Below are 576,716 nucleotides of genomic sequence, written 5' to 3' on the forward strand. Positions count from 1 at the left end.
CTGCCGTTCTTGTGTGCGGCGTACTTTTGCGCCAATGTCCAGGGAAACCATGCTAAGGCGAGTGCGAAGTCTTCAGCCCATTAGGAGTTCTGCGGGAGCTACCCCAGTCACCGCATTGGGGGTGGTCCTATACGAAAAGAAAAAATGAGCCAGTCTCGTGTCCATTGACCCGGAAGACTGCTTCTTTAGGCCTCGTTTGAATGTCTGCACTGCGCGCTCCGCCAACCCATTTGAAGCCGGGTGGTAAGGGACAGTGCGGATATGGCGTATGCCGTTCATCTTCATGAACCTCGCAAACTCCTCACTTGTGAATGGAGTGCCGTTATCCATGACCAGCACCTCGGGGAGGCCATGCGTACTAAAAGACAAACGCATCTTTTCAATTGTTGCGCAGGACGTTGTCCCCTGCATCTTATGCACCTCTAGCCATTTAGACTGGGCGTCGATTAATAGAAGGAACATGGATCCTTGAAAAGGGCCTGCAAAATCTGCATGCAAGCGCACCCAAGGCCGCCCTGGTCATTCCCAGTGATGTAGGGGCACGGCCGACGGAAGCTTCTGATGCTCCTGGCAAATGGAGCAGTTTTGGGCCACCTTCTCAATGTCGGTGTCGAGGCCTGGCCACCAGACATAACTGTTAGGAACTGTTCAGTTTTAAGTGGGTTTAATTTAATGTTTCTGTGCCTGTAAGTGTAAAACCTATAGTTAGATTCATGCTGGAGAAAGGTGTTTGTATGCGTGGGGATTGGTTAAATTCCAACTGTGCTTCTATTGTGCTTAGGAGAGCTATGGAGTGAAGAATAAATAAAAGGCATAGGCACATGGGGGTTTCTTAGAAACTAGAGCCTTGTAATATAGAGAATCTTTTAAGTTTTAATTTAGTTAATTTTATTGCACTGGGAGATATGTAGTGAGAGTGAAGGCAGATTTGACAGCTCTGCTTGAAGCAGTTGGTTTAGAAGGCTAGAGAGGGGGCATCTCTCTCAGCTTTGCTAAAAGCAAAGCCATATCATGGAGTAAAGGTTAAGAAAGAAAGTGCAGATCTGAAGTGCAGCTAGTTAAGGAAACTAGAGAAATGCAGAGAAGTGCCCAAGAAGTCTGGAGTTCAGTGAACCAAGTACTCAAAGTTAAAGAGACAATTGCAGTAACAAGATTTAAAGTGGGACAGCAGCCTTCAAAAGTAAAACAAATGTCTGATGCCATTTTAATGCAGTCCGGGAGTCGAGAGTTAAAGCAATTATGAGCAATTTGCACAGCAGTCAAGACAAGGAAACCCTATAGGTGTTGAATTTAAATCCTGACTGAATTCGCTGTTAAAAGTGGAACTTTTAAGCTTTGTTTAAGAGTGTCATTTGGAAAATCTGGCCTGGATTTCGGAATGCAAACAGCCAATGGAAAGTATCATAATTAGTTGAGAAGATTGGAAAGTGTGTTTTGGGGAGTAGAGTTGGGATACTCTCACGTGACAATCATCTGGGGGGGATTCGGAGGAGAAATCCGCCAACATACACTTGGGATTCAGAATGGGGAATGTATTTGCCCAAAGTCACCTTGTATTCTTAAAAGGGTCTTAGTGTTAATGAGACTTTGATAAATTAAGATGTACTTTGTAATCCGTGTTAATCCTTAAACCTTGTTAAGAGAAGGAGGGAGGGAGTAAAGGAGTATCGTATTATAATCCATTTTTTTCATGTTCAATAAATGTTATTTTCTTGTTAAAACAAATTAGCAGCCCCACGACTCTGTTTCCCCACTTTTGAACCAGGATCTCATTCTGGAATCTTTCCATCCGGTCACAACATCAACTGGGATTGTAACCCCATACAAGTCTCCAGACCTCCCCATGAAACACCAAACAACCTTTACAACACATTTATATAATTATAGTCTTATTGCTGTGTCTCCTCTTTCATAATACTTCCTACTTTATAAACTCGGATATTTTCTCTCTTACTACATGGTATTCAATTTAAAATGGTTTCCCCTTTTCTCTAGAAATGCAAAATCCTTCTTGGAATCCACAAGTGTTGCAATCTGACACCTTTTGTAAAATGGATATTACTGTGACAATCGCTTGGGGTGGTAACTTAGCTCTTTGCTGCTTTTTATGGAGCAGTCTGTGAGCAGCAGAGATCCTGTAAACATTGACAAAAATAACAAGTTGTTTCCAGGAAGAATTGTGCTCAATGACAATTTGTAAATGTGGACAGCAATATAACCACATCATAAAGCTTCCCTTTGTCTTCTTTACAATACTGACTGCAACATACTTACTATCTAAATACTAGAAGAAAATCCATTAATCGCATAACTGGAAGGAGGACCCTGGCAGCTGTCCATGTCCCCTCTGAAAAAGTAACATTCAGGAGTGGCAACTTTCAATAATCGTCAGTTTTGACAAAATGAATACAAATGTTATCATTCTGAAGAACAATTGTAGCTGGCTGCAGAATTGGTGCCAGGAATGTACAAACCGGCAGTAAATCAGAGAAGCCAAAAGGCATTCACTCTCCACCAATGGCTGGCTGTTAATGTGTGAGAATGAAAAGAGAAGAAATACAAAAGCAATCAGGTTACAATGTAAATCAGAGATAAGCAGTAGGCCACTCATTAAATTCCTTGGGGTTGGGGGAGGGATTGCCCGAAAACTGTCAAATATAGAACAGTTTAGGAAAATGTATATAATTGCCTGCTAAAATAAGAGATGGAATAATTGGTGCAAACACAAAATAACTTTTTATATCCTTTCATCAGAACTAACTGGCCCACAAATTTGGAGATGACGTGAGTGCATTCTATGGACATCAGGAAATGAGTGATTTCAGATTGCTCTTGGACCCTTCTAAGCAGCCAATTACAGTGTACCATTACAGAGGGCCCTAAAAGGGAGGGGAACTCTATTTCGAACAGGATGAAGGGGTGAGAATAATGACAACAATTGTATCACAAAATTGGCTATCTGCTTTTAAACTGCGCTATCATTGGATTGGAAAGAAGGGTCATAGAATGCGGACAATGCAGAGGCCCTTACGCCCATTGAGTCTGCACTGACCCTCTGAAAGAGCACCCTAACCTAGGCCAACTCCCCCGCCCTATCCATGTAACCCTACCTAACCTTTGGACACTAAGGGAAAATTTAGCATGGTCAATCCACCTAACCTGCACATCTTTGGACTGTGGAAGGAAACAGGAACACTCGGAGGAAACCCACGCAGTCACAGGGAGAGCCTACAAATTCCATACAGACAGTTACCCAAGGTCAGAATCGAATCTTGGTCCGTGACGCTGTAAGGCAGCAGTGCTAACCAGTGTGCCACGCTAATTGGGACAAAGTTCCATATGGAATATCATACAGGACTCAAAATGTTAACTTTTCTTTCTTCACAAAATGCTGCTAGACTGTTGAGTTTTCCAGCATTTTCGATTATTATGTTCTCAATGGTAAAGGCAATTTTTTGTGCACATCAATGAATCAATGACCAGTTGCACAAAACCATTTAAAAGCTTGCAGGCCTCACACATTGGCAAGCATATCAGGAATTTGCATTTCAGGAATCACAAGGCCCCTGTCAACAGAATGCATTCATAAGCTTGGCCTGTATTTGACATCTTAAATCATACGAAAAAAAATTATCCAACCTGTCTGATTCCCCACTGCAGTGCTGTCAGTATTCCTTAGTCCTTGTGGACTGCCTCACAGCAGCAGAAATCCCCGTTAATGCTTTGGGTGCCCATGATACACGCTAGCCAATCCCTGCCCCAAGGAAGTGGCTTGAGATTGGGCCAGTTTCAGAGAGGCAACAGTATTCCAACAACAAAGCAGAAATTCCCAGCATGTAGTCTAAAGCATATTTTTAAACAAAGGCAATTGACAATATCATATTCACAGGAGTCCCAAGAAGGCTATAATGCGCAGATTTATTCTGTCAAAGAAAAACAAGGTCACAATGTGGCACGCGGTACATCAGTCCCAGCCGGGACCACCCTAAATGCCGGTTCCAATCCTGGCCAGCTTTTAGCGGGGCCCAGTTCAACGAGCCCCAGCTGTTACGCCGCTGCCTAATGAAGCCCCATGGGGAGATCAATTGGACCATCCCCATGGGTCTCGTGAGGGTTATACGCCCCTCCCCCCTGAAGTCCAGATGTCCCTCTGACATGGAGGGTGGAGGAGGTCTCCTTTATCACCTCACCTGCGGCTGTGTTTCCAGCGGTTGTGTGGCCCGGTTTGGGGGGGGGGGGGGGGGGGGCGGGGGTGTAACACGTTGGGGAGCGTTGGTTCCACTCCGATCGACTCGGGGGGGCTGTGGGCGATCTCTCCCTGGTCAAACTGTCATCCGAGACTGTGGATGCTTCTGCCTCCAGGTCTGACCCAGAATCCTCCGTCACGCACATATCTGCATCGTGGCCTTGGGAGTTTTGCTCCCTGACCCCTGGATGATGGGCAGATGGGATGAAGATTTGACTCATCTGGCGGGACCGGTCCTGGTGGAGGTTCCCTATCGAATTTCCGCGCAGTAGGAGGCCGTTCAGCCCACCATGTCTGCACCAGCTCTTGGAAAGAGCACCCTCCCCAAGCGCATACCTCCACCCGATACTCACACCTCCACCTTATCCCCATAACCCAACCTAACCTTTTTTTAGACACTAAGGGCAATTTAGCATGGCCAATCCACCTAACCTGCACATCTTTGGACTGTGGGAGGAAACTGGAGCATCCGGAGGAAACCCACGGACACACGGGGAGAACGTGCAGAGTCCACACAGACAATGACGCAAGCCTGGAATCGAACCTGGGACGCTAGAGCTGTGAAGCAACTGTTCTAACCACTGTGCTACCCTTTAAGGTTGTCCATGTTTTTTTATACTGTCTGCTCCTTGATTTGTACTGTATACGAGACAAATCCATCTCCACTACAGTCCCGGGTACCCACCAGGCACTGTCTACCAAATTATGGACATACACCGTGTCCCCTGGCTTGAGCACTCTGTCCTGCTTCCGATGCCTATGATTCTTTTTCTGGAGACCGTGTTTTCTCTCCATCCTCCCACCAATATTAGGAAACGTCAGGCTAAGACGGGTCATTAGACTTCGGCCCACCAGCAATTCTGCCAGTGCTACCCAGGTCGTTATAATTGATCTGGTCCAATAGCTAAACAGGAACTAGACCAATTTTGACTCCATGGACTCCGTGGCTTGTTTCTTTATGACCCTCATAAAGGTCTATACCTCCCGCTCAGCCAGGCTGTTTGAAGATGGGTCGTATGATGCAGTCCGAATGTATTTTCCACCATACATCTGCATCAATTTTGAGAGTTCTTCACTGGTAAATGTCATGATATACAGATAAACATCATGGTGCAAACACACATACACACTGATGGACAGATCAACGGACCAATCAATAAACACGCAACATCACAGCCAATCACAAGCAAGAGCAGACACACTATAAAAGGGGGAACCGGTTCATTCCAGCAGGAGACAGCTCAGGGCACAGAGCTCACAGCAATCCACTCAGACATTCACCATGTGCTGAGTGCCTCTCCAAGATAGCGTTAGGGCTGGGTCCACAGGTTAGAGGGTAATGAACTGATGCGCTAAGCGTCAAGAACCACAAAGACATGTGAGACTTTAACTAAGGCTTTAATATACTACATGGGAGGCTTACCCGACACAGACGACCCCAGACAGAAAGGGGCCTGTCCCAGAAGAGGTTCTTATACTGACTCCCGGGGGAGTGGCTAAGGCGGAGCTCTCCGTGGCCAGGTCGGGTTACCTACCAGTGACCGAACCTCTGCAGAGTTACAGTACAATACACAGTATTACAGGGCCACGTTACGCACAACTATTATATACTATGTACAATGGTAGGGAGGTACAGTGGTGTATCACCACATGAACGAACCGCAGTAACCAGTTTACAAATGTTAATACTGTTAGTAATAAAACTGAGTTGTACCTTCCGCAACTGTGTTGGTTCATCCGTGTAGCAGAGCACCCAACACGACATAGTACCAGAGTGGAACCCAATACATGTGAGGCCTACCTATGCATCCTCAGGAATCCGCCATCCTGCGCCATGGACACCATCAGCCCGCCACAGCCGCTGCAAATCGCTGGAAACCTTGGCGTTAACTGGAAGTTGTTCAAACAGCGCTTCCAGTTCTTCCTAGAAGCCACAGAAAGCGAGAATGCTTCGGACACCAGGAAAATCGCCCTCCTCCTCTCCATGGCAAGGCAACACGCCATCCACATCTACAATTCCCTGGTGTTCGCGGAAGGTGTGGACAAGACAAAGTACAAGACGGTCCTTCTCAAACTCGAACAACACTTCAGCGTCGAGGTAAATGAGAGTTTCGAGAGGTACCTCTTCCAGCAGTGCCTGCAGGGTAAGGATGAGCCTTTTCAATCTTTCCTTACACTCCTCCGTATCCTTGCGCAGTCCTGCAGTTACGAGGCCACCTCCGATTCCATGATTCGGGACCAGATCGTTTTTGGGGTCACCTCGGGCACCCTACGCCAGCAGCTTCTCAAGATAAAAAGTCTCACCCTAGCCACCGCCATCGAAGTCTGCGTCCTCCATGAAAACGCGACCAGCCGCTACTTCCAATTCCAAGCGGCCGAATCGGCAGGGCAGAGGTCCTATGAGGCCGAGCGGGTCCAGTCCATCGAGTTCTTCCCGGCCCGCGGCCCGGACGGGGGCGGCCATTTTGCGCGCTTTACTCAGCCTCCCGCGCTTGTACGTGCCAAAAGAGACGTCGACGCAGAGGGACGTGATGTGCAGGCGCGCTCTACGCAGGACCGAACTGCGCATGCGCAATGGTGCAACGAACGCCATGATGTCACGACGTGCAGCAAATGTGGATCCGTACATTTAAAGCGGCAATGTCCAGCAAAGAACCGACAATGCCTCCGCTGTGGCAAGATGGGCCATTACGCTGCCTGCTGCCAAGCAGCGCAACCTGCCAACGCTCCACAATTCCGACAGTCTCGCAGGGACGTGCGGACCATTCAGCCGCCATACTCCGAATCATACCCGGACAATATACAGACCGGCGATACAGACGACCGGGAAGCCTTCCACGTTGTAGTCATTGACAGGAACCAGATGACTCCAAGCAGGACCCACCAGCCAATGCCAGTGAACAGTGTCAATCCGGGTGATGAATGGTGTGCCACCCTAACGGTCAACCCGAATTCGTCGCCCACCTACAAGGCTGGACTTATGAGCCTGTTTGAACATTGGACTCACGAAAAGTTTTATACCACTATGTTAATAAGTTTCTCTTTTGTCGTTACAGGAGTTCGTTTTGACGCTTGATGTTTACACTTGTTTTATTGATGGTACAACCTCGCTGCTATTTGCACCTGACACCTTCCTATGTATCTAGTTTAGCCTCATGTACATGTTGTAGATATTGCACACACACATTCAGCTGCACTGAGTACACATCTATATTTATTACCACATAGGCACATATTCTTGTAAAAAAGGGGGGAATGTCATGATATTCAGATAAACATCATGGTGCAAACACACATACACACTGATGGACAGATCAACGGACCAATCAATACACACGCAACATCACAGCCAATCACAAGCAAGCGCAGATACACCAGAAAAAGGGGGAACACGACACTTCCGATTCATTCCAGCAGGAGACAGCTCAGGGCACAGAGCTCACAGCAAGCCACTCAGACATTCACCATGTGCTGAGTGCCTCTCCAAGATAGTGTTAGGGCTGGGTCCACAGGTTAGAGGGTAATGAACAAACCGCAGTAACCACTTTACACATGTTAATACGGTTAGTAATAAAACTGAGTTGTACCTTCCGCAACCGTGTTGGTTCATCTGTGTGGCAGAGCACCCAACACGACAGTAAAGGGGGTGCCGTTATCAGTAACAATCATCTCCGGGATGCCATGGACACTAAACGATTGGTGTAGCTATTTAATGGTAGTCTCTGAAGTGGTGGATGGCAGCAGGTAAACATCCAACCATTTTCAGTGGGCATCAATGTGTCGCAGGAATATAAGAAAGGTCCAGCGAAGTCGGCATGTAACCGCACCCAGGGTGAAGAGGCACTGCTGGTGGGAGCTTTTGATGCTCCTGACATTGGATGCACTGCTGCACCAACCTCTCTTGCCATCAAGTCCCGGCCACCACACATAACGTCTGGTGAGCATCTTCATTTTGGACACACCCGGGTATCCATTGTGCAGGTCCTGCAATATGGCTTGGCTGCCTTGGCTCGGGATCAGAAGACGGGCTCCACACAGGAGGCTGTCGTCCTCCACGCTAAGCTCCTGTTGCTCAGTAGTGAAAACCATCAGCTCCTCAGTCAGTTTGCCCTATAGTCTCCTGTGCAGGATGATGTGGTGAACCTTCGGCACAGTCTGATCTTTTTGTGCCCACTCACGTATCTGCGAGGCTATGACCGGCAAAGTCTCCATAGAATTCAGCACCACCAACACAATTTTGTCTGCTACTGGCGGGGACTGAGACGGTGGATGGGGGGTGTCGGCAATGGGAATCGGCTTGGGCATCTGTGTGCACGATTTGCACATCTGGGTGATACTCAAAAACATCCTTATATGCCGCCAATAATATAGCCCATCGCTGTACACTGGTCGACGCTATCGGTGGGATTGCCTCGTCTTCCTTGAACAGGCCGAGCGATGGTTTATGGAATGTTATGGTTGCAAAATGCCACTCATAAACGTACTGGAGGAACTTTTTAACCACGAAGATTACTACCAGCCCTTCCTTCTTGATCTGAGCGTACCTACCCTCTGCATCAGCCAAAATCCTCGATGCATAGGCTATTGGCCTCTCTGTCCCGTCGTCCATCCGGTGGGACAATATCGTCTTGATGCCATATAGAGAGGCATCAAACGTGATCAGCAGTGGTCTGGAAGGGTCGTAATGCATTAGCAGCCTGGAGAACGACATCTGATGCTTTACCTTGGCAAAGTTCTCTTCCTACGCCAACCTCCATGTCCATTCCTGATGCTTTTTCAGGAGTACATGTAGCGATTCCAGTATGGATGTCAAATTCGGAATTAATTTACTGTAATAGTTTACAAGTCTGAGGAACGACCATATTTCAATTGTATTCTCAGGCATGGGGGCCTGCTTGATAGCTCGAACCTTCTCCTCCATTGGGTGCAAGCCTTGCTTGGCGACCCGGTTCCCCACGTATGCAAACCTCTTTCGCCTGGAATACACTCTTGCCCCTTTTTAGGTGGATACCTGCCTCAGAGAAACGGCAGAGTACTTCCTCTAAATTATCCAGGCGTTCCTTCTCGGTGGCTCCGGTAACAGGACATCTAAGCAAATTACCACCCTTGGGAGCCTTTGGAGGATGCTCTCCATACCCCGCTGGAAGATCGCACAGGTAGACAAAACTTCAAATGGAAACCTGATGTATTCATACAGATCCCTGTGGGTATTGATGGTCACATATTCCCTGAATGCCGCATCCAACTCCAACTGGAGATATGCATAACTTATGTTTAATTGAGAATGAGTGACCCCCCAGCCAACTTTACATAAAGGTCCTCCATGCGCGACATTAGGTACCCACCCAACCGAGAGGCCTTGTTCACCATCAATTTATAATCGCGACAGAGGCGAATAGTTTAAACTGGCTTCTGCACCGCCACTACAGGCACTGCCCACTCCGCAAACTGCACAGGACGTATAATCCCCAGAGTCTCCCGCCAGCTGAGCTCATCTTCCACTTTCGACAACAGGGCGGGCCCCGAAATACTTTGGTTGGGCTTCTGGGTCCATGTAGATTTTGGCCACAGCTCCCTTTATTTTCCCCAAGCCTTACTGGAAAACTTTGGGGTATTTCCCCATGAGCTTGTACAACCCAGCTGTGCCCATTTTGAAAGTCCAGGTGGAGCCTCTGCAGCTAGTCATGGCCCAACAGGCTGGGTCTGGGCCCTTTACCACTATCAGTGGCAAACAAATGGACTGCTGTCCTTGGGCAACCAGAGTCGTCGTCGTGCGAGCGATGGCCAGTAATTCTCTAGTATATGTTGCCAAACGTGTCTTGTTGTCCCTTAGGTCCAGACATTGGATCCCTGTATGGACTTATCGGTACTTTTGCTGTCCTATGACCAAGACAGCAGTCCCTGTGTCAATTTCCATCTCTAGCAGGTGGCCATTAACCCGGATGATGATTTTGATGGGAGTGCTTCTGGTGCGGAAATGCAGTTTAGCTGCATCCACTCATTCTCCTTGGGTTGTGCTAGGTGTAAAGCCCTGGCTCTGGGTGAGCGTGTCCTCCAACCAGGGCGACATGCTTGCTGGGGATTCTGACATTCCTGGTCCCCATGGTTCCTCCGACCACAGGTGCAGCGCTGCTGTGAATCATCCTCCTGGAGCTTGAGGGGGAGGTCTTGCTGGTCAGTAGAGGCCTATGACCATCGAGTCTGGCCCCGGCACTACTCAGATGGTGGCTGTGTCCCACAGGCTCTACTCTTAGGTTGTTCGCCGGAATGGGGGATGCTCACCACTATTCACCTCCATATCTAGTGAGCCCTGGAGTTCCTGGACTCCTTTCTCTTCATTTTCCCGTGGGTGGGATGTCCCTGTGGCCTTTTCAAGTCCAAAGTTGGTTGTTTATGCCACACACGAGGCAGTCCCTCAGCATCGCTGGAAGAGATGGCCCGGTCGCATGTGAAGCACGTCAAGAATTCTGTGACTGATTCCCCCGGAGTACGCCCGGCCCAGTTGAACCTGTACATCTGTACTATCACCGATATTTTGGGATCATAATGGTCCACCACAAGTGCTACCAGCTCGTCAAAGGTTTTTCAATCTGGGGCTGCAGGATAGGTAAGGCTTTTGGTAATGCTAAAATTGTGGTTCCACAGGCAATCAGAGGTATCACCTTTTGACGGTTGTGTTCTGTAATGGCATTTGCCTCAAAAAAGTAGCACGTCCATTCAATGTACTGGACCCAATCTTCTATGCTCGCGTTGAAAACTTCATACCTCCTTTAAAATGGCATTTTATAAACGGGTGCGGAGGTAGATGTTGTAGCCGTCACCTCATTGATCGCCCGAAGGCGGTTCCTGTTAGGGTGGAGATCAACCTCTCCACCCTGTGCCCTGACATGGCGGGGGGACCTGCTGGAATTCTTGACACTTGAAAAGGTCAAATTTGAACTGAGGGGTAGGATGGAGGGATTCTACAATTCATGGGCATTATTCAGTGTGCACTTTCGGGAATTGGATCACATCGAACATTAGGGGGGTGCGGTTGGGAGGGTTGGGGGGAGGGGGACTGTGTGTGTTAATGGTGACTATGGGCGATTCCTGATTCCTTTTTGTCATTTGTTTATGTTAACATGCGGGCTAATGTCTGGGGTTTGGTGGGAGGATGGGATCATTGTTATTGATATTGGGATTGACATTTCATTCGTTACTGATTATTGTTTATTGTTGGGTGTAAATTTGGGAGAAAATGTGAAAAAGGAGAATAAAAATATATTTTTTTAAATACGGCATTTTATAATTTCCTCTGACCTTGTCACTTGCAGCAAAATTCAACCATGGTCTGGGCATCCAGAATTGCAGCCTGTGGTTCTGTTTCTCCTTGTCCCAAGAAGACTTCAACAAGGAAAACAAGGCTGCAACGCCATGTGCAGTACATCAGTCCCATCCGGGACCATCCGAAGTGCCAGTTCCAATCCTGGCCGGCTTTTAACTGCCCAGTTAAACTGTTAAGCCTCTGCTCCTGAGCGAGGGACCTCAATTTCCACGAGACCCATGGGGAGATCAATTGGGTCATCCCTGTGGGTCTCGTGAGGGTTATTACAAAACACAAAGCAGCAAATGCAGATGGCAAAGGTTTTACTCCTTAGTGACAAAGCTCCACTTGGGATATCATTTACACAAGCTTCCAATTTACGCAGCACAGTTGCTTCACAGCTCCAGGGTCCCATATTCGATTCCTGGCTGGGTCACTGTCTGTGTGGAGTCTGCGTGGGTTTCCTCCGGGTGCTCCAGTTTCCTCCCACAGTCCAAAGATGTGCGGGTTAGGCGGATTGGCCATGATAAATTGTCCTTAGTGTCCAAAAAAGGTTACGTGGGGGTTACTGGGTTACGGGGATAGGGTAGATATGTGGACTTCAGTAGTATGCTCTTGCCAAGGGCCGGTGCAGACTCGATGGGCCGAATGGCCTCCTTCTGCACTGTAAATTCTATGAATTCTATGATATCACTCTGAAAATAACACAAACCAGCACAGTTTACACAATTACCCGCTTAGGGCAAAGTTTACAAATTTGCCTGTCCTGTTTCCAATGGAGGAAATGTGCTTGGAATGGGAAGAAAAACATTCAGTACCCCATTCATTTGGACAGTTTGGTGCAATTAAGTCGACTGCATTGTTTTCCATGTACTAATCATGCTTGTAGATCTGTTGCTTTTAAATCTAGATCAGAGCTGATGCGAAAGAAACACAGACCAGAATTTGCCAGCCGTTCTCGCTGACGGGATCTCCCTGTCCCGTTCATGACAAACCCCTGCTATGGTATTCCTGGCAGCAGGGGATGCAGTGAATGGGAAACCCCCTTGACAGCAGTGAGATCAGAAGACCCCGTGCTGGACAATGGCGGGCCGTTTCCGCCATCGCAAACATTATTCGTTGTGAAAACCAACAGTAGGAAAACCAGAATAAAGTTTTTTACGGATAATCATTTTGGGGGTCAGGGAAACCTTTATCAACAATTTGAAATTGTTATATTCCTTTGTTGCCACAAAAAGAAAACATATCGAGGTGCCCACACTCTGGATTATTGTAAAGCACAATGAGAGGTTTAGAAAGGATGTTGTTCATACAATCAAGATCAGGGCGGACCTACATTTTTGAGGCCCTGAAGCTTGAACTGTTATGGGGGCCCCTTCGTGACCAGAAACGAGGTCAGGGTAACCACTGTTATCTTCTTCAATGGGGTTGTCCCACGACAGATCACCACAAATTTTTTTAAAATGTAACCACTACATCTCAGATTTTGATCAAAATTGCTGTACTGGATTATCTCACATGTCAAAGTCACTGGCGTGAATAAAACTTTCCTATGCCTTATAGTTTTCAAGTTATGGGGGGATGCAAATTAGGGAAATGTTATATACATGCATGATGCATCATAGAATGATGAAATAAAACATAGAAAAGACCACAGTCAATATAATCTTTTATTTTAGACACCTATGAGAATACATACTACATGAAGCACATTTTACAAAATACTCTTTTTTCTGTTTTTTCTAGCAACATATTCACGTACAGTTTTGTCATATGAGAGCTTCCTTGCAATGTCATTTTCTAGAGATAATATGCATAAAGAATTTAAGTGCTCTTCAGTCATGGTAGACCGAAATTTGTTCCTTATAAAGGATAGCTTTGAAAAATTCCTTTCTGTTTCACAGTTCGTGATGGGCATTGTCAAGTACAGCTTAAACACAGTGGTAATATTGGGGAACACTTCAATTAGGTGTTGATCACAAATAAGCTGAAGAACTTCTGCGCATTGCATTTTAGATGGCGTGTTTTCTTGAGTACTGGGATTTCCTAAGGTGCAAATATTCTTTGAACTGAGAACACTCGTTTACTAATTTGTGGTCAATATCATCTTTGTAATATGATATTATAAATTTAATACCGTCCTCATCAATTTCAGAATTGTTCACCAATTCTGAGAGGAACTTGAACCTTTTCGCAATCTGCTCATATGGGTCAATCCTCTTGCGTAACTGGATTATCAAGCAGTCATAGAGTTGATATAGAACTTCTATCCTAAATTTGTCAGCTCCTTTCAAAGAAGCAATACCACTTGTTCCATCTGAAAATTTCCTTGTGACAATGCGTTTGGAAGCATCAGAATAACTTGAGGTGATATCTTCACACAAACCTTTTGCTTCTGATTCATAGTGTGCAATCCTATCGGCTGAATTTTCTCTGAGTTCTTTAACAAATGAAAGTGAAGATGATAGCAGAAGATAACCTTCAAATAAATCAAAACCAGGGGTTTGGAGTTTCTTACTTGTTTTGTTGAAACGCTCCAGCACTTCTTCCCAAACGATTGTTAGAATAGCATATTCCAGCTTTACCAACTTGTGGTATAAATTCTTTGCATCTCGTTTACATTCAGGCTTCTCTTCTGAGTCTTCAAAAATATGTTTGAGAGTTTGTAAAATACCCATACATCCATTTTTAATTGCCCAGACTGCTTCATAGTGTGCAGACCATCGAGTTACACTTAAGCTCTTTAGAGAAAAATGTAGATTTCCCTGTGTGTTTAAAATCCCCCATCTTCGTGGAGATCCAGAAAAGAAAACATACAGCTCCTACAAAATGCCAAAAGAGTCAATAACTTCAGGTACAGTAGACACTGCCTTTTCTCCAACAAGGTTAAGTGACTTGGCTGCACATGGTACATAGTCTGCGTACCTGTTAATGTTTTTAAAGAGTGCTTGAAGCCCTTTCTCCGAGCCCTTCATGTTAGATGCATTATCGTCGGACTGACCATGGATATTTTCAAGTGAAAGCTTATGTTCACCCAGGACTTGTTGTATTTTGTTGAACAAGGTCATGGATGAATGGTTTTCTATCGGTAAAAATGTTAAAAAATCTCTCACAGGGTTTTCCATTATAGCAGTATCGAACCACAATTACCAGCTGGTCAACATGTGTCAGGTCAGGAGTAGAGTCAACAATAATAGAGTAGTATTTGGTGTCTAGGTTGTTGATTTGATTCACAATTTCATCTTTTCACATGTTTTCCCATGATTTCTATCAATTCTTCATACACGGGTTTGGATAGCTAAGTAGCATTTACTTCTCCACTTTTACATTTCTCGAGATGTTCATGTAAAAATGGGTTGAACTCTGCAATATGTTCAATGGCCCCCATGAAGTTTCCATTATTTGGTGAGCCCCACTTCTCCTCATGACCTCTAAATGCCAAACCACTTTCACTCAAAAACGTTATAACAGCTACAACTATTTTCAGTACTTCAAAATAGTACTGTATGGTTTTTCTCATCTGTTCTTCAAGTTGCTGATCCACAGTATTTTTATTTGACTTTCTTGGTATCCAACACAACATCGCCCTCTTATGTTCCATGCTGTCTTCATGATTCTCCAGAGTTCTGAGTACATTCATTCAGTCAGAAAACCCACCTTTGTAAGTGATGTTTGGCATTTAGAAAAGAGTTTGCAAACAAAACAGTATATACAGCCTTTGCTCTTTGAGTAAACTAACCAGGATCTCATCACAGTCTGGCCATTTTTCAATCTTTTTTCAAAATATTTGTTTGAGAAACTTCAGTTTTGCTCCTTGTAAACCCTGCTTGATTCGGTATATACATCATCTGTTTTTTTATTTTGAAAAAAACCTATGTCTTGCATTAGACAATTCTGTTTGAAATCATTATCAATTGTTATGGGCCAGTTTTCGAGGTCACTGTATTCTTTGAAATCACTGAATTTGCTTCCTGTTTCATGTTTCTGCTCAGTCTCTGCTTGTTCCGCGGTACCTTCATGTTGACCACTGTGATCGTCACCTGTATCAGAAGCATCAACAGTGGGTTGAATATTGCTAAAAAGAGCTCCCACAGTTTGTGCACTATCACTGGCTTCAATGGTGTTTGCTTGGCTTATTTCAACTGTAGGTGTTGACAAACTTGACATTGCAAAATAGTTTGTTAGTTTTTGACATTTAGAAATTTCGCCAGATTGTTTTTCATTGAGTTTGCCTTTTTGGTATCCACTTTCGTGAACTCATTGTTATTCTTCTAGGGTCTTGACCTCTGTTAAAAAGGGGAAAAAATTACATTAGCTGCAGCAGAACAGCCAAATTACCACGACACACCACCTTTACAACATCTGTGCTACTGACTCTCAAACTTTGGGATTGGTGAAATATATACAACAAAAAATTAATCAATTTGAGTTGTACGACTATTGTCGCATGCTTTGAAAGGAAAAAAATTTAGGTCTACTTTCTGAGAAAGGTTTTTTTTAAAAACTCCTTCTCAGAAAGTAAAGCGCCATTTTTTAAGATTTATAATAAACAAGCTAAATAGGCTAAACTAGGCTATGTTCAAGCTAGCCTACGCTAGGCTAGACTAAGTTAGGCAAGACTAGGCCACCAAAACTCATAGGCTAAGGTAATGTAACACAATTTTACCATTATTTGAACACTTTTCATAATAAACACCTGTAATTTAACATAAATTCACCCTTTTATTACTTTTTCATAAATACTTGTAATATAGTATTAGCCTAGGCTATGCAGTCGCAGCCTACCTTCCGTTCACCTCTTCATAAAAACAATAGGCTTTGGCTAATCTAACACTATTTCACCTTTATTACTTACCTTACTTTTCTAAATATAACATTTATTTTTCAGTACGGGTAATTAAAATATTGTATCCTTATGAATACTTTATTGAAAAAAATTCTTATCTAGATCGCTATCACGAGTACTATCACGTTGAAAATTCACGTTAGCATTGTGATTGCCTTTTCAACGGCTCCCCTTTTTTGTTACGACACGTCATCTACTGTTTGTATTTCTGTCATAAATATTAATAGTGTTTTAAATTATTTATAATTATTTTATGTTAAATATATTTAGAATCAACATCCATATTTGAATGTTTTTTCATTTACGTCTAGCCTACATGATACTTTAATAACCGTTTCATTTTTATTTTAACTATTATTTTGTATTGAATTACACTATATTATTAATATTTTTTTTTTTTTTAAACCCCTTCTCATACAGTAGAACCAAAATTTTTAAGTAATGTGGACTAAAGTCGCTTCTGGGGCCCCTCTGGGATTAGGGGCCCTGAAATTTAAGCTTCATTAGTTTCATAGTAAATCCGCCCCTGATCAAGATGGTGATCTGCTCAAAGCGCACAAACAATCTGCTGATATCATGTGAATCAGAACCAGCAAGAATCTATTCCCAGCTACATAACATCCCTCCCTCTTTACTTCATTAGTGCAACAACTGCAATTAACATTTTACAACAGTCCACTTGACATTTTATTTCTATACATATATACAATTCAATAAGAAAGTCGCTGTGGTGGACGTCTATCCCTTTTTGGTGGAATTTGGCGTTCTTGAACTCAGCTACTTGCAACCTCGGAAGTGAAATTCTTTTCTGCAGATGGTACTTCTTGAGTAGTCATTTCTGTATCTGTCACTATAGGCATTGAAAAGTCCTCAGAAACAGAATCTGAATTTGTCACTGTCTCTGGTCTCTGTTCCAAAGTATAGCTCTCTCGATATTCTAAATGTAGAACCTCTAGAGAAGTTTTTGTGAACTCACTTTGTGTAGCAAATAACTGATCAACAGGACATCGCCAAACTCTTATATCATTCATCTGTACAGTGTATGATATTGGACCTGTCTTTGTTAGGATTATATAGCTGGCACATATTTCTCATTGGGGGTCTCATTCCTAGCTAGCACTCTTTCTCCCTGGTTGAATACTCGTCTTTTAGACATTTTCTCCTTCCTAGCAATTTGTGTTTGTTGCTGTCGTTTGACAATCTCTAACTGTCAGGTGGAGTTAGCAAATCAATCTGTGTTCATAGTTTCCTCTTAAACAACAACATTGCCGGTGAATTTTGCATGGTAGCATGTACAGTGTTCCGATAAGGTATTAGAAATTTGTTTACTCTTCTTGATAATGTCCACTGGTCCTTTGACTCTTTGATCAAATGCTTTAATGATTGCATAAAAAGTTCAGCCGATCCATTCATTGCTGGATGATCTGGAGCTGACTTGATATGGTGTATATTATTTTCCCTTCAATTAGTCCTCAAACCCTTTTGAAGTAAACTGCGCACCTTTATCGTTGGCAATCTGCTCCGGTGTTCCAAATCTTGTGAATATTTTGTCTAGTTTCTCAATGACTTGCTCAGTTGACATTGACTTCATTATTTCGAGTTCTGGCCATTTCAAGTGAGCTTCCACAATCTCTAAGAACATGTGTCCCTCCAGTGGACCAGCAGAATCGATGTGTATTTTCTGTCCTGGCCGTGTCGGCCATTCCCACGAATGTAATGGTTGTGATGGTGGAGTGTTCCTTAGTTTTGCACAAGATGGGCATTATCCAACTTTCTCTTCAATTTGAGCATCTAATCATGGCCACCAAAAGTAACTGTGTGCCAATTCCTTCATTCTCACCCCACCAGGATGTCCTTCATGCATTTCGTCAAGGACACTACTCTTTTCAAGCACAGAGGAATTATCACACAGATTCCCCGCAATAGAACTCAATTCTGTACTGTCAACCCGCGTCTTTGCGTGATGTGGGGGTGAGGTCTGGATATTTATTATGAATGTCTGACAGCGTTCCTTTTTGGACCACATTCATCACCCTCCCCTTCACTGGATTGGTTCTTGTATATATTTGAACTTGAGGTGAAGTCACAGGTACACTATCCATGAGCGAGAAATACAAAATATTGGCAAAATTTACTTCTGGGTCATGCTTGACTTGTAATAGCAATCGTGATAAAGCATCAGCATTTGTATGTTGCTCAGGTTTGCGACATTGGATATCATAAGTGTGTGCTTACAATATCAATGACCATCTTTGCAATCTACAAGCTACCAACGAAGGTAGGGTTGGTTTAGTTCAGTTGGCTGGACAGCTGGTTCGTGATGCAGTGCAAGCCAACAGCATGTGTTCAATTCCCATACCGCTGGGGTTATCATGAAGGCCCAACTTCTCAACCTTGCCCCTCACCTGAGGTGTAGCGATCCTCAGGTTAAACCACCACCAGTCAGTTCCCGCCCTCACAGGGGAAAGCAGTCTATGGTCAGCTGGGACTATGGTGACTTTACCATACATTTATATGGCCCAAAGATTGTGGTCAAGGGTTGATGATCCATCAAAAGAGTAAGATGACGTCCATAAAGGCCCTTCCTACACTGAAAATGATGCTCAAGGCTTCTTTTTCCGGCTGAGAGTAATTAATTGATGTACTAGTAAGAGATTGTGAAGCAAATGTTATCGGTCGTTCCTCTCCTGAAGGCATAACGTGCGAGACGGCTGCACCAAGCCCATAGAGTGAGGCATCGCCAGCTAATTGCAACTTCATTTTTGGATTATAATGAACCAACAGCTCTGCTTCAGTGAAGCTTCTTTCACTTTGCTGTATGTATTTTCACATTCTTCTGACCATGTGATGACTGTTTGGTACACAGCAAGGTATGTAAAGGCTTCAATTGTGTTGCTAAATTCAATCATAATAATTGATCAATTGATACTGTACTAAAAATGACATTAATTGTGTCACATTTTGAGGATGTGGCTCTTCTAAGATTGCTGACAATTTCTTTGGTCCTTTGTGTAAACCATCTATGTCGAAGTCCAAGGTAATTTATGGATGACTTGAAAAAGGTCACACTTTTCTTTTTTAACTCTCAGGTTGTGGCTTGATAATCGTTTCAGGGAAGTTCCAAATTCTCCAAGTGTTCCTGTTCAGGCGAACCGGTGATGACCATGCCATTTAACTAGCATCGCACTCCATTCAACCAACGTAGAATTTGATCCATGGGTCTTTGAAAAATAGCAGGCACAGATTTTCCAAAGGAAGTCTTCTGTAATGAAACAGACCTTTGTACATGACGGTGGTGAGTAGTGGCTGTGATTCAGCAGCCACACTCATCCACAGATATGCCTGTGAAAAATCAATTTTACTGAATTTCTGTCCTCCAGAAAGTCCAGCAAACAAGTGTTCAATCAATGGCAGTGGATAATGGTCTGTGTACAAAACTATGTTAATAATAGTTTTAAAATCTCCATCAATTCTGACTGAGCCATCTTGTTTTAATATAGAAACGATTGGTGTCACCCAATCACTTGTAGCAACAGGTTCAATGGCTCCTGGCCTTGTTAATCTTTCTAGATCTTCTTCAACTTTAGGCTTCATGATGTATGGTAAGGTTCTAGCTTTGAGACATTTGGCTGTGCTGTCTGGCTTGATTTTCTTCAGCTCAACCTCAGTCATAGAGCCTAGTGAATCTTTAAACACCTTCTCATACATCTTCAGAAGTTGTTGCACGTTGATCCTTGAATCCACTGATTGGTTGACTGTTTCCAGTTAAGTCTAATCTTAGCCAACCATGTTCTGCCACATAAAGCAGGAAAACATCCACGGACAATGTAAAGAGGCAACTTCGCTGTCTGCCCATTTGCTTCTACTTTCACCATAATACATCCTTTTATTGGTACAGCCTTTTCAGTGTACATCCTTAGGATCGCATTAATTGGTTTTAAAGGCAGATGCCTCAGCTTTTTATGATAAATTGTCTCAGGTTAGTTTTACTGCTGCGCCCGTATCCATCTCCATTTTAATTTCATGGCCTTAAAGTTTTGTATATGCCAAAAAACATTGCTGATCTCCTTGCATTGACAAAACACCTAGCTTAAGCTCTTGCAGTAGCTTGGTTTTGCAGTCTTTTGAGTGATCTTGAGACTCATTCACTAATTTGTATTCATAACCAGATTGTTTACTTGTGTTGTTCTTCTTGCACTTTCTTGGTGCAGAAAAAGATTTCTGAGCCCAACATGTAATGTGGCCCTTCTTGCCACAGTTCCTGCAAGTATTTGACTTACCCCAGAATTCCCCCGCTGAGTATCCAGCCTGTGTACAACCATTTGTTTCACCTTTACAGCCCTGTTCCTTGAGGTATCTATTTTGTGGATCTTTGCTCCAGCCCCTCTCTGATTCCCTTCTCTTGCTGCTCGCTCCATAAACGTGGCAACCTTCACAGTAGCTTTTAGGGTTAAACCACTTACAGTAAGCAGCTTCCTCTGAACAGCTTCACTGCGAGTCCACAAACCAGCCTATTTCAAAGAGTATCATCAAGTGTTGCACCAAATTTGCAATATATAGCTAACCTTCTTCAAGTTGCTACCTACTGTAAAATACTTTCACTTTCTTCCTGACTATGGTGGTGGAACAGAAATCTTTCTGAAATTAATAATGGTTTAGGAGAGAAATGTCCCTCTAAAATTTTCATTCATTCATTGAAGGATTTGTCTCATAGTTTTGTTGGGCGAACAAGATTCTGTTAGAGCATAAATGTTTTACAGCCAACTAATTTGAGGAATGTTGCAAACTTAAGGTCCTCCGGTGTCTGATTAGCTATTAAAAACTATTGGAATCTTTCTTCATATGAATTCCATGTTTCATAATCCTCATCAAATGGGTCCCTGGCACCCATTTGTCTCACAATTTCTGGACCCCGGCTCCTAGAGGCTAACCTTTCTGCCTTCTGATTGTGTTGGAAAGTATGGCACAAACAGGCAAATAGGAATTATCTCCTTTTTATGCCTGAGTATTGTGACCTTTGTTAGGATAGCGGACCAGACCCCAACAATTGTTAGGATACCAGACAAGAACCCCAAACAATTTTTTTAAATTGTAAAACTGTGAGGAAAGTATACTTCACCCCAGTAGTGATGACTTTACCAATGGGTATCTTTTTTGTTGAAACAAACTTTAATTTAAACACAGAATTAACCACATTAACATCAAATAAATAGCTTTACAATTATCAGGTAAACAGCTCTTAAACAAAAGGAAAAACTTAAACTTACCATCTATACTTGCTACTAACTCCAATTAAGCAACCCAATACTGTTCAAATACCACTTATAAATAAAGTCAATAAAACGGGTTACTTGCTTAGCTGTGTCAAAACCTTTGGAGAATCACAGAATCCCTACAGTGCAAAAGGAGCCAATTTGGCCAACCGGGTCTACACTGACCCTCTGAAAGAGCACCCTACCTGGACCCACTCCCCCACCCAATCCCCCTAACCCCACCAAACCTTTAGACAGTAAGGGGCAATTTTGCATGACCAAGCCTCCTAATCTGCACATCTTTGGACTGTGGGAGGAAACCAGAGCGCCTAGAGGAAACCCACTGGGAGAGTGTACAAACTCCACACAGTCACCCAAGGTTAGAATTGAACATGGGTCCATGGTACTGTGAGGCAGCAGTGCTAACTATTGTGCCACCATGCCACCCCTTTCAAGGTTTCCTTTCAAGAGCAGATCCAGTACATTTCTGTCTTGTCAGAATCAAATCCTATATCAAGCTGCTGTTCAACTTAAAATATTCTAGCAGACTGCAAAACTATAGACAGACTTGGCTCCTCCCATTAATTCCATAATCAGTATCCCAGTAAATTCCATGACCTGTTTAGCTAGGACTAAACACCTCTCCCTCATAAATTATCAACAATCCAGGGAATCACTAGCACTGAAAGTATTAGCCCCAGGCACTTCAATGCAAACAAGTCTTCCCCGATTGTCGGACTTCTTGCTCAACAATTGCTGTTGAAAGTTTTTGTTTATATAGTTTGGCAAGGATGTTAGTCCGGTTCTGGTTCAGACGTAGACTGCCCCGCTTGTACAGGTCCCACCTTCCCCAGAAACATCCAGGAATCTAAAACTCTCCCTCCTGTGCCAACTCTTAAGCCACAAGTCATCTGCGCTATTCTCCTATTTCTGTACTTGCTAGCAAGTGGCATTGGGAATAAACCAGAGCTTACAACCCGAGAGGTTCTGCTTTTTAGACTACTGCCTAGCTCCCTGAACTCTTGATGCAAGAGCTCATCCTATGTCAATAGTACCAACATGTACCATCACCCCTGCTTTGCCAACCTCCCCCTTCAGGATGCCCTGCAGCCGTTGAGTGACATCCCGGACTCTGGAATCAGGGAGGCAACACACCATCCTGGAGTCACGTTGACGGCCACTATAGCACCTATCTGTTCCCCTGACTATAGAATCCACCACTACTGTTGCTCTTCCTCTCTCCCACCGCCCCCCACCTCAAAAGGTCTGTACAGGCAGGCTGCTTGTGGGTCTAGAAGCTTGGCTCTGTCTGTACACCCTGGAGGAACCAGCACCCTCATCAGCTTCCAAAATGGAATACCGATTAGTGAGCAGGACCGTATGGGACTCCTGAATCCATACCTCTTGGACTGTTTGGTGGTCACCCATTCCCTTCATCCTCAAGTCCCTTCAGCTGTGGTGTGACCACCTCTCTAAATATGCTATCCACGATGCTCTCAGACTCGCGGATGCTCCACAGTGTCCCCAGCCGCCGTTCCAGCTCTGAAACACAAGCTTCCAGGATTGCAGCTGGACACACTTCCTGCATATATGCTGTCCGGGGACTGGAAATGTGCCTGACGACCCACATAGAGAAGGAGGAGCTGACCACGGCTTTGAGCTCTCCAGCCATGACTAAACCCCTTAAATTTAAAACTTTGGAAGACTTTTATATTTAAAAGAAGAAGAAATCAACTAAGTCCCAACCCTTGCTGAAACAGTGACGTACAATTTATCATTGTTTAAAAAATACCCACCAGGACTTACTCACCAATCAGTTGTGCCCGTTGGTCCCACGTCACTTTCGAACTGTGATGTCGCCTTTGAAAGCCGCTGTTGCTGGCTCCGATGGTCCCCGCTGCAAGGCCACTGCTCACCTTTGAGGACAGGTAGATAATGAAAGGAGCACCTCGCTCCCTCCTCAACGAACTCCCTCAGTCACAAAACTCCCACTTAAGCACTCTACCCAAACAAAGCCAGCACTGTAAGATGGCACTAAAAACGGTTTAAGCCAGTTATCTAATTAACTAGTTGCAGCTGCAAGCAGAGCCTATATGAACCCTGCTTTAAAGCTGGTCTAAAACTCACCTTCTTCCAACCCATAAAGCAACTTTTAGTTCATTACTAAATTAAAGGAAGACTAGACTTTAGATAGAAATTAAGCCTAATTAACCCTTAATTTCCGTCAGTCACAAAACCCCCACTTAAGCAAGCTACTGCAGCCCAAAGGAGCACTCCCTTTAAAAGGCCAAGCGATGGTTTGTGGTCAGTCACTATGTTGACCTGTTGACCATACATATACTGGTGGACTGTCTTCACATCAAATACAACCGCTAAACTCTCCTTCTCAACCTGGGCATTGTTTCATCTTCTTCAGAAAAGGCCAATGAGGCAAAGTCACTACAGCGTTCCGAACTATCTCCTATTTTGTGGGATAAAACTGTCCTCGTACCATAAGAGGACTCATTAGTTGTCAGCACGATTGGTTTCCCTGGGTTTGGGTTTTCTCCATTGCCACCGCAGATTTTTCCTAATAGCTGGTGTAATGGTGCCAATGTTATGGCTAAACTGAAATAAATCTTCCATAATAATTTACCATACCGAGGAAGGATGCAAGTTCGCTGACATTTTTGGGTACAGAGACACCTCGCGTGACCTTGATCTTTTCTTCCAAGGGGTGCAACCCTGTTGTAAGTATGTCACTTCTGCATCCTGAAAAGTACATTTTTTGAGTTTGAGGTGGACCCCTGCATCGCAGAACCTCTTTAATATTTCCTTTAGGCTAGCCAGGTGTTCTTCTGGTGTAGTGCCGGTCATCAAAGCAAACCATTATCTTGGGAATTGCCTGGAGGAGATTTTCCATTGTACACTATAAGATAGTGCAGGCTTAAGCAATGCCGAATGGCAGTCTGGTTACTGGAAGAGGCCTTTGTAGGTATTGATTGTAGCAAACCTCTAAGACTTCTCAGCCAACTCTAGTTTCAGATTTTGAATAGGTGAGGCCCCCACCATCTTAGTGTTTAGGTCTTTATTCAGGGAATTGGATACCGATCAACCTGGGTAGCATGATTTATGGTCAGATTATAGTTTGCACGAATCCTTATCGAGTATTGAGGTTTAAGGACAGGGACTATCGGCACGGCCCACTCTGAAAGCTGGACCAGCTTGATTATACCCAGCTCTTCCAATGTCTTGATTTCTGATGCTTGGTCTAGCTCTGACGGCTTGAGCGCAAATCCAGATTTACATATACCTTGGCTTTTGTGCTCTCGATCCGGCCGATTGCCTTGTGGAGGATGTCCTCATACCTATTTAAGACATCTTGGTTTAGATTTGATATTTTGAAGATTTCCAGCCAGTTGAGTCTAATCTTCTGTAACCAGTCTCTTCCCAACAGACAGGCAGCTGGATTCTCTGTTTCAGAGACTAAGTGCTGACACCAGGACTGAATCGTGGGTGTTCTATGGCCGCAATAGCGGGGCCGGTCCCAAAGCAATTCAGGACATGCGAATGGGCCAGCACCGGCGCAACGCAGAACTAGTGCAATTCTAACTCACGCAGTGGGCACCGTCGAGTTTTCCAGGTTGAAGGCATCCTGCATGCTGCCCAGGTAACGGGCTCAGACGTGCAGCCGATGGTCATACACCAACTACACGTTCAGTGAGTGGAACCCCTTTTGGTTTGTGAAGGTCATCCCCTCATGTGACAGTGCTCATAGGGGGACATGCATCAAACACCCCCTGGATCAGGGGCATCCCAACATTGGTGGCGAGTCCCGCTGCCTGGTGGGCTCAGTCCATATCCAGATGGATGCATTGTGCCAGCCGGGCATACAGGGCCTCCGTATGCGCCTGTAAATGGAGGTCTGGGAGATTCCAAACATGTCCCCACTCAGTGCCTCGATGGACCCCTTTGCAAAAAGGCTCTGGGTGACCATCACCTTCCCCATATTCCCGTGGCTCCAGATGCACCATGATCCGGCACACATGTGGTCTCCCTACTCAGCTGCAGTCGGCGGCGGCACGCTTGGTCATCGTATGACAGGCATTGTTGATAAACACGGGTCGTGATGCAGTACCATCACCTCATCTCCTCGGCCTGTTAGCAGCTGGCTTTCCATCATCACTGGCTGGCTCCTCCTCCTCTGGGGCAGGCTCCTTTTCTGCAGGGTCCTCCCCGAGAACATGCCGGTCATGCAGCCTCAGTACATGCACTTGGGCTGCGTTGGCCAGGAAGATGACAACCACTCCTGCTTCGACACCAAAATCCATTCTCTGCAGGGGATCAAGGTCTGACATATTAGCATGGTCAGTAATCCCATGTCCATCTAGGTCCAATGGGCTAAATGATGGGCCTGGCCTGCACTGCAGCCCTGCCCCCGCATGACCCCTTCCACACATCCCCCTTCCCCTCTTCTATTCCTATCCCCAACCCCCGGCCGTTCCCCTTGACATTTCGACCTCTGCACTGCACCCCTGGCCCTGTCATCGAGGGCCCCTAACCCAACCATACGTCCTTGCCAGCAGGGGTACCGGTGACTGGTGCTACTCATGCCAGCAGTACACTCTGCGGTTTCTGTCCTGCGCCCTCCTGTGGGGTCTACTGTGAGGGTCTTACTTAGGTGGGCCGTGTGATACACGGCCAGCAGGGTGGCGCCAAGTAGTGGGGCGGTGAGGAGGTTGTGTGGGCGCAGTTCACCACTGGCCGGCGCCATGCGTGGGGCTCAGCCAGGGGTCCTTTGTGCCTATTTGTCTTGGGGCAGGATGGAAAGGGGGGCGGAAGGGTGCCGGGGGCAGGCAGCGCTTGGTGACAGCCAGTAGTCATGCGGGGTGGGCTAGCTGAGGGTGTCACTGGTGGAACTTCTGCAATGCGAGGGCAGTGGGCCAGAATGGGTTCTAATGGCCACGGTACATCTCTGCCAGTTGGGTTCTGCAGCTCCCCTGCATCGGCGTGGGTGGACCAGGACAGATTTTTTTGGTGTTGCGCGTGAGGACTGCAGTTTTCCGCAGTTTTTCTCCATTTAAATAATATTCAGCTCCGTTATTCTTCCTATGAAATTCCATAACTTCACATTTTCCTACATTAGTTTCCATTTCCTAAGTTTTTACCCACTCACCTGACCTATCTATATTCCTATGTAGACTCTTTGTGTCATCCTCTATCATGCCCCCTTGAGCTAGTGCGCGGTCAATTCCAGCCCCACTTGACCCGGAGTAGCAACACAAGTGAAATTAGATGGTATTTTAAAATACCTGAGGACCTTGTCTGAGCCCAATAAATTTCAGTCACCAGGTTAGTAAAATGAATACACAAATAACCTTTTATTATTTAACAGTAATATAATTAAACTGACAAAAATATAACTGACTATCTAATACCCAAGGCCTCTCGGTCTTTTGTCCAGACACACACACATTAGGGTAAGGGTGGTGAAGAGGGAAGAAAAATGATGATAAATTTTAAAGGATCAATCATCTCCAACGCACTATGATGGTTTCCAGTTAAAGTTTTTCAGTAGTTCAAGTTTTCGCTTCGATGTTTTTTCCTTCTAAGCTTGAGAGGGTTTTCTCTGGTAAGGCAGACTACTTTCTTTGTAGATTCAAGATTGTTTCAACAATAAAATAAAGACGTGCCAGGCACTAACTGGTTTTAGTACAATAAAACAGTTGTTTACTTCAGCTGAGAGGGAAAGAGAGAGAGTTCCTTCTTCTTTCAAGTTCTAATTACCTCTGACCAGCTCTCTCAGAAACATCCCACAGGAACCAATCACTGACTATTGTCAGCCAGAACACTGTCCCTGGTTAACCCACAGGTTACCAGCCAGCCAATAAAACCAACTTTCTCCAAAGCTGGTTCTTAAAATTGCCTCGGCACCAAAGAGTCTGTATTTTTCTCTAAAAATCAAATCCTGGAAGACATTGAAGGCTGCCTCAGCTTATGTCCACTCCTCATTCCGATTATAGGTCCGCAGGCCAAATATAATAAAAAAGAAATTGGAACAAAAGGAAGGACTCACCTCAGCACTTGTCTTCCCACCAATTTTTGTGTCATCTTCAAACTTGGCAATAGTGCATTCACTTAATTTGTCCAAGTCATTAATATAGATTGTAAATAATGGTGGCCCCCACACAGAACACTATGGCAATCCATTAGTTACAGATTACCATAATGAAAATTCCCCTGCTATCCCTTTGTTTCTATCATTTAGCCAATCCTATATCCATGAACGGTAGCACAGTGGTTAGCACTGTCATGATATTCAAACACACACATCATGAAAGACACACCAACAGACAAATCAGAACACACAACACCACAACCAATCACAGAAAGATATAAAAGCACAAACACGACACCGTGTGGTCAGTATTGGCTGGAGACAAGGACAAGGACAGACCTGCTACATGACACACTCAGGGAGACAGCACGTGCAGAGTATCCAGAACGAACTGTATACAAGAGTTAAAATAAAATAGAGTTGTACCACATACACCTGTGTTGGCTCATCTGTGCACCAGAGCACCCAACACCACATGGTACAGGAGTGGATCGATACCTGCCGGCATACCTCAGTGTACACAGACAACCAGCAGTGCCCAGGCAAAATGATAGAGCTCCCGGTTCCGCAGCCGCTCCAGTGCCACGGCGATCTCCGCGAAAACTGGCGGCGATTCCGGCAAGTGTTCGAATTGTTCCTGGTGGCAGCTGAACTCCAAGACCTGGATGATAGCGAAAAAATTGAATTTCTCCTCACCATCGCCGGTGCAAGGGCAAGAGAAATATTCACAAGGTTCAGGTTCTTCAGGAGGCAGCAAAGGTACGATTACCAGGCAGTCCTGGACAAATTCTCCAAGTACTGTGAAGAAAACGCAATCCAATCGGCAAGAAAAGGTAAGAAAAGCGGCAGTACTCACCTCGTGGCCGGGATCCCGGAGCCCGAAATCCCGGGCCTGAGAGAGGGCTGGGTCGAGGTCGGCGGCCATCTTGCTAAAGGTATCACACTAGCACAGTTGCGCGAGCAGTGCGCAGAACCGGAAGTTTCGTTTGCGCATGCGCGAGATGCTGCGCATGCGCAGTCAAGAAAACGGCCATCGGTAAAGGAACAGCGATCTGCGCATGCGCAGTCGCTTCCTACGTGCTACATACCGAGCGTCAGGATGTCAGAGGCCCCAGACCGCACCAATTTAAAGGGGAAACGTCCCAAATCCAATTTAAAAGGGAAACGTCCCAAATCAAAAAAACAAAAATCTGTTAAAGCTGTAAAACAACCTTTCCTCAACTGGAATGACAGCAAATTGCCGCAAATTGACCCAGGAGATGAATTTGACCTCCGAAGAACCCTCCGACAAGCAGTTACCTACGCACAAGCCGATGATTCCGACCTCGAATACTTCGATGACGATCTTTACAGTGTTTCCGGACCTCGCGAGCCCAATGATAGCTCCGTGGTCCTATACGACTATGACTCGGACGAACCTTTCGTGTTGCACATTGGCGGCCCCCACATTGAATCCGACGCAGATGCGGATTCATTTTTCGGATTTGAAGATCTTCAACCCAGCAGATATGACGTCCCAACTTATCAGTACCGGATGATGCTGCAGCCTGACATTAACAGACAGGGAGCGGTGCAAGCCCACAGAGAGCGGCCTGCTGCCACACAGAGCATGGTCCACGTCCCGCTCAGCGTTCCCGACTCTATGAAAGAAGACATGCAAGACTCCAGAGCACAGTCCTCGCATGAACAAGAAGTGACTCCACAGTCACAAGCCTCCACAGCAAGCTCGTGGACAGAATCCACAATTGCAGAAATGCAAGACTCCAGCGCGCAGTCCTTGCATGAACAAGAAGTGACTCCACAGTCACAAGCCTCCACAGCAAGCTCGTGGACAGAATCCACAATTGCAGAAATGCAAGACTCCAGAGCGCAGTCCTTGCACAAACAAGAAGTGACTCCAGTGTCACAAGCCTCCACAGCAAGCTCGTGGACAGACTCCACAATTGCAGAAACGCAAGACTCCAGAGCGCAGTCCTTGCACGAACAAGAAGTGACTCCAGTGTCACAAGCCTCCACAGAGAGCTCGTGGACAGCCTCCACGATAGAAGAAACGCTTGACTCCGATGCGCAGTCCTTGCAGGAACAAGACCATGAGGGTCTAGCAATCTCTCCTGACCAACCAGCGGCAGATGATGCAAGTCTACCATGCTCCACTGCACAGCAGCATGACCATGACGGTCTCTCATGCTACAATGAAGGGCACAGCGCTGATGACTGTTCAAGCCCAACTGAAGACAAGCCAAAGGAATCTCCTCTTCCAAGCCCGAAGGAAAAAGGTTCATGCGCTGACCTTCAGAATCATTGTAGCCGAACAGAGATTAATAATGCTGCACGGTCACAGAAGGATACTGAGGATTTGCTAAAGAAATTACCTGTATGTTTAACCACACTAACCCCAGTGATTAAGCAGTTATGTATGGGGAGTATAATGTGGGCAATTGAGAACAGTAAAAGAGAGACTGTGAACATGCCAGTCCCAGCAAAATCAGACCCAGAGACCATGAAGGCATGTACATTAGAGAAAGATACATATGAGGTACCTGAGAAGAAAAGTGAAACGGAATGTTCTTTGGAAAATAGTACAATGTCGACAGAAACATTGGATCCTATATTCGAGACCATACATATGGGAGAATTTGGGGGTAATAAACAAGGTTCTGCAATGTCTGGGGGAAGATTTAAAAGCCCAAATGAAGGACAACGGCAAGACAATGACAGTCCACCGACATGGTGTACACCACTAGATGAAAACTCTGACAATTTACCCAACCCTAGTGAACAGCAAGCTGCTAATGAGGATCTATCCACGGGATGTGAGACGAGTGACGACAGCATCCCACTTCCCATGCGAAAGGTGCAAGGTGACAGACCTCACCTAGTGCGTACCGAGGCACTCGACGATCACGGTGGGACCACTGACGACTGCGGTGGCGGAGCACCGCTTCCACCCTCGATGGCTCGAGCCTCTCCACTGGTCGGTGCATTCCTGCATGTTCCGACTCCAGAAGTGCAGCTTCAGGGAATCTCGGCTGCCTCCAGTGAACCTGTTGGGACTCCGGACGGGGAGCATCGACGGAAGACAGACCAGACTCCAGATGGGGAGCAGCCAAGCGCCGACTCTGATTCGCGCACGCCAGACCTTGCTCCGGACGGGCAGTGTCGCGGCCTCGGTGATGGCACGCTCAGGGTGACGGCGGATGCCACGGCGACAGGGAATGGATCGCGTAGCAGTCCCACTGGGTCGGCAGTGGTGACCAGCACCGGCGGTCCGAGACGGACACACCAATTCGCGCCATCGCCAGACGTTGATGTGAGCAACAATTCTCTCTCCAAGGCGACATGCTACGACGTTTCTCTGCGGAGTCGCCCTTCCGGCACAGCAGGTGGCCGGAACCAGCGTGCACGGTCTCGGCCAACTTCCACATCTGGCACAGTCATCGCCTTGCATGATATTAGTGATGGTGCTTCTTCGACGGCAACGACCCATCGGCTACAAGATGCCGTCCACCACAAACATAAAAAGAAAAAAGACTCCACCTTGTTCCTGGCATGCAGGGCGGATGGATTGGGGCGTAGGCGCAATCAGCGAGTTTTGCGCCGCCTTCCACGCTCGCAACTGAACCGTACGCACACGCCGGATCCTCCACTGGTTCCCAAGGATGACTTCGTGGAGATGCCACGGATCATGCCCCTTCCATCGCCACCCGTGACTAGGCCACAGCAGCTAAAATCCTCCCCATGCAGAAGCTAAGGCTGTTTCTGGGACCTTGCCGCCTGTCAAATCCAGGGCAAACTTTATTGAAGCAGACAAGTATTTTCTCCCTTTTGAGTTGGCATGCCAGTCGAAATGTCCCCGCATAGTCAGCACATCATCTGACTGTTTACAGAAATTAATTGATAGAATTATAGAGACAATATGTGGTTGTTCTCAAGGACAACAAACCGACGAAGGTGTTCAGTTGCAGATAATTAAGGCCTTACTAACTACAGTAACATCTCAGCACATAGAAATACACGAAGGAACTGTGTTACAGGCTGTTAGAACACGCCACAATATACACCTGGCCAGCAAAAAAACTTAGTAAACCAAACCACAGCCAAGGCAACACTAACAAAGATGTTGAATGTTATATTTGCACGAATGAAAAACCAAGCACTGCACGAAGTACAACAAATGGAAAAGTAGAGACTTCGGCAACAGCATCACCTCCAACAGTCCAAGGTGAACCAGTGTGAACCCAGATCTCCACAGCTGAACCGGCTTGAGGACCAGCCTATTCTTGAGGCGGTCACCCATTAGACTGGACTTATAACGCTGTTCATACGTTCAAAAAGTCAAACACTTCTGTATTATAACCTGTTGTTGTTTATCGTTCCAGATATCGTCTGACCGGACCGCTGTTCAAGTTGTTTTTTTTTCCCTCGCATTCATGTTTTGTTATGGTACAACCTTGTTAGTGTGACGCACCCGACATCGCCCCATGTAAATAGTTACGTCATATACACACGCTGTACACAACACACACACACACTCTTAGATGCACTCACGACACGATCATATTTATAACCACGTAGGCACATATCTTTGTAAAAAGGGGGGATGTCATGATATTCAAACACACACATCATGATAGACACACCAACAGACAAATCAGAACACACAACACCACAACCAATCACAGAAAGATATAAAAGCACAAACACGACACCGTGTGGTCAGTATTGGCTGGAGACAAGGACAAGGACAGACCTGCTACACGACACACTCAGGGAGACAGCACGTGCAGAGTATCCAGAACGAACTGTATACAAGAGTTAAAATAAAATAGAGTTGTACCACACACAACTGTGTTGGCTCATCTGTGCACCAGAGCACCCAACACCACAAGCACTATAGCTTCACAGCGCCAGGGTCTCAGGTTTGATTCCCGGCTTGGGTCACTGTCTGTGCAGAACCTGCACCTTCTCCCTGTGTCGCCATGGGTTTCCTTCGGGTGCTCCAGTTTCCTCCCACAAGCCCCGAAGGACGTGCTGTTGGGTAATTTGGACATTCTGAATTCTCCCTCCATGTACCCGAACAGACGCCGGAATGTGACAACTAAGGGCTTTTCACAGTAACTTCATTGCAGTGTTAATGTAAGCCTCCTTTTGACAATACAGATTATTATATTAATATACTACCACCAACACCATAAGCTCTTATCTTTTCAGTAGCCTTTTGTGTGGTAGATAATGAAACGCTTTTTGGAAATCCAAGTATATTACACCTACTGGCTCCCCTTCATCTATCCTGCTTACTACTTCAAAGAATTCCAATACATTTGTCAAGCATGATTTCCCCTTCATGAAGCCATGCTGATTCTACTTAATTATATCATGCATTTCTAAATGTTCTCTATTACATCCTTTACAATGGACTCTAACATTTCCCCAATGACAGAAGTTAAGTTAATTGACCTATAGTTACTCACGTTTTGTACTTGGAAGATTACTATCAGTGCATCCACTATCTCTGTCTTACTTTCTTTAAATTCCTGGGATGCAATCCTTCAGGTCCAGTGGACATATTTGTCTTTAGCCGCATTAGTTTCCCTAATGATTGTTATCGAATTTATTTCATCCCCGTCCGCTCCTTCATTATTTAGTATTTTTGGAATATTATTTGCGTCTTTCACCATGAAGACTGCTGCAAAGTATTTGTTTCATTCCTTTGCCTTTTTCTGGTTCCCCATTATTATTTCCCCAGTCTCATTCTCTAAGGGGCCTATGTTCACTTTGGCCTCTCTCTTCCTTTTTATACATTTAAAGAAGCTCTTGCTGTCCAGTTTTATATTACTTGCTAGTTTACCCTCAGAGTATATCTTCTCCCTTTTTATTATTTTTTTAGTCATCTTTTGTTGGTTTTTAAAACTTTCCCAATCCTTTGGCTTACCACTAATCTTTGCCACATGATATGTTTTACCTTTCAGTGTAACACTATACTTCACTTCCTTGGTTAACCATGCTTGATTTATCCCCCTCCGAGAAGCGTTCTTCTTCACTGGGATATGTCTTTGTTGTGAGTCATGAACTATTTTCAGAAACATCTGTCAGTGAGGATCAACTATCTTTCCTGCTAAACTACTTTCCTTGTCCACTCCAGCCAACTCTGCCCTCATTCCTTTATAATTGTCCGTATTTAAGTGTACCACAGTTGCTTCTGACCCAGATTTCTCCCGCTCAAATTGAACACTAAATTCTACGATGTCCTGTGCTTCCTCAGGGATCTTTTACACTGAGATTGTTTATTAAACCTGCCTCATTACACATTACCAAATCCAAAATAGCCTGATTGGATCCACAACACATTGTTCCAGGAAATTGTCCCGATTACATGCTAGGAGTTCTTTTCCATGGCTACTTTTGCCAATTTGATTTCCCCAATCTACATGAAGACTAAGGACACCCATGATTAAAGTACTGCCTCTTTACATGCCTTTATCATCTCCTGATTTATTCTGCATCCTACACTATAGCTAGTTTGGTGGTCTATAGACTACTCCCACCAGTGTCTTCTTCCCATTGTTATTTACCCTTGAACCTCTCCCCATTACACCGTCCCCAAGTAACATTTCCCTGCACGTGCCATCTCTCGTACTTGTTCCTATACCTGTGACAATGCTCACTCTGACCCTCAACCCTCCCGTTAGCCGCCTCCACGCTTTTGTTCGCTCCCATGCCCCCGCCCCCAATGAAACCTTCCAATACCCGACCCTGATGCCGGGCTGGTTACTTGCCTCCATATTGAATAAAACTCCCGCCTTTGACTGTAACTGTTCCTTCCCCCACCCAACACCCTCAAATTGACCCTCAGGATCCGATCAGTACCAACCCTGCCCTTTCATTCATCTTTCAACCATTGACCCCCATACAGGACCATTATACCCAGGATGTTAGGCCCTTCCTCCCTGCACCCGAGCACCAAGCTTTCAATACCCACTGCCTAGTGTCACATGGAACCTGCATAGGTATGTCACAACTTCACAGAGCCAACTGCTGCAAGCCAAATTTAAATGACTGTGAACCCGGCATCATGAGATTCTCTACTTTATCACAAGGGTTGGACTGCATTGAAGATTGTTTCAGGTTAATAATTATTCATGACACAAAAATGTATTACAAGCACAAATCTATCACCAGCCCAACATAATTTTTGACACACCACAAACAAGCCACTTTCTGTATCTCAACCTGTCAGCAATTCAAAGTTTTGTTTCCTGCCTAATTAAGTCACCTTGCCCACCATTTTTCCAGCTCTTGTCTGATCCATAAAATGCCGGTCATGAACTTGCAGGGAATCAAGGGGAGTGGGATGTGGGCAGGAGAATGGAGCTGAGGTAGAAAATCAGGTACATTGAATGGCAATACTAGCTCAAGGGACCCATTGCCTACACCTGCTCCTGTTTCTCATGTTCTCTCAGTAATGCACTGGAGTGCCAGTCTTCATTTTTATACTTAAGCCCTGCAATGGAACTTCAAGCCATAACCTTCTGACTCCGAGGTGGGAGTGCTACCAATGGAGCCATGGCTGGCACACAAAACACATTACCTTAAGCAGGTCCTCAACAATGAATCACTGCATCATGCTCTGATTTCACACAGATCTGTATCTCTAATGGCATGTAACAGGGGCCTGGTAGGAATACATTCAGATGAGGGAATCATCCTGTTGCCTAACGAATGACTTCTCCAATGCCAGAAAGACAACACTGTTGCATTAAACATTAGGAGTTGCAAGCATTTTTTTTTTATGACCCAGAAAAAGAAGGCTGACATACTAGAATTGTTTCTGATGATAATTTGTTTCTCCAATAAAAAAGCACTTGTAAAATAACAGTAAATAAGGCATTAGAATACAGAACAGTCACAAAGGGGAAATATGGGGCCAAGGGTGGGGTGAATACATTAATTTGCAACATACCAAGCATTGCTAAGGCACTAAGTTATTTAAATTGCATTTTCCCTTTTTACAGACTGTTCATTTGTCTTGGGGTAGATTTTAGTCGTAGGAAATTAATGAATAGACAGACATGCTGGTTGAGGTTAACTGAATAATGGTGAGCATTAGGTTTGTTAGGTCAATTCATTGAAAACATGTATTCAGGAATGCTTCTGATGGGGAAACCTTGATTTTCTAGTTGAACCTGGCCGTTAAACATTACTGGCTTTGTCTTTATTGAAGTTGACAACTTGTTATCCTCAAACTTATTATCATTATCCCCTTGAAAGTCTGCCTCACCCTCTCTTTTCATTTCTGCATGGTCATTTTGTTTTTGGATAATTAATTGTGCAGCATACAGAACAGCATTATTCTGGATACCACAGTTTTATGATTTGTTCAATGGCTATTTATCCAAGAATGTCAGCCCACATCATTGTAGTAATGTGATCATATGGACTCTTTAGAGCAACGGTGCGGTTTTGAAGAATTGGATTATGGGTTGTATATGACGCTCAGTACTACTCTATTCATCTGGATGTCATATAGCCTCCCAACTGTGGTGACACATCTATCTGCTGGCAATCAATAATACTACCATTATTAATGAAAGATATGCACAGGAAAAATTTCAGAGGGATCAGGGATATCTTTTATGCTATGATTCATTGCACCAATCTGAAGTCCACGAAACATAAGTATTTCCACCTGGAGCCAAATAGAGAATAGCTTTAGCATGCTGAAGTGAAGAATCTGCTGTTTAAGACAGGTCTGTAACTGTACCAGTCAGACCACATTCTTGTGGAACTCCTCATCTTTATCTCCCTATTGGATTCCAATCAGAATGCCCATCCTATTTTGGTGCTGTATTGAGACTGAACCTAACTTCAATGATAAATATTGAAAAGGAGCAAGTGAAAAACAAAAACAAAATGCTAAGATTAAATGCAAAATTAAAAAGATATACCAAATTTACTGCAATTAAAGGCACCTCAAAATACTAAGGCGTTGGCGTACCCTCTCACAAAACAGCTAAATCAACCTGATAAAAATACTCAGAGGACAGACAGTAAGTTTGAAAATGCACCTATTTTATTACAATAATAAAATTATTTTTTATTATAGTTAAAATAATAACTAAATTAACTGTTATTAGTTAATATAACTAATAATTATTAATTATTATAATAATAACTATTTGTAATAGTTACACTCTCAGGATACAGGATAGACCATTTAGGATAGATGTGGAAATATTTCTTCACCAGTGAACCGGTCAACTTCTCTGCCACAGAAAGCTGTGGAGACTAAATCATTGAATGTATTCAAGAAAGAGCTTGATTTCTTTTAGATTTTAATGGCATCAAGGGATATGGGGAGAAAGTAGGAATATGGCATGGAGATAGATCAGATATGATCATATTGAATGACGGAATAGGATCGAAAGTTCGAATGGCCTTCTTCTATTTCTTGTTTCTATGTTTCTATTTGTGTGTATTCTTCTCCCAAGTTTCACATCCGGTCATCATGACTTCCAGCCATATTTTCATGTCAAACTTTTGATATAGAAAATCCTTTTGAATAAGTTATGATTTCAGTTCTCTATGCAAACAGGTCCCTGTGATACAGTGGTTGCAGGCTGTGTCTAGTAAGTGGCATTGTAGCACCATTATCATGCACAGCTGACTTACTGTAATACCACTGGGATTTACTAGTTTATGCTCAAAACACTAACTGTTGACAAGTAGAAATTAAATGAGGCAATAAACTATAGGACCAACAATAGAGGTACCATGATGCTACTAGGGAATGAGGTGGGTCAAGATGACCAAGGGCTTGAGTTTCAGACAGCCCAGGCAATTAGAGGCAGTTGCTTGTCCTCATGAAGAGAGTTTGTGCCAAAACCTGCCATTGCATCACAGGAACTTGAGAGGGCACAGAGAGCTAGAGATCTGGCAACCTTGAGGGAGAGAAGTACATTTCCTGGATGATGGCGGGAGGACGTCTTTTTGTTTAGCGTCATCTCCCTTTGCCTCAAATTCCTCTTCTACTTCTTGCTCTTCTCCAGCTGAGCTGTCCCTTTCCAGGGCTTCACCATCCTCAAGGTTCAAACTCCTCTGAAGGGCCATGGATATATCAGTAAATCACTATAATGCCCGAGATCCTTATACGGGTTGAGCTTCCCTTATCCGAAATTCTGAAAAATTCCAAAATCCGCACTTTTTGCGAGCTTGGCACACATGTGCAGTTCCCAGCGTTCTGGACATGCGCAGTTCCCAACGCGCACTGCATATGCGCAGTTCCCAATGCATGCCGCACTTGGGCAGTATATTCCGAAATCTGAAAAATTCTGAAATCCGATACACACTCGGCACCAAGCATTTCGGTTAAGGGATTTTCAACCTGTAGCATGGCCCCACCGTACAACTCCAGGAAGCGGTCCAAATGCTCTCTGAGCCGGTTATGCCCCATCAGTTGTAATTCTGATTTGTTGTCCAGCAATGGAAAATGCAGCATCTGCCACCTCTGCTGGGGCATCACACTTAAAATCTTTGAACTTCTTTTGAGGCTTCAGGGATCTTGAGATAAGAATCAGGCTACATCTCCATCTGGGAGGAAGCTAATCAATTACCCACCCCTAAGAGTGTACAGGCAAAGGAAATCCCAAAACAATGACAGAAGAAACATGTGGCAGGATACTGCACTTCATCAGTTGCTGCTTGTGATCTTTGAGCTTGTAAAGCTAACAATTGATATGCCTGAACCCTTTCTCCTTCTCATCTCACTCACTCCCTCTCTCCCCTTCCCCTCCCCTTTACAAATAGACCAAACAGTTGTATTTATGTGGAAAATTTATTTTATTGACCATTGTGTTTATGTGAGAAAATATATTTTAATACAAGAAATTTGTAAAAGTTACACAAAATGTCACTGTTCAGCTGATAAAGTTAAACATCAAGCTAAATGCCAGCTGGTTTCAAAATTATAAAATTTATTTTTGTTTATAAATGTTTTCCATTAAACTTTACAAGCTTCTACAAATATCTTACTGAAACATCAAAACAGAACATTTAATTACCAGATAATTATAAATAAATAAGATAATTGAAATAAATAAGGCAGAAACATAACACAGGTAACACAGTGGCATGCTATCTAGCACTGCTGCCTCATAACACCAGGGACTCGCGTTCAATTCGGACCTTGGGTGACTGTGCAGTGTTTGCACATTCTCCCGTGTCGGCGTAGGTTTCCTGGAACCACAGAATCAAACCATGGAACTCCGACAGTGCAGAAGCGCCATTCAGTCTATCGGGTCTGCACCAACCCTTTGAAAGAGTACCCTACCTCGGCCCACTTCCGCATCAATTCCCTAGAACCTAACTTGTACATCCCTGGACAATTGGGGGTAATTTAGCATGGCCAATCCCCCTAACCTGGACATCTTTGGACTGTGAGAGGAAACCAAGCACCTGGAGGAAACCCATGCACACACGGGGAGAACATACAAACTCCACACAGAGTCACCCAAGGCCGGAATTGAATCCAGGTCCCTGGCGCTGTGAGGCAGCCGTGCTAACCACTGTACCGGTGCCATTTCCTCCGGGTACTTCAGCTTCCTCTCACAGTCTAATGATGTGCAAGTTAGGTGGATTGACCTTGCTAAATTGCCCCCTAGTGTCCAAAGGTTAGGTGGGGTTATTGGGTGTGACTAGGGTGTGAGCCTGGGGAAGGTGCTCTTTCGGAGTGTCAGTGCACACGGTGGGCCGAATGGCTTTTTCCTGCACTGCAATGATTCCATGATTTTATAAACACAAATCAAAAAAAACCAGAAATTACAAGGATGGAGACAGTCAAAAGCCCTAGGGCGCTTTTAAAATCTTATGACCATAATCTAAATTAAAACATTCAACCACTTTTAAGCATGCCACCACATGTAACATTATATAATAACATAGTGCAGATTTAAATAGTTGCACAGATTTAAAACAAATAACCAAACCTATATTCACATACGAATAATCACCGTTAATCATTAAAAAAATTAAAAATTACTTTAAAAGAATTGATAATGGGGGCGACGTAGTGGCGCAGTGGTTAGCACTGGTGCATAATGGCGCCGAGGACCCGGGTTCAATCATGGTCCCGGGTCAGTGTGCGTGTGTGGAGTTTGCACATTCTTCCTGTGTCTGCGTGATTCTCACCCCCACAACCCAAAGATGTGCAGGGTACATAAGAACATCAGAACTAAGAGCAAGAGTAGATCAGCTGGCCCCTCGAGCCTGCTCCTATGTTCAATAAGATCCTGGCTAATCATTTTGTGGACTCAGCTCCATTTACCTGCCCACTCACCATAACCTTTTATTCCTTTACTGCTCAAAAATCTATCTACCTTTGCCTTAAAAACATTTGAGGTAGCTTCAACTGCTTCACTGGGCAAGGAATTCCACAGATTCACAATCCTTTGGGTGAAGAAGTACCTCGTCAGCTCAGTCCTAAATCTGCCCCTCCTTATTTTGAGACTATGCCCCCTAGTTCTAGTTTCACCCGATGGTGGTAACAACCTCCCAGCACCTATCTTATCTACTCCCTTCATAATTTTGTGTGTATTAATAAGATTTCCCCACATTATTCTACATTCCAATAAGTGTAGTCCCAGTCTACTGAGTCAGTCCTTATAAACCAATCTCAACCCTGGAATCAACGTAGTGAGTCTCCTCTACACCCCCTCCAGTGCCAGTACATCCTTTCTCAAGTAAAGAGACCAAAACTCTACACAGTACTATAGGTATGGCCTCACCAGCACCCTATACCTTGGGTGGCATGGTAGCACAGTGGTAGGCAACACGGTGGCGCAGTGGTTAGCATTGCTGCCTCAAGGCACTGAGGTCCCAGGTTCCATCCCGGCTCTGGGTCACTTTCCATGTAGAGTTTGCACATTCTCCCCGTGTTTGCGTGGGTTTCACCCCCACAACCCCAAAGATGTGCATGGTAGGTGGATTGGCCACGCTAAATTGCCCCTTAATTGGAAAAAATTAATTGGGTTTGAAATTTATTTTAAAAAAATTTTTTAAAACATTTAAATGGTAGCACAGTGGTTAGCATTGTTGCTTCACAGCTCCAGGGCCCAAGGTCCAACCCACGCAAACACGGCTTGGGTGACTGTCTGTGCGGAGTCTCCCCGTGTCTGGGTAGGTTTCCTCTGGGTGCTCCGGTTTCCTCCCACAGTCCAAGGATGTGCAGGCTATGTGAATTGGCCATGCTAAATTGCCCTCAGTATCCAAAATGGTTCGCTGGGGTTACTGGGTTGTGGGGATGGGGTGGAGGTGTGGGCTTCAGGGAGGTGCTCTTTCCAAGTACCAGTGCAGACTCGATGGGCCAAATGGTTTCCTTCTGCACAGTAAATTCTATGATTCTATGCAGCTGCAACAAACCCTCCCTGTTTTTAAACTCCATCCTTCTAGCAATGAAGGACAAAATTCCATTTGCCATCTTAATTACCTGCTGCACCCGCAAACAAACTTTTTGAGATTCATGCACAAGGACACCTAGGTCCCTCTGCGCAGCAGCACATTGCAATTTTTTACCATTTAAATAATAGTCCATTTTGTTGTTATTCCTACCCAAATAGATGACCTCACATTTATCAACATCGTACTCCATCTACCAGATCCTTGCCCACTAATATCCTCAAAGAATTCCAGTAAATTAGTTAAACATGACCTGTCTTTCATGAACCCATGCTTTGTCTGCTCAATGGAACAATTTCTATCCAGCTGAATCGCTATTTCTTCCTTGATGATTGATTCAAGCATTTTATCCACTAAGAGGTTGAGCTAACCGGACTATAGTTATCCGCCTTTTGTCTACCTCCTTTTTTAAACAGTGACGTCACATTTTCTCCCCAGAGTCCAGCGAATTTTGATAAATTACCACGAGTGCATTTGCTATTTCCCCTGCCATCTCTTTTATTCATTTCAAAAATGGTTTTTAAAGTACCTAATTCTTTTTTTCCCAATTAGGGGGCAATTTAGTGTGGCCAAACCACCTGGCCTGCACATCTTTCGGTTGTGGAGGGTGAGACCCACGCAGACACGGGGCGAATGTGCAAACTCCACAAAAACAGTGACCCAGGGCTGGGATCGAACCTGCACCCTCGGCGCTGTGGGGCAGCGGTATTAACCACTGCGTCACCTTGCTGCCCTCCCCGTCATCACTTTTCTATAATCTTTATTGTCACAAGTAGGCTTACATTAACACTGCAATGAAGTTACTGTGAAAAGTCCCTAGTCGACACATTCCGGCGTCTGTTCGGGTATACAGATGGAGAATTCAGAATGTCCAAATTATCCAACAGCACGTCTTTCGGTACTTGTGGGAGGAAACCGGAACACCCAGAGGACACCCACACAGACACGGGGAGAACATGCAGACTCCGCACAGACAGTGGCCCAAGCTGGGAATGGAACCTGGGATCCTCGTACTGTGAAGCAACAATGATAATCACAGTGTTACCTGTGGATACATTCCCATCAGGGTCTGGAGACTCGTCTACCTTTAGCCCCATTAGCTTGCCAACACTACACCCTGAGTGAATATGATAATTTCTAGGTTCTCACCTGCCATAGCCACCTTGCCAAGTTTTTGGCATGTTATTTCGTCTTGCACTGTGAAGACCGACACAAAATACCTGTTCAATGCCTCGGCCAAGTCCTCATTTCCCATTATTACATCCCCCTTCTCACCCTCTAAAGGACCAATGTTTACCTTAGCCACTCTTTTGCGTTTTATATATTTGTAGAAATTTTTGCTATCTGTTTTTATATTCTGAGCTAGTTTACTCTCACAATCTATCTTACATTTCTTTATAGCTTTTTTTGTGGCTTTCTGTTGACCTTTAAAGATTTCCCAATCCTCTAGTTTCCCACTAATCTGTGCCACTTTGTATGCATTTTCTTTCAATTTGATACCTCCCTTTATATCCTTAGATATCCATTGCTGATTATCCCTTTTCTTACAGTCCTTCCTTTTCACTGGTATATACTTTTTCTGAGTACTGTGAAAGGTCACTTTGAAAGTCCTCCACTGCTCCTCAATTGTCCCCCATAATCTTTCCTCTGTCTACATGAGCCAACTGCTCCCTCGTCCCACTGTAGTCTCCTTTGTTTAAGTACAAGACACTGGTATTGGATTTTACCTTCTCACACTCCATCTGTATTTTAAATTGAACCATACTGTGATCGATACTTCCGAGAGGATCCCTAACTATGAGATCATTAATTTTTCCTGTCTCATTATACAGCACCAGATCAAGCATAGCTAGCTTCCTCGTAAGTTCCATTATGTTCTTAAGTACTTGCTAAATGTGTTGTATGTTGTCAGCAATATACATCTGCAAGTTAAATGCCTGCCCTCAATGCGTGCTCCCAATGTGGCCTTGCCATAAGGGGACGCAGCTGCACTCCTCCTGCCTGTGCAGACCAGGGCACTGGAAGCCAGAGGCTGACTAGCGGAGAGGAAAGTTCGTTGTGATATCCGAGCGCAGGTAAGTTTGCACTTTTCCATTTCAGAATTGGCAGCCCGTGGTTTCCCAGCGTTAGCCGGAGGTTAAGGGCCATTATCTCAGTAAAACACCAAACAGGTACTGAAGCAAAAGAATGCTCTGTCCACTTTCTTGATGCTATTCTCTTTCTAAATTTCATACTCCTGCACTAGTTCAGTCCATACTTGTCTCAAAGTATTTGTCTTTAAATAGAAATACATGTTTCAAGAATGCAACATTATTAAAGAAAAATTGAAATCATTAGCAAAAATTACTGAACTACATAATGTCTCTATCAGGATTAAGAGGCATTTATGTTTTAGTGGTACCATTTTGATTGGAACAGTGCAGAAGGAGGCTATTCAGCCCATCATGCCTGTGGTAGGTCTTAGATGGAACATTCCAATTAATTACACTCTGCTGGGAATTCCCCATGGCCCTGCAATTTTCTTTTGTTTCAAGTATTTGGAGGTGGGTTTGTTTATTGCCATTATAATCCCATTCCCTTTTAAATGTTATTGAGTCTGTTCCACTACCCTCTATCACAACTCTCTATGTAAACACATTTCTTCTCGTTTCACCTTTGGTTATTTTACCAATTATCTTATATCACTGTCATCTGGTTACTGACCCTTCTTTCAGTAGAAGCAGTTTCTCCATTATTGCTCGATCAAAACCCTTTATGAATCAGAGTACCTCTATAAATCTCCCTTGAACATGCTCTACTCTAGCCCCAGGTTCTCTAGTTCCTGCACATAAATCCTACATCTCTGCTCTCATTTTGTTAAATGTCTTCTGCACCCTCTCTAAAGCCTTGACAATCTAACAGGTGATGTCTAGAATTGGACACAATGGCCAAAATCTTGCAGATCGTCAGAGATCCAACGTTCAACTGGGATGCACATTGGAACCCTGTGGAAGTCCTGATGTGCTGACCTGTGTGGGAATTTCCTGGGAAGTTTTCATTTCCAATGGACAATTTCCCTACTCCTGGGCCCTCCATGAATATCTCAGAGTTAGTGTCGGAGACTTTGGACAGTTCCGTGGTACTTATCCAGAATAGTTACCCAGGAAATATTAGACAGATTAAAACCCAATTTAACATTGAATTACCAAACCTAATTACAGAACTGACCTCCAATTATTCACACTGAACTCTGACTACTCTGCTAAGCTGACCCGACAGTCCGATTATAATGCCAATGAACAAACACACCACCAATCGGACCCAACACACCCTGACTCCCCCGACCAGACCTGACTAACATACCTGCCATCTGGCTAGCCTCTTAATACCTGACCCAACGTTACTACCTTACTGACCTTCAGACAACCCCAAACCCAGCAAACCAGCTCACCCCTCCTACCTGCTACTCACCCACCTGCCACCTCCCCAACCACTTACCCACATACTAGGCTCTCCATCTCAATTCCTACCCATCTGCCACTTTACTCACCTGCCACCTCACCCATCATCTCACACCCTACCCACTTACCCAGTTCACCCACTTACTCACCGCACCTACCGAACCCTCTCATCCCTCCTCTGCACCTCTACCCACTTGGCCAGCTCACCATTGGCCAGCTCACCATTTCATTCATCCTATCCACTTACCTCACTCACTTACCCATTCATTCATTCATCCAGTCACCCATTCACTACCATTTAAACTGGTCTTTTAAACTTACCATACAGCAACAAGTGCCGTAAAAAAGGGGGTGGGGGCACTGCCTTCCCCAAACTCTACTCTGCTGTGATAGAGTTCCCCGAGTGACACTGCACTCTGAGTTTCTGGAAAAGACATGCTCAAAAGTCCCAGAAGAAATGCAGAGCATTGTCAAATCTGGAGAATTTTGGAGCAGTGTGACAATCTGGCAATGATTGCCAGTCCTCAGACGGTCCTGGCTATTACTTCAGCTGCAGCGTGACCAGTGAACTGATCAAGTTTTAACAAAATATTCTTGCCTTTTTTACTCTATATCAATCTTTATAAAATGCAGGAATGCAGAAAAATGTTTTTTTTTTTTTAAAACAGCCCTCTCAGCTTGTGCAACAATCTTCAGAACTCCTGGATCTCTCGATCACGCATCATCCTTCTTTTACAGTTTAGTTTATATTGCCTCTCCTCTTTTTGTGTACAAAATTAATCACATCGCTCTCTCATATGCATGGTCGTCCTTGCTAGAATTCTGTGATCCGGGGGTGAAAGTTGATATGGCAGGCAAACTGGAATTATGGTTAAAAAAAAGTTGGGGCAGTAATTTTTTTCATTTCGTCATTATTCTTTCATCACAAGCAGCATTTTGAGAAGCAAATATTTCTGCAATCAAATTGAGCATTACTGCCCGCGTTTCCCACCCTCAGACCCTTCAATAAGTAATTCCAGCAGTGGGCTGTCAGTTTGTTTGATTGATAGCCAGAGGCAGAACACTCAGTACTCAGTGGAATTTTGATCAAAAAAATAAGCATGTGAGTTTGACTGGAAGCAGCTTGGTATGAGCAGGAAGCAGGAGTGGAGTGTATCTGCCACATGTGAAGCACAACTGGGACTGGCTTTTTCAGCTAACGGAAAACACATGAAGGACAATCCAAAGGTGTACAGGTTACGTGGATTAACCATGCTAAATTGCCCCTTAGTGTCCAAAAGGTTAGGTGGGGTTACTAGATTATGAGGATGCAGTGGAGGCATAGGCTTAAGTAGGGTGCTCTTTCCATGGGCCGGTGCAGACTCGATGGGTTGAATGGTCTCCTTCTGCAATGTAAATTCTATGATTCAATAAACTGAGAGCTGCATGTACTAACCTCATCGCTCATACATCTGGAGCGTTAAGACCCCAGACAACAACCCAAACAATATTTTTAATTTGTAAAACTGTGAGGATACTTCACCCCAGGAGTGATGACTCTGACCAATAGATATCTTTTATGTTAAAATAAACTTCAATTTAAACACAGAATTAACCACATTATCAAACAAAATAGCTTTACAATTATGAGTTAAACAGTTCCTAAACACAAGGAAAAACTTAAAATTACTATCTATACCTGCTACTAATGCGAATTAATCATCCAATACAGTTCAAATGCCACTTACAAATAACAAACAGATTACTTGCTTTGCTGTGTAGAGACATTCGGAGAGGGTTCCTTTCAGGAGCAGAACCTGTACACTTCTGATCAACCCAACAGCATTTGGCAAAACTGCTGTTCAACTTAAAATCCTTGTCTTGTCAGACTCAAATCCTATGGCAAACTGCAAAAACTACAGTCAGACCTGGCTCCTCCCATTAATTACATAATCTGTATCCCACTAATATGTCACATGACCTGTTTAGCTAGGACTAAATACAACCCCTCATAAATTATCTACTCTACAGGGAATCTCCAACAATCATAACATTGTCCCATTAGCCCTCTATATGTAAACTTGTATATGATTAGAATCAATCATGACCACAAGTTTTATGACTTCGTCATTACAGTTTTAGCAGACACGCAAATATATAGCTTAACAAAGGCTTTTAAAACCTTACTGCAACAAATATTGAATATAATATATATACCAATATCTTAAATTCTGGAGCCAGTCTTTTCCTTAACATAGATCTATTCACAAACCACAGGCAAGGACACCCCTCTTTCCTCCACCTACACCAGTGCAAACTAGTTCTTACATACTTAAGAACAATTCCCTAAACGTTCCCCAATTGGTAACAGCTGCAACATTAATAGTGTCCCTTCTTGCTTCAAGAAAGAAATTAAGAAGTGCATTTTTATTTTCATGCATAAAAGCTGATGAAAGAGAAATAAGTCACTAATTTCTGAGGCTCACATCATGAGTCATCCTTCTTGTATTCCCCCCAATGATTTCTCACCAGAAATGTTCCTTTTGATAAGACAACCTGATAACTGGTGGCTTGTATCTACCCATTTGACTTTTGGAGATTTCCTTTTGAGACTTGGGAGGGTGGAATTTTCCAATATTTTTTCTAGTGTTGGTTTCTGCGAGAAAATTGGAGAATTCAGCCAGGTTAAGTCTGCCTTCTCATGTGTTCACCCGCACCCCTTAACAGACCCATCACCCTCCCACAATGATCTCACTCTCAGCCTCCTCACAGGGCCCCATCATGTGTCCTGCTGCGCCCCCCCCCCCCCCCACCCTCCATCACACCCCAGTTGCTAGTCTCCTCCTCACATTTCTGCTCCCACTCGCCTACCATGCATTGAAAACATCATTACCATCTGACCTGGCATGAGTCCTGCTGTTTCATTACAGGACAAACTCAAGCACAAACACCATGAGAACAGGCAGCCAGGCAGTGCGATGAAGAACCTCACCCTGTTTGAGTAAAGAGCCCTAGAGCTGGCAAGGGATGAGCAGGACTGCACTTGCGCTGAGGGCAAGGTGGGGACAAGAGACAAAAGTGAGAATCCTCAATGCATCCGACCATGGTGCCACCCTCACGTCAGGTCTGTTTCTTCTACTCCTATGCTCCTGCCATATACTAATGTCACCTAACTTCCCTTGCAGGTCAATCAGTCACCCAGTCTGGACCATCCTCCCCCACCCCCCTCCGGAAACCACAGACCGAAGCAGCTCCATGGAAAACAGCTCAGAGACGAGCATAGAGGAGTCACAGCTGTCACCTGTACCATCCACCAGTGCAGATACTCACACCTCGGTGGGATTGAGTAGTAAGCAAGCTTCTGGGTCACTCACTGATGAGGAACTCACAACTGATGATCCACAGCAGGCGGAGGCAGGGACATCCCAGGTGTCCGACACTCGGAGGGATATTGGAGCCCAGAACTCTGTTGAGCCCTGGTCTGATCATGTGCCCCTGGGTTCAGCTGTCCCGCAGCTACTGAAACTACAAAGGCAGAGTTGTGAATATCAGGAAGAGATCATAGAACCATACAGTGCAGAAGGAGGCCATTTGGCCCATCGAGTCTGCACCGGCCCTTGACAAGAGCACCGTACCTAAGCCCATACCTCCACCCTATCCCCACACCTCCATTGTAGCCCTGTGACCCAGTAAACCCACCTAACCTTTTTTTTGGACACTAAGGGCAATTTAACATTCCCAATCCACCTAACTTGCACATCTTTGGACTGTGGGAGAAAACCGGAGCACCCGGAGGAAACCCACGCAGACACGGGGGGATAGTGACCCAAGGTGGGAATGGAACCTGGGACCCTGGAGCTGTGAAGCAGCTGTGCTAACTACTGTGTTACCATGCCCACTGCATCTCTCCTCGGACTACAAGGCCAACTAGAGAAGTCGCATCGTCTTCTGTCTGAGGAGATGGTTACGGCACTCCGTGGCAACCCGGTCAAAACTGCGAGGTGGTGTCCGCAGTGGAGACACCACTGGTGCAGGGCGTACACTTCATAGCGGGGAATGTCCGCTCCACGGTTCAAGTCATGCACTGCGTGGCTCAGAGCATGAGTTGAATGGTGCAGGGCATAAGCTGCATGGTGCAAGCACTTGTGGGCATCTATGAGTGCCAATACCAGAGATTAGCGGAGTTTCTGGATCTCGCCCCAGCTGTCTCTCCATCCCATGTTGGAGCTTAGGGGCCCCTGGTAACCCACAGGGCAGAGGATCATCTGGTGCACAGCCTGGGGCCTTCCACCCTGAAATGTGCAGCCCATCTCACTCCCTTCTTCCTTGTTAGAGGCACCACCAGCCCCTCATACTGAGGAGGATAGCACTCCAATACCCGTGCTGCCCAAAAGCAGGCCCGGACTTTCAAAGACCTGGTCCTCCAGAGGATGCCCGCCAAGGTCATCTCAGGAACAGGGTGTGGCCATTATCAGGCCGCTGTCATGTTCTGTAGACTGGCTGAAGTAATGATGAATGACAGAACATCTAGTTTAAATAATTTATTATGAAACAACTGAGTGAAAAAGATAACTAGGATTAAATAAAATAATAAACTACTAACACTAATTAACTATTGTAGAGCTACTACAAAATACGTCTATCCTCCAACATGACATACTCCCAACTCCCCAGTCATACGGTCACGTGGTGGGGTTACACTGCCACCTAGTGGTTGGAGGTCATGCATAACATTATGTACAGAATTGCTTTATGCATATCATCACAGCCTCAGCTACGGATCCTGGCGGTACACCTAGGTGTAGCAGGAGGGTGAGGAAGGTTAAGAGATTATAATCAAGAGTGGGCACAGGTCAGTTTAAGCAGGAGTAGAGATTAATCACTTATGTCAGCACCATTGAATGTATTAGAATTCACATTTTATACCCTAAAGGTGCCTCCTTTCATTGAAGCACGTACAGCCAACCCCAACGTTTAGGCTGAAAGCATAATCCCGGCACATCCTCTATCTCCTCTAAGAGGCTGGCAGCGCAATGTTTGTTTCCCCGCCCCTCCCACTGCTGATGTAATCCTCGCCATGGGCACCATTCTCTCCTTCTCTCTTCTGGTTTAGCACACTGGGCTAAATCGCTGGCTTTTAAAGCAGGCCAGCAGCACGGTTCAATTCCCGTACCAGCCTCCCCGAACAGGCGCCGGAATGTGGCGACTAGGGGCTTTTCACAGTAACTTCATTGAAGCCTACTTGTGACAATAAGCGATTTCTTCTTCTTCTTCCCACCACCCCAACCCCACCACACACAACCCAGCCAACGTACAGGCCTCAGCTGTGCAAGCTTTTTTTCAACATAAGGAAGCCATTGGCTGAAAGCTTTTGAAAGTCTACCCACCTGCACAAGAGATACAGACCCACACTGGCACCCTTAACCTCGGAGGAGGCAGTGTCAGTTGAGATGTATCATTAAGAGTCTAATTGTCCCCAGACCTCCCTGTTCTGTGGCAGGTTGCACTCAGGCTTCTATCCGCCAGAAGTCAGACATTCGCAGCAGATTTGAGAAGTATTGCTCTGTTCTCACTATAAGTCATCATCATTCTCCTGCACTGTCCAGTCATTGGGCTGCTGCGCCCTGTCCATGATAGGAGTGATCATCAAGAAGACATCCCGCTGGCATCTCACAAAGGAGGTCTCAGACCGCATGGGTGGGGGGGAGTATTTTTGTCTACTCTAGCCCTCCCCAAAGCGAGAGACAATCAGGGCATCATGAGGAGATGTGGCGGACCTCCACCTCATCCACTTCCTTTCCCTGTTTCAGTGCCAGATTATGCAGTGCACAGTACACCATGATGATGCACAAGATCCTCTGGGGGCTGTACTGGAGGGCTGCCCCTGACCAATCAAGGCAATGGAACCACATCCATAGCAGGCCTATTGCCTGCTCTATCAGCACGTATAGATGCATGAGCCTCATTGTAACGAGTTTCCACAGGTGTTTGTGACCTCTGCAGTGGTGACATCTGTGACCTCCGGAAGGGGTACTCGTTATCCCTGTGGAGCCATCCCTCCAGCCGCTGCTTATCCTCAAGGAAAGTCGGGATCTGAGAGCATCCAAGAATTTAGCTATCATGGATGCTCCCGAGGAAACAAGCACATACCTGCATAATGCATTTTCCATTGTCGCAGACGATCTGCATATTTAGAAGTAGAATCCCTGTGGTTCATGAACGGTGCCCCAAGCCGCCATGGGGAAACACAGAGACACGTGTGTGAAGTTAATGATATCCCGAACTTAGGCAGGCCAGCTATCCGGGTGAAGCCCATGGCCCTGGTATCGTGGCTAATCTGGTCCTGGTCAAAGTTGATGTGACTGTGAGCCTTCACGGATGGTTATCTATCATGTACACTTATGTACCACAGACTGGGAGATGCTGCCAAGGTCCCCCATGCAACCCTGAAATGAGCTTCTGGCATAAATATTCAATGAAGCTGTGGCCAGTGACCTCCCAGCCCATGTGGCAGCAACTCCTGCATAACCTGGCACAGGTGGTCCATCATTCCTTCGGACAGATGCAGTCGTCTGCCACAACATTTATCGTTTCAGAGCTGCCTACTGAGCTCTGCAACCTTTACCGGCCTCCCCGAACAGGCGCCGGAATGTGGCGACTAGGGGTTTTTTCACAGTAACTTCATTGAAGCCTACTTGTGACAATAAGCAATTATTATTATTATACTGGGAGCTAAACCTGTGTTATCATTCGCGAGGTGAGTGCAAACTATGGAGTTCAATGCTTGAGGGGCTCAGCTCCCAAAGGGTTAACTAATGGAAACCAATCAGGGGCACAATCATGCAGATGGGCATTATTGACTTATCAAGGAAGAGCCAGGAATATTATTAGGGAAGAGTATTTCACCTAATTCAAAGGGGCGGTACAGTAGCACAGTTGCTTTGCAGCTCCAGGGTCCCAGGTTCAATTCCCGGCATAGTCACTGTCTGTGTCTGTGTGAAGTCTGCACGTTCCCCCTGTGCCTGCTTGGGTTTTCTCCGGGCGCACCGGTTTCCTCCCACAAGTCCCGAAAGACGTGCTGTTCGGTAATTTGGACATTCTGAATCTCCCTCCGTGTACCTGAACAGGCGCCGGAATGTGGCGACTAGGGGCTTTTCACAGTAACTTCATTGCAGTGTTAATGTAAGCCTACTTGTGACAATAAAGATTATTATTATTAAAGAGGGTGTAAGTCCTGGCAGGACAGCTCGCAAATTGGATGCTAGTTTATTACAACGAGTTCCTGGCATTCCTGGGCAGGAACCTCATTACATCACGGTTGAGATACGTGGAAAATTGGGAAATCATAGAATTTACAGTGCAGAAGTAGGCCATTCGGCTCGATCAAATCTGCACCGGCCCTTGGAAAGATCATCCCACCTAAACCCATACCTCCACCCTATCTCCGTAACCCAGTAACCCCACCCAACCTTTTTTAGACACTAAGGGCAATTTAGAATCGCCACTCCACCTAACCTTCACATCTTTGGACTGTGGGAGGAAACCGGACCACCCGGAGGAAACCCACACAGACACGGGGAGAAATTGCAAACTCCACAGACAGTGACCCAGAGGGAATCGAATCTGGAACCCTGGAGCTGTGAAGCAACTGTGCTAACCACTGTGCTACTGTGCTTCCCTAAATGACATCACGCTGATGAAATCTTATTTCCTGACTCTCGCAAGACTTTAGGCCCGTGTCGTCATTTATGCTGATGGCTAATGCAGGCTCAAAATTCGACCCTTAATCTTTTCCATTTACACACTTTGAGGAGTGCACATCATCCCAAAGGGAACAGTTGTCCCTCTAACATTACATTGGTACATTTTTCCAGTATTTCCCTCATAGAATTTCCCCAAACTTCTTTGATTAAAAAATGCCACGTCAGCTGCCTCAACAAGTGCAAGACCCTCAGCAGCCATTTGAAACCCCATCACAAAGGTTTGCACATGAGTCATCACTAAAAACAAACAATCTTATAATCTTAGGGTCACCCAAAGATGTAAATTCCAGCACATATTGCACCATCTTTAATTTTTTTAACGTTTTGTTCGCACATACGATGTGCAGGTCCTTAGTTGTTTCATTATAATGCACAGTTCTAATGCATCAACACTTACATCCAGCCTTGTGTGTGTGCCCAGCCAGTTCAACTGTCCAGCTAGACTTTACAGTTGGTTTGTTTCATCTTTGAAAGGATCTACATATTTTTATGAGGAGCTAGCCCGATTGACTATGATCAGGTTAACCTTTTCTAAATAAGATTGTTGGTATCAAGTGACATCAGACCCACACTGTTTAATTTCTAACCCAATATATTTAAAGGCCCCTGAAACCCAATTCCCTACCTTGAATTCTGTTTCAACCTTGTCAGCAGTATAGTTTAAAACTCACTCAAACCACCCCATAGGACGTTGCCAACATGCATCTTAACGATGCCCGAGAATTTCCAACCATGGTACCAATAAACCATGGCAGAATCTTTCTTGAGTTGGAGAAAACCCAATTTTAACAACACTGATCTAACTGAAAATACCAACCGCTGGAAGCGTCGTTCAAACTGTGGACAAGTTATTTAACTTCTACATATAGCACCTCCATTGGAGGTTTGAGAAAAACTTATCTCTGGAGATGATTCTCCTGCAGAAATACAGCTTTTAAGTCCACTGACTTACACTCCCAAGAAAACATTATCAAAAGGGCCAAAACTATTTTCAACATATCTTTTCTGCTGCGAGTGAGTCCACTCTGACCTCTTGATCTGCTAAGTATTCTTCAGAACCCAAATCTAGCCTTGGATATAGCCACCAAGTCGGACATTTTGCGTGCAGATTCGTCTATGCAATAACGTTGGCTGATCCGTATCTGGGATTTCCAAATACATACCAAACTCTCTCCAATTGTCTAACTCTCTGTTCGGCCTCCCATACTGTTTATCACCTGATTTGTTGGCCATCACGAACACCTCTCAGTCTGGAGACTTCTGCTTCGATGATTTTGTTGTGATTGTGCTGCATTCTCAACTCTACTATTATGGATCAGGGTTTCGTGAACACCAAAGTATATCATCTGACCCACAACTTTGAATAGATTTTGGTTATGTGGAGCACAAGAGCCCACTTTACAGCTGTGATGCAACAGAGAACTAAAAGTACTTTTAAACAAAAACAATGTTTATTCTATGAATCCAGTTAACATTTTATAAACACACAGTAAACATCTTATCAACGACCAACACTGATACCCCTCCGCTGCAAAGATAGAGTACTCTATAGGTAACCCGTAACTTTCCTAACCTCCATAAGTCAAGAAACCCTTTTTAACAAAGATAGTAAGTAGGTTTGCATTCCTTACAGAAACAGGTATTACTTTGAAATCATCAAGTGATCTGGAACATTCTTTAGCATGAAGAGAGTGATCAATACACATCTGCTTGGTTTGTATGCAGCTCTCCAACTGAAAGCAAAACTAAAACACACAGCCAAAAATAACTTCCAGCTCAAAACGAAAGTAAAATCAGGATCACATTCTAGCTCCACCCACACAATGATATCACTGCAGCGAATTAATAAAACACACTTTTCTTAAAAGGACTCTCACAAGACACCTCCCCCCATGAAAAAAAAACCCATCAACTTCAAGATGGTTTCATTTTTCACCTTTTCACTTTCCTTTAAGAAATAGTGACAGTAAATATAATTTTTTTTCTCAAAACAAAACAGCAAACATTTATAATAACATAGTCCATTTTAGTTCTTCCTCCTCCAACTGGAATACCTCTTGATTGACAGTCTCTTTGGATAAGGTCTCTGCACGATCCATCAATTTCACCATGCCTCTGCATTTCTCTTTAAGGTCAGATACTTTAGTTTAATCCGATCACAGAGCCCCTTGTGTGTGGCTGGGCATTTTTCATGCCAAATGGCATAACTTTGAATTGGTATATACCATCTGGAGTCACAAAAGCTGAAATCTCCTTCACCCTTTTGACTAAAGGTACTTGCTAGTAATCTGTAAGTAAATCCAGTTTGGAAATAAAAGCTGATTGTCCCACCTTCTCAATGTAATCGTCCAAATGTGGGATAGGATAAGAGTCCATTCTTGTAACTGCATTAACCTTTCTATAGTCCACACACAACCATTGGGTACCATCCGGTTTCGGTACCATCACTATGGGTGAGCTCCATTGGCTGCAACCCACTTCAATTATGCCATTTCTAAGCATACTTTCAATTTCCTTGTTAACCTGTGCCAATTTTAAATTGTTAACTAAATATGGACTACGCACAGAAATACAATTGGATCAAGGATCAAATTTTACCTCAAAGTTATTCAAAGAAGTTATGGATAGCTTAGGAATAAAACAATTTAAATTGTTTTAATTGGAACAGCATTTCCCACATCTACATCATGTATAGCCATTTTAGTATTTCCCAACTTATCTCCACAAACTTGCCCATGTGATATTAACTCTTTCAGGTCAGTTGTTTTTCCTCTGAAAGGTAACTCAACAAGTTATCCCAATTGATAAGAACATCCTCGTTTACCAATTTAATTTGAGGGATGCCAAATTTAATGTCATCTGGATTTGGTTCTTCACTCGAGTTAGAATTATTAAAACCTCCTCCTTTTGCACTCCTTCCCTTTCAAAGTACCTTTTAAGCATATTCACATGACACACTAGGTGAGTTTTCCTTCTATCTGGCGTTCTTACCACATAATTCACCACACTTAATTTCCTTTCAATCTGATAAGGTCCACAAAACCTTGCTTTTAAAGGTTCACCTACCACTGGTAACAATACTAAAACTTTATCTCCACTGGCAAAATTACGAACTTTTGCTTTCTTGGCCGCTACCCGTTTCATCACATTTTGTGCAACTTTTAAATGTTGTCCAGCCAAATCACCTGCTCTATTTAATTGTTCCCTAAAATTTGACACGTAATCCAATAATGAAGTTCCAACTGCTCATTCACCAATTTTTCTTTAATCAATTTAAGTGGTCCTCTTACCTCATGACCAAAAATTTGTTCAAAAGGACTGAATTTGGTTGACTCATTAGGTGCATCCCTAATTGCAAACAGTATGAATGGAATTCCTTTATCCCAATCCTCTGGATAATCTTGACAATAAGCCCTCACATTGACCTTAATGTCTGATGCCACCTTTCTAACGCTCCCTGCGATTCTGGATGGTACACAGTTGATTTAAATTGTTTTATTCCTAAGCTATCCATAACTTCTTTCAATAACTTTGAGGTAAAATTTGATCCAATTGTATTTCTGTGGGTAGTCCATATCCAGTAAAGAATTTAAGTAACTCCTCCACAATCTTTCTAGCTATAATATTGCGTACTGGAATGGCCTCTGGAAACCTAGGAGACACATCCATTACAGTCAAAAGATATTGATTCTGACTTTTCGTTTTAGGAAGCAGTCCTACTCAATCAATTAAGACCCTCGGGAAAGGTTCCTCAAATGCTGGAATGGGTATTAAGGGCGCTGATTTAATCACTGTTTGAGGTTTCCCTATCACTTGACATGTGTGACATGATCAAGAAAATTTTACTACATCTTTATGTAGTCCAGGCCAATAAAAATGTTTCTGGATTTTAGCTCGAGTATTCCTTACTCCTAAATGACCTCCCACTGGTACCTCATGTGCTACTCGCAACACCTAATTTCTATACCCTACCGGCAATACCACTTGATGAACTTCTGCCCACTTTTCATCCGCCTGCACATGTAAAGGTCTCCATTACCTCATCAAGACATCACTTTTACGGTAATAACATTCCGGTATGCACTCAGATTCCTCCTCCATGTATGCTCTCTGATACATCCGTTTTATTTCTATATCTTTCTGTTGTAACTCCGTCAATTTTCCTGAGCTAAAAATATCTGCCTCATCCTCCACCTGTTCTTTTCCAACCATCTGATAAAAAATCGTTTCTGATAATTGCACTTCAATTTTATCTTCACTCTTTGATTTCTCCTCTTGTCTTAACCTGTGACTTTGCGACCTTGTTACTACACAATCTGGAAAAATCCCAGGAGATTCATCCGTTAACACTTCAGTTGTCTGATTTTCCACTGGCTTATCAACCAGATGGCACCACTCCCATCTGCGATCCAGCTATATCATTACCCAAGATAAACTGTATTCCTGAACAAGATAGTTTCTCTATTACTCCGACTACCATTTCACCACTCTTCACTGGACTTTCCAACCTTACCTTATATAATGGAACACTACACTTCTCACCCTGAATTCCACATAGTACCACCTTTTCTGGCAATATTCCTCCCAAGCTACATAACTCATCATCTCTTACCATCAAAGATTGACTAGCTCCCGTACCTCTTAAAATTGTGACTTCTTTACCTACTCCTTCTGGTACATATGAGTAAACTTCACCCACACAAGTAAATTTTTTAAAGAGATCTGGTACCTCTTGATCAGGTGGTACAATCTTTTTCACCTCCTTCACTTCACTTGGGCTTTCCTTTACCACTTTAACAAACCCCACTGACTTATCCTGTTTTATCACATCAGCCTTCCCTGTGCTTTTCTTCCACCACCAACACTGTGACTTTACATGGCCTAGTTTATTACAGTGAAAACATTTGAAACTTTTCATTTCTCTTCCACCCTGCTGGATTTCTTTTTTAATCTGAGGTACATTCTCCTTATTATCTCCCATCAGATCTCCTATAGCTCTACCACTTGAGTATTTCTCTTTTCCCCAGTTTCTATCCCTCACAGGCTGAAACTGATGTCGGAAACCAAGTTTTGATTTATGAACTAATTCATAATCATCTGCCATTTCTGCTGCTAACCTCACAGTTTTAACACTCTGCTCTTCCACATGAGTTCTCACTACATCAGAAATTGAATTTTTAAACTCCTCCAAAAGTATAATTTCTCTGAGAGCTTCATATGTTTGGTCTTTTTTCAAAGCCCTTATCCACCTATCAAAATTACTCTGTTTGATCCTTTCAAACTCCATGTATGTTTGACCAGGTTCTTCCCTTAAATTTCTAAACCTTTGTCTGTAGGCTTCAGGCACTAGTTCATATGCACCTAAGATGGATTTTTTTTTACCTCCTCATATGTCCCAGATATTTCCTCTGATAGTGATGCAAACACTTCACTAGCCCTACCTACCAGCTTTGTTTGAATCAGTAATATCCACATGTCCTGTGGCCATTTCATTTGTTTAGTCACCTGCTCAAATGAAATGAAAAAAGCTTCTACCTCCTTCTTATCAAATCTTGGCAATGCTTGGACATAATTAAATAGATCCCACCAAGCCTTCAACTATGACGCTCTTTCTCTTTATCCTCATCACTATCCTCAAACTGTACGTTTCCCTTTACATCCGCCAATTTTAACTGACTGTCATGTTTCATAGCCATTTTCTGAAGTTCTAACTCTCTCCCTTTTTCCCTTCCTCTCTCTTCTTCCCTTTCTTCTCTCTCTTTCTTTTTCCCTGATCTGTACCTCCCTTTCTCTTTCTTGTTATTCTGCTCGGGCTATACTTTCTTTTTCCCCCATTTCGTATTCAAGCTGCTTTAATTCTTTTTCATGTTCCAGTTGTTTAATCTGTAACTGAAGTTTTGCCATTTCTAATCAGTCAGACTGTATCTCAGGCAATTTTAAATGCTCAGCTACCGCCGTAAGGACCTCTTCTTTTTATCTGCTGTCAGGCAACGTTAACTGCAATGTTTTTGCCAAATCTAAAAGCCTATTTTTAGCCTCTGTTCGTAAGGTACTGCGTCTGACCATCAGCACCCCCAAAAACATCCAAGCCTCTGAAAGAGCCATTGTCCACAACACACTCTCTAAACTGGAATGCCACACCTGAAAAGCAAACACAAATATGCTCACCGCTCACTGTCTTTAAGTTCACTAAGCCAACCCAATCACGAAAGAGAGACTTTTACCCCACGAGCCCCCAATTTATTAAGGACCAGGGTTTAGGGAACACCAAAGTATATCATGGAGTTCACCTAACCCACAACTTTAAATAGATTTTGGTTATGGGGAGCACAACGGCCCACTTTACAGGTGTGATGCAACTAAAAGTAATTTTAAACAAAAACAATGTTTATTCTATGAATCCAGTTAACATATTATAAACACACAGTAAACATCTTATCAACTACCAACACTGATACCCTGCCCCCACAAAGATACAGTACTCCACAGGTAAGCCCCACAAAGATACAGTACTCGAAAGGTAACCCTTAGTAACTTTCCTAACAACATCCATAAGTCAAAAAAACCTTTTTAACAAAGACAGTAGGTTTGCATTCCTTACAGAAACAGGTATTACTTTGAAATCATCAAGTGATCTGGAAACATTCTTTAGCATGAAGAGAGAGATCAATACACATCTGCTTGGTTTGAATGCAGCACTCCAACTGAAAGCAAAACTAAAACACAGAGCCAAAAAGAGCTTCCAGCTCAAAACAAAAGTAAAAAGCAGAATCACATTCCAGCTCCACCCACACAATGGCATCACTGCAGCCATTTTATAAAATACACTTTTCTTAAAGGGACTCTCACATGACACATCTATTCAGAGCGCATCCTCCACTCATCTCTGGAAGTCTTTCCAGGTTAATACAATAGATCCTCTGTATATCCTATCTGAGGCCCATTCCAATGTACCTGAACACTTCCTCACCTGGGATTCATCACTGTAACTCGAGCTACGCTTCCTTATTTTCCAATCTCACACTCTTTTCACCCAGTCCATGATCTTTACTGCCTTCCCACATGCCTCGACGTTCAACCAATTCTTCATTTTCCAGTAGATTTCCTTGCCCTTCCAACTAGTGTTACATCCTTCCAGTTAATCAATCCTTATGGGTGATACAATACCCAGAACCCCCTTTGGGCAGCTGACCGTTGGAAAAAACAACCCTTTCCTGTTTATCACAATCCACTTTTCTACCAGTATCTAACTCCAGATCTATCATATCTTGTCTCTCCAGCTCTAACCCGTAAAATAGGTGTATGCAATGCACCTGGTGCCTCATCATCCCTTATCACATTATCGGTATCTGAAAATTCATAATTTATTCCAATGACCCGTGAGGAATGGAGTTTTTATTGTTTGATTCTCATGTTGAAATCCCAGATTTCCCCTCACATCCTCATGTCCTAATACTTTCTCTGGGACTTTCCATTCTCTTATGCTCCTCTCTCTTGTAATAAACCAGATCACTAGAAATATAGCCTACCTCAGATAGTTTATGAGATATCGCAACACTCTCAGGATTCTTAATGTAACTTCAGCCTTGTTAAAAGCTCTCCTGCCTGGATGTAAGCATTCAAGTGGGCAGAGAAAATAGACCTAATGGTCATTTGTTCTAGAGCAGGGAGAGCATCCAATAGCACCAAAGGCTTCTTCGGATTCTTTCCATATACTAGTTGTTATGGTCTATACTCGTCAACTATTTGCAAATAATTTTTAGCATGTACTGCCCATGACAGCGCTGTGTGCAACTTGCAAGTTGGTTTGTCACCCAATATCTTACGTCAGTTACTGCATGATCTCTCTCACATAAATCATTACTGAACGACTCTGAGCCACGGTACCCATGACTATAACATTGAAATTCTCACATGTGTCTGGAATTCATCATTTATGATTTCTCCTCCATAATCCATCAAACATTTTGTTGATGTTCCTAGTCCAATACTGACCCATTTTTCTAAAATGGCCTGTTTGTCCTTGCCATTTATCACCGGAGACAGGCTAAATCAAATTTCTATAGTTGCTCTATTCACAAAATGTGTCAAAATAAAACCTCAATCCTTGTCCTATACCTTTATGTCCATTGCCACTATGTCATTAAATTCTCTAGCTAGTGGAAGACGTACAACAGGGTGTGTTTTTATTCTCCAGTATTTGACTCAAATATCACATTGAGATGTAACTTGTTCAAAGAGTTTCATATTCCCTATCAAATATCCCAGCATCCTGCAGCAGAGCATTTAATTTCTGTGATGAAGGATGTGTGAATTGTCTATGCAATTTGAAAACAATTCTTCTCTTGTCAACCAAACTCTTATCGCTTAAGACATACTGACACACTTCTCCACCCAAAATATCTGGTTTCCTCAATAGCAGTAATGCCTTGATCGAGTGAAATGTAAATCCACGGCTCTCCCGAATACAAGTACTTTGGTCATTTCCATATCAAATTTTATTTGTGCTTTTTGGAGGACTTGCTCAACAATAAAGGTATCTCACTGGAGGCCACATCAGAACTAATGAAGAGACTTCTCCCAGCTATCCTGCATAGCATGGCCACTCTTTTCATACATTTTAGTGCATTTTCATCCCCAAATCAGGTAGTTTTTATATTCTTTAACATTATGCTGATCTTCCTTGTCAAGAGATTCCAAGTAGCAATTGAGCCAACCCATCCCACACACTAGAGGTGCAACTGCTATCCAACACTGCACAGTTCAATGAATCAGCGATCAAAATGCTCATTGCTAGACTCAAACTCCCATGAAGCAATATGACAATACAATTTCTTCAAGTCTGTCATCTTCGTCATTCTCATTGTCTGCATTGCCTGTTCCATGCTTTACCTTAAAGACTTTTGTTTCAGGTAATTCATTGTGTAATGATATTGAAATCAAAATGATAAGATCTGTTACTCATTTCCAGTGCATTTCTAGGGTTCAAGCACCTACGGTCACGATCCCAGACCCATGTTTCATCTTGATTCTCAAATTGGCTAAAGTGCAACAATTTCCAGACTGTCTATCAGCAACCTCATCTTTGTATTCAACCCTGCGTCTAATATTCAGGTGATCTCAAAATTCAGCATCCATGAATTTCTCCAATCTTTACATCCCTGAAGAGTTGCCCTTATTTGATTTAAAAGTAGCTGGAAAGGACTGCTTTCCCAAAATGTTTTTCAGGGCAGCAGTCATTTGGTCTAAGAGAGAGTCTTTTCCATGAAGTTGAACCCCCGTCAATACCAGAAATCTAGTAACTTGAATTCAAACACAGACTCTGGGCTCTCTAGCTCAAACTTTGTCAATGTCTTATACATCCTATCAATGTTCATAGTATACTCTTGCATGGACTGATTGCCTGTCTTTTCGATTTATCAAATATTGGCCATGCTTTATAGGCTACTAACAGATCATCTTTTTTGTAAAACCTATCTATAAATTGTAATAAAATAATTAATCCTCTTCGGTATCCAAGTCACTCATATCATCTAACTAATTAATTTTCAAAATAAATAAAAGAACCTCAGTGTTTGATATTCAGGCTTAACAACAATTAACTTTGTCTCAGATTATTGGCTCTAAACGTTTTCCCACACTGGTGATTGGCTTGAAGATTGGTTGTCGTTGAGCCTTTTTTGAAAAAGGTTGTAATACCAGCAATCCTCTGGTCGCCTGAACCCCTCCTATACTTAAAAAGATTGGGAGATCATAGAATTTACAGTGCAGAAGGAGGCCATTCAGCCCATCGAGTCTGCACCGGCTCTTGGAAAGAGCACCCTACCCAAGGTCAACACCTCCACCCTATCCCCATAACCCAGTAACCCCACCCAACACTAAGGGCAATTGTGGACACTAAGGGCAAATTTATCATGGTCATTCCGCCTAACCTGCACATCTTTGGACTGTGGGAGGAAACCGGAGCACCTGGAGGAAACCCACGCACACATGGGGAGGATGTGCAGACTCCGCACAGACAGTGACCCAAGCCGGAATCGAACCTGGGATCCTGGAGCTGTGAAGCAATTGTGCTATCCACAATGCTACTGTACTGCCCAGATGGTTGCTGGAGCCTCCACAATTTCCACTCTCACTTCTCTCACCAAAGTCCTTAAAATTGTCGCTCCTTTGTCCCTGTCCTATCCCCTTGCAATAAATGCCAACATGCAATTTGCCTTCCTAATTGCTTGCTTCCAACTTTCAGCGTTCTTTGGACGAGCAACACCAAATGTTTTGAACATCAATATTTACAAGTTTTACATCTTTTGAAAATCTTCTGCTTTTCTATTATTACGACCAAAGTGAATAACCTCACGTGTAATACTCCATTTGCCACCTTGTTACCCACTCACTTAACTTGCCTATATCTCTTTGCAGCCTCTGTGCCTTCCCCACAGCTTAGCTTTCCACCTAGCATTGTATCACCAGAAAAGGGAGATACATTACTCTGTCTCTTCATCCAAATAATGTAGATCGTAAATAGCTGAGACACCAGAATTGAACCTTGCAGTACTCCACTAAGTCCCAGCTTGCCAACTTAAAAATGACCTGTTTATGCCCATATTTTGAATATCAACCTTTAGTGTGGCACTTTATCGAATGGCTTTTGTAAATCCAGATATACTGTATCTACTGGCTTCTTTTCATCTACCCTACAAGTTAAATCCTCAAAAAACTCGAATAAATTAGGCAAGCAGGATTTGCCTTTTGTAAAACCATTTGACTTGTTCTAATTACACTAAGTTTTTGTAAGTCTGTTGTTAAGGCTTGCTTAATAATAGATTCCAGAATTTTTATAGCAATTGATATTTGCTTAATTGGCCTGCAGTTCTCTGTTTTCTTTCTCCCCTTTCTTGAAAAGCAGTGTTACATTTTCTAACTTCCGATCTCATAGGACGGTTCTCGATTAGAAGGCATTTTGGAAAAACAGAGCTAATGCATTCAATATCTCTGTAGCCACCTCTTTACGAACACTAGGCGTTGGCCATAAGGTCCAAGAATTCTTGGATTTCTGTCCTTTAAGCTTCTCCAACACTTTTCCTTTGCTAATATTAATTATCTTAACTTTTGGGTGGCATGGTGGCGCAGTGGTTTGCATTGCTGCCTCAAGGCGTCGAAGACCCGGGTTCAATTCCGGCCCCGAGTCACTGTCCGTGTGGAGTTTGCTCATTCTCCCCATGTCTACTTGAGTCTCACCCCCACAACCCAAATATGTGCAGGTGGATTGGCCATGCTAAATCGCCCCTTAATTGGAAAAAAAAAAATTGGGTACTCTAAATTTATATTTTTAAAAATTATCTTAATTTTCTCATTTGTTTGGGGCCCCTGCCATTTCCTCACTCCTTATTCCCCATGATAATTTCTCCTCTCTCTGCTTCTAAAGATTCAACGGGCACAATTTCTAAGTGTCATTAGTGGTGGGTTTTGCTGGGGGGTTCCTGCCGGCACTGCCGGCGAGCTCCCCACCGCTATCTAATGACACTCTTTTGGGCTCTTTGGATTTTCTCACCAGTTTAGCCCACACTCATCACTGGGGAGCTGATCTCCGAGATTGGGCTGCCATTTTGAAAGGGTCCCCAGATCTCTAAGCAAGCTTGTGGATCTCCCCCACCCGCCACCCAAGGGCAGCACGGTAGCATTGTGGATAGCACAATTGCTTCACAGCTCCAGGGTCCCAGGTTCGATTGCCTGCTGGGTCACTGTCTGTGCGGAGTCTGCACGTTCTCCCCGTGTGTGCGTGGGTTTCCTCCGGGTGCTCCGGTTTCCTCCCACAGTCCAAAGATGTGCAGGTTAGGTGGATTGGCCATGATAAATTGCCCTTAGTGCCCACAATTGCCCTTAGTGTTGGGTGGGGTTACTGGGTTGTGGGGATAGGGTGGAGGTGTTGACCTTGGGTAGGGTGCTCTTTCCAAGAGCCGGTGCAGACTCGATGGGCCAAATGGCCTCCTTATGCACTGTCAATTCTATGATAGTCTATGATGTCACTCCCCACACACATGGCATTAACCCACCCCTCTCCCCCACCCTCTCCCCCGCAGGTGAGGACACCTCGCTGTGAGGACACCCTGCTATGGGCTCCCTCCCTTCCAGGACCTACACCCGCCACCCCCCCAACGACCTGTTCTTACCTGCCCCATGCCCGCCGCCCCCTTCCTTCATGGGCATAGCCCTCCCAGGCTCTGACCCTTAGCAGTGATACTCTGGCACCCTTACACTGCCACCTTAGCAGTGACAGGGTGGCAGTGCCAAGGTACCAACCTGGTAGTGCCAAGGTGCCCTATCCCTGACCATCCAGGGGCCTCGGCCTGGGAGACCCCCCTCCGGGTGCTGTTCCGCCTGCTCCACGTTTGTGTGGGCCAGTACTGGACGGCACCCAGCTGGGACTCCCTGGAGAGACCGGTAGATCCAGGGAGGCAGATAGATACCAGGTAAGTAGGCCTTAAGTAGGTTTAAGTCCTACTTACCCGAGCGCGGCTTGCTCCAGCACATTATGGGCAGGTTCCTGATCCCGACGCCTCGTGGGACTTGGGTAGGTTCCATAAGGCATCGTGGCTGTCAGAAAAACCACAGGAGGCTTCACCCAGGGTCTACTGGCCACATCACGCTCTCATTGGCGCACGACGTAACCGGTAGATTACGCCCAACATTTCCCTCAACCACTCTCTTCTGTTTCGTATACCTGTGAAAAGCTCTTACTATTGATTTTAATAATCCTGCTGTTTATTCTCATGTTCCATTTGTTTCACTTTTTATCATCTTTTTGGTGGCTTTCTGCTGGTTTCTAAAACACTCTCAATTCCTCAGACTTGTTACTGTTCTTTGCAACATTATAAGCTTCTTTTAATCCAAAACTCTTCTTAATTTCCAGAATGAACCACAGGTGAATCTATAATGGAATGTATTTTTGTTGGAACATTTTGAACTATTTAAAAAAAATGTTTCCCACTGTTCATTTACTGCCACATCTATTAGTCTATTTATGCAATCAACCATGCTCATTTCTCCCATCATGTCTGTGTAATTATCTTTGTTTAAGGTTCAGAGTATTTATGTTTGGAGTATTACACCTTCAAACTGAACATGGAATTCAATGGTATTAAGAAAACTAAACACACAGTATCACCCTGTGCAGTCCTCAACAAAATGGATGATCCTTGTTGTTTGGTCATTTTACCTATCAGTCTCTGTCCATGAGCCTCCATTGTACAGGCCTACTTATACAGCCTAATTTACTCGGGACCAAAGCATTGTATCCTTATGCTCCACTGACGTTCAAGGTGCGCAAAACAGCCTCGACGTCCAGCGATCAGGTTGTTCATTCGGATCAATCTGCCTATCTCTCCCTCTTACAGCTTCGACCAGTAGATTCCTCTGCAGGGGAAAATCACATCAACACAGAGCATGGCAGTTGAGAGGAAGAGCTCCCCTGCCCCTTGCCAGCACTGGCAGCAGGTCATCTTACATCCTCCCTTTCCTTACTCCAGGCAACAAAAGCAAAGGGGTGGCAGTAAACAAACACACATCCTACAGGCTTTAAACATGAAACAGTCAAAGTAAATAATGTCACCAGAAATCTGCAAAAGCATTTCTTCAGCACCTTCATCAAGTTGCTCATTCGGATCAATCCGCCTCTCTCCCAGCAGTAGACTCCTCAGCAGGGGAAAGTCACACTGACGCAGAGCACAGCAGACGAGAGAAAGAGCTCCCCTTCCCCATCACTGGCAGTGAGTCATATTACATCCTCCTTTTCCTTACTCCAGGCCAAAAAACCAAAGGGACAGCAGTAAACAAACACACATCCTCCAGGCATTAAACAGTCAGCAGTACACATTCAAATCAATCTGCTGCTATCTCTACCTCCTGCAGGTCCCAGAAGCAGACTCCTCACACCAATGCAGTTCACACCAGAAGAGAGAAAGGGAGTCCCTGTTCACCATTTAGAATATCTTGACCCTTTTCTGGTATAGGGGGAATTCTAATAATAGTGGTGGTGATTTAACTTCATGGCACCCCAGATGGGACTAGAATACTAGAAATATGTAGTTAAGCAGAGTGGAGGTTAGAAGGGAAGCTTCTAACCGGCACAAAGGCTAAAATATTAGAGGTTTTTAGTCTATGTGTGGAACGAACATTACCTGCCAAGTTTAGTTCAGAAAGTCATGGGTGATTGACTTTGGGAAGGATATTCTGTGGACATAAAACTCAGTTGGGTGCGAGTGTTAGTAGATGGAAGATACTAACCCTGAGTAAAAGTCTGCAGGACATCTTAGAAATAAGTACTGAATGTCTTGCATTCATTACTGGTAGAAGTAGGCCAAAAAATAAATCATCCTTAGAGTCAGGCAGATTGTGAGGGGAAACCTAGAGAAATAGGGACGCCTAGAAACCTTTAGAGACCAATCAATCGACCCTTAACTAAAACAGGAAGATAGTGCCCTTGCGATAACTGCCCACGACGGGCACTTATTCCTTAATTTCAGATTGCAACTGAAAGGGACTGCCAGGAACAGAAAACTAAAATCCGAAAAATGGCAATTAGGAACACGGGCGAGAGAGATGAGCAATGGAACAGGAGTGGAAGAAATTAAAAGAGCAAAATCGTTCTTGGGGAAAAAGGGATTAATCAGGACGGAGACATATCATTCTTTGTTAGAGTACCTAAAGCCCTACAAAATAGAGATCCGATCGGGATTCTGAAGGAACTATGTAACTTTGCATTGGAGAAAAAAGCTGAATCACTAGTTTTGTTCGGACCCAGACAGAAGCATACGGCTTCTCCCCTAAAGCTGGCAATCCAAAACCAAACAACAGAAACTGAAAAAAGGGAATTAAAGGTAGAATATGGAGAAAGATTTATGGTGGACACAGGGGCTGAGGTGTCAATGATCAGGGAAGAAGCTGGAAATCCAACAGGGAAAGATTACATAATTGAGGGAGTCTTAGGAAATAGAAATATTAGACCAGAAGTTAGATTAGGCGAGTTGCTTGCAGTATCATGAAATGAGAATCTGATGGCAGTGAAAGATTTAATAAAAATAGATACTGAAAAAATTAGGATATTAAAACTGATTGATAATATGGAGGAAATCAGGAAACAGAAAGAAAAAAAAAAGAAAGAGATGGTGGCAAAGGAAATCCAGAAGTCCTGGAGAGGGCACTTCTGGAATATCTAAACAAGACTAGAAAACGCAAATTAAGAATTAGGGCCCTCTCCAACCTTGACCTGTTCGTTTGATTTTTCAGATGGAGAGAATGATACACACCCATTTGTTTGGAGGGGGAAAAAGGATTACCATCAAGAGGGAAATTAGGATCAGGGTTGAAGAAGGAATGGAAGTAATTAGGACAAAGAGTAAACTAGATTGGTTAAAATGGGGGGCAACAATTTTAATGGGGGTTACAGTAATTAGTTTGGGAGTATTAGTATGGTTAATTGCATTAGGGAAATCAGGTGAAGTGGGGTATGGAAAAATAGATACCAGGTTGAACCACATAGAACAGATTATAAAAATAAGAATAAACAAATGTTTACATATAACGGAAGAATTCATTAATTTTCAGGACATTCAGGAAATAGGACTTAACAACAGTATGTTAGAATCAAGAGAGAGAGCCAGTAACAACATGTTCCGTAAAATGTAGGGAGCGCTCACAAACAGCCTGGGATACATACTGAACCTATCAAACAGATTGAAGATTTTTAAACAGTATGTGGGGGAAACTAATGATACTCGATGAGACCCCGAGAAAGGGCAAGTTAAGATAGGAAATGCATTACAAAATAAAACCACTAGTAGGAAAATGATACAATTGGCTACATATTTGAGGAGAGTAAATGACAAAGCATGGAAGAAAACTTCTCGGTTTAGGAATAAACCCAAGTATCAAATTATTATTGAAGAGTGAAACCTCTGGTCATCCATCTCTGACTGGACATGTGTCCTGAACACCAGCTGATGGATGATTTGTGGTCTCCACGGGATGTGTACTACATGATGGATTTATTGAAGGATCTCGGCAGGCAGCAATCACTGACGAGGAACCCCCACAGCTAAAAAGACAATAGTATTGAAGAAATGTTTTTTGTTGTTGTTTAAGCTTAATGTTGCGGCGGGAAATTTACAACCAATGTATTAAACGAAGTTGCCTTGAGGCATTATGATAGTTATTAAGAAAATGTTGTGTATCTTATAAAGAATTGTTATGTATGTATGGAAAAGAAAGGAGGAAAAATTTCTTCAATACTATTGAATACTATTTATTATTTAAAAGAAAGAAATAGCAAGACCTGACATGGCTTGATATAAAAAATTATGAAATGCTGTAACACACAAACTGTTTGTGTGATTAGTTGCTAAACAAAGTGTTAAGATAAGGCTTACTTTTCATAACTTTGTATTTGACAATAGGGAGGATTCGATGTTTATCTGGAAGACGATAAAGTAATGGTTCGATGTGAAGACAGTGGGTTCGATTGGGTTGAGCCCCCATCTGCTGGATGTATTTAATGATTCAGGGCTAGCAATCGAAACGGGTTATCAACTACTCTTGGTTGACTATATGGGGACTGTTACCAGGGCAAATATACACTTCATGTTCTTCCAAACATGATAACGGAGGAAAGGGATCTTAAAGAGACATGACAGTCAGTTTCAATAACATGTAGATCGAATGGTTACTTGGTTCAGAAATATATTGCAAACCCATGTGAAATATCCGGGGCTAGAAGCGGGATCGAAGACACCTTTTAGGTTAATGAGGAACGGGTGTAAGTGGTTCATACATGACATAGTCATCTACGAGACCAATGAGGAACCTAACGCAATTTGGATGCAAAAGGAATGGGACTATAGCATGCCAGCAATAAGTAAGCGATCTTTTTGGTTACTGTTGGATTAAGTGGCTTACTGATCCTAAGGGACGCAAGGAGGCTTCTCCGATGCTGCTATCCTGAGGAGGTAATATGCCTTGGCGATAGTGGAACACACGGCAAATAGTTATTGTGTTACCTTTCTGGACAGTTGCCACTATAATTCAAGGTGATTGCAAATAAGGAATGACTGGTCTATCAACACCGGTATGAGCGATGGATGAATTTACACGATTTGAAAACACGAAAAATTGAATATTGACAAAATGGTTAGGGGCATAAGAATTAAAAAGAATATGTCATGTTTCAAATGTTAAGAGGGGATGTAATGAAAAGATGGGAAAATATGTCATTTGGACCATGAGAGTGAGCCTGGGAAAACCTGAGATTTTGGATGAGGGGAAGAGTCCCGCAGGGGGTTGACAGCAGCAGCTTGTTTGGGGTGCAGATGGCTTCACAGACGTTGGAGAAGGCAGCTGGGGACAGCTCATCCTGTCTTTCAGGTTGGGAGGTGCGCGCTGAACCTCGCGGTGGCCGTTACTCTTCAAAAAGAAATGGCGGTTTGGAGCGGGAGCGTGAGCGGGAGGTGCGCGCTGACCCTCGCGGCAGTCGTTACTCTCCAAAAAAGAAACGGCATTTGGCGGCATCAAGCTGCAACAGGTGAAGGAGAAAGAAGCATATTTTACAGCTCCACCCGGAGAGGTAAAGAAAGGAGTTTGAGGAAGGAAAGGAAGAAAAGGCTGTGAGGCTCGCTTTTGAAAACCAAGCAGCCCAGAGAATCCATCAGAAGACCCAAAGTTAAAGAATAATGATTGTCAAGGAAGACCTGAAGGGCTTACAACTGGCCCAGAGCATCCAAAGAAAAGATCTTTTATACCTTTCTTTAAAAGTAGTTTTAATCGTTTAACTTGAAAATAAAGTTAAGTTAAATTGATAACCTGAAAGAGTGGTTAATAGAAAGTTTACTTACTTTACTCAGAAAAGCCGGACCTGGAAGTAAAGCTATTGAGTGGTAAGTAAACAAAATCTTCTAGGAAGATATATGGGTTATGCCGGGGACTAACTCAAAACACTAGTTGGATCCGAATAGCACCCACCTAAGTCTGCCTAGGAGTCAGGGACTCAAGGGAGTCCCTGTTCACCATTTAGAATATCTTGACCCTTTTCTGGTATAGGGGGAATTCTAATAATAGTGATGGTTATTTAACTTCACCCCCACAAAAGCAAAGGGGCAGCAGTAAACAAACTGTCATGTGAGAGTATCTTTAAGAAATGAGTGTTTAAGAAATGTATCTTTAAGAAATGGGTGTTTATCAGCGATGTCAGAGTGCGGGTGGATCTGGGCTGTCTGCCAGCTTTTTACTTTCATTTTAGGATGTTTGCTGCAGGGCGTGTTTTAGTTTCACTTTCAGAGCTGAATAGCTGCAGTCACAGCCAGAAGGTGTATGAGTCTCTCTCTCTGTAATGTAAAGACTGTAATCGATCCTTTGGTGATTTAAAACTAATAACTGCTCTCAGTAGTGACTTTAACCTGATCTGCTTCTGTTTAAAGGTTTTTTTCAAGTCTTATGGATGTTAAAAGGACAGCTTAAGGATTATGTAGTGTTGTATTCTTTGGGGGTTATATTTGAATTGATGTTCACTGTATGTTTTAAAAAGGTTAACTTGAGTTCATAGAATAAACATTGTTTTGCTTTAAAAAATACTTTTCCATTTCAGCTGTACCACACCTGTAGAGTGGGCCATGTGCTCCCCATACCACAATCTATTAAAAGTTGTGGGTCAGGAGAACTCCATGATACACTTTGGGATTCTCTAAACCCTGGCCCATAACAAAACACACATCCTCCAGGCATCAACAAGACACATTCATATCAATCTGCCGCTCTCTCTCTCCTCCTGCAGTTCCATGCAGCAGACCTCTCAAGAGGGGGAAAATCACACTGAAGCAGAGCACAGAGAGAAAGAGCTCCCCTTCTCGAGCGCTGGGAGCAGTTCATCTTACATCTGCTCTTACCTTTTTAAAAAAAAAATCTTTTTATTGGCATTTTCCACATTTATATACTTTTTTTTGGTTTTTTATTCTTTTTTTTAAATAAACATTTTATTGTGGTATTTTCAGGATAGTAACAACAACAAAATAAACAATATACATGAAACCATAAACATAGTGCAAAAGCCATTTACCTCTCGTAGAGGTCCCACCCTTATTGACCCCCTACTCTAATCTAAACTACTCCCCTCTCCCCCCCCTTGTCTGCTGACGATTAATTTCCCGCAAAGAAGTCGACGAACGGTTGCCACCTCCGGGTGAACCCAACAGTGACCCTCTCAAGGCGAACTTGATTTTCTCCAAACAGAGAAAGCTAGCCATGTCCGATAGCCAGGTCTCCAATTTTGGGGGCTTTGAGTCCCTCCATGCTAATAGTATCCGTCTCCGGGTTACCAGGGAAGCAAAGGCCAGAACGTCTGCCTCATTCTCCTCCTGGATTCCCGATCTTCTGACGCCCCGAAAATTGCCACCTCTGGACATTACGTCCGCAAACCCCTGCCAAAATCCCCGAAGCTTTGGACATGTCCAAAACATGTGGACATGGTTCGCCGGTCCTCCCGCACATTTTGCGCACCTGTCCTCAACCCCAAAGAATCTGCTTATCCGGGCCACTGTCATGTGATCCCGGTGAATGACCTTAAATTGTATCAGGCTGAGCCTGGCACATGTTGCGGATGTATTGACTCTGCTCAACGCGTCTGCCCATAGACCATCCTCTATCTCACTTCCCAGCTCCACCTCCCACTTGCGCTTCAGCTCCTCTGTCTGCATCTCCTCCGACTCCAAAGCTCCTTATAAATGTCCGAGACGGTCCGTTCTCCTACCCACCCTCTGGAAACTACCCTGTCCTAAATCCCCCTTAGCGGTAGGAGCGGGAAGGTTGACACCTGTTTACGAAGGAAGTCCCGCAACTGCAGATACCTGAATTTGTTTCCCCTCGCCAACCCAAAATTTCCTCCAATGCCCTCATACTCGCCCTCTATGAACATATCCCCCCTCCTCTCAATCTCTGCTCTCCGCCATAACCGGAACCCCCCGTCCATGCTCTGCAGGGCAAACCGGTAATTATCACAGATTGGGGCCCAGACCGATGCTCCCACATGCCGCCTCCACTGGCCGCCACCACCACTGGACTGGTGGAGTACCGTGCCGGCGGGAACGACAGAGGCGCAGTTACCAATGCCCCCAAACTGGTGCCCTTACATAAAGCCGTCTCCATACGCACCCATGCCGACCCCCCCCCCCCAACCACTCACTTCCTGATCATGGCTATATTAGCCGCCCAGTAATAGTTGCTAAAACATGGCAGCGCCAGCCCGCCCTCTCCCCGACTGCGCTCAAGCATTACCTTCCTTACTCGCGGGGTCTTGCCGGCCCAGACGAAGCCCGGGATCACTCTGTTGACCCGCTTAAAAAAGGACCGCGGAATAAAAATGGGGAGACACTGAAATACAAATAGGAATCTCGGGAGGACTGTCATCTTCACCGTTTGCACCCTCCCAGCCAGAGACAACGGAAGCCCGTCCCATCTCCGAAAATCGTCCTTCATTTGGTCCACCAGCCGGGCCAGATTCAATTTATGCAGCCGGTCCCATTCCCGCGCCACTTGGATGCCTAGGTACCCAAAGCTTCCCTTTACTAACCTAAACGGCAGCTCTCCCAGTCGCCTCGCCTGTCCCCTCGTCTGGACCACAAACATCTCACTCTTTCCCATATTAAGCTTATACCCTGAAAACCGGCCAAATTCCCCTAGAGCCCTCATGATTTCTTCCATCCCCTCGATTGGGTCCGAAACGTACAGAAGTAGGTCATCCGCATAGAGCGAAACCCTGTGTAACCCCTCCCCGGACCAGTCCTCTCCAGCCCCTCGAGGCTCTCAGAGCAATTGCCAACGGCTCTATCGCCAGCGCAAACAACAGTGGGGAGAGGGGGCATCTCTGACTCTTCCCCCGGTGCAGTCTAAAATAGTCGGATGTTGTCCTATTCGTCCGTACACTTGCCACAGGAGCCTGATACAGTAACCTGACCCAGTCAATAAAGCCCCGCCCGAATTGGGTACCTAGGCATCCAAGTGGCGCGTTCCAATATCTCCCATAGAACCGATCAAAAACCTTTTCTGCATCCATTGCGATCACTACCTCCACCTCCCTAACATTTAACAGCCTTCTCACTTTGGCCACCAACTGCCTGCCCTTAACAAACCCCGTCTGGTCCTCCCCAATAACGTCTGGAACACAATCTTCAATCCTGGAGGACAAGATTTTGGCCAGCAACTTGGCATCCACGTTTAACAGGGAGATCGGCCTGTAGGACCCACACAGCTCCGGGTTCTTGCCCGCTTAAGAATCAGCGAAATCATTGCCTGTGACATCGTCGGGGGCAACACCCCTCCTTCCCTTGCCTCATTGAACATCCTCATCAACACCGGCCCCAATATCCCAGAGAACCTTTTATAGAACTTCACTGGGTACCCGTGCGGCCCCGGGGCCTTACCCGACTGCATGGCCTATCTCTTCCAACCCGATCGAGGCCCCCAGCCCTTCTACCAGCTCCCCGTCCACCTTTGGGAAGTTCAGCCCCTTGAAGAAGTGCCTCATCCCCTCCAGCTCCGTAGGGGGTTCCGACCTGTACAGCCTGCTGTAGAAATCCCTAAACGCCATATTCACCCTTACTGAATCACCAACCAGGTTCCCATCTCCGTCCTTTACTTTCCCTATCTCCCTAGCTGCTTCCCTCTTCCTCAGCTGCTGTGCAAGCATTCTGCTGGCCTTCTTGCCATGCTTATAGATCGCCCCCCTCGCCTTTCTCAGCTGCTCCACTGCCCTCCCTGTGGTCAGCAAGCTAAACTCCGCCTGTAACCTCCACCGTTTCTTAAAAGCCCTGCTTCTGGTGTCTCCACATACCTCCTATCGATCTGTAGTATCTCCTTTACCAGCAGGTCCGTCTCTGCCCTGTTCACCTTCTCCCTATGGGCCCGGATCGAGATCAGCTCCCCTCTGACCACCGCCTTCAGTGCTTCCCACATCACCGCTGCTGAAATTTCCCCTGTGTCACTGACCTGCAGGTAGCTCTGAATACATTTCCTCAGCCGCTTACACACCCCTTCATCCGCCAAAAGTTCCACATCCAACCTCCAGTGTGGGCGCAGGTTACTATCTTTACTAACCTGCAGGTCAACCCAGTGCAGAGCATGGTCTGAGATTGTAATTGCCGAGTACCCCGGGTCCACCACCCCAGCCAGCAAGGCCCTGCTCAAAATAAAGAAATCAATCCATGAGTACACTTTATGCACGTGAGAGTGGAAAGAGAACTCCATCACCCTCAGCTGTCCAAACCTCCATGGATCCCCCCCCCCCCCCATCAGCTCCATGAACCCTCTTAGTTCCTTTGCCATTGCTGGCACCCTGCCCATTTTTGAGCTTGACCGGTCGAAGCCAGGGTCCATAACTGTGTTGAAGTCCCCTCCCATGACCAACCTGTGTGAGTCCAGGTCCGGTATCTTCCCCAGCATCCTCTTTATAAACTCCACATCGTCCCAATTTGGCACATACACATTTACTGTTTGTGCCCCTCAGGTTCAGATGTAGACCATCCTGTCTGTAGAGGTCCCACCTTCCCCAGAAAGAGCCCCAGTTATCCAGAAATCTGAATCCCTCCCGCCTGCACCATCCCTGTAGCCACGTGTTTAAATGCTCTCTCTCCCTATTCCTCATCTATCACGTGGCACGGGCAACAACCCAGAGATAACAACTCTGTTTGTTCTAGTTCTGAGCTTCCATCCTAGCTCCCTGAAAGCCTGCCTGACATCCTTGTCCCCTTTCCTACCTATGTCGTTAGTGCCAATGTGGACCACGACTTGGGGCTGCTCCCCCTCCCCCCTAAGGACCCGGAAAACACGATCCGAGACATCACGTACCCTTGCACCTGGGAGACAACATACCAAACGTGAGTCTCTCACGCTCCCACAAAATCTCCTATCTGTGCCCCTGACTATCGAGTCCCCAATTACTAATGCTCTGCTCCTCTCCCCCCTTCCCTTCTGAGCAACAGGGACAGACTCCGTGCCAGAGGCCCGTACCCCATGGCTTACCCCTGGTAAGTCCCCCCCCCCACAAGTATCCAAAGCGGTATACTTGTTTCTCAGGGGAACGACCGCAGGGGATCCCTGCACTGACTGCTTTTTCCCAGTCCCTCTTACAGTTACCCACCTATCTCCAATCTTTGGTGTAACTAATTCCCTGAAGCTGCTATCTATGACCCCTTCTGCCTCCCGAATGATCCGAAGTTCTTCCAACTCCAGCTCCAGTTCCCTAACTCGGTCTTGGAGGAGCTGGGGATGGCAGCACTTCCTGCAGGTAAAATCAGCAGGGACACTAACTGCATCCCTCACCTCAAACATCCTGCAGGAGGAACATTGCACTCCCTTCCCTGCCATTCCTCTAACTTTCTACCAAGATCTGGATAACAACTAAATTAAATTTTTTATAAAAAATAATAATATAATAAAATATGGTACTTACCTCAGACCAATGGGTTTTATTATTAGGTTAGAGGAGGAGGGCGGGTGGGAGACACTACACGTGGTGATGGAGTTCTCTTTCCACTCTCACGTGCATAAAGTGTACTCATGGATTGATTTCTTTATTTTGAGCAGGGCCTCTCCACCAGAATTTATTGGTGAGGGTCTTCCCAGACGTCCGCGGGTCGACTTCCTGTTCCCGCCTAAAACACTAATTAAAAAAAAAAAATTCTCAGCTCCTGCTGAAATTGACTAACCAGCCAGCTCCACTCGCGCCGAAATCGACTGGCCTGCCCCTGCAAAGACAAGTGGACAGGACAAGGACAGACTTACCTCCCAGCAGCCACTTCCGCACTGCTCCCGCTGAAACTGACTCACCAGCTGTTCTCCGCCGAAATCGACTGGCCTGCCCCTGCAAAGACAAGTGCTTTTAAAGGACAGACTTACCTCCCAGCAGCCACTTCCGCACTGCTCCCGCTGAAACTGACTCACCAGCTGTTCTCCCGCCGAAATCGACTGGATCTTATCTTACTCCTCGTTGCTGGTCTCCAACAGATTTTGGAACAGATCGACAAACTGCCCCCAAGTATCCAGGAAGCCTTCCTCTGACCCTCAGATGGCGTACTTAATCTTCTCCAGGTGGAGAAATTCCGAGAGGTCAGTGAGCCGGTCTGCAGCTGTGGGTGGTGCTGCTGATCGGCAGCCGAGCAGGATTCTCCGGTGTGCGATTAGGGAAGTGAAAGCAAGGACGTTGGCCCCCTTCCCCATATGGAGTTTTGGCTGCTCCAATACCCTGAAGATTGCCACTATTGGGCATGGCTTCACCCTCACCCCCACACCTTGGACATTGCCTCGGAAAAGGCTGTACAGAACCCAGCAAGTTTGGGACAAGCCCAAAGCATGTGGGTGTGATTGGCCGGGCCCCTCTGGCACCGTTCACATTTATCCTCCACCTCCGGGAAGAACCTGCTCATTCGGGTTCTGGTCAGGTGCGCTCTGTGCACCACTTTGAGCTGCATTAGGCTGAGCCTTGCACAGGAGGAGGTAGAGTTAGCCCTGCTCAGTGCTTCGCTCCAGAGTCCTCCAGAGTCCTCACCCCCACCTCTGTCCCCAGCTGGTTCTCCCATTTTCGTCTGGTCTCGTCCAGTGGTGTCTGAGCTCTGTCCTGTAACTGCCCGTATATTTTCCCACATAGTTCCCCCACTCTTTACTGCTTGTGCCTATCAGGTCCTCTAAGTGTGGTTTCTGAGGCCCCGGGGTACCCTACTGTCTCCTTGCGTAGGAAGTGTTTTACTTGAAGGTGCCTCATTTCCTGTCCTTTTGGTAGTTTCCACTTCTTCATCAGTTCGTCCAGTGTCGCCAGTCTGTGCCCTATGTAAAACTCCCTGACCGTCAATGTGCCCCCCCGTCTCGGCTCCACCTTTTGAAGGTGGTGTCTGGCATGGCTGGGGTGAATCTGTGATTGCCGCAGATGGGGGCCATGGGGGAACACTTAGTTATCCCGAAGTGCTGTCTCAGTTGGGCCCACGTTCTCAGCATGGCCGCTACCACTGGGCTCGTTGTGTATCTTGTTGAGGAGGATGGGAGTGCTGCTGTAGCCAGCGCCCGGAGGGTCGTTCCTTTACAGGATGCCTCCTCCATCAGTATCGATTCTGAGTCGGGTTCATGTACCCATCCCCTCACTCTTTGTGCCATTGCTGCCCAGTGGTAGTATTGTAGGTTTGGTAATGCCAAGCCACCTTTGATTTTCCTTCTTTGCAGTGTCGGTTTGGGAATTCTCAGGTTCTTATCACCCACACAAATGCCATGATTAGACCGTCTACATTTTGGGTTCACTGGGGGAGGGCGGGGGGGGTCATTATTACATTCAGCAGCCGTCTGATGTTCGCAGTAAGTTGTCTACTCTTGACAAAGCCAGTTTGGTCCTCTGCGACCAGCTCCGGTACACAGCCCTCCAGGCTTTTGGCCAAGACTTTTGCGAATATTTTCACATCAACATCCATCAGCAAAATGGGTCTATATGATCCACATTCCGTCAGGACTTTATTCTTTTTGCGTATCAGTGAGATTGTGGCCTGCATTACCATGGGAAGCAAAGTGCCCCTTGCTAGCGAGTCCGCGAACATGTCCCTTAGGTGTGGGTCCAGGACTGGCGAAATTCTTTTTGGAAGTCCGCCGGGAACCCGTCGGGTCCCGGTGCCTTCGCCGCTGCATGGTGCTGATGCTCTCCATGATTTCTCCAAGATCTATTGGTGCTTCCAGTTCCCCCCATCGGTCTTCCCACACAACTGGTAGTTCCAGTCCGTCGAGGAACTGTTTCAACCCCGCGTCCCTGTCGGGTTGCTTGGAGGTGTACAGTCCTCGGTAGAAGGCTTCAAATGCCTGATTGACCTCTTTCGGTTCTGTTACCAGTCTGCCTCTGCTATTTTTTACCTGGGCTATTTCCCTCGTGGTTGCATGCATGCAGAGGCTGGTTTAGCACACTGGGCTAAATCGCTGGCTTTTAAAGCAGACCAAGCAGGCCAGCAGCACGGTTCAATTCACGTACCAGCCTCCCCGAACAGGCGCTGGAATGTGGCGACTAGGGGCTTTTCACAGTAACTTCATTTGCAGCCTACTTGTGACAATAAGCGATTTTCATTTCATTTCATTTCATGCTTTCTCAGCTGGTGCGCCAAAGGCGGCCAGCCTTGTCTCCATGTTCGTAGAAGGTCCACCGTGTCTGACGGAGTTGGTACACTGCTTTCCTAGTGTATAGCAGGTTAAAGTCCATTTGCAGCTTTTTCCTCTCCACCAGCAGCTCTACGGTCGGGGCCTTTGGAGTACTTTCTGTCGACTTCCAGAATCTAGCTGCTGCCTGGCAACCCTCGCTTCCCTGTCTCTGCTAGCCTGCTATTCCAACAGACCGCAATCTGTCAGGATAGGCAACAGCACCTCCTCCACAATAGTCATCAACACCGGGGCCACGCAAGGATGTGTACTCAGTCCTCTACTGTACTCCCTATACACCCATGACTGTGTGGCAACATTTAATTCCAACTCAAATCTATAAGTTTGCAGATGATACGACTGTGGTGGGCCGCATCTCAAACAACGACGAATCAGACTACAGGAGGGAGATAAATCACTCGGTTGCATGGTGTACCGAAAACAACTTCTCTCTAAATGTTGGAAAGACCAAGGAACTGATCATTGACTTCAGGAAGCGCAGCACGACACACACACCCGTCTGCATCAATGGCTCCGAAGTGGAGATGGTCGATAGCTTTAATTTCCTGGGGGTCACCGTTACCAACAGTCTGTCCTGGTCCACATTGATGCACAGTCAAGAAAGCCCAACAACGTCTCTACTTCCTGCGGAAGCTAAAGAAAGTCTGCATCGATTCTCACAAACTTCTACAGATGTGCGATAGAGAGCATCCTATCCGGCGGCATCACAGCTTGGTATGGCAACTGCTCAGTCCAAGATCGCAAGAAACTGCAGACTGTGGTGAACTCAGCCCAACGCATCACACAAACTTGCCACCCCCACATTGATTCTGTATACACCTCTCGCTGCCTCAGGAAGGCAGACAGCATTATCAGACGCCCCTCCGACCCAAGCATTGCCTTCTTCCAGACCCTTCATCAGGCAGAAGGTACAGAAGTGTGAAGACTCGCACATCCAGACATAAGAACAGCTTCTTCCCCACAGCTTCAAGACTCCTCAACGACGCCCCCTCGGACTGATTTGTTCCCTGTAAGAACACTATTCACGATGCCCTATGCTGCTCTTGCTCATGTATTTGCTTTGTTTGGCCCCTTGTTCCACACTGTAACCAATCACTGTTTTGTCGATGTACCATTTGTCAATGTTCCCTGTTGATTATTCTTATGTCTACGATGTATGTACTGCTTTTCACAGTAACTTCCTTGAAGCGTACTTGTGGCAATAAGCGATTATTATTATTACTGTGTACGTTCCTTGGCCGCAGAAAAATACTTTTAACTGTACTTCGGTACATGTGACAATAAATCAATAAATTTAGCGTGGCCAATCCACCTACCCTGCACATCTTTGGGTTGCGGGGCGCAACCGATGCAAACACGGGAAGAATGTGCAAACTCCACACGGAGAGTGACCCAGAGCCAGGATCGAATCTGGGACCTCGGCGCCGTGAGGCAGCAGTGCTAACCTCGTCCTCTTGTTAATCAGTATTGCTACCCCACTAGCACTCGTCCCGTAACATGAATGGAACGTCTATCCCACCAAGCCTGTCCTTACCAGCAGTCGGTCCTTCCCCGCTCCCCCCCCCCCCCCCCCCCCCGTGTTCTCTCCCCCCTTCTGCCCTGTCCACCCCCATTTTGGCCAGACGCTCCCTCTCACCTGAGAGGCGTGCAGTGGCACCCCTTGCTTTCTGCCCTCCCGTGTTAGCCCTCCTCGCTAATATGGTGGCTCCCCTCCCAGTCCTTGTCTAGCTTTGGCCCTGTTTAACCCACCCCCTTCCACCCCTTTGCCTGCTTTCCCTATCCTTGCTCCCCTTGCCCTACTCCCCCTTATCACCTTGTGGGAAGAGACAAGCCCAAATACGAGGCAGCACAGTGCCGCATAAAAAACATATGCACATAGTTTGTGATATCATTGTCTCTGTTTGCGGTCTGTCCTCCGCTCCTTTCTTTTTCTGCCCCTGCAGCTTTCATCACTGCCACGGTTGCTCTCCCTCCAAGTTGTTTGTTTTAACAAAGAACAAAGAACAAGAACAAAGAAATGTACAGCACAGGAACAGGCCCTTCGGCCCTCCAAGCCCGCGCCGACCATACTGCCCGACTAAACTACAATCTTCTACACTTCCTGGATCCGTATCCTTCTATTCCCATCCTATTCATATATTTGTCAAGATGCCCCTTAAATGTCCCTATCGTCCCTGCTTCCACTACCTCCTCCGGTAGCGAGTTCCAGGCACCCACTACCCTCTGCGTAAAAAACTTGCCTCGTACATCTACTCTAAACCTTGCCCCTCTCACCTTAAACCTATGCCCCCTAGTAATTGACCCCTCTACCCTGGGGAAAAGCCTCTGACTATCCACTCTGTCTATGCCCCTCATAATTTTGTATACCTCTATCAGGTCGCCCCTCAACCTCCTTCGTTCCAGAGAGAACAAACCGAGTTTATTCAATCGCTCCTCATAGCTTATGCCCTCCATACCAGGCAACATTCTGGTAAATCTCTTCTGCACCCTCTCTAAAGCCTCCACATCCTTCTGGTAGTGTGGCGACCAGAATTGAACACTATACTCCAAGTGTGGCCTAACTAAGGTTCTATACAGCTGCAACATGACTTGCCAATTCTTATACTCAATGCCCCGGCCAATGAAGGCAAGCATGCCGTATGCCTTCTTGACTACCTTCTCCACCTGTGTTGCCCCTTTCAATGACCTGTGGACCTGTACTCCTAGATCTCTTTGACTTTCAATACTCATCCGCCTGCACTGGGGTGTTGAAGTAAAGTTCTTTGCCCTTGTATGTCACCCAGAGTCTGGCCGGGAATAGCATTCCAAATCATACCCCACTTTTATAGAGTGGTGATTTCGCTCTATTAAACTCGGCCCTTATTTTTTTTTTTTACCAGGTCCACCCCAATGTCTTGGTACACCCTTATTCTAAGCCCTTGCCAATGCAGAGCACACAAGAGAGAAAGAGCTCTCTTTTCCTTTCCCCATTTCTGGCAGCAGGTCATCTTACCTCCCCCCTTTTGTTACTCCAGGCCACAGAAGCAAAGGGGGATAGTAAACAAACACGCATCCTCCAGACATTAAACAGTACAAAAATGGCACCAGCAAACTGCAAAAGCATTTCTTCAACACCTTCATCAAGTTACTCATTCGGAGCAGTCTGCCTCTCTCTCCATCCTGCAGCTCTCAGCAGTAGACTCCTGAGCAGGGAAAAGTCACGCCGATGCACAGCACACAAGAAGCGAGAAAGAGCTCATCTTCCCCTTCTCCATTACTGGCAGACAGTAATCTTACATCCTCCCTTTCCTTACTTCATGCCACAAAAGTAAAGGGGTGGCAGAAAACAAGCACACAGCCTCCAGGCAGCTGCATTTGATCAATCCGCTTCTCCCTCTCACGACTCCCAGCAGTAGTCTCCTCAACAAAGGAAAATCGCATCGATGCAGAGCACACCAGAAGAGAGAAAGAGCTCCGATTCCCCATCTCCAGCGCCAGGAGCAGATCATCATACATTCTCCCTTTCCTTACTCCACGCCACAAAAGTAAAGGTGCAACAGTGAACAACACTCATCCTCCAGGTATTAAACAGTAAACAGTACAAATTAATCTCAATCCACCACTCTATTTCCCTCCTGCAGTTCCCAGCAGCAGACTCAATAGAGAGACAATCACACCAATGCAGAGCACAGAAAGAGCTCCCCTTCCCCTTCTCCAGTGCTGGGAGCAGGTCATCTTACATCCTCCCTTTCCTGACTCCAGGCCACGAAAGCAAATGGATGGCAGAAAACAAGCACACAGCATCCAGGCAGCTGCATTTGATCAATCCGCCTCTCCGCTCACGGCGTCACGGCTCCCAGCAGTAGACTCCTGAACAGTGGAAAGTCGCACTGATGCAGAGTACACCAGAAGAGCTCCCCTTCCTCTTCACCCAGCCCGGCAGCAGGTCATCTTACATCGTCCCATTCCTTACTCCTGGCCACAGAAGCAAAACAGGCAGCAGCAAACAAATACGTATACGGCTGCGTTGCTCTCTCCCTTGGGCGCAGTGCAACCGGCAAATGCGGGGAGAGCCCTCTCGCGGGCTTCCTGACAGTCTTCGCACCTCGCGGGATTCATCCAAGTCCCGCAAGGCGTCGGAATCTGAAACACGGCCACAAGGGGCATGACCAAACGGCACGCGCCGAAGCCAGTTTTAAAACGGCTTAGGGCGAACTTACCCGGTATCCACCGGGAACGCAGAATTCACCGGCCTCCCCAGCATGGCTGCAGCCAGGCGACATTCAGTACTGGTCCATACAGACATGGACCAGGCGGAACGATACCCGTGTGGGGGGTCTCCCGGGCCATTGGAGACTCCTGGGTGGTCAGGTTAAGTGTAGGGTGGCTGCCTGACTCTTCCCCTGGAACACCGGCACCTTGGCATTGCCCAGCTGTCACCTTGGCGCTGCCACCCTGGCACTGCCAAGCTGGCAGTAGCACAGTCTGGGTGCCAGTGCAAGGGTGTGGCTGCTAGGGAGGCACTGCCAAGGGCCAGGGGACAAGGTGGGCCAGGCCATGAAAGGAGTAGTAGTGTGCAGGGCAGGTAAGTAGGGGCCTCTAGGATGTTGGAAGGGTGACGGATGAGGGTTCTGCAGTGGAGGGGATGCTATAAGGGGGCTTGGGGGGGGGGGGGGGTATGAGGTAGTGCACATATGTGTGTGGGGGGTGACATTGCCCTTGGGTGGGGGGTGTGGGGGTCCCACAAGCTCACTTAGAGATCAGGGCACCCTTTCAAAATGGTGGCCTGATCTCGGAGTTCAGCTCCCCAGTGCTAAACAAAATCCTAAGTGTGGGCTAAACCGGTGAGAAACTCCCCAGGGCCCAAAAAAGTGACTTAAGTATCGTTGAATAGCGGTGGGGAACGCGCCAGCAGAACTGGCGGGAAACTTCCTGAAAAACCCGCCACAAGTTAACTTTAATTTTTTGGTGACGAATCGCACCCACAACCTTCAGACATTTGGAGCTACCAGCAGCAATCAGCAAACACTACCACTTGAGAGTATTGTTCATTAAATGGCCAACAGTAACAAAGATTTGAAACTCATCTAAGTAATATTACACATATCATACTAACCATTAAACAGCAAGGAAACATCATCATTCCATATTGGTACCAATAAAGCTGTCTCAGCTCATTTTCACGATAAACCCCAAACATATGGTGGTATCATTCCTCGCAGGTACTTCAACAGAAACGGAGGCTAAGCATGAGAATGTGTTGTCATGTCCAGAACTTAGTCGTGAAAATGATCTGTCCAGCAATGCATTACTTGATCCACGCATCAGTGCCATCTAATAGCCACATCTGTGCAGGACCTCCCACACGGCCCAATCTCACCAAAACCAAATCCTGGAATCCACATATTCCACTGGCGCTCAAGGTGCAGTTGAACATCCTTGACTTCCAGCGTGTTTAACCCATGGTGATGTGCCAGTTACCTGCAGCACTCACCACATCAGCAACAAAAGCATCAGCAATCTGAAAGCATTTCTTCAACAGCATCATCTGGTGGTGCATTTGGATCAATGTCATACACCAGGTTCTAGAGTCTTCTTGCTTCAAACTGCCTTCTTCCTTCATACATCCCCCTGAGCCTGGTATTCCAGGACCCTGGTATCTTGGAAAAAATTGTCAGTCTTTCCAGCTACAGAAAAAGAAGGAAACAGAAACAGCAGCCTCCAGGCATCTGTAGCCACCAGCAGGAGCAGCAGCAAACACAGACGGCAGCTGTGAAGTGCTCTCACAACTAACAAGGCCGATTCTTTATTAGCAACAGCCTTTAGCTGTGAAGCTGGAAGTTGGTCATAGTAAAGAGGGTTACAATAACATTCAGCATATGACCAAGAGCAGAGCTCTGTCCTGGAAGTGTTTGGTTCGATAGACAGGCAGCAGCTGTGGTTGCCACTGCTATGGGTATCCACGATAGTTAGAGATGGCTTGAAAGCCTCAAGAACGGAAAGCCCTTCCCCCGCCAGCCCAGGGGCGACCCCCGACTTAGTACCCCCCGACCAGGCCCAACATCTCCCCCTGCGGGGTCCCCAATTGCCCCCGCCCCCGAGTACTGTGGCAGCAGCTCCAGTGCCCTTGAGCAAATAGAAATAGCTACTGAACCTCCCCTCAGCAGCCATTGTCCAGCTTCACGCTATTAAAATAGAGTACTAGGGGCTAGTTTAGCACAGAGGGCAAAGCAGAACAATGCCAGCAGCGCGGATTCAATTCCCGTACCGGCCTCCCCGAACAGGCACCGGAATGTGGCGACTAGGGGCTTTTCACAGAAACTTCATTGAAGCCTACTTGTGACAAACCTTGATTATTATTATTAATAAACGACGCCTGCGTGATTTCCCATTAGGAAGCCGGTTAATTCCCGGGAGACCTGTACATTCGATTTCAATCTCGTTAATGACATGGAAATTGGTGTTAATTAGGGTTATATTTGGGTGTGATCTGGAACCTGCCATCGCGAACAAGCTGGTTAGATAGTAAACTGATTTGTGCCTGGTGCAAATCTCGATTTTGCGCTATTTAACTGAAGTGCCAGGATTTGCACCAGGTGCAATGCGGTGGTTAAATTGCACCTATTGAGTAGCCTAGAATATTTATTTACCAAACTTGCAACCATGTCTTTGCAATGGTGATTTAATCTAAACCATTTACCTCTATTGGGGCCACAGAATAACTTACTCTTCCCCAAATACTGAAGCCAGCGACCCAGGAATTGAAACCCATTCTTCCCACACCACTCTTTGAGCCAAATGTTTAATTGTTAATCTACTTCATCTCATGCCAATTGACATGTGGCTCAAACCAGAGATGATTACCATTGATGTTCTGCATTTTAATTTTGACCCTAATGCCTCAAAGTCTCTTTCAAGTAAATCATTCTTGATTCTGCCTATGTTGTTAATTCTTACATGAACCATGGCAACTGGATCCTTCCCCTCGCACTTCCAAGTTCCTGTCCAATCGCAAGGAGGTGGCACTGGGTATCGCATCACAACCTTTGGAAGACCCAGTCATGGCCTCAGAGAACAGTATCTATCCGCCTGACTATTGTCTCCTATTATTACATTTGTTTTTGCTCCGCCCACTTCAATGGCCTCCTGTGCCATGATGCCATTGACAAACTTCTAATCCACCCTGCAGCACTTCTCCTCATCCATACAGGTAGCAATTACCTACCTTATATCTGTTGGACAGAGTCAGGGACTGAGGCTCCTGCTGTTCCACCTAGTTACCTGGAGTCACATTAACCAACTCTAAAGTTCTGCTTAATCCAAGGGGATGTGACTGCCTCCTGGAACAAAGTGTCCAGACAACTTTCCCTCTGCTCGATGCCCCCATAATATCTGCAACTCAGACTCCAGCTCCGAGGCCTGACCCGAAGTTAGAAAAGCTGCAGAGGTTCATTGGTTGGCTGGGATTGTAGTGCATTCCACAGAACCCCAAATGGTGCAGTCATGCATCATCCCAGGTGATGCACGATCAATTGGACAAAGATGAGAGTTGAATACAACTGAGGCTTCATTACTCTAAGATGTGTGGCCTCCCACAGCAGCTGGCGAAATGGCTGCTGTACGGAGGACACACATATTTATACTCCGCCTACTGGGTGGAGCCAGCAGGCAGGGACTACTGCTGTACCAGTAGTACAGGGTCTTACCGTACATCTCCTAATATATGTACAACAGTGGTTTACCACACCAGCCATGCCTGTTTAATTAATCAAATAGTTGTGAATAATTATTAATTTACACAGCAAAAGTAATAGCAAGTTAAAATCTCCTAGCTAGTCCACAAAGAAAGAATATTCACCAGCTACTGCAGAAAGGTAGTAGTGAAGAGAGGAGCATAGATCGGCCAAATTTCTATTCCAATACTGGTGACAAATGGGGCTCAATAGAAGAGGGGATCTCCCAACGACGCGCATTTTGTTTCTCTACATCACACGCTCTCTTTGACTTTATCCTTCCCGGAGCATCCTCTGGAGTTGACCAAGTTGCACAGGGGGTGTGTGTGTGAGCTCTAACGCGCGAGCTCCGGTTCTGACGGGACGGGAGCGCGCGCGCGGCCCGGCGGAGACCCCGCCCGCCCTTGGGGCGCGCGCGCGCGAGGAAGAGGAGGTGGGAGGGCGGCGATAACTGCGCCACGGCTGAGAGCGGCAGGAGCGAACTCGGGCACGGCGTCCTCTCCAAGCTAGGCGGCCATCCACCCTCCCTCCCGAGTGGCCTGGCGGCTGTCCACCGAACATGAGGATGTCGAGGAGAGGACACCGCTCAGCGAAAGGAAGCGGCGCTGCGGGTGATGAGGAGACGCGGGCTCGGCTGCCGCCGGTCAGGAATCCCTTTGTACATGACATCCGCTTCTCGGCGCTGCAGAAAGTCCAGGTGAGGGGGGCGGACATGGAGCCCAGCCGCCGGGCTCGGGCACCCACTCTTGCTGCACAGTCTGGCCTGCAGCTCTCATCTTCCTCTCCTTTAGGCCCTGACAGCCACATCGCCAGAACTGGTTAGATAGAGCCACAAGTGATGGGAAACAATTTCCTCCTCTTTATAACCGCCTCTATTCAACCTCGCAGTTGCTGCAAAGAGCAGCCGCTCAGTTGCAGACGTGGGGAGAGTTTGTATTTTTTAATTTATATGTTAGTTTTATTGTGATTTAGATCTCCGAAAGCGTGGGGCGAGATTTCTGGCATAGATTACAATTCGGGTTTGAGTCTGCCTAAAGCTATGGTAAGGGGAGTTATTATTACACAGTAAATAGCACGGACTTGTAGTCTTAGGAGAATGTAAAAGCAGCTGCAGCACATCCGTTATGTGTCTTGTACTACTTGAGGCTTACGGCTTGTTTCCTTAAGGAAGCTCCCAGCTGTGAATAGCGTCCCTCTGGGAAACCAATGCGCACAATGTTTAGCTTCCTGTTACTTATAGTACCAGATCATAGCGACGCCATTGGAAATGTACTCCACTAATTTTGAAGACATGGCATTCTTAATCGAGTATTTGCAATTTAAGGTATGTATGGAGGTCTTATAACTGGTACTGTTCCCCTGTATATGTTTACCTTTTGAGGTTCAGGCACTGGGAGAGGTTAGATTATAGCTGTAGTTTGTGATATTGTTGTGGTACTCGTCTGCGGAATGAAATCAGTGGTGTATCTGGATTAAATTTCGTAGCCCCATATGTTACCTTATGTTGTGGAAAGCTAAGCTGGTAATGCTCAGCATCGTTAATCAGCCTTTTCATGAGTGATCAGTTAAGAGTGTGACACAAGGTTTAGAAGTGTAATAGGAGAATCATTATTTAACACGTTATTTAACAATGGTAATATTCTCAAGGGATGTCATTTAGCTGCAAATATGTTCCTGCTGGTTCAACTGTGCGTGTGTGTGTTGGTTCCATAGACTCGGGGAGTTGAAGCTGGTGCTTCAGCACACTTGTAGATGCTGGTGACTCGCTGAAACGTGCACCATGCGTTGTAAAAATATGAATTGACAATTGTGTAAGTATAAAAAGTACTGCAGTTGTTGGAACTATGAAATAAAAACAAAATGCTGGAAATGCATAGTTTGGCAGCATCTGTGAGCAAGAAACCGTTAATTTCCAGGTCGAGTACCCTTTGTTAGAGTTTGTGTAAGTGTATGTCTGAAATATTTTACTCTGCTTTGTATAACAAGATGTGGTATAACAAGCACATTGTTTGCTGCCAGCTTTACAAACCAAATCGTTTACGGAACCTCTACAACATTTCTCTCAAACTCCCTTTTTTATGTGTGGTCTTTGGAGCATTGCCTTCAATAGCAGATTATTGAAAACTTGAATCCCATCTTTCACTTGCATTCATAACTTGAGCAATAAAGATAGGTAATTAAGCTAGTTGGTATCGAAGCATTGAATTCCTACAGTGCAGTGCACGGGGGCCATTCGGCCCATCGGGTCTGCATCGGCACTCTGAAAGAACACCCTACCTAGGCCCGCTCCTGGCCCTATCCCCATAACCCCACCTAACCTACCCATCTTTGATCTTTGGAAGGGGCAATTTTAGCATGGCCAATCCATCTCCCCTGCGCATCTTTTGTCTGTGGGAGGAAACCGGAGCACTTGGAGGAAACCTATGCAGACATGGGGAGAGTGTTAAAACTTCACACAGTCACCCAAGGCTGGAATTGAACCTGCTGTCAGACAGCAGTGTTAACCACTGTGCCACCATGTTGCCCCATATGTGACTCACTAGAATAGATAGTGTAATGCAGCAACTGAGCACCCTGTCAAGGACAGGAAAACAGATGCTGATACACTTTCTGCTTGCTGAAAAAGCCTTTCTCTCTCCAACGGATAGAAAATTGCATTGGCCTGTAAAAGTACAAATACTGTTTTGTGTACAGTTTATGCAGAAAAAGCACCAACCATCGGTATTAAACATAACACCTGGCTTTGTCAGGCTGCTGGCTTCTTCGTGTGAAAAGGTGCCATCAGTTGCACCAAACCTAACAATTCAGTCAACAGTGTAACCCTGTAATAAAAACAAAGAAAAAGGTTGCAAATACTCGGGCCTAGTAGCATCTGTGGAGAGAAAAAAATTTAGCGTTTCAGGCTAGTGACTCCTTCGTGGAACTATTAGTACTTGAATATGTTGCTATTTTTAAGTGATCATTTTAATCTTGTACATTTTACTCACTGACTACGTTATCACTTGGAACAGGATAAAATAGTGCTTGCCAAATTTAGTTTAAGGAAAAATGTGAGAAATTCCTGTATGACTCCCAAACTCCCCAAGTTCCAGAGATCCTTATTGCCCATAACTTGCCCTAGTCACAGCTAGCTAGAAATTTGACACCCAAAACTGGGAATGCCAGCTTCCCAAGAATTTAAACTCTTGGTCACAATCATGTCTTGATAGTTTGTGGAGGCTGGTGACTCTCAAGAAAACATTCTTACAGATTTTATGGCATGATTTCTATTCCTATGCATGCCCCTTTCAAATGCATTTCTAACAAGACTGCATCCATTTCCTCACTTAACCTCATTTATTTCTGCTGTAAGTCTATATCTCTCCAAAGTAAAACTCCCGATCTCTTGGTTGCCCTTATAATTGAGCTATAAGATTTTGTATCCTTCCGGTTGTCCTCCTTTCCCTTTTACTCCAGCAGTTTAATACTTGTGAGGTCATTATGCTTCAAAAGCTCGCTTACCAGAACAATATGTATTGGAACAGAAATAGGATATTCAACCCAGTGAGCCTGCTTCGCCATTCTATTAGATCATGAATGATTATCTCTATCAACACCATTCTCCCATGCTATTTCCATATCCCTTGATGTAATTAGCTCCTGAAATCTATTGATTTCTGTATTGAACAAGCTCAATGATTGAGCTACCAATGTCCTCTGGGTTAGAGAATTCCAAAGATTTACCAGCCTCTGAGGGACGAAATTACTCCTCATCTCGACTCAACAGCAGGGGAAGCCTCTTATCTACGCCCACCCTGTCACGTCCTGTAAGAATTATCTAAGTTTCAAAGAAATCACCCTTCATTCTTCAAAGCTCCAGGGACTACAGATGCAGCCTCCTCAATCCATCCTCCTAAGAAAATTCTGCCAACTCGGGGATGAATCTGATAATGCTGTGTTGCACTCCCTCCATGGTAATTATATCCCTCCTTAGATAAGGGGACCAAAACTGTGCAGAATACTCCAGGTGAGGTCTCAACACTGTTTTATACAACTGTACCAAGAAATCAGGCCAACATAACATCTGCTTTCCTACTTGCTGCACCTACATGCTAACTTCTAATGTGAGCGGCATGTTGGCACAGTGGTTAACACTGCTGTCTCACAGCTCCAAGGATCCAGGTTCAATTCCAGCCTCTGGTGACTGTGTGGAGTTTGCATTTTCTCCCCATGTCTGTGTGGGTTTCCTCCAGGTGCTCTGGTTTCGTCCATAGTCCAAAGATGTGCAGGTTAGATGGATTGGCCATGATAAATTGCCCTTAGTGAGGGTTAGGTGATTACTGGGTTACGGGGGTAGGGTGGAGGTGTGGGCTTATGCTCTTTCCAAGGGCCGGTGCAGACTCGACGGGCCGAATGGACTCTGCACTGTAAATTCTTTTTTTTTGTTGTTGATGCACTGTAAATCCTATGACTCATGAACAAGGAAACCCAGGTCACTTTGGACATCCGCACTTCCCAACCTGTCAGTATTTAAGAGATATTCTTGTGTTTTCTTTCGACCATAATTGGTGGCACAGTGGTTAGCACTGCTGCCTCAGAGCAAGGGACCCGGTTCAATTCTGGCCTTGGGTGACTGTCTGGGGTTTGCACTTTCTCCCTGTGTCTGCGAGGGTTTCTTCCTGGTGTTTCTTCCCACAGTCCAAAGATATGCAGGTTAGGTGGATTTGCAATGCTAAATTGCCCTTGGTGTCCAAGGGTATGCCAGTTAGTTGGGGTGGGTGAGTGGACCTAGGTAATGTGCTCTTTTAGAGGGTCACTGCAGACTCGATGAGCCGAATGGCCTCCTCCTGAACTAATTCTATACCTTCACACGTATTTACATATTCCATTTGCTATATTCAAGCCCATTCACATAGCCTGTCCAAGTTCTCTTGAAGCCTTCTTCATCCTCATGTACCCACCCAGTTTGGTGTCATCAGAATATTTGGAAATATTACATTGGTCCCCACATCCAAATCATTTATCAAGATTGGATAGCTGTGGGCCATCCTGAGAATAATCTGTTTATTCCTACTCTCTGCCTGTTAACCAATTTTCAATCCATAATATTACATTTTCCCCAATTTCATGCACTCTAATCCTATTTACTAATCTCCTGTGTGGGACTTTTATAACTGTCTTTGGAAAATACAAATACACCACATCCACTGGTTTTCCTTTCCTCAACGCTACAAGTAACAGCCTCAAAAAAAGGTTTGTCAGATATGCCTTTTGTAAATCTATGTTGACTCTCCAGTTTTACAATTTTTTCCTAAATGTCCAGTTATCACATCCTTTAGAATAGATTCTAACACTTTCCCTACTACTAACGTCAAACTAACAGGTATGTAGTTCTTCATTCTTCCTCTTCCTCTTTATATAGTGGGGTTACATTTGCTACTTGCCAGTCCACATGAAGAGAAAGAAATTGTAAGATAACCGCCAATATACCCACTACCCCTCTAGCTGTCTCCTTCAACACTCTGGGATGAAGCTCATCTGATCCAGGGGATTTATCAACTTCCAATCCAGTTAACTTTTAAGTGCTACCTCTTTCCTCGTACTAATTTATTTGGTCCTCAGTTTCACAAGTCATTTAGTTGCTGAGTATTTCTGGGAGATTTTCTTTATCTTCTTCCATGAAGACAAAAGCAAAGTAACTGTTAGTGTCTCTGCCATTTCCCTGTTCTCTACAATAAATTATTCTGTACCCATCTGTAATGGGCCTGCATTTGTCCTATATATTCTATTTTTCCTTTAATCAGTTTCTTAGTCCTCCTTTGCTGGGTTCCAAATTGTCCCCAATTCTCAGGCGTGCCACTTTTTTCTGGCACTTCCTTTGATCTAATGCGGCCTTTAACTTATTTTGTGAACCACAGTTACCTTTCCCTTTGTGCGTTTGTGCCTTAGATAAATGTATATCTATTGTAGACTGTGTAGTTTTTCTTTAAACATTAACTGTTGCCTGTTTACTGTCAAATCTTTCTCAATCCACCGTAGCCAAAATGCTACTCATACCGTCATAATTTCCTTTCTTCAGATTTGAGGTTCAGAATGAACTATATAACATTCAAATTTATCCTATTGTCACTATTTTCCAAAGGGTCCTTTCACAGCAATGTTATTAATTAGCCCTTTCTCATTACACACTAAATCCAAAATAGCCCAACCCCTAATTAGCTGCTCAACATAATATTCCAGAAATTCATCTATTACACATTCCAGGAATTACTCCTCCAGTGCATTGGTGCTGATTTGGTTAATCCAATCTACATGTAAAATGAAGTCACCCATTATTACTTTTTACACATGTTACATGCATCTGTAATTTCCTGATATATACTGTGCCCAGCATTACTGTTACTGTTTGGTCCATAAACAACTCCCACCATTGTTTGCTGCCCATTTAAAGCTGTTTCTTAGCTCCACCAAAACTAATCTTGATCCTTTTTTACTAATGTACTGATCTCATATCTTACTAAGAATGTTATATCAACCCCTTTTCCTATTTGCCCATCTCTCCTGCATGTCAAATATACTTGACTATCCAGTTCTTAATCTTGGTCACCCTGTAGCCTTTGGTGGCAATTAAATCATAGCCATTTACCTTAATTTGTGCATTCAAATCATTTTTTTATTCAGATACAGTGTCTTTAATTCTGCTTTTTTAACATTTTGTTCCTATTTGATGCATGCCTGTGCTTCATCTGACTTCTATTTTGCTTTCTACTATTATCTGTTTCGCTTCTCTAACCTGAGTTCCCTCTCAGGCCCAACCCTCTGTCAATCTAGTGTAAACCCTCCCAACAGCTTTGTCAAATCGCCCTGTGAGATGTTAGTTCCAATCTTGCTAACATGCGACATGTCCCACTGGCCCCAATGCCGTAGCAATCTGATGTCCTCCCTCCTACACCAGCCACCAGCTCTCCAACCAAGTGTTCAATCGCTCAGTTCTCCTATTTTTATGCTCACTAACACATGAGACTGAAAGTAACTTGAGGTAATTGCTTTACAGGTCCTGCTTTTCAACCTCCTTCCTAGCTTCCAGAAATCTGATTTCAGGACTGTTTCCCCTTTCCTAACCTAAGTTATTTGTACCAACATGAATCATGACCACTATCTTTTCACCCTCCCCCAGAAGTATGTCCTGCAGCTGCGTCATGACATCCTTGACCCTGGCATCAGGGAGGTACCTTACCATCCTGAAATTGCATGGCCACAGCAATGCCCATCTTAACCCTTGACAAACGGCTCACATATCGCCACTGCTCTTCTCGCCTTCTTTCTAACCTCCTGTACAGCTGAGCTGCTTGTCGTGCCATGAACCTGGCTCTGACGGCACTCCTTTTGAGGAACCAACACCCATTAGCAAATGGAAGATTCCTGCACTATCTGTTTGGTTCTCTTGGGCTGCCTGGTGGTCATCCATTCGCTTTCTGCCTCCTTGCTCCATTTCTCTGAATGTGCTATCCATGTAGCTCTCGGCTTTGCGGGTGTGCCACGGTGACTCCAGCTGCCTTTTGGGCTTGAAACCCAGAGCTCAGTTTCTGCAACTGGTTTGCGCCGAGTGCTGACTTTGGGCTGCATTTGAGTGCTAAACTGGGAGTTTGGTGACTTGAGGGACATTAAGGGTTCATTTCTATCTAGTGTCTAGTCCTTTATTTCGTAAATTAATTTAAGTTGCTGAAAGAAGGTGAGTTTTAAACCAGCAGTCACTCGGGCTCTGCTTGCAGCTGCAACTTGTTAATTAGATAACTGGATTAAGCCAGTTAAAACTGCCCACGCCTCCATCTTACAGTGCTGACTTTATTTGCACTGGAGTGCTAACTTTGGGCTGCATTAGGGTGCTAAAGTAGGAGTTTTGTAACTGAGGGAGTTCAGTGAGGAGGGGGCGAGTGCTCCTTTCATTGCCCACCTGTCCTCGGAGCGTGGGGGATTCATATATATAACAAATATAATAGTCTTCTAAAGTTTTAAATTTAAAGGGTTTAGTCATGACAGGAGAGCTTAAAACTGTGGTCTGCTCCTCTTGCACCATGTGGGAATCTGGGATCATTTCCAGTCCCCGGGCCCAGCATGAGTGCAGGAAGAGTGTCCAGATGCAGCTGCTGGGAGCTCGGGTTTCCGAGCTGGAATGGTGGCTGGAGCATCCGTGAGTCGGAGAGCATCGTGGAAGCTCTTTTAGAGAGGTGGTCACACCGTGGCTGAAGGGATTTAAAGAAGGGAATGGATTACACCAAGCAGTCCAAGAAAAACAGGCAGGTAGTTCAGGAGTCCCGGGGCCCTGCTCGCAAATCGGTATTCAATTTTGGAGACTGGTATGAGGCTGGTTCCTTTAGGGAGTGCGGTCAGTGTGAAGTTTCTGGAACCACGTGCAGTCTATCTGTACAGCGAGGATGAGCAAGAGTGAGAGGATTCTATCATCAGGGGAACAGATAGACGATACTGTGGCCGTCAACGTGACTCCAGGGTGATGTGTTCCAAGGTCCGGGATGTCACTGAACGGCTGCAGGGCATACTGAAGGGGGAGGATGAGAAGGCAGAGGTCATACATGTTGGTACCAATGCCATAGGTAGAAAGAGGTCTTGCATGAAGTATTTGGGGAGTTAGGCAGTAGACTAAAAAGCTGGATCTCTCTGGTTGTAATCTCTGCAATACTCCCAGTGCCACGTGCTAGCAAGTACAGAAATAGGAGACTAGTCCAGATGAATGCGTGGCTTTAAGAGTTGACGCAGGAGGGAGGGTTTTAGATTCTTGGACCACTGGGGACCGGTTCTGGGGAAGGTGGAACCTGTACAAGGGGGACGGTCTACATCTGAGCCAGAGCGGGACTAACATCCTTGCTGGTGGGTTTGCTAGTGCTGTTGGGAGTAGTTTAAACTAATTTGACGGGGGGAGGAGTGTTGAGCGAATACTTCACACCTGCCTTCACCCAAGAGAATGAGGAGGTAGTGATGCGCAATCAATTGCACAAAGACGCAGATTGGGTACAACTGTGGCTTTATTGCAGTCAGATGCATGGCCTCCTGCTGCAGCTGGTGAAATGGCAGGATAATGGAGGTCATGCATATTTATACAGTTCTTAGTGGGCAGAGCCAGCCAGCAGGGGCTACCGGCGAACCTGTAGTGCAGGTCCTACCTTACATCCCCTAATACAGTGGTTCACCATAGGTAGATATGGAACTCTGGGAGAGAGACTGAGGTTCTTGAGCAAATTGTCGTGACAAGGTGTTGGCAGACTTAAAAGTGGAGAAATCTCCGGATGAATTGTGTCCAGGATGCTGTGGGAGGTGAATGAGGAGATTGCAGGGACTCTGACCCGAATTTTTAATTCCTCTGTGGCCACGAGGTGCCAGGGGGCTGGAGACCGCTAATTATTTAAGAATGGTTGTAGCAATACACCAGGGAACTACAGACCAGTGAGTCTCTTCACATCATTGGTAGGAAAACTTTTGGAGAAAATTCTGAATGAGGGAATCTATCTCCACTTGGAGAAGCAATGTTTGATCAGGAACAGTCAGCATGGCTTTGTCAGAGGAAGCTCATGCCGACAAATGTGATTGAATTTTTTGCACGTGACCAGGTGTGTAGATGAGGATAGTGCAGTTTATGTAGTTTACATGGGTTTCAGCAAAGGTCAGGACAAGGCCCCAGATGGGAGACTTGCCCTAGAATGTAAGAATCCTCAGAGTGCAGAAGGAGGCCATTCATCCCATTGGTTTGTACCGACCATTCGAAAGACCACCCAATCACTGCCCTATCCCTGTAACTCCACCTGACCTTTGGATACTTGGAGGGGCAATTTACGATGGCCAATCCACCTAACCTGCAAATTTCTGGACTGTGGGAGGAAACTGGAGCAAACAACGCAGACTCGGAGAGAATGTGCAAACTCCACACAGACAGTCGCCCGTGGTTGGAATCGAACCCTGGCACGCAGATAATAGTGCTAACGACTGTACCACCGTGCTGCCCCAAAAGAAGGCAAATGTACATGGTATACAGCGTAACTTGATAAGTTGGATTCAAAATTGGCTTAGCTGTAGTAAACAGAGGGTGATGACACACAGCTGCTTTAGTGACTGGAAGCCAGTGGTGTACCACATGGATCTGTGCTAGGTCCCCTATTGTTGTCATTCATATAAACGACGTGGGAGGTAGGATCAGTAAGTTTGCGATTAACACAAAGATTGACCGGGTGGTTAACAGTGAGGTTGAGCTTGCAGGAAGATAGGATCTCTTATTTTCTAATAAGAGACGCGGTGTCTGTGTTAGTTTGCGATTTATTTGTCATACTTGGTTAGTACATTTTGAAATAGAAACAAAAGCCCAGCAGGGCCAAAAACAGAACAATGGAAAGAGAACAAAGAAGAGAGAGAGAGAGCATCAAGTGCAACAAGAACTTTTTACCTGCACTTTCTGGTACCCCCCCCCCCCCTCTCTGCCCCTAATTGGCTTACACATTTTGAATTGCGACTTCTGAATGGTGCTCCCTACAAGCACGCTCACTGGTATCTAACTCACTGGATGTGTACATTTGCAGCCTGGATCCTGAAAGGCTGGTGTAACATTTTACTTATCACTGTCAAACTGCAAATCTATAATCTGACCTTGACTCAGAACAATACAAGCTTTACCCACAGTTACAATATTTTCCCACAGACTGGATGGTCAAATGGACAGAAAAGTTGCAGATGGAATTTAACCCGGAAAAGGAAGTAGTAATGTGAATAGGAAGTATTCAATGAATGGCTTGACACCGGGAAGTTCCGAGGAACAAAGGGACCTCTGAGTGTTTGTCCATAGATCTCTGAAGGCAGAAGGGCAGGTTAATAGGGCGGTGAAAAAGGCGTATGGGACATTTGCCTTTATCAATCGAGGCATAGATTACAAAAGCAGGCAGGTCAAGTTGGGGTTTTATAAAACTTTGTTGAGGCCACAGCTGGAGCACTGTGTGCAATTCTGGTCGCCACATTATAGGAAGGATGTGATTGCACTGGAAGGGGCGCAGAGGCGATTTGCCAGGATGTTGCCTGGGATTTAAGTTAGTTTTGAAGAGAGGTTGGATAGGCTTGGGTTGTATTCGCTGGAGCAGAGAAAACTGAGGGGTGACCTGATCGAGGTGTACAAGATTATGAGGGGTATGGACTGGGTGGATCGGGAGCTGCTATTCACCTTAGTTGAAGGGTAGTTACGAGGGGACACAAGGTCAGGGGCAGGAGGCTTAAGGGGGATTTGAGGAAAAACATTTTTATCCAGAGGGTGGTGACAGTCTGGAATGCACTGCCTGGGAGGGAAGAAAAAACAAATTAAGACCGAAAACAAAATTGAGTTACCACTATTGTATATAGCTGAAAGTTAATCAAATAGGCTGATCAAAGAGAAGTCTTAGGAAAGTATCTTTGGGATTGTAAGACTGTTGACAAAACTGCAGTGTCCTGCTTAGTTTTGTAAAATGGTTGATATAGCCACCTAAAATAAGAGTGACGTACTGTTTGGAATGTTGTGCCATTGAGACTCTTGAAGGTTTATGATGTGATTTTTATTTCCTTGTGTTCATTTGCCAGCAGCCTTTTGTTGTTTCATTAGGTATCATCAACTTGGCAGGCCTGAAAAACATTTTCAAGACTTACAGAATCTTTTGACAAGTAAATTTTCTGGGGTATTTTGTACAATAAGAACATAAGAACTCTGAGCAGGAGTAGGCCACCTGGCCCCTCGTGCCTGCGCTGCTATTCATAAGATCATGGCTGATCTTTCCGTTGTATCAACATTGTATTCGCAGAACAACAATTTGCAGCAAGTAAATAGTGATGAAATTTAATGCAGGCAAGTACTGAATATAGGATAGAAAGGTGGCAGGCCAGGTGCTGAAACAACTGCAGGTAAACTTGAAAGATACTTGAGAGTCTCCGTAGATGACTATCCAATGCAGAATGGCGATTAATGAAATAATGAACTATATAGCCAAAACAATAAAATAAATTCAGATGAAGTTGTGATCAAACTGTGTAGTTCTGGTCAGATCACACCTAGAGTTATGGTTACCAAGGTACAAGGGGCATACTACAGAATCAAAAACTTGCAGAGAAAAGCCATGAGCTTAATGTCAATAGTTTGAATTACTGAAAAAGATTGGGGAAACTTGGGTTTTTCAATCTTGAAAGATGCTTGAGAGGTGATGTGTAACTTAATGGCATATGAAGGATATCTGTAGAAAATTATTTGAAATTCAATTGAGAATAGGAAAAGGAACAATAGGACTTGGAAGTTTTGGTATGGACATATTAATAAGCTGTTTGGCTTTCACCTGTAATACGTTTGTGATTTGTAACTATATGGTTTTGTATTGCAATCAATATTCTGGTGGCTCTATTTCAATTTTTACAACCGCCGCAGTTTTGTTTCATTTATGTAATGTTTGGACCATCAGCAACAGCAGAATTGTTAACCACGATCTGTAACCTTGTAGCCTGGCATATGTCTTCACTCTCCCATTATCAACCAGTCTGGGGATCAACCCTGGTTGAATGAAGAGTGCAGGAAGGCTGTCCTGGCACTGAGGCAGCAGTGCTGACCACTGTGCTACCGGGTCACCCAGATTGCGTTTAGAATCTCCAACATAGAGTAGGCTGCATTGGGAGCAGCAAATGCATTAGACCAGATTGAAAGAGGTGCATGTGAAGCGCTGCCTCACAACATGGAAATGAAAATGAAAATCGCTTATTGTCACAAGTAGGCTTCAATGAAGTTACTGTGAAAAGCCCCTAGTCGCCACATTCCAGCGCCTGTTCGGGGAGGCTGATACGGGAATCGAACCGTGCTGCTGGCCTGCCTTGGTCTGCTTTAAAAGCCAACGAGTTAGCCCAGTGTGCTAACCAGCCCCTGGTTGGAAAGGGTGTTTAGTCCCTTGGGCTGTGAGCAGGGAAGAGGTAAAGGGGCAGGTACTTAAAATACTGTGGCTGCAAGAGCAGATCAGAGGTGAGAAATTCTGTGGCAAGTAGCTCATCTGACTCCCCAAAACTTTCCACTTGCCTGGATGAGTGTAGCAACAACACAAGAAACTTAACACCATCTGGGACAAAGCAGCCTACTAGATTACCATCCCTTTCAGAAACATTCATCCCAACTACCGAACAGTGGCAGCATTGTGTACCATCTACAAGATGCACTGCAGGAACTCACCAAGGCTCCATAGGCAGCACCATCCAAATCCAGGACCACTACATCTAGAAGGACCAGAGAGGCAGAAATATTGGAATATCGCCCTGGAATGTCATCTGACTTGGAAATATATCAGTGTTCTTTCACTGTCGCTTGGTCAAAATCCTGGAACTCTGCCACCCCCAACCCCCGAAACTGAGTGTACTTGCACCACATGGACTGCAGCAGTTCAAGAAGGAAGCTCACCACCATCTTAAGTGCAATTAACGACGGATAATGAATGTTGGCCTAGCCAGGGAAGCCCACGTCCCGCAGTGAAAATGGACTGACAATATGTGGACATAATTTTGATCACATTTTACTATTTTATTGTGTCTCTGTTTCTCATCCAGTCTGATTAATAATGGTGATGTGGTGCAAAATCTAAGGATGGGTTTGTGTGAAGGGTTCATATCCACTTGAAGTAGCAAAAATGGGTTGTTTCAAATTGAATTGAGCACTTCTGGATTGGCTTATGTACTACTGTGAACTATAATTTCAGAGTTTTTAGATTGTATTCATTAACAGTTACTACTTTTGCAAGTAGCTTATGTGCTAACAATTGGCTTAAGTAATGAATCTCACATTTTACTATCTAATAAACAGTAAGGGACCTTATCTGGCAATCTGTTAATGCTGCTTCTATTGATACTGTTACCATATTGCCTCATTATGAATACTTGGCAGACTTTCAAGAATGATTAATGGACTCAGCCCAGTGGGCTGGGCATATTCAACTTTATGGGGACTAGTATCTTTGTTTGATTTACAGTTTTGTGTAATATCTTTTGTTTGAAGTGGTTTTCAGTGTCTGGACAAGATTAAGTGGTGTTATAGGGCTATAGGTTTCTTTAATGTAGATTCTTTACTCAGAGAGTAGTAAGGGCGTGGAATGCCCTGCCTGCAAGAGTAGTGGACTCGCCAACACTAAGGGCATTCAAATGGTCATTGGATAGACATATGGACGATAAGGGAATAGTGTAGATGGGCTTTAGAGTGGTTTCATAGGTCGGCGCAACATCGAGGGCCGAAGGTCCTGTATTGCGCTGTAAAGTTCTATGTTCACTGCCTGTGTTTGATTGACAGTTAAAAATGTGACAGTTTTATGAGAATGTAACTGTCAAGAGGTGTCATGTGTATGAAAGATTTTTTGGCTGACTTTAAGTTCATGACGTTTCAGACTTCACAGTGTTATTTGGCTCATTGGTTGTATATCTGGTACGTACTGAGTGAGGGGGCATTGGGGGTAAGAGGGGTGGGGTGAGCAACTGGGTTGCTGTCCCAATAAACTGCCTTGTAACCAGATAGTCTTGTCATCCCCTTGCCTCTGTTGTCTCTTTAGGTGATGATCCCTGCCTTCTTGGAATGAAAATACTGTGGGCGGGGAGGGGGGGGGGGGGGAAGAGAAGAAATGACCAGCATAGAGTGAAACCATAGTCATAGACTGTACATATTAGATAAATGCTCCTTTACTTTTAATCTGAAGTTACCTACTTAGAATTATCTGTAACTCATGTTTTTTGCTTCAAGTTCTGACTGTTCATATAGTTTCTTCAAATTGTTGTATAATTTGCATTTTTAAAAAGTACTTGAATTTATAATATAGTTTTTGTAAGAAGTGAAATTGAAGCAAAATCATTGTGTAAATGTAAATGTTTTTGTCACTGGTACATTTAATTGTGTTTTCTAACTCCACTATAAATATTTTTCAACAGTCTTGGTTCTTTGGAATCCGTAAAACTTTGAGTATGGCTGCAGTGATTTGAACATGTAGTGAATGAACTGCATGTTCTGAGCTAAGCACATAGTCATGTTAATTCCCAGGTTCAGCTTCTGGCAATAGAACTGTTAATCGACATTGGAAAAAGAGGCGTACCATGTTAATGAGCACCGACACCTGAAAATGCTAATCAAAATGCAGTGCGCACCTGCTCTGCTATACAAATACAGCAACATCTTATAAATCTTTTGTTCATCCTTTTCACCTGGAAGTGTTGGACTGTCTCCTTCATGGAAGTGTAGACTGGTGAAAAGGGAACATGTATGGCAGAAGTGTGAAGTGATACAATTTGGAAGGAAAAATGAGGGGCAAAAGTAATTGATGGGGTGCAGGGACCGAGATCTGGGAATTCACATATACAAATCTTTGGAAGATGGCAGGACTTGTTAATAACGGTGATAGGTTCCTAATGAAGCAAAGGAAGTTATTCTAATTTCTTTACAAATCACTAGTTAGGCCTAAGCTTGAACAAAATCTGGGTACCATTCTTTTGGAAGGATGCCAAAATCTTGGAGAGAGTGCAGAAGAGATTTGCTAGAATGATATCAGAGACCAATTTGGTGTAAACACTGGAGAAGCTGGATGTGTTCTCTTTTGAGCAGGTAAGCTATAAGGGAATATTGGTAATTTTATTCAAAATTATGAAAGGTCTCGATAAAATAGATTAAGAGACACCTGCTTTCACTAACAGGAGACTCAATCACCAGAGGAAACCTATTTTTGAAATAATTGGCAAAAGAAGAGAGGGAAGATTATTATTTTTTATGCAGGGAGTTGCGAGGTGAAATTTGCTGCCGAAAGGATGATGGAAGCGGATGCAAAAATAACTTTCTCTTGGAAATGAAATGTTTGCAAGGCTATTGGGAAAGAGTGCAGAAGAGCATGCCAGGAGCAACATCAAACATACTGAAAAATGAGGTGTCAACTTGGTTAAGGTGCAACACAGGACTACTTGTGTGCCAAACAGCATGAGCAGCAAGTAATAGACAGGGCTAAGCGAGTCCACAACAAACGCATTAGATCTAAACTCTGTAGTCCTGCCATATCCAGCCGTGAATGATGTTGGACAATAAAACAACTCGCTGGAGGAGGAGGTCCGACAAATATCCCCATCCTCCATGATGGAGGAGCCCAGCACATATGTGCAAAAGACAAGGCTGAGACATTCGCAACAATCTTCAGCCAGAAGTGCCGAGTAGATGATCCATCTCTGTCTCCTCTGGAGGTCCCCAGCATCACCGATGTCAGTCTTCAGCCAATACGATTTACTCTACGTGATATCAAGAAACTGCTGAAGGCACTGGATACTGCAAAGGCTATGGGCCCTAACAATATCGTGGTAATAGTACTGAAGTCATGTGCTCCTAAATTTGCCGCAGCCCTAGCCAAACTGTTCGAGTACAGCTACAACACTGGCATCTATCTGGCAATGTGGAAAGTTGCCCAGGTGTGTCCTGTACACAAGAAACAGGACAAATCCAACTCGGCCAATTGTCTACTCATCAGCAAAGCGATGGAAGGAGTCATTAATAGTGCTATCAAGCGGCACTTAATCAGCTCGCGGCTGTTCAGTTTCGGTTCTGCCAGAGTCATTCAGCTCCTGACCTCATTACAGTCTTGGTTCAAACATGGACAAAAGAGCTGAATGCCAAAGGTGAGGCGAGAGTGACTGCCCTTGACATCAAGGCAGCATTTGACCAAATATGGTTTCAAGGAGCCTTGGCAAAGCTGGAGTCAATGGACAGCACGGTAGCACAATAGCACTATTGCTTCACAGCTCCAGGGTCCCTGATTTGATTCCCGGTTTGGGTCACTGTCTGCGGAGTCTGCACGTTCTCCCTGTGTCTACCTGGGTTTCCTCGGGGTCTCTGATTTCCTCCCACAAGTCCCAAAAGGCATTCTGTTAGGTAATTTTGGACATTCTAAATTCTCCCTGCGTACCCGAACAGGCGCCGGAATGTGGCGACTAGGGGCTTTTCACAGTAACTTCATTGCAGTGTTAATGTACGCCTACTTGTGACAATAAATATATTACTGGGAGGAAAATTCTCTGCTGATTGGAGTCATGTCTGGCACAAAGGAAGATGGTTTTGGTGGTTTAAGGTCAATCATCTCTGCTTCAGGACATCACTGCAGGAGTTCCTCAGGGTAGTGTCCTAGGCCCAACCATCGTCCGCTGCTTCATCAATGACCACCCTTCCATCATAACGTCAGAAGTAGGCATGTTTGCGGATGACTGCACAATGTTCACCATTCGCAACTCTTCAGATAATGAAGCAGTCCATATCCAAATGCAGCAAGACCTGGACAATATCTAGGTTTGGGCTGACCAGTGGCAAGTTACATAGAACATAGAACATAGAACAATACAGCGCAGTACAGGCCCTTCGGCCCACGATGTTGCACCGAAACAAAAGCCATCTAACCTACACTATGCCATTATCATCCATATGTTTATCTAATAAACTTTTAAATGCCCTCAATGTTGGCGAGTTCACTACTGTAGCAGGTAGGGCATTCCACGGCCTCACTACTCTTTGCGTAAAGAACCTACCTCTGACCTCTGTCCTATATCTATTACCCCTCAGTTTAAAGCTATGTCCCCTCGTGCCAGTCATATCCATCCGCGGGAGAAGGCTCTCACTGTCCACCCTATCCAACCCCCTGATCATTTTGTATGCCTCTATTAAGTCTCCTCTTAACCTTCTTCTCTCCAACGAAAACAACCTCAAGTCCATCAGCCTTTCCTCATAAGATTTTCCCTCCATACCAGGCAACATCCTGGTAAATCTCCTCTGCACCCGCTCCAAAGCCTCCACGTCCTTCCTATAATGCGGTGACCAGAACTGTACGCAATACTCCAAATGCGGCCGTACCAGAGTTCTGTAGAGCTGCAACATGACCTCCCGACTCCGGAACTCAATCCCTCTACCAATAAAGGCCAACACTCCATAGGCCTTCTTCACAACCCTATCGACCTGGGTGGCAACTTTCAGGGATCTATGTACATGGACACCTAGATCCCTCTGCTCATCCACACTTTCAAGAACTTTACCATTAGCCAAATATTCCGCATTCCTGTTATTCCTTCCAAAGTGAATCACCTCACACTTCTCTACATTAAACTCCATTTGCCACCTCTCAGCCCAGCTCTGCAGCTTATCTATATCCCTCTGTAACCTGCTACATCCTTCCACACTATCGACAACACCACCGACTTTAGTATCGTCTGCAAATTTACTCACCCACCCTTCTGCGCCTTCCTCTAGGTCATTGATAAAAATGACAAACAGCAACGGCCCCAGAACAGATCCTTGTGGTACTCCACTTGTGACTGTACTCCATTCTGAACATTTCCCATCAACCACCACCCTCTGTCTTCTTTCAGCTAGCCAATTTCTGATCCACATCTCTAAATCACCCTCAATCCCCAGCCTCCGTATTTTGTGCAATAGCCTACCGTGGGGAACCTTATCAAATGCTTTGCTGAAATCCATATACACCACATCAACTGCTCTACCCTCGTCTACCTGTTCAGTCACCTTCTCAAAGAACTCAATAAGGTTTGTGAGGCATGACCTACCCTTCACAAAGCCATGCTGACTATCCCTGATCATATTATTCCTATCTAGATGATTATAAATCTTGTCTCTTATAATCCCCTCCAAGACTTTACCCACTACAGACGTGAGGCTCACCGGTCTATAGTTGCCGGGGTTGTCTCTGCTCCCCTTTTTGAACAAAGGGACCACATTTGCTGTCCTCCAGTCCTCTGGCACTATTCCTGTAGCCAATGATGACATAAAAATCAAAGCCAAAGGTCCAGCAATCTCTTCCCTGGCCTCCCAGAGAATCCTAGGATAATTCCCATCAGGTCCCGGGGACTTATCTATTTTCAGCCTGTCCAGAATTGCCAACACCTCTTCCCTACGTACCTCAATGCCATCTATTCTATTAGCCTGGGGCTCAGCATTCTCCTCCACAACATTATCTTTTTCCTGAGTGAATACTGACGAAAAATATTCATTTAGTATCTCGCCTATCTCTTCAGACTCCACACACAATTTCCCATCCCTGTCCTTGACTGGTCCTACTCTTTCCCTAGTCATTCGCTTATTCCTGACATACCTATAGAAAGCTTTTGGGTTTTCCTTGATCCTTCCTGCCAAATACTTCTCATGTCCCCTCCTTGCTCGTCTTAGCTCTCTCTTTAGATCCTTCCTCGCTACCTTGTAACTATCCATCGCCCCAACCGAAACTTCACACTTCATCTTCACATAGGCCTCCTTCTTCCTCTTAACAAGAGATTCCACTTCCTTGGTAAACCACGGTTCCCTAGCTCGACGCCTTCCTCCCTGTCTGACCGGTACATACTTATCAAGAACACGCAGTAGCTGATCCTTGAACAAGCCCCACTTATCCAGTGTGCCCAACACTTGCAGCCTACTTCTCCACCTTATCCCCCCCAAGTCACGTCTAATGGCATCATAATTGCCCTTCCCCCAGCTATAACTCTTGCCCTGCGGTGTATACTTATCCCTTTCCATCATTAACGTAAACGTCACCGAATTGTGGTCACTGTCCCCAAAGTGCTCTCCTACCTCCAAATCCAACACCTGGCCTGGTTCATTACCCAAAACCAAATCCAACGTGGCCTCGCCTCTTGTTGGCCTGTCAACATATTGTTTCAGGAAACCCTCCTGCACACACTGTACAAAAAACGACCCATCTATTGTACTCAAACTATATCTTTTCCAGTCAATATTTGGAAAGTTAAAGTCTCCCATAATAACTACCCTGTTACTTTCGCTCATATCCAGAATCATCTTCGCCATCCTTTCCTCTACATCCCTAGAACTATTAGGAGGCCTATAAAAAACTCCCAACTGGGTGACCTCTCCTTTCCTGTTTCTAACTTCAGCCCATACTACCTCGGAAGAAGAGTCCCCATCTAGCATCCTCTCCGCCACCGTAATACTGCTCTTGACTAGCAGCGCCACACCTCCCCCTCTTTTGCCTCCTTCTCTGAGCTTACTAAAACACCTAAACCCCGGAACCTGCAACATCCATTCCTGTCCCTGCTCTATCCATGTCTCCGAAATGGCCACAACATCGAAGTCCCAGGTAACAACCCATGCTGCCAGTTCCCCTACCTTGTTTCGTATACTCCTGGCATTGAAGTAGACACACTTCAAACCACCTACCTGAACACTGGCCCCCTCCTGCGACGTCAAATCTGTGCTCCTGACCTCTATACTCTCATTCTCACTTACCCTAAAACTACAATCCAGGTTCCCATGCCCCTGCTGCATTAGTTTAAACCCCCCCAAAGCGCACTAACAAATCTCCCCCCCAGGATATTTGTGCCCCTCAGGTTCAGATGTAGACCATCCCGTCTGTAGAGGTCCCACCTTCCCCAGAAAGAGCCCCAGTTATCCAGAAATCTGAATCCCTCCCGCCTGCACCATCCCTGTAGCCACGTGTTTAAATGCTCTCTCTCCCTATTCCTCATCTCACTATCACGTGGCACGGGCAACAACCCAGAGATAACAACTCTGTTTGTTCTAGTTCTGAGCTTCCATCCTAGCTCCCTGAAAGCCTGCCTGACATCCTTGTCCCCTTTCCTACCTATGTCGTTAGCGCCAATGTGGACCACGACTTGGGGCTGCTCCCCCTCCCCCCTAAGGACCCGGAAAACACATTTGCACCACACAAGTGCCAGGCAGTGACCAACTCCAACAAGAGAGAAACTAACCACCGTACGTGTCATTTAATTGCATTACCATCGCTCATCCCCACAATCAACATCCTGGGGATTGCCATTGATCAGAAACTGAACTGGACTAGCATATTGATACTGTGGCTACCAGGGCAGGTCAAAGGCTAGGAATCCTATGGCGATTAACCCCCCCTCCCCCAAAGCCATCTACACCATCTACAAGGCACAAGTCATGAGTGTAATGGAATACTCCACTTGCCTGGATGAGTGCAACTCCAACACTCAAGCTCGATACCATCCAAGACAAAGCAGTCCGTTTGATAGCTTCCCCTTCCACAAACATTCCAATCCTGCACCACTGAAGAACAATGGTAGCCACGTGTACCATCTACAACAAGATGCACTGCAGTAACTCACCAAGGCTCCTCCAACAACATCTTCCAAACGCACGACCACTACCATCTAGAAGGACAAGAGCAGCAGGTATCTGGGAACCCCATCACCTGGAGGTACCCCACAAGTCACTCACCATCCTGACTTGGAAATCTATTGCCTCTCCTTAACTGTCACTACTGCAACATTCTGGAACGCCCTCCCTAACAGCACATTAGATGTACCTACACCTCGAGGTCTGCAGCAGTTCAGGAATGCAACTCACCACCACCGCCACCACCTTGAGGGCAACTAGGAATTGGCAATAAATGCTGGCCTAACCAGCGACGGGCATATCCCGTAAATAGAGTTTTAAGAAAAAAGCAGGATGTGCGAAGAATCAACGTTCTTTCAAAGAATTAGTACAGGCTCTATGGCTGAATGGCCTCCTAAGCTGAATGATTCTAAGATGTGCTTTTTCAAAGAATGGTTGCTCACTGTCAACACAAGCAATATTTTTCACAAAGTTAGTGACAGACTGTAAAGGTTAATAGTACATTTACATTTTAGTGTTTTTAGACAACCTAGGTAAATGCATCAGGGAGAAAGTAGTAGAATACGTTGATGGGTTAGCTGAAGAAGGATGGGTAGAGGCTTGTGTGAAGTATAAACATCGGCATGGTACTATTGGACTACTTGCCCTGTTTCTACACAAATACTTGTATTAAACCAAAAGCCCATGTGCCCATTTTAATGATCATTCAAGGTCTTGTGGCACTACCAAAAGGAACTTTTCTGTCCTGAGCTGCACCTTTCCCTCACTGCCTAATCCGAAACCAATGAATTAATGATTTATCTTTTGCTTTGTGCAAAATAATTGCCATATTTACTTGCATAAGTGCCATTAGGGGCCATATCCAAGAGATACAAACATAGAAAATAGAGGCAGGAGGAGGCCATTCAGCCATTCGAGCCTGCTCTGGCATTCATTATGATCATGGCTGATCATCAAGTTCAATACCCGATTCCCCTCTGATAAGGATTGGATTTGTTTATTGTCATGTGTACCGAGGTACAGTGAAAAATGTTTTTCTGCGAGCAGCTCAAATAGATTATTTCGTACATGGAAAAAAAAATACATAATAGGGCAACACAAGGTACACACAAATGTAAATGCATAGACACCAGCATCAGGTGAAGCATACAGGAGTGTAGTATTAATCCGGGCAGTCCATAAGAGGGTCGTTTAGGAGTATGGTAACAGCAGGGAAGTAGCTGTTTTATAATCTGTGCTTGTTCTTGGACTTTTGTATCTCCTGCCTGATGGAAGAAGTTGGAAGAGTGAGTAAGCGGGTGGGAGGGGTCTTTGATTATGCTGCCCGCTTACCCCAGGCAGCAGGAGGTGTAGATAGAGTCAATGGATAGGAGGCAGGTTTGTGTGATGGACTGGGCTGTGTTCACGATTCCCTTGCGGTCTTGGGCCGAACACTTGCCATACCAGGCTGTGCTGGTTTAGCTCCGTGGGCTAGACAGCTGGTTTGTAATGCAGAACAAGGCCAGAAGCGTGGGTTCAATTCCCGTACCATCTTACCCGAACAGGTGCCGGAATGTGGCGACTAGGGGCTTTTCACAGTAACTTCATACTTGTGACAATAAAAGATGATTATTATTTATTATTATTACGATACTGATGATGCAGCCAGATAGGATGCTTTCTATGGTGCATCTGTAAAAATTGGTAAAAGCCTGTATGGACATGCCAAATTTCCTTAGTTTCCTGAGGAAACTAGGTGCTGTTGTGCTTTCTTGGTGGTAACATTGACTTGGGTGGACCATAACAGACTTTAGGTGATGTGCACCCCTAGAAATTTGAAGCTGTCAACCATCACCACCTCAGCCCCGTTGATGTAGACAGGGGTGTGCACAGTACTTTGCTTCCTGAAGTCAATGGCCAGCGCTTTAGTTTTGCTGGCATTGAGGGATAGATTGTAGTCGTATCTCCCTCCTTTATTCTGACTCGTCGTTGTTTGCGATCCGACCCACTTATATAGATAGATAGATAGATAGATAAAGTCAATGATGCAGACAATACTTTGAATGCGAGTCTTTGCAGGTAATGAAGTCCTTACATGTCCAGACGGAGCGACTGGAGAGAGGGATAATCATAGGTTAAAGAGGTGTGAATTGTCTGAAACCAAGACAGTTGATAGGATTTTGCAAGCCCAGACGGATTGTGGGGTTGAATGTAATGCAACATGAATCCAAGTTCCCGGTTGAGGCCGTACTTGTGTGCGGAATTTGGCTCTTAAGTTTCTGCTCAGCGATTCTGCATTGTCGCGCGTCCTGAAGGCCACCTTGGAGAACGTTTACCCGAAGATTGTCCCGAGGCGTGGTACATTGGTGAGACCATGCCGACGCTGTGACAATGGATGAACGGACATCGTGCGCAAAATTGCCAGGCAGGAATGTTCCCTTCCAGTCGGGGAACACTTCAGCAGTCAAGGGCATTCAGCCTCTAATCTGTAACCCACCTCCTCATTCATCTGAGGAAGTAGCTGCGCTCCGAAAGCTAGTGATTCGAAACAAACCTGTTGGACTTTAACCTGGTGTTGTAAGACTTCCTACTGTGCCCATCCCACTTCAACGCCGGCATCTCCACATATTGGGAGTATAGTAGGGGTCTAAGTATGCATCCTTGTGGGGTCCGGTATTGAGAACTATCATGGAGGAGGTGTTGTTGTTTATTCTTATTGATTGTGGTCTCTGGGTCAGAAAGTCGCGGATCCAGTTGCAGAGTGAGGAACCAAGTCCTAGGTTTTGGAGCTTTGATATGAGCTTGGCTGGGATTATGGTGTTGAAGGCGGAGCTGTAATCAATTAATAGGGGGACTCGACAGTGGATCGATGGTTTCCTGTTCGATCCGAGCATAGAATGCATTGAATTCATCGGGGAGGGGTGCACTGCTGCTGGAGATGCTGCTCGGCTTCGCTTTGTAGCCCGTTATGTTTTTTAGGCCTTGCCACAACCGCTGAGAGTCTTAACACTAGTCTGTGACGCTAGCTTGGTCTGATATCCTCTCTTGATGGCTTTGGGGAGGACACCTAAACTGCATACAATACTACAAGTGTGGCTGCACCAATGCCCTACACAATTGCAGTAAAGCATCTCTATTTCTGTACTCAAATCCTCTAGCTATGAAGGTCAACATACCATTTGCCTTCTTTCTTTCCTGCTGTACCTGCGCGCTTACTTTCAGCGACTGATGCACGAATATCCACTTCTCATTTACACCGATTCAAAAAAATGTGCGGCATCTGCCATGCATGTGCCCACTCAGCCTTTCCAAATCCTGCTGAAGCATCTCTGCATCCTCACAGTTCACCCTCCCATCCAAATTTGTATCATTTGAAAGTTTTGAGAAAATGCATTTAGTTCCCTCGTCCAAATCATTAATGTATAAGTGAACAGTTGGGGTCCTAGCACAGGTCCCTGCGGTACCCCACTTGTCATTGCCTGATGATCACAAGAAGATCCATTTATTCCAACTTTTTACTTCCTGTCTGCTAACCAGCTTTTTATCCATCTCAAGACACTACCTGTAATCCCATGCCCTTTAACTTTATATATTCATTTGCTTTGTGAGACCTTGTCGAAAGCACTTTGAGACATTTTGAGAGATGCAACAAGAATTATATAAATGTAATCTTGTTCTTGACCTTTCTTTATCAAAATATTAATTCTTTAATGATCCCAGGTGATCAGGGGCACTTGAGTGGTTGGGCCCTGGGGAGGCTGGTACCCGGGCAGTCCTGATGCCACCTGAGGCACCCTGGAACTGTCACTGTTCCCAGGTGGCACTGCCAGGCTAGCAGGGACACTGCCAAGGTGCCCAGGTGGTATCTTGCCTGAGCCAGGGGATGCACTGCCCTTGAGGTGGCAGAAATAGAACAAGAGAATTGATATTGGAAAAAAAATCTGATGCTTAATTGCATCTGTTTGCATTGCATCTATTTGTAAAGTACTTTTGGTCTTGTGGTTGACTGCTTATGTTGAGAATCTGATGTTCAGCTACAGTATTAAGAAAGACCAAAATAAACACTCAATGGGCCGAATGGCCTCCTTCCGCACTGTAAATTCTATGATTTCTATGGAATGTTGACATAACTGCTAGCCAATTTTGAAATAGATGGACATGATTTCTGTTTTTGTGTTTTGCTGGTGAGGAATTTCCATTATTTAGTAGAGTCCAACATGGCACTTCAGAAATCTGCCATTTTAAATATTTGTTCTGACCTTCATGGCTGGTATGGAGCGTAAATAAAATTTGCAGCTATCTGTCAGTGTGAGTGGGAACTGACAGCTCTGCTGTCAGTGCAGAGCTGTGATTGGCGGAGAAGCCAGCACATGAGCGATGGAACTACTCCTCCAATCACAGTTCTGTCTCTCCCATGCTGATTGCTCCATTTCTTCCAATTGCAGGTTCCCCCCACCCCCCTCCCCTCCAGGGTTCCTCCTCAGTCTGATGGATATCCGGGTCTTCAGGGCCTGCAGTGGCTCCCTGGACATGGGGTGTTACCTCCAGCCAGTGTTGACACTGCCGCCCTCTCCGGTGTACGGCTGACGGCTGCCTGGGCTGCTACCAGCACTGCAAGGGCATCCTCTGCGAGACTATCACACCACCACCATCCATTTTGGCCTCTAAGGAATTGGAGAAGGAGATATACCGATAATCAATTGGGGCTTTCCACCTTGGGACCTTCAAATTCCCCAAGCCTATCCCACCCTTGCATGTCCCGCCTTTTCGCTGTGCTATCCAACAAGCCAATGAGGAAAACCTCACTCTGCCCATTCACCCCGGCCACAGCAGGGGCCTCTAGATCCCAGATCCCTGCTGGTGTCACCTGACCCACAAGCTCAGCCTATGGTTGTGAGGCTTTCAACAGTGCTGAAGCCCAGCAATTTCATTGTTTTAAAAAAAAAACCAACATTTTATTGAGACATTTATAACAATAAACAATACGAATATAAATGTACACATAGTTCTGTGCGTAACACATCCCTCCATCTCCCAATGTTCCCGCCTACTCTAAACATAAAATAGCCTAACCCCCACTTATTAAATCTGCTGACAGTTTAGTGTTCTCCGAAGAAGTCGATAAATGGCTGACACCTCTGGATGAACCGTAACGTTGATCCTCTCAGGGCGAACTTAATTTTCTCAAGTCTCAGAAACCCAGCAATGTCACTAACCCAAACCCCTGATTTTGGGGGCTTCGAGTCCCTCTACGTTAATAAGATCCGTCTCCAGGCTACCAAGGCCAAAATGTCAGCCTCTTTAGTTTCCAAAACGTCACCTATGAGTTTCCTCCTATTCCATGAGTTCTTTATAGATATCCAAAACCTTCCCCTCCCCCACCCCCATTTTAGAAACTACCTTGTCCTGTATCCCCTGTGGTGGTAGAAGCGGAAAGGGCACAACCTCCCTTTGTACAAACTCCCTTATCTGCAGATATTGAAACCCATTCTCTCCTGGAAATTCAAACTCCTCCTCCAAATCATCAAAACATGGAAATCTCCCATCAATAAAGAGATCCCCCAACCTCTCAATCCCTGCTCTTTGCCACTTCCGAAACCCCAAATCTAGCCTCCCCGGGACAACCCGGTGATTGCCACAAATTGGTGCCCACACCAACGCTCTCTCCACTCCCATATGCATCCGCCACTGCCCCCCAGACTCTCAGGGTCGCAACTACCACCGGGCTTGTGGAGTACCGGGCCAGTGAGAACGGCAGAGGAGCCGTTACCAATGCCCCCAAACTTGTGCCCTTGCATGATGCCGCCTCTACTCGCTCCCACCTGACCCCCCCCCACTTCCTGATCATGGCTATATTTGCCACCCAGTAGTAATTACAAATGTTCGGCAGCGCCAACCCCCCCCCCTCCCGGCTTCGCTCCAGCAGCACTTTCTTTACTCGTGGAGTTTTACCCGCCAACACAGAACCAGAGATCACCCTATTCACCCGCTTAAAAAAAGCCTTTGGTATGAAAATCGGGAGGCACTGGAAGAACAAACAGAAACCTCGGGAGAACCGTCATTTTTACGGTTTGTACCATCCCCGCCAGTGACAGCAGGAGCATGTCCCACCTCTGAAAATCCTCCTTCATTTGTTCAACTAGCCGGGTCAAATTTAATTTATGTAACTGCTCCCATTCCCGTGCCACCTCAGTTCCCAAATAACGGAAACTCCCTCCCACCACCTTAAACGGCAGCTCCCACAGTCTCCTCTCCTGCCCCCCGTGCCCACAAAAACCTCACTTTTACCATATTCAATTTGTACCCCGAGAACCGGCCAAATTGCCCTATGATCCGCAAAATCTCCCCATTTCCCCCCCCCCCCCCCCTAACTGGTCAGAAATGTATAGGAGTAGGTCCTTTACATATAATGAGACCCTGTGTTCCATCCCTCCTGCCCCCGAACTAGCCCCTTACAGTCCTTTGAAGTTCTCGGCGCCATCGCCAATGCCTCTATGGCCAAGGCAAACATCAGTGGGGAGAGAGGGCATCCTTGCCTTGTCCCTCGGTGCAATTTAAAGTAGTTAGAATTCAGCCAATTTGTCTGCACACTTGCCACTGGTGCCTGGTATAGCAACCGAACCCAGTCAATAAAGCCTTGCCCAAACCCTCCCAGGACCTCCCACAGATAATTCCATTCCATCCGGCCGAAGGCCTTTTCTGCATCCATAGCGACCACTAACTCTTCCTCCCTCCCCTCGGAGGGCATCATAATCACATTTAGGAGCCTTCTAACATTGGCCGTTAGCTGCCTGCCTTTAACGAACCCCGCCTGGTCTTCCCCTATCACCTCTGGAACACAGTCCTCTATCCTTGAGGCCAAAATTTTGGCCAGCAATTTGGCATCAACATTCAGTAGGGAGATTGGTCTGTATGACCCACGTTGCTCTGGATCCTTCTCCCGCTTCAGGATCACTGATATTGAAGCCTGTGACATTGTTGGGGGAAGGACACCTCGCTCCCTTGCCTCATTAAATGCCGTCACCAGCAGCGGGCCCAGCATCCCAGAGAACTTCTTGTGGAATTTCACAGGATAGCCATACGGTTTCAGGGCCTTGCCCAACTGCATGGCCTATAATCCCTCTACTACTTCTACAATCCCGATCGGAGCTCCCATCCCCCCCTCTAACCCTTCCTCCACCTTCGGAAACTCCAACCAGTCCAAAAACTGCCTCGCCCCCTCTATCCCATCTGGGGATTCCGACTCGTGCAGCCGACTATAAAACTTCTTAAACACCCCAATCACTCCTGCTGGGTCCAAGACCATGTTCCCCCCTCTGTTCTTCACTCTTCCTATCTTCCTGATTGCCGCCATCTTCCTTAGCTGGTGTGCTAGCATCCTACTGAACTTCTCTCCATACTCATATTGCCCCCACCGCCTTTCCTGTGGCTAGTCGACCAAACTCCATCTGCAGCTTCTGCCGCTCCTTCAACAACACCGCCTCCGGGGCTCCTGAATACTTTTTATCCACCTGGAGTTTTTCCCTCACCGGCCTATCCATCTATACCCACTCCACCGTCTCCTTCGGAGCCCTTATCGAAATTAGCTCCCCACTAATCACTGCCTTCAGCACTAGTTCTTTGAGGAGGTGACCAAGCATGTGGATGAAGTTAAAGCAGTGGATGTAGTGTACATGGATTTTAGTAAGGCATTTGATAAGGTTCCCCATGGTAGACTTCTGCAGAAAGTAAGGAGGCATGGGATAGTGGGAAATTTGGCCAGTTGGATAACGAACTGGCTAACCGATAGAAGTCAGAGAGTGGTGGTAGATGGCGAATATTCAGCCTGGATCCCAGTTACCAGTGGCGTACCGCAGGGTCCTCTGCTGTTTGTGATTTTCATTAATGACTTGGATGAGGGAGTTGAAGGATGGGTCAGTAAATTTGCAGATGATACGAAGATTGGTGGAGTTGTGGATAGTGAGGAGGGCTGTTGCCGACTGCAAAGAGACATAGATAGGATGCAGAGCTGGGCTGGGAAGTGGCAGATGGAGTTTAACCCTGAAAAGTGTGAGGTTGTCCATTTTGGAAGGACCAATATGAATGCGGAATACCGGGTTAACGGTCAAGTTCTTGGCAATGTGGAGGAGCAGAGAGATCTTTGGGTCTATGTTCATACACCTTTGAAAGTGGCCACTCCAGTGGATAGAGCTGGAAAGAAGGCCGATGGTGTGCTAGCGTTCATTAACAGAGGGATTGAATTTAAGAGCCGAGAGGTGATGATGCAGCTGTACAAAACATTGGTAAGGCCACATTTGGAGTACTGTGTACAGTTCTGGTCGCCTCATTTTAGGAAGGATGTTGAAGCTTTGGAAAAGGTGGAAAGGAGATTTACCAGGATGTTGCCTGGAATGGAGAGTAGGTCTTACGAGGAAAGGTTGAGGGTGCTAGGCCTTTTCTCATTAGAACGGAGAAGGATGAGGGGCGACTTGATAGAGGTTTATAAGATGATCAGGGGAATAGATAGAGTAGACAGTCGGAGACTTTTTCCCCGGGTATAACAAACCATAACAAGGGGACATAAATTTAAGGTGAATGGTGGAAGATATAGGGGGGGATGTCAGAGGTAGGTTCTTTACCCAGAGAGTAGTGGGGGCATGGAATGCACTGCCTGTGGAAGTAGTTGAGTCGGAAACATTAGGGACCTTCAAGCAGCTATTGGATAGGTACATGGATTACGGTAAAATGATATAGTGTAGATTTATTTGTTCTTAAGGGCAGCACGGTAGCATTGTGGATAGCACAATTGCTTCACAGCTCCAGGATCCCAGGTTCGATTCCGGCTTGGGTCACTATCTGTGTGGAGTCTGCACATCCTCCCCGTGTCTGCGTGGGTTTCCTCCGGGTGCTCTGGTTTCCTCCCACAGTCCAAAGATGTGCAGGTTAGGTGGATTGGCCATGATAAATTGCCCTTGGTGTCCAAAATTGCCCTTCGTGTTGAGTGGAGGTGTTGACTATGGGTAGGGTGCTCTTTCCAAGAGCCGGTGCAGACTCAATGGGCCGAATGGCCTCCTTCTGCACTGTAAATTCAATGATAATCTATGATTAATCTAGGACAAAGGTTCGGCACAACATCGTGGGCCGAAGGGCCTGCTCTGTGCTGTATTTTTCTATGTTCTAGTTGCTGCCAAAACTTCCCCGTATCATTTATCTCCCAATAATTCTGGATGGTCTCCCTCACCCACCCGCACACCCCCCTCATCCGCTAGCAGTCCTACATCCAATCTCCATTGCTGACCCCCCTCCTTGCTCACCCCTCTCCTTGCTCACCTGTAGATCCACCCAGTGTGGGGCATGATCCGACACAATAATCGTCGAATACTCGGTATCCACCACCCCTGCCAGTAAAGCCCTGTTTAAAATGAAAAAAATCAATCCGGGAGTACACTTTGTGCACGTGGGGGGAGAAAAAAAAACTCCTTTGCTCTTGGCCGTCCGATCCTCCATTGGTCTATCCTCCCCATCTGTTCCATAAATCCCTTTAGCTCTTTCGCCGCGGCTGGCACCCTCCAAAGAACAAAGAAAAGTACAGCACAGGAACAGACCCTCCGGCCCTCCAAGCCTGCGCCGACCATGCTGCCCGTCTAAACTAAAATCTTCTACACTTCCGGGGTCCATATCCCTCTATTCCCATCCTATTCATGTATTTGTCAAGATGCCCCTTAAACTCCACTATGGTCCCTGCTTCCACCACCACCTCCGGCAGCAAGTTCCAGGCACCCACTACCCTGTCCTTGATTCGACTGATCCAACCTCTAATCAAGGACCGTATTGAAGTGCCCCCCCCCCACCCCCCATGATCAGCTTATGCGAGTCCAGGTCCGGAATCTTCCCCAACACCCGCCTCATAAACTCCACGTCGTCCCAATTTGGTGCGTAAATATTCCCTGATACCACTTGCACCCCCTCCAGCGTCCCGCTCACCATGATATACCTCTGCCCAGAGTCCGCCATTATATTCCCTACCTCTAATGAAATCCTTTTATTGATCAGGATCGCAACCCCCCCCTAGTTTTAGAGTCTAGCCCCGAGTAAAATACCTGCCCGACCCACCCCCCTTCCTCAATCTATTCTGATCCTCTACCCTCAGGTGTGTCTCTTGTAGCATTGCCACGACTGCCTTCAACCTCCTCAAATGCATGAACATGCGAGCCCTCTTGACTGGCCCATTCAGTCCTCTCGCGTTCCATGTGATCAGCCTGGTCTTCCCCCTCCATCCGCCGATCAACCATCACCCTTCTTAGGCCAGCCTCCAGCCCGCGCCCACCGTCCTTGACCTCCGATTTGTCTCCCAACGCCAGTCCCTTCCCTGTCAGCAGAACAATTCTCTCTCTCTCTCTCTCTCTCTCTCTCTCTCTCTCTCTCTCTCTCTCTCTCTCTCTCTCTCTCTCTCTCTCTCTCTCTCTCTCTCTCCCCCCCCCCCCCCAACTAACAAAACAACAATCCCAATCCCCCATATAGCAATTTGATTGTTGGCTGCTGCCTCTATGATGCTGTGCTTCTAAAGGTCAGGCAAACTGTTCAGGCTTCAAAGTTTGATTGCAATGCAATGATTGTCATCTGAGACATGCTTGTCTACCCACAAGAAGCCATATGTACAAAGAAACCAAATATACCATCACCCCTCGCAGGTCCTCAACAGAATGGTTGTATTATGTTTCAGTCTCTGTCCATGAGCCTCCATTGTACAGGTGTTCAAGGTGCAGTAAAACAACGTTGACATTCAGTATGTGTATAATTCCTGTCCACGTGCTAGGCAACATGCAACACTCACACACTTACGATAAAACCATCGGAGTTGCTCACTTGGAATCTCGTGCACCCCCTCCAGCAGCTTCCAGCAGTACACTCCCCAACAATGGAAACGCATGCTGACTCAAAACGTGGCAGGAGAGAGAAAGAGCTCCCTTTCCCCTTCTCCAGACCAGGCATCAGGTCATCTTCCCTTTCCTTACTCCAGGTCACAAAATCAGAGAGTTGTCAGCAAACAAACACAGCCTCCAGGCAGCTGCAGCAAACACCGCTCATTTGGATCGACCAGCCTCCTCCCCTTCTCGCAGCTCCCAGCAGTAGACATTTCAGCAGTGAAAATTTGCACCGACCCAGAGCACACCAGAAGTAAGAGAGCCTGGAAATGGCCACTCAACTCCATTCCCCTCAGCAGCTATTGCCCCAGCTTCATGTTTTTACAAAGGAGTACTAAACAACACCAGTGTGATTTGTCATTGGGGCGCAGGTCAGTCACCCTAATGAGATTGAAATGAATGCAAATTGGGGTTAATGCTCGCCATATTTGGGCGAGATCCATAACTCTCCTTGGGCGCAGGCTGGTTAGATGGCAAATTGAATCGTGGCTAGCACAGAACTTGATTTCGGCCCTTCACGCTATTTAACCGACGTGCCTAGATCCGTGCCGGGCACAAAGTGGTGGTTAAATTGTACCCCTTGTTTTGCACCCCTTGTTTTGAGAGGCTGGCTAACATGAGCACATAAATAAATAACAGCAAATTGCTCTCACTGAGAGCTGATCAACAATTTGCTTTGCCTGGATGAATCCTTAACTCATCTAGCAATAATGCACACTTAAATCAATAGTCTTGTAGACGCCCTGCTGTGAAATGCTTATTTAAAAAAAAATGTATCTTCCATGGGATTTTGGCATCATTGGCAAGACCAGCATTTGTTCCACATTCCTACTTGCCCCTTGAAGGTGAACCACCTTCACGTGTTGTTGGTGCTTCCACAGTGCTGCAGGTGATGGAGACAAATTTAGAAAGTGCTCTTAAAAGAGGTTTGGCTTTTGATGCTGTGCATCTTGTGTATGGTCTGCAATGCTGCCACTGAGGTGGTGGAGGAAAGAATGTTTAGGGTGATGGATGGGATGCCAATCAAGCAAGCCACTTTTGTCCTGAATGGTGCTGAGCTTCTGGAGTATTGTTGGAACTATACACATCCTTCTCCAAGTGGAGATGTATTCCATTTACAACTGACTTCAGCTTTGTAGATGGTGGGCAGGCTTTGTGGAGTCTGGTAGTTAGTTACATTATTATTATTACATGACGCAGAATTCTCAGTGTCTGCTCTTGTAACCATGGGCAAATTCTCCACTTCGCTACGCTGTAAATGCGAACTGCGATTGAGCATCTGGCCAATTCGGGCACCGTGCTCCAGACCCTCGCTGATGGCGATAACTAGGTTTGCACCCTGCTCCGGCAGTGGCATATATTTGCAGGCATTTAAATGTGATTAACGGGTAGGACTCTGTATGCCCCACACTTCTACGATGCTTCGCTCCTCTCACACGAGCGGGTGTGAATTACTACAAGTATTTATAAACATGGACTGGGTACCATGGCTGCGGAGGGGGAGCGAGAAGCTTAAAAAAAACCTGAAACTGTTAAACTCTCGGGTGGCTGCCCAGACTGGGGGCAGTAGCGGGTAGTGACTTGGTGCCAAGTTTGTGGACTTGGGGGTGTCCCCCTCCGGATCGGGGTGGCTTGGCTCAGACTGCCATTGCTGCAATCTATCTTTTAAATGCACCCCTTTGATGGTACTTGCAGGCTCCAGGCAGCTAAAACTGCTGAGTGCTGCCTGTGTCCTTTTAAATGCTCAGAAGGCCTCTGGTCACCTGGGTGCCCACCTAAATCATCAAGGTCCAGGCTCAATTAGGACCCCACCAGGAATTGGCAGTCCTTAGAAGCACTGCCCCATTGCAGAAGAAGGGATCAGCAGAGCTCACCCCAACCAGAGGACACCTGCACCGTGGAACCCTCCGTGGTTCTCTGCCCATCTCGGGGAAGAACACTCACCAGTGACCCCCATCCCTCTGGATCACCAGCTGTCTCCTCTTGATGAGACTGATGGTGCTGACTGCCCATGCCATACCTCCCAGGCAGTGTTCTGGATGGCAGGCACACGCTGGGGATGACTGGTCTCTCGACTCTTCACTGGCATGGAGCTGTGGGTCCACCTCGGTCTCCTGAGGGGACAGGTCTTCCCTGATCCATCTTGTAGCCTTAAAAATGGCTCCAGCAGCCAGGCTCTTTGGCACTAACTCCAGCCCCAATTGTTAGAATGCCTGCTAGGCCGGGAATTGTTTAGAATTTGTGCCAGCAGAGTGCTGGCCCATTAACATGACCTGAATTGCACCACAAATAGTGCCCCAATGGGAATGCGAACCGCACGCAATTCAGTCCCGGTGGTAAAGCAGTCTCCCAAATGGAGAATTTATGTGACTAGCCTAATTGTTTCTCTTCAATGCTAACCACCCTGGATATTGCTGGAAAATTCAGGGTGTTAAAACCATTGTAAATCATGGAGATGGTTAGATTCATTCCTGTTGGAAAAGACGGGACTTGCCACTGGAGTGGTGTGAATGTTCCTTGCCACTTTTCAGTCCAAGTATGAATGTTGTCCAGATCTTGCTGCATTTGGGCGTGGACTGTTTTAGTCCCTTAAAAGTAATAAATAGGACTGAACACTGCAATCAACAAGCATCCCCGCTTGTGACCTTTATGATAGAGGGAAAGTCACTGAAGGGACAGCTGAAGATAATTGGACCTCGGCTGCTAACCTGAGGACCGCCTGTAGCGATATCGTGGGACCAAGATGATTAACCCCCCACCAACCACAACCATCTTCCTTTGTGCTAGGTATAACTCCAACCAGTGGGGAAAACCCTTCCCTGATTTCCATTTATTTAAATTTTGCTAGGGCTCCTAGATGCCTCACTCAGTCGAACAATGCCTTGATACCAAGAGCTGTCCTCACTTGTTCAGCTCTTTTTGTCCAGGTTTGGACCAAGGTCAAGTCCAGAGTGGCAATTCAGAAAATGTAAGTGACATAGTTGTAGAATTATTAGATGAATCATGGACTTTGTAATAATGACCACACCACACATTCCTGCAGCTCATGCAGAGGTTGATTTAAATCATCATTTCAGGCAGACATCCAAAGTAAATAAATTAATTGAGCAGCATTTGTACACATCTAGTATTAAATGCCCTACAGCTCAGTCCACTGCCCATTTCTCACTTCATTAACTTCCAATGTCATGATTTTGATCACTCCTTGTGGTACACTGACATATGATGTCTAAAATTGTGTTAATTGGAATGTGTTGATTCTCTATTTTCTTTTGCCATCAGAGTTTGTCTCCTAGCAACCTTTTAATATAAACATCACTTTTTTGCAGCTCGTTGTAGAAAACAGTTTTTAATGAAGTTAAGATTTTTTGATTTTAATACTGCAAGTGGTATGTAAAATGTATTCCTTTTTTTAAAAATACAAAACTCGTGGCAAATTAACTTTATGAAATCTGTTAGTTGAAAGCTGTGTCCCACTGGATTTTGTTGGGAGCTTTTCTCCCATCCATGTCCTGTTCACCTGTTTCCCCTGTCCTTGCTAATTTCTTTTGACTTGCAATTCCCTTGTGTCTCCTGTTTAATATTATAATGTTTAATATAATCATCCTCACATTTAAATCCCTTCAGGCTTCCCCTTAATGCTGTAATTTTCACAAACTCTTTCTCCTGCCTCCTCTGCTCACAGAAGAATTCTCCCTGATTGTTACCTTTGTCCTAGCATTCACAGTCATACCGTCAGCATAGGCCCAATAGCCTGGTATTTCCTCCCTAAATATTTTCACCTCTCCTATTCCTCCACACTTCAGTCATTCGCAAAGGCCCTCTTTTTTGACCAAGTTTCTGGTTATCCCTCCAAATACCTTGTTTGACTCTTGATCCACTTTTGTCCCAGTATGCTTTCACAGATCAGTTTTGGAAGTTTTAAGTCCTTGCACGCAAGTGCTCTATAAATGCTGTTTGGTGTTTGATCTTTTCACTAAATTAGAGTAAAAGTTCTAGTCCCCACTTTAATTTTTATTGAAAATGCTTAAAATTTGATGGGAAGTTCTGTGTGTTGCTGTATTGAAATCCACCTGCTCTGGTTAAAGCTGTGTCAATACAAAGAACTTTTATGGAAGCGTTTCTCATTTGACTTCATTAACCTGTGCATAAAAATCTCTTCTCCCCACTTTGTAGGTATATTTTCTTACTCGTCCCTGTAAAATTCCAGCAAAGTTTTCAAACCTTTTCTCACCTGTTTTATTATTCTATAAATTCACAGTGTGTGCGATCACAATTTAGGGATAACGGCACAGCTAGTTAATTTAAATGTCTAGATTGCTCGTTAGTGGGAATGACCAGAAAAATTTAAAATTCTGCTTCAGTGAGTTGCAATTCAGAGGTTTTCTGCAAATTAATTTCATTCTCGCAAGGATTTTGTGTTGGTGGGTGTTCAGGCTATATTTTGCAAAGGAATGACCATGTAAGAAAACTTTTTCAAGTATGCTATATGTGGGCAATCGTGTATACTCAATCTGTCCACGAGCAGTGCACTTTCAATAAGGGATGAATTTTTGCTGCCAAGGAGCACTGCTTTGGGTTGCAATGGTGCTGCTTAAGTTCGAGATCGGTGACTGAGGGAATTTAAGGGTTAATATCTAGCTAAAGTCTAGCTTTTCTTTAATTTAGTAATTAACAAAGAGTTGTTGGTTGGGTTGGAAGAAGGTGAGTTTTAGGCCAGCTTTAAAACTGGGTTCATACAGGCTCTGCTTGCAGCTACAACTAGTTAATTAGATAACTTGCTTAAACAGGTTTTCAGAGGCTAGAAAGATTTGGAGAGTATGAAAGCAGGCCATCTTAACAGTGCTGACTTTGTTTGCACTGGAGTGCTGTTTTGGGCTGCAATAGTGTGCTGAGGTAGTTCGGTGGGGAAGGAGCGAGGTGCTCCTTTTCCTTTTGTGCTCTTCTTCAGAAAGTTGTAAGTAAGACCTGGAAGCTGTGGAGGGTGCGATCGATCGGCATTAACCTTACGGGAGCAGAGGCGGCAGGACCTGCCAGGGACTCCTTGTACTGCGGTAGCAGGCTGAGTTTGGAAAAGAAATCCAGGAATGATACCATTATTCCCACGGAACTCATCTCCAAACTCCGTGGCCTAGGCCTCGGCTCCTCCCTCTGTGACTGGATCCACAGCACAATCGGTAAGGATAGGCAACAACACCTCCTCCACGATCATCCTCAACACTGGTGCCCCACAAGGCTGTGTCCTCCGCCCCCCCCTACTATACTCCTCATACACCTGTGACTGTGTGGCTAAACTCCCCTCCAACTCTATTTGCTGATGACACCACCGTAGTGGGTCAGATTTCAAACAATGACTAGACAGAGTACAGGAATGAGATAGAGAATTTGGTGAAGTGGTGCGACGGCGTTAGAGAGCAGAGCTGGCTGGATAAAGGAGTGCAAGAAAGAGTGAGACTGAGTGTGGAATCAGAGTTTGAATCTCCTGAGGTGACGTCAGGATTCAAAAGTGATGGGGGGCAAGTGGAAGCAGCTGATTGGGTGAGTATAGTCGAGTAAGTATTTGCTACTTTTAATGCCAATAGTTTGTCAGGTCTTATTTTGTGGTTCATAATTTGAAAGGGCTGTAATCTGTAAAAATGAGGAGCAGGAAAGAAGGACCCTCGAATAATTGATATTATTTGATAAGTATCTTCCAAAAGGTTAGAAGCCGAGAACATTTACATTGCCCGGAGCCAGCATGTGTGTAGGAAGTGTCTCCAGCTGAGGAGAGGCTAAACTAAAATAGGGAATGGGAACCTATGCAAGGAGTTAGGGGGAATCGAAGACTAGAACAAAAGACAGAAAGGGAAATAAGAAAAGCGATGGCAGAGAAATCAAGGGCCAGAATCGGTGGAAAATAGTGGGATTGGGACAAGTAAAAGCCTTAAGGCTTTGAACCTTAACACATGGGACTCGAGCAATGAAGTGGATGACTTAATCATTCAAATAGATGTAAACAGGTATATAATCGGGATTACGGACACATGGCTGCAGGGTGACTAGGGATGGGAACTGAACATCCAGGGACATTCCGTGTTTAGGGAGGGCAGGCCTGAAGGAAAAGTTGCATTGTTGGTTAAAAAGGCAATTTATAGTGAGGAAATCTTTTTATTAACTGCGATGTGGAATCTGTATGGATAAAGCGGAGAAACAGCAAAAGGCTAAAAATGTTAGTGAGGGGTGTATATAGACCCCAAAACTGTAATGGTGATGTTGGGAATGGCATTAAACAGGAAATTAGAGATGCATGCAATAAAGAAATGTCTGTAATTATGGATGATTTTAATCTGCACATAGATCGGGCAAATAAAATTAGTAACTATAACGTAGAAGGAGTCCTGGAATATATACGGATGGTTTTCTGGACCAATACTTTGATGAGCCAACTAGAGAACAGACCATCCTGGACTGGAGATTGTGTAATGAGAAATAAATAATTGGAAATCTAGTTGTGTGAGGTCCCTTGGGGATGAGCAACTATAATATGATAGAATTCTACATCCAGATGGAGAGTGACATAGTTGATTTTGGGACTCAGGTCCTGAATCTAAAGGGAACAATAATCGTCTAAGGCGAGTGTTGGCATGTGATGGACTGAGGAATGTTGCTTAAAGGTAAGATGTTGGATGGGCAATGGCAAACATTTAAAGAGCGCATGGGTGAACAGCATCAATTGTTTATTCCTGTCCAGTGCAAAAGTAAACTGGCAAGGTGGCCAAACCATGGCTTACAAGGGAAATTAAAGATAGCATTGGATCCAAGGAAAAGGCATAAGGTCAGAACAATAGACCTGGGGTTTGGGAGCAGTTTAGAATTCAGCAAAGGAGGACAAAGGGATTGATTAAGACCTGGAAAATAGAGTAGAGGGTAAGCTTGTGGGGGAATAAAAGCTGAGTGTAAAAGTTTCTAGAGATGTATAAAGAGAAAAAGATTGGTGAAGACAAATGTCTTGCAGTCACAAATGTGGAAATTTGTAACAGGGAACAAAAATAGCTGACCAACTAAACACATACTTGATTCTGTCTTCACAAAGGAGAACACAAATAACATACCAGAAACGGGAAACATGGGGTTCAGAGAGGGGGACAAACTGAAAGAAATCAGTAATACTAAGGAAATTGATGGGATTGAAGACTAAAATCCCCAGTGCCTGATAATCTACATTCCAGAGTACTTAAGGAAGTGGCCCTAGAAATAGTGGATGCACTGGTGGTCATCTTCCATGATTCTATAGACTTTGGAACTGTTCCTACAGATTGGAGAGTAGTTAATGTAATCCCATTATTTAAAAAGGGAGGGAGAGAGCAAAGGGAATTATAGACCAGTGAGCCTACCTGACGTCAGAAGTAGGGAACATTCTTGAGTACATTATAAAAGATTTAATAGCAGAGCACTTGGAAAACAGTGGCCGAATCAGACAGATTCCACATGGATTAACGAAAGATAAACCTGCCTAATAAATCTTTGAAGATTTAACTAGTAGAGAGTCCAAAGATGTGCAGGTTAGGTGGATTGGCCATGCTATATTGCCCTGGGTGTCCAAAAAGGTTACGTGAGGTTACTGGGTTACGGGATAGGGTGGAGGTGTGTGCTTAAGTAGGGTGCTCTTTCACAGGGTCGGTGCAGACTCAATGGGCCAAATGGCCTTCTGCACTGTAAATTCTATGATGGGGGGAGTGGATGTGGTTTATTTAGCCTTTCGGAAGGCTTTCGACAAAGCCCCACATCCGAGATTAGTGTGTAAATTTAAACTGCATGGGATTGGGGGTAGTGTATTGAGATGGACAGAAAACTGGTTGGCAGACAGGAAACAGTAGGAATAAATAAGTACTTTTCTGAATGACATGCAGTGACTAGTGGGGTACCGCAGGGATTGGTGCTGGGACCTGAACTGTTCACCATGTATGTTATTTAAATGAGGGAACTAAATGTAACCTCTCCAGATTTGCATATGACACAAAGCTGGGTAGGAGGGTGAGCTGTGAGGAAGATGCTGAGATCCTTCGTCGAATTTATAGTGCAGAAGGAGGCCATTCAGCCCTTTGAGGCTGCACTGGCCCCTGGAAAGAGCACCCCATCCTATCCCCATAGCCCTACCTAACCTTTTTTGGACACGAGGGCAATTTATCATGGCCAATCCACCGGACCTGCACAACTGTGGACTGTGGGAGGAAACCGGAGCACCAGGAGGGAACCCACACACACTGGGAGAACGTGCAGACTTCGCACAGACAGTAGTCCAAGCTGGGAATCAAACCTGGGACCCTAACCACTGTGCTACCGTGCTTCCATGTGATTTGGGCAAGCTGAGTGAGTGGCAGATGCAGTATAATGCTGATAAGTGTGAGGTTATCCACTTTTTTGTCGCAAAAACATGAGGGCATATTATTATGTGAACGGTTATCAATTGAGAGAGGAGAATGGAACTTGGGTGTCCTCGTAAGCCAGTTGCTGAAAGTAAGCATGCAGCTGGGGAGCCGCCGCGGGCGGTGATCGTGAGACTCCATAAATTTGTGGAGAAAGAGAAAATTCTAAAGTTGGGCCAGGGAGAAGCGTAGCTGCGACTGGGAGAGAAATAACGTCTGGATTTATCAGGACATTGGAGCCGAGTTGGCAAAACTGTGCGCAGGTTTCAATAAGGCTAAGGCGGTGCTGTACCGGCGGCAGATCAGGTCTGGGGTACTCTACCCGGCGAAATTATGGGTGACGTTCGAAGGCCGGGAGTATTATTTTGAGACCCCAGAAGCGGCCGAAAACTTCATTAAGGAGCATAAACTGGGGGAGAACTGAGTGGACAATGCTTGGGAACCGGGGTGCTGGCACTATGTAATGGTCGGGAGCATGTTTGAAGTGGGTGTAGGGATTGGGGGATTTTCGCCTTTTTTTGTGGGGGGGGGGGATTGTAAGGAGTTGAGGTGTGAAAAGTTTGTGGGGATGGATGTTCCCATCCCCCTCCTGTTTGTGTTTAACATCTGTTTGTTTGCTTTAGGAGAAGGCTACCTGGAGTTCAGGAGAAGTCCTTGTTTGGGTGGGGGAGGGTAAGGCTAGCAGGAGGCCACCTTCTTTGAGCTGAGGAGTGGGAGGGGAGTGGTCATTAGGATGTGCCTTTGGGCAGGGGCAGCCGCGCGAACAGCTTATGCTGGTGAGCGGAAGTGAGGTGGTGGGGGAGAAGGCCAAGAGGGGTAGCGGGGGGAGGGGGGAAAGGGGAGGTGGGGGGAGGGGGAAAAAGGGGAAAAGCCGGGGGGGGGGGGTTTCTGTGATGCGGCAGGGGGTGAGAGCTGACATGGTCAAGGATGAAGAAAGGGGCCATCTGGGATGGGCAAGGTACAGAGTGGAATTAAAGGGGCAGGAGTTAAGCGGGGAAGATGACGGACGGTAGAGGGGATTGGAGGCACAAGCCTCTAGTAAGGTTGGTAACATGGAACGTCCGGGGACTGAATGAGCCGGTTAAAAGGTCGTGGGTGTTCGTGATCCTCAGGAGCTTGAAAGCGGGGGTTGTCTTTTTGCAGGAGACACACCTCCGTGTGAAGGACCAGGTTAGGTTAAGGAAGGGGTGGACATGGCAAGTTTTTCACTCGAGGTTTGATTTGAAATCGAGGTGTGTGGCGATTTTAATAAGCTAAAAAATGGGATTTGTGAGTGCGAAGGAGGTGAGGGATCCAGGTGGGAGATATGAGATTGTGAGTGGGGTATTGGAAGGGGCACCGGTAGTGTTGGTAAATGTGTATGCCCCAAATTGATGATGTGGGTTTTATGAGGGGGTTGCTGGCAGCAATCCCGGATTTGGCCACGTACCAGTTGATCATGGGAGGAGATTTTAACTGTGACCTGGAGCCGAGGGTGGATAGATTGAGCCCCCAGGTCGATGGGCAGGGTACGAATGGCAAGGGAGCTGGTTGGGTTTATGGAGAGGATGGGTATGGTGGATCCATGGCACTTTCGGAACCCAGGGGGAAGGGAGTATTCCTTCTTTTCACACGTTTATAAGGTGTATTCGAGGATTGATTACTTTGTAGTGAGTCAGGAGATTTTGGTTGGGGTGGAGGGGCAGAGTATGCGGGGATAGTTATCTCAGACCAAGCACCCCACTGGCTGGATATTCTGTTCAGTACGGGATGAGAGCAGAGGCTGGGGTGGAGGTTTGACTCGGGGTTGTTGGCAGATGGAGGTTTTTGTGATAAGGTGCGGTTGGCGATTAGGGATTATGTGGAGTTCAATCAAAATGGGGAGGTGTCGGCGGGCATTCTTTGGGAAGCACTGACGGCAGTGGGCCGGGAGAAATTATCTCATTTACGGTTCGTGCGAATAAGGAAAAGAGGGCGGAACATGACCATCTAGTGAGCGAGATAGTGGAGGTGGACAGGAAATATTCGAGGGTGCCCACCGTGGAGGGATTGGCGAGGAGGAAAAAGTTGCAGGGGCAATTTGTTAGGCTGACTACGGGGAGGGTGGGAAGGCAACTGCGTAGGGCAAGAGGGGTGCAATACGAGTATGGGGAGAAGGCGAGCCACATGCTGGCACACCAGCTGCGGAGGCAGGCTGCGTCCAGGGAAATACTGAAGATCTGGGCTGGGGATGTGGTGTCAGAGCCAGGGAAGATAAATGAGGCATTTAGAGAGTATTACCAGGTACTTTATGAGGCAGACCCAGGAGGAGAGGAGGGGGACATGGGGTGGTTTCTGGACGAGCTGGAATTTCCCCAGATGGAGGAAGCAAAGAGGCAGGCGTTGGAGGAGACCCTGGGGCTGAGGGAGGTGCTGCATAGTATCAGTGGTATGAAGTCAGGGAAGGCCTCTGGGCCGGATGGGTACCCGGACAAATTTTATAAGGAATTTGCGGCGGACCTGGTACCACATCTGTTGGGGGCGTTTAATGAAGCACTGGAGAAGGGGGAGTTGACGGAGACGATGCAGCAGGCAGTAATCGCACTAATCCCAAAAAAAGGGAAGGATCCGGTGGAATGTGGGTCGTATAGACCCATATCACTATTGAACACGGATGTGAAAGTATTGGCTAAGTTGTTGGTGGGGAGGATGGAGGATTGTGTCCCGGGGGTGGTTGCAGAAGATCAAACAGGCTTCATGAAGGGCAGGCAGCTCGCGAGTAATATAAGATGGCTGTTTAATGTGGTGATGAATCCGTTGAGAGCTCTGGTACTGGAGGTGGTGGTGTCCATGGACGCGGAGAAAGCATTTGATCGGGTGGAGTGGCGGTACTTGTTCGAAGGTTTGGGTTTGGGCCGAGATTTGTGGCATGGGTGCGGTTGCTGTATGTGGCGCCAAGAGCGAGGGTGAGGCCGAATGATATGAGCTCACGAAGCTTTGACTTACACAGGGGTATGAGGCAGGGGTGCCCGCTGTCGCTGCTGCTGTTTGCGCTGGCCGTAGAGCCATTGGCGATGGCTCTCAGGTGGTCGGCAGAGTGGCAGGGGATAATGAGGGGACAGAAGGAGCATCGGGTGTCGCTCTATGCCGATGACCTCTTGCTGTATGTTTCGGACCCATTGGAGAGTATGGGAAGGATTATGGGCCAGTTGGGGAGGTTTGGAAGGTTCCCGGGATACAAGCTGAATATAGGGAAAAGCTAGGTATTTCCGGTGAATGAGCTGGCACAGTGGGCTAATTTAGGGGGGATGCTTTTTATGGTAGGGAGGGATAGGTCAGGTACTTGGAGATTCAGGTAGCGAGGGAACAGACGGGGCACCATAAGTGGAACTTAACGGAGCTGGTGGAGGAGGCCAGTGAGGATCTTAAGAGGTGGGATACACTGCACTTAACGTTGGCGGGGAGGGTCCAAGTGGTGAAAATGAATATTCTGCCGAGGTTCTTGTTTATCTTTCAGGCTCTCCCGATCTTTATACCAAAGGCCTTTTTTCTGAAAGTGGACACAATCATCTCTGACTTGTATGGGTGGGGAGGATCATGCTACAGAGGCAGCAGGGGGGTTGGCGTTGCCAAACTTGCTTCATTATTATTGGGCTGAGAGTGTGGACACGGTGCGGCGGTGGTGGGAAGGAGGTGGGGTAGAGTGGGTTAGGATGGAGGAGGAATCATGTAAGGGGTCTAGTTTGAGGGCAATGGTGATGGCAGCATTGCCAATGGCTCCGAGTAGGTATTCAGGGAGCCCGGTGGTGGTAGTCCACGGTGAAGATATGGAATCAGCTGAGGAGGCATTTTAGGGTGGAAGGGATATCGGTGCTAACGCCGCTGTGCGAGAATCGTGGGTGGGGATGGATAGTGTATACAGGAGTTGGAGGGAAGTGGGGCTGGTCAAGGTGAGGGATTTGTATTTGGAGAAGGGTTCGCCAGCCTGCAGGAGCTAAGGGAGAGGGTAGAGCTGCCGAGGGGTAGTGAGTTCAGGTATCTACAGGTTAGGGACTTTGCACGAAAGATCTGGAAGGGGTTCCCTAGATTGCCAGGATACACCCTGCTGGAGGGACTGCTGCTTCGGATGTGGAAGGGGAGTGAAGAATTGGGGATATATAGAAGTGGCTGGGGGAGCAGGGAGGCGAGCGGGTGATGAAGATCAAGGAGAAATGGGAAGCGGAGTTGAGAATTGAGATCAATTGGGGAGTATGGAGTGAGGCACTGCGAAGGGTAAACGGGACCTCCTCTTGTGCAAGGATGAGCCTGATGCAGTTTAAGGTGGTGCACAGGGTGCATATGACTCGGGCGAGAATGAGTGGGTTCTTTCAGGGGGTAGCAGATGAGTGTGAGAGGTGTGGGCGGGGGCCTGCGAATCATGTGCACATGTTTGGGGTTGTGAAAAATTAGGAAGATTCTGCGCGGGAGTGTTAGCAGTCTAAGCCAGGATAGTGGAGGAGGGAGTGGACCCAGACCCTCTGGTGGCGATATTTGGGGTTTCAGAGAAGCCAGAGCTCATGGAGAGGAGGAAGGTCGATGTCTTGGCCTTCGCCTCTCTGATTGCAAGGCGACAAATTTTGCTGGAGTGGCGGTCGGCATCGCCACCGGGGGTAGCAGCATGGCTGGGTGACCTGTTTGATTTCCTGCGGTTGGAGAAGATAAAGTATGAGTTAAGGGGCTCAGCAGGGAAGTTTGAGAAAAGGTGGAGGATGTTTGTGACCGTGTTTGAGGAGCTGTTCATTGCAGGGGGTTGAGTGATGGGGAGGGGGGGGATGAAAAAGGAGAATAATCTGTACAAACTGTATAGTTGATTGTTGGGAAGAATGTTTCCCAGGGTGTTTATTTGCTGTAACCTACTTTGATACAAATTTGAGTAAAATGCATTATAAAAAAAAAAAGAAAGTAAGCATGCAGGTGTAGCAGGTAGTAAAGAAGGTAAATGGAATGTTAGCCTTCGTAGCAGGAGGATTCGAGAACAGCGAGTCATGATGTTTGCTGCAGTTATAGAGGTGAGGCCATGCCTGGGATATTGTGTGCCGTTTTGATCTACTTCTCTGAGAAAAGATGTTCTTGCTGTAGAGGGAGTCTCGTGAAGGTTTACTAGACTGATTCCAGAGATGGCGGGACTGGCAATCGAAGAGTGATTGAGTCAGTTTAGATTATATCCGTTGGAGTTTAGGAGAACCTGATGGGAGATTCTCATAGAAACCTGTAAAGTTGTAACAGGACTGGGTAAGGTTGGTGCAGGAAGGATGTTCCTGATGGTGGGGGAAATCCAGAACCAGGGGTCACAGTCAGGATACGGGATAAACCATTTAGGACTAAGATTAGGAGAAATTTCTTCATCCAGGGAGACATGAGCCTGTGGAATTTACTAGCACTTAAGTAGTTGAGGCAAGAACATTGTATGTTCCAGGGAGGAGTAAAATATAGCTCTTGGGGTGAAAGGCATCAATGGGTAAGGAGGGAACTGGTTATTGAGTTTGATGATCAGCCATGATGAATGGTGGAGCAGCCTCAAAGGGCTGAATGGCCCATATTTCCTATTTTCTATCTTTCTAAGGTGGAAGTACAGATCGGGATATTTCCTGACATTCCTTGAAAGAGGCCCCTGACTGCCATAGTTTCACTTTGTGGTTGCGTGGATGGGATGTGGCCATGCAAGCAGGTGAGTGCCAAGGCAGGCTGGTAAAAAAAATCTGCCTCCACTCTCGGAGACTTCCGTGGGCCCAGTTGTATAAAATGCTGTTAGGCCTGCACACAACAGCATCCCTCCCCCCCCCCAGTCATGTCATTTCTATTGTAAGCAAACCCCAGGAGGCATGTGGAGATGAACATCTAACTGTTATGATAGGGAGATGTTGGGAAATTTGGTCCAGAAATGGGATCGAAGATGGAGCAGGCAATTTAGGGATTGAACAGACTGAAGGAAAAACTGCTACGTGGAGTCAGAGATCCACCCATATCTACATTTCTCATTCCAACTTTAACTCATTAGTGTGAATACATAGGATGCCCTTGTTCCTAAACAGAGAATCAATTTTTGAGCAGAACTCCAGAAGACCTCTGTATTACCTGCTTAGTTCGCTTGGACTTTCCGGGGTTACTCATTCCCTCTCTGCCTCTAAACCCTTAAGCTGCGGTGTGACCACCTCTCTGAATGTGTTATCCAAAAATGCCGTAACTCTTTGGTGTGGTATTCCAATTTACCTGTAGCAGTGAGCCAGCATAGACATGATGGACCAAATGGCCTCCTCTTTGCTGAGGCAGAGAAATGGCTAACGTCGTGCCGTGAGGCATGATGGTAAAAGAGGCCAATGGAGTTGTGTGAGAAAAGCTGGAGCTCAGCAAAATTAGTAGGTGGAGAAGGAAGGAACAACAACTTGTACACCTGGGCTCTGCTGGAACAGAGGAAGCAAGACTCAGGGCAACTGATGCCTGCATGTTAAAGGAGTGTTTACAAGAAAGAACTAAAACCTTATAAAAAGAAGCTTCTGAGATTTCAACAGTGATAACCCTGGGGAGTAAATTGGTGGAATTCCCAAGAAAAATAATGAACCCTCCAGAGCGGGCCTGGCCAGTACCCTGTCAGATAGTATTTTGAATTCAAGTAGTGAGTCTTGAAACTTATGTAACTGTTCAAATAAGCGCATAAATAAAGTCTTTGAGTTAAATCAAGTTTGTATTGCGTATAACCTAAACTACGACTGATTTGTCTGTTTTGTCATTTGAAGTCAGTAGAGACGATAAAATGTTCTATAACCATTCTGATTCCTGATTTTCTCTCTCAGCTGTGTGTACATGGTAAGAAGTCTTACAACACCAGGTTAAAGTCCAACAGGTTTGTTTCAAACACTAGCTTTCGGAGCATTGCTCCTTCCTCCGAAACCTAGTGTTTGAAACAAACCTGTTGGACTTTAACCTGGTGTTGTAAGACTTCTTACTGTGCTCACCCCAGTCCAACACCGGCATCTCCACATCATGTGTGTACATGGTCATTGGAACTTAACACTCTGATTTGCTTTTCATACAGCTACTTTTTATTAAGCTAGATATTGTAGTATTTTTGTCTAGTTTGTCATTCTAAACTTCTCTGGTCTAGGAACAGTTTACAAAATAACTGAATGTTCAATACTTATTGACCACCTTATTGTTCCTGCACACAATTACCAGTGATTATTCATGCTACAAAATGCCTGGTGTGTTTTTTCCCCCTTGGTGACTGATGTTTACCATGCTATTGCACTGCAGGCTGTTTTTCTTTCGATATTTCTGTCTGGCTGGGCAGGACATGCTTACATAATGTCTAGGAAATCCCTAAGCGTCTGTTTCAATTACTGATATAATGCAATGATGATTCTTATGTTTATGAATGTTTTTTTTACAGGAAAAGATTTATTGATAACTTTAGGGTTGAAGGTTACATTCAATTACTATTTTCCAATGAACGAAAGTATCTTCTTTATCCTTGATCTCTGCTATTTTTGTGAATTTAGGAGCACGTATGTTTATACATCCATTGCTGGGAATATTTTGTAATAAAAGCCCAGTTTCATATTGCTGTCCTTAAAAATGTATTTGGCTGAAAGTAATGGACTAAATGGTGCTGTCAAAATAACAGGCTAATGGCTCTGTGTGTATGAGAAAATTGTATAGCAACTCCAGAAAAAGAGCAGTTATGTGGTTAACCAAAATACCCAAAACATTTCTACCCCAGTTGTGCTACACGGGTGTTAGCTTTCTAAGAATGGCATCTCACTATCTTTACCACCATGAAATGCATTACCTGGTGTGAGGTTTGTCTATTTATATGGTAGATGTGAACTAAACTTGCTGCAGAAAGTTAGATTTCGTTTTTTCACTATCTTATGGTTACCCATTACCATTTCTGAGTGATGTAGCCATCTGGCATGGCCACGTCCCGATTACAAAATGGACACTTGCAAAGAATGCAGGGAAAATTGGACAATACTGAAAAACATGCAGGTGCAAGGTCTGTCTGTTGATTAGAGCCTTGGCTCTCAGACAGGACAGAAACTGCTAAGCCATCTACATACTAATGAGCCATCTCCGGGGACAAAAGGGAAACATTTAGATAAACATTTTGTTAAGGCAGACACCCCGGCAACCAAGGAGACTCAAACAGCAAACCAACGGCCACCTAGGACACGCCCAGCAACCAGGGAACCCACCACTCTATTGGAGGAAGATCGATAAGAATGATTGGGAAAGGCCCAATTAATTGAGGCCAAGTTCAAGGCCCGCCCAAAAGCACGCGAAGCCCTTTCGGGTATAAAAAGTATTCCCCAAGAGAGAATCTTTCTTCTTTGGCTTTGGCTCTCAGCGAAGAGAGACCAGCCTAGCAGCTACGCCAGACCAAGTAAGCTTCAAGTCAATGCACGCTACGAGATAGACACTCCTAGTTGCTATCCTGTAAACAGCTCAACCCAGCAGCCTCCGAACCGTACAACGGCCATTGTTCCTCTGACTGAGTGGGCACCCGAAACTAAGTATAGGCTTTAGTAATAGTGATAGTTTAGGTTGTAGAGTTTTATGCATGAGTAGATTTGACTGTGTAAATAAATGAGCATTGCTTTTGAACTTACTACCTGGTGTATCGAGTCTGTGATCAGTATTCGGTTCTGAACCTTGTGGCGGTGTCGAAAGATACCTGGCGACTCTTGAGCAAACATAATTAAACAGAACCAAATTAAGAGATAACACCAAAGAGAGCAACAGTGAGTATAACTTGTGAAACACTGGCCCTGAAATTAACCATTGAGAGTGTGCAGCATTATTCCTTCAGGTATTAATTGCAGGAGATTTAAAATTTTAAATGTAAACTTTTTCTTTCCTTTTTCTCTTTTTCATCTGCACTCACTTGCTTGAATCCCCATTCCTTTAGTCCTTGGGCTGATTATTTCACAACTTCAATCTGTTTGGTTAAGGAGTTACATAGTTGTTGTCCTGTTCAATTACTGACTTTGCTGCTCTGTGTCATAGTCATAGAGGTTTACAGCATGGAAACAGGCATATCCCTCTATACCCAGCTTTCCCATGTAATTGTCTAAATGCTTTTTAAAATAGAAAATTGTACCCACCTCTACTACTGCCTCTGACAGCTCGTTCCAAATACTCACCACCCTCTGTGTGGAAAAAATTGCCCCTCTGGCCCTTTTGTATCTCTCCCCTCTCACCGTAAACCTATGCCCTCTAGTTTTAGACTCCCCTACCTTTGGAAAATCTACCTATCAATGCCCCTCGTTATTTTATAGACCTCAATAAGATCACCCGTAAGCCCAGGCCAGGGTCAGTAGTCCCAGTCTATCCAGCCTCTCCTTATAACTCAAACCATCAAGTCCTGGTAGCATCCTAGTAATTTTTTTCTGTACTCTTTTTCTCGTTTAATAATATACTTTCTGTGCTAGGGTGACCAGAACTGTACACAGTATTCCAAATGTGGCCTTACTAATGTCTTGTACAACTTCGACAAAACGTCCCAACTCCTGTATTCAATATTCTGACCAATGAAACCAAGCATGCCGAATGCCTTCTTCACCACCCTGTCCACCTGCGACTCCACCTTCAAGGAGCTATGAACCTATACTCCTTGATTTTTGTTCCATAACTCTCCCCAACACCGTACCATTAACTGAGTTAGATCCTGCCCCGATTCGACCTACCAAAATGCATCACCTCCCATTTATCTAAATTAAACTCCATCTGCCATGCATCGGCCCACTGGCCCAATTGATCATGATCCCATTGCAATCCTTGATAACCTTCTTCACTGTCCACTATGCCACCAATCTTGGTATCATCTGCAAACTTACTAACCATGCCTCCAAAATTCTCATCTAAATCATTAATATAAATAACTGTTATGGGCCAGGGTTTAGAGAACCCCAAAGTGTATCATGGAGTTCACCTGACCCACAACTGTTAATAGATTGTGGTATGGGGAGCACACGGCCCACTCTACAGGTGTGGTACAGAGAAATGGAAAAGTATTTTTTAAAGCAAAACAATATTTATTCTATGAACTCAAGTTAACCTTTTTAAAACAAACAGTGAACATCTTAGCAACCATCAATTCAAATACACCCCCCCCCCCAAAGAATACAACGCTAAGTAATGCTTATGCTGTCCTTTTAACATCCAGAAGACTTACAAAAAACATAACCTTTAACAGAAGCACATCAGGTTAAAGTCACTACTGAAAACATTTAGAATTCTGAATTCCCCAAATGATCACAGGATAGTCTTATCATGGCCGAGAGAACAGCAGTACAGCTGCTTTGTCTGACTTCAGCTCCTACACTGAAAACAAAACTAAAACACACCCTGCAGCAAACAGCCTAAAACAAAAGTAAAAAGCTGACAGACAGCCCAGCTCTGCCCACACTCTGACATCACTGATAAACACCCATTTCTTAAAGGTACATTTCTTAAACACCCATTTCTTAAAGGTACTCTCACATGACATAACAAATAACAGTGGACCCAGTACTGATCCCTGAGGCACACTGCTGGTCACAGGCCTCCAGTTTGGAAACCAACCCTCTGCAACCACCAAGCCAATTTCCCAGCTTGTATGTTCGACACCTTGAAACATTTTGAAATCTAACAGGGTAAGTCAAAATAATGACTGACACAATTAGATGCCCCGCTAGAGCAAAATCTGAGCTTGGAAGGAATTTTGTTACCTCATTGTCTGTCTGAGACTTGTCTTTCCCGTTGATTTGTTCAAAATATGAATCAAGGACTACACTTTGTGAAGTATGTTACTTAGCTAGTGAAGCCAGTACGAAATTGAAATGCAAGTATTTCTGATGAATTTTCTGCTTGGGTGAGTAGTCACTCACATAGTTGAGAGAGACTCTGGAATAATCTCCTTGTCATGTCCATGTTGTGCCCGCAAATGAATGAAAAATGGACACTTTTAAAAAGGAGAATGGAAAAACGCCAATTCACCTTGAAACAAGATGGAGATGACTGATCGTACCTGCAAGTACAGATGAAGCTATGCAAGGCTGGAAGTAGCCCAACTTGTCTGGCTAAGGCATTAAAATGTAAATGGTCTTTTGGAACACATTCCTGAGAAGACATTAAAATGCAAAAGGTGTCTCTGTGGGGTCAACAGCCACTATTGTTTAAATATTTGCGGAAACTGATGTACGGTGGCAACCCAGACTTAATGGCTGCAGATTGAACGTAAAAGCCCAGGAAGCAAACCGCAAGATGCAAATGGCGAAGATTCAAACTGAGTTATGTGTCGATGCTAACATGATCAGGGACCATCCCTGTGGACATTGGTCATGTGACCATGTGGTCACTTGACAGATATGAGCTTGGGAGAAGAAACACTTTATTAAAACTCAACTTGAGAGCAACCGAAGGTCAAGTCAGTAGGGAGACAAAAACAGCAGAGAGGGAGCAAAGGTCAAGTCAGGGAGACAAAGACACCAGAGAGGGAGGAGAGGACCTTATCTAATAGGCAGAGAAGTGGGGCTATGCTTTTATGTGCAGACTACTTTACATTGAATAACTACTTTCTAATTTATTATTCAACACTTGGGCTTTCAGTAGATGGCCAGCCCACCCACCCCACCACAAACACATGAGGGACTAAGATCTCGCCCTGTATATTTTTAAATAAAATATAGAGATGTGCTTATTGCCCAGGGAAACCTGAAGAATGGATGATCTTTTGATATTTTGGTAGAGACAGAAGGTCTACACTATCAACAATTTAAATTATTCATACAAGTCCCAGAAGAAAAGCTGGGAGCAATTTGTGAACTAGAGGTTCCTTAATATGTCAGAAAAGAGGGCAAGCTTATTCATTATATATAAATTATTCATATGGGTTACAGAATCAGTTGTGTTGAAGGTAAAAAAGGTAATCTGTTTACATTTCCTTTTGGAGCATCCCAGGTATGCCATATTGTTATAGCGATGTGCTATGGGGGTTAGAACTGTTATTTATCTGGGTATTTCTCACAAAAGGCAATTGTATATTTGGATTTGTGATATTTGCTTACTTTGAATTCATGAGGGGAAAGACTAGAAGATTTTCCTAACTCGGAGTTGGAGGATTAAATCCACATTTATCCTCATAGTAAAAACAAACGATGCTATCCAACGACCATGCTGTGCCGGCGTAGCGTGACCTATGAAAACCGGGAGACCCCGCACCCAGGATCTACCCAGCCTCGCAATGCCTCGCGAGATCCAATGCAACCTTTTTGGCAAATCTGCATTTTAGAGTGAGACAGCTAGTCTGACTCCAAATGTGCAGATTCCTGAGGCTTTGGGATTCATCCACTCGAGACCTCGGGCGAGTGCCGTTCAGAACTGGTTCCCACAAACTGGGACCAGACGGAACAGCATTCGGGGTCTCCCAGAGGATCGGAGGCTCCCAGCTACATGCCCTTCGGTGAGGGTGGTGCCCTGGTATTGTGGCACCCTAGCAGTGCCAGCCTGCACTCTAGTAGTGCCACCTGGGTGACAACCTGGCACTACAAGGTGGCATTTTTGCGCACGTGTGATCGGTCCGGGGGTGCCCTGCTGTGTGTTTGGCGGGGGGAGGGGGGTTTGTGGGGACCTGCATACTGCGTTTGGTCTGGCGGGGGGGGGGGGGGGGGGGGGGTGGTCAGGATCACTTTGTGGGCCTCTGAGATTGGGATGCCATTTAAAAATGGCATTCCGATCTTGCTACACTGGGGTGTTCTGGTGAGCGGAGCTCCCCACTGTACAAGACTGGTTTTGCAGCCTTGGCCGCATGTTCCCCATTCAGGCCCCTTATACAACCCGAGTTGCGTCGAATAAAGTGTGTTTCTCGGCACGGTGAGCACATTTTAAGGTTGTGCTGAGAAGTCTACAGTTGTGCTTTTTTTAATGAATTGGAGGATTGCTTAGCCCAAATTAATGGGAAGGTCGCCATGAAATTTCATACCTCGTGCACATCTCGGCTTGGCCAATTTATATCTTCACAAAACTAAACAAAGGCTTCAGAATGACTGAAGTCATGGCTCAAACAAAAGGAACTCACTGGCATTCAGAAGAGCTGCCTTCTCACTATCTCCAAATAAGTGTTAATGACCCTGACTGCAGAGGCCAAATCCAAAGGAATTGCACAAAGGAAATTCATATTTCTAGGATCAGGCCCGGCCAATGAAGACGACTAATCTAGGAGGAGAAAGGACTCCTGAAATCTTTTTGAAATTATTAATGGTTGCGACTCTCAAAATCCAGACGAAGGAATATACATTCCCGTGCAAGCTGGTGGGAGTGACTGTTTTTTCCCCACCACCACTGACCCCCAAAGCTGCTGGAACCTGTAATATAGTGGAGCTCTAGGGGGCGTCGGTGTGGTCACCGATATGTGGCAATCACCGGTTCGCTCCGGGGTGGCTGGATGGGGGCTTCCCGAGCTCGGAGGAGCTAGAGGGGGAGTTTGAGTTGCCAGTTCCGGTACCTGCAGGTATGGGATTTTGTTTGGAGGCAGGTCCCAAGCTTCCCTCGCCTCCCACTAAGGGAACTACAGGGTAAGGTGATGTCAAAAACAGGGGTTGGGGAGGGGAGGGTCTCAGCAATATATAAGAAACTGATGGAGTCTGAAGGGATTCCAATTGGGGAGATGAAGAGGAAATGGGAGGGGAGTTGCAAGTCTGGTTGTGGGAGAAGGCCCTGAGGAAGTCAATGCATCTTCGTCGTGTGCCAGGCTTACAATGATCCAGTTCAAGGTGGTCCACAGGGCTCATATGACTGTGACCCGGATGAGTAGGTTTTTTGAGGAGGTGGAGGACAGGTGTGAGCGCTGTGGGGGAGGTCCTGCGAATCATGTGCATATGTTTTGGTGTGTCCGAGGCTGAGGCGATTATGGCAGGGATTATCAGATGTCATGTCCGAGGTCCTGGAAGGGAGGGTGACTCCAAGTCCAGAGGTGGAAATATTTGGAGTGTCGGAAGCTCCGGGAGCCCAGGGGGAGGGGTGGGGGAGGGGGAGGCGGAGGGGTGGGGGGCGAAGAGAGGCTGACGTTTTGCCCTTTGCCTCCCTGGTGGCCCGGAGATGGATTTTGCTGGGATTGAGCCTCCAAAGTTGGAGGTTTGGGTCAGTGACATGGCACGGTTTCTTAGGCTGGAAAAAATTACGTTCGCCTTAAGGGGTTCGTTACAAGGGTTCGCTCAGAGGTGGCAGCCGTTCATCGACTTCTTCAAGGAGAATTGATCGTCAGCAGGAAGGTGGGTGTGGAGGCATGGAAGTGAAGAATAAGGGCAGGGAATCTAATGTATGGGTAGTTAGGGATTAGGGCTGGGTGTGTTATTGTGGGGTTTTTGCGTGTGTTGGATCTCCCTTGTTTAAAATGTTAAAATTACAAATACCTCAATAAAATATTTTCTTAAAAAAAAAATAGTGGAGCTGCACAACTCCGACTGCTGTCTTCCATCAACCTACCAGTAGCTCAGAACAAGGGCTTGGTCCAGGTGAATGCCTGGCCCCAATCTACAATTTTTCTACTGGAGCTTCTGTACCAGCGCCTATCATTGCATGTCTAGCCCATCGTGGAAGTCATCTCTGGGGGAGGTTGTGGCATTGTCTTAGACTAGTAATCCAGAGACCGAGGGTGATGCTCTGGAGTCCTGAGTTCAAATCCCACCATAGCAGATCATGAAATTTGAATTCAATAAAAATCTGGAATTCAAAGTCTAATGATGACCATGAAACCATTGCTGATTTTCATAGAAATCTATCTGATTCGCTAATGTCCTTTAGGGAAGGGAATCTGCCATCTTTACCTGGTCTGGCCTACATGTGACTCCAGACCCAAACAGCAATGCGGTTGACTCTTAACTGCCCCTCACAAGCCACTCAGTTCAAGGGCAATTAGGGATGGGCAACAAATATTGACCCAACCAGTGACGCCCACATCCCAAGAACAAATAAAGAATCTACTGGAACAATCTTTAGCCTGCTGACTTGTGTGGAAGATTACACAATTGGACTGTGATTCTGGACTCAGCTCATGTGAAACCATTATTTATTCTTGAGTCTTTCTTTCTCTATCCCTCTTTTTTTACTTGTACGAATGTACCAGGGGCTACTTAGTGACAAACACACGCACCCCTCCCCCACATCCGTATGTACCAATAAATTGATTTTGCCATATCAAGTTTTCTGTGTGGTTTTTAAATCAAAATTGGATCACAGCAAAACTGAAGGGTTGGAAAAAAAAGTATTGCCACTTCTAAAAGTGAAATCAAAACCAAAACATCTTGTTTATGGATGGGTGGTGAGTGGAAAACCCAGGGCTGTTTGAAGTTAAACCCTCCTCCTGCCCATAATATAACTTTGGTTTGTTCCCAGGAAAAGTAAATGAGCTTTAGAGATTTTGTACGGTAGAGTTTGGGAGGCGAGGGGTGTCGAAATAGATCTGAGTTTACAGCAAAGGTCTTTAAGTATTTGCTTATTTTTGTATATGCAAAATACGATAAATCTTGTGGCATATGTTCTGTTAGTTATACTGGTTGTTTGGATTTCTCTAAACATAAATGTCCCAAACAGAATCATAACAAATTGTCTTTGTGCTTCGCACTTCAATTTCTCAGCTGGAAAATAAAGCTTGTTGCAAGAATCTGTAGTTGTCCTTTAAATGCTTAGCAATTGCTGACAACTTTTTCATGGCTTTGTGGTTATCAATCAAAATAATCCTTCTGCTTTTAGCAGTTGCTAATGCATAACCAACTGTTACATCTCAATAGTTGTTAACATCTGCTGATATCTTGTTTTGTCTTTCTCAGTTGGGAAAGAGCCCTAGTCATTCAGATAAGTACTCCCTATACCGAATTGTCCTGACTGACGTTTCTTCATCATGTATTTGTTTATCATGTAAATTCCCAGGAAGTAGGGGTCTGCCTCTTTGGTTGTTATTTCCCTATTCAGAACTTTGTCCATCAATCAAATTGTTAATTTCTTTCCCAAGAGTGCATTCAGAACCATACAATCTCTGCAATACAGAAGGAGGCCATTTAGCCCATCAAGTCTGCACCTCCAAAAGGGCGCTTTACCTCGGCCCAGTCTCCTGCCCCATCCTCGTAACCCCACCTATCCTGCACAGCTTTGGACTGGGAGGAAACCCACGTCGACACTGTGAATGTGCAAATTCCCCTCAGACAGTCACTCCAGGCCAGAATTGAATCTGAGTCCCAAGTGCTGTGAAGCAGCACTGCTAACCTCTTGCCACCATGCTGCCAGTCTCCCTCCAAAATGGCATCATCGCTGAGTATGCCGCACGCCGTTGGGACGGCCTCAGAACGTAGCCTGAAGGCGCTTCCCCGATGCTCCGCTCCCGAGGGGTTGACTTCCCGATGGCGTGGATCACGTATGCGCTCAGTTTTCGGGGACCTCGCGAGGTTGCTGCGCCACCATAGACGGGGGTGGGGGTGGGGGGAGGGAGCCGTTCCACTGGCCAGGGGACTTCGGCAGGGGCTGGTGGGGGGTGGTCTGGGAGTGGCGAGGGGGGCACTATCTGGCAGGCCAGGTCCATGCACAGCCGCCGCCATGTTGTATGGCGCGGCCATGTGCAGGCGCGACCACTGACCTGGCAATTCTCCGTCCGTATCTGCAGGTAAAGCCGGGGGCTTTACGTGACGCGGCTGCTAGCCCTCCACCGGGTGGAGCATCGGTGCCGGGGTGGTGCCGACTTTCTGGTCATAAGACTAGACCCATGCTGCGGACACAGCCTCAAAATCGGAGAATCCAGCCCTAAGTTTCTGAGACGGAGAAACCTGCACAAGCTTTTTAGTGCCGCCTTGGAAACTGAGTGCACACCTGAGAGATGAGTGAGAGAGTTCGGTGAAGGGTGGGGGAGAAGGAGCTGTTTCTTTCCTATTTTTGTGCCAATTTGTAACTCTACCTCAGAAGCAGTGGAAGCGGATTCACTGAATATTTTAAGGCAGAAGTTGATAGGTTCTTGTCCGGCACGGGAATCAAAAATTATTGAGGTAGATGAGAATGTAGAACTCAAAACAAACCAAATTCTCATGATTGCATTGAATGGCGGAGCAGGCACAAGTGGGCAGAAGACCGACCATCTGCTCTCCTGTAAAGGAGCTACAAATAGTCACGGTTATCTGCTTTCCTGCAAAAGTTGGCATTTTGAATATTAGTGCACAGAAAAAAATTACAGCTGCACTTTTCTTATCCTCTTGTTTAGATTATACTTGCTGGAACAGTACATATAACCTGTCGTACCTTTCACTCTCTACAAGTGTGTGTGAAAAGGAAATTGAAGTTCAACTAAAGGGCAGCACACGGTAGCTAGCACAGTTGCTTCACAGCTCCAGGGTCCCAGGTTTGATTCCTGGCTTGGGTCATTGTCTGTGCGGAGTTTGCGTTCTCCCCGTGTCTGCGTGGATTTCCTCCGGGTGTTCCGGTTTCCTCCCACAATCCAAAGATGTGCAGGTTAGGTGGATTGGCCATGCTAAATTGCCCTTGTTGTCCAAAATTGCCCTTGGAGTTGGTTGAATGGGTTTATTGGATTATGGGGATAGGGTGGTGTTGGCTTGGGTAGGGTGCTCTTTCCAAGAGCCAGTGCAGACTCGATGGGCCGAATGGCCTCCTTCTGCACTGTAAATTCTATTTTAAAAAATGTCATCAGCTGTACTTTTGTGCAGTAGCCGTCCCTGTTCAAGTTTTGATGAGGGAGCTCAAATGTCATCAGAATTTTAGAATAAAACTCTGTGTTAGAGTTACTGGGATCTTCCCATTTAGCTGTAGACAAGCCTGCAAGCCAGTCTACTGATAGGTTGGATATGCAGCAGAAAGTTTAGTTGGCCACACTGTTGTGCAATATTTTAGCGTATAGTAATTCCTCAAAGCAAGGAGGATGTTTGCTGGAGTTCTGTGGCTTGTCTGTGGAGGCTGTTGCATTGCAGACCCCACACAATTCTGGCTGACCAGGCAGCACACCCATGGCAGGTGGTAAAAGCAGGAGAATTGGAAGGATCTGTTTTGGGGCCACTGCTGTTTGTCATTTTTATAATTGACCTGGAGGAGGGCGTAGAAAGAAGGATGGGTGAGTAAATTTGCAGATGATACTAAAGTCGGTGGAGTTGCGGACAGTGCGGAAGGATGTTACAAGTTACAGAGGGACATAGATAAGCTGCAGCGCTGGGCTAAGAGGTGGCAAATGGAGTTTAATGCAGAAAAGTGTGAGGTGATTCATTTTGGAAGGAATAACAGGAAGACAGAGTACTGGGCAAATGGTAAGATTCTTGGTAGTGTGGATGAACAGAGAGATCTCGGTGTCCATGTACATAGATCCCTGAAAGTTACCACCCAGGTTGATAGGGTTGTTAAGAAGGCGTACGGTGTGTTAGCTTTTATTGGTAGAGGGATTGAGCTTCGGAGCCGTGAGGTCATGTTGCAGCTGTACAAAACTCTGGTGCGGCCGCACTTGGAGTATTGCGTGCAATTCTGGTCGCCGCATTACAGGAAGGATGTGGAAGCATTGGAAAGGGGGCAGAGGAGATTTACCAGAATGTTGCCTGGTATGGGGGGGGAAGATCTTATGAGGAAAGGCTGAGGGACTTGAGGCGGTTTTCGTTAGAGAGAAGAAGGCTAAGAGGTGACTTAATTGAGGCATACAAGATTATCAGAGGATTGGATAGGGTGGACAGTGAGAGCCTTTTTCCTCAGATGTTGATGTCTAGCACGAGGGGACATAGCTTTAAATTGAGGGGAGATAGATTTAGGACAGATGTCAGAGGTAGGTTCTTTACTCAGAGTAGTAAGGGCGTGGAATGCCCTGCCTGCAACAGTAGTGGACTCGCCAACACTAAGGGCATTTAAATGGTCATTGGATAGACATATGGACGATAAGGGAATAGTGTAGATGGGCTTTAGAGTGGTTTCACAGGTCGGCGCAGCATCGAGGGCCGAAGGGCCTGTACTGCGCTGTAATGTTCTATTTACAGGTTAATAATCAACCTGTTTGGCCACGTTATGAATGTACTTTCCTGGGCCATTAGGTCCTGGCATGGGACATGAACCCAGATGCTACCCAATCTGCCACAAGACCACCTCTTTTCTAGACCAAGAAATTCCTGAGCCATGGAATCATTGGCTTGGATTGGATTTATTGTCACTTATTGCTCTACAGATCGTCCCATACATGAAAAAATATGACATACATAAATACATAATATAAATGCACAGGCATCGGGTAAAGCTATTTAGTAGAACTATTCAGTAGAGAAGATGTGTGGAGAGATCAGTTTAGTCCATAAGAGGGTCATTCAGGAGTCTGGTAACAGCGGGGAAGAAGCTGTTTTTGAACCTATTAGTGTGTGTTCTCAGACTTTTGTATCTCCTGCCTGATGGAAGAAGTTGGAAGAGTGAATAACCCAGTGGGAGGGATCTTAAGGCAACAGGAGGTGTAGACAGAGTCAATGGATAGGAGGTGGGTTCACGTGATAGACTGGGCTGTGTTCACGGCTCTCTGTAGTTTCTTACGGTCTTGGACCGAGCTGTTGCCATACCAGGCTGTGATGCAGATAGGATGCTTTCTCTGGTACATCTGTAAAAATTGGTAAAAGTCAATGTGGACATGCCGAATTTCCTTAGTTTTCTGAGGAAGTATAGGCGCTGTTGTGCTTTCTTAGTTGTAGCGTCGACGTAAGTGGACCAGGAAGATTGTTGGTGATGTGCACACCTAGGAATTTGAAGCTGTCAACCATTTCCATCTCGGTACCATTGACACAGACAAGGGTGTGCACAATACTTTGCTTCCTGAAGTTAATGACCAACTCCTTAGTTTTGCTGAAGTTGAGGGAGAGATTGTTGTCATTATACCACGCCACTGGGTTCTCTCTCTCTCCCTTTAGCCCTGTGACTCATCGTCATTTGATATCCAACCCACTCCAGTCATCTCAACAACAAACTTGTAGATGGGTTTGGAGCCAAATTTTGCCCCACAGTCGTTTGTATGTCGGGTTTATAGTAGGGTGGTAAGTACGCAGCCTTGCAGGGCCCCGGTATTGAGGACTGTGGTGGAGGAGGTGTTTTTGTTTCTCCTTACTGATTGTGGTCTATGGGTCAGGAAGTAGAGGATCCAGTTTCAGAGGAAGGAGCCAAGAGCTAGGTTTTGGAGTTTGGATATGAGCTTGGCTGGGATTATGGTGTTGAAGGTGGAGCTGTAGTCAATGAATAGGAGTCTAATGTAGGAGTCCTTGTTGTCGAGATGCTCCTGGAATGAGTGCAGGGCCAAGGAGATGGCGTCTACTGTGGACCGGTTGTGGAAGTATGCAAATTGCAGTGGATCTAGGCGTTCTGGGAGTATGGAGTTGATGTACCTCATGACCAAACTCTTGAAGCACTTCATAATGATAGATGGTAGTCGTTGAGGCACTTTGTCTGGTTCTTCTTTGGCACCGGCATGATGGAGGTCTTCTTGAAGCAGGTGTGAACCTCGGAACGGAGTAAGGAGAGGTTGCATATATCCGCGAACACAGATGCCAGTTGGTCCACGCAGGATCTGAGTGCACGACCAGGGACTCCGCCAGGACCTGTTACTTTCTCGAGGGTTCTATTTCAAGAAGGCCAACATTACTTCGGAAGCTGTGACGGCGGGTATGGGTGTGCCCGAGGCTGCTGGGGCAATTGACAACGGTTTGATGGTTTCCTGGTCAAACCGAACACATCAGGGAGGGATGCACTGCTGCCGGATGTTGACCCGACTTTGCTTTGTAGCCCTTTATGTTGTTTAAGCCTTGCCACAACCGACTAGAGTCCGTGTCGTTATTCTGTCACTAGCTTAATCTGGTATTGTCTTGGCATCCCTGATGGCTTTATGGAGGTCGTACCTGAATTTCTTGTATAGGTCGGGGTTGCATGGAACGCCTCAGATCTGGTCTTCAGGATTGGATTGGATTAGTTTGTTATGTGGTGTGCCGAGGTACAGTGAAAAGTATTGTTCTGCGTAAAATATCGACAGATCATTTCATGTATGAAAAAAAACATAGGGCATACATAGGCATCGGGTGAAGCATACAGGAGTGCAGTACTAAGTACAGAAGATGTGTGAAGAGATCACATCTGTCCATAAGAGGGCCCAGAGTCGGGAGAGAATCTCCTAATTTAAACCATGGTTTCCGGTTGGGGAATGTATTACTACCTTTGCCACACAATCTGCTACACACTTACTGATGATGTCTATGACGGTGGTGGCATACCTTTTTAGGTTCCTGAATATGGACTCCAAACAGTCGTGTAGGAGCTCTTCTGTTACCTCGGCCAAGCATTGCACGACCCATCTCCCCTTGAACTGGATATTTTATGGACTGTCATCTGCCAACACATGATGACCATTCTCCATCCCAGCAGTCCATGCTGGGGTGCATACAGATGCTTCCTGCAAGTAACCCACCTTGAGGGATCTAGTGAAAGTCAGCAATAAGAGATGGAACCTCCTTACCTGGAAAATAGCCATATCTTTGACAGCATATGCTATTTTCTGACCTCTCTGCCTCTTCACCAAATACAATCTCTCACATTGTCACATGCAAACTGCAAAGGGAGAAGTGTATGGAGTACACACCTTGGCACTGAATAATGTCATTGACATGCTTTCAGCATTGTATCCAGGTTCTTTGGGTCAACCCCCACGGTTGCTGACACCCTATGCGATCTCCGTCCAGTCTTGCTCCTATCTCTGGTGGACAGGATCTCACCTGCAGCACCAAGGGAGGCACCATTGAATTTTGGGGCCACCAGGATCTGTCTTCTGCCAATGCAACTGCAGGTTTTATTTAAATTTTTAGAGGCAGATGGGGAGTAGATATCTATCCTAACATAATGGTTTGATTCATGGGCATGGTGTCTTGAAATTGCATTCCGATCTTGGCAAATTTAAGCTTGTATCAACTGGAGTTTAGAAGAGTAAAGAGTTACTTGATTGAAAATGATAAGATCCTGCTGGCCTTGACAGAATGGATGTGGAGAGGATATTTCTTGTGGGGGAATTTAGAATTGGTGGGGGGGGGGGGGGGTCACTATTTAAAAATAAGGGGTCGCCCAAGGTAGAGATGAGAAATTATTTATGAGGACCAAGTCTTTCGAACTCTCTCTTCCTCAAAAGGCGGAGGAAGCAGAGTCATTGACTATCTTGAAGACCGCAGTAAATAGATTAGTAACCAAGAGGGTGAACCTTTATCGGGGTAGGCGGAAATGTGAAGTTGTGGTTACAGTCCGAGCAGGCTCGAGGGGCCAAGTGGCTTACTCCTAATTCTTATGTTCATAAATATATTAATAATAATCTTTATTCGTATCACAAGTAGTCTTACATTAACACTGCAATGAAGTTACTGTGAAAATCCCCTAGTTGCCACATTCCAGCGCCTGTTCGGCTACACGGGGAGAATTCAGTATGTCCAATTCACCTAACAAGCACGTCTTTCACATCTTGTGGGAGGAAACCGGAGCACCCAGAAGAAACCCACGCAGACACTGGGAGAACGTGCGGACAGTGACCCAAGCCAGGAATCTAACCCGGTTCCCTGGTGCTGTGAACACCGTGCTAGTGTTTAGTCGAGAGTCAGCTAAGCAGACGTTTTATGTTGAAGTTAATGGAATATTGAGTTTTCTTAAACCAGCCAGAAATACGCACTTTATTTTTGCCATGATAGTTTTGTCAAAGGCCAAAAACATCAACATTTCAAAATTACTGAAATGGATTTGAAATTTTTGGTGTATTAACGGGGAAGCTGACAGGAGAACTATACTGGGTAGAGCTTGGTGTCTCCTTCAGGAAGCAAATTAGCTGAACAGCTGCGAAATGGCAGTTTAAAAAATAAAACTGAACAAGTTGTCATTACCAAATGTGGTACTGAGAAAGTTCTTTCCCATTGGTATTGTGCATTCTTATTTACCATCTGGCAAGGTACAGTAATATAGTGGCTATAGGTCTTAGTTATGTTGCAACATCTGCACTAGTAATTTAGAGGCCTGTGCAGATCCTACCAATATAGTTTGAGAATATAAGTTCAGTTTTTTTTTTTGAAAGAAAATTTGAAATCAAAAGAGCTGATTTTGAAAGGTAACTGACCTATTGTCCACCTGGTTCACTAATGCAACACTTGCAAGACTGAAGCTATCTGTTTGGTTCTATCTGCACACTTTAAACTTGATTCCACCGATCTAGCTGCTCAGGATACTTTATCATCCTCAACTCTAGCTACCCCTCCACCATCCCTCGGGAGCCACCCTGCCCATGCATCCTCGGCTGCAGCAGGGGGTCTGGGCACCAACCCCACACACCCATTGGCAACGTTTCCTGGACCGGGTTCTGGTTCCATCACCAGTGCATACACCCACCCTCTGGTCGCGGGAATGTCCCCAGTGCTGAGGCTTTGTTTTTAAAAAGGTGTACTAATTGGCACCCGTGTGGCCGCTTTCTGGGGCGGCAGTTGGATCCCGGGATATGGGGTCGTTCCCGTTAATGGAATGGAGATTGGCTTTAATTAGTGTTTTTTTGCCACACCGTGTCGGGATTTGGTTCTCGCCAATGGGGACAGGCAAGTTGGATCGCAAACCGATCGCCGCCCTGTGCAGTTCCCCGATTTTGGCCCACCCATGATCTAACATTGCATCGTGCTCTCGCTCAAGTGCGTTGCAATGCTACATTCTGGAGGATTTCCGCACAATGGCGACAAGAGTTTCATGAGGAGTATGCAGTGGTTACTGTTCTCCAGTGAGACCAGTTTTGTAACAAGTTGAGAAATATGAGGGCACACAAGGTATCCATGAGGGACTAACCTCTCACTAATATAGGCAAAGTCTAGTAGCCCCTGTCTTCAAGGGCTTTGCCAAATCTCTAATTACCGATCCACCATTAAAAGGAGTCTTCCACTTGAAGTGATTTCATGCTACCGTTGGAGCTTCCCCCAATTGATCATGAGGGAGTAGGTTATTTTGTTAGTTATAGGGTTGTAGGTGGTGATCAGCAGGATGTTTCTAAGACTGTTTAATTTGAAGCTGTGAAACTTCATGGGATCTGTATTCACTTATGACTCGTCCAGCCACTCTTATTTCCACCTCACTTTTAAAAATAAATTCAGAGTACCCAATTATTTTTTTCCAATTAAGGGTCAATTTAGCATGGCCAATCCAACTACCCTGGGTTGTGGGGCGAAACCCACGCAAACGCAGGGAGAATGTGCAAACTCCGCACTGACATTGACCCAGAGCCGGGATTGAACCCGGGACCTCAGTGCCTTGAGGCAGCAGTGCTAACCACTGCGCCACCTTGCTGCCCGCTCCACCTCACTCTTGACTAGACACTATTGCAAATCCACTAGCCAGTAGGATAGGACATGCACAGAAAGAAAACGCTTTTTAATTTATGCTACACCTTTCATGACTTCAGAATGATCCAGAGAGCCTAAGTGTCATTCATCACTGTTGTAACCCACGAAATATCGAAACCAATTTACACCAGGCAATATCACAGAATCAGCAATGAGATGAGCAGATGATCTGTTTTGTAATGATGTTTGTTCCAAGGGTAAATGTTAGCCAGAACACTGAGCTGTCTTGCTCCTCTTCCAAATAATGGGATTTTTTTACACCCACCTGAGCAGCCAAATAAGGCCTCAGTTTAACATCTCACCCAAAAAGACAGCTGGCTGGATTCTCCACCCCGCCGACGGGATGCTCCGTTGTGCCGCCCTTCGATGGGGTTTCCCATTGTGGGGTAGTCCCACGCTGTCGGGAAACCCCCGGGCTGCCGGCGGAAAATCCAGCCCAGCACCTTTGGTACATTGCTCTCTTTGCAGAGTGTCAGTTTTACGTACTCAGTCTTTGGGTTGGGTATTGAATCCACAACATTTCTGACACTGATGAGAGTGCTACTATATTAGAACAGTGGCTACATTTCAAAAAGTACTTCTCTAGCAAAACTCACTGAAGAGGATTAAGCAGATTTGACTGGACTGAGAATGCCTTAGCCACAGCCTAATATGATGTCTGGATATGGCTCTATCTGATTTTTCAAAATGACTTTTTCCTTTACATTTTTCACTTACTCTGTTTGAAATATTGGTCCCAAAATATTGGTTCTCAAAAGCACCTTTTGATCTTTTGCAATATAAACAAAGAAGTGGTTTCAAGAGCTGGTCACACTCACTTAACTGGTGTCACACATTCCTACTGTGAGCCAGTAGCTATGGATCAGTGATTTAACACATTTTTTTCTAGATCTGGTGTCTGTGTCCCAATTTATCTCTTGTCTCCATCTGTGTCTAGGGTTTCTGCCCTGGCTTCTGTCCTCCTTTGTCTCACCTCGCGTTCTCTAGCTGGGTGGGCCTCCCCACCTGCTCACCACGAGAACACTTATTCTACAAAGCCCGTGGGGAGATCAATCAGTGATTTCCTCGGTTGTCCGCATGAGGGTTATCACAAGTTTTCAAAGTATTGTAGTGTCACAACTGTTTTAAAATATTTTAAAATCATGAAAGCACTGGCCTGCAGTTGAGCTGATGAGTGACTTCAAGGGGCATGACTTCAGCTTGTAATTTTGCTAGAAGTGTGGCTTCACCAGCAATGTGCTGCTCCAGAAAACTGCAGCAAGAAGAGGAAGTTGTTGCTGCAGCCAACAATCCAAGTCTGTACAGATACTATGTGCAGCCAGCAGCACTGCTGACCACAAATGTTGTACTGTATGCACAATACTAGTATTTTAGAAAGTTTGTTCTGTACATTTTAAAGTAATTGTTATTGTGGTTAAAGAAAATTCCTAAAGGCTTCAGTGCTGATCTGGGAGCTAGTTGCTTGTCAGCAGCATCTGTATTCTGTTTGTGCTGTTAGTTTTCCTGTTTGTACATAATAACAAGCTATCTGTTTTCATGCATTGATTCATTTCTAATTTGAGCAGTTAGGAGATCTCCTGTGTATTACATTTTACAGCTGTGCAAGTAAACGGTTATGGGGCTTTACTGGAATTCTTGGGCTGTTTTTAAAGCTTAATTTGTTCCAAAATGGTTATTACAGTACACCATTTTAGTGAAAAATAGCAGCACTCAAAAGTGAATACTGTATAATAAATGAGGTACGATTTATATTGATCAGCTGCTGTCACTTGTTTTGTAATATTGACTAAAGTCCTTGGGATTATACCAAATATTGTAACAAACTACAGGAAATCCTTACTATAAGTTGGCCCACTTTTATTTCACTATTACATTGTTTGCTCTTCAGTACCTTTTTTCCGGATTTGCATAGCCATTTTTATTTTACAATGTCTGCACTCTGGGCAAACCACTGCCATGCACTGATGCCGGAGCCTCCGTCACAATCGTCAGAGGCCCAGACTATGGGGAGGCTGAGGTCCGGGATTCCAGGAGCGCAGGGACAGGAAGTTGCCGGTCGCCAGACTGAGCGTAATCAAAGTCAGGGGAGGAAGTGGCCACCCTCAGCTCCTTGGAGGGCAACAAGCCTGGTGCCCACAACTCACCGGCTCTTTCCATGCTTTCAGCACGTTTTGCTATCTTACCTTTATGCCACTATCAGCACCGTTACTCTTTAACACTATCATTAACACTAGCTTTGTTTGTTGTCCATGACTCCTTTGTCAAATCTCTCCTGAGCTCCCACCTATCCCTGACCTATTCTGCTTCACCCCTTTTTAAACAATACATCATATTTCTCCCGCTCTTCAGTCCTGAAGAGGTCACACTGACTCGAAACGTTTTTCTCTCCACAGGTGCTGCCAGATCTGCTTTTTGCCAGTATTTTCCTTTTTTTCCCCAGATTTCCAGCATCTGCAGTATTTTCCTTTTATTTTGTTATAAGCCAACTGACCCCAACAGCTACTTATCTCCCTCTGAGCCTATGCCCTGTAAGTTTTCCATTCCATTCTTAGTTCCTTTATCTCTGTTGTATCTGTTCTGATGATCAAACGTTCCACAACAGCACTCTTGAGATACTGTCTTTTTCCCCTCAGCTGAGGATTCCTTCCCTACTTTGCTTGACGGGGACTTTGACTGTCTACCACATTTCCAACAATTCTCTCACACCTTTCCCTCCTGGAACCACAATAGAGGTTCCTTTGCCCTCGCCTTCCACCTCACCTGCCTCTGTATTCAATGGGTCATTTTCAACCTCCTTGAGCGTGATTCCACTATCAAAAAACGTGTTCCTTTCCCCTCCCGGCGTTCCGAAGGCTTTGCTTCCCCTGTAATACCCTGAACCACTCAGTTACCCTGACAGCCCTTCCCCTTCCAAAGTACCTTTCCATGGAAACAAAATGTAGCACTTGCCCTATTACTTCCTCTCTCCTCACCATCCATGGCCCAAACTCCTTCCACGTAAGCAGCGATTTACGTGTCCTTCTATCAATTTAGTAATCTTCATTAACTGCTTCTAATGTGATTGTCTCTCTTATTTGGAGAACAAACACAAAGTGACTGCTTTGAGTAACACCTCCATTCCGTTTCTAAGTATGACCCTGAACTTCTAGTGGTCTGTCATTTTAATTCTCCACCTTGTTTTCAGCTTGCATCTCTCTCCTCAGCTTACTGCATTGTTCTAGTGAGGTTCGATATAAGCTTAAGGAACTACACCTCATCTTTTAATTAGGCACAGGCTTCTGTCAACCCCACCCCATGAATCCCCTTCTGCCATGACTTATCTCTACCCTGAATCGTTCCTCAGTCCTGGATCTTGTTTTGTTCTGGCAGCAGTTACCAACTCCCTGGTGATACTGATGAGCAAAAGAACTGCCGGCCTTGTTTGGGTTGGTGGATGGGATTTCCACTCCTAGGGCTATCTCGTCAATGGCCACTTGAGTCTGAAAGGCACTTAATACCAGTGGACCATCCCGGAGGAGGCAAGGCTCCCCAGATGGCAGGCAAGGCCACCGGCTTCTCCATAAAATCCTCCCCTTGCACTAAGCCCTAAAACACTGGAGAAAATTTTGAAATAAAGCATCAAGTTTACATAAACTACTACAAGTATTGGAGGAAAGAAAGCACCTCCTTTCCATCCATATCACATTCCCCATTCCCAACATTTGCACTCTGCTTACAATGCACTCTGTGCTGACCTCTTTCCAGCTGCAAAGCCCATGACAGACCTCATAGTATTTATCCAAAATTAACTGCTCCTAGTGTGATTGTCTCTATTATTTGGAGAACAAACAAAGAGTTACCGCTCTGCTTAGCAAAGCTAACTGTGATTCTTGATGTAAAAGCAAACTCAAAAACAGATTTCACTCCGCTCTATAATCCTTTGGCAACTCTGCTGATGGAGTCTCTGGAGGCAAGTGTTAGCATTAACGTGTAGCTTGAGGTGCGTTCTTGACATCGGAAGGATTTGTTTCGTTAGCTATTTTGGCTCCCTTTGCTGAAAACATGAGCGGGTTATGTGCTAAGTGTTTAAGCTTACTTATCGGCTGTTCCAACACTAGGTTATGTTCCTGGAAGGAGGTGAGTACTGCTGCAGAAGACTAACAAGCATTCAAAATTCAGAAATGTTCAGGAATGTAATTTAGAGACTGTTTGATTATACTTGGGGCAGGGAGTGGGTGAGAAGTGGTGTTATTTGGACTTGGATGCATTGATATTCTTTTTGGACCTGGTATCAGCCGTACCTTAATGCTTCTGTTTTCTGCTTCCCTAATCTGAATCTTGTTTAGCGTCTTTCCCTCTGCATTATTGTTTGTGTGAATGGAGGCATGACAACTATATTTTTTTCTGGCAGTATTGAAATTCATCAAAACAAGGTCTTCCAAGAGCTCATTTTTTTTGTAGGATGCAATCAACATTTTGCCTCTACTTGTCTGATGAACAATAATTTGATGTTTTGATGGTTGAGCTCAGAAACCACTTAAGCCCCTTTTCTGCTTGTAATGTTCATTCATGTGCAAAGAGTAAAGGAAGATACAATTGAGACTCAGAATTTCAGTTAACTGGAAGTTTGTGTGTTATTGGGACTGACCCTCGGTACCACCAAACTCCGCCTATATAATATATATCTTATTGTCATGGCCAACGTTCCTCCCTCAACCGATGCCACCAGATGTCAGAAAATGCTGATTTGGCAGCTCAGTCAGCATTTACATAGAACGATACAGAGCAGTACAGGCCCTTCGGCCCACGATGTTGCACCGACATGGGAAGTCAAAAAACAAAAGCCTTCTAACCTACACTATGCCATTATCATCCATATGCTTATCCAATAAACTTTTAAATGCCCTCAATGTTGGCGAGTTCACTACTGTTGCAGGTAGGGCATTCCACGGCCTCACCACTCTTTACGTAAAGAACCTACCTCTGACCTCTGTCCTATATCTATTACCCCTCAGTTTAAGGCTATGTCCCCTCGTGCTAGCCATTTCCATCCGCGGGAGAAGGCTCTCACTGTCCACCCTATCTAACCCCCTGATCATTTTGTATGCCTCTATTAAGTCTCCTCTTAACCTTCTTCTCTCCAACGAAAACAACCTCAAATCCATCAGCCTTTCCTCATAAGATTTTCCCTCCATACCAGGCAACATCCTGGTAAATCTCCTCTGCACCCGCTCCAAAGCCTCCACGTCCTTCCTATAATGCGGTGACCAGAACTGTACGCAATACTCCAAATGCGGCCGTACCAGAGTTCTGTACAGCTGCAACTTGACCTCATGACTCCGGAACTCAATCCCTCTACCAATAAAGGCCAACACGCCATAGGCCTTCTTCACAACCCTATCAACCTGGGTGGCAACTTTCAGGGATCTATGTACATGGACACCTAGATCCCTCTGCTCATCCACACTTCCAAGAACTTTACCATTAGCCAAATATTCCGCATTCCTGTTATTCCTTCCAAAGTGAATCACCTCACACTTCTCTACATTAAACTCCATTTGCCACCTCTCAGCCCAGCTCTGCAGCTTATCTATGTCCCTCTGTAACCTGCTACATCCTTCCGCACTGTCGACAACACCACCGACTTTAGTGTCGTCTGCAAATTTACTCACCCACCCTTCTGCGCCCTCCTCTAGGTCATTGATAAAAATGACAAACAGCAACGGCCCCAGAATAGATCCTTGTGGTACGCCACTTGTAACTGAACTCCATTCTGAACATTTCCCATCAACCACCACCCTCTGTCTTCTTTCAGCTAGCCAATTTCTGATCCACATCTCTAAATCATGCCCAATCCCCAGCCTCCGTATTTTCTGCAATAGCCTACCGTGGGGAACCTTATCAAATGCTTTACTGAAATCCATATACACCACATCAACTGCTCTACCCTCGTCTACCTGTTCAGTCACCTTCTCAAAGAACTCGATAAGGTTTGTGAGGCATGACCTATCCTTCACAAAGCCATGCTGACTATCCCTAATCATATTATTCCTATCTAGATGATTATAAATCTTGTCTCTTATAATCCTCTCCAACACTTTACCCACAACAGACGTGAGGCTCACCGGTCTATAGTTGCCGGGGTTGTCTCTACTCCCCTTCTTGAACAAAGGGACCACATTTGCAATCCTCCAGTCCTCTGGCACTATTCCTGTAGCCAATGATGACATAAAAATCAAAGCCAAAGGCCCAGCAATCTCTTCCCTGGCTTCCCAGAGAATCCTAGGATAAATCCCATCAGGCCCCGGGGACTTATCTATTTTCAGCCTGTCCAGAATTGCCAACACCTCTTCCCTACGTACCTCAATGCCATCTATTCTAATAGCCTGGGTCTCAGCATTCTCCTCCACAACATTATCTTTTTCCTGAGTGAATACTGACGAAAAATATTCATTTAGTATCTCGCCTATCTCTTCAGACTCCACACACAACTTCCCATCCCTGTCCTTGACTGGCCCTACTCTTACCCTAGTCATTCTTTTATTCCTGACATACCTATAGAAAGCTTTTGGGTTTTCCTTGATCCTACCTGCCAAATATTTCTCATGTCCCCTCCTTGCTCGTCTTAGCTCTCTCTTTAGATCCTTCCTCGCTACCTTGTAATTATCAAGTGCCCCAACTGAAACTTCACTCCTCATCTTCACACAGGCCTCCTTCTTCCTCTTAACAAGAGATTCCACTTCTTTGGTAAACCACAGTTCCCTCACTCGACGCCTTCCTCCCTGCCTGACCGGTACGTACTTATCAAGAACACGCAGTAGCTGCTCCTTAAACAAGCTCCACATATCCAGTGTGCCCAAAACTTGCAGCCTACTTCTCCAACCTATCCCCCCCCAAGTCATGTCTAATGGCATCATAATTGCCCTTCCCCCAGCTATAACTCTTGCCCTGCGGGGTATACTTATCCCTTTCCATCACTAACGTAAACATCACCGAATTGTGGTCACTGTCCCCAAAGTGCTCACCTACCTCCAAATCTAACACCTGGCCTGGTTCATTACCCAAAACCAAATCCAATGTGGCCTCTCCTCTTGTTGGCCTGTCAACATATTGTGTCAGGAAACCCTCCTGCACACATTGTACAAAAAACGACCCATCTAATGTACTCGAACTATATCTTTTCCAGTCAATATTTGGAAAGTTAAAGTCTCCCATAATAACTACCCTGTTACTTTCGCTCTTATCCAGGATCATCCTCGCCATCCTTTCCTCTACATCCCTAGAACTATTTGGAGGCCTATAGAAAACTCCCAACAGGGTGACCTCTCCTTTCCTGTTTCTAACCTCAGCCCATACTACCTCGGAAGAAGAGTCCCCATCTAGCATCCTCTCCGCCACCGTAATTTGTTGAGAGATCAACATTTCTGGTGTAAACTTTCAAACATCTGGAAAAATAGACCATTTAGAAACACGAGGGCAAGTAGAATGTCTTGTAAAATACTGAAAGCAAAGGCTATATTTTAAGCGGCACATAATCTTTAAAAGTTGAGGTCTGAAATGGGATCAAGAAAAGCTGGCAAATATAGTAAAATTAGGATCCTATGAAGAACAAAGTAGTCTGACAATGCAGACTGTGCCCTGCCAGCATTGTTCTAATCCCAAGCATCTGAAAGGTTGTACCTGCAGCACTACCTTGTCTGTTCTCCCCACAGAAGATAACTGACCTGCTGAGTACTTCCCGTGATTATTATTTATTTGATTCCCAACTCTTTGCAGTTGGAATCATAGAACGTTTACTGCATAGAAAGAGGCCACTTGGCTCATTATGTCTGCAGTGGCCGAAGAACCACCCAGCCCAATGCTGCTTCCAGAATCTCTAGCCATGCAAATTACTTGAGGTACATATCTATATGCCCCTTAAATAAGTAGAGGGTTTCTGCCTCTCCTACCCCTTCAAGGTACTGGAGAAATGCAAACTTGGTACCATTTTATAAAAAGGGATTGCAAGAAATGCCAAATAATTATAGGCCAGTTAGTCTCACGTCAGCGGTGAGCAAATTAGTCGAACCAATCCTGAAAGATAGGATTAATTGTCACCTAGAAAGGCATGGATAGTCTGCTTGGATTTGTTAATGGAAAGTCTTGCCTCGCAAATTTGATCAAATTCTTTGAGCAAATTACAAGAAGGGTTGATGGAAGGTAGTGCAGTGGATGTGGTGTACATGGATTCTAGCAAAGCATTTGACAAAGTCCCACATGGCAGATTGGTCAAGAAAGTGAAAGCCCATGGCATACAGGGCTAGGAAAGTGTGGCTATGAGGAGAGATTGCATAGGTTGGGAATATTTTCCTTGGAACAAAAAAGACTGAGGAATGACTTAATTGAGGTCTACAAAATTATGAGGTGGAGATGCCGGCGTTGGACTGGGGTGGGCACAGTAAGAAGTCTTACAACACCAGGTTGAAGTTCAACAGTTTTTTTTTTTTGAATCACTAGCTTTCAGAGCGTAGCTCCTTCATCAGGGAGTTATGAGGGAAAGAGATGGGGTGGACAGGATAAAATTCCTCCCTTGGTGGCGAATTCTAGAACCAGGGACATAGATTCAAGATAAATGGCAGAAGGTGTAAAACGTAATACGAGAGTAAACTTGCAGAAAGCATAAAAACTGACTGCACAAGCTTCTATAGATTTGCTTGACAAATCTTCTGGAATTTTTGAGGATATAACCAGTAGCGTGGACAAGAGATGTTGTGTATCTGCACTTTCAAAAGGCTTTTGACAAGGTCGCACACATGCAATTAATGAGCAAAATTAAAGCTCATGGTATTGGGGTAATGAATTGTTGTGGATAGAGAACTAGTTGGCAGACAGGAAACAGAGTGGGAATAAATGCGTCCTTAGTGACAGACAGTGACTAGTGGGGTACCGCTGGGACCCCTGCTGTTCACAATATACATTAATGATTTGAATGAAGGAATTGCATGCAGTAGGTAATGCATTTTGGAAGGTCTAATGCAGGTAGGGAATATACAGTGAACGATAGAACCCTCAAGAGTATTGAAAGTCAAAGAGATCTAGGAGTACAGGTCCACAGGTCATTGAAAGGGGCAACACAGGTGGAGAAGGTAGTCAAGAAGGCATACGGCATGCTTGCCTTCATTGGCCGGGGCATTGAGTATAAGAATTGGCAAGTCATGTTGCAGGTGTATAGAACCTTAGTTAGGCCACACTTGGAGTATAGTGTTCAATTCTGGTCGCCACACTACCAGAAGGATGTGGAGGCTTTAGAGAGGGTGCAGAAGAGATTTACCAGAATGTTGCCTGGTATGGAGGGCATTAGCTATGAGGAGCGATTGAATAAACTCTGTTTGTTCTCACTGGAACGAAGGAGGTTGAGGGGAGACCTGATAGAGGTATACAAAATTATGAGGGTCATAGACAGAGTGGATAGTCAGAGGCTTTTCCCCAGGGTAGAGGGGTCAATTACTAGGGGGCATAGGTTTAAGGTGAGAGGGGCAAGGTTTAGAGTAGATGTACGAGGCAAGTTTTTTACGCAGAGGGTAGTGGGTGCCTGGAACTCGCTACCGGAGGAGGTAGTGGAAGCAGGGACGATAGGGACATTTAAGGGGCATCTTGACAAATATATGAATAGGATGGGAGTAGAAGGATACGGACCCAGGAAGTGTAGAAGATTGTAGTTTAGTCGGGCAGCATGGTCGGCACGGGCTTGGAGGGCCGAAGGGCCTGTTCCTGTGCTGTACATTTCTTTGTTCTTTGTTCAGTATCTCCACATTTGCAGACGACACGAAGCTGGGTGGCAGTGTGCTGTGAGGAGGATGCAAAGAGGCTGCAGACCGGCTGAGTGGGCAAATACTTGGTAAATGCAATATAATGGGGGTAAATATGAGGTTAACCACTTTGGTGGCTAAAACAGGAAGGCAGATTATTATCATCATGGTGGCAGTTTAGGAAAAGGGGAAGTGCAATGAGGCCTGGGTGTCATGATGGAACAGTCGCTGAAGGTTGGCATGCAAGTACAGCAGGCGGTGAGGAAAGCTCATGGTATGTTGGCCTTCACAGTGAGAGGGTTTGAGTATAGGCGTAGGAATGTCTTGCTGCAGTTATTCAGGGCCTTGGTGAGGCCACACTTTGAGTGTTGTGTGCAGTTTTGGTCTCCTAGTTTGAGGAAGGACATTCTTGCTATTGAGGGTGTCCAGCGAAGGTTCACCAGACTATGATGTATGAAGAAAGAATGGATCGACTGGGCTTGCACTCACTGGAATTTAGAAAAATGAGAGAGGATCTCATAGAAACATATAAAATCCTGATGGGACTGGACAGGCTAGATGCAGAAAGAAGGTTCCTGATGTTGGGGCCATCCAGAGCTAGGGTTTACAGTCTAAGAAGACTAAGCCATTCAGGACTAAGATGAGGAAGAATGTCTTCTCTCAGAGTTCTGAACTTGTGGAATTCTCTGCCACAGAAAGCTGTTGGGGCCAGTTTGTTGGATATATTCAAGAGGGAGATGGACTTGGCCTTTGCGGCTAAAGGGATCGAGGGGCATGGAGAGAAAGCGGGAGTGGGATACTGAATTTACATGAGCAGCCATGACCATATTGAATGGTGGTGCAGGTTCGAAGGGCAGAATGGTCTACTCCTGCACCTATTTTCTATGTTTCTATGAGGGTAGTGGGAGTCTGAAATTTGCTGCCCGAGTTGGTGATGGAAGCAGAAACCGTAAAATCTTTTAAAAGGTACCTGGATCTGCACCTTAAGTGCTCCAAGCTACAGGGCTATAGATTGGGTGCAGGAAGGTGGGATTGAATGGGCACCTGGGTGTCCTCGGGCTGGCATGGACAAGATGGGCTGAATGGCCTCCTGTGCTGTAACTTTTCTATGATCTGTGATAAGCAGAGAGTTCCAGACCCTCGTGATCATCTGGGTGAAAGCATTTTACTGAACTTCCCTCTAATCTTTTCACCAATCACTTTAAATCTATGTCCGCTAGTCACTGATGTTTCTGCTGAAGTAAATAGGCCCTTTCCACCCACTCTATCCAGGCCCCTCACAATCTTCTTTGCTTTTATCACCCGAAACTAGATAAATGGCATTTGCTGTAAACAAAATAATAGTGATTGAATATCAGCACACTTTAAAGCCATTTATTTAATGTGAAGAATTTTGGACTATTTGGAACATGTCAGTCTATGCATTATTGGAATAAAAACACTTTTTTGTTGAACTGTTGTGAATAACCCAGTGCCAACACTTTCAAGTATTTATACTCCCTTGCAAGTTAGTGATGTTTGCTCACATTACAGTGCTGATTTTTCCTCTCTGCTTTGGGTGTTCTATTGCAAATAAATTGACCCTCCATTGTATTGGGCTTGTATGTAATAATACTACAATTGCATATTCTACTTGATTATCTTTCTCAATGCAGATGCCCTGCTAGTGTAAAAGTTGGTGCTTTTTGCATAATGGTCAGTTTGGAAAAAATTCTCTTCCTTCCATAGTAGTTCATGAAGCTGCTGGTGTATGGTCACTTGAGCGCACACATTGCTGTCATTCAATCTATGAGTGGTTCAAGCTCCAGCAGCTAAAATTGTGTGCTTTTCAGCTTATCTCTAATTTATTGTTAAAAAACTTGTTTGAACTTTTAAACATCTAATTATTACGTTGAATTAAAATATTAGTGGAAAGTACTCATGGACCAGAAAATTACTGTCTTGTATTCCGACAGTGTGTATTTTAAATTTTGCAGATAGCGATCATGACTGTGACTCTGTTCCCGATTCGTCTCCTGCTAGCTGCTTTCATGATGTTGCTGGCTTGGCCATTTGCATTCCTTGCTGCGTGGGGCCGGATTGAAGAAGAACCTGAAAAACCAATGAATTTGTGGAAAAAGTAAGTCATATTCCTATTATACAACTAGTTGATGAGACCTTGTTGATCAGTACTGTGTGTACACACAAGTTAATTGTGCAGACCACAATATTCAAAATAGGGAATTAGACAAAATCATAAAGTCAGTAATGTTGTGTTGGGTGCTCTGGATCCGTGGAACACATACAGGTCACCAACACTTGAAATAGTGCAACACTATTTTATTGAATCATTAAGAACAAAACAACAAAGAACAAAGTAAAGTACAGCACAGGAACAGGCCCTTCGGCCCTCCCAGCCCGTGCCGACCATGCTGCCCGACTAAACTACAATCTTCTACACTTCCTTGGTCCTTATCCCTCTATTCCCATCCTATTCATGTATTTGTCAAGGTGCCCCTGAAATGTCACTATCGTCCCTGCTTCCACCACCACCTCCAGTAGCGAGTTCCAGGCACCCACTACCCTTTGTGTAAAAAAAACTTGCCTCGTACATTTACTCTAAACTTTGCCCCTCGCACCGTAAACCTATGCCCCCTAGTAATTGACCCCTCTACCTTGGGGAAAAGCCTCTGACTATCCACTCTGTCTATGCCCCTCATAATTTTGTAGACCTCCATCAGGTCGCCCCTCAACCTCCTTCGTTCCAGTGAGAACAAACCGAGTTTATTCAACCGCTCCTCATAGCTAATGCCCTCCATACCAGGCAACATTCTGGTAAATCTCTTCTGCACCCTCTCTAAAACCTCCACATCCTTCTGGTAGTGTGGCGACCAGAATTGAACACTATATTCCAAGTGTGGCCTAACTAAAGTTCTATACAGTTGCAACATGCTAATTCTTATACTCAATGCCCTGGCCAATGAAGGCAAGCATGCCGTATGCCTTCTTGACTACCTTCTCCACCTGTGTTGCCCCTTTCAGTGACCTGTGGACCTGTACACCTAGATCTCTCTGATTTTCAATACTCTTGAGGGTTCTACCATTCACTGCATATTCCCTACCTGCATTAGACCTTCCAAAATGCATTACCTCACATTTGTCCGGATTAAATTCCATCTGCCATCTCTCCGCCCAAGTCTCCAAACAATCTAAATCCTGTGTATCCTCTGACGGTCCTCATCGCTATCCACAATTCCACCAACCTTTGTGTCGTCTGCAAACTTACTAATCAGACCAGTTACATTTTCTTCCAAATCATTTATATATACTACAAACAGCAATGGTCCCCACACTGATCCCTGCGGAACACCACTAGTCACAGCCCTCCAATTAGAAAAGCAACCTTCCATTGCCTCTCTCTGCCTTCTATGACCTAGCCAGTTCTGTATCCACCTTGCCAGCTCACCCCTGATCCCATGTGACTTCACCTTTTGTACTAGTCTACCATGAGGGACCTTGTCAAAGGCCTTACTGAATTCCATATAGGCAACATCCACTGCCCTGCCTGCATCAATCATCTTTGTGACCTCTTCGAAAAACTCTATCAAGTTAGTGAGACACAACCTCCCCTTCACAAAACCATGCTGCCTCTCACTAATACGTCCATTTGCTTCCAAATGGGAGTAGATCCTGTCTCGAAGAATTCTCTCCAGTAATTTCCCTACCACTGACGTAAGGCTCACTGGCCTGTAGTTCCCTGGATTATCCTTGCTACCCTTCTTAAACAGAGGAACAACATTGGCTATTCTCCAGTCCTCTGGGACATCACCTGAAGACAGTGAGGATCCAAAGATTTCTGTCAAGGCCTCAGCAATTTCCTCTCTAGCCTCCTTCAGTATTCTGGGGTAGATCCCATCAGGCCCTGGGGACTTATCTGCCTTAATATTTTTCAAGACGCCCAACACCTCTTTTTGGATCTCAATGTGACCCAGGCTATCAACACACCCTTCTCCAGACTCAACATCCACCAATTCCTTCTCTTTGGTGAATACTGATGCAAAGTATTCATTTAGTACCTCGCCCATTTCCTCTGGCTCCACACATCGATTCCCTTGCCTATCCTTCAGTGGGCCAACCCTTTCCCTGGCTACCCTCTTGCTTTTTATGTACGTGTAAAAAGCCTTGGGATATTCCTTAATCCTATTTGCCAATGACTTTTCGTGACCCCTTCTAGCCCTCCTGACTCCTTGCTTAAGTTCCTTCCTACTTTCCTTATATTCCACACAGGCTTCGTCTGTTCCCAGCCTTTTAAACCTGACAAATGCCTCCTTTTTCTTTTTGACGAGGCCTTCAATATCTCTAGTTATCCAAGGTTCCCGAAAATTGCCGTATTTATCCTTCTTCCTCACAGGAACATGCCTGTCCTGAATTCCTTTCAACTGACACTTGAAAGGCTCCCACATGTCAGATGTTGATTTACCCTCAAACATCCGCCCCCAATCTAGGTTCTTCAGTTCCTGCCAAATTTTGTTATAATTGGCCTTCCCCCAATTTAGCACATTTACCCGAGGACCACTCTTATCCTTGTCCACCAGCATTTTAAAACTTACTGAATTGTGGTCACTGTTCCCGAAATGCTCCCCTACTGAAACTTCTACCACCTGGCCGGGCTCATTCCCCAATACCAGGTCCAGTACAGCCCCTTCCCTAGTTGGACTGTCTACATATTGTTTTAAGAAGCCCTCCTTACAAACTCTGCCCCTGGCTTAGTGAGTCCCAGTCAATTTTGGGGAAGTTGAAGTCTCCCATCACAACAACCTTGTTGTCTTTACTCTTTTCCAAAATCTGTCTACCTTTTTGCTCTATCTCCCGCTGGCTGTTGGGAGGCCTGTAGTAAACCCCCAACATTGTGACTGTACCCTTCTTATTCCTGATCTCGACCAATATAGCCTCACTGCCCTCTGAGGTGTCCTCCCGTAGTGCAGCTGTGATATTCTCCCTAACCAGTAGCGCAACTCCGCCACCCCTTTTACATCCCCCTCTATCCCGCCTGAAACATCTAAATCCTGGAACGTTTAGCTGCCAATCCTGCCCTTCCCTCAACCAGGTCTCTGTAATGGCAACAACATCATAGTTCCAAGTACTAATCCAAGCTCTAGGTTCATCTGCCTTACCCGTAATACTTCTTGCATTAAAACATATGCACTTCAGGCCACCAGACCCGCTGTTCAGCAACTTCTCCCTGTCTGCTCCGCCTCAGAGCCATTATTCCCTAGTTCTCCCTCAATGTTCTCACCTTCTGACCTATTGCTCCCGTGCCCACCCCCTGCCATACTAGTTTTAACCCTCCCGTGTGACACTAGCCAACCTCGCGGCCAGGATATTTATGCCTCTCCAGTTTAGATGCAACCCGTCCTTATCTAGGTCACACCTGCCCCGGAAGAGCTCCCAGTGGTCCAGATAAGGGAAACCCTCCCTCCTACACCAGCTTTTTAGCCACGTGTTTAGCTGCTCTATCTTCCTATTTCTAGCCTCACTGGCACGTGGCACAGGTAGTAATCCCGAGATTACAACCCTAGAGGTCCTGTCTTGTAACTTTCTGCCTAGCTCCCTGAACTCCTGCTGCAGGACCTCATGCCCCTTCCTGCCTATGTCATTAGTACCAATATGTACAACGACCTCTGCCTGTTTGCCCTCCCCCTTCAGGATGCCCTCTACCCGTTCGGAGACATCCTGGACCCTGGCAGCAGGGAGGCAACATACCATCCTGGAGTCTCTTTTACGTCCACAGAAGCACCTATCTGTGCTCCTGACTATAGAGTCCTCTGTGACTATTGCTCTTCTGCGCTTTGATCCTCCCTTCTGAACATCAGAGCCAGCCGTGGTGCCACTACTCTGGCTGCTGCTGTTTTCCCCTGATAGGCTATCCCCACCCGACAGTATCCAAAGGGGTATACCTGTTCGAGAGGGGGACAACCACAGGGGATTCCTGCACTGACTGCCTGCCCTTTCTGGTGGCCACCCATTTCTCTGCCTGCACCTTGGGTGTGACCACATTTATATAACTGCTATCTATGACTCTTTCCGCCACCTGCATGCTCCTAAGTGCATCCAAGTGCCGCTCCAACCGAACCATGCAGTCTGTGAGGAGCTCCAGTTGGGTGCACTTTCTGCAGATGAAGCCACCTGGGACGCTGGAAGCCTCCCGGACCTGCCACATCTCACAGTCCGAGCACTGCACCCCTCTAATTGACATTGCGTCAATTAATTAGTAAATTAAATTTAAAAGTTTTTAAAAAGTTACTGTTAACTATCTGTTTCCTAGCACTAGATTTCTACTATAAATGTGAAAGCTAAATACAGTACTCTCCGATCTCTGGCTTAGATACCCCTCTAAATTATAATTAAGTAATTATGTTTAATCAGTTTACCAATGCTTAATTTTTTTAATTTAGTGTCGATTCCCAACCAGCCAATCAGGTCACAGCTTTTCTGTGATGTCACTTCATTTCCCCCCCCCCCCCCCCCCCCCCCCCCCCCCACACACACACACACAATTTGAAAAGGTAATAAAAGTAAAAATGAGTAAAAATCACTTACTTACCTTCTGAGGGTCTCAGATCCTCTCTGGTTCTCTCCCTTTCCTGATTACTTCACTTCACCAAATTACCAAGTTCCAAATTCCCACTCTAGATGTGTCTCACTCAGGCTGTGTCTCTTTGACCTGCGCAACGCTCTAACTGTTGTAACATACTCTGACTGTGGGTGAACACGATACTAGCTTTAACTGAAGACCTTTGCCTTGTCCTAACCAGTCGATCCACTCAGCACATGGTGAATATCTGTGCTGCAGACCGTGAGCTCTGTCCTCCTAGCTAGCTGCAGCTCGAATGAGCGGGAACTCTGATGCCCCCTGTCTTTATAGTGTGTTTGCTCTAACTGGTGATTGGCTGTGCTGTGTGTGTGTGTTGATTGGTCCCACTGTGTGTCCATCAGTGTGTGTCTGCACCATGATATACTGGTGTATATTATGACATCCCCCCTTTTATAAAAGAATGTACCTGTGTGGTAATAAATAGTGTATGGTGAGAATGTCCCTGACTAAGTGTGTGTGAAATATTTACAGGACTATGTACATGAGAACTAAGCTATTTACATGGGGAGGCGCCTGGTACAGAAAAACAGTATGTCACAAGAACAACGAGATAAACACTATATACAAACCATGTGAACGATCAAACGGAAGAACAGAACAAATCAGAAAGTCCATAAGTCCACAAAGTTCACAAATTAAGTCTCTGAGGTTGGCGACGAATTCTGGTTGACTGCCTCAAGGGTGGGTCGGGAGCCGCCGGCTGAGGAGCGGGCTGGACTGCATCAGAGTGAGGAGGATGCAGAGTGACCGGGATCTCTGCATAGTCCATGGCAGGGTCAGCAGGAGGGCGAGGCGACAGTGGAGGATCACGTAGCGAGCGCGGAACGAGACGAAGGGCGCGTCGATTGCGCCGTAGAATGGAGCCATCCGGTAGACGAACCAGGAACGAGTGGGGGGGCCACCTGCTGAAGGACCACAGCGGTTGCAGACCAGCCACCATCCGGAAGATGGATGCGGACGTTGTCATCTGGAGCCAGCGCAGGGAGATCAGCTGCACCGGAGTCATGAGCTGCCTTGTGCTGTGTCGAGACAGCTGCATCCGTCGAAGGACTGGAACGTGGTCGAGGTCTGGGACATGAATGGATAGCACCATCGTCCTCCGGGTGCGACCCGTGAGCAACTGGGCTGGCGACAGGCCAGTGGACAGTGGGGCGGAGCGATAGGCCAGCAAGGCGAGGTAGAAATCGGACCCAGCATCGGCAGCCTTGCAGAGGAGCAGTTTGACTATGTGGACGCCCTTCTCCACTTTGCCGTTGGATTGGGGGTACAGGGGACTGGATGTCACATGTGCAAAATTGTACTGCCTGGCAAAGTTGGACCATTCCTGGCTTGCGAAGCAGGGGCCATTGTCCGACATCACAGCGAGTGGGATGCCATGTCGAGCAAAGGTGTCCTTACAGGCACGGATGACTGCAGACGATGTGATGTCGTGCAACCGTACCACCTCCGGGTAATTTGAAAAGTAGTCCACAATCAGGACATAGTCTCTACCCAGCGCGTGGAACAGGTCGATGCTCACCTTGGTCCAAGGTGACATGACCAACTCATGGGGCTGCAGGGTCTCATGTGGTTGGGCCGGCTGGAAGCGCTGACAAGTGGGGCAGTTGAGCACTGTGTTGGCTATGTCGCCATTAATGCCGGGCCAGTACACTGCCTCTCGGGCCCGTCGGCGGCACTTTTCCACGCCAAGATGACCCTCATGTAGCTGTTCCAGGATGAGCTGGCGCATGCTATGTAGGATGACAATGCGGTCCAGTTTCAGAAGAACCCCGTCTACTACCGCCAGATCATCTCTGACGTTATAGATCTGGAGCATTGGCCCTTAAACCACTCGTCTGTTAGGTGGCGCATGACCCGCAAAGGATCAGCCGCTGTCTCGCGGCAAATTTGGACGAGGCGTTCATCCGTGGCAGGTAGATTGGAGGCCACATGGGCGTCAACCTGGCAGACTAATCCCGCTGGGTCACACGGAGTGTTGACTGCCTTGGAGAGAGCGTCGGCAATGATGAGCTCTTTGCCTGGGGTGTATACCAGCTGGAAGTTGTATCGCCGGAGCTTGAGAAGAATACGCTGGAGGCGCAGCATCATGTCGTTCAAGTCTTTCTGTATTATATTGACCAGTGGGCGATGGTTGGTCTCGACGGTGAATTGAGGAAGTCCATACACACAAGTGCGAAACTTAACCACACCGGTCAGAAGGCACAGGCACTCCTTTTTTATCTGCGCGTAGCGCTGTTCTGTGGGGGTCATGGCGTGTGACGCATATGCAACAGGGGCCCATGATGAGGCCTCATCGCGTTGCAGGAGCATTGCCCCAATGCCGGATTTGCTGGCATCGGTCGAAATTCTGGTCTCTTTTGCTGGATCAAAGAAAGCGAAGACCGGGGCCGTGGTGAGTTTGGTTTTGAGTTCTCCATTCGTGCTCGTGGGCAGGGAGCCATTGGAAGTCTGTCGTCTTCCTGACCAGGTTCCTGAGAGCTGTGGTACGAGAGGCGAGGTTAGGGATGAACTTCCCTAAAAGGTTGACCATGCCCAGAAATCGGAGGACCGCCTTCTTGTCCTCTGGCGTTTTTGTGGCTGTGATAGCAGCCACCTTGTCCGCATCCGGCCACACACCCAACTGGGAGATGTGGCCCCCGAGGAACTTGAGTTCCGTCTGACCAAAAGAGCATTTGGCTCTGTTGAGGCGTAGGCCCCGCTCACGTATGCGTTTGAACACGCGCTGGAGGCGACTGACATGCTCCTGCGGGGTGGTGGACCAAATGATTATGTCGTCAACATAGATGCGAACACCTTCAATGCCTTCCATCATTTCCATGATCCTATGGAACACTTCTGAAGCAGATATGATCCGAAACGGCATCCTGTTGTAACAATATCTGCCAAAAGGGTATTGAATGTACACAGTTTCCTGCTGGATTTGTCAAGCCGGATTTGCCAGAATCCTTTTGAGGCGTCGAGTTTGGTGAAGAGCTTGGCGCGAGCCATCTCGCATGTGATCTCTTCGCGCTTGGGAATTGGATAACGCTCCCTCATGATATTGCGATTTAGATCCTTGGGATCAATGCAAATTCTCAATTCGCCGGCAGGCTTTTTCACACATACCATGGAACTGACCCAGTCGGTTGGTTCTGTGACTCTGGCGATCACTCCTTGGTCCTGGAGGTCCTGCAGCTGTTGCTTGAGGCGGTCCTTAAGGGGTGCTGGGACCCTGCGAGGTGCGTGCACCACAGGCGTGGCATTCTGTTTTAATAAGATCTTGTAGGTCTCTGGGAGCGTGCCCATGCCTTCGAAGGCGTTGTGGTGCTGGTCGATGATGGCGTCGCGTTGCGCCCTGAAGTCAGTGTCTTGAAAGGCAGACGTGTCATCAGGAGAGAGCGGGTGAACTCTCTGAACTAGGTTCAACAGCTTGCATGCCTGCGCGCCAAGCAGGGAGGCTTTCGAGGAGCCCACGATTTCAAAGAAAGGATGTCTTTGCGTGACCTGTGCGTCACTTCAAGTTGGCACGAGCTGCTAGCAGCAATGACATTGCCATTATAATCCAATAGCTGGCAGGCTGATGGAAGGATGGCTGGTTTGACACACAGGCTTTGGAAGTCAGACCGCGCAATGAGATTGGCGGAGGCACCAGTGTCCAGGCGGAATCGTATTTGGGACCGGTTGACCGTCAGGGTGGCACACCACTCATCGTCAGGATCGATGCTGTATACCGACAGCGGCTGGTATCTTTGCTTTGGGGATAGAAAGCTATCCTCTCTGCCAATTGGATGTCTGCACTAAAATCAGTGTCCACGTGGTTTTCCTTTGGGAAACACCAGGTATGCTAAAGAGGGGTGAACCAGCCCAGATCGGACATGGAGCGGGTCAAAGCCCCCATGCTGTAGGCCGGCTTGTTGTGCAGATACCGTGCCTGGCTCCAGATTAGAAGATTATGTTCAAAGCACGTCAGGCAATTTTTCTGCAGTTCTGGTTCTGGATTTTATATCTGGATAAAGTTCATTGTGTGGGGTTGTTCCCAAGATGATGAATATCAAAAATGTAAACAAGAAATAATAAGTTTTTGCCATTCCATGTAACTGTTTAAACCCCCCCCCCCCCTACCAACACACCTTTTGCCCAAAACATTAATCTGTGTCCCCTCGCCCTTGCGTCACCAGCTAATGGGAACAGAACAGTGCAATATTGTACAATTTGAGGATTTAACTTGTGAAATAGTCTAATTTTTGAGAGACAGAGGTGGTGAAATACATAAAGTTAGATTGAATCTTTGTCTGGGGTTGGGACCCCTATGTCAGGTGTGTTTCCAGGTCGCCAACACTGTGTTTCATCAGGTGCTGGTTTGAGTATTTTGGCAGACCGAGTAATTAGTTGGAATACAATAGCACAACCATGCAGATGCTGAAAATCTGACATTAGAAAAGAAAATGCTGGAAATACTTAGCAGGTCAGACAGCATCTGTGGAGGGAGAAACAGAATTAACATGATGGAAGGGTTCAACATTAATCCAATTAGTTGTCAAGGTGCAGGCTTGCTGTCCGAAGAACAGTCAACAGCTTCCCAAGGCTGGAGGGCCAATGGGAGGCGACAGGACTGACAAGAAAGTAGCCCTACATCAGATATAATCAGTTATTAATGTAGGTAAGTGAAAGAGACGGACATCTCAAAATAGAGGTGCCCTCTGCAGAATTTTAAAAACAAAGAGGCCATAATTACCAGGCCGTCGCCTTGGAGGGCAAACACCTTCATAAGGAGCCTCTGGTGCAGTTGTGATCTCTTAATCATGGTGGAGTTGTGGAGAGTTTGGGTAGCCTCGCTATCTCCCTCACTCGACCCCGCTCCCTCCCTCGACCCCGCTCCCTCCCTCGACCCCGCTCCCTCCCTCGACCCCGCTCCCTCCCTCGACCCCGCTCCCTCCCTCGACCCCGCTCCCTCCCTCGACCCCGCTCCCTCCCTCGACCCCGCTCCCTCCCTCGACCCCGCTCCCTCCCTCGACCCCGCTCCCTCCCTCGACCCCGCTCCCTCCCTCGACCCCGCTCCCTCCCTCGACCCCGCTCCCTCCCTCGACCCCGCTCCCTCCCTCGACCCCGCTCCCTCCCTCGACCCCGCTCCCTCCCTCGACCCCGCTCCCTCCCTCGACCCCGCTCCCTCCCTCGACCCCGCTCCCTCCCTCGACCCCGCTCCCTCCCTCGACCCCGCTCCCTCCCTCGACCCCGCTCCCTCCCTCGACCCCGCTCCCTCCCTCGACCCCGCTCCCTCCCTCGACCCCGCTCCCTCCCTCGACCCCGCTCCCTCCCTCGACCCCGCTCCCTCCCTCGACCCCGCTCCCTCCCTCGACCCCGCTCCCTCCCTCGACCCCGCTCCCTCCCTCGACCCCGCTCCCTCCCTCGACCCCGCTCCCTCCCTCGACCCCGCTCCCTCCCTCGACCCCGCTCCCTCCCTCGACCCCGCTCCCTCCCTCGACCCCGCTCCCTCCCTCGACCCCGCTCCCTCCCTCGACCCCGCTCCCTCCCTCGACCCCGCTCCCTCCCTCGACCCCGCTCCCTCCCTCGACCCCGCTCCCTCCCTCGACCCCGCTCCCTCCCTCGACCCCGCTCCCTCCCTCGACCCCGCTCCCTCCCTCGACCCCGCTCCCTCCCTCGACCCCGCTCCCTCCCTCGACCCCGCTCCCTCCCTCGACCCCGCTCCCTCCCTCGACCCCGCTCCCTCCCTCGACCCCGCTCCCTCCCTCGACCCCGCTCCCTCCCTCGACCCCGCTCCCTCCCTCGACCCCGCTCCCTCCCTCGACCCCGCTCCCTCCCTCGACCCCGCTCCCTCCCTCGACCCCGCTCCCTCCCTCGACCCCGCTCCCTCCCTCGACCCCGCTCCCTCCCTCGACCCCGCTCCCTCCCTCGACCCCGCTCCCTCCCTCGACCCCGCTCCCTCCCTCGACCCCGCTCCCTCCCTCGACCCCGCTCCCTCCCTCGACCCCGCTCCCTCCCTCGACCCCGCTCCCTCCCTCGACCCCGCTCCCTCCCTCGACCCCGCTCCCTCCCTCGACCCCGCTCCCTCCCTCGACCCCGCTCCCTCCCTCGACCCCGCTCCCTCCCTCGACCCCGCTCCCTCCCTCGACCCCGCTCCCTCCCTCGACCCCGCTCCCTCCCTCGACCCCGCTCCCTCCCTCGACCCCGCTCCCTCCCTCGACCCCGCTCCCTCCCTCGACCCCGCTCCCTCCCTCGACCCCGCTCCCTCCCTCGACCCCGCTCCCTCCCTCGACCCCGCTCCCTCCCTCGACCCCGCTCCCTCCCTCGACCCCGCTCCCTCCCTCGACCCCGCTCCCTCCCCTTCCCTCTCTTCCCCCCCCCGCTCCTTCCCTCTCTTTCCCCGCTCCCACCCCTTCCCTCTCTTTCCCCTCCCCGCTCCTTCCCTCTCTTTCCCCTCCCCGCTCCTTCCCTCTCTTTCCCCTCCCCGCTCCTTCCCTCTCTTTCCCCTCCCCGCTCCTTCCCTCTCTTTCCCCTCCCCGCTCCTTCCCTCTCTTTCCCCTCCCCGCTCCTTCCCTCTCTTTCCCCCCCCCGCTCCTTCCCTCTCTCCTCCCCCCCCCCGCTCCTTCCCTCTCTCCTCCCCCCCCCCGCTCCTTCCCTCTCTCCTCCCCCCCCCCCGCTCCTTCCCTCTCTTTCTCCCCCCCCCCCCCGCTCCTTCCCTCTCTTTCTCCCCCCCCGCTCCTTCCCTCTCTTTCCCCCCCCCCCCCCCTGCATCGCCCCTCCCTCTCCTCCGTCACCTCTTCTCCCCCCCCCCCCCCCCCCCCCCCCGTCGCCCCCATCCCTCTCTACCTCTCCCCCGGCTTTTTTCTAAGTTTGTGACTCAGTTACTGAAGCAGTTTTGTCCAAAGGCAGCATGACGTGGACAACATTCGGGCTCGGGCTGATAAGTGCCAATTAACTTGTGTGCTGCACCAAGTTCCAGGCAATAACCAGTTCCAATAAAAGAGAATGTGACCATCTCCACTTGAGATTTAATTTCATTGGTATTGCTGAAGCCCCATCATCGACATCCTCAGAGCCAACATTAAGGAGAACTTAACTAACTGAACCAGCCATAAAAATACTGTGGCTACAAGAGCAGATCAAAGACTGGAACTTGCCTGGATGAGTGCAGCTCCAACAAAACTTGAGGCGCTCAACATCATCCAGAACAAAGCAGCCTATTTGATTGGCATCCCATCCACCATCTTAAACATTCACTTTCTTCACCACCAGCACACATTGCAGCAGTGGGTACCATATCAACAACTCGCTAAGCTTCCTTGGATAGCACTTTGCAAAAAGTGCAAGGGCAGAAAAGCACATGGGAACGCCACCACTTGCAAGTTCTCCTCCAAGCCACTCACCATCCTGACTTGGAACTATATTGCCGTTCCTTCACTGTCACTTTGTCAAAATCCTGGAACTGATGTGCAGGTTAGGTGGATTTGCCATGATAAATTGCCCTTGGTGTCCAAAATTGCTCTTAATGTTGGGTGGGGTTACTGGGTTATGGGGATCGAGTGGAGGTGTGGACCATGGGTAGGGTGCTCTTTCCAAGAGCAGGTGCAGACTCGATGGGCCGAATGGCCTCCTTCTGCACTGTAAATTCTATGAAATTCCTTTCAGCACTGTGGTCCAGATGGACTGTGCGGTTCAAGAATGCAAATCACCACCACCTTGAGGGCAATTGGAGATGGGCACTGAATGTTGGCACTACCAGTAATGCACACGCCCCATGAAAGAAAGATATGGACTCTGGGGGGGAATGCAGTGTAAATTTATCAGATTTATGCCTGGACTTCAGGGTTAAATTACAAAGTAAGTTTGTACAAATGTTGGTTGCATTGCCTGGAATTTGAATCCCTCGGTGTCTCGATCCTTAACCAAGAATTACTTCAGCTGATCTTTGCACCTTTTCAGTTGATGTCGCTGAGAACCATTAACTGAATACAGTGCAACGTGAAATCTGGGGCCTTCCTGGTCTGTATGACATTGTTCTATGATAGAGAAAAGTGACCAGGTCTGTAGGATGTTGCTGTCACAAAAGAGCCAGTACAACATTTCTTCTATTCTACAAATTTCTAATTTTCATTGCATATTTAGAGTTTGTTGCTGAATTGCGTGAAGCTCCTGATAAAATGTAAAAGATATATATTGGTGTATTATTAGATACAGCAGTCTTGATGGAGCCATATCAAATATGAGACAAATGTTACTTATTATGTTGCGCTGCTCTACATTATTAGCTACAGGAAATGTTACAATGTAGAATTATTTGAGCTTTCTTTTGTTGGACTTCCTAATGTGTAGTGTTGGAAAAGCAAATTGAATATCGCATAAGCACTAGCTGTTCAAAACTTTTAGTTAACTCTTTGTTCTGCAAATTTTATATTGGAAAGGAATAAAATCAAATGAGTCCTCACTCTGATTCACTACAATAAGTAAGGCATTATAATAACTTTAAAGAATAGTCTTTCAGCACCAAAAACTGAAAATTCTGGAAAATCTCCGCAGGTCTAACAGCATCTGTGGAGAGAACAGGGCTAGCCTTTAGATTCTGGATGATTCTTCGTCAGAGCTGCTGAGATTTTCCAGCCTTTTTTGTTTTGGATCAGATTCCAGAATATGCAGTAATTTGCTTTTATCCTGATCTTTTGACAAAACAGGTTCATATATGCAAAATAGTTTCTGCGCAAATCCTTGTTTAACGATGCAATTTCTTGTTTTGCTTTACTATGCTACAGCAACCACTCGTTGGGTTTAGGAAGATCTTTCTTCCCTACAGAAACTAATTAGTGTAAACATTTGAAGTGCTTAATCAAAATTGCAGTCTGCATCAATGAAAGGGTTTCAGATAATGACTTATGATACATGTTTAGGGAGAAGGGAAGATGCAGGAGGATTGAGTATTGACTCGGTTTGATTGTGGAGCTATAAAACCACTGTTGAGAGTCAATATGTAATCTGTCAATTAGAACTTTTTAAAATGATGGTTCTATATGCTTAAAAAGCATCAGTAAGTTGAGTGAATTTTGGCATATTATGGAACCAATGTATAATTTCTTCTACGGACCTGGGTAAGCTGGGGAACAAAACGTTTAGTAAAGTCGATGAACGTGTACAAGATTATGAATCTTTCTCCTCCAGCCCCATTTCTATTTCTTATGCTGCTATCGGAGTTTAGCTGTTTTAATTTGATGAAATTGTGGTTTACCAATACCTTTATTTGTGCCACTCTCTAGGGCGGCTTGCGGCGCAGTGGATAGCACTGGGACTGCGGCGCTCGGGACCCGGGTTCGAATCCCGGCCCTTGGTCACTGTCCGTGTGGAGTTTGCATATTCTCCCCATGTCTGCGTGGGTTTCACCCCCGCAACCCAAAGATGTGTAGGTTAGGGTGGATTTGCCACGCTAAATTGCCCCGTAATTGGGGGAAAAAAATAGTTGGGTACTCTAAATTTATATTTAAAAAAAAAAAATTGTGCCACTCTGACGGATTTAACATTAATCCACTGGCAGTTGTTTCCAAAGCCAGTTGTGGATGCTTAAAACAAGAAAACCCAGATCAATTCATCAGTTAAATCTGAAATGTAACATCAGTAATACTACTTCAAGAGGATCCCATGAGCTGTGAGAGAAACTGAAGGTAACCATCTAGATTGGAGGAAGAACACTGCTAGTCCCTCTTATGGGAGGAGACAGCTTTGAATTAAAAACATTGACTGAAATTGCAAAGCAGTAATATGGCAATATATTAAGAATTATTTTGGTTTATGGAAGATTAGATTTAATGATAAACTAGTGTTTCAAACAGTTTGGAAAGCAATACGGCAACCTAACCTCTTTGGATTATACCCAAAATATCTCTTGATTACGTATTTACTTCAAAGTGCATATTTTATTTGTTATATTTAATATATCAAAATAACATTTGGTGCTTTTAGTCTTCATTGCATACATATGAAGGTAGTTTCCTGGCCCTAGCTGTCCCCTTTTTTTTTTTACCACTGACGTCCCTATCTTCACATTGTCCATCTCTCACTTGTCCCGTTGTTGGTGTTTCTCTCTTCCCGGGGAGTAGGTTATTGACCAGACTTCCTATAACCCCACTGACTCCCAAGCCCTGGTGGCACTACTTCACACACCACTTGTAAGGACTCCATTCCAGTCTCCCAGTTTTCCTGTCTTTGTCACATTTGTTCTGATAATGACATCATCCATGCCCGTACTCCCAATACGTCTTTTTCCTCAACTGAGATTTTCTCACCATTATAGTTGACCGATCCTCAACCCTGCCTGTTCTATGGCCTCTTCACTTTAGCTCTCACTCCTTCCATTGGGTGCAATCTGCACCCACCAGCTTTCATGCTCAGCAAATTGTCCTCTGGCTTTTCCAACATTTCCAGCATAATGAGATGAAATTAAATGAAAATTGCGTATTGTCACTAGTAGGCTTCAAATGAAGTTACTGTGAAAAGCCCCTAGTTGCCATATTCCGGCACCTGTTCGGGGAGGCTGGTATGGGAATTGAACCCGCGCTGTTCCCACCACCAAGGATATCTTCTTCCCTTTCAGCCTTTTAAAGAATCTATTTCCTCAGTGACACTCTCTGGTCCCCTCAGTGATCATTCATAACATCCCCTCTTTTCCTGTGCCAGTGTGAAAAAGCCCTATTAACTCCATGAAAATTGCAGAGGAGTAGGACATTCCTATCTCCGCAGTGGAGGCAACCGGGTTATGAGTATTAGATGCGGGCTTTTGACAGGAACCAGATACATCATTTAAAGGCATCCCAGAAATCAAACATCCCGGCAATGGGGTGAGGAATCTCGGAATCGGGACCAGTTTACCATTTTTAAAGAATTACTGAGTTATTCCAACTCCTTGAAATTTCACTTGGAAATTTATTCAATTTATTTCTTTTACCCTGTTGATTTTGTATAAAGAATGTTTGTTTGGACAATACATGCTAACTTGTCCTTCTGCTTTAATGTTTTCCTGAGGACTGAGAGTAGAGTGTGTGGGATTGCGAGACAAGAGGAGCAGTGAGAGGAAAGGGAATGTGATGGAGAGAGAAAATGGGAGGGAATGTGAGGAGAGATGGGGAGTGTTATGACACCCTGGGCAAGTGCACAGTCAATTCCAGCCTCACTCATCCCAGAGTCACAGCACCAGTGAATTAATCAATAATTCTTACAAAACTATTCAAATTTTTTGGCCCTCAGCTGTCTAATAATCACAGTCACCAGGTTTGTAAGTTTAAACACAATTACTGTTTATTTATACCAAGGGAATATGCAGTAAATACAACTGGATAACAACCAGCTAATACCTACTATTCACTTTAACTGTCTCACCCTCTACCCACACACACAAGTCGGACAAACACGGTGGGGGGGGGAAGGGATGGAAAATAATGAGGATGAAAGTCAAAAGATAAAAGAGTCTTTGCTTCGGATGGCAGTTCTTTCGCTCACTTTCTTCATAGCACACTTGTTAGTTAAAGTGTTAGTTTTGCTGCCGGTAATGGTCGTCCTTGTGGAGTCATTCATTCATTCCCTGTGGTTAGAAAAAATGCAGTACACTCAGGCAGCAGGCTTCTGCAGAGACACTTTATTTCCCATCAAACTGGGCCTTCAGCTCGACATTCCCATTCAGGCCTCTATATTTATGGCGAGTCACCTCATTTCACATCAAACCTTGCTTTTAGCTCATGGTTTGACTTCAACCCTCTGTAGTTTCAGGAGTCCAAGATCCACAAGTTTATTGGCGGATAGCTGGATTTCTTTGAGAAGGTTTAATTGTGTCTCTTCGGTTGTATCAAAACGAAATGCCCCTTGGGCCTCGGAACTATTTCAGTGGGATACGATTCAATCACCACCCATTACCAGGCAGACCACATCCTTCTGGACCAATTCATTGGCCAACAACCAAATCAATCAAACCGAGTCCCACTGATACTGGCCAGTCTGCAATCACCAGTTTAAATCAGCACAGCCTTCTGGATTCTTCTGTTTAAACTAAAGATACAGGCCACTCACAGGTCCATTTATCATCAATGGATCAAAAATGTAACCGCAAAAATAAAAGAAAGGGGAAATGAGGGAATAAACAGAAAGGACCTTCACTTGAGAGAGGAAGAGGGAGGAATGAGAGGCTGGGGAGTCTCAATCATTGATTGTATTCAAGGTAGAAACTGATAGATTTTGGGTACCAAGGGATAGTGTGGGAAGGTGAAATTGATATGGAAGATGAGCCATGGTCATGTTGAAGGTTGGTGCAGACTTGACAGGCTGCACGGGCTACTCCTAATATTCTTGTACCTCCTTTCTTGCCATTATCCGGCTGCAAACACTTGTTCATAGATCATAGAATTTACAGTGCAGAAGGAGGCCATTCGGCCCATCGAGTCTGCACCGGCTCTTGGAAAGAGCACCCTACCCAAGGTCTGGCTGAAATAATTATTTTGCTTGCGCTTTCAATTTTTGAATCATGGAAGTTTATGGCGAAGAAGAAGGCCATTCAGACAATCTTGTTTTATGTCATCTTAATCTCATTTTCTAGCTCTTTGACCCATGCATTTGTAGATTACTGCACACTCAGTGCAAGATAAAGTACTTGAGTGCGATGGGGATTTCTGCTCTACTACCCTTACAAATTGAGTTCCAGACATTAATTCTCTGGATGAAAAAATTCTCTTCAGCTCCCTTCTAATAATTTATAATTTATTCTCCAGGTTGTTGGTCACTCTGCTATAAAGGTAGGTCCTCCCTATATCCAGTAAGCCCCTCATAATCTTGTATGCATCAAATAGGCTGTAATCCAGTGTATGTGACGGTGGAGGCTTCAAAAGGAATCTGAGATGGATCACAGACTCTTGTCTGAAGATAAATGTTGTCAGATTGCTTGTTCAACATAAGGTCGAAGGAGAATTATAGTGTCTTATGTTCTTAAACATTGGGAAGGCAAAACGTGTTGCCTTTGCTCCTTTGGCAACTGTTCTAACACCTTCCCCAGTTGGCGTCTCAGGTTGAATGGACCAGATGGCAACCTTAGCATTTCATTTCAGCTCTGATTAACTTCGAATTCCACATCCTCTCTTCTATTATTGCCTGCTCCAGCCCATCTGCTGCTGAAAGTCTCATGCGTTCCTTTACCACCCACATGTTTAGTTATTTCAGTGCCCTCCCTCTTGTCCAGCTTCCTAACCTCAATATTCTGTAGACCACCGTTCATCCAAAACTCACCCTACTGCCCTTTGCAATCTACATTAGATCCCAGTATCTCCAATTTAAAACACTCATCTTTTTGCATAAATCTCCATGACCTATACCTTCCCAGGCTTTGTAGTCTCCGCCACCCCAGAACTGTCCATCCTCTGACAGAATCGCCAAGAACCTCAACCACCTCACATTGACAGCCATCTAGCCCAATCTATAATTCTTTCCCTAAAAATTTCCACACTTCCACCTCCCTCTCTTACATTAAATATGCTTGAAAAGTATCGCTTTGATTTTTCAGCGAGTAACTAGCATAATCAAGAGGACATCATGGCAGACAGGGGACCTCAGGTGATATGCTCCTCCTGCACCATGTGGGGAATGAGGGACGCCTCCAGCATCCCTGGTAACCATGTGTGCAGAAGCTATGTCCAAATGCAGCTTCTAGCTAACCAGATTTCTGAGTTGGAGCTGCTGGTGGACTCACTGGAACATCCGCAACGCTGATGAAGTCATAGATAGCACGATTAGCGAGGTAGTCACACTGCAAGTGAGGAATGCACAGGCTGAAAAGGGAATGGGTGATCATCAGGAATAGTAAAAGATTCCGGAAGGTAGTGCAGTAATCCCCTGTGGTCAACCCCCTCTCAAACGGATATACCGCTTTGGGTACTGTTGGGGGGGGTGTCCTCTCCGGGGGGGGGGGGGGGGGGGGGGGGGGGGGAGGGGGAGGAGAGAGAGAGAGGAACAGCAGCCATGTTCACAGTACTGTAGGTGACTGCTGCTCAGGAGGCTGGGTTAAAAATGAGCGGCAGGACTATAGCGATATGAGAATTCAATAGTTAGGGGCACAGAAAGACGCTTCTCTGGCCGCTAAGATGAATTAAGGATGGTACGTTGTCTCCCTGGGGAGGGAAGATGAACAGCCAGTGGTCGTGGTACACATTGGTACCAACGACATAGCTAAACTAAGGGATGAGGACCTGCAATCCGACAACAGGAAGTTAAGAGATCAACTAAAATGCAGGGCCTGAAATGTAGTAATTTCAGGATTTCTCACAGTTCCACACGCTAGAGAGAGCAGGAATAGGAATAGGAGGATAGATCAGATGAATGCGTAGCTGGAGAAATAGTGTAGCCGGGAAGGATCTAGATTCTTGAGGCCCTGGGTCCAGTTTTGGGGCAGGTGGGACCTGTACAAGCCGGATGGGTTGCACCCAGGTAGACCTGGGACCATTTTCCTTGCTGGGGCTTTCGTTAGTTCTGTTAGGGAGTATTTAAACTAGTGTGGCAGTAGGGTGGAGATTCCAGGAGTAGGATCCGATAGGTCAAATTCAGATCAAGAAAATGGAGGTAGAACAATAGCTAGTGATGAAGACGATGTAGTGATAGACTTGGAATTACAGGAGAAGCAAAGTTTAACAAGTATCCAGCAAGAGAAAAGGGTGGCGTTAAACTGTTTATCCTTCAATGCAAGGAATGTTACAAATAAGGTAGACTAGATAAGAGTACAGGTCGACACATGGCAGCAGGATGTCATTGCTGTAAGGGAAACCTGGCTAAAGGAGGGGCAAAACTGGCAGCTCAATATCCCTGGAGAGAGTTTTCAGGCAGGACAGAGTGGGAGATTTAAAAAAAAGGCGGGATGGGGGAGTAGCACTAATGGTTAAATAATCAATTCTAGTTGTGAGAAGGGACAATATAATGAATGGGTCAACAAACAAGGCTTTATGGATTGAACTTGGAAATAAAGGGTGGCATGGTTGCACAGTCCCAGGTTCGATTCCCCGCTGGGTCACTGTCTGTGCGGAGTTTGCACATCCTCCCAGTGTGTGCGTGGGTTTCCTCCGGGTGCTCCGGTTTCATCCCACAGCCCAAAGATGTGCAGGTTAGGTGAATTGGCCATGATAAATTGCCCTTAGTGTCCAAAATTGCCCTTAGTGTTGGATGGGGTTACTGGGTTATGGGAATAGGGTGGAGGTGTGGATCTTGGGTAGGGTGCTCTTTCCAAGAGCCGGTGCAGACTCGATGGGCCGAATGGCCTCCTGCACTGTAAATTCTATGAATCTATGAAGGAGCAGCGCTCAGAAAGCTAGTGATTTGAAACAAACCTGTTGGACTTTAACCTGGTGTTGTAAGACTTACTGTGCCCACTTTATACAGGGGAGGTACCGGAGGACTGGAGAAATGCAAACATGGTTCTATTGTTTAAAAACGGATTGAACAAATGCTGAAGAATTATAGGCCAGTTATTCTTGCTTCAGTGGTAGGCAAATTAGTAGAATCAATCCTGAGAGATAGATTAACTGTCACACAGAAAGGCATGGGGCTAGTCAGTGATAGTCAGCATGCATTTATTAAAAGGTATCGCCTCACAAATTTGATAGAATTATTTGAGGAAGTGACGAGAGGAGTTGATGAAGATAGTGCAGGGGATGTGGTGTACATGGATTCTTTTTAGCAAGACATTTGCCAAAGCCCCATAGTCAAGGACACAGGGCAATGTGGTAAACTGAATAAAAAGTTGGCCAAGTTACTGGAAACCAAGGGTAATGGACGATGGCTGCGCTTGCAATTAGAAAGTTGTTTCAAGTGGTGTTCCACAGGGCCTGGTGGGACCCTTATATTTGTGTTATATATTAATGAGTTAGACATGAAAACGTGGGGAGTACGATTGAGGAATTGAGAGACGACACAAAGATTGGCCAAGAGGACAGCGTAGAGGATAGCTATAATCTCTGAAATAATATTGATGGATTGGTGGAGTGGGCAATAAAGTGGCAGATAGAATTTAACACAGTGTGAGATCATGCATTTAGGGAGGTCAAACAGTTATGGGAAGTACACAATAAATGGGGATATACTAAGAGGGGTAGATGAAGTGAGAGATCTTGGTGTACAAGTACGCAGGTGCCTAAGGGCAGCAGTTCAAGTAGACAAGGTTGTTAAGAAAACATGGAATGCTCTCCTTCATTGGCAGAGGTATAGAATATATAAGTAAGGATACAGTGTTGGAATTGTATAAAACACTGGTGAGGCCACAACTGGAGTATTGTGTGCAGTTCTGGTCACCAATTTACAGGAAGGACATTATTGCTCTGGAGAGAGTGCAGAGGAGGTTTACAAGAATGTTGCCAGGGTGAGAAAAGTATATCTACGAGGAGAGATTGAAAAGGTTGGGAGTATTTTCCATGGAACGAAGGAAGGCTGAGGAGTGACATAATAGAGGTGTACAAAATTATGAGAGGAAGAGATAAATTGGACAGGACAAAATTGTTTTCCTTGGTGGAGACCAGGAGACATAGATTAAAGATCAGTGGCAGAAGGTGCAGAGTGGACATGAGGAAGAACGCTTTTACGCATCGGGTAGTGGGAGTCTGGAATTCACTGCCCGAGTTGGTGGTGGAGGCAGAGACCCTAAACTCTTTTTTAAAAGTACCTGGATCTGCACATTAAGTACTCCAAGCTGCAGGGCTATGATTTTATAATTCAGCATTTTTAAAAGAAACATTTTGAAATGAAATGAAAATCACTTATTGTCACAAGTAGGCTTCAAATGAAGTTACTGTGAAAAGCCCCTCGTCGCCACATTCCGGCGCCTGTTCGGGGAGGCTGGTACGGGAATTGAACCATGTGTTGTCCTGCCTTGGTCTGCTTTCAAAGCAAGCGATTTAGCCCTGTGCTAAACTAGCCCCTTTAATAAGGCATTTATGATTTTATAACTATAAACAATACAAATGTGCACATAGTTCAGTGCATAACACATCGTTCCATCTCCCATTGGTCCCGTCTACTCTAAACACAAAATAGCCTAACTCTTTCCCCCCACTTATTGAATCTGCTGATAGTTTAGTTTTCTCCGAAGAAGTCGATAAACGGCTGCCACCTCCGGATGAACCCTAACGTTAATCCTCTCGGGGCGAATTTAGTTTTCTCAAGTCTGAGAAACTCAGCAATGTCACTAACCCAAACCCCTGATTTTGGGGGCTTCGAGTCGCTCCACACTAATAAGATCCGTCTCCGGGCTCCCAAGGAAGCAAAGGCCAAAACGTCAACCTCTCTCGCCCCCTGCTCTCACGGATCTTCCGACAAACTGAAAATCGCCACCTCTGGACTCGGCGCACCCTTGTTTTTAGTACTGTGGACATTGCATCCCTGCCAGTATCCCCTAAGCTTCGGGAATGCCCAAAACATATGGACATGGTTTGCTGGCCCTCCCGCGCACCTCACACCCAAAAAACTTCTATCCTCTATCCCCAAAAACTTGCTCATTTGGGCCACCGTCATGTGTGCCCAGTGAACCACCTTGAATTGTATCAGGCTGAGCCTGTCACATGATGAGTACGTGTTGATTCTGCTCAGCATCCTCCCACAGACCCGCCTCTACCTCCCTCCCAGCTCATCTTCCCATTTACGCTTTAGCTCACCTATCTGAGTTTCCTCCCACTCCATGAGTTCTTTATAGATATCCAAAACCTTCCCCTCCCCCACCCCGTTTTAGAAACTACCTTGTCCTGTATCCCTTGTGGAGGTAGAAGCGGAAAGGTCGCAACCTGCCTTCGCACAAAAACCCATTCCCTCCCGGCAATTCAAACTCCTCCAAGTTCTCTAAAAATGGAAAACTCCCATCAATAAATAGATCTGCCAGCCTCTCAATACCTGCTCTCTGCCACCTCTGAAACCCCCCATCCAGCCTCCCTGGGGCAAACCGGTGATTACCACAAATTGAAGCCCACACAACGCTCCCTCCATTCCCATATGCTTTTGCCACTGCCCCCAGAGTCTAGGGGCCGGGTTTGTGGAGTACCGGGCCGGCGAGAACGGCAGAGGAGCCGTTACAAATGCCCCCAACTTGTGCCCTTGCATAATGCCGCCTCTACTCGCTCCCACACCGACCCCCCCCCCCCCCACTACCCACTTCCTGATCATGGCTATATTTGCCACTCAGTAGTAATTACAAAAGTTCGGCAGTGCCAACCCCCCCCCAAATTCCCAAATAACGGAAACTCCCTCCCTCCAACGGCAGCTCCCCCTGTCTCCTCTCCTGTCCCCTCACCTGGATCACAAAAACCTCACTTTTACCCATATTCACTTTGTACCCCGGCCAAATTCCCCTTAGATCCGCATAATCTCCCACATTCCCCCTAATGGGTCAGAAATGTATAGGAGCAGGCCGTCTGCATATAATGAGACCCTGTGTTCCATCCCCCCCCCCTCTCCCCCCTAGCCCCTTACAGTCCTTTGATGCTCTCAGCGCCATCGCCAATGGCTCTATGGCAAGGCAAATATCAGTGGGGAGAGGGGACATCCTTGCCTTGTCCCTCGGTGCAATTTAAAGTAGTCCGAACTCAGCCGATTCATCCGCACATTCACCACTGGTGCCTGGTATAGCAACCGAACCCAGTCAAGCCCTGCCCAAACCCAAACCGTCCCAGGACCACCCACTGATAATTCCATTCCACCCGGTCGAAGGCCTTTTCCACGTCCATAGCGACCACTACCTCCTCGTCCCTCCCCTCAGAGGGCATTATGATATTATGATCACATTTAGGACCCTTCTAACGTTGACGTTAGCTGCCTGCCTTTAACAAACCCCATCTGGTCTTCGCCTATCACCTATCACCTCTGGAACACAGTCCTCTATCCTTGAGGCCAATATTTTGGCCAGCAATTTGGCATCGACATTCAGTAGGGAGATTGGACTGTATGACCCACATTGCCCTGGGTTCTTCTCCACATTGCTTCAGGATCAATGATATCGAAGCCTACCACATTGTTGGGGGAAGGACACCTTGCTCCCTAACCTCATTAAATGCCATCACCAGCAGCGGGCTCAGTATCCCAGAGAACTTCTTGTAGAATTCCATAGGGTAGCCATCCGGTCCCGGGGCTTTGCCCGACTGCATGGCTGCCAATCCCTTTTCTACTTCTACAATCCCGATTGGGGCTCCCATCCCCTCCACTAACCCTTCCTCCATCTTCGGAAACTCCAACCATTCCAAAAACTGCCTTGTCCACTCCACCCCAGCTGGGGGTTCCGACTCATACAGCCGACTGTAAAACTCCTTAAACACCCCATTCAACCCTGCTGGGTCCAAGACCGTGTTCCCCACTCTGTCCTTCACTCTTCCTATCTCCCTGGCCGAATCCCTCTTCCTTAGCTGGTGTGCTAGCATCATACTGGCCCTCTCACCATACTTGTATATCGCCTTCCTCAACTGCCGCCTTTCCTGTGGATTATAATTCCGCATTTGGTGAAGTCTCTTATCTCCATTGTAGGCTCGGCACTTGCTTATGAAGTTCATCAGAACTGGGCAAAGTTAGATATACATTTTGAGCAAGTGTAAGGTGTGAAGAAGAACAAAAAGGAAGCTCTATAATAGGTTGGGGGTCAGGGGAGATTAAATAACAATGGGTTTTATTGTTCAAAAGGAGTGATAATGGGTAAATTAAAGAAATAAAAGATGCGTCTAGGGGAGAAAGGTGAATTACTGCGGGTACTGGAATCTGAAATAAAAACAGAAAATATTGGACAATCTCAGCAGGTCTGACAGCATCTGTGGAGAGAGATGCGTCTAGGGGAGGAGTGAATGACAGGATAGCTGAAAAGGTAAAGTAATAAAGAAGTAAGAAAAAAAGCGGCAAATAAACATGAAACAAAATGAGGGCAGAGGTTATGATCTAAAATCGAGAACTGAAATGTTGAGTACAAAAAACTCTAAAATGTCCAGTGGGGTGCTCTTCCTCGAGCTTGCACTGAGCTTTATTGAAACAATATAGCAGATCAAGGATTGGAAAGGTCAGTGGGAACAAAGTGAAGAATTGGCAATTGTCTTTTTCAAACACCTTTCTAATGCATGCCCTTGATTTCTATAATTGTTAACTGTGTAACATGTCCCCGTCATTTTTGTTCATAACTCTCATGTTTGAATCACTCCAATCATGTTTCCGCCTATGTTATAGTGTTGGCGCAACCTTTATCCTCCATTACCTCTCTCTTGTTCACGTGGGTCGGGCTACCTCCATGTAGTTCTATTCTTATCTATCTAATCATAACCAGAAAGTCATCAATAATAGCTCCTCTTCCCCATCCTGCACTGTTAACCCTGGAGTTGCCCAAAGATCCTTGGTCTCCTTTCTCAACTCCATGTTGTCCCTCAGCAACATCATCCAGAAACACATTATGCTCCAGCTGTATGCTGACAACACTTGAGTGCTACCTCACCACCGCCTCACATTCTATTTGTCCAACATCCAATGCTGCAGCAATTTTCCCCAGTTGGGAAAATTGAAACCATCAGACTCAGTCCCTGTCACCAATTCCATTTCTCAATGTGACCAGTGTCTGAGGCTGAACCAGCCTGCTAGTTGTTGCATTTGAGATGAGCTCATGACCACATCCACTCCCATCACCAAGACCATCACGCTACTTCTACCTCCATACTGTTGCTCAAACCAGCCTCTACCTCAATTCAATTGCTGCTGAAGGTCTCATTCGTGCCTTTATTACCTCTCATATTGACAATTCCAATGCTTACCACCTTCCACCCATCCTCCACCCTATATAAATTTCAGCTCATCCAAAACTCTGCTGCCCATATCCAAATGTGCATTGAATCCCACTCGCCTATCATCTGCCTGCGAACTGACATCGATTGGCACCTGATCCATCAGTGCCTTAATTTTAAACTTCTCATATTTATTTTCAAAGCCCATAGTGACCTCCCCTTTCCCCATCAAAATCTTTGTGCTGCTCCAATTCCAACCACGTGCACATTCCCAATTTTAATCACTCAATCATTGGCCTTCAGCTGCCTAGGTCTCCGTAAACGGTTCCACATCTTTTCCTCCCTTACCTCCTTTAACATTCTCTTTAAAACCTACCCTTTTGACTGTAGGGGAAACAACGGCAGAGCGATATTGTCACTCAGCTAGTAATTCAGAGACCAGGGTAATCCTCCGGGAACCCAGGTTCTAATCCTATCGTGGCAAATAAAAATCTGGAATCAAAAGTCTAACGATAAACATGAAACCATTGTTTGGTGGCACAGTGGTTAGCGCTGCTGCCTCACAGTGCCAGAGACCCAAGTTCAATTCTGGCCTTGGATGACTGTGTGGAGTTTGCACTTTCTCCCCGTGTCTACGTGGGTTTCCACCGGGTGCTCCAATTTCCTCCCCCTGTCCAAAGATGTGCAGATTAGGTGGGATTACAGAGATAAGACGTGGAGTGGGCCTGGGCAGGGTGCTTTTTCAGAGGGCCTCCCTCTACACTGTAGGGGTTCTATGATTGGCGTAAAAACCCACTTAACCTTTCTGGCAGGGTCAATGATCAAGAATGTTGATCTCCAAGCTGAGGCTATCCCATTGCACTCCTGTGGTGCCCCTAAATATGGCTTGGGCGACTGTAAAATTTGTGTTAGTGGGACTCTGTGTTTGTACTTTCCCTGAAAGAAAGTGCCCTTTCCGGAAGGAAATCTGCCATCCTTACCTGGTCCGTGACTCCAGTGTGTGACCCGTGGTTGACTCATATGCCCTCTGAAATGATCTAACAAGCCTCTTAGTTCAAGGGCAATTATGGATGGACAACAAATGCTGGCGTTGCCTACATCCCATGAACAAAAGCTTTTGGCCACCTGTCTAAACATGAACTCACACACTCTTGTGGGATACCTTGGTGCTTTTCACGTTTGTTCTGGTTTTCACACTTCAGACATTGAACGGTTTTTGAAATGAGTTCATGGGATGTAGGTGTTGCTAGCTAGACTAGCATTCATTGCCCATCCCTAATTGCCATTGAGAAGGTGGTGATGAGCTGCACGCCATGAGCTGCTGCAGTCCATGTCTCGTAGTCCCTATGGTGCTGTTAAGAAGGAAGTTCCAGGAGTTTGACCCAGTGACGGTGAAGGAATGGCAATATAGTTCCCTGTCAGAATTTTGCGTGACTTGGAGGGTAACTTCCTGGTGGTAGTATTCCCATGCATCTGCTGTGCCCATGTCCTTCACATGGTAGAGGTCACTGGTTTGGAAGATGCAGTTGAAGGAGCTTTAGAACATAGGAATTAGGAGCAAAAGTAGGCAATTCAGCATTTCGAGACTGCTCTGCGATTCAATTAGATCATGTCTGATCTCTTCCTGGTCTCAAAGCCACCTCCCTACCCGTTCCCCATATCCCTTCAACCCATTTTTAAAAATCAGAAATCTCTCTCTCTCTCTCTCTCTCTTGGAACCATTTAATGGTTTGGACACCACCGTGCTATGGGACAGCAAATTCCACGAATTCACCACCCTCTGAGAAGTAGTGCCTCCTCATCTCAGATTTAAATCTACCGCCTGCCACCCTATACCTGTGACCTCTTCTAGATTACCCCACAAGGCGGAACATTTGGTCTACATTTATGTTATCAATCCCTTTTAGTATTTTATATACCTCAATCAGATCCCCTCTAATCCTTCTAAACTCCAGCGAGTATAATCCCAAACTGCTTAATCTTTCCTTGTACGTCAACCCCTTCACCCTGGAATCAATCTGGTGAACCTCCTCTGAACTGCCTCCAATGCCTCCACACCCTTCCTCAAATAAGGAGACCAAAACTGGGCACAATACGCCAGATGTGGTCTCACCAACGCCCTATACAATTGCAACAATACTTCTCTCTTATGCTCCAGTCTTTTTTTGCCACAAACACTACCATTCCATTTGCCTTTCTTATTATATTTTGTACCTGCATATAGACTTTCTGCGATTCGTGAACAAAGACACCCAGATCCCTCTGCCCAGAAACATTTTGAATCTGCTTTCCATTTAGATAATTTGCCTGCGTATTTTTTCGGCCAAAATGGATAACCTCATGCTTATCCACATTAAACTCCATCTGCCAAATTTTGGCCCAATCCCAGAGTTTATCTATATCTGTCTGTAAAATCTGTATATCTTCACTGCCTGCTTTCCCACCTATTTTAGTATCATCCGCAAATGTTGCTATGTTACTCTGTCCCTGCTTGCAGATCATTTATATAGATTGTAAACAGTTGAGGTCCGAGGACTGAACCCTGCGGCACCCCACTGGTTACAGTTCGCCAGCCAGAGAAGGACCCATTTAACCATATGTGTTGGGCATTTTGAAAAACTTGAGGATAGACAAGTCCCCCGGGCCTGACAGAATATATCCAAGGATTCTATGGGAAGCAAATGATGAAATTGCAGAGCCGTTGGCAATGATCTTTTCGTCCTCACTGTCAACAGGGGTGGTACCCAGGGGATTGGAGAGTGACGAATGTCGTGCCCCTGTTCAAAAAAGAGAATAGGGATAACCCTGGGAATTATAGGCCAAAGGGTACTGAGGGATAGGACTTCTGAGCATCTGGAAAGACACTGCTTGATTAGGGATAGTCGGCACGGATTTGTGAGGGGTGAGTCTTGCCTCTAGTCTTATTGAATTCTTTGAGGAGGTGACCAAGCACGTGGATGAAGGTAAAGCAGTGGATGTAGTGTACATGGATTTTAGTAAGGCATTTGATAAGGTTCCCCATGATAGGCTTATGCAGAAAGTAAGGAGGCATGGGATAGTGGGAAATTTGGCCAGTTGGATAACGAACTGGCTAACCCATAGAGGTCAGAGAGTGGTGGTGGATGGCAAATATTCAGCCTGGAGCCCAGTTACCAGTGGCATACCGCAGGGATCAGTTATGGATCCTCTGCTGTTTGTGATTTTCATTAATGACTTGGATGAGGGAGTTGAAGGGTGGGTCAGTAAATTTGCAAATGACACGAAGATTGGTGGAGTTGTGGATAGTGAGGAGGGCTGTTGCCGACTGCAAAGAGACAGAGGATGCAGAGCTGGGCTGAGAAGTGGCAGATGGAGTTTAACCCTGAAAAGTGTGAGGTTGTCCATTTTGGAAGGACAAATATGAATGCGGAATGCAGGGTTAACGGTAGGGTTCTTGGCAATGTGGAGGAGCAGAGAGATCTTGGGGTCTATGTTCATAGATCTTTGAAAGTTGCCACTCAAGTGGATAGAGCTGTGAAGAAGGCCTATGGTGTGCTAGCGTTCATTAGCAGAGGGATTGAATTTAAGAGCCGTGAGGTGATGATGCAGATGTACAAAACCTTGGTAAGGCCACATTTGGAGTACTGTGTGCAGTTCTGGTCGCCTCATTCAAGGAAAGATGTGGAAGCTTTGGAAAAGGTGCAAAAGGGACCAGGATGTTGCCTGGAATGGAGAGTAGGTCTTACGAGGAAAGGTTGAGGGTGCTAGGCCTTTTCTCATTAGTACGGAGAAGGATGAGGGGAGACTTGATAGAGGTTTATAAGATGATCAGGGGAATAGATAGAGTAGACAGTCGGAGACTTTTTCCCCGGGTATAACAAACCATAACAAGGGGACATAAATTTAAGGTGAATGGTGGAAGATATAGGGGGGATGTCAGAGGTAGGTTCTTTACCCAGAGAGTAGTGGGGGCACGGAATGCACTGCCTGTGGAAGTAGTTGAGTCGGAAACATTAGGGACCTTCAAGCAGCTATTGGATAGGTACATGGATTACGGTAGAATGATGGGGTGTAGATTAATTTGTTCTTAATCTCGGACAAAGGTTCGGCACAACATCGTGGGCCGAAGGGCCTGTTCTGTGCTGTATTTTCTATGTTCTATAACATAATTGCTCTAAGAAACAATCCCTCATGCCCTCTTATGAAATCTCCCTCGAGGCTACCTTTGCCAATTTAATTAATCCAGTCAATATGCATGTTAAAATCACCAATGATTACCATTGTGCCCTTCTCACAAGCCCTCATTATTTATTGGCTTATACTATGCCCCACTTTGGAAGTATTGCTCGGGGGCCTGTAAATTATTCCTACCAAGGAGATTTTCCCCTTGTTTTTTATTTCCACCCATGTCGATTCTGCATTTTGGCCCTTGGTGACAATATAATTTCTTAATACAGTCTTGATGTAATCTGTAACCAATAAAGCAACTCCAAGCCTTGGTGTGTCCCTGTAGTGCATTTGTAGATGGTACACACTGCTGCCCCTGTGCTTTGGTGGTGCAGGGAGTGAATGTTGAAGGTGGTGGGTGGGGTGCCAGTCAGGTGGGCTGCATGGTGTTGAGCTTCTTGAATGTTGGAACTGCACTCATCCAGGCAAGTGGAGAGTATTCCATCACATTCCTGTCTTGTATCTTATAGATGCTGGACAGGGTTTGGGGAATCATGAGGTGAGTTGCACACTGCAGAGTTCCTAGTCTCTGACCTGCTCTTATAACCACAGTATTTATATGGCTGGTCCAACCTCTGGTCAGTGGTATCCCAAGGATGTTAGTGGGGGATTCAGTGATGGCAATGCCATCATTGAGACATGATTAGTTTCTCTCTTATTGGAGATGGTTAATGTCTGACACTTGTGTGACGCGGGTATTACTTCTCATGAACTGCTACAGTATCTGAGTAGTCTGGAATGGTGCTGAACATATTGTAATTGACCTCAAAAATGGCACTTGCAACCTTTAGATTGGAGAAAAGTCATTGATGAAGCATTCGAAGATGGTTAGGCTTAGGACAGGATCCTGAGAAAATCCTGTAGCGGTGACCCCTTGTTTTTTTTTAAAAAAGTCATCAGCTTCCTTTACATTAGGTATGACTCCAAGCAGTCGAATGTTTTCCCCTGATTCTCATTGACTTAAATTTTTCTAGGGGCTAATTGCCTTGCATAGTTCCCGGAACTGCCTTTGTCTACCCTATAAGGCATTACTTTGGATGCGATCGAATGGCTACGCTGCACCCAAAAATCAGCTCACCGTGGTGCAGCGTGGCCAATAGAAACTGGGAGAACCCCTCCCGGGATCTACCCAGCTTGCAACGCCTCATGGGATTTAACGCGATCTCGCGAGATGTTGCGATGTAAATACTGTCCATTTGTGAATGGGATCACTTTTAGCCAAATATGCATATTAAGGCGAGACCGCTAGTCTCACTTTAATGCGCAGATTCCTGAGGTACTCGAGGCGTTGGGATCAATCCCCTTCACCTCAGAAACCTCGGGTGAGCACTGTTCAGTAGTGGTCTCCAGAAATGGGGGGAGAGGGGATGGAAATTGTACTCGTGGAGATCTCCCAGAGGATCGGAGGACGCCAGGTGCAGGCCCTCTGAGCAGGGTGGTACCCTGGCACTGCTGGTGCCACCTGGGTCCCAGCCTGGCACTGCCAATGTGCCCAGGGGGCACTGCCAGTGTGCCAGGTTGGCACTGCCAAGGAGCCAAGCTGGCATTTTCTGTGTGCTGGCGATCGGGCTGGGTGCCCTGGGTGGGTGTTTGGGGAGGGAGGTAGACCCCTCCCCATAGTTTGTTGGAGTTTAGGGGGGCCGGGGGTCATGTGGGTCCTCCGGAATCGAGACATCTCTCTCGCTATATTGAGTTTTTCAGTGTAGAAAACACGGGGCTATGTGCAGCCTCGGCTGTGCATTCCCCCGCTGAGACCCCTTATTTAATGTGAGTGGCGTTTATAACCATGTGTTTCACGGTGCTGCGAATGCCAGGAAACACGCGGCTAAATGCACTCGTGTGGGACCTTGTTCTCATTTGGGTAAATTGCACCCTTTGTTTCTTGGGGGTAGTAGAAATATGTAATCACCTATTGAAAGTCTCCTGCTGTTTTGACAAATTAAGTTGCATCAATTTCAGATGAAACCATTTTATTCCGCATTGTCCCGGAATCTGGTCCCAAAGCTCAACTTTTATTTAATTTTATAATCCAATTTTCCAACATAGAGTTTCCACTTTGAGCCAGTCAGAGTAAGAAAGAAGAGGAATAGAGCTTAACATTCTTCTGGTCAGTTTATTTCCAATAAGATAGATTGTGTAGGAATAACCTTTTTTAAAAAGCAAGCCCGGGAGAACAAAGGGTGCACTTTAGGGCAACTGAATTGATGAGTTTGTATACAAATAAACTTTTGCATATGCTTTTTGTTTATTAAGGATGAATATTACGATAATAAAAGTATTTGTGACATTTGAATAGCATTGACAATAATTGTTTGTTTCATCTATTCTTAAAAGTTATAATGTTTATGATTGTAAATCACTGTCATTCTCACTTGTTGACCCAGTGGCATGTATGTAAATTCAGTTATGAACTGTGGAATTAGTTAATTTTTTTCTTCCTCCTTTTGACAGTAGCTTTTATTTGAAACAACTATTTGGTATGTTTTTGCATTTTCTGCATTTAATGTTAGCATCTTCTGTTCCCTTGGAGGCTCTCACTCTGAATAATTTCACAAAGTTTTATATTTTGCTTTTCAAAGTCATAAGTGCCATTCTTTTTGTCTAGTAATGGATCTAAAATTCCCATTGTGGGCAGATGATTGGGCAATGTATATGGTACTAGCGCAGCAAGTATTGAGTTGAAATTCCACCATGCCTAAATTTTGAATCTGAGTTCAATAAGTCTGGTAGTTTGTAAAATTGTTTTATGAGATGTGTGCATTTATGCTCCATCTCTAATTGTCCTTGGAAAAGGTGGTGGTAAGCCATCTGAACTGCTGCAGTCCTTGTATAGCTGCACCCACGGTGCTGTTGGGAAACAAATTCCAGAATTTTGACTGTGGCAATGAAGGACCAATGATATATTTCCAACTCAGGATAGTGAGAGACTTGTGAGGAGCATGGTGTTCCATCCATCTGCTGCCCATGTTCTTTTAGGAGGTCAAAGGCCAATTTTTAGGTATGTTTGAGAAAAAATATCATTTTGCTATATTGTCATAAAATTCATTGATTCACTCATGTTCTCCTGGCCTAAATGCTCTTGATGACTCTGAAGTGACATGGAAAGCCACAACAAAGTAGAACACTAAGAATTCCCTACCCTCTATTGTGGGGTGACTGAGGCAGCTCAAGGAGAAAGCCCAGTATTAACTTCTTTGATTCTAGCAAATTGAAGAATTAGTTAAACAACTCCCACCTTTTAATCGATATGTTAAGTGAATCTAGGAGTAACTGTTAACTTGTTCCTTTAGCAGGGAAAGTAAACAGCTTTGACTCAAGTTGGGAGGAGGGGGGAACTGACTATGGAAAATTGTACAAGTTCCATTATTTCTCAGCTGTGAGATTCTAAGTGCATCATTCACTTGGAAACTGTAGTCTTTGACATATTTATATTTTGTTTTGTAGGACACTGGATTTTTTGCTGAAAGTGATAATGAGAGCTATGTGGTTTGCCGGTGGCTTTCATTGGATGAGTGTAAAGGGGCGGCGTGCTTTACCCACAGAAGCACCTATAATGACATTAGCACCACATTCTTCATACTTTGATGCAATTCCAGTTACCATGACCATGGCTTCCATTGTAATGAAGGCAGAAAGCAAAGACATTCCTATATGGGGAAGTAAGTAATTATTTACTGAACATGATTTAGTAGATGAAAAATCTAGGAATTGGCCCATGTGCCTTTTAGCACAAGACTGAAACTGCTGTATTTGATCTGTACTTATCATTTATTATTATGACATGTTGCAATCTGTTTCATATTCATTGATTGCAGATATTGAAATATGATAGAATTGGAAAACCAGAGATTATTTCTGAAGTGCTGCTGCAAATTTTATGAAACTATTGCCCTGTAGTTGTTTCCAAAAAAAGTCACTTGGTTAAGATTTTCTACCCAGCACTTTTTAGCAATAATTTAACATTTTTGCACTATTCTATTATGTGATTTTGGGATAAGCAAATCCAGTCTCCTCAGTATTGACAAATTTAGCAAACTTGTGGATTGCGTATTGATTTTTTTTTTAATGAACTCTTCTAATACAGCTATTTTGTCATAATTCTTCAGTTCATAGTTATTTCAACCAGTGCTATTTATGAAACTATTCCTATGACTGCTTTAACATTGGTGTTTTTACAGTCAGGCATGTACATGTACTATGTTTTGCTTTAGTAAATATATTCTGAAATTAAAATGCCTGAAGACAACTGAAATCTAATAAATATTAGTGTTGCTAATGTTGTTTGTGTTGCTGACTAAATTTTATACTGTTTCTATCAATTTTCTTTTCTGCACGGGTATGTCATCATAATGCTGCTTTATTATTCAGCTATTGGGAATTGAAAGCAATTTAAATCTACTTCCTAGAATGCTTAAAATCAGTACGCTCATCCTGAGGTTCAAATAGTGATGTAAACGGGGTTAAGTGTTATAGTCGTGTCTTATGATGCTTCTAAGCTGCTTTATAAGATTACAATTTGAGTTGTTCAGACATCAACTCTGACGTTTATTAGTCAGCTTCCTAATTTGCATAATATGAAGACTGTAACTTCTCTATCCTGTTCTACTCCGTTTTAAGACTAACCATTCTCCAAGCATGTAGTTTATTTGTAAAACAGGAAATGAGTCACAGAATTGCAGGGAGCATGTTTTGTGCCTGTTGATAGTTGGTGAAGTGAGCAAATAGGTGGCAGATGAAGTTCAATGTGGAAGAGTGCGACGCCATGCATTTTGGTAGGAAGAACACGGAGGGCAGCACGGTAGCATTGTGGATAGCACAATTGCTTCACAGCTCCAGGGTCCCAGGTTCGATTCCGGCTTGGGTCACTGTCTGTGCGGAGTCTGCACATCCTCCTCGTGTGTGCGTGGGTTTCCTCCGGGTGCTCCGGTTTCCTCCGGGTGCTCCGGTTTCCTCCCACAGTCCAAAGATGTGCAGGTTAGGTGGATTGACCATAATAAATTGCCCTTAGTGTCCCAAATTGCCCTTCGTGTTGGGTGGGGTTACTGGGTTATAGGGATAGGGTGGAGGTGTTGACCTTGGGTAGGGTGCTCTTTCGAAGAACCGGTACAGATTCGATGGGCCGAATGGCCTCCTTCTGCACTGTAAATTCTATAACACAGTGAGACAATATTTAAAAAGAAAAAGGTAAAATTCAGACATGCAGGAGCAGAGGGACCTGGGTTTATATGTACATAGGGAACTATGGAAGGGAACTATCCAACTAGGGAAGGGGCGGTACTGGACCTGGTATTGGGGAATGAGCCCGGCCAGGTGGTAGATGTTTCAGTAGGGGAGCATTTCAGTAACAGTGACCACAATTCAGTAAGTTTTAAACTACTGGTGGACAAGGATAAGAGTGGTCCGAGGATGAATGTGCTAAATTGGGGGAAGGCTAATTATAACAATATTAGGCGGGAACTGAAGAACATAGATTGGGGGCGGATGTTTGAGGGCAAATCAACATCTGACATGTGGGAGGCTTTCAAGTGGCAGTTGAAAGGAATACAGGACCGGCATGTTCCTGTGAGGAAGAAAGATAAATACGGCAATTTTCGGGAACCTTGGATGACGAGTGATATTGTAGGCCTCGTCAAAAAGAAAAAGGAGGCATTTGTCAGGGCTAAAAGGCTGGGAACAGACGAAGCCTGCGTGGAATATAAGGAAAGTAGGAAGGAACTTAAGCAAGGAGTCAGGAGGGCTAGAAGGGGTCACGAAAAGTCATTGGCAAATAGGGTTAAGGAAAATCCCAAGGCTTTTTACACGTACATAAAAAGCAAGAGGGTAGCCAGGGAAGAGTTGGCCCACTGAAGGATAGGCAAGGGGATCTATGTGTGGAGCCAGAGGAAATGGGCGAGGTACTAAATGAATACTTTGCATCAGTATTCACCAAAGAGAAGGAATTGGTAGATGTTGAGTCTGGAGAAGGGGGTGTAGATAGCCTGGGTCACATTGTGATCCAAAAAGACGAGGTGTTGGGTGTCTTAAAAAATATTAAGGTAGATAAGTCCCCAGGGCCTGATGGGATCTACCCCAGAATACTGAAGGAGGCTGGAGAGGAAATTGCTGAGGCCTTGACAGAAATCTTTGGATCCTCACTGTCTTCAGGGGATGTCCCGGAGGACTGGAGAATAGCCAATGTTGTTCCTCTGTTTAAGAAGGGTAGCAAGGATAATCCCGGGAACTACAGGCTGGTGAGCCTTACTTCAGTGGTAGGGAAATTACTGGAGAGAATTCTTCGAGACAGGATCTACTCCCATTTGGAAGCAAATGGACTTATTAGTGAGAGGCAGCACGGTTTTGTGAAGGGGAGGTCGTGTCTCACTAACTTGATAGAGTTTTTCGAGGAGGTCACTAAGATGATTGATGCAGGTAGGGCAGTAGATGTTGTCTATATGGACTTCAGTAAGGCCTTTGACAAGGTCCCTCATGGTAGACTAGTACAAAAGGTGAAGTCACACGGGATCAGGGGTGAGCTGGCAAGGTGGATACAGAACTGGCTAGGCCATAGAAGGCAGAGAGTAGCAATGGAGGGATGCTTTTCTAATTGGAGGGCTGTGACCAGTGGTGTTCCACAGGGATCAGTGCTGGGACCTTTGCTCTTTGTAGTATATATAAATGATTTGGAGGAAAATGTAACTGGTCTGATTAGTAAGTTTGCAGACGACACAAAGGTTGGTGGAATTGCGGATAGTGATGAGGACTGTCGGAGGATACAGCAGGATTTAGATTGTCTGGAGACTTGGGCGGAGAGATGGCAGATGGAGTTTAATCCGGACAAATGTGAGGTAATGCATTTTGGAAGGTCTAATGCAGGTAGGGAATATACAGTGAACGATAGAACCCTCAAGAGTATTGAAAGTCAAAGAGATCTAGGAGTACAGGTCCACAGGTCATTGAAAGGGGCAACACAGGTGGAGAAGGTAGTCAAGAAGGCATACGGCATGCTTGCCTTCATTGGCCGGGGCATTGAGTATAAGAATTGGCAAGTCATGTTGCAGCTGTATAGAACCTTAGTAGGGCCACACTTGGAGTATAGTGTTCAATTCTGGTCGCCACACTACCAGAAGGATGTGGAGGCTTTAGAGAGGGTGCAGAAGAGAATTACCAGAATGTTGCCTGGTATGGAGGGCATTAGCTATGAGGAGCGATTGAATAAACTCGGTTTGTTCTCACTGGAACGAAGGAGGTTGAGGGGAGACCTGATAGAGGTATACAAAATTATGAGGGTCATAGACAGAGTGGATAGTCAGGCTTTTCCCCAGGGTAGAGGGGTCAATTACTAGGGGGCATAGGTTTAAGGTGAGAGGGGCAAGGTTTAGAGTAGATGTACGAGGCAAGTTTTTTACGCAGAGGGTAGTGGGTGCCTGGAACTCGCTACCGGAGGAGGTAGTGGAAGCAGGGACGATAGGGACATTTAAGGGGCATCTTGACAAATATATGAATAGGATGGGAATAGAAGGATACGGACCCAGGAAGTGTAGAAGATTGTAGTTTAGTCGGGCAGCATGGTCGGCACGGGCTTGGAGGGCCGAAGGGCCTGTTCCTGTGCTGTACATTTCTTTGTTCTTTGTTGATAGATCATTGACGTTGGCAGGGCAAGTGGAGAGAGCAGTGAATCAAACATATAGTAGCTTTTGACTACATTGATAGGGGCATAGAGTACCAAAGAGGTTTTGCTGAAATTGTGCAACACACTAGTAAGACCTCAGCTAGACTATTGTGTACAGTCCTGGGTGCCACACCAGAGGAAAGTTCTGAATGCATTGGAGGGAGTGCAGAAGACGTTTACAAGAATGGTTCCAGAGATGAGAAACTTCACATATGAGGACAGATTGGAGGGCTTGCGACTGTTCTCCTTGGAGAGAATACTAATCGGAGATTTGATAGAAACGTTCAAAATCTTGAGGGGACTGGACTGAATAGATGGGGAGAAACAGTTCCCATTCGTAAAAGGATCAAGAATGAAAGAGCACAAGGTTAAAGTGATTTGCAAAAGAAGCAAATGTGATGTGAGAAAAACCTCTTCCACATAACGAGTGGCTCGAATCTGGAATGCACTGCTTGGGAATGGGGTAGAGGCAGGTTCAGTTGAGGCAATCAAGTGGACCATGCAGATGAACGGCATTAAACCATAATGTTTGTTTGGAAATTCGGTGCAGACACAATGGGCCAACTGGCCACCTCTTGTTCTGTAACATACTCCAGTGGCTTCCATAATCTGACCACTCAGTGCCTAAATGTAAATGAGTCTAGCAGCTCCCGAAGACTGAGTGGAGTGAGTATTCTTGGATGATTAACTGTTAATTCAATTACTTCTTTTTAAAACAGCTATAGATGTCTCTCTTTCTCCTGATTTTCTTCCAACATTTCTAAACTTTCAGTCCTTCATGCTGACCAAGACACACATCTTGCTGCTTGTAACATAATGAGAAATAGGACTATAGTCCTATAAATAGTAGGCTATAATAATCTTTATTAGTCTCACAAGTAGGCTTACATTAACATTGCAATGAAGTTACATGAGAAATTCAATCTGTTGAACCTGCTCCGCTAATCATAAGACCATAAGACACAGGAGCAGAATTAGGCCACTCGGCCCATCAAGTCTGCTCCACCATTCAATCATGGCTGATATTTTTCTAATCCCCATTCTCCTGCCTTTTCCCCATAACCCCATATCCCCTTATTAATCAGGAACCTATCTATCTCTGTCTTATAGACACTCAGCGATTTGGCCTCCACAGCATTCTGCGGCAGAGTTCCACAGCATTCTGCGGCAGAGTTCCACAGATTCACCACCCTCTGGCTGAAGAAATTCCTCCTCGTCTCTGTTTTAAAGGATCGTCGTTTTAGTCTGAGATTGTGTCCTCTGCTTCTAGTTTTTCCCCACAAGTGGAAACATCCACTCCACGTCCACTCTATTCAGGCCTCGCAGTATCCTGTAAGTTTCAAGAAGATCCCCTCCTCATCCTTCTAAACTCCAACGAGCACAGACCCAGAGTCCTCAACCATTCCTCATATGACAAACTCTTCATTCTACGGATCATTCTTGTGAACCTCCTCTGGACCCTTTCCAAGGCCAGCACATCCTTCCTTGGATATGGGGCCCAAAACTTCCTAACTGCGACTCAACCTGCACATTAACCTTGAGAATCGTGAACAAGGACTTCCAAGTCCCTTTGTGCTTCTGATTTCCTAAGCATCTTCCCATTTAGAAAATAGTCTACGCCTCCGTTCCTCCTTCCAAAGTGCATAACCTCACACTTTTCCACATTGTATTCCATCTGCCACTCTTTGCCCACTCTCTTAGCCTGTCCAAGTCCTTCTGCAGCCCACCTGCTTCCTCAATACTACCTGTCCCTCTACAGATCTTTGTATCATCTGCAAACTTAGCAACAGTGCCTTCAGTTCCTTCTTCCAGATCATTAATGTATATTGTAAAAAGTTGTGGTCCCAGCACTGACCCCTGAGGCACACCACAAGTCACTGGCTACCATCCTGAAAAAGACCCCTTTATCCCCACTATCTGCCTTCTGCCAGTCAGCCAATCCTCTATCCATGCCAGGATCGTACCCTTAACACCATGGGCTCTTAACTTATTTAACAGTCTCCTATGCGGCACCTTGTCAAAGGCCTTCTGAAAATCTAAATAAATCACGTCCACTGGTTCTCCTTTGTCTAACTTCCTTATTACTTCCTCAAAGAACTTTAACAGATTTGTCAGATATGACCTCCCCTTGACGAAGCCGTGCTGACTCAGTCCTATCTTATCATGCACTTCCAAGTACTCCGCGATCTCATCTTTAATAATGGACTTTAAAATCTTACCAATGATCGAAGTCAGGCTAACCGGCCTATAATTTCTCCTCTTCTGCTTCCCTTGCTTCTTAAACAGGAGTGCTACATTAGCCACTTCCCAGTCCTCTAGGACCCTTCCTGCCTCCAATGATTCCTGAAAGATCACCACCAATGTCTCCACAATCTCTTTGGCTATCTCTTTTAGATTTATCCACCTTCAGACCTTTCAGTTTCCCCAGAACCTTCTCCTTAATGATGGTTGCTGCACTCACCTCTGCCCCCTCATTCTTCTGGAGCACTGGCATCCCACTGGTGTCTTCCATCAGTGAAGACTTATGTAAAGTAACTATTCAGTTCCTCTGCCATTTCTTTGTTTCCTATTATTACTTCAGCCACATTTTCCAGTGGTCCAATGTCTATTTTGCCCCTCTTTTCTTTTATATAGTGAATCCTATCTTCCTTTATATTACCAGCTAGCTTGCACTCATATTTCATCTCCCCCTTATTGCTTTTTTAGTTGTCCTCTGCTCACTTTCAAAATCTTCCCAATACTCTGCCTTCCCACTGATCCTCGCCACTTTGGATGCTTTTTCTTTTGCTTTTATGCCGTCCTTGACTTTCCTCGTCAGCCATGGATGCCTTGTTCTCCCCTTAGCTTGTTTCCTCCTCCTTGGGATGAATTTCTGTTGTGCCTCCCGAATAACCTCCAAAAACTCCTGCCACTGCTGTTCCACTGTCTTCCCTGCTCGGCTCATTTTCCAATCGACTCTGGCCAGCTCCTCCCTCATGTCTTTGCAGTTACATCTGATTCCAGCTTCTCCCCCTCAAATGCAGGGTAAATTCTATCATATTGTGGTCACTGCTCCCTAAGGGTTCCTTCACCTTAAGTTCCCTAATCAAGTCTGCCTCATTACACATCACCAAATCCAGAATTGCTTGTTCCCTAGTAGGCTCTGTCACAAGCTGCTCCAAAAAAACCATAAAATTCCTTTTCTTGGGATCCACTACCAAACTGATTTTCGCAGTCCACCTGTATATTGAAGTCCCCAATGATTATTATAATATTACCTTATAACATGCCTTTCTGCCCCACATCCTGACTACTACTCGGCGTCTTTTTACCTTTGCGATCCCTCAACTCTACCCACAGAGACTCTGTCTACTGATCCTATATCGCTCCTTGCTATCGATTTAACTTCATTCCTTACTAACAATGCAACTCCGTCCCCTTTGCCCAGCTGCCTGTCCTTTCAATAGGACACATATCCATGGATATTTAGATCCCAGCCCTGATCCCCATGCAGCCACGTCTCTGTGATGCCCACAACATCGTACTGGCCAATTTCAATGTGCATAACAAGCTCATTTACCTTGTCATAGATGATCTGATTGTGGCCTTTTCTGCTCCCCTTAACCCTTGATTCCCTTGCCAACCAAAATGTTGTCTATCTCCACATTAAATGTATTCAATCACTTGGCCTCCACTGCTCTCTTTGAAGAGGATTTCAACGATAATTACTCTCTGAGGAGAAATTCTTCCTTGTTTCTTGTCTTAAATGGGAGATGTCTTATTTTGAAACCATGCCCCCAGTTCTAGATTTCCCCATTAAAGTAAACATCCTCTCAACACCTATCCTGTGAAATCTGCTCAAAATCCTTAATGTTTCAATGTGACAACCTCTCATTCTTCTAAACTCCAATGAGTATAGGCCTAACCTGCTCAATCTTTCCTTCAACCCCTTCATCTCAAGAAAAAATCTGGGGAACCTTTTGAACTGCTTCCATTGCAAGTAGAGCCTTCTTAGATAAGGAGACTGAAGTTTTCCACAGTACTCCAGGTAACCAATGCCCTGTACAGATGTAGCAAGACTTCCCTACTTTTTTCATACTCAATCCTGCTTGCATTAAAGGCCAACATTCAATTTACCTTTCTATTTACTTGCTGTACCTTCATATAACAGCAGTGAACTGTTATTTGGCATCTTGTCAAATATCTTTTGGAAATTCAAATACACTATATCTATTGGTTCCTTTTATTTTCCGTGCTTGTTTTCTAAATGTCATGCTATTATCTCCTTAACAGATGTTAGCATTTTCCTAATGACAGATGTTATTCTAACTGGCCTATAGTTTCCTGCTTTCTGTCTCCCTTCGTGAATAGTGAGGTTACATTTGTGGTTTTCCAATCCACTGGGACCTTTCGAGAATCTTGGAGATTTTGGAAGATTACAATTAATGCATCCAGTTCTTTACAGCAGCTACTTCTAAGACCCTAGGTCCAAGGAAATTGTCAGCCTTTAGTCCTATTTGGGGCGGGTTTAGCACAGTGGGCTAAACAGCTGGTTTGTAATGCAGAACAAGGCAGCAGCGCGGGTTCAATTCCCGTACCGGCCTCCTCGAACAGGCGCCGGAATGTGGCGACTCGGGGCTTTTCACAGTAAAGCCTACTTGTGACAAGCGATTATTGTTGTTGTTATTATTATGTTTCAGTATTTTTTCTCTAGTAATTGTGATGGTTTTAACTTCCTCCCCTCGGGGATGCTTTTTGTGTCTTCTATTTTGAAGAAAGATACAAAATATTTGTTCAAAGTCTCTGGCATTTCATTGTTTACCATTATTAATTCTCCATCCTCACTTTGTATGGGGCCATGCTCACTTTAATATAGCTCTGCTTTTTAATATAAGATCTTGCTGTCAATTGTTCTGTGAGGAGACTAAGATCTCACACCATATATATTTTACAAAAATATATTCTCCTAGCTATTCCTAAAACCTCAAATGTTGGAGAAGGTCTTTTAAAATGGCTGAATCATCTATGTCTGTCGCCCTCGAACAAAAGGAAATATCTGGCAGTATGAATGAAACTTGCACCTCGTTGTCCCCGAAGAGAGCTATACAAAGGCTGTCTGCATTTCATAACAAAGGTTGGCCAACCAGAGCCTACTTGTCTTAGTAGAATCCCTACAGTGCGGAAGGAGGCCATTTGGTCCGTAGAGTCTGCACCAACCCTCAGAGTATTCCCCCGCCTATCCCAATAACCCCTTAAACTAACCTACACATCTCTTTTGAACACCAAGGGGCAATTTAGCATCCCCAATCCACCTACCCTGCACATCTTTGGACTGTTCAGACAAAGTGTTCCGTATCCTTACGTTCAATTCTTAATGGTTGAGACATTTAACCATCTTGGAGACCTAGAGAAAGGTTACACAAGCCTTGTCAAAGATGATGTGGAGAGGTTGGAGTCATATGGCATGGACCTATAGTTGGCGGAACCAGTTATATTGCCTACAAATATCAGTATAAAGTCAGTCTGTTGTTTGTCATCCTACAAACAACCTCACGGAAAAGGGGCTCTGTCCACGTTGAAGTCCTGGTCTCATCTACACAGCTTCGGCTGGAACTTCTGTACCCTTGCCTATAAGACTGATTCACCTCTTGTGTGCCTACCTCATTGTGCGAAACCAACCAGAACCACCAGAAAAGTGAACTGTACTGCCATCGGTTTTCAGCCCGTCTACCTTCATGGAGGAATATCTCATTCGACTTGATTCTCGATGCTGGACCCACATGAAACAATATTTATGTTTCTGTGGTCTCTGCACCATTCAACTCTTTCTCTATCCCACATTTACTGTATGAATGCAAAGGAGGCAACGTTCTCACCCTCCAGTGCAATCAAATAAAAAAACCTTCAATCTCAAGTTTGCTGTGGGGTTACTAATAGAAAATTGAATCATGCCAAACTGAGGGGTCGGGAAATACAACAAGGGACGCTAATTAAAAACACCTTTCAGTTTGCGGACGGGTAGCGAGAGGAGTAATCAGTGCGTTTAAATTACTCCCCATTTGTCCATAACATTTTGTTTCTTGCTAGGTTTCTCTCATACCATCAATTTCTACCTTTTAGTTTTTTTGTTATCCATTCCAAAATTTTCCCAATTTTCTGGACTACCACTAATCTTTGTAGCATTGTACACCTTTTCTTTGAATTTGATACCATCCTTAATTTCCTTAGCTACGGATAGACCATCCTTTCTTTTTTTCCCCCCTCAATGGAATATATTTTAATTGAGAGTTCTGAAATACCTTCTTAAATGTCTGCCATTGTTTTTCAACCATCTTCCATTCCATTTTGGTCAACTCTGCCTTCATACCTGTGTAATTGATCAGACCAAAGTTTCTCACCTTCAAACTGAATGTGTAATTCAATTGTATTATGGTTATTCTTTCCGAGAGGATCCTTTTCTATGAGGTCATTCTTTAATCCTGTCTCATTACCAGGTCTAAAATACCTGGTTTCTGGTCAGTGATAACTTGTAGGATATTAAATATTATGTGGAGGTGATTAATTTTGTTCCCACCATTTATGATGGTCACTGCCTGGTACGTGGCATGAATGCTGCTTTGTACGTAATAACCCAATTCGGGATGTTATCCAGACAGTTCATAAACTTCATTATTATCTGAGGATTCAAAACTTGTTCTGGACGTTAAATCATCAGCTAGCAGCCCAACCACTAACCTTACAATGAAGAGACGATGATTTATGATTCAACAGAACCCTGAGGGTCCCTGAATTAATGTTCTGGAGCTAAAATAATTAACCACCAACAATCATGATGACTAGTCAGTGAAGAGTTCCCTAAACCCAATTGACTTCAGTTTTACTTTGGTTGCTGGCTTCAGATTTGGTTGAATGATGCCTTTTATGTAAAAGGGAGTCACTCATAGCTCACCTCATCTTATCCAACTCCTACAGCTATTGCTTTATTACTCTATTCCTAGACATCAACAAAGCGATGTCAACAGTGTTATGAAATGACAATTGACAACCTGTCCATCAATGCTAAGTTTGGGTTTCACCAGGACCTTTAGATCTCCATCTTAGCCAAAACTGGGACACAAAACATGAATTCCAGAGATGGAGATACTCAGAGGGTCTGGCAGCATCTGCGGTGAGAAAAACAGGCCTGGCAGCATCTATGGTGAGAGTAACAGTTAACGTTTCAGAAGTGGGAAAAGATAGAGATGTTTTTATACATTTTAAGCAAGTGAAAAGGAGAGAATGGGCAAAGGACAAAAGGGAAGGCCTGTGATAGGGTAGACGGCAGAGAAATCTTACATAACAAAAGGTTGATTGTGCAAGGTCAAAGGGAGTGGTAATGATACCCCATGAATGATAACCGAACTGAGATTATACCCATCAGGACAGTTTGTTCGCCTCTAAGAGAAAACCTGAGCGGTGACAGCAAAAAGGACTTTCAGTTTTTGAAATAGGGTAGATGTGGAGAACATGTGCCCGCTTCCAGGTGAGACCAGAACCAGAGGCAATAAATATAAGATTCTTCTAATAAGTATCGTGTAGCATGAACACTGGCATGGACCTATTGGGCTAAATGGTTTGTTTCTGTGCTATGAATGCTTTGTAATGTTATAGTGACTGACTGGCTGGTGGATTAAAGCCTCATTTTGAATGTAGCACATTTCTGCTTGCATGTTTGATTTAATCATTCAGAACTAATTTTACACAAGAATACTGACTGTCCAGAAACAAAACAAATGCTGAAGTGCCGTTTTTTATCTTTTATGTATTCGCTGGAACAACAGAACTGATTTGAACTAGAGTTGGTTCAATGCGACAGCAGATTGCTGCGAAATATGCTGTATGCCAATTAATGAGGATGATTATTCAACCCAGTTCAGATCAATTGAAATAGAAATGAATAGATGGAAACAGACTTGAACTAATAAATATCTGAGCGAGAAACCGATTAAGGTAGCATAGTGGCTAGCATTGTTGCTTCACAGCTTCAGGATCCCAGGTTCGCTTCCTGGCTTGGGTCACTGTCTGTGCGGTGCGAAGCCTACACTTTCTTACTGTGTCTGAGTGGGTTTCCTCCGGGTGCTCCGGTTTCCTCCCTCAAGTCCCAAAAGATGTGCTGTTAGGTAATTTGGCCATTCTGAATTCTCCCTCTGCGTACCCGAATAGGCGCCAGAATGTGGTGACTAGCGGCTTTTCACAGTAACTTAATTGCAGTGTTAATGTAAGCCTACTTCTGACAAAGATTGTTATTATTATTATTATTATTAACAATTGAAGTCTGATCCCTTTGTTATTTTCTGTTTCTTTTAAATTTGGCTTTGCAGATCTGTGGTCACTTTTCAGGGCAGCATAGTGGTTAGCACAGTGGCATCACAGCACCAGTGTCCCATGTTCAATTCCTTGCTGGGTCACTGTCTGTGCGGAGTCTGCACGTTCTCCCCGTGTGTGCGTGGGTTTCCCCCGGGTGCTCCGGTTTCCTCCCACAGTCCAAAGACGTGCAAGTTAGGTGGATTGGCCATGCTAAATTGCCCTTCGTATCCAAAAAAAGATTAGGAGGGGTTATTGGGTTACGGGGATAGGGTGGAAGTGAGGGCTTAAGTAGGTTGGTGCAGATTCGATGGGCTGAATGGCCTCCTTCTGCACTGTATGTTCTATGATTAATACAATGCTTTAAAGTCATTTTTCTAAAATTTTTTGGTTCTGTTCATACAATAGTATGGCAGCACGGTAGCATTGTGGATAGCACAATTGCTTCACAGCTCCAGGGTCCCAGGTTCGATTCCGGCTTGGGTCACTGTGCGGAGTCTGCACATCCTCCCCGTGTGTGCGTGGGTTTCCTCCGGGTGCTCCGGTTTCCTCCCACAGTCCAAAGATGTGCAGGTTAGGTGGATTGGCCATGGTAAATTGCCCTTAGTGTCCAAAATTGCCCTTAGTGTTGGGTGGGGTTACTGGGTTATGGGTGGAGGTGTGGACCTTGGGTAGGGTGCTCGTTCCAAGAGCCGGTGCAGACTCGATGGGCCGAATGGCCTCCTTCTGAACTGTAAATTCTATATAGTTATGAACATGGAAAGCAGTTGCTACATTAAAGTATATAATGTAAACTATGGGTTTCTTGAGCTATCCAATATTCATTCAAAACTATCAGTCTACAAACAACTTGCATTGCATTCAACTTTCAACATGGCAAAATATCATAAGGCAGTTTTTTTTTAAAAAAAACAATTTTTTTTCTCAGAATACTACTGTCCATTGAGATTCAGGTGCATCACAGAATTTGCAACAGATTAGCATCCTGTAAATAAAATGAAGTCAAAAGCTCACAGCAGAATTCAGGGAAATGTAGAGTGGGAACCCAAAACACAGGAAACTAGAAAGATATGAGAGGCAAGTTGACTGTGGTAGAATGGAAGACTTTATAAAAAGGTATCATGGTAGGCAGGCAATGGCTAGCATTCAAAGAAATATACATTCCTTTGAGACACGAGCCCAACAGGAAAAGCGATCCAACGTGGCTAACAGGAGAAGTTAAAGAATGTATTAGATCAAAGGAAGTGGCTTATAAATTTGCCAAAGAAGTAAGTCAACATATAAACGGACTGTAAAAGCTTCTATAGGAAAGTAAAAAGGAAAAGATTAGCAAAGAGATAACTAGGCACTTCACAGAGACAGGCGAATTTATCATGGGAATAAGGAAATGGCAGAGAAACTCAATGAATACTTTGTGTCTTGTCTTCACAGAGGAAGTTATGAGAAACCTCCCAGAAATAAGAAAAAAAACAAGGGGCTAGCGAGAATGAGGCATTGAATTGAATTAATGTTAGTAAAATGTCTTACTGGAAAACATAATCGGGCTGAAAGTTGTTAAATCCCTGGACCTTGTGAGCTTCATCCCAGAGTGATGAAAGAGGTGGCTGTGGTGGTCATCTTGCAAAGTTCTATAGATTTTGCAATGGTTCCTGGAGATTGGAAGGTAGCAAATGTAACCCCACTATTTAAGGAAGGAGGGACATATTAAAAATATCACGGGCTATGGGGATAGTGTGGGTAAAATGCCACTGAGATAGATCTGCAATAATCTAGCTGAATGATGAAGGAAGCTCGAAGAGTTGAATCTCCTCCTACTTCATATGTTCCTAAGATGTGGAGATGCCGTCTTTGGACTGGGGTGAGCACAGTAAGAAGTCTTACAACACCAGGTTAAAGTCCAACAGGATTGTTTCGGATCACTAGCTTTCGGAGCACAGCTCCTTCCTCAGATGCATGAAGAGGTGGGTTCCAGAAACAAAGTCAGTGATGCAAGACGACACTTTGAATGCGGGTCTTTGCAGGTAATTAAGTCTTTACAGGTCCAGACGGACCAACTGGAGAGAGGGATAATCACAGGTTAAAGAGGTGTGAATTGTCTCAAGCCGGGGCAGTTGGTAGGATTTCGCAAGCCCAGGCCAGATGGTAGGGGGTGAATGTAATGCGGCATGAATCCAACGTCCGGTTGAGGCCGTACTCGTGTGCGGAACATGGCTATAAGTTTCTGTTCAGCGATTCTGCGTTTTCGCGAGTCCTGAAGGCCGCCTTGGAGAATGATTACCCGAAGATCAGCGGCTGAATGCCCTTGACTGCTGAAGTGTTCCCCGACTGGAAGGGAACATTCCTGCCTGGCGACTGTCGCGCAATGCCTGTTCATCCATTGTCGCAGCGTCTGCATGGTCTCGCCAATGTACCACGCTTCGGGACATACTTTCCTGCAGCGTATGAAGTAGACAACATTGGCCGAGTTGCACAAGTGTGTACCACATACCTGGGTGGTGTTCTTATGTGTAATGGTGATGATCTGGCACGTCTTGCAGAGATTGCCATGGCAGGGTTGTGTGGTGTCGTGGTCGCTGTTCTGAAGGCTGGGTAGTTTGCTGCAAACAAAGATCTAATTGAGGTTGCGCGATTGAAGACAAGTAGTGGGGATGACCTTGGCAAGATCTTCGTCTTCATTGATGATGTGTTGAAGGCTGTGAAGAAGATGTCGTCATTTCTCCACTCCGGGGAAGTACTGGATGACAAAGGGTGTCCAGTGATTCTTCACCTTTGGGCCAAAGGAAAACAATGTCATTGATGTATCTGGTGTATAATGTTGGTTGAAGGTCCTGTGCGATGAGGAGGTCTTGTTCAAACTTTTGCATGAAGATGTTGGCATATTGAGGTGTGAATTTGGTCGCCATGGCAGTTCCGTGTGTCTGGATGAAGAACTTGTTGACGAAGGTGAAGACGTTGTGATCCAGAATGAAGTGGATAAGTTGCAGAATTGTGTCTGGAGATTGGCAGTTGTCGGTGTTGAGTACTGAGGCTGTTGCAGCAATGCCGTTATCATGGGGGATGCTGGTGTAGAGCGCCAAGACGTCCATTGTGACAAGGAATGTTCCTGGTTTCACTGGTCCATGCGTGCTGTGTTTCAGTAAGAATTCAGTCGTATCTCGACAGAAGCTAGGCGTTCCTTGTACGATGGGTTTCAAGATGCCCTCGTTCAGTCTCACACAGGGCCCCATTGTCTGATACGATAGGACGGCCTGATGTATTGGCCTTGTGTATTTTTGGGAGGCAGTAGAGATCTCCAACGCGGGGAGTACGTGGAATGAGAGCACGTAGGTGCTCTGAAGGTCTGGATCTTCATTCACCTGAGGAAGGAGCAGCGCTCCGAAAGCTAGTGACATCGAAACAAACCTGTTGGACTTTAACCTGGTGTTGTAAAACTTCTTACTGTCTGGATCCAAGGTCTTGATCAGTCTGTTGAGTTGACGAGTGTGTTCTTTGGTCGGATCTGCGGGTAACTGTAGTGTTACTGGTTGTTGAGTTGTCGGTACACTTCTTGCAGTAGTCCATTCTGTTTAGTATGACTGTGGCCCCTCCTTTGTCTACTGGTTCGATGACGATGTTGCCGTTGGCCTTGAGAGCGCGGATGGCGTTGCGTTGTGCTTGGGGTGACGTTCGGGGCTGTCTTGTGAATGCGACTGATGAATCTGGCATTGACGCGACTCCTAACGGCTTGAGCCATGTCACGTCCAGGGCCAAGTTGAGGGGAGTGTGCCTTCCGGATGGGTCCAATTCGACTCTTTCCTCTTCGGTTGCTGAACCGCAGATCCCTCGGTCTGCTGTTCCGGCTCATTGGTTGTCTCATTGGGTTCTCTGTCGGCCTCTTGGGGTCTGTGGAAGAACTCCCGGAGCCTCATTCGCCTGATGAATTCCTCCGTGTCTGTCACGAGACTGATGGGGTTATGTTCCTAAGCACAGTTGAACAACTTTGCATTTCCCATGTTACGTTAAACTTCCAAAAAAAGGCTAACGTGTTTGAATTTTCAATCACTATCCTATGAGATCTCTTAACACCCAAGATTTTGATGAAGGTTTACTAGGCATGTTGGGGGGTGGTGGTGGTGCTGGGGGGGGGGGGGGGAAAGAATGTTTGCCTACATTAATAAGGGGTGGGATTCTGCGACCCCCGCCCCCCCCCGTTCAGAGAATCGCCGGGGGCCGGCGTGAATCCCGTCCCCGCCGTCCTCCGAATTCTCCGACCCCCCAAAATTTGGCCCGGCGTAAATCGCGCCACCCGCCTCGGAGAATGGCGGGGACCGGCACAACGCTATGGGCCCCGGGGCTACCCGAATTCTGCCAGCTGGATGGGCCGAAGTCCCGCCGACGAGACCACGGGTCACTACGGTGTAAACTAAAACACCTATATAACGGCGTCAACCAGTGCTGATAGTTGACGCCGGACAGCGCAGAGGTAGGTCACGGCGTGGGGTGGCCGCAGGAGAAGTGACTGCGCCACCGCAGTCGGTGTGCAGCGGGGTGGGGGTGTGTGTGTGTGGAGGGGTGTGTGTGTGTGGAGGGGTGTGTGTGTGTGGAGGGGTGTGTGTGTGTGTGGAGGGGTGTGTGTGTGTGTGGAGGGGTGTGTGTGTGTGTGGAGGGGTGTGTGTGTGTGTGGAGGGGTGTGTGTGTGTGTGTGGAGGGGTGTGTGTGTGTGTGGAGGGGTGTGTGTGTGTGTGGAGGGGGGTGTGTGTGTGGAGGGGGGGGTGTGTGTGGAGGGGGGGTGTGTGTGTGTGGAGGGGGGGTGTGTGTGTGTGGAGGGGGGGGTGTGTGTGTGGAGGGGGGTGTGTGTGTGTGGAGGGGGGGGTGTGTGTGTGGAGGGGTGTGTGTGTGGAGGGGGGGGTGTGTGTGTGGAGGGGGGTGTGTGTGTGTGGAGGGGGGGGTGTGTGTGTGGAGGGGTGTGTGTGTGGAGGGGGGGGTGTGTGTGTGGAGGGGGGTGTGTGTGTGTGGAGGGGGGTGTGTGTGCGTGGAGGGGTGTGTGTGCGTGGAGGGGTGTGTGTGCGTGGAGGGGTGTGTGTGCGTGGAGGGGTGTGTGTGCGTGGAGGGGTGTGTGTGCGTGGAGGGGTGTGTGTGCGTGGAGGGGTGTGTGTGCGTGGAGGGGTGTGTGTGTGCGGAGGGGTGTGTGTGTGCGGAGGGGTGTGTGTGTGCGGAGGGGTGTGTGTGTGCGGAGGGGTGTGTGTGTGGAGGGGTGTGTGTGTGTGGAGGGGTGTGTGTGTGTGGAGGGGTGTGTGTGTGTGGAGGGGTGTGTGTGTGTGGAGGGGTGTGTGTGTGTGGAGGGGTGTGTGTGTGTGGAGGGGTGTGTGTGTGTGTGGAGGGGTGTGTGTGTGTGTGTGGAGGGGTGTGTGTGTGTGGAGGGGTGTGTGTGTGTGTGTGTGGAGGGGTGTGTGTGTGTGTGTGTGGAGGTGTGGGTGTGTGTGTGTGTGTGGAGGGGTGTGTGTGTGGAGGGGTGTGGAGGGGTGTGTGTGTGGAGGGGTGTGTGTGTGGAGGGGTGTGTGTGTGGAGGGGTGTGTGTGTGGAGGGGTGTGTGTGTGGAGGGGTGTGTGTGTGGAGGGGTGTGTGTGTGGAGGGGTGTGTGTGTGGAGGGGTGTGTGTGGGGAGGGGTGTGTGTGGGGAGGGGTGTGTGTGGGGAGGGGTGTGTGTGGGGAGGGGTGTGTGTGGGGAGGGGTGTGTGTGGGGAGGGGTGTGTGTGGGGAGGGGTGTGTGTGGGGAGGGGTGTGTGTGTGGAGGGGTGTGTGTGTGGAGGGGTGTGTGGGTGGAGGGGTGTGTGGGTGGGTGGAGGGGTGTGTGTGTGTGGGTGGAGGGGTGTGTGTGTGGGTGGAGTGTGTGTGTGTGGGTGGAGTGTGTGTGTGTGGGTGGAGGGGTGTGTGTGTGTGTGGAGGGGTGTGTGTGTGTGTGGAGGTGTGTGTGTGTGTGTGTGGAGGGGTGTGTGTGTGTGGAGGGGTGTGTGTGTGTGGAGGGGTGTGTGTGTGTGTGTGTGGAGGGGTGTGTGTGTGTGTGTGGAGGGGTGTGTGTGTGTGTGTGGAGGGGGTGTGTGTGTGTGTGGAGGGGTGTGTGTGTGGAGGGGTGTGTGTGTGGAGGGGTGTGTGTGTGGAGGGGTGTGTGTGTGGAGGGGTGTGTGTGTGGAGGGTGTGTGTGTGGAGGGGTGTGTGTGGAGGGGTGTGTGTGTGTGGAGGGGTGTGTGTGTGTGGAGGGGTGTGTGTGTGTGGAGGGGTGTGTGTGTGGAGGGGTGTGTGTGTGGAGGGGTGTGTGTGTGGAGGGGTGTGTGTGTGGAGGGGTGTGTGTGGGGAGGGGTGTGTGTGGGGAGGGGTGTGTGTGGGGAGGGGTGTGTGTGGGGAGGGGTGTGTGTGTGGAGGGGTGTGTGTGTGGAGGGGTGTGTGTGTGGAGGGGTGTGTGTGTGGGTGGAGGGGTGTGTGTGTGTGTGTGTGGAGGGGTGTGTGTGTGTGTGGAGGGGTGTGTGTGTGTGTGGAGGGGTGTGTGTGTGTGTGTGGAGGGGTGTGTGTGTGTGTGTGGAGGGGTGTGTGTGTGTGTGTGGAGGGGTGTGTGTGTGTGTGGAGGGGTGTGTGTGTGTGGAGGTGTGTGTGTGTGTGTGGAGGGGTGTGTGTGTGTGTGTGGAGGGGTGTGTGTGTGTGTGTGGAGGGGTGTGTGTGTGTGTGTGGAGGGGTGTGTGTGTGGAGGGGTGTGTGTGTGGAGGGGTGTGTGTGTGGAGGGGTGTGTGTGTGTGTGGAGGGGTGTGTGTGTGTGTGTGGAGGGGTGTGTGTGTGTGTGTGTGGAGGGGTGTGTGTGTGGCGGGTGTGTGTGGAGGGGCGGGGTTGGTGTGTGTGGCGGGGCGGGGTTTTGTGTGGAGGGGGGGTTTTGTGTGGTGGGGGTGGGGTGGGTGTGGAGGGTGGGTGGGGTGTGGAGGGTGGGGTTGGTGGGAGGGGTGGGGTTGGTGTGTGGAGGGGGGGTTGGTGTGTGGAAGGGGGGTTTGTGTGTGGAGGAGGGGGCTGTGTGTGTGTGGAGGAGGGGGCTGTGTGTGTGTGTGGAGGAGGGGGCTGTGTGTGTGTGTGGAGGAGGGGGCTGTGTGTGTGTGTGGAGGAGGGGGCTGTGTGTGTGTGTGGAGGAGGGGGCTGTGTGTGTGTGTGGGGAGGGGGCTGGGTGTGTGTGGGGAGGGGGCTGGGTGTGTGTGGGGAGGGGGGCTGTGCGTTGTAGCCACTTAAAATGGCTGATTCCCGATTAGAATGGTCAAACCCCCGATTTAAAATGGCGAACGGAAGACGCTGATGGGAAAATCAGCCAACAGGACTCAAACAGACAGCTGCAGGTAAAACAGTGTATTTGCCTCTGGGGAAGTCAGTCCAGACCGATACCTGCAGCCATCAACATCACAACAACCCAGCCATCTGCATTTTAATCAGCCATCCCCGGGAACAATTGCTACAAATTCGCAACATAAAGCCGACCCAGACCTTTCGGCACCAGCAGGGGCTGACACAAAGAAAGTTAAACGACCAACCCCCCCCGATCAAGGAATCGCTCCAGTATTGGAGCATATTGAACCAAGTGATTGGCACCAAGTCCAATCACTTGGAACCAGGTACAAGGTCAGCCCCGAGAGGCGGGAATCCCCTATGGACTATAAGAATAGGGGCCAAGTTCAACTCAACCCTTCTCTTCCCGCTCGCAACCTTCGAGACCCTTCTACAAGAAACTGTAAGTCTTAATCCAGCGATCGCTACCAGATAGGCGCTCCTGACTATCGACTTGTACCAGCTTTTGAATCCCGCAGGCTCAGAACCAATTCGAAAGACCATTTGTTTCCCTGACCTGGTGGGCCATTTCCAAAGTTAAGTATTGACCTGGTAGTGGTAGGTAGTACTCTAGAAGTAGGATTATTGTATCAGTATTTATTGCTGTATATAATAAATGAGCATTGATTTAACTCTTACGAAGCGGTGTGTTGCATTATTAATCATTACTTGGACTTGAACCACGTGGCGGTATCAGAAAGATACCTGGCGCCTCATGAGCAAAGGTGACAGAATTACAGCAAATAAACTAAGGCTAAAACGAGCAACAGTGTGGAGGGGGGTGTGTGTGTGGAGGGGGGTGTGTGTGTGGAGGGGGGTGTGTGTGTGGAGGGGGGGGTGTGTGTGGAGGGGGGGGTGTGTGTGGAGGGGGGTGTGTGTGTGGAGGGGGGTGTGTGTGTGGAGGGGGGTGTGTGTGGGGAGGGTGTGTGTGTGGGGAGGGGGTGTGTGTGTGTGGGGAGGGTGTGTGTGTGTGTGGGGAGGGGGTGTGTGTGTGTGGGGAGGGTGTGTGTGTGTGGGGAGGGTGTGTGTGTGGGGAGGGGGTGTGTGTGTGGGGAGGGGGTGTGTGTGTGGGGAGGGTGTGTGTGTGGGGAGGGTGTGTGTGTGTGGGGAGGGTGTGTGTGTGGGGAGGGTGTGTGTGTGGGGAGGGTGTGTGTGTGTGGGGAGGGTGTGTGTGTGTGGGGAGGGTGTGTGTGTGTGGGGAGGGTGTGTGTGTGTGGGGAGGGTGTGTGTGTGTGGGGAGGGGGTGTGTGTGTGGGGAGGGGGTGTGTGTGGGGAGGGAGGGTGTGTGTGGGGAGGGTGTGTGTGTGGGGAGGGAGGGTGTGTGTGTGGGGAGGGTGTGTGTGTGTGGGGAGGGTGTGTGTGTGTGGGGAGGGTGTGTGTGTGTGGGGAGGGTGTGTGTGTGTGGGGAGGGTGTGTGTGTGTGGGGAGGGGGGGTGTGTGTGTGGGGAGGGGGGGTGTGTGTGTGGGGAGGGGGGTGTGTGTGGGGGGAGGGGGGTGTGTGTGGGGAGAGGGGGGGTGTGTGGAGGGGGGGGTGGTGTGTGTGGAGGGGGGGGTGGTGTGTGTGGAGGGGGGGGTGTGTGTGTGTGGAGGGGGGGGGTGGTGTGTGTGGAGGGGGGGGTGGTGTGTGTGGAGCGGGGGGGGTGGTGTGTGTGGAGCGGGGGGTGGTGTGTGTGGAGCGGGGGGTGGTGTGTGTGGAGCGGGGGGTGGTGTGTGTGGAGCGGGGGGTGGTGTGTGTGGAGGGGGGGGTGGTGTGTGTGGAGGGGGGGGGGTGGTGTGTGTGGAGGGGGGTGGTGTGTGTGGAGAGGGGGGGTGGTGGGGGTGTGTGGAGGGGGGGGTGGTGGGGGTGTGTGGAGGGGGGGGTTGTGGGGAGGGGAGGGTGTGGGGAGGGGAGGGTGTGGTGTGGGGAGGGGAGGGTGTGGTGTGGGGAGGGGTGTGTGTGTGTGGGGAGGGGAGGGTGTGGTGTGTGGAGGGGTGTGTGTGTGGGGAGGGGAGGGTGTGGTGTGTGGAGGGGTGTGTGTGTGTGGGGAGGGGTGTGTGTGTGTGGGGAGGGGAGGGTGTGGAGGGGTGTGTGTGTGTGTGGAGGGGGGGTGTGTGTGTGGAGGGGGGGAGGGTGTGCGGAGGGATGGGGAGGGGGTGGAGCGTAGCGTGGGCGGTGGAGGGGGGGGAAGAGGGCGAGCGCCGGGGAGGGGGGGGAAGAGGGCGAGCGCCGGGGAGGGGGGGGGGGGAAGAGGGCGAGCGCCGGGGAGGGGGTGTTGGGGAGGTCGTCCGCCTGGCCAGGTGCCTGCTTCCAACAGACGCGACCCGGCAGCCCATGGCTCCTGGCTGCGAGGGGGGGGTGGGGGGGTGCAGGGGTACAGTCAATGCTGACATGACGTCGTGTTCTCTTCCCCCCCCCCCCCCACCCCCCTCCCTTGCAGCCGTTATGTTTGGTGATCACCCAGCGATGTTGGCCGCGCCGTAGCGGGAGCCGCACTTCTACATGTTGCCCCGGGGCAGTAGGAGGAGGAGCGTGCCAGAGAGACGGCGGAGGCTGCCTGAAAAGGAGCGTGCTGCAGAGGGGCATGTGGCAGCTGCCCAGCTGGAGGGCCGCCTGCCCAACAGAACGAGGAGGAGGAGGGTGGGGTGGGGTGGTGGAGGTCTTGGCACCACGGCGAGGGAGATGAATGAGGAGGCCCTGTCTGTACCGGCCCCACTCGTCGTACCAGGACCTCACGGACCAGGCATGCAGGAGGAGACTCCGGATGAGCCGGGAAACCGTGGCACACCTGGCACCGCGTGAGGACACCCTCTCCCCGTGTCCGACAAGGTTACGGTGGCCCTGAACATTTTTGCCACGGTGTCATTCCAGGCGCCGAGTGTGGACCTGGAAGGCATCTCGCAGACATCGGTGCACCGATGCATCCGGGCAGTGACAGACGCCCCATATGCCATTGCAGACCGCTACATCAAGTTCCCTGTGCCCGGGCAGCGGGCTTCGCTGCCGTGGCCGTGTTTGCCATGGTCCAGGGCGCGATCGAGCTCTGCCTAATGGCAGATGGCCACAGGTGATTTTTAATTTTGTTATGATGCTACCGCAACGGCTAACGCCGTCGCGAATGGTGTCACGACGCTACTAGCCCATTCCGGACCTGAGACTTTGCGCCGTTTGGGGGGCCCGACGCCGGAGTTATCCGCGCCGTTTTTGGCACCGGGTTCCGGCGATCGCACCAATGGTGCCATTTGTGAAATAGAGAATACCTTGCACGTCAATCATTTGTCCAGATACTGAAATATTCATAGCTGTCTGAGATGGTGATGGTTTACTATTTCCAAAGAAGGTGAAGCATAGATTATTAACAAACAAATAACTTTTTGAAAGAAAACTCAGCTTAACTCATTTGAGGCCGTTGCTATTTGCTAAGAAGTTCCAGGTCTTAAAAAAATGGTCAAAAATTACAGGTTTTCAAGGAACAGTGAAACCCTATGGAATCATTCTTAAGAAATTGGAGAGATTTTCTGCAAGTTTTGCCAAATATTCACTACTTCCTTTTTCCTCGCCAGTAAATGGGAAGATATAAACTGTAGCCTAATGGTTACCTGAATAGCTCAACAAAATATGAGAAAGCAAATATGAGTGTTGCCTTTGGTATCTGAGACCATTTCATTCACTAATGACAAGACATTAGATTATGAAATGGGGATCGAGTAGCAATTCTGCTATTTCATTACCTCCACAGGTAATGTTTTTGCTTCTGTTTGTCTAAACAATGCATCTCAAAAGCTAATAGTTGCATTTCAATGAAAGTTAGTACATCGGATATAGCCGAAGGAAGAATGGATTTGTTTTTTTCAAAATGCAGGTCCAGATCCTGTAATTTCTTTTAAAGGCTCTTTTAATATTGGGAAATGAATTTTTTTTAGAATAATGTGGGTTGTCTTATCTAGAATGTTGTTGATTGTTTTAGAAGGCTCTGATGCTGTGGTGGAATTTATCACAGCTGTCAAAATGTAAGCTGAGTTTTCAGAGCAGGTTGTTTCATGTGGATTGACCTAAAGCCATCTCAGAGTGATGGAAGCTTTTAATGAGCAGGACTTATTTTACATCACATCAACTACGCAAAAAAGAGCTGCTGCTATGTAATTGTAATAGTGTTGAGTTAATACAGTGTGGCAGTGATGTGTGCTCTACTGAGAGTCCTAGTCACTTGTTCTCAGCTATGACTGCAGGAATTTAATCTAAATAAAACAGATTTGAGTTGATCTTTTGTAAAGCGAATGGTGGTTTGTAGTATTTACTATCATAGTGATACATTTGCCACGCACTATCTAATTCTATTTTGCTTTGCTGTAAACGTCTTATGATTTTGTGGGTCTGGGGATCTAACTGCCTTATCTCAGAACAATGTCTGGCGCAAGGAAAAAACTTCAGTAACTTCCAATGGTTTTACTTTGGTAACAATATATTTGTGATTGCGTGATAAATGGTTATTGTAATAAGGAGTAATATCCTTGTTAAGTGTGACATTGCGATATCCTTGATTGTAATTTGCTTAAGAATATGCAATTAAAATCTCACTATTAAATTACATGCCCATTTTTAATTATTCCATGGTGGGTAACACTGTGACATACAAGATTCTCATGCTTTTGTTTAATTAGGTTTTGTGACATTTTTTCCACCAGCCTTAATCAAGTACATTCAGCCAGTCTTAGTGTCTCGCTCAGATCAGTATTCTCGCCGGAAAACAGTTGAAGAAATAAAGCAAAGAGCTCTGTCTAATGGCAGATGGCCACAGGTGATTTTTAATTTTGTTTATGTATATACCTGCTCTTTGTTCATAACCAAATTGTTTTTTGTGTGTTTATGTGATGTGAACAAATATATAAAATAAACTGGAAATACACAACTGGTTGGGCAATGTCCGGAAAGGAAAACTAGGTAAATGAAGTACCAAATGTTTCTTTTTAATATTATGTATTAGGAGCTTGATATTTCTCCCATTGTCTTCTTGAAGCATATTGTAAGGAACTAGGCTCTTCAAGGGCGTAGGATGCATTTACTGCAACTGAATTGATCTATCAAACCACTCAGTTCAAGGATAATTTGGGATGAGCAATAAGTGCCCATATCCCATGAAAGAATTTTTAAAAAAAAAACAAAAAACTTTCAGTTGCTAGAAAATAGTTTCATTGAAATTTAAGTTGCAATATAAATCCAGAGTTGGGAATTAAACAAACCTCCTTTAAAGACCAGTTGTCTTATACTGCTTTGGTTCAATGCCACGTGAAATACACTTCCAGTGCAGTGTCAAAAATGTTCTTAGAAATTTTTGTTAATTATCTAGAGTGGGTTTTAATCTACTTTTTACATTTAAACGTTGATTGCCATTGTGATAGTAGAATTACATGATTGCACTTCTGATCAAAGATACATGTCCATAACCTCACAAATATTACCTGGCTTGCTGTGTATTTCCATTATTTGCTGTTTATATTGTAGACTTTGATCAGGATTTACCGAGCAACCCGCCGCGTGTTTTCTGGTGGCAGATCCAGTCCGCCAGCAGGATTTGCTGGTCCCGCCGTTGTCAACGGAATTTCCCATTGACTGCACCCCTCATCACTGCGAAATGCATGTGCTGTCGGTGGGACCGGAATAGCCCGCTAACGTAAATTCCACCCTTTCTCTGTAAACGAGGTACTTTCTGCCTGAAAATTATTCAGCAACTGTCGGTCTCAAGTGCTGCATTAAATACATCCCTCAAGCACAATATTGAGTTCCTGAAACATGTGACTTTCAGATTTCAAGCAGTCTATAGTTTGTTTTAATCATTTGGACACCCAAGGTTATTCAGAGTTTTTTGGATTTCACTATTTCAAACCACTAATATCTTGGATCGCAGAATATATTGACCGTATGATGCTGCAAGGGAAGTATTGCTATTTAGTTACCTTGGAATATAAAAAATGCTAATCATAGTTACTACGCTGAGCTATAGTGTAAATTGGTCTGGACTAAGGCCCCTGAATAATGATCTTTAAACTGAGGTTAAGTTGCTGAATATCTATAGTGTCATTTGGGCTATCTATCTCTCTGGCTATGAACAGATTACTCAATTGAAGTATAGGCTGGAATTTTCCAACCCTTCACACCCGCGGAATCTTCTGGTCCCACTGACAAAGATTTCAGTGGCTCACCAGCCAGGCCACGGGAAAAATCAGGTCATAGGTTAAGAAGTTATATTTTCTTTTTTTTTAAAAAAGGAACTAAAGAAATTTAAATGTCTAAAACTCTAAACACAAATAAAACTTGCTAGGTGCTTGTATTTGGATTGAGTGCAGGTTTGCTTCCTCCACTTAAGGTCCGGCCAGAGCACCTTTTCAATTCATTTTATGCAATATCGGCTTCACTGCTTAACTGGCTAGGCCAGCATTTGTTGCCCATCCCTAATTGCTCTTGAGAATGTGATGGTGAGCTGCCGCCTTGAACTGCTGCAGTCCATGTTACAACACCTGGACAAGTGCACAGTCAATTCCAGCTCCACTCATCCCCAGAGTCCCAACACATGGATTAACCAATAATTCTTATAAAAATACTCGGCGTCTTCAGCCCTTGTCTGCCCAATAACTACAGTCACCAGGTTTGTAAGTTGAAACACAATTACTGTTTGTTGATAACAAGAATAATGATTAAATATGCAGTAAATACAGCTGGATTAAAAAAAAAATCTAATCTACTACCCCCTTTAACTTCCCACCCTCTACCCACTGTTATGGGCCAGGGTTTAGAAAACTCCAAAGTACATCATGGAGTTCACCTGACCTACAACTGTTTGATTTTGGTTACGATGAGCACAAGAGCCTGCCTTTCAGGTGTTATCCAGAGGTCTTCGGCACTTTTGATTTAAAAAAAACTTTATTCTACGAATTTAGTTAACATTTTTATAAACACACACGGTAAGCATTTTTAACAACTACAAACATAAAGACCCCACCCAGCTACAGTACTCTATGTATAACCCTTAATAAATTCACCCTTTTACAGTTCCAATTCAATAACAAGATCCCATAAACCAAAAACCCGTGACCCAGCACACAACATTCTTACTGTCTTTAAAACTTGGTATTGATACTCTGTTTTTCTTTTCAAACAGCAAGTTTGAATTCCTTCCGGAAAGCAGTTATCTCTTTTAAGTTATCAAGTAGTTTGGAAACACACTTCTTTCCAACCTGTGCAGTACAAACCAGTTCAAACTCAAAGCGAAAGTAAAACTAACTCCCAGCGCCACAGCCCAGCTCGACCTACACAATGACATCACTGAACCCATGTGATAAGACAAAAACATTTCTAAAAGGGACGCTCACATGGCACTACACACAAGACAGACAAATACGGAGTGGGGCAAGGGGTGATAAGGATAAGAGTCTGCTTCCAATGGCGGTTCTTTAGCACGCTTTCCTTGTAGCACGCTCACTGCTTAAAGTCTCTGGTTTACAGCTAGTAATAGTCTTCCTTGCAGAGTCATTCATTCAGTACACACAAGCAGCAGGCTTTCTCGAGTTACACTTCAGTTATCAAACTGAGCCTTCAGCTCGAGATTCACATCTATGCCAATCTCTTTCTGCATAGACATGTTATTTCACATTAAATCTTGCTTTCAGCTCATGGTTTGACTTTAGGCCTCAGCAGTCTCAAGAGAATGATACCCAATCTTGCTGGAAAGAGAGTCAGCCTTCACAGTGGCCTTCTCGAAAGCATTAATTAGATTTTTTTGGGAGAGAGTTCTTCCATTCAGGCTGCAGACACCAAACTGGAACCTTGTGACTCTAAAAACATTCCAGTAGGATTAAATCCATTCGCCAACTATTACCGGGCAGAGCACAGCCGTTTGGACCAATTCATTGGCCATCAGCCAAATCAATCAAACCGAGTCATCAAAAGCACTGGATAAAAGCTTTGGCAAAGGATCATCTGGACTGGAAACATCAGCTCTTTTCTCTACCTGCAGATGCTGCCAGACCTGCTGGGATTTTCCAGCATTTTCTCTTTTGGTAGCTTTCTGTGTCCTGCTTGAATTACAGGCACAGGCTGCCTTAAAGACACGTATCCATAAATCATCCATGGATCAAAAATGTAACTGCAAAAATAAAAGGGGAAATAAAGGAATAAACAGGAAGGACCCTTGCAATGTGATGTAGGTACACCTACTGTGCTGTTCAGGATGGAGGGAGTTCCAGGATTTTGACCCAGAGACTGTGAAGGAATGGTGGTATATTTCCAATGGATGGTGAGTGACTAGGCGGGGATCCTCTCGGTGGTGATGCCCCCATGTATCTGCTGCCCTTGTCTTTTAGATGGTAGTGGTCGTGTGTTTAGAAGGTGCTACTTAAGGAACCGTGATGAGTTCCTGCAGTGCATCTTGTGAATGGTACACGCTGTTGCTACTGTGCGTCAGTGGTGGAGGGAGTGAATGTTTGTGGAGCGGGTGCCAATCAAGTGGGTTTCTTTGTCCTGGATAGTATCAAGCTTCTTTAGCGTTGTTGGAGCAGCACCCATCCAGGCAAGTGGGGAGTATTTCATCACACCCCTGACTTGTGCCTTATAGGTGTGGACAGGCTTTGGGGAGTCAGGAAGTGAGTTACTTGCCGCAGGATTCCTAACCTCTGACCTGCTCTTGTAGCTACAATATTTATATGTGTAGTCTAGTTCAGTTTGTGATCAGTGGAAACTTGCAGGATGTTTATACTGGGAGATTCAGTGATTGTAATGCCTTTCAATGTCAAGGGGTGATGGTTTGATTCTCTCTTTTGGAGATAGTCATTGCCTGGCACTTCTCTGGCCATCTATATTCTGGATTTATTGTATTAAAGCAAGCTGTACCCTTTTTGATGAATCTCTCTTTTGAAATCTCACATATGCTAAGATAAAGAACAATGATCAAAGTAAAATGTTTCATTTTTGTCACACTGGGGTCCGTGTTTAAGATGTTTAAGTGTATAACTTGGTTAAAATGTCTTTAGTAATTATGAGTAACACTGAAATGCCCTTTTTTTTGTGCTCTTTTAGTGCTAAGAAATTGGTCATTCTCCCACATTGGGCATCTGCTGTAAGTGTCGAGGAGCCCTAGGTTTGGCATAAGACCAAAGGATATAGGAGCATAATTAGGCCATTCAGCCCATAGAGTCTGCTTTGCCAATCAATTATGGCTTAAGTGTTTCTCATCCCCATTCTCCTTCCGTCTCGTTGTAACCCCTGATCCCCTTATTAATCAAGAGCCTATCTACCTCTGTCTTAAAGATACTCTGACTTGGCCTCCGCAGCCATTTGTAAAAGTGAGTTCCAGAGATTCACCACCTTCTGAAGAAATTCCTCCTCACCTGAAGTTTTAAAGGATCATCCTTTCACTCTGAGGCTGTGCCCTCGGGTTCTCATTTTGCCTACTAGTGCAAACATCTTCTCTACATCCATTCAATCTAGGCCTCTCAGTATTCTAAGTTTCAATAAGATCCCCGCCTCATCCTTCTAAACTCCATCAAGTACAGACTCAAGTCCTTAACCGCTCCTCATATAACCGGCTCTTCATTCCAGGGGATCATTCTTATGAACCTCCTCTGTATGGACCCCCTCCAAGGCCAGCGCATCCTTCCTTCGATATAGCGTCCTAAACAGCTCCCAATATTCCAAATGGGGTCTGTCCAGAGCCTTATGCAGCCTCTGCAGTACATCCCTGCTCTTGTATTCTAGCTCTCTCGAAAGAAAGCTAGCATTGCATGTCTTCTTAACTGCCAGCTGAACCTGCATGTTAAACTTAAGAGAGTCCTGAACTCTGATCCTTTGTGCTTCAGATTTCCAAAGCCTTTCCCCATTTAGAAAATAGTCTGTGCCTCTATTCTTCCTACCCAAGTGCATAACCTCACACTTTTTCACATTGTATTCCATCTGACACTACTTTGCCCACCCTCCTAGCCTGTCCAAGTCCTTCGGAAGCCTCCGCACTTCCTCAACGCTATTTGTCTCTCTACATATCTTTGTGCGCAGTTCAATGACAAAGCTTCTAAATGTGGCAGCAAGCAGGAACTACCGTGAGCTTCCCAGTACTCGGCCCGGGCCGACGAGGCTGGCACCACAATCCAACACCAATTGGTCCACTTAGGAGGCCCCATGGGCTTCACGCTGCAAATCGTGGCTCGCCAGCCGATTCACTGGGATGGTGCTCACCAGTCTCCCGCTAACAAGATAGAGCAGCGCAGCCAACCCCATTCAGCTCGCAGCCATGGCACCGAGACGACCAGCCCCATGATTCGGGGATGCAGACTTGGAGAGGCTCCTAGAGGCGGTCAAGACCAGAAGAGATGGCCTGTTCCCCCGAGGGTCCTGTAGGGTCAGTCACTGAGCAGCCAGTGTCGCCTGGGAGGAAATAGCAGCGGCTGTCAGCTTGGGTAGCGTGACCAGGAAGTGCCGCAAGAACGTCAATGACCTACACAAGGCAGCATGGGTGAGTTGGCACTGAATCTCCCTCCATGGGAATGCGCCTGGCACCGTTCAGTGCCGTGCCCTGGCCCGCACCCCCACGCGGTGAATCAGGTGTGTGGCTAACTGTGTCATGGGTCGCCGAGGACCGATCGGTCAGCAACGTGGAGGGTGGCACATGGCGCAGAGGTGAGGATCCACCAGGCCCCACCCAGATGGACTGTCAAACGTGAGTTTTTAATGCCATACAGAATGAACCATTCCCCCACTGACAATGCAGGACCTCCAGCCGACATCGCCGGCCCATCCGGGGTGGTCCCCTACCCTGACTCCCATGAGAATCCCTTGGGAGGAGAGCTCCGAAGATGCCACCATAGATGAAAAATGAAATGAAATGAAAATCGCTTATTGTCACCAGTAGGCTTCAATAAAGTTACTGTGAAAAGCCCCTAGTCGCCACATTCCGGCGCCTGTTCGGGGATGCATCATTGCTGTCATCCCCACCCCTCCACCTCCGCAGAAACATGTACCTCAGTGGACAATGGTCATGGTCAGGCTTCTGGAGCACATTCTGGTGAGCACCAGACAGTTGCAGATGCACATCAGGTGGAGGCAGGAACATCCATGTGAGACAGCAGTCAAGAGGTCTGCTGGCTCCCAGGACCCAGCTGGATCAAGTCAGATGCTGAGTCTCTGGAACAGGTTTACTCGGAGCTGATGCAGTTGATAGGGTGTGGCCGTGATATTCAGATACGATGTAGGTATTCACTCCAGCAGGTCCATAGCCGTTTGGAGGAGTCCCAGATGTACTGGCCCAGGAGATTGCGCCGGCAATGTGCGGCACCGAGGCCAACACTGCTGGATCGCGACCGCAGTGGAGAGCCTGGTGCATGACGTCAGCAGCATGAGTGGAGGTGTCCAAGGCGTGGCTCAGTTGTTGACGGGCCTCAGGCCTTGGGACACTGTCGACTCCTTGGGGGATGTGGCAGACCTTGATGAGTCACTGCAGAGCATGTCCCAATCACTGAGGAGCATGGCCAAGGGCGTCGAAACCATGGTGCCGACATTGGGGAGCTGGCAGGGCCAGATGTCGCATGGGCAGCCAGAGCTCAATCCAGTTGCCCCTTTGTCCCAAGGTGAACCCCAGGGCCTAATGGGCACCAACCGAGAGGAGGGGGTACTGGTTGCCAACCCGGACCCATCGTATGGAGTGGCGACGGTGAACACCAGCTCCCCACAGTTCCATTCCTCTAACGACTCAGCTTCTGCAGTCAGCACCAGTACAGTGCGGCATGGCTGTGCATGTGCGGCCGACAAGTGCGCTGGGGCTCTCCGCCCCCGGAGACCCCAGAGGACGCACACCAAGGGATCCAGGCCATGGGACATGCAAGTAGCTGGCTGCCTCCACCTCTGCTGTGCATCCTGGGGAAACACCTAGACGCAGCGGTAGAGCACGGAAGACTAAGCACGTTGAGGATCACTGAGAAGGCAGTGGGGGTGGGGGAGGGAGGGTGGAGGGACGCGGAGTAAGGGGGGGGGTGGAGGGGTACGGAGTAAAGGGGTGGGGTTGGTGCGCAATGTGGGCTGACCCACCTAACATGGAGGTCCTGGACCCCTCGCCCCCCACCCCGCGTGGCTTGCAGGTGATTGGTATGAGCGAGCACTCAGCAGGGGTCAGACTATGGCATAGATTGAGGAGGTCTTGCGCTCAGCTCTCTGTGGGTTAGGATCACCCCCTGCCCTCGACAGTGACCCGCTGACAGTGCCAACACTGTCTCATCACCCTGGATTTATATAACACCGATACTTAGAGAGTGGGAAAAGGGAGGGGGAAGAGGAAGGGAGGATGTTAATGGTGGGAGGGGAAGGGGTGGAGGGGTTGCGATGACAGACTAGGCCATGCCCTATGTGAAGTCTACCTGGCCCTCCAGCTTTGCCAGATCTTCGCGACTGCCGCCTGTCCTCCACTCTCCGGTTGGTCCTCCGGTTCCTCTATCCATGCAAGTACCTTGCACCTAACACCATGAGCTCTTGTCTTATTTAGCAGCCTCCTGTACGGCATCTTGTTAAAGGTGTTCTGGAAATCCTAATAGATCATGTCCACTAAAGTAAAAGTAAAGTCTCCATAGTCTCCAATGACCATAGGCTGCTTTCCCATTTTGAGGGGGAGAGTTGACTGGTGATGATTTAACCTGAGGATCACCACACCTCGGGTGAGAGGCAAGGTTGAGAAGGCGAGCCTTAATGAATAACCTCAGCCAGTATGGGAATTGAACCCACGGTGTTGACCTCGCTCTGCATCACAAACCAGCTGTCAAGCCAATCTTCTTTTATATTACTAGCTAGCTTACACTCTTATTTCATCTTCTCTCTCTTCCCCCCCCATTGCTCTTTTTAGCCTTCGTTTATTAGCTCTGATTACGTCACCTTTGCTCGCGAGTCGCCAGGTATCTTTCTGATACCGCCACGTGGTTCAAGTTATGATTAATAAGTCAGCACACCGCTTAGTAAGATTGAAATCAACGGTCATTTATTATATACAATAAGTAATGTTTACACAATAATCCTACTATCTATATAATAAACCTATCACTACTGGCTAATACTTAACTTTAGGAAGAGCCCACCAGGTCAGGGAAACGAATGGCTTATCCAATCGGATCTGGCCCGCGGGATTCAAAAGGCTGCTACAGGTCGATGGCTAGGAGTCTTTATCGGATAGCGATCGCTGGATTCAAACTTACGGTTGCCGGTTGCTGTTCTTGCGGAGGTCTCGAGCAGGCGAAGAAGGGAGAGAGAGAGAGATCTGAACTTGGCCCCTCACTTTATAGGGCCCAGGGGCTTCCCGCCTCCCGGGGCGGCCCTTGACCCTGAGTCCCAAGTGATTGGACTTGTTCCCAATCACTGGGTTCGATACGTCCAATTGCGAGGCGATTCCCCGATCGGGGGGTGGTCGTTCACCTGCCTTAGTTTCGGCCACTGCAGCCGCCGACAGGTCTGGCCCGGTATTCAATTGCTAATATGTTGCAATTGTTCCCGGGGATAGCCGATTAAACTGCAGATGTCTGGGTGGATGGGCTGTTAATAGCCCTGAGTATCGATCTGGGCCAACTTCCCCAGAGCCGAATATGCTATTCTGTCTGCAGCTGTCCGTTTGTGTCTTGTTACCTGCTTTTCCCAGCAGCCTTTCCCGTTAGCCATTTTAAATCGGGTTTTGGCCAAATTAATCGGGAAGCAGCCATTTTACGTGGTCCCCCCCCCCCCCCCCCCCCCGCCACATTGTTTTTTTGTTGTCCTCTGCTTGCTTTTAAAGGCTTCCCAATTCTCTCACTTCCCATTAATCCTTACCACATTGTATACTTTTTCTTTCATTTTTAGCCTGTTCCTTACTTCCCTTGACGACCATGGTTGCCTCGTCCTCCCCTTAGCATGTTTCCTCTTCCTTGGGATGAATTTCTGTAGTGCCTCTCGAATAACCCCCAAAAACTCTTGCCATTGCTGCTCCACCATCTTCTCTGCTAGGCTCCCCTTCCAATCAACTCTGGCCAGCTCCTCCCTCATGCCTTTGCAGTTAGCTTTACTCAATTATAAAACCGTTACATCTGATTCCAGCTTCTCCCTCTTGGGTCACTGTTCCTTCACCTTAAGTTCCCTAATCAAATCTGCCCCATTACACATCACCAAATCCAGAAATGTCTGTTCCCTAGTGGGCTCTAGCATACGCTGCTCCCCCAAAAAAATCTCCTTTCCTTGGGATCTGCTACCAACCTGATTTTCCTAGTTCACCTGCATATTGAAGTTCCCTATGATTATTGTAATATTGCCATTCTTGTATACCATTTCTATCTCCTGATTTATTTTCTGCCCCACATCCTGACTGCTGCTAGGGGGCCTGTACATAACTCCCATCAGGGCCTTCTTTATTTGCAATTCCTCAACTCTATCCACACAAATTCTACGCTTTCCGACCCTATATCGCTTCTTGCAACTGATTTAATCACAAGGCAACCCCACCCCCACTACCCATCTGCCTGTCCTTTAGATAGGACACATCCTTGGATATTTAGATCCCAGCCCTGATCCCCTTGCAGCCTCATCTCTGTGATGTCCACAACATTGTACCCGCCAATCTCAATGTGTGCTACAAGCTCATTTACCTTGTTTCGTATACTGTGCACATTCAGGTACAACACCCTCCGTCTTGCGTTGACTGCCCCCCTTTTCATAGTCGTCCCTTTATTTGCTGTGCCTCAAGTTAGGTTCCTGCCACTTTCCGTACTCTCTCTTTTATTACTTCTTCTGGAAACTTAACTAACCTCTCCTGAGTCCTCTCTCTCTCTCTCTCTCTCTCTCTCTCTCTCTCTCTCTCTCTCTCTCTCTCTCTCTCTCTCTTTCCCTCCCCTCCCATCCCCCTTAACTAGTTGAAGTCCTCATCATTAACCTACACTCCTACCTTCTCCTTCAACTTTGATTTTCTACTTTTCCAATCAACTGAAGCCACCCTCCACCACACGTTTTAGTTTAAAACCCTATCTACAGCGCTAGTTATGCGATTCACCAGGCTCTGATCCCAGCATGGTTCAGGTGAAGACCATCCCATTGCAACAGCTCCCTCCTTCCCCACTACTGGTGCCAATGTCCCGTGAATTCGAACTCATTTCTCTCCACCAACCTTTGAGCAAGTCATTTACCTCTTTAATCTTATTGACCCTGTGTCAATTAGCTTGTGGCTCAGGTAGTAATCCGGAGATTATTACCTTTTTGATTCTGCTTTTTAATTTAGTCCCTAGCTGCTTATATTCCTTCAGCAGAACCTCCATTCTTATTTTCCCTATGTCGTTGGTACGTGGACCACAGCAACTAGATCTTTACCCTCCCACTCCAAGTTCCTCTGCACCTCCTCCCTGACGTGTCGCAGCGTCTGAAGTTCAAGAGTCCAGCTCATCAACTGAGCCGAAATTCCTCAAGCAACCAACACCGGCTGCAACCAATACCTGCTACAGATATGTTCATTAGGAAGCCCAATGGGGTTCACTAGCATCCACATCATTCAGGTACAATACATCCCCTGGCCCTGCATCTCTATTTTAGTTCATTATTTTTTTTTTTTAATTGCCAACTGGTTTTTAGTCTTTCTCATCTGTAAAATATTTCTCTCTTTATCTTTAATCTGAAAGCAATTTAAAAAGGTAATTCAAATTAGCAGTTACTTACCAGCCAACGTTCTTGCCATTTTCCTATGACGTCCCTCCTGGACTGTTTTTCAAACTCCGTCCGCTGCCCAGAGAAGTCCCTGACAGCTCCCGCTCTTTTTAAATCTCCGCTCTGACTCAGCTCCCGCTCTTTTTAAATCTCCGCTCTGACTCAGCTCCCGCTCTTTATAAACCTTCGCTCTGACTCTGCTCCCGTTCATTTTAAATCTCCGCTCTGACTCCGCTCCCGCTCTTTTTAAATCTCCGCTCTGACTCTCGGCTCCCGCTCTTTTTAAATCTTCGCTCTGACTCTCAGCTCCCTGTGAAAGTCAATATTTTCGCTTCTGTGAGAGAAAAATTCAACACACTCGTTAAGACAGAATAACAAGCTTTATTTTCAAAAACAACTGCTTGCAGTAATGGCTGGAACTTGAAGTCAGAGAGCGTCAACAAAACTGCTCAGTCTGTCACAAGTTCCACGCTTTGCGGAGAATTAAGTTAATATTTATACATTAACTTTATCAAGATTATGTGATAACAGTATGGTCAGGAGTTTAATCGGAAATACAAACGGAAGTTTTTGCCTAAATTTAAATCCACTCCCTAGAGGCCAGGATGTTAAATTACTGGTTCACCTTTTCCTAAACTCTATTTTTGCTGAAGTATGCTTCAGCTTTATTGTGAATTATCCTGCGAAGTTTTTTTGATCTGTATATTTTGAAAATGTTTTCAACTTACCACATAACTTATTTGTAAATAGTGAATGCACTTAGAAACATAAATAATTTTGGTACTTCCATTTTTGAAAAAGTGGTTGTTAAATAATGTACATATTGTGTTGAATGGTTCATGATCTTAATTCTAGGTAATGATATTCCCAGAGGGCACGTGTACGAATAGATCCTGCCTGATCACCTTCAAACCTGGTAAGGCTGTGCATTTAATTTTCATCAGTAGTATTTTAATAAAAACATAATAGATTTAAAATCTGTGAATCACTCAGCAGTATAATTTTTGGGTAGTACTGGAGAGAATATTTCAATTTGTTTAACACTAAATTGAAATATGTCCGATTACAATTCTATCACTATTGGTCGGAAAAATTGAGACGAAGAATTAAGAGTACCATGTTGACATAAATTATTACATAGTATCTTATTTTTTTTTAGGTACAGTATTTGGCATATTTGCGTAATACTCAATTCAAATCTTCTGATTTAGGATTTATAAGTTTATAAAGTCCACAGTTTATCTATATTTGGTGATGCTCTTAAATTAAAGCAGTTTTGTAAATACAATAGTTTACATTATTGTGAATATTTTAAACTAGTGTTTCCTGGCTGTTATTTTATGGGGCAACGTTTAAGATGTAGTGGCGTCCTAGAAACTCCAAAGCTGTGAAAATCCCACTATTTCTATTTCACAGCAGCTAAACAGCAACTGGAACAAAGTACTCTGCACAAATTCAGACATCTCTAACTCAATATAGAATTCCCCTTTCTGTCCCCCTATCTTACCCGCTGAAATATAGGAACAGGCCATTCAGCACCTTGTATCTATTCCACCATTCAGTTAGATCATGACGGTCCTGGAACTTAACTCCATCTAGCCACCTTGGTTCCATATTCCTTAATACCCATACCAAACAGAAATCCATTAATCTCCATTTGAAATTATCAATTAACCTAGCCTCAATGACTTTCCAGATAAAATGTTTCCTGATATCACTACTGAATGGTCTAGCTCTAACATTGATGCCCCTTTGTTCTGCCTACCCTTGATCATCTTAAACACCCCGGTTTGATCACCTCTTAATTTTCAAAACTCGAGGGGCTACAAATCTCGTCTTACTCTAGATAACCAGAACTTTATACACAGTAGGAGCCAACCTAATCTCGCGAGATGTTGCAATGTAAATATGGGCGGGATCACTTTTTAGCTTATCTGCATATTAGAGGGAGACTGGTGGTCTCGCTTTAATATGCAGATTCCTGAATTACCCGAGGCGTGGGATCAATCTTCCTCACCTCGGTCGAGTGTCGTTCAGTACTGGTCTCCAGAAATGGAGACCAGACCGCACAGCACTAGTGGGGGTCTCCCAGGGGATTGGAGGCCCCTAGGTGCATGCTCTTTGGGCAGGGTGGTACCCTGGAAGTGCCACTTGGGTTCCAGCCTGGCACTGCCATGGTGCCCAGGTGGCAATGCCAGCTGGCAGGAGCTATTCTGGCCAAAGTTCTGTTTTATTTAGAAATTTTCTCCATTGCTGTGGAATGGTGGAGTTTGTTAGAGGTATTCTTGAGCAGGAACATGAACTTGTGGCAATTTTATCTATGATATTTACCAAGTGATAACCTGTACATAGATAAGGGCTCAATTGTTGACTCGTTATTAAGGCTGCACAGGAAGCTGCACTCAAGTAGCTACTCGTGGCCTATTGACTTAATTATTTGATTCAATACTGATTACGAATATGTGGATTTTCTTTATCAATTGAGCGTAATGATGCTACTGTGTATTTGTATATTGGTATTTCACAATGTTATCAGTAAGTCACAGTTAATATAGTAACGAGGCTGTCAAAAATGTCCAAATAAACTGTAAAAAATGTAATTCTTGATTTGCATATTCAGTTGACCAATACAAGGCTACCCACTAATTTCATTAAGTGAGATTAAACTTTGGTCAATTTTGGTATAAATGCAAATCTTTGGGAATCAAGTGCCTTTAAATCTTAATATTACCTGTATTTGTTGTATTTGCTACAGCTATTTTCTATGTTTCTATCCTGATTCTCAAAGAGCAGTCAGTTTTAACAATCTTATTCATACTGAGTTTAAACTTTTTATCTCTTTATGTAACGCTTGAAACCCAAGAAACCTAAGATATCCTGATTTGAAAGCTTCCATATATGGCTAGCTGAACCTATCACATGCCATTTAATAACGTAGTCAATAAAAATGAAATGAAAATTGCTTATTGTCACAAGTAGGCCTCAAATGAAGTTACTGTGAAAAGCCCCTAGTCGCCACATTCCGGCGCCTGTTCGGGAAGGCTGGTACGGGGACTGAACCGTGCTGCTGGCCTGCCTTGGTCTGCTTTAAAAGCCAGCTCTTTAGCCCTGTGCGAAACAAATTAGGTAGTCGGTCCATCTGTTCAACTTGACTGAGAAACCCGGCAATCACAGGTCAGTTGGCCTGGTGGGGGTGCTTTGAGAAAGTAATCTGGGACAAAATCAATTGCCACTTGGAAAAATATAATTTACTAAATGGAGCTCGTGTAGATTACCGTATTATACATGTTTAGTTTTGAGTTAAAAAGTAGACTGCGACTTCCGGGTGCGGCGATGACCAGCTGAGTCGCACGTTTCGGCAGCTCCCTGTGAAACGGACTTTTGGGCTCTTGATAGGCGCCCCAACGGCAATTTTGACGGCCAAAAACACTGTGCGGTAAACCAGAAGGGAATCCCCCCTGGATACGGATGGAAAAAGGAGGAGAGAGTGGCCAGATTGCAGTGGATCCTTTAGAACAGCGGCAAGGAAGGCAAGCAAAAACCAAGATGGCGTCGGAAGGTGGCAGTTTAACATGGGGCCCTGAACAACAAGAGTTCTTGAAATGCTGTGTGGAAGAGATAAAAAAGGAAATGAAGAAAGAGCTGTTGGCCCCGATACTACAGGCGATCGAAGGGCTAAAGGAGGAACAAAAGACCCAGGAGCGGGAGCTTCGGGTCGTGAAGGCAAAGGCAGCCGAGAATGAGGACAATATACAGGGCCTGGTGGTGAAGACGGAGACGCAGGAGGCACATCAGAAACGATGTGTGGAAAGGTTGGAGGCACTGGAAAACAACGCAAGGAGGAACAACCTGAGGATTCTTGGTCTTCCTGAAGGTGTGGAGGGAGCGGACGTCGGGGCATATGTGAGCACGATGCTGCACTCGTTAATGGGAGCGGAGGCCCCGGCGGGTCCGTTGGAGGTGGAGGGAGCATACCGAGTGATGGCGCGAGGACCGAGAGCAGGAGAAATTCCCAGAGCCATAGTGGTGAGATTCCTCCGTTTTAAGGATAGAGAAATGGTCCTTAGCTGGGCGAAGAAAACTCGGAGCAGTAAATGGGAGAACGCGGTGATCCGCGTTTATCAAGACTGGAGTGCGGAGGTGGCGAGAAGGAGGGCGAGCTTTAATCGGGCCAAGGCGGTGCTTCATAAAAAGAAGATAAAATTTGGAATGCTGCAACCGGCAAGACTGTGGGTCACATATCGAGGGAGGCACCACTACTTTGAGACGGCGGATGAAGCGTGGACTTTTATTGTGGAAGAAAAACTGGAATGAGCGGGTTATTAAAAAGAACGTTCGAACAAAGTGGTGGGGCGAATGTGGGGGGCAAAGAGGGGTTTTATGTACTAATCCTGCGATGTGGTAACTTTTCTCTCTCCCACAGGTGGTGATGGGGGGAGGAGGGGAGGTGGAGGAGGTGGGGCGTTGGCCATTGGGGGTGGGGCCAAGGGAGAAGCGCGGGCTTGGTTCCCGCGCTATGATAATCATGGCGGGAATAGAGAAGCAGGAAGGAGGGGGCGTCGCACGGTGCGAGCCGAGGTCACGGGGGGAAGCCGAGGTCAGCCAGAGTTTGCTGACTTCTGGGAGCAACATGGGGGGAGTAATTACGCTAGCGGGGGATTTAGCGGGGGGGGGTGGGAGGGGGGAATTACTGGGTTGCTGCTGCTGGGGAGAGGGGGGAGCTGGTATGGGAGAGGATGGGCGGGGGGGGCACCGCCTGGGGGAGATACAGCTGCGTGGGAACCGGGTGAGGAGCTGGAAAAAGGTGATGGCTAATCGACAAGGGGGGGGGGGGGGGTAGGAAGCCCCCCAACTCGGCTGATCACGTGGAACGTGAGAGGGCTGAACGGGCCGATAAAGAGGGCACGGGTACTCGCACACCTTAAGAAACTTAAGGCAGATGTGGTTATGTTACAGGAAACGCACCTGAAACTGATAGACCAGGTTAGGCTACGCAAAGGATGGGTGGGGCAGGTGTTCCATTCGGGGCTAGATGCGAAAAACAGGGGGGTGGCTATATTAGTGGGGAAGCGGGTAATGTTCGAGGCAAAGACTATAGTGGCGGATAACGGGGGCAGATACGTGATGGTGAGTGGCAAACTACAGGGGGAGATGGTGGTTTTGGTAAACGTATATGCCCCGAACTGGGATGATGCCAATTTTATGAGGCGGATGCTAGGACGCATTCCGGACCTAGAGATGGGAAAGCTGATAATGGGGGGAGATTTTAATACGGTGTTGGAACCAGGGCTGGATAGGTCGAAGTCCAGGACTGGAAGGAGGCCGGCAGCAGCCAAGGTACTTAAAGATTTTATGGAGCAGATGGGAGGTGTAGACCCGTGGAGATTTAGCAGACCTAGGAGTAAGGAGTTCTCGTTTTTCTCCTATGTCCATAAAGCCCTTTGGATTTCGGCGGCAGCGGTGCGCAGGGGCCTTCTTGGAGGTGAGTAGTGAATTTAAAAGCACTTACCTTTGCAGGAGCAGCCCTTTGGATTTCGGCGGCAGCGGTGCGCAGGGGCCTTCTGGGAGGTGAGTAGTTAGTTTAAAAGCACTTACCTTTACAGGAGCAGCCCTTTGGATTTCGGCGGCAGCGGTGCGCAGGGGCCTTCTTGGAGGTGAGTAGTGAATTTAAAAGCACTTACCTTTGCAGGAGCAGCCCTTTGGATTTCGGCGGCAGCGGTGCGCAGGGGCCTTCTGGGAGGTGAGTAGTTAGTTTAAAAGCACTTACCTTTACAGGAGCAGCCCTTTGGATTTCGGCGGGAACCGGAAGTTCGACCTCTGGCAAGTGCCCCCCCCCCATAAATTCTGGTGGAGAGGAAACCCGAGACACTACACGTGTAGTGTCTCCCACCCGCCCTCCTCCTCTAACCTAATAATAAGACCCATTGGTGTAAGGTAAGTGCCATATTATATTATTATATTATTAGCATTGTGCAGGTCAAGGATTGGAGGTGGAGGAGCAGTCTCTGTCAGCGAGGGAACCTGAGAACATCTCAGAAGGTAAGCAAGTGATTTTTACTTTTATACCTGTTTTTCAAATTGTGTGTGTCGGGGGGAAACTGAAGTGACATCACAGAAAAGCTGTGACCTGAGTGGCTGGTTGGGATTCTAACCTAAATTTTTTTGAGTATTTGGGATCTAATTAAACATAATAACTTAATTATAATTTAGAGGATATCTAAGCCAGAGATCGGAGAATATTATAGTTAGCTATCGCATTTCTATTAGAAATCTAGTGCTAGGAAACAGATAGTTGACAGTAACTTTGAAATTTAAAAAAAGTATTAAAAAAAAAAAAGACAAATTTTAATTTTAATTAATTGACGCAATGTCAGTTAGAGGGGTGCTGTGCTCTGACTGTGAGATGTGGCAGGTCCGGGAGGCTTCCAGTGTCCCGGATGGCTTCATCTGCAGAAAGTGCACCCAACTGCAGCTCCTCACAGACCGCATGGTTCGGTTGGAGCAGCAATTGGATGCACTTAGGAGCATGCAGGTGGCGGAAAGCGTCATAGATCGCAGTTATGTAAGTGTGGTCACACCCAAGGTGCAGGCAGAGAAATGGGTGACCACCAGAAAGGGCAGGCAGTCAGTGCAGGAATCCCCTGTGGTTGTCCCCCTCTCGAACAGATATACCCCTTAGGCTATCCCCCCCGACAGTATCCAATCAGGGGAAAACAGCAGCAGCCAGAGCAGTGGCACCACGGCTGGCTCTGATGTTCAGAAGGGAGGGTCAAAGCGCAGAAGAGTAATAGTTATAGGGGACTCTATAGTCAGGGGCACAGATAGGCGCTTCTGTGGACGTGAAAGAGACTCCAGGATGGTATGTTGCCTCCCTGGTGCCAGGGTCCAGGATGTCTCCGAACGGGTAGAGGGAATCCTGAAGGGGGAGGGCAAACAGGCAGAGGTCGTTGTACATATTGGTACTAACGACATAGGCAGGAAGGGGCATGAGGTCCTGCAGCAGGAGTTCAGGGAGCTAGGCAGAAAGTTAAAAGACAGGACCTCGAGGGTTGTAATCTCGGGATTACTCCCTGTGCCACGTGCCAGTGAGGCTAGAAATAGGAAGATAGAGCAGACAAACACGTGGCTAAACAGCTGGTGTAGGAGGGAGGGTTTCTGTTATCTGGACCACTGGGAGCTCTTCCGGGGCAGGTGTGACCTGTATAAGATGGACGGGTTGCATCTAAACCGGAGAGGCATAAATATCCTGGCCGCGAGGTTTGCTAGTGTCACACGGGAGGGTTTAAACTAGTATGGCAGGGGGGTGGGCACGGGAGCAATAGGTCAGAAGGTGAGAGCATTGAGGGAGAACTAGGGAATAGGGACAGTGTGGCTCTGAGGCAGCGCAGACGGGGAGAAGTTGCTGAACACAGCGGGTCTGGTGGCCTGAAGTGCATATGTTTTAATGCAAGGAGCATTACGGGTAAGGCAGATGAACTTAGAGCTTGGATTACTACTTGGAACTATGATGTTGTTGCCATTACAGAGACCTGGTTGAGGGAAGGGCAGGATTGGCAGCTAAACGTTCCAGGATTTAGATGTTTCAGGCGGGATAGAGGGGGATGTAAAAGGGGAGGCGGAGTTGCGCTACTTGTTCAGGAGAGTATCACAGCTATACAGCGAGAGGACACCTCAGAGGGCAGTGAGGCTATATGGGTAGAGATCAGGAATAAGAAGGGTGCAGTCACAATGTTGGGGGTATACTACAGGCCTCCCAACAGCCAGCGGGAGATAGAGGAGCAGATAGGTAGACAGATTTTGGAAAAGAGTAAAAACAACAGGGTTGTGGTGATGGGAGACTTCAACTTCCCCAATATTGACTGGGACTCACTTAGTGCCAGGGGCTTAGACGGGGCAGAGTTTGTAAGGAGCATCCAGGAGGGCTTCTTAAAACAATATGTAAACAGTCCAACTAGGGAAGGGGCGGTACTGGACCTGGTATTGGGGAATGAGCCCGGCCAGGTGGTAGATGTTTCAGTAGGGGAGCATTTCGGTAACAGTGACCACAATTCAGTAAGTTTTAAAGTACTGGTGGACAAGGATAAGAGTGGTCCGAGGATGAATGTGCTAAATTGGGGGAAGGCTAATTATAACAATATTAGGCGGGAACTGAAGAACATAGATTGGGGGCGGATGTTTGAGGGCAAATCAACATCTGACATGTGGGAGGCTTTCAAGTGTCAGTTGAAAGGAATACAGGACAGGCATGTTCCTGTGAGGAAGAAAGATAAATACGGCAATTTTCGGGAACCTTGGATGACGAGTGATATTGTAGGCCTCGTCAAAAAGAAAAAGGAGGCATTTGTCAGGGCTAAAAGGCTGGGAACAGACGAAGCCTGTGTGGCATATAAGGAAAGTAGGAAGGAACTTAAGCAAGGAGTCAGGAGGGCTAGAAGGGGTCATGAAAAGGCATTGGCAAATAGGGTTAAGGAAAATCCCAAGGCTTTTTACACTTACATAAAAAGTAAGAGGGTAGCCAGGGAAAGGGTTGGCCCACTGAAGGATAGGCAAGGGAATCTATGTGTGGAGCCAGAGGAAATGGGCGAGGTACTAAATGAATACTTTGCATCAGTATTCACCAAAGAGAAGGAATTGGTAGATGTTGAGTCTGGAGAAGGGGGTGTAGATAGCCTGGGTCACATTGTGATCCAAAAAGACGAGGTGTTGGGTGTCTTAAAAAATATTAAGGTAGATAAGTCCCCAGGGCCGGATGGGATCTACCCCAGAATACTGAAGAAGGCTGGAGAGGAAATTGCTGAGGCCTTGACAGAAATCTTTGGATCCTCGCTGTCTTCAGGGGATGTCCCGGAGGACTGGAGAATAGCCAATGTTGTTCCTCTGTTTAAGAAGGGTGGCAGGGATAATCCCGGGAACTACAGGCCGGTGAGCCTTACTTCAGTGGTAGGGAAATTACTGGAGAGAATTCTTCGAGACAGGATCTACTCCCATTTGGAAGCAAATGGACGTATTAGTGAGAGGCAGCACGGTTTTGTGAAGGGAAGGTCGTGTCTCACTAACTTGATAGAGTTTTTCGAGGAGGTCACTAAGATGATTGATGCAGGTAGGGCAGTAGATGTTGTCTATATGGACTTCAGTAAGGCCTTTGACAAGGTCCCTCATGGTAGACTAGTACAAAAGGTGAAGTCACACGGGATCAGGGGTGAACTGGCAAGGTGGATACAGAACTGGCTAGGCCATAGAAGGCAGAGGGTAGCAATGGAGGGATGCTTTTCTAATTGGAGGGCTGTGACCAGTGGTGTTCCACAGGGATCAGTGCTGGGACCTTTGCTCTTTGTAGTATATATAAATGATTTGGAGGAAAATGTAACTGGTCTGATTAGTAAGTTTGCAGACGACACAAAGGTTGGTGGAATTGCGGATAGCGATGAGGACTGTCTGAGGATACAGCAGGATTTAGATTGTCTGGAGACTTGGGCGGAGAGATGGCAGATGGAGTTTAACTTGGACAAATGTGAGGTAATGCATTTTGGAAGGGCTAATGCAGGTAGGGAATATACAGTGAATGGTAGAACCCTCAAGAGTATTGAAAGTCAAAGAGATCTAGGAGTACAGGTCCACAGATCACTGAAAGGGGCTACACAGGTGGAGAAGGTAGTCAAGAAGGCATACGGCATGCTTGCCTTCATTGGCCGGGGCATTGAGTATAAGAATTGGCAAGTCATGTTGCAGCTGTATAGAACCTTAGTTAGGCCACACTTGGAGTATAGTGTTCAATTCTGGTCGCCACACTACCAGAAGGATGTGGAGGCTTTAGAGAGGGTGCAGAAGAGATTTACCAGAATGTTGCCTGGTATGGAGGGCATAAGCTATGAGGAGCGATTGAATAAACTCGGTTTGTTCTCACTGGAACGAAGGAGGTTGAGGGGCGACCTGATAGAGGTATACAAAATTATGAGGGGCATAGACAGAGTGGATAGTCAGAGGCTTTTCCCCAGGGTAGAGGGGTCAATTACTAGGGGGCATAGGTTTAAGGTGAGAGGGGCAAAGTTTAGAGTAGATGTACGAGGCAAGTTTTTTACGCAGAGGGTAGTGGGTGCCTGGAACTCACTACCGGAGGAGGTAGTGGAGGCAGGGACGATAGGGACATTTAAGGGGCATCTTGACAAATATATGAATAGGATGGGAATAGAAGGATACGGACCCAGGAAGTGTAGAAGATTGTAGTTTAGTCGGGCAGTATGGTCGGCACGGGCTTGGAGGGCCGAAGGGCCTGTTCCTGTGCTGTACATTTCTTTGTTCTTTGTTGTTGTTCTACTCGCGAATAGACTTTTTTGTGCTGGGTAGGGCATTGATCCCGAAGGTGAGGGGAACGGAGTATACGGCTATAGCCATTTCGGATCACGCTCCACACTGGGTGGACTTGGAGATAGGGGAGGAAACAGGAGGGCGCCCACCCTGGAGAATGGACATGGGACTAATGGCAGATGAGGGGGTGTGTCTAAGGGTGAGGGGGTGCATTGAAAAGTACTTGGAACTCAATGATAATGGGGAGGTCCAGGTGGGAGTGGTCTGGGAGGCGTTGAAGGCGGTGGTTAGAGGGAGCTGATATCAATAAGGGCACATAAAGGGAAGCAGGAGATTAAGGAACGGGAGCGGTTGCTGCAAGAACTTTTGAGGGTGGACAGACAATATGCGGAAGCACCGGAGGAGGGACTGTACAGGGAAAGGCAAAGGCTACATGTAGAATTTGACTTGCTGACTACAGGCACTGCAGAGGCACAATGGAGGAAGGCACAGGGTGTACAGTACGAATATGGGGAGAAGGCGAGCAGGTTGCTGGCACACCAATTGAGGAAAAGGGGAGCAGCGAGGGAAATAGGGGGAGTGAGGGATGAGGAAGGAGAGATGGAGCGGGGAGCGGAGAGAGTGAATGGAGTGTTCAAGACATTTTATAAAAAATTATATGAAGCTCAACCCCCGGATGGGAGGGAGAGAATGATGGGCTTCTTGGATCGGCTGGAATTTCCCAAGGTGGAAGAGCAGGAAAGGGTGGGACTGGGAGCACAGATCGAGGTAGAAGAAGTGGTGAAAGGAATTAGGAGCATGCAGGCGGGAAAGGCCCCGGGACCGGATGGATTCCCAGTCGAATTCTATAGAAAATATGTGGACTTGCTCGCCCCGGTACTGACGAGGACCTTTAATGAGGCAAAGGAAAGGGGACAACTGCCCCCGACTATGTCTGAAGCAACGATATCGCTTCTCTTAAAGAAGGAAAAGGACCCGCTACAATGCGGGTCCTATAGACCTATTTCCCTCCTAAATGTAGATGCCAAGGCCCTGGCCAAGGTAATGGCAATGAGAATAGAGGAATGTGTCCCGGGGGTGGTCCACGAGGACCAAACTGGGTTTGTGAAGGGGAGACAGCTGAACACGAATATACGGAGGTTGTTAGGGGTAATGATGATGGCCCCACCAGAGGGAGAAACGGAGATAGTAGTGGCGATGGATGCCGAGAAAGCATTTGATAGAGTGGAGTGGGATTATTTGTGGGAGGTGTTGAGGAGATTTGGTTTTGCAGAGGGGTATGTTAGATGGGTGCAGCTGTTGTATAGGGCCCCAGTGGCGAGCGTGGTCACGAATGGACGGGGATCTGCATATTTTCGGCTCCATAGAGGGACAAGGCAGGGATGCCCTCTGTCCCCATTATTGTTTGCACTGGCGATTGAGCCCCTGGCGATAGCGTTGAGGGGTTCCAAGAAGTGGAGGGGAGTACTTAGGGGAGGAGAAGAGCACCGGGTATCTTTGTATGCGGACGATTTGCTACTATACGTGGCGGACCCGGCGGAGGGGATGCCAGAAATAATGCGGATACTTGGGGAGTTTGGGGATTTTTCAGGGTATAAATTGAACGTGGGGAAAAGTGAGTTGTTTGTGGTGCATCCAGGGGAGCAGAGTAGAGAAATAGAGGACCTACCGTTGAGGAAGGTAACAAGGGACTTTCGTTACCTGGGGATCCAGATAGCTAAGAATTGGGGTACATTGCATAGGTTAAATTTAACGCGGTTGGTGGAACAGATGGAGGAGGATTTCAAGAGATGGGATATGGTATCCCTGTCAATGGCAGGGAGGGTGCAGGCGGTTAAGATGGTGGTCCTCCCGAGATTCCTCTTTGTGTTTCAGTGCCTCCCGGTGGTGATCACGAAGGCTTTTTTAAAAAGGATTGAAAAGAGCATCATGGGTTTTGTGTGGGCCGGGAAGACCCCGAGAGTGAGGAAGGGATTCTTACAGCGTAGCAGGGATAGGGGGGGGCTGGCACTACCGAGCCTAAGTGAGTATTATTGGGCCGCTAATATTTCAATGGTGTGTAAGTGGATGGGAGAGGAGGAGGGAGCGGCGTGGAAGAGATTAGAGAGGGCGTCCTGTAGGGGGACTAGCCTACAGGCTATGGTGACAGCCCCATTGCCGTTCTCACCGAGGAACTACACCACAAGCCCGGTGGTGGTGGCTACACTGAAGATTTGGGGACAGTGGAGACGGCATAGGGGAAAGACTGGAGCCTTGGGGGGGGTCCCCGATAAGAAACAACCATAGGTTTGCCCCGGGGGGAATGGATGGGGGATATGGAATGTGGCAAAGAGCAGGAATAACGCAACTGAAAGATCTGTTTGTGGATGGGAAGTTCGCGAGTCTGGGAGCGCTGACCGAGAAATATGGGTTGCCCCAAGGGAATGCATTCAGGTATATGCAACTGAGGGCTTTTGCGAGGCAACAGGTGAGGGAATTCCCGCAGCTCCCGACACAAGAGGTGCAGGACAGAGTGATCTCAAAGACATGGGTGGGGGATGGTAAGGTGTCAGATATATATCGGGAAATGAGGGACGAAGGGGAGACTATGGTAGATGGACTAAAAGGGAAATGGGAAGAAGAGCTGGGGGAGGAGATTGAGGAGGGGCTGTGGGCAGATGCCCTAAGCAGGGTAAACTCGTCGTCCTCGTGTGCCAGGCTAAGCCTGATTCAGTTTAAGGTATTACACAGGGCACATATGACTGGAGCACGGCTCAGTAAATTTTTTGGGGTGGAGGATAGGTGTGCGAGGTGCTCGAGAAGCCCAGCGAATCATACCCATATGTTTTGGTCATGCCCGGCACTACAGGGGTTTTGGATGGGGGTGACAAAGGTGCTTTCAAAAGTAGTAGGAGTCCGGGTCGAACCAAGCTGGGGGTTGGCTATATTTGGGGTTGCACAAGAGCCGGGAGTGCAGGAGGCGAGAGAGGCCGATGTTTTGGCCTTTGCGTCCCTAGTAGCCCGGCGCAGGATATTGCTAATGTGGAAAGAAGCCAAGCCCCCGGGGGTGGAGACCTGGATAAATGACATGGCGGGGTTTATAAAGCTAGAGCGGATTAAGTTCGTCCTAAGGGGGTCGGCTCAAGGGTTCACCAGGCGGTGGCAACCGTTCGTCGAATACCTCGCAGAAAGATAGACGGAATGGGAAAAAGAAGGCAGCAGCAGCAGCCCAGGATCGGCGGGGGGGGGGGGGGAGGAGGAACCAGAAGGACTCTCAGGGTTGTTAATATATACTGTATAGTATGTATAGGTCGTTGCTACAGATAATTATATATTGGACTGTTAAATTATATTTTTGGAGTGTTACTTGTGACAAGGCAGTTGCCAATTAGGGCTAGTTTTCATTTTTGTTATTTATTATTTATTCATTCTTTGTTTATAAAATAGGTCATTGTTATTTGTGTTGTTATAATATTGTGTAAAGGATGCACAATGTACTGTGTTGGTTGACCAAAAATTTTCAATAAAATATTTAATTTAAAAAAAAGTAGACTGCCTGACTCCAGCTGTGGTGTCAATCCCAAGTCAAAAAGTCCATTCAATATCTAGGCTCATACTTGAATAAGGGTCTGTTGAATGAGTTATGAGAAGGCAGTTCTACCTTTGATAATTTCCCAGTAAAGAGTAAATGAATTCAGGAAAAGCGGGAAAAAAATAAATTGACAGATCAGAGAGGAAAAAAAGATGGCATAATTATTGTTTCTTTCTCTTCAGGTGCATTCATTCCTGGAGTGCCTGTGCAACCTGTAGTCTTGCGTTATCCCAATAAAATGGTTAGTGTTTTTTAAAACTTGTGAAAACCTGAATTTTTAATTCACATTACATTTGTCATTATTGCATTTTTATTAGCGTTTCTAGTTTAGTGACCACAGACGAGTCCAAGGTTAGTGGATACAGCAAAACTAGTTTTATTGCAAAGTAATAATATGCACAATACTCTTCAGATCCCAGCCGGGACTGAGGTCTCGTCTGGCCAACCCTTCATATCAAAGTCTATTCCGATCCATGTAACATCCAGTTAAATTGTTTTTATCAAATCATTGTACGATTGTATTTGTTTTAAGTAATGTTTTACTGACTGACATCTGTTTCGTCTTGATATTTTTCTGAACCCAGAAAATATCCTCCTTGATTCTAAGGCTAGTATTGCCTAGTTCATACTGAGAAACCATTGTGTGCAGCCACATTTAAAAAAACATTGCAAAATAGATATGTCAAACATCATGTCCTAATCCTATATCCTACCTAGAATGCCACAGGAACTACACTGTTTTATTATGGTTACCCCCAACTATGGTTCTTTGCTAATTGTATTGGTCCTCTAATTCTCAAAATTTTAAGACTAATTCTTTCTAAAGAGGTCGGTGAATAGATGAAACATTAATTCAGTATGTTTAGGTTTTGTTTCCTTTTTCATGTTGCTCAGGAACCCAAGATTCCAACAATAGCCACAAAACCTCCACAAAATATACTACATATTTATTTTCAAAGGAAACATACAAAAGAAATAAAAGTTAGGTCCCATGGTAGCCCCAACAGCCAATCGTCATCTACAAGAGGAAAAGCTAAATTGGAATTTTGCCTTGGCTTGGTCATGCTGTACATCCTTTACCAAAATACCTTCATAAATGAGTAAGCAGCATCTGCCAAGATTTTTAATATCTGGTTCACGAGTCACAACTGTAAAAACCTTTGTTCCTTACAATATTCAGAAAAAAAATCAATAAACCTAATCATTCCAGCCAAGTCCTCTCTTGCTGAGATTGTCAGCCAAAGTAAACTTACTCCAGGGAAATAGAGTTTAAACACAATCAAAAAGGAAGACGTTTATTTGGTAGATTATTGCTGAAAAAAGATATTATGCCGAAGCTGTTTATCTTGCACTCATCAGGGCACTCTTAAGAAAGCCAATGTTGGCGGAGATGACAACTTTATGCTGTATGAGAAGAGTGGTTTACAAGTGGACACTGCATTGCTATGGAGAATGCACCAGCTAATGGTGACTGTTCGTTAACTGCCAAGTTGTTTGGCAATTTTAAACCAAGCAGCTTGCCTCTAGTCCAGTGTTCTTCAAACTTTTTTTCCGGGACCCATTTTTACCAACTGGCTGCCCTTTCCAGAGCCACGCCGGCCGACCTGCGCGACCCACCGTTTTCTCTTACCTTGTTTGCTGCTGACAAAAATGGAGGAAATGGTTTTGGGTCCCTTTGGCCCTCTTACACGCTCCTCCAATGGATCCTGTTGGATGAAGATGAAGCCTTCTGGTGTCGGAAAGTATGGAGTCTCCATCTGTCCAAAGTTCTGAATTTTCTTCCTGTAAAATTTTAACAAATAAGCCCCCCCCCCCCCCCCCCCCGCCCCGAACTTGTAAAAAAAATAAAATAGGTAAAATAAATGAAACAAATGAATAAAACCCCCCGAATTTGTAAAAAATAAAATAAATGAAAAAAAACCACTGCAGAACTTGTAAAACAGAAAGCTGCAACCATTTTTTAAAAATAGTGGCCGCACTGCACATGCATGTCCGATCATCGTGCGTGCATGCGCAATGTGGGCAAATTTTTTTTTAAAACATCTTCGCGGCCGCTTGCAGCCAGCGTTATGAAAAGCCGGCTGCTGCGTGGGGATTTGCGCAATCGAGAGCGCCGCGGACAACGGCTCCGGGACCCTCCCGACACCCGCCCGCGACCCACCCGCGGGTCGCACACCTGACTTTGAAGAACACTGCTCTAGTCAAGACCTATCCCTAAGGAATGAACCAGATCACTTGCCAACCAATCAGCACTTAGAACAAAGAAATGTACAGCAGAGGAACAGGCCCTTCGGCCCTCCAAGCCCGTGCCGACCATGCTGCCTGACTAAACTACAATCTTCTACACTTCCTGGGTCCGTATCCTTCTATTCCCATCCTATTCATATATTTGTCAAGATGCCCCTTAAATGTCCCTATCGTCCCTGCTTCCACTACCTCCTCCGGTAGTGAGTTCCAGGCACCCACTACCCTCTGCGTAAAAACCTTGCCTCGTACATCTACTCTAAACCTTGCCCCTCTCACCTTAAACCTATGCCCCCTAGTAATTGCCCCCTCTACCCTGGGGAAAAGCCTCTGACTATCCACTCTGTCTATGCCCCTCATAATTTTGTAGACCTCTATCAGGTCGCCCCTCAACCTCCGTCGTTCCAGTAAGAACAAACCGAGTTTATTCAACCGCTCCTCATAGCTAATGCCCTCCATACCAGGCAACATTCTGGTAAATCTCTTCTGCACCCTCTCTAAAGCCTCCACATCCTTCTGGTAGTGTGGCGACCAGAATTGAACACTATACTCCAAGTGTGGCCTAACTAAGGTTCTATACAGCTGCAACATGACTTGCCAATTCTTATACTCATGCCCCGGCCAATGAAGGCAAGCATGCCGTATGCCTTCTTGACTCGCTTCTCCACCTGTGTTGCCCCTTTCAGTGACCTGTGGACCTGTACACCTAGATCTCTCTGACTTTCAGTACTCTTGAGGGTTCTACCATTCACTGTATATTCCCTACCTGCATTAGACCTTCCAAAATGCATTACCTCACATTTGTCCGGATTAAACTCCATCTGCCATCTCTCCGCCCAAGTCTCCAAACAATCTAAATCCTGTGTATCCTCTGACAGTCCTCATCGCTATCCGCAATTCCACTAACCTTTGTGTCGTCTGCATACTTAATAATCAGACCAGTTACATTTTCCTCCAAATCATTTATTTATATATATATATATATATATATATATTATATATATATATATGTATACTACAAACAGCAAAGGTCCCAGCACTGATCCCTACGGAACACCACTGGTCACAGCCCTCCAATTAGAAAAGCATCCTTCCATTGCTACTCTCTGCCTTCCATGACCTAGCCAGTTGTGTATCCACCTTGCCAGCTCACCCCTGATCCCGTGTGACTTCACCTTTTGTACTAGTCTACCATGAGGGACCTTGTCAAAGGCCTTACTGAAGTCCATATAGACAACATCCACTGCCCTACCTGCATCAATCATCTTTATGACCTCCTCGAAAAACTCGATCAAGTTAGTGAGACACGACCTCCCCTTCACAAAATCATGCTGCCTCTCACTAATACGTCCATTTGCTTCCAAATGGGAGTAGATCCTGTCTCGAAGAATTCTCTCCAGTAATTTCCCTACCACTGAAGTAAGGCTCACCGGCCTGTAGTTCCCTGGATTATCCTTGCTACCCTTCTTAAACAGAGGAACAACATTGGCTATTCTCCAGTCCTCCGGGACATCACCAGAAGACAGTGAGGATCCAAAGATTTCTGTCAAGGCCTCAGCAATTTCCTCTCCAGCCTCCTTCAGTATTCTGGGGTAGATCCCATCAGGCCCTGGGGACTTATACCTCGGTGTCTTTTTGGATCTCAATGTGACCCAGGCTATCTACACCCCCTTCTCCAGACTTAACATCTACCAATTCCTTCTCTTTGGTGAATACTGATGCAAAGTATTCATCGCCCATTTCCTCTGGCTCCACACATAGATTCCCTTGCCTATCCTTCAGTGGGCCAACCTTTTCCCTGGCTACCCTCTTGCTTTTTATGTACGTGTAAAAAGCCTTGGGATTTTCCTTAACCCTATTTGCCAATGACCACTTCGTGACCACTTCTAGCCCTCCTGACTCCTTGCTTAAGTTCCTTCCTACTTTCCTTGTGTTCCACGCAGGCTTTGTCTGTTCCCAGCCTTTTAGCCCTGACAAATGCCTCCTTTTTCTTTTTGATGAGGCCTACAATATCTCGTTATCCAAGGTTCCCGGAAATTGCCGTCTTTATCCTTCTTCCTCACAGGAACACGCCGGTCCTGAATTCCTTTCAACTGACACTTGAAAGCCTCCCACATGTCAGATGTTGATTTGCCCTCAAACATCCGCCCCCAATCTAGGTTCTTCAGTTCCCGCCTAATATTGTTATAATTAGCCTTCCCCCAATTTAGCACATTCACCCTAGGACCAGTCTTATCCTTGTCCACCAGCACTTTAAAACTTACTGAATTGTGGTCACTGTTCCCGAAATGCTCCCCTACTGAAACTTCTACCACCTGGCCGGGCTCATTCCCTAATACCAGGTCCAGTACCGTCCCTTCCCTAGTTGGACTGTCTACATATTGTTTTAAGAAGCCCTCCTGGATGCTCCTTACAAACTCTGCCCCGTCTAAGCCCCTGGCACTAAGTGAGTCCCAATCAATATTGGGGAAGTTGAAGTCTCCCATCACAACAACCCTGTTGTTTTTACTCTTTTCCAAAATCTGTCTACCTATCTGCTCCTCTATCTCCCGCTGGCTGTTGGGAGGCCTGTAGTAAACCCCCAACATTGTGACTGCACCCTTCTTATTCCTAATCTCTACCCATATAGCCTCACTGCCCTCTGAGGTGTCCTCCCGTAGTACAACTGCGATATCCTCCAGTAGCGCAACTCCGCCTCCCCTTTTACATCCCCCTCTATCCCGCCTGAAACATCTAAATCCTGGAACGTTTAGCTGCCAATCCTGCCCTTCCCTCAACCAGGTCTCTGTAATGGCAACAACATCATAATTCCAAGTACTAATCCAAGCTCTAGGTTCATCTGCCTTACCCGTAATACTTCTTGCATTAAAACATATGCACTTCAGGCCACCAGACCCGCTGTTCAGCAACTTCTCCCTGTCTGCTCCGCCTCAGAGCCATTATTCCCTAGTTCTCCCTCAATGTTCTCACCTTCTGACCTATTGCTCCCGTGCCCACCCCCTGCCATACTAGTTTTAACCCTCCCGTGTGACACTAGCCAACCTCGCGGCCAGGATATTTATGCCTCTCCAGTTTAGATGCAACCCGTCCTTATCTAGGTCACACCTGCCCCGGAAGTGCTCCCAGTGGTCCAGATAACGGAAACCCTCCCTCCTACACCAGCTTTTTAGCCACGTGTTTAGCTGCTCTATCTTCCTATTTCTAGCCTCACTGGCATGTGGCACAGGGAGTAATCCCGAGATTACAACCCTAGAGATCCTGTCTTGTAACTTTCTGCCTAGCTCCCTGAACTCCTGTGCAGGACGTCATGCCCCTTCCAGCCTATGTCATTAGTACCAATATGTACAACAACCTCTGCCTGTTTGCCCTCCCCCTTCAGGATGCCCTCTACCCGTTCGGAGACATCCTGGACCCTGGCACCAGGGAGGCAACATACCATCCTGGAGTCTCTTTCACGCCCACAGAAGCGCCTATCTGTGCCCCTGACTATAGAGTTCCCTATTACTATTGCTCTTCTGCGCTTTGACCCTCCCTTCTGAACATCAGAGCCAGCCATGGTGCCACTGCTCTTGCTGCTGCTGTTTTCCCCTGATAGGCCATCCCCCCGACAGTATCCAAAGGGGTATACCTGTTCGAGAGGGGGACAACCATAGGGGATTCCTGCACTGACTGCCTGCCCTTTCTGGTGGTCACCCATTTCTCTGCCTGCACCTTGGGTGTGACCACATTTATATAACTGCTATCTATGACGCTTTCCGCCACCTTCATGCTCCTAAGTGCATCCAATTGCTGCTCCAACCGAACCATGCGGTCTGTGAGGAGCTCTAGTTGGGTGCACTTTCGGCAGATGAAGCCATCCGGGACGCTGGAAGCCTCCCGGACCTGCCACATCTCACAGTCCGAGCACTGCACCCCTCTAACTGACATTGCGTCAATTAATTAGTAAATTAAAGTTAAAAGTTGTTTTTTTTAAATTTTAAGTTACTGTTAACTATCTGCTTCCTAGCACTAGATTTCTACTATAAATGTGAAAGCTAAATATAGTACTCTCCGATCTCTGGCTTAGATACCCCTCTAAATTATAATTAAGTAATTAAGGTTAATTAGTTACCAATGCTTAATTTTTTAAATTTAGTGTAGATTCCCAACCAGCCACTCGGGTCACACCTTTTCTGTGATGTCACTTCAGTTTCCCCCCCCCCCCCCCCCCCCCCCCCCCCCCCACACACACACACACACACACAATTTGAAAAAGTAATAAAAGTAAAAAATGAGTAAAAATCACTTACTTACCTTCTGAGGGTCTCAGATGTTCTCAGGTTCTCTCCCTGCTGATTAAAAGTTACAGGCCAGAAGAAAGAGAGAGAACAAAACAGTCGGGACAAAGCACCTTCTCCCACTCTTCACCGAATTACCTCACTGCACCAAACTGCCAATTTTCAAATTCTCATTCTGTCTGTGTCTCACTCACTCAGGCTGTGTTTCTTTGACCAGCGCAACGCTTACTTGCGCCTCATTCGGTACAAAGTTATTGTTTCTGCTGAAATTGGTATTTTTGTGATTGTCCTGATGAATGCAAGATGAAAAACTTTCTTTTCAGTGATGCTAAAAAAGACATTTCTACGTTACTTACTTGGTTCTTCATAACCAGCCAGAGGGATTCTGATTGGTTTACTTGCCTTAAAACAGGAGCTCATGACCTACCAAGGCTCTCGCAGCAGCACTGAACTGACTGTCCAATAACAATCCTGAAACTGTCTCCCTAAAAGCCTTGTACCTACAATATTACCACAGAACACCCTGCAGTGTGCCAGACTAATAAGTTGCTTATTGCCATGTTGCCACACAAGAATTCCATTGGAGGTCCCTTGATTTTTGTTTCAAAGACAAAGCTATTCAAGCAAATGATTCCCCTATGGCTTTTCTTCAGTGCTTAAGGTTTTTAACTGTGCATTTGAATAGTGACAATAGGCAAGATGCTGTGACTCTTATTTGTATATGAAGGGCTATTATTTTCAACTTGGTTCTTCACAACCAGTCAGAGGGATTCTGATTGGTTTACTGCCTTAAAACAGGAGCTCATGACCTACCAAGGCTCTCGCAGCAGCACTGAACTGACTGTCCAAAAACAATCCTGAAACTGTCCACATCATATTATTTTCAAGTTCTAAGTTTGATATTGTACATACCGATCTTAGGGGCTGAGAATCTGGATTATATTCCTTTTCTAAAATCATATTTTGTGGCATAGTAAACCATTCAACCAGCCACTCAGTCCTGTTCACCTTCCCTATTATCTATTTTTTTTAAAAATTATTTTTTTTCCCATTAAAAAGCTGTATTGGATTTTGCTGTTTACTGTTTCTTGTAAAACATTTGTTATGGGCCAGGGTTTAGAAAACTCCAAAGTATGTCATTGAATTCACCTGACCTACAGCTGTTTATTTATTTTGGTTACGGTGAGCCTGCCTTTCAGGTATTATTCAACAGAGCTCTTAGGCGCTTTTAATCAAAAAACAAGCTTTATTCTACAAAATTAGTTAACATTTTTATAAACAAACACAGTAGGCATTTTTATCAACTACAAACATATGTACTCCACACAGCTACAGTAATTATGTGTAACCATTAATGAACTCCCCCCTTTACTGTTCCAATTTAATAACAAGATCCCATAAACCAGAAACCCCTTTTCAAAGGTGCAGCCCACTCTTCGTGTCTTTAAGACTGGGTATGGATACTCTTGTTTCATTTCCAAAACAGCAGGTTTGAATTCATTCCAGAAAACAGTTATCTCTTTTAAATTATCAAGTAATCTGGAAACGGCTTTTAAAATGAAGATAGAGAGACAGGATACTTCTCTGTCTGAGTACAGCAGCCAAATGTGAAAACGAAAGCAAAAACTCAGAGCCACAAACCAGCCCCAAACCAAAGCGAAAGTAAAATTCAGAGTCACCACCAGCTCCCAACTCTCAAACTAAAGTAAAAACTCAGAGCCACACCCCAGCTACACCCACACAATGACATCACTGAAGCCATGTGATAAGGCAAAAACATTTCTTAAAGGGACACTCACATGACACCTTCCATATCCCAACAATCTCTTCCACACGTGTAAAAAAAAATCTCTATTTGTCCCCCTTTGTTGCTTTAATCATTATAAATATGAACCCCCTTGTTGATAACTCACTGACCAATGGCAATTGTTTTTTACTATTTATAATTACTCCTTATAATTATCAATGCATCAGATATCTTCTTAACCTTGCATTCCAATGGAGAAAAAAGCTCCAGCTCTAATCTGTTTGGAGTTCTCATTCTTCCCAAAGCTGGTTTGCGGCTCTGAGTTTTTGCTTTCGTTTCCACATTTGGCTGCTGTACTAGACACCAATCTAATTTTAACCATACCTTTTTATTTCTATATGTTTAGCATAGCCTCAACCTTTAATTGTTAATTCATTACGTTTGATTTGGGAGCCTGCTAGGATGTCCCACAGAATTTTTCAAGTGTTATTTACTAAAGGTTGCTCCTTTGATTGATTTGGACCAATAAATTGGCTCTCCATTGAGTCAGAGTTATAATCTTGGTTGTATATAGATATTTGAAGAGTTCTTGTATTTATCTGGGGAGGTCAGTTAAAGCAGTCCCTTGATTTAAATTCAGTGTCATAACTAGCTAGTTGGCATTGTAGAGTTCTCCTAACTGTGTTCTAGTTTAGTACTTTCCCAAGATGTAGGGAAAAAATTTGGGCACTACTTGCCTTGTAAGATTTTCTTCTGCTAATTGATTACACCCTAAGACCATCTATGTAATTTTGCAAGAGTTTAGTTGGGGAGTGAAATAAGTGGTTATTTTTTAACTTGCTTCAAATCAAAGCAGACCACTTAAATCCTGCTGTTTCACGGGGGGCCACATGAATGGCACTGTTGACATAAATACTTATCGCACAATACTTATAGCTGTGCTTATTCCGCATGTGGTTTCCATTAAACAAGTTAGATGATCCTTCTGCTATGAGGGATCTTTAAGAAAAATCTTTAGTTTATCTAAATCTGCTTTCCAGTTCAAGGATGGTTACCATCAAATAAATAGAATACTCAAGTCAAAAAACATTTTAACGGAAATAAGATGAAAGATAAATAATGTGAGGAACTAAGTCATGAAAAATTATTGCAACCTTCTTCCTGCATAGTTGTTTGCTATTTCACCTCTATTTAACTATTCAAAATGGTACTAATTTGACATGTTACATTCTAGCATTGCACTCAATATTTTGCCATTACATCCTGATTTCTTAGTGAAGTTGAAACTAAATAATATTTATTTCATGGCCCCCTGCTTTGCTGGCTTTTTATGATTAGGTATGTTATTATTAAAATAAATGTAACCAGAGGTAAGGAAAGACCTAGGGTTATCTGACTACTTCAAATTATTAATTCAAGCTAGCATTAAGCCCTTTTTAAAGAGTAGACCTTACTTTTAATTTGCTTTTACCTTGAGGACCATTTTTACTATCACATCTATTATTATTCTATAGTTTATATTTTTGTGTGTTGTGAATGACATTGAGTTTGCTGACCAGAATAAACCGTTCTTTTGCTGATCAGATTAATGACGGTATAAAATGTTCCTAAATTTGCGTTTCCTTACTGAGGGCACTGACCTTGCGCCTTAGTTCAGTAATGTCCTTTAGAGAAAGTCAACTGTTGACCTTTTGTGGTCTGACCTACATGTGACTCCATACCCACAGTAATATGGTTGACTCTTAAATGCCCTCTGAAATGACCTAGCAAGCCACTCAGCTGTGTCAAACCATTAAAGGTCTCCAAAAAGGAACAAAACCGGACTGGCACTCGTCATCTCTGCCGCCTAGGTCGATGTGAAGGTGCAGAGGAGGTTCACCAGGATGATGCCTGGTATGGAGGGTGCTAGCTATGAAGAGAGGTTGAGTCGATTAGGATTATTTTCATTAGAAAGACTTGAGGTTGAGGGGGGACCTCATTGAGGTCTACAAAATCATGAGGTATAGACTGGGTGGATAGCAAGAAGCTTTTCCCCAGAGTGGGGGACTCAATTACTAGGGGTCAAAAGTTCAAGGTGAGAGGGGAAAAGTTTAAGGAAGATATGCGTGGAAAGTTCTTTACGCAGAGGGTGGTGGGGTGCCTGGAACGCATTGCCGGCCGAGGTGGTAGAGGTGGGCACGATAGCATCATTTAAGATGTATCTAGACAAACACATGAATGGGCAGGGGGCAGAGGGATACAGATCCTTAGAAAATAGGCGACAGTTTTAGATAGAGGATCTGGATCGGTGCAGCCTTGGAGGGCCGAAGGGCCTGTTCCTGTGCTGTAATTTTTCTTTGCTCTTTGTTCTTTGACACGCCTAGCTCTGTCCACCCTGCAAAGTCATCCTTACTAACATCTGGGGCTTGTGCCAAAATTGGGAGTGCTCCCACAGACCCGTGAAGCAACAGCCTGTCACAGTTGTACTCTCAGAATAATATCTTGCACACAATTTTTCAGACATGACCATACCTGGGTATATCCTGTCATACCGACAGGACAAACCCACCAAGAGGTGACATAGTGGTATACAGCTGAGAGTTTCCCTGGGAGATCTCAACATCAACTCTGGACCCCAAGGTGGCACAGTGGTTAGCACAGCTGTCTCTCAGCACCAGGGACCTGGGTTTGATTCTGACTTCTGGTGACTGTGGAGTTTACACGTTTTCCCCGTGTCTGCGTAGGTTTCCTCCGGATGCTCCGGTTTCCTCACACAGTCCTAAGGTGTGCAAGGTAGGTGGATTGGCAACGCTAAATTGCCCTTAGTTGGGGGATAGGGTAGCGGATTGGGCCTAGGGTGGGGTGCTCTTTCGGAGGGTCGGTGCAGACTTGATGGGCCGAATGGCTTCCTTTTACACTGTAGGGATTCTATGAAATCTCATGGCATCAGGTCAGATACGGGCAAGGAAACTACTACTGATTATCACTACTGTCCTTCCTCAGCTGATGAATGAGTACGTCTCCACATTGAACACCATTTAGAGGATGCACTGGGGGTGGTAATGGCACAGAATGTACCCTGTGTGGGGATTTCAATGTCCATCAACAAGAGTGGCTTGCTAGCAGCACTACTGACTGAGCTGGCCAAGTCCTAAAGAACTGTTAGACTTCGGTAGTTGGTGAGGGAACCAACAAGAAGGAAAAACATGCTTGACTCACCAATGTATCTGCCACGCATGCATCTGCCCAAGGCAGTATTGGTAGGAGTGACCACCCCATAGCCCTTGTGTAGTCAAAGTCTCATCTTCACATTGAGGACATGTTCCATCGTGTTGTGTGGCACTGACACCATGCTAATTGGAAGTAGTGCATGCAATTCTGGTTGCCACATTATAGGAAGGATGTAACTGCACTGAAGGGGCTGCAGAGAAGATTCACCAGAATGTTGCCAGGGATGGAACATTTAAGTTGGAGAAAGAGAGGTTGGGTAGACTTGAGTTGTAAGTTCGAAAGAGAGTTTGGATAGGCTTGAGTTGTTTTCTCTAGAGCAGAGAAGACTGAAGGGTGGCCTGATCGAGGTGTACAAGATTATGAGGGGTATGGACAGGGTGGATAGGGAGAAGCTGTTCCCCTTAGTTGAAGGGTCAGTTACAAGGGGACACTAGTTCAAAGTGAGGGGTGGGAGGTTCAAAGGATATTTGAGGAAAACCTTTTTGTACCCAAAGAGTGGTGACGGTCTGGAATGCACTGCCTGGGAGTCGGGATGCCTCACATCCTTCAAAACATACCTTGATGAGTACTTGGCACCTGCAAGTTCCCCTCCAAGCCACAGATCATCCTGATTTGGATCTATATCCCTGTTCCTTAGGTCAAAATCCTGCAACTCCCTAAAAGACCTGGGTATTCCTATAGACATGGACTGCAGCAGTTCAAGAAGGCAGCAAAGTACTATCACCTTAAGGGTAATTAGGGCAATAAATGCTGACCTAGCCAGCGACGATTGGAAATTCTATTTAATCAAGTGAAGGGACGGTTTATGAAACAATTCAAAGTTAAATCATTTTGCAGGAACACAGACACAAATCCTTTTCTAAACCAAGAAAATATTCAGCAGAGTTGTTCAATATGTTACATACCCATAAAAATAATCTCTAGTCCATCATGTAAATGGCTTGTGCTGGTGAATTTACTTTTTGAAACCATGTTACAATGTGCACCGCACCAGCTGGATTTTAATATCTGGCAGTATCATTGATCAAGAATTGTTTTAAGCTGATGAATAATGGCATACATTAAACCAAGGCAGCTAAGCGGATTGAAATTTCTTTGACTTTTGCTGTTGAATCTACTAAAATTACTCCTGCTGAAATCAAGTCTGTGGGATGTAGATATCAACTAGCCTTTGTAATACTTTGCAGAGTAAATGACAGCAAAAATTATGTATCGTTTTCTTAAAGCTAGAGGTAATTCTGATAATTAAGTGAATTTCTACAGTAACATTTACTAACACAAATAATTGCTGCTTTGGTCTGAAAATTAAATAGTTTAGTTGCCTTTACTGCTCAGACCTTTTCTCAACCCCCCACCCCCCCCCCCCCCCACCCCCACCCATTTAATCAATGATCTCTCCCCTTCTCTTTATGGTTTTTCTCCTCTTGTTCTCTTGAGTGCACTGAACTTGTTTTGTCCGTGACCTGCCTCCCATTCCTGAACATGCCTAACTTACTTTTCTGGGCCCATGTTAGTTTCCATAGTAACTGGTTATCTCTCCATGGGCACTGGTACCTTCATTTTCAAGGCCGCCCTTATTGTCCCACTGCTCAAAATATCCCTCTATCTCACTATCATCCCAATTCCCCCTCCCAAGCGTCTCTAATGGCCATGAACGTCTCACTGCATCCTAGATCAATTTCCATAACTCTCACAGCTTCCATTTGAATCCATCCAACTGGATCTTACTCCCCACACTCCATTGGGCGGCACGGTAGCATAGTGGTTAGCACTGTTGCTTCACATCTCCAGGGTCCCAGGTTCGATTCCCGGCTTGGCAGACTGTCTGTGTGGAGTCTTCATGTCCTCCCTGTGCCTACGTGGGTTTCCTCTGGATGCTCCGGTTTCCTCCCACAATGCCCGAAAGACGTGCTTGTTAGGTGAATTGGACATTCTGAATTTTTCCTCCGTGTACCCGAACAGGCGCCGGAGTGTGGTGACTAGGGGATTTTCACAGTAACATCATTGCAGTGTTAATGTAAACCTACATTGTGACAATAATAGAGATTATTATTATTATTGAAGTTGGCCCAAACAAGGTAACTGATAGGGTGCACTCAAAAACCTGTTCATCATTTGTACCTTTCAGGAAGAAGCCCCTCACTTGGCTCCACCCTTTAAAAGCTAGAGTTTACATTTGCAGCAGTGGAAATTGTAGAGGACTAGCAATCATTTTTCAGTCTTTCTTAGACTCGGGTGGTGCCCAAGGACTGGCGAATTGCAAATGTTAAATTGCATAAAATTATATTAAAAAATCATGGGGGCGATTCTCCGATCGCTGGACTAAGTCGTGTTTCACGACGGCACGGCGCCCAATTCAGGGGCAGAAAAGGGGCCAGCAGCGGCGGCGTGAGAAACGCGGTGGGCGTGGCGCCAGAGCAGCGGCGTCATCGCGCGACGCCAGGATGACACCGATACGTGTCATAGGAAGTACGCGATCGGCGCACAGGCACCGAAGTCGGAGATGGCTGAGCCCCGCCGTGCCGCTCCCCGCTTCCAGGACAGCGACCTCGAGGCACTGCTAGACGCAGTGGAGGAGGGCAGGGCCATTCTTTTCCCCAGACGTGGCCACCGGCAGCCGTGCAGCACCGTGAGGTGGGGATGGCGAGAGGTTGGCATGGTGGTCAGCGCTGTGGGGCACATCCCCCGCTCGGGACACCAGTGCAGGAAAAAACTGCACGACCTCACGAGGGCAGCGAGGGTAAGTACCCCGAGACTCCCCCGGGCAACGCTCCACCAGCTTCTCCCCCCACCCACGTGTGGAACCCCCCTCCAATCCCGTGGGGAGGTGCCATGGCATGGGTCAGAGTGTCCCCACCTAGTGATAATGGTGGTAACATGTGTGCGTCCTGCTGATGACCGCCTAACCCCGAGTCGTCTGCCCCCCCCCCCTTGCTGGGTGGTGCCTTTGTGTTCGATCGATGGTGCAAGTGCCCTGCACAACGATGCCCTCCCCCTAGTGTGCGAAACGTGTGGCGATCAACGCCTCGCGTGCTTGCTGTCCCAGCTGGTGGCGTCGTGCGGCCTCCCGGCCATATCCCGCACCCTGGTGGTGTCTATGCTCTGCTGCCCTCCCATCCCCTCTCTCTCTCTCTCTCTCTCTCTCTCTCTCTCTCTCTCTCTCTCTCTCTCTCTCTCTCTCTACCCCCCCTCCCCCCCACCTCCTCATCCTCGTGTTCAGAGTCGCCCTCATCGGGCTCACCTGGTGCATCATCCTCCATAACATCGCCCCTCTGTTGGGCAGTGTTGTGCAAAATGCAGCAGGCCACAAAGATTCTTCCGACCCTGTCAGGGTGTTTCTGCAGAGCGGTCCAGGCACTGGAATCTCATTTTGAGGAGGTCGAAGCACCTCTCCACGACACCCCTGGTTGCAGCATGGGCCTCATTATAGCGGGCCTCCCCATTGGTCTGTGGCCTCCATATAGGCGTCATCAGCTACGGCCGCAATGGATAACCCCTGTCGCCCAGCAACCAGCCCCTTATCTGGGGGGGGGGGGGGGTGGGGGGAGGGAGGGGACCCTCTAAAATAGCGGGTATGAGGGACTGCGCCAGTATGAAGGTGTCATGCACGCTGCCCGGGTATTGGGCGCACAAGTGCATTATTCTCATTCGATGGTCGCAAACCACCTGGACGTTCATAGAGTAGTTCTCCTTCCTGTTCAGGAAAACACCCCTGTTCTCCGACGGTGCACGCAGGTTGACGTACACCCCATCAATGACGCCTTGGACCATCGGGATCCCGGCCATGAGGCGAATTCCGCTGCCCTGGCAGCCTGGTGTGCGTGGTCCTCCAGAAAATCTATGTATCTTCCCGCGACGGCATATAGGCCGTCGGTAACGGCCCGGATGCACCGGTGCACCGATGTCTGAGAGATTCCACATAGGTCCCCGCTTGGCACCTGGAAGGACCCCGCGCAAAAAAATTGAAGGCAGCCATGGCCTTCACTCTCACTGGTATGGCATGTCCTCCCACCGTTCCACGTGGTGCCAGGTGTGCCATTGGTGGCAAATATGTGCGTCTCACAGCTCAATCTGAGTCTCCTCCTGCATGCCCTGTCCGTAAGGTTCTGGAATGAAATGCGGTCCCGGTACACACTATGCTGCATGGGACGCACTCTGCCTCCTCTTAGACCTGTCGGGCGTGAGGGCTTACAGCAGGAGCGCCTGGCACGGGGCGCTCTGCAGCCAGTTCCTCTGCTGCATCCACCTCTGCAGCAGCTTCACTGAGCCGCCTGGGCCGGCCGCGCCGAATGGCAATCTGCAGGGCAGACGCACGGCGGCAAACATTTATGGCTGTTGTGCAAACATCACAAACTAGAAGGGGTGGGGGGGTTTGGGAGGGAGAGGCAACGACATTTGTAAAGAGGGCTCTTTGGCACGTAGGTAGCCAGGGCCCTTTCAATGAATGGGTGCCCCGGCTGCCTGGTCACGGTTCATTCACGCAAGCACCGTTACACCTGCCCACAGTATCCGTCTCCCGCCCAGTTCACCCCATCCCTCCTCATTGCAGCGTCAGCGGCTACAGCCCATCACCATGGCCTCGAATTGGAAGGGTGTCTTCGCCACCTTCCTGCCATGGCACTCCAGCTGGGGTGTCGGTCCCGCGGGTACCCGTGGAGCCCCCCCCCCCCCTCTGCCCCGACAGGATGGTGGCATCATTTGCCCCACACCCTATGGTGGCATAATTTGCCCCACCCCCTCCTCCTTCCCCCACCCCCTCCTCCTTCCCCCACCCCCTCCTCCTTCCCCCACCCCCTTCTCCTTCCCCCACCCCTTCTCCTTCCCCCACCCCTCCTCCTTCCCCCTTCTCCTTCCCCCACCCCTCCTCCTTCCCCCTTCTCCTTCCCCCACCCCTTCCCCCTCCTCATTCCCCCACCCCCTCCTCCTTCCCCCTTCTCATTCCCCCACCCCCTTCCCTCTACTCCTTCCCCCAACTCCGCCTCTTCCCTCTGCTCCTTCCCCCAACTCCGCCTCTTCCTTCTACTCCTTCCCCCATCTCCTCCCCTTCCCCCTTCTCATTCCCCCACCCCCTCCTCCTTCCCTCTACTCATTCCCCCACCCCCTCCCCTTCCCTCGACTCCTTCCCCCTCCCCCTTCCCTCGGCTCCTTCCCCCACCCCTTCCCCCTTCTCATTTCCCCCACCCCTCTTCCTTCCCTCTACTCATTCCCCCACCCCCTCCCCTTCCCTCTACTCCTTCCCCCATCTCCTCCCCCTTCACCCTTCTCATTCCCCCACCCCCTCCCCCTTCCCTCGACTCCTTCCCCCACCCCTTCCCCCTTCTCATTCCCCCACCCCCTCTCCCTTCCCTCCTCCTTCCCACACCCCATCCTCCTTAGCCCTGTCCTCACCCCACCCCCATGGGGGATCGCGGCATACGCATCAGCAAGCCCTCCCTCCCCACCCGCCATCACCGGCTGTTGACGCAGCTTCCTGGGATGGGCCCACCCACTCACCTCCCTCATCCACATCGTCAGCCAGCACGACTGGCTGACAAATTTATTTAGCAGGGGTGAACCGCAACGGTGTGACCTCGGGTCATGCCGTCGGGACTTCGGCCCATCTGGGCCGCAGAATAGCAGGGGGCAGGGAGAATCGCCTCTATTGCTTGCTCGGCCGATTCTCCGGCATGCACGGCGCCCACCTCGATGACGTCGTTCTTGCCGGTTGGGGGAATGGCGGAACGGCGTCGGACTGGCATCGCTAGAAAAAATGGCGTGCACAGCGATTCTCCCAGACGGCGCGGTATGGGAGAATCGCCCCCCCCCCATGGGTCTGGACAGAGTAGATAACGGAAACTATTCCCACCTGTGAAAGGATCAAGAACCTTGCTTTCACTGATTTACATTGATACCCAGTCGAGAAGCACTTTGATTTTTAAATCCTTATCCTGGTTTTCAAATTTCTTTGTGGTCCTGTGCTTCTGTTATTGCCTTAGTGTCACAGCCCCCATCGAGTCTGCGCTTATCTCATTCTGACCTCTTGTGTTTCCCTGGTTTTAATTAGTCCAACATTGGTGGCCATAGGCTACCTAGGCCCAAAGCTCTAAAATGCCCTTCCCAAATTGCTCCAATTGTCTACCCCTCTTTCGTTAAGATGGTCCTTAAAATCTACTCCTTTGACCAAGCTTTTGGCGATCTGTCCTAATATTTCCTTGTGTGGCTCAATATCTAATTTTACTTTACTTTATAATGTGAAGAACCTTGGATACTTCTTACAGGCACTGTATAAATGTACGTTGTTGACTGTGTTCTTTTGTATGGAAATTCCAGGATTCCATCGGAACGGTTTATTCAGGCAATGCACTATCTGTACTTACCCCAAGAAAACTCAAACCAGTTTGCATATCTGTCTGTTCACAGTAAATAAACATTTTGAACCAGATTTTCATTATTTTTAATTCTAGGATACAATTACTTGGACGTGGCAAGGACCTGGAGCGTAAGTTGTCTTAATTTTTGTTCTTTCTCCTTGTCAGATTGATGTTTATTTAGCACATAGTCCCTGTCATCTAGTGATTCTAAATGAAAAATAATAGAAATTAATCAGATTAAAGTTGACTGAATGAAAAAAAGTTCATTGAATACCTTGGTTTTTGTTATATTACAGTTTTCATTATATGATTCTTGTAGGTAAATACTAGTGAAGATTTCAGTTGGCATGACATGATTGGGTTGGAGTCAATGGGTCAGGAACTCGCTGACTGAAGGCAGGGGCAAGGGACAATGTGCAGTTTCGTGATATGGCTAGTGAGGAATCTCCAACTTGAAATGATACTTTCAGAGTACCTTTGACTGAAAAGATGTTTTATGGTGTTTGCAAAATTCTATGTATAGCCCATTTATCATTTTTTGAGGTGGTAGATATCCAGTGTCTGCTCTAGCTCTAACTTGCCTTTAGCAGCTTGGTGAGTTGTGCACATCTTCGCACCACGAATACTAGAAATGGGCAATCACAGAACAAATAACAAGAACTTGCCTTGCAATAAATCTGAGGATAAAAGAATAATAATGATTTGGATTGAATTTTGCTTTACAGCAATTGTTTAGTTTAAAGTCATGTTACAATATGGTTTTTTTCATAAATCTGCTTTCAAAGTATGAAATATAATTGCATAATACCTTTCCAGTAAGATGTGCTCTCTGCAAAGTAATTAAAATAAATAATTCATTCTTTCAAATGTAGTTGACTCATTGAACCACTGCATCATTCAAAACACTTGTGTTATACTGAAAAGAGTATCATGCTTGCTTTATTGAATGTCAGAAGGTGAAAAAAAAATTGACAGCTAGGAGAGATGTATGAGAGATCAGGTATTAGAAAGTGACCTGAGCAACTCCATCTGTGATGGAGGTCTCCATGATCGGAAGGCCATGAAGATGCACGAGTTTGGTTACTGTGATTGAGAAAATCAAGGAAGGCAATCAAGTTGATGAAGTTGGGCTTGCGAGGCTAAAATAGGGATTGAAACTACTTGGGTTTATCAGAAACCGGGTGGATAGGGAGGAAAATGTTTTAGCACACTTGGAGTTTTAAGAATCTCATTTAAGAAATGGGCAAGGTAGTTAAAAAGAGTGAAGTGACTTTGTCCGGAGGCAGGTTCCAAGCTTCCCTCGCCTCCCTCTAAGGGGACTGCAGGATAAGCTGATGTCAAAAACAGGGGTTGGGGAGGGGAGGGTCTTAGAACTATATGAGGAATTGATGGAATGGGAAGGGGTCCCAATCGGGGAGGTGAAGAGGAAGTGGGAGGAAGAGTTGGGAAGGGATTTGGAAGTCGGACTATGGGAAAAGGCCTTGAGGAGAGTTAGTTCATCCTCGTCGTGTGCCAGGTTTAGTCTGATCCAGTTCAAGGTGGTCCATTGGGCTCATATGACTGTGGCCCGGATCAGTAGATTTTCTGAGGAGGTGGAGGACAGATGTGGGAGGTGCGGGGGAAGTCCGGCGAATCACGTACACATGTTTTGGGCATTTCCAAAGCTGCGGGGCTTCTGGCCGGGATTTGCAGACGTTGTGTCAGAGGTCCTGGGAGGGAGAGTTACTCAGAGTCCAGAGATGGCAATATTTGGGGTGGCAGAAGATTCGGGGCCCCAGGAGGGGAGAGAGGCCGACGTTTTGGCCTTTGCCTCCCTGGTGGCCCGGAGACGGATTTTGTTGGGATGGAGCCTCCTAAGTCAGGGGTGTGGTTTCTCAGGCTGGAGAAGATTAATTTCACCTTAACAGGATCAGTTCAGGGGTTCCCTCGGAGGTGGCAACCGTTCATTGACTTCTTTAAGGACAACTGACCATCAGCAGAAGGGGAGGGGGAAAAGGGAGGCATGGCATTGTAGAATAAGGATAGGGAATCCAATATTCGGGCAGTCAGGAGGTAGGGCGGGGGGGGGGGGGGAGTTGGGTATGTTATTGTGATGTTGTTGCGTGTGTCGAACCGCTCTGTTTAGAATGTTTAAATGTTAAAATTATAAATGCTTCAATAAAATGTTTTCTAAAAAGGGTGAAGTGCTTAAAAGCTGAGGAAGAACTGTGGAAATAGGATAGGCCAAAGTAGCTTTGGCATTTAGGAAGGGTGCCATGATGGGGTTGAGCCTCCGCGTAGAACTGATATTGGTAACTTGTAGGAGGGCAGCTCATTCTTCTGAAAATAGGTACTTTCCACTGTTGGTTCAGAAGGGGTGATGAACCTTACAGAAGCTGTTCAGTGGAATTGGGGAATGTGTACTGGATGATGCATGCATTCAATCAGGAAAAAAGCTTTTGGTACATCAAAGAGACACAGGAGCCTGAGTGAAAAAGCATCCATGGAGGAAAAGGAATTGGCGAGAAAAAAACAACAGGAAAGGGAGAGCTGGAAAAGTTCATTCAAGTAAGAAAACTCTTACAAACTACTAAAACCAACCTCAAGCTTAAGCATCCAATTCCAGGAGCTAGCTACTATATTACATTAAATTCATAAGTGCAAGCCATTGTGGTTTATTTGGTCAATTATTGCTTTTTCACCAGATTTACGTCTGCACTAAAATGGAGACCTTCTGCTTAAAATTAGTTAGGAATGGTGGTGCTTGCAGATTTTTGTCTGAGTTAAAGATCAGAAAATCTAAAGTGTATTTCATATGTCCGTAAGACGATTCTAATGTGCTGAAGCTTTCGTGAAAGTGTTATTTGTCGAATCAATATTTTGACAGATTTACAAATCATCTTCCAGTTAGCAATTATGTGCGCGCATTGGTCTTCTCTCGTTCAAAGGTTCACATCTGCTTTTGCTGGCCTCCACTTCAGAGATTCATGTCCCAAGCGCATGCCCGCTTTCTAAAAAAAGTAATCAATTATACAGTTTATAACTGCCAGAGATTCAACTTTGTCTCTTTAATTGCTCTTAATTCTGCTCTTTCCAATTTTGGATTTTAATTTAGTCCAGGCATATGCCTGGCTGGAACATTTCTGTGACCTGCTTCCAATTCACTGGTATAAATTTGCCGAAGTGCAGCGCACACCCCATTTAGATGTTCAAAAGGGATTTTCATTCATGCTTTATGAAGTAGCACCAGTGAAAAGTGAGCAGATCCAGTAAATTAATGCTTTGTTTACATGGTGTAAACAACTTCACAGGAAAACTGTGGACCTCTTAATATAATCCCAGACCAGACCTCAACAGAGGATAGGTTACTGGACCGAAATCCCAATATTTTAGTTTAATTTGAGACTGTGTGGAAAGAATGATTTGCTCCAGGAGAGCTTGCATGAAAAAATAGAGCTTTGATATTTCTAAAACCAAACTTTATTATAAATACAATATTAAACTTCATGACACAGCTGTGCAATTTCCCATTAAACAACAAGACAAGAAACGTACTGCTCTTAATCCAGTTTAAAATGAGCAGGGCCAAGAGTAAAACTTGATTTATAAAACAGATTTGGCTCCTGTTGGAACCCCTTCAGACTCTGGCTGAAGATCTTCAAATAGTTGTTGCAGCTAGGTTGTTTCAGCCTCTTCCTTGTCTTCAGACAAGACCACTCTAAATATTATTACTCTTTTTTTTAAAAATTATCCTACTTGGAAAGAATTGTAGACTGAGTCAGGCAGATTCACTCTCACTCATTGACGCACTCATTCACTCACTCATTCAATGACGCACGCACTCGTGTGCACTCACTCACTCACACTCACTAACACACACGCGCACTCACGCACTCATTCATTCACTCATGCACGCACGCACTCATTTACTCGCTCACTTGCGCACTCACTCATGTACTCACTCGCACTCATGCACGCTCACGCTTTGACACCTGTTGGGACTCATGCGCGCGCACACACTCATGCACGCACTCACTCACTCAATCTCCCCAAGCTGGAACACACCTTGGGCGGATTCTCCTTTTCAGAGACTAAGTGACCCTGGGACTGATTCGCTGGAGTGACAGCGAGGTTCGCCAATGCAGTGTTGGACACTGCTGGATGAAGGTGGCAGAGGCAGTGAGTGCCATGGGTCCCACTGCCAGGACCGAGCAGTGGTGCAGGAAGAAGCTGCACAACCGCCTCATAGCGACCAGGGTGAGTAACCGCCACCACGATGCCCCTGGCACCAACCCCAGCCCCACCCATCCCAGTATCAACCGGAGTCTTCGGTGACGTGCTCCGTCCAGCAGGTCCTTGAATGACTGCCACTGCCGGTATACACGAGGCCTGATACATTGCCTCCTTCCCACCTGCCCCTCAGCCTGTTGGGTGACCAACTCTCCAGCCTCACTAGCTAGCTCCTGCTCCTCTGGGGCAGGCCCCCGTTCTGCAGGGCCCTCCCTGAGCAGCTCCTGTACGTGCAGCCTCATTGTGACCGCTAGGGCTGCGGCACCAGAAGCCAACCACTCCTGCTCCTATACCGAAATCCATTGTCTGCAGAGGTAAAGGGCAAACACGTTAGCATGGTGAGCAATCCCTTGCCCACCCAGATCCAGTGGGCTGCATGGTGGCCCCGGACTGTACTGCAGCACCTGCCCTTGCATGTGTCGTTCCCCCCCCCCCCCCCCCCCCCCCCCCCCCCCCCACTCCTTCCACCACCACCTCCGGCTGTTCCACCTGACACTTTGTCCTCGCATTGCACCCCTGGCCCCATCGGTGCCTCGCACCGAGGCGTATCGGGGTGGCATGGTAGCACAGTGGTTATCACTGTTGATTCACCACTCCAGGGTCCCAGGTTCGATTCCGGCGTGCGTCACTGGCTGTGCAGAGTCTGCACGTTCTCCCCGTGTCTGCGTTGGTTTCCTCCGGGTGCTCCGGTTTCCTCCCGCAAGTCCCGAAAGACATGCTGTTCGGTAATTTGGACATTCTGAATTCTCCCTCTGTGTACCCGAACAGGCACCAGGATGTGGCAACTAGGGGCTTTTCACAGTAACTTCATTGCCTTGTTAATGTAAGCCTACTTGTGATAATAAAGATTATTTAAAGAAAATCTAACCCTGCCACCCGTCCGTCCTGGCAGGAGTACTTGTGGCTGGCACTATCCATGCTAGCGGCATGCTCTGCAGTCCCTGTCCTGCACACTACTGTGGTGGTCCTTGGGTGGGCCATATGATACCTCACCAACAGTGTGGGGCCAGTGCCATTCTTGGGGGCACGGCCCACAGGTGGGGCTCAGCCAAGGGAATCGACACCTGTTGGGACCATAGCCGCAGTGTGCTGTGGGTCATTTGTGTGGCGCACCCGTTGTGTCTACTTATCTGGGAGCAGGATGGATGGGGTCAGGGGCACAGTGGGCAGGCAAGGCTTGGTGACAGCTGGTGGTCCTGCAGGCTGGGATAGCTGATGGTGTCACTGGCAGGACGTCTGTCCTGCAAGAGACAGTGTGCCAAGGAGGGAGCCGACGGCCATGATGCATGCATCCGCCGATCAAGGCGCACTCAGTGGTCCGCCTGCTGCCCCTGCAGTGGGGCAGCGCCTCAGATGGGTGCATTGGGATGTGCCAACACCTGGTGGGCCATGGGCTGTGCTGGACCACGCCCATCCCGTTGATTGGTCAGCAGGGATCTGTGGACTCATAGGGGTGTGGCCTGGGGGGCACTCATATGGCCTGTGATGCTCTGCGCATATATGGGACACGGTGGGCAGTCAGTGGGGTGCGCAGTTAGACGGCTGCCTTGCAGGCCGTGGCAGTGGCGATCCGTTACCGGCCACCCTGCTCCCGGGGGGGATGCCCAGACCGCAAGGTAGGCCGCCTAGTCGTCTTCTGCAGCTCTTTCTCCCCCCCCCCCCCCGCACCCCCTCACTCACTCACTCACACACACACACACAGAGCCAGTGGCACAACTGGCAGCCCATGGTTGCATCTTTGGAAACATGTCTTACCTCATCTTTCACCCTCATCAGCCACGGCGCATGTTTCCCAATTTTAAATAACAAAAGTGAACTGCACCGTACTCACCTCCTCCTGGCGGGAGCAGCACAGGAGGCCGGAGACTATTGGGTTGGGCCCATTAATGATCTGATAACAGCCATTACTGTACAATTTGCCTGCCCATGCCGTCGCATGGCATGGAATACATTCACACTGCTATCAAGGCACCAGATCAAGGCGGTCCATTGGGCGCCTGGCGCTGGCCTCTATTTTCGGCTGACGCATGATTCTGTGCTGGATCGTGATTCACAATTCCGGCATTGTTGGACGGAGAATCCCACCCATTATCTCTGCAGGCTGCACTCCCCAGGCACCTCCCCAGGCAAACCATTCTGCATTAGACTAGCCTGAAAAGCACATCCCTTGTCAATTTCACCTATTTACTAGAAGCAAAACACCATCCCTTTTAAACACACTGTACCTCCCAGGCCTTTAACTTAACTACCACCAAAGAGAAAATGCTGGAAAATCTCAGCAGGTCTGGCAGCATCTGTAGGGAGAGACGAGCTAACGTTTCGAGTCCAGATGAACCTTTGTCAAAGCTGACTTTAGGACAGCACGGTAGCATGGTGGTTAGCACAATTGCTTCACAGCTCCAGGGTCCCAGGTTCGATTCCCGGCTTGGGTCACTGTCTGTGTGGAGTCTGCACGTTCTCCCCGTGTGTGCGTGGGTTTCCTCCGGGTGCTCCGGTTTCCTCCCACAGTCCAAAGATGTGCAGGTTAGGTGGATTGGCCATGCTAAATTGCCCTTAGTGTCCAAAATTGCCCTTAGTGTTGGGTGAGGTTACTGGGTTATGGGGATAGGGTGGAGGTGTGGACTTAGGTAGGGTGCTCTTTCAAAGAGCCGGTGCAGACTCGATGGGCCGAATGGCCTCCTTCTGCACTGTAAATTCTATGATAATCTATGATAATCCCAATATTTAGAAGCCAATATTCCTAAAATCCTCCAATCGCTACACACCTCTCCAAATTGACAATGAGTAGCATGCAGGATGAATAATCCCCTTCAGGCAGAACTAAAATAGGCCAATGGTTGGAGTTGAACAAGTTGTAATGATTCATTGGGTTGATTTGGAGGAGGCAAAATACAAATTAAGGACCAATGAGTTGGCATTCAATTATTAATTTGCTTCTCTATTTAGCGTGAGGTCAAGCATTATCATATAATTTACAGTGCAGAAGGAGGCCATTCAGCCCATCGAGCCTGCACCGGCGCTTGGAAAGAGCACCCTACCCAAGGTCAACACCTACACCCTATCCCCATAACCCAGTAACCCCACCCAACACTAAGGGCAATTTTGGACACTAAGGGCAATTTAGCATGGCCAATCCACCTAACCTGCACATCTTTGGACTGTGCGAGGAAACCGGAGCACCCGGAGGAAACCCACGCGCACACGGGGAGGATGTGCAGACTCCGCACAGACAGTGACCCAAGCCGGAATCAAACCTGGGACCCTGGAGCTGTGAAGCAATTGTGCTATCCACAATGCTACCGTGCAGGCAACATAAATTCTAAGCAGGTTAAAAAGAACTTTCCAGAAACGTGCAGAGCACGTGAAAATAGCATTTTTGAAGGTTTTAAAAATATATATTTTTAGTCTCCTTTTTCATATTTTCTCCCAAATTTACACCCACCAACAAAACAATAAGCAGTAACGAATACACTGTCAATCGGCATATCAACAACAACCCCATTCTCCTAGCAAACCCCCAAACAGCAGCCCGCATGTTAACATAAACAAATAACAAAAAGGAATCAGGAATCACCCATAGTCACCATTAACACACACACACCCCTCTCCCCAATCCTCTCGGCCCCACCCTATGTATTTTGTAATCCAATTCTCGAAAGTGCATAATGAATGATGCCCATGAATTGTAGAACCCCTCCATCCTTCCCCTCAGTTCAAACTTAACCATCTCAAGAGTTAAGAATTCCAACAGGTCCCCCCGCCACGCCAGGGCACAGGGTGGAGAGGTTGCTCTCCATCCCAACAGGATCCACCTTCGGGGCAATCAACGAGGCAAAGGCTACAACATCTGCCTCCGCACCCGTTTCCAACCCCGACTGGTCCGACACCCCGAATATGGCCACCCGGGGCTTCACGTGCACCACTTTAGAGATTACCCTAAAAACCTCCTTCCAGTAATCCTCCAGCTTTGGACAGGACCAAAACATATGAACGTGATTAGTGCCCCTCCCCCCCCCCCCCCCCGGCAACGTTCACACACATCTTCTACCCCCTCAAAGAGCCGGCTCATCCTCGACCTTCTGAGGTGTGCTCTATATACCACCTTCAGCTGTATCAGCTCCAACCTCGCGCACGAGGTAGAGGTGTTCACTCTCCGGAGCACCTCACACCAGAACCCCTCCTCCATATCCTCTCCCAACTCTTCCTCCCACTTTGCTTTGATCCCTTCCAGTGATGCCTTCCCCTTTCCCAAAATAGCCCTGTAAACCGCCGACACTACCCCTTTCTCCAGTCTCCCTGTCGTCAGCACCACCTCCAGCAATGTGGAGGCCGACTCCACCGGGGAGTTCTGTATCTCCTTACTGGCAAAATCGCGAATCTGCATGTATCTAAACATTTCCCCCTGCTCCAGCCCATACTTCGCTTCCAGCTCCTTCAATCCTGCAATCCGACTCCCAAGAAACAAATCTTTTAGTGTCTTTAATACCCTTCTCCTCCAATCTCCGAAAATTCCCGTCCCACTTCCTTGGCTAAAATCTGTAGTTCCCCCTGAATCGGCATTTCCCTTGACCCTGCCCCCAACACGAACTGTTGGTGAAACTGCCTCCAAAATCTCAGTGAAGCTATTATTACCGGACTCCTGGATTATTTCCCCGGGGCCATCGGGAGCAGTGCTGTTGCTAGCGCCTTCAATGGCATTTTTGACGGTTGAGACAAGTTTTTAAAGGAAGGTTATTTATTAATTTACTCCCTCTAAACCTCTCTAAACCAGGGGCTGGTTTAGCACACTGGGCTAAATCGCTGGCTTTTAAAGCAGGCCAGCAGCACGGTTCAATTCCCGTACCAGCCTCCCCGAACAGGTGCCGGAATGTGGCGACTAGGGGCTTTTCACAGTAACTTCATTGAAGCCTACTTGTGACACTAAGCGATTTTCATTTCATTTGGGGCAGCACGGTAGCCTAGTGGATAGCACAATTGCTTCACAGCTCCAGGGTCCCAGGTTCGATTCTGGCTTGGGTCACTGTCTGTGCGGAGTCTGCACATCCTCCCCGTGTGTGCGTGGGTTTCCTCCGGGTGCTCCGGTTTCCTCCCACAGTCCAAAGATGTGCGGGTTAGGTGGATTGGCCATGATAAATTGCCCTTAGTGTCCAAAATTGCCCTTAGTGTTGGGTGGGGTTACTGGGTTATGGGGATAGGGTGGCGGTGTTGATCTTGGGTAGGGTGCTCTTTCCAAGAGCCGGTGCAGACTCGATGGGCTGAATGGCCTCCTTCTGCTCTGTAAATTCTATGATAAACAGAAATGCAATAGTTTGAAGATGTCAAAGGAAAATAAAGATGCTCTTTTAAAATTTTTTTTTATTTTTTAATATAAATTTGGAGTACCCAATTCATGTTTTCCAAGTAAGGGGCAATTTACCGTGGCCAATCCACCTAGCATGCACATCTTTGGGGTGTGGGGGCGAAACCCACGCAAACACGGGGAGAATGTGGACACTCCACACGGACAGTGACCCAGAGCCGGGATCGAACCTGGGACCTCGGCGCCATGAGGCAGCAGTGCTATCCACTGTGCCACCGTGCTGCCCAAGATGCTCTTTTTAATGGATTTTTAAAGCAGTGTCATCTTTGGCTTGCTATTTATTTGTTCATCAATGACAGCACATACCCTAGGTCTCATGAACACTTAACAGAAATGTGTATTAGGTGCAGCAGGTGGCAACTAACTTTTTTACCGAACACATTTAAACTGAGGAGTATTCCCAACATCTGTAAGCTCAAAGTTTTTGATGGGGTGGCCTGCTTTCAGCAGGAACATAATCATGAATCAGTACTCAATGATGTGGAGATGCTGGCGTTGGACTGGGGTGGGCACAGTAAGAGGTCTTACGACACCAGGTTAAAGTCCAACAGGTTTATTTGGAATCATTAGCGTTCAGAGCGTAGATCATCACTCACCTGATGAAGGAGCTGCGCTCCGAAAGCTAGGATTCCAAATAAACCTGTTGAACTTTAACCTGGTCTTATAAGACTGCTTACAATGAATCAGTATAACAGTTGAAGGGAGTGTTACTGCATCACTAATGGAGGCAGTATGTGCTACCTGTTAACAAGTCCAAATATCATCCATTTCATGTTTTCCGATATCCACAAGTACCTCCCAAGAAAAGACACTTGGGGAATCTCTGTTCTCGTTTTTAGAAGTTCACCAAAGTAATAATAGTGTAGAAGAGAATCACACAGCACTTTGTTAAATTGTAAACTTAACATTTAACAATGTGGGTGTATATTATGTGGCATGCCATGGTACGTCTTGCACCCTGTAAATTTGTTGATAGAAATTTCATGGTTTAATATATTTTGGCAACATTATTAGCTGACATTATAATGTTAGTTTCATTTCCCACAGTGTATGTAATTTTATTTTGCAGGTTAAAAATCCTTTGGCTCACATTGTGCCAGCTACACAATAATGTGGAAATGGAGGTTAGTTTTTGTTCTGTTTTCTTGAGGAATGGAGCTTTTATTGTCATTTTCTTATATGGATTAAATTTTTAAAATACCATGCTAGAAAAGATTAATCCGTCAAGTCTGTGTAATATCTTTTAGCACAGGTTGCGGTTTAATGATTGTGTTTGTTTGTATAGCCTCCTTTAGGAAATAGATCTCTCAACTATGATGGAAAATCGCTGAAATAGGTCTGAAGGGGACATAATCAGATTTCATGAGACGCGTGACTCTCTGATCCCATGCTGCATTTAAAAACTCTACCCACAGACCAATTCCTAGTTTTTGTTTCTGTTCCTTTCCAGATAAAAGGAACAATACGTTTTGAGAGAAAAAAATACCAAAATAATGACCCGGTTTAGCTTTGGTGTCCTTGGCTTGATTCAGCTAAATTTTCAGACACGTACATCCCCATCAATCAAGGACCAATTACATTTAATTGAGAAGTGCTTTCTACTTGGTAAACTAAAATTTTGTACACTTCATCAAGACCATTTGTCAAGCAGCTGAAACGGCTATTGTGATTTCCCAGTTGTGCCAACTGGAAAATCCATTTTGTTAAATTTTAACCTTTGAAATGTAAGATGTTTCATACAACAGTTGGAAATCCTGGTACGTATTTTTATAAAATTGAATGAAAGCTGTTTTGAATATAACTTTTTCCTTCATTAAAATGTAAGAGAATATTGGATGAATGGAGCATCTGTTCTAAATAGCTGTTAATGGCACATGCCACACACAGTCAAACTGAAATTTACATTATTAAAACTGTTTTGCACTACAAATGGTTCAGAATGACTGTGAATATGGTTACTTTTTTTAAAGAACAGATCTAATTTCTTTAAAAAAAATGTTTTTTTAAATATTTTATTGGTGGTATTTTCAAATATATACAGAATAGAAACTGGCAACAGCAAGTTAACCATGTACAATTGCCACAATTCCCATGTCCCCCCCCCCGCCCACACCACCAATACGTGCCCAAAACATGGACATGGCTTGCCGGACTCCCTGCATACCACCCACCCCTATCCTCCACCCCTGAAAGAAATGACTCATATGAGCCCTATGCCCCACCTTAAACTGTATGAGACTCAGTCTTGCACACAACAAAAACAAGATTATCCTCCCACCGCCTCGCTCCACACCCCGGCTTGCATCACTCCTCCCAACTCCTCTTCGCACTTGCTCTGGACCTCCTCCACCGGGACACCCTCCCTCCCCATATATATCTGATACCTTGCCCTCGCCTATCTCATCCTCGGGCAGAAACTTGTCCTAGAATCATAGAAATTATGGTGCAGAAGGAGGACATTCGGCCCATCGAGTCTGCAGCGGCCCTTGGAAAGAGCACCCATTTAAGCCCCACTGTAGAGCTGGGGGCAGCAGCCATGGGAAAGTACCCAACTCCTTCCTCAACAAGTCCCTCACCGGCAGGTAACTGAACCCTTTTCCCCTTCAATCGCAAATACACCTCCTCAAGCTCCTCCAATTCCAGAAACGTGTACCCCCCCCCCCCCTCCCCAAAAACAGGTCCTGAAAATATTCAATCCCCAACCGTCCCCACCCCCAAACCTCTCATCCAGCACTGCTGGAACAAACCTGTGATTGCCACAAACTGGCACCCACAGGGACATGGCTTCCATCCTACAGTGTTGCTGACATTGATTCCACACCCGCAACGACTGGGCTCGTGGAGTACCTAGCTGGCAAGAATGGGAGAGGTGCTAACAATAGTGTCCTCAGACTGGTTACATGAAGCCCCCTCTATCCATTCCCACACCGACCTATCCTCCACTGCCGACTTCCATACCATAGCTGTGTTTGCTGCCCAATAATAATTGTGCAGATTTGGCAGTGCCAGCCACCCCCCCCCCACCCCCCCTCCGGCCGCCTATCCCTTTCCAGAAACACCCGGGGAACCTTGCCCACCCACACAAACCCCAGTATCATCGTATTCACCCTACTAAAAAAAGACTTGGGCACGGAAATCGGGAGATTCAGAAACACGAACAGAAACTTCGGGAGCACTGTCATCTTTGCCATCTGGATCCTTCCAGCCACGACAATAGCAACACATCCCACCTCCTAAAGTCCTCTTTCATTCCTTCCACCAGTTTTGCCAGATTCAACTTGTGCAGCTGGGCCCAGCCCAACACCGCATGTATCCCAAGATACCGAAAGCCCGCCCCTACCAGCCAAAACAGCAACCTCCTTAAACTCCCCCGCCATTGGCCATTTATCGGGAACACCTCACTTTTCCCCATATTGCGTTTATACCTCGAAAAAATACTGAACTCCATTAAGATCCCCATAATCCTGTCAAAACTTTCAACCAGGTTCGCAACATATAACACAAGGTCATCAGTGTACAAAGAGACTCTGTGCTCCACAAACCCACCCTTCAAAGCCCTAAATGCCATTGCAAGCGGTTCAATCGCTAAGGCAAATGGGAGAGCACATGCCTCGTCTTCCCCAATGCAACTCAAAATACTCCAAATTGGTCCGCACACTCACCTTAACAGCCCTATACAACAATCTCACCCAGTCGACAAACCCCTGCTCAAACCCAAAACGTCTCAGCACCTCAAATAAGTGCGGCCAGTCCACACAGTCGAACGCCTTCTCCGTGTCCGTAAACTGAAACACCTGTTCTTCCGGCCCGTCTAAGGCATCATTTTCTCATTCAATAACCTCCGAACATTGGCCGATAGCTGCTGCCCCTTCGCAACCATTCTCCTATCTGCACCCCCAGCACCTTCACCAATAGTTTTGCACGACATTTAACAACAATATCGGGCAGTACAACCCACATTGCTCCGGGTCTTTATCTTTCTTTAAAATGAACTAGATAGGTGCCTGCCACAGTGTAGGCAAAGCTCATCCCTCCCCACCGATTCATTGTACATCTCCACTATCGGGGCCCCAGCTCCAACACAAACCTCTTGTACAACTCGGCAGAGAAGCCGCCCGGGGCCTTCCCCAACTGCATCACCCCCACACACTCCCATCACCTGCCCCAGACCAATCGGAGCCCCCAGTCCCTGTACCTTTGCCTCATCCACACTTGGGAACTCCAGCCCATCCAAAAACCACCTTGTGCCCTCATTCAATGCTGGGGGCTCCGAACTGTTCAACTTCCGATAAAATGCCTCAAACACTCCAGTGGCCGCCTCCGGCTCAGCTACCAGCTTGCCCCCCCTCATCCACCCCTCAACTCGATCACCGAATACTCGGTCCCAACCATCCCTGCCAGCAGTGCATCGTCCCTCCCATGATCAGCCGGTCCGTGTCGAGGCCTGAGATCTTTGTCAGGACTCACCTCATAAAAGCGTCCCAATTTGGGGCATCAATGTTCATCAGCACCACAGCCGTCCCCTCCAACCTCCCACTCCCCATCACAAATCTACACCCCCCAGATCCGCCACTATGCTCCCCACCTTAAACGATACCCTCACCAACACTGTCACCCCCTTGTCTTCATATTCAGTCCTGAATGAAACACCTGCCCCACCCATCCCTTCCTCAGCCTAGTCTGATCCACCATCTTCAAATGAGCCTGTTGAACAACTCCTCAAATGCACGAACACGTGCAGCCTCACCGGCCCATTTAATTCCCGAACATTCCATGAAATCAGACGGGTCCCGGCCCCCCCTTCTGTTCGGTCAGCCACATATCTTCACTGTAACCAGCTTCCTTAGGGCCTTCCCAAGATGTCCAACACCATCGTCCCCAAAGCAATTGCCTCCATTTGAGCAACGCCCCCCCATCCCCAACAAAGAACAAGAAAAAGAAAACTAAAACCACCGCCCCCCCACCGCAACAGATCTATCCCCACTTCACTCCTATTAACTAGCCTATCCGCTAGCATGGTGGCCCTCACTCGAGGCAACTGCCAACTGCCTTCCCCCAATTCCTCGCACCCAATAACTCTCACATCCAGTCCTGAATGAAACACCTGCCCCACCCATCTCTTCCTCGGGGAGGGAGAACGCACACCATCCTCCATCAGTTTCCCAAGCATTTTCACTACATATTTTGTGTACCCTCAATCTTTGGGCAATTCCACTATCCGGAGATTCTGCCTCCTTGACTGATTCTCCAAATCGTCCACTTTCTCCCCCAGGTTCCTTTGGCCCTCCACCACCAGTGTAATCTCTGCCTCCAACGAGGCCAACCGGTCCTCATGGTCCGCCACAGACTCGTATACCTTTTGGAGCAACGCACTATGTGCCTCCAACCTCTGCTCCACTCTCAATGGCTGCCCGAATCGGGTCGCCACCTTAGCCAGGTTTTCTGAGGCCTCCTGCCTTTGCTGCCGGAACTTGACCGTCAAAACCTTCACCAACTGTTCCGCAGACCACTGAATGCGCAACGACACCACAGGGCTCTCCGCCATCTTTCCTTCTACTGCACTCCTCAAAAGCTGACTGTTGCCCCTTTACAGTTGCACTCCTTGTTTGATAGGGCTGAGACATACCATCCTGAAGGAGAATCCTTAGCTCTAACTGTTCTTGTACTTTGTACCAGCAAACACCCCTGGATAACAAGGGCCAAACAATTCTGCCTTGAGCAGGAGCCACCAAATGTGTGACCACTCACTCCATGGCTGCCACCGGAAGTCGCAGATCTAATTTCTTATTAATTTATCACACAATGTAGTGGGATTTTTTTAATGTCCATTTTACTGGTCCAATTTGTGGAAATCCTTCATTTATTTTGTATGAATGGGTGGTTTCATTACAATTCACAGTGTCTAATATAGCTTTGGAGATCAAATAAATATATTTGGCGACTGACCTGATTATTTGTCCTAAAATGGTTGAGAATGTAGAATTTTAAAATGAGTATTTGAATTAAAAGATTCAATAAACTCTGAGTAAAAGAGGATCTTGTTTTATGAAAGATAATCCCACAATTCTGTATATAGTTTGAATGTTATTTGGTTGTCAATTAAAAATAATTTTGACACTTCAGAGATATTGATTTTGTTTTCAGTTTCTGCCAATTTATACACCTTCCGAGGAGGAAAGGAAAAACCCTATTTTGTATGCAAACAATGTCAGAAAGGTAATGGCAAAGTAAGTATGATAATACTTATTAAATATAAAATGAACACATCTTTAATTCTTTATCTTTGATATTGGGGAGTGTTTTGGAGCATTGGAAGCATTGCTTTGTTTCCCCCCTTAGTATCTAACTCCTTATAACCTCTGAATGATGATGGTATCTTTGTGGTGAATTTGGATCCAGGCCCCGAGCGACTGGATAAAGCCTCCCTTCACAGAGTGCAGAAGGAGGCCATTCGGCCCATCGAGTCTGCACTGACTCTCCAAAAGAGCACGCTACACAGGCCCACGCTCCTTCCCTGTTCCCATCTAACTCTTTGGACAATAATAAGGGGGAGATTTAGTGTCCACATTTTTGGTTATGTAAAGAAAAAGTATTTCACACTCAATCTGGGCTGAAATTGAGGCAGGGACGAAGCACCAATCTAGCCATTTCGTTAACAGACTTACGATCCTGATTTAAAAGAAGTAAAATCAAAATAATTTCAATATTTTTATATAATAATAATCTCTATTAGTGTCACAAGTAGGCTTACATTAACACTGCAATGAAGTTACTGTGAAAATTCCCTAGTCGCCACACTTGCCTGTTGACGTACACTGAGGGAGAATTCCGAATGTCCAATCCACCTAATCACCACGTCTTTCGAGACTTGTGGGAGGAAACCCACGCAGACACTGGGAGAAAGTGCAAGCTCCACACAGTCACCCAAGGCCGGAATTGAACCCGGGTCCCTGGAGCTGTGAGGCAGTCGTGCTAACCACTGTGCTGCCCACAGGACGTCATACACTTATGAATAATTACAATCTTAAAATGCCTAAGGAAGATAGTTGCACTCTTGAAAAATAATATGCTTTATTAATGGTATAAAACACCTGAAAAACGATGCATTATCTGACCTGAAATCCACTAAAACGAAATCTAGAACACTAGTTCCGATATGGTTTGGCATATGTATGAATGATGAATAAAAACATATTTAATCATTTGTATGCAGTTCCACTCAAGTTTTATAATGGTCTAGTTGAAACTAGTGGCAGTAGCATTAATTCATGATCTTAGTCAATACCTCCTTTGTTGTGCTATGTTGTCATCAATGCAAACGTTTTTCTAATGGTCTCCTTTGTATCAGAGTAGCTGGACCCCCTCCCCCTCTCTGTGGGAGTGTTCAATCTCCACTAAACATCGCACAATCAAATACGGCACCATGAATCTGCTTTCTTCGTGTTTTGTATAGATGTCTAATGTAGTGATCCACCTGCGACTTATTGTTCAGTGTATATTTTTAATATAATTTTTGAGATTGTTTATGCTGCTGCTATTCTTAATGGAAGGGAGTGAGTAGCAATTATCAACTGTGTGTATTATTCTTTGATGAATGTGATTCAATGTAGTTCATTGTTTTGTATGCAAACAAAAAGTTTGGAGTATTCAAAATATTTTAATCAAACTCACTGTGCATGGTAGAGCTCTCGGTGTTCCTGTGACCGACTACACATTTGAAGATTGTCAGCTTGTAATGTCTGACAGCCAGCTGAAGCTTCCTGTAGATACCTGTCTACTAGAATTTGCAAAGCTTGTCAGAAAACTCAGGTGGGTTCCGTTTTACTTTTCTTTATAATGGTAGCTACTCTAAAATAAGGAAAACAAACTTTTGCTTGTTAATTTCAACCTCATTACCCACTTTGAATTAATTTTGTGATGGTCTATCTCTTGGTTGTTCAACTCTTGAGGATTTTTTATTTATTAACAAATGTTCAACTAATATTTTGGGCAACTTGGAAAACTCTTTTTCAAAATGTTTTTGGTGAAATTGTGTCCAGGTTTCTCTGTAAACTCGTTAATATCTGCTTAAATGCAAAATTTCTCATCAGCGGGATTATGGGAAATTATGAGCGACTTTTTAAAATAAATTGCAGCAGCCTTAGGTCAGTCCAGTGGCTTCAGTTGACTAATTTACTTTTCTAGCAACAGATCTCTGCCTTCAAGTGACTACTGGTCAGGAGATTTATAATGTTAGATTCCTGTAACCATGTGTGCCTCTCTGCCTGTGAATCTGGGTTGCATTGTAGCGAAGCACACCAAACAAGTACATAATAAATAGAAGCAATTTACTGCGGATGCTGGAATCTGGAACAAAAGAGAAAATGCTGGAACATCTCAGCAGGTCTGGCAGCATCTGTAACGAGAGAAAAGCGATAACGTTTCGAGTCCAGATGACCCTTTGTCAAAGCTAGAAGTGGGAGATATTTATACTGTAGGGTGAGGGGATGAAAGATGAGTCATTGCCACAGAAACCAAGGGAAAAGAGTGCTATTGGCAGTCCCCAGAGAGAATAAAAGGTGTGAAACGCCAAACAGCAGAGAAACTAAAATCAGTGTGTAAGCTGTGACAAATGTAGATGTGGGGGGAGGGGACACATGGGTGGGAGAGAGGTAAAATGAGAGGAAGGGGGAAGCGAAGGGGTGAAAAGGTAAGGAAAGGTGCCATGGGTGATGGGCGAGGTGTTGGGTATGGTGGAGGAGTGGACTTGATTATCCCAGAGGGAATGGTCTCTGCAGAATGCTGACAGTGAAGGGAAGCTGTGTTGGTGGTGGCATCACGCTGGAGTTGGCAAAAATGGTACAATTACAAATGGTACCAGTACAATTGGCTGAAAGTCACTATTCTGGCCTACATAGATGGTCAGTTTTGTGGGTAATGACTGACATGAGTGAAGACCATGTTGAATGGACTGAAAAGCTGGCAGAGACTTGGGTGAAATGTTGATATGAGTACACTGACTTGTGCTTAAATTTCAGTAGCTTTTTTGTGTTTTTTGATTTGATTCCATCCTAGTTGTGCTTTTATCTGGGCAGAAATCATGTGAGAACTTGGAGCCTCAATATTTTGGAATTGTCTCAACTGTAAACTAGTTACTTTGTGAAAGATTCACTGTTTTAAAAATTCCATTTTGAAGAGAACCTTTCAGAATTTTGCAAAATTCAGTAAAGCAACTAAGGATTTTAGTGGTCCTTTCAATTTCAACAGTGAATGGGTTAATCCCTAAAGCATCTAGAAACCATTGCTTGAATATCAAGGTGATGGAGTCAAGGCAAATTACATATATTTATGAGAAAGTGTGTCTTGTGCTAAACTTGAGCGCAATATTGATCTCGACCAGGGTTTTTCAAAGTGCGGGTTGCGACCTGTGGGTGAGTCATGGGCGGGTGTCGAGAGGGTTGCTGTGGTCCTGATGGCAGGAGAAGCCTAACAGCCGCTCCCGGCTTTTACATTTTAAAAACAAATTTCAATTAAGGGGAAATCTAGCGAGGCCAATCCACTTACCCTGCACATCTTTTTGGATTGTGGGGGGAGACTCACGAAAACACGGAGAGAAAGTAAAAACTCCACACGGACAGTGACCCAGGGCTGGGATCGAACCCGGGTCCTCAGCACCGTGAGGCAGCAGTGCTAACCACTGCGCCACCATGGCGCCCTGCTACCGCTTTTACATCAAGAATGGCGGCCGCTGCCACCTTTTTAAATGGAAATAAATGAGGCTGTGTGTAGTCTTCCAGCCAGAAGCAGCAGCAGAATGCAGGTCACGCATTGATGTCAAGCGCCCTCCAGGTACGTGTTTTTGGCGCCATATCACGGAGCAGTGTTGCTTCCATTTTCTAGCTGCTGGCAAGCAAGACAAGTGAACTGTGAAGTGAACAGAATCTCGCAACAGAATCTGCTGGAAAGAGTTGCTCAGGAGAGTCCAGAGTAAGACAGAGCAGTGTTAGTGTTAGCTCTGTACAGAGCTCCAGGGCCAACTGGTTAACAACCTACATAGAAGAAACTTAACTCGGGAACAAAGCTGTTTCTTGAGGTATGGTTTTGTGAATTGTGCCACTGCAAATAAACATGCAAAGCCCATGTGTGTTATATGCAGGGAAGTACTGGCAAATAAGAGACGTTTCGGATTTTGGAAGAGAAGTGGTGGGTGAAAAACTTGTTTCGAGATTGAGTCCCCAGAGTCAGTTATTAATTTAGAGCTGACTCCAAATTAAATGACTTCGCTTATGTAGCTGACTTGTAATATCACATTAAAAGCATGGCAAAGGCCCATGATGCTGTCAGCATTCTGGTGTACCATTTCCCAGGAGTATCGAGTGCTGAATAAAATTAGCATTTTGTTACTATTGCACTTCATGACGTATCTACATGTGCGAGGTTGGATTTCCCATTTTCATAAAGATGAAGATGGCACAAAGGAACTGTCTGAAGTCTGCACCTGATATGTGCACGGCCCTCTCCTCCGGTGAGCCTGATTCAAGTGAGATTATGAGGACCAAGCAGACTTACTTTTCGCATTAAAGACAAGCGAACGTGGCATGTGTCGCGAAGGTGTGCCAGTTAGGCAAAGGTGGGCCCCGGGGAGAGAAAAGTGTTGAAAAACACAGATCTAGACATTGCAGTAACACTAAACAGTCTGCTTTCCTAGAGTGAAGTTAATTCAGGAGTTTGAATGTTTAGTAGAATTGGTTTTGACTGAAAACATCCATTTCCAACTAGTTAGCTTTAAATTTGTGGTGTGCAATGATACTTTCTCTGGATGAAATGGATAAAAGCAATGAGTTAATTAAGCTATGCGAGTACAATAAATTACAGTTTGAAGCAAGGCAAGAAAACTAAGTTAAGTCTCTAATTTGTACAATGAATGCTGCTTATTAGCTTTCCATACAAAATTATTCTTCATTATTGTGAAAGGTGCCATTTATTACTTTTTAAAATAACTACTGTTGGGGGTTTCCAGTTGAATCCGGTCGGAGTGAGGACAGAGTGACTGCTGGGTAAGTAGTAAAGATTTAAATTGTTTGCGCGGGCCCATAACAGCTGATTGCTTTTATAGTGCGGGGCGCAGTGGTTGCTGGTTAAGTGTTTTATTTTTACCTTTATTTAAGTTGGGCGGTTTCTAAACCCGAGACACTACACTTGTAGTGTCCCTCACCCTTCCACCTCCTCTAACCTAAGGGGTTGAGTGAATATCAGGTAAGCTCTTTCTTTCTTTCTTTTTCTTGTTTTATCTGCAAGCTATCTAGAGGGGATGGCAGGGACGGCAGTGTAATGTTGCTCCTGCAGAATGTTTGAGGTGAGGGACGCCGTCAGTGTCCCTGCTGATTTCACCTGTGGGAAGTGCACCCATCTCCAGCTCCTCCGAAACCGCGTTCGGGAACTGGAGCTGGAGTTGGATGAACTTCGGATCATTCGGGAGGCAGAGGTGGTCATAGATAGTAGCTTCAGGGATGTAAGTTACTCCGAAGAATCAAGATAGATGGGTGACGGTGAGAGGGGCTGGGAGGAAGCAGTCAGTGCAGAGATCCTCTGTGGTCGTTCCCCTCAGTAACAAGTATACCGCTTTGGATACTGTTGAGAGGGACGACCTACCAAGGGTAAGCCACTGTGTACGGATCTCCAGCACTGAGTCCGACCCTGTGGACCAGAAGGGAAGGAGGGAGAGCAATAGTTATTGGGGACTCGATAATTAGAGGGACAGATAGACGGCTCTGTGGCAATGAAAGAGACTCATGGATGGTATGTTGCCTCCCGGGTGCCAGGGTCCGTGACGTCTCGGACCGTGTTTTCAGAATCCTTAAGGGGGAGTGGGAAGAGTCGCAAGTCGTGGTACACATCGGTACCAACGACATAGGTAAGAGAAGACCGGGATTTAAAACAGGAATTTAAGGAGCTAGGGTGGAAGCTGAGAACCAGGACAAACCATGTTGTCATCTCTGGTTTGTTGCCGGCGCCACGTGCTAGCGAGTTAAGGAACAGGGAGAGAGTGAAGATAAACACATGGCTGCAGGGATGGTGTAGGAGGGAGGGTTTCAGCTACGTGGGTAATTGGAGCACATTCTGGGGAAGGTGGGACCTGTACAGACAGGACAGTTTGCACCTGAACGAGATGGGCACCAATATCCTGGGAGGGAAATTTGCTACTGCTCTTCGGGGGGGGGGGGGGGGTTAAAACTAATTTGTTAGGGGGATGGGTAAACGAGCTGTAGTCCAGAAGCCAGTGTTGAGAGTAGTGAGGTACTGAGGAGTGTATCAAGGTCGCAGGAGTGTACTGGCAGACAGGAAAGAGGTTGAAGAGCTACTTCAATGCAAGGATCATCTGGAATAAGGTAGGTGAACTTGGGAGCGTGGATTGGTACTTGGGACTACGATGTGAGCATTACGGAGACGTGTTTAGGACAGGAATGGGTGTTGGAAGTTCCGGGGTATAGATGTTTCGGTAAGAGTAGGGAAGGTGGTAAAAGAGGTGGAGGAGTGGCATTGTTAATCAAGGCTCGTTTAACGGCTGCAGAAAGACAGTTAGAGGGGGATCTGCCTATTGAGGTAATATGGGCTGAAGTTAGAAATAGGAAGGGAGCGGTCACGTTGTTAGGAGTTTTCTATAGGCCCCAAATAGTAAGAGATGTGGAGGAAGAAATTGCAAAACAGATTATGGATAGGTATGGAGGTCTCAGGGTAGTTGTCATGGGTGACTTTAACTTTCCAAATATTGATTGGAACCTCTATAGGTCGAACAGTTCGGATGGGGCAGTTTTTGTAGTGTGTGCAGTAGGGTATCCTGACACAATATGAGGATAGGCCAACAAGAGGTGGGGCCACATTGGATTTGGTACTGGGTAATGAACCGGGCCAAGTGTTAGATTTGTTTGTGGGAGAGTACTTTGGAGATAGTGACCACAATTTGGTGTCTTTCACTATTGCAATGGAGAAGGATAGGGCCATACGGCAGGGCAAGGTTTATATTTGGGGGAAGGGTAATTATGATGCGATTAGGCAAGAATTAGGGAGCATAAGATGGGAACAGAAACTGTCAGGAAAAGGCACAAATGAAAAGTGGAGCTTGTTCAAGGAACAAATACTGTGTGTCCTTGATAGTTATGTCCCTGTCAAGCAGGGAGGAAATTGCCGTGTCAGGGAACCATGGTTCACAAAAGAGGTTGAATGTCTTGTCAAGAGGAAAAAGGAAACGTATGTAAGGATGAGAAAACCAGGTTCAGTTGGGTCGCTTGAGGGTTACAAGGTAGCAAGGAATGAGCTGAAAAAAAGGGCTTAGGAGAGCTAGGAGGGGGCATGAGAAATCCTTGGCGGGTCAGATCAAGGAAAACCCCAAGGCTTTTTACTCTTATGTGAGAAATAAAAGAATGACCAGGGTGAGGTTAGGGCCGGTCAAGGACAGTAGTGGGAACTTGTGCATGGAGTCAGAAGAGATAGGCGAGGCGTTGAATTAATACTTTTCTTCAGTGTTCACCAAGGAGAGGAGCCATGTTTTTGAAGATGAGAGAGTGAAACAGGCGGATAGGCTGGAGGATGTAGATGTTCTGAGGAAGAATGTATTAGCAATTTTTAAAAAACCTTAGGGTCGACAAGTCCCCTGGGTCAGATGAGATATATCCTAGGATTCTTTGGGAGGCAAGGGATGAGATTGCAGAGCCTTTGGCTTTGATCTTTGGGTCCTCACTGGCCACGGGGATAGTGCCAGAGGACTGGAGAGTGACGAATATTGTTCCTCTGTTCAAGAAAGGTAATAGGAATGACCCTGGTAATTATAGACTGGTTAGTCTTACTTCGGTGGTCGGTAAGTTAATGGAAAAGGTCCTGAAGGATAGGATTTATGACCATTTGGAAAGATTCAGCTTAATCCGGGATAGTCAACACGGATTCGTGAAGGGTAAGTCTTGCCTCACAAATTTGATTGCATTCAATGAGGAGGTAACTAAGTATGTAGATGAAGGTAGAGCAGTTGATGTCGTATACATGGATTTCAGTAAGGCATTTGATAAGGTTCCCCATGGTCGGCTCATGAAGAAAGTAAGGAGGTGTGGGATAGAGGGAAATTTGGCCAATTGAATAAGTAACTGGCTATCACATAGAAGACAGAGAGAGGTCGTGGATGGAAAATTTTCAGACCAGTTACCAGTGGAGTACCACAGGGATCAGTGCTGAGTCCTCTGCTATTTGTGATTTTTATCAATGACTTGGAGGAGGGGGCTGAAGGGTGGGTCAGTAAATTTGCTGATGACACCAAGGTTGGTGGAGTCGTGGATGAGGTGGAGGGCTGTTGTAGGCTGCAAAGAGACATTGATAGGATGCAGAGCTGGGCCGAAAAATGGCAGATGGAGTTTAACCCTGGTAAGTGCGAGGTGATTCATTTTGGTAGGAAAGATTTGAATGCAGATTACAGGGTCAATGGCAGGGTTCTGAGGAATGTGGAGGAACAGAGAGATCTTGGGGTTCATGGCCACAGTTTTCTGAAGTTTCCCACTCAAGTGGATAGAGCCGTGAAGAAGGCCTATAGTGTGTTAGTGTTTATTAACAGGGGGCTTGAGTTTAAGAGCCGTGGGGTTATGCTGCAACTGTAAATGACCCTGGTGAGACCACATTTGGAGTATTGTGTGCAGTTCTGGTAACCTCACTATAGGAAGCATGTGGAAGCATTGGAAAGGGTGCAAAGGAGATTTACCAGGATGCTGCCTGATTTGGAGGATAGGTCTTATGAGGAAAGGTTGAGGGAGCTAGGGCTTTTCTCTTTAGAGCGGAGGAGGATGAGAGGCGACTTAATAGATGTTTATAAGATGATGAGGGGGATAGATAGAGTGGACGTTCAGAGACTTTTTCCTCGGGTGGATGTAGCTGTTACAAGGGGGCATAACTATAAGGTTCAGGGTGGGAGATATAGGAGGGGTGTCTGAGGTAGATTCTTTACTCAGAGAGTGGTTAGGATGTGGAATGGACCGCCTGCTGTGGTAGTGGAGTCGGACACTTTCGTAACTTTCAAGCGGTTATTGGATAGGCACATGGAGCACACCAGAATGACAGGGAGTGGGATAGCTTGATCTTGGTTTCGGACAAGGCTCGGCACAACATCGAGGGCCGAAGGGCCTTTTCTGTGCTGTACTGTTCTATGTTAAGTAATTTCCATGTGGCATTTATCAAGCTTGTGTCATTGTTTTTCACATAATGAAGAACTGCACTAAACCTCCTGTGCTGTTTGAAAAGGTAACTTGCATCTTGGAGCAAGAAGTTGGAAAAAAATTAATTCATTTCTAGAGGTATCTTCATGCTTTTATTTTTCATTAATTTGGTATTTGAAGAGACTGAACATCCAGACATGGTTTTACAACTCATCCTCCATGCACAATACAAATGCAGTTTTTGTATACCTGGGGATGACCTTTGTTTCACAGAAAATGACCAGGTCTGCTGTGGCAGTGATCACTGGATCATAGAATTTACAGTGCAGAAGGAGGCCATTCGGCCCATCGAGTCTGCACCGGCTCTTGGAAAGAGCACCCTACCCAAGGTCAACACCTCCACCCTATCCCCACAATCCAGCAACCCCACCCAACACTAAGGGCAATTTTGGACACTAAGGGCAATTTATCACAGCCAATCCACCTAACCTGCACATCTTTGGACTGTGGGAGGAAACCGGAGCACCCGGAGGAAACCCACGCACACACTGGGAGGATGTGCAGACTCCGCACAGACAGTGACTCAAGCCGGAATCGAACCTGGACCCTGGAGCTGTGAAGCAATTGTGCTATCCACAATGCTACCGTGCTGCCCTTGCATTGGAACAGGATAAAAGACAATGGGCTGAATTCTCCATTTGGAAGACTGCTCACCCGCTGGAATGAATCGCCTCTGATTTGCGCTTGCACTGGGAGCGGGAATCCAGAGAAGATTCAGTAACCCTTGCCATGCAAATTTATTGCAAGCGATTCCCTCGCAAATCCTGCTTTCGGAATGGCTCGAGTACAAGATTCGCCGCGCCCCCCCCCCCCAACCCCCGCCCGCAAAAAGGGGTACTTCTGGGTCCCCTTCCTATTTGCATCCTCCTGCTGGCAAGGCACGAACCTCTGCCGCCGCCAGTGGAGGACTGGAGCATTGGAACAGGATTGGCCCCATGACGCTGGATTCTCTGTTGCATTGAGAACTCCGTTACCAGCGGTGGAGAATGCAGCCCAAAGCCATTCAACACATTTTAGTTAATCCATCAAGAAAGGCCCTCTTCTTAAAAAATCTTCATTCTCAACTGTTTCCCCATCTCCCCAAACCAGTCCACTCCGAAGTATGCCCCATTTCCACTCAGAACCTCTCTGCACCTCATCTTGCACCCCATCTTTCCACCCCACCCCTTCGATTTTGTGGTTAAAATAGCTTTATTAGATAACTTTTGAGAATTTTTCATTAAAACACTTCACTCACTTGTGGTATTTGGCTCACCATCATCACAGTGAGTTTCCCTGAGCAAATTATACTCCACAAAAAAAAACAGTTAGAACATAGAACATAGAACAATACAGCGCAGTACAGGCCCTTCGGCCCACGATGTTGCACCGAAACAAAAGCCATCTAACCTACACTATGCCATTATCATCCATATGTTTATCCAATAAACTTTTAAATGCCCTCAATGTCGGCGAGTTCACTACTGTAGCAGGTAGGGCATTAGGTTGCGGATTTTTAAAAATCTGATTTAATTCAAAATTTGGAGACCTCAAAATAGCATATGCATTCAGTAGTGACCTCACCATATTCCAGTATTTACGAATATAATTTACTGTTGATAAGCTGAAAATGTTAGGTGATTGTCATAAATAGAAAATACATCGTCACTGTCCGTCACATAAATAGAAAATACATCGTTAACTTTGAAATTAGCACTTGAGTGGTGATAATGATTTTATTTACAATTTCAGTTTAAAGCCTGATAGAGTTGAAAAAGAATTGGATAAACTTGCAGAAAGTGCCAAAAAAGTGAAAGGAGAACGGATGACTCTGGAGACGTTTGCTGATTATTTGAAGTTGCCAATTTGTGATGCATTAACAGATATGTTTGTACTTTTTGATGAGGTAAGTTATATTGGCAATAAATGTGAATCTGTATTAATACTGGATGAGGTTCAATGGGCATATAATTATATAAATAATGCCTCTGATATACTGTACCAGCATATTACCAGTTAATGAATGTATTGTGCTTTTATAAATGAACACATTTATCTTTCCTTATATTTAAATGTTGTCACCCCCTCCACTAACCCAGACATGGCTTTGTACATAGAAAGTAGAAACAGGGGGAGGCCATTCGGCCCTTCGAGCCTGCTCCACCATTCACTTTGATCATAGCTGATCATCAAGTTCAGTATCCTGATCCTGTCATTCTCACCACCCCCCTCCCCCCCATATCCCTTGATCCTTTAGCCCCTAGAGCTATATCTAATTGAAATTACACAATGTTTTCGACTCAACCACTTTCTGTCATAGCGAATTCCACCGATTCACGACTCCAGGTGAATAAATTTCTCCTCACTTCAGTCCTAAAAGGTTTACCCATTAGCCTCAATCTATGACCCCTAGTTTTGGATTCTTTCTGAATTATAGAATCCCTACAGTACAGAAGGAGGCCATTCGGCCCATCAAGTCTGCACTGACCCTGTGAAAGACCACCCTATCTAGGCCCAATCCCCCACCTTTTCCTGAAAGCCCACTCTAAGGGGCAATTTAGCAAGGCCAATCCACCTAACCTGCACCTCTTTGGACTGTGGGAAGAAACCAGAGCACCCGGAGGAAACCTACGCAGACACTGGGAGAATGTGCAAATTCCACAGTCACCTGAGGTCAGAATCGAACCTGGGTCCCTGGCGCTGTGAGACAGCAGTGCCATCCACTGCCACCTTGCTGAGATCGACCCTGTCTAATCCAGTTAGAATTTTATAAGTTGCTATGAGATTCCCCCCTCACTCTTCTAAACTTCAATGGCTATAATACTAATCGATTTTGTCTCTCTTCATATGACAGTCCCGCCATCCCAGGAATCAGCCTGGTAAACCTTTGCTGCACTCCCTCCATAGCAAGAACACCCTTCCTCAGATAAGGACACCAAAACTGCACACACTGCTCCAGGTGTGGCCTCACCCATGCCCTATACAATTGCAGTAAAACATCTCTATTCCTGTACTCAAATCTTGTTGCCAACATACCATTAGCCTTCTTTACTGCCTGATCTGCCTGTGCGCTTACTTTCAGCAACTGATGCACAAGGACACCAAGGTCTCGCTGAGTATCCACCTCTCTAAATTTACACCCATTCAAATAATAATCTGCCTTCCTATTTTTGCCACCAAAGTGGATAACCCCTCATTTATCCACATTATACTGCATCTGCCATGCATGTGTCCATTCTCCAAATCCGACTGAAGCATCTCTGCATCCTCCTCACAGCTCACCCTCCCACCCAACTTTGTATCATCTGCAAATTTGGAGATGATACACTTAGTTCCCTCGTTAAAATCATTAATGTGAACAGATGAGGTCCTAGCACAGTTCCCTGCGGTACCTCACTAGTCACTGCCTGCCAATCATAAAAAGATCCATTTATTCCAATGTTTGCTTCCGTCTGCCAACCAGCTTTCTATCCATCTCAAGACACTACCTGCAATCGCATGCGCTTTAACTTTACATAGTAATCTGCTATGTGAGACCTTGTCCAAAGCCTTCTGAAAGTCTAAATAAACCCCATCCACCGGTTCTCCCTGGTCAACTCTACTAGTTACATCTTCAAAGAATTCGAAGTAGATTTGTCAAGCATGATTTCCCTTTCATAAATCCATGCTGGCTTTGACTGATTATACCACTGTTTTCCAAATGCTGTGCTATGAAATCCTTGATAATGGACTCTAGTAACTTCCCTACCACTGATGTTAGGCTCACTGATCTATAGTGCCCTGTTGTGTCTCTATCTCCCTTTTTGAATAATGAAGTTATATTGGCTACCCCTCCAATCTGTAGGAACCATTCCAGAGCCCAAAGAATTTTGAAAAAATGACCGCAAATGGAGCGACTATTTCTAGGGCTACTTCCTTAAGTACTCTGGGATGAAGATTACCAGGCTCTGGAAATCTACCCGCCTTCAATCCCCTACCCCTCTGGTATATTATTCATGTCTTCCTTTGTGAAGCTAGAAGCAAAGTACAAATTTAGTTCCTCAGCCATTTCTTTCTTCCCCCATTATGAATTCCCCCGTTTCTGACTGTAAGGGGCCTACATTTGTTTTTATGACCTCAAATAGAGGGTAAGTTGGCATCCTTGAATGATGTTGGTCCCAACTACTCAATTGGAAATATATGCCCCTAGGAAACATTGGAGGCAAGCTGGTGAAAATGGCCGATTGTTGCTGTCAGTGGCTGTGTCTAGCTTCAGTTATGTATTAAATATGATTGTCCTGACACTCTATTTATCCAACTGCTCACCTGGACACTGTAAACCATCCTCTGCCATGCAAGTGTAATAATGTCTGCAGATGTGATTGCTGATATCTAAAGACTGTTAAACTTACTGTTATGCTCATGCATAATATGACTGGCCACATTTACTGTGCAAGACATTCTGAAGAATGTACTTTTAAGGAATCATCCACCATTACAGTTAAACAGGCTTTTGTACACCATATTTATGCCATTGAGATTAATGTAACAATCTACCTTGAAAATTTTGGGCTTCTACAAATTAAATTACATGCACTTCCTCTGAAATGTAGCTCTGAGGGTAAAGGTGTCTGAACACAGCTGGTGCATTTTGATCTACTTGCTGTCCTTCCACTGGTCTTCTGTTTTTGACTTGAAAATGCTTCCCATTCATGCATTCCAGTTGGAGAAATCATTAGTCACACTAAAGGAGCTGTAACAGGAAAGATAGCAACAAAATTACAGCAAGGTTTTGTGAACACCAAAGTGGAAGCATCGAACCCGGGTCCCTGGCGCTATGAGGCAGCAGTGCTAACCACTGTGCCGCCGCTACATAGAAGTTTAATAGTTCATCTATGATTGCTCAGTTCGAACTAAAATAGACTGCCTTTCACCTCTCAACCCCATTAGCTCTCTCCAGTGCTGACTTAGTTTCTTTGATCAATATTGCTACTTCATTTTTTCTGAATACTTTCAGCCAACATATGGCTCTCTTAAAATTATATAACTATATTACAAATGAAATTGATGTTAATGTATGTCATCTATTACATGCTCAATTCTCTTATCTACAGGTGGGGTCTCTTATGGGGGGGGCATTTGTGGAACAATGATTATGATATCATCAGACTTGGAATAGTTAGGGACAAGGACATGATACAGTCATCCGTAAAAATACTTAACTGTAGAAAGGCTGACTTCCGTGATCTCCAAATATTCATAGGTAATGCAGTAATAGGAGCAACAGTCGGCCATTCAGTCTCTTGAGCCTGCTCTGCCATTCAATGAGATCATGACTGATCTGTGTCCTAACTCCATATAACCTGCCTTTCGCCTATATCCCTTAACACCTAATGCAACAATGGGCGTGATTTCTTGCAAACCGCGAAACTAGGGAAGTACAGAGGGCTTTACACTAAATATTGTGGTGGGGGTGATGGTTCTGGAAAGGAGGTGCGTAGTCTTACAAGGCAAAAGGATATGGCAGCATTGCAATGATTAGGTAATGGTATCTGAGTATGACAGGAAGGCACAGAGTGTACAAACATAACGCATCAAATAAGGTCAAAGGGGGAAAGAATGGTAAAAGCTAAATTAATGGCTCTTTATTTATCAGCACGTAATATTCGGCACAAAATAAATGAATTAACGACACAAATTGAGGTTAATGGCTATGATCTTCTAGCCATTACAAAGACATGGTTACAAGGAGATCAAAGCTGAGAACTAAATATGATGTGGAGATGCCGGCGTTGGACTGGGGTGAGCACAGTAAGAAGTTTTACAACACCAGGTTACACCAGGTTAAAGTCCAACAGGTTTGCTTCGAATCACTAGCTTTCGGAGCACTGCTCCTTCCTCAGGTGAATACTGAGGGTGATGATTCACCTGAGGAACGAGCAGTGCTCCGAAAGCTAGTGATTCAAAACAAACCTGTTGGACTTTAACCTGGTGTTGTAAGACTTCTTACTGAGAACTAAATATTCAGGGGTATGTGACTTTTCATAAGGACAGGCAGGAAGGAAAGGGTGGTGGGGTAGCTTTGTTAATATGAGATAAAATAAAAATGATAGCAAGACATTATCTTAATCGGAAGATGTAGAATCCAAATGGTGGAGGTGAGAAATAATGAGGGGAAGAAGAAGTAGTCCCCTAACAGTACGGATACTGTAAGACAGAGTAAATCAGGAGATCATGAGGGCATGTAAAAAAGGCAGTACATTAATCATGGGTGACTTTAACCGTCATGTGGACTGGAAAAATCAAATTGGCAGTGGTAGATGTGGAAGAATTCATAAAGTGTATTTGGGGCAGTTACGTAAAACAATATGTTGAGCATCCAACCTGGAATCAGGCTATTTTGGATCTGGTACTGTTTAATGAAGGAGGTGTAATAAACATCAAGGAAACAATGATCACAACATGATTGAATTTAGCTTTCAGTTTGAGAGTGAGAATCATGGACCAGAAACCACTGTGCTAAACTTAAGTAAGGATAATTATGAAGGAATGAGGGTGGGGTTGGCTGGAGTGGACTGGGAAAGGATTTAGCAGAAAAGATGGTTGATCAACAATGGCAGACATTTATGAAAATAATTCATGACTTGAAAAAAATATGTATCCCATTGGGGATTCTAGGAACTTAAGGATAATATTCAACAAAGAATAAACAGATGATTGGTAAATATTAGTGGTAGCCAGAGGATTGGGAGTTTCAAAAACCAACAAAAGATTACCAAAATAAGAGGGAGGGTAAATTAGCAAGTAATATAAAAACAGATAGTAGGAACTTTTTTAAATATATGAAAAGGAAGAGAGAGGCCAATGTGATCATATGCCCCTTAGAGAATGAGCCTGGGGAACCAGGAAAATAATAATGGCGAACCAGGAAATGGCAGAGGAGTTAAATAAATAGTCTTCATGGACGAAGATATTCATAGTAAGAAGTCTTACAACACCAGGTTAAAGTCCAACAGGTTTGTTTCGATGTCACTAGCTTTCGGAGCGCTGCTCCTTCCTCAGGTGAATGGCATCTCGTCTGGCATCTTTATATATATATATATATATATATATATATATATATAGTTTCTGGAACATACCTCTTCATTCACCTGAGGAAGGAGCAGCGCTCCGAAAGCTAGTGACATCGAAACAAACCTGTTGGACTTTAACCTCGTGTTGTAAGACTTCTTACTGTGCTCACCCCAGTCCAACGCCGGCATCTCCACATAGAAGATATTCATGGCATTCCAAACATACTGAGTAATCAAGGGGAAAAATTGAGCGGGGGGAGAAAATAAATACAATAACTATCACTAGGGAAGTTAATTGGACTAAAGGTCAGTAAGTACCCTGGGCCTGATAGATTGTATCCCAGGGTATTAAAGGATGCACTGTTCAGAATCTTCTAAGAACGTCCCAGATGACTGGAAAATTGCCAATGTAACACCCTTATTCAAAAAAGGAGGGGAAAAGCAAGAAACTATAGGCCAGTTAGCTTAGCTTCTGTCATTGGGAAAATATTAAGATTCCATTTTAAAGGATGGAATAGCAAAGCATTTAGAAATGCATACTATAATCAGGCAGAGTCCTACCTGATAAATGTATTAGAATTATTTGGTGGTAAACAGCAGGATAGATCAAGGGGAGCCAGTAGATGTAGGGCTGGATTCTCCAGCCCCCAGCCACGTGTTTCTCGGCAGTGTACTTTTTGCTGGCGGTAGGATTCTCTACTCCCGCTGCTTACAAATAGGATTTCCCATTGAAGTCACCTCATATTGCCAGGTTACCCGCAGGGGTGCGCTGCCAGCGGGAACAGTACATCCTGACTGTAATATACTTGGATTTCCAAAAAGCAATTGATCAGGTACCGCACAAAAGATAAGAATCCATGGTGTTGGGGTAGGATATCAGCATGGGTAGAGGATTGGCTAACTAACAGAAGACGGAGTTGGGATAAGTGCGGAATTTTCTTGATGGTAACCTGTGACTAGTGAAGTGCCACAAGGATCCGTGCTAGGGACACAGTTGTTTGCAATATATATATTAAATTCTTGGATGAGGGAAGTAAATGTACTATTGCCAAGTTTATGGATGACAAAATTAGGTGGGGAGGCAAGTGGTAAGGATGACAGTTTCTACTGAGGGATATAGACAGGTTGTGAGTGGACAAAAAACTTGGCAGATGGAATATCATAGAATTTACAATGCAGAAGGAGGCCATTTGGCCCATCGAGTCCGCACCGGCCCTTGGAAAAAGCACCCCACTTAAGGCCACACCTTCACCCTATCCCCATAACCGAGTAACCCCACCTAACCTTTTTGGACACTAAGGGCAATTTAGCATAGCCAATCCACCTAACCTGCACATCTTTGGACTGTGGGAGGAAACCCACGCAGACACTGGGAGAACATGCTGGCTCCGCACAGACAGTGACCCAAGCCGGGGGTCAAACCTGGGACCCTGACGCTGTGAAGCAACAGTGCTAACCACTGTGCTACCGTGCCACCCTATATAATGTAGGAAAATGTGAAGTTTATACATTTTGGTAGGAAGAATAAAGGAGCTGAATATTATTTGGGGGTCGTTGTGCATAAATCTCAAAAAGCTAGTATACAAGTTCAACAGGCAATAGGGAAGGCAAATGGAACATTCGCCTTTTATTTAAAAGTGGATGGAGTATAAAAATAGGAATGTCTTACTAAAGCTATAAGCTTCTAACTAGTTAGACCACACCTGGAATACTATGAACAGTTTTGGTTATTTTATCTCAGGAATGATATACTGGCATTGAAGGCAGTCCAGAGAAGGTTCACTAGGTTAATCCTAGGCATTGAGGAATTTTCTTATGAGGAGAGTTGAATAGTTTAGACTTGTATTCCGAAGAATTCCGTATTAGAATTCCGAAGAATGAGAGGAGGTGACCTTATTGAGACATACGTGATTTTCGGGGGGGCTTGGCAGTATAGAGGCAGAGAGGTTGTTTCCCCTTGTGGGAGAGTCTAGGACCAAAGGGCATATTCTCAGAATAAGGGGTTACCCATTTAAGACGAAGATGAGGAATTTCTTCTGAGCGTAGTGAATCTGGATTGGATTAGATTGGATTTGTTTATTGTCACGCATACTGAGGTTACAGTGTAACGTATTTTTTTGCGTGCTGCTCAAGCCAATCATTTGTACATGAAAAGAAAATACGTAATAGGGTAACACAAGGTCCACAATGTAAATTCATAGACACTGGCATTCGGTGAAGCATACAGGAGTGTAGTATTAATCAGATCCATCCATAAGAGGGTCGTGTAATAGTCTGCAGCGGGGACGAAGTTGTTTTTGAATCTGATCGTGCGTGATCTCAGACTTTTGTATCTTCTGCCCGTTGGAAGAGTGAGTAAGCTGGGTGGGAGGGGTCTTTGATTATGCTGCCTGCTTTCCCCAGGCTGCGGGAGGTGTAGATGGAGTCAATGGATGGGAGGCGGGTTCGTGTGATGGACTGGGCGGTGTTCACGACTCTGAAGTTTCTTGGGGTCTTGGGCCGAGCAGTTGCAATACCAGGCTGTGATGCAACCAGATAAGATGCCTTCTATGGTGCACCTGTAAAAGTTGGTAAGAGACAATGTGATTTGCCGAATTTACTTACTTTCCTGAGGAAGCATAGGCTCTGTTGTGCTTTCTTGGTAGTAGCGTCAATGTGGGTGGACCAGGTCAGATTTTTAGTCATGTGCACACCTAGGAATTTGAAGCTGTCGACCATCTCCACCTTGGCCCCGTTAATGCAGGCTGGGCTGTTGTACAGTACTTTGCTTTCTGAAGTCAATGACCAGCTCCTTAGTTTTGCTGGCATTGAGGGATAGATTGTTGTCGCTGCAGCACTCTACTAGGTTCTCAATCTCCCTCTTGTATTCTGACTCATCGTTGTTCGAGATTCAACCCACTGTGGTAGTGTCGTCAGCAAACTTGTAAATGGGGTTGGAGCCAGATTTTGCCACGCAGTCGTGAGTGTATAGGGAGTATAATAGGGGGCTAAGTATGCAGCTTTGCGGGACCCCGGTATTAAGGACTATCGTGGAGGAGGTGTTGTTTATTCTTACTGATTGTGGTCTATGGATCAGAAAGTCGACGATCCAGTTGCAGAGTGAGGAGCCAAGTCCTAGGTTCTGGAGCTTTGATATGAGCTTGGCTGGGATAATGATGTTGAAGGCGGAGTTATAGTCAGTAAATAGGAGTCTGATGTAGGAGCCCTTGTTGTCGAGATGCTACAGGGATGAGTGTAGGGCCAGGGAGATGGCGTCTTCAGTGGACCGGTTGCGGCGGTATGTGAATTGCAGTGGATCTAAGCATTCTGAGAGTGTGGAGTTGATGTGCCTCATGACCAATCTCTCGAAGCACTTCATTACAATTGATGTCAGGGCCACCAGATAGTAGTCATTGAGGCATGTTGCCTGGTTCTTCTTTGGCACTAGTATGATGGTGGTCTTTTTGAAGCAGGTGGAGACCTCTGAACGGAGTAGGGAGAGGTTGAGGATGTCCGCGAACACACTGCCAGCTGGTCCGCGAACACACTGCCAGCTGGTCCGCGCAGGATCTGAGTGCACATCCAGGGGCCCAGTCCGATCGGTCTCCTTCTGAGGATTCACTTTCAGAAGTCCGATCTGACTTCGGAAGTTGTGACGGTGGGTGTGTCTTGGGCTGCTGAGGCAATCAACAGCAGTTTAATGGCTTCCTGCTCAAATCGAGCATAGAATGCATTGAGTTCATCAGGGAAGGGTTCGCTGCTGCCGGAGATACTGTTCGGCTTCGCTTTATGTTGCTTAGGCCTTGCCACAACCGACGAGAGTCTGTAACGCTAGCCTGTGACTCTAGCTTGGTCTGATATTGTCTCTTGGCATCCTGGATGTCTTTGCGGAGGTCGTACCTGGATTTCCTGTACAGGTCAGGATCGCCTGACTTGGAACGCCTCAGACCTGGTCTTCAGTAGGGAGTCAATCTCCCAATTAAGCCATGGTTTGCGTTTGGGGAATGTACCTACTACTTTCTTTGGCACGCAGTTGTCTTCACATTTGCTGATGAAGTCTGTGACGGTGGTGGCATACTCGTTTAGGTTGGTTGCTGAGTTCTTAAATATGGACCAGTCTGACACTGACTGTCATGTAGGGGCTCTTCTGTTTCCTCGGACCAACACTGCACAAACTTCTTAACCGGATTCACCCGCTTAAGGTCCTGTTTATATGACGAGAGAAGGAGCACCATCTTATGGTCTGATTTTGCAAAGTGTGGTCGGGAAATCTGTGGAATTCTTTACTGCAGAATGCTGTGGAGGCCGGATCGTTACGCATGGTCAAGGCTGAGACTGACCGATTTTTAATCAGTAAAGAAATCAAGGGTCCTGGGCTTAAGGTGGTAAAATGGAGTTGAGGATTATCATTTCAGATCAGTCATGATCTCATTGAATGGCGTGGCAGACTCAATGGGCCAAATGGCCTACTTCTTCTTATGGGCAGCCTTCAAAGAGGATCTCGTTCAGACATGAAGCAAGCGCATCCTGATGGGGGGAAAGGAATATCATCAAAAACTTAGCACTCTGGCTGAATTAAAACGAGACCGAAAAAGACACCCGACAGTTTTAAAGCTAATAATACAGTAGATAATCATGTTGAATATAGAAACTCTCGAGGAGGTTTATAAAGAAAAGGAAATAAGAGTGGCACAGAGTATGAGATTGGATTAACACAACATAAAAGGTTAAGCTGAAAGTCATTTGTAAACATATAAACAGTAAAAAAAAAAAAAAATAGTCAAATGAAGAGTGGGGCAATTAATGACCAAAATGGAGATCATCTTGAAGAGGGCAGTGACCAGGAGCAAACCAATTTTGCATCTGTCTTTACGAGAGAAGAGGATGCGGGTGCGGATAAGAATACGTAAAGAGCTGTACTTAAAGATTGGCAATTCCGAAAGAAGAAATGTCAGTCACCCAGGTCAGATGGGATTCATCCTGGACTACTGAGGAAAGTAAGGGTGGAAATTGTGGAGGCTCTCGCAATAATCTTTCAGACATCCTTGAATTGTTTTCACGGTATGCAAGCTGCGCTGGCCACGCCCGCATTGATTTCCATTGAAATGTGGTGTAGATACACCCAGCGTGCAGTTGAGTGAGCTCCAGGATTTTGATCCAACGACAATGAACAAAGAGTTATGTTTCCAAGTCAGGATGTTGAGTGTCTTGGATAAATTGCCCTGAGTGTCCAAAATTGCCCTTCGTGTTGGATGGAGTTACTGGGTTATGGGGCTAGGGTGGAGGTGTGGACTTGGGTAGGGTGCTCTTTCCAAGAGCCGGTGCAGACTTGATGAGCTGAATGGCCTCCTTCTGCACTGTAAATTCTATGATTCTATGTAAGGTGGTTGGGTCCAGGACACAATTATGAGGATCTCCTGCAGTGATGTCCTGGGACTGAGATGATTGACCTCCAACATGCACAATCATCTTCCTTTGTGCCAGGTTTGAATCCAATCAGCAAAGAGTTTCCCTTGACCCCCATCCCATCCCAGATTCTCATTGACTCCAGTTTCGCGAAAGCTCCTTGATGTTAAACTTGGACAAAGCTGCCTTAATATCAAGGGCAGTCACTTTCACCTCATTGAGCTCTTTTATCCATGTTTGAACTAAGGCTGTATGTGTTGAGTTTGTTAGCTGAGTGACCCTGGTGGAGCCCAAATGGAGCATTAGTGAGCTAGTTATTGCTGAGTGGCTCTGGTGGAACCCAAATGGAGCATCAGTGAGCTAGTTATTGCCTTCTATCACTTTACTGATGTTCAAGAGTAGACTAATGGTGCTGTAATGGCAGTGTTAGATTTGTCTGCTTTTTGTGTACAGGACCTACCTGGGCAATCTTCCACATTGTCAGGTAGTTGTAGCTGTACTAGAACAGCATGGCTAGGGACATGGCAAGTTCTGGAGCACGTCTTCAATACTATTGCTGAGATATTGTCAGGCCCTCTGCGGTATCCTGTGTCTTCAACCGTTTTGTGATATCACACGGAGTGAATCGAATTGGCCAAAGATTGGCTTCTGTGATGCTGAGGTCGAGGTGGATCATGCATTTGACACTTCTGCCCAAAGATTGTTGCGATTGCATATAAAAACATAAGAACTAGAAGCAGGAGTAGGCCACCTGGCCCCTCGAGCATGCTCCACCATTCAATGAGATCATGGCTGATCTTTTGTGGACTCAGCTCCACTTTCCGGCCTGAACACCATAACTCTTAATCCCTTTATTCTTCAAAAAACTATCTATCTTTATCTTAAAAACATTTAATGAAGGAGCCTCTACTGCTTCACTGGGCAAGGAATTCCATAGATTCAGAACCCTTTGGGTGAAGAAGTTCCTCCTAAACTCAGTCCTAAATCTACTTCCCCTATGGGTGGTGTCAGATGACCAGCGGATTGCAAATTTACACCCAAAATTTGCAGCCTTTTTTTAAAAAACGTAGAGGAGAGATAAACCTGGCAACAACAGTTCAGTCAGTCTCCGGTCAATGGTGGGGAAACTTTTGAGACAACAATTCGGCACAAAATTAGTAGGCACCTGGGACAGTATGGGCTCATAAATGAAAGGCAGCACGGAATCATTAGAGGCAATTATTAGAGGCAAAATCTGTTTGATTAACTTGACCAAGTTTGTTGAAGTAATGGAAAGAGTGGTTGATGGTAGTGCAATTGATGATGTGCACATGGACTTTCAAAAGCCATTTGACAACTCGTGAACTACTGTGTTATAGCCCAGTTTGGAAAAATAAAGCCAATGGATAAAAGAGAGTGACAACATGGATTTGAAAAGAAAACTCAAGAGGTATGGCTATATGGATTGAAACAGTTCACTCCTGGCATCATGATTTGTTATGTTGTAGGTGTAACATAAGCGGCTTCCTTGTGGTGCACTTGACAAAGGAAGGTTCAGACGTGGAGATAACTTCAACACGTTTATGAAACTATTTACACTTCTATTACTCGGGTTCGACACTACTGCTAATCCTACTATCGCTACCCAGACTGACTAACCAGTTGCTGCAATCCACGTGGTGGGTGTAATATTGAATCAACCCTGTGTCTGTACTCACTGACTGTTTCCACTGGAAAGAGGCAGATCATGTGTGTGGTGTCCTTTATATATGGGTTGGTGTAATGCCCACCTGTGATCGTGTCACCTCCTTGTGTATCGTGAATGTCTATTGGTCGTGTCCTATCTACTTGATCTATTGGTTGAGTGTGTGTGTGATGTCTCTTGTGCTCCCTCTAGTGTCTAGCTAGCCTACATGTATTTACATTGATGCACATCACCACACAGTGGTGAATAGTTGGTTTACAGATTGGAGGAAAGTATGTTGTGTTCCCTGTGAATCAGCATTGGGACCACTGCTCTTTTTGATATATCAAGAAGATCTGATCTTTTGCAGTGACGTGTAAAGTGGTGCATTTTTTGTAGGAAGACTGAGAAGATGCAATAGGAACTATATAGCACAATTTTAAACCTGTTGCTTGAGGAATAATCTGCATAAATATTAGAAGGTGACAGGACTAGTTGAGACGGTTGTTAAAAGATGCATAAAACAATGGCTGGGTCTCAGCTGCACCACTGTTAAATTTTGGTCAGCATGCTTTAAAGAAGGATGCCAATACCTTGGATAGGGTGCAGAAGAAAATTACTAGAACCTTGCCGGTGATGAGGAACTTTGTCTATGTGGCGAGACTGGAGAAGCTGAGCTTATTCTCCTTGCAGCAGAAACGACTAGAAGGAGATTATGTTCAAAATCATAAATTACTTGACGAATGAGAGGAAACTGTTTTTGTTGGCAGAAGGACTAGTAACCCAAGAACACCAATTGAATGTAATTGGCAAAAGCAGGTGACATGAGAAAATTATTTTTATACTATAATTAGCAAACTGAAAGGCGCTGATTCAAAAGAATGGTGGAAGCAGGGTCTGTAACTTTCTGAAGGGAATTGAATAAATACTTACGGGAAACATTTACATGGCTATGAGAAAAGAGAAAGAGAGCGAGGCATTAGTTATGGATTGCTCTACCAAAGAGCCAGCATAAGCATGATGGACTGAATAGCCTCCTGTGCTGTATAATTCTTTTTTTTCCTAGTTTTTCTTTAAGTTTAGAGTACTCAATAATTATTTTCCAATTAATGGGCAATTTAGCGTGGCCAATCCAATTAACCTGTACAGCTTTGAGTTGTGGGAGTGAAACCCACGCAGACACGGAGAATGTGCAAATTTCACACGAACAGTGACCTGGGGCCGGGATCGCACCTGGGTCCTCAGAGCCATAGGTAGCAATGCACCTGTGCTGTATAATTCTGATTCTACCTTGCATTTACCTTCTATGTTTTACCATCTGTCTTATAATTTCCTGTTAATTAATCAAGAACAGTTTGGTGCCAAATTGCTGCATCTATTTTGTCATTCATAGAATTGTCATTTGATTTCAGTGGATTTTTGCTACAGTACCCAAGGTATACAACCAATATTACTCCACACTTCAAGCCAGGCAGATTCCCATGAAGGGAAAGGACTGTAGTTGAATCACTCTGGATTTCTCTTGTACATCTTTTAGAAGCTAGTTGCAAATTACCACATTGAAAAATATTGCCTGACTGCATCGCAATAGAATTGTGTGTAGGAAGATGGAATTTTTTTTTTTAATCACTTGCCGTCCCAAGTAAGTTTTAATTACCTTTCATCTCCCTGGGTAATTAGTTGCCCGTGAAAATTCTGCCACTGTTAAGTGATCGAAAAATACATGCAGGATTAGAATCAAATTCCTCTAATTTGGGGCAGCATGGTAGCACAAGTGGATAGCACTGTGGCTTCACAGCACCAGAGTCCCAGGTTCGATTCCCTGCTGGGTCACTGTCTGTGCGGAGTCTGCACGTTCTCCACGTGTCTGCGTGGGTTTCCTCCGGATGCTCCGGTTTCCTCCCACAGTCAGGTTAGGTGGATTGGCATTGATAAATTGCCCTTAGTGACCAAAAAAGCTTAGGAGGGGTTATTGGGTTACGGGGATAGGGTGGAAGTGAGGGCTTAAGTGGGTCGGTGCAGACTCGATGGGCCTGAATGGCCTCCTTCTGCACTGTATGTTCTATGTTCTCTTTCCCCTTGCAAAAGCAAACATAGACTTAATCAAATCCATATATTTATGCCCATTAACTGACAGAATTTATTTTTAAGGATGTAGTCAACAATCTGGAGTTTGCGAGGACTTCCAGTTGCGGCATTGCGGAGCTAAGTCGTACGATCGGCAGCTCCTGTCAGAAACTGACTTTTGGGCTCTTTTGAGGGGCCCCAACGGCATTTGTTTGACAGTTTCCAGTGGATGAAGGTGACAGTACGGTTCCCCAGAACTGTGTGGATTGGACCAGGAGTGGAGCGGTCAAAAAAGTGATTTTGGTGCAGCGAAAAGTGCGAGGGAGGAGAAGCAAGATGGCGGCGGGTGGAGGCCAAGCAGCATGGGCGCTATGCTCGCAGGAGCAGCAGGAGTTCCTCAAGCGCTGCTTTGCGGACCTGAAGGCAGAGCTGCTGGAGCCGATGAAGGCATCGATTGACAAGCTGGTCGAGACCCAGAAGGCCCAAGGGGCGGCGATCCGGGAGGTGCAGCAAAAGGCCTCGGAGAACGAGGATGAGATCTTGGGCCTGGCGGTGAAGGTGGAGGCGCACAAGGCGCTGCACAAGAAGTGGCAGGAAATGTTTGAGGACATGGAGAATCGGTCAAGGAGGAAGAATCTTCGGATTCTGGGTCTCCCGGAGGGAGTGGAGAGGTCGGATGCCGGGGCATACGTGGTCACGAGGCTTAACAATCTGGGATTTACATACAGAATACAAGTTGTGATTCATTGACTTAAAATAAAGTAGTTAACTTATGATCAGCATATTTGATGGCTTAATTTTGTGGCATCTGACTTTTTGTGAGAAATCCTTTAAATTTAGGCATAATTTTAATTTATTCTGTGGCAATTTGTCATAGTTTCCCCTGTGTGTACCAGAGTTATTGTACTATTCCGTTAATGAGTGAGGGTGGAGATAAACAGGCTGAAGTACAAATTTCCTACAACAATAGTTTTTTTTAATCGGAACTGTAATCGGGGAATAGTTGGTGTGGAAATTAATTGTAATAGTTTAAAAAGCCTTGGTCATGGAGTGCCGAGTCATATGTCACAAATCCAAATGGTTTAAGCAAATCTAGGGTAATTACAGAATTTGTTGTGAATAAACCATAGATTATTAAGTGATGTAAAGCCTTCAAATGAATCTTGGGATAAGTATTGTTTCTGGTTATTGCAGAGATGTCTGAGAGTGATTCTTCGCAATATATCAGTATGATTGAGTAGCATATAGCACCCTCTGCTGTCTTCAATTTAGAACCCAATTGCAGTTCATGTTAATGGCTACGTTTCACATAATGATAAAATTAGTTAAGTGTTTAATCCTCCTCATCAGGTTTTGTAGACTTGTGTCCCAGTTTATTAAACTTAATTATTTCTGTTTTCAGAATGAAAATGGAACAATTGATATCAGGGAGTACGTGATTGCTTTATCTGTAGTGTCAAGACCATCTAAAACACATGAAACTATTAAGTTGGCATTTAGGGTGAGTATCATTGCACAGTGAATACTTGTCAATTTTAATGGACTTGCAATCAAAAGTAATTGTCCATAGCATAATTTTATGAAGCTGATTGAAATGATCAGTTTTTGGCTCCTGTATCAATGTACCTTCTGATATGATTGGAGCAAAACATGTTCAATCCAAAATTAATCAGTCTCTTGAAATTTTGCAAAACTTTTCCATTTAGCCTTGAAAAAAGGAACATTTATGCTGCAACAATTAATATATTCTACGGTAGTTTCATCTTATGAATAATTTGAGTTTAATATTTATGCTTATGTTATGATGTGCAAAGAGTAATATAACAGAGCACCAGACAAGATAATTTGACCAGTCAAGCCCAAGCTTCCACAGATCTTAGACAATGAACTCTGTCAAAGCGCTACCCAGCTACGTTTTTTCCTATGAAGGAAATCTCTGGGAGGGAAATATTCCTGCTTCTAAAGGTAATTGCCCAAACTTCCAGGATATTTAACCTTGCAAACTCCATTTTTAACCCTGGTTGGTTTGCCTTGCAAAGTTGACAATCCATGACTGGAGAACCACTAGAATCATGTGCCATGGAGCATTTGATTACCTATACTTATCATAGCCTGCAGTCCTATTCAGAATCCAATAATTTCCCAAACCTTTTTTAAAAAGTTAATTTATTTTAATTAACTGCTTGTGCTGATGTTTGTTCCATGTTAAAATAAAAATTGCTTTCTTGGGGACAATTGTTCTAACCTTAATCTTGCCAGCTTTTCTGCTTGTAGCTGTAATCGTGCTCCATCAGTGCATGCCATACAGGCTGGCAACCTACATCTAAGTTGCCTGTGCAACTATGCATTTTAAAGCCTTGGAATATATCCCTTTATCTGTTTAAAGGTAGCGGAGGGTTCATGTGAGGGAAGATTTAGAAATTTAAAGGGAAATTACAAGTCAATAATACACGGTAGGTATATTGGTAATGATGACCTTAATGTTACGGAAAGAGACGGTATACAAACCGACAAGTGCACCAACAAATATTATAATCTTTATTGTCACAAGTAGGCTTACATTACATCACTGCAATGAAGTTACTGTGAAATGCCCCTAGTCACCACATTCTGGCACCTGTTGGGGTACACAGAGGGAGAATTCAAAATGTCCAAATGACCTATCAGCACATCTTTTGGGACTTGTGGGAGGAAACCGGAGCACCCGAAGGAAGCCCACAAAGACTGGGAAATGTGCAGACTCCGCACAGACAGTGACCCAAGCGGGAATCAAACCTGGGACCCTGGAGCTGTGATGCAACAGTGCTACCCACTGTGCTATCATGCTGCCCTTATAAAATAGAGTCAAAGTAAGAAAAAATGGTAACCAAAATAGAATTCACGGCTCTTTATCTGAATACGTTGAGCATTCGTAACAAGGTAAATGAAGTTGCTGAAGATATAGTAGATGTATTGGTAAGAACCTTTCAAACTCCTTAGATTCTGGAAAGGCACTAGCTGATTGGAAAACTGCAAATGAACCTCCATTCAAGAAAGGAGGGGGACCAAAAGCAGGAAACTATAGGCCAGTTAGCCTAGTGTCAGTCATTGTGAAAAATGCTGGGATCCATAATTAAGGATATAATCGCAGGACATTTAGAAAATCATAATCCAGTCGAGCCAGCATGGCTTTGTAGTTTTTGACAAATGTATTGGAGTTCTTGAGGATATAATGAGCAAGGTGCATAAAGGTGAACTATATAGGCAGTGTGGATTTGGATTTCCAAAAGGCATTCAATAAAACGTTCGTACATAAGATAAGAGCTCATGATGTTGCGGGTGTAATATATTAGCACGATTAGAGGACCGGCTAGCTAACAGGAAACAGTTGTGCCGAACAGATCATTTTCAAGTTGGTAAACTGTAACTAATTGAGTTCCAACTGGATCAGTGCTGGGTCCTCAACTGTTTAAATCAAAATTCATGACTTGGATGAAGGGACTGTATGTATTGTAATCAAATTTGCTGTCATTACAAATATAGTTAGGAAAGCAAGTTGTAAGGTGGACACTAAAGAGTCTGCAAAGGGATATAGATAGATTAAGTCGGCAAAAATTTGGAAAATGGAGTATAATGTGAAAAGTATAATGTGGTTGTCCACTTGGCTGGAAGAATAGAAAAGCAGAATATTTGGTGAAGGGAGACTGCACAATGCTGTGTCACAGAGGGATCTGGATGCCCTCGTATAAAATCGTTAGCATGCAATTACAGCAGGAAATTAGGAAGTCAAATTTCAGGTTTGCCTTTATTGCAAAGGTCATGGAGTAGAAAGTAGGAAAGGCATGTTTCAGCTGTGAAGAACACTGGTGTGTTCTCACCTCAAATACTGGACTCCTTACTTAGGAAGGATATACATGCATTGGAGGCAGGTCATAGATGGTCTACTAGATTGAATCTTGGAATAAAAGGGTTGTCTTGTGAGAAATTGTTGAGCAGGTTTGGCCCACATTCATTGGAGTTGGGGCAATGAGCCTAATCTTATTGAAACAAAGATTCTGAAGGAACTTGAGATTGTAGATGCTGAGGATGTTTCCCCTCGTGACGGAATTTTGAAGCAGGGGCCTGAGTTTAAAACAAGTGTCTCCCATTTAAGACCGAAATGAGGAGGAATTTCTTCTCTGAGGGTGATTAAACTTAAGAAGTCACTACCCCAGAGAACAGTAGAGGCTGTATCATTGATTCCCTTATAGTTTAGAATCTGTATAACTCCACCTCTAATTTATTCAAAGGTTATCGAGGGTGGACAGAAAAGTGGAGTTATGGTCGCAATCAGCTATTGACTAGGGGAGCAGGCCTGAGAGGCCAAATGGCTGCTTCCTGCTTCTAATTCTTATGTTCTTATTGCCTTACACTTTCATGTGCACGAAAATCCAATTGTCATTCTCTAGCTCATCAGCTTACTGGTCCATGTGTACTTGAATGTGACGAGTGTCCTTTTATAGCAGTGAAGATCAGGAGATACAAAACAGATCTTGCAGAACTTCATCAACTACTTCCCCAATGGTGCTGATTCCACCCCCACCCCCCTAATTAGTATCTGCTGCTGTCTTTTCAAAAGGCAATTTTCAATCGGACTTGCTTGTTTCTCAACAATTACTTTAGCTCCTCATGAAACTAATCTAATCTCTTCTGAAAATCACAATTATGTTTACTAATAGCACTCATCATGTAATTTTGTTTCTTCTTTAAAGAATTCCACTTCATTCGCAGGCATGACCCATGACTTAAATCTAAATTGTCTACAACTTTGTTTCTGCACACTTTAGAAGAGCACTAAAGATGATGTTGTAAAATACTTTTGTCCATTTTCTTCTCTGACATTGTTAAGCTTGTCTGAATTCTTTTCGAATAGAAGCCGTGTTGTTCCTTCTCAAATTGAGCTATTTAAAATGCTTACTCTAAACTCCTTTCTTTCTATAACTCCTTCACAGGAGACTTGCTAAAACAAAGACAAGCCTGCATGCAAGTGGGGGACATGTTTAAATAATTTCAGTGGGGGAATCTGTTTCTCTCTGCAATTGATATGCACAGTTTCAACCAATCATACTCCTAGTCTATAGAGAGTAAACACACTTTAATTAAGGACTAGCCATTAGCCTTTTTTATTGTGTCCTGGAGTTTTGTACTTTAAACCAGTTTCTATCCTGTTTTGATTTAATTTCCTTGTCCTGTTGAATTTGGTTATAGAAGCACTTTATCTTTAAGAAAATAGAGATCCTCACTTAAAGCCACACTTCAACAATTTATGAAACAATGTTTGGGTCAGTATAAGACCTTTTATTGCTGCTTTCTAAGTTCTTGAATAGCCCCTTTAACGTTCTGCCAATTTGCCTCAATAAATCCAGTTCTGTTTTTCACTTGATGCATGTGTTGCTCACTAATACAGCTAAATTCATTCCACAGAGATTGAATCTTCCCTAACAATCACATCTCTTGTCAATTTATTTCCTCCCATCAAGTCCTGCAGCATCTTAACCGAGCATCATTGCAATATTTACAATTTATCAACTAAAGAGTTGATCATATATTTCGGTAAGCTGTTGTTTAGCTCCATTTGTCCTCTAAATTCTGCAACCCCAAATGTTTCAATGTTGACTTTAACAGCAATACAATTGCGCTATTCGGTTCCATCAAAATTGAGGCAATAAATGTACGGACATCCATATTGAACGTGATGCACAGACAGAAATTCATTCCATAATTGTGACATTTGAACAACTATTCACAAAGTCACAGATAAGAAAGGCTATTCATTTACCCTGAAAGACCTTCAGAGTTACCCACCTTAAATGGTCCCAGTATAATCATCCCAACTGGAAGTCTGTTTCAATTAATAATTTTTGTGAAGAAATTAGTGACATGGGTCCTAAATTACAATTTTTCTAATTTGAACCTGCAATGCTTTGTCCTACTTGTTATAGTTAGTGTTGCAGGGTTAGCATTTTCTGTACTGTTTATTAATTTGCATTGCTTTATAAAATCCCATCTTAATTGAGTCCTTTCGAGGCTGAGAGCAACAACTTACATTCTATAACACCTTTAACATCATAAAATGGCCCAAGCTGGTTCTCATCTCCTAACCTATCAAAAGCTGACAACAAGCCAAAGCAGGAGATAATAGTAAGTAAAGTTTAAAGAGGAGAGTGAGATTTGGGAGGGAATGTCATAGCACAGAGCCTAGATAAGCAGACACCATTACTAATGGTGGGGTGAAGTAAGTTGAGGATGATTGTTTAAGAAATGTAGGGTGGGGTAGGAACAAAAGAGGAGACGGCAAGACAGAAATAGGGTGGGGGGTGGTCAAGGCCATGAAGGGCTGTACTGGTATCAGAAGTTTAAAATTGAGACATTCAGACTCAAAGCTAATGTGTGACGATGAGCACAGGGTTATAGGTGAATCAGCTTTGGTGTTAGTTAGGGTACGGCCAGCAGAATATTGGGTAAGCTTAAGCTAAGGAAAAGTGACAGATGGGTGGCTTAATTTTCTCCAGTTTTCATCAGAACTCAATGCACTGATGTTAGGAATCAGTGTTGTGACATTTATTGGAGCTGTCACCAGGGTTTAAATGCCTATTATCAGAAATGAAGACAGTGCTCAAGTTGAGGAATAGCAAGAGAACTGTGATTTGAATAGAACTTCTGCTATCTTGTATTCTATCATTTTGTCCAGGTGACAGCTCAGCACAATGTCAGCACTCTATCTCTGAAAGTTAGCCCAAATCCAGGATTGCGCAGCCACCTCAGTGCAATATCAGAGTTATGATTGACTGTTAAATTGATACCATGTCTACCAGATGCGCAAGTGGATGAAAAAAATCCTATAACATTGCTTGAAGAACAGAAAGTTCCTTTTCTACCCTGACAAACATGCCTTCTTCCACCAATATCACCAAAATGGTACTTCATCGTGCTTACTGTTTAAGGAATTTTGTGTACAAATTGGGTGCCCAGTCTGCCTACTTAACAATAATGACTGCACTTCAAAAGTAGTTCATTACTGTTGGGCATAGATTTGGTACAGTATGAAGAACTTTGGAATGTCCTGGGGATGCAACAGGGCACTTACTATATTATTCCTTCTCTTTCACTGATTACTGTGATAATTGAATATGTTGAGGATCAAGTCTGTTAAAATCCATTGTGTAGCACTTCCATCATCATTCATGGATACTTGTTACCATTTTGTTGCATTCAACACTTGTCCATATTAAATTTCAATTACTATTACTCTTCACATGAAGATATTTTGCCTGACTCATCTTATTTTCTGGAAATGCCTTTTCAGATTTAACAGTCAATTTGATCCTTTTAAATCTTCTAGATCCATAGCATTAATGCGAATTAAAAACAGTCAGGATACCATACCAATCCTTGACACCTGATTTAGCAGCCTCTTAAGATCCACCTGATACAATTCTTCTAACGTACCTATTGTTTAGGGAAAAGTCTTATTTGTGTTCCTCAAACTACACCATAAAGGGTAACTGTGCAAGTTCAAAGCACCAGCAATCTTAATGTATTTATCAGAACACATCTAATGACATTCATTTAGCAATATTGCTCGGACTTCAAGATTACCAAAAGGTAATTATAGGACAGCGGTTCAGCAAAGTATAAATTAGCTGAACTTTGTGTATAAAATAATTTAAGAGACCTTGAAAGAGCCGAGAATCCTTCCATTACAATGCAATTTCCTATTTCTTAGAAATTTTGGCTGGAAATCTCCCAAGTTTTATTAGAATATTGTTCAGCGAGTTCAATGGCGGGCCTGGGGGAGAATGTTGCAGGAGACCCAGAAATTGGTTTTACGCTGGTGTGAATTTCCACCGGGTTCTTCCATTCTTCCACTGGTACCCACCATGGCGAGTTGGAAATCCTGTCAGAGGCCAGATTGAACTTCCTTTGCAACCCGTAAATGGGGTGCGGATGAAGATCCAACTCCTCACGACAGATTCTCCACGATGCCAGCAGGAAAACATGCCACGTGAAATACTTTGGAACAATGTGGTGTGCAGATGTCAGGACTCATCTGAACAATGTCTGGGGCTGCCTCGAGTTGAGGGTGGAGACAGTCCGCAACCCTGGAGCACCACAGAAGTGGGACAGGGGATGTGTCTGCAAATGGACCTTCCAAATTCTGTGTCTCAAGGACGACCTTTTTCCCAGCCTCAATATTCCTGGAGATCCATCTTCGGTCCCAGGACTCTAGTCTCAGATCTCAATCCCAGAGACCTTGCTTTGTTTTCAGGGGGTCCACCTTTCTTCAATAGTGGGTTAATGATGTTGGGACGCCTTTTCAAAATGGCACCCAGACACACAGTCAGACTACCTGCCATCCAGGTGTGCCCAGCCACTGAATGCAGTGTAAAACACTGGATGCATAATTAATGAGGTCTGGGCCAGACGATTTGGCGTGTTTCCCTACCAGGCGCCACAGCAGCAAATACTCCCAAGTTCCCACCCCCACCACAGGACTTCGTCTCAAAATGGGAGAATTCGGCCACTCATTTCTTTCTAAGTTAGAAGAGTATTAGTTCTTTCAAATTTTTGATTAATTTTACCCTTTTTTAAAAGTAGTTTTTACTATTATCTGCTTTTGGCTGCCTACCTTTCGGTTTGAAGTTTGTTTTGCTCCAGCATCCACTTTTATTTACTCTGTAATGAATTGCCATAACTGAAGTGTCACAGTAAAGCTCTTGCATTTTCCAGTTTCCCATTTTTGCAAGTCATTAGTGCGTGTGTGCGTGCGTGTGTGTGTGCGTGTGTGTGTGTGTGCGCGTGTGTGTGTGTGCGTGCGTGTGTGTGTGTAATAGTTTGTCTTGGCCATATATTACCTAAAGCAGTGACAACAACATATCGTAAAATGCCTCTATATCATTGTTTAATTGTATATATTTGTTGCACATTGCTATTTTGTTTTCATGTGTTATGTATTATTTCAGACCTCTAATATGGGAACATTTTACATTTCCTTTATAGATGTATGAGTCTGTTGAACAAACTATAACAGAAGATGACTTGGCCTGCATTCTGAGGACGGCTTTGGGAGTAAATAAGCTTGATGTATCAAACTTATTTGAAGTTACTGATGCTACTCAGAAGAAGAAGATCAGTTATAGTAAGTGATTGATTAAGTCACCTGATTGAATCTAATAAAATATATAAGCAGTTAAATCTCTACTTATTTAGTCCTAATATAACTAGACTTCTGTCAAATGTCCCAATGTGAAATTGCTTCCTGCAGATTTAGAATCATACAATTTACAGTACAGAAGGAGGTCATTCAGCCCAACAAGTCTACACCTGCCCTTTGAAAGAGCATTCTAATTAAGCCCACACCTCCACCCTATTCCCATAACCCAGCAACCCCACCTAACCTTTTGGTCACTAAGGGGCAATTTAGCATGGTCTTTGGACTGTGGGAGGAAACCGGAGCACCTGGATGAAACCCACACAGACACGGGGAGTCTAGGGTTAGGTGGGGTTACGGGGATAGAGTGGAGGGTGTGGACTTGGGTGGGGTGCTCTTTCCAAGATCCGGTGCAGACTCGATGGACCGAATGGCTTCCTTCTGCACTGTAAATTCTACAATCAACCGAGGCCCTGGGATCAAACCCCTTCGCCTTGGAGACCTTAGACGAGTGTCGTTCAGTACTACTCCCCACAAATGGGGACCAGACGGAATGGCACTTGGAGGGTCTCCCAGGGGTTTGGAGGCCCCAAAGTGGTTGCCCTCTGGGCAGTGTAGCACCTTATCACTGCTGTGCTACCTGGACACACTGGCACTATCACCCTGGCAGTGCCACCTGGGTGGCAGCCTGGCACTGCCAAAGTGCCCAGGTGGCACTGCCAGGTTGGCCGTGCCAAGGTGTCAGGCTGCCATTTTTTCCGTGCTAGGGATTGACCCCCGGGGTGCCCTACCCACGTAGGGTGGGAGGGCGGGGAGGAAAAGTGAAAAATACCAACACTAAAGGTGGTACAAGAACAGAGAAACTTGGGGATTTAAGTCGGTCAATCATTGAAACTGGCAGAACAGCTTGAGAATGTGGTTAAAAAGGCTTATAGAATACTAAGATATATTTGCAGGGCCTTGGGAAAAGCAAGGAATATTCATAAACCTTACAAAATATTGGTTTAGTATCAGTTTGAGGCATTATGTCCCATTCTGGGCACTGTAAAAATATGGAGGCTTCAGAGAGGGCGCAGAAAAGATTTAATAGAATTACGATAGGGATGAAGGACTTAATACATGGATAGTTTGACGATACTGGGGATTTTCTCCTTAAAGATCGTGAAGGGTCTAGACAAAATGGACGGGGAGAAACCGTTCCCATTGGCCGAAGGATGAAATACTACAGGATACTGCTTCAAAGGGATTGGCAAAAGAGCAAAAGCTGGCATGAGAGGAATCTCTTTTTACACAGTGCATGCTTTAATCTGAAATGCATACATGCGTGGTGGAGGCAAATTCAAATATGGCTTTTAATAAGGAATCGGATGAGCACCTGCAGAGATAAAATTTGTAAAACCAGGCAAGGGTGGGCGAGTGGGCATAATTGAGTTCTTACTGAGAGCCAGCATGGACACATTTGACGGATGGCCTCCTTATCTGCTGTAACCACCCAATGTTTCTGTGAGGGGTACTACATTATGGTCAAAGAATATGTAATTTGTGTTATGAGCCAGTGTTTAGAGAACCCCAATGTGTATCATGGAGTTCACCTGACCCACAACTTTTAATAGATTGTGGTATGGGGAGCACCCGGCCCACTCTACAGGTGTGGTACAGCAGAAATGGAGAAGCATTTTTTAAAGATAAACAATGTTTATTCTGTGAACTCAAGTTAACATTTTTAAAACATGCAGTGAACATCTTAGCAACCATTAATTCAAATACAACCCCCAAAGAATACAACACTAAGTAATCCTTAATAACTTCCCAAACAACATCCAGAAGACAAAAGAAAACACCTTTTAACAGAAGCACATTAGGTTTACATTCACTACTGAACATTTATAATTCTGAATTCACCAAATGATCAAGCCATAGTCTTTTGATGGCAGAGAGAACAGCAGTACACCTGCTTTGTCTGCCTTCAGCTCCAACACTGAAAACGGAACTAAAACACACCAACAAAGAAAAGTACAGCACAGGAACAGGCCCTTCGGCCCTCCAAGCCTGTGCCGACCATGCTGCCCGTCTAAACTAAAATCTTCTACACTTCCTTGGTCCGTATCCCTCTCTTCACATCGTTGTCATGAATTTGTTAAGATGCCCCTTAAATGTCACTATCGTCCCTGCTTCCACCACCTCCTCCGGCAGCGAGTTCCAGGCACCCACTACCCTCTGTGTAAAAAATCTTGCCTCGTACATCTCCTCTACACCTTGCCCCTCGCATCTTAAACCTATGCTCCCTAGTAATTGATCCCTCTACCCTGGGAAAAAGCCTCTGACTATCCACTCTGTCTATGTCCCTCATAATTTTGTAGACCTCTATCAGGTCGCCCCACAACCTCCGTCGTTCCAGTGAGAGCAAACAGAGTTTATTCAACTGCTCCTCATAGCTAATGCCCTCCATACCAGGCAACATTCTGGTAAATCTCTTCTGCACCCTCTCTAAAGCCTCCACATCCTTCTGGTATTGTGGCGACCAGAATTGACCACTATACTTCAAGTGTGGCCTAACTAAGGTTCTATACAGCTGCAACATGACTTGCCAATTCTTATACTCAATGCCCCGGCCAATGAAGGCAAGCATGCCGTATGCCTTCTTGACTACCTTCTCCACATGTGTTGCCACTTTCAGTGACCTGTGGACCTGTACACCTAGATCTCTTTGACTTTCAATACTCTTGAGGGTTCTACCATTCACTGTATATTCCCTACCTGCATTAGACCTTCTAAAATGCATTACTTCGCATTTGTCTGGATTAAACTCCATCTGCCATCTCTCTGCCCAAGTCTCCAAATATTCTAAATCCTGCTGTATCCTCTGACAGTCCTCATCGCTATCCACAATTCCACCAACCTTTCTGTCGTCTGCAAACTTACGAATCAGATCAGTTACATTTTCCTCCAAATCATTTATATATAATACGAACAGCAAAGGTCCCAGCACTGATCCCTGCGGAACACCACTAGTCACAGCCCTCCAATTAGAAAAGCACCCTTCCATTGCGACTCTCTGCCTTCTATGACCTAGCCAGTTCTGTATCTATCTTGCCAGCTCACCCCTGATCTCGTGTGACTTCACCTTTTGTACCAGTCTACCATGTGGGACCTTGTCAAAGGCCTTACTGAAGTCCATGTAGACAACATCCACTGCCCTACCTGCATCAATCATCTTTGTGACCTCTTCGAAAAACTCTTATGAAGTTAGTGAGACACGGACTTCCGGGTGCAGTGATGACCAGCTGAGTCGCACGTTTCGGCAGCTCCCGGTGGAACGGACTTTTGGGCTCTTAATAAGAGCCCCAACGGCAATTTTAATGGCTAAAAGTACTGTGCGGTGAACCAGAAGGGAATCCCCCCTGGATACGGATGAAAAAAGGAGAGGAAGGTGGCCGGATTGCGGTGGATCCTTTAGAGCAGCGGCAAGGAAGGCAAGCAAAAACCAAGATGGCGTCGGAAGGTGGCAGTTTAATATGGGGCCCTGAACAACACGAGTTTTTGAAACGCTGCGTGGAAGAACTCAAAAAGGAAATGAAGAAGGAGCTGTTGGCCCCGATATTACAGGCGATCGAAGGGCTAAAGGAGGAGCAAAAGACCCAGGAGCGGGAGCTTCGGGTCGTGAAGGCAAAGGCTGCCGAGAATGAGGACGACATACAGGGCCTGGTGGTGAAGACGGAGATGCACGAGGCACACCATAAACGATGTGTGGAAAGGTTGGAGGCGCTGGAGAACAAGGCGAGGAGGAACAACCTAAGGATTCTTGGTCTTCCTGAAGGTGCGGAGGGAGCGGACGTCGGGGCATATGTGAGCACGATGCTGCACTCGTTAATGGGAGCGGAGGCCCCGGCGGGTCCGCTGGAGGTGGAGGGAGCATACCGAGTGATGGCGCGAGGACCGAGAGCAGGAGAAATTCCTAGAGCCATAGTGGTGAGATTCCTCCGTTTTAAGGATAGAGAGATGGTCCTTAGATGGGCAAAGAAAACCCGGTGCAGTAAGTGGGAGAACGCGGTGATCTGCGTATACCAAGACTGGAGTGCGGAGGTGGCGAGAAGGAGGGCGAGCTTTAATCAGGCCAAGGCGGTGCTTCACAAAAAGAAGATAAAATTCGGAATGCTGCAACCGGCAAGACTGTGGGTCACATATCAAGGGATGCATCACTACTTTGAGACGGCGGATGAGGCGTGGACTTTTATCGTGGAAGAAAAATTGGAATAAGCGGGTTATTAAAAAAAGAATGTTTGAAACAAGGTGGTGGGGCGAGTATGGGGGGGCGAAGAGGGGGGTAAAAAGGGGGGAAAGAGGAGTTTTATGTTATTAATCCTGCGATGTGGTAACTTTTCTTTCTTCCACAGGAGGTGGTGGGGGGAGGAAAGGAGGTGGAGGAGATGGGGCGTTGGCCATTGGGGGCGGGGCCAAGGGGGAAGCGCGGGCTCGGTTCCCGCGCTATGATAATCATGGCGGGAATAGAGAAGCAGGAAGGAGGGGGCGTCGCACGGTGCGAGCCGAGGTCACGGGGGGAAGCCGAGGTCAGCCAGAGTTTGCTGACTTCTGGGAGCAACATGGGGGGTGTAACTACGCTAGTGGGGGATCTAGCGGGGGGGGGTGGGAGGGGGGAATTATTGGGCTGCTGCTGCTGGGGAGAGGGGAGAGGGGGGAGCTGGCATGGGGTGGGATGGGCGGGGGGGCACCGCCTGGGGGGGACACAGCTGCGTGGGAACCGGGTGAGGAGCTGGAAAAAGGGGATGGCTAATCGACAAGGGGGGGCGGTAGGAAGCCCCCCAACCCGGCTGATCACGTGGAACGTGAGCGGGCTGAACGGGCCGATAAAGAGGGCACGGGTACTCGCACACCTTAAGAAACTTAAGGCAGACGTGGTTATGTTACAGGAAACGCACTTGAAACTGATAGACCAGGTGAGACGACGCAAAGGTTGGGTGGGGCAGGTGTTCCATTCGGGGCTAGATGCGAAAAACAGGGGGGTGGCTATATTGGTGGGGAAGCAGGTATTGTTTGAGGCAAAGACTATAGTGGCGGATAGCGGGGGCAGATACGTGATGGTGAGTGGCAAACTACGGGGGGAGATGGTGGTTTTGGTAAACGTATATGCCCCGAACTGGGATGATGCCAATTTTATGAGGCGTATGCTAGGACGCATCCCGGACCTAGAGGTGGGAAAGTTGGTAATGGGGTGAGATTTCAATACGGTGTTGGAACCAGGGCTGGACAGGTCGAGGTCCAGGACTGGAAGGAGGCCGGCAGCAGCCAAGGTGCTTAAAGATTTTATGGAGCAGATGGGAGGAGTAGACCCGTAGAGATTTAGCAGACCTAGGAGTAAGGAGTTTTCGTTTTTCTCCTATGTCCACAAAATCTATTCGCGAATAGACTTTTTTGTTTTAGGAAGGGCGTTGATCCCGAAGGTGAGGGGAACGGAGTATACGGCTATAGCCATTTCGGATCACGCTCCACATTGGGTGGACTTGGAGATAGGGGAGGAAACAGAAGGGCGCCCACCCTGGAGAATGGACATGGGGCTAATGGCAGATGAGGGGATGTGTCTAAGGGTGAGGGGGTGCATTGAAAAGTACTTGGAACTCAATGATAATGGGGAGGTCCAGGTGGGAGTGGTCTGGGAGGCGCTGAAGGCAGTGGTTAGAGGGGAGCTGATATCAATAAGGGCACATAAAGGAAAGCAGGAGAGTAGGGAACGGGAGCGGTTGCTGCAAGAACTTCTGAGGGTGGACAGGCAATGTGCGGAGGCACCGGAGGAGGGACTGTACAGGGAAAGGCAAAGGCTACACGTAGAATTTGACTTGCTGACAACGGGTACTGCAGAGGCACAGTGGAAGAAGGCACAGGGTGTACAGTACGAATATGGGGAGAAGGCGAGCAGGTTGCTGGCCCACCAATTGAGGAAAAGGGGAGCAGCGAGGGAAATAGGGGGAGTGAGGGATGAGGAAGGAGAGATGGAGCGGGGAGCGGAGAGAGTGAATGGAGTGTTCAAGGCATTTTATAAAAAATTATACGAAGCTCAACCCCCGGATGGGAGGGAGAGAATGATGGGCTTTCTGGACCGGCTGGAATTTCCCAAGGTGGAGGAGCAGGAAAGGGTGGGACTGGGAGCACAGATTGAAATAGAGGAAGTAGTGAAAGGAATTAGGAGCATGCAGGCGGGGAAGGCTCCGGGACCGGATGGATTCCCAGTTGAATTTTACAGGAAATATGTGGACTTGCTCGCCCTGCTATTGATGAGGACCTTTAATGAGGCAGAGGAAAGGGGACAGCTGCCCCCGACTATGTCAGAGGCAACGATATCGCTTCTCCTAAAGAAGGAAAAGGACCCGCTGCAATGCGGGTCCTATAGACCTATTTCCCTCCTAAATGTAGACGCTAAGATTCTGGCCAAGGTAATGGCAATGAGGATAGAGGATTGTGTCCCGAGGGTGGTCCACGAGGACCAAACTGGGTTTGTGAAGGGGAGACAGCTGAATACGAATATACGGAGGCTGCTAGGGGTAATGATGATGCCCCCACCAGAGGGGGAAGCGGAGATAGTGGTGGCGATGGATGCCGAGAAAGCATTTGATAGAGTGGAGTGGGATTATCTGTGGGAGGTGCTGAGGAGATTTGGTTTTGGAGATGAGTATGTTGGATGGGTGCAGCTGTTGTATAGGGCCCCAGTGGCGAGTGTGGTCACGAATGGACGGGGATCGGCATACTTTCGGCTCCATAGAGGGACAAGGCAGGGATGCCCTCTGTCCCCATTATTGTTTGCACTGGCGATTGAGCCCCTGGCAATCGCATTGAGGGGTTCCAAGAAGTGGAGGGAAGTACTTAGAGGAGGAGAAGAACACCGGGTATCTCTATATGCGGATGATTTGTTATATGTAGCGGACCCGGCGGAGGGGATGCCAGAGATAATGCGGACACTTCGGGAGTTTGGAGAATTCTCAGGATATAAACTGAACATGGGGAAAAGTGAGTTGTTTGTGGTGCATCCAGGGGACCAGAGCAGAGAAATAGAGGACTTTCCGCTGAGGAAGGTAACAAGGGACTTTCGTTACTTGGGGATCCAGATAGCCAAGAATTGGGGTACATTGCATAGGTTAAATTTAACGCGATTGGTGGGACAAATGGAGGAGGACTTCAAGAGATGGGACATGGTAACCCTGTCACTGGCCGGGAGGGTGCAGGCGGTTAAAATGGTAGTCCTCCCGAGATTCCTCTTTGTGTTTCAGTGCCTCCCGGTGGTGATCACGAAGGCTTTCTTCAAAAGGATCGAAAAGAGTATCATGAGTTTTGTGTGGGCCGGGAAGACCCCGAGAGTGAGGAAGGGATTCTTACAGCGTAGTAGGGATAGGGGGGGGCTGGCATTACCGAGCCTAAGTGAGTACTACTGGGCCGCCAATATCTCAATGTTGAGTAAGTGGATGGGAGAAGAGGAGCGAGCGGCGTGGAAGAGATTGGAGAGGGCGTCCTGTAGGGGGACTAGCCTACAAGCTATGGTGACGGCCCCATTGCCGTTCTCACAGAAGAAATACACCACAAGTGGTGGCGACTTTGAAAATTTGAGGACAGTGGAGACGGCATAGGGGAAAGACGGGAGCCTTGGTGGGGTCCCCGATAAGAAATAACCATGGGTTTGCCCCAGGGAGAATAGATGGGGGATTTGGAATATGGCAAAGAGCAGGAGTAACGCAACTGAAAGATCTTTTTGTGGATGGGAAGTTCGCAAGTCTGGGAGCGCTGACCGAGAAATATGGGTTGTCCCAAGGGAATGCATTCCGGTATATGCAACTGAGGGCTTTTGCGAGGCAACAGGTGAGGGAATTCCCGCAGCTCCCGACGCATGAGGTGCAGGACAGAGTGATCTCAAAGACATGGGTGGGTTACGGTAAGGTGTCAGATATATATAGGGAAATGAGGGACGAGGGTGAGATTATGGTATATGAGCTGAAAGGGAAATGGGAAGAAGAGCTGGGGGAGGAGATTGAGGAGGGGCTGTGGGCGGATGCCCTAAGTAGGGTAAACTCATCGTCCTCGTGTGCCAGGCTAAGCCTGATTCAATTTAAGGTGTTACACAGGGCGCATATGACTGGAGCACGGCTCAGTAAATTTTTGGGGGTAGAGGATAGGTGTGCGAGATGCTCGAGAAGCCCAGCGAATCACACCCACATGTTCTGGTCATGTCCGGCACTACAGGGGTTCTGGATGGGGGTGACAAAGGTGCTTTCGAAAGTAGTGGGGGTCCAGGTCGAACCAAGCTGGGGGTTGGCTATATTTGGGGTTGCACAAGAGCCGGGAGTACAGGAGGCGAGAGAGACCGATGTTTTGGCCTTTGCGTCCCTAGTAGCCCGGCGCAGGATACTGTTGATGTGGAAGGAAGCCAAGCCCCCGGGGGTGGAGACCTGGATAAATGACATGGCAGGGTTTATAAAGCTGGAACGGATTAAGTTCGTCCTAAGGGGATCGGCTCAAGGGTTCACCAGGCGGTGGCAACCGTTCGTCGAATACCTTACAGAAAGATAGAGGGAATGGAAAAGAAGAAGGTAGCAGCAGCAGCCCCGGGGGGGTGGGGGGGGGAGGAACCAGAAGGACTCTCAAGGTTGTTAATATATATGTATAATATGTATAGGTCGTTGCTATAAATAATTGTATATTGGACTGTTAAATCATATTTTTGGAGAGTGTTTATCTGAGACAAGGCAGTTGCCTTTTAGTTTTAGTTTTTGTTAAATATTATTTATTCTTTGTTTATAAAACAGGTCATTGTTATTTATACTGTTATATTATTGTGTAAAGGATACACAATGTACTGTGATGGTTGACCAAAAATTTTCAATAAAATATTTTTTTTTTTTTAAAGTTAGTGAGACACGACCTCCCCTTCACAAAACCATGCTCCCTCTCGTTAATATGTCCATTTGCTTCCAAATGGGAGTAGACCCTGTCTCGAAGAATTCTCTCCAGTAATTTCCCTACCACTGACGTAAGGCTCACCGGCCTGTAGTTCCCTGTATTATCCTTGCTAACCTTCTTAAACAAAAGAACAACATTGGCTATTCTCCAGTCCTCCGGGACATCACCTGAAGACAGTGAGGATCCAAAGATTTCCATCAAGGCCTCAGCAATTTCCTCTCTGGCCTCCTTCAATATTCTGGGGTAGATCCCATCAGGTCCTGGGGACTTATTTAACTTAATATTTTTCAAGACGCCCAACACCTCATCTTTTTGGATCTCAATGTGACCCAGGCTATCTACACACCCTTCTCCAGACTCAACATCCACCAATTTGCCAATGACTTTTCGTGTCCCCTTCTAGCCCTCCTGACCCCTTGCTTAAGTTCCTTCCTACGTTCCTTATATTCCACACAGGCGTCGTCCGTTCCCAGCCTTCTAGCCCTGCCAAATGCCTCCTTTTTCTTTTTGACGAGGCCAACAATATCTCTCGTTATCCAAGTTTCCCAAAATTTTACGTATTTACCCTTCTTCCGCACAGGAACATGCTGGTCCTGAATTCCTTTCAACTGACGTTTGAAAGCCTCCCACATGTCAGATGTTGATTAACCCTCAAACATCCACCCCAATCTAGGTTCTTCAGTCGCCGCTTTGTTATAATTAGCCTTCCCCCAATTTAGCACATTCACCCTAGGACCACTCTTATCCTTGTCCACCAGCACTTAAAAACTTACTGAATTGTGGTCACTGTTCCTGAAATGCTCCCCTACTGAAACTTCTACCACCTGGCCGGGCTCATTCCCCAATACCAGGTCCAGTACAGCCCCTTCCCTAGTTGGACTATCTACATATTGTTTTAAGAAGCCCTCCTGGATGCTCCTTACAAACTCTGCCCCGTCTAAGCCCCTAGCACAAAGTGCGTCCCAGTCAATATTGGGGAAGTTGAAGTCTCCCATCACAACAACCCTGTTGTTTTTACTTGTTTCCAAAATCTGTCTACCTATCTGCTCCTCTATCTCCCGCTGGCTGTTGGGAGGCCTCTAGTAAACCCCCAACATTGTGACTGCACCCTTCGTATTCCTGATCTCTACCCATATAGCCTCGCTGCCCTCTGAGGTGTCCTCCCGCCGTATAGCTGTGATATTCTCCCTAACCTGTAGCGCAACTCCACCACCCCTTTTACAAGCCCCTCTGTCCTGCTTGAAACATCTAAATCCTGGAACATTTAGCTGCCAATCCTGTTCTTCCCTCAACCAGGTCTCTGTAATGGCAACAACATCATAGTTCCAAGTACTAATCCAAGCTCTAAGTTCATCTTCCTTGCCCGTAATATTGCTTGCATTAAAACATATGCACTTCAGGCCACTAGACCCGCTGTTTTCAGCAACACCCCCCTGTCTGCTCTTCCTCAGAGCCATAGTGGCCCTATTCCCTCAATGCTTTCACCTTCTGACCTATTGCTCCGGTACCCACCCCCCTGCCATACTAATTTAAACCCTCCCGTGTGACACTAGCAAACCTCGCGGCCAGGATATATATGCCTCTCCAGTTTAGATGCAACGCGTCCTTCTTATACAGGTCACACCTGCCCCGGAAGAGCTCCAGTGGTCCAGATAACGGAAACCCTCCCTCCTATACCAGCTGTTTAGCCACGTGCTTAGCTGCTCTATCTTCCTATTTCTAGCCTCACTGGCACGTGGCACAGGGAGTAATCCCGAGATTACAACCCGAGAGGTCCTGTCTTTTAACTTTCTGCCTAGCTCCCTGAACTCCTGTTGCAGGACCTCATGCCCCTTCCTGCCTATGTCATTAGTACCAATATGTACAACGACCTCTGCCTGTTTGCCCTCCCCCTTCAGGATGCCCGCTACCCGTTCGGAGACATCCTGGACCCTGGCACCAGGGAGGCAACATACCATCCTGGAGTCTCTTTCACGTCCACAGAAGCACCTATCTGTGCCCCTGACTATAGAGTCCTCTATGACTGTTTCTATTCTGCGCTTTGACCCTCCCTGCTGAACATCAGAGCCAGCTGTGGTGCCACTGCTCTGGCTGCTGCTGTTTTCCCCTGATAGGCTATCCCCCCCGACAGTATCCAAAGGGGTATACCTGTTCGAGAGGGGGACAACCACAGGGGATTCCTGCACTGACTGCCTGCCCCTTCTGGTGGTCACCCATTTTTCTGCCTGCACCTTGGGTGTGACCACATTTATATAACTGCTATCTATGACGCTTTCCGCCACCTGCATGCTCCTAAGTGCATCCAACTACTGCTCCAACTGAACCATGCGGTCTGTGAGGAGCTCCAGTTGGGTGCACTTTCTGCAGATGAAGCCTTCCGGGATGCTGGAAGCCTCCCGGACCTGCCATATCTCACAGTCAGGGCACTGCACCCCTCTAATTGACATTGCGTCAATTAATTAATAAATTAAACTTAAAACTTTTTTTTTTTCAGTTACTCTTAACTATATGTTTCCTAGCACTAGATTTCTACTATAAATACGAAAGCTAAATACAGTACTCTCCGATCTCTGGCTTAGGTACCCTTCTAAATTATAATTAAGTAATAAATAATTATGTTTAATTAGTTTAACAATGCTTAATTTTTAAATTTAGTGTAGATTCCCAACCAGCCAATCAGGTCACAGTTTTACTGTGATGTCACTTCAGTCCCGCCCCCCGCCCCCCCCACACACAATTTGAAACGGTAATAAAAATCACTTACCTTCCCACGTTCTCAGATGCTCTCTGGTTCTCTCCCTGCAGATTAAAAGTTACAGGCCAGAAGAAAGAGAACAAAACGGTAGGGAAAAATCACCTTCTCCCACTCTGCACCGAATTATCTCACTGCACAAAATTCCCAAGTTCCAATTCCCACTCTGGATGTGTCTCACTCCAGGCTGTGTCTCCTTGACCTGCGCAAAGCTTACTGAGTGCGTTTTCTGTCTGTCTTTTATACAGACCTCAGCTAACTAGGGTGACTCACACTACCTAAGCTTCAAAGAGAAGAATACAATGTACACCTTTGTGCCACTAAACAGGCCTCAGATGACTGACAGATAACTGCCTCTCAGCAATTATGGTGGGGGAGCTTCAGCCAATCAGACACTAAGCTACACACTGCACTTTTAACTGAAAAACAGCAGAATTAGACTTCCCCTGCAGCAAACAGCCTAAAATGAAAGTAAAAAGCTGACAGACAGCTCAGCTCCTCCCACACTCTGACATCACTGATAACGATCCATTTCTTAAAGGTACTCTCACATCACATTTGTGACTTTGCTTCGGGCTGTTTTGTTACAGTAGGAAAGTTGGAAACTAGCTTGGAGAGATTTAGCTATTGAGTCATAGAGCTTTCCAGCACAGAATTTGCCCCTTCGGCCCATAGTGTCTGTGCCAGCCATCAAGCACTTCTAATCCCATTCTCCAATACCTGGTCCTTATGGCGTTTTCAAGTGCTCATCTAAATGCTTCTAAATCAGGCAGTGATATCCTGATTCCCACCACCAAAGAAAGGTACAGCATAGGAACAGGCCCTTCACCCCTCCAAGACTGTGCTAACCATGCTGCCTGTCTTAACCTAAAACCTTCTACACTTCTAGGTCCGTATCCCTCTATTCCCATCTTATTCATGTATTTATCAAGACGCTCCTTAATCGTGACTATGGCACCTGCTTCCACCACCACCTCCGGCAGCAAATTCCAGCCACCAACTACTCTCTGTGTTTAAAAAAAAAAGATTTCCCTCGCACATCTCCTCTAAACTTTGCGCCTCGCACCTTAAACCTATGTTCCCCCAGTAATTGACTCTTCCACCCTGGGAAAATGCTTCTGACTATCCACTTTGTCCATGCCCCATTGAGATTTCCTTAAATCTCCTGCTCCTGACCTCAATTGGTTTCTCTCTCAGTCTTCTCTGATCTAAGGAAAGCAATCCTAGCCTAATCAACCTTAGCCTAACCAACCTTTTTACATAGCTGAAATTCTCCAGTCCAGGCAACTTCCTCTGCATTCTTTCTCGTGCAGTCACATTCTTCCTATAGTTTGGTTACCAGAACTGCACACACTACTCCAGCTGTGGCCAGCGAGTGTTTATCCAGCTCCATCACGGCCTCCCTGCTCTTATATTCAATGCCTTGGCTAATAAAGGCAAATATCCCGTATGCCTTCTTAACCACCTTATCTACCTTTCCTCTGTCTTCAGGGATCCTTGGGCATGCATCCCAATGTCCCTTTGGTCCTCTGTACTTCCTAGCATCCTGCCATTCATTGTGTATTTCCTTGCCTTGTTAGTCCTCCCAAAATGCATCACCTCACAATTTTCAGAGTTAAATTCCAATTGCCATTGTTCTGCCTATCTGACCAGCCCGTGAATATCACCCTGTAATTTAAGGCTTTCCTCCTCGCTATTTATAACAGTTTTTGTGTCATCTGTGAGCTTACTGAACATACCCCACATTCACATCTAGATTATGAATGTATAATGCAAACAACAAGGGACTAGCGCCAGTCCCTGGTACGCCACTGGATAAAGGCTTCCAGTCACAAAAACAACCTTGGACCATCATCCTTTGCCTCCTACCACTAAACCAATTTCTGATCCAATTTGCCAAATTGTCCTAGATCCCATGGGCTCTTACCTTGATCAGTCTCACATTCGGGACCTTGCCAAAAACCTTACTGAAGTCCATATAGACTACTTCAACTGCACTACCCTCATCTACACACCTAGTCACCTCCTCAAACAATTCAAATTTGTTAGACATGATCTCCCCTAACAAAGCCATGCTGACTATCCTTGATTACTTCTTGCCTTTCCAAGTGGAGATTAATTCTGTCCCTCAAAATTTTTTCCAATAATTTCCCTACCACTTCGACTCACTAGTTTGTAATATTTTTTCCCCTACTTCTTGAATAATGATACCACATTAGGATTTGAAAATTAGCGTCAAGAGGCCCTGCAGTCTTCTCGCTTGCCTCCCACAGCAACATGGGATACATCTAATCTGGGCCTGGGGATTTATTCACTTTTAATCCCATTAAAATCAATAACACCTCCTCCCTCTCCGTGCTAATATGTTCAATTATATCACAGTCCCCTGAGTTGCAACAAAGATGGGCCTGGATGTGGAAGGCAAGGATGCATTCAATGATTTGGGGAGGAAAGGGCAATTGAACGGGGCAATAGTTTGCAGCCACAGTGGGGGTGATGGATAGATTTTTTTGCAGGGAACAGTGTTGATTGTGGTTTAGGGGTCAAGCATGATGGCACCTGAGGCATCGGAACTACTTGTTATTTTAGCTGATGTGTAGGTCAGGAGCAAAGTTGTGAAGTCAGCAATTAATGTGAGTAGGATCAAGGGTGTAGTAGGAGGGTCTCATGGGAAATATAAGCTCAAAGATCGCATTGGGAGTGACGAGAGAGAATGAAAACGTTTCAGAGCTCAGGCCAGGGTGGGTGGTTCTTTGGAGGTTTGACTTGACAGAGAAAAGGAAGGAAGGGTTGTGGTAGAGAAGGCTAGTGACATAAGTTCCTCACACTTGGAGGTGAGGCTAAAAGGAACAGGGGCTTAAAAAGATTATTGGTAATGGGAGAAATTAACTTGGGATTATCTGTGTTTTCCAGGACACTCCTGAGGTGGTGAGCAAACTTGATAGTGGCAAAACTCAACAGTTCATGATGTGATGAATCAGATCTGGGATTGATGGTTTAACCAGTTGTACACTAGGTATAATCAAGTCTATAACCCTCGGACTTTAGGAGGGTATACTGTTAGTGTTGGGGAGAGCACCCAGGGCTTAAAGGTGATGAGCTTGGAGAAGACTAAGTAGTTGAGCAAATTGGCAGCTGCAGTATTATGTTGTGATCCTAAGGCTCTGTACTTGTTGGTGTAGTTGTAATTGACATGTGTGGGGTTGAAAAGGGGTTTGGGATTTTTTTATTCCTTTCTAAGATGTGGACATCACTGGCTAGGCTACTATTTATTGTTGATCCCTGATTGCTCTCAAGAAGGTAGTGGTGAGCTGCTTTCTTGAACTGCTGTAATCCATGTGGTGTAGGTACACCCATAGTGCTGCTATCGAGGCAGTTTGAGGATGTTGATCCAACGATAGTGAAGGAAGAGCAATATATTTCCAAGTCAGGATGGTGAGTAGCTTGGAGGGAAACTTCCAAGTGATGCTGTTGTGTGTGATGCACGAGATGGCCTAGCGTTTTCATAGAATTTACAGTGCAGAAGGAGGCCATTCGGCCCATCGAGTCTGCACCGGCTCTTGGAAAGAGCACCCTGCCCAAGGTCCACACCTCCACCCTATCCCCATAACCCAGTAACCCCACCCAACACTAAGGGCAATTTTGGACCCTATGGGCAATTTAGCATGGCCAATCCACCTAACCCGCACATCTTTGGACTGTGGGAGGAAACCCGAGCACCCGGAGGAAACCCACGCACACACGGGGAGGATGTGCAGACTCCGCACAGACAGTGACCCAAGCCGGAATCGAACCTGGGACCCTGGAGCTGTGAAGCATTTGTGCTATCCACAATGCTACCGTGCTGCCCTACCGCTACCATCACTGAATCCCTGCTATCAACATCCTGACCAGAAACTGAACTGGATCAGCCATATCAATTCAGTGGCTGCAAGAGCAGTTAAGAGGCTGGAAATTGAGACTTCCGGGTGCGGCGATGACCAGCTGAGTCGCACGTTTCGGCAGCTCCCGGTGAAACGGACTTTTGGGCTCTTGATAGGAGCCCCAATGGCAATTTTGACGGCTAAAAACACTGTGCGGTAAACCAGAAGGGAATCCCCCCTGGACACGGATGAAAAAAGGAGGAGAAAGTGGCCGGATTGCAGTGGATCCTTTAGAACAGCGGCAAGGAAGGCAAGCAAAAACCAAGATGGCGTCGGAAGGTGGCAGTTTAACATGGGGCCCTGAACAACAAGAGTTCTTGAAATGCTGTGTGGAAGAGCTCAAAAAGGAAATGAAGAAAGAGCTGTTGGCCCCGATATTACAGGCGATTGAAGGGCTAAAGGAGGAACAAAAAACCCAGGAGCGGGAGCTTCGGGTCGTGAAGGCAAAGGCAGCCGAGAATGAGGACGACATACAGGGCCTGGTGGTGAAGACGGAGACGCATGAGGCACATCAGAAACGATGTGTGGAAAGGTTGGAGGCACTGGAGAACAACGCAAGGAGGAACAACCTGAGGATTCTTGGTCTTCCTGAAGGTGTGGAGGGAGCGGACGTCGGGGCATATGTGAGCATGATGCTGCACTCGTTAATGGGAGCGGAGGCCCCGGCGGGTCCGTTGGAGGTGGAGGGAGCATACCGAGTGATGGCGCGAGGGCCGAGAGGAGGAGAAATTCCCAGAGCCATAGTGGTGAGATTCCTCCGTTTTAAGGATAGAGAAATGGTCCTTAGATGGGCAAAGAAAACTCGGAGCAGTAAATGGGAGAACGCGGTGATCCGCGTTTATCAAGACTGGAGTGCGGAGGTGGCGAGAAGGAGGGCGAGCTTTAATCGGGCCAAGGCGGTGCTTCATAAAAAGAAGATAAAATTTGGAATGCTGCAACCGGCAAGACTGTGGGTCACATATCGAGGGAGGCACCACTACTTTGAGACGGCGGATGAAGCGTGGACTTTTATTGTGGAAGAAAAACTGGAATGAGCGGGTTATTAAAAAGAACGTTTGAACAAAGTGGTGGGGCAAATGTGGGGGGCAAAAGAGGGGGGTTAAAAAGGGGGGAAAGAGGAGTTTTATGTACTAATCCTGCGATGTGGTAACTTTTCTCTCTCCCACAGGTGGTGATGGGGGGAGGAGGGGAGGTGGAGGAGATGGGGCGTTGACCATTGGGGGCGGGCCAAGGGAGAAGCGCGGGCTTGGTTCCCGCGCTATGATAATCATGGCGGGAATAGAGAAGCAGGAAGGAGGGGGCGTCGCACGGTGCGAGCCGAGGTCACGGGGGGGAAGCCGAGGTCGGCCAGAGTTTGCTGACTTCTGGGAGCAACATGGGGGGAGTAATTACGCTAGCGGGGGATCTAGCGGGGGGGGGGGGGGGTAGGAGGGGGGAATTACTGGGTTGCTGCTGCTGGGGAGAGGGGGGAGCTGATATGGGAGGGGATGGGCCGGGGGGGCACCGCCTGGGGGAGATACAGCTGCGTGGGAACCGGGTGAGGAGCTGGAAAAAGGTGATGGCTAATCGACAAGGGGGGGGGGGGTAGGAAGCCCCCCAACCCGGCTGATCACGTGGAACGTGAGAGGGCTGAACGGGTCGATAAAGAGGGCACGGGTACTCGCACACCTTAAGAAACTTAAGGCAGATGTGGTTATGTTACAGGAAACGCACCTGAAACTGATAGACCAGGTTAGGCTACGCAAAGGATGGGTGGGGCAGGTGTTCCATTCGGGGCTAGATGCGAAAAACAGGGGGGTGGCTATATTAGTGGGGAAGCGGGTAATGTTCGAGGCAAAGACTATAGTGGCGGATAATGGGGGCAGATACGTGATGGTGAGTGGCAAACTACAGGGGGAGACGGTGGTTTTGGTAAACGTATATGCCCTGAACTGGGATGATGCCAATTTTATGAGGCGGATGCTAGGACGCATTCCGGACCTAGAGATGGGAAAGCTGATAATGGGGGGAGATTTTAATACGGTGTTGGAACCAGGGCTGGATAGGTCGAAGTCCAGGACTGGAAGGAGGCCGGCAGCAGCCAAGGTACTTAAAGATTTTATGGAGCAGATGGGAGGTGTAGACCCGTGGAGATTTAGCAGACCTAGGAGTAAGGAGTTCTCGTTTTTCTCCGATGTCCATAAAGTCTACTCGCAAATAGACTTTTTTGTGCTGGGAAGGGCGTTGATCCCGAAGGTGAGGGGAACGGAGTATACGGCTATAGCCATTTCGGATCACGCTCCACACTGGGTAGACTTGGAGATAGGGGAGGAAACAGGAGGGCGCCCACCCTGGAGAATGGACATGGGACTAATGGCAGCTGAGGGGGTGTGTCTAAGGATGAGGGGGTGCATTGAAAAGTACTTGGAACTCAATGATAATGGGGAGGTCCAGGTGGGAGTGGTCTGGGAGGCATTGAAGGCGGTGGTTAGAGGGGAGCTGATATCAATAAGGGCACATAAAGGGAAGCAGGAGAGTAAGGAACGGGAGCGGTTGCTGCAAGAACTTTTGAGGGTGGACAGACAATATGCGGAAGTACCGGAGGAGGGACTGTACAGGGAAAGGCAAAGGCTACATGTAGAATTTGACTTGCTGACCTACGGGCACTGCAGAGGCACAATGGAGGAAGGCACAGGGTGTACAGTACGAATATGGGGAGAAGGCGAGCAGGTTGCTGGCACACCAATTGAGGAAAAGGGGAGCAGCGAGGGAAATAGGGGGAGTGAGGGATGAGGAAGGAGAGATGGAGCGGGGAGCGGAGAGAGTGAATGGAGTGTTCAAGACATTTTATAAAAAATTATATGAAGCTCAACCCCCGGAGGGGAGGGAGAGAATGATGGGCTTCTTGGATCGGCTGGAATTTCCCAAGGTGGAAGAGCAGGAAAGGGTGGGACAGGGAGCACAGATCGAGATAGAAGAAGTGGTGAAAGGAATTAGGAGCATGCAGGCGGGAAAGGCCCCGGGACCGGATGGATTCCCAGTCGAATTCTATAGAAAATATGTGGACTTGGTCGCCCCGGTATTGACAAGGACCTTTAATGAGGCAAAGGAAAGGGGACAACTGCCCCCGACTATGTCTGAAGCAACGATATCGCTTCTCTTAAAGAAGGAAAAGGACCCGCTACAATGCGGGTCCTATAGACCTATTTCCCTCCTAAATGTCGATGCCAAGATCCTGGCCAAGGTAATGGCAATGAGAATAGAGGAATGTGTCCCGGGGGTGGTCCACGAGGACCAAACTGGGTTTGTGAAGGGGAGACAGCTGAACACGAATATACGGAGGCTGTTAGGGGTAATGATGATGGCCCCACCAGAGGGGGAAACGGAGATAGTAGTGGCAATGGATGCCGAGAAAGCATTTGATAGAGTGGAGTGGGATTATTTGTGGGAGGTGTTGAGGAGATTTGGTTTTGGAGAGGTGTATGTTAGATGGGTGCAGCTGTTGTATAGGGCCCCAATGGCGAGCGTGGTCACGAATGGACGGGGATCTGCATATTTTCGGCTCCATAGAGGGACAAGGCAGGGATGCCCTCTGTCCCCATTATTGTTGGCACTGGCGATTGAGCCCCTGGCGATAGCGTTGAGGGGTTCCAAGAAGTGGAGGGGAGTATTTAGAGGAGGAGAAGAACACCGGGTATCTTTGTATGCGGACGATTTGCTACTATACGTGGCAGACCCGGCGGAGGGGATGCCAGAAATAATGCGGATACTTGGGGAGTTTGGGGATTTTTCAGGGTGTAAATTGAACATGGGGAAAAGTGAGTTGTTTGTGGTGCATCCAGGGGAGCAGAGTCGAGAAATAGAGGACCTACCGTTGAGGAAGGTAACAAGGGACTTTCGTTACCTGGGGATCCAGATAGCCAAGAATTAGGGCACATTGCATAGGTTAAATTTAACGCGGTTGGTGGAACAAATGGAGGAGGATTTCAAGAGATGGGATATGGTAACCCTGTCACTGGCAGGGAGGGTGCAGGCGGTTAAGATGGTGGTCCTCCCGAGATTCCTCTTTGTGTTTCAGTGCCTCCCGGTGGTGATCACGAAGGCTTTTTTTTAAAAGGATTGAAAAGAGCATCATGGGTTTTGTGTGGGCCGGGAAGACCCCGAGAGTGAGGAAGGGATTCTTACAGCGTAGCAGGGATGGGGGGGGGCTGGCACTACCGAGCCTAAGTGAGTATTATTGGGCCGCTAATATTTCAATGGTGAGTAAGTGGATGGGAGAGGAGGAGGGAGCGGCGTGGAAGAGATTAGAGAGGGCGTCCTGTAGGGGGACTAGCCTACAGGCTATGGTGACAGCCCCATTGCCGTTCTCACCGAGGAACTACACCACAAGCCCGGTGGTGGTGGCTACACTGAAGATTTGGGGACAGTGGAGACGGCATAGGGGAAAGACTGGAGCCTTGGGGGGGTCCCCGATAAGAAACAACCATAGGTTTGCCCCGGGGGGAATGGATGGGGGATATGGAATGTGGCAAAGAGCAGGAATAACGCAACTGAAAGATCTGTTTGTGGATGGGAAGTTCGCGAGTCTGGGAGCGGTGACCGCGAAATATGGGTTGCCCCAAGGGAATGCATTCAGGTATATGCAACTGAGGGCTTTTGCGAGGCAACAGGTGAGGGAATTCCCGCAGCTCCCGACACAAGAGGTGCAGGACAGAGTGATCTCAAAGACATGGGTGGGGGATGGTAAGGTGTCAGATATATATAGGGAAATGAGGGACGAAGGGGAGACTATGGTAGATGAACTAAAAGGGAAATGGGAAGAAGAGCTGGGGGAGGAGATCGAGGAGGGGCTGTGGGCAGATGCCCTAAGCAGGGTAAACTCGTCGTCCTCGTGTGCCAGGCTAAGCCTGATTCAGTTTAAGGTATTACACAGGGCGCATATGACTGGAGCACGGCTCAGTAAATTTTTTGGGGTGGAGGATAGGTGTGCGAGGTGCTCGAGAAGCCCAGCGAATTATACCCATATGTTTTGGTCATGCCCGGCACTACAGGGGTTTTGGATGGGGGTGACAAAGGTGCTTTCAAAAGTAGCGGGGGTCCGGGTCGAACCAAGCTGGGGGTTGGCTATATTTGGGGTTGCACAAGAGCCGTGAGTGCAGGAGGCGAGAGAGGCCGATGTCTTGGCCTTTGCGTCCCTAGTAGCCCGGCGCAGGATATTGCTAATGTGGAAAGAAGCCAAGCCCCCGGGGGTGGAGACCTGGATAAATGACATGGCGGGGTTTATAAAGCTAGAGCGGATTAAGTTCGTCCTAAGGGGGTCGGCTCAAGGGTTCACCAGGCGGTGGCAACCGTTCGTCGAATACCTCGCAGAAAGATAGATGGAATGGAAAAAAGAAGGCAGCAGCAGCAGCCCAGGATCTGGGGGGGGGGGGGGGGGGGGGGGGAGGGGGAGGGGAGGAGGAACCAGAAGGACTCTCAGGGTTGTTAATATATACTGTATAATATGTATAGGTCGTTGCTACAGATAATTATATATTGGACTGTTAAATTATATTTTTGGAGAGTGTTACTTGTGATAAGGCAGTTGCCAATTAGGGTTTGTTTTCATTTGTTATTTATTATTTATTCATTTTTTGTTTATAAAATAGGTCATTGCTATTTGTGTTGTTATAATATTGTGTAAAGGATGCACAATGTACTGTGTTGGTTGACCAAAAATTTTCAATAAAGTATTTATTAAAAAAAAAAGAGGCTGGAAATTCAGAGGCAAGTACCTGACTCACTAAAGCCATCTACACGTAAATTCAGGATGTGATAGAATGGTGTCCACTTATCTAGGTGAGTGCAGTTCCAGCAACATTCGAAGCTCCTGGACAAAGCAGCCTGCTTTGACGCCCCATTCACTCCCTCCACTAATGACACACAGTAGCAGCAGTATGTACCATATATATGTTGAACCGCCGCAACTCACCAAAGCTCCTTTAACAGCATATTCCCAACCAACAACTCTTGTCACCTTGACAGACAAGAACAGCAGATGCATGGGGTCCCCATCACCTGCAAAATCCCCTCATCATCCTGACTTGGAACTATACCACTGTTGCAGGATCAAAATCCTGGAATTCTTTTCCCAGTATCGTGGGTGTATCTTCACCAAATAGACTGCAAAGGATCACCACCATCTTCTCAAGGGCACTTAGGAATGAGGAACAGATACTGGCCCACGCCCTGTGAAAGAATAAAAGCAAAAGGAAGTTGGTGAGATTGGGCTCCAGCAGGCATATTGATCAGGAACGTCAGTGAAAAAGGAGAATGAGCATTATGAGGCTGTTGCTTGTGCGAAGGTAGTGATGGAGAGCTTGACGGACACTTGGGTGAATGTCATGAGAACTGAAAATGATAGTTTATGGTCTTGCACAAAGGGAATTTAATCCCGAGATGGAAGTAGAAAGATGGTGGTGAATTAGAATACAGATTTTCATAACGAGGGCAAAGAACCCAAGTGGGAGGATTGAAAAGTAGCATGGATGGGTGATAAGCAAAAGAAAATGGAGATGAAAATGAAGGACACTGATCCAGAGATGCAACCAAAATTGACAGAAGTAGATGCTGAGGGAACTTTGGTTAAATATGTATAATAAAGTTTAAAGTAAACACATCTCTTGAATATAAACAGAGGACTGGAAGAGTCGAACTTAAAATGTTAAAGTCTTGATGCAATTTTACAGGGCCTTGGTGAGGCTACATCTGGAATATTGCGTGCAGTTTTGGTCTCCATATCGGAGGAAAGATGTTCTTGCTGTAGAGGGAGTGCAGCGAAGGCTTACCAGACTTATACCTAGGAACTGACATATGAGGAGAGATTGAATCATTTAGGATTGTATTCCATAAGACATAGGAGTGGAAGTAAGGCCATTCGGCCCATCGAGTCCACTCCACATTCAATCATGGCTGATTTCAACTCCATTTACCTGCTCTCCATAGCCCTTAATTCCTTGAGAAATCAAGAATTTATCAACTTATGTCTTAAAGACACTCAACGTCCTGGCCTCCACCGCCCTCTGTGGCAATGAATTCCACAGACCCACCACTCTCTGGCTGAAGAAATTTCTCCTCATCTCTGTTCTAAAGTGACTCCCTTTTATTCTAAGGCTGTGCCCCCAGGTCCTAGTCTCCCCTGCTAATGGAAACAACTTCCCTACGTCCACCCTATCTAAGCCATTCATTATCTTGTAAGTTTCTATTAGATCTCCCCTCAACCTCCTAAACTCCAATGAATATAATCCCAGGATCCTCAGACGTTCATCGTATGTTAGGCCTACCATTCCTGGGATCATCCGTGTGAATCTCCGCTGGACCCGCTCCAGTGCCAGTATGTCCTTCCTGAGGTGTGGGGCCCAAAATTGCTCACAGTATTCTAAATGGGGCCTAACTAATGCTTTATAAAGCTTCAGAAGTACATCCCTGCTTTTATATTCCAAGCCTCTTGAGATAAATGACAACATTGCATTTGCTTTCTTAATTATGGACTCAACCTGCAAGTTTACCTTTAGAGAATCCTGGACTAGGACTCCCAAGTCCCTTTGCACTTCAGCATTATGAATTTTGTCACCGTTTAGAAAATCGTCCATGCCTCTATTCTTTTTTCCAAAGTGCAAGACCTCGCACTTGCCCACGTTAAATTTCATCAGCCATTTCTTGGACCACTCTCCTAAACTGTCTAAATCTTCCCCACCTCCTCCATACTACCTGCCCCTCCACCTATCTTTGTATCATCGGCAAACTTAGCCAGAATGTCCCCAGTCCCGTCATCTAGATCGTTAATATATAAAGAGAACAGTTGTGGCCCCAACACTGAACCCTGCGGGACACCACTCGTCACCGGTTGCCATTCCGAAAAAGAACCTTTTATCCCAACTCTCTGCCTGACAGCCATCGTCAATCCATGTTAGTACCTTGCCTCGAATACCATGGGCCCTTATTTTACTCAGCAGTCTCCCGTGAGGCACCTTATCAAAGGCCTTTTGGAAGTCAAGATATATAACATCCATTGGCTCTCCTTGGTCTAACCTATTTGTTATCTCTTCAAAGAACTCTAACAGGTTTGTCAGGCACGACCTCCCCTTACTAAATCCATGCTGACTTGTCCTAATCCGACTCTGCGCTTCCAAGAATTTAGAAATCTCATCCTTAACAATGGATTCTAGAATCTTGCCAACAACCGAGGTTAGGCTAATTGGCCTATAATTTTCCATCTTTTTCCTTGTCCCCTTCTTGAACAGGGGGGTTACAACAGCGATTTTCCAATCCTCTGGGACTTTCCCTGACTCCAGTGACTTTTGAAAGATCATAACTAACGCCTCCACTATTTCTTCAGCTATCTCCTTTAGAACTCTAGGATGTAGCCCATCTGGGCCCGGAGATTTATCAATTTTTAGATCTCTTAGTTTCTCTAGCACTTTCTCCTTTGTGATGGCTACCATATTCAACTCTGCCCCCTGACTCTCCTGAATTGTTGGGATATTACTCATGTCTTCTACTGTGAAGACTGACGCAAAGTACTTATTCAGTTCCTCAGCTATTTCCTCGTCTCCCATTACAAAATTACCAGCGTCATTTTGGAGCGGCCCAATGTCAACTTTTGCCTCCCGTTTGTTTTTAATGTATTTAAAGAAACTTTTACTATCATTCCTAATGTTACTGGCTAGCCTACCTTCAAATTTGATCCTCTCTTTCCTTATTTCTCTCTTTGTTATCCTCTGTTTGTTTTTGTAGTCTTCCCAATCTTCTGACTTCCCACTACTCTTTGCCACATTATAGGCTTTCTCTTTTGCTTTGATGCATTCCCTGGAGTATTCGCTGGAGTTCAGAAGAATGAGGGGGGAGGGATCTCCTAGAAACCTATAAAATTCTAACAGGACTATAGAGGGTAGTTGTAGTAATAATGTTCCCGATGGTGGGTGTGTCTAGAACCAGGGGTCACAGTCTGCGGATACGTGGGTAGACTGTTTAGGACAGAGATTAGGAGAAATTTCTTCACCTAGAGAGAAGTGAGTCTGTGGAATTTGTTAGCACAGGAAGTAGTTGAGGCCAAAACAATCCATGTTTTCAAGAAGCAGTTAGATGTAGCACTTAAGGCGAAGGGGATCATAGAATATGGGGGTTAAGCAGGATTGAATTGGATGATCAGCCTTGACCAAAAAAGTGCAGGTTAGGTGAATTGGCCATGCTAAATTGCCCCCGAGTGTCCAAAAGGTTAGGTGGGGTTGCTGGGTTATGAGGATAGGGTGGAGGCATTAGCTTAAGTAGAGTGCTCTTTCCAAGGGCTGGCGCAGACCCGATGGGCCGAATGGTCTCCCTCTGCACTGTTGGGATTCTATGGTCATACTGAATGGCGGAGCAGGCTCGAAGGGCAGAATGGCCTTCTCCTTTTCTATGTTTCTATGTTTAGGTTGACTTGTAGACGCGATGGTGTGGGCTTTGACTATTAAAGGATCAATGTCCCAGATTAGGGCTCTTTATGGAGGAGTGAATTCAGGAACTATTTGAGGATCAGTGGATTCGCTGCCATAGTTATCATTTGGTAAATCGAGAGATGAGGTGGCATGGATAATCAGACATGAGCCAGCAGAGTTTGATCTAGGCGACCACTGGAGGTGAGCAATGGTGTTGACAGCAAACACCCACAGATCCAGCAGAGGAGTAAGGGCCAAGTGAGTGAAACCCAAGAAACAATAGCGTCAAAATCCTAGTGTCCTGCCCAACCTTTACCTCCTAACCAACATCAGTAAAATGGATGACCTTGTCATTTATCTCATTAATGTTTATTGGATCTTGCTGTGTGCAAATTGGCTTCAACATTCCTGACCTTGCATCAATGACAATACCTCAAATGCCAGAGTCCCAGGTTCAGTTCCCGGCTTGGGTCACTGTCTGTGTGGAGTCTGCACGTTCTCCCTGTGTCTGCGTGGGTTTCCTCCGGGTACTCCGGTTTCCTTCCACAAGTCCCAAAAGATGTGCCGTTAGGTGAATTCGACATTCTGAATTATCCCTCTGTGTACCCGAACAGGCGCCTAGGAATGTGGCGACTAAGGACTTTTCACAGTAACTTCATTGCAGTGTAACTTCATTGCAGTGTTAATATAAGTCTACTTGTGGCAATAAAGATTATTAAGTATTTCATGGGTTGTGAAGTGCTCTGTGATCTGGTGAAGCCATGAAAGGTATATCAGGACTTTAGTTTCAAATGGTAATTTATTTATATTAATATTTATTTTAAACCAAACAAAAATAAACTTCAAACATGCAAAATAAGTTTAACACATTCTGAAAGTTTTGAAGAAAAAGACAGGATGGAACACAGCTGACCAAATGTGCTAAACAGTGCCACCTGATGCCTGCATTGTATAATTGCAGTGTGGCAAGTTTACGTATGGATATTCTTAAATATGCTAGGATTTTTTTTCCGAAAAGAGATCAATATGATTAGATTTCTTTGGTCATGTAAGATGTTTAAAAGGAACTATAATATATACAAGATTACTTTTTTCTGAGAACTGGGTTTCATTCTTGTGCAGCACGGTAACAGTGGTTAGCACAATTGCTTCACAGCTCCAGGGTCCCAGGTTCGATTCCTGGCTTGGGTCACTATCTGTGCGGAGTCCGCACGTTCTCCCCGTGTCTGCGTGAGTTTCCTCTGGGTGCTCCAGTTTCCTCCCACAGTCTGAAGATGTGCAGGTTAGGTGGATTGGCCTTAGTGTATAAAAAGGTTAGGTGGGGATAGGGTGGAGGTGTGGGCTTTGGTAGGTGCTCTTGCCAAGGACCGGTGCAGACTCGATGGGCCGAATGACCTCCTTCTGCACTGTAAATTCCATGATTCTAACTGGGAAAGCTGTGATTTACATAGAGTCCAGAATACAGAGTACAAGGGCAGCATGATAGCACAGTGGTTAGCACCGTGGCTTCACCGCACCAGGGTCCCAGGTTCGATTCCTGCTGGGTCACTGTCTGTGCGGAGTCTGCTCGTTCTCCCCGTGTCTGCATGGGCTTCCTCCGGGTGCTCCGGTTTCCTCCCACATGTCCCGAAAGACGTGCTTGTTAGGTAATTTGGACATTCTGAATTCTCCTTCCGTGTACCTGAACAGGTGCCGGAATGTGGCGAAGAGGGAATTTTCACAGTAACCTCATTGCCGTGTTAATGTAAGCCTACTTGTGACAAAGATTTTTTTTTTTTTATTTTAAAATTGAATTTGAATTCTAGTCCCTGTGGTGTATCTGCAACATTCAATGACTAGAAGGCTGGATTGTTTGAACTATAAATATCATTAAGGTACAGTTGGAGTAATAGTTCAGAGATTGCCTCAGAATGTGCCTCAAATCCAATGTAACTGAAGCTTTATGCATCATCTGAGGCATGCTATACTTGGCCTGGGTTTAAGAGCTGACATCGGATGCAATAAATACTTCAAAAGGTATGTTGCATAAAAAAGTAGATATGTCAATATCAAAAGTGACTAATGCATTTTTAAGAGCTTATTTTGACAAAAAACTATTCCATTTTTAGAAAATATATGTAGTCATAAGCCTGTCAGGCTTATTTATCGAGGTGTTTTTGATTATTAGATGCACAAATATAATGTGGATATTACAATGTGCAACACCTACTATAAACTAACAACAAATGTTCCTAAGGCCTCACTGGCCTCTGCAATGAATACCCATTCCAAATCCCAGGAGATACAACAAGAACAAAGACAAAGAACAGTACAGCACAGGAACAGGCCCTTTGGCCCTCCAAGCCTGCGCCGATCATATGTCCTATCTAGACCAACTGCCTGTATCCTTCTATACCCTGTCTGTTCATGTGTCTATCTAGATAAGTCTTAAAGGTCGCTAACGTACCTGCCTCAACCATCTCACTTGACAGTGTATTCCAGGCCACCACCACCCTCTGTATAAAAAAAAAGCTTCCCCCCGCACATCTCCACTGAACCTTTCCCCCCTCACCTTGAACTTGTGCCCCTTTGTCATTTCTGCCCTGGGAAAAAGCCTCCAACTGTTCACCCTATCTATACACCTCATAATTTTATAAACTTCTATCAAGTCACCCCTCAGCCTCCGTCTTTCTAGGGAGAACAATCCCAGTTTATTCAATCTCTCCTCAAAGCTAATACCCTCCATACCAGGCAACATTCTGGTAAACCTTTTCAGTACTCTCAAAGGCTCCATGTCCTTCTGGTAGTGCGGTGACCAGAATTGGACACAATATTCCAAATGTGGCCTATCCAGGTTTCAGATGACTGTGACGTGGTTTGCGAATTATTATACTCAATGCCCCGTCCGATGAAGGCAAGCATGCCATATGCTTTCTTTACCTCCTTTTCCACCTGTGCTGCCACTTTTAAGGATTTGTGGACTTGCATGTCCAGATCTCTCTGTCTCTATGCTCCTGATGGTTCTGCCATTTATTTTATAGCTCCCACCTGAATTGGATCTACCAAAATGCATCACCTGTCATTTGTCTGGGTTAAATTCCATCTGGTATTTCTCTGCCCAATTTTGCAGCCTATCTATATCCTGCTGTATTCTCTGACAATCTTCATCACGATCCACAACTCCAACAATCTTGGTATCAACCGCAAACTTGCTAATCAGACCTGCTACGATTTATCCCAAGTCATTTATATATATATCACAAAAGATCAGAGGTTGCAGTACTGATCCCTGCAGAACACCACTAGTTACAGACCTCTATTCGGAAAAACACCCTTCCACTGCTACTCTGTCTTCCAAGCCAGTTCTGAATCCATCTAGCTAGTTCACCCCTGGCCCCGTGTGATTTAATCTTTTACACCAGCCTGCCATGAGGGGCCTTGTTAAATGCTTTACGAAAGTCCATGTAGACAACATCCACAGACGTTCCCTCGTCAATCATTTTTGTCACCTCTCAACAAACTCAATTAGAAAACCCAATGTGAATATTTTCATAGTGTGGGGGTGGCAACAGCCCAGATTGAGTTGGTTGGAATAGGAGCTTCGAAGCAGAGCGTGGCAACAGCAGGAAGTTCCAGTTGAAGATGGTCAAAGAGGCACAAATAAATTGCATTCTGCATTCCAATTTTCAGTTGGAAAACTGACATTTTTAACAATGCATGAATTCCATTTCAAATCTGGCACTTTATATAGGCAAGCTTTCAACTGGGGCAGTCAAGATAGAAATGGTAGGTTTTTTTCTTCTCATTCCTGAGAAGTGGGCATCACTGGCAGGATTGGCACTTATTGCTCATCTTCACTGACAAGGTGCTGCTGGGCTACTGCCTTGATAAGAGTAACTTGCTGAGCCACTTAATTTGGTGGGGCTGGAGTCGTATACCAGGGAAGGGCAGAAGGTTCCCTAGAACATAGTCATTGGACTTCAATGGCAATCCAACAACTTGATGATTTCTAATTCTAAAACTGAAATTTGAGTTTGCACTCACTGGATTCTTAATCCAGACCTAGCAAACACAGTGGGTATATCGACTGGTATACCTGGACTGCAGCAATTCCGGAACATGACTCACCACCACCTTCCTCAAGGGATGGGCAATAAATGCTGGCCTTTCCAGTGAGTCACGTTCCACGAATGAAAAAAAACAAAAGTAGCATCACCACACAACCATAATCTTGTGTCAATGTAATTCTTTTCTTTCTGGTAACATCCACATGGAAGGGGTGGTGGATACAAGAAATTCCTGCCCCAATTTATGGTAGAATTTGCCAATGTCCACAATGATGGGGCCCATATCCATGCAAAATGTGCTACTTTTTCTTCCCTCCACTTCCAGCCCAGAATTTTGAGATCTGGATATGTAAACAACCTGAGGATGTAATGCTTCCTGCCACTGTTTGCACTGGTAGTTAGGATAAACAGTACACAAATAAAGAATACATAATAACATGTTTATTCTTCTAACTTCAGTGGATTTCTGCACATTTTCATGTATGAATCCTGATTATGCTGAGGAGTATCTTTACCTGGACCAGATGATGGGTTTCACAGGCTACATGGAAAGCCAGCTTGTTCCTACTGCTAATGGATTTTGCACAGACTTCTCACCTGATGACCAAGAGGAGGAGAAAGATGATAGTACCTTGGATAAAAAGCTTAACTAACTGCTTGGGTATGATCCTTCTCCTGGTGAGAGGGGTGGACCAATTTTGGGCACACGCATTACTTCTGTTGACCTGACTAAATATTCTTCCTTGTATGAACTTACTGCCATTTTTCTCTATTTATCATCTCTCCGGTATAATATCTGAGTTGAGCTTGGTTTTTAAACAAAAATGTAAATGTCATTGGAAGCCAAGATTGTGAAAATGCTTATTATTTGTACCTGTACTTGAAGGGAACCAAGCACCTATTTGTTCCATTTTCATATTTATGGTATATGTGTTATGGTGACTATGCATGTTTAAAACTTGTAGCTGCGATTGTGCTAGCACATTTTGTATTTTTATCATTTCTAGTCCATTTCTCATATTTGCTTAATTTGGCCATTTCAAAGCAGCTTTTGAAATAATGTTTGCAGAAGATGAGTAATCATATTTTCCTACCAGTGTTACAGTGTAACAAACCTTTTTTGGCGTGGTGCGTTCTGTTCTCTAATGATGTGTTAACTAGGATACTGTTGCTTACTTAATATTTTAAGCATTGTCACTCTGCCTCCTTGTTCTTGCTGTAATAAGTGGAGAGACGAAAATGGTTCTAATGTGAATGAAGTATAAAGAGGAACATGACCGTATGCATTGGTGTTCAGATTAACATTTGATTTTCTGTATGTAACTTCACAGTAACCCCAGTTTTTTTCCATTATAGTTACATCGGAATTATTTTAGAGTCTCATGTTGCTATTTTTAATGTAACAATGTGATGGAAAATACTTGAGGGTAATTATCCCATATAAATCAATGGGTTAACTTTTAGTAGTGAATCAAATGGCTTTACTTGATTTGGTAACAGAGCACATTGTGCCCAAATACCATAAAGCAAATTAACTTGGAAGGAACAAGAAAATAAGTATTATAACGGACCGATAAGCAGATGACATATGAAGCAGACCAGTTGTCAAGTTTTTGAATGAAATCATGCATGCCAAAGGCATAACGGTTTGTGCAGTATATGAAAATAGCCACCCTGTCTGCAATTTGGGACGGCAAAGATATTTCTCTGATTCTAAAATAGGATGGAGTTTTCGATCATTTATGTGAATCATTAATGTATCTGCGAATCAGGAACATTGCATAGTGCATTCACATACTGGCTCATTTGTATGAATGCTTGTCTAATTATAGTGTAGAGTTACCTATGTTGATTTTTATTTGAATACATTTAAAGCTATAATAGAGAAACAACAAGAAATAAGGTATGTCTGTGTCTGCTAACTTAAAAAGAAAAGGACAATACAGTTAATATTTCCATGGTACAGGTTATAAAATAGAGGTGGAAATCTAGGAAATGCCTCTTTTTTTTGGTAAAAGATTCAATAGAAATTCTGTAAAATAGATTGCCAGGCCACAGAAAATCAAACTTAAGATCTGGCTGGTGCTTCGTGTCCTGTCATATAGCTGATTCTGCTGAAAGTCACTGCACACGTTATGACTATAAGCCTAATTGTTCCCTTGGTAATGTCTAGTATGACTTAATATTGCAATTCCAAGAACCCTGTTCTTGGGTGGCTATATGTTTGGCCTATGGCTAATAGTCACAAAGAACAATAGGTAAGGATGTTGGGCTTTTCAAAAAAAAAAGTTTTAATCACAAGATTTCATCTCACACATTGTTAGATTATCTCAGTGAGGGATTGGACTGGTCTTAATTCTTGCTGCTTCAATTTGGGAAGCAGATAGAACATATGATCTGCATCAAAAGATCATCCTCAGGTTGGCAAATTACTGTTATCTGGATACATTGAATCAGTGTTGAATTGATGCACATTATTGACAGGCTTAGTCCCTCCCTTTGACCTCTAGTAGCACCTTATCATGAGTTCAGGGTTGGGCAATGATCCGCAAGCTTGAGTATTGCAGATTGAACACTACTGGAGAAAATCGGGTAAGTTCTGGGGATGCTGATGTTTCTGCTTTCCACTAGCAAGAAAATGAATCAAGTGGATTGAAAATGAATAGTTTATATGTTTTTCTTGTTCCTTTGAATGAAGTGAGGGAGGAGGAAGAGTGATTAGAATACCAGTTATAAAATGGAGAACAAGGGGACCGAAATTGAACATTTTCCCCTTTAAAGCTGTTCAGTATTTTCTTATCTGTGATTTTTGATTTGTCAAGTTTGTTTGCCTTGTAGCATGTAAAATTAAACCGTTGGAAGCAAAGTGAACATGTTGATGTTTGTAAGGAAAATTATAATTCATTTATGTCTGATTTCTGTTAAAATGGTGAAAGCACAGGAGTACAGGAAACCTGCATTTTGCCCATACAGATCGATTTTACACATCCACTCCCATTATTGTGCAAAATAAATGTCCTAGGTAAACTCTGCCACTTTACGTTAGTTAGCTTTTTATTTTTTTATCACCCATGGTGCAATTTTATTCAATGGACCTATATGTAAACAGTGTTTGAAAAAATATTACTACACTGCTTTAGGAGTGGTGACATGGCATTGTGCTGACTTTAAAGCTATTGTCTGCTTTTTCTGTAAAAGCAGTTGTTGATTCTACCCTTTTGGCTGAATGATGGTGTATAATAATAGATACCCGGAAGCCAATGAATGGGACATCTACAGCTCAATTTGCTTAGTCTATCAGTCTAAAGTCCTAGAAATCAATATGGAACTAGAGTAAGTTGATGCTGAGTTAGGGCAGTTAACTGAGAATTATGCTGAAGCTCATTATTTAAAGCAGTGTGCATTTTGAATTTTGGATAATGTCACAGAGGAGCAAACGTTAGTTGACAGAATATTGTTTTGATGTACTATATAACGCACCTTTTTGTTGAACCCATGTTGGATGGTATGAAGCATTTATTGATGAACATCCAACAGTGTTAACATGACCAGTGACATAATCAGGAACATTTTCAAACTGAAGTTAGAAAGAACAGAATTGTGGATACTGTGATAATACATTAGCATAATCCTGCTGAATAATACACATTGGCACTGCCAGTTGTATAATCAAATTATCTTCAAAATTAATTGCAACTGTTGCATAATTGTGATTAATATTTTTAGAGTTAATATATGCATGTAAATCCTTCCATGTGAATAATGGTGAATCGGAACAAAAGTTAATAAATTTTGGTACTGTACACATGTTCAGTGTTGAAGATGTTGAACTTGAGATTCATTTTGCAATCAGCTTCATGGCTTATAGAAAAAATACACTCCAGCACAATATGTAATGAGCCTCAATGAGGATTACAGTGTAATGGGAAGTGTTTGGACTTGTCCAAATTTTGTGGATAATTCCAGATAAATCATTAATTGTTTTTGCGATATTCTTTGGGAAGCATTGTACCCTTTGAGGACTTTTTGATTTTATTTTGTATGGATATCTTAATGAACAGCTATTTCCAATTTCCTTTTATATGTTTCAACAAAAGAACAAAAGGTGACTGGGTCACGGGATTTTGAAACCTGGGATCAGTATAATTTCACTATAGTGAGAATGAATGTTTTCAATCATGATCTAGAAAATTGCATAACGTAAAGAAATTTTGTGTAGGTTGGGCATGGCTTATTATGAAAACTGGTCACCGTATCAACACAACTCAAGATTTACATTCCACAAACGGCGTGATTGGGATTGTTGGGATTATAGCTGAAAGGAGATCATTCACTTGTTTTTGAATTACCTTTAAGTGACTGCATAAATGCAAGTCATGTAAACATTTACTGTCTAGTTACTGTCTTAACTGCATAATGTGTAAATTATGCATTAATAACATTTACAGCAACAGTATGTAACTCCACTATCAGACATAGGTCACATTGGATTTTGTAAGCTTTTTAATGTGTATTCTTCTATCAAACAATACCTCAGTAGGCAAGCTATCCTTGGTTGACTTTGAAAGGATTCTTGAAATGTGCAGAAGGCTGCTTTTTTACTACCTGATTACTGCTGTATTTTACATTTACCTTGAACAAAATTGGACATTTTACTTTGAGTTAAAGTTTCATGATGGATTATGAATGGAAATTTGTTGCAATAACTGATCATATTTTTTCAAGTTTTATTTGTACATAAAGGGATTACTGCTCAAACTTACATTGGACTTTGTTTCACAGTGAAATTATTTGAGTTGTCTGTATCAATAAACATCAATAAGAAAGCTGTGTCTTTTTGCTAATGGGTTATTGAGCACAGAACAAAATAATTACATAAATTATATTTTAAAAACCAGAAATCTGTGTACCTAGCTCATACCCAGTTATGCCACTGCACAGCACACACCAAAATGTGCAGAACAAATGGAATAGTCTCAAGGATTTTGCCATGAGGTCTTATCTTTACCTTGCTAGTAAGGAATTGTTGAGGCTGACAAGTTTTGCCTTCCTTTTGTTGACTCAGATTAAACATCTAAATCATGGGGAGGCAGTGGCGCAGCGATATTGTCACTGGTCTAGTAAACCAGAGTAATGCTCGGCGGTCTAGGTTCAAAGCCCGCCACTACAAATGGTGAAATTTGAATTCAATAAATATCTGGAATTACTCGTCTAATGATGACCACGAAACCATTGTCGTAAAAAATCATTTGGTTCACTAATGCCCTTTAGGGAAGGGAATCTGCCACCTTTACTTGGTCTGGCCTACATGTGACTCCGGACCCACAGCAATGTGGTTGACTCTTATTAGGGACGGGTAATAAACGCTGGCGCAGCCTGCGACGCCCATGTCCCATTGAACGAATAAAAGAAAAATTCCCTTAAACCCCTATATATTGACCCAGCCCAAGTCTATGCAAATTCTGCTGATGAGCAAAGCATTTGAATGAGCACCAGAATCCTGACGTAAAAGTACAAAAACCTTTCATAATGGCATGGTGGCGCAGTGGTTGGCCGCCAGCGACCCGGGTTCGATTCTCACCTTGGGTGACAGTGGATTTTCTTCCCACAGTCCAAAGCTGTGCCGGTTAGATGGAATAGATATGCCAAATTGCCCCTTAGGGTGAGGTTACAGGGCAGGGGCTAGGGCAGTCTTTCAGAGGGTCAGTGCAGACTCGATGGGCCAAATGGCCTCTTTCTGTACTGTCGGGATTTTTTGATTCTTAGGAAAAGAAGGAAAGCAGAAATTAGTGAGTGAATGTTAAAAGCAGAGGGGAAAAAGGCTAGAAAACAGACAACAAAAAAGTTTGCTCGTGCTCAATCGTATATTAAATGGCGGAGTTGAGTGCACCAAGCAGATGAGCTGGGGCATAGTGTCATGTCGCTATTACTGAAATATGGTTTAAAGATGGGTGGCAATGGCAGCTCAAATGTTCCTGGTTTTACAGGGTCTTCAGATGAGATGGAGGATTAAAATGGGGAGAGGTTCACAATAGTGGATTAAAGAAGCAGCACAGCTGTGAGGATGGATGATATGTTGGAAGGATCGTCAAATATGAGGCAATGAGCGTTGAACTGAGGAACAAAAAAAGGGCCAATCACTGTTGGGAATGTTTTTTAAATTATTTTTCTACCGATTTTTATCAAAACATAATTTTTGCATAACCATTAACAACATTTAACACAAGATAAAGGTTAACATTATATTCAGAAAAAAGAACAAGAATATGTAACATTCCCACCCCCAAAGTTGCTGCTGACATTTAGTGCTGTCCTAGAAAGTCGAGGAACGGCTGCCACCTCCGAGAGAACCCCGTCATGGACCCTCTCAAGGCAAACTTTATTTTCTCGAGACTGGGAAACCCAGCCATGTCACCAATCCAGGTCTTCACGCTCGGGGGCTTCAAGTCCCTCCACATTAAAAGGATCCGTCTCCGGGCTACCAGGGAGGCAAAGGCCAATCGTCGGCCTCTTTCGCTTCCTGAACTCCCGGATCGTCTGCCACACCAAGGATTGCTATCTCTGGACTCGGCACCACCTGCGTGTCTAAGCTCTTGGACATTCCCTGCCAGAATCCCTTAAGAGCCGGGCATGCCCAGAACATATGGACATGGTCTGCTGGGCTTCCCGCACACCTCTCACATCTATCCTCAACCCCAAAGAACTTGCTCATTCTGGTTGCCGTCATGTGTGCCTGGTGGACCACTTTAACTGGATTAAGCTAAGCCTGGCACATGATGAGGAATTAACCCTGTTTAGGGCATCCGCCCACAGGCCCGCATCCAGCTCCCCGCCTAGCTCCTCCCCCCACTTGCCCTTAAGTTCCCCCACTGGGGCTTCCTCCGCCTCCTGTAGTTCCTGGTAGATGTCCAACACCTTCCCCTCCCCTACCCAAGTGCTGGAGACCACCCTATCTTGTATCCTGCGTGGAGTAGCAACAGAAATGTCACCACCTTTTTCTTAAGAAAGGCACATATCTGAAGGCATTTCCAGGGGGCAAATTGAATTTATCCTCCAGCGCTTTCAAGCTGGGAAAAGTCCCGTCTATGAACAGGTCCCCCATCCTTTTAATACCTGCCCTATGCCAGCTTTGAAACCCTCCGTCTATCTTACCCGGGACAAATCTGTGATTGTTGTGTATCGGGGTCCAAACTAAGGCGCTCTCCACCCCCCCCCCCCCCCCCCGTGTCTTCTCCACTGACCCCAGATGCTTAATGCCGCAGCCACCACCGGACTTGAGGAGTAGCGCGCCGGCGAGAACGGCAGAGGTGCCGTTACAAGTGCCCCTAAGCTGGTGCCTTTGCATGAGGACGTGTCTAGCCACTCCCACGTCGACCCCTTCCCCCAATACCTATTTCCTAATCATAGCTATATTAGCCGCCCAATAGTAGCTGCAAAAATTCAGCAGTGCTAGCCCCCTCTCCAGCCCCCCCCCCCCCCCCCTGCGCTCTCGATACAGTCTCTTTACTCGCGGGGTCTTATTTGCCCATACAAATCCCGAGATGATCTTGTTCACCCGCTTAAAGAAGGACTTCGGGATGAAGATGGGAAGGCACTGGAAGACAAACAGAAATCTGGGAGGACCGTCATCTTAACGGTCTGCACCCACCCCGCTAGAGAGAAAACGGGAGCATGTCCCACCTTTTAAAGTCCCCCTCCATCTGCTCTACCAGCCGGGATAAACTAAGCTTGTGGAGGGCATCCTCCCAGTCTCTTCTCCTGCCCTTTAGCTTGGATCACGAACATCTCACTTTTCTTCTCGTTGAATTTGTACTCCGAAAAATTGCCGAAGTCCCTCAAAATCTGCATGACCTCCCCCATCCCCTCCAGTGGGTCCAAAATATCCAGGAGCAGATCATCCGCTTAGAACGAGACCGAAGATCCAACTCCCCCCCCCCCCCCCCCCCCCCCCACCGAACCAACCTCTGCCAGTTCTTTGAAGCCTGCAGCGATATGGCCAACGGCTCTATTGCAAGGGCGAATAATAACGGTGAGGGGGCACCCCTGCCTCGTCCCTCGATGGAGCCAAAGGTATTCCGACTCATCCTGTTCGTGCATACACTTGCTATGGGGGCCTGATAAAGTAGCTGGACCCACTCTATGAATCCCTCACCGTATCCAAACCTTAGCGTTTCCCACAGGTACTCCCATTCCACCCAGGCAAAGGCTTTCTCTGCATCCATTGCAGCCACTACTTCTGCCTCCCCTCCCTCTGAGGTCATCATCATAATGTTTAGGAGCCTCTATACGTTGGAGTTAAATTGCCTGCCCTTAACGAAGCCTGTCTGATCCTCCCCTATCACCCCTGGGACACAGTCCTCAATTCTAGCGGCCAAAATCTTGGCCAGCAATTTGGCGTCCACGTTCAAGAGCGATATCGGTCTATAGGATCCACATTGTAGCGGATCTATCTCTCGTTTGAGGATGAGTGAAATCGAAGCCTATGACATTGTTGAGGGGAGGGTCCCTCTTTCTTTAGCCTCATTGAAGGTCCTTAGCAGGAGTGGATTGAACAGTTCTGAAAATTTCTTGTAGAATTCTACAGGATAGCTGTCCGGCCCCGGGGCCTTGCCTGACTGCATGCTCCCTAGAGCTGCTGGGAATGTTTTTATAGATCCAAACCATCCTCGAGAAATAGAAGACCAAATAGGAGGCAAATCTCTGAAGTGATAAACCACATGGAAAAAACATAAACTTTAACTTCCCTCATATTAATTGGATAGAATATATAGATAGTATATTAATCATTGCATAAGATATTGAGCTCACAGAATTTCTAAAATACACTCAGGAGAACCTTTTTGGCCAGTATCGTAAGCCCAACAGGAGAAGGGGAAGGTATTAGTCACTGTTACACTTAGTTTGGGGGAATGTAGGTGGGTGGGAGTGATATTAGCGTGAGAGCATGTTGGTAGTAGTGCTTTTAATTCAATTAGATTCAGAATAGATACAGAAAGAGACAATAATACACCAGGAATAAAACTTTTCAATTGGGGAAAGACCAATTTTACAAAGCTGAGATGCGAGTTAGCACAAGTGGATTTCGAACAGCTACTTGAGAGTGTCAGAGCAGTGGGAGACGAGGGGGGCGATTCTCCGAGCCCCGCACCGGGCCTCTTCCCCCAACACCGGGCCTACTTTGTTGTGCGGCCGGCCCCTAAACCCCTATGCTATGTTGCTTGGGGGCCGGAACGCTGAAGAGGTCCCCTGTGCATGCGCAGGTTTGCGCGGCCCAACTGTGCATGCGAGGGTTGGCGTGGTGCCCATTTGGCGCCGGGAAGGGAGGCTGGAGTGGCGTGAGCCGCTCCAGCGCCTGCTGGCCCCCTGTGGGGGACAGAATCGGTCGACCCCGTGCCCGTTTCGTGCCGTCGTGAAATGTGACGGCGTTCACAACGGCGCGAACACTTAGTCTCCATTTTGGAGAATCGTCCCCATTAAAGGAAGAGTTAACATAGATTCAGAACAAATACTTTGACACAAAAATGGTGGGATTTCTAAATTTTGAACCCACTGGGTGTTGAGAACGTGAGGAATGTTGAGGCATAAAGGGCAAGTTACATCAGGTAGTGAAAGGTCAGTATTGAAGAAAGCAGAGAACTGCAAGTATATGCATGGAACTAAAAAGGAAATGAAAGCAAAGAGCATAACAATATTTGCAAGGAAAACCCAACAATCAAGGGACAAAATTAAAGTAATTGAGAGGAAGAGAGAGATTTTGAGAAATCCTTCACTTAGGAAAGGGTAGTGGGGATGTGGAACTCACTGACTGAAAGGGTGGTAGAGACTGAGACCCTACTTGAATTAACAAGTACTTGAAATGCCGTAATCTACAAAGCTATGGGCCAAGAACTGAAAGTTGGGATTTTCCTGGCTGACACAGACATGATTGGCCAAATAACTTCTTCCAGTACTAAGAATTCTGTGAAACATTTCAAATCATCTGTTTATACAATGTGCCTGAACAATGTGCCTTAACATTTTTAAAGCTAAAGAAAAATACAAAAGTTGGGTGTCAATAAAACATAAGGACATTTTTGAAATTTATTCCACAGGCTGTGGGCATTGCTAGAAAGGCAGCATATCTTGCTCATCCCTAATTTCTTGAGAAGGTGGTGAGCCACTATCTTGAACCATGGCCGTTTATGTGGTATAGTTGCAGGATCTTGACCCAGCGACTGAAGGAACAGTGATATAAGTTCCAAGTCAGGATGGTGTGCGACTTGGAGGGAATTTTGCAGGTGGTGGTATTCCCACACAAGTGCTGCCCTTGTCCTTTGAGGTGGTAGAAACTGTGGGTTTGAAAGGCGCTGTTGAAGAAGCCATGTTGAGATGCTGCAGTGCATCATGTAGATAGTACATTCTGCAGTTACTTTATCAGTGGTGGAGGGAGTGAATGTTTAAGGTGGTAGATTGGGTGCCAGTCGTGCATAATGTTTCACCCTGAATGTTTTTTGAGCTGCCTGTAGGAGCTGCACTCATCCAGGCAAGTGAAGAGTTTTCCATCACACTCCTGAGCCTGATAATTGGTGGGCAGGGTTTGGGGAGTCAAAGTGATTTTCTTACCACAGATTACCTAGCCTCTGGCCTGCTCTTGTAGCCACAGTATTTATGTCTTGTCCAGTTCAGTTTCTGATCAATGGCAACCCCCCCCAGATGTTGTTAGTGGGGAATTCAGTGATGGCAATGTCATTGACTGACTGTCATTGGGAGATGGCCATTGCCTAGCAATAAGGTGACAAGTAACATTTGTGCCACTTATCAGCCCAAAACTGAATGTTGCCCAAGTCATGCTGCATATGGGATACACACTGCTTTAGTATTTGTGGAATTACGAGTTGTGCTGAACATTGTGCGATTTTTCATGAACATTCACATTTTTGGCCTTGTGTTGAAGGGAAGGTCATTGATAAAGCAGTTAAGGAGAATTGGGCGAGGACCGTACCCTGAGGAACACCTGCAATGATGTCCTGGGAGTGACACAATTGACCTCCAATAACAACAACCATTTCCTTTGTGCTTGGTATGACTCCGATGCAGAGATATCTTTGATTCCCATTGATTCCAGTTTTGCTAGGGCTCCTCGATGGCATACTCAGTCATATGCTGCATTGATGTCATCATTCATACCTACCTCAAGTTCTTTTGTCCATGTTTTGAGCAAGACTGCAATGAGGTTCGGAGCTAAGTAGCCCTGGTAGAATGCAATGAGTGTCAGTGTTCATGTTATTGCTGAGTGAGTGTTGCCTAATGGCACACACATTGGGCTGGATTCTCCAATTTGAAGACTAAGTGCTGACGCCGGCATGGGAACTGGTGTTTATACCCAGAAAAACAGCTCAAAAGCTGCACCAATCCTTCGTCTGGTGGGGGGCTAGCAGGCACACAGCCTATAGTCCCTGGCTTTACCTCCGGATATGACCGGAGAATTGCCTGGTCCTAGGCCATGCATGCGCACGGCAGTGGGCGCGCCGTGCAACATGGTGTCAGCCGCGTGCAGACCCGGCCTTCCAAAAACTCCTGTCACTTTTTCGAGGGGCGGAGCATTGCAAAAGCGGCGCCGCCCCCGTATTCGGCGCAAACGGGGATTCTCCAGCCAATTGGCGTACGCAATTTCGGCATCGGCGAACAGAGAATGCCGTCCGTTAGTTTGCTATTGATTTGAGTGTATCTGATGGGGTGATAATTGGTTGGGTTGGATTTGTCCTGCATTCTGGTTAGGACTTTCCACATTGCTGCATAGATGCCAGTTTTGCAGATGTGTTGGAACTGCTTGGCCTGGGGTACAGCTAGTCTGGAGCACAGGTTTTCAGTACTATTGTCATGTGAGAGTACCTTTAAGAAATGGGTGTTTAAGAAATGTACCTTTAAGAAATGGGGGTTTATCAGTGATGTCAGAATGTGGGTGGAGCTGGGCTGTCTGTCAGCTTTTTACTTTTGTTTTAGGCTGCTTGCTGCAGGGTATGTTTTAGTTTTGTTTTCAGTGTTTGAACTGAAGCCAGACCAAGCAGGTGTACTGCTGTTCTCTCTGCCATCAAAAGACTACGGCTTGATCATTTGGTGAATTCAGAATTATAAATGTTTTCAGTAGTGAATGTAAACCTGATGTGCTTCTGTTAAAAGGTGTTTCTTCTGTCTTCTGGGTGTTGTTTGGGAAGTTATTAAGGATTACTTAGTGTTGTATTCTTTGGGGGTTGTATTTGAATTGATGGTTGGTAAGATGTTCACTATGTTTCAAAAAGGTTAACTTGAGTTCATAGAATAAACATTGTTTTGCCTTAAAAATTACTTTTCCATTTCTGTTGCATCACACCTGTACAGAGGGCCGTGTGCTCCCCATACCACAATCTATTCAAAGTTGTGGGTCAGGTGAACTCCATGATACACTTTAGGGTTCTCTAAACCCTGGCCCATAACAAATTGAGGGCTCGAGGGGGATAAAAGTCTGTCTATTGGATTGGCTTAGTGAACTTAAAGACAGTGAGGGGTGAGCATATTGTGGTTGCTTTTCAGGTGTGGTATTTTAGTTTAAGTAGGGAGTGTGTTGTGGACAATGGCTCTATTAGAGGCTGTGAAGTTTTTGGGGGTGGAGACGGTCACACGCAGTACCTTACGGACAGAGATTAAAAGCAGACTGTTAGATTTGGCAAACATATTTTAGTTAACATTACCTGACAAAATGCGAAAAGGTGAGGTAATTATGGCGGTGGCTAAGCATTTAAAGTTGTCTGAGATACAGTTTGACTCATTGGAAATGGCAAAAAATCAGTTACAACTTAGACAAATGGAACATGAGAAAAAATCAAAGCAGCTTGAATATGAAAGAGAGAGAGGAAAAAGAAAAGGAGCGAGAAGAAAGGAGAGAAGAAAGAATAGCCCTAGCAGAACAAAAAGAAAGAGAAAGGAAGATACAGATCAGGGAAAAAGAGAAAGAGAGAGTGTTTGAACTTAAGAAAATGGCCATGAAACATGACAGTCAGTTAAAATTGGCAGATGTAAAGGGAAACATACAGTTGGATGATGGTAATGGGGATAGTGAGAAAGAGTGTCATAGTCGAAGGCTTGGTGGGGATCTATTTAAATATGTCCAAGCATTGCCAAGGTTTGACGAGAAGGAGGTAGAAGCCTTTTTCATTTCATTTGAGAAGGTCGCTGAACAAATGAAATGGCCACAGGACATGTGGGTATTACTGATTCAAACAAAGCTGATAGGTAGCGCTAGTGAAGTGTTTGCATCACTACCGGAGGTATCTGGGACATATGAGGAGGTGAAAAAAATCCATCTCTGCTGCATCTGAACTAGTGCCTGAAGCCAACAGACAAAGGTTTAGAAATTTATGGAAAGGATTTGGTCAAACACACATGGAGTTTGAAAGGCTCAAACAGAGTAATTTTGATAGGTGGATAAGGGCTTTGAAAATAGACCAAATGTATGAAACTCTCAGAGAAATTATACTTTTGGAGGAGTTTAAAAATTAAATTCCTGATGTAGTGAGAATTCATGTGGAAGAACAGAGGGTTAAAACTGCAAGATTAGCAGCAGTGAATTAATTCACAAATAAAAGCTTGGTTTCTGACATCAGTTTCAGCCTGTGAGGGATAGAAACTGGGGACATGAGAAATACTCAAGTGGTAAAGGTAAAGGTGATCTGATGGGAGGTAATAAGGAGAGTGTACCTCAGCCTAAAAAGGAAATCCAGGAGGGTGGAAAAGAAATGAAAAGTTTCAACTGTTTTCACTGTAATAAACTAGGCTATGTAAAGTCAGTGTTGGTGGTTGAAGAAAAGCACTGGGAAGGCTGATGTGGTAAAACAGGATAAGACAGTGGGGTTTGTTCAAGTGGTGAAGGAAAGCCCAAGTGAAGCGAAGGAGGTGCAAAAGATTGTACAGCCTGATCAAGAGGTGATTGATAAGAAGGTGCCAGATCTCTTTAAAGAATTTACTTGTGTGGGTAAAGTTTACTCATGTGTATCAGGAGGAGCAATTATAGAATTGAATCTAGGTGGGAATTGATATGAAGAGTCTAAAGTTCTGTTCCTTTTTCACAAACACACATTTATTTCCTTCCAACAGCCTTTGCACAAATCTCTTACTATACATCACCTGACAGAGGCCACCTGGAGCCCCTTTACATATCAGTGTCAATTAATGGATACTTAACATAAATGAGACAACTAATTGCAATGTCTCTTAACCCATTACTTAACATTGAGGGCCGAAGGGCCTGTACTGCGCTGTTATGTTCTATGCATCTGGATGGAAGTTGTCCCATTGGGCAGACGCAGCATGGGTTCATAAAGGGCAGGTCGTGCTTAACTAATTTAGTGGAATTTTTTGAGGACATTACCAGTGCGGTAGATAATGGGGAGCCAATGGATGTGGTATATCTGAATTTCCAGAAAGCCTTTGACAAGGTGCCACACAAAAGGTTGCTGCATAAGACAAAGATGCATGGCATTAAGGGGAAAGTAGTAGCATGGATAGAAGATTGGTTAATTAATAGAAAGCAAAGAGTGGGGATTAATGGGTGTTTCTCGGGTTGGCAATCAGTAGCTAGTGGTTTCCCTCAGGGATCAGTGTTGGGCCCACAATTATTCACAATTTACATAGATGATTTGGAGTTGGGGACCAAGGGCAATGTGTCCCAAGTTTGCAGACGACACTAAGATGAGTGGTAAAGTAAAAAGTGCAGAGGATACTGGAAGTCTGCAGAGGGATTTGGATAGGCTAAGTGAATGGGCTAGGGTCTGGCAGATGGAATACAATGTTGACAAATGTGAGATTATCCATTTTGGTAGGAATAACCTCAAAAGGGATTATTATTTAAATGATCAAATATTAAACATGCTGCTGTGCAGAGAGACCTGGGTGTGCATGAGTTGCAAAAAGTTGGTTAACAGGTGATTAGGAAGGCGAATGGAATTTTGTCCTTCATTGCTAGAGGAATGGAGTTTAAGACTAGGGAGGTTATGCTGCAATTGTATAAGGTGTTAGTGAGGCCACACCTGGAGTATTGTGTTCAGTTTTGGTCTCCTTACTTGCGAAAGGACGTACTGGCACTGGAGGGTGTGCAGAGGAGATACACTAGGTTAATCCCAGAGCTGAAGGGGTTGGATTACGAGGAGAGGTTGAGTAGACTGGGACTGTACTCGTTGGAATTTAGAAGGATGAGGGGAGATCTTATAGAAACATATAAAATTATGAAGGGAATAGATAGGATAGATGCAGGCAGGTTGTTTCCACTGACGGGTGAAAGCAGAACTAGGGGGCATAACCTCAAAATAAGGGGAAGTAGATTTAGGACTGAGTTTAGGAGGAACTTCTTCACCCAAAAGGTTGTGAATCTATGGAATTCCTTGCCCAGTGAAGCAGTAGAGGCTCCTTCATTAAATGTTTTTAAGATAAAGATAGATAGTTTTTTGAAGAATAACGGGATTAAGGGTTATGGTGTTTGGGCCGGAAGGTGGAGCTGAGTCCACAAAAGATCAGCCATGATCTCATTGAATGGCGGAGCAGGCCCAAGGGGCCAGATGGCCTCCTCCTGCTCCTAGTTCTTATGTTCTAAGTCACAATTTTAAGAGATGAGGAGTTATGTAGTTTGGGAAGAACATTGCCAGAAAAGGTGGTAATATGTGGAATTCAGGGTGAGAGGAGTAGTGTTCTATTATATAAGGTCAGGTTGGAAAGTCCAGTGAAGAGTGGTGAAGTGGTAGTATGAGTAATAGAGAAACTATCTTGTCCAGGAGTACAGTTTATCTTGGGTCATGATATAGCTGGATCGCAGGTGGGAGTGATGCCTACTGTGCTTGATAAGCCAGTGGAAAATCAGACAACTGAAGTGTTGAAGGGCGAAAATCCTGGGATTTTTCCAGATTGTGTAGTAACAAGGTCGCAAAGTCACAGGTTAAGACAAGAGGAGAAATCAAATTGTGAAGGTGACATTGAAGTGTAATTATCAGAAACAATTTTTGTTCAAATGGTTGAAAAAGAATAAGAACAGGTGGAGGATGAGGCAGATATTTTTAGTTCAGGGAAATTGGCGGAGTTACAGCAGAAAGATATAGAAATAAAACGGATGTATCCAAAAGCATATACGGAAGAGGAATCCAAGTGTATACCAGAGTGTTATTACCGTAAAAGTAATGTCTTGATGAGAAAATGGAGACCTTTACATATGCAGGCGGATGAAAAGTGGGCAGAAGTTCATCAAGTAGTATTGCCGGTAGGATATAGAAAGGAGGTGTTGCGAGTTGCACATGAGGTATCAGTGGGAGGTCATTTGGGAATAAGGAAATCTCAAGCTAAAACCCAGAAACATTTTTATTGGCCTGGACTACATAAAGATGTAATTAGATTTTGTAAACCATGTCACACATGTCAAGTGATAGGGTAACCTCGAGCCACTGCTTTAAAGAGATAAAACAAGTGCCCTTAGTACACATTCTAGCATTTGAGGAACCTTTTACACGGGTCCTAATTGATTGCGTAGGTCCGCTTCCTAAAACGAAATGTGGGAATCAATATCTTTTGACTATAATGGATGTGTCTACTAGGTTTCCAGAGGCCATTCCAGTACGTAATATTACAGCTAAAAGGATTGTGGAGGAGTTACTTAAATTCTTTACCAGATATGGACTACCGACAGAAATACAATCGGATCAAGGATCATATTTTACCTCAAGATTATTAAAAGAAGTTATGGATAGCTGAGGAATAAAACAATTAAAATCAACTGCGTACCATCCAGAATCACAGGGAGCATTAGAAAGGTGGCATCAGACATTAAAGACAATGTTGAGGGCTTATTGTCATGATTATCCAGAGGATTGTGATAAAGGAATTCCATTTGTACTGTTTGCAATTAGGGATGCACCTAATGAGTCAACCAAATGTAATCCTTTTGAATTAATCTTTGGTCATGAGGTAAGAGGACCACTTAAATTGATGAAGGAAAAATTGGTGAGTGAGAAATCAGAACTTACGTTATTGGATTACGTGTCAAATTTTAGGAAACTATTAAATAGAGCAGGTGAATTGGCTAGACAACATTTAAATGTTGCACAACATGTGATGAAACGGGTAGCGGGCAAGAAACCCAAAGTTCGTAGTTTTGCCAGTGGAGATAAAGTTTTAGTCTTGTTACCAGTGGTAGGTGAGCCTTTAAAAGCTAGGTTGTGTGGACCTTATCAGATTGAAAGGAAATTAAGTGAAGTGAATTATGTGGTAAAAACACCAGATAGAAGGAAGACTCACCGAGTGTATCATGTGAATATGCTGTGTCATGATGAATAAATTGGAAAACGAGGATGTTCGTAAAAATTGGGATAAATTATTGAGTTACCTTCCAGAGGAAAAACAAACTGACCTGAAAGAGTTATTGATATCACGTGGGCAAGTTTGTAGAGATAAATTGGGAAGTACTAAAATGGCTATACATGATGTAGATGTGGGAAATGCTGTTCCAATCAAATAACATCCATACAGGCTTAACCCTAGCAGTGTGGTCGCTCCACTGACCGAGTTGCTCTCGAAGCGTAACGAATTCCAGTGGACAGCGGAGTGTCAACAGGCATTTGAAACTAAAAGTATATTTACTGTGTGCATTTCTTAAAGGATAGTGAAAAGGTGAAAAATGAAACCATCTTGAAGTTGATGGGGTTTTTTTCTTGGGGGGAGGTGCTTGGCCTGGGGTACAGCTAGTCTGGAGCACAGGTTTTCAGTACTATTGTCATGTGAGAGTACCTTTAAGAAATGGGTGTTTAAGAAATGTACCTTTAAGAAATGGGTGTTATCCGTGATGTCAGAGCGTGGGTGGATCTGGGCTGTCTGTCAGCTTTTTACTTTTGTTTTAGGCTGCTTGCTGCAGGGTATGTTTTAGTTTTGTTTTCAGTGTTTGAGCTGAAGGCAGACAGAGCAGGTGTACTGCTGTTCTCTCTGCCATCAGAAGACTATGGCTTGATCATTTGGTGAATTCAGAATTATAAATGTTTTCAGTAATGAATGTAAACCTGATGTGCTTCTGTTAAAAGGTGTTTCTTCTGTCTTCTGGATGTTTGGGAAGTTATTAAGGATTACTTAGGGTTGTATTTGAATTGATGGTTGGTAAGATGTTCACTATGTTTCAAAAAGGTTAACTTGAGTTCATAGAATAAACATTGTTTTGCTTTAAAAATTACTTTTCCATTTCTGCTGTACCAAACCTGTAGAGTGGGCAGTGTGCTCCCCATACCACAATCTATTAAAAGTTGTTGGTCAGGTGAACTCCATGATACACTTTGGGGTTCTCCAAACCCTGGCCCATAACACTATTTAGGATTGTTAACTGTGATTAAATGTATTGTTGAAGGTTTCATCACGTGACCTTTTTCCCCACATTCTTGCCATTAGTTGACTTATTGCCTTCCTATGCTATCTGGAAAGCAAAAAGTCTCATCACCCAAATGATTGCGGTGTGACCTTCGACCAGCCTCCCCCCCCATCACCCCCCCCCCCCCTCCCCTCCTTTAGCAGACATATTTTTATTTCTGCTAAAGAGAGAAAATGACAAAAAAACTTTTTTAATGCCCCTATGATTTTTCTCCAAGTTTCCACAGCAGGGACCTGGAGATTGTTCTTCAATTCCTGGAGAATAAAAGCCAATCTAAAGGGTTGGCAGCCCTAGAACTATTGTCAGGATGTTGTCAGGGTGCCTAGCCTTTGCAATACCCAGTGCCTTCACCCATTCCTTGATATCCATGGAATCCCTACAGTGCAGAAGGAGACCATTTGACTCATCAAGCCTGCATTGACCCCCTGAAAGAGCACCATACCTACGCCCACTCCCCCACCGTATCTATAAACCCCACCTAATCTGCACATTATTGGACATGAAGGGGCTATTTTAGCCTGGCCAATCCATCTCACCTGCACATCTTTGGATTGTAGAAAGAAATTAGAGCACCTGGAGGAAACCCACACAGACACGGGAAGAATCATAGAATTTACAGTGCAGAAGGAGGCCATTGGACCCACCGGGTCTGCATCGGCCCTTGGAAAAGAGCACCCTACCTAAGCCCAGTAACCCTACCTAACCTTTTGGACACTAAGGACAATTTAGCATGGCCAATCCACCTAACTTACACATCTTTGGACTGTGGGAGGAAACCTGAGCACCCGGAGGAAACCCACACAGACACGGGGAGAATGTGCAGACTCCGCACAGACAGTGACCCAAGCTGGGAATCGAACCTGGGACCCTGGAAGTGCGAAGCAACTGCTAACCACTGTGCTACCATGCCCCCCAAGAACCTGCAAACTCCACACAGACATTGGAGAGAATAGAATTGGCTGAAAACGGGCATCTGTGATGTTGGGGACCTCGGGAAGGCAAAGATAGATCAAGCACTTGTTACTTCTGTTGCAAATGCTTCAGCCTTGTCTTCTGCACTGGTGTACTGGGCTCTGCACTGGTGTACTGGGCTCTGCACTGGTGTACTGGGCTCTGCACTGGTGTACTGGGCTCTGCACTGGTGTACTGGGCTCTGCACTGGTGTACTGGGCTCTGCACCGGTGTACTGGGCTCTGCACCGGTGTACTGGGCTCTGCACCGGTGTACTGGGCTCTGCACCGGTGTACTGGGCTCTGCACCGGTGTACTGGGCTCTGCACCGGTGTACTGGGCTCTGCACCGGTGTACTGGGCTCTGCACCGGTGTACTGGGCTCTGCACTGGTGTACTGGGCTCTCCCATCATTGATGGTGGGGACATTTGTACAGCCTGCTCTTCTGCAATTATGAATGGTGGTGGATATGGCAGAAATGCATGCTTAGATGTTATTAGTTGGTTGTAGGATCATGTAGCTCTGTCTATTGCATGCTGCTGCCATTGTTTGGCTGCAATTATATATTTTAGCTTTGGGTTGAAAAATCATTTTTACATATTCCTGCTGACATGCCCCCCTGCACGCCCAGCTTGACGGTAATGGTAGAGTGGGGGATATGCCCGGTCCTGATTGTGGCTGTATACAATTCTGCTGCTGATGAACATCAGTGCCTCATGGGTGCCCAGTTTTGAGTTGCTAGATCTGGTTGAAATCCATCCCTTTTAGCACAGTGGTAGTGAGAATTTGTTTCCCTTCAGTCCGGATGAAATGATCAATCGAACACTAAGTCACTTTAACATATGTTTATTCACGGCTGGAGCTGAACCACTGTATCTCGGGGAGTACAGCAGCAAGCCAAAGTTAATACATACGACAGTAGCTTATATACAATATCTGACACTGTTTCTTTTCTGAGGACAGCCCCCTTAGAGGAGGCCCAAATTACAGCATTCTGTAAATTACAGCATTCTGTTGCTTTCAGCTTAGTTATAGTTATCTTTAAAATTAGGAACCATTCCCAAGGCCGTTACTGCAATTTGTCTGGTGCAAAAGCAGAAGCGATTACCAAGCCCTGACATTCCAGTTTACACAAAGCTCTATTCTATCTTGAGCCAAACTCTCATTAAAACTCTCATTCCCCCGTTATCATTTCATGATAACTTCTAATCCATAGCCACTTGTCTCAGTCTCTCCCATTCCATCTGCACTTCTATCATTTTCTTATGTTCCTCAGCACCTTCTTTCACACCCATTAACTCTTCAAGGCTCACTTCATGTTGCTGTAAATACTGTTGGGAAATTACTGCTGCACCGACACTTTTACACAAGCATTTCATTAGGAAGCTAATCATGATTATTACAAGTATTACAACTACCAGGATTATTAATCCATGCACTAGGTAAGACCCCCATGATCCGGCAAACAACCAATCTAACCACCCATCTCTTGATGTTTCATACAGTTTCTTAACCTCTTTTCGGATATGATCCACGAGGTGGGTGACGTTCTCCGAACTTTCGGGGATGTAGGTGCAACATTCCGAACCGAGCACGGCACAAGTCCCACCTTTGTTTGCAAGGAGGTAATCGAGGGCCATTCGATTTTGTAGGGCTACGGTTCTTATTGCCACCATTTCATTATTTATCTCAGTCAATGCTTCAGTGGTGTCGTTTGCTACCTCTTCCAGGATTTTTGCTACCTTCCTTATTTCCTTTATTGCAAGAGCTACCCCGTTAGGGAAGCAGGATCCCAAAGTATCGCTGTGTTTCGGTTATTGCTCTCTTTTGTCACTTCATCATTTGGTAATGGTCGCCTAATTTGGCGAGGTGGTGTATTAAGGGGACTACATACCCCAGAAAACAGGATCCCGTCCAATTCTCTGGCAGCCAGGGATATGCCTTGTGGCCACAAATAAAGTACGTCCCATTGTATGAAGTGGGTTTGTCCACATCAAACCCTTCAGCCATCAGGGAGTACTTGAAGGTACCTGTCCCGTTAGCATATGGGACAGCCAGTGTACACCCATAAAACTGAGGAGACGTATATACGGGATAGACCTTGGATATATTGGCCACTACAAATTTGTGCTTGCATCGACTAGCACCAACGAATATCCCTTTAACCACATTCCTTACTAAACATATTATTCCCAGTGGTCTTCCCATGTTGGTGGTATTAGTGAGGGTATGAAACGGAGGCTGGTGGGATCTGTTATAACTTGGTTGGTACCACATCTCAAAGGTGTTCATTGGATAGCTCCCCTCTTTCCAAGGTCTTGGGGATATGGGGAGAAACGATAAACTGGAAGCTGCCCCGCCGTCTGGGTGTCTTACCATAGATGCAATTCTTATAGTCCTGGGGGACTGACGAGTACCATTCTGGTAAATATACCATTCTACTGTTTCTGACAGGTTAAGCGGAACAGGCCTGAGGGGGTTCCCTCCCTTAGCATGGGTCAGGATATGTGTGCATACCCAGCAACCAGAAACATTCATATCCTTTGTGTACACATATGACACATACAGATACGTGTTTACATGTAATTCCCTTTCTTTCCGCAGCCTTACTCTCCCTTGGTCAACGCATCCCAAGGGTAAAGTCATATTTTTGTTTCTGCAGCTATAGTCCCATTTACAGTTGACCCGATGACAGGGTGGGTTGCCCTTAGTCACTCCACTGGTGAGTATGGTCTGATTACATCGTTGTACGTAGGCCGAACATCCGTCCGCAGGGGTCGCGTTCCAAGGTCCTTCTCCTGAGCCTTGACTGGTGCATTGTAAGGTGTCTCCTCGACAGAGGTGATGAGTCCGCCTTCCCTTGGGGCCACAGCTTCTTCACTTGGCCTCGCCTCCCGTTTCCAAAAGTCCCAGCAGGGTTACGATAATAAGGCTGTCCTTCATCCTTTAAGTGATGCCGGAGTTATTACCGAGGGCACGAAACAGAGGGTTATTCTCTATTGCATTTTCACAACCTTACAATGGTGGATGTGGATCCAGGCATTTCTGCCTTTCACTTTTACAGCAGTGGGAGTAGTGAGTAGGACCTGGTGTGGTCCTTCCCATCGGGGTTCTAATCCTTTCCGAACCCAATTAAGAATCAGAACATACTCCCCCGGATCAATAGTGACAGAACTGGACAAGGGAGGTATCTCCTCATAAACAGCTCGTACCCGTGAATGGAGGCCTTTTAGTACTTTAGTCAAGGCTATCACATAGTTGGCCATTTCAGTGGTCATATGGTGAAACTTTACTTCCTTATGTTTCCCTTGATTCCAAGGAGTGCGCAAGGGTCTTCCGTATAAAATTTCGGCGGGACTCAGTCATGTCTTTCCAGCTGGGGTTGCACGTATTTGGAAAAGGGCAATAGGCAATAATTTGAGCCAAGTAGCTCCAGTCTCTGCCTGTAGTTTTGCCAGTTTTGTTTTTAATGTCTGATTAGCCCTTTCTACCATTCCCGCTGCCTGGGGTCGGTATGCGCAATGTAATTGTTGTTTTATTCCCAGCTGAGTACAAAATTCCTCATTGATCTGTCCCACAAAATGAGGTCCATTATCAGAGCTTAATCGATATGGAATCCCAAATCTAGGAACAATTTCTCGCCTCAAAACTTTTACTACCGTGGAAGCTTTGTTACTTACAGTGGGGTAAGCTTCTATCCATTTACTAAATACATCAACAATAACTAATACACGTTTATAACATTGACATCTTTCCAGCTCAATGTAGTCCATTTGGAGGATTTAAAAGGACCCTCCGGTAGCGCGATTTTACCCATTTCACAGGGTTTTGCTTTTCCAGGATTATACTGCCGACATACTAGGCAACGACTGCTAATGTTTTGCGCTATGTCCTGCAGTCTTGGATGCCACCAAGTCTTGAGCAATACATCACCCGTAGCTCGCGCACCACAATGAGTTGCAAAGTGAACACGTTGGGTGACCCAGGCTGCTAATGCATCGGGCATAAAACTTTGCCCTGCCGGGGTGACTCACAATTTGTTTAGAGGATCATAACAACATCCCAATCCTTCCCATAGTCTTTTTACACAGGCAGGAGCGTCCTCCTGTAACTGAATGACGTCAGTGATGGTCGGCATTGGCTTTTCAGAGGGAGACTGACCCTTAGAGCTTTTAGTCTGGCTCATCATTTTTGGTACCACCATGTCTTTTAAGCGAAAAGCCTTTTTGGCTTGGTGATCCGCCTGCCGATTACCCGCGTCCACCAGTGTTTTGCCTGTCGTATGGGCAGCGCACTTTATTACAGCTATTTGTTTAGGGAGCATTAAAGCCTGTAGTAATTGTGTAACTAACTGTTTATGGGATATCTGAGTGCCTGCAGATGTAAGGAATCCCCTGTTCTTCCATAATTGACAAGTCGTGTGTGACTCCAAATGCGTATCTGGAGTCTGTGTAAATGTTTATTTTCTTATTCTCTCCTAACACGCACGCTCGGATAAGTGCAAATAGCTCGGCTTGTTGGGCGGAAAACGGCGTTTCAAATGCTGCTGCTGCTTCCAGGGTTTCGCCCTGCTGATTAACTATAGCGTACCCTGATAATCTATCCCCCCTTTCGCCGACGGAAGCACTGCCATCGGTGAAAACAGTTGAGTCTACATCGGGCAGGGGAGTATCAGTGAGATCATCGTGCACGGAGGCTTCCTCTCTGAGGAGCGTCAGGCAATCGTGGCCTGGCTGTGAGCATTCCGAGGGTGGTTCGTAGAGAAAACTTGCTGGATTGATAGTGGTGCAGTGGCGAAATTGGACTTGGGATTATTCAGGAGATAAATCTCGTATTTGTTCTGCCGAGCCATGGTTAAATGTTGGGTTTGAAGCTGTCCGAGCAGTGCCGTGACAGAGTGGGAACTGTAAACCACAATGTCCTGCTGGAGGGTAAGGTTAGCCGCCGACTGGAGGCTGCTGTAAATAGAAGCAAGGATCTGAGTGCAGGCGGGATTGTCAGGAACTGTCAACTTAAGAAAACTGTCATTATTCTGAATATTGCTTCATTAATTTTAAGAAATTAACATATCTTGTTAGTAGTGCTTTCTTTAATAGAATCGAGGAATTCCTCTACAGAAGACCAAAAGACAGCACGAGATTGGTTCAGTTATATGTTTAATAAGTTATTGTGTTTGATATTTTAAAATAAATGTTTAGAATTAGCCTGGAAATTAAAACTTCAAACAATGTGGAAGCTGGTTTTTTAAAAAAAAACAACTCTGATTAAAAGCAAATCTATATTCCAAAAGAACAGATCGTTCAAAGACATTTGATAACGGGAATTTGGCAGCAATCCAACTTTTACTTCCAGTCCATTTGAGTGACAAATATTTTTTTAAAAGTTTGGAGATGTGAATGGCATCATTCCAAGCTATACGCCTTTTTTTGTCTCTGCAAGAAAATGAACCCTTTCAACAAGCTTTTGTGTATAATCCAGAAGATGTCAAAGACTTGACAAAATCGAATGGCACTGGTGCAGAATGTTGCACCCTCATTCCCAACAACTCTAAAGAAGTTAAAGATTTGGCATTACATATCCAAAAAGAAATCAAAAAAACTTGATCCACCCCAATTTATCTCTCTCTGGGATAAAATTTGTGGGTGGCTTGGACACACTGGAATGTCCACAATAAGAATAATCCCATTCTCCTCTGTAGCTGTGTTCATCATTTACATAACATACCAATGTGCTAAGTACATTAAAAAACTATTCGCTAAACGTAGAGGACCAATTATTAGAATGATTCAAACTAACCCAACTGTACTCCCAATCGATGAATTTGAGCTGAAATACTATTATTGAAATGTTACTGATCAACTGTTTGACTGTATTATTAACATATTGTATAATTTATTAATACTGAATCAGTAGTATCAAATTTGATTAATTTATTAATTATAATAATTATTTTGAAATGCCTGGTTCTTGGGCCCCGGGGGTTGGCAGGGTTGTATGCTATATTGGGAACTTGCCGAACGGGGAACTGACACTGCGGTTGATAATCGTCTGGGTAATCAGGGAAATCCACCTCTGCTGCCCCCTCTTTTCCCCGGACTAACTCATGATTCATCTGTGGGAATTGATTAGCATGGGTTTTAGAACGAGTGCGAGTCGCCGGACCTCCTTGCGACGGCGGAGGTGGTGGTAGTGGCGGTGGGAGCGGTGGATAAAGGGCTTGAATGTAAGGTGGAGGCGATGGTAGTGGCGGGGGAACAGTCGGTCGTCCCCTATATTGCCAATTTTCAGGGTCATCCTCTCCGTCTCCCTCGGTCAAGGCAAGGCCGGCCATTTGACCGTACTTTCCTGATTTAGAAATGGGGGTGTTTACAGACTTGGGCCTTTTTTTATGGTGGGCACATTCCTTTCTCAAAACCTCCGCAGTCTTAACAATTCCCCCTTTTGTTAATTCAATACCCAACTTTAAAGCGTTAGCCTGCCAACTAGCCAATAAAGATGTATCTTTAAATTTTTGGCAATACTCCCGCCATAACTGGATTAATGTCTTAGCCGTGGAGCTACGGTTATGTCGCCAAATAATCTGCTGTGCCTCCATAACCGTAGGCAAATCTTTTGATCCTCCCCGGGGCCATTTTCCCTTTCCCAAATTCTTATGAGATTCCCCCGACAACTGCCGCAGCTGCTTAGAATGTTCAGGATACTGTTCGCAAAGTGTCTGAAGCGCGCTTCCACTGTCAGAGATGCTATCCAGAGTATTACCCATTGTCTCCTATCCTCAGATGATCCTTGTGGTTACCTACTTAATTTTGATGGCGATCTTAAATCGCTTATTCAATCAAGAATTTATCCTGTCCCGTTACCCAATCTGGAGGCTTAGGCAATTGTTTGAGTGTTCCGACAGGGTATGCGACGGTGCAACCCTGTTTATTGTGGAGTTTAAGGCGTCATCCGCACCTGATGGGAAGTACTGTATTTTGGACGGAGTTATCCGTTCTCCGCTGTAGCCAATAGTCAACCCGGAGTGTCGAACAAGTCAAAACACTGGTTGAGACAATCACTTGTTTTAAGGGCAATCTTTTATCACGAAGGTATCAAGCAACCAGAAGGATCATCATCAGCTAAGCACCTTTCTTCAGCCGAGGGCCTCTAACCCTCATTCGAAGAGGACTCTAACCTCTTACGGGCCTCTAACCCTGTCTTGGGCCTCTAACCCTGACTCCAACGGGTTCGCCGGACTGACCTGGATCTCGTCTTCAGAAACAGACGATAGGACTAGGTCGGGCTCGGTACAGCGGAGGGGGAAACCAAAGTGGTAACAAGGGTACTCACATTTGGGGGCCCGATCCCTCCTTTGCCTCCGGCCACGATCAGTCAGTTACACCGACTGCTCCTGGCGAGGCTCCTTGAGATCCCACCGCTGCCACCAAATGAGAATTTGTTTCCCTTCAGTCCAGATTAAATGATCAATCGAACACTAAGTCATTTTAACATATGTTTATTCACGGCCGGGGCTGCACCACTGTGCTTCGGGGGAGTACAGCAGCAAGCCAAAATTAATACATACGACAGTAGCTTATATACAATATATGACACTGTTTCTTTTCTGAGGACAGCCCCCTTAGAGGAGGCCCAAATTACAGCATTCTGTAAATTACAGCATTCTGTTGCTTTCAGCTTAGTTATAGTTATCTTTAAAATTAGGAACCATTCCCAAGGCCGTTACTGCAATTTGTCTGGTGCAAAAGCCTTGACATTCCAGTTTACACACCGCTCTATTCTATCTTGAGCCAAACTCTCATTAAAACTCTCAGTAGTACCACATAATGTGATGGAAGGAAGGTATCATCAATGCAAGGAGGATATTTCATCTCTACAAGGACTATGGAGGTTACTCCTACCTATACAGTCATGTTTTATGACACAAAAACAAAATACTGCAGATGCTAGAAATCAGAAATAAAAGCAGAAAATGCTGGAAATTTCTCAGCAGGTCTGGCTGCGTTTGTTGAAAGAAAGATTCCTATCACGAGACATGAACCCAGACCAGACCCCATCAGTGGCTCAGATACTGGACAGAAAACCCAATATTTTATTTTAATTTTGTAAGACTATGAGGAAAGGAGTGATTCCACAAAGAAATAGGGATATGGTTAATTAAAACAAACTATTACTAACACCATATTAAAATATCTGTAACATCACACCAGAAAATAACTTGCGATTATTCCTTAAGCAATGCTACTCAATACAGTGAATACAGTACCCTTAACTGCTACTTTTATTTCCACTTACACAATAATCCACTTAAATACCATTAGCACATAGGAATATCTGATGCTCTTTGATAAAGTGAGATCTTGTGCTTTAAAGAAAAGCTCTGACTCCTGTCAGAACCATGCAGAAACTCTGGCTGTATTACATCCAAACCTGGTTTGTTCACCTTTCCAACCATGCTGCTCTTCTGTCTGCAGACATATCTTTTAACTGAACTGACTTCTGTTCACAGCTTCATCTAGCTTGCAACTGACCTACTTTCCCTGCAAAATGTCTGATACCTTGGCTCCACTCAGTAATGACAGCATCTTACTAAGTTGAAATCTAATTAATTCTACAGGGAATTCCACTTTATCCAAGAAAAACTGCATCAGCCCATGCTTTTACGATGGCCGCCTGGCTCCCAAAACCGTTGTTGTCTTTTAAACTAGGATTATTTTAAAATATGACTGCAGCAGTCATACACACACTAACCCAGGCTTTTAATCCTTACTGCACCAAATACCGATAATACATCTGAAATTCTTACATTCATTACACCAGACCTGCTGTGTATTTCCATAGCTAACACATTTCTTGCAGCCCCAAGCAAGGTTCTACCATTAGTATGAGACTCAGCAGTGGCTTGAACCCCAACAGTCCTCCAATTAAGGAGGCAGTCATCACATCACACCCTCCCTGGGCCATGGGACATGTCTGTGGTGTGCACAACAGATTGTGCTCCAGAATCTATACATGACTCCTTTGCGGACTGTAATTCTGCTGTTGGAGGTTGATGTTGAGGCAGATGATTATGCATCCTCTGGGCGGCTGGTTGCTTCATCCCCAGAGGTGGACTTTTCTTACTCCTGGCTGTGGCATGGTCCTTGGATAGTGGTGACCTGTAGTGGAGAACAAAACAAATCGCATTAAGAATCATTGCAGTTTGAGAGCTTCACATTTCATCTCCCATACACCCCAAGTTTGGTTGTCTCATTCTCCTTATTCTTGGCCAGTACAGACTGTCTGCCACGAATCTCGATCTCTTCTCATCAGTGATCTCCATCATTGCCTCCTCAGTGGCTGTGAGGAACCTCATCTGAAACTCCTCCTCCTGTGCTTTTCTCAAGGGCATTGTGACTGCTTGTCCTGCATGGCAAAGTGCAGAGGTACTGATGTCAAGTGTTGGGGTATTGTTGTAAAATCTTTTGTCTGCCCTGTGTTCCCTTTTTTAATCCCCATCCTACTGCCTGTTTTCCAGTTAGCTGCTATAACATTACTGCGCCATTTGGGATTTCTGTTGAACTACAGATTTTAGGCCGAGCTAGAACTTCCCTGACCAGTTGGGTCAGCCAAAACATCCCCTTTAGGTTCCGTGGCAGAACCTGTAATGTCGATTTGATTGACTGGGCAAGCAGCCAATCGGTGGATATGGAATTTTCAGCCTTCTATTGTTCCCTGTGATTACAACACCAGGTTAAAGTCCAACAGGTTTGTTTCGATGTCACTAGCTTTCGGAGCGCTGCTCCTTCCTCAGGTGAATGAAGAGGTCTGTTCCAGAAACACATATATAGACAAATTCAAAGATGCCAGACAATGCTAGGAATGCGAGCATTAGCAGGTGATTAAATCTTTACAGATCCAGAGATGGGGTAACCCCAGGTTAAAGGGGTGTGAATTGTACCAAGCCAGGACAGTTGGTAGGATTTCGCAGGCCAGATGGTGGGGGATGAATGTAATGCGACATGAATCCCAGGTCCCGGTTGAGGCCGTACTCATGTGTGCGGAACTTGGCTATAAGTTTCTGCTCGGCGATTCTGCGTTGTCGCGGGTCCTGAAGGCCGCCTTGGAGCACGCTTACCCGGAGATCAGAGGCTGAATGCCCTTGACTGCTGAAGTGTTCCCCGACTGGAAGGGAACATTCCTGCCTGGTGATTGTTGCGCGATGTCCGTTCATTCGTTGTCGCAGCGTCTGCATGGTCTCGCCAATGTACCACGCTTCGGGACATCCTTTCCTGCAGCGTATGAGGTAGACAACGTTGGCCGAGTCGCACGAGTATGTACCGCGTACCTGGTGGGTGGTGTTCTCACGTGTAATACTGGTATCCATGTCGATGATCTGGCACGTCTTGCAGAGATTGCCATGACAGGGTTGTGTGGTGTCATGGTCACTGTTCTGAAGACTGGGTAGTTTGCTGCAAACAATGGTTCGTTTGAGGTTGCGCGGTTGTTTGAAGGCAAGTAGTGGGGGTGTGGGGATGACCTTGGCAAGATGTTCATCATCATCAATGACGTGTTGAAGGCTGTGAAGAAGATGACGTAGTTTCTCTGCTCCGGGGAAGTACTGGACGACGAAGGGTATTCTGTCGGTTGTGTCCCATGTTTGTCTTCTGAGGAGGTCGGTCCGGTTTTTCGCTGTGGAGCGTTGGAACTGTCGATCGATGAGTCGAGTGCCATATCCCGTTCGTACGAGGGCATCTTTCAACGTCTGTAGATGTCTGTTACGCTCCTCCTCGTCTGAGCAGATCCTGTGTATACGGAGCGCTTGTCCATAGGGGATGGCTTCTTTAATGTGTTTAGGGTGGAAGCTGGAGAAGTGGAGCATCATGAGGTTATCCGTGGGTTTGCGGTAAAGCGAAGTGCTGAGGTGGCCGTCCTTGATGGAGACGAGTGTGTCCAAGAATGCAACTGATTTTGGAGAGTAGTCCATGGTGAGTCTGATGGTTGGATGGAACTTATTAATGTCATCGTGTAGTTGTTTCAGTGATTCTTCGCCGTGGGTCCAAAGGAAAAAAATGTCATCGATGTATCTGGTGTATAACGTCGGTTGAAGGTCCTGTGCGGTGAGTAGGTCCTGTTCAAACTTGTGCATGAAGATGTTGGCGTATTGGGGTGCGGATTTGGTCCCCATGGCTGTTCCGTGTGTTTGGGTGAAGAACTTGTTGTCGAAGGTGAAGACGTTGTGATCCAGAATGAAGCGGATGAGTTGCAGAATTGTGTCTGGAGATTGGCAGTTGTCAGTGTTGAGTACTGAGGCTGTTGCAGCAATGCCGTCGTCATGGGGGATGCTGGTGTAGAGTGCCGAGACGTCCATTGTGACGAGGAATGTTCCTGGTTCAACTGGTCCATGGGTGCTGAGTTTCTGTAGGAAGTCCGTCGTGTCGCGACAGAAGCTGGGTGTACCTTGTACGATGGGTTTCAAGATGCCCTCGATGTAGCCAGAGAGGTTCTCACACAGGGTCCCATTGCCTGAAACGATAGGGCGGCCTGGTGTGTTGGCCTTATGTATTTTCGGGAGGCAGTAGAGATCTCCAATGCGGGGAGTACGTGGGATGAGAGCACGTAGGGTGCTCTGAAGATCTGGATCCAAGGTCTTGATCAGTCTGTTAAGACCCGCGACAACGCAGAATCGCCGAGCAGAAACTTATAGCCAAGTTCCGCACACATGAGTGCGGCCTCAACCGGGACCTGGGATTCATGTCGCATTACATTCATCCCCCACCATCTGGCCTGCGAAATCCTACCAACTGTCCTGGCTTGGTACAATTCACACCCCTTTAACCTGGGGTTACCCCATCTCTGGATCTGTAAAGATTTAATCACCTGCTAATGCTCGCATTCCTAGCATTGTTTGGCATCTTTGAATTTGTCTCTATATGTGTTTCTGGAACAGACCTCTTCATTCACCTGAGGAAGGAGCAGCGCTCCGAAAGCTAGTGACATCGAAACAAACCTGTTGGACTTTAACCTGGTGTTGTAAGACTTCGTACTGTGCTCACCCCAGTCCAACGCCGGCATCTCCACATCCCTGTGATTGGTGAGCCTAGTCAGAAACTTTCAGGAAAGAGGCGGGTCTTCTGGAGAGTTCCATCATTTGTTCAGCTCTGTGAAGCAAGCCAGCTGGTAAGGACCCTGAAGGCTCTCTCCTTTTCTCTCTGCCAGACGATTTTAGGAGGCATTTCAGCCAAATCTGTGGAAACGTTCTTATTTGAAGGGGCACAGACAGTCATCAGAACTGGGAAAGAGATCTTGAATGTGAAAGTACAAGCCATTTTCCCAAAGGTCAGTAACCTTCGAACTGTGTGTGTCAGGGGCTGGGAAGAGCTCAAAATTGAAGCTTAAACTGAGAATAATCCTTAAAGAATGGTCAGAGTTCTGGTGTAGAGTTCAGACAAAGGAAGTAAAACCTGAGTTTAATCAGGCAGACTGAAATGATCTCACCAGGATGCAAAAGCTCCATCTGGTGGTAGACAGGCAGAAGCGCACCGAAATGAGCATCCTGTGTACAGCACCAACTGATGATGAGAACTGCATGGATCTGAACACCATGGATCTAGTTCCATAGGTAGCCGAAGAGCAGAATCGCACCAACCTGGAATTCTTAGGTGAAACCCCATCTGGTGGTCGAAGGATGGAATTGTGCCAACCTGAACCTCTTAAAATCTATTTCCCAGAAGCTGAAACCACAGCAGTGAAGATTCATCTTAAACCTACCCTTAATCCCTGTATTGTTATTCCTTACCAACCCTTACCTTGTGTCTGTCTTGTGTGTGTCTGGATGGAGGGTTGGATAGGCTTATCGGAGTAGGTAGTCTGGCAGACCATTCTCCTGTTATTTCCTCATGTTTATCTTTTCTTCTGTTTATTAATAAACAGTTTGTTAATGTTTCACTTCTAAATCTGGTGTCTGTAACTCATTGGAGCAGTCAAGGGTTAAAGATCTTTGGAAAACACAAATTATTGGTTAATTCACATATGTTGGATCCCAAGATCTGTGGGTCTGGAATTGACCATGTACTCACCCAGGGTGTTGTAACACAAGCAGCACCTAGCCCCTTATTTGCATGCATCCTCAGAACACATTTACTCCGTCATTCACATGTTACATCCAAGAACAGTAAAGGAAAATGTCCAGCAGCTTTTGGCTCAATTGCCATGTGGCACAAAAGCAGATTGCGCATTCAGTCTTTCAGCATAGCTGCCCACTCGCGCATATGCAAGACTCCTGGTGAAAATGCGATTCTGACACTTTGCTTGGTGGAATGAAGCAGAATTTTGGCCCATTACCTGCACTGGACTTTGCATCAGTAGATGGCCCATGGTTGATCACCATCTCTGCAACCTCCGTCTATTCCACCTTCGTCTGGCGGGAGGGTCTTCATCTGCTATCTTCAGGAAAGAGCATCTCCGACTTCCGGGTGCGGCTATGCAGAGCTAGGTCGCGTATTCGGCAGCTCCCGCTTGGAACGGACTTTTGGGCTCTTTTACAGGGCCCCCACGGCATTTGTTTGACATTTCCCGGTGTGGGAAGAAGACTGCAGCATTCCCCTGACAGTGTCCCCCAGGAATGTTGTGTCTTTTGGATACCAGACCCGGCAGAAACAGTAAAAGATTTGGCTTTAACTGCAGGATAAACAGAGCCTCTTCCAGCATGCAGGCGGGGGAAGGGCAAGCTTAAAGCTGCAATCTGGCTTGACTCTATCAAAGGTGAATTCTAGCAGCAGAGGGAACAACTGTGAAAAGATCTACCAAGGCCATTGAAGAAGCAGGGACGAGGCTTCTGGTGGCGGCCATGGAGGAGTAGGTCGCGCATTCGGCAGCTCCCGTCTGGAACTGACTCTCAGACCTTTTTCAGGAGTTTCCATAGACTTTTGGGGGCAGACTGGTGAAGCAAACACTGCCAACTTCTATGAAATGGACCAGAAGTGTAACGGCCAAAGGAGCGGCACTGGAGCAATGGGAGAAGCGAGGGAAAGAAAACAAAATGGCGGCAGCCAGGGACAATGGGGAGCTGCAGGAGTTCATCAAGCGCTGCTTCGAGGAGCAGCGCGAGGAGATGCGCAAAGAGATGTTGGCGCCTATGCTTTCGGCAATTGAAGGACTCGGGATCACCCAGAAGGCCCAAGAAGTTAAGATCCAGGAGGCACAGAAAAGAGTCAGTCAGAACGAGGACGAGCTCGTGGGGCTGGCGGTGAGAGTGGAGCAGAACGAGGCGCGACACAAGAGGTGGGCGGGAAGACTCGAAGACCTGGAGAACAGGTCGAGGAGAAAGAATCTGCGAATCCTGGGTCTCCCTGAGGGAGTGGAGGGGGCTGATGCCGGGGCATACGCGAGCACAATGCTCGAGGCGATGATGGGCACGAAGGCCCCTTCGAGGCCGCTGGAGTTGGATGGGGCACATTGGGTGCTGGCGAAGAAGCCCCAGGCAAATGAGCCGCCAAGGGCGATGGTGGTGAGGTTCCACCGGTTCACGGACAGAGAGTGGGTCCTGAGATGGGCCAAGAAGGAGCGGAGCAGTAAGTGGGACAATGCAGAGATCCGAATATACCCGGACTGGAGCACGGAGGTTGCAAAGCGGAGAGCGGGTTTCAACCGGGCCAAAGCGGCATTGTACCGGAAAGAAGTGAAATTCGGAATGCTGCAGCCAGCGCAACTGTGGGTCACATACAAGGGCCAACACTATTACTTTGAAACGCCTGAAGAGGAGTGGACCTTTGTACAAGCCGAAAAGTTGGACTCTAACTGAGGGTTTGTGAGGGTGGGGGGGATGTTTTGGTGTTTGATGTGTGATGGTTGTTGTATATAGGGGGTCAATCACACGCAGGAAATGTTACATGGGCTGGGGGAGAGAGACAAGGCCGCGACAGGAGCTGCGCCAGAGGGGGCGGAGCGGGCTTTGCAAAGCGCGGGGTTTTTTCCCCGCACGCGGGAAGAAAGGCGGGAAGGGGAACGAAGGAATGCATATGGATTGGGAGACTCCCACGTGGAGAGGTCAATGGGGCGACGGGGAAGCCGGGGTCAGCAGGCGTCAGCTGACTTACGGGAGTGACATGGGGGGAGCAAAAAAGCTAGACGGGGGTCTAGCGGAGGAGAGGGGGACTGGACGGTGAGGGAGGCGTGGACACTGGACTGGCCCAGAAAAGGAGATGGCTAGTCGGCGGGGCGTGGGGGAAGGTGAGAGCCCCTCCAATCCGGCTGATAACGTGGAATGTGAGGGGCCTGAATGGACCGGTGAAGAGGGCTCGAGTGTTCGCGCATTTAAAGGGACTGAAGGCGGACGTGGCCATGCTCCAAGAGACACATCTGAAGGTGGCGGACCAGGTCAGGTTAAGAAAGGGATGGGTAGGACAGGTATTCCACTCGGGACTGGACGCGAAGAATAGAGGGGTGGCAATATTGGTGGGAAAGCGGGTGTCATTTGAGGCCAAGACTATTGTAGCGGACAATGGAGGGCGATATGTAATGGTGAGCGGTAGGCTGCAAGGGACGTGGGTGGTGTTGGTAAACGTATACGCCCCGAACTGGGATGATGCAGGATTCATGAAGCGCATGTTGGGGCGCATTCCGGACCTGGAGATAGGAGGCCTGATAATGGGAGGGGACTTCAATACAGTGTTGGATCCAGCACTGGACCGCTCCAAATCAAGGACTGGGATGAGGCCTGCGGCGGCCAAGGTACTTAGTGGGTTTATGGATCAGATGGGGGGAGTGGATCCATGGCGGTTTGCAAGGCCGCAGTACAGGGAATTTTCTTTCTTCTCCCATGTACACAACGCCTACTCCCGGATAGATTTCTTTGTTCTGGGTAGGGTGCTCATCCCGAGGGTGGAGGGGATAGAGTATTCGGCCATAGCCGTTTCAGACCATGCCCCGCACTGGGTGGAACTGGAGCTGGGAGAGGAGAGGGACCAACGCCCGTTGTGGCGGCTGGATGTGGGACTGCTGGCGGACGAGGCGGTGTGTGGGATAGTGAGGGGGTGTATCGAAAGGTACTTGGAGGCCAACGACAATGGGGAGGTGCAGGTGGGGGTGGTATGGGAGGCGTTGAAGGCAGTGATCAGGGGGGAGCTAATTTCCATTCGGGCTCATAGGGAGAAGACAGAGGGTATGGAAAGGGAGAGGTTAGTGGTGGAGATTTTGAGAGTGGACAGGAGATACGCAGAGGCCCCGGAGGAAAGATTACTTGGGGAAAGACAACGGCTCCAGACGGAGTTTGACCTGTTGACCACAGGGAAGGCGGAGGTACAGTGGAGGAAAGCGCAGGGGGCGACCTACGAGTATGGGGAAAAGGCTAGTCGGATGCTGGCACACCAGCTCCGTAAGAGGATGGCAGCGAGGGAAATAGGGGGAGTCAAAGATGGAAGGGGAGCCACGGTTCAGAGTGCGACGAAAATAAACGAGGTATTCAAGGCCTTTTATGAAGAGCTGTACAGATCCCAGCCCCCAGCGGGGGAAGAGGGGATGAGACGATTCCTAGATCAGCTGAGATTCCCGAGGGTGGAGGAGCAAGAGGTGGCTGGTTTGGGGGCACCAATTGGGTTGGAGGAGCTGAGCAAGGGTTTGGGGAGCATGCAGGCGGGGAAGGCCCCGGGACCGGACGGATTCCCGGTGGAGTTCTACAGGAAGTACGCAGACCTGTTGGCCCCGCTACTGGTGAGGACCTTTAATGAGGCAAGAGAGGAGGGGACCTTGCCCCCGACAATGTCTTTGATCCTAAAGCGGGACGAGGACCCACTGCAATGTGGATCGTACAGGCTGATCTCGCTCCTCAATGTGGATGCAAAGTTGCTGGCAAAAGTGCTCACCACGAGGATCGAGGACTGTGTCCCGGGGGTAATCCACGATGAGCAGACGGGATTTGTAAAGGGCAGGCAACTAAACACCAATGTGCGGCGGCTCTTAAACGTGATAATGATGCCATCGGAGGAGGGAGAGGCGGAGATAGTGGCAGCTATGGACGCGGAGAAGGCCTTTGACCGAGTAGAGTGGGAGTACCTCTGGGAGGTGCTGCGAAGGTTTGGGTTCGGGGTAGGGTTTATCAATTGGGTTAAGCTCCTTTACAGAGCCCCGATGGCGAGTGTAGTGACGAACCGGCGGAGGTCGGAGTACTTTCAACTGTACCGAGGGACGAGGCAGGGGTGCCCCCTGTCCCCCCTGTTGTTCGCATTGGCGATCAAACCATTGGCCATGTCATTGAGGGAGTCTAACAAATGGAAGAGTGAGCTCTTTGTATTACAGGCGGGGGACCAAGAAAGAGAGATAGGGGACCTACCGCTGAGGAGGGCGGAGGGGAGCTTTCGGTATCTGGGGATCCAGATAGCCAGGAGTTGGGGGACCCGACATAAACTGAATCTGACGAGGTTGGTGGAGCAAATGGAGGAGGATTTCAAAAGATGGGACATGTTACCGCTCTCGCTGACAGGTAGAGTGCAGTCGGTCAAAATGGTGATCCTTCCGAGGTTTCTGTTTGTGTTTCAGTGCCTTCCCAGCGTGATCACTAAGGCCTTTTTTAAGAGAGTAGGCAAGAGTATTATGAGGTTTGTGTGGGCGAATAAGACCCCGAGAGTAAGGAGAGTGTTCCTGGAACGCAGTAGGGACCGAGGAGGGTTGGCGCTGCCAAACCTGGGGAGCTACTACTGGGCAGCAAATGTGGCGATGACCTGCAAGTGGGTTATGGAAGGAGAGGGGGCGGCATGGAAGAGGATGAAGATGGCGTCCTGTAAAGGAACGAGCCTGGGGGCGTTGGTGACGGCACCGCTGCCGCTCTCGCCGACAAAGTATACCACGAGCCCGGTGGTGGCTAAGGATCTGGGGCCAGTGGAAACGGCACCGGGGTGCAATGGGAGCATCGGTGTGGTCCCCGATCAGGGGTAACCACCGGTTTGTCCCGGGGAAGATGGACGGGGGGTTCCAGAGCTGGCATCGGGCGGGGATTGGAAGAATGGGGGACCTGTTCATCGACGGGACGTTTGCGAGCCTAGGGGCACTGGAGGAGAAGTTCGAGTTACCCCCGGGAAATGCCTTTAGATATATGCAGGTGAGGGCTTTTGTGAGGCGACAGGTGAAGGAATTCCCGTTGCTCCCGGCACAAGAATTTCAAGATAGGGTGATCTCGGGTGTATGGGTCGGGGAGGGCAAGGTGTCGGAAATACACCAGGAGTTGAAAGAAGAGGGGGAAGCGCTGGTAGAAGAGTTGAAGGGTAAACGGGAGGAGGAGCTGGGGGAGGAGATCGAGGAAGGTCTGTGGGCTGATGCCCTAGGTAGGGTTAATTCCTCCGCCTCGTGTGCCAGGCTCAGCCTGATACAATTTAAGGTGGTCCACAGAGCGCACTTGACGGGGGTGAGGTTGAGTAGGTTCTTTGGGGTAGAGGACAGATGTGGAAGGTGCTCAGGGAGCCCGGCGAACCATGTCCATATGTTTTGGTCATGCCCGGCACTGGCGGGGTTCTGGAGAGGAGTGGCGGGAGCAATATCTCAGGTGGTGAAAGTCCGGGTCAAGCCAAGCTGGGGGCTAGCAATATTTGGAGTCGTGGATGAACCGGGAATGCAGGAGGCGAAAGAGGCCGGCATTCCGGCCTTTGCGCCCTAGTAGCCCGGCGAAGGATCTTGCTAATGTGGAAGGAGGCGAAGCCCCCCAGCCTGGAGGCCTGGATAAATGATATGGCTGGGTTCATAAAGTTGGAGAGGATTAAGTTCGCATTGAGAGGGTCTGCGCAGGGGTTCTACAGGCGGTGGCAACCGTTCCTAGACTATCTCGCGGAGCGTTAGAGGAAGCTCGGTCAGCAGCAGCAGCAACATTGGGTGGGGGGTGGGGGGGACGTCCTGGGAGGGGGTGGGGGGGGAAAGGGGGGACTGCCTGGGAGGGTGGATGAGCAAGAGATAACATGAAGGGTTGGGGAAACTGGCACGTACGGGTGAGGGCCAGTGTACAAAGCTGTGTAAATATATCATTTTGCCATGTATATATCTTGCTCTGCGCGATTTCTTTTTTTTTTAACAAGGGGTTATTGTTTGTAAGGGAGAAAAATTGTGTTAAAAAACTTTAATAAATTTTTTTTTTTAAAAAGGAAAGAGCATCTCCTATCTTTCCCTGATTGCTTGGAGGAGAATGTGCAGGGTGAAGTGAAGTGAGGCATGAGTGAAATGTGGGGCTGGTCTCTCCAAGAAATATAACACTTTTGAGCAATAGATCATCCTGGCAATCATACACACCCTCCCTGGAGGCTCTGTAATAGGCCGTTCTTAGATACAGCATTGTCAGCTGTCAGCAGGTTTCACCAATGAAAAGATTTCTCCCCGATGCACAAACAAAAGCAGAAAATTCTGGACAATCTCGGCAGGTCTGACAGCATCTGTGGCGAGAGAACGGAGCTAACATTTTGAGTTTGGATGACTTTGTCAAAGCTAGCTAGATTGCATGTGTCTGCATTCATGCAGAGGCAAAAAGAGAGAAAGTAAAAGTGGCACTCCATTCTGGTTATGAAGTCAGGAGTAACAACGTTTTGACAAAATCCCAGCTCCTGTGTCTGGGAGATTAAGTGGGCAAACTCAAGTTACTTTGAACCATCTGCTTCTGCTGGGAGGCACATTTTCCCAAACATCATCTTGTACTATAGCTGATGAATTGCATAGCAGAACAATTAACTTTGGTACAGTACAACATATGAAATCTGTGGCAAACACCAAACTATTGCTTCAACATTCTGCCACACCTCTTAAATGTAGCTATGATGTGGCCGTGTTTAAGGGTATATCAATGGGCTTTATTGCCACTGGGTAAGAAGTGAAAAATCAGCGAGACCCCCCCCCCCTTTCCTGACTCTGTCCAGTGGTGCTACCTGAAATATTGTTTACATGGACATTGTATGAAAATTGAATTCTGTTGGGCTATATTACTTCTCACAGTTTAAGAATCTGCTGAGACCACAGTCTAAGCTCACATATGAATAACAGACAAAACAGCAAAATACTGGAAATCTGAAATAAAAACAAAGAGCTGGGAAAATTCAGTAGTATGGCAGCATCTGTGGAGAGAGAAACAGTTGGCATTTTTAGTCCAATAGAAATAGAAGATCTGGGCGGCTTAGATGCTATGGAAGTCAAGAGATTTGATGAGGAAGTGCACGGTAATCAAAGCTGTAGACAATAGCAAGAACTCCTGTGTTGACTGTAAGTAGATTAATAGTTTCCAAGTCTCTCAGAGAGGCGATGGGTATAAACAGTTATATACTATAGCGCAGAAGAAGGCCATTTAGCCCATTGTCTCTGCACCAGGTCTCTGGATGAGCATCTTACCCGGTGCCATTCTCCTGCCCACTCCCTGCACATAGTTTATTTGAAAATAATCTAATTTCCTCCTGAATGCCTTGATTGAACCTGCCTCCGCCACATACTCAGGCAGTGCATTCCATATCTTAACCACTTACTGTGTGAAAATATGTTTTCTTATATTGCCTTTGCCAATTACTTTAAATCTGTGCCCTCTGGTTCTGGATCCTTCCACCGATGGGAACAGTTTCTCCCTTGTCCAGACCCTTCATGATTTTGAATTCCTCTATCAAATCTCCTCCCAGCCTTCTTTCCTCAGGGAAAAGAGTTCCAATTTCTCTAATCTATCTTCAGAACTGAAGCTTCTCATCTTTGGAATCATTATCGTAAACCTCTTCTCCACTCTCTCCAATTACTTCACATCCTTCCTAAAATGTGGTGTCCAGAACTGTATCAGTACTCCAGCTGAGGTCTAACCAGTGTCATAAACAAGCTTAACATAACTTTCTTGTGATTGTACTGTCTGCTCCTATTACTAACCTAGGCTACTGTATGCTTTAACAACTTGTTTTGTCACCTTTTAATGACTCAAGATATTCACACCCAGGTTCATAGATACATAGAAAATACAGCACAGAACAGGCCCTTCGGCCCACTATATTGTGCCGAACCTTTAACCTAGATTAATCATAGATTATCATTGAATTTACAGTGCAGAAGGAGGCCATTCGGCCCCCCTGAGTCTGCACCGGCTCTTGGAAAGAGCACCCTACCCAAACTCAACACCTCCACCCAACACCAAGGGCAATTTTGGACACTAAGGGCAATTTATCATGGCCAATCCACCTACCCTGCACATCTTTGGACTGTGGGAGGAAACCGGAGCACCCGGAGGGAACCCACGCAGACACGGGGAGGATGTGCAGACTCCGCACAGACAGTGACCCAAGCCAGAATCGAACCTGGGACCCTGGAGCTGTAAAGCAATTGTGCTATCCACAATGCTACCGTGCTGCCCTTAAGAACAAATAAATCTACACTATATCATTTTGCCGTAATCCATGTACCTATCCAATAGCTGCCTGAAGGTCCCTAATGTTTTCGACTCAACTACCTCCACAGGCAGTGCATTCCATGCCCCCACTACTCTCTGGGTAAAGAACCTACCTCTGATATCCCTCCTATATCTTCCACCTTTCACCTTAAATTTATGTCCCCTTGTAATGGTTTGTTCCACCCGGGGAAAAAAGTCTCTGATTGTCTATCTATTCCCCATATCATCTTATAAACCTCTATCAAGTCGCCCCTCATCCTTCTCCGTTCTAATGAGAAAAGGCCGAGCACCCTCAACCTTTCCTCGTAAGACCTACTCTCCATTCCAGGCAACATCCTGGTAAATCTTCTTTGCACCTTTTCCAAAGCTTCCACATCCTTCCTAGAATGAGGTGACCAGAACTGTACACAGTACTCCAAATGTGGCCTTACCAAAGTTTTGTACAGCTTCATCATCACCTCACGGCTCTTAAATTCAATCCCTCTGTTAATGAACGCGAGCACACCATAGGCCTTCTTCACAGCTCTATCCACTTGAGTGGCAACTTTCAAAGATGTATGAACATAGACCCCAAGATCTCTCTGCTCCTCCACATTGCCAAGAACTCTACCGTTAACCCTGTATTCCGCATTCATATTTGTCCTTCCAAAATGGACAACCTCACACTTTTCAGGGTTAAACTCCATCTGCCACTTCTCAGCCCAGCTCTGCATCCTATCTATGTCTCTTTGCAGTCGGCAACAGCCCTCCTCACTATCCACAACTCCACCAATCTTCGTATCGTCTGCAAATTTACTGACCCACCCTTCAACTCCCTCATCCAAGTCATTAATGAAAATCACAAACAGCAGAGGACCCAGAACTGATCCCTGCGGTACGCACTGGTAACTGGGATCCAGGCTGAATATTTGCCATCCACCACCACTCTCTGACTTCTATCGGTTAGCCAGTTCGTTATCCAACTGGCCACATTTCCCACTATCCCATGCCTCCTTACTTTCTGCAGAAGCCTACCATGGGGAACCTTATCAAATGCCTTACTAAAATCCATGTACACTACATCCACTGCTTTACCTTCATCCACATGCTTGGTCACCGCCTCAAAGAATTCAATGAGATTTGTAAGGCAAGACCTACCCCTCACAAATCCGTGCTGACTATCCCTAATCAAGCAGTGTCTTTCCAGATGCTCAGAAATCCTATCCTTCAGTACCCTTTCCATTACTTTGCCTACCACCGAAGTAAGACTAACTGGCCTGTAATTCCCAGGGTTATCCCTAGTCCCATTTTTGAACAGGGGCACGACATTCGCCACTCTCCAATCCCCTGGTACCACCCCTGTTGACAGTGAGGACGAAAAGATCATTGCCAACGGCTCTGCAATTTCATCTCTTGCTTCCCATATAATCCTTGGATATATCCCGTCAGGCCCGGGGGACTTGTCTATCCTCAAGTTTTTCAAAATGCCCAACACATCTTTAGTCCTAACAGGTATTTCCTCGAACTTATGCACTTCAATTCTTGTCTGACAACATCGTATTTACCCTTCCCCCAATTGTAAACCTTGCGCTGTTGCACGCTCCTATCCCTCTCCATTACTAAAGTGAAAGTCACAGAATTGTGGTCACTATCTTCAAAATGCTCCCCCACTAACAAATCTATCACTTGCCCTGGTTCATTACCAAGTACTAAATCCAATATTGCCCCTCCTCTGGTCGGACAATCTACATACTGTGTTAGAAAAGCTTCCTGGACACACTGCACAAACACCACCCCATCCAAACTATTTGATCTAAAGAGTTTCCACTCAATATTTGGGAAGTTGAAGTCACCCATGACTACTACCCTGTGACTTCTGCACCTTTCCAAAATCTGTTTCCCAATCTGTTCCTCCACATCTCTGCTACTATTGGGGGGCCTATAGAAAACTCCTAACAAGGTGACTGCTCCTTTCCTATTTCTGACTTCAACCCATACTACCTCATTAGGGTGATACTCCTCGAACTGCCTTTCTGCAGCTGTTATACTATCTCTAATGAACAATGCCACCCTCCCCCCCCCCACCCCCCCACCTCTTTTACCACCCTCCCTAATCTTATTGAAACATCTATAACCAGGGACCTCCAACAACCATTTCTGCCCCTCTTCTATCCAAGTTTCCGTGATGGCCACTACATCGTAGTCCCAAGTACCGATCCATGCCTTAAGTTCACCCACCTTATTCCTGATGCTTCTTGCGTTGAAGTATACACACTTCAGCCCATCTCCGTGCCTGTAAGTACTCTCCTTTGTCAGTGTTCCCTTCCCCACTGCCTCATTACACGCTTTGGCGTCCTGAATATTGGCTACCTTGGTTGCTGGACTACAAATCTGGTTCCCATTCCCCTGCCAAATTAGTTTAAACCCTCCCGAAGAGTACTAGAAAACCTCCCTCCCAGGATATTGGTGCCCCTCTGGTTCAGATGCAACCCGTCCTGCTTGTACAGGTCCCACCTTCCCCAGAATGCGCTCCAATTATCCAAATACCTGAAGCCCTCCCTCCTACACCATTTCTGCAGCCACGTGTTCAGCTGCACTCTCTCCCTATTCCTAGCCTCGCTATCACGTGGCACCGGCAACAAACCAGAGATGACGACTCTGTCTGTCCTGGCTTTCAACTTCCAGCCTAACTCCCTAAACTTGTTTATTACCTCCACACCCCTTTTCCTACCTATGTCGTTGGTACCAATGTGCACCACGACTTCTGGCTGCTCCCCCTTAAGGATCCTGAAGACACGATCCGAGACATCCCTGGCCCTGGCACCCGGGAGGCAACATACCTTCCGGGAGTCTCGCTCGCGACCACAGAATCTCCTATCTATTCCCCTAACGATTGAATCTCCTACAACTATTGCTTTTCTATTCTCCCCCCTTCCCTTCTGAGCCCCAGAGCCAGACTCAGTGCCAGAGACCTGGCCGCTAGGGCCTTCCCCCGGTAGGTCATCCCCCCCCCCCCACCCTACAGCATCCAAAACGGTATACTTGTTTTGAAGGGGAACGGCCACGAGGGATCCCTGCACTGTCTGCCTGTTTGTTTTTTTCCCCCTGACTGTAACCCAGCTATTCTTGTCCTGTACCTTGGGTGTGGTTATCTCCCTGTAACTCTTCTCAATCACCCCCTCTGCCTCCCGGATGATCCGAAGTTCATCCATCTTCAGCTCCAGTTCCCTAACACGGTCTTTGAGGAGCTGAAGTTGGGTGCACTTCCCGCAGGTATAGTCAGCGGGGACACCGGTGGTATCCCTCACCACCCACATCCTACAGGAGGAGCATGCAACTGGCCTAGCCTCCATCCCCTCTTACCTGACATAATATAGCTGCCCTGTGGACTAACTAGATCTCCGCTCTCCGACTCTGCTCCCAGTCAGCTACACTTTCTGTAAACTCCTGGCTCTCTTCTCCCTCTTTGCGGAAATGTCGGAAACAAAATGAAAGGAGCACCTTACTCCCTCCTCACCTAACTCCCTTGGTCACCAAACTCTTACTATAGCACTCAAAATGCACCAAATTCAGCACTCCCTCGGTCACCAAACTCTTACTATAGCACTCAAATGCACCAAATTCAGCACTCAGTTTCATCTGCTCCTGCATCTCTTTAGAGTTTTACCCTTTACTTTATACACCCTCTGCATGTTCACATGAAAGAAAGAGGAAGCAGGGACCAGACTCCGCTTTTCTTCGGTCTCTGGCAATCATCCCACTCGGGTAGGACCCAATCATCACCTGTTTTGGGGCAGAGTACAATCTTTTGGCCAATTCATTGGCCACCAGCCAACTAATCGAACTGAGTCCCAGCCCATCTCTTGGGTGGCTCAAAGTCTGAGTTTTGCTTACCTAAGCTGGGATAGTGTTCTCTTTAGTAACTTTTGAATTCCTCATTTCCCCTGCTCGACTTAAAGATATATGTACATTTAAATATCCATGGATCAAAATCATAACAACAAAAAATAAAGAAAGGTTAAATGGGAATCAACAGGAAAGACCCGTACAACATTAAGGCAGCAGAGCTCACACATGTGAAGGGAACTGTCTATTTCTGATAGGTAAAAGGGTCATTGATTTAGCCATTTTAATGTAAAACTAAAGCCCAGTTTAAAATCCATTTTAAACTGGATTTCATCATTTCACTTCAAGCATAACTTAGATTACAAATACACACAGCTTGCAGAATCTGCAGTGGCAAAGCACAGAATTTGAAACATCTAAAAAAGCTAGCTAAAGCTTATGCAACATTATACTGAAGGTCAAATTGACATTATAGAACATCGAACAATACAGCGCAGTACAGGCCCTTCGGCCCACGATGTTGCACCGAAACAAAAGCCATCTAACCTACACTATACCATTATCATCCATATGTTTATCCAATAAACTTTTAAATGCCCTCAATGTTGGCGAGTTCACTACTGTAGCAGGTAGGGCATTCCACGGCCTCACTACTCTTTGCGTAAAGAACCTACCCCTGACCTCTGTCCTATATCTATTACCCCTCAGTTTAAGGCTATGTCCCCTCGTGCTAGCCATTTCCATCCGCGGGAGAAGGCTCTCACTGTCCACCCTATCTAACCCTCTGATCATTTTGTATGCCTCTATTAAATCTCCTCTTAACCTTCTTCTCTCCAACGAAAACAACCTCAAGTCCATCAGCCTTTCCTCATAAGATTTTTCCTCCATACCAGGCAACATCCTGGTAAATCTCCTCTGCACCCGTTCCAAAGCCTCCACGTCCTTCCTATAATGCGGTGACCAGAACTGTACGCAATACTCCAAATGCGGCCGTACCAGAGTTCTGTACAGCTGCAACATGACCTCCCGACTCCGGAACTCAATCCCTCTACCAATAAAGGCCAACACTCCATAGGCCTTCTTCACCACCCTATCAACCTGGGTGGCAACTTTCAGGGATCTATGTACATGGACACCTAGATCCCTCTGCTCATCCACACTTTCAAGAACTTTTCCATTAGCCAAATATTCCACATTCCTGTTTTTCCTTCCAAAGTGAATCACCTCACACTTCTCTACATTAAACTCCATTTGCCACACCTCAGCCCAGCACTGCAGCTTATCTATATCCCTCTGCAACCTGCTACTTCCTTCCACACTATCGACAACACCACCGACTTTAGTATCGTCTACAAATTTACTCACCCACCCTTCTGCGCCTTCCTCTAGGTCATTGATAAAAATGACAAACAGCAACGGCCCCAGAACAGATCCTTGTGGTACTCCACTTGTGACAGAACTCCATTCTGAACATTTCCCATCAACCACCACCCTCTGTCTTCTTTCAGCTAGCCAATTTCTGATCCACATCTCTAAATCACCCTCAATCCCCAGCCTCCGTATTTTCTGCAATAGCCTACCGTGGGGAACCTTATCAAACGCTTTGCTGAAATCCATATACACCACATCAACTGCTCTACCCTCGTCTACCTGTTCAGTCACCTTCTCAAAGAACTCGATAAGGTTTGTGAGGCATGACCTACCCTTCACAAAGCCATGCTGACTATCCCTGATCATATTATTCCTATCTAGATGATTATAAATCTTGTCTCTTATAATCCCCTCCAAGACTTTACCCACTACAGACGTGAGGCTCACCGGTCTATAGTTGCCGGGGTTGTCTCTGCTCCCCTTTTTGAACAAAGGGACCACATTTGCTATCCTCCAGTCCTCTGGCACTATTCCTGTATCCAATGATGACATAAAAATCAAAGCCAATGGTCCAGCAATCTCTTCCCTGGCCTCCCAGAGAATCCTAGGATAAATCCCACCAGGTCCCGGGGACTTATCTATTTTCAGCCTGTCCAGAATTGCCAACACCTCTTCCCTACATACCTCAATGCCATCTAATCTATTTACCTGGAGCTCAGCATTCTCCTCCACAACATTATCTTTTTCCTGAGTGAATACTGACGAAAAATATTCACTTAGTATCTCACCTATCTCTTCAGACTCTACACACAACTTCCCATCCCTGTCCTTGACTGGTCCTACTCTGTCCCTAGTCATTCGCTTATTCCTGACATATCTATAGAAAGCTTTTGGGTTTTCCTTGATCCTTCCTGCCAAATACTTCTCATGTCCCCTCCTTGCTCGTCTTAGCTCTCTCTTTAGATCCTTCCTCGCTACCTTGTAACTATCCATCGCCCCAACTGAAACTTCACACCTCATCTTCACATAGGCCTCCTTCTTCCTCTTAACAAGAGATTCCACTTCTTTGGTAAACCACGGTTCCCTCGCTCGGCACCTTCCTCCCTGCCTGACCGGTACATACTTATCAAGAACACGCAGTAGCTGATCCTTGAACAAGCTCCACTTATCCAGTGTGTCCAACACTTGCAGCCTACTTCTCCACCTTATCCCCCCCAAGTCACGTCTAATGGCATCATAATTTCCCTTCCCCCAGCTATAACTCTTGCCCTGCGGTGTATACTTATCCCTTTCCATCCTTAACGTAAACGTCACCGAATTGTGGTCACTGTCCCCAAAGTGCTCACCTACCTCCAAATCCAACACCTGGCCTGGTTCATTACCCAAAACCAAATCCAATGTGGCCTCGCCTCTTGTTGGCCTGTCAACAAACTGTGTCAGGAAACCCTCCTGCACACACTGTACAAAAAACGACCCATCTAATGTACTCGAACTATATCTTTTCCAGTCAATATTTGGAAAGTTAAAGTCTCCCATAATAACTACCCTATTACTTTCGCTCTTATCCAGGATCATCCTCGCCATCCTTTCCTCTACATCCCTAGAACTATTTGGAGGCCTATAGAAAACTCCCAACAGGGTGACCTCTCCTTTCCTGTTTCTAACCTCAGCCCATACTACCTCGGAAGATGAGTCCCCATCTAGCATCCTCTCCGCCACCGTAATACTGCTCTTGACTAGCAGCGCCACACCTCCCCCTCTTTTGCCTCCTTCTCTGAGCTTACTAAAACACCTAAACCCCGGAACCTGCAACATCCATTCCTGTCCCTGCTCTATCCATGTCTCCGAAATGGCCACAACATCGAAGTCCCAGGTACCAACCCATGCTGCCAGTTCCCCTACCTTATTTCGTATACTCCTGGCATTGAAGTAGACACACTTCAAACCACCTACCTGAACACTGGCCCCCTCCTGCGACGTCAAATCTGAGCTCCTGACCTCTATACTCTCATTTTCCCTTACCCTAAAACTACAATCCAGGTTCCCATGCCCCTGCTGCATTAGTTTAAACCCCCCCAAAGAGCACTAAAAAATCTCCCCCCCAGGATATTTGTGCCCCGCAGGTTCAAATGTAGACCATCCTGTCTGTAGAGGTCCCACCTTCCCCAGAAAGAGCCCCAGTTATCCAGAAATCTGAATCCCTCCCGCCTGCACCATCCCTGTAGCCACGTGTTTAATTGCTCTCTCTCCCTATTCCTCATCTCACTATCACGTGGCACGGGCAACAACCCAGAGATAACAACTCTGTTTGTTCTAGTTCTGAGCTTCCATCCTAGCTCCCTGAAAGCCTGCCTGACATCCTTATCCCCTTTCCTACCTATGTCGTTAGTGCCAATGTGGACCACGACTTGGGGCTGCTCCCCCTCCCCCTTAAGGACCCGGAAAACACGATCCGAGACATCACGTACCCTTGCACCTGGGAGGCAACATACCAAACGTGAGTCTCTCACGCTCCCACAAAATCTCCTATCTGTGCCCCTGACTATAGAGTTCCCAATTACTAATGCTCTGCTCCTCTCCCCCCTTCCCTTCTGAGTAACAGGGACAGACTCTGTGCCAGAGGCCCGTACTCCATGGCTTACCCCTGGTAAGTCGTTCACCCCACAAGTATCCAAAGCGGTATACTTGTTTCTCAGGGGAACGACCGCAGGGGATCCCTGCACTGACTGTTTTTTCCCCGTCCCTCTTACAGTTACCCATCTATCTCCAATCTTTGGTGTAACTAATTCCCTGAAGCTGCTATCTATGACCCCCTCTGCCTCCCTAATGATCCGAAGTTCTTCCAACTCCAGCTCCAGTTCCCTAACTCTGTCTTGGAGGAGCTGGGGATGGCAGCACTTCCTGCAGGTAAAATCAGCAGGGACACTAACGGCATCCCTCACCTCAAACATCCTGCAGGAGGAACATTGCACTCCCTTCCCTGCCATTCCTCTAACTTTCTACCAAGATCTGGCTAACACTAAATTAATTTTTTTTTATATATAAAAAAAATTATTAATAACAATAATAAAATATGGTACTTACCTCACACCAAAGGGTTTTATTATTAGGTTAGAGGAGGAGGGCGGGTGGGAGACACTACACGTGTAGTGTCTCGGGTTTCCTCTCCACCAGAATTTATTGGTGAGGGTCTTCCCAGACGTCCGCGGGTCGACTTCCTGTTCCCACCTTAAACACTAGAATTTTTAAAAAAAATTTAAAGGAGAAACTTACCTCCCAGAAATCACTTCCGCACTGCCCCCGCTGAAATGGACTAGCCTGCTCCGCTCCTGCTGAAATCGACTTGGCCTGCAAGGTAAGTAAATTGTTAATCTGTACTCACCTCACCACAGACAGCGATCTTTTAAATGGTCCCCTCTGCCTTGCAGCCCCCACGCTTTTTCAAAATTCCCGCGCTGATTCTAAGGTCCCAGCTGTCACTCCCGAACTCAACAGCTGACCTGCAAGGTAAGCAAGTTAATCTGTTAATCTGACATTATAGTTCATATGAGCTCTGCCATTGTTCAAATGAACAGAATCGCAGAGTTCAGCACACACCAAATTAATAAGAGCAGAGTTTAAGAATTCCACATGCAACATTTATATTAATTTTAAAAGTTCAACAAGATAATGTTGCACATTGATGATTGACAACTAACCATCCAACCAAATGCATTTGAGACCCACCCAAGCCAATCAGCACATTACAGGGGTAGGGACAGATGGAGTCAGACTGATAACATTCTCTTTAAACATAGAGTTCCGGGCAGACATTTTTCTATCCAGGATCACTCTATACTTTTCATCTAACTACTCGCTATCCTTATTTCATATTTTCATATTTCCACTCTAACTCTTGAAGTTCGCGCAAGCTGTTTTGCCTGCATCAATACCTCCTACAACACGTTGAAAGTCCGTTCACCATTCAAATGTGGGATGGAGCGTTTGAATGGTCTCGCCATGCTTAATAGCAGTGCTGGTTTAGCTCAGTGGGCTAGACAGCTGGTTTGTAATGCCGAACAAGGCCAGCAGCGCCAGTTCAATTCCCTTTTCAGCTGAGAATTCTGAATTCCCCCTCTGTGCACCCGAACAGGTGCCCGAATGGTGCGATTGGGGGATTTTCACAGTAACTTCATTGCAGTGTTAATGTTATCCTTATTGTGACAATAATAAAGATTATTATTATTAACTGTGACATTGTACAAAAGTTAGATTTTTCCACAATAAATAGCCTTTTTCTGTGCAAATGCATTAATAAAGTATTTGTTTAAAAAAAAATCAAATTTCATCTCACTTATTTTGGTGCCCTATTTTGTTTTCATGTATTTTCATTTTTTTATTGAGGCTGGAGGCCTCAAAAATTGGAAGTGGCCCGGGACTCCCTGGACATCCGAGGGGGTCTGGATGGTGGTGAGCTGTGACTGCAACATATGGGTATCTATGGCATTCACTTCAAAACCATATCTGCAGTGAATGTCTGTGACCTGAGGAACTTCAGCTCAGAGGTGCAGACATTGCAGGGAATCAGGGAGGGAGGGAGTTACTTAGGCACTTTGTTTCAGGGGCAATTGCAACCTCAGGTTAGGTGAAACTTTAGAATTGACCAATGTTCAAGAATAGGAAGGTAAGGCTCAGTGAGGCAGGAATGTGGAACCAGCCTGTAGTGATGGAGAAACCACAACCCCTGACTGACCTATGGGAATGATGTGCTTTCTACTTATGTGGGTGAGGTGTAGGACTGCAGAGTTGATATGAACACTGACCATGACACTAATGGTTGCCACCGCCTGAGGAACCCTTGCTCAGATCCTCGCAAGGCAAACTTTATCCTCTCCAGCTTGATGAACCCTGCCATGTCATTGATCCAAGCTTCCACACTAGGGGGCTTCGCATCTTTCCATAATAGCAAAATCATCCGCCGTCCTACCAGGGACGCAAAGGCCAGAATACCGGCCTCTTTCGCCTCCTGCACTCCCGACTCATCCGTTACGCCAAATAGTGCCAACCCCCAGCTCGGCTTGACCTGGGCTTTCACCACCTTGGACATAATCCTCGCAAAACCCCTCCAAAACCCATCCAGTGCCGGGCACGACCAGAATATTTGGACGTGATTTGCCGGGCTTCCCGAGCACCTCCCACATCTGTCCTCCACCCCAAAGAACCTGTCATATGCGCTCTGTGAGTAACTTTGAACTGTATTAGGCTGAGCCTGGCGCAAGAGGAGGAAGAATTAACCCTACTCAGGGCATTTGCCCACAGACCCTCATCTATCTCCTCCCCCAGCTCCTCCTCCCACTTGCCCTCTAACTCCTCCACCGAGGCCTCCTCCTCTTCCTTCAGCTCCTGGTAAATCGCCGAAACTTTGCCTTCTCCAACCCATACACCCGAAATCACCCTGTCCTGAATCCCCTGTGCCGGGAGCAGCGGAAATTCCCTCACCTGCCGCCTCACAAACGCCCACACTTGCATGTACCTGAAAGCGTTTCCCGGGGGTAACCCAAACTTCTCCTCCAGTGCCCCAAGGCTCGCAAACGTCCCATCGATGAACAGGTCCCCCATTCTTCTAATCCCTGCCCGATGCCAGCTCCGAAACCCCCCCATCCATCCTTCCCGGGAAAAACCGATGGTTCTCCCGAATCGGGGACCAAACCGAGGCTCCCACCTCGCCCCTGTGTCGCCTCCACTGCCCCCAGATCTTCAACGTCGCCGCCACCACCGAACTCGTGGTGTACCTTGTCGGCGAGAGCGGCAGTGGTGCCGTCATCAGCGCCCTCAGGCTCGTGCCCACACAGGACGCCATCTCTAACCTCTTCCACGCCGCCCCCTCTTCCTCCATTACCCATTTACGGATCATCGCCACGTTGGCTGCCCAATAATAGCCGCACAAATTCGGCAGCGCCAGCCCTCCCTGTCCCTGCTACGCTCCAGAAACACCCTCTTTACCCTCGGGGTCTTATTCGCCCACACACAACCCATGATGCTCCTACTTACCTTTGAAAAAGGCCTTGGGGATCATAATGGGAAGGCACTGGAACACAAAGAGAGACCTCGGGAGGACCGTCATTTTGACCGACTGCACCCTACCCGCTAGTGAGAGTGGCAGCATGTCCCATCTTTTAAAATCCTCCTCCATCTGCTCCACCAACCGCGTCAAATTGAGCTTGTGCAGGGCCCCCCAACTCCTAGCCACTTCGATCCCTAGGTACCGAAAGCTCCTTTCCGCTCTCTTCAGCGGCAGCTCGTCTATCCCCCTTCCCTGGTCCCCTGAATGCACCACAAAGAGCTCACTCTTCCCTACATTGAGTTTATACCCTGAAAAGTCCCCAAACGCCCTTAAGATCTGCATGACCTCCGCTATCCCCTCCACTGGATCTGCCACATACAACAACAGGTCGTCAGCATACAACGACACCCGGTGTTCCTCTTTCCCCCCCCCCCCCCGGACCAGTCCCCTCCATTTCCTGGTCTCCCTTAGTGCCATGGCCAGAGGCTCGATTGCCAGTGCAAACAACAAGGGGGACAGGGGGCACCCCTGCCTTGTCCCCAGGTACAGCCGAAAGTACTCCGACCTCCGCCGATTCGTAGCTACACTCGTCCCCGGGGCTCTATATAGCAGCCTGACCCAGCTGATGAACCCCTCCCCGAACCCAAACCTCCGCAACACTTCCCAAAGATACTTCCACTCCACCCGGTCAAAGGCCTTCTCCGCGTCCATAGCTGCCACTACCTCCGCTTCCCCTTCCACCGGGGGCATCATAATCATGTTGAGCAGCCTCCGCACATTTGTATTTAATTGCCTACCCTTCACAAATCCCGTCTGGTCCTCATGAATCACCCCCGGGACACAGTCCTCAATTTTCGTAGCCAGCACCTTTGCCAGCAACATAGCATCATCATTGAGGAGCGAGATTGGTCTATACGACCCACATTGCAGTGGATCCTTGTCCCGCTTCAGGATCAAAGAAATCAGCACCCTAGACATTGTCGGGGGCAAGGTCTCCCCCTCCCTCGCTTTATTGAAAGTCCTCACTAGCAACGGGCCCAGCAGGTCCACATATTTCCTGTAGAATTCAACCGGGAACCCATCCGGTCCCGGGCCTTCCCCGCCTGCATGCGCCCCAATTCTTTAACCAGCTCCTCCAGCCCAATCGGTGCCCCCAAACCAGCCACCTCCTCCTCCTCCACCCTCGGGAACCTCAGCTGATCCTGGAATCGTCGCATCCCCTCCTCCCCCGTTGGGGGCTCAGACCTGTACAGATCCCCATAGAAGTCCCTAAATACCTTGTTTATTCTCACCGCACTCTGCACCGTATTCCCCCCCTACCCTTAACTCCACCAATCTCCCTCGCTGCCTCCCTCTTACGAAGCTGGTGTGCCAGCATCGGACTTGCCTTCTCCCCATACTCATACGTCGCCCCCTGCGCTTTCCTCCACTGTGCCTCTGCTTTCCCCGCGGTCAACAGGTCGAACTCTGTCTGGAGGTTCCGTCGCTCCCTGAGTAGCCCTTCCTCGGGGACCTCTGCATACCTCCTGTCCACCCTTAAAATCTCCCCCACCAACCACTCCCTCTCCCTCCCCTCTCTCTTCTCCCTGTGGGACCTAATGGAGATTAGCTCTCCCCTGACCACCGCCTTCAGCGCCTCCCAGACTAACCCCACCTGCACCTCCCCATTGTCGTTGGCCTCCAAATATCTTTCAATGCACCCCCGCACCTGCCCGCACACCCCCTCATCCGCCAATAGTCCCACATCAAGGCGCCACAGCAGGCGCTGGTCCCTCTCCTCCCCCAACTCCAGCTCCACCCAATGCGGGGCGTGGTCCGAGATGGCTATGGCCGAATATTCCGTTCCCTCCACTTTCGGGATTAGCGCCCTACTCAAAATGAAAAAATCTATCCGGGAGTAGGTTCTATGGACGTGGGAAAAGAAAGAAAATTCCCTGGCCAGCGGCCTGACAAACCTCCATGGATCCACTCCCCCCATCTGGTCCATAAATCCCCTGAGCACCTTGGCCGCAGCCGGCCTCTTACCCATCCTGGACCTAGACCGGTCCAGTGCTGGGTCCAGCACCGTGTTGAAGTCGTGGTTCCTTCCCCCCCCCCCCCCCCCCCCCCCCCCCATTATCAAACTTCCTTTCTCCAGATCCAGAATGCGACCCAGCATGCATTTCATAAATCCCGATTCATCCCAATTCGGGGCATATACGTTCCACCCGCACCCCCTGCAACCTACCGCTCACCATCACGTATCGACCTCCATTATCCACTACAATATTCATTGCCTCAAACGACACCCGCTTCCCCACCAGTATTGCAACCACTCTGTTCTTCGCATCCAGCCCTGCCCTACCCATCCCTTTCTCAGCCTAACCTGATCTGCCACCTTCAGATGTGTCTCCTGGAGCATAAAGGGACTGAAGGCAGACATGGTTAAGTGCGCGAACACCCGGGCCCTCTTGACCTGCCCGTTCATGCCCTTCACATTCCAAGTTATCAGCCGGATTGGGGGGCTACTTGCCCCCCCCCCCCACTTGCCGACTAGCCATCTCCTTTTTTAGGCCAGCCACGTGCCCACGCCTCCTGCACCCTCCAGTCCCCCAGGCGGCGGACCCCCGCCCCGACTACCTCTCCTACTTCCAGCTCCCTTTTGGCCAATGCAGCAGCAACCCTGTTTCCCCCCCCCTCCCCCCGCTAGATCCACATCTAGCCATTTTGCTCCCCCCATGACACTCCCGGAAGTCAGCTGACTCCTGTTGACCCCGGCCTCTCCCACCATTCCATCGACCCCCCAGTGTGAGAATCCCCCCATCTCTTGGCAGTCAGTGTGCGCTCCTCTCCAGCACCGTCTCTTCCCCCCCCCCCCGGCCCCACCCCCATCCTTCCCTACCGGAGGAAAAAGCCCGTGCTTTCCTGGCCCGTCCCGCCCCCTCTGGCGCAGCTCCTTTTTGCGGCCTTACCCCAACTCCCCATCCCCACGCCTCCACTCCCCCTCTTCCTCCGTGGGGCCCTGCCCCTCTAACACCGACGCCCACACTCTCCCACAGCCCCCACATCAAATCCATTCACCCATCTCCACCCAGCACTCAAACCCAGAGAACATTCCCCAAATGCAATAAACACAGTAAACATCCCCCCACGACCAACCCTCAATTTGAGTCCAACTTTTCAGTTTGTATAAAGTTCCATGCCTCATCGGGCGTTTCAAAATAGTGGTGCTGAGCTTGGAACGTGACCCACAATCGCGCTGGCTGCAGCATCCCGAATTTCACCCCCTTCCGATGAAGCACCGCCTTAGCCCAGTTAAAACTAGCCCTCTACTTAGCCACCTCCGCACTCCAGTCCTGGTAAATTCGGATCTCCGTGTTCTCCCACCTGCTGCTCCGCTCTTTTTTGGCCCATCTCAGGACGCACTCTCTGTCCATAAAGCGGTGGAACCTCACCACTACAGCCCTTGGCGGCTCGTTGGCTGTGGATCTCCTTGCCAGGACCCGATGAGCCCCATCTAGCTCCAGGGGCCTCGGGAAAGCTCCCGTGCCCATCAGTGAATTGAGCATCATGCTCATATATGCCCCGGCATCGGGCCGCTCCACTCCTTCAGGGAGACCCAGAATCCGAAGATTCTTCCTCCTTGACCTATTCTCCAGGTCCTCAAATTTTTCCGCCCACCTCTTGTGCAGTGCCTCGTGCGCCTCCACCTTCACCGCCAGGCCCAAGATCTCATCCTCGTTCTCCGAGGCTTTTTGCCGCACCTCCCGGATCGCCGCCCCTTCGGCCTTCTGGGTCTCCACAAGCTTCTCAATCGCCGCCTTCATTGGCGCCAGCATTTTTGTCTTCAGCTCCTCAAAGCAGTGTTTAAGAAACTCCTGCTGCTGCTGCGACCACTGCGCCCACGCTGCCTGGTCTCCACCCACCGCCATCTTGTTTTTCCTCCCTCGCACTTTTTGCTGCCCTAAGATCACTTTTTTAACCGCTCCACTCCTGGTCCAATCCATATAATGTCGGGGGACTTTGCTGTCACCTTCCCACACTGGAAGCCGTCGAACAATTGCCGTTGGGGCCCCTCTGGAGAGCCCAAAAGTCCGTTCCCGGCGGGAGCTGCCGAACGTGCGACCTACCTAGGCATAGCCGCAACCGGAAGAGGAGGAGGCTATTCCTGATTGTAAAGGGTATCATAAGGAAATTAGTGAGAAAGGAACTGGGCTCAGAAGATCATGAAATAGAATCATGACGGATGGAGATTAAGAAATGCAAAAATCAGAAAACACTATTGGGAGTTGTGTATAGCCCTTCCAACAATGTTATATCATTTGCATTAACAAATTATTGAAACAAACTGTAACAAAGGAAACAAAAATTATGGAGTCTTTAATCTTCATATAGACTGGACAATCAAATTGGCAAGAGGATCTAGAGAATGAGTTTACAGGATGTCTTCATGGCAGTTTCGAGCAATATATTGTGGAACTGACCAGGAAAAATATATTTTAGATCTACTTTTGTGTAATGGCCAGGGTTAATTAGTAATGTCACCGTAAAAGATGCCCTGGTAAATAGTAATCATAATACGATGAATTCCATTTCAGTTTGAAAATTAAATTCTCCAAACAAGAATCTTAAACGTAAAAAAAATCAAATGAAAGGAAAGCTGGGAAAGGTAAGGTCAAGTTGCCATGGTCCCTGATGACCATAGGCTGCTATCCCTTTTGAGGGGCAGCATGGTAGAACAGAAGTTAGCACTGTGGTTTCACAGCACAAGGGTCCCAAATTTGATTCCTGGCTGGATCACTATCTGTGCGGAATCTGCACGTTCTCCGCATGTCTGCGTGGGTTTCCTCCAGATGCCCGGTTTCCTCACACTGGTCGCAAAAGACTTGCTTATTAGGTAATTTGGACATTCTGAATTTTCCCTCTGTGTACCCGACCAGGCACCGGAATGTGGCGACAAGGGGCTTTTCATAGTAACTTCATAGTAACATCTACTTGTGACAATAAAGATTATTCTGATTATTATGACTGGTGGTGATTTAACCTCAAATCACCACACCTCAGGCGAGGGGCCTTCATGAATAACCTCAGCCAGTACGGGAATTGGACCCGTGGACGAAAACTGTTCATGTGACACCAATTTACTCACACCAATGGTTGAAAAGAATGATAAAATTAAGGTAATTAAATATCAGCTGTGAAAAACTATTAGAGAAATAATTAAAATCCGACAAATGGACATGATGGCCTACACCCTAAGGTTTAAAAGAGATAGCTGCAGAGAAAGTGGACATGCTGGCTACGATTTACCAAAACACCTTAGATTCAGAAATGTTTCCATTAGATTGGAAGTTGGCAAAAAAGCACTGATTTTCAAGAAAGGAGGGAGGGAGAAAACAGGGATCAACAGGCCTGTTGGCCTGACAGTAGTTGTTGGGAAAATGCAAAATTCATTATTAAGGAAGTCTTCACAGTGCATTTAGAAAATTATAGTACGATGAGAACCAGTGAGCATGGTCTTAGAAAAACAACTCCTGTTTGACAAATTTATTAGAGTTTTTTAAGGATGTAACTAGTAGCATTGTTTCAACACCCTGGGCTAGTGTGTGGTCAATTCACGACCCACTCGTCCCAGTGTTGCAATGCAGTTGCAACTCATTTTTAATTTTAAAAAACTGAAGTCTTTGGCTGCCCAATAACTACAGTCACCAGGTTTGTAAATATAAACACCTAAAACTTTTAATAAACTTTTCTTATCATCAATGACTATAATTAAATAAGTAATAAATACAGCTGGTTAACTATGATCTAATTTCTAACATCTCCTCCCCCTTAAGTTGCCACAACCCTCTATACACAATTATGATAGACAAATTAATTAGATGAAGAAATGGAAGGTTTACTGATGATACAAATTAGATGGAAATGTAAGCTGTAAGGAGGACACAAGTGAAGCTGCAAAGAGATATAGACAGTTTAGTGTGTGAACATCAAAAAGACAGATGGTGTATAATGTGGCGAAGTGTGATTTTATTCACTTCAACCATAGACAAAGAAAAGCAGAATATTTTTTTAAAGATGTGAAACTTGTAAATGTTGATGTTCAAAGAGACTTGGGGATTGCTTGTATACGAATAGCAAAAGTTAGCATGCAAGATCATTTTCGTATTCATTTGAATATTGATTAGCATAAATCCACATCTACCCAGTTCTAGTTGAACAATGTAGCAACAACTTTTAGGAGGTAGCCAGGTAAGGAAACTGGGTGGAAGCAGAAACAATTCGAGATTTCGTAAGGAAATTGGATGAGTAGAATCATAGAATTTACAGTACTGAAGGGGGCCATTCGGTCCATCGAATCTGCACCATCTCTTGGAAAGAGCACCCTACCTCCACCCCATCCCCATAATCCAGTAACCTCACCTAACCATTTTGGACACTAAGGGCAATTTAGCATTGCCAATCCACCTAACTTGCACATCTTTGGACTGTGGGAGGAAACCAGCACCCGGAGGAAACTCATGCAGACATGGGGAGAACGTGCAGACTCCACACAGACAGTGACTCAAGCTGGGAATCGAACCCGGGACCCTAAAGCTGTGAAGCAACTGTGGTAACCACTATGCTACCATGCCGCCCATACTCAAAGCAAATGAATTTGCAAGGCATTGGGGATTCAGCAGGATAGTGGCACTCACTGGGTCATTTTGCATGGAACCGGCATGACTCTAACAATGTCTTAACACTGTCAATTAATCGTTCCACACAACCCCCAGCAGAGAGAAATGGTTATATAGTTTTTGAAACGTAGGCAGGCTTTCATAATGGCCCCCAGCTATCAAAACAAACCATTAAAATGCAAACAATGGTGCCGCAAGAACCTGCAAAAACAGATGGTTAGTTTTTTTCTAATCTGCATAAGGTAGCCTGTCAATTTATGCAGTCCAGGAGCAGGTGTCTGCTATTTTCTCTCAAATGAAAGCTACAGAACAATTATGTTTTCAAATTTAAGGGGTTGTGGACCTTTAAATTACCTTAAATTATGACAGTACAGTTCCCAAGCAGTCTTCCCTTTACTTTTGGATGCATGATAGCACTTTACCAATGGAAAAAGTACTCTAATGCATCTCAACACATATACAATACTGATAATGTAATAGTCAACTTGCTTTTGCAGGAGAGACCCCTATCAACAATTACTGCAGTAAAAACACAGCTAACCATTGAAACTAAAAGAACATTTTTTGGTATATAAAAGATTGTATATGACAGAGGTCCAGGAACAGGTGGCCTTTTGTTGTTCCCAAATTGTGACTTCTGCTCCCTCAGTTCTTTTCTAAGCAGCCATGAACCAGATATACTTATGACTCCACAAAAATAGTGGCAATTGGAGTTGAACTGCCCAGCTCCCCAATGGAGCTGGAAAAGGCAGGGTGCTGCATGTGGGTGAGTGGGCTTCCCACACCTTTATCCCACACCCGCAGAAATGACCAGAAACGGGAATGAAGGGAGGAATCTTGGAATCGCATCCCATCTGCCATTTTAAAGTGCTTCCAAGTCTACCTGATGCAGTGAGATTCATGGCTCTTATCACCAGAAGATTTACCCAGACCCTGGATTACTAGTGCAATTAGACTTGAGGTTACTAGTCAAATTTTATAATCATTCTGCTGCAGCATCCAAAATTCAGAGATTAGAGAAACATGTAGAAAGAGCAAATTTTCTTTAATTTTCCTGCAGATTGGAAAAAGCAGAGTAGTTCAAGTCAAAGAAGTAATACATTTCTTGAATTCATGTAATTTCTGGAGTAATATAGTCAAGAACCATCAATAGGGCCAGTTAAGATAGATTTAGTAGTAGGTAAGCAACCACACCTAGTTAATAATCTAATATAATATGATCACATTAGATTTAAAGGAGACATGGAACAGTTACCTAAGGTTCTAGATTTTGATAGGATTAATTTTAATGGGATGAGGCAGAGTATGAACAGCAAATTGATCAAAAATGTACTTCAGTAAAACTACAGATGGACAGTGAACCGTATTTGAAAAAGATTTTAATTTGATATAGGATGAGTTTATATTGCTTACAGTATAAGCTGTACGTAGCAAAGAAAACTACATGGTCAATAAAATAACTGAGAGATGGCATGAAGCTAAAGAGAAAAGTACAATGTGCAAAAAGTCATGTAAATCTCGGGGACTGGGTGAGGGGTGAAGAAAAGCAAGACAAGGAAGCTAGTAAAAGCTGGAAAAAGGTACATGCAAAGAAACTTTGAAGGATATCAAGGTTAATGCAAAACGTTTTTGCAATTATATTAGAAAATAAAGGGTAGTCAAGGGTAATATTTAAAACAAATGTGTGTAACATTGCAATTAAAGATGACAAAATCGCAGACTCATTAAAGAATGACTGTGCCAGCTGTCACTGTACAGGTAAAGGATAATATCCCCAACACCCTAAGGAAACAGATAATGAATCAAGGGCTGGAACACACAAGTGTGTATAAGCAAAATAACCGTATTAGAAAAAGGAATGGTACTACAGACTGGCAAATCCTGAGGACCTGAGGGTTTCAAAGGAAGTAAGTGAGGATATTAGAGATGCTTTAACCATAATCCTTTCAAAGTATGTTGATTCACGAATTGCCCCTTTAGATTGAAAAATTGCAGATACAACTCCATTAATCAAGAAAGGCAAGGGAGGTAAACCAAGAATTTATAGTCCTCTTAGTCTAACGTTTGTCGTTGGGAAGTTACTTAAATTTACGAACAGACTGACTTTGCACGTAGGAAAACCTGAGCCGATTCTAGAAATCCGAAATAGATATATAATGGTTACAGAAAGAGAAAATGCTGGAAAACCTCAGCGGATCTGACAGCATCTATGGGGAGAGATCAGAGCTAACGTTTGAGTCCATACGACTCTCCGTCAGGTAGGTCATACCTAATGAACAAATTGAACTTTTTGAAGAACTAACTGAAGCGCTAAACAACAGATTGTCTCTGGACATAGTTTATATGGACTTCCAAAAGCCATTCAATGGGGTTCCATGTGAGAGAATGTTAGCTATAATGGAATGGAAATTAAGGCAACTTATTGATTGGTTGGACTGTCAAAGGAAGGCACTACTTGAATTAGAAGTACGTGGCCAGTAATTTCCTACAAGAATCTTCACTGGAGCATCAACTATTTATTATGTTTATTCGTGACTCGGTTCATATAGTAAAGAGAGCAATATATTCAAGTATGCCAATGACACATAGATTGGTGCTATGGTAAAAACAGTAGGACAGAGATCAGCAATAATCTCCCTGAATGAGGATCTGAATGTTCCATGGAAATAGGTCTTGTAAGTTTGATTCTGTAAGATAGGTATATTTTTGCACATGTAGTCATGATATTCAAAACCTTGCAGTAAACAGTCATTTTAATTCACTGTTAATCAGAATTAATGTATAAATAGTAAACAGATGTTACATTATGTTAGTCATGTTTTCTGAAACAAATATGCATAAACATCAAAGGTTCATCCATAACAGTTTTTCTATTCATGTGTTGAATCAATTCTGAATTAAGTAGTGGATGTATTATGACGATAAAGCAATACTCGATGGCATCCTTGATATTATTTAGAACCGTTCAGTGGTTCAGAGGATTTTTCCTTACAAAATAAAACCATTTATTTACAATCAAACCTTGCTTATGGCGTTTAGTGGGGGAAACGTATCTATTTAAATAATTACTGTTATCTTCATGGCTAATGACTGCAATTTAAGTAAACAAATAGGATCAGAAGACAGATGTTTAATTTGGTGAGAATGGTAAATTTAAAACTGATATCAAGAAGGGTAAAGTGGTTTCCATCATAAGTGCTTCCAAAGCAGAGCTTGGCAAAACATAAAGGATGTCAGGAATTCAGGCACATACAATTTTCCATTCCCAAAAACTGAACAATGCTTGAAATAGTCTGCCAAGATAGGTGTAATAGCAACAAAAAAAAAATTAGTGCTAAAAAATAAACAGTTGCAGTCCTGGAGAGATGAGCTTCAGTAACTGAAAAATCCTTTTACTCTCCTTGATATTTTTAGAATCTTAACAAAAGATAGGCTTGCCGAGCACTTTTCATTAACATATGAGGCCCCATAGTGATTGACCTCAACTTAAATCCCTTCTTAATAATAATAATCTTTATTAATGTTACAAGTAGGCTTACAGGAAGTGTAGACCCAGGAAGTGTAGACGATTGTAGTTTAGTCAGGCAGCATGGTCAGCACGGGCTTGGAGGGTCGAAGGGCCTGTTCCTGTGCTGTACATTTCTTTGTTCCTTGTTCTTTGTACATGAAGTTACTGTGAAAAGCCCCTATTCGCCACACTCTGGCGCCTGTTCGGGTACACTGAGGGAGAATTCAGAATGTCCATTTCACCTAACAAGCACTTCTTTCGGGATTTGTGGGAGGAAACTGGAGCACCCAGAGGAAACCTTCCGGGGAGAACGTGTAGATTCTTTACACACAGTGACCGAAGCTGGGAATTGAACCCCGGTCCCTGGTGCTGTGAAGCAACAGCGCTAACACTGTGCTACCCTGGCGCCCAACCTCCTCTGGTCCAGTGGAAATGATAGTGATTTCCTTCTCTCCTCATAACTATATTTCCCCATTTCTAGCATCTTCCTGATGGATCTGTGCATACCTTTCTTTAAGCATTTTATAATCTTAAATTGAGACCACTACCAGATCACCTATAATCTTATTGAATGGCAGAGCAGGCTTGAAGGGCTGAGTGGACTACTGCTCCTAAATTCCATGGTCCTATGTATAACCACTGAAATCCTACACAAGTGTAGTCCCTACATTGGTGGCTGAGAATTTGACACCGCAAAGTCCCACAAACAGCAACATTAATAATAATAATCTTTTATTGTCACAAGTATGAAGTTACTGTGAAAAACCCCTAGTAGCCAAGTTCCGGTGCCTGTTCGGGTAAGCTGGTACAGGAATTGAACCCGCGCTGCTGGCCTTGTTCTGGATTGCAAACTAGTTGTCTAGCCCACTGAGCTAAACCGGCCCATTATGGCCAAATACTCCATTTTAATAATGTTGATGAGGGATAAGTATTGATTGGGATGCCAGAGAAACCCATCCTGCTCTCCTTCATAATGTGCAACCCTTTCTCTTAACTGCCATGCGATCCTCATACTGAAGGTTACATCATCGATTGTACAGCACTCCCTCAGTATTGCACTGAATTGGTAACCTGGATTATGTGCCCAAGCTTCAGGAATGGCAATGAGACATCATCTGACCTAAAGGTGAGAGCACTTGATGTTCTTACTCATGGCAAAATTAGTCCGTTTTTATGATTCAGAACTCTTGTCCTATTTTGAACCAATTATTGTACTAATGGCTGAAACATCATTATATAATCATAGCCAATCTTTATATTTCCAGATATTATCTGGAAACAGATTTCTAATGTGTGCAAGCACATCAGGATAGTTCCTCTTGATGTCCTGGCCACCATTCATCGCTCAATCAGTGCTATTAATTCTGACCACTTCACCCAGGAGGAATCTTAAGTAATTTATATTAAGATGTTGCTATTAAATTAAATCTGTCCTCCGAATACACATTCTACAAATGCAAATTAGAATCTGTTAGGTCACTTAACTTGGGTGGTGCTTCTCCCACACGACCGTTGGAGACAAATAGGTTTGATAACGAAATTTGGAGAGGAAACTGGGCATAATCTGTTGGAATAACCTCATTCAGCTGGTTGTGTCAGGAATCCAGGTGCCTACAGCGCTGAGGATCCGGGTTTGATCCTGGCCCTGGGTCACTGTCTGTGTGAAGTTTGCACATTCTCCCCATGTCTGTGTGGGTCTCACCCCCACAACCCAAAAAGATGTGCAGGGTCGGTGAACTGGCACGCTAATTTGCCCCTTAATTGAAAAAAACTAATTGGGTACTCTAAATTTTTTTTTTTTAAAGGAATCCTGGAGCCGTGGAGAATCCATGGAGGTGTGATCCAGGTCATTATGCTGGGATTTCATTCACTGTGGAACTCTGCTACTCTGGGCCGCTCAACGGCTTGAGAGTCAGTGGGGTGGGACCTGCAGGATGGACTAGCAACATTGTGCGGTCACATCTGCAGCACGCTCTATCATCCTTACCCACCCTGCCACTCCCCCACAATGTCCTTCGAAATATCAAGCTGGGCAGTGGCTAATTTTCACCCCATGCTTCCGCCAGACTAACCTTGAGTGCTATGGCCTTGCACACCCATCACAATATATTTTGAGCACATCATCTTTAAATGATGAAATCTGGACTCAATTGGAAGTGGATAGATATGAGCCATGACACTGGATTTCCGGTTTTCAATCCTTTGGCTGGCAAATACAACTTTACCAGGTCTGAAATTCCTCATGTTAACCAAGGCCGAGCCAAAATTTGGGTACTTGTCCCATATTCCCACTATTGTGAAAGGGATTAAAGTTCACTATCAATAGTATTCTATTTATTCATTTATTTGCGGATGACACAAAGGTTGGTGGAATTGCGGATAGCGATGAGGACTGTCAGAAGGTACAGCAGGATTTAGATCATTTGGAGACTTGGGCAGCGAGATGGCAGATGGAGTTTAATCCGGACAACTATGAGGTAATGCATTTTGGAAGGTCTAACACAGGTAGGGAATATACAGTGAATGGTAGAACCCTCAAGAGTATTGACAGTCCGAGAGATCTTGGTGTACAGGTCCACAAGTCACTGAAAGGAGCAACACAGTTGGAGAAGGTAGTCAAGAAGGCATGCAGCATGCTTGCCTTCATTGGCCGGGGCATTGAGTATAAACATTGGCAAGTCATGTTGCAGCTGTATAGAACCTTTGTTAGGCCACACTTGGAGTATAGTGTTCAATTCTGGTTGCCACACTACCAGAAGGATGTGGAGGCTTCAGAGAGGGTGCAGAAGAGATTTACCATTGTGTTGCCTGGTATGGAGGGCATTAGCTGTGAGGAGAGATTGAAGAAACTTGGTTTGATCTCACTGGAACAAAGGAGGTTGAGGGGCAACCTGATAGAGGTCTACAAAATTATGAGGGGCATAGACAGAGTGGATAGTCAGAGACATTGTCCCAGAGTAGAGGGGTTAATTACTAGGGTGTATAGGTTTAAGGTGCGAGCGGCAAGGTTTAGAGGAGATGTTCAAGGCAGGTTTTTTACACAGAGGGTAGTGGGTGCCTGGAACTCGCTGCCAGAGGAGGTGGTGGAAGCAGGGACGATAGCGACATTTAAGAGGCATCTTGACAAACACATGAATAGGATGGGAATAGAGGGATATGGACCCCGGAAGTGTAGAAGATTTTAATTTAGACAGGCAACATGGTTGGTGCAGGGTTGGAGGGCCGAAGGGCCTGTTCCTGTGCTGTACTTTTCTTTGTTCTTTGAAATGTAAAATAAATAAAATGAAAGATTGTTTCTTCCATCAACAGGGATGACATAAACAATGTGTCCTACATAAGCACAATGAATTACTTTGATATAAATAAGATGGAAGTCTGAAGCAGACTAAAAAGGTGTAAAACAAATTAACAGCAAGAGTAGATGGTATTTACTTCAGAGTACTAAGAGGTTAGGGAAAAAGTATCAAGACCCACTCTTGGAGAATTATTCAGGATAAATTCAGGACTCATTCTCTGTATGGGGCAATATCGTGTAGGCGGCAGTCAATGTTCAGGTCAATGTTGTTTGTACTATTCAGAAAATGTATTTTAATAATAATAATAATGGCTTATTGTTACAAGTGGGCTTCAATGAAGTTACTGTGAAAAGCCCCAGTCGCCACATTCCGGCGCCTGTTCAGGGAGGCTGGTACGGGAAATGAACCTGCGCTGCTGACATTGTTCTGCATTACAAGCCAGCTGTTTAGCCCACTATGCTAAACCAGCCCCAATGTATAACGATGACCAGGTTTGCAGCCAATATTCATCTATTTGGGCCTCAGGTGAATGTGAGATAAACCACAAGACAAATACAGACAAGAGCTGAACGGCCCAACTGTGCAGCCCAGGTATTGCAGCACCAAGAATCACACCAGCGAGTGTTTCTTCCTTTCCAATGACCTACGAGTTCTATTTCATGAAATACTTTTCAATTCCTTTGAAGTTGCAAGATAACTAAGTATATATACGATTTGTGACTACTGATTGTTCCCAAGTATGTTGCATAGCTCTCTTATTGTATTGTGGCGTACGTGAAATAAAGTACTGTTCATATTTAAAACTAAAGTGTTGGCCAGTCAATGTGTTTTTTCAAGTAAACTCCGCTTGTTTTCTACAGAGCCAAGCCTTGACTTAAGGCATCAGAGGGGCTATTTTGGCAATATTTTGCTTCTTTTCCGTTTTGGGATTGTTACAGCCTCTCCTGACTATCCCATGTCTCAATTCATACTTCTGTCAATAACTATTGCACAACCAGCCACAGTCTAACTCCTGTAATATCAATTATGATTTCAGTCTAATGGTCGCAAAATATGATAACGAAATTGTCGACTCTCAACTGGGTTCATACCCTGTCGGTTATCGAGAGCATTTTGTGCCAAATAAATGTGATTGTCAGGAGCATTGGTACAAATGTGACAGCAAATAGGATTCTGGGGCAGTAATGGGCTTAAAATAAATTCTAAAATAATTAATAAATTAGAATTGTAAAATATCCTTGCTGCTATCTGTAATTTAAAATGGAAAATGACTATAAATCTGTATTGGCCGTTTACTGTGAACTAGCTGGACTCTGTGGTCGTTTTCCTGTCCTCAACAATTTCAAGGTTTTATAACTCCTTTCGGTCTTGGAGTTAACATCCGTTTAATAGAGGGCAGGGCTGCACTTGGGCAATTTAAGAAGTATTTCGATGAGCACTTGAAGCGCCAAAGTAAACAAGGCTATGTACCAAGTGCTGGAAAATGGGGTTAGGATAGATAGGTGTCAGGAGCGGACAGGATGGGCCGAAGGCTCTCCTTCTGTGCTGTAAAATTCTGACTTTAAAATGCACATACTCATTAATGTGAACGAATATTAACTACACGATCATTTACCCCCGGGGGATATTTGAAATATGTTTCCTCTCTCCTCGTTCGTGTTTACTGAGCTGTCAAATACAACAAGGAATTCCGCTTGCAAAATGAGCTCGTGGAGGTTTGAAATAATAAAGCTGATCATTTATTGATAGATAACTCTCCGTTTGCGTTTACTGTCCGGTGTATTTAAGGACATGCAAACGTGAAAGGTGAGGAGGCTCCGTGCTCCAGTTGATTTATCCATGGTATAATCTTCCTGAAACTTGGTCCAAATTAGATTATAAGCATGTTGTTAAATAGAGATATGAGATTAATAAAATTGAAGTTACACGTAACGTTTGCATTCAGTCTGAAGTACAACTCATTTCATTATCTTCAGGCATATTTATATTTATTTATATATATATTTATACGAGGCAAAATGTGGTGAGATTGAATTGTTCTGAGATTTTTTTCTTGACAGATGCTGTCTGACTTAAGACGTGTTTCCAGCATTATTGTCTTTGTTTCAGACTGCCGCTGTCTGCAATTATTTTAATCCTGAGGTGCAAAGAACCGTACAACAATAAACAGAGTCACGCTAATTATTACCTCAGGTATCATATTCCACCTAGCAATCAATATAGGAAAACAAAAAGATGGGAAAAGACAGAGCCTTGATTTGATTCCCATGTGACAGTCCTGACAAATGATCATGAAGGCTCTATATTCCCATGAAAGGCGGGAGTTCAGCTGTGTTCAACGCTGCCCTGACAGGAAGAATGAGCGGCGCTAGATGTCTTGCCATTTGTTCCGTGTCTCCGTCCCTTCCCGGTATGATCAGCAAACCATCGAGATCGAGCTCTCATTCTCCCACCGAGTAACCTGCCTCTCCCCAAGTCCATGTTAAAGAGGAGGATTTGGAAGCTGATCACCCTCCAGTGAGGCGCTCGCTGCTATCTCCTGCCCCCGAATCTAACTGGCAACCCACCTCCCAGATTTCGTTTCCACCTCCCTCTGCTAACGGGTTCGCTTGTCGACCTACTGAGACCCGAGTCAAAGCTGATATTGCTCTCACTACGATCAGTTCCGGATGATTAAACAGGTAAAGCGGGTGGTCGTGAGGGGTTTGTATTTTTTTTTAGTTATTCTATTTTTTTCTTTTATTTTGGTTGATTTTGAAAATGAATATGGGATGGGTGGGCTAACAAAAATGTGTTGTATCAGAGAGGGGCAAACCATTCTGTTTTGATCGTGCAAAAAAAAAGGCAGGCTATATAAACTGGAATTAAGATAATGTGGACATGATCATTGTACTTCCTCATAAAATGTCTTTTTGGAAACGTTTATTTCGTGTGACAAGAAATATTTTGTTCTGGGATTAAATGGTGAGCTTGTTCTATTTCAGCAGCTAGACAATACTGGATCCCCGGGGAAGTGTCAAAAACACAACGAAGCCCGCGCTTGCTGGGAAGAACTTTTTAGGTATAATTGTTACAATATTAATGCTACAATCTTGCTCCAAAACCGGGTGGAAGCTACAATTTATATCGGATAAAACCGCGACTTTATGCATGTGCTGCATATTTTCAAACATGGTTAGCGTATATTTTCAAAATATTGCCAATATTTAACGTTGTTATAGTTCAACAAAGGCAATCATTGGGTTAACTTGAAAAATAAAAATGCAGTCTGATCGAAATCATTCGAATGGAGAATGGACCGCGGGTGCTACTTTCCTAAGTATATAACTGGGGAAATATCTCACATGTATCCAATTGCTATCGAATGTCTCATGAGAACCTGATCAATAAAATTAACGGTCATCATTTCAAGTGTTCACCCTTTTCGTTGTTTGTGGGTGTGTTGGGTATTTCTGGAATGGGTAAAGTGAATGTATGAATAGGTTCCGTTCTTCTCCGGATCTTTAGCTCGGATCGTTCACTGACATTTTCTGCTGTCACTGAAACCAATTGAGGACTCGAGCCTTGAGGCGGCAAAAAGGCACAAGCGCGCAGAGCTCCCACATGATCAAAGCCAAACGCCCCAGCCTGATGTCTTCAGTCGTGGCTCCAGTCCACGAGCTTAACAGGATGGAGACCAAGAAGGTGGAGCTGATCCTGGTCAAGGAGCAGAATGGAGTCCAGTTCACCAATACGACTCTGATCAGCTCCCCGCAGCCTGCTGGGGAAGGAGAGGGGGAGACGGTGGACAGGGAGATCTGGGCCAAGAAGATCGATTTCCTTCTCTCGGTGATTGGTTTTGCCGTGGACTTGGCCAATGTCTGGAGATTCCCTTACCTTTGTTATCGCAACGGCGGAGGTAGGAAATCTGCAACTCTGCTTTCCCCATCTCTCTCAAACGTTTCTTGCTTCTTATTCTCTCCTGATCCTCCCACACTAACCTGTGTTAACAACATATCGTCTCTGTGTGTTTTGACTGCACGCCGTGTGGATTACAATGATAATGATAATGGTTAAGGTTTTTTTTAATTCCAGAGGTTAAATCAAAACTAAAGAGTGTAATCTAACAGTCTCCCCTCCTTCCCGATCATATTCCGCCTGCCCCGTGCCTGAGTTCAGTTCGAGTGTGCATTCATTTAATTTATTGAATTAGTCATTGCACATGTTGCTAAATGTTTCATTGAGATATCAACAAATGGTAAAGTCTTTGTAACATAGATTGGTGAAATGAGAAAGTGAAAATGTGCTATTATTCTGCTTGCAGTCCCTTTATCACTTGGCACAGAACTCCTGTCTCTCCATGTACCTTACTGGTGATTACTGTTTGCAATGCACTTATTGCTCTGTGACTGGGGACAGTTGTACATCCTCGCTGAGGACGCGCAACAGTAAGCTTGCTAAAAGGTTCTGTGTTTTCCTGCAGGGGCATTTCTCGTTCCTTATCTGTTCTTCATGTTCATTGCTGGAATGCCACTGTTTTATATGGAATTGGCACTGGGACAATTCAACAGGGAGGGGGCTGCAGGAGTTTGGAAGATCTGCCCCATATTTAAAGGTAATCAGCGTGTTTTGCATTCACCAATTGGACCTCTTAAAGACGAGGCAAATATCAGCTCGGATTTACACTCTCAATCACGTTTTATTGATCTGAACGACAAAGAGTGCATGTGCGAATGTCCAGTAAGGTCGCATGAGGCGTGTTTTTAATAGCTTCGAGGACAAGCCTGTCCACGTTTAAAGAATGGGCCAAGTTTCTGGAGTACTGAAATGAGAGTTTAGCATGAATCTGTACATTCAGAAGAGGAGCGGAAAAATGAGAACAATTAAAATTGTCACGTTCCATTTTTGCTCGAGCGGGAGCTGACCCAAACCGTGGAAGAAGGTGTTTACAGTATTACCATTACCAATGCATTCAGGCTATTGTATCTTTTGAAAACTCCTGGTCTGCACGGTTAACTCTATGTTAATGCCAATACCAGCAGTTCATAATCGCACGATTTTCAATGTTGGTTAATCTCTACGTCTTAATAAATGTTCCGGTTTGAACTGTTACACGGTCCCTCACAACGTTTTAACCTCAATGTTTCTCGGTGATTATAGCTCCCAAGTGGTAGTGTTTCAGAACAGTTTAATCCTGTGTACTGGTTTTGGCGGGGGGGGGGGGGGGGGGGGGAGTTAGACAGTGGAGAGGCAAACGTTCACTGAAGGAACTAGGCTTCAGAGCACATCCCATATGTTTTTCTCAGGACTTAGTTAACACCCAGTGCCAACCTTCCCCGTGTTTCAGCTAAGACGGTCAATATATCAATCGTTTCATGGTGTAGGTGTGTCCACGCTTCAATCCAGGAAGGCCTGCAACGGGAATCTCTTAAAAACATCCAGATATATCACTTGGGGGATATGTGAGGAAGGTGGGAATATGAACATAATGAATGGGGAGCAGTCTCGAAGGGCCAAATGGCCTGCTCCTGTCTTCTATGTTGCTCTGTTTCCAATAATGTTGCTGCACAAAATTTTCCTTAAAATATTAGCCGAGAAAAGGTTCATTTAATAGTTATCATTATCTCTCTTTGCTCAATAGATTGGCTCTCTAAAAACACTTACAAAGCTTTTGGTTCAAGATTTTTGTATGGATCTGTTGTGATAAATACCAGGTACAAATATCTGACCATTACATTTATTAGAGAGCATTGAAAGCAAAGCCAAAATAGCTCCTTGTAGTTCTGGTTCTGATCCAATGAGCTCTAATTTTATTTAAATCAGTTATTTTGGAGACTATTACATTTGTAAATATTTTTTCTTCATATGTCTATAGCATCATGGATTTCGACTGAAGGATCAACATTCCTTGTAGGAATCCCATACATTGTGTCTTTAGATTTAAATGCTATATTGAAGGATTATTGGATCATCATAATTTAACATTATTTAATAAAACAAATGCTTTACCACAGCCAACATTCAAACTTCCTTCTCCAGCTATTGACTTGGTAAATAAAATAAACAGAAAAACAAGATGATAAATTTAAAAAATAATAAAAATAACTCCAGTATAGACCTGAGGCAAAAGGAAAGGTTTTTTGAGGCATTGTGGAGTTTGAGTCTTATTTTTGTGTTGATAGAGATGATACACGGAATGTACTATATAAAACCCGCAACACAAGTCAATTTACACATGCATGCTCCATCAGAACATCTCTGAAGCAACATCAACTTAAGCAAGACAAGTTTATTGATATGTGATAGCACAAAAAACAGTGGCTAATGATATTCCTGGCAATCAATAATTAATAATGTTGCATTTGTTAATTCTCTGGTATGTGTCATCATTCATAGAGGATCAGCGATGATCATGTTGAATGGCGGGGTAGGATTGATGGCCCGAATGGTCTACTCTTGCTCTTATTTTCTATGCTTCTATGAAGTGGTGCTAGCAACCATTACCTACACTCATTGGTTGCTGCTGGCATTGTACAGGCCTCAAACATCACCTTAAAATTAACAGGATAGGTATAACACATCACCTGTCTGCAGCATGTAGGAGATGTGGACCCCATTGTGGTCCATAGAGACCACATATATAGCAAGTATTGGTTGCTCAAGGAACTTTGGCTCAGAGTTAATAAGCTGGAATCCGAGCTTCAGACATTGCGACACATCAGGGAGGGGGAGAGTCACCTGGATGCTGTGTTTCAGGAGGCAGTCATGCCACTTATAATAATAATAACAATAATATTATTATAAGGGGCGTGACTGCCTTATATTAACTACCTTGAATTTGGTCCGTTGACAGGGACAGGAGGGTATGACTACAAGTGAGGCAGATAGAGGGATCCAGTAGGTAGCAGCCTCAGTCCCTATCATAGATCATAGAATTTACAGTGCAGAAGGAGGCCATTCAGCCCATCAAGTCTGCACCGGCCCTTACAAAGAGCACTCCACTCAAGCCCACGTATCTACCCTATCCCCGTAACCCCCACTTAACCTTTTGGATACTTAAGGGTAATTTAGCATGGCCAATCCACCTAACCCGCACATCTTTGGACTATGGGAGGAAAATGGAGCACCCGGAGGAAACCCACGCAGACTCGGGGAGAAGGTGCACACTCCGCCGAGATCCAAACCGGGAATTGAACCTGGGACCCTGGAGCTGTGAAGCAACTGTGCTAACCACTATGCTCCCTTGCTGTCCTTGTCCAACAGTTTCGAGATTCTTGCTCTTTGTGTGGATGAGAGTGGGGACTGTAGGAAGGATGAGCAAACTGACCGTAGCACCGGTATGGGGAGCATTCAAGTTGGGGGACTGGGGACGGGAAATGTAATTGTAGCCGGGAATAGTATGGTTAGGACACTAGACACTGTGTTCTCTGTCGACAGGATTAAAGGTCCCAAAGGCACTCTTGCCTGCCCAATGCCAGGGTTTGGAATATCTACTCCAGGCTGGAGAGGAACTTGCAGTGGGAGGGAGATGATCCCGTTGTCGTGGTCCGTGTCAGTACCAACAATATAGGTAGTATGAGGAAACAGATTCTGCATAAAGAGTTTCAGGAGCTAGGCACTAAATTAAACAACAGGGCCGGGATTCTCCATCAGCCTACGCCGGATTCGCGAAACGCCATTGGGCGGAGAATCGGTTTTGATGCCAAAATCATGGCCGGTGCTGTGTTCACGGCAAAATCGTAATCCTCCGGTGCGTCAATGTGTTCCATTCCGCATGTACGACAAACGCTCTTGGCATAATGTTAGCGGGCCTGACCCTGTATTCTCCAGGGCCTCCACATTTCTCCGCCTCCACTCATACGAATTCCCAAAGGCGAGGTTCACTTGTACTTTCAAAAATCGTGGCTGATGAGGGGAAGAGAGGGGGTGTGGAAAGTGTCCAACATCGCCATAATGTGCTGACACAGTTGTGCCTCTGGCCAGGGGGCTTCTGCAAGGGTCGGGGGAATAGTTGGAGGTTGCCAGGAGATGGGCCATGGGGTTGGGGTGGACGGGTATGGAACATCTTTGCCGCAGCCTGCCAGGCAACCACATGGCTGCGCCTGCTGCTGACTGCCCACTGTGAACGTAATGCCACGGGTCATATGGTGCCCCTCCTAGGTACCCTCTGGACCCAGCCGATCCAACAATGGGATGGGCATGCTCCAGCGCAACCAGTGCCATCTTGTTGGCTGGGATGAGTGGGTGCGGGGAGTGGAGTGCTAATATGCAGCTGCAGTTTCTCAGCCTCTTGAGTGTCAATCCCGACGCCAGCGAATCCAACACCGTTTTCCATTGGAATCGATTGTGTTCCACGTGGCGCCAGTTCTAGCTCCTCAACGGTCATTGAATCCAGCGCCAGTTTTGCTGTCGTAGAACTTCATGAATCCTGCCCTGGCATCAACACTTAGGGCTGGATTCTCTGATCGGTACCGCCGAAATTGCATTCGGCAATCGGTCGCAGAATGCGTTTTGACGCTGGAATCAGGGGCAGCACTGTTTTTCCGATGCTACGCCCTCTCAAAAACGGCATACTCGAGGAGTACGCCACACGCTGTCGGCCCGGCCTCAGATCATCACCCGAGGCCCTCCCCCAATGCTCCTCCCCCGATGGGCCGAGTCCCCGAAGGTGTGGGGCGTGTGTCCTCACACGTTTCGGGGACCTCACACGGCGGCTGCGGACTGTGTACAGCGGCACCACAATCGGGATGGGGGGGAGCCGTTCCGCTGGCAGAGGGGCTTCAGCAGGGGCTGTGGGGGATGGCGAGGGGAGTTACAGGGGGAAGTATTTGGCAGGCTGGGTCCGTGCGTGGCCAGCTCCATGTTGTATGCCGCGGCTGCTGTGCGCATGCGCGACCATGGACCTGGCCATTCTGTGCCATATCCACAGTTAAAGCCAGGGGCTTTATGTGGCACGGCTACGAGCCCCCAACGGGTGGAGGATCTGTGCTGGAGTGGGGCCAACCTTTTGGTCGTAAGACCAGATATAGCCGCAGAATCTGAGAATCCAGCCTTTAGTCTCAGGAACAGGTATGATGTGGTAGGCATCACAGAGACGTGGTTGCAGGGGGTTCAGGACTGGCATTTAAACATCCAGGGATTCACAACCTATCGAAAAGACAGGGAGGTGGGCAGAGGGGGCGGGGTTGCCTTGTTAATTAGGAATGAAATTAAATCAATAGCACTAAATGACATAGGGTCAGATGATGTGGAGTCTGTGTGGGTAGAGTTGAGGAACCACAAAGGCAAAAAAACCATAATGGGAGTTATGTACAGGCCTCCTAACAGTGGTCAGGACCAGGGGCACAAAATGCACCACAAAATAGAAAGTGCATGTCAGAAAGGCAAGGTCACAGTGATCATGGGGGACTTCAATATGCAGGTGGACTGGGTAAATAATGCTGCCAGTGGACCCAAGGACAGGGAATTCATTGAATGTTTACAGGAGGGCTTTTTGGAACAGCTTGTGATGGAGCCCACGAGGGAACAGGCCATTCTGGACTTAGTGTTATGTAATGAGCCAGACTTGATTAAAGATTTTAAAGTAAGGGAGCATTTAGGAGGCAGTGATAATAATATGGTAGAATTCAATCTGCAATTTGAAAGAAAGAAGGTAGGATCAGATGTAAAGGTGTTACAGTTAAATAAAGGTAACTACAGGGGCATGAGGGAGGAACTGACAAAAATCGACTGGGAGCAGAGCCTAGTGGGAAAGACAGTAGAACAGCAATGGCAGGAGTTTCTGGGAGTAATTGAGGACACAGTACAGAGGTTCATCCCAAAGAAAAGAAAGGTTATCAGAGGGGGGATTAGGCAGCCATGGCTGACAAAGGAAGTTAGGGAATGCATCAAAGCAAAAGAGAAAGCCTATAATGTGGCAAAGAGTAGTGGGAAGTCAGAAGATTGGGAAGGCTACAAAAACAAACAGAGGATAACAAAGAGAGAAATAAGGAAAGAGAGGATCAAATATGAAGGTAGGCTAGCCAGTAACATTAGGAATGATAGTAAAAGTTTCTTTAACTACATTAAAAACAAACAGGAGGCAAAAGTAGACATTGGGCCGCTCCAAAATGACGCTGGTAATCTAGTGATGGGAGACAAGGAAATAGCTGAGGAACTAAATAAGTACTTTGCGTCAGTCTTCACAGTAGAAGACATGAGTAATATCCCAACAATTCAGGAGAGTCAGGGGGCAGAGTTGAATATGGTAGCCATCACAAAGGAGAAAGTGCTAGAGAAACTAAGAGATCTAAAAATTGATAAATCTCCGAGCCCAGATGGGCTACATCCTAGAGTTCTAAAGGAGATAGCTGAAGAAATAGTGGAAGTGTTAGTTATGATCTTTCAAAAGTCACTGGAGTCAGGGAAAGTCCCAGAGGATTGGAAAATCGCTGTTGTAACCCCCCTGTTCAAGAAGGGAACAAGGAAAAAGATGGAAAATTATAGGCCAATTAGCCTAACCTCGGTTGTTGGCAAGATTTTAGAATCCATTGTTAAGGATGAGATTTCTAAATTCTTGGAAGTGCAGGGTCGGATTAGGACAAGTCAGCATGGATTTAGTAAGGGGAGGTCGTGCCTGACAAACCTGTTAGAGTTCTTTGAAGAGATAACAAATAGGTTAGACCACAGAGAGCCAATGGATGTTATCTATCTTGACTTCCAAAAGGCTTTTGATAACGTGCATCACGGGAGACTGCTGAGTAAAATAAGGGCCCATGGTATTCGAGGCAAGGTACTAACATGGATTGACGATTGGCTGTCAGGCAGAAGGCAGAGAGTTGGGATAAAAGGTTCTTTTTCGGAATGGCAACCGGTGGCGAGTGGTGTCCCGCAGGGTTCAGTGTTGGAGCCACAGCTGTTCTCTTTATATATTAACGATCTAGATGACGGGACTGGGGGCATTCTGGCTAAGTGTGCCAATGATACAAAGATAGGTGGAGGGGCAGGTAGTATGGAGGAGGTGGGGAGGCTGCAGAAAGATTTAGACAGTTTAGGAGAGTGGTCCAAGAAATGGCTGATGAAATTCAACGTGGGCAAGTGCGAGGTCTTGCACTTTGGAAAAAAGAATAGAGGCATGGACTATTTTCTAAACGGTGACAAAATTCATAATGCTGAAGTGCAAAGGGACTTGGGAGTCCTAGTCCAGGATTCTCTAAAGGTAAACTTGCAGGTTGAGTCCGTAATTAAGAAAGCAAATGCAATGTTGTCATTCATCTCAAGAGGCTTGGAATATAAAAGCAGGGATGTACTTCTGAAGCTTTATAAAGCATTAGTTAGGCCCCATTTAGAATACTGTGAGCAATTTTGGGCCCCACACCTCAGGAAGGACATACTGGCACTGGAGCGGGTCCAGCGGAGATTCACACGGATGATCCCAGGAATGGTAGGCCTAACATACGATGAACGTCTGAGGATCCTGGGATTATATTCATTGGAGTTTAGGAGGTTGAGGGGAGATCTAATAGAAACTTACAAGATAATGAATGGCTTAGATAGGGTGGACGTAGGGAAGTTGTTTCCATTAGCAGGGGAGACTAGGACCTGGGGGCACAGCCTTAGAATAAAAGGGAGTCACTTTAGAACAGAGATGAGGAGAAATTTCTTCAGCCAGAGAGTGGTGGGTCTGTGGAATTCATTGCCACAGAGGACGGTGGAGGCCGGGATGTTGAATGTCTTTAAGACAGAAGTTGATAAATTCTTGATTTTTCGAGGAATTAAGGGCTATGGAGAGAGAATGGGTAAATGGAGTTGAAATCAGCCATGATTGAATGGTGGAGTGGACTCGATGGGCTGAATGGCCTTACTTCCGCTCCTATGTCTTATGGTCTTATGGATTAGAGAATTCTGCTGCAGATCCCTGGATTATCACTTGAGCCATGTACAAATTGGCATAGGGTACAGAAAATTAGAGAAATTAATACGTGGCTTAAAGACTGGTGAGGGAGAAGTGGGTTTCAGTTTGTGGGGCACTGGCATCAGCACTGGGGAAAGTGGGGGCTGTACCATTGGGATGGTTGACATATGAACTGTGCTGGGACTAGTGCTCTTGCAGGGAAGTAGAGGGGGCTTTAACTAAATAGAGGGAGGGCCAGTTCTACAGAGGGGATATGCAGGCTTCCAAAATAAAGTGATGCGACAGCATTACAAGGCAGCTATTCAGGTAATGATACCCAGAGTGTGACCGGAAGGGACAGAGTGTACATTAAAAAAACAGCAAACAGGGTTAAAAAGGGAAAAAACGGTAACAAAAGAAAAAAATAATGACACTATACTTACTTGCACGTAGCATTAGGCACAAAATAAATGAATTAATGGTACAAATAAATGGATATGATCTTATAATCATTACACAGATGTGGTTACAGGAGATTGAAAACTGGGAACTAAATATTCAGGACAATGTGACTTTTCGTAAGGGCCGGCAGGGAGGAAAGGGTGGTGGGTAACAGTAACTAGATGTTAAATGGAGAATAAATCAGGAGATAATAACGGCATGGGAACAAGGCAGTACTTTAATCATGGGTGACTTTATCTTCATGTAGATTGGGAAAATCAAATTGGCAAAGGTAGCCATGAGAAAGAATTTATAGAGTGTATTTGGGATAGTGCTGCATTTGAATAATGGTGATTATAAAGGAATGAGGGCAGAGTTGACTGGAGTGAGCTGGGGCAGGAGTTTAACAAGAAGACAGATGATCAGCAATGACAAACATTTCTGAAAATAATTCATGGTTCACAATAAAGATATACCCCAATAAGGAAGAAGGATTCTAGGAAGAGGATAAATCAACCATGGTTAACTAAGGAAGTAAAGGATAGGATTGAACTGAAAGAAAAAATATATGATGTGGCAAAGATTAGTGGTAAGGCAGAGGATTGGGAAAGTTTTAAAACCAACAAAAGATGACAAAAATGTAATAAAGAGTGAAAAGATAAACTATGAGAGTAAACTAGCAAGTAATATAAAAAGGGACAGTTAAAGCTTCTAAATATATAAAAAGGAAGAGAGGCCAAACTGAACATAGGCACATTAGAGAATGAGATTGGGGAAATAATAATGGGGAACTAGGAAATGACAGATGATTTAAACCAATGCTTTGTGTCAGTCTTCATGGTGAAATACATTACTGAAACTCCAAAAATACAATGACAATCACTGGGGAAAAAGTACTAGGGAACCTAATAGGACTAAAGGCTGATAAGTCTCCTGGACCTGATGGTTTGCATCCCAGGATATTAAAGGAAGTAGCTACAGAGATAGTGGATGCGCTGGTGGTAATCTTCCGGGAATCCTTAAATTTTGGAAATGTCCCAGTGGATTCAAAAACTGACAATGTAACATCTTTATTCAAAATGGAGGGAGACAATAAACAAGCAACTATAGGCCAGTTAGCTTAACTTCTGGCATTGGGAAAATGATCAAGTCCATTATAAAGGATGTAATCGCAGGGCATTTAGAGTCAGCATGGCTTCACGAAAGGGAAATCATGCCTGACAAATCTATTAGAATACTTTGAGGTAGTAATAAACAGGATAGATAAAGGCGAACCAGTAGATATAATATACTTGGATTTCCAAAAATGTTTGAAAAGGTACCACACAAAAGGCATCTTAATAAGATAAGAGCCCATGGTATTACTTTTGAAATCCCCGGTTAGATTGCACACTTATCACTACCTACTATTCTCATGTTATCAATGTTTGGAGTAATTTTTTACAATGAATGGTATTGTCATGATTTTATTTTTATCAGAAATATTCTTGATTCTACTTTTAAAATGACAATGAAGAGCTACACCAGACATTAATTCTCTGATTTCTTCATAATTGTTTTAGGTGTTGGCTTCACAGTTATCCTGATTGCACTCTATGTTGGTTTCTACTACAATGTAATCATCGCCTGGGCTCTCTATTATCTGTTCTCATCCTTTACCATGGAGCTACCCTGGATCCACTGCAACAACAGTTGGAACAGCCCCAATTGCTCTGACTTCACAAGTTTTACCCAGCAAAACATCTCCACAAAATATTATGAGTACAAAAACAATCCCGCAGCTGAATACTATGAGTAAGTAGGAGTGTTTTCTTACAGCTACTCCTGGTGTTAGATGCTGTCTTTCATAGTATAATCCTTATCTAAAGGCATTTTATCCTTTGATCTTGTAACACTGGTTGTGATTTGTTAATTCTTCTGGTATGTGTCATTATTCATGCAGTGTGCCAGCAGTCACCTTCTACACTCATTGGTTGCCACTTTGGAATTTCATTTCATGGGCGTCATTCTCCGACCCCCCGCCGGGTTGGAGAATCGCCGGGGGCTGCCGTGAATCCCGCCCCCGCCAGTTGCCGAAGTCTCTGGTACCGGGCTCCGGGGTCCTGGGGGGGCGCGGGGTGATCTGGTCCCGGGGGGTGCCCCCACGGTGGCCTGGCCCGCGATCGGGGCCCACCAATCCGCGGGTGGGCCTGTGCCGTGGGGGCACTCTTTCCCTTCCGCCTTCGCCACGGTCTCCACCATGGTGGAGGCGGAAGAGATTCCCTACACTGCGCATGCGTGGGAAACTGTCAGCGGCCGCTGACACTCCCGCACATGCGCCGCCCGGGGATGTCATTTGCGCGCCAGCTGGCGGGGCAACAAAGGCCGTTTCTGCCAGCTGGCAGGGCGGAAATTCCTCCGGCGTAGGCCTAGCCCCTCAATGTTGCGGCTCGGCCCCCAAAGATACGGAGCATTCCGCACCTTTGGGGCGGCGCGATGCCCGTCTGATTGGCGCCGTTTCGGGAGAATTTCGCCCCAGAGCAGGTTTGACAGGGAATGCAATTCCCAGATTGGAGGTAGTTGAAAACGTCAAATAGGACACTCATTTTCTTCCTCTCACTTTGTCTTTTCCTTTTCATCTTTTCTTTTCTCTCTTCTCTTTCGAGACTTAATATTTTATGGTCATTGCTCGTCTGTGGTATACACACAGTAATTTTACTCATTTTCTTTCTCTTCCTCTCTCTCTCTCTCTATCTCTCTCTTTCTTGCTTTCTCTCTTTAACAATATTTTCATGATCATGCTAGGTCTGCACTTCAGTTTCTTGTTCCTTCTAAACTTTTACAACATCATTCCATTTAACCTTCTTCTTCCTGTAACTAAATTTCAAAATCAAGGCTCATTATATGATTTCTAACTTTACCTCACAGATTTGGCAAATATTCAATCAAAATAAATTCTGCGCTAGGCTCCCCCATCATTATGGATGGTGAAATCTGTGGAGCCTCCTGACTGAATGTGGCAGGACTGCAGAACTTAGATTTGACCCATTCATTGTTAGATCGCTTAGCTCTGTCTGTCACTTGCTGCTTATGATGTTTGGCACACAAGAAGCCCTGTGTTGTAGCTTCACCAGGTTGACATCTCATTTTGTAATATGCCTGCTGCTGCCCAATTTTGAGCTGCTCGGTCTATCGTGCTACATAGGATAGATTTCGAACAGACCTAGCAGCTCAAAACTGGGCATCCAATGTAGCACGATAGTCGTGCCACACAACATGATGGAGGGTGGCCTCAATGTGAAGACGGGACTTTGTCTCCTCAAGGACTGTGTGGTGGTCACTCCTACTGATACTGTCATGGACAATTGCATTTGTGGCAAGCAGGTTGGTGAGGATGAGGCCAAGTATGTTTTCCCCACTGTTGGCTCCCTCACTGCCTGCTGTAGATCCAGTCTAGCAGCTATGTCCTTTAGGACCCAGCCAGCCTGACATAGTCATACTCACCAAACCACAGGTTGCAGGCATTGTCCCTGACACAATCTTGTGTTGCCCTATTATATATTTTCTTTTCGTGTACTTAATGATCTATTTGAGCTGCTCACAGAAAAATACTTTTCACTGTACCTTGGTACACATGACAATAAACAAATAAACAAACAAACAATCATCACCATGCCTGGGTATGCCGTGTCCCACCAGCAGGACAGACCAGCAGAGGTGACGGTACAGTGCTATTCAGTCAGGAGGAGTTTCCCTGGGAGTTCTCAACTCAATCCAAAAAGTCTCATGGCATCAGGTCAAATATGAAAGGAAATCTCCTACTGATTATCACTTGCCACTCTCCCTTAGCTGATTAGTTAATACTCCTCAATGTTGAACACCGTTCGGAGGAGGCACTAAGGGTGACAAGTGCACAGAGTGTATTCTGGGTTGGGAAATTCAATGCCCATCATCAAGACTGACACAGTAGTACCACTATTCACTGAGCCGACTGGGTTCTAAAGGACAGAACTTCTAGACTGGGACTGCGGCAGGAGATGAGGGACCCAACAAAACGAAAAAACTGAGTAAAAGTTGTCCTCACAAATTTACCTGTCACACATGCATCTGTTCATGACAATATAGAATCATAGAAAAGTTACAGCACAGAAGGGGGCCATTCAGCCCATCTTGACCACACCAGCCCGAGGACGCCCAGGTGCCCTTTCTAATCCCGCTTTCCTGCACCCGGCTCATAGCCCTGTATCATAGGATCCCTACAGTGCAGAAAGAGGCCATTAGGCACATCGTGTCTGCACCAACCCTCTGAAAGAACACCCTACCTAGGCCCAATCCCCCAACCTTTCGCCATAATTCCACCTAGGGGCAATTTAACATAGCCAATTCACCTAACCTGTACATCTTTGGACTGTGGGAGGAAACCGGAGCGCCCAGCGGAAAGCCACGCAGACACGGGAAACTCTACACAGACAGTCACCCGAGGTCGGAATCGAACCCGGGTTCCTGGCACTGTGAAGCATGAGTGCCAACTGTAGTAATCACCACTGTTGTATATATTAGGAGATGTGTGGTAAGGCCCTGTACTACAGGTACGGGGGTAGCCCCTGCCTGCTGGCTCCACCCAGTAGGCGGAGTATAAATATGTGTGCTCCCCATACATCAGCCATTTCGCCAGCTGCTGTAGGAGGCCACACATCTTAGTGTCATAAAGACTCAGTTGTATTCAACTCTCGTCTTTGTGCAATTGATCGTGCATCAATTTATTACACTAAAGTTTTCAGAAGATGGACCTCCGCATCAAGCCGGATCGCCTGCAGCTGGATCCGCAATCACGCAACGCCAAAAAGGACTTTGAACATTGGCTAGCTTGTTTCGAAGCTTACATCAGGCCTGCACCAGACCCAATTGCGGAAGCTCAGAAGATCCAGATCCTCTACTCGCAGCTGAGCTCCAACTTTTTCCGCTTATCCAGGACGCGCCGACCTATGATGAAGCCATGGCGCTACTGAAAGAGAACTACACCCAGCGGACAAACAATCTCTTTGCCAGACACGTACTCTCTACTCGTAGTCAGCTCCCTGGTGAGTCCGTAGAAGATTTCTGGCGTGCTTTAATTCCCCTGGTCAGAGACTGTGACTGTCAGGCCGTCACACCCACGGAATATTCAAACCTCCTCATGCGGGACACTTTCGTCACAGGGTTAGGGTCAGACCACATCCGCCAGCGACTTTTAGAGGGGGCCACACTCGACCTCGCGGAAACCAAAAAGCTGGCGATATCGATGACAATCGCCTCGCGCAATATCCAGGCCTGCACCCCCGGCCGCGCGGCCCACTCCTCCTACGCATCGTGGACTCCGCAGACGGCCGCCCCACCGGGGACCCCACTCAGCCAATCCTACGCCTGTGCCACGCGCCAGCCAGCCAACCCCGGGGGCTCCAGATGTTACTTCTGTGGGCAGCAGAAACACCCCCGCTAACGCTGCCCGGCCCGCAGCGTCCTTTGCAAGGCCTGCGGCAAGAAGCGGCACTTTGACGCGGTGTGCCAGGCCCGCTCAGTCGGCGCAATCGCCCCGACCCCCCCCCACGTACAGACAGTGGGCGCCGCCACCTTCCCCTCCTCGGACCACGCGCGGCCCATGGGCGCCGCCGTCTTTTTCAACCCCCGCCACGCGCGACCCGTGGGCGCCGCCATCTTGTCCATCTCAGGATCCCCAGGCGCCGCCATCTTGTCTCCCCAAGGCACATGGGCACCACCATCATACCAGGACCCGTGACCCCCGGGCACCCCATCGTCCAACACCAGCGACAATCAGCCGCGACTCGCCTCGGTCACGATTGACCAGTCTCGCCCGCACAATCTAGCCACTGCCTCGACAAGCGTGAAGATCGATGGGCACGATATCTCCTGCCTGCTGGACTCCGGGAGCACCGAAAGCTTCATCCATCCCAATGCGGCAAGGTGCTGCTCCCTTGCGGTACACCCCGCCAATCAGAGAATCTCCCTGGCCTCCGGGTCCCACTCCGTGGCGATCCAGGGGTACTACATCGCCACTCTCACTGTCCAGGACGTGGAGTTCAGCAGCTTCCGCCTCTACGCCCTCCCCAACCTCTGTGCCGCCCTGCTACTCGGCCTGGACTTCCAGTGTAACCTCCAGAGCCTAACATTGAAATTCGGCGGGCCCCTACCACCCCTTACTGTGCGCGGCCTCGCGACCCTAAAGATCGACCCACCTTCCCTATTCACAAACCTAACCACGGATTGCAAACCCGTCGCCACCAGGAGCAGACGGTACAGCACCCAGGACAGGACCTTCATCAGGTCTGAGGTGCAACGGCTGCTTCAGGAAGGTATCATCGAGGCCAGCAACAGCCCCTGGAGAGCCCAAGTGGTAGTGGTGAAAACTGGGGAGAAACACCGAATGGTCGTGTACTACAGCCAGACCATCAATAGGTACACGCAGCTCGACGCGTACCCGCTCCCACGCATATCTGATATGGTCAATCAGATTGCACAGTACCGGGTCTTCTCAACTGTAAACGTAAAGTCCGCCTACCACCAGCTCCTCATCCGTAAGGCGGACTGCCCATACACTGCCTTCGAGGCAGATGGCCGCCTCTACCATTTTCTTAGGGTTCCCTTCAGCGTCACCAACGGGGTCTCGGTCTTCCAAAGGGAGATGGACCGAATGGTCGACCGGTGCGGGTTGCGGGCCACCTTCCCGTACCTAGACAATGTCACCATCTGCGGCCACGATCAGCAGGATCATGATGCCAACCTTGCCAAATTTCTCCACACCGCCACTCTCCTAAACCTCACCTATAACAAGGAGAAGGGTGTGTTCAGCACGAACCGCTTAGCCATCCTCGGCTATGTGGTCCAGAACGGAGTTCTGGGGTCCGATCCCGACCGCATGCATCCCCTCATGGATTTCCCCCTTCCCCACTGCCCCAAGGCCCTCAAACGTTGCCTGGGGTTATTTTCTTACTACGCCCACTGGATCCCAAACTATGCGGACAAGGCCCGCCCACTCATCCAGTCAACTCTTTTCCCCCTGACAGCCGAGGCTCAACAGGCCTTCAACCGTATTAGGGCCAACATCGTCAAGGCCGCGATGCACGCAGTCGACGAGACATTACCCTTTCAAGTGTAGAGCGACGCATCAGACGTCGCTCTAGCCGCCATCCTCAACCAGGCAGACAGACCCGTGGTATTCTTTTCACGAACCCTTCATGCCTCCGAAATTCGACACTCCTCCGTTGAAAAAGAGGCCCAGGCGATCGTTGAAGCTGTGCGGCATTGGAGGCATTACCTGGCCGGCAGGAGATTCACTCCCCTCACTGACCAACGGTCAGTAGCCTTCATGTTTAACAACACACAGCGGATCAAAAATGATAAAATCTTGCGGTGGAAGATGGAGCTCTGCACCTACAATTACGAGATTTTGTATCGCGCTGGTAAGCTCAACGAGGCCCCCCGAAGCCCTATCCCGAGGGACATGTGCCAGCCCTATCCCGAGGGACAGGTGGACCGCCTCCGGACTCTGCAAGACAACCTTTGTCACCCGGGAGTCACACGGTTGTACCACTTCATCAAGGCCTGCAATTTGCCCGACTCCGTCGAGGAAGTACGGGCAATCACCAGAGACTGCCAGGTCTGTGCGGAGTACAAAACGCACTTCTATCAGCCGGACCGCGCGCGCCTGGTGAAGGCTTCCCGCCCCTTTGAGTGCCTCAGCGTGGATTTCAAAGGGCCCCTCCCCTCCACCAACCGTAACACGGATTTCCTCAGTGTGGTCGATGAGCACTCCAGATTCTCCTTCGCTATCCCATGCCCCGACATGACGTCTGCCACCGACATCAAAGCCTTCAACACCATCTTCGCTCTATTCGGCTTCCCCGCCTACGTCCACAGCGACAGGGGATCCTCATTCATGAGCGATGAGCTGCGTCAGTTCCTGCTCAGCAAGGGTATCGCCTCCAGCAGGATGACCAGCTATAACCCCCGGGGAAACGGGCAGGTGGAGAGGGAGAATGGGACGGTCTGGAGGGCCATCCAGCTGGCCCTACGGTTCAGAAATCTCCCGGCCTCCCGCTGGCAGGAGGTCCTCCCCGATGCACTGCACTCCATTCAGTCGCTCCAATGCACTGCGACTAACGACACACCCCATGAACGTCTCTTCGCCTTCCCCATGAAGTCCACATCCGGGGTGTCGCTCCCGACTTGGCTCGCAGCTCCAGGACCCGTACTCCTCCGTAAGCACGTACGACTCCACAAGGCGGACCCGTTGGTTGAAAGGGTGCAGTTACTCCATGCTAACCCCCAGAATGCCTACGTAGTGTACCACGACAGCTGCCAGGATACTGTCTCCCTCAGGGACCTGGCACCAGCAGGTTCCCCACACACACACCCCTCCGACCCGGCGCCACCCTCTCCTCCACCGGTGCACCCAGCAGCAACCCCCCCGGGACCGTCAGTCCTCCCCCTGTCCACGCCCGAGGATGAGGAGGATTTCGGCATGCTCCCGGAGTCACCGAGGACCCGACCGGCACCGGAATCGCCGTCACCACTGCGTTGCTCCCAACGTCAGATCAAGATCCCGGACCGGCTAAATCTGTAATTGGTTTGGGACTGTTAAAGCACCATGTATGGGACTCCAAAATTTTTTTTTGCCTCTGTATATTAAAACTTGCTCTGTATATAGTTCTCTGCCACCCCCGCCAGACTAAATTTTAACAGGGGGTGAATGTGGTAATCACCACTGTTGTATATATTAGGAGATGTGTGATAAGGCCCTGTACTACAGGTATGGGGGTAGTCCCTGCCTGCTGGCTCCGCCCAGTAGGCGGAGTATAAATATGTGTGCTCCCTATACAGCAGCCATTTTGCCAGCTGCTGTAGGAGGCCACACATCTTAGTGTAATAAAGCCTCAGTTGTATTCAACTCTCGTCTTTGTGCAATTGATCGTGCATCACTAACCACTGTGGCATTGTGAGGTAGCTGTGCTAACCACTGTGCTGCCACTTGTGCCATCGTGCCACCCCCTTATCTTACAGCACTTAAGGTGCAGGTCCAGTTGCTTTTTAGAAGAGTTTAGGGTCTCTGAATCCACCACCAACTCGGGCAGTGAATCCCACTACCCTATGTGTAAAACGTTCTTCCTCATGTCCCCTCTACACCTTCTGCCACTTATCTTGAATCTATGTCCCCTGGTTCTAGAATTCTCCAGCAAGGAAAACTATATAATCCTGTCCACTCCAGAACAATAATGTCCTTCCTGTAATGTGGTGACCAGAACTGCACACAATACTCCAGTTGTGGCCTCATCAGTGTTTTATACAATTCCAACATTATATCTTTGCTTTTATATTATCTACCTCTACCAATGAAGGAGAGCATTCCATGGGGCTGTTTAGCACAGGGCTAAGTCGCTGGCTTTGAAAGCAGACCAAGGCAGGCCAGCAGCACGGTTCAATTCCCGTACCAGCCTCCCCGAACAGGCGCTGGAATGTGGCGACTAGGGGCTTTTCACAGTAACTTCATTGAAGCCTAATTGTGACAATAAGCGATTTTCATTTTCATTTTTTCATGTGCTTTCTTTACAACCTAGTCTGTGAACTGCTGCCTTTAAGGACCTGCGTACTTATACACCAAGATCTCTTACTTTATCTACCCCTCTTAGTATATTCCCATTTGTTGTGAACTCTTTAAAATTGTTTGACCTCCCTAAATGCATGACCTCACACTTCTCCGTGTTAAATTCCATCTGTCACTTTACCGCCCACTCCACCAACCTATCTATATAATTTTGTAGCTGATAACTATGCTCTACACTGTCCTCCACTCGGCCAATCTTTGTGTCATCTGCAAATTTCCCAATCGTGCTCCCCACGTTCACAAAAACAAACCGAGCCCTGTGGAACACCATTTGAAACAACTTTCCAATTGCAAGAGCAGCAATCGGCTAGTGCCCTTTGTTTCCTGTTACTAAGCCAACTTCTTATCCAGTTTGCCACCTTGCCCTGTATCCCATGGCCTTTCATTTTCTTGACTAATGTGGTACTTTGTCAAACGACTTGCTAAAATCCATGTACACCATATCCACTGCACTACCTTCATCAACCCTTGTCACTTCCTCGTAGAATTCAATCAAATTTGTGAGGCAAGAGCTTCCTTTAAAAAACCCATGCTGATTCGGTATGGGATGAGCAACTCACAGTCCTTGTGATGACAAAATCCTGTCTTCGCACTGAGGATATCCTCCACAGTGTTGTGTGGCACTACCACTATGCTGAATGGTATAGATTCAAAACAAATCTAGCATCACAGAACTGGGCATCCATGAGGTGCTGTGGGCCATCATCAGCAGCAGAAGTTTATTCAACCACAAAATTCCAACCTAAGTGTTGTAAAATTGAATTGTTAGACAACATCACAATTTACATTGTCTCACAGATATTTTGTTGTAAAGCGGACCTGCTACGTTCCTTAACTCTGTTGATGTATGCGGTCACCTTGTTTTGGAAGAGAACGTCGTCTGATGTCCAGTCATTTTATTTTGCATTTGAAACCCGATGGTTTTATATGAAATTAATTGGTTTCAAGCTCATTATATGTCGTGGGACAGAAATGTCCACATTGTCTTCTTCTACTGAAAATATTGAAAAACTAAGTTTTTTAATACTAATTTTGCTTAAGAAAAGGTACAGTTTTGTTATTTTTGGTGTTAAGGCAGAAACATAGTATCATTAACCATGAATCTATATGAAGATATGAAGAGGGCAGCATGGTAGCACAAGTGGCTAGCACTGTGGTTTCACAGCGCCAGGGTCCCAGGGACCCCGCTGGGTCACTGTCTGTGCGGAGTCTGCACGTTCTCCCCGTCTCTGCGTGGGTTTCCTACAGGTGCTCCGGTTTCCTCCTACAGTCCAAAGACGTGCAGGTTAGGTGGATTAGCCATGCTAAATTGCCCTTAGTGTCCAAAAAGATTAGGAGGGGTTATTGGGTTACGGGGATAGGGAGAAGTGAGGGCTTAAGTGGGTCGGTGCAGACTCGATGGGCCGAATGGCCTCCTTCTGCACTGTATGTTCTAAGGTGGCGGTTTGTAGGTGGCGGTCACACGTTAGGTGGCTCCTGCTCGAGGCTTTGGTTTTTGGACTTCAATGCTCAGTTTCAGGGACAGTTTTTGAATAAGCTGGTGTAGGAAGGTATAGGAAGGTGGGGGATGTCGAAGACCCAGAAGAAGGGCACTGGGAAGAAGGGGGCGAGCGAATGTCCGCCTTCGAGTGAGTTGATGTGTCCGGCGGGAAGGAAGATGGTGGAGTTTGGATCGCTGGGTGGGGCCGTCTCCCTCACAGTGGAAACTCTGACCGAGGTGATGGCCAGAGACTGAGAGGCAGTTCGCCAAACACATGGAGGTGTGGCAGAGGGAGATGATGGCTGCGATGAAAGAGTGGGTGGAGGAGGCGATTGCCCCGGTAAAGGCGGCAGTGTCGAAGACGTCGGCCGAGGTGTGGGAGCAAGGAGAGAAGCTGAGGGGGTGGAAGAGGCTCTGTCACAGTGACCAGTTCACCTCGATGGGGTAGAGCTGCGGAGGGTGGCGGAGGCTAACAAAGGGCTTAGAGCTAAGGTGGAGGACATGGAGAACAGGTCAAGGTGGCTAAATCTACAGATCGTGGGCCTGCCTGAGAGGATGGAGGGCCCCAGGCCGACCAAATACTTCGCGAAGATGCTGGCAGAGCTATTGGGAGGGGAGAGGAACTCTCCCAATACGTGTTGGATGGGGCACATCGGTCGCTCATTCCGAAGCCGGAAGAAAATGAACCACCAAGGGCAGTCATAATGCGTTTCCATAAGTTTCATGTGGAGGAAAAGGTCCTGAGTTGGGTGAAGTAAAGGCGAGAGATGAAGTGGGAAGGCATTGGTATTTGAGTATACCAGGATTTGACGGCGGGGTTGGCGAGAAGACGGGCGGCCTTCGGACAGGTGAAGGCAGCACTGTACAACAACAGTGTGAGGTTTGGAATGGTCTGCCCTGCGAGGTCGCGAGTGATGCACAACTTTAGGAATTTCTATTTCGAGACAGTGGAGGCGGCGGAGACACCCGTGGTCATTGGAACCTGGTCAAACAGGTTTCAATAGGCTTGTGAGGTGTGAAAGATGGAAGGATGGGATTGATACTGGGATAACGGATTGCAAGAGGGATGGGGGGCTTCTGGGAGGGAGGGGGGAGTGATCCGACGGTATCAAAAGGAAGTGGTGGGTCAGGACAGAGGGGCAGGGCCCGATGATGATGGAGGATAGGAGGGAGGGGTGTGGTGAGAGACCCCTGGTCAGAATTGGGATGCGGAAAATGAGGGGGTTAGGGGGCTGGTGAAGAGATCAAGAGTTTTTACACATTTGAAGAGCTTAAAAGCCGATGTGGTGATGCTGCAGGAGACCCATCTGAGGATGAAGGATCAGGTGAGACTTAGGAAGGGGTGGGTGAGTCAAATGTTTCACTTGGGGTTTGACAGTCGGACTCGGGGGGTGGGGGGTAGCGATATTGGTGGGCAAGAGGGTGAGGTTTCAAATGGAGAAGGTGGTGATGGATCGGGGGCAGGTACCTGATACTGACGGGTGCGCTAGAGGGGGGGTTGGTGGCACTGGCGAGCATATATGGCCCCAACTGGGATGATGCGGGGTTTGCAAAGAGGGTGTTGGGAGCCATCCCGGATTTGGACACCCATGTGACACATGATTTTAGGGATGGATTGGAACATGGTGTTTGAACCTAAGGTGGACAGGTCCCAGCTGCGCTCGCTGACCAGTCCGGGGGGGGGGGGGGGGGGGGGGGCGGGAAGGTGTTGGCTGGGCTCATGAGGGAGATGCGAGGAGTGGACCCGTGGAGGTTCTTGCATCCGAGGGAACGGGAATATTCGTTTTTCTCTCCGGTACACAAGGTGTTCTCGAGGATTGATTTTTTTTGTGGTGGGAAAGGCACTATTGGCTGGGGAAGAGGTCGGAGTACTCAACAATCGTCATTTCGGATCACGCTTCGCATTAGCCCAGAGGCAGGGGTGGAGAATGGATGTGGGGTTGTTCGCGGAATGGAGCTTCTGTGACAAGATTGGGAAGTTGATCGAGGAATATGTGGGGTTTAATTGCATGGGGAAGGTCATGCAGTTGGTGGTCTGGGAGGCTCTGAAGGCATTAGTGAAGGGGGAGGTGATCTCGTTCAAGGCTAAGGTGGATAGGGAGGAGAGGGAGGAATGCCAAAGACTGATAGAGGAGATTTTGGAGGTGGATGGGAGGCATGCGGGGGACCCCGACCCGGGACTCGTGGCAAAAAGGAAGGAGTTACAGGCGAGGTTCGACCAATTGTCCACGGGGAAAGCAATGCGGCAGTTGAGAAGGATGAGGGGTGGTTTACTAGTACGGGGAGAAGGCAGAACATATGTTGGTTGGTCAGCTCCAGACGGAGGCAGCGGAGAGGGAGATAGATCGCGTACGGGATTCAGCGGGGAGTTGGTGGTAGCTCCGGAACAGATTAATAAAATATTTGAGGAATTTTATAGGGATATATAGGTTGGAGCCGCTAGAGGAAGAGCAGGGGATGAGGGAATTCCTGTATGGGCTGGAGTATCCGAGGCTGGGAGGAGAGGATAGGGCAGGGTTGGCAGAGCCAGTGAGGGAGCAGGAGCTGAGGGTGGCGATTGGGAGGAAGCAGGCAGGAATGGCGGTAGGCCCGATGGGTTCCCGGGGGGAAGGGTTTAGGTATATGCAGGTGCGGGACTTTGTGAGGAAGGTTTTCCCGATAGCGCCCGCCACCTCATTGTTGGAAGCGGTGCTCCCAGTGGGGGAGAGTGGAGTCGTTTCAGGGATTTACGGGAGGATTCTGGAGGAGGATAGGGTGTCTATGGAGGGGATTATGGTGAAGTGGGAGGAAGAGCTGGGGGGGGTGCGTTGGAGGAGGGACTGTGGGGTGAGGTGCTGCGGAGGGTGAATGCCTCGACTTTGTGTGCAAGGTTGGGGTTGATACAGCTCAAGGTAGTGTACAGGGTGAACCTCACAAAATTAAGGATGAGCCGGCTGTTCGAGGGGGTGGAGGATGTTTGTGGGCGATGTGGGAGGGGCCCCGGGAACTATGTTCATATGTTCTGGTCATACCCGAAGCTGGAGAGGTTTTGAGGACGGTGTTACGTACAATCTCAGGGGTCTTACATGTGGATGTGAAGCCCGGTCCCCTGGAAGTCATATTCGGGGTGTCAGACCAGGCCGAGTTGCAGGCGGGTCCGGGGCCTTCGTCTCGCTGATTGCTTGTAGGTGGGTTTTGTTGGGGTGGAGGTCAGCTTCTCTACCCTGTGCCTTGGCATGACGGGGGGACCTGCTGGGGTTTTAGACCCTGGAAAAGGTGAAGTTTGAGCTGAGGGGCGTGAAGATGGGGTTTTACAATTGTTGGGGTTTGTTCATCATACAATTTCAGGAGTTGTTTACCTTTGAGGACTGTTGAGGAAGAGGGGGTTTTGAGGCGGGGGGAGTGAGTTCTTTGATTGTTTGGGGTTTTTGTATTGTGACAATGTTGAAAATTTGTTGAATACAAATACTTTTAAAAAATCTATGTGAAGATTAAAATCATCCATGATTACTGTAATATATTTCTTACAAGGCCCCATTATTTCTTCATTTATACTCTGTGTACAGTATAGTTATTGTTAGGGAGCTTATAAGCAAATGCCATCAGTGATGTATCTCTCTTGCTATTTCCTATCTCTACCTAAATTGATTTTGCATCTGGATCTTCCTGGACAATATAATTTCTCACTACTGTACTGATCGCATCCTTTATTAACTGAACTATTCCACTGACTTTCCTTTCTTCCTATCCTTTTGAAATGTCAAATACCTTTGAATACTGTGACCATGTCTTTACAATATCTTATCAAATTATCCATATTTATTTCTACTTGTTCCTCAATTCATCTATCTTGTTATGAATGCTACATGTATTCAGAAAAAGGGCAACATGACGGCACATTGGCTAGCACCGCTACCTCACAGCACCAAGGGTTCAATTCTGGCCTCGGGAGACTGTTTGTGTGGAGTTTGCACATTCTCCCCGTTTCTATGTGGTTTTCCTCCGGGTGCTTGGGTTTCCTCCCACAGTCCAAAGATATGCAGGTTAGGTGGGTTGGCCATGCTAAATTGCCTCTTAGTGTCGAAAGGTTAGGTGGACTTAATGGGATAGGACAGGGAAGTGGACCTAGGTTAGGGTCCTCTATCGGAGGGTCGGTGCAGATTCGATGGGCTGAACGGCCTCCCTTTGCACTGTAGGGTTTCTATAGTTCTATTCTATGATTGTAAAGAGTCTTTTTACCATTTTTCTTTACTCTGTACAGTCAGAGTCAACTTTGTGAAACCGCAGTTGTGTCTGTGCAGGAGGGGAATAAGAACAGTAGTGATAGGGGATTCATTAGATAGGAGTACAGACAAGTGGCTCTGTGTCTGTAGACGTGATGGCATGTTGCCTCCCTGATGCCAAGGTCAAGGATGCCATGGAGCGGCTGCAGGACATTCTTGTTGGGAAGGATGATCCACATTGGGACCAATGAATTAAATAGGAAAGGGGATGAAAGCAGACTTTAGGGAGCCAGGAAGGAGTTTGAAAGGTAGGACGTCTAAAGCAGTAATTTCAGGTTTTTTTTTAATGAATTTTTTTACAGGATGTGGGCTTCACTGGCTAGGCCAGCATTTGTAGCCCATCCCTGGTTGCCCTTGAAAAGGTGGTTGTGACTTGCTTTCTTGAACCGCTATGTCCATGTGAAGCAGGTACACCCACTGTGCTGTTAGGGAGGGAGTTCAAGAATTTTGACCCAATGACAATGAAGGATCGGTGATATATTTCCAAGTCAAGATAGGCCACGAGTGGTGTCGGAAGGGTCGCTGAGTGATTGGCCGTGGCGTTCGTGTGGTAGCCCCAATTGCAGGAGATGCGCGCAATGCCCGCTATGGTATTTTTATTGAGAATGGCAGCCGCTGCCATCTTATAAATAAGAAGAAAAAGAGGCTGTGTGCAATCTTTCGGCCAGAGGCAGCATCAGAAAGCAGGTCACGCATCCTGCACATACCCTTGACGTCAAGTACCATGTATCGCCGCAAGTCATCTACTGTAGCCACTGAGGTAGTGGTCCCCATCTCTTGAACTGATAGCCACTTCAAGTGGGCATCTACCAGCACCAAAAAGAATCTTGCCGAGGATCAGGCCCGATTAATCAATGTGGACCCTGGCCCACAGGAGACCATTCCCAGGGGTGAAAGGTCGCAGAAGGCTGCAAAGATTGCTGCCTTTGGCAAATGTGGCACTGTCGTCCCAGTTCTTCAATGGCTTTGTCTATGTCTGGCCATCATTCGTAATTCCGTGCCAACATCTTCATCCTTTTCTGCCCTGGATGGGTGATGTGTAACACCTGAAGGAGGGACCCTCTGGCCTGAGGCATGAGAGCCACCCGTGATCCCTACAGAATCATGCCGTCTTCACATGTCAACCCATCTTAATGAGTGAAATAGGGTCTCAGCTGCTCAGACTTCTCGGGACACCAGCCAGACAGTATCATTCACTTGACCTCTGAAACAATAGGGTCTCCTTGGGTCAAGTTGCGGATGTGTCCTGCAGATACTGGCAGAGTATCTTGGAAGTTTAAAGCTAGAATGATCTCCCCTGTGGCACTGACGGTGGCAGAATGCTCTTGGGTAGGGGCAGGCAACTGAATGCATCAATGTTAGCAGTTTCTCAGGCTGGTGCTGAAAAACATAGTTGTAGGCTGCCAACAACAGGACCCAACGCTGCACCCTCCCCGAGGTTATGGGCGCTATGGGTTTATCTTCCATTAACAGGTCCAATAATGTATATTTTTATTTTTTATTCAAATTTTTATCAAAACATAATTTTTGCATAACCATTAACAACATTTAACACAACAAGGTAAACGTTAACATTATATACAGAAAAAAGAACAAGAATATGTAACATTCCCCCCCCCCCCCCCCCCCCCCCCCCCCCCCCCCCCCGCCCGCAAGTTGCTGCTGACATTTAGTGCTGTCCTAGAAAGTCGAGGAACGGCTGCCACCTCCGAGAGAACCCCGTCATGGACCCTCTCAAGGCAAACTTTATTTTCTCGAGACTGGGAAACCCAGCCATGTCACCAATCCAGGTCTTCACGCTCGGGGGCTTCAAGTCCCTCCACATTAAAAGGATCCGTCTCCGGGCTACCAGGGAGGCAAAGGCCAATCGTCGGCCTCTTTCGCTTCCTGAACTCCCGGATCGTCTGCCACACCAAGGATTGCTATCTCTGGACTCGGCACCACCTGCGTGTCTAAGCTCTTGGACATTCCCTGCCAGAATCCCTTAAGAGCCGGGCATGCCCAGAACATATGGACATGGTCTGCTGGGCTTCCCGCACACTTCGCACATCTATCCCCAACCCCAAAGAACTTGCTCATTCTGGTTGCCGTCATGTGTGCCTGGTGGACCACCTTAACTGGATTAAGCTAAGCCTGGCACATGATGAAGAGGAATTAACCCTGTTTAGGGCATCCGCCCACAGGCCCGCATCCAGCTCCCCGCCTAACTCCTCCTCCCACTTGCCCTTTAGTTCCCCCACTGGGGCGTCCTCTGCCTCCTGTAGTTCCTGGTAGATGTCTGACACCTTCCCCTCCCCAACCCAAGTGCTGGAGACCACCCTATCTTGTATCCTGCATGGGGTAGCAACGGAAATGTCACCACCTGCTTTTTAAGAAAGACGCGTACCTAAAGGTATCTGAAGGCATTTCCAGGGGGCAAATTGAATTTATCCTCCAGCGCTTTCAAGCTGGGAAAAGTCCCGTCTATGAACAGGTCCCCCATCCTTTTGATACCTGCCCTATGCCAGCTTTGAAACCCTCCGTCTATCTTGCCCGGGACAAATCTGTGATTGTTGCGTATCGGGGTCCAAACTGAGGCTCTCTCCACCCCCCCCGTGTCTTCTCCACTGACCCCAGATGCTTAATGCCGCAGCCACCACCGGACTTGAGGAGTAGCGCGCCGGCGAGAACGGCAGAGGTGCCGTTACAAGTGCCCCCCCCCCCCCCAGATACGGTCTCTTTACTCGCGGGGTCTTATTTGCCCATACAAATCCCGAGATGATCTTGTTCACCCGCTTAAAGAAAGACTTAGGGATGAAGATGGGAAGGCACTGGAAGACAAACAGAAATCTGGGGAGGACCGTCATCTTAACGGTCTGCACCCACCCCGCTAGAGAGAAAGCGGGAGCATGTCCCACCTTTTAAAGTCCCCCTCCATCTGCTCTACCAGCCGGGATAAATTAAGCTTGTGGAGGGCATCCCAGTTTCGAGCCACCTGTATACCTAGGTACCAAAAGCTCTTCTCCCCCATCTTAAGCGGAAGCTCTCCCAGTCTCTTCTCCTGCCCTTTAGCTTGGATCACGAACATCTCACTTTTCTTCTCGTTTAATTTATACCCCGAAAAATAGCCGAAGACCCTCAAAATCTGCATGACCTCCCCCATCCCCTCCAGTGGGTCCGAAATATACAAGAGCAGATCATCCGCATAGAGCAAGACCCGATGCTCCTCCCTCCCCCCGAACCAACTCCTGCCAGTTCTTGCGTTTTCCACAGGTACTCCCATTCCACCCGGTCAAATGCTTTCTCTGCATCCATCGCTGCCACTACTTCTGCCTCCCCTCCCTCTGAGGGCATCATAATGATGTTTAGGAGCCTCCGTACATTGGAGTTCAGTTGCCTGCCCTTAACGAAGCCTGTCTGATCTCCCCTATCACCCCTGGGACACAGTCCTCAATTCTGGGTCTGTAGGACCCACATTGTAGTGGATCTATCTCCCGTTTGAGAATGAGTGAAATCGAAGCCTGTGACATTGTTGAGGGGAGGGTCCCTCTTTCTTTAGCCTCATTGAAGATCCTTAGCAGGAGTGGACACAACAGTTCCGAAAATTTCTTGTAGAATTCTACAAGATAGCCGTCTGGCCCCGGGGCCTTGCCCGACTGCATGCTCACTAGACCCTTAACAATCTCCTCCAACTCTATCGGGGCCCCTAGTCCCTCCACCAGAACCTCTTCCACCTTTGGAAACCTCAATTGGTCCATGAATTGCTTCATCCCTTCCCCTCCCGCTGGGGGTTCTGACTCATACAATTTACCATAATTACCATAAAATGCCCTAAAGACTTTGTTCACCCTTCTGGGTCCATGACCTTGTTACCATCCTTATCCCGAACTTCCCCAATTTCCCTGGCCACCTCCCTCCTACGAAGTTGGTGCGCCAGCATTCTACTCGCTTTATCTCCATCTTCATAGACTGCCCCTTTTACCTTCCTCAGCTGTGCTGCCGCTTTCCCTGTGGTCAGCAGATCAAAGTCCGCTTGCAGTCTCCGGCGCTCCTTCAGTAGCCCTGTCTCGGGGGTCTCCGCGTAACTCCTGTCTACTCTGAGTATCTCCTCAAATCGTCTCTCTCTCTCCGCTCTTTCCGTCTTCACCCTATGGGATCTGGTAGAAATTAACTCCCCTCTAATAACTGCCTTCAGAGCCTCCCAAACCGTCGTCGCCGTTACCTCCCCCGTATCGTTTGTTTCCAAGTAGTTTTGAATGTTCCTCTTTATCCGCCCACAAACCTCGTCATCTGCTACCAGCCCCACATCTAGCCTCCAGAATGGGCGCTGTCCTCTCTCTTCACCAAGACGCAAATCCACCCAGTGCGGAGCATGATCAGAGACTGCAATGGCCGCGTAGTCCATCCCCTCCGCCCTGCTCACAACAAAGAAATCTATACGAGAATAAACTTTGTGGACATGGGAGAAAAAAGAGAACTCCTTCGCCCCCGGCCGAGCGAACCTCCATGGTTCTACATCCCCCACCTGTTCCATGAAGCCCCTCAGTTCCTTAGCCGCTGCTGGTCGCTTTCCCGTCCTGGGGTTTGACCGGTCCAGTACAGGGTCAATGACTGTGTTAAAGTCACCCCCCATGATCAAATTATGTGAGTCTAAGTCCGGAATTTTACCCAGCATGCGTCTCATGAATTCTACGTCATCCCAGTTCGGGGCGTAGACGTTCACTATCACCACCCGGGTCCCCTGCAGCTTCCCACTCACCATTATGTATCTGCCCCCTTTATCAGCCACAATACTCCCTGCCTCGAATGCCACCCGTTTACTGACCAGAATTGCTACCTCTCTGGTCTCTGAATCCAGCCCCGAATGGAACACCTGGCCCACCCACCCCTTTCTCAATCTTGTTTGATCTGCAATTTTAGGTGCGTCTCCTGTAGCATGGCTACATCTGCCTTTAACCCCTTTAGGTGCGAGAATACGCGAGCCCTCTTGACCGGCCCATTCAGAAACCTCACATTCCACGTGATCAGCCTGGATGGACTAGCCATCCCCCTTTTTCGGCCAACCACAAGCCCGCATATCCCGCTTACTTGAGCCCTCCCATTGGAGGCCCCCCCCCCTCCCCCGCAACAGACCCACGATCCCAATTCCCCAAGTCAAGCGCCCGCTTAACACTAACTCTCCCCCCATTACGCTTCTGTGAGTCAGCTGACCCATGCTGACCCCGGTTGCTCCCGTCTCCAATCATCCTGATGCCTCATTATTCGGGCCCCTCCCTCCCTCTGAAAAGCCCAACTTAACTGCTTTAATAGCCCCCAAAGAACATTTTCCACCACCCCTCCAGCGAAACAAACAACAAACCCTGGGCGCAGACCTGGCCCCAAAAAAGAAACGGCTCCAGCTGCCAGAAGAGCAGCCCTAAGTATAGGGCCCCCCTCCTCCATCTGCGGCCGAACTCCACAAAAGCCAAGAACGTGGCCAGAGAAACAGGGAACAAGAAAGGGCACAACATAACATAGCTCCCTCTGGCTCTCAAACAATTAACATCCCCACCAGAGCGTTTCATCCAAGTGTGGCTGTCCTTTAGGTTGAGTCCAACTTTTCCTGTTTGGTAGATGTCCACACCTCGTCCGGTGTATCAAAGTAGTGGTGACGATCTTGATACGTGACCCAAAGCCTCGCCGGATGCAGCAGTCCGAACTTCACCCCTTTGTTGTGGAGGGCCGTCTTAGCACGGTTGAATCCAGCGCGCCTCTTGGCCAGTTCTGCTCCCAGGTCCTGGTAAATGTGAATTACGCTGTTCTCCCACCTGCTGCTCCGTTCCTTTTTAGCCCATCACAGGACAAGTTCCATGTCTGAGAAGCGGTGAAACCGTACCACCATAGCCCTCGGCGGTTTGTTAGTCTTGGGCTTCCTTGCAAGGACTCTGTGCGCCCCGTCCAGTTCCAGAGGCTGAGGAAATGCCCCCGTCCCCATCAGAGTCCCCAGCAACGTGGTCACAAATGCACTCGCGTCCGATCCCTCGTCACCCTCAGGCAGGCCCAGAATTCGCAGGTTTTGTCTCCTGAACCTGTTTTCAAGGTCTTCCAACCTTTTCTGCCATCTCTTATGTATCTCGTCTTCATTATCCGAGACCTTTTTCTCAGTCTCCTTGATCGCCTTCTCCTGCATTTTCTGGGTCTCAACCATTTTCTCCATCGAGGCCTTCATCAGGGCCAGCATCTCCGTTTTCAGGCCAGCAAAGCAACTTCTGAGGAACTCCTGCTGTTCCCGCGACCACTGGACCCACGCTGTCTGATCCCAGCTGGCCGCCTTTTATGTTCCTGCACCCATTCCAACCGTTTCTCGGTGCTCGTCGTGCCCGTCCTGCTCCTGGTTCCCTCCATAAACTGATGCGGGGAGCCTTCTAGCGCCGTTTGCCTGCCGAGTTTTGTCGAGGAGGAGCCGCCAAAGCTCCTTAAAAGGGCCCGTTAGTCCGTTCGCGGTGGGAGCTGCCGATTACGCGACCTACCCCGCGCATGGCCGCCACCGGAAGTCCCAATAATGGTTTATGATCAATCACCATATTGATCCGGTGACCGTACACATATTGGTGGAATTTCTTCACATCGAATATAACCGCTATGCCCTCCTTCTCAACCTGGGTGTAGTTTCATTCTGCTTCAGAAAGTGTCCTTGAAGCAAAGGCGAGATGGCATTCTGAACCATCTACCATTTTTACGGGATTAAACGGCCCCTGTACTGTAAGGGGAAGCATCACATGTCAGCACGATTGCTTTCCCCAGATCAAAATGCATCAAAAAGTTTGATGACCGTCATGCTTGTTTCACAACTCGAAGGCTTCTTCTTAGGCTCCCACATTACCATCACTGGTGTAATGATACCAATATTGTGGCTAGATTTGAAATAAAACTTCCATAGTAATTGACCCTACCAAGGAAGCACTTAAGCTCGCCGACATTTTTGGGTGCAGGAATGCCTTGTACGGCCGTGACCTTTTCTTTCAATGGGTGCAACCCTGTTGCATCAACAGAAATCCAAGGGATTATTGGCGGCGCCCACTCTGAAAACTGGCTTGGACTGGCTTGATTATACCTAGCGTTTCCAATCTCGTTAGCTTAGCTTCAACCTTCTGATGTAATGCGTACGGCACTGGTCTGTCTCTGAAGAACTTGGGTGTTGAATCTGGATTGACATATATCTTGGCTTTTACGCTCTTAATCAAATCCAATTCTTTATGGAAGACATCTTCATACCTCCTTTAGAGATTGTGGAGAATGGCATCAGATATTTTGAAGATTTCCAGCCAGTTGAGCCTAAATTTCTGTAACCAGGCTCTTCTCAATAGGGTCTATGTCCTTCCACAACAACCAAAGGCAGATTGGCCTCCTGCCCTCTGTAGGCCACTGGGGTCTTGCCTGTATGAGGATCTTCAAATCTCTCCAGTGTATGTTGGCAGCTTAACAGCTCTTCAAGCTTAAAGACAGCATTCCTGCACAAAGATACTGGATGGTCTACTCACCTGTTATGGTCACCAAAGCCCTGGTGTTGACTTCCATTTTAAGGGGTTTACCATTTACCTTTAGGACAATTTCAATCGGAGCCGAATTATTCAATTGGACTGCATTCAACCGATACATTGCAAGCTCCCCTTCAGAGCTCTTCCCATTATGTTCAATGGCACTGTGGACTGCTGCTGCTGCTGCTGTTTTCTTTGCATTGGCGTGCTTTGCCTCGCCCGTCAAAGTGCTTTGAATGTGCCCCCTTCGGTTGCACCAGAAGCACACAAACTCATGAACATGGCAGGTCTCCAAGGGATGGTCCTCCTCCCCACAGTGATGCAGTCCACCTTGGATTGGGTCTGATACCGCAATTCCTTCCCACTCCTTGGGTTCCAATCCTGTCCCAAGGACCATGTCTGGTTCTGCGCTAGAAATATCTGCATGCATAATAGTGCTACAATAATAATGTAAATTATATTGGTCGTTTTTTTGTACAGTGTGTGCAGGAGGGTTTCCTGAAACAATATGTTGACAGGCCAACAAGAGGCGAGGCCACGTTGGATTTGGTTTTGGGTACTGAACCAGGCCAGGTGTTGGATTTGGAGGTAGGAGAGCACTTTGGGGACAGTGACCACAATTCGGTGACGTTTACGTTAATGATGGAAAGGGATAAGTATACACCACAGGGCAAGAGTTATAGCTGGGGGAAGGGCAATTATGATGCCATTAGACGTGACTTGGGGGGGATAAGGTGGAGAAGTAGGCTGCAAGTGTTGGGCACACTGGATAAGTGGGGCTTGTTCAAGGATCAGCTACTGCGTGTTCTTGATAAGTATGTACCGGTCAGACAGGGAGGAAGGCGTCGAGCAAGGGAACCGTGGTTTACCAAGGAAGTGGAATCTCTTGTTAAGAGGAAGAAGGAGGCCTATGTGAAGATGAGGTGTGAAGTTTCGGTTGGGGCGATGGATAGTTACAAGGTAGCGAGGAAGGATCTAAAGAGAGAGCTAAGACGAGCAAGGAGGGGACATGAGAAGTATTTGGCAGGAAGGATCAAGGAAAACCCAAAAGCTTTCTATAGGTATGTCAGGAATAAGCGAATGACTAGGGAAAGAGTAGGACCAGTCAAGGACAGGGATGGGAAATTGTGTGTCGAGTCTGAAGAGATAGGCGAGATACTAAATGAATATTTTTCGTCAGTATTCACTCAGGAAAAAGATAATGTTGTGGAGGGGAATGCTGAGCCCCAGGCTAATAGAATAGGGAAGAGGTGTTGGCAATTCTGGACAGGCTGAAAATAGATAAGTCCCCGGGACCTGATGGGATTTATCCTAGGATTCTCTGGGAGGCCAGGGAAGAGATTGCTGGACCTTTGGCTTTGATTTTTATGTCATCATTGGCTACAGGAATAGTGCCAGAGGACTGGAGGACAGCAAATGTGGTCCCTTTGTTCAAAAAAGGGAGCAGAGACAACCCCGGCAACTATAGACCGGTGAGCCTCACGTCTGTAGTGGGTAAAGTCTTGGAGGGGATTATAAGAGACAAGATTTATAATCATCTAGATAGGAATAATATGATCAGGGATAGTCAGCATGGCTTTGTGAAGGGTAGGTCATGTCTCACAAACCTTATTGAGTTCTTTGAGAAGGTGACTGAACAGGTAGACGAGGGTAGAGCAGTTGATGTGGTGTATATGGATTTCAGCAAAGCGTTTGATAAGGTTCCCCACAGTAGGCTATTGCAAAAAATACGGAGGCTGGGGATTGAGGGTGATTTAGAGATGTGGATCAGAAATTGGCTAGCTGAAAGAAGACAGAGGGTGGTGGTTGATGGGAAATGTTCAGAATGGAGTACAGTCACAAGTGGAGTAACACAAGGATCTGTTCTGGGGCCGTTGGTGTTTGTCATTTTTATCAATGACCTAGAGGAAGGCGCAGAAGGGTGGGTGAGTAAATTCGCAGACGATACTAAAGTCGGTGGTGTTGTCGATAGTGTGGAAGGATGTAGCAGGTTACAGAGGGATATAGATAAGCTGCAGAGCTGGGCTGAGAGGTGGCAAATGGAGTTTAATGTAGAGAAGTGTGAGGTGATTCACTTTGGAAGGAATAACAGGAATGCGGAATATTTGGCTAATGGTAAAGTTCTTGAAAGTGTGGATGAGCAGAGGGATCTAGGTGTCCATGTACATAGATCCCTGAAAGTTGCCACCCAGGTTGATAGGGTTGTGAAGAAGGCCTATGGAGTGTTGGCCTTTATTGGTAGAGGGATTGAGTTCCGGAGTCGGGAGGTCATGTTGCAACTGTACAGAACTCTGGTACGGCCGCATTTGGAGTATTGCGTACAGTTCTGGTCACCGCATTATAGGAAGGACGTGGAGGCTTTGGAGCGGGTGCAGAGGAGATTTACCAGGATGTTGCCTGGTATGGAGGGAAAATCTTATGAGGAAAGGCTGATGGACTTGAGGTTGTTTTCGTTGGAGAGAAGAAGGTTAAGAGGAGACTTAATAGAGGCATACAAAATGATCAGGGGGTTGGATAGGGTGGACAGTGAGAGCCTTCTCCCGCGGATGGATATGGCTGGCACGAGGGGACATAACTTTAAACTGAGGGGTAATAGATATAGGACAGAGGTCAGAGGTAGGTTCTTTACGCAAAGAGTAGTGAGGCCGTGGAATGCCCTACCTGCTACAGTAGTGAACTCGCCAACATTGAGGGCATTTAAAAGTTTATTGGATAAACATATGGATGATAATGGCATAGTGTAGGTTAGATGGCTTTTGTTTCGGTGCAACATCGTGGGCCGAAGGGCCTGTACTGCGCTGTATTGTTCTATGTTCTATGTTCTATGTTCTATATTGCAAAGTAAATCTATGGTATTAGAAGTGTATTAATGAATGGAAAATTTAAAAACAATTCTTGTCTAAAAAAGTACATTTCTATTTTTGTTTCAAAACAGACGTGGTGTTCTTCACCTTCATGAAAGTGGCGGGATCCATGACATTGGCAAGCCCAGGTGGCAGCTCACCTGCTGTTTATTTGTGGTTATTGTCATCCTTTACTTCAGCCTGTGGAAGGGAGTTCGAACTTCTGGCAAGGTTAGCCCATTCTGTTCAATTCCATGAACCATACCGACCAGCGGATTCATGTGTAGATAGAAAATCAAATCAAATAATGTTTTGAATAGGGGCTGTTTAGCACAGGGCTAAATCGCTGGCTTTCAAGGCAGGCCAGCAGCACGGTTCGATTCCCGTAACAGCCTCCCCGAACAGGTGCTGGAATGTGGCGACTAGGGGCTTTTCACAGTAACTTAATTTGAAGCCTACTTGTGACAATAAGCGATTTTCATTTCATATTCAGAGAAATACCGTTGCAAAAACACCGAGAAGAGGTTTTGATTTGTATATATTTTTATTTCTAAATAAATGCTTTCCTGTTTCTGTTGGAATATTCAGAACTAACTTTAAATATGAAGTTACCGGTCTTAATATTCCTTTTTCTGCACAGCCACACCGACCAAATTGTAAAATAGACCAAGGCGCCAAGGGAACACCTAAACGGTGGGGGGGAGAGGAGAGGGAAGGCGGGCTAACCGACAGTGGGGGGGAGGGGGGAAGAACTATACATATGCAAATACACGATGATCACTTTCTGTAAATTATGTAAACTGCAAAATTCCAATAAAAATATATTTTTAAAAAATTCTACACAGCCCAGATGCATTTGCATTGATTCTTTAAGAAGTTTGATCAATATTTAACAAGGCCACATTGGGTGCCAGATTCAAGATCACTAGTTTTAACAAGTAAATTATTAATGCTAAATTGTACATTAATATTGGGATTGCTGCTCAGAATGTAAGATTTGTTGACTTTAAGAGTTGGCGGTATTGACTTTTGCCTCTGACTTTCCCTTTATTCATTCCAGCAGTGATTAATTCTAACTTTGAATCAGGAGATTATCTTTACTGGCCAAAACCTTGTCCTTTGATAACATAGCCAAGATGAAACAAATTAAAATCTGAATATGTGTATGGGATACCAAAATTTCACTTGACAGTCACATTGATTAATATTCAACCAGATGATGCAGAAATTAAATCAAAAAAGTTTAATTTAGAAATTTTAAGTGAATGAGAGGGTAATATCCATAGTAAGTCTCACCACTAAGTTTTCCCAGAAAAGAAAATAATGTAATACACCATATAATAGCTCAAATGTTCACTTTTCTGACCAAAGTATTTCTTTGATTCAAACTGCTTTTATTTTAAGGAGACCCTTGACTCCAGACTATTTTTCACTGTAGGTCTCCTACAACTCACCTGGATTGAATAATGTGTTTCTCTGTTCTTTAATTCAGAGGGCTGGTTTAGCTCAGTGGGCTGGACAACTGGCTTGTAATGCAGAACAAAGCCAACAGTGCGGGTTCAATTCTTGTACCAGCCTCCCCGAACAGGTGCCAGAATGTAGTGACTAGGAGTTTTTCACAGTAACTTCATTGACGCCCACTTGTGACAATGAAAGATTATTATTTATTTATTATGTGGACAGAAAGCCAACAACCAATCAATTAAGATGGCCAGTAGGGTCATTATTTAAACCAGTTCCTGCTCCTGAATCTGACCCCCAGAAATTGTCTTCTGCTGTTCGTACATGCATCGGGTCATGTCAGCTTAATTGAATAGAAATTGGATCTAATTTTACCCATTCCATAGGTATAAAATGGACACAGTAAAAACAGAAAATGCTGGAAATATGTAGCAGGTTAGGCAGCATCTGTGGAGAGAAGAACAGAATTAGCGTTTCAGGCCTGTGACCTTCAAAGGGCAGCAGATCTGAAAGGTTAACTTTGTTTTTCTCTCCGCAGATGCTGCCTAACCTGCTACATATTTCCAGCATTTTCTGTTTTTACTTCAGATTTCCATGCATTTTTTACGCTTTTGCATAACCTGGGCAATGTTGGATGTTCAGGTCCCAAGCTCAAAGGATGCTTTAACACATTAAACCTGGCATTATGTCAGACCATTTTTCAGATGTCCCTAGCTGCCACCTGAAACAGGCTTCAGAGCCTTAAAGCGGTAAATAAGGGGCCCAACCACCTGTTTTAACTTCTAGGAAACAGGGCATCGGAAAGCAGAGCAAGGAGTGGGCCTGCCTGACTCTGACCTCTTCAGCGGCCACCAACAGGAAGTTAACTCTGAAGAATTTTTTTTTTAAGATGTTGCCGTGGAGCCAGGAGGTGCAGGAGTATTTCCCCCAACACCACTGAATTATAATTGGTCATCCCCTCGTTGCCACCTCACCCCTCCAAAGACATACCTTTGAAACGATACCAGTGAGGCAAGCTGACCAGAGTTCATCTATTTAAAAACTGCCTAATGGGCTCAGGCAGCCCACCAACAACCATTCTCCTTCCATCAGTATGGGCTGCATTTGAGCTCACGACATGGAGACGAAAGAAAGTGTACAAGTGCCTTGCACAACATGATCCGAACCCTTTGTAAAACTTTGTGTATTTCAAAATTAATTCTGAAACGATTTTGTCACAATTAAATATTATTTAATAGGCCGGGCATTGTATGAAAAACCAATGTCTTGGGAAGTGAAATTGTAAAATACGCAGAAAACATGCTTTTCTTAAAATCAACAAAATGGATTTGGTTCCTATGTTCATGTTCAATTATATTGGCACGTACTTGTAACTTTAATTTATTTTTGCGATTTTTGGGTTTATCATGAAGATAATCGTGAATATAGTATTGGATTGATCCTGTTTTTAGTGCATTGAAGCTTCAATGTAGATGAAACCCAGTTTAATAAAAATCAATAAAATGTGCAAAAAAATTAAATTCAATTTGTTTTCTGTTAATACATAACAGGTTGTCTGGATTACTGCCACAATGCCATACGTGGTTCTTACTATCCTGCTGCTTCGTGGAGTTACTCTTCCTGGAGCGATAGATGGAATCAAAGCATATCTCAGTGTTGACTTCTTACGTCTCCGTAAAGCTTCAGTAAGCCTTTAAGACCAGAGTCTCAGTACTTCTGTGGTATCCAGTTATAAAATAGACACTGACCTTATCCCCAGTTAAAATATGGGTGCACATGAATTACTGTGTGGGCTATAAGAAGAACAGAGGTATTAAAGTACCATAATTTTTCATTTCATACATTTAAAGACCTGGTAGATTTTTTAAAAAAAATTCGAAAATTAACTTGGGAGAAGAAAAATAAAAACTAATAATTTAAGTGGAACACATTAAATTTGGTTGAATAGAGCAAGTAAAATACTATAAACACAGAACATCTGCAACAAAAGCAGAAAAAGCTGGAACAGCCTTTGTAGAGTCAACAGACAAGTTAACGTTTTGCATAAAACTTTCATATATGTATATTATTATTTTCTATCTGACTAACATAAGTCATTGAAGCTAGTAGGATTTTGCTCCGGATAATCTGCTGTTTATAATATCATAAAAATGATGGCGGTGAATACTTTTGACTATATTAACCAATTTGTTGACTGTATCAAGTTGTATAATAGTAGAGCTGCAAAATCATGCTCTTTAGTGTCTTTTTGTTTGCACCAGGAATGTCATTTTGTCACCGAAATATTGTCCACTCTGTGAAAGCACACTTCCGGTATGAACTATGCTAGAGATCATTTTGGTGAGATTAACTCCTGTGCAGAGTTGGTAGATCAGGGCGTTAATCAGTTGAAAGCTGATTAGACACCAGCACTGCTATTTTGGAGCTCGATGCTTCAACTCCATCTTCACTTAACCCCACACGTCTTAATATGTGTTGGGATCATCAATTATTTTCATGTGCGTTGCTAATAGATTTCTCCAGAATGTTGTTGCAGTTGTAGAAGTGTTTTTTTGTTTTTGAACTGTGTTAATAGTGTGAAAGTTTTCAGGGAATACGCGGCACCGCCTGAAGTACTTCACCCGAGCTTTAACAATTCTGCACAAACCACTTCCACCTAAACATGGGTGCAATGATTGCATTCCTCTTAGACCACATTGTTAGAGTAAAAATGGGCAGAGGTGACACAGAGCAGCACAAGATTATGGAAGAGAGAGATGTGGCGCAATTCAGCGGCCTCGTTGCACCTGACCTGGTGTCAGGCCGAGGCAGTTGAATCTTGTGAGAGATTCACGACACTCAAAACGGAATCTCGTGGCACATTGCAATCTGGATCTCATCCAATTCACCTGGGGCCCAGGATTCACAGGCCTCAAAAGCAACGCCTCAACTGGGCGCTGTTTGGTACTAGTTCACAAACTTCTGAACCAGTCACGATGGCACCTTGGGGCGTCTCGCTGGGGGAGTTGATGCCAGTGGGTGGTCAGCAACTGGGCAGGGTGGCATCCTGGAACTCCCCCTGGCACCTTAGCACTGCCAAGCCTGGCAGTGCCAAAGTGCCCAGGTTCCAGGTTGCCCATGCCAGGAATCGAGCCCAGGGGGGCCTTGCCCATAAGAGGTGGAGTGAGTGGTGACTCAGGAACCCTGGAAGAGGTAAGGTGGGTGAAGTGAGAATGTCCTGAGGTGAGGGAGTACGAAAGATCGGGGCTGCCTTTAAAAACAGCGCCCAGATCCGCGCGTAATTTTCTCGCAGGAAATGGCTTAAAGAATGGTCTTGATGGGGAATCCCCTGCTGAGGCCCCAAAAAATGGCAAAGTGCCCTTGAATAGATGGTTTCACGGTGCTGAGAAACAGCCCCGCTAAACACGCCGTTCACTGGACTTTAACTTAAGTCCGCTGAATCGCGCCCTCTGGTCTCTCAGCAGGAGGCCATATCCAACCAGGAAGTTCAGGGAGCAATTCTCCGATCTGAGCTTCATCGAGCAGCAGTGAGCCAAACATTTCCATTTTACTCAGCACATCATACTGAAATCTGCTACCTCCCACTGCCATGATTACACACTCTTAGAGCAAGGCAAGGATGGCATTGTTAGTGCCTGTAGTGATCGTCGCCATGAGCTTTTATATATCTGGTTCCTTCCAGCTGGAGCAGCACCTCTCAGTTTTCCATTCACAATATAGGCTCTCTATTCCAAGGAAGCTGAATGCATATTATTTTCTCGTGCCAGAGAGAAGTAGGCAAAGTGAGCACGCAGCTTCACTGGAATTGCAGATTTGCTCAGGAGCATGACTATCGACATCACTTTGTGAACCCTGCCTGTCAACTCTGTGGTATCTTAACTGGAAGGGATTCTACTTTCTCAATGTCCAGTTCATGCGTAACCAAATACATAGATCATGCAGGTCAACTACCTTCCATTTGTGCCTGTTTCCCATGTGCCTTTTGCCTGGTCTACGGCTCACATGTAGGGATATCCTCATGGCTGCAGAATGGCTGGTGGAAGGCTGATGACTTTCAATGGCAAAGGGTACATGTGGTCTTGCAGGACAACCTCGAGTGTCTTTACGAGACAGGCCTGGCCTTGGCTTCGGACTGCACTATCTTGGCCTGGGTGGCAGCAGCCTGAACTGTCTGGCTGACCGTTAACACCAAGGATGCTGGCAGGGTGGCAGTGAGGGGAGAATGAATACTGTCTTCATGAGAAGGAAGAGCAGGTTCATTCTCCATGGAGCCTTTGCCACTCCCCGAGAGCAGTGTCTCAGCATTCCTAGTATTGGAGGAGAGATTGCTGTGACAACCTGCAAACACCTGAAAATTGGTAACCACAGCCATGGCGGCAGCAGTCTGAGCTTGCATGAGGGCAGTCTGATTTTCTATGGCAGTTAGCTGAGCCCAGATGTTTGGTGGCATCTGCTGGTGCTGGAATGCTAAGAAATCGACCATCAGAGGTTGTATATGGGTTACTGACCATCACAATGCGGTCTTAGTCACAATGTTAAAATAAAAGTATGTCGACACATGTTTGGGTCTGCAAATGACTTTATGGTATTGGCTTCCATACCCACAGTGGTAAGGATGTCCAGGAGTGTGCAAAGCCCTAACAAAGCCAAGTTGGTGCCAGACTATTTCAAGCTCTTTGATTTTGATGGAAGGCCTGCCAATGCACTAAGCATATCAGAAATAGAGGGCAAAAGCAAATTACTGCGGATACTGGAATCTGGAACAAAAACAGGAAAACCTGGACAATCTCAGCAGATCTGACAGCATCTGTGGAGAGATTAGGGAGCTAACATTTCAAGTCTGGATGACTCTTTGCCAGAAAAAGAGGGGCTATGAAGACTGAGGAAATTTAGGTAATTAATGGCAGCAGAGAAAAAGTACTGAAGAAACTTAAGAGACTATAATTTGACAAATTCCCAGGATCCGATGGCCTACATCCTAGGGTTCCAAAAGTGATCACTGCAGTGAGGGCGAATGTGTTAGATGTGATTTTTCAAAATTCACTAGGTTTTGGAATGGTCCTAGCAGCTTAGAAGTTGTAAATGTAACACTGCTATTCTAGAAAAGAGGAAGAGATGAATAAGAGAACTCTAGGCCGGTGAGCCTGACATTATTCATAGGGAAATGTTGGATTCTTTTATTAAGGAAGTCCTAACAATGCATGAGAAAATCATGCTATGTGTAGTGATCTCTGCATGTAGTAATACATGATCAGACAATGTTAAGCAGGCAATTGAACAATAGATGGCCACACTATCAGGACCATAAAAGGATTTTCCCGCTCTTTCCTAGAGGAGAGTGTGTCATGAGTGCAGAGAGTACAGAAGAGAGACAGCTAGAGAGAAAAAGTTAATAGATATCAGTATATAGCATTAACATATTTAATAGTTTAATCTACAGTTATTTGTTTCTTTACTAATTCAGTATTAAGTAAAAAGAACTCACAGGATTATTTTATATTCCGCATTAAATTACTTTATCATCACTGGACGACTACGTCTATATTTCTACAACTCAGCTAGACAAAAAGAGTAATATATATCATAATATCGTAATATAACACTATGATCAGACAGAGTCAACATGGTTTTCTGACAGGAAATTTATGTTTGACAGATTTATTCGAGCATTTTGACACTGTAACTAGTCGGATGGATAAAAGGGAACAAAGTAATGTGGTACATTGGATTTGCAAAAGGCAGCAAAGTTAATATGTAAGATAAGTGCCCATAAAGTTTGGGGCAATATATTAGCATGGTTAGAAGACTGGTTAATGGACAGGAAACAAAGCATAGGCATAAATGTAGGATTTTCAAATTGGCTGGCTGTATTGGAGTGTTGTAAGGATCAGCTATTTATAATCTGTATTAATGAATTAGACAGCGACAGAGAGCGATGTATCTAAGTTTGCTGAAGATCCAAGCTGGTGGAGATACAAGCTTAGAGGGTACAATCAGGCTACGAAGAGATTTGGAAAGATTATGTGAGTGGGTAACAAGGTGGCAGATGAATTACAATGTGGGGAAATGTGACGTTATTCACTTTGGTCATAAGGGTTGAAAGGCAGAATTTTTAAAAAAGGGGCATGAAACTTGTAAATCTTGATGGTCAGAGAGATTTGGATGTGCTCTTAAAAGGAACACAGGAAGTTAGTATGCAGTCACAGGAAGCAATTAGGAAAGCAAATGGAATGTTGACCTTTGTTGGAGTACAAGATTAAAGAAGTCTTGCTACATTTGTACAGGGTTTTGATGGGGGAAAGCCTGGGATGCTGTGTGCAGTTTTGATCTCCGTATTTAAAAACAAATATATTTGCATTGGAGTTGGTATGGTGTCACAGGTGGCAGGGTGGCAAAATGGATAGCACTGCTGCCTCACAGCGTCAGGGACCTGGGTTTAATTCCTTGGGTGACTGACCATGTGGAGCTAGCACGTTCTCCCCATGTCTGCGTGGATTTCCTCTGTGTGCTCCCACAGTCCAAAGATGTTTAGGTTAGGTGGATTGACCATGATCAATGTGCGGGGGTTACGTGCATAGGGCACCAGAGTGAGTCTAGGTAGAGTGCTCTTTCGGAGAGTTGATGCGGACTCGATGGGTCAAATGGCCTCCTTTTGCACTGTAGGGATTCTATGCTAAAGCAGCGTTTTACTACATTGGTTCCTGGGATGAGAGTGCTATTCTATTATGAGAGGCCGAGTAAATTGGCTCATTTTTGGAGTTTAGAAGAATGAGAGCTCATTGAAATATATGTGAGTTTGAAGGGACTTGATATTGTGTTCCCTGACAGGGGTACCTGGAACACAGGGCACAATAATAGCTATCCATTTAGGGATGACATGAAGAAAATTTTCTTCATGCTAAGGATTGTGAATCTGTAAGGGTCCTTCCTGTTTTTTCCCTTATTTCTCCTTCCTTTTATTTTGCCATTATCATTTTTGATCCTTGAATAAGTAATGGACATGTATCTTTAACTCAAGCAGCCGAGGGAATGAGGAATTCAGGAGTTACAGGAGAGAACACTCTGCTAGTCTGAACAGGAGACCTAGACTTTCCGGCACCAGAGAGATAGGAGTGGTAGCCGGTTTGATTGATTGGCTGGTGACCAGTGAATTGGACAAAAGGCTATACTCTACCCGGTAACAGGTGGTGATTAGTTCCTCCCCCAGTGGAATGATTTTCAGAATCCCAAGGAGCTCAGTTTGACTGCTAAAAGCACTGGGACAAGAATCTACACTCTCTCCTCCGTGTTTTCTCCAGAAAGGCTGTGGCTGCTGTATTACTGAAACTATAGCGACCTGAATAAATGAATCTATAGGGAAACCATTAAGGCTGCAAACAAAGACCAGGACACTCTCTCTCGCTCTCTCTCCAGAAAGGCTGTGAGTGCTGTGTTTTGAAACTACAGAGACATGAATAAATCTACGGTGAAAACCCCCAAAATGAAAGCAAAGTTTAAAGAGAAGTAAGATGCTAAAAACAATCATCTGAAACAAGTACTTTTTTCCCTTATATTGATGATTTTTACCCCTTTCATCCCCTCTGTATTTGTCTGTCCTGTGTGTGTGTGTGTATGTATGTATGTATAGAGGGTGGAGGACAAGTTAACGTTAAGATTTAGGAATTAGATGATAGTTAGCCAGTTGTATTTGCTGCCTATTTCATTATAGTTCTGGTTATAAATAAACAGTAATTGTGTTTACATTTACAGACCTGGTGATTGTAATTATCGGGCAGCCAAGAGCCAAAGACTTTGGGTATTTTTCTAAGAATTATTGGTTAATTCATTTGTGTTCTGACTCCGGGTCAAGTGGGGCAGGAATTCACCACTCACTAGCCCAGGGTATCGTAACAAATCGTTTGAATTCTCTAGCCCACAGAGTTATGGATATTCCATCATGGGATATATTTAAAGCTGAGATTGACAGATCTTTGGTCACCAAGGGAATAAGGAACATGGGGAGCGGGAGGGAAAGTGGAGTTGCCGAAGAGCAGGCATGATTGCATTCAATGATGGAACAGACCTGATAGGTTTTGTGATCTATGCTTGTTCCTATTTCTAATGTTCTTAGGTTCTTATGTTAATATCATTACAATTACCCATCAACCTTCTTCTGCAGGGTGACCCGTCAAGGTCCTCACCTCAGTCCTCTGCAGCAAAACCCACCTGCGAATTCACCCTCCAGCGAGCTGGCATCTGCACCATCATTGTCCACTGTCCTGGCTGCATTCCGCTTGTCCCGGGTGTGCAGACCCTACCTTTAACCTGGGAGTGCATGCAGTGTCAGTAACTGAACGGGTGGCTGTGCATGTGAGAATGAGTGAGTGTTTCTGGTTCATCATTGTCTTCCTGCTCCTTTACCTCTTGCTCTTCCACCATGATGTCTCCAAGTTGCAGTTGTTGGGTATGTGAAAGGAGAAAAGGGAAGAGTTGTGGTGAATGGGTGGTCAGGTGCTCGCAGTGACGGAAAGCAAGAGGAGAATTCTTACACCATCTGCAGCTTAGGAATCAGAAGAGATTGTAGGATGAGAGGAAAGTTGGGTGTCAAAAGGAGGATTAGGTGCAAGCATATTGTCACCTTTGGTTTCAGACCCACCTCCAGCCCAATGATGGCAACCACTGACTCCCCCATCAACATGAGGACATGCTGCCATGTCTGTTCTTTACAGGGTCCTGCTGTGTGGCAGTGCAATCCACTTTGACTTGTGGAGTTGGAGCTGAAGAGGAGATTTGGATGGGTGGGATACACCTGGAATCACCCGGGTGGATGGTCCTGGGATGTGCAGCAACCAATCCTCCTCTCTGTGGGAACCTGAGGGCCACTGGCTTTCTCCTTGGGATATAGGAGCAGTTTAAGTGAGCTTGAGAAGCCCTGCTGTGCTCTGGCATTGATAGATACCAGCCGGTGCCTGCACCACAGACTGCAGATCCTGCAGCAGTACAGGGCAAAAGTATTGGACCAAGGTCTCCAAGCGGCTGCTACTCTCGCTAGGTTTGCCTTGTTGTGTCGGCACAATCATCTCAAAATAAGGTGGATGCATTCCTGCACACATTATTTAATCGGAGGAATGTACCAGACATCCCTTCCAGATTTCCTCCGCACTGTCTTTGGAGCTCCAGCAGCTGGAGCATGTCCGAGTCCAGACTGGGACTCAGCAAATTCCCAGCCTGCAGCAATCTTCGAGTGCTGGCACCCTGGAGACTCCCTGCCTCCGGCTGCTGTGGATCTGACACTGTGATGTTCTCACCAGATTGTAACCCCGAGGCTGCTCTAAAGCTAGGCCTCACCGAGGTGTGTGTCTCTGTGCTGGTGGAGGGTGTGGGTGAACGCTACGACAGATGTTCCACTTTGGGCTCTGTGAATTCCCCTTCTGCACTGCTCTGGGGACTGGAGTCAGGAATCCGGCTGGTGGACTCCCTCAGCTGCTTCTCAGATGTGCTTGTGAAAGAAAGGAGAGATCATTCGTGAATGGCAGGAGCCTGAGAAACAGGAGGCATGATTCACAGCTTGGCTGTCTGATGGATGTTGCAGAGCTGGATCCTCAGTTGGTTTATCACCGCTGACCTCACCATCAGCACAGGAGTGATCGACATCCTCCCTGTCCAGCTGGATGCCTCTCAACTCAAAGTCCTTCAATTCTGGCACCCCTGCATCCATCTGGGGTCCCTTCCTCTTGTTGTGAGCCAGCTTCTCCTGCATGAAGACAGGTGGAGAGAGTGTAAGCAGGAACGTGTCAGGGCAGATGATAAGGATGCCTGACCGCCTGGATGGTGAGTGGGACCAGCAAGGTGAGATGAGAACACGACCCGCAGGGGAAATGACATGTGTGTGGGAGAGTGAGTGGTGGTGTCCCTTAAGCTGGCAGGGAGTGAGATCCCTGTAGCTGTGTAATGGGTCTGTGTGTGTGTGAGTTGAGACTGATGACAATAGTGACTGACCTTGGAGGAACGGAGGAGATCGTTTATCCTCTTGCAGCACTGGATGGTAGTCCTCCTCTGCAAGGTGTTAGTGCTGACCACCGCTGCTACCGCCTCCCATGCTGGATTAGTCATCTTGCTAGCTCGTCTTTGCCCAGAGTGCGGGTTTGGCACATCGCGGCGGGGCGCCATTGTGTTCAGTAAGCGCTCCAGGGAGGTGTCAGTGAAATTCGGGGCAGTATGTGTCTTAGCTTTCACAGCCATGACTTCCCAGCGACAAGTGTGCTAGCTGTGTGCAGGCCAGCCTTTAAACGTGGCGTCCCAATCATTAAAGCACTGAGCTGATGGCAGGGCGGGCAAATCAGAGGCTGCCCACCAGCAATACGGCATGGAACACGTGCCCACAATTGTTTTCCTCTAAGTGCCGCACTACATGGTAGAAAAAGCCAACACTGCCGTTGGTGGGCTAAACACCGCTTTACCCGCCTGACATCAGGCTTTGCCGATAACGGGGAAAATCTCATCTCGTGTTTCTTTTCAAATATTTTGCCAACGCAAGTTTGATAAAATGAGTTATTGGAATTCAGCTGTGTGTCGGCGATTGGAAAGCATCAAAGTCATTAACCTATTGATTGACTTGGCAAAATAATAAAATGATATGAGACGCCAAGCTGTTTAAACATAGATAACACATCACAACCTGTAGCACAGAGGCAGGAGAAGAAATTCTGAGCTTGGAGTGTGTGCGTGTGGCAGCACAGAAACAGGCTATTAGCCCACCGTCTGCTCCAGTACTTTTCTCCATATCCTTTACTATTCCCATTTTTCAGTTTGCTTCAACAATGGTCTGTGTTAGAAATTTTCACATTCTTACCATTGTCTGTACACAGGATTATTTCCTGACCTCCCCTTTATTTATTGTGCGATTATCTTAAATTTGTGCACCTTTTGTCACCATTTGACTAATCAGTGGAAACAATCCATTCCTGTCTTAAGATATCCTTTCATTTTCCTGATGACGATCAAGAAAGAACACTCAAGTATCTCATGCCTCACTTGATAACTGTAATCCTTCAACTCTGCACCATCACAATAAATATACGCAGCACCCTTGTGCTTTGTTTTCATATCTCTCCTATAAAAGGTGTTCAAATCGTTGGAAAACTCCATCTGCAACCTGAGCAAGTTCTTGTAAAAGTTTAAGGTAATCTTCCTTTTTACTGAATTCCTCTGACCACAAAATTCCTGATTCCCTTTACTTTATTACAGTCTTAACTGTGCATGCTGCCATCTTTAGTTGTTTGTGAATTTGCACACCAAGGTCCCATTGCGTCTCCACGTCATTTAAAATGTAGTCACATAAGATATATTTCCTTTCATTAATTTTACTTTCAAACATCCTCTATTCTAACATCATCACTCCATGTTGCGCTACAACATATCTTTCTGCTCATCCTGCTAGCCGATCTGAATCAAACAGGGAATGGCTGTTCCCTGAGCTTTTGTTTAACTAAAAAGGCTCAATGTGTGGATGTGTTTGTAAAGGACAGAGCCCTATGTGTGAATCTATGTAGCTTCTCACAGCAGAAAGTGAGTCACACTGCAATCCAACTGATAATCTTAAATTGGTTCTTAGGGTAATTCTTAACACAGTCAGGATTGTTTGGTAAGTGTTGTCTAATCATGGAATCACATCTAATGTTGGACACGATGGGGGGATTTTCCAGCCCTTCTCGCCAGTGGGATCTACTGGCCCCACCAGTGTCGACCCCCCCACTGTAGGTTTCCTAGTGGCGGGGTTGGACTCAATGGGAAATCCCACTAACAGTTACAGGACCAGAAGATGCCAGCGGAAGTCAATGATGGGCCAAGGCACAGGCCAGGAAGGCGCGGAAAATTTCCCCATGTTTTGAGTGTTGCAAGCATGTGTTTGTTGGATCTGATCAGTAATTTGCCTGTTGTGAACAGCCAAAGAGATGTGGGGTGCGATTCAGCAATCCTGTTGCGCTGTCGCGATTCCAGGAGCAATGGGTGAATCATGCGCAAGTCCAAAATTGGGCACCGTGTTGGGCAAAAAGTTCCGCCCCACATGATCTGGATCTCGCCTTCGCTGGGCGAGATCCAGAACTAAATATTTAAATGAGCCGTAAGTCTCCGGGACTCATCAGTCGCACCTCGGAGACCTGGACCAGTATGTAGGCATCTGGGGTGGTCTCCCAGGCCATTGAAAACCACCGGGTGGACGGGCACAGGGTAGGGTGGCACTTGCAACTCCCCCTGGTGCCCAGGCACCATGGCACTGCCAGCTTGGCACCCTTGCAGTGCCACCATGCACCCTGGAAGTACCACTCTGGCAGTGCCAGAGGGCCCAGGTGGAACTGCCAGGCTGCCAGGGACACTGCCAGGCTGGCAGTGCCAGGGTGCCCAGGTGCCATGTTTGCAGTGCCAGGTGGCAGGCCCTGGGGGGCTTTGCCAGGTAGAGGCGGGTGAGGAGGGTTCCCGGATGCCTCACCAAGGTTGGAGGGTGAGGGGGGGTCACACAAATGGTGGGGGGGGGGGGGGGGGGGGGGGGGAACCTGAAAGGGGGAGGGGGATGATTGGGGCAGATGGTTAAAATGGCGCCGTGATCTGCGACCGGTAATGGCGAGAAATATCCCGCTAAACGTGCTGTTCAGTGAACTTTAACTCACGTACGATGAATCACTCCCGTGCTGTTTAATACGATCCACCATGCGGCCTGCATACCTGGCATCACACCAGCACTGACATTTATGTATCACATTACACATTTGTGTGGTAGGCTAACCACTGCAGCACCGTGCCTCCATAGTTTGATTCCTGTCTTTCTGCTTACCAATCACCAGCACGTGCTATGCCCTGGGGGCCCCAGATCTAGGACTACTGTGCCCAGGGGGCAGGGGATGGGGGAAAGCGGAGGGCAACAGGGGATGGGAGGGTGCAGGCCAGCCTGTAAAGTGGAATAGCGGGACAGAGGCACATGTTTTAATGGTGAACAATCTAAACCCTATCTGTCCCTAGCTGTGCCCCTCACCCCCTCAATGCCAACTTAGTGCACCTCAATCTTCTTAATCCTCTGTGCTCTACAGCTACATCTATGTGTGTCCCTAGGTGGAGGCAGTCTGCTGCTTACCGCGCCCTGGGACCTTTGATACCGCTAGCTCACGTCCTCTGGAGGACCATGGGCCGGTGACTCCAGCCGCCTTTCCGATGGCACTTGCCTCACTGTGCCACCCTGTATAGCCCACTGACCTCAAGAAGCACCATTGTCAGGAGGGGTGGGCTGGGGGGAGACTCGAGAGAGCTGAAGACTGTATTCATCTCCCTGTTGATAGGCTCCGGGTCAGCCTCCCGCACTCCCTCCTCCCGGACGCTGTTCGTAGGGCCCTGGGGGTCACCTAGGGATGGAGGGACATCTGGAGTGAGCTCCATTGGTCCCTGCATCATCTGTCTCTGCCAGTCCTGGTGGCTCTCCATTGTCTGCAACATGTTGCCGACGGCCTCAGTGATGCTCTCCTGCAATTGGGACACGCTCTGGAGTGCCTCGGCAATACCCACCTGAGACTGGGACACGCTCTGGAGTGCCTCGGCAATACCCACCTGAGACTGGGACACGCTCTGGAGTGCCTCGGCAATACCCACCTGAGACTGGGACACGCTCTGGAGTGCCTCGGCAATACCCACCTGAGACTGGCACACGCTCTGGAGTGCCTCGGCAATACCCACCTGAGACTGAGACATGCTCTGGAGTGCCTCGGCAATACCCACCTGAGACTGGGACACGCTCTGGAGTGCCTCGGCAAAACCCACCTGAGACTGGGACATGCTCTGGAGTGCCTCGGCAATACCCACCTGAGACTGGGACACGCTCTGGAGTGCCTCGGCAATACCCACCTGAGACTGGGACACGCTCTGGAGTGCCTCGGCAATACCCACCTGAGACTGGCACACGCTCTGGAGTGCCTCGGCAATACCCACCTTAGACTGGGACACGCTCTAGAGTGCCTCGGCAATACCCACCTGAGACTGGGACACGCTCTGGAGTGCCTCGGCAATACCCACCTGAGACTGGCACACGCTCTGGAGTGCCTCGGCAATACCCACCTGAGACTGGGACATGCTCTGGAGTGCCTCGGCAATACCCACCTGAGACTGGCACACGCTCTGGAGTGCCTCGGCAATACCCACCTTAGACTGGGACACGCTCTGGAGTGCCTCGGCAATACCCACCTGAGACTGGGACACGCTCTGGAGTGCCTCGGCAATACCCACCTGAGACTGGGACACGCTCTGGAGTGCCTCGGCAATACCCACCTGAGACTGGGACACGCTCTGGAGTGCCTCGGCAATACCCACCTTAGACTGGGACACGCTCTGGAGTGCCTCGGCAATACCCACCTGAGACTGGGACACGCTCTGGAGTGCCTCGGCAATACCCACCTGAGACTGGGACACGCTCTGGAGTGCCTCGGCAATACCCACCTGAGACTGGGACATGCTCTGGAATGCCTCGGCAATACCCACCTGAGACTGGGCCATGCTCTGGAGTGCCTCTGCAATACCCACCTGAGACTGGGACACGCTCTGGAGTGCCTCGGCAATACCCACCTGAGACTGGGACACGCTCTGGAGTGCCTCGGCAATACCCACCTGAGAACGGGACACGCTCTGGAGTGCCTCGGCAATACCCACCTGAGACTGGGACACGCTCTGGAGTGCCTAGGCAATACCCACCTGAGACTGGGACACGCCCTGGAGTGCCTCGGCAATACCCACCTGAGACTGGGCCATGCTCTGGAGTGCCTCTGCAATACCCACCTGAGACTGGGACACGCTCTGGAGTGCCTCGGCAATACCCACCTGAGACTGGGACACGCTCTGGAGTGCCTCGGCAATACCCACCTGAGAACGAGACACGCTCTGGAGTGCCTCGGCAATACCCACCTGAGACTGGGACACGCTCTGGAGTGCCTAGGCAATACCCACCTGAGACTGGGACACTCTCTGGAGTGCCTCGGCAATACCCACCTGAGACTGGGACACGCTCTGGAGTGCCTCGGCAATACCCACCTGAGACTGGGACACGCTCTGGAGTGCCTCGGCAATACCCACCTGAGACTGGGACATATCCTCAGCGCCTCGACAATACCCACCTGAGACTGGGACATGCTCTGGAGTGCCTCAGCAATACCCACCTGAGACTGGGACACGCCCTGGAGTGCCTCGGCAAGACCCACCTGAGACTGGGACACGCTCTGGAGTGCCTCGGCAATACCCACCTGAGACTGGGACACGCTCTGGAGTGCCTCGGCAATACCCACCTGAGACTGGGACACGCTCTGGAGTGCCTCGGCAAAACCCACCTGAGACTGGGACACGCTCTGGAGTGCCTCGGCAATACCCACCTGAGACTGGGACACGCTCTGAAGTTTCTCGGCAATACCCACCTGAGACTGGGACACGCTCTGGAGTGCCTCGGCAATGCCCACCTGTGACTGGGACATATCCTCAGCGCCTCGACAAGGTCCACATGCATCTGGGACACGTCCCCCAGCGACTGGGAAATGATGCCGAGGCACACAGCATGGCTGTCACTGACTGAGCCATGCTTTGGACACCACTACTCCTGATGCTGGCCTCATGCCGCAGGCTTTCCATTGCAATCTCTACCATAGCAGTGTTGGCCTCGGTGCCGCCATTGCTGGTGCCATCGCCTGCGCCATTAGCCTTTGGGACTCCTCCAATCGGCTATGGACCCACTGGAGTGTCGTTGACAACCCCTCCTGAATCTCACAGCCGCAACCGAGCCTCTGCATCAGCCCCGGGAGAACATGGTCCAGAAGCTCAGTATCTGTCTGGGACCCAGCTGAGTCCTGGGATCCAGCAGACCTCCAACTGCTGTCTCCCACGTCATTCCTGCCTCCACCTGATGTGCATCAGCAACTGTGTGATGGTCACCAGATTGTTCCCCAGAATCCTGACCAATGTCCACCACTGAGGTGTGTGTGTCTGCGCAGGTGGGGATGATAGGTGTGACGCATCGATGGTGGCAGCCTCGGAGCTCTCCTTCGAGGTGTTCGCCAGGAAGCCAAGGGTGCGGCCATCCCGGATTGCTGCATGTTGTTTGGAGTGTGTTTGGAGGGAATGGTTTATGTTCTCCTCCCCCTTGTTAGTGGGGATCTGCCCGGCGCGATCCAGGTGAATTAGCTGGCGGGACAGCCATTTCCGCCCTGAAGCCCATGGGGGATCATTATCGGCCTTAATTGACGTTAGATACCGGTCGCGGTCTTGCCGGGTCGGCAGTTGGGAAGCACCGGCAAGTCGCACTCTCTACCACCGCAATTAGTGCTTCTCCCGTTAAATTGCGCCCATTGTCTTTTGAGTGATCTTGAGCTTTATCCACTAATTAATGGACATGACTAGTTTGTTTAGCTGTGGGGGGGTTTTCTTGCACAGTCTTGGTGTAGAAGAGGTTTTCTGAGCCAAACGTGCCTGGGCAATGCGGCCCTGCTTGCCACAGTTCTTGCACATATTAGATTTACTCCAGCATCCCCCCGCTGAGTGCCTAACTTGTGAACTTCGGTGACATGTTTGCACCTTTGCAGCCTTGTTCTTTGTGGCATTCATTTTGTGGATCTTCACTCCAGCCCTTATTTCTGAAGCTTCTCTTGTTGCTAGCTCCATAGATGTGGCAACTTACACAGCAGCGTTTGGAGTTAAATCACTTACAGTAAGTGGCTTCCTCTGAATAGCTTCACTATGGAGTCTACAAGTTGCACCAACTGTGCAATATCTAGCTGACCTTATTAAAGTTGTGACAAAGTATAAAATGCTTTCACCTTCTTCCTGACTACAGCGGTGGAACTGAAACCTTTCTGCAATTAATAACGGCCCAGGAGACAAATGTCCCTCTGAGATTTTCATTAATTCACTGTAGGACTTATCTCCTGAGCTGAATTTTGGAGCTGCATAAACGTTTTACTGAGCTGAGAAATGATGCAACCTTTAGGTCCTCCAGTGTTTGGTTTGCTATGAGAAATAATTGGAATCTTTCCTCATATGAGTTCCAAGTCTCAGTCTTCCATTAAATGCATCCATGCTCCTGTTTTTCCTGGCATTTTCGGATCCCGGCTCCAAACTCAGCCAACTTCCTGCCTTCTGATTTTTATGGAAAGTATGGCACAACAAATCCCTTTTTACAAGCAACTAGAATTTATTTTCCATTTTCGCTGACTGTAGCCCAACCTTCCCCTGAGGAGTGGCCCATGCAGTCGACAGACTTCAAAATCTCCGTTCCCCACAGCCCATGTAACCACACCACGTGCACAGCCCTTGCTGCTCACATCCCACTCACTTCAACACAAGGAAGTTTCCCCGACTGTCGGTCTTCTTACTCACAGTTGCAGTCAAAATTTATTTATTTATTTTAATAAAAATTTTATTGAGGTAATTTTGGTATTGTAACAACAACAATATAAACAATGTACATGAAACGATAAACATAGTACAAAAGCCGTCTCCCTTCCTTACAGGTCCCACCTTTATTAACCCCCTACTCTAAGCTAAACTAAACCCCCCCCCCTTCTGCTGACGATTAATTTTCCGCGAAGAAGTCGACGAACGGTTGCCACCTCCGGGCGAACCCTAACAGTGACCCTCTCAAGGCGAACTTGATTTTCTCCAAACAGAGAAAGCTAGCCATGTCTGACAGCCAGGTCTCCCACTTCAGGGGCTTTGTGTCCCTCCAAGCTAATAGTATCTTTCTCTTCCTGGATTTACGGGTCTTCCGACACCCCGAAAATCGCCACCTCTGGACTCAGTGCCACCCTTGTTTTTAACACTGTGGACATGATGGGGGCGATTCTCCGATATGGAGGCCAAGTGTTCGCGTCGTCGTGAATGCTGGTCGCACAGGGGGCCAGCTGGGCGCTGGAGCAGTTCACGCCGCTCCAGCGTCCTTACGCAGCGCCAAATGGGCGCCGCGCCAACCTGCACATGCGCAGTTGGGGCAGTGCCATCCTGCGCATGCGCGGGGAACGTCTTACGCACGCCGGCCCCTCACCAACATGGGGCCGGCGTTCTGGGGCCGCGCGCGGAAGGAAGTAGGCCCGGGGGGGAGAGGCCGGCCCGCCGATCAGTGGGCCCCAATTGTGGGCCAGACCCCATCGGAGGCCACCCCGCTGAAGGAGCCCCCCTCCCTCCCCCACAGGCCGCCCCCCAGCGTTCCCGCAGAGTTCCCGCCGGCAGCGACCAGGGGTGGACGGCACCGGCGGGAACCTGTCCTGTCGTAGCGGCATCTCGACCCATCCGGGCCGGAGAATCGCTGCTCGCCTGTTCTCCGAGCGGCCCGGTGCGAATCACGCGCCGCTGGTTTCCGGGGGGTGGGAGAATCACATGCGGGGGTTGGGGTGGCGTGGCACGATTCTTGCGGCGCCCCGGCGATTCTCCCACCCGGCGTGGGGGGGGGGGGGGGCGAATAGCGCCCCCCCATCTGCAAACCCTGCCAAAATCCCCTAAACTTCGGACATGTCCAGAACATGTGGACAAGGTTCGCTGGCCACCTCGCACATCTTGCACACCTGTCTTCCACCCCAAAGAATCTGCTCATCCGGGCCACTGTCATGTGAGCCCGATGAACGACCTTGAATTGTAGCAGGCTGAGCCTGGCACATGTTGCGGACGTGTTGACTCTACTCAACGCGTCCGCCCATAGACCATCCTCTATCTCTCCTCCCAGGTCCTCCTCCCACTTGCGCTTCAGCTCCTTGGTCTGCGCCTCCTCTGACCCCATAAGGTCCTTGTAAATGTCAGAAATGCTCCCTTCTCCTACCCACCCTCTGGAAACTACCCTGTCCTGAATCCCCCTTAGCGGTAGGAGCGGGAAGGCTGACACCTGTTTACGTAGGAAGTCCCGCACCTGCAGATACCTGAATTTGTTTCCCCTCGCCAACCCAAACTTCTCCTCCAGCGCCCTCATACTCGGAAAGCTCCCCTCAATAAACATATCCCCCATCCTCTCAATCCCTGCTCTCTGCCATATCCGGGACCCCCCATCCATACTTCCTGGGGCAAACTGGTGATCATTACAGATTGAGGACCAGACCGATGCTCCCTCTGCTCCCACATGTCTCCTCCATTGCCCCCAGACTGTCAGGGCCGCCACCACCACGGGGCTGGTGGAGTGTCGTACCAGCGGGAACGGCAGAGGCGCTGTTACCAATGCCCCCAGACTGGTGCCCTTGCACGAAGCCGCCTCCATACGCTCGCATGCCGACCCCTCCCCCACCACCCACTTCCTGTTCATGGCTATATTCGCCGCCCAGTAATAGTTACTAAAATTTGGCAGCGCCAGCCCGCCTTCTCCCCGCCTCCGATCAAGCATTACCTTCCTTACTCGCGGGGTCTTGCCCACCCAAACGAAGCCAGTGATCACTTTGTTAACCGGTTTAAAAAAAGATGGGGAGACACTGATATACAAACAGGAATCTCAGGAGGACCGTCATCTTCACCATCTGCACCCTACCAGCTAGTGACAACGGAAGCGCGTCCCATCTCCGAAAATTGTCCTTCATTTGGTCTACTAGTCGGGCCAGATTTAATTTATGCAGCCGCTCCCCATCCCGCGCCACTTGAATGCCTAGGTACCTAAAGCTTCCCCCTCCTAATCTGAACGGCAGCTCTCCCAGTCACCTCGCCTGTCCCCTCGCCTGGACCGCAAACATTTCACTTTTCCCCATATTTAGCTTATACCCTGAAAACCGGCCAAATTCCCCTAGAATGCTCATGATTTCTTCCATTCCCTCTATTGGGTCCGATACATACAGAAGCAGGTCGTCTCCATAGAGCGAGACTCTGTGCTCCACCACCCCCCTGCCTCCCTCCCCACCGGACCAGCCCCTTGAGGCTCTCAGAGCAATTGCCAACGGCTCTATAGCTATGGTGAACAATAGTGGGGAGAGGGGGCATCCCTGACTCGTCTCCCCGTGCAGTCTAAAATAGTCCGATGTTGTCCTATTCATCCGTACGCTTGCCACAGGAGCCTGATACAGCCAACTGACCCAGTCAATAAAGCCCCGCTCAAATCCTAACCGTCCCAGTACCTCCCACAGATAATCCCATTCTACCCGATCAAAGCCTTCTCTGCATCTATTGCGTCCACTACCTCCACCTCCCTACCCTCCGGGGGCATCATGATCACATTTAACAACCTTCTTACATTGGCCACCAACTGCCTACCCGTAAGAAATCCCAAATGGTCCTCCCCAATGTCCTGCTTCAGAATCAGCGAAATCGTGGCCTGTGACATCGTTGGGGGCAGCACCCCTCTTTCCCTTGCCTCATTGAACATCCTCATCAACAATGGTCCCAATATCCCAGAGAACCTTTTATAAAACTCCACTGGGTACCCGTCCGGCCCCGGGGCTTTACCCGACTGCATGGTCTTCAGACCCTCCACTATCTCTTCCAACCCGATCGGGGCCCCCAGCCCTTCTACCAGCTCCCCGTCCACCTTTGGAAAATTCAGCCCCCCCAAGAAGTGCCTCATCCCCTCCGGCCTCGTAGGGGGTTCCGACCTATACAGCCTGCTGTAGAAATCCCTAAATGCCTTATTCACCCCTGCTGAATCTCCAACCAGCTTCCCATCTCCGTCATTTACTTTCCCTATCTCCCTGGCTGCCTCCCTCTTTCTAAGCTGCTGTGCCAGCATTCTGCTGGCCTTCTCTCCATACTCCTAGATCGCTCCCCTCACCTTTCTCAGCTTCTCCACAGCCCACCCTGTGGTTAACAAGCCGAACTCCGCCTGTAGCCTCTGCCGTTCCCTTAAAAGCCCTGCCTCTGGGGACTCCGTATACCTCCTATCAATCTGTAGCATCTCCTTTACCAGTCGGTCCGTCTCTGCCCTGTCCACCTACTCCCTATGGGCCCGTATCGAGATCATCTCCCCTCTGACCGCCGCCTTCAGTGCTTCCCAGACCACCGCTGCTGAAATTTCCCCCCGTGTCGTTGACCAGCAGGTAGCTCTGAATACATTTCCTCAGCCGCTCACACACCCCTTCGTCAGCCAAAAGTCCCACATCTAGCCTCCATTGCGGGCACAGGTTACTGTCTTTACTAACCTGCAGGTCAACCCAGTGCGGAGCATGGTCTGAGATTGTGATCGCCGAGTACCCCGTGTCCACCACCCCCGTCAGTAAAGCCCTGCTCAAAATAAAGAAATCAATCCAGGAGTACACTTTATGCACGTGTGAGTAGAAGGAGAACTCCTTCACCCTCGGCTGCCCAAGTCTCCATGGATCCACCCCCCCATCTGCTCCATGAACCCTCTTAGTTCCTTTGCCATTGCTGGCACCCTGCCCATTTTCGAGCTTGACCGGTCGAAGCCAGGGTCAATAACTGTGTTGAAGTCCCCTCCCATGACCAACCTGTGTGAGTCCAGGTCCGGCATCTTCCCCAGCATCCTCTTTATAAACTCCACATCATCCCAATTTGGCACATACACATTTACTATTGCCACCTGCACCCCATCCAGTTTCCCACTGACCATAATGTACCGACCTCCCACATCCGAGACTATTCTATCCGCCTCAAACACCACCCGCTTATTGATCAGGATCGCGACCCCTCTAGTCTTTGATTCTAGTCCCGAGTGAAAGACCTGGCTGACCCAGCCTTTCCTCAACCTAATCTGGTCAGTTACTCTAAGGTGCGTCTCCTGCAACATTACCACCTCTGCCTTCAGTCCCCTAAGATGCGCGATGACAAGTGCCCTCTTGACCGGCCCCTTTAACCCTCGAACATTCCAGGTGATCAGCCTAGTTGGGGGGCTCATTGACCCCCCTTCGCCGATCAGCCATCCCCTTTTTTGGGCCAGCCTCCAGCCCATGCTCCGCACCTCCACCGGTCAGCCCCCAGGCAGCCTCCACCCCCAAACTCCTGTCTGTCCCTTAGCCAATGTCCCTCCCTCGTCAGCAGAACATTTACCCCCTCCCCCCCCAGTAACAACACTCTGTAATCCAACCCATTTAATATACCGAACATATGCACACCTCCCATTGAGCTTCCGTGAGCTAGCCCGCCCAGCTAGCTAGGTGGCCCCCATCCCTGGCTCCGGATAGTCTCACACCTATTGTTTCCTCCCCACCCTCCCCCCCGCTCATAGAAAGATACTCCAACATCAAACAATCCCCACACAATTGCCCGACAGAAAAACACCAATATCTAAACAAGCACACCTCCGTCCCCCAACAGTGCAAATGAAAACCTTAACTCACTCAGGTCTACCGCTGGTCCCAAATCAATGCAAAAGGCATTACAAACAGCTTCCACAAAACGAAAAACGAGAAACCTTTTTGAAAAAAGAGAACGTTGCAGCAAAGTTCAAAACTTCTCAGTCCACCACCAGTCCTTTCCTTTCCTCATAGTCCAGCGCGTCCTCAGGCGAATCAAAATAAAAGTGCTGTTCCTCGCGCATGACCCAGAGACGGGCCGGATACAACAGTCCGAGCTTCACCTTTTTCTTAAAAAGGATCGACCTAATCTGGTTGAAGCCTGCTCTTCTCCTGGTCACCTCCACACTCAGGTCTTGGTAAACCCGCAGGATACTGTTGTCCCACTTACAGCTCCGTGTCTGCTTGGCCCACTGTAGAATGCGTTCCTTATCCAAGTACCTGTGCAATCTCACCACCATTGCCCTTGGGGGGGGTCTCCCATTCGCGGCTTCCTCGTGAGTGCTCTGTGAGCCCTATCCACCTCCAAGAGTCGGGAGAATGCCCCATTCCCCAGCAGCTTCTCAAACATGTCTGCGATGTATGCCCCAGCGTCTGCTCCTTCGGACCCTTCCGGGAGCCCAACGATTCTCAAGTTCTGCCGGCGGGACCTATTCTCTAGGTCCTCCACCTTCTCCAGGAGCTTCTTCTGCTGGTCTCTCAGCATCCCCACCAACTCCACAGTTCGATGTTCCTCCTGCTCAGCCAACGCCTTCTCTACCTTCTGGATTGCACGATCATGGGCGTCCAATCTAAGCTCCAGCCATTCAATTGACTCTTTTATCGGGTCCAAGCAGTCCCGTTTCTGCTTAGCAAAGCCTTCCTGAATAACTTGCATCAGCTGCTCCGTTGACCGCTGGGTCGACAAATCAGAGGTCCGGTCCTCCGCCATGCTGTCTCCTACTGCGGCTTCAGCCCAAGCCTGCTCTGTCTTTCTGTTTCTGCCTTTACGAGCACTTCTAGTCCTTCTCTCCATGCACTGATGTGGGAATTCAGTACACAATTGCCACTAACATCCGTTTTACAATTCAAGTCCGGTAGAAAATCGGGGAAAAGGTCCAAAAGTCCGACCAGAGCGGGAGCCACCAAATGTGCGACTTTCTCCTTCATAGCCGCCACCGGAAGCGAAATATATTTTTTAAACCTTCAGCATAGATGGCAGTGCTTTGCCCGATGTGTGTGTGTGTGTGCGTGTGTGTGTGAGTCCAGTCCTGAGAATCCTCCATTGCTGTCTCCAATGTTCAGTTGACAAAATATTTTTTTTAAGCAGTTTTTCCTGCCTCAATCCCCACTGCCAGTTTTCTCTTCTGTCATATATTTTTTGTTGCCACAAAGAGAAAAGGTATAGAGATGCCCACGCTCTGGATTATTGTAAACCATGATGAGAGATTTAAGAGGTGTTGCTCATACAATCAAAGATGGTGAACTGCTCAAAGCCCTCAAACCACTCTGCTGATGTCACTACACATCACGCGATGCATGACGAGCAGGAATGTATTCCTTGATACTTACTCTCTGAGATAAACTGGGCATTTTCCATTCCCAATGGCAATGCCTTAATCAATCAGATTTAACTTGGCTGTTTGAGTTTAAACAAAAAGCTTGGAAGTTAACTGTTCCCTGGTGTATTCGCCATGGCAACAGCTCTATCAATCAGAGTCCACATGCTAACTAATCAGCACCTTCTCAGGTAGTGCAGTGGTTCAAGAAGGCAGCTCATCACCACCTTCTTAAGCACAATTAGGGATGGGCATTCAATGATGGCCTAGCCTGTCATGATATTCAAATAAACATCATAACACATACATAATGATAGACAGAGCAACGGACCAATTAATACACATAACACGACAGCCAATCACAGACAAGAGCAGACACAGTATAAAACAAGAAACACAACACTTCCTGGGCAGTCCATCAGGAGACGGCACAGGGCCAGGACCTCGAAGCAAGACACTCACACAGTCACAACGTGCTGAGTACCAAGTTTGTAGTATAAATAGTTTAATAGAATAAAACTGCGTTGTACCAATCGCAACCGTGTTGGTTCGTCTGTATCTCAGAGCACCCAACACTTCATGGTACCAGAAGTGAATCGAAACCTACCCGCAAATCTGCCATCCTGCACCATGGACACCCTCAACAAACCGCAGCTGTTGCAAGTCGCTGGGAACCTGGGCATAAATTGGACGCTCTTCAAGCAGTGCTTCAAACTCTTCATGCAAACCAATGAAAAACAGTGCTCCTCGGACGAAACGAAGATTGCCATCCTCCTCACTACCGCAGGTCAGCACGTCATCCATGTATACAACTCCTTGGTGTTCGTGGAAGGCGAGAACAAAGCTAAGTATGACACGGTCCTCCTCAAGCTCGACCAGTACTTCAACGTTGAGGTCAACGAGAGCTTTGAGAGGTATATCTTCCAGCAGCGCCTGCAAGGTAAGGATGAGCTCTTTCAGTCCTTCCTAACGCACCTCCGCATACTCGCGCAGTCCTGCGGTTACGACACCACCTCAGAGTCCATGATCCGGGACCAGATCGTTTTTGCCGTTGCCTCCGGAGGCCTACGCCAGCAGCTTCTAAAAATAAAAGGCCTGACCTTAGCATCTGCAGTTGAAGCCTGTGTCCTGCATGAGAATGCGACGAGTCGCTATGCCCAATTTCAGGCGACCGAATCGGCACGGAGGGGGTCCCACGTGGCCGAATCGGCAAGCCAGGCCACCCACGAGGCCGAACGCGTCCAGGCAATCGAGTTTTCCTGGCCCGCGGCCCAGACGAGGGCGGCCGTTTCGCGCGCTTTTTGAAGTCTCCCGCGTTTGTGCGCGCCAAAACCTACGGCAACACTGAGGGACGTGCTGCGCAGGCGCGCCCGACGCAAGACCGAACTGCGCATGCGCACTGGCGTAACGAACGCCATGACGTCACGACGTGCGGCAACTGTGGCGCCGCATATTTAAAAGGGCAATGTCCTGCAAAAACCCGACAATGCCTACGCTGTGGCAAGATGGGTCACTACGCCGAGTGTACTGTCGAGCGGCTCAACCTGTTGATCTTCCACATCTCCGACAACCTCGCAGGAACGTGCGGACCATTCAGCCTCCACATTATGACATCCAAACCGATGACACAGATGACCAAGACGCCTTCCGGGTTGCGGTCATTGATGGGAACCGGGCCAACACCATCAATCCGGGCGATGAATGGTGTGCCACCCTGACGGTCAACCGATCGCCGATCACTTTCCGCCTGGACACTGGCGCCTCCACCAGCCTCATAGCGTGGTCCGCCTTCTATGCCATGAAGGTCAGACCACCAATCCGGCCATCCCGGTGCAAGATGGTCGACTACAACGGGAACGTTATCCCGGCCATGGGATCCTGCCAGCTCCAGGTGACACACAACACACACACGGCCACACTCTCGTTCGAGATAGTTGGCTCATCGAAGGACTCCCTGCTGGGCGCACAGGCATGCAAGGCTCTCCACCTCATGCAACGAGTCCACTCTCTCTCTCCCGACGGCACATCTGACTTCCCGGATGCAGTGTACAACGCACAGCTCCAATCGCTCCTCACCCACAACCAGGAGGCATTCGAGGGCATGGGAACACTGCCATACACCTACCGAATTTGCCTCAAACCGGACGCCATCCCGGTCGTTCACGCACCTCGCAGGGTTCCTGCGCCACTTAAAGACCGCCTCAAGCTGCAGCTGCAGGATCTCCAGGACCAAGAGGTCCTATCCAGGGTCACGGAGCCCACGCCATGGGTCAGCTCCATGGTGTGTGTCAAGAAGGCCTCCGGCGAGCTCCGTATCCGTATTGACCCCAAAGACCTCAACAATAATATCATTCGGGAACATTATCCCATAACCAAACGGGAGGAGATCACCAGTGAAATGGCCCAGGCGAAGATATTTACGAAACTGGATGCTTCTAAGGGGTTTTGGCAGATCCAACTCGATCCCCCAGCCGAAAGCTATGCACCTTCAACACCCCTTTCGGCAGGTTCTGCTACAACCGGATACCATTTGGCATCATCTCGGCATCCGAGGTCTTTCATAGCATCATGGAGCAGATGATGGAACGCATCGAAGGGGTGCGCGTATATGTGGACGACGTCATCATCTGGTCCACCACACCGCAGGAGCACATATATCGTCTCCAACGCGTTTTTGCCCGCATACGGGAAAATGGCCTGCGCCTCAACCGAGCCAAGTGTTCCTTTGGCCAGACCGAGTTGAAGTTCCTGGGGGACCATATCTCCCGGTCAGGGGTCCGTCCGGATGCAGACAAGGTGAGCGCCATCACAGCCATGCCGCAGCCGGCCGACAAGAAAGCAGTCCTACGCTTCCTTGGTACGGTCAACTTCCTGGGGAAGTTCATTCCCAACCTTGCCTCCCACACGATGGCTCTGCGCCACCTCGTCAGAAAGTCCACAGAGTTCCAGTGGCAACACACACACCAGCTGGAATGGGAGGAGCTCAAACGCAAACTCACCACTGCACCGGTGTTGCCGTTTTTTGACACGTCTCGTGCCACCCAAATCTCAACTGATGCCAGCCAATCCGGCATTGGAGCAGTGCTCCTGCAGCGGGATGACACGGCATCATGGGCCCCAGTTGCCTATGCATCGTGGGCCATGACCCCCACAGAGCAGCGCTACGCGCAGATCGAAAAAGAGTGCCTGGGCTTGCTAACCGGTTTAGACAAGTTCCATGATTACGTATATGGTCTTCCCCGGTTCACTGTCGAAACTGACCACCGCCCCCTGGTCAGCATAATAAACAAGGATCTGAACGAGATGACCCCTCGCCTCCAGCGCATCCTATTTAAACTCAGGATGTACGACTTCCAACTGGTCTACACTCCAAGGAAGGACCTCATCGTTGCGGATGCCCTATCCAGAGCAGTGAGCACGCCGCCAGATGCGGAGGGGTTCGTATGTCAGGTTGAGGCACAGGTAGGTGGCTTTCACATCGGCAAATCTGCCGGCTGACGACTCCAGTCTCGCCCATATTCGCCGAGAGACTGCGGCCGATCCTCTTCTGCAGCGAGTGATGCGTCACATGATGGGAGGGTGGCCCAAAGGGCAGTGCCCGCAGTTCTACAATGTCCGAGACGACCTAGCCGTCATTGCTGGTGTTCTTCTGAAGCTGGACCGGATTGTGATTCCGCACAGCATGCGCGAGCTGGTTCTCGACCAACTACACGAAGGCCACTTGGGGGTCGAGAAGTGCAGACGGAGGGCCCGAGGGGCGGTATACTGGCCGGGCATCAGTGACGATATTGCCAACATGGTGCTCAACTACAAAGAACAAACAAAGAAATGTACAGCACAGGAACAGGCCCTTCGGCCCTCCAAGCCCGTGCCGACCATACTGCCCGACTAAACTACAATCTTCTCCACTTCCTGGGTCTGTATCCTTCTATTCCCATCCTATTCATATATTTGTCAAGATGCCCCTTAAATGTCCCTATCGTCCCTGCTTCCACTACCTCCTCTGGTAGTGAGTTCCAGGCACCCACTACCCTCTGCGTAAAAAACTTGCCTCGTACATCTACTCTAAACCTTGCCCCTCTCACCTTAAACCAATGCCCCCTAGTAATTGACCCCTCTACCCTGGGGAAAAGCCTCTGACTATCCACTCTGTCTATGCCCCTCATAATTTTGTATACCTCTATCAGGTCGCCCCTCAACCTCCTTCGTTCCAGTGAGAACAAACCAAGTTTATTCAATCGCTCCTCATAGCTTATGCCCTCCATACCAGGCAACATTCTGGTAAATCTCTTCTGCACCCTCTCTAAAGCCTCCACATCCTTCTGGTAGTGTGGTGACCAGAATTGAACACTATACTCCAAGTGTGGCCTAACTAAGGTTCTATACAGCTGCAACATGACTTGCCAATTCTTATACTCAATGCCCCGGCCAATGAAGGCAAGCATGCCGTATGCCTTCTTGACTACCTTCTCCACCTGTGTTGCCCCTTTCAATGACCTGTGGACCTGTACTCCTAGATCTCTTTGACTTTCAATACTCTTGAGGGTTCTACCATTCACTGTATATTCCCTACCTGCATTAGCCCTTCCAAAATGCATTACCTCACATTTGTCCGGATTAAACTCCATCTGCCATCTCTCCGCCCAAGTCTCCAGACAATCTAAATCCTGCTGTATCCTCAGACAGTCCTCATCGCTATCCGCAATTCCACCAACCAACTGTACAATCTGCCAAAGGTTTCAGCCGGCGCAACCTCCTGAGACGCTTCTGCCCCATGAGCTTGTGACGTCCCCCTGGGCGAAGGTGGGTGTCGACCTGTTTCACGCGCTCGGCAGGGACTATGTCATCATAGTTGACTACTTCCCAAACTACCCTGAAGTCATACACCTGCACGATCTGACGTCGTCTGCTGTCATCAGGGCCTGCAAAGACACCTTTGCTCGCCATGGCATTCCGTTGACTGTCATGTCGGACAATGGGCCCTGTTTCGCCAGCCAGGAATGGTCATTGTTTGCTGCCTCGTATGGCTTCACACACGTGACGTCCAGCCCTCTGCACCCCCAGTCAAATGGAAAGGCGGAGAAGGGCGTTCACATTGCCAAGCGGCTCCTCTGCAAGGCTGCTGCTGCCGGGTCGGATTTCTGCCTCGCCCTGCTGGCCTATCGCTCGGCCCCACTAGCCACTGGTCTCTCACCAGCACAGCTGCTGATGGGTCGCGCCCTCAGAACCACTGTGCCTTCCATCCAGGCACCAACAATAGACCATGCTCCAGTACTGCATAGGATGCAACTGCAGCGCGGTCGCCAGAAGAGATCGTATGACACACGGGCAACTGATCTTCCCTCCCTGGCCCCTGGAGACAACGTCCGCATCCACCTACCAGAAGGTGGCTTGTCACCACCTGCCGAAGTTCTCCGACGCGTGGCTCCCCGCTCGTTCCTGGTACGCATGCCCGATGGATCCGTGCATAGGCGCAATCGCCGGGCTATTCGCTTACTTCCACGCTCGCAACGGGACCTTACACAGACGGCGTGTCCTCCACTGGTTCCTGATAGCGACTTCGTGGAGCTGCCGTCTACCATGCCCCTTCTGTCGCCGTCCGTGGCTAGGCCCGCACCTCAGCCGGTGGTTCTCGACCCACCCTTGAGGCGGTCAACCCGAATTTGTCGCCCACCTACTAGACTGGACTTATGAGACTGTTCACACGTTTTATAACATGTCTATGTTTTTCTCGTTACAGGCATTCGTTTGATCGTTCCAAGTTTCCACGTTGTTTTTCTTTTTGTTATGGTACAATCTCGTTAGCATGTCACACCTGACATCGCCCCTTGTATATAGTTAAGCCCCATGTACATGATGTAAATATTACGCACACACACACATTTAGCTGCACTCAGGACACATTTATATTTATAACCACGTAGGCACATAATCTTGTAAAAAAAGGTGGGATGTCATGATATTTAAATAAACATCATAACACATACATAATGATAGACAGAGCAACAGACCAATTAACACACATAACACGACAGCCAATCACAGACAAGAGCAGACACAGTATAAAACAAGAAACACAACACTTCCTGGGCAGTCCATCAGGAGACGGCACAGGGCCAGGACCTCAAAGCCAGACACTCACACAGTCACAACGTGCTGAGTACCAAGTTTGTAGTATAAATAGTTTAGTAGAATAAAACTGCGTTGTACCAATCGCAACCGTGTTGGTTCGTCTGTACCTCAGAGCACCCAACACTTCATAGCCATTGATACCTGAATCCTAAAAATGAATTTTAAAAGTATAACTTGTTGTTCCCTTTGAGATTTGGTATTGTTGCGATTCGGTCCTAATGAATGCAAGAAGAAAAGCTTTGACAGCTTGTTTCTTTTCTCAGCAATATTAGTTTCCTTGGAATGCTGGAATGCAGAATTTTTCCTCTGCTCAAAATACTGATCCAAAATAATTATTCAGCGTATTCACCATTTCCTTATTTTCACTCACAATATCACAACCATTTGTTTCCATCTTTCCAACATTGCCCCTGGCCACCTTTTTCTGGAACAATTGTAAAAATGTTTTGTGTTGATTTTAATATCTCTTCAATTTTTAAAAAATTCACCTTTATTGTAGTTTGTCCTATCTGTTTTGCCATCTTTTTCTGTCTTTGTATCTCTCCTATTTGCCAGGTCTGTGCTATTGTTTGCTCTATTTATTTCAATAAACTTCCCTTTATCTATTGTGTTCTCTTTCAATCCTCCAAAATCTCTATTCCTGTAAACCTCTTTCTCTGAATTTCTTGCGCCATATCTTTTCATAAGTTTCTACTCTTTTAATAAGAAAATCCTATTTTTATTACAAACAAAATTAACATTTGGGTATATTGGATATATTGTTGATGATTGAAATGCTTCTTTAATATCCACATGAAGCATCCTCATGCATTTTGTCTAACCACCCTGTCCATTATTTCTTCAAAGAATCCTATATGGCTCATCAACCAAGATCTGCCCTTGGTAGTCTGTGCTGCTTGTTTTTTGATCAACTCTTGTTCTCCAACTGCTTAGCCATTTTCCCTCATATTATAGGGTTTAATAGCATGAAGGGTTCTTATGACCAGCCATTTTAATTTTGGAAGAAATCCTGGATAGATGTATTAAATGGTGTTTCTCAATTCCACTGAAGTTACTGCAGGCAGTTGAAGGAAGCCTGAATGGGTTCCTGGCATAGTGACAAACCAGGGACTGACGTAGGATTAAATGATGTACAATTTACTGATTTAGTCTTATTTTCTTTCTCAAAGTGGGAAATCACATTTGACATCTTTCAATATCCCAGCAAAATTTTTGTTTACGCAATATTCTGCAAGAGTGTAATTAGAACTTGTGTTATTTAATCTTTAGCTTCCCTCAGGCTTCTTGAGTTGAAATCAGAAAATCTTGGTGATATGCCTCTCTCAAGTTTGAGTCGTTTCTTTAGTCACATTCCTCTTTTAATGGTGTTTGGTATTTACAGTTAGGAAGTCACGCCACATCCAACTCTGACTGGTGCCATTTTGAAAAGATCTTACCATCAGCACCTGCCTGCTTGAGGTAGTGGATCTCTTTTAGTGAGAACAATCACAGTCCTAGGACCTGATTTCCACTGTAGGTTGGAACATGTGCCATACAATTAGACGGCTGATGGACCTGAAGGGACTTTGTGAAGGCAAGCTTGGAATTATTTTTGTGGACCATGGAGGAGCAGGAAATGTTCCCCATGACCCACAAGAATAATCTGGGCTGCTGCCACCCAAGGACATTCCCACTCTGCAATCTCAAGTTGCCTCCATCATAGTTACTTTCCTGCTGGCTGCCGCAGCCCAAACGTAGTAAGCCTTAATCAAGTGACCTTCACCGGGGAAGCTCTTTCAAAATGGGACCGGCCACATTGTCCAGGTCAGTAAGGTTACCAACACCCCCTTTTGAGACTGTTACTTCCCTGTGAATGCTGGGAGAATCAAATGGGCATGGGCTCTTGATGTCGTATGGACAAGACCATCGTTCAAGCCATCGACCAAATAGTTTAGAAAGAAGATTTGTTGGGCAAGCTTTTCAATGCAGGATTGGGAACCCAACACATAGATGAATTCTGTGTCCAACCCTGTGCCCGCACTGCATCAATATCACAACATGAGTTTAGTTTTAAATGGTGTAAATGGCCGGGAGGAGAGCTCAGTGCTCAATTAGAGGCACCGAGCTCCTTCAGGAGGCGGGAGCTGCCTGCTTGGTACCAGCGGCCATGTTGGAGGCTGTCTCTGCTTTATTGATGTGAGCAGGCCGCTCCTCAGAAGTGGAAGGAAGGGAACAGTCGCCTTCCACAACAATGTAGGACCAGTGCTTGTGCCTCCACTGGTTGGCCCCACAGGTTTGTTTAACGACCATTGTGAATGAAATTATTTGAAACCTGCAATGAACCAACTGACATGCACAGAACTAGGCTGGATCACATGAAAAACTGTTTTCCGTATCAACTCCTTAGCAAGCATCCTAAGGAGCTTAAGGGGCTATTAATTGGTGTCAGCTGCATTGCCTACTCATTCCTTCCTGCTGTCGCTTTGAAATTTGAAACTGTCCTGAAGGTGTTGCGATCCTGAGCAAACTATTTCCAAAGCTCGCCCGTAACACTTCCTGCTGTCTGGATAATTTATATGCAAAGCGGTAAATTTTTGTTTACTTTATGAAAAGAATTATAGAGAAGGAAAATAATACTGGTCAGCCTATTATTTCCAATAACCACAGTGTCAGTTTCAAGCCAAGGAGACATTTCACAGGTACTGTTCTCTAAAATATCATTTAAAAATTACGTTTCCTTTGATTACTTTATTTACTCGGCGAAGTTGCTGTCATGATATACATTAGCATATCATGGTGCAATTACACACACTGACACACTGATGGACATACAGCAGGACCAACCAGCATATACAACATCGCAGCCAATCGCCAGTGAGAGCACACGCACTATAAAGACAGGGGACACCAGAGTTCCCGCTCTTTCTAGCAGCAGCCAGCTCAGAGCACAAAGCTCACAGCCTGCCTCTCAGACATTCACCATGTGCTGAGTGCCTCACCTAGATAGTGATAGGACAGTAGAATGGTAGAACCCTCAAGAGTATTGAAAGTCAAAGAGATCTAGGAGTACAGGTCCACAGGTCATTGAAAGGGGCAACACAGTTGGAGAAGGTAGTCAAGAAGGCATACGGCATGCTTGCCTTCATTGGCCGGGGCATTGAGTATAAGAATTGGCAAGTCATGTTGCAGCTGTATAGAACCTTAGTTAGGCCACACTTGGAGTATAGTGTTCAATTCTGGTCGCCACACTACCAGAAGGATGTGGAGGCTTTAGAGAGGGTGCAGAAGAGATTTACCAGAATGTTGCCTGGTATGGAGGGCATAAGCTATGAGGAGCGATTGAATAAACTCGGTTTGTTCTCACTGGAACGAAGGAGGTTGAGGGGCGACCTGATAGAGGTATACAAAATTATGAGGGGCATAGACAGAGTGGATAGTCAGAGGCTTTTCCCCAGGGTAGAGGGGTCAATTACTAGGGGGCATAGGTTTAAGGTGAGAGGGGCAAAGTTTAGAGTAGATGTACGAGGCAAGTTTTTTACGCAGAGGGTAGTGGGTGCCTGGAACTCACTACCGGAGGAGGTAGTGGAAGCAGGGACGATAGGGACATTTAAGGGGCATCTTGACAAATATATGAATAGGATGGGAATAGAAGGATACGGACCCAGGAAGTGTAGAAGATTGTAGTTTAGTCGGGCAGTATGGTCGGCACGGGCTTGGAGGGCCGAAGGGCCTGTTCCTGTGCTGTACATTTCTTTGTTCTTTGTTTGTTTGTTTGACAGGGTCCACAGATAAACTGGTAATGCACGAGCCCAAGCTTACAGTATGTTATTACAGTTGAGTTGTTAACAAATTAGAGTTACACCATCTCCAGCCGTGTTGACCTGTTTGTAGACCAGAACACCCAACACGACAGTTGCAATGGAAATAGATCCTGACTCTTCAACAGCCCCTGTACCAACTTTATATTTTAAATGGCAATAGCTGATCAATATTGAATAAATCAATTCATTTTTAGCAAGGTTTTCTGTAAATGTATTGACTGCCTGCATGCAGTATTTTACTCTGCAGTGGTGTTGACACTAATATGTTGAACTTGTACAAGCAAACACATACAAAAGATACCAATTTATGCACCCATTCCCCGATTGCCAATAACTAAGCATGGAGTGCTAACCTACAAAACAGATTGTACAGATGCACACTACAACAATTTACAAAATTGCCCTTATTTTAATATTGTCTTTGATCTCTGTGTTGAATAGGTTCCCGCAATTATCTCTAATAACAGCTCTTTTTCTCTCCTTTGTGCTTCTGTTTTGTTCTTAGGTTTGGATAGATGCGGCTACACAGATCTGTTTCTCGCTTGGAGTGGGGTTTGGTGTACTAGTAGCATTTGCAAGCTACAACAAATTTAATAACAATTGTTACAGGTGGGCTATGTTGCTAGCTTTGCTTTCTTTGTGTGATGCTTCTAATACCTTTTGGAATACAAAATTTGAGAAGTTGCCTATAGATTGACTGGCTATTAGTTAAAGCCATCTGAATCACTCTCATCCTGTTATCTTGTCAAGAGCCAAAACTGAATCGTCCCCTGCTAATCTGGCTGCTCTTTGTGACTTGTAAAACGAGTCTCACATGACTAATTTAACTCCCACAGACTTTGCAGGAACCTCCTGTCTGAGAGGAGAATATTTATTTGGTTACTTCTGCACAGTTAGGGAACTGAACCCTGCTCTAGATCAGGAAATGATAGCAATCTCTGTGTTTCAGGCCCAGCTCCTCAATGACTCATCGTATTCCTTGTTGTGAAGTTTTGCTGAAACCATTTGGAAATGACTGTAATGCCATTTGAGAAACAATAAATTCTGTTTTATAACTGTTAGATTACATTTAGCATATAGTCAAGGTATTGGTTCACAAGACAGAACTTGTAATAATATATTATTTTAATAGTGAATTACAAGAATAGTTCACTATCTTGAAGAAAATACATTTATATTTTGAATGTACTATATTTTACTCTGTCATTCTATGTTTTACGACTAGGGTGCTTTATGGAAGTAAATTATTTTGGCATGTTCATTTACCTTAGATAACAAATCGTTCATTGAATATTTTTTGCTCGCTGAGTTAATTCAAAATTCACTTAAATTTTCCTTTCAACAGTCCAATAGGGTCAACTTTCAAAGTCATGTCTTCTGATGGATTGAAGTTGATCTTTAGATAGTTTTCAGCACAGCAAAGACAGATTTGGAATAAATTTGGGTCACAGATCAAAAATAGGAGGAATTCAAAAGCAGTTAACTTTTTTTTAGATAAAAACAAAGGAGTAGAATTTCAACAGTGTACTCCTGACCTTTCCCCAACCATCCAAAATTTAACTTTCATAGACGATCACTGGAAACCATTCCCGAAAGGTACATGCAGACGTTTCTCCAGATTTTCTACCAAACTCGCATTAAAATCAGGGGAATCTGCATAGAAATTTTTGATCAAAGTGGATAAGAAATAATGTAACATCAAAGTTAAAATGGAAAACATAGAAGAAAAATATGGCAGGAAAAGAGAAGACAAATAGTTTTATCACTTAAAACTTAGCCAAGTGGATCTCCCTATATTAATCAAGTTGGAGATGCATTTCTTTATTCTGTGCTTATTTTACTTTCACTATTCTTTCTCTTTGAATGCGCTTTAACAGCCTCGTTGCACCCGACTTGATGTCGGGACGAGTTGTTGAATCTCGCAAGAGGCCTCAAAAAGTCTCACCAGATTTAGTGGAATCCCACGAAAAATCCCGTGGAAAAATGAGTAGTCTGCACTCATTGTAGTATCTGTACCATCTTGTTGTATTCATGCTGTGCAGCTCAAATTCATGTCCTTTGAGACAGTCAATCCTCTATATATTATCATTACATTGTGTTCCTTTGTGCCGTGGTCTATCAGTCTCATGTCATATGCCTGTAACTGCTGTATGTTTTCCATCGTGCTATTATTTGCTTTGCCTGTTTCTCAATGACTGCTTTTGTGTCCTTGTGCTCACATCTCTGCAATCGCCTCCTATTTATTCCAAGTCCCATCTCTGCTTTTTTGATGGCTCCCTACCACTCTCCTCTTGTCTGTTCTGCTTGTCCATCTTACTGCAGTACCTGAAACTTTGACAAGCAAATGCCCTCTTTTCCGACCATAGAGTTGGAAAATAGGCATTTGGTTTTAATCACTTAACAAGCAATTCCAATGGGATAAGCACATTAAAAGAAAAAAATGCCAAATGCTGTTCGTGGTGTGCTTTGGAGAAGTTGGATGGGTGAGGATAAAGATGGCTGAGTGAGGTCTAAAGTTTGGTCCAAATGACCAAAGTGCCATCAGGAGAAAGAAAAGACAACAGTGTATGCAATGCATAGCCCAAAGTTAAGAACATTCCACCTGGGACTTGTCTTGGGGATGGGAGACAATCAGACTAGGCACCCAAAAATCTTTACAGAAGGACAGGAATATGGAATTAGCAGGACGCAAGTAGAGGGAGCAGATTCAGCAGATGGTCTGAGGCTGAGTGCCTGAGGAAGCAGCGGGGGGAGGGGGGGGGGGGGGGGGGGCGGTGATTCTGTGAAAAGGGAGGGGGCGGAGGGAGTGGCAGGGAGTTACAGGGACTACCAGGAGTAGAGAGAGAATGTGAATACAAACATGCTGTAACTGAGTAATTGGGCTAAAGTGCTTCAGGGTCATTTTTCAACGACTAATCAGAAAAGTTAGGCAGGAGTGAGGGTCCTAAATTATTTTCAATGGAAGACTGGACAGCTGGGTCATGGACATATGAATAAACTTTATTAATCTTTATCAGTATATCCATTGTGCTCCAACAATTCCATTGGTTCAGTGTCTTGCACAGATAGATGTTCAGAATTGATGTGTAAGTTAAAATATGCAGATACTCAGTTGATTAAGGAGCTAAGTAACATCATGGGAGCAACACTTGCATTACAAATCACATTGTGTACACTCATAGCACCAACAGTATTGGACTCAATTACATTGTTGCAATCACACATTTTTGAGTGTTTTAAACTATACATGTTAATAGTATCAAAATATCAAGATAATAAAGCTACTCTTAATGCCTTGGACTTTACAATAATATCCTATTGTTATATTCCACACAGAGTGACACCTGTAAAAAATGTTGCACAGTCAGTACTCCCAAGTTATGCTGTTGTAGTTACACTGCACCTAACTTTGTGACAAAGAAGCATTGATGGAAGCACAAATGCAGATCTTCGTTCACCAGTGAGTTCAGTTAATCTCCAGGAAAGGTTACTCTCTGCCCCAGATTTCATTGAGAAACAGTAAACCGCAGATGTTGGAAATCTGATTTGAAAACAAAAAATGCCAGAAATACTCAGTAGGTCTGGCAGCATCTGTAGAAACAGAATTAACATTTCTGGTTTTGAGCAAGGGATGGATGGGAAGAGAGATTGAATGACGAAGAGTTGGTCTTCCAGGACGACAGGCAATGGTGATGGGGGTAAGAAAATAAACAAGAGGTGTGCCCAGAGCTTGCTGTCTGTAAGAGAAAAACCGCAACAGGTAAAGTAGGAAACAGAATTGTGGTCGTGGGGGACATGAGGAAAGTGGAGGTGGTGGTGGGTTGAGGCTGGGGGCAGGGGCCAGGGATTATGGTCTGAAATTGTTAAACTTAATGTTGAGTTTGGAAGCACTTGGAGCATCGGGTGTATTTGTAAGAGCTGTATTAATCAGCAATGAGTCCATCTCTCACTTTGTGGAGTGGTTGTGAAATTAGTGATCGAACTTTACCTAAAGCCTACAGGAATGGGATTCAAATTGCTTATTACCTTTCCAGCCTTTGGAGGAAGCCAAGTGTCTTTTGTCCAGACTGCCATGTTCCACTCAGATACTCACTTCATATGCATTATGAATTTTAAAACATATCATGAGCGTGGAACTTCCCACCACTAGGATATAATCTGTGTCACACACCTCACATTCCTCCCAAGATTTACACTGGATTTGACTCTCCTTTTTCTTCTTAGGGATGCTATCGTTACAAGTTCTGTCAACTCCGTCACAAGTTTCTTCTCTGGTTTTGTTGTCTTCTCTTTTTTGGGCTACATTTCAAAGCGGCATGGAGTGGCTCTGGAGGATGTGGCCACTGGAGGTGAGGTCAAAGGGCTGATTTGGCCCACGTTATACCTTCATTTATCATAATGTACACCGAATAGCTGTAGGCAAAAAATGCATGGGTCAGTACAGAATAGTGTCACCATTTTCTTTGCAGATGAATCACCCCACAAGGCTAATCTGTAAAACGAAAATCTTCCCATGAAATGACTGAGAATTAGGTCACAATTTAAGGTGATTCAGTCATATAATATCAGATTCACCAATGTTTTAAGGAACTCTAATCCAAAAACAACTGGAATAATTACACACCAGTTTCTCATTTGCTCAATTATTTGTACATTAAGTTAATACATTTGGATTGGGGGTTGGTTAGCTCAGTTGGTTGGATGGCTAGTTTGTGATGTGGAGTGAGGCTAACAGTATGAGTTTTATTCCCTTACAGCCTGAGGTCATCTATCAAGGCCCACCTTCTCAACCTTTCCCCTTGCCTGAGATGCGGTGACCCTCAGGTCAAATCACCACCAGTCAGCTCTTTCTCAAAAGGGGAGAGCAGCCTATGGTCTCCTGGGACTATGGTGACTTTCATTTCACACTTGGATTCCTTTTTTTAACAATTTGCTCTCATGACACTGCTGACACTAGGCCATGGCAGCATTAATAATGGATTAACCATCATGTGTGAGTCCACTCTTCCACTCTGGTGGGTAAAACTGAACAATAGATCCTGCAGAGCGCACCAATGTTAAAGGTTATTGGCTCGTTTGATCAGTCACGATTGAATTTATTTCTCTCCACCAGATTTTTAGTCTATGTTTTAATTACATTGTTGCTGAGGCCACAATACTATCAATGATGTACTGGACACTGAGGAACTGTGGACACAATGGCTACACACATGAGACGTTGGACAACGAACAATCTTAACTTAATAGATGCTTGTGTCAATCACAGCATACAGAAAATATTCACACTTATTAATTTCCCATCAGAATCCAGAATGGTCAGCAGTTGGCGGGTTTTGAGTTTATAGTCCAATTTGGGTTTATATTCTAATTCCTAAACTGGATTTATTGTTTAGTGTCAAGCTGATTTGGGGTTTATAGTATAGAACATAGAACATAGAACATAGAAAATACAGCACAGAACAGGCCCTTCGGCCCACGATGTTGTGCCGAACCTTTGTCCTAGATTAATCAAAGATTATCATTGAATTTACAGTGCAGAAGGAGGCCATTCGGCCCTTTGAGTCTGCACCGGCTCTTGGAAAGAGCACCCTACCCAAACTCAACACCTCCGCCCAACACCAAGGGCAATTTGGACATTAAGGGCAATTTATCATTGGCCAATTCACCTAACCCGCACATCTTTGGACTGTGGGAGGAAACCGGAGCACCCGGAGGAAACCCACGCAGACACGGGGAGGACGTGCAGACTCCGCACAGACAATGACCCAAGCCGGAATCGAACCTGGGACCATGGAGCTGTGAAGCAATTGTGCTATCCACAATGCTACCGTGCTGCCCTTAAGAACAAATAAATCTACACTATATCATTTTACCGTAATCCATGTACCTATCCAATAGCTGCTTGAAGGTCCCTAATGTTTCCGACTCAACTACTTCCACAGGCAGTGCATTCCATGCCCCCACTACTCTCTGGATAAAGAACCTACCTCTGATATCCCTCCTATATCTTCCACCTTTCACCTTAAATTTATGTCCCCTTGTAATGGTGTGTTCCACCCGGGGAAAAAGTCTCTGACTGTCTACTCTATCTATTCCCCTGATCATCTTATAATTTGTGTTTATAGTCAAATTCTTAAATCGGATGCCCGTTTCCTTCAATTTGAACTTTACCCTTCACAATGTGGTGCTAAACAGTCATGGAGAAGTCTGCTGCCTGTACAGTTCAGTGTGGTGGGGGATTTGGACACTGGCCGGAAAACATGAGCAGACCTATTCTGAAGTTTGAGTGTAAAATAACTTTGACATCGACAGTAAGAATGCATTTTTGCTTCAGCCAAGTAATCCAGTGTATCACTTTACAGGCCAAGCTTAATCTCCCCTAACATCTTCCCCAAATATATTTGATGTTAATCTCAGAAGGCCAAAGTCAAAAGAACCAATGTGGCATTTTCCAATTTTCTGTAGTAACAGACTCAGATGGTCTTCTGAGGTCAGTAAATTAGCATGAAAGATAAAGTAACTATTTACATGCTTAATTGGAATACACTTGAAACCACTGAAAATTATTTTACATCGGTTTACAGCTATCTGTCAGGGAACGTTTCCATCCCAGCTTCCTACATTAGATTCCAAGTCAAGTACCACAAGTGAAAGATCAGCAAGCTACCTAATGCACCAGCTAGTACACTTTACAGCTTTAAACCTTACAAATGTAAATATACATATCAAAAGTTATTTTAATTGGAAAACTACTTTATTTCTATTTTCAGAAGCCGGGTTGGTCTTTATCATTTACCCAGAGGCTATCGCCACTCTTCCTGGTTCATCGGTTTGGTCAGTCATTTTTTTCATCATGCTACTGACGTTGGGACTTGACAGTGCAGTGAGTGCATTCAATGTTATATTTTGGTGGTCAATGGAACAAATAGATCGTGGGCGCGATTCTGTGGGTCCATTCGTCGCAGACGCAAATCCCATAATGGCTGCAAACTCTCGCTAGAGGCCAAAAATGGGATTTGCGCCGGTGAGATTTCCCATTGCGATGTTCCTGGGCCCTCCCTGATGACAGAATCAGGTTCACGTCCAGGAAAGGCGAGAACTTGATTTGAATTAATTTGAATCCATTTCAATGTCATTAGCGAGGTTATAGTCACTTTTTCAGACTTCTTTGAATTTTTCTGCCCACGAGCATGATGTCACATGGGCACGATTCACTGCTCCTTTTTTAGAAAATGGGAATCAGGCACCAAGACCTCTGGGAGGGGGGTAGGAGGTGAGCATCACTGTCTTCACCAAGGCTGTACAAGAGAACAATGTCTACAGGCCAGCTGTAGAGGGGAGCAGGTTCAAGGGTGTTGGGCGGGATGAAGTGGTGTTGGGGGTGATGGGAGGAGATGGTTGGGATCCACATACAGGATGGGGGTTGCGGCTGGTGTATATTGTCCTGAAGTCTTCAGTCTGTCTGTTTTCGAAAGTGTTCACAGTCCTGAATGAATCTGGAACCTGTCTGTGTTATTAAATGTTCACAGTCATGAATCAGACTCCTGCCCGTATGGTCAGGAGGTGAAAATGAGCGTTTAGTTTACAGTTGTTAATGGCATGGGGATATGGAGCATCCTAGGGTGTGGGGCACATGAGGTTGGAGGAAGGGTACGATGAGACTGAAGGAGACCTGCCTAATGGGCTGGTTGGATGAGACCCCAAATCCAAAAGCAGGATAGTAAACAAAATTGGGAGGATGGGGTCCCGGCCGGGCCGGTTGGCACGCACTCCGAGATTATGCAGTGGCTGCCCAGGAGTCTTAAATGCAAAGGCATGGCAGCAATGAGATCTCGGGATGACACAACCTGATTATGAACGGTGCCTATTAATATTAATTAACACGAGTAATTGTGCCCTCTAACATTCCAGAGACTAAAGCTCGTCAAACTAATTGACCATCAAGAGTTACTACCCCTTAACAATGTCAGCTGCCCACAGTCGCAAAATCAAGGAGAGGAGCGCCGACACATTTTTCAAAGTTTACAGTGTGGGCGCATGGGTCAAGAGGGAACGTGTGTGCATGATTAGCGGAACACAGAGGAAGCTAAAGCACTCAATATATACATAGGCGTCCAGCTGACCCGGCCCATGAGGGATGGTCGGTCATTGAAACAGCCTGTCTGAACCTCCTGTGATGTAGATATTAAGGGAAAGAAGAACCAGACAGGAGGTCACCGATAACTCTGAAGGGGCGAGGGCATAGACCGGGGCCGGTCAAGCGATGAAGTTTAAAGGACATCAGAAATGTGATTGAGCACTGGCCACCTTAGAAAGTGAAGGAACGATAGATTCCAGTCCCAGGAGGACAAGGAGTGTTAGGAGAGGCTGAAGGCAACCAACTGGAACACCAACCTGACTGTCTCTTTCTCCCTCTCGTCTCTCTGAGAGATCTCGGTATAGAGTCAGTGGAGCTGGTGATTCTACTCATCACAGCACTGGACCTGTGTGGCATGTCACATACATCTGCCCAGAAATGCATCCGTGATGATGCACTCTATGCCGGAGTCTCTGACTACATTAATTTTGATCTGGACCAGGCTCATCAGGACGAGAGGGCTGGGGGATCCATTGCTATTGCTGGTATACCACATGTGTAGGGGACCATTGATGGGGCTCTACATGCCCCGTAGCATCAGGGAGTCCTATATATTAACAGAAAGGACTTCCACTCCCTTAATGTGCAGCTGGTTCATGACTACCAGATGTCATGAATATGTGCACATTTTCCAGGAAGTGAGTGTGATATTTTCGTTGCTGGGCTGTCTCAAATCCCTGGGATTTTTGAAAGTCACCCCAGGATGCAGAGATGGGGAACCAGGGTTATTCACAGAGGCCTTGGCTGACGATGCCTGTGGGGAGGCCTGAGACCAAAGCAGGCTCTCGGTTCAGTGAGGCTCACAGCGCCACCCGCACTGTGAAGGAGCAGTGCATTGGGCTGCTGAAGATGTACATTTGCTGCCTTGACAGGTCCAGTGGGGCCATTCAGTACAGTCCCCAGAGGGTCTCCCTGCATCTTCATGGTCTGCTGTGTCCTCCATAACTTCAGCGGGGCGACATCCTCGATGAAGAAGATCAGGAGGAGCAGAACGTCGCCTCTGATTTAAAAAATATATATTTTTATTCTCCTTTTTCACATTTTCTCCCAAATTTACACCCAACAATAAACATTAATCAGTAACGAATGTAACGTCAATCCCCATATCAATAAAAATGATCCCATCCTCCCACCAAACCCCAAACATTAGCCTGCATGTTAACCTCAACAAATGACAAAAAGGAATCAGGAATCACCCATAGTCACCATTAACACATACAATCCCTCTCCCCTCAACACTCCCAGCCACCCCACTCCCCCCTTAATGTTCGATGTGATCCAATTCTCAAAAGTGCATAATGGATAACGGCCATGAATTGTAGAACCCCTCCATCCTTCCCCTCAGTTCAAATTTGACCTTTTCAAGCGTCAAGAATTCCAGCGGGTCCCCCCGCCACGCCAGGGCACAGGGTGGATAGGTTAATCTCCACCTAACAGGATCTGCCTTCGGGTGATCAACGAGGTGAAGGCTACAACATTTGCCTCCGCGCCCGTTTCCAACCCCGGCTGGTCCAACACCCCGAATATGGCCTCCCGAGGGCTCAGGTCTAGTTTCACGTGCACCACGTTAGAGATTACCCTAAAAACATCCTTCTAGTAATCCTCCAGCTTTGGACAGGACTAAAACAAATGAATGTGTTTTGCGGGGCCCCACCCCCTCAACGTTCACACACATCTTCTACCCCCTCAAAGAGCCGGCTCATCCTCGCCCTTGTAAGGTGCGCTCTATACACCACCTTCAGATGTATCAGCCCCAACCTCGCACACGAGGTGGAGGCATTCATCCTCCGGAGCACCTCATACCAGAACCCCTCCCCCATACCCTCACCTAACTCTTCCTCCCACTTTTATTTTTAATAAACATTTTATTGAGGTAGTTTTTATTATGATAACAACACAATAAACAATGTACATGAAATTATAAACATAGAGCAAAAACCGTTTCCCTCCCTTACAGGCCCCATCTTTATTAACCCCCTACTCGAAGCTGAACTAACCGCCCCCCCCCCCCCTTCTGCTGATGATTAATTTTCCGCGAAGAAGTCGACGAACGGCTGCCACCTCCGGGCGAACCCTAACAGTGACTCTTTCAAGGCGAACTTGATTTTCTCCAAACAGAGAAAGCTAGCCATGTCTGATAGCCAGGTCTCCGACTTCGGGGGCTTTGAGTCCCTCCAAGTTAATAGTATCCGTCTCCGGCTACCAGGGAAGCAAAGGCTAGAACGTCGGCCTCTTTCTCCTCCTGGATTCCCGGGTCCTCCGACACCCCAAAAATCGCCACCTCTGGACTCAGCGCCACCCTTGTTTTTAACACCGTGGACGTGACATCTACAAACCCCTGCCAAAATCCCCTAAGCTTCGGACATGCCCAGAACATGTGGACACGGTTCGCTGGTCCTCCCGCACATCTTGCACACCTGTCTTCCACCCCAAAGAATCTGCTCATCCGGGCCACTGTCATGGGAGCCTGGTGAACGACCTTAAATTGTATCAGGCTGAGCCTGGCACATGTTGCGGACACGTTGACTCTACGCAACGCGTCCACCCATAGACCATCCTCTATCTCACTTCCCAGCTCCTCCTCACACTTGCGCTTCAGCTCCTCGGTCTACGTCTCCTCTGACCCCATAAGTTCCTTGTAAATGTCCGATATGCTCCCTTCTCTTACCCACCCTCTGGAAACTACGTTGTCCTGAATCCCCCTAAGCGGTAGGAGCGGGAAGGTTGACACCTGTTTATGTAGGAAGTCCCACACCTGCAGATACCTGAATTTGTTTCCCCTTGCCGACCCAAACTTCTCCTCCAGCGCCCTCATACTCGGAAAGCTCCCCTCTATAAACATATCCCCAATCCTCTCAATCCCTGCTCTCCGCCATATCCGGAACCCCCCATCCATACTTCCTGGGGCAAACTGGTGATTATTACAGATTGGGGACCAGACCGATGCTCCCTCTGTTCCCACATGTCTCCGTCATTGCCCCCAGACTCTCAGAGCCGCCACCAGCACGGGGCTGGTGGAGTACCGTGCCGGCGGGAACGGCAGAGGCGCAGTTACCACCACCCACAAACTGGTGCCCTTGCATGAAGCCGCCTCCATACGCTCCCATGCTGACCCCTCCCCACCACCCACTTCCTGATCATGGCTATATTTGCCGCCCAGTAATACTAAAATTTGGTAGCGCCAGCCCGCACTCTCCCCGACTCCGCTCAAGCATTACCTTCCTTACCCCGGGGTCTTGCCCGCCCAAACAAAGCCAGTGATCACTTTGTTGACCCGTTTAAAAAAGGACCGCGGAATAACGATGGGGAGACATTGAAACACGAACAGGAATCTCGGGAGGACCGTCATCTTCACCGTCTGCACCCTCTCAGCTAATGACAAAGGGAGCGCGTCCCATCTCCGAAAAACGTCCTTCATTTGGTCTACTTTAATTTATGCAGCCGGTCCCATTCCCGCGCCACTTGAATGCCTAGGTACCTAAAGCTTCCCCCTACTAATTTAAATGGCAGCTCCCCCAACCGCCTCTCCTGTCCCCTCGCCAGGACTGCAAACATCTCACTTTTCCCCATATTCAGCTTATACCCCGAAAACTGGCCAAATTCCCCTAGAGATCTCATGAGTTCTTCCATTCCCTCTAATGGGTCCGATACAGATAGAAGCAGGTGTCCCCCCCCCCCCCCCCCCCCCCCCCCCGGACCAGCCCCTTCCAACCCCTTGAGGCTCTCGGAGCAATTGCCAACGGCTCCAAAGCAAGCGCGAACAACAGTGGGGGACGGGGCATCCCTGTCTCGCCCCCCCCCGGTGCAGTCTAAAATAGTCGGATGTTGTCCTATTCGTCCGTACACTTGCCACAGGAGCCTGATACAGCAACCTGACCCAGTAAATAAAGCCCCGCCCAAATCCGAACCATCCCAGTATCTCCCACAAATATTCCCATTCTACACGATCAAAAGCCTTTTCTGCAATCATTGCGATCACTACCTCCACCTCCCTAACTTCCGGGGGCATCATGATCACATTTAACAACCTTCTTACATTGGCCACCTACTGCCTACCCTTAACAAACCCCGTCTGGTCCTCCCCAATAACTTCCGGAACACAATCCTCAATCGTGAGGAAGGCGCTGGACTAACTGTACACAGTTATAAACAACTATGAAACAGAACACCCTGAGGGCCTGTTCATCGTGGCCGGAGACTTCAACAAGGCCAACCTCAAGAGTGTACTGCCAAAATTCCACCAGCACATCTCCTGTCCCACCAGGGGCGACAACACTCATGGCCACTGCTACTCAAAAATCAAGGGCGCCTACTGTTCCATCCCCCGACCGCACTTTGGGAAATCAGACCATAAGACGGTGCTCCTTCTCCCGGCATACAAGCAGAAACTCAAGCGGGAGAATCCAGCTAAGAAGGTTGTGCAGTGCTGGTCCGAGGAGACAGAAGAACTCTTACGTAACTGCTTAGAGACAGTGGACTGGTCCATATTTAAGAACTCAGCGACCAACTTAAATGAGTATGCCACCACCGTCACAGACGTCATCAGCAAATGTGTGGACGACTGCGTGCCAAAGAAAGCAGTACGTGCGTTCCCCAACCGGAAACCATGGCTCAGTCGCTTGATTGACTCCCCACTGAAGGACAGATCTGAGGCGTTCAAGACAGACGACCCTGACCTATACAAGAAATCCAGGTACGACCCTCGCAAAGCCATCCGAGATGCCAAGAGAGAATATCAAACCAAGCTAGAGTCACAGACAGACTCTCGGCGGTTGTGGCAAGGAATAAACAACATAACGGGCTACAAAGTGAAGCCGAACAGTATCTCTGGCAGCAGCGCACCCCTCCCCAATGAACTCAATGCATTCTATGCTCGGTTCGAGCAGGTAACCAACAATCCGCGGTCGAGTGCCCCAGCAGCCCATAATTCACCCATACCCACCATCACAGCTTCCGAAGTCAGATTGGCCTTCCTGAAAGTGAACCCTCGGCAGGCGACGGACCCGGACGGGATCCCTGGTCGTGCACTCAACCTGCGCGGACCACCTGGCAGAGGTATTCGCGGACATCTTTAACCTGTCCCTACTCCACGCCGAGGTCCCCACCTGCTTTAAGAAGACCAGCATCATACCGGTACCAAAGAAGAACCAGTGCCTCAATGACTACCATCCAGTGGCCCTGACTTCAGTCGTAATGAAGTGCTTCGAGAGATTGATCATCAAGCTCATCACCTCCATACTCCCAGAACGCCTTGATCCACTGCAATTCGCATACCGCTGCAACTGGTCCACATCAGACACCATTTCCCTGGCCCTACACTCATCCCTAGAGCATCTCGAAAACAAGGACTCCGACATCAGACTTCTATTTATTGATTATAGCTCCGCCTTCAACACCATAATCCCAGCCAAGCTCATATCAAAGCTCCAAAACCTAGGACTTGGCTCCCCACTCTGCAACTGGATCCTTGATTTTCTGACCAACAGACCACAATCAGTAAGAATGAACAACAACACCTCATCCACAATAGTCCTCAACACCGGCGCCCCGCAAGGCTGCGTACCTAGCCCCCTACTCTACTCCCTGTACACGCACGACTGCGTGGCAAAATTTGGTTCCAACTCCATCTACAAGTTTGCTGATGATACAACCATAGTGGGCCGGATCTCGAATAACGACGAGTCCGAATACAGGAGGGAGATAGAGAACCTAGTGGAGTGGTGTAGCGACAACAATCTCTCCCTCAATGCCAGCAAAACTAAAGAGCTGGTCATTGATTTCAGGAAGCAAAGTACTGTACACACACCTGTCAGCATCAACGGGGCCGAGGTGGAGATGGTTAGCAGTTTCAAATTCCTAGGGGTGCACATCTCCAAAAATCTGTCCTGGTCCACCCACGTCGACGCTACCACCAAGTAAGCACAACAGCGCCTGTACTTCCTCAGGAAACTAAGGAAATTTGGCATGTCCACATTAACCCTTACCAACTTTTACAGATGCACCATAGAAAGCATCCTATCGGGCTGCATCACAGCCTGGTATGGCAACTGCTTGGGCCAGGACCGCAAGAAACTTCAGAGAGTCATGAACACCGCCCAGTCCATCACACGAACCTGCCTCCCATCCATTGACTCCATCTACACCTCCCACTGCCTGGGGAAAGCGGGCAGCATAATCAAAGATCCCTCCCACCCGGCTTACTTACTCTTCCAACTTCTTCCATTGGGCAGGAGATACAGAAGTCTGAGAACACGCACGAACAGACGGAAAAACAACTTCTTCCCCACAGTCACCAGACTCCTAAATGACCCTCTTATGGACTGACCTCATTAACACTACACCCTGTATGCTTCATCCGATGCCAGTGCTTATGTAGTTACATTGTGTATTTGTGTTGCCCTATTATGTATTTTCTTTTATTCCCTTTTCTTCTCATGTACTTAATGATCTGTTGAGCTGCTCGCAGAAAAATACTTTTCACTGTACCTCAGTACACGTGACAATAAACAAATCCAATCCAGTCCAGTCCTAAAGGACAAAATTTTGGCCAGCAGTTTGGCGTCCACATTCAACAGGGATATCGGCCTGTAGGACCCACACAGCTCCGGGTTCTTGTCCCGCTTCAGAACCAGCGAAATCGTGGCCTGTGACATCGTCGGGGGCAGAACCCCTCTTTCCCTTGCCTCATTGAACATCCTCAACAACACCGGCCCCAATATCCCAGAGAACTTTTTATAAAACTCCACTGGGTACCCGTCCGGCCGAAGGGCTTTACCCACCTGCATGGCCTTCAGACCCTCCACTATCTCTTCCAACCCGATCGGGGCCCCCAGCCCTTCTACCAGTTCCCCGTCCACCTTTGGGAAATTCAGCCCCCCCAAGAAGTGCCTCAGCCCCTCCGGCCTACTGTAGAAATCCCTAAATGCCTTATTCACCCCTGCTGAATCTCCAACCAAGTTCGCATCTCCGTCCTTTACTTTCCCTATTTCCCAAGCTGCCTCCCTCTTCCTAAGCTGCTGTGAAAGCATTCTGCTGGCCTTCTCGCCATATCATAGATCGCCCCCCTCGCTTTTCTCAGCTGCTCCACCGCCCTCCCTGTGGTTAACAAGCCAAACTCCGCCTGTAGCCTCTGCCGTTCCCTTAAAAGCCCTGCCTCTGGGGACTCCGTATACCTCCTATCGATCTGTAGTATCTCCTTTACCAGTCGGTCCGTCTCTGCCCTGTCCACCTTCTCCTTATGGGCCCGTATCGAGATCAGCTCCCCTCTGACCACCCCCCCATCTGCTCCATGATTTCGCTGTTGAAATTTCCCCCCGTGTTGTTGACCAGCAGGTAGCTCTGAATACATTTCCTCAGCCGCTCGCACACCCCTTCGTCAGCCAAAAGTCCCACATCTAACCTCCATTGCGGGCACTGGTTACTGTCTTTACTAACCTGCAGGTCAACCCAGTGCGGCGCATGGTAGACTAGTACAAAAGATGAAGTCACACGGGATCAGGGGTGAGCTGGCAAGGTGGATACAGAACTGGCTAGGTCATAGAAGGCAGAGAGTAGCAATGGAAGGGTGCTTTTCTAATTGGAGGGCTGTGACCAGTGGTGTTCCGCAGGGATCAGTGCTGGGACCTTTGCTGTTTGTAGTATATATAAATGATTTGGAGGAACATGTAACTGGTCTGATTAGTAAGTTTGCAGACGACACAATGGTTGGTGGAATTGTGGATAGCGATGAGGACTGTCAGAGGATACAGCAGGATTTTGATTGTTTGGCGACTTGGACGGAGAGATGGCAGATGGAGTTTAATCCAGACAAATGTGAGGTCATGCATTTTGGAAGGTCTAATGCAGGTAGGGAATATACAGTGAATGGTAGAACCCTCAAGAGTATTGAAAGTCAGAGAGATGTAGGAGTACAGGTCCACAGGTCACTGAAAGGGGCAACACAGGTGGAGAAGATAGTCAAGAAGGCTTACGGCATGCTTGCCTTCATTGGCCGGGGCATTGAGTATAAGAATTGTCAAGTCATGTTGCAGCTGTATAGAACCTTAGTTAGGCCACACTTGGAGTATAGTGTTCAATTCTGGTCGCCACACTACCAGAAGGATGTGGAGGCTTTAGAGAGGGTGCAGAAGAGATTTACCAGAATGTTGCCTGGTATGGAGGGCATTAGCTATGAGGAGCGGTTGAATAAACTCGGTTTGTTCTCACTGGAACGACGGAGGTTGAGCGGCGACCTGATAGAGGTCTACAAAATTATGAGGGGCATAGACAGAGTAGATAGTCAGAGGCTTTTCCCCAGGGTCGAGGGGTCAATTACTAGTTTAAGGTGAGAGGCGCAAGGTTTAGAGTAGATGGACGAGGCAAGTTTTTTACACAGAGGGTAGTGGGTGCCTGGAACTCGCTACCGGAGGAGGTGGTGGAAGCAGGGACGATAGTGACATTTAAGGGGCATCGTGACAAATACATGAATAGAATGGGAATAGAGGGATACGGACCCAGGAAGTGTAGAAGATTGTAGTTTAGTCGGGCAGCATGGTCGGCACTGGTTTGGAGGGCCGAAGGGCCTGTTCCTGTGCTGTACATTTCTTTGTTCTTTGTTGATATTGTGATCGCCGAGTACCCCATGTTCACCACCCCTGCCAGTAAGGCACTGCTCACGATGAAGAAATCGATCCGGGAGTACACTTTATGCACGTGTGGGTAGAAGGAGAACTCCTTCACCCTTGGCTGCCCAAACCTCCATGGATCCACCCCCCCCTTCCCCACCCCCCCATCTGCTCCATGAACCCTTTTAGTTCCTCTCTTCCTCCCACTTTGAATGTCGCCTCTGATGAGGAGCAAGTCCAGGAGGGAGTGGAGGGAGGGGCTGAAGATCAGCCGGAAGATGGAGGTCAGATGAAGGCAAGTGTTCACATGGGCAAGCGGACCATGGATGCCCTCATCGCATCCCAGTTAGCACAATAACACCATCATGTTGATCGACATCTCTGCAACACCCCATTGCCCACAAGACCTTCGTGACCCATTCTGCGACCAAAGGTGGAGGTCCGCTACAAAATCTCATCAGGAACCTGGGTCTGGGGAGTCCTTGGGTATGCTTAGCCTATCAATTCAGGAGGGTGATGACAATGGGGAAAGCACCTTCTGGTATTTTTAAAGGATAGGCTTGCAGACCTTGAAGGTATAAACACACAAGAGCTTCATTGGGAAGGTTTTACTCTATAGGTTGTTCGGGCATTTGCCCGTACAAGCAGCCGATGATGTCATCAATATGTCACATGATTGGACTCTTAAAGTATTCCAACTAGGAACAAACTTGAATACACAACACTTTTTAGAATGAAACAAAATAGGCACGATCTAATTTTTCAAAAATACAGCCCTTTCTGGGCAGGATTAACGGGGTGGTTCCCGACACTCCCCACTATCTAATGGCACCCTGATTTGTTTTGGTGCCCCGGCAGGAATGCCCCCTACCGAGGCCGCACTCAATGTCATTTCCTGCATTGAGGAGTTCCAGCGAGCCAAGATCCTCCATGCACTAAAAGATTGGGATGCCATTCGTAAATGGCGTCCCGATCTCTCTCGCCCCCCCCCCCCCCCCCCCCCCCGACGCAATCCCCGGACCCTCCAATGTCGCATCTCACCTATAAGGGGCTCATTGAGCCCCCCTAGCACCCCACCTCACATGGGCAGGGTACCTCTGGGCCCGATGGCACTGCCAGGGTGCCAGGGTGATGAGCCAAGGTGCTCAGAAGACCCCAGCAGTGTCACGGTGCCACCCTGCCTGAAGACTGACTACACCCCTCCTACCCACCCCACGTACCATTCTGCCTTGTCCCCGGTACTGTATGCTGCCCGACTGGGGTCTCCTCAGAGTGACCAGATGGCCATTAGATCCAGCGCAAGCACTGCTAAGTGGGTTCTCAAACTCACTTAGCCGTGCAAGACTGGGAAGGACCCAGATCACGACGTCTTGCGAAATCTGGCTAGATCTCGTGAGGCGTAATGGCCGTCAGGAATCCCAGGGTAGGCCTTTCCTGGGATCTACCGGCCTCACTGTGCCCCGTATCCAGGGGACACGGCCTGTAGACTGCGCCCATTATAACATTAACAATCAAAATTCATAATGTGAACAATTAATAAATGCAATAAGTCAATAAGTTAGACATTTCAAAGGATGTCAATCTCTGTGTGGTTGTCGGTGAATTTCAGCGCTCGTCATTTCGTGTTGACTGCAACCTCTGGTGTTTTTCGGTGTTGTATGAACCTGAGTTGACGTAGTGTTTAGAGGTTGACTCAGTGTTGAAGTGTCCTCAACTGGGGTACTATCTTCCACAGTTGTTTCTGGTATTGTCAGGCTCTCAGGGTAGTCTAGGTTTTCACTAGGCACAGTTTGTTGCAAACTCTCACTTCACTCTGTCTCTGGCAAACTAGTTTCTAAAAGTTGATCAGCCTGTCTCTTCCACACTGCATCCTCCCAAGTTTGAACGGTACAGGAGACCAGTCCTGTCTGTGACAAGGTGATGGCAGGTATCCACTTCTCACTGATGGTATAGTTCCGTGCTAATACTTCCTGACCTATCTGAAAAACACAGAGTTGAACTCTGTTCTCACAACACAAAGCCTGATTTTGCTGTTTCCTCTCATAATTTCTCTTGTCTTAGGTGGCTTCAGCAAATCAAACCCAGTGCAAAGCTGACACTTTACCATGAGTAATGCTGGAGAACTTTGGGTTGTCGAATATGTTGTATTCCTGTATGATATACCTTCAATTCACCAAGAGGCAGAGAGAGCGAGTGAACATTAGGCTTTATTAAACATGAACTTGCCTAGCCAGAGTCGGTTGTACAGATGAATGCCGCCCACAGGCGGCCGGTCTATTTATGGCCCCGGTGAGGGCAGAGCCAGAGGCAAAGCCCACTGGGGTTACAGTACAATGCCTGGAAGCAGCTTGTATCACCACTTTCAGGTCATAGGTCATTGGTTACAGTATCATACATGCATTAGGTGAATACATTCACCACATTCACCCCCTGTTAAAAAAATCAAGTCCAGCTGGGGTGACGTGGGGTCATTACATATTCAGTCTATCTGGAGGCCGGATCATTCTCTTCGACCTCCTCAGCTCTGGCGGTGCAGCGCACACGGTTGTTGCAGGTGGTGACTCCAGGGGCGTTGTGTCTGGAGCTTGAGCCTCAGTCCCGCATGTCGGAGCCGGTTGGGGTGTGGGGGTAGGCAGGGGATGATGGGTGGTGGCAGTGTTGGCGCGGGACAATACGGGAGATCCAGGGGAGCGTTCAGGGTGCTGGGGGTGGCGGCGGGCAGCCGGGAGGGGGGCACATTAGCAGGGGAACCAGCTGGCGCCAGGTCCTGTAGGGAGACTGTATCTTGCCGTCCGTCCTGGTGCGCGATGTAGGCGTACTGGGGGTTGGCGTGGAGCAGCTGGACCCTCTCGACCAGCGGGTCGGTCTTATGGCTCCTTATGTGCCTCCGGAGAAGGACTGATCCTGGAGTTGTCAGCCAAGCTGGAAGTGAGACCCCGGAGATGGACTTCCTGGGGAAGATAAACAAACGATCGTGAGGGGTCTTGTTCGTGGCTGTGCAGAGGAGTGATCTGATGGAGTGGAGGGCGTCGGGGAGGACCTCCTGCCAGCGGGGGATCGGGAGACTTCTGGACCTGAGGGCCAGAAGAACGGCCTTCCATACCATCGCGTTCTCCCTCTCCACCTGCCCGTTTCCCTGCGGGTTATAGCTCATAGTCCTGCTCGAGGCGATGCCTTTGCTGAGCAGGTACTGACGTAGCTCATCGCTCATGAACGATGTGCCCTGGTCGCTGTGGACATAGGCACGGAAGCCGAACAGCGTGAAGATGCTGTGCAGTGCCTTTATTACAGTGGCCGAGGTCATGTCGGGGCAGGGGACAGCGAAGGGGAAGCGGGAGTACTCATCGATGACGGTGAGGAACTATATATTACGATTGGTGGAGGGGAGGGGCCCTTTGAAGTCAATGCTTAGGCGCTCAAAGGGCCGGGAGCCTTTACCAGGCGGGCCTTGTCTGGCCGGTAGAAGTGCGGTTTGCATTCTGCGCAGACTTGGCAGTCCCTGGTCATTGCCTTGACCTCCTCGATGGAGAAGGGCAGATTGCGGGCCTTAATGAAGTGGGTAAGCCGGGTGACCCCCGGGTGACAGAGGTCATTGTGGAGAGCCCGAAGTCGGTCATATTGCGCGCTGGCGCATGTACCGCGGGTCAGGGCATCGGGGGGCTCGTTGAGCTTCCCAGGACGATACTTGATATTGTAATTGTAGGTGGAGAGTTCGATCCTCCACCTTAAGATTTTGTCATTTTTTATTTTGCCCCGTTGTGCGTTGTCAAACATGAAGGCGACCGACTGCTGGTCGGTGACAAGGGTGAACTTCCTACCGGCTAGGTAGTGCCTCCAGTGCCGCACGGCTTCCACCATGGCTTGTGCTTCCTTCTCGACCGAGGGGTGTCGAATTTCAGAAGCGTGGAGGGTCCTAGAGAAGAATACTACTGGCCTGCCCGCCTGGTTGAGTGTGGCGGCCAGTGCGACGTCTGACGCATCGCTCTCTAACTGAAAGGGGATGGACTCGTCCACCGCGTGCATTGCGGCCTTGGTGATGTCGGCCTTGATGCGGCTGAAGGTCGAGCGGGCCTCACCCGTCAGGGGAAAACTGGTGGTTTGAATAAGTGGGCGAGCTTTGTCCGCATAGTTGGGGACCCACTGGGCGTAGTATGAGAACAGCCCCAGGCATCTTTTTAGGGCCTTGAGGCTTTGGGGAGGGGGGAGTTCTGTGAGGGGACGCATACGGTCGGGTCGGGCCCTAGGACTCCGTTCTCCACGACGTAGCCGAGAATGGCTAGTCGGGTAGTACGGAAGACGTACTTTTCTTTGTTGTATGTGAGATTGAGGGATTGGGCGGCCTGGAGGATCCTCTGAAGGTTGGCGTCATGGTCCTGCTGATCATGGCCGCAGATGGTCACATTGTCCAGGTACGGGTATGTAGCCCGCAAACCGTACTGGTCCACCATACAGTCCATCGTTCTCTGAAACACCAAGACTCCGTTAGTGATGCCGAAGGGGGCTCTGAGGAAGTGGAAGAGTCGGCCAGCTGCTTCAAAGGCAGTGTAGTGGCGCTCTTCCGGACGGATTGGGAGCTGGTGGTAGGCCGACTTCAGATCGACCGTTGAGAACACACGGTACTGCGCGATCTGATTGACCATCTCCGCTATACGGGGGAGGGGGTACGCATCCAGTTGCGTGAACCGGTTAATTGTCTGGCTGTAGTCCACAACCATCCTATTCTTTTCCCCGGTCCGGACGACCACCACTTGCACTCTCCAGGGGCTGTTGCTGGCCTCGATGATCCCTTCACTCAACAGTCGCTGGACCTCCAACTTGATAAACGTCATGTCTAGCGACCTGTACCACCTGCTCCTGGTGGCGATGGGCTTACAGTCAGGAGTGAGGTTCGCAAAGAGTGAAGGGGGGGAGACCTTGAGGGTCGCGAGGCTGCACACAGTGAGGGGGGGGGCAAGGGTCCGCCGAACTGTAAGGTTAGGCTTCGGTGGTTACATTGAAAGTCCAATCCGAGCAGTAGGGGGGCGCAGAGGTGGGGGAGGGCGTAGAGCTTAAAACGAGCGTACTCTGCGCCCTGCATCGCGAGATTGGCAATACAGTATCCCCAGATCTGAACCGAATGGGACCTGGAGGCAAGGGTGATTGTTTGGGAGGCTGGGTAGGTGTGAAGGGAGCAACGCCTTACCGTGTCGGGATGGACAAAGCTCTCCGTGCTCCCGGAATCGAAAAGACCGGGGGTCTTGTGCCCATTGACCCGGACGACCATCATGGAGTTCTTCAGCTGTTTCGGCTGCGACTGGTCGAGAGTAAGTGCGCCCAGCTGCGGGAAGCCTGTGTGGTCGGTGGAATCACAAGATGGTGGTCTCCATGAGTCGCATGTGTCGGGCTGGGGCGATGGGGGTGGAGAATGTTACACGGAGTACTTTACGGACAGAAACGAAAAGCAGACTGTTAGATTTGGCAAATACATTGCAGTTAACATTACCTGACAAAATGCGAAAAGGTGAGGTAATTATGGTGGTGGTTAAGCATTTAAAGTTGCCTGAGGTAGAGTTTGACTCATTGGAAATGGCAAAAATTCAGTTGCAAACAAATGGAACATGAGAAAGAATTAAAGCGGCTTGCATATGAGAGTGAGAGAGAGGAAAAACAAAGAGAAAGAGAGAGAGAGTTAAAAAAAAGAGAGAGGAAAAAGAAAAGGAGAGAGAAGAAAAGAGAAAAGAAAGAATAGCCCTAGCAGAACTAAAAGAAAAAGAAAGGGAGATACAGATCAGGGAAAAAGATAAAGAGAGGGAGTTTGAAATTCAGAAAATGGCAAACATGACAATCAGTTAAAATTGGCAGATGTAAAGGGAAACGTACAGTTGGATGATAGGGATGAGGATAGTGAGAAAGAGCGTCATAGTCGAAGGCTTGGTGGGAGTCTATTTAAATATATCCAAGCATTGCCAAGGTTTGACAAGAAGGAAGTGGAAGCCTTTTTCATTTAATTTGAGAAGGTAGCTAAACAAATGAAATGGCCACAGGACATGTGGATGTTACTGATTCAAACAAAGCTGGTAGGGAGAGCTAGTGAAGTGTTTGCATCACTACCGGAGGAGGTATCTGGAACGTATGAGGAGGTGAAGAAATCCATCTTAAGTGCATATGAGCTAGTGCCTGAAGCTTACAGACAAAGGTTTAGAAATTTAAGGAAAGAATTTGGTCAAACATACATGGAGTTTGAAAGGCTCAAACAGAGTAATTTTGATAGGTGGATAAGGGCATTGAAAATAGATCAAACGTATGAAGCTCTCAGAGAAATTATACTTTTGGAGGAGTTTAAAAATTCAATTCCTGATGTAGTGAGAACTCATGCGGAAGAACAGAGGGTTAAAACTGCGAGATTAGCAGCGGAAATGGCAGATGATTATGAATTAATTCATAATTCAAAGATTGGTTTCCGATATCAGTTTCAGCCGGTGAGGGATAGAAACTGGGGACATGTGAAATACTCAAGTGGTAAAGGTAAAGGTGATCTGATGGGAGACAATAAAGAGAGTGTACCTCAGATTAAAAAAGAAATCCAGGAGTGTGAAAAGAAATGAAAAGTTTCAAATGTTTTCACTGTAATAAACTAGGCCATGTAAAGTCACAGTATTGATGGTTGAAGAAAAGCACTGGGAAGGCTGATGTGGTAAAACAGGATAAGACAGTGGGGTTTGTTAGAGTGGTAAAGGAAAGCCCAAGGGAAGCGAAGGAGGTGCAAACAATTGTACAGCCTGTTCAAGAACTAATTATTAAGAAGATGCAGTCTTTAAAGAATTTACTTGTGTGGGTTAAGTTTACTCATGTGTATCAGGAGGAGCAGGTAAAGAAGTCACAATTTTAAGAGATACAGGGGCTAGTCAATCTTTAATGGTAAGAGATGAGGAATTATGTAGTTTGGGAAGAATGTTGCCAGAAAAGGTGGTGATATGTGGAATTCAGGGTGGGAGGAGTCCGCCACATACAGTAACAGTCGTCTGCATACAGCGATACCCGGTGTCCCCTATCCCCCCTGCTATTTGCGTTGGCAATTGAACCTTTGGCGATGGCTCTGAAGGAGTCCAGGAACTGGAGGGGACTGGTGCGGGGGAGTGGGGGGGGTGGGGACGACACCGGGTATCGCTGTATGCAGACGACTGTTACTGTATGTGGCGGACCCGATGGAGGGGATGCCGGAGGTGATGCGGATCCTCAGGGAGTTTGGAGACTTTTCCGGGTATGAGCTCAACAGAGGGAAGAGTGAGCTATTTGTGATACACCCAGGGGACCAGGGAAGGGGGATTGACAAGCTTCCACTGAAGAGGGCGGAAAGGAGTTTTCGGTACTAGGGATCTAGATGGCCAGGAGCTGGAGGGCCCTACACAAGCTCAACTTGACGAGGCTGGTGGAGCAAATGGAGGGGGAGTTTAAAAAGTGGGATAGGCTGCCACTCTCCCTGGCGGGTGGGGTACAGTCGGTGAAGATGACAGTGCTCCCGAGGTTCCTTTTTATATTCTAGTACCTCCCCATCCTGATCCCTAAGGCCTTTTTTAAGCGGGTCAGCAGGAGCATCATGGGGTTTGTGTGGGCAAAAAAGACCCCGAGGGTGAGAAGGGTGTTTCTGGAACGGAGCAGGGACAGAGGAGGGCTAGCGCTGCCTAATCTGTGTGGGTACTACTGGGCTGCCAATGTGGCGATGATACGCAAGTGGGTAATGGAGGGGGAGGGGGCGGCGTGGAAGAGGCTGGAGATGGCGTCCTGTGTGGACACGAGCCTGAGAGCGCTGGTGACGGCATCGCTGCCGCTCCCACCGTCAACGCTGTTGCTCCCGCCATCAAGGTACACCACGAGTCCAGTGGTGGCGGTGACCCTCAAAATTTGGGGGCAGTGAAGATGCCACACAGGGGGGAGGCAGAGGCTTTGGTGTGGTCCCCGATCCGAGAGAACCATCGGTTTGTCCCGGGGAGAATGGATGGGGGTTCCTGAGCTGGCACAGGGCAGGTATTAGAAGGATGGAGGACCTGTTTATAGATGGGACGTTTGCAAGCCTTGGGGCGTTGGAGGAAAATTTTGGGCTCCCCCCTGGAAATGCCTCCAGGTACATGCAGGTAAGGGCATTTGTAAGGCGGCAGGTGAGGGAATTTCCGCTGCTGCCTTCACGTAGGATCCAGGATAGGGTGCTCTCGGGGGTGTGGGTTGGAGAAGGCAAGGACTCGGCGATCTACCAGGAGATGCAGGAGGAGGAGGAGGCCTCGGTGGAGGAGCTGAAAGGTAAATGGGAGGAGGAGCTGGGGGAGGAGATAGACGAGGGTACGTGGGCGGACGCCCTGGGTAGGGTAAATTCTTCCTCCTCTTGCGCCAGGCTTAGCCTGATAAAACTTAAGGTTCTGAACAGGGCACACATGACTGGGGCAAGGCTGTGTCAGTTATTTGGAGTGGAGGACAGGTGTGTGAGGTGTTCGGGGAGGCCTGCAACTCATGCCCACATGTTCTGGGCGTGCCCAGCGCTGGATAGGTCCTGGAGGGGCGTTGCGAGGACGGTGCCTAAGGTGGTAAACATCCGGGTTAAGCCGAGCTGGGGGCTCGCACTATTTGGGGTATCGGACGAGCCGTGAGTGCAGGAGGCGAAAGAGGCCGGTATTCTGGCCTTTGGTCCCTGGTAGCCCGGCAGAGGATTCTGCTACAGTGGAAGGATGCGAGGCCCCCAAGCGTGGAAGCCTGGATCAGCGACATGGCAGGGTTCATTAAACTGGAGAGGGTAAAATTTGCCTTAAGAGGATCTGTGCAAGGGTTCTTCAGGCGGTGGCAACTGTTCCTAGACTTTCTAGTGGAGTGTTAGGAGGTGGTCAGCAGCAGCAGCAACCCGGGGGGGGGGGGGGGTACTTTGTGTTGACTACTGTGTTTATTATCGTTTCATGGGGGGCTTGTATATTGGGGGAATACGTGACATAGCTATAAGATGTTTATTTATGTGTTCTTTGTTTTTTCTTATTTCTGTAAGGGGGGGTTGTTGAAAATATGTTAAAAATTTGAATAAAAGTATTTTTTTAATAAAAAGATAAAGAACAAGAACAGGTGGAGGATGAAGCAGATATTTTTAGTTCAGGAAAATTGGCGGAGTTACAACAGAAAGATGTAGAAATAAAACAGATATATCAGAAAGCATATAGGGAAGAGGAATCTGAGAGTATACCAGAGTGTTACTCCGTAAAAATGATGTCTTGATGGGAAAATGGAGACCTGTACATATGCAGGCGGATGAAAAGTGGGCAGAAGTTCATCAAATAGTATTGCCGGTAGGGTATAGAAAGCAGGTGTGGTGAGTTGCACATGAGGTACCAGTGGGAGGTTATTTGGGAATAAGGAAAACTCAAGCAAAAATCCAGAAACATTTTTATTGGCCTGGACTACATAAAGATGCAGTTAAATTTTGTAAATCATGTCACACATGTCAAGTGATAGGGAAACCTCAAGCAGTGATAAAACCAGCGCCCTTAATACCCATTCCAGCATTTGAGGAACCTTTTACAAGGGTCCTAATCGATTGTGTAGGACCGCTTCCTAAAACAAAAAGTGGGAATCAATATCTTTTGACTGTAATGGGTGTGTCTACTAGGTTTCCAGAGGCCATTCCAGTATGTAATATTACAGCTAAAAGGATTGTGGAGGAGTTACTTAAATTCTTTACTAGATATGGACTACCCACAGAAATTCAATTGGATCAAGGAACAAATTTTACTTCAAAGTTATTCAAAGAAGTTATGGATAGCTTAGGAATAAAACAATTTAAATCAACTGTGTACCATCCAGAATCGCAGGGAGTGTTAGAAAGGTGGGATCAGACATTAAAGACAATGTTGAGGGCGTATTGTCAAGATTATCCCGTATCAATTAGGGATGCACCTAATGAGTTTACCAAATTTAGTCCTTTTGAACTAATTTTTGGTCAAGAGGTAAGAGGACCACTTAAATTGATTAAGGAAAAATTGGTGGGTGAGAAACGGGAAATTACTATTGGATTACGTGTCAAATTTTAGGGAACGATTAAATAGAGCAGGTGAATTGGCTAGACAACATTTGAAAGTTGCACAAAATGTGATGAAACGGGTAGCGGACAAGAAATCCAAAGTTTGTACTTTTGCCAGTGGCGATAAAGTTTTAGTGTTGTTACCAGTGGTAGTGGAGCCTTTAAAAGCTAGGTTTTGTGGACCTTATCAGATTGAAAGGAAATTAAGTGAGGTGAATTATGTGGTAAAAACACCAGATAGAAGGAAGACTCACCGAGTGTGTCATGTGAATATACATAAACGGTACTTTGAAAGGGAAAGAGAGAAAAAGGTTTTAATGATTCTAACTCAAAGTGACAAACCAAATCCAGATGACTGTGAATTTGACATACCTCAAATTAAATTGGAAAATCAGGATGTTCTTATAAATTGGGATGAATTGTTAAGTTACCTTCAAGAGGAAAAACAAACTGACCTGAAAGAGTTATTGATATCACATGGGCAAGTTTGTAGAGATAAATTGGGAAGTACTAAAATGGCTATACATGATGTAGATGTGGGAAATGCTGTTCCTATCAAACAACATCCATGTAGACTTAATCCTTTAAAATTGGCACAGGTTAACAGAGATTGAGAGTATGCTGATAATGGCATAACTGAAGTGGGTTACAGCCAATGGAGCTCACCCATAGTGATGGTACCTAAACCAGGTGGTACTGAACGGTTGTGTGTGGACTATAAAAAGGTGAATGCAGTTACAAGAACAGACTCTTATCCTGTCCCACCATTGAAGGATTGCATGGAGAAAGTGGGACAATCTGCTTCCAGACATGGAAAGAACATTTAAAACATCGTATGGAGTTCTTCGATCGACTTCAGGTGGCGGGTTTGGTGATGAACCCAGCCGAAAGTGAATTTGGAGAAACCCGAATCACTTTCCTTGAGGAGTTCCCGATACCCTCAAGACGAAGGAAGGCAATGCGATCTCTTAACATGAATGAATTTGATCGAACCTTTACGCAAACGTTTTGTGGCGTGATTACTCCACTGATGGACTTGCTAAAGAAACCTAAAAAATTTCAATGGACAGCGGACTTTCAACAGGCATTTGACTGCCTGAAAGCTGTGATACCAATGCTCCTGTATTGGAGAATTGCAAGGGATTCTGTGGTCAGATTGAACTAAAGTATCTGATTCCAAAGAGAAATGCCAAGGAGTAGAGGAATGGCTGGATCGCGCAGAGACTTTGTTCAAAGAGACTGTCAATCGAGAAGGATTTTGGTTGGAGGAAGAAGAACAAAGAAAAGTGGACTATATTATTATACCTGTTTGCGTGTGTTGGTTTTTTTTTAAACAAAAAGCTATATTTACTGTGTACATTTCTTAGTGGATGGTGCAAAAGTGAAAAATGAAACCATCTTGAAGTTAATGGTTTATTTATTTATTTCTTGGGGGGAGGTGTCATGTGAGAGTACCTTTAAGACATGGATGTTTAAGCAATGTACCTTTAAGAAAACAGTGATGTCAGAGAGTGGGTGGAGCTGGGCTTTAGGTCAGCCATTTTGCAGGTTTTTAGTTTCAGTTTTAAAAACAGCTTGTGTGTGTCTGTGTGTTTCCAGAGAGCTGCAAAGTTTGAAAAGAGCTTGGCGTGTGTCTGTGTTTGCAGTGAGCTGGATCTCTGCCATGAAAGATCATCTCTTGATCATTTGGGTGATTCAAACTCATAATAGTAAAACCTTTAACCTGATGTGATTTTGTTTAAAGGTGTTAAGTCTCTTGGAAGTTTGAAGGAACATTTTAATGAATTACTTGCTGTTGTAATATTTTCTAAATTATCTTTGAAGTAAGGGGTGTTAAGAGATCCAATGTTTATTTAAGATGTTAAGTTGAGTTCATGGAATAAACAGTGTTTTGTTTGGTGTGTTAAAAACCCACGTGTCCATACTTGAAATACCACACCTAGGGAACAAACCTTGTGCTGGGAAAAGCAATAATTACATTAAAGGGAGAGGTTGGTTGAACTCCATGATACATTTTGGGGTTCTGAAAATGCCTCGCCCATAAAAGGCGTTTTCGATTTCTGAGCCTTAGGTCGGCCCAGACAGATTCTAGCGAAGTGCCCCTTTTTCCCCACAGTCGGTCGCTGCAAGTCGCTGTGCGGGCTGGGCAATGCTGCCGGGGGTGTTGGCCCTGGCCGCAGAAGTAGCACTGTGGTTCCCCAGGATGAGCTCCCAGTGCCGGGGAGGACCACTCTATCTATCAGGACTCTGTTGAAATTTGGGGCCTCAGTGGGGGATGCCCTGCTGAGGCTGCACTTAATCCCGTTTCCTGCACTGAGGCGCTCCACTCGCCGGAACTCCTCAGTGCAGGAAGACATCGGGGAGGGAGGGGTGTTGGTTAGGGGGTGAGTTGGCATGACCCCGCTTTGCAGTCAGCAGGAGCCAGGGCTGCACCTCACCAATGACAGAGACAAGAAGAGACCCTTCATTGGCCACTCACGCAGCTCAATTGAGCTCTTGCAACGTGGCTTGGCGATGGGAAAATTTCAGATAAGCCTCCACCACCCCGCCCCCGCAAATGTGCATTCTTCACGCCTCCCTATATCACTATATGGACCACCTTGCCTCCCAGCCCATCTCCAGCTGCCTGATAAAATCCAGCATAATGAGTTTGCTTCCCACAATCAATTAACATTTCTTGTCTTGTCAGTTCAGTAAGCTTGCAGGAAAAACCTACCCAACAAGCGGTTAGAAGGCATAATCCTCTCAAGGCATATCAAAGTGTTTCGTTATGAGAGTACATGTTAGGAACGTGATTCTGCGCTTTTGCGCGTGTGCACCGATGAGCGTGCACGCATGCGCAGTGCGCCCGCATGTTTCTATGGTCGTGGCCGTCATTTTGAAGGCCATTTGCAGCCGGCATTGTTGAAAGTCGGCTGCTACGGCTGTTGCGTGCAAATTTGCGCAATCGGGAGCGTCACGACGGACAGCTCCGTGACCCTCCCGATACCCGCCCACGACAACCGCGACACTGACTTTGAAAATGCCTGATCGAGGTGACAGCCATAAATACGTTTTGGACTGCATTAATTTTACAAGTAAATAAATAGTAGATTTAAACTAATTTGTCAGGGGGATGGGAAAACGAGCTGTAGTCCAGAAGCCAGTGTTTAGAGTAGTGAAGTACTGAGGAGGGTATCAAGGTCGCAGGAGTGTACCGGCAGGCAGGAAGGTGGGTTGAACTGTGTCTACTTTAATGCAAGGAGCATCCGGAATAAGGTAGGTGAACTTGGAGCGTGGATTGGTACTTGGGACTGGGATGTTGTGGCCATTACAGAGACATGGTTAGAACAGCGACAGGAATGGTTGTTGGAAGTTCAGGTGTATAGATGTTCCAGTAAGAGTAGGGAAGATGGTAAAAGAGGTGGAGGAGTAGCATTGTTAATCAAGGATAGTTTAACGGCTGCAGAAAGGCAGTTCGAGGGGGATCTGCCTACTGAGGTAATATGGGCTAAAGTTAGAAATAGGAAAGGAGCGGTCACTTTGTTAGGAGTTTTCTATAGGCCCCCAAATAGTAATAGAGATGTGGAGGAAGAAATTGCAAAACAGATTTTGGATAGGTGTGAAGGTCTCAGGGTAATTGTCATGGGTGACTTTAACTTTCCAAATATTGATTGGAACCTCTATAGGTCGAACAGTTCGGATGGGGCAGTTTTTGTACAGTGTGTGCAGGAGCGTTTCCTGACACAACATGTGGATAGGCCGACAAGAGGTGGGGCAACATTGGATTTGGTACTGGATAATGAACTGGGCCAAGTGTTAGATTTGTTTGTGGGAGAGCACTTTGGAGATAATGATCACAATTCAGTGTCTTTCACTATTGCAATGGAGAGGGATAGGGCCATATGGCAGGACAAGGTTTATAATTGGGGGAGGGGTAATTATAATGCGATTGGGCAAGAATTAGGGAGCATAAGATGGGAACAGAAACTGTCAGGGAAAGGCACAAATGAAAAGTGGAGCTTGTTCAAGGAATAAATACTGTGTGTCCTTGATAGGTATGTCCCTGTCAGGCAGGGAGGAAATGGCCGTGTGAGGGAACCATGGTTCACAAAAGAGGTTGAATGTCTTGTCAAGTGGAAAAAGGAAGCGTATGTAAGGATGACAAAACAAGGTTCAGATGGGTTGCTTGAGGGTTACAAAGTAGCAAGGAATGAGCTAAAAAAAAGGGCTTAGGAGAGCTAGGAGGGGGCATGAGAAGTCCTTTGCGGGTCAGATCAAGGAAAACCCCAAGGCTTTTTACTCTTATGTGAGAAATAAAAGAATGACCAGGGTGAGGTTAGGGCCGGTCAAGGACAGTAGTGTGAACTTGTGCATGGAGTCAGAAAAGTTAGGAGAGGCGCTGAATGAATACTTTTCTTCAGTGTTCACCGAGGAGAGGGGCTATGTTTTTGAAGGTGAGTGTGTGATACAGGCGGGTAGGCTGGAGGAGGTAAATGTTCTGAGGGAAGATGTATTAGCAATTTTGAAAAACCTGAGGGTCGACAAGTCCCCTGGGCAGATGGGATATATCCTAGGATTCTTTGGGAGGCAAGGGATGTGATTGCAGAGCCTTTGGCTTTGATCTTTGGGTCCTTATTGTCCACAGGGATAGTGCCAGAGGACTGGAGAGTGGTGAATGTTGTTCCTCTGTTCAAGAAAGGGTATAGGAACGACCCTAGTAATTATAGGCTGGTTAGTCTTACTTCGGTGTTCGGTAAGTTAATTGAAAGGGTCCTGAGGGATAGGATTAATGACCATTTGGAAAGATGCAGCTTAATCCGGGATAGTCAACAAAGATTTGTGAAGGGTAAGTCTTGCCTCACAAATTTGATTGAATCCTTTGAGAAGGTAACTAAGGGTGTAGATGAAGGTAGAGAAGTTGATGTCGTATACATGGATTTCAGTAAGGCGTTTGATAAGGTTCCCCATGGTCAGCTCATGAAGAAAGTAAGGAGGGGTGGGATAGAGGGAAATTTGGCCAATTGGATAAGTAACTGGCTATCACATAGAAGACAGAGAGTGATGGTGGATGGAAAATTTTCAGACTGGAGACCAGTTACCAGCGGTGTACCACAGGGATCAGTGCTGGGTCCTCTGCTATTTGTGATTTTTATAAATGACTTGGAGGAGGGGGCTGAAGGGTGGATCAGTAAATTTGTTGATGACACCAAGATTGGTGGAGTAGTGGATGAGGTGGAGGGCTGTTGTAGGCTGCAAAGAGACATTGATAGGATGCAGAGCTGGGCCGAAAAATGGCAGAAGGAGTTTAACCCTGATAAGTGTGAGGTGATTCATTTTGGTGGGACAAATTTGAATGTGGATTACAGGATCAATGGCAGGGTTCTGAGCAATGTGGAGGAACAGAGTTCATGTCCACAGATCTCTGAAGGTTACCACTCAAGTGGATAGAGCAATGAAGAAGGCCTATAGTGTGTTAGTGTTTATTAACAGGGGGCTTGAGCTTAAGAGCCGTGCGGATATGCTGCAACTGTACAGGACCCTGGTGAGACCACATTTGGAGTATTGTGTGCAGTTCTGGTCACCTCACTATAGGAAGGATGTGGAAGCCTTGGAAAGGATGCAAAGGAGATTTACCAGGATGCTGCCTGGATTGGAGGGTAGGTCTTATGAGGAAAGGTTGAGGGAGCTAGGGCTTTTCTCTTTGGAGCGGAGGAGGATGAGAGGCGACTTACTAGAGGTTTAAAAGATGATGAGGGGGATAGATAGAGTGGACGTTCAGAGACTAGTTCCTCGGGTGGATGTAGCTGTTACAAGGGGGCATAACTATAATGTTTGGGGTGGGAGATATAGGAGGGATGTCCGAGGTAGGTTCTTTACTCAGAGAGTGGCTAGAGTGTGGAATGGACTGCCTGCTGTGATAGTGGAGTTGGACACTTTAGGAACTTTCAAGCGGTTATTGGATAGGCACATGGAGCACACCAGAATGACAGGGAGTGGGACAGCTTGATCCTGGTTTCGGACAAAGCTCGGCACAACATCGAGGGCCGAAGGGCCTGTTCTGTGCTGTACTGTTCTATGTTCTGTGTTCTAGGTAAAATAATCATTAGTGGTGGATGGAAAATGTTTATGTTTTCTCACTATTTGTTCTTGTGCTTACAGATGGGTGGCATGGAATCAGTCATTACAGGGCTGATTGATGAATTCAAAGTTCTGCGTAACCACAGAGAGATCTTTACACTCTTCATCATTGCAGTTACCTTTCTGGTGTCTCTCTTCTGCGTAACTAGTGTAGGTCACTTTTAATTTGAGTTATTTTCCTTGAGTAAAGATTTACTGGCGCTCTTCTGATGGTAAACATGCAGCCTATTGCTCTGAGAAAATTGAGTCTTAAAGTATTAGAAGAATGGACAGATTGATTGTGGCCCTAAGCTTTACATGATGAGCATGATCAGTGTCATCCTTGGATCAATATTGGAATCTCTTTTACATTTGATAGTGTTGTTCATACCATCGTATATTCTGCTGTCACCTCTCTTGGAATGTTTTTGTTTCTAGGGCGGTATCTATGTGTTTACTTTACTTGACAAGTTTGCAGCAGAGACATCCATTTTGTTCGGAGTGCTTATTGAAACCATTGGAGTCTCTTGGTTTTACGGTAAGTTACCATTGATTTGGATAACAAGCTTTTTATTCAGATAAAAGCAAATTACGGCAAATGCTGGAATCTGAAGCAAAAACAGAAAATACTGGACAATCTCAGCAGGTCCTGACAGCGTCAGTGAAGAGAGAAGGGAGCTAACAGTTCGAGTCTGGATGATGAGTTATCCAGGCTCGAAACGTTAGCAAGCTTTTTATTTAACTATTTAGCAGAAATTTGTGTGAATTAGTATCATTTTTCTTTGATAATGTAAGTGTTACAATATAGGGCAGTTATAGTTTATTGACAGCTGCCTGCCATTCTTTGTTAAATAGGAGTCTGATATTACATTGACTAGGCTAAAGGACAATCAGCAGTCAACATAGCGGAACAGCAAATCACATGTGAAGTTCTACATTAAAAAACCATTGACAAAAATGCCTCTTTTTCTGCAGCCCTTTCACTGACACCCAGTTAGAAGTCCTTGTATCATTGGGCTATTACAGCTGTGGTTGCTGAAGAAGCCATATAGTTTAAAAGTAGTTCAACAAGTAGGATAAGCAGCATATGATGGCCAATTGCAGAATTTATGGATTCCTTCAGCTATAGACAGACAGATAATCACTGTGTGCAGTTTGGGCAGGGAATGATTTGATGTCTTGGATGGATTCCTTACTGTACTTGTTGATACCTTTATTTGAATAAGCTGTCTGCCCCTTAGAAACTGACAGTACCAGGCACAGTTAAAAAGGAGATGCCACCTGGTGAAGCTATAACACAAGACCACGTGCAGGATAAGCAGCAGGAGGCACAACTAAGCAATCGCAGATCAAGTGGGTCAGAACTAAAATCTGCAGTCCTGCTCCATCCAGTCAGGAATGGTGGCAGACAATAAAACAACTAACAAGAGGAGGAGGTGCCATAAATATCCCCAACCTCAATGTTGATGAAGCCCAGCATGTGAGTGCAAAAGACAAACTGGAGCATTTTCAACCTTCTTCAGCCAGAAATGATGAGTGATTAATCCATCGTGACCTTCTCCAAAGGCCCCTACCATCACAGAAACCAACATTTAGCCAATTTGATTCATCCCTTGTGCTATCAAGAATTAGCTGGAACACAAAACTGTCTGTCTGTCTCTCACTCTCTCATCACTCCCAGAGTTCTGAGATATCTCGGGATGCAGTCAGTGGAGCTGGTGATTTTACTAAAAACTGCGCTGGAGGAGCACAGACTCCAGCAGCCGCGAGAGGCAGTGCCCAGGGAGAACCCAATTCCAGGAGACCAGGGAAGCACAGGGCAGCTTCAAGGGCCGGCCACAGTGCAGTCTGAACAGTGGGCTCAAAGTCGAAGACGAAGGAGACTGAGGGCTTACCGGACTTGAGTGCCCCTCAAAGGGATGCCAGGCAGCATGCGCCGCCTGAGACTCCACCTCGATGAGACAACTTCTGGAGTCCTTCTGGAGTAACTTGTTAGAATGGCCAAGTGGTCTAAGGTGCCAGACTTAAGGAGTGTGTTTCCTTGCCTTGTTTAATCCTGATAATTGCTGATCCCTTTTTAATTTCCTAGTCCTGACATTCCCTTTTTCACTGCAAGCCTCACAATGTCTGCAAGACCCTTCTGCAATTGACATTTCCCAACTTTTGGGTGGCACGGTGGCACAGTGGTTAGCACTGCTGCCTCACAGCTCCAGGGACCCCGGTTCAATTCTGGTCTTGTCTGGAGTTTGCACATTTTCCTCATGTCTGCGTGGGTTTTCATCCGGGTGCTCCGGTTTCCTCCCACAGTATAAAGATGTGCAGGTTAGGTGGATTGGCGCTGCTGAATTGTCCCTTAGTGACCAGGGATGTGCGAGTTAAGTGGGGTTACAGGGTTGCAGGGAGAGGGCAGGAGCCTGGTTAAGGTGCTCATTCAGAAGGTCGGTGCAGACTTCCGGAATGGCATCCTTCTGCAATGTAGGGATTCTACGATACTGTGCAGTTTTGATCTCCTTATTTCTCCTGGTCTCCTGGGTGGCACGGTGGCATGGTGGGTAACACTGTTGCTACACAGCTCCAGGGTCCCAGGTTCGATTCCCGGCTTGGGTCACTGTATGTGTGGAGTCTGCACATCTTCCCTGTGTTTGCGTGGGTTTTCTCCGGGCGCTCCGGTTTCCTCCCACAAGTTCCGAAAGACGTGCTGTTCGGTAATTTGGACATTCTGAACTCTTCCTCTGTGTTCCTGAACAGGCGCCCGGAATGTGGCGGCTTGGGACTTTTCACAGTAACTTCATTTCAGTGTTAATGTAAGCCTACTTGTGACAATAAAAGATTATTAACATTAATTAAGAAAGGATATAACTGTATTGGACGTACAGAGAAGGTTTATTCGACTGATTCCTGGGATTAAGGGGTTGTCTTATGAGGAAAGGCTACAGGTTGGATCTGTATCCATTGAAGTTTAAAAGAATAAGAGGCCATCTTATTGAAACATATCAGATCCTGAGGGGGACTTGACAGAGTGGATGCTAAAAGGATGTATCTTCTTGTGAGCGAGACTAGAGCAGGGGTACAAGTTTAGGATTTAGTTAAGACGCAGATGAGGAGAATTTTTATTTGCTTTCTCTTAGAGCATTGTTAGTCTGTGGAAAGTCCTTCCCCAGAGAGCAGTGGGGGCCGGGCCATTAAATACCCCGAAGGCTGAGTTAGACTTCTGACTGACATGAGAGCCAAGGGGTATCGGGGGTAGATAGGAAGGTACAGCCCACAATCAGATCAACCGTGATCTTATCAAATGGCAGATCAGGCACGAGGGGGCAATGATATACTCTGCCTCTTCATTTGCATGTTCAGATGTTCGAATGTATTTAAAATCATGTTTCCACATGAGCGAAGACACCTAGCACAACCTCTGGTGGGATTTTCCCATCTGTGCTCTAAGTGTGGTGGCATGCAGGAAGAACAGCGTTTCTCTGCCGAGCACAGTGGTGTGCTTTCATGCTGTATTATCCGATGTAAAAACCGAAAGCAGACCGGATTGTGGGCAGGTGGCCTCTCATTTACCCGCCTTGCTGTGACCGTGGCTGTCCTTTCCTCTGGGCACTATATTTAAAGCGCAGCCTCAATGTCTCCAGGCCAAAGTAGCTCCATGGAAAATGCAAGGAGAGTGCGGTTAGCAAGCTCAGTGATGTTGGGCCATGTGCTGGACACTGTTGAGCCCGGATGGAATGTCCTCTACCCCAGTGATGGTCGAAGGAGGTCCATCAATGCCACCACTCCAGCTTGGGAGGCGATGGCTTTGGTGGTCAATGCAAACATGGCGCAGAAGAGGTCGGCAGTCCATTGCAGGGAAATGATGAATGATCTCATTCGTCCTGGCAAGGTAAGACAACCATCTCATCAGCTTCAACTCACACATTCACAAGCCCATCAGAACTTAGCAAGATGACACTCCATAGAGATCTCACACATTGCCAGCTGAAAGGATATCATCACTCACTCTGTCACACATAGCATTGCATTTCCATCTGGCCTCGTGCCCTGAAGTCATGGCATCCTCATCCCGTCCGCTGCTCCACTCACCATGCACACAAGGCAGGCAACCTTATCACCTGCCTTAATATGTGTCCTTCTCACAATCTCTCCATTTGTCTACACGCATGACAAGCTCGCACACATTAGGAGAGAGAGGTCCCAGAGTGGGGGTGGAGCATCTGGAATTAAGGCCCTCACTCGAGATGGCGGCCACAGACACGATGGGCTGGAGGGCCACTTTCTGTGCCTAAAGTGCTATCGCACTGGTCAGAGAGGAGAGGGATTGTGCATGTGGCAATGGCAAGATGGGCAGCACCAACCCGACTGAGGACCCGTCACCAGCTCATCTGAGTCCATTCTGCTATCTTCCAGTCTCCTGCCATGCTTAAGTAATCTTGGCTCTCAAAGGAATCTCTGGAAATGTCTGTGGACATCATCCAGTCAGGCCCTCATCTCCAGACCTGAACACACTTGGAGGTAGAAGAAGAAGAGAGCAGCATTGAGACCCATCACAGCGCAGAGGCACACACTTCACCAAGACTTTGTTCTCGAGCAGTCTCGCGGTCACAATCTGGTGAACACAACACACCTTCTGGTTCACAGCAGGTGGAGGCAGGGACATCTGGAGCTCGAAGGACTGCTGGAGGCTCTGATTCTGCTGAGTCCAAGTCTGATTACAAGCCTCCGGACTCAATTCTAACTCAGTTCGTGGAACTTCAGCGATAGTCAAGTAAATGCCAGGAAGGATTGTCAGCTGCTTTGCACAGATTGCAACAAATGATGTGGAATTCATCTGTGTTAAGTCTGAGGTGAAAGCACCGGCATTTCAATACTGGTAGGATGGCAGCTGCCATGGACACCTTGGTCCAGGACAAAGCTTCTTCACTGTTACAGGAGCAGCACTCTATCGTCATTGATGGCATCCATCATTGGCTATAAAGGGAGCGGCAGGGCAACTCAGTCTCATTCTAGCTTCCCCTTCCCTGAAAGGAGTCAGCCATGGACCCTCAGCCACCCATAGAAAGGAGGACCATTAGCTGGGCACCCCAAAGCTATCCACCCAGGTGATTCAAGGAGACTCCAGCCGATCCTAATCCCCGCTTCCTGTGACCCCGTCAGCTCCAGCTCCACAGCCTGAGGAGGGTGAACCTGCTCCTCAGCAGGAGACCCAAAGTCGGCCACGGCCATCCAATTCTTGGCCCTCCAGAAGATACCCAAAGGATCCATAGAATCCCTACAGTGCAGAAGGAGGCTCTCTACCTAGGCCCACTCCCCTGCCCTTGCCCAACTTTGGACCCTAAGCAACAATCTAGCTAGGCCAATCACCTAACCTGCACATCTTTGGACTGTGAGAGGAAACTGGAGCACCCGAAGGAAAGCCATGCAGACACTGGAAGAACGTGCAAACTCCACACAGACAGTCACCCAAGGCGGGAATCTAACCGGGGTTCCTGACACTGTGAGGCAGCAGTGCTATCCACTGTGCCACCTTGCCGGCCCACAAAGTTATCACAGGCAACAGGGTATAAGAGCCAGCAGGCTGCCTTCGCCTCTGCTGTGGATGTCAAGAATACATTAAGACATGGAGGTGAGGTTAGGAAAATTTAAAAATATTAGGAGCACAATGGTGGCATGGGTGTTAAACACGTATATTTTGTGCCAATGTTGTTAGAATACCACCCATTTCACAACTTGTGTGCATGTCTCCTCTTTGTGATCAGCCGTGTGTTGTCCATTAGGTTTGCCACATTGGGCCTAAGTTCCATTTGCAGATGATAAATCCATTTCCTCCGGTTGAAGTTGTCAGCTTCCACACCACCACAGTGTGAGTGAATACTCACGTCATTTCCAACATCACTGATGCCTCGTCCTTAATGCCAAGTCTGTTTGTGCAAAGAGATGTATTCACATGATGGGCTGCTTGATGTATTCTTCATTCTTGTCTGTTTAAGCCTCACCTGCATTATTGTAAGGTGAAAGTCATGTGTCCATTGAGACATGTGTTAAACACATGGAGATGGGTCATAGATCCTCACACTCCGGCTGGATTCTCCGTTTCAGCGGCTAAGTGCCAGCTGAAACAGAGAATTTGCGGCCGTTTTATGATGCCAAAATCGGCACTGAACCCTCACCGATTCCGGGACCAGTGAAGGGCTAGCAGCGGCGCTGGGTGAAACTCCCGGCTCCCACGCCGAAAACGGCCGGAGGATGGCCGGGTCCCTGGCTGCACATGTCCACGCCGATGACCTGCAGTGGTCGTGTCGCACAACATGCCGTCAGACATGCGCAGGCCTGACCCGCAAAATGCGACCCCATCCCCACCAGTACTCCCAGCCCTCGTGGAAGCGTCAACCGTGTGGCCAGGAACTCGGCCCATCGGGGGCGGAGCATCATGGGAGGGCCTGCCGATGACACGCCAATGACGTTACAACAGCGTGCAGCCCACGACGTGGTGATGCCATTTCGGAGGGGGCGGAGACTCGAAAACTGGTGTCAAACCGGCACCGCACCCGATTTGGGTGTCGGAGGGATTCTCCGCCCGATCGCCGATTACAATATCGGTGTCGGGCAACGGAGAATCCCGCCCCATATTTATTTACTGTCATCTGGCAGGATTTCCTGTCTATGAAATCTTACTCATACCCTTGCATGTATCCGACTCTCGCAGTGCTCAATTGATAAGCTCAACGACAATCGGAGCACCTTTCCACATTTAAATGCTGGATTTCTGACCTGCCTCGAAGGCACTTCATTTTGATGGTGCTCCAGCCTTCAACCTTCTGCATTTCTAACTTTGCAGTGTCTGTATTTCGGCCACAAGGGGCCTTGTCTCAATGTAGGGATGCAGAACTAAGTCTCTCAATTTGTGTAGCCTCTCCTCCCCATGCCGGCCCTGAGATCACTGAAGATAAATGCAAATGGTCATCTGGTGTGATCAAAGGAGCCTTGGAGCATGCTCTGTAAGCACAGTTAGTAGCTTCTGACGTTTTTGAAGGTACCAATTTAGAGCAACCCAGATAGTAATTAATCTGAGAAGTGCACTTTATTCTCAAACAAATGTTATCTTGAGTGGTTCATGCTGTGTTTGCATTTTGCAATTGGCAAGGGCCAAGTATAGCCATGAGGGTGGACTGGCTGTGAACTTTGTGAACCTAAAGTGTTCTAGATCCATGGAAATGTCAGGATGAATGAACGCCTGGAATCCTAGAGTGACAGATGCCAACGTCATGGAGGAGAAGGGGGTACAAGGGATCACAAGATGTCAAAATTGAATTTGATTGGCATAACACCCCCTCTTGCCTTAGCCCAACTGTAACCTCTCATTGAGGAGACAAAGAATGCATTGTCCTTTTTGGCAGATGGATCTCCTTGAGAAGCTTTGTCAGACTGAAGGCACACAGCTACATGCGCTCTGAGGATTGTGAACAGCTCCTGCTTCTATGACTTACATGGCAACTGCGGTGCTGCAGAGACATAACAAGAGGGTCTGCCTTCTGGCCTGTGATGCTGAAACACCCTCGTCCAAGATGAACCTCCTCTCAACAAGGAAACATGTTACCGAGCTTTCATCATCCTTCAAAGGACCAGGACAATAATTGGCAGAATGGTTGAGAGCTCGCTCTCCAAAGCATGGTTGCACATATAGGGTTAGCAACGCTGGACCATGAGAGAGGAACATGTCCAAGCAGATGCAGGCTGCTGCTCATATTCCTCATCTTGATATTTGGTGGCTAGGAGGGCCTTAAATGCACACCTGCCTTGTCTGGTTCATGGTTTAGCCTCTTTCCCTGCAGCTTTGTCTTCGGTGAACTCTTCAACCTCATCCCTTTCAATGTCTTCCTCATCGGAGGAGATGTACAGCTCCCCCATGTGTGCATCTGGCAAGTTCTCCCCACTTTGCACCACCGCATTGTGCAACATTCAGCAGATGTTGATAATCCAGGAAACTCTTTGACGAGTGCACCACCAGATCTGTCAAGGCATAAAAACCACATCTTCAAGATGCCAAGACATCATCAGCCAGGTCGATTGTGGATACCGTTTGTCGTCGAGGAGCCAACCCTGGATTCTTTCTGGTTCCTCGAAGATGTCAGCGACCTCGAATCTGTCCGAGGTGCATCAGTGGTGGCAGCATCCTGGATATCTCGCATTACAATGGCGTTACGATTCTCAACCCACCCGGTGACCTCCCAAAGCCCCAACTCGCCTATTAGGGGGTCCTTGGGCACCCAGCCCCCTGCCTCACATGGGCAAGTTACCCCCAGGCCTGATTCCCAATGTGGGAACAATGCCAGCCTGGCAGTGCCAGCTGGGCACCTTCGCAGTGTCACTCTGGAACCCAGGTGGCACTGCTAACCTGGCAGTGCCAAGGTGCCTGGCTGGCACTAGCAGGGCCAGGGTGCCACTCTGTCTGGAGGACAATCACCTGGGGGCCTCCAATTCCCTGGGAGACCTCCCCCCGGAGACACCCTCCAAGTGCTGTTTTGCCTGGTCTCTATTTGTGCGGACCTGTACTGTACAGCGCTCACCTAAGGTCTCCGAGGCGAAGGGGTTAGATCCCAATGCCTCGGGTAGACCAAGTGAGCTGCATATTTGAGTGAGATTAGCTACTCACTTCAATATGCAGATTTGCCAAATACTGAATATGCTCACAATGGGTGGATCCAGATGGCGATGTCTCGATAGTTGGTTGAACGGCACCTCTCAGACACTTCCTCCTATCTCCTCCACCACCAAGTATCAAGCCATTGTTTCCAGGACTGTCACTGTCTGTGTGGAGTCTGCACGTTCACCCCGTGTGTGTGTGGGTTTCCTCCAGGTGCTCCGGTTTCCTCCCACAATCCAAAGATGTGCAGGTTAGGTGGATTGGCCATGCTAAATTGCCCTTAGTGTCCAAAAAACGTTAGGTGGGGTTACTGGGATAGGGTGGAGGCATGGGCTTAAGTAAGGTGCTCTTTCCCAGGGCCGGTGCAGACTCGATGGGCTGAGTGGCCTCCTACTGCACTGTAAATTCTATGATTCTATGACTACAGCTCTTCAGACACCACATCCCGTAAGGACTCCATCCCATTCTCAGAGTTCCTTCGCCTCCGTCGCATCTGTTCCGAAGATGCCAGTTTCCAAAACGGTGCTGCCGACATGTCTTCATTCTTCCTTAATCGTGGTTTCCCATCCACTGTAGTCGACAGGGCTCTCAACTGGGTCCGACTCATCTCCTGCCCCACTGCTCTCACCCCTTCCCCCCCTCCCAGAACCAGGATAGGTCCCCCCTGTCCTCACTTCTCACCAGCCTCCGCATTCAAAGTATCAGTCTCCAGAAGTTCTGCCAACTCCAGCATGATACCACCACCAAACACGTTTTTCCCTCACTCCCCCTGTTAGCATTTTGCAGGGACCATTCCCTCCTGAAAATCCTGGTCCGTTCCTCCATCATCCCCAACATCTCATCCTCTTCCCATCGCACCTTCCCACGCAGTCAAAGAAGATGTAACACCTGCCCCTTTATCTCCTCTCTGCTCACCATCCAAGGTCGTAAACACTCGTTTCAAGTGAGGCAGAGTTTCTTCAATCTGGTCTATTGCATTTACTGCGGTTTACTCTACATCGGAGAGACTAAACGCAGACTGGGTGACTGCTTTGCCGAACACCTTTGGTCTGCCCGCAAGCAGGCCCTCGACCTGTTGCTTGTCATTTCAACTCACTGTCCTGCTCTCATGGCCACATATCCGTCCTTGGCCTGCTGCAACATTCCAGTGAAGCCCAGTGCAAACTGGACGAACAGCACCTCACCTTCCGATTAGGCACAGTACAGCCTTCCAGCCTTGCATTCATCAACTTCAGACTGTGAACTCTCCTCCACTTTCATCCCATTTTTATTTCTATCAATTTATCTTCATTTCTTCCATAGATCTATTTTTCCCTCACCAGTGTTCCCCCTCCCCCCACCCCACTAGGGCCATCTGTTCCCTGTTCCTAGTTGCCCTTTGACACACTGCTCACCTTTGTTCTGCCATTCACACATTCTAATCTCTTTATGTGCCACTATCAGCACCCTTCTTAGCCTTAATCACCACCATTTACATTCTTTTTGTCGTTCTGTCCACATCTTTGTCAATATCCCCCTATCGCAGGCCCTCTATCCAGCCCCACTGTTCCACAACTCCCCCCCAACAGTATAAATCTGACCCTATTTCCAGTGCGCTCCAGCTTTGACAGCCATCCAGACTCGAAACGTTAGCTCCCTTCCCTCTCCACAGATCTGTCAGACCTGCTGAAAATGTCCAGTATTTCTTGTTTTGTTCCAGATTCCAGCATCCACAGTAATTTGCTTTTATCCTAAGCTCTGCCATCCCCTCCCTAAATTTCTCTGACTCTCGACCTCTATTACCTCCTTTTAAGACGTTCCTTTAAACCTACCTCTTTGGCAAACCTTCAGGTCATCTGCCCTAATATCTTCTTATGTTGTTCAGTGCCAAATATTTCTTTATTGCCCTCTTGTGAAGCACATTTGGGCTTATTAATTACATTAGAAGTGCTATTTAAATACAACTTGCTGGTGTTCTCTCCCCTCCGAATGGGACACGTTTGTGAAATACCTGACAAAACTGCCACAGAAAACAATCTTTGCAGCAGAGATTGATCACCAATTTCTTTTCTAGGAGTTGATCGTTTCAGCAATGATATTGAGAAAATGACAGGGGAAAGACCTGGCTTATACTGGAGGCTGTGCTGGAAGATTGTCAGCCCCTGTTTCCTTCTGGTGAGTCAAAATGAATGCATTAAAATTAATTTCAAGATGTGGATATCGCTGGCAGCTTGAGCATTTATGACCCATCGACGTCGCCCTGAGACTAAGGTGATACAACTGTGTGGCATTCTAGCTCATTTCAGAGGGAAACTGAGAGTCAACCATGTGGGTGTGGAACTGGAATTACAAAGAGGCGGAATCGGGTAAGAACAGCCAATTTCCTTAGTTGAAGAACATGAAGAAACCAATTGATTTTCACACCAAAAATCCAAATAAATCAATCTGACTGCTTCATGATTACAAATACCAGCTTTTTATTATTTGCCGAACTTTTTGAATTCTTAGTCCAGTAATATAATTATTATATCACTATATTGGTTATATCCAAGTTTGTTTTCATTGTGAGAGACCAGAAAAGCTGTTGATTATCTACCCAACTCTGAAAGCTGAAGTATAAACATAGATTATGTTATCTGCAGACAGGTTTATGAAATTGTTTATAGGTATCCTAGCATTACAAGAATTGCCATTTCAGCCCAGTGAAGGATGCAGTCTGTCTTTGCTTTTGTTAGAATTACTGTACATGCTGTGCATGTAATTTATTCTACCCTTTTCATTTGATTGTTCTAGTTCTTTCTTGAATTGCTGACAGCTGCGTTATAAATTGACAAACATTTTTATATTGATTAAGATCAAATTAAAAAATTGTTTCAACTTCAAATAATTGGATTTTAAAAACTGACAGATGGTCTTTTTCCATTTACAGTTTTCAATCTATCTTTGTTCAACACTGTTTCAGATGCTATCATCCTGATACTTGTAGGTAATTAGGCTTAAATGGTAGATGGAACCACTTGTCAAGCAAGACTCCTACTCCGTCAGCACTTGTGTGCTGTAAAATTTGGATATGTAGAACAAATTTCCTCGGCTCTGCAGGTGCCATGTTGTGTTGCCAGTGTACACACACTTTTGTTGCTGGCTATGTCAGACATTCTTTTGTTGAGGATGTTGGTGCACATGCAGGGAGCAACCACTGGAAATATGCAGAGTAGGTAGATCATAAGAACAGTCAGCTGTAATGCTGATTTGACTCAGTGCTGCAATTTTAGAGTTTGTCATTCGGTTTACCATCCTTTCTTAATCTCGCACAGCTGAACATTTGTCCAGCAGCAGAGAGGAACACCCCCTCCCTGCCCCAACACCATAACCAGTAATATTTAAAGGAAACATCAACTACTTACAATTTGGTTACTGACTGATATCCACTGGCTGTTGCTAAGTCTGTAAAAATATTTGGTGGTTTCCAGAGTTACTTACATTTGCTGAACTCCACAGCATGGCAGATGCTGAAGGGCATTGTCCTGACTGCAATGATCCAGTTGCTCTCGGACTTGGGTGCAGTAATTTCCCTCTTCCTTGGGCTACAGCATGACGGGGGGAATGAGTCGATGCAACACAGAGCAGGACAGGCTGCTGAAGTTCAGAGGAGGAGGAGAGCGCGGAAAGAGTTCTTCACAGGTGACTATGTCCTCTGAGAGTCTTCAGGGAGCAATTCTCCGAACTCTACCTCTAAACCAGACTTTTACAATTCACTAAGGAAGTCCTCACTAAAGGTCTCTTCACTAAACTCTGCCAGTTACTCCAGTCACAACTGTAGCCTCAGTTTATGGCAACATCAGCATTGTCAGTACAGTGAGAATGACTATAGCAATGTGTTCCATGAATGCTGAATACATTATATCCTGCCTTGCCCATTAGAAGCAGGCAGAGTGAGCACATGGTTTCCTGAGGGTTGAGACACCATTGACACATGTTGCTTTACAGGTACTTCATGTCAACCCTGAGTTGTCCTGCACCCAGAAGCAATTCCTTCAAAGTCTAGTTGGCATGCTGGCATAACTAAGTTATTTTGTGGGTCAATACCAGCGTTCTGGCAGCAATTACAGTGCTTTAATTGTGTAAATTTTGTTGTGCCATCTTCATCTGAGCCACCATAATAAATGAGAGGGTGAATATTAGATGTCAAGGGCTATCCACTGACCACATGGCTGATTATTCTAGTGCACACCTTTTGAACATATGAGCAGCATGAGTATAATGAAAGCTATAATATCACACAGAATGTGCTCAAGCAGATCACTGGGTGTTTAAACAATGCTTACAATGCCTGGAGCCCTCTGGAAGAGCTCTGCAGTACTCTGCAAAGTGTACATCAAAATTTGACTTGTTGCATGCTTCATGACCTCACTATCATTAGAGTGCAGTCCTTCCCACTAACTGTAAACCAATAAGTTGAGGAGGAGGAGAATGAAACATTCTATTGTGTTAAGATCACTGGTCTCTACAAGATGTTTTACAATTAGATAATTAATTAACCCTACCTCATTACATATTTCCAGATCCAAAATAGCTTATTCCCTGAAATAAAAGCAAAATACTGTGGATGCTGGAAATCTGAAATAAAAACAGAAAATGTTGAATAAAAGCAGCAGGCCTGGCAGCATCTGTGGAGAGAGAAAGAGTTAATGTTAATGGACTTGAAATATTAACTCTGTTTATTTCTCCGCAAATGCTTCCAAACCTGCTGAATTTACCCAGCATTTTATGCTTTTATTATAGATTATTCCCTGTTTGATTCCACAATGTATTGTTCCCAAACACTTTCCCAAAAAGCTCTGTGAATTGGTCCTAAAGACTACCGTTGGCATTTTGATTTGTCCAATCTATACTAAGATTAAAGTCATCCATGATTGTTCTAGCAGTTTTCTTACAAGACCACAGTCTAGCTATAGGTAGAGGGCCTATAGAATACTCCCACCTTTACATCTTTCCTTGTTATGATCTCCTCCAAACTGATTCTTCATCTTAATCTTCTGAGCTAAGATCATTGCTCATCCTGCACAAATCACATCCTTTATTGACTGATCTACCCCATATCCTTTCTTTTTGCTTATACTTCTGAAATATCAGAATATTGAATACTCAGTTCCCAGCCACCTTGCAACTTGTAATGACTGTCAGATCATATCTACTTAGTTCTATTTGTGCCATCAATTCATCTATCTTGTTACGAATACTGTGTGCATTTAGATAAAGGGCCTATAATTTTGTCTTTTTACTATTTTTCTGTATTCTGACCATATTTGCTGATGCATCCATGTTTGTGCAATCTTCCCTTTCCATCACACTCTGTTTATCATTATCCACATATCCCCGGGTCACTGTCAGTATGGAGTTTGCACATTATCCCCGTGACTGCGTGGGTCTCACCCCCACAACCGAAAAAGATGTGCAGGGTAGGTGAATTGGCCACGCTAAATTACCCCTTAATTGAAAAAAAAGGAATTGGGTACTCGAAATTAAATTTTAAAAATCATTACCCACATATGATTAGCCTGCACTATTGCCTGTTTTTTTCTCTTTAACTTTCTAAATTTCCCTTGACTTAAGCCCCCCCCCACCTTTTATGTCATTAAAAGCCCCATTGCACACAAGCTATCTGACAGGCCTGTTACTGCACCAAACATTTTAGTGTGTTTCCTCATCATGCGGTCCCCATTGAAACCCTCGTCTGAGTCCTCTGCAGCAGAACTCACGTGTGACCGCGCCCACTAGCAATCTGACAGCTGTTATCCTCGCACTATCCTCTTCCCTGCCCTGGCTGCAGCCCACTTGTCCCAGGTGCTTTGCCACATGCAGTTCATGCGCCTAAACTATCCCCTAAAATACAGACAGTTTCAGTACCTGAGCTGGTGGCCATGAGTGTGAGTGCGAGTGATGATTTTTCTTCTTCAGCTCTACTAGCGCTTTCTCTTCTACTACTACAATACCAAGTCACAGTAACTGGTTTTCTGAAGGGGGAAATAACAAAAGCAGAGTTGTGGGGGGTGGTGGGGGCAAAACAAGAGGTGCATGCTTGCACCATCTGGAATTGGCTGTGAGAAGAAGGATTAAGTATGAGAAGTACCAGCATCTTCCATGGTTTCAGCCCTGATGCTGACCACATTCATGGCCTCTCCAATAATACTGAACACCATCTCCTTCATTGGGGTGAGGACATGCTGCCATGCCCATTCTACACTCTTTAGGTGCTGCTGCTAACAGTTATATGCAATGTTGCTCTGCAAGAGAGAGGAGAGTGTGGTGCAATATGTTTGGGTGACATGTTTGTCATGGTTGAATAGCTAGCAATGTGTACAGCTGTGAAATGTGGATTTGAGATGTTCAGGAGTGATATAGATTGGAGGTAGGTGAGTGATGGTGTTACGACACCCTGAGCTAGTGCACGGTCAATTCCAACCCCACTTGGTCTGGAGTCACAACACAAGTAAATTAATCAATAATTCTTAGAAAAAATACCAAAGTCTTTGGTCCTTGGCTGCCCAATAATTACAGTCACCAGGTTTGCAAATAAACACAATTTTTTATTAATGACCAGAACTATAATGGAATATGCAGTAAATACAACTAGTTAACTATTATCTAATTTATAATTCCCCCCACATTAACTTGCCCCACCCTCTACACACACACACAAGACAAACAGAGGAGGATAGGGGTAAAAATCATAAGTTTCAGACGGCTGTTACTACCACCTTTCTCCTCTACAAACTTTGCTTTCAGTTCAAGGTTCTCACATAGATTCATTCAGGTCTCTCTGTAGTATCAGGAATACAACACTCACAGCCTATCTGGAGAAAGAGAAAGATAGAGCAAGTTCTTGTCTTTTTTTGCAGCCTGTAATGGATCCTCTGTAGATCCATTCATTCAGGTTCTCCTCCACTTCAGAAATACAGCACTCAAAGCCTTTCTGGAGAGGGAGAGGGAGCAGGTCCTTGTCGTTGTGTGTCGAGGACTCAACTGCTCTCTAAGGTCTCTGAGAACCATCCCAGTGAGACAGGATCCAATCGTCACGTGTTACTGGGCAGAGTAAGGCTTTTTGGCCAATTCATTGGCCAATAAATTGAACCGAATCGCACCCCATCTCTCTCTCTGGTGTTGAAAAGTTTGCGATCTCCTTTCAAACTAGCAGATGTTTCCTCCTTTATCTCTGGATTCCTTACTCCTCTCTGCTGTTTGCCTTAAAGATATTAATCACCCATGGATCAAAAATGATAACAGCAAATTAAAAGAATGGGGAATTAAGGGAATAAGCCGGAAGGACCCTTACAATGGGGATATGGATCACTGAGCAGTGTCTGAGGCTGGTGATGTAGTTTGTGAGATATGGTGTTGAAGATTCATTCACTGACCTTACCCCTCACGTGAACTTCTTCTGACACTGCATTCATGCCCTCAGGGCTAGACCCATGGCATTACCTGCCATAGCTTTTTAGTCCTGTAGCCTTCTAACAGTTTGTCAAGAGAGCCTCTGGTCCCCCGTGAATATCACTCAAGACCTCCAGAGCAGCATCGGGAAAACTTGGAGCTCGCTCTTTGCCAGAAGGTGTCATTCTTGTGTCTTTTCAAGGTCAAACTCACTTTTGCAACCCGCTCCAGTCAAAATGCACCAAAGAGATGCAGACTAGCTTTAAGCAGTGCAGGCTAGCTTTAACTCGTGCTAGCCTCTCACCATACTGCGCCCCCTGCTCAGATATACAGTCAGTCAACATGCATTGAGCTATCCTCGCCACCGTTTCCAGGTCTCATCAAATTTTGCTTCATAATACTTTCGTCATAGAGAAACATGAGGTCAAGGAATGAAGTAACAAGCTGTATATATGCTCTATTAATTGTATTGAGACAGTCGCTGGGCTGTGTTATTCTTACACTGATTGTGCTATTACCTCTCTGAGCTTTCATTACAGAGTAGACATATTCCCTCAATCAATTATTAAAGTTGAGTGCATATCCATTGAAATTTCAATCTGGATACACACAGTCACTGATTTCAGTATCCACATAAACAACTCCACAATTGGAACTACTTGGCCATCAGCGTAACACTGGACCATTACTCCAAATATACACTGCTTGCACATTAATGAGTGCAGCTCGTAACACTTCAATGTTGCTCCTAACACCTTCTTTATGGTGCACGAAGAAATTGACAGATATGCAGGAGTAGGGTTTCTCACGGCAGCAGTCCCCTCGGTTGGGGAAAGGGTAGAGGGGAGAATGATAGTACGATACAGACCTTTTGAGGCTAAACTGCACACAGCAGATAAGCAGATTGGCCTAAGGAAAAGATCAAATAAACGCGCATTCTTTTCCTACTTTGTACTGCCCATCTGCAGGCAAACACAGAATGATTCTCTTCTCAGGTATACCAGCTGCTTAATGGGCTCTTGATGCACCTTAAGCAGAGCTGACCAGCTCCAAGCATGACGCACCAGCTAGATCCTAATCCTACATGACTGATGTTACCGACGTGACAGTTATCGCACTTCAGGAGCTGCAAGTTGCAACCTTGTACACATTCTACCAGACAGATAACCAGATATTGTGCGAAGTGGATTCCATCAATTAATTTTATTTCGAAAGAACACGATGAACAATAAAAAAAATGTAATGAGGTGGGGATTTCAGCATTATTGTAGCATAATACAATTCATATTAAATATTATCACCTCCAGTTACAGCAATGAGTAACTTTAATGTGAACTTTTGTTTGAGTCATTAATCAACACTGTATCAAAGTATAAAAGCTGTTTTAGGCTGTACTTAAAATTTGCTTTTTCTGTTTCTGTCTTTCCTGCCGGCTTGTTACATGAAGTTTGTTGTGGTCGTCAGCATTTCAACATTTAAACCACCGGAATATGACAATTACGTCTTTCCAGACTGGGCCAATGTAATTGGATGGTGTATTGCTATATCTTCAATGGCAATGGTACCCATTTATGCAGTGTACAAATGTATCAGCCTGCGTGGCTCCCTGCGTGAGGTGAGTACATCTGTGAGCTTCCATTAAACAGTAGTTTTCTGATTTTGTTTTGTTCTTTTCATAGATTTGAGGGACATTAAATGATTTATTGTAACCTTGTTATTGCCCTCCATCTCTCAAAGTCAGAATAGTTTTCATCTTTCAGCCATGATCAAAGTGCCCAAAGGCCATTTGTTTACAGGAACGGATCCTATTTCAAAACTTCCATCAAATTTCAGAAAGGTTTGAATGTTTTTTTGATTCCCGTGGGTCCTTACAATGAAATTGTACTTTTGAACATTATGGAGGTGCATTCTGCATCACATCTATTTACAACACTTTGGTACAAATATAGGAAATGCACAAAATATATAGAAGGTCAGTCAATATCTGTAAAAGACACATAACATATCAGTTATGATCATTAATCCGAACTGAAAACTGAGTCAATTTAATTTTCGTTGAAAAAAAGAAGACCCTCCTCCACATCGCACCTCACCAGAACAGTGCTCTGACAAAGTGTCTGCATCCAAATCACAATTGAAGGAAAGTCGCCCCAGGTCAACCATGCTCAGTATGTAGCCGCCAGTTCAAAAGGAACATTGGTGGAAGCCAGGGAGCTTTTCATCTGACCAGGGAATGGCGGCTGGTAATATCCCAATAAGGGAGAAAGAGATGATGAAAAAGAGGCAAGCGTTTTACTCATATTTACTCCATAACCTCAAAAGGAAATTGTTTTAAGCATGTAAAAAAAAATTTAATTCGCAATGTATTTGCACAATTACACCATTCCAATGTATTAAGAATCTTTGGAAATAATCCAAAATTTACATTTTTATTGGACATTAACAGAAGAATTTGCAGCTTACACTGAAATGTCAAAAGGCACTTGGCAATGCAATAGGCAAAGAATAAATGTCACGTCTAAGTGTAAAAGGAAATGAGTTAGGATGATAACACCTAAAAAGGTAAAGGCACCAAGTGTTTTGATGGCAGAGAAGGATGTGAGTGGGTGAAAATTCCAGATGTGACTGAAGGAGTGGCTATCAATGACCAAAGGACACAAGATGCAACAAGAGTCAAAAGGTATAAGAGAAGCAAATGGTGCCAGCAGGAAAATATGGCTGAAGAAGATTGCTGGGCCAAGACAGGGGGAGGTCATGAAAAGATCTGCAAACAAATTAAAGAACTAATCGATTTATGTAGGGTTCTGGTGAAAAATGAAGTATTACGATCCCAGATCAGACCCCATAGTGGCTAGGATACTGGACAGAAACCCCAATAATTTTATTTTAATTTAGTAAGTCAGCGAGGAAAGGATACCTCGCTCCAGGAATGATGTTACGCAAAATAGGGATCTGGGACAGGATTCTCCCTTTTGGGGACTAAGTCCCGGGACTAAGTCCCGGGCTAGAATCACTCTGGACTTTTTCCTCGAAAGTCCGGGGTGATTCTCCGTTTTCCAGGGGGCTAGCAGGACCCCGGCGTTCGTCCCGCAGCTCTGGCTGCCGGCTGTACAGACCGCGCGGCCGCAAGCGGGTTGGCGCATGCGCATGCCGGCCCATCTCGGCGCGGGCTCCACCGACATGGCGGAGCCACACAACAGGCCCCGACGGAGTAAGGTATGTCCCTCCCAGATCGTGATGGCCCGCTGATCGGTGGACCCTGATCGCAGGCCTGGCCACCGCTGAGGGCTCCCCGGAGTCAGATTCCCCCCACCCTCACCAGGACCGCCACCGCGGCTGCAGGTCCCAGCTCCGGCTGGGTGGTACCACATGTAAACCATGCCGGTGGGAGTTCGGCCAGTCGACTGCGGAGAATCGCCGCGGGGCCTGTTCCAACGGCCCCCGACCGGCGCCGTGTGCGGGGGACTGGCGGATCCGTGGAGAATCGCAAAAGCGCTGTCGAGCCGGATTTCCGGCATGAACGGCTATTCTCCGCCCCCGCACCAGGCGCGATTCCGGCGCAGAGGGCCGGAGAATCCCGCCCCTGGTATATTAAAACAAACTTTATTACTAATACAGCATATTAAAATATCATTATCATAGAATTTACAGTGCAGAAGGAGGCCATTCGGCCCATCGAGCCTGTACCGGCTCTTGGAAAGAGCACCCTACCCAAGGTCAACACCTCCACCCTATCCCCATAACCCAGTAACCCCACCCAACACTAAGGGCAATTTTGGACACTAAGGGCAATTTATCATGGCCAATCCGCCTAACCTGCACATCTTCAGACTGTGGGAGGAAACCGGAGCACCCGGAGGAAACCCACGCACACACGGGGAGGATGTGCAGACTCCGCACAGACAGTGACCCAAGCCGGAATCGAACCTGGGACCCTGGAACTGTGAAGCAATTGTGCTATCCACAATGCTACCGTGCTGCCCCTTCAACATCTTCAACATCACACAAGAAAACTAGCTTACAATTACCCCTTAAACAATGTTAATCAATACAGTGATACAATAATCCGTAACTGCTATCTTTATTCGCACTCAAGCAACAAAACCATCTCCGCTCTCAATCCACTTTCAAATACAGTTAGCACTCAGGGATACCTGTTGTACAGAGATGTCTGGATACTCTACTTTGAGAAAGAAAGATCTTTTGACACTGCTTTAAAGGAAACACCTGTATTCTGTCAGAACCATGGAGAAACACTGGCTGTATTTCTTCAGAACTGCTTCTCAGATTTTTTAGCTCCCCTTGTGACCACACAATTCTGAATTGCTTGGAAAGAAACTGCTAATCTGTCTAAAGACTATCTTCTAACTGAGCTGCAGTGAGAGCAGGTGCTTGACCTGTGCTCAGCTTCCAATCTAAAACTGCTTTTCTGCAAAATGCCAAGCTGATATCTAATTAACTCCACAGGGAACCCTCTTAATCCAAACAAAACTCCATTAGCCCCAAGATTTTATGATGCCTTAATTGCACCGGTGGCTCCCCAAACCTTTCAAACCAGGATACTTTAAAAATATTACTGCAGCAGCCATGCACACGCTAACCCAGGCTTTTTAACCCTTACTGCACCAAACATCCACAGTACAATATATCTGAAATTCCTACATTCATCACAGAAGCTCCTGACTGTAGCGCCTTGGAGGCTGCAGTAATAATGGTATTATTTGAATAGGAGAAAATAAGAGTTAGCATTGAGGTGAAAGAAAGCAGTCGTGGTGAGAGGGACAGAGGAATCAGAGATTAGGGTCATGTAGTACACTGGCTAACGGACTAGAAAGTTGATGGAGTGCAAAGGCACCACAGAAAGACACAAGATAATTTCAAAAGAGATTGACAGAAATATTACAGTTAGAAGAAGTTGGAATATGAAAGGGAAGGGGTATTATTTTTTCAGACGGTGATAGTATAGTTTTTGCAATGGGCAGATGGATTTTCAGAGTAGCAATGACATGAGAGAGTTCCCCTGGTGAGAGAGGGACTCAGAGGTTTTGAAATCAAGTGTGATGACAAGGTCCAGAGGTGACTATGGGCGCGATTCTCCGACTTCCCACCGGATCGGAAAATCGCCGGGGGCTGGCGTGAATCCCGCCCCCGACGTGTCCCGAATACTCCGCCACCAGAGATTCGGCGGGGGCGGGAATCGCGGCGCGACAGTCAGCGGGGGCAGGAATTGCACCGCGCCGGTCGGTGGGCCCACCCTCGGCGATTCTCCGGCCCGCCGCTGTCAACCCTCTCCCGCTGGCGTGGATTAAACCACCTTTTGAACGGCGGGACAAGGCGGCACGGGCAGGCTCCGGGGTCCTGGGGGGTGCCCCCATGGCGGCCTGGCCCGCGATTGGGACCCACCGATCCGTGGGCGGGCCTGTGCCGTGGGGGCACCCTTTTTCTTCCGCCTTCGCCATGGTCTTCACTATGGCGGAGGCGGAAGAGACCTCCTCCCCTGCGCATGCACGGGGCTGACGTCAGCAGCCGCTGACGCTCCCGTGCATGCGTCGCCCAGCGAAGACCTTTCGGCGCCGGCTGGCGTGGCGCCAAAGGTCTTTCCCGCCAGCGGAAACCACTCCGCCGCGGGCCTAGCCCCTCAAGGTGAGGGCTTGGCCCGAGTCTCCGCACCTTTGGGGCGGCCCGATGCCGGAGTGGTTCCCGCCACTCCATTACGCCGGAACCCCCCGCCCCGCCGGGTAGGGGAGAATCGCACCCCATGTCTATGTGAGAGGGATGTGGGGGAGAATTCACGTGGACTGTAAGGTTTAAGGGTGTTGGGACTGGATTTATTGGAGGCAATGGGGTCTCACTGCCAGGTGGGCCTCTAGCAGGATCAAGAGTCCAGGTGTGGTAGTCCCACTCACCCACGCACATGAATGATGGCTGGAGGAGGGTCGCAGGATGGGGTTTACAGGGAAGAGGATGATTCTGGGTCCCTCAGTCAGACACTGAGTGTCTTTGATAAGGTAGCCCCCTCAAGGGAACCCACAAGAAACCCCGCATGGGTTTATTTGTCATGCTCCCTGCATGGCAAGCATTCATTGGTCACTTAAGGGCCTGAATTGGCGGTGTGGTGGGAAGGCCGTCCACTGGCCTTCCTCCCACAGACATAATCAATATTGAGGCAGGAAGACAGCAGGGTTTTCGCCACCTCCCACCTGTTGAAATACCGCCCACCATAAAACGTGGCAGGGGTGGGGGGGGGGGTGCTGGTGAAGACATTAAATTCTGCCCTTGAAGTTACTGAATTGGGAAAAGGGGCGGTAGGAAAGGGATTGCAATCATTGAGCAGGCAGTGTTGCTTAGTGTAGGGAGAGTGGATAGATGGGTGAGAGAATTAATCCAACAAGGCAAGAGCAGACACTAGATTAAAATTCATAAATATACATTATATAAGATTCAGAGCATTCAAAAGTGGTGAAAATGACAGAGAAGTGGGGCAAATATTTTCAATAATAATTAGTCCATTTGTTTTCACATTGAGAAGTATGGTTGAATAAGGTTCTGATTGGTAATAATACATGGAATCTTGTTTATCATTTCAGAGGTTAGCTTATGCAATTACACCTGAGAAAGATCATCATCTGGTGGAACGTGGAGAGGTTCGCCAATTTACTGTGAGTAACAGCTAGTGACGAGTGGACTTCAGGGCTATTCTACTGTATTGTTGTAACATAAAACAAAACATTTTTGAAGACTGTATGCTTTTCAAAATAATCTGTAAAACTATTTGGATTTGGATATGGATTTGTTTATTGTCACGTGTACTGAGGTACAGTGAAAAGTATTTTTCTGCGAGCAGCTCAAACGGATCATTTTGTACATGAAAAGAAAAGAAAATAGAAAGAAAATACATAATAGGGCAACACAAGGTCCACAATGTAAACACATAGACACCACGCATTAGGTGAAGCATACAGGAGTGTAGTATTAATCAGGTCAGTCCATAAGAGGGATTTCTTTGTAAACGCAAAATACTGCAGATGCTGAAAATCTGAAATAAAAACAGAAAAATGCTGGGTAAACTCAGCAGGTCGGGCAGCATCTGTGAAGAGAGGAACAAAGTTAACAGGCGCGATCTAATGGAAAAGTTTCAAAGTGTGGTAACGAGCGGGAACTGCCGCGAGCTTCCCGACACTCGATCCGGCGAGGTCGTCACCGGTATCAAACATTAATTGGTCCATTTAATGAGGCACCACAGCTTCACGCCACAAATGAGGGGGGAATCAGCACTTAAACGGATCCTGCAGAGCAAACCCTACACAATTCGCAGCTATGCCGCCGAGGAGACCAGATCCACAATTCGGGGATGCCTATCTGGTCAGATTGTTGGACGCGGTTGAGACCAGATGGGGTGCCATGTTCCCCCAAGGGGCTCGAAGGGTCAGCCAGAGGGCAGCCAGTGTCACCTGGGAGGAAGTGGAAGCGGCTGTCAGCTCGGGGAACGTCACCAGGAGGACCGGCACCCAGTGCCATAAGAAGTTCAAGACTTCCACAGGGCTACATGGGTTATTTGGCACCAGCCCCCTGGTACCCGCCACCACCACCCCTAAATGACCATGCACCTGGCACTGCCCCTGCCTAGCACCATACTGTTCCCCGACCCACCCATGCCCAGCAGTGCCTCACATGCCCCCCAACCCTCTCAGAGACTGGTTTCGAACAGGGCTAAATCGCTGGCTTTGGAAGCAGACCAAGGCAGGCCAGCAGCACGGTTCAATTCCCGTACCAGCCTCCCTGAACAGGCACCGGAATGTGGCGACTAGGGGCTTTTCACAGTAACTTAATTTGAAACCTACTTGTGACAATAAGCGATTTTCATTTCATTTCATACCACCCACCCCAATACCACCCAATGCCCCTATCCCCCCATATCACCCATCCTCCGATCCTCCAGCCCCCCTCTCCCCCCCTCCCCGATGAACAAAGTGTGTCGCTGACGATCCCTCTCTGTGTCCCTGAGGGAGAAGTTGACTCACAACATACGGGAGAGGGCCCTGATGGGTGGCGGGAGCTGGACATCAGAGTGTTCACCCCCTATGGGAAATGGGCCTTGGAAGTCGCTGGGGTGGCCGAGGACAGATCGGTCAGTGACTTAGAGGTTAGCGTGTGTCGCAGAGGTGAGGATCCACCGACCCCCATCCAGGTGGCCTGTCACACGTGAGTTGTTGATGCCAGACAGAATGATCCATCCCTCCCATTGACCATATGTCCATTATCCCACAGGTTCTCCATCTGATGGTCCTGCTCCATCCGGGGTGGTTCCCACCCCCACCCCCTGCCTCCCATGAGAACACCTCGAAGGGGAGCTCCGAGGAGACCACCGTATTCGCGGCACAGCTGTCATCCCCACTCTGCACCAGCACAGAGGCACACACCTTGGTGGGCAACAGTAGTGGACAGGCTTCTGGGGCACAATCTGGTGCACATCGGGTGGAGGCAGGAACATCCAGGCGAGAGAGCAGTCAGAGGTCTGTTGGATCCCAGGACCCAGCTGGTTCCCAGCCTGATATTGAGCCTCTGGACCAGGTTCAATGGAGTTGACGGCGTCGATAGGGGCAGCAGCATCGCGAACTGGCATCAAACTGGGGCCTGCCCCAATTCTCACATCGGAAGCCATTCTCCACCCAATCGCCGATCCCGATTTCGGCGTCAGACTACGGAGAATTCCGTCCCCTGGATTTTAAAATAGAGGAGAGTGCATCAGATTTTCTTCTGTTAATTCATTCCTTTTCTGTGTTGTCCAGCAGGTCAGGGCAAAGTTTCAGTGACCATCCGTTCCACTGGCTTCCTTCCCCCACCCCAGTAAGGTCCATCATCCAATGTCACACCCAACAGACACCGGAAGTGGTCATGCGGGTGGGTGCCTTACAGTTATGTTGCAGACTCATTTTATATGTTACTTTTAGAATGATTAATTCTGAAGGAACTGGGCGTAGTGGTTAGCACTGGCACTGAGCGCTGAGGACCCGGGTTCGAATCCCAGCCCTGGGTGACAGTCCATGTGGAGTTTGCACATTCTCCCCATGTCTGCGTGGGTTTCACCCCCACAACCCAAAGATGTGCAGGTTAGGGTGGATTGGACACACTCAGTTCCCCCTTAATTGGAAAAAAATAATAATTGGGTACTCTAAATTTATTTTTTAAAATTCTGCAGGAACTCTGTATGCAAATAATGGCGGACCTGGACCGCAGAAATAGTGCCCCGCATCGTCGCTTGCCTGAACCAGACCGCCCGCACACATAGCCGTCAGTCCCGAATGAGGCCCCCCCTGCCCTCCGATCAGCCTTCCCCAACTGTGGCATCTCTAGACTGAGTCCGCAGCCGCCACGCGTGTATCACGGATGGTGGGACCATGAGTGGACCACGCTGTTGGGAATTCGGCCGGTCAGGGATGGAGAATAGCGGGGTGGGCCTCAGGTAATTGCCTGAGGCGGTGGATAATCGCGTGACGTACTCCCCGAGTACGCTGCTTTTCGGGGGGCGGAGGATCACAGAACCGGCGCCGATCCCGATTTCATGCGGGAAACTGGATTCACAGCCCTGTCACCGAACGCGATTTTCGTGTCGGGTGTGGAGAATCCAGCCCATTGTGTCTGGCATATAGGCTAGATCAGGTAGGTGGCAGATTTACTTCCATATTCCTGTGATTTCTTGGTTACCATATTAGGGTTTTTATGCTCGCAGGCTGGAGAAATGGCAAGAGTCCCATGAGGCCTCTTTTCGGTAAATCCCACCGGATTACATGCCAATTAGGCATTTAACTAAGCATCAGGGGTGGAGGCCTTCCCCAGGACCACTTGTTGACACCTGCTGGCCAACCAGAGACCAGCAACTCTTCATTGCTCAACAATGCCATCAGAGGTGGTGGACGTTATCGGTACTACATCAATTGAGGCCCAGAATCACCAATGGACCCAGGAATAGTTGAGTGATGGCAGGATCAGGGATTGTGTTCGTGGGGAGTTGTGGAGTGGAGAGATGGTGCGGTGAGGGAGTGATACAGCAGTAGGGCCAGGGAACTGGCTCTCAATAGACACACACCCACTTCCTGATGCCAGGTCCAACGATCAATCACTAAGTGTCTTTGAATGAGGAACTGACACCCCCTGGAAGACCACAAGCAACCCCAAGAGGATTTGCTTTTCAGGTTTCCCACATGGCGAGTCCCTCAGTTGGCCCGAATGAACATCAGCAGCATTTGGATAAAACCCTTAAGTGGACATTAATTGCCCATTTAAGGGCCGCAATTGATGGCGGGGCAGGAAGGTTGTCCATGGGAATTTCTGTCACGGACCTAATCAGAAGGGAGGAGGCCGGAAGGTGATGAGGTCCCCACCTGCCACTCTCCTACCTGTTTCAGATTCATGGCCCAACATACTCCCTCATGCTTTCTGTGCTCCTGAGTTCTAGGCTTAAGGCTAAAGGTAAAAGAGAGTGTGAAATACAGTGAAGAATTCAAGTATATAATCACATAGAGAAAGTATGTGAAAAGCACACAAACGGTCCGAGTGAAAGGGAGTGAGTGAAATGCAGTGACAGAGATTGTGTAACAGAGCTATCCTGTTTGCAGTGCCTGAAGGTCTTAAAGTTTGACACCCCTGGACCCAACTGTAACTTAAATGTAAACCAACCAGATTTGTTAAGGACCCTTCGGGCAGAACATTGCCAATCAAGCACACAACCTGACATCAAGAGGGCAACAGGACCTGCCCTGCATTTTGCTGTCAGCAGCCAATTAAGGGGCTTCCTGCAATGGAGCAATGGTGGCAAGTGGATCCTGGTACTGGCAGACTGCACACAGTTACAATTTTAAAAGGAACTTACGGAACATCTAGGGAGCTGTATGCCAGGAGCAAGAAGGAGGGAGAGAACAGCTGAGAAAGCATTACTGAAAAGGTGACAAGGAATGGAACGGTCACCCCATGCTTCAGCAACACCTCCCTGGAGGCTGATGTGGAAACAGTCATAGAGGTCTACAGCATGGAGGCAGCCTCTTCGGCCCAACTTGTCCGTGCCACCCAGTTTTTACCACTAAGCTAGTCCCAATTGCCCACGTTTGGCCCATATCCCTCTATACCCATCTTTCCCATATAACTGTCTAAATGCTTTTTAAAAGACAAAATTGTACTCACCTCTACTACTGCCTCTGACAGCTCGTTCCAGACACTCACCACCCTCTGGGTGACAAAACTGCCCCTCTGGATCCTTTTGTTTCTCTCCCCTCTCACCTTAAACCTATGCCTTCTAATTTTAGACTCCCCTACCTTTGGGAAAAGATGTTGACCTTATCTATGCCCCTCATTATTTTATAGACCTCTATAAGATCACCCCGAAGCCTTCTATGCTCCAGTGAAAAATAGTCCACGAAAAAAGCCAGGTCCTCCTTCCAGAAAATGTCAGGAGACCCCCAAAACATGTCCTCATCCATGAAGTCAGTGGAGTGATGAAGGATCAAGGTGGGCCAGTCACCTATCTCCCCATTGCCAGGAGTTAATGGGAAGTCTCAAACGGAAGAGGATAACCAGACTTCAGGCAATGGGGGCTCATCACAGGATACTTCCATGGCTCAAGATACATCTTCAACCCCTTCAATGGTGACTTGCACGCTGGGTCCATAAGACCATAAGACATAGGAGTGGAAGTAGGGCCATTCGGCCCATCGAGTCCACTCCACCATTCAATCATGGCTGATTTCAACTCCATTTACCCGTTCTCTCTCCATAGCCCTTAATTCCTCGAGAAATCAAGAATTTATCAACTTCTGTTTTAAAGACACTCAACGTCCCGGCCTCCACCGCCCTCTGTGGCAATGAATTCCACAGACCCACCACTCTCTGGCTGAAGACATTTCTCCTCATCTCTGTTCTAAAGTGACTCCCTTTTATTCTAAGGCTGTGCCCCCGGGTCCTAGTCTCCCCTGTTAATGGAAACAACTTCCCTACATCCACCCTATCTAAGCCATTCATTATTTTGTAAGTTTCTATTAGATCTCCCCTCAACCTCCTAAACTCCAATGAATATAATCCCAGGATCCTCAGACGTTCATCGTATGTTAGGCCTACCATTCCTGAGATCATCCTGTTCTGATAACTGAAATGACAGCCATATGATAACAAATGTGATGGACTCCAGTAGAATTCAGACACCTCAAAGCTTTCTAATGCACTGGAGCAGAAAAGGCAGCGACCTGTCTCCACATCAACTCAAGCGCAGGGAGAACACCTTGTAGAAGTTATCGGAAGCATGCGCCATGATGCATTGGCTGGCAGTGGTTGATATGAATTTATCATGTGTAAATTTGTGTTATGTTTTCATTTTATTCATTTCTGGAATGTGGGCATCGCTAACTTGACCAGCATTTATTGCCCATCACTAATTACCCTTGTTATGGGCCAGGGTTTAAAGAACACCAAAGTGTATCATGGAGTTCACCTGACCCACGACTTTTAATAGATTGTGGTTATGGGGAGCACAAGGGCCTACTTTACAGGTGTGATGCAACAGAGATCTAAAGTACTTTTAAAACAAAACCATGTTTATTTCTGAATCCAGTTAACACTTTATAAACCCACAGTAAACATCTTAACAACATCAACACCAATAATCCCCACAGATACAATATTCTATAAGTAACCTTTCAGAACTTTTCCAACAACATCCATATAAAACCCTTTTCAAAGAAAGACAGCAGGTTTAAATTCTCTACAGAAACAGGCATTTGATAAAGTTCCCCATGGTAGGCTTATGCAGAAAGTAAGGAGGCATGGGATAGTGGGAAATTTGGCCAGTTGGATAACGAACTGGCTAACCGATAGAAGTCAGAGAGTGGTGGTGGATGGCAAATATTCAGCCTGGATCCCAGTTACCAGTGGCGTACCGCAGGGATCAGTTCTGGGTCCTCTGCTGTTTGTGATTTTCATTAATGACTTGGATGAGGGAGTTGAAGGGTGGGTCAGTAAATTTGCAGACGATACGAAGATTGGTGGAGTTGTGGATAGTAAGGAGGGCTGTTGTCGGCTGCAAAGAGACATAGATAGGATGCAGAGCTGGGCTGAGAAGTGGCAGATGGAGTTTAACCCTGAAAAGTGTGAGGTTGTCCATTTTGGAAGGACAAATATGAATGCGGAATATAGGGTTAACGGTAGAGTACTTGGCAATGTGGAGGAGCAGAGAGATCTTGGGGTCTATGTTCATACATCTTTGAAAGTTGCCACTCAAGTGGATAGAGCTGTGAAGAAGGCCTATGGTGTGCTCGCGTTCATTAACAGAGGGATTGAATTTAAGAGCCGTGAGGTGATGATGCAGCTGTACAAAACTTTGGTAAGGCCACATTTGGAGTACTGTGTACAGTTCTGGTCGCCTCATTTTAGGAAGGATGTGGAAACTCTGGAAAAGGTGCAAAGAAGATTTACCAGGATGTTGCCTGGAATGGAGAGTAGGTCTTACGAGGAAAGGTTGAGGGTGCTAGGCCTTTTCTCATTAGAGCGGAGAAGGATGAGGGGCGACTTGATAGAGGTTTATAAGATGATCAGGGGAATAGATAGAGTAGACAGTCAGAGACTTTTTCCCCGGGTGGAACACACCATTACAAGGGGACATAAATTTAAGGTGAAAGGTGGAAGATATAGGAGGGATATCAGAGGTAGGTTCTTTACCCAGAGAGTAGTGGGGGCATGGAATGCACTGCCTGTGGAAGTAGTTGAGTCGGAAACATTAGGGACCTTCAAGCAGCTATTGGATAGGTACATGGATGACGGTAAAATGATATAGTGTAGATTTATTTGTTCTTAAGGGCAGCACGGTAGCATTGTGGATAGCGCCATTGCTTCACAGCTCCATGGTCCCAGGTTCGATTCCGGCTTGGGTCATTGACTGTGCGGAGTCTGCACGTCCTCCCCGTGTCTGCGTGGGTTTCCTCCGGGTGCTCCGGTTTCCTCCCACAGTCCAAAGATGTGCGGGTTAGGTGAATTGGCCAATGATAAATTGCCCTTAATGTCCAAATTGCCCTTGGTGTTGGGTGGAGGTGTTGAGTTTGGGTATGGTGCTCTTTCCAAGAGCCGGTGCAGACTCAAAGGGCCGAATGGCCTCCTTCTGCACTGTAAATTCAATGATAATCTATGATTAATCTAGGACAAAGGTTCGGCACAACATCGTGGGCCGAAGGGCCTGTTCTGTGCTGTATTTTTTCTATGTTCTATGTTTCTATGTATTACTTTGAAATCCTCAAATGAGCTGAAGACTCAAATGAGTCTGTAGCTTGTAGAGAGAGATCATTATACAGCTGCTTGCAAAACTAAAACACACTGTGGCTGCCTGCTCCAAAATAAAAGTGAAAGACAGCCAGCCCAGCTCCACCACATTCTTGACATCACTGCAGCAGCTATTTGATAAACACCCATTTCTTAAAGGTACATCCACTACAGCTATTGGATAAACACCCAGTTCTTAAAGGTACTCTCACATGATACCCTTGAGGAAGTGGTGGTGAGCTGCCTTATTGAACTGCTGCAGTCCATGTGTTGTAGGGTCCACAGTGCTGTTAGGGAGGGAGGTCCAGGAATTTGACCCAGAAGCCGTGAAGGAACCACAATACATTTCCAGGTAAGGACAGTGAATGACGTGAAGGACAAATTCCAGGTGGTGATGTTCCCATGTGTTTGCTGCCTTTGTCCTTCTAGATGATAATGGTCGGGGGTTTGGAAGGTGGTGCCTCAGGAGCCTTGGAGAGTTCCTGCAGTACATCTTGTGGATGGTACACACTGCTGCTACTGTGCGTCGGTGGTGGAGGGAATGAGTTTTTGTGGAAGGGGTGCCAATCAAGTGGATTGCTTTGTCCTGGATGGCGTCGAGCTTCTTGAGTGTTGTTGGAGCTGCACGCATCAGGCAAGTGGGGAGTATTCATCACATTCCTGACTTGTGCCTTGTGGACAGGCTTTGGGGAATCAGAAGATGAGTTACTCATCGCACGATTCCTAGCCTCTGATCTTCAGCATTGATATCGCTAGTCCAGTTAAGTTTCTGGTCAATGGCAACCCCAGGATGTTGATAGTGGGGGATTCAGGAAAGGTACTGCCATTGAATGTCAAGAGGTAATAATTAGATTCTCCAGCACAATTGTTCGCACTGTTGCTTCATAGCACCAGGGACCCGGGTTCGATTCCCGGCTTGGGTCACTGTCTGTGCGGATTCTGCACATTCTCTCCGTGTCTGCGTGGGTTTCCTCCGGGTGCTTCGGTGTCATCCCACAAGTCCCGAAAGACATGCTAGTTAGGTGAATTGGACATTCTGAATTCTCTCTCAGTGTACCTGAACAGGTGCCAAATGTGGCTACTAGGGGATTTTCGCAATAACTTCATTGCAGTGTTAATGTCAGCCTACTTGTGACAATAATAAAGATTATTATTGTTAGAGTCTGTCATTGCCTGGCACTTGTGTGGCACGAATGTTACTTGCTACTTGTCAGCCCAAGCCTGGATATTGTCCAGGTCTTGCTGCATTTGGACATGGACTGCTTCCTGTCTGTTGGGTTTGTGTGCAGGGATCAGAAGCCACAACCTCAGTGGATACCTTTCATCCCTGAGAATCCAGCCAGTACACCAGATGTGCCGGGTAGTGCCTTCTGCGATTAGGCTGCTCTAATTGAAACACGCACTCTCCTCCTTCACCTCCAATAGTTACTCCAGCTGCTGGAATTCCCCTGGCCTCTGCAAAGCCTCTCTGTGTGGCTGCATATCCACCTCTGGGCCACCCTCCTCCTCACTGTAGGAAGAATCAGGGTCTGAAAAAACTAAGCCCATCGCTAGAAAAATCCTTCACTGCCGTGAGGATCCCGTAACCTTTGTCTTGCGTCCAGTGACTTCTTGAGGGCAATTTTGAGCCTGTGTTAGCTGTCAGTGAGAAAGGCAATGCAGGTGGAAAATTCGGCAGGAATTGGAAAATTCTTTCTGGCGACATCATGATTTCTGATTTTCCAGGCCGCTCGCCGGCGGAGTGATGAGAAATCTGCTGCGGACGTCCAGGAACCTCATTTTAATACATCAACATATTATTACCAAACCCTCCCTCCGGGACCTCCTCACTCACTGAATATTCATTGGACATCACGCTGTGCGTGATTTATAACAGCTGTATGAAAATGAGAACCTGGTAACCTCACCTCCAAAGGGGATATCGGAGGTGAGTGTTCAGGTCGACATTATCCTCCAGGGTGCCAGTCACAGAGGGGCAGCGGAAAGGACATGGGGGACCCAGATCGCTTCAGCTCTGGACTGTGATGTGTTGGGTGTTCTGGATCACTAACAGGTCACCAACACTGGAAGTGGTGCAACTCTATTTTATTATAAGGTTAACTATATTAACCTACTTGAATTGTGGGTAAATGCAATACCAGCTTTATCTGTTGACCCTTGCCTAGTCCTAACCAGGTGATACACTCAGCACATGGTGAATGTCTGTGTTGCAGGCTGGGAGCTCTGTGCTCCGAGCTGGCTGCTACTAGAATGAGCAGGAACTCTCCTGTCCCCTGTCTTTATAGTGCGTGTGCTCTCACTGGTGATTGGCTGCGGTGTTGTGTATGCTGATTGGTCCCACTGCATGTCCATCAGTGTGTGTGTGTGTGTCTGCACCATAATATACTGGTGTATATTATGACAGACTGGGGATGGAGGGGGGGTTCAATCGCGGCATTTCAGGGGTTGGGTCACTGGCAGGCCTCAGCGGTCCTTTATGTCTGTGAGCCTCTAGTTTAAGGGGTCTGCCATCTGGTAAGCAGGCAGCGTTTCCAGTGTCCTCCTTGCTGGGCTTGTGGCAATATCACTGCTGAGGGATTGCCCTTCCAGAGTGACAGCTGGGTGGGAGCAGGATAAGCCATAGGGTCAGTACTGGGTGAAACTGTGAGGTTCTTGGGAGCGATCCCATGAGAGGTCAGGCTGCATGGGCAGAATGGGGGATTCTGACCAAGGGTGTTTTCCAGCCTCATGAGGTCTGAAGACCCCCGCACAAGGAGAGGGTGAGTGCAGTCAGAATGAACCCCCACACTCAGGCAGCACTATGAAGCTAGAGGGCAACAGTTGTATGGACGTTGAAGGCCACTGGTAATGGAGGCCAGGCTGTCAGGGATTAGTTTCTGGCTGGCTTGGCTGTTGCAGGTGGAAAGCTTGTTTAATCTACAGCCCATGTGAGCTGAGGGAGTGAGTGTTGCTGTAAATTATCAGACACTTTGACCGCTTTATTATTAAAATGTTTGACCCAGGTGCTCTTATTTGCAAAAGATCAACAAAGGGCAAACATAGGTTTGTGATTCAACTCAAATTTATTCACAAGTACAATAAATGAGTTACTCTCCCAAATTTCCCCAATATTATCTGTCCAAGTTACTAATACTACCTGTGCTGATGAACTTGATCGAGCTGCGTGACCAATCCTCTGAGACTCCATTGTCTCAGGGTCCGCGTCTGGGAAGATGGTTCTCACACGCCTCTTCCGTCCATCTCTGGTTTGCCGTCAAATCTTCTCCGTAGTCTCCGTCGGGTCTTCACTGAGAAGGGTCTCTGGGTGTCCCTTCTCAGCCCACTCTTTGTGCCCTTCCAGAGGTTTCTCTGGCCTTCAGCCAATGAGGTCACACTGGGCGCGGTTCACAACACCCAATTACGTTGCCGATTCCAACTCTGCAGGATAACAGGTTCTGACTGTGGTTTGATTTAATGTGTCCAATTCTGTGTCGGGCCTAAGATTCAGGCTGTTGGCCATTTTACCACAATGAGGGTGCCCACTGAGGATGAAGTTGACGGGCTAATTGCTGTCTTCACACAAATTAGGTGTGCCTCGCTTGCCACAAGGGGTAACCAGTTGCCTGATCAGTTTCCTGACCCTTCCTTGATGAGTAATTGTGCCAGTTATACAGTGAATGGTAGAACCCTCAAGAGTATTGACAGTCAGAGAGATCTAGGTCCACAGGTCCACAGGTCACTGAAAGGGGCAACACAGGTGGAGAAGGTAGTCAAGAAGGCATATGTCATGCTTGCCTTCATTGGCCGGGGCATTGAGTATAAGAATTGGCAAGTCATTTTGCAGCTGTATCGAACCTTAGTTAGGCCACACTTGGAGTATAGTGTTCAATTCTGGTCGCCACACTACCAGAAGGATGTGGAGGCTTTAGAGAGGGTGCAGAAGAGATTTACCAGGATGTTGCCTGGTATGGAGGGCATTAGCTACGAGAAGCGGTTGAATAAACTCAGTTTGTTCTCACTGGAACGATGGATGGTTGAGGGGCGACCTGATAGAGGTCTACAAAATTATGAGGGGCATAGACAGAGTGGATAGTCAGAGGCTTTTTCCCAGGGTAGAGAGGTCAATTACTAGGGGGCATAGGTTTAAGGTGCGAGGGGCAAGGTTTAGAGATGTACGAGGCAAGTTTTTTACACAGAGGGTAGTGGGTGCCTGGAACTCGCTGCCAGAGGAGGTGGTGGAAGCAGAGACGATAGTGACATTTAATGGGCATTTTGACAAATACATGAATAGATTGGAATAGAGGGATACAGACTCAGGAAGTGTCGAAGATTTTAGTTTGGATGGGCAGCATGGTTGGCACAGGCTTGGAGGGCCGAAGGGCCTGTTCCTGTGCTGTACCTTTCTTTGTTCTTTGTTCAAGTTAGCCAACATTACAATGCATGAGTGTGTCACAGATGTGGCACCCAATTTTTAACCTTTTGGAAGCGATGCTCCCAAGCATTGAACGCCAAGGCTCATACTTAAGTCTACATGACAGAGAGGTGACACAGATCTGGCCCCCAATGCGAGGTGTTGGGGTGAGGTCTCTCATCACTCACCCCATTCAAGGCGAGGGCGGGGGACATCATCTAGGTGCCCCATGAGGTTAGAATGCTGGTCCATTGAATGCATTTGACTGCCCTAACACCTCACACTTAGCGGGCATTAGGGACTGCTGAGGCCCTAAAAGTGCTTCATTCAGCTGGAGTTGAGAGGGGCAAATGTGAGGAAATGGCTATTGTGTGACAGGGAGGGAATGAGGCTCATTGAAAAGGTGCTTACATATGGGGAAGCACATGGGTGGATGTCCCAGATGATGAGAGGACTGAGGGTCAGGACACTGTTCGGAATCATTATCACTCACTTTGATGTCCTCTCCCTTTCAGTTTTTGATTTGAGAGAATCATGGAGCCAGTTGATGAGTCAATTATTTTGGCTGCTGTCGAGCAGCAGCAGAGACATTGAGGTGCCGCTGCACGTGGCCAGGACCAGTTGAGGGAGAGGCAGGACCCATTTATCTTCCTGAAGCAGGGTCACAGATGGTGGAGCCTCAGAAGAGACACTAGCAACCATGGGTATTCCAACATCGAACTACCTACCTCCAGATGTCAGGGGTCGAGTGCCGAAGACTGCATCTGTTTGGGGGGACAGAGTTGGCTCTACATGGACTGGGAAGTCACCCATTGCTCGTGGCCCCAGTGCTGGTCTGAACTTCAATGCCAACGGCTCATTTCAGGACAGTGCGGGTGGCCTGTACAGCATTTCCCAGTCTGCCATGCATAAGGGTGGCCACAGATGCACCTACTACTTTTGAAAGCACCTTTGTCACCCCCATCCAAAACCCCTGTAGTGCCGGGCATGACCAAAACATATGGGTATGATTCGCTGGGCTTCTCGAGCACCTCGCACACCTATCCTCCACCCCAAAAAATTTACCGAGCCGTGCTCCAGTCATATGCGCCCTGTGTAATACCTTAAACTGAATCAGGCTTAGCCTGGCACACGAGGACGACGAGTTTACCCTGCTTAGGGCATCTGCCCACAGCCCCTCCTCGATCTCCTCCCCCAGCTCTTCTTCCCATTTCCCTTTTAGTACATCTACCATAGTCTCCCCTTCGTCCCTCATTTCCCTATATATATCTGACACCTTACCATCCCCCACCCATGTCTTTGAGATCACTCTGTCCTGCACCCCTTGTGTCGGTAGCTGCGGGAATTCCCTCACCTGTTGCCTCGCAAAAGCCCTCAGTTGCATATACCTGAATGCATTCCCTTGGGGCAACCCATATTTCTCGGTCAGCGCTCCCAGACTCGCGAACTTCCCATCCACAAACAGATCTTTCAGTTGCGTTATTCCTGCTCTTTGCCACATTCCATATCCCCCATCCATTCCCCCCGGGGCAAACCAATGGTTGTTTCTTATCGGGGACCCCCCCAAGGCTCCAGTCTTTCCCCTATGCCGTCTCCACTGTCCCCAAATCTTCAGTGTAGCCACCACCACCAGGCTTGTGGTGTAGTTCCTCGGTGAGAACGGCAATGGGGCTGTCACCATAGCCTGTAGGCTAGTCCCCCTACAGGACGCCCTCTCTAATCTCTTCCACGCCGCTCCCTCCTCCTCTCCCATCCACTTACTCACCATTGAAATATTAGCGGCCCAATAATACTCACTTAGGCTCGGTAGTGCCAGCCCCCCCCTATCCCTGCTACGCTGTAAGAATCCCTTCCTCACTCTCGGGGTCTTCCCGGCCCACACAAAACCCATGATGCTCTTTTCGATCCTTTTTAAAAAAGCCTTCGTGATCACTGAAACACAAAGAGGAATCTCGGGAGGACCACCATCTTAACCGCCTGCACCCTCCCTGCCAGAGACAGGGATACCATATCCCATCCCTTGAAATCCTCCTCCATTTGTTCCACCAACCGCGTTAAATTTAACCTATGCAATGTGCCCCAATTCCTGGCTATCTGGATCCCCAGGTAACAAAAGTCCCTTGTCACCTTCCTCAACGGTAGGTCCTCTATTTCTCTACTCTGCTCCCCTGGATGCACCACAAACAACTCACTTTTCCCCATGTTCAATTTATACCCTGAAAAATCCCCAAACTCCCCAAGTATCCGCATTATTTCTGGCATCCCCTCCGCCGGGTCTGCCACATATAGTAACAAATCGTCCGCATACAAAGATACCCGGTGTTCTTCTCCTCCTCTAAGTACTCCCCTCCACTTCTTGGAACCCCTCAACGCTATCGCCAGGGGCTCAATCGCCAGTGCAAACAATAATGGGGACAGAGGGCATCCCTGCCTTGTCCCTCTATGGAGCCGAAAATATGCAGATCCCCGTCCATTCGTGACCACGCTCGCCATCGGGGCCCTATACAACAGCTGCACCCATCTAACATACCCCTCTCCAAAACCAAATCTCCTCAACACCTCCCACAAATAATCCCACTCCACTCTATCAAATGCTTTCTCGGCATCCATCGCCACTACTATCTCCGTTTCCCCCTCTGGTGGGGGCATCATCATTACCCCTAACAGCCTTCGTATATTCGTGTTCAGCTGTCTCCCCTTCACAAACCCAGTTTGGTCCTCGTGGACCACCCCGGGACACATTCCTCTATTCTCATTGCCATTACCTTGGCCAGGATCTTGGCATTTACACTTAGGAGGGAAATAGGTCTATAGGACCCGCATTGTAGCGGGTCCTTTTCCTTCTTTAAGAGAAGCGATATCGTTGCTTCAGACATAGTCGGGGGCAGTTGTCCCCTTTCCTTTGCCTCATTAAAGTTCCTCGTCAATACCGGGGCGAGCAAGTCCACATATTTTCTATAGAATTCGACTGGGAATCCATCCGGTCCCGGGGCCTTTCCCGCCTGCATGCTCCTAATTCCTTTCACCACTTCTTCTACCTCGATCTGTGCTCCCAGTCCCACCCTTTCCTGCTCTTCCACCTTGGGAAATTCCAGCCGATCCAAAAAGCCCATCATTCTCTCCCTCCCATCCGGGGGTTGAGCTTCATATAATTTTTTATAAAATGTCTTGAACACTCCATTCACTCTCTCCGCTCCCCGCTCCATCTCTCCTTCCTCATCCCTCACTCCCCCTATTTCCCTCGCTGCTCCCCTTTTCCTCAATTGGTGTGCCAGCAACATGCTCGCCTTCTCCCCATATTCGTACTGTACACCCTGTGCCTTCCTCCATTGTGCCTCTGCAGTGCCCGTAGTCAGCAAGTCAAATTCTACGTGTAGCCTTTGCCTTTCCCTGTACAGTCCCTCCTCCGGTGCTTCCGCATATTGTCTGTCCACCCTCAAAAGTTCTTGCAGCAACTGCTCCCGTTCCTTACTCTCCTGCTTCCCTTTATGTGCCCTTATTGATATCAGCTCCCCTCTAACCACCGCCTTCAGCGCCTCCCAGACCACTCCCACCTGGACCTCCCCATTATCATTGAGTTCCAAGTACTTTTCAATGCACCCCCTCACCCTTAGACACACCCCCTCATCTGCCATTAGTCCCATGTCCATTCTCCAGGGTGGGCGCCCTCTTGTTTGCTCCCCTATCTCCAAGTCTACCCAGTGTGGAGCGTGATCCGAAATGGCTATAGCCGTATACTCCGTTCACAGATGCACAATTCCTGAGGGCCCACATGTACATCTACTTGAACCAAAACCACGCCACCAGGGCCATGGGCTTTGCCTGCATAGCAGGCAGGATAGTTACATCTTGCAGCACTCACAGAAACCAGTTGTCTTTGAGGAAGAGCAGTGGATGGAGGGATGGATCCTCCGGGACAAAGGGTACCCACTCAAGAGGTGGCTGATGACACCAGCGCAGAGGCCACAAACACACGCTGAGACTCGCTACAATGGGGCTCATGCATCAACACACACGCCGGTCAAGCAGGCGATTGGACTGTTCAAGCTGTGGTTCTGGTGCCTGGACCAGTCATGGGGAGCTCTTCTGTACAGCCTCCAGAGGGTGTCCCACATCATAGTGCTCTGCTGCGTCTGCATAACCTGGCACTGCGGCGGGGAGAGCAGCTAGACCAGGAAGACATGGAGGAGCGCCCCTCTTCTCTCCACCTGTTCCTTCTCTGCACCTGCTGTGGATCTTCAGCTGTGAGGCGCTCACCAGTGAGTCAGCCTGCCTACTTGTTATCCTCACCGAGGTGTGAGTATCTGCATTGGTGGAGAGCGGGGGTAATGGCTGTTACACCTCCTCGATGCTTGTCTCTGAGATGTCTGCTCAGGTCTGTGTTGTCCAGAAGGCATGAGGATGGCCCGGGCTGGTCGCCTGATTGACCTGCAAGGGAAGTGAGTTCGGATTATTGCATCATGGGAGAACATGAAGCCATCGTGCACACCTCACGTGAGTTAATGTCTTGACGTTTCTCACAGGAGGCAGACTTAGCCTGGCTGCCCGGAAATTGTCATTCATCTGCTTCCGGCACTATTGTCCCATCCTCTTATTGATTGAGCTGACACTCACTATTGTGGCCACAGCCTCCCAGGAAAGGGTGTTGACCTTGGTTAATGGATGTCTGTGGAAACGCGGGTGGAGGATGTCACACCTCTGCTCCACACCATCCAGGAGCTTGGTGAGGGCTCCCCCTGAAAATCTTGGTGCTGACCTCCTGGCAGCATCTCCCCAACTGGACTTGGGACAAGTGCAGGAGAGATGTTTAAAAACAGCACCCCACTGATTGCAGAGATTGAGCGTGATCAGAGGCAACCTATCATGAGCGTGGCATCAATCACCTGGGGAAAAGCACTTTTTGCCAAAGAGACTCAATAATCGGTGGGTTTTCCTGTCATCAGCGGTGGCTGGATTCTCACTGAATCGACACTTTGAAAAAATACATTTAAGATTCCACCCCTTGTAACTTAATTTTCGGCAGCAGCAGCTGTCTTTGGCCCCACCCTCTGCAGAACCACCAAAGCTGATAGTATTTCTGCTCAGTTGAACACACAGGTACAGTTTCACAGCCTGACCATTTCAGGCCCCATTGATGCCACTGGTTGATTTCTGACCTCATTGCACTGGGCAGGTCCATAAAATCCTACTCCACTGGCTCCTTAGTTATGTTGATTGCCTTCCCGCTTCATTCACTATCCCATCGATCCGCAACGCCAACCACCTTTGTAAAAAGTGAGTAATGGTGGGAAATGATTGTGGAGCCTGCGAGTCTTGGGCCTGTGCTATTTTATTGCCTCTCCGCCTTCAAGCCTGCCTTCATGGAGTCAGTAAAATTCTGCCTATGGTGGAAACCCCATTCCACCAATGGTGGGGAGGAGGAGACTATTTCAATGGGAAAACGCACCAGCAAAAATGCCATTTTGTGACACCCGTTGAATTCTCCCTCCTCTCTGGCTCTCCCAGTGCCAAAAACGCTTGTGAAAATTCCCCCCCACTAAATGGCAAGGCCACCCCTCCAAAGGACAAGACAAGACTTGACTTATACAAAGCGATGGAGGGTAAACAAGTGCAAAGACAACTATGTATCGAGCTCCACAGAGAAAGAGGGAACCAAAAGAGTAGAAAACAAAAGAGAATAGAAAGAAATTCTTCCTGTACATGTTCTCTTTAGTCATCAATCAGAGGAATATTTAAGCACAGAAAGTTTTTTAAAATTCTGTCTATAACTTACAGCAAATCCTATAACTTACACAAAATTATGTTTCTCTGCAAGCCACAACTCAGTACGCAAAGGTAAAATTAAAAATATTAAAAATGTGGGTTTTTTCTTTCTACAGCTGCGCCATTGGCTCATGGTGTGAAAACATGGCACGAAGAAAAGCAATTGGAAAATACAGACAAAATGGGGCCATAATGAAAATATCAGCTCCCACAACGCAAGCGAAGTATGACAAAACAGCTCAGAAAGTTCTACTTTAAAAAATGAAAACGTGAAATATGTTGTGTAAGTGATGCTAAATGTACTGTGACAGGACATACTTCCATTTCTTTGACACTGCGAGCTGCATCAGTCAAAACGAAATGGAAGATGTTTCTATTTTCCATGCTATAAATTGAATGAGCACTATCAAAACGGAAGAGTTTAGAACAGTGCCAGGACTTAATTTAAGAACTTTTAATTTACATTAACAGGATTATTTAGTTTCAACTGTTAAATGAAAACTTAATACTTCATTTATTTCTACCTTAAATAACTAATCGAGAATGTTAGCGTGCAAAATTTTCATTCTGTTCATTAGATTAAGATACAATACAAATTCAAGGATGACTACTTTTGATGCGTCATTTGTCATTTGTCCGAACTTTGATTTTGAGAGCGACGGGGCTTTTGGATTATTCTTGAATTGGAATTCGGCCCATTTAACAATATGGTGTATCTTTTTAAATAAATAATCTTAAAAGACATGTCATATGTTCTATTGATAATGTTTACTAGAGCCTACCAAAATCAGAAACTAATTAAGTATGGGATCAAAGTTGTTGATATTTGTTGATATGTTGATAGGTGATTGAAAATTGTTGATATTTAAATTGCATAAAAGACGTGTAGTGAAGTCTTGTAGGTCAATCTTGGATACGTTGAATAACTTGATACGTTTTTTTTTTTGGCCTTTTCCATGTCACTAAAGTAACATTTTATTTCAATGTATTAAAATTAGCATTGATGTATCAAAGAAATCTAATGGTTCTACAGATTCAACTACCCACAGCACAGTCTTGCTGGACTATGATCCCAAGTCGTCATATGCACTGCACTGTGTTAAAACTCACCCAATTTATCACAGTTATAAATTCCTGGTGGCTTGACCCTCCCAACCCCCGCAAAATGCTCTGTGACATTACCCTTGCTCTCTCCTTTCATCTACTCACACTCCGTGTGAGACCAGGCGTTGGTGGAATATCGAGCCAGATTTTGCTGGGGTCTCTCATGGCGTGCCCAGTTAGACATGTTAGTGCATGTTTAGCTTAAAAACAATTTTTCCACAAAGTTGCTGGAAGTGCGAACTGTCAACAATGCAGTGTGGGTCTCAGGGTACCTGCACCTTAGTTAGTAACAGGACAGACAGTGAATCTCTTTAATCAATGTGATTAATAGAGTAAGAAATAAACAGGGGAAGGACTGAGAAGAACTGTGAAACTGAGTGGGCGAATTCAAAGTTAAATCCAATGCAGGAAGAGAAATAGAGGAAAAGAAACATTGGATTAAAAAAAAAGATGAGCGAGACAATGAAAAAGTAAGAAACCAAAAATTTTAATTTAAAATTTGATATTTTTAAAATCTTCTAAACAAAATTCACAACCTGAAGAATGAGACTCCACACTTAAAGTTGTTCACTTTACGAGCAAGACGTTGATTGGGGGCAGACATTGTTAAAAGGGTGTTTGCTTTGTACACTTGTGGGGTATGAACATTGCTGATATGGCCAGCCTTTATTGCCCATCCCTAATTGCCCTTGAGAAAGTGGTTGCAGTGAGCTGTCTTTGTGAACTGTTGCAGTCCATGTGGTGTAGGTGCACCATTGGGCTCTTCGGGGGGTGGGGGGGGGGGGGGGGGGGGGGCGTGGAGGGGGTTGTAATGGAGTTCCAGGATTTTGACCCAGCAACAGTGAAGCGGTATAATTCAAAGTCGGGGTGTTAAGTGGTTTGGTGGGGAGCTTGCAGGTTCCTATGCATTTTCTACCCTTGTCCTTCTGGGTGGTAGAGATTGAGGGTTTGGAAGATGTTGTCAAAGCAGCCTAGGTGCATCGCCGCGGAGTATCTTCTAGATGGTAGAAACTGCTGCCACTGTGCGTTGGTGACAGAGGGCGTGAATGTTCACAGTACACTGTTAATTACTAGGCATAATCTTCTGTGATGAGTTTAATGGGCAATAAATGTGCAGATGTAGCAACTTCATGAAAACCATGGGGCAGTTAAGGGTAAAACGCCACTTTCATTATTTGATCAACAATTTGTGACAATTTACAATTTGCAGAGTATCTCTTCTTTGCAACAAGTTGCTGACTAATTTGAGTGTTAATAATGGTGAAGATTGTTACTTTATCTTCAAAATCTGGCCCAAGCTGATTTCTGTGGCTGGGTTTGGCTGTTTGAATTTGGTTAACCCAGCATCAGGGGGAACTCTGGGTTTCAGTGTTGTTCTCCCACCGGTGATTCTCTCCATTTTCTACGATATAGAGGCTGCCACACTGAAACAGACAAATCCAAATGTTTAGGAAGGAATAGTGTTGACTCTTCTATTAGCTGACTTTGCACTAACCATTGCACACACTGACTGAGGATTGGAGGGAATACACCTGCAGAGAGGGAGAGCAGCACTAGAAAATAATGGGAGGGCTGGTTATCAGTTATAGTGAATGAGTTGGATTTATTTAAAATATTTTTCACATATGTATAGAAGCCTGAAACAGCAGGACACTAACTAGTTCTAGTTATATCTGAAAATATCAATGTCTTTTGTCTTTCCGTACATTTTGATTCTGCTGTATCCCAAAAGTAATAGGCACTGTGTTATGTCGCAAGTCTTCAGGACTTGAGATATTCTGAGCCATGCAGCTAATGGCCGGAATTCTCTGGCAGTACAGCCCCACTCGCGGATTTCCCAGTGGCTTGGGTTGGCTACAATGGGAAATCCCATTGACAAGCAGCGGGAATAGAGAATCCCGCCGCGAGCAAATGGCACGCCACCAGGAAACACGCGGCTGGGGAACTGGAGAATCCGGCCCAATATTTTTACAGTGAAGGTGAATGAGTATTCTATTTATGTAAGGATTTTCAACTTTTTAAAATCAGCATCAGCATGCTGAGTAAGACTGTTAGCTTTATACATATGTTGCTTCTCCGAATTTCTGGCAGACACTGTTTGATAAGAGTTGATTGTGACTATAAATTTCATTTTATTCTTCTCATTTTTTAAAGCAACCATAAAGCCTATTCATGTTAGAATGAAACAGTATGACCAGCCTTAATGCCACCCTTAGTAAGTACGACCAGCCTTAATGCCACCCTTAGTAAGAGATTGCTAGATGCAGAGATGTCCCAGTAATAATCAACATGGCAGAAAAATCATTGTTTCTAAATTCTGTAGTATTTGAGTCAACAGAAGAGGGAACGAGTTACTGAATCCAGCAGAGTCAATCTAAATTAGAGCAGCTACAATCACTCCTTTAGTTATTAAATGGGAAACAAGTGCCTAGGTTTAAGAAGTAATCTGATTTTGTAATCCGAGAAGGCAACTTCACTACTGAACGTGCCCCCATGGGCAGCACTGACACTGAAGGAAGCTGATGGCAGTATCCACAGGCCACATTGAATGGACTCTGAAACCCAGCTGTCGTCCCTAAATGGACGAGATATCAGTCTCCCTATCATAAGCTGGAGTCACATTCATTGTCATTGTAAAACCTGGGAACTAGACCACTGAATCTCACCTTAAAGTACACAAATAATCTGACGCAGAAATTGGATTGGAGAGAGGCTTTTAAAGTGTGAAGAAACCTGACTTAAGCAAAAATGCGCAGGAATTCTTAAGTTGGAAAATCAGGTGGAAGCAGCTCCAATTTCAACCACTTATAAAATACCTCTTCAAATTCCTCTACACGTTTTGTGCCTCTCTGCAATTTAGCAGGTGAACTTGAAGTGAGATTTATAAAGGGCAGCAGCCACCAAAGTCATCTGCAGAAGGCAGAACTGCAGACCCACCAACCATAGCACCCCCTCCATACATGACCCCCACCCTGTAACTCATCTCCAGTAATTATCTCTGGCTTGGCATCAAGCGACTATCCTAGACCTCGGGTGGGAAACCTACTGACAGCCGGAATTGGGGATAATTGCCCGATTATATACCCTAATTGGCACCCACCACAGCCGGATGAGTAGCTGTTGCAACTGGTGGCCCAACGCTGTGAATAGCACATGGGGTGGGAACATGTCAGTGAGCCAGGCCTACACAATTCCATCAAAATTTCCATGTCCACTCTGCCTCCCAAGCCATTTCCATGAGCCCAGGAAAGTTTAGCCCCATGTCCGATTTTCGAGTGCTTCTCAGAGTGTCAAACCACAGGTCCTCACACCACAGCACCCATATCCCAGTAAAGACTTCTCTGATTGGGTCTGTCATTTCCTTATATGTCACTATGACCAAGGAGGACATGGAACAGAGGAGAATTAGGCTGCATTATGGGATTCAACTGCAACATAATGCAATCCTGTGCCATTGGAGGGATTTTCGAGTCATAGAGCTTTACAGCACAAAAAGATGCCCTTCGGCCCATCATGTCTGTACCCACCATCAAGCACCTAGCAGAGCGCACTTACAAACGAGGCTGTAGAACAGCTCTGAAACCTTTACTAGACCAGTAATCATTTTCAGTCGTGGCTCCTAACTCCGACAGAACAGAACAGCAGGTACGTGGATCGTGCTCCACTGGCATATGAATTAAAGTTCAGATGTTGGACAGATCAGGAGAGGCCCTGCACTTTCGTCCCACCTAAATCTCACAAAGGTCATTGTGACCCGTTACCTATTGCACAGCTTTGTCTTACAAAGAAGCAGATAGAAGTGGGAGGCACTGGCAAAATCATTGGCAAAACCATTGGCAAGGAAGACGAATGAATCCCAGCCTAAAATCATGTCTGCTGATCCCCAAGTTCTTCATTTAAGTACAATGCACAACAAGCATCTTTACATTTTCCCAATAATTGGACCTACATCTCCACCATTGTCCTCTGATCTGCAACAAATACAATGATAACAATCAAATTCTCTTCTGAGGCCTTATTCTATGTCATCCTAAATGAATGTTCTGGACACAACTGAAATAAAAGAAACTCATTTTGCTCCCCCTATTATTACGAGGTGCATATGTGCTCAGTGTGTCTCAAAGACCAAAATCAATACAGTACAGGAACAGGCCCATCGGCTCTCCAAGCCTGTACCGGTCATGATACTAACCTTTGCCGAAACCCTCAGCACTTCCTTGTGCCGTGTCCCTCTATAACCATCCTATCCATGTGTTTGTCAAGATGTCTTTTGAACGCCGTTAACGTATCTGCTTCCACAACCTCCCCTGGCAACGCGTTCCAGGCACTCACACCCTCTGCGTAAAAAACCTGCCTCGCACATCTCCTCTAAACATTGTCTCAAGCAAATGTTTTCCCTTCCTAAAAGCATGTGCCAATTGTGGTGGAGGTGTTCCAGTACATTCTTATGCTGGGTCAGACGATGGTCTTGCAACTGTTGGAGTGATATGTGATGCTGTGGTATTCACCTTTTCATGTGACCCTGTCACAGGGCAGCTCTACTGATAGCAACTGAAGATTGTTTTAATTATAACACAAACTCATTTTTCTTATTTTGTCTTCTTTTATTAATATTAAATAGTTTTACATAATACCAATTTAAATGCTTTTTCAATCTTTCTTCACCACCACAAAAGAAAAGTTCTGTCCATTGACAGAAAAGGCATGAAAATCACAGTTACAAATTCAAAATAAAAAAACAAAATTTTCTCCTCTTCAGAAAAATACAACAAAGCCTTTTATTAATATTTAAGTTGCTTACGTTTTAAGATTCAGTTCAACTATCTCTTTAAAATCAAACTCAAATTATAATGATGGAAAACAAAGAACCCGCTACAGTAAAGGGTGTTTATGTTCCCTTTGCATCACCGATGAAAGTGTAAAGGGACAGTCTGAGGAACAGTTAATGTACAGATGTGTCTGAGGAACAATAGTTTATTTTTAATTTAACAGCACTTTTATGTGTGCACTGCCAATGTTTGATGATAGTGCCCACCCAAGGTTGATGTGACACTGTTGTATGTGAATTATGTACTTTTGGTTTGTGAATTGTGTACATACCCAGTTTTTTTTTTAATGTGCTGAATATTCCATGTTATTTCAGGCTTTTCTGATACATGTTGCAGATTTCAGTGTCTTGATAATCTATACAGTAAAATAATTGCTGTCAGTTTCCTTTTCGGTTCTTGTATTTCAGTACTGCAGTAAAAGGCTTGTCTCATTTACCAGGTAATGAAGAATAGTAACTTGTAATAACCAAAAATGATAGGAAACTACAAAATAAACATTTATGGACTTCAAAAGATTTCTGGAATGTCATGATTATTGATGCAATTATTTTGTGGTTTTTTTAAATTGTCTTTATTGTCACCACACTACTTATCATAGAATCATAGAATTTACAGTGCAGAAGGAGGCTGTTTGGCCCATGGAGTCTGCACCGGCCCTTGGAAAGAGCACCCCACTTAAGCCCACACTTCGAACCTATCCCCGTAACCCAGTAACCCCACTTCACCTTTTTGGACACTAAGGGCAATTTAGCATAGCTAATCCACCTAACCTGCACATCTTTGAACTGTGGGAGGAAGAGTGTAGAGCTGGGGGTGTAGGCAAGGATAAATATCCTGCTCCAGAATAGTAAGGTCCAGGGTTCTGGAGTTATCCGGGATGTTAGCTTCAGACCTCATTGTAATATAGTCAATGTTGCGCAACTGTCTCCTGGTAAAAGCATGAATGAAGTCTAGAGGACATTTAATCATAGCTGACCTCAGAGATAAGGAAGGTTGAGGATGCCCTTTTCAGGCATCTTCATCCTTACCTTATATGGTGGTCAGCAAACATCCATCCAGAATTATGCACGTGCTTTCTGACCTCACTTTGAAGCACCACATGGCCCAATTCCTAGGCCAATATTACATTAAATTAAATGACATTAATGGGCATTCTTTATCCAATCTTTCGGAGATGTATTTGAAAGGATTTACATTTCTAGTCTTATGTTCTTTCTTTAAAATAGTCTCAAATAAATTTCATTCAATATATTTATTAGTCTCCAGGTATAAGTGCAGGTACAAGTGAGCTACTTTTGCATCAGCAGAGTTGGTAGGTTCTTGGTGTACAGGACTAAACTTTAAAGTTTGCAGATTATATAAAATCTGAAAGCATTGTGAACTGCAAGGAGGACAGTGTAGAACTACAAAGGGACAGAGACAACTTAGTGGAATGGACAGGCAGGTGGCAGATGAAGTTCAATGCAGAGAAATGTCAAGTGATTCATCTGGTAGGAAGAACATGGAGAAAGGGTACAATTCTAAAAAGGGTGCAGGAGCAGAGGGACCTGGGTGTAAAGAATAGTGTCTGATACGTTCTGGTGCTTGGCCAGTCGGAATAAGTGCACCAGAGAACGTCTAGTTCATGACTAGTTAAATGTTTATTGTTAAACAATAATATGGTTAGATAACCTTAAGAAAATGATCAAAATCTACTAACTATGAGAAATTATCTCAGAGCTACTACAAATGTGACTATCCACTACGACGACCATCTCCAGGCTCTCTTGAGGTAACAGTGTCACATGGGGGGTTGTTCGCTCCTGCCACCTGCTGTTTGGAGGTCATATCTATCACTATTTATATGATTGCTTATGCATATCATCAGTGTCCTGGGGTTTATTAGTGGAAGCATAGAGTTCAAGAGCAAGGAGGTTACATTGAATTTGTGTAGGTCACTGGTTTGGCTTCAGTTAGAATATTGTGTTCAGTTCTAAGCGCCGCTCTTTAGGAAGGATGTGAAGGCATCAGGAAGCACGGGAGAGGGGAGGGATTTTCCATGCAATGTTTGTGGTGGTGGAGGCGGCTCACCATTTGCTGGTGGCGGAATCTTCTGGCCCCATCAGTCAATGGGGTTTCCCGTTGAATGCACCCCTTGTGAAACCCATGGAGAGGGTGCGCAATCAGCGGGACTGGAAGATTCAGCCGGTGTTGATGGCCGGAAAGTCCCAGCCAGGGTGTGTAAAAAGATTCATGAGAATGGTTACAGGGATGTGGAACTTCAGCTATGAAGCTCGATTGGAGAGATTAGGCTCTTCTCCTTTGAGAAAAGGAGGTTGAGAGAAGATTTGACAGAAGAATTCAAAGTCATGAAGGATCTGAACAGAGTAGAGAGGGTGAAACAGTTCCAACTCGTGAAGAGATGGAGGGGGCAGAGATCTTAAGAAATTAGCAGATGAAGGAAAAGTGATGGGAGGAACGTTTTTACATGGTGAGAGTTTAGGGTTTTAGAATGCACTGCCCAAGAGTGTGGAAGACGCAGTTTCAATTGAAGCATTTAGAAGGGAATTAGAATGTTATCTGAGAAGGAAGAATGTGCAGAGTTACGAGGAGAAGGTGGGGAATGGAACTAGGCAAGTTGCTCATTCAGAGAGCTGCTGCAGACACAATGGGTCAAAAGGTCACATTCTGCATTTTAACAATTCTGTGAACATGGACACACCATGTCCCATTGTCACATCCATTACTAGTAGCCACCTCTATCGACACCAGCAATGCTAGGTCACGAATCATGACTTCTGTGTCCTAAAATTGGCGAACACAAATATCTATCCAGTAGAGTTTTCAACTCCTACGTTTCTTCAAATCGTTTTCTTCCTATCATTTGTGCCCTCTCCTAAAATTGCTAAATCGTACATTCCACAAGTGCCTGTCAACCTCTGGTAAATGTAGTGATGCAGATTAATAAGGACATAAAAAACACTGGGTTTTTTTTCTTGATGGATGGAATTGGAAAGTTGCTAAATTATGCTAAACTTGCATAAAACCTTAGACTAATCGAGAGTATTGTGTAGACGTCTACTCACCATATTATAAAAAAATACAGAACACGGGGGAGGATGCAAAAATCATTTATAAGGATAAAAAAAACAGACATTTGAGGTTATACCCATTAGGCACGAATGAACTGGTTGGATCTCATTTTTCTTGAAAAGAGAAGGCGGAGGGTGACCTAATATTATGATAGAGCAGAAACAGAGAGAATAATTGTGTGGCAGAGCAAAACTAGAGCTATCAATAAATCAAAGAATTTAGAAGAAATTTCTCTACAAAGGGAATAATGAGAATGTGGAACTCAATGTGAAAGGGAATGGTTAGGTGATTAGTTTAGGTGTATTTAAGGAAAGGCCTCGCTTTCTCAACGTTGCCCCTCGCCTGAGGTGCGGTGATCCTCAGGTTAAATCACCACCAGTCAGCTCTCCCCCCCTCAAAGGGGAAAGCAGTCTATGGTCATCTGGGACTATGACGACGCTACCTTTTACCTTTATTTAAGGAAAGGTAGACTATAAGCAAGAAGGGAATGGAGGATTGTGCTGATGGGGAGCCAATGAAGAAGAAAGCTCAAGTGGAGCATATGAACCAGAATGGACTTGTTGGGCAAAATGTTGCTGTGTTGTATATTCTGTGCAATTTTGCACAATTCATATGACCTTATGCACTGTGTATTTCTTAGAATAATATCCAATTAGCTAGCCCATAGGTTGCAGATTTACATTCACAGGAAATTTGATCCAGCTATGAACATGTGTAAAATGCATTGGAAAAAACCCTCACATCTCTACAAGTCTCTGTTTGATAGCAGAACAATGACAGATTAAATTTAGTTGAGACAATTGTAGATTGAACAATGAACAAATTTGTCTCCAAGCCATTCACAATCCAGACTTTGAACTATATCACTGTTCATTCACTGTCATTGGATCAATATCCTGGAACTTCCTCCTAACAGTACCATTGGGTGTACCTGGCTTGAGGGACTGCAGTGGTTCGAGGGCAGCTCACCACCACCCTGTTAAGGACATTTAGGGATGGGCAACAAATACTGGCCTTGTCTGCAATACCCACATCCCACAAAATCATTTTAAAAATCTGTAGGTGCAGAGAACAGTTACAAGGTTGATTCACAGTTTCTGGAGTCTGAGTTGGAACGAAAGACTGGAGATGTGTAGATTTTCAATTTAGAAGGAGAGCACCCAGAGGCACTCTTCTAAAGCTATTTGTGATTGTTCAGGATATAAATGGACATAAATTAAAATATTGCATTAAATTAAACTGCATTAATTTTGCATTAAGCAAAAATAGATTGACCTTGGATTGCCCATCCACAGATTACTGAAGGCAGGTCAGGTAAATAAGGTGGTTTAGAAGGCATAGAGGATTCTTTCCTCTATTGGCTGAAACATACATTATAAACGCAAGGAAGTTATGCTAAAACTACATCAATAGTATTGTCTACAGTTCTTTTTACTGGAAGGATGTGATCATACTGTACCAGAGAGAGTTCAGATATGATTTACCAGGATGTGTCAGGAATGGAAATATTAACTATGATGAAAGATTGAACAGGCAGGAATGGTTTCCTATTCAACGGAAGAGCTGGAGCGAAGATGTGACGGAGGTTCATAACACTATGAGGGGCCAAGATAGAATGGATAGAAAGGACCTATTTGCTCTAGCGGAGAGGTCAATAATTAAGGGGAGTAGATTTCAAGTAATTCTAGCAAGATTAGAGGTGAATTGAGGAAAGCTTTTCCCTCACCCAAAGTATGGTGGTTGTCATAAAGTCATAAACTGAGAGGGTGGTAGGAACAGAAACCTTCATTATGCACTTGAAGTGCTGCCCCGCTGGCCCACTGAGGCTACATTTACCTCACTTGCACTGACAAGTTGAGAAAAAAGAGATCGGGCACATTTTAAAATGTTGCCCCGATCTCGCGACCCCCTAAGCCACCCCACCATGGTCTCCAGAACCCCCAACTTACCTATCAGGGGGTCTTCGAACCCACCTCACCTCATAAGGGCAGGGCACCCCCAGGCCCTATCCCTGGCATGGGCAACTTGGCACCTGGGCATGATGGCACAGTCAGCCTGGCAGTGCCCCTGCCAGCCTTAAGGTGCCACCCAGGCAACATGGCCGTACCAGGGTGGCACTGCCATGGTGTCTGGGTGGTACTACCAGGGTGACACTGCCAGGATGCCCAGGTGGCAGTGCCAAGGTGCCAAGATGGCAATGCCAAGGTGCCCAGGTGCCAGTAGCAGTTCCAGAGTAGTACCTCCGCGAGCCCAATCACCCAGGGGGCCTCCGGTGGCCTGGAAGACCTCCCCACCGCTATGGTGTTGTTAGGCCTGGTCTAACACCATGGTGAGGTCTCCCAGGCGTAGGCTTTTGATCCCAGGCCTTGTGATAATTGGGCGCAGACATATTTAAATAAACCTAATGACTCATTTAAATATTTTAATCTGGAGGAATTCCGAGCGTCGCAAATCTCTCGAGGTTCACCCACACTTACTGAGAGGGTGGTAGGAATAAATCCCTTCATTATGCACTTGAAGTGCTACCCTGCTGGCCCGCTGAGGCTACATTTACCTCACTTGCACTAACAAGCTGAGAAAAAAGAGATCGGGGCACATTTTTAAATTTACTGTGGCCTTGGGAAGTTTCTCCCTGGTATCTCCCGTGATTCACCTAGCATGTCCGGATCTACACCAGGCGCAACACGGTGGTAGAATTGCGCGCGACATTTCCCTATCCCTATTCCCCACATAGCAACCATCATGTCCTGTGCGATTAGTCCATTCCATTTATAATACAAATCTTTATTGTCACAAGTAGGTTTACATTAACACTGCAATAAATTACAGTGAAAATCCCCTAGTCGCCACATTCTGGCGCCTGTTCGGGAGAATTCGGGAGAATTCAGAATGTCCAAATTATCTAACAACACGTTTGTCATTTATATGCTCCCTGAAGAAGTTGTGTGATCTTCATTTTCAGGAAGGGATGGATTATTTACTGATTGTTGCAATACACTCTACACACAAGAAACCCTTAAAAAAAACCTAAGCCATTTGAACTCAGGAATTCTTTCATATACATTTTTGCATATGTTTTCATTATTATATTTCCATTATTTTTCACAGAAATATGAACATCTTAGCAATTTTAGAAAAATTGATAAAAACAGACAAAATACATCTTGATATTTTTGGTCAAAATCTTTTGATATATTTAAATTGAAGGAGAGAAAAACTTAAATGCCCAAAATGTTACAAAAAAGGAATAATTTATATCAAACCTTCTCACTCTGAATTAGTTAACTTTGTTATTTGCTCTGATGGAAACTGAGTGGTGGGGATGGATAGGGAAGATGCTTTGCTCAGTGGCTATGTCATGCAACACAACAGCTGATCCCCCTCTTGATAATAATAAGCAACAGAGTCCTTCACACAAAAGGGACAATAAACCTTTAACAGGCAAGTGAAGTGGGGGACAGCTGAACTGGAAGGTAGCAACACTAAGGTCTGCATATCTTTGAGCTGGATGTTTGGTGGGGGTGGGGGGTGGGCGGCTGGGGGTGCGGGGGGTGCGCACGGGTAGTGGGTGAACATTTTGGGCAAAAATAAGAGCTCAGTACTCACCCAAAAGCAGGACCAAGTGTACAGATGAGCCATGGAGCATATGTGAATGTGAGTGTGAGGCCAACAATGGCCAGCAAACCATAAGGATTAAAGGCAAGTCTAGAGAAAATATTTTGAAACTTACAATTTGAAGTTCTCAAGAGAAAAGCCGTTGTTTGAGAAAATGTTACTTTTTTGAGAACAGTATCATCAATCATACATGTGTGAAATCTGAAATCTGATGTATTTTTCTTAAAAACAAATGATGAAACTGTTTTGAGCCCAAGAACACTATTAAAAATGCTAATGAATAAGGGAGGACACAGCTGTTCACACAGTAACACTGAATAACACCAGAGATTATTCATTTTACTATCAATTGTCATTATAATTGTTACCTACTAAATGCTTTTTAAAAAATTGCAGTGCAATTGTCCAATCATAAGCACTGTGAGTCTACCACAATAAATGGCTCAATATTGATATCTCTTTTTCCTAAAATCAATTCATTTTACAGACAGTAATATTCTTGTTGCAAGGGGTATTTATTTTAAAACCTCATTTATTATTTTTCCCGTTTTCAAGGTGTTCAAGTATCACTCACCATCCGGAAATTCTCCCAGCTTATACCAGTCTCCCTCTGTAGCTCCAGCAGGACACTGGTGAAACTCCAGGGAAATGGGGTAAATGGCAATGTTATTGAGGGAATAAAACTCCATGCCCCATTATCTTAATTTAAGAACGATGTGGAGATGCCAGCATTGGATTGGGTGAGCACAGTAAGAAATTTTACAACACCAGGTTAAAGTCCAACAGGTTTGTTTCGAATCACTAGCTTTCGGAGCGCAGTTCCTTCATCTGGTGAAACCTGAGGAAGGAGCAGGGCTCTGAAAGCTAATGATTTGAAACAAACCTGTTGGACTTTAACCTGGTGTTTTAAAACTTCTTATTTAAATTAAGAAAGTAAATATATAAATGGCTATGATCCTCCATTCGATGTTGCAAGGAAATGCATAAGAAGTGCAGTTTGGGTTGAATTCCTCATGACTGGGCTGGCTATTCACTGCCTTGATTCCCTTTAGTTGCAATTGGCCTCTCCTCCCTGTGGCCTTGTAATCCTATCACACTGGGAGTAACGGACAACCCCAAACTTTCCTCCACCATTACCCACGTCCATGGAGTTGTTCCCATATTCTCAATCCTTACTATTGTTATTGGATGCGCAAAATTCATGGACTTGTTTTAGTCCAAAATTAAGGCTATTTTTCGCTACTCGCCCTCTGCAGTTTCACCATGACTCCCTGTCCCGTGGATCATTTCATATGAACATACAAACATATGAATTGGGAACAGGAGTAGGCCACTCGGTCCTTCGAACCTGCTCAGCCATTCAATAATATCATGGCTGATTTGATTGTAACTTCAGCCCCTCATTCCTGCCTACCCTCGATAACTTTTCACCTCCTTGTTAGTCAAGAATCTATCTCCTTCTGCTTGAAACATTCAAAGACTACTTCCATCGACTTTTGAGGAAAATAATTCCAAAAACACACGACCATCTAAGTGGAAAATATTCTTATCTGTCTTAAAAGGGTGACCCTTTATTTTTAAACGGTGATCCCTAGTTCTAGATTCTCCCACAAGAGGAAACATCCTCTCCACATCCACCTTGTCGAGATCTCTTTCCAATCGCCTGCTCGACCAGCATGCGCATTGAAGCATCAGACTCATTGCAATGAGTCTCCGCAGTGTTTGTGGTCTTTGCACTAGTCTCATCAGCTACCTCCTGAGTGCGTACCCCTTGTCCCCAAGGAGCCATCCCTCCATCCCCTGCTCGCCCTCAAAAACATCATAGACACTCCCCAAGAAACAGGCACACATCGGCATTCTGTGTATCGTGTGGTCACAAACGAGTTGCATGTTGCGGGAGTAGAATCCCTTACGGTCCACAAATGGCGCCACATGATGGTATGGAGACCACAGTGCCAAGTGGATACTGAATCTCAAACTCTGTGCAGGCATGCCCTGGCGGCCTGGCTCATTTGGTCCCGGTCCAGGTTTATATACATGTGGACCCTTACATAAAGGGCATCTGGAACTTCCCTATGCCTTTGTGTGAGGCTGACTGGGAAATGCCACACATGTCACTCGTATTACGATCCTGGACCAGACCCCAACAGTGGCTAGGGTACTGGACAGAAACCCCAATATTTCATTTTAATTTTGTCAGACTGTGAGAAAAGGATACCTCGCTGCAGGAGTGACTGCATAAAGAAATAGGGACATGGTATATTAAAACAAACTTTATTACTAACACAGTATTAAAATATCTTCAACATCACACAAGAAAATAGCTTACAATTACCGCTTAAACAATGCAAATCAATACAGTGACACAATAACCCTTAACTGCTATCTTTATTTCAACTCAAACCACCTCAGACCCCAATCCACTTTTAAATACAGTTAGCACTCAGGAATACTTACTATACAGAAATGTTTTGAATGCTCCACTTTGAGAAAGAGAGATCATTTGAGACTGCTTTAAAGAAAGAGACCTGACCCCCTGTCAGAATAATTTAGCATCTTTGGCTGTATTTCTTCAGAAAATGTCCTCAGTTTGCCTTACAGAAACAAACTAAAACAGAACCTTAACACTTGCTTCAACCCCTGGCTTCTCCCATTGATTATATCACCTCAGTAAACTGAGCATAGTGTCTCTAATTAACTACTCCTCAGGGAACCCTTTAATACAAATAAAAATCCTTTAGCCCAAACCTTTTATGATGCTTTAATTGCACCTCTGGCTCCTAAAGCCTAGCTGTCTTCCAAACCAGGATTTTTAAAATAACTACCACAACAGTCATATTGACATTAACCCAGGCTTTTAACTCTTACTGCACCAAATACAACAATATATCTGTGACAGGATTCTCCATTAACTGACGCTGAAATCGCAAAACGCGATTCGACGGAGAATAGGTTCTGACGCCAAAATCGCGCAGGGGCGCCAATTTGACGCTAAATCACAATTCTCCGTCACCTCGACAGCGGTGTCAATGCGATCCAGAAAGCACGTACAGTTTGCATGTCATTAGCGGGCCCGGCCCGGTATTCTCCAGAGCCTCCGCGATGCTCCGACTCCGATATGCCGAATTCCCAATGGCGAGGTTCACATGTGCTTTCAAAAATCGTGAAACCGGCGTGGCAGCAGCTGAGGGAAAGAGAGGGAATACAGAAAGTGTCCAACATCCCCATAGTTTGCTGACAGTTGTGCAGCTGGCTTGGGGGAGTAGTGCGGCGTGGCCAAGGAACACCATTACCGCAGCCGGCAAGGCAGCCATGAAGCTGCGCACACCACTAACAGCCCATTGTGAACTTAGGGCTTAGGTCGTATAGGTGTCTCCCCAAGGCACCCCCATAGGTGCCCTCTGGCCGCAGCCAACCCATCAGCTGATGGGCGTGCTCCAGCACAACCAGTGTCATCTTGTTGGCTGGGATGAGTGTGTGTGGGGAGTGCAATGTGTACATGCGACTGCAGATTGTCAGCCTCCCAACTGTCAATCACAGACCCGGCGAATCCTGCACCGGTTTTCATTTGAATCAATTCTGTTCCCCATGGTGCTGGAGATTACCGCCCCTGAAATTCCGACCTTCATCAAAGAGCAAAGAAAAGTACAGCGCAGGAACAGGCCGTTCGGCCCTCCAAGCCCGTGCCGACCATGCTGCCCGTCTAAACTACAATCTTCTACACTTCCTGGGTCCGTATCCCTCTATTCCCATCCTATTCATGTATTTGTCAAAATGCCCATTAAATGTCACTATCGTCCCTGCTTCCACCACCTCCTCCGGTAGCGAGTACCACGCACCCACTACCCTCTGTGTAAAAAACGTGCTTCGTACATCTCCTCTAATCCTTGCCCCTCGCACCTTAAACCTATGCTCACTAGTAATTGACCCCTCTACCCTGGGAAAAAGTCTCTGACTATCCACTCTGTCTATGCCCGTCATAATTTTGTAGACCTCTATCAGGTCGCCCCTCAACCTCCGTCGCTCCAGTGAGAACAAACCAAATTTTTCAACCTCTCATCATAGTTAATGCCCTCCATACCAGGCAACATCCGGGTAAATCTCTTCTGCACCCCTTCTAAAGCCTCCACATCCTTCTGGTAGTGTGGCAACCAGAATTGAACACTATACTCCAAGTGTGGCCTAACTAAAGTTCTATAAAGCTGCAATATGACTTGCCAATTCTTATACTCAATGCCCTGGCCAATGAAGGCAAGCATGCCGTATGCCTTCTTGACTACCTTCTCCACCTGTGTTGCCCCTTTCAATGACCTGTGGACCTGTACTCCTAGATCTCTTTGACTTTCAATACTCTTGAGGGTTCTACCATTCACTGTATATTCCCTACCTGCATTAGACCTTCCAAAATGCATTACCTTCTCCACCTGTGTTGCCCCTTTCAGTCCCCATCGCACCAGTTGCCCCATCGCACCGGTTCTGTCCTGAAACGAGCCACCTGAATAGAAGTTCAGAGCGCGGTAACTTTAACAGTCACAGGCATTGGGTGACTTCCCATTCTATGTGGTGCCAGTTCTCGCAGGACCTGGCAAAGGTGGTCCACTGTCCCCCGGAACAGACGCAGTCTTTCCGGCGCTGAAGCTCTGACATCTGCGGGTAAGATGTCCAACGCCGGAATACTCTTTGCCAGTAGTGTTTGCTATGAGGCTCCACCATCAGTGGTGCTGCTCCAGGAACAGCTACGGGCCCAGCTTCTCCCTCTTCTGCAGGATGCTGATCCTGGCCACGTGCAGCAGTCAATGTCTCTGCTGCTACTCGATCGCTATGAGTAGATAAGCCAACTCAACTGGCTTCATGATTCTCCAGAATCATGCACTGAAATGAAGAGAACACCTCAGTGAACACTGAGGATTCCTGATAGAGCCCTGACCCTCAGACATCCTTTCAGACCTCCACCCATGCGCTTCCCCCTTACTGATGCCTCTCTGCTAAACCTCACACCCTCCCCTGTCACACTATAGCCACTGATTCACAATTGTCCCTCTCAGCTCCACCTAGATGAGACGCGTGGATGCTCAAGTGGCACATTACCCCTTAGGCTTATGTCAACACACAGTCAAATTTCAAGTAGGCACAGTAGGCTGACTTGTTTTAAATTTAAAGGACTCTGGGAGTTAAAGTCTTGACAGCCTGACACTCCCAATGAGATTTTTCACTTTTTACAAACATTAATGGCTATTTTTAATAATCCTTAAGGGGACCTTGCCTCTCCCAAAGGACAGTTGACCTCTACCAAAGGCACCTTACTGTGCCAAAGGGGTACCTGGACCTATCTAACAGGGTCCCTCACCTTTCCAAAAGGATGCCCTGCCTCTCTGGTAGCCTTGGACCTTTTACTCAGCTTTCTAAAGCTGTGTTTTGCACATCCCACTAACAAAAATTCCTTCATTTTGAAAGCAGCAACACGCTTACATGTGCAGCTGCTTCCGTCAACCACGGATGTGTAAAATACTTGTGCAAAAACCCTGGCTCTCAGCCCTGTTGCCGCTGGTGAAAACGGTGGTGCTGGGTTCGGGGTGGGGCTTCTGGAATCAGGGCTCCGGTGCCTTTTTGGTTGCGTTGGAGTCCCTTCTGTCCCTTCACAAACTCAAGCCCCTGTGCAGCACTGAGATGTTGTGCGTGGTTGGCGATATTGTCATTCAGATGAGAGATTAAACTAATTTTATCGATTAAAAAAACATCCAGTGACACTATTTGATGAGCAGTGGAAATCTAATATCCTAGCTCACATTTATCTGTCAAACTACACCAACAAAAACAGATTATTAACTCGTCATTTGTCTCATTACTATCTATGGACGCTTTGCTGCGTGCAAATTGGCTATTGTGTTTCCTATATAAAAACCGTGATCTCATCATTCCATTCAATGCTTTTTAAAAATAAATTTAAAGTACCCAATTATTTTTTTCCAATGAAGGGGCAATTTAGCGTGGCCAATCCACCTACCCTGCACATCTTTGGGCTGTGGGGGTGAGACCCACACAGACACGGGAAGAATGTGCAAACACCACACAGAAATTGATTCAGGGCCGGCGGAATGGAGTGGCGGGAACCAGTTCGGCGTCGGGCCGCCCTAAAGGTGCGGATTTCTCCATCGCGGAGGCTATGGCCGAGGCGGAAGGAAAAGAGTGCCCCCACGGCACAGGCCCGCCCGCGGATCAGTGGGCCCCGATCGCGGGCCAGGCCACCGTGGGGGCACCCCCCCGGGACAGATTGCCCCGTGCCACCCCCAGGTCCCCGGAGCCCGCCCGCGATGCCAGTCCCGCCGGTAAGGTAGGTGGTCTGATTCACGCCGGCGACACTGGCACGACAGCAGCGGGACTTCAGCCCATCGCGGGCCGGAGAATCGCCGGGGGGGGGGGGGGACGCCGACTGGTGCGGCTCGATTCACGCTCCCGCCAAATTTTCGGTGCAGGAGAATTTGGCGGAGGGCGGGGGCGGGATTCACGCCGCCCCCCGTCGATTCTCTGACCCGGCGGGGGGGGGGGGGGGTTGGAGAATCTTGCCCCAGATTCTCCACGATGCCAGCAGGAAAACACGCGGGTGTGAAATGCGTTTGGTACAATGTGGTGTGCAGATGTCAGGACTCACCTGAACAATGCCTGGGGCTTACTTCGGAGTTGAGGATGGAGGCAGCCCACAAACCTGGAGCACCACAACAGTGGGGCAGGGGTGTGTCAGCAGATGGACTTTCCAGATTCCGTGGGCGGGATTCTCTCAGCCCCCGCGGGGCCAGGCCGGAAATCCCCGCAACCGGCACGAATCGCGCCACGCCGCCCAACGCCGGCACGCGATTCTCCGCAGAACGGAGAATGAGCGTAATTTGCGCCGGCGTGGTTGGCGCAGCGCCAGTCGCGGGCCCACCGATTCTCGGGCTGGGATGGGCCGAGCGGCCGTCGTGGAAACGCATTGTCCCGCTGGCTCAGAGCAGGTGTGGACGGCACCGGCGGGAAGTCAGCGTTGAAGGACGGTTTGTGGCCTGTGGGGGGGTAGGGGGGCGTCCGACACCGGGTGGGCCTCCGATGTGGCCTGGCCCACAATCGGGGCCCACCAATCGGCGGGCCGGCCTCTCTGTCTCCCGGCTTCCTTTCCTCCGCGCCGGCCCCTGTACTCTTGCGCCATGTTGCGTCGGGGCTGTTGCGGACAAGGGAGACATCGCGCATGCGCGGAAATCACGCCGGTGGGACTGGGCATGCGCGGGTTCGCGCCGCACCCACTGCGCATGCGCCCATTCCACGGCCGGATCAGCAGCTAGAGCAGCATGAACCACTCCAGCTAACCCCCTATAGGGGCCAGAATTGCTGATCCTGGGGCCGTGTTGACACCGTCGAGAAACGCGTCTCGGAGAGGATCCATTTTCCAGCCTCTGTTCCTGGAGATCTAGGTTTGGTCTCAAGAAATCCATCTTCCAGTCTCAAAGTGCTCCCGGAGACCAATCTTCATTTTCAGGCAATCCACCTTCTTTCTTCAATAGTGGGTCAATGATGTTGGGTGCCTTTCCAGTATGGCACCTGGACACGACAGGAGACTACATGCCATCCAGGCCTGCCCTGGCACTGTGTACTGATGTGTTGGTGCTCTGCTACACAGACGAACCAACACGGTTGCAGATGGTGCAGCTCAGTTTTATTGCTAACATATATTTACAGTGGTAAACTGGTTACTGTGGTTCGATCATAACCCTTGAACCTGTGGACCTATTCCTAACACTATCTTGGAGTGGCACTCAGCACATGGTGGATGTCTGAGTGGCTTACTGTGAGCTCTGACCCAGTCTACAAATCTTAGTCCAACCCCAAACCACTCCAGAACTGCCATCAAGTACCCCCATTCTACCCGGTCAAATGCTTTCTCGGCGTCCAATGCCACAACCACCTCTGGTTCCTTCCCCTCAGCCGGTGCCATAACCACATCCAATACCCTCCTAATGTTCGAAAAGAGCTGCTTCCCTCTCACAAACCTCGTCTGATCTTCACTTATCACCTTCGGGAGGCACTCCTAACCTACCTGCCAGTATCTTTGCCAATTTCTTTGCGTCCACGTTTAAAAGCGATATGGGCCTATACGACCAACACTTGTCTTTCTTAAAAAACAGGGAAATCAATGCCTGCCCCATATTTTTTATAATATTCCACCGGAAACGCATCCGGCCCTGCCACCTTCCCCAACTGCATCCCCCCAATTGCACCTTTTATCTCCTGCTCCACTAGCGCCCCTTCTAATGTAGCTCTGTCCCCCTCCCCTAACCTCGTGTACTCCAACCCATCTAGAAATTCCTGCATCTCCAGACCTACCCCAGGTGGCTCTGACATGTACAACCTCTCATAGAATTCCTGAAAGACCTTGTTAATCTGATGTGGAGCTACCACCAACTTCCCTGCCCTGTCCCGCACCTGGACAATTTCCCTTGCCGCAGCCTCCCTCCGGAGCTGACCCGCCAACATACGCCTTCTCTCCATGCTCGTAAACTGCATCCCTTGCTCGCCTCAATTGGTGTACCGCCTTCTTGGTAGATAGTCGGTCAAAGCTCACCTGGAGTTCCTTCCTCTTTTCCAACTTCGCTGGGTCCCCATCTTCTGCATACCTCCTTTCTACCTCCAGCATCTCATCTATTACCCTCTGACGCTCCAAACTCTCCTCTTTGTCTAGCCTATCCTTGAACAAGATCACCTCATCCCTCACCACCACCTTTAAAGCCTCCCAGACAACCGCCTTCGACACCTTCCCCATGCAGTTAAAACCTACATATTCCTTGATTATTATTTCAATTTTGTCACAGAGCCCTCGGTCTCTCAACAGTCCCACATCTAACTTCCACCCTGGTCTCTGTACCACCCCTTTCTCCAGTACCATAACCACCCAAAACAATTATTGCAATTGCCGAGTACTCCGACCATTTAACCCCAACTAGCAGCGCCTTCCCCACCATTAAAATGTCTATCCGTGAGTATACCTTATGGACCGCTGAGAAAAACGAGTACTCCCGTTCCCTTGGGTGTAGAAACCTCCAAGGGTCCACCCCTCCCATTTCCACCTTTAGCCCAGCCAACGCCTTTGTCCCTCCTGATGGGACCAGTGAGCGCAGGCGTGACCTGTCCAATCTTGGCTCCTGCATCAAGTTCTAGACCCCCCCACTATCAGTTCGTGTGTGTCCAAGTCGGGCATGGCCCCACACATCTTCTTCGCAAATCCCACATCGTCCCAATTGGGACCATATGCACTTATCAGTGCCAATAGCCTACCCTCCAGCACTCCTGTCATGATCACATACCTACCCCCTGATCTTCAACCACCTTCTCCATCTGGAACCGTACCCTTTTACTGACCATTACTGCTACCCCTCGCGCCCTTCCGGCAAATCCAGAGTGAATCACCTGACTAACCCAGCTCTTTTTAAATCTCACTTGATCCTTCACTCTCAAGTGAGTCTCCTGCAGCATTATTACATCGGCCTTCAAACTTTTAAGATGCGCAAGCATCCTTGACCTCTTGACTGGGCCTCCCAACCCCCTCACGTTCAATGTGGTTTACTCTTAACTACGCTATAGGAGGGGCCAGAAAGTCACTTTATTGTATCAAAATGCTACAAAGAAGATCATCTGCCCATTTCTTAAAACTACCTGGTGACAAAGCGTGCTGTCCTGTAATAAAAAGTTATAAGTTAATGGAATAGAGTATAAGAGTGGGGAAGTGCTGTTGCAACTGAATAGGGCATTGGGAGACCACATCTGGAGTGCTGCAC

General features: G+C 46.5%; 2 protein-coding genes across 5 annotated transcripts; both read left to right on the forward strand.

The window, feature by feature from the left end:
• The first annotated feature begins 86,720 nt into the window (after positions 1–86,720).
• LOC140425341 (lysophosphatidylcholine acyltransferase 1-like) lies at positions 86,721–347,204 on the forward strand. 4 transcript variants are annotated; one of them, XM_072509500.1, is made up of 14 exons: positions 86,721–86,998; positions 162,846–162,988; positions 195,880–196,094; positions 220,399–220,511; positions 232,244–232,304; positions 245,447–245,505; positions 263,186–263,220; positions 273,790–273,844; positions 278,865–278,947; positions 280,404–280,529; positions 289,682–289,835; positions 305,499–305,597; positions 313,115–313,253; positions 342,838–347,204. In XM_072509500.1, exons 1-14 carry the CDS (start codon positions 86,861–86,863, stop codon positions 343,029–343,031), a joined length of 1,614 nt encoding a protein of 537 aa, XP_072365601.1. In that variant the 5' UTR covers positions 86,721–86,860; the 3' UTR covers positions 343,032–347,204. The 4 variants fall into 4 exon arrangements, with proteins under 4 accessions (XP_072365601.1, XP_072365604.1, XP_072365603.1 ...); XM_072509503.1 differs by lacking the exon at positions 342,838–347,204 and adding an exon at positions 325,029–325,071; XM_072509501.1 differs by lacking the exon at positions 86,721–86,998 and adding an exon at positions 87,545–87,625.
• A 62,936-nt stretch (positions 347,205–410,140) lies between these two features.
• On the forward strand, positions 410,141–556,136 carry slc6a3 (solute carrier family 6 member 3). Its single transcript, XM_072509504.1, has 16 exons — positions 410,141–410,469; positions 410,773–410,849; positions 411,296–411,686; positions 412,251–412,382; positions 421,643–421,874; positions 445,891–446,029; positions 448,810–448,944; positions 481,437–481,540; positions 485,156–485,280; positions 487,702–487,814; positions 513,843–513,971; positions 514,239–514,338; positions 524,492–524,592; positions 531,296–531,463; positions 536,436–536,507; positions 554,413–556,136. Exons 3-16 carry the CDS (start codon positions 411,392–411,394, stop codon positions 554,434–554,436), a joined length of 1,869 nt encoding a protein of 622 aa, XP_072365605.1. The 5' UTR covers positions 410,141–410,469; positions 410,773–410,849; positions 411,296–411,391; the 3' UTR covers positions 554,437–556,136.
• The last annotated feature ends 20,580 nt before the right edge of the window (positions 556,137–576,716 follow it).

This window comes from Scyliorhinus torazame, chromosome 6, assembly GCF_047496885.1.
Source record: "Scyliorhinus torazame isolate Kashiwa2021f chromosome 6, sScyTor2.1, whole genome shotgun sequence".
NCBI lineage: Eukaryota > Metazoa > Chordata > Chondrichthyes > Carcharhiniformes > Scyliorhinidae > Scyliorhinus > Scyliorhinus torazame.

Coding starts and splice junctions, on each gene's coding strand:
- LOC140425341 (XM_072509500.1), top strand. CDS start 86,861: ATGAGGATGTCGAGGAGAGGACACCGCTCAGCGAAAGGAAGCGGCGCT. Junction 245,506..263,185: donor TGCGTTATCCCAATAAAATG/GTTAGTGTTTTT, acceptor TTTTAATTCTAG/GATACAATTACTTGGACGTG. Junction 289,836..305,498: donor TGTTTGTACTTTTTGATGAG/GTAAGTTATATT, acceptor TTCTGTTTTCAG/AATGAAAATGGAACAATTGA.
- slc6a3 (XM_072509504.1), top strand. CDS start 411,392: ATGATCAAAGCCAAACGCCCCAGCCTGATGTCTTCAGTCGTGGCTCCA. Junction 421,875..445,890: donor CCCGCAGCTGAATACTATGA/GTAAGTAGGAGT, acceptor GTTTCAAAACAG/ACGTGGTGTTCTTCACCTTC. Junction 524,593..531,295: donor TCAGCCCCTGTTTCCTTCTG/GTGAGTCAAAAT, acceptor TGTTACATGAAG/TTTGTTGTGGTCGTCAGCAT.